We start from the raw sequence: 416,966 nt of genomic DNA, 5'->3' as shown, positions 1-416,966 counted from the left end.
CAACAGAGAAAACATTAAAACAAGATCTTACAAACCCTTTCCCACTGATGTGGCTTGGCTGTGTCCCCACTCAAAACTCATTGAATTGTAGCTCCCACAATTCCCACGTTTTGTGGGAGGGACCCAGTGGGAGGTGATTGAATCATGGGGGTGGGTGTTTTCTGTGCTGTTCTCCTGATAGTAAGTCTCAGTAGATCTGATGGTTTTATAAAGGGGAGTTTCCCTGAACAAGCTCTCTTCTCCTGTCTGCTGCCATGTGAGACATGCCTTTCGCCTTCAGCCATTATTGTGAGGCCTCCCCAGGCGCCTGGAACTGTGAGTCCATTAAGCCTCTTTGTTTTGCCCAGTCTTGGGTGTGTGTTTATCAGCAGCGTGAAAACAGACTAATACAGCCACTTAAACTAAAAGTCAAATTCTTAATCTTTGTGGACAAAGCCCAAAATGGTCTGAACTCCAGGGCTTACACACCCTCCCCTAACCCCCAGGGTTCTCAGGACTCTGGCCTTGGAATGAGAGCAACATCGTCAGCTTCCCCGGTTCTGATGTTTTTGGACCTGCACTGAGCCATATCATTTGCATCCCAGGGTCTCCAGCTTCCAGACTGCCTGTCCGGGACCTGCAGTCTCCATGATTGCGTGAGCCAATTCTCCTCTCCTCTCTCACATTCTCTCTCTATAAGTAGATATAAATATTTATATCTGTAGATAGATGGATAGATAGTAAATAGATGAATATCTCCTATCCATCAATAGATAGATATAGATAGATAATCTCCTATCAGTAGGTAGGTAGATAGATGGATAGATAGATAGATATCCATCTATAGATAGATAAATATCTCCTATCAATGCTGTCTCTCTGGAGGACCTATCTATCTGCAGATAGATAGATATCTCCTATTGGTTCTGTCTCTCTGAAGAATCTGACTCTCTGTAGATACATCGATATCTCCTATCAATTCTGTCTCTCTGGAGAACCTGACTATCCATCTGTAGATAGATAGGTATCTCCTATTGGTTCTGTCTCTCTGGAGAACCTATCTGTAGATAGATAGGTATCTTCTATCAATTCTGTCTCTCTGGAGAACCTGACTAATACAGGCTTCAAGGCTCCTTCTTACAGACTGCTCACATTACTGGACTGTCTGAGCCTCAGGCCTCAAAGTAAGTTGTCTTCTCGGTGAGTCCTCCCCTGCCCACTGGGTATATGTAGGTGCTCCCTTGGTGCTCTGTGAGAGCATGGTTTCTTCATAGTATGTCCCAGTTCACTTACTTGTCGTTTATTGCCAGAATCCTCCTGTCCCCATATAACTTCCAGGACCCAGCTGGGTGGCAGCGTCTAGAAGTGCTCATTCCATATTGGCTCCGTAGGAGAGCTGTTCTGTGATCTGACCCAGGATACAGGGAGGGAAACCAAAGTTAAAAAGCGTATTACCTGGGGGAAAATAAATGCGTCCCGACAAAGGACTAAAATCCTTAGTTGAGAGCACCAAAATCCTAGTATGTCTATTCCAGAGGCCTGGCTGTCAGCCATCAGCTGTACTTTGCACCCAAGGTACCTGGCCATGAATCCAGGAGTCAGAATTTCAAAGTGTGTCTAATGGCAAGAGAAGTCACAACAGAATTTGCAAAGCTGGATTAGTATTGCTGCTCTCTGATCAGTTATGGTTGTCTCATTCATCCAGCGTGTCCAATAAAAAACAAATCCAGACTTAGTAAGGATAAAGTTTATTCCAAAAGATTATTGCGAGGTGGAGGGAGGGACTATTGCAGTGGGGAGAACTGCTGACCATAAGCTCTGCAACGTCTCAAGAGTTAGAAAGAGTTCTCCTTTCACAGCGAAGAGTAAACAAAACTAGAAAGAGCATGGTGTGGGGAAGTGGGATGAAAGGGTGGTGGGATCTGGGAGTACATCAGAGAATGTTCTACCTGGGGCCAGCCGAGCCTCAGGAAGAGCTTATGTTGGCTCAGGCTGTGGTGAGCCCAGGTTTACTGAGTGGGCTAGGGGAAGAGAGAAGCCTAATCAATGTGTGGTTGGCAAGCATTTTGTTCCCATTGATCACTGGGGTCAAGCAGTTCCACTAATTATTTATGAGAAAAGAAAGGGAATTTGGAGGGTGTGAGTCTGGCCTTGTCATAGGTAAACCAGGGGGGCATTTGTGAGTCTTACCTAAGTCATATGAAGAAGGAGGGTTCTTGTAGTAGGTGTCTCCTAGAACACAAAGGGTGGAGGAATTTCTTTTTTCTTTTCTTTTTTTGAGATGGAGTCTTGCTCTGTCACTTAGGCTGGAGTGCAATGGCACAATCTCAGCTCACTGCAACCTCCGCCTCCCAGGTTCAAGCAATTCTCCTGCCTCAGCTTCCCGAGTAGCTGGGATTACAGGCGTGTGCCACCATGCCTGTGTATTTTTAGTAGAGGTGGGGTTTCACCATGTTGGCCAGGATGTTCTCAAACTCCTGACCTCAGGTAATCTGCCTGCCTTGGCCTCCCAAAGTGCTGGGATTATAGGCATGAGCCACCGCACCCGGCCAGATGGAGGAATTTCTTAAACTCCACTGTTCTCCAGGAGCACAAGTCTTGGGTAGAGTTCAGCACTGTCAAGCTTATGTCTGTGACACTCCTTCCATGTGCTGGGCACTGAGGCAAAGCTATAAGGAAAACTTTGATTGGCTCCATAAGTGGTGGACAAAGCTATAAGGTCAACTTTGATTGGCTCCATACGTGGTGGACAAAGCTATAAGGTCAACTTTGATTGGCTCTATAAGGCTGATAAGGCCTCATGGCCTTACATTGCCAGAAGGAAGATGGAAAATCAAAGACATACACAGAAAAGGTCATTACAGATGGTGCAAGGTCTTCCAAAGAAACAAGGTCGTGTGTGTCAGCAAAAATTATACCAACTTTGTAAAGGCAAAAGGATGGCTGTGTCCTTTCAAGGTCATACAAGGACTTGTCCAGCAGACTGCCCAAGAATTAAGTGATTGTCAAGGCAGCAGTTCTTGAAGTGTGGTTTAGGGATTCCGGAGTCTGTGATATCCAGACGATGCTCCTAGAAATGCCAATGTTATTTACCTTTTGCATTTCATTTTCTCCTGATGTACAATAATTTAGCTAATGTTTGTTGAGTCCTTAACTGAATACAACACCCGTTATGAGGTAGGAACTGTTATAAACCTAAACTTACAGATGGAAACATTGCCTAGGGGAGAAATTGCAAGATTGCCACCCAATATCAACTCTCATCTTTTCCTTTAGAAACAGAACCCCAGCATTATTGGGGACATCAGTATGCCAAGCCAAGACCACATATCAGCCTTCCTTGCAGTGGGGTGTACCCATGTGAATAAGTTCTAGACGATGAGATGAAAGAAAATGTGAAGGGGACTGCTGAAAATGTCCTTAAAAGGGGGACATCTGGAAAAGCTCTGAATATGAGTGCGTTTTTATTCTCCCTGCCTCTCTGCTGCCTGGAATAAAGATGTAATGGCCAGAGCACATGCAGTCATCTTGGACTATGAGGTGAAATCTATATGCTAAGGAAGAATGGCAGAACAGAATGGTGGAAGGTGTGTAAAAGAGAAATAAATGTCCCCATGTTTAAGATGCTGTTAAGATCTCTGTTGGTAGCAGCCGAATAAATTCCTAACTTACATGCTTAGGCACAAAGACTTAGTTGCTTGCTCAAGATGTCATAGCTAGCAAGAACAAGAGACAGGATAAAAGCCCAGACTGTGGCTCCATAGCCCCAATCTTGTGAACGCTTCTGATCAGGGCTCATTTTTGCTTTCCCTGCTGCCTCAGCCCCATCCAGGAAGCCTGCTAACCTGGTCAACATTTCCCACAGAAACTTCCTCAGGTTTTCTCTCCAGGCCTTCGCTTGACTGGCTGAGTTACAGTTTCTCTGGCCTGAGTTTCCTGAGGCCAGATGAGAAGTATTAGAGTGACGTGACCTCTCCACTGAAGTGTGCCAGGGTCACGTCCACCAAGGCCCCAAGAAAGCTGTGAGTAAACCTGCACAAGCAGACATGCCTACCCAGATGCCAAAGCTGTGTCACCTCATCCCTGTGCCTGACCTCCCTTGGAGCCCTAGGAAGGGCAGGGAGAGAAGAAAGGAGCAGGTGCTGAGTGGCTGACTTTTACAAAATGTTTGAAAAGTCCAGTGGGTGGAGAGCGGAGACCTGTATTATCAAAGTCATTAGAATTTCTTAAGCTACACCTTCTTGTTTTATAGAGAGGAATTGAAGACCCAGAGGCATGAGGGGCCCTGCCTGAGGCTGCACAGCAGGTTAGCATGTTGGGAGATGAGCCGAGTCCAAAGCCAGCTCTACATTCAGCAGCTGTGTGACCTTGACAGTCCCGTAAGCCTTCTGGACTTTGGTTTCCCACTGCTACTCTGTTGTTCCCTATGCTTGGGGTGACTGTAAGGTTTGTCCTCACTGAGTTTAAAACGAAGAAACTGAGGCCAGCACAAGAAGATCCAATGCGAAGGAATTTATTTAGGCTCCCGGACGAGGTTCTGCAGCCCGACAGAAGGGGCCGGAGAAGTCGCGCAGACTTCTCTCAGACGTGGGGTTTTATAGGGAGTGAAACAGCTCGATTGGTTGTGGGAGAGCAGGACTGCTATTGGGTAAGTTACAAGCCTTTACCTAGGACTTGGCTCGTTGTTGGTTGGAATTACTCAGTTGCTATTGGTTGTTAAGACTCAACTGCTATTGGTCAATAAGGCTTGACTGCTATTGGTTGGCAAGAGGCTAGGGTTGCAGCACCTTGTTTGCATACTGGGCTTTTTAAGGGAAGGTCAGGCTGTGCAGGCATGGGAGAAGGGAACATGCCTGAACATGTCTGAGCTTGCCCGAGCTCATCCAAGCTTGCCTGAGGGGGTGGGGTGCGTCCGAGCTCCCGGCGAGGCAACCGGCCTTACAGTGACCATACAGCCTTTCTGTCTAAAACAAGCCCAGGGCATGCCTATTGTCACAGCACAATTATTAGAAATGTTCCTTCCCTCCTGGCCACACCCTGCACCTCTCTGTGTGACAGTGGTATGTTTTGGCTATGTGTCCCCACCCAAATCTCTTGTTAAATTGTCATTCCCAGTGTTGGGGGAGGGATCTGGTTGGGGGTGATTGGATCATGGGGGCAGATTTCTCCCATGCTGTTCTCATGATAGTGTGTGAGTTGTCATGAGATCTCATGGTTTAAACGTGTGTGTGATGGTTTAAACATTCCCCTCACTCTCTCTCTCTCCTGCTGCCATGTGAAGAAGGTGCTTGCTTCCTTCACCTTCTGCCATGATTGTAAGTTTTCTGAGGCCTCCCAGTCATGCTTCCTGTTAAGCCTGTAGAACCATGAGTCAACTAAATCTCTTTTATTCATAAACTCCAGTCAAAGGTAGCTCTTTATAGCAGTGTGAGAATGGACTAATGCAGATAATTTGCCCATGGATCATGTGCCTGGCTACTGCTCCCCGTGGGCCCCCCAGCAGACTTTGCCAGTTCATTGCAGAGGCCCAGATGGCTGGCAATATCCAAAACAGCCATGACCAATCAACCAGTATTGTCAAGGGAGGTGATACTGATTTGCCATCCCTGCTCTGCAGTGTCTGGTAGTCTGGATTTGGTTCCTTAAGTTGTAAGTTCTCTAATGACTCAGGAAAATCCATTGGTTAGTGCCAATGGAACTTGCATCTCCATGGAATGGGAAGAACAAAACTTTCTGACTTCTACTTGTTGTCAGGTCATTGCGAGAAGTGAAGTCCTTGGAAGAAACATGGCTGTGAGTATAGCACTGCCAGCTTCAGAATTCATGGGAGAGTAGTAGAAGAAGAAAATAGGAAATGTACTGCATTTGGTACAGCAAAAACAGTTACTAAAAATTTAAAGGGCATATGGCAAATTAGGTAAAAATATTTGCCATCTTTGATATGTTGATACCCTTAATCTGTAAAAGGCATACAATCTCAATAAAAAATCACTTTATAGAAAAATTACCAAATGATGCAAAAATTCACTAAAGAAAAATATATAGAAAAAATCTCTTGATTTTACAGATGGTCAAGTAAATAGAAATTCAAAAAACTCTAAGATATTCTTTATAGCCTGCAGACTTGGAAAAAGTCAAACCTGAAGGATGATGGTGAACTTGGCTGTGCACGTGGGGAGAGGAATGTGCTCGCTCTCAGGCACTCTCGTGGGAGTGCAAATTTGGGATGTTTGTAGCATTATATAGTAGTAATTTTTAAAATATTCGTATTGTTTGATTCTGACCTCCCACATTTACGTGTCTACCAAGGAAGCAATTAGGACATGTAAAAAGGTTTAGCTATCAGACTGTTCTTAATGGTGAGAAATGGTGGAAAAACTCAAAATGTCCAAGAGTGGGAGATTAGATTGAGTTCATTAAACTCATTTATTAAATGGAATCAAGTATGCTTATTGAAAATAATCTCATACATATATAGTTATTGACATGCAAAGATGTTTATGAACAAAAAATTCTGTTTTAAAAATCTCAGCCAGGTGGGGTCACTTACGCCTGTAATCCCAGAACTTTGGGAGGCTGAGGCAGGCAGATCACAAGGTCAAGAGATCGAGACCATCCTGGCCAACAAAGTGAAACACTATCTTTACTAAAAATACAAAAATTAGCTGGACGTGGTGGTGCACACCTGTAGTCCTAGCTACTTGGGAGGCTGAGGCAGGAGAATCGCTTGAAGCTGGGGAGCGAAGGTTGCAGTGAATAGTGATCATGCCACTGCACTCCAGCCTGGGCAACAGAGCGAGACTGTGTCTCAAAAAAAAAATCTCTAGGTGGATTACTCCTGTAATCCCAGCACTTTGAGAGGCCTAGGCAGGAGTTCAAGACCAGTCTGGGCAACATAATGAGACCCTATCTCTATAAAAAAATTACAAAGATTAGTCAGGCATAGGGGTATGCACTTGTAGTCCCAGCTACTTGGGAGACTGAGGTGGGAGGATCGCTTGAACCCAGGAGGTTAGGCTGCAATGAGCTGTGATCAAGCCATTGCACTCTAGCCTGGTGACAGAGTGAGACCCTGTCTTAAAAAGAAAAAAAGAAATAAAAATTTTTAAAAATGAAAAATATCTAGAAAACGAAGTGAGGAAGGAAAACCCTGCAGCATCACCACAGACATCCAGAGGGTTGTAAAGTTCATGATGTCTACTCCTAGATGACTTTCACTGCCTTTTGTCTGTTCATCTGCATTGTTTAACTTGTCTCTATGGCACGTGTTTACTCTTATTATAAAGAAGTAGCATACCACACCATGGTTAAAACCAGTTTCTGAAGTCAGGCATGCAACATTCAACTTTGAATCCAGCGCCATCCTTTAGTCTATAGGAAAATTCTGTGGTCTCTACAAGCCTCAATTTTCTCATCTGTGAAATGGGATCTGGGATAGTCAATGCTGTTGTGACAGTTAAATGGGGCATGACAATTAAATGGGGCGATGCCTGTTGAGTGTTTGACAGTTCCCTAGCATATAGTAAAGCACTCTGGAAATGTTAGCTATTGTTATTATCAAGAGAAAACAATGAAAGCATAAAAGTTAATTTTTCATTAAACAAATGCATCCCCACCTGCAATGAACAGAATGTTTGTTTCCTCCTCAAATTACTATGTTGAAATCTTAACTCCCACAGTGATGAAATTGAGTGCAGCCTCTGTGCCTGTGGTCCTAGCTACTTAGGAGGCTGAGTCAGGAGCATCCCTTGAGCCCAGGAGTTAGAGTCTGCAGTGAGATATGATGGCTAACTCACTGTACTGCAGCCTGGGTGACAGAGTGAGACCCTGTCTTAGAACAAACAACAAAAAAAGTGGGGCCTTTGGGAGGTGACTAGGTCATGAGGGCAGATCCCTCAAGAATGGGATTAGTACCATTGTGAAAGGGACTCCAAAGAGCCCTCTTACCCTCTCTCTGCCATGTGAGGACACAATGAGAACGTAGCTAGCTGTTTGCACCCTGGAAGAGGGCCTCGCCATGCTGGCACCCTGGTCTCAGACTGCCAGCTTCCAGAACTGAGAAACTAATGTCTGTTGCTTCTAAGCCACCCAGTCTATGGTGCTGTGAAAGAGCAGCCTGGACTAAGACGCTGCCCTAACTTACCTAGCTGGAGGTAGTTCGCAGGGCTCTTCGGGGGCCCACATCTGCTCTGATCTGGGAACAGGTTTGTCAGGTGAGTTTTAAGCCTGTTTGTCTGCAGCTTTATTTGTGTCAGATTCAGTGGTCCGCAGGGCCAGGGTGTGGGGAGGTGCCTGCAAACAGGAGGTTGGTGAACCAGGCAAGCTGTCCTAGGCAGATGTCAGCTGGAGCCATCCTTCAGACCTGAGTAAGACTCTGCTTGGGAAGTCCAGAGCCCCACCCCAGTGTCCTGGACTCCCCACGAGGCTCACCTTCCTGGGCTGACTTCCTCCTGCCCCCTTCCCTTCCCCGGAGCCTGGGCTGCTCTGCCACCTCCACCTTCTTGGGAAACTGAGTCTCCTTTGTTGGTTTCACCAGAAAGACACAGCCACCAGACCTTTGTGTACACAGCAGGGTGTTTAGAGTTTTCGTACTCACATCTTAATACCTCCACTCTGTTCCACTCAGGAGCAAAAACTCAGTTCCTAATCCTCCCCGCCCCTCCTCCCCGCCCCTCCTCCCCCATTTTCTAATCCCCTTGGCTCTTTCTTTACTTTCTTTTTTTTTTCTTTCTCTCTCTCTTTCTTTCTTTCTTTGTTTTTGAGACAGAGTCTTGCTGTGTCACTCAGGCTGGAGTGCAGTTGTGCAATCTCGGCTCACTGCAACCTCCGCCTCCCGGGTTCAAGTGATTCTCGTGCCTCAGCCTCCCAAGTAGCTGGGATTACAGGTGCCCACCATCATGCCTGGCTACTTTTTGTATTTTTAGTAGAGACTAGGTTTCACCATGTTGGCCAGGCTGGTCTTGAACTCCTGACCTCATGATCTGCCTGCCTCGGCCTCCCAAAGTGCTGGGATTACAAGTGTGAGCCACTGCACCCGGCGCATTTCGTATTTTTAAAATGTTTTCTAAGTTGCTTATCACTTTAAATAGCTTATCTAGGCTCTGGAATGCAGCACCCATCAAGACAGGCACAAAACACTTGTGGAGCTCATCTTCAGGTGTAGCGGAGACAGGGTGAAAAACTATTAGGTTGGTGCAAAAGTAGTTGCGGTTTTTGCTATTACATTGCATTACATTACATTGCAAAAACTGCAACTACTTTTGCACCAACCTAAATAAATAAGCAAAACAGTTGAGAAGGTAACGTGATTCAGAATAATACAATAGGGAGATAGGTGGACTTCTAAGGGGGGGTGTGATCGCTGTTTATTATAAAATAGGAGAGTGAGGAAAGGTTTTTTTTAGGTGACATTGGAATAAAAGTAAGTAAATATGTGATGTCAATGGTGACAAATGCTATGGGGGAAAATAAAGCTGGTGAGGGGGAGGAAGACTGTTGTATCCTAGAAGTCAGGAAAGAGACGGCATCTCACTATATTGCCCAGGCTGGCCTTGAACTCCTGGGCTCAAGCCATCCTCCCGCCTTGGCGTCCCAAAGTGTTAGGATTACAGGTGTGAGTGATGAGTGGCATTTGAACACAGTGTTAGGATTACAGGTGTGAGTGATGAGTGGCATTTGAACACAGCGTTAGGATTACAGGTGTGAGTGATGAGTGGCATTTGAACAAAGTGTTAGGATTACAGGTGTTACCAATGAGTGGCATTTGAACAAAGATGGTGGGAATTAGCGGAGTGAGGCACGTGGATTTCTTGTGGAAGGAAGCCCCAGCAGAGGGAGAAGGGACCAAAGCTGTCGTCAGGTGCCCGGCCTGCAGAATGGCAGGGTCAGGGAGGTGCTGTCGCAGTGTCAGATGGCCAGCAGTGGGAGGTTGCATGCGGACATAGGTATGTGACAGACACAGGCACACTGGGAGCTTTGGGATTTTTCTGTCTTATCTTTCTCACCCAAAAATACTGCATGTTAATTTCTCTGTCGCATTCATTTTGCAGCCACCTAATTATAGTGGATGCTGGGGTGTGCCATGCAGACCCTACCTTCAGAGAAGGAACTTGTTCCCCCAGTGCCAAGAGTGGCTCCACACACCCCAGTCCCTCCCTTGGGATTTCCCTCGGCCCAGGAAGCTGACTTGCCCGTTGGGACTGTCTGAGGACAGCCTGGATGGAATGCCTGCTTGGTACAGGGCTAAAAAGATACAGCCCCTTTTGCCTCAGTGAGGGACATCTGAAGGACATTCCAGCTCCAACCCTGCCTGGGGGCTGAGACTTTGATGTAAATGCCTAAACCTGCTTCCCTTGTCCCAAGAGCATTCCCGTATAAATGTCTCACCAGAAGTCTCTATCTCAAGCCTGTCTTCCGGAACCTGCCCTAGGGCAGTGGGTACCAGGGGGTGTCTCAGGAAGCTGAGTCCAAAGTAGGAGTTTGGAGCTGGATGCCCTGCTGCCCAGCAGTGCAAAGCCGCTCCTGGCAGGAGGTGGAACGCCCGTCACCTCTGTGGTGCCCTGGGATGCAATGGGCAGCTTTTATGGGCCTTGACTCTGGCTGCCGTAACAAAACACTATAGACCCATGGCTTAAACAGAAGATCTTTATTTCTGATAGTTCCAGAGCCTGAAAGTCCAAGATCAACGTGCCAGCTGATCTGGTGTCTAGTGAAAGCGAGCTTCCTAGTGAAGGCTTGCAGATGGCCGCCTTCCTGCTGTGTTCCCACCTGGTGGAGAGAGACCATCCCTTTTGTGTCTTTTCTGATAAGGACACTAATCCTACCATAAGGCTCCACCCACATGAGCTAATCACCCACAAAGGCCCCACTTCCTGACACCATCCCATTGGGCGTCAGGCTTCAACGTGTGAACTTAGAGAGGACACAGACATTAGTCCATAGCAGGTGGGGCATTGGTGGAAAGAAATTCAGCAGCAGGTGCAGTATTTCAGGATTTGGGGAGCTGCAGAGAAAGTCATAATTATAAGGATTTTAGAATCAAATGGCTATTTCGGAGAGCAAGTGGACGCATTAAGAAAGACGAAGGGTGAGGGTGATTTCTGAGCTGTAGAAGGCTCAGTGTGGAAGCCTGAGGGCCTCCTTGACAGCACAGACAGAGAATCTCATCTTGCGCAGCTGATGGAAAGAAAAAACTCAGCATCAGGCACTAGACTTACAGGGGAAGCAGAACTGCAGAGAATGTTGAATACTCAACCCTAGCAAGCTTGCAACATGAAGGTCAGGCCCTGAGTTGTGGGGTGGGGAGATCTGGGCTGATACACTTGGAAACCCTGAAACCTCAGCCCCTGAGCCTCTGGGCCTGCAATGGGCTAGCACTGACCCCTTGCCTGAAGGCAATTGCAGAAGCTTCTGCCTTGAGATTCCATACATGCCTCCCTCATTTCTGGGGATCCACCTCCTTCTCCTTGGACCACCTGGCTAGTAACTAGGGTCCTGTCTCAACATACCTCAGCTGGGGGAGTGCAGGGCGATATCAACTGACCCTCATGGGGAGGAGGTAGACAGTGCTGGTAAACTGTGGGGCGGGGAACAATGCCTTTGGTCCCCAGGTGATCCACAGAGGTGTCACTTGCCACTTCCCTACCAGAGGCAGGCCTGAGCAGGGCATGATGACCAGGGACTCGGACCCCTTTTGGATCTGCCTAGTGGAGGAGTTATTGAGGCCAAGGGGAAAACCAGAATGGGCTACAGAGGAGAAAAACAATATGCATCCACTAGGGCCTTGTGACAGTGGCAGCTGTGGGGCTGGAGTGTGTCCCATTGGCCTTCCCCTGTGAATTTCTCCAGGATCAGAGACCAACCAGAATCTTAAAGGAGTGGTTCTCAGATGAAGTGAATCACGTGGACCCAACTAACACGATGGGTGGACAGTAGTGGACTGCAGTGTCCTACTCGGGCTCCCTGAGCCCTCAGATTGCTGGTCACTGTGGCTCATAGCTGAGTCTCTCTCTGGGAATCACCGCCCGCTGCAGGGGCTGCTTCACTCAAGGTTAAGACTCATCCTAAGGGCATCCACAGCCAAGGACTGGCTAATGTGTACATTCCCACGCCTGGCTCTTGTGCTCTACTCAGGAAACTCTGAAAGCCTGCTCAGCTCCAGTTCATGGGCTGGCAAAGCCTCTCTCATAGGGGTGATTCCCAGAGCAGTTCCCAATAACCTCACTAGTCTCAATCTCAGAGTCTGTTTCTAGTGGAATTGAACCTGAGATTCAAGGTATCAATGAACCATAATTCATCCAGCCAGTTCCCGTCAGCACCATCCACTTTGTTTCCTATTTTTTCCAATGTAAACATTGCTATGGTTAGCATCCATGCAGATACAGCTTGCTGTGTTAGCCCATTCTCCCACTGCTATAAAAAAATACCTGAGATTGGGTAATTGATAAAGAAAAAGGGTTTAATTGGCTCATGGTTCTGCAGGCTGTAGAGGAAGCATCGCGGCTTCTGCTTTTGGGGAGGCTCAGGAAGCTGGGAATCATGGCGGAAGGCAGAGAGGGAGCAGGGGTCTTTCATGGCAGGAAAAGGAGCAAAAGGCGGGGATGGCGGGGAGGTGCCACACGCTCTGAATTACCAGATCGCATGAGAACTCACTCCCATCAGGAGGACGGCCCCAAAGAGATGGTGCTAAACCATTCATCAGCAATCCACCCCATGATCGAATCAGCTCCCACCAGGCCCCACCTTCAACACTGGGGATTATTACCATTTAATTCCACATGAGATTTGGGTGGAGACATTGATCCAAAACATACCACCTGCATACATATTGATTCCTTCATTATCCGGAGCTAGAGTGCCAGGAATGAGATTGCTAGAGTGAAGGGTGTATCTAGCTTTAATTTTGATAAGTGTCACCAGGTTGCTTTCCAAAAATGCCGTAACAATTTATGTTTCAGCAACAGTGTATCAGAGAGTGCTTTCCCTGAATCTTTGCCCACAATACGTATGAACATATTTTGTTTTTAATCAGTTTGATGGGTATAAAGTGGTGTGTTGTTTAATTTTCACTTTTCTAATTACCGACAAACTTCAGCACCATTTATGCTGGTCATTTGGATTTGCTCCTCTGAATTGCTGTGTTAATTGGATTAGGTTGATTTGCATATGGCAGAAAAACCAAAAATAACAGAGGCTTAAATTGGATAGAAGTTTACCTTTGTGCCTTGTAAAAGAATTCTGGAGCTAGACAGTGCAGGGTTGGTATTGTGGCTTTGCAAATTTATCAAGGACCTAGTGCTGTGTTTTGCTCTCCTTAGGGAATCCTCAGCCCCATGTTCCAAGATGGCTGCTAGAGTGCCAGGCATCACACCCTCATTCCAACCAGCAGGAGAGAGGCAGGCACAAAGGAGGACACACTCCTTCCCTTTAAGGAGCCTTCTTGGGCGTAACACACAACCCTTCTGCTTGCATATTGGATCAGAACTTGGTCACATGGCTATACCTATCTGCAAGGGAGGCTGGGAAACTTGCTCTTTCAATTAGATAAATGGTGACTCTGAGTAACATCAGGATTCTATTACTGAGAAGAATGGGGGTTGCGGGGGTGGTAACTGAAGTAAGTACTTAGAAATCTTTGCCAAACTGCTTTCCTTTTGCCAGTTTTCTTTCCATTTGGCTTTTTTTTTTTTTTTTTTTTTTTTTTTGGTCAATACAGATGGTCCCCAATTTACCATGGTTGGATTTAAGGATGTTTTGATTTTACAATGGTGTGAAAATGATGTGCATTTAATGGAAACGGGACTTCCATGTGGAATGTCAGTCTTTCCTGTGCTGGCAACGTGTGGTGTGAGGCGGTCTTGCAATGCTGGGCAGCTGCAGTGGCCACAGCTCCCAGCCAGTCACTCAATCAGGAGGGTGGAGAATGGGTACTCCAGAGGACTGTTTTGCTAGATGGTTTTGTCCAGCTGTAGGCTGTTGTCAGTGTTCCGGGCGCGTTTGAGACTAGGCTCAGCTCGGATGTTTGGTAGGTTAGGTGTGTTAAATTCATCTTCAACTTAATCTTTTCAACTTACATGGGTTTGTGCAGATGTGACCCTATCTTAAGTTGAAGAAATATATAATTTTTTGGAGCGTTTTAGATTTTGGAATGGTAAACAAGGGATTTGGGACGCATATTATCACTCCCGTTTTACAGAGGAGGAAACAGAGACGGAGAGAAGTGAAGTAACCTGTCTGCGGTCCCACAGTTGACATCTCAGTCAGGATTCAAAGCCAGCAGTGTGGCCCAGAGCTCCAAGTCCTTGGTCTTGCAATGCTTTGCCACCGCAATGGTGTCATCAGGGACAGGCCCACTGTCTGGCCTGGGGCGGGTCAGCTGAGCCCCCCTGCTGAGACTGAGCCCTCTGGCTGCTTGTGGCACATCAGGCTCTGGGTTGCAGGGTTGCAGGCCCCCTCACTGGCTGGCTCCTGGGAGGGCAGTCCTCCCACAAAGAGCCAGTCAGGCATGAGGACCCAGGGCTCACAAGTCTGTGGAAATCAGCCCCAGGTGTCTCCTTCTGACCTCTGCCCCCCAGGCTCCAGGTTTCCCCTGGAATACAGGCCCATGGTGTTCCCGGGCCACACCTGCAGTGTCTGCTTTGCTCTGAGGCCATGGCACTATTGACTTAAGATAGGCTGCTTGGGCTTTGTGGGAAACAGATGCTCGGTGCCTCAAAGAAAAATCAGCACTGAGACAAAGGATTTTTCAGCAACGCAATTTTTACTTCCTGGACTGCAGGAAGGGTACCCTCGCTAGCTGTTGTGCCAGGAGAGTACAATGAACAAAGGAAAACACACAAATTTATCCCTTACGCATTTGGGGTCATCCTTACTGCTGGGTCTGATCTCTTTTGGCTGGAGCCAGACCTCACAATCTAAACTAAAATCCGATTGGCTCACAACTTAAAACTTTTCTGAACAGGTAAAAGTAATGAAGAGCTGGGACACGCCTGTGAGCACGTCTAGCACAGATATCCTGCTTAAAGCACAAGGACATAGAATGTACTACGTGCCTGTAAGCATGGCACGTCTAACAGCTACATAGGATAGGGCTTAACAAAGTTATTAGCACACTTATTCTTTAACAAAAAAGGAAACTTTAAAAAGGAACTTTTCTACTTCCCACAGGCTTTTAAAAAACAAAGAATCTGCACACTCCGCAGCCCTTTTCCTTTCCAGCTGTGCTGGGGAGCGTGGCAGTGCAGAGGGTGGCAACCCTTTCCTGTTGTGTAAGTCAGACCCCCTCGCCCCGCACTCTGGCCCCTCTGTCAAGGGCCGTTTCTCAATTTTTTCCCAGCATGAGGTCCAGGTACCTCTATCCTCCTGGTCCCCTGGCTCCTTGCTCAAGGATGCCTTCTGTGGGATCGTTTCTGCTCTCACCTAGGCTACCCTCTGAGCTCTCTCCATTTTATTCCCCTGATGCCTGAAGTGGTGTTTGTTTGTTTGTTTCTGGAGATCTGGATATACAACACTTGGGGCTGAGATTTTCTTTTTTTTTACTTTCCTGACTGGAGTCTACTTCTCTAAGGGTTGTGGTGGGAATTAAGAAAAGTCCTGGCCATGCGTGGTGGCTCACACCTGTAATCCCACCCAGCACTTTGGGAGGCTGAGGCAGGTGGATCACAAGGTCAGGAGTTCGAGACCAGCCTGGCCAACATGGTGAAACCTCGTCTCTACTAAAAATGCAAAAAAATTCGCCAGGCATGGTGGCGCGCGCCTGTAATCCCAGCTACTTGGGAGGCTGAGGCAGGAGAATCACTTATATCTGGGAGGTGGAGGTTGCAGTGAGCTGAGATGACGCCATTGCACTCCAGCCTGGGCAACAGAGTGACACTCTGTCTCAAAACAAAACAAAACAAACAAAAAAACCCAGAAAAGTCCTGAGCACATTGCTGTAGAAACCTAACTAGTGTGGTCAAGTGGAAACTCACAGGCAGTCTCTTGGAGGAGAGCGAGAGGGACAGGCAGGCAGACCGTGAGCGCCCCCTTCTGGGCCTGCGAACACCGCCTGCTCCGCCCATGCCTCACATGGTCTTTGCAACCCAGGACTCGTGTTTTTTCTCCCCCTGGTTAATTTAGTCCTTTATATTTTCATTCTCCATAGAATACTGGTTTTGTAACACTCAACACAGTCTAATATATACCATTTAAACAAAACTTCCATCTATGAAAGATCAGCAAAAATACATCAGCGAAGATATAACTAGTGCATTTGTAAAATACATCATAACAACGAAACCAAACGATCACACGCAATAATCTTTGCATTTGACACACTGGTTACAGCCTAGGAGAGCTCACTAAATGCCGGTGTCTTTGGCAAGTGATTCATATAGCTAAGCTGTAAACCAAAAAATATCTGAGACAGGTCTCAATCAATTTAGAAGTTTATTTTGCCAAGGTTAAGGATTTGCTTGGAAGAAAAGGAATACAAAACCACAGGAACAATCTGTGGTCGGTGACTTTTTCCAAAGATGATTTTGAGGGCTTCAGTATTTAAAGGGGAAAAGCGGGCTGGAGGGGAACGTGGGAGGGGACAGTGGCATTACTTAACCCACATGTTGCAAGAGAAAGAAACGGGTGGGGGAATGGTCAAACATGTATTCATCTTGTGCTCAGTAAATGAGCCCTTCGCGCAAGATAAAGTGATCATACAGTAGCTACCTGCAGAGATTTCTGGCCTTTTATCTGTAGCTATCTGCTTAGGAGCAAAAGGAAAGGCAATTTCTTGCATGAGCCAGCCTTCTGCTTAATTTTTTTCCTTTTGGCTTAGTGAATTGGTATCCTGAGATGTTATTTTCCTTTCACAAATTAATGACACTGATCAATCCTAACACCTCTGAAATGTTAATTCTTGATCAGATAAACCTAAAAGAAATCAACAAGAGTACTGAAATGTAACAAGGACAAAATCCAAAGTTTGTTGAAAGGGGCAATGTTTAATAAGAAGAAGAATGTGGAATTGGGAGTTAGAACATTTGGGTTCTTGTCTTTTTCCTAGATGATCGTGGGCAAGTAATCTAGGATTTACTAATCCTTCACTTTTAGTTACTTTTACTATTATTATTTGAGGCAGAGTCTTGCTCTGTCACCCAGGCTGGAGTGCAGTGGCGTGATCTCAGCTCACTGCAACCTCCACCTCCCAGGTTCAAGCAATTCTCTTGCCTCAGCCTCCCAAATAGCTGTGATTATAGGTGCACATCACTACACCGAGCTAAATTTCGTACTTTAGTAGAGATGGGGTTTCACCATGTTGGCCAGGCTGGTCTTGAACTCCTGACCTCAAGTGATCCGCCCCTCTCGACCTCCCTGGGATTACAGGCATAAGCCACTGCCGTTCAGTTTTAAAAGGGGAGAGTTGGCTGGATGACTCTCTACAGTCTTTCTAGGTTTAACTTTCCATGATTCTAAAATCTTTGATGCTGGTTCATTTTCATGTGCAAAATGCAATCTCTAACAATACTAACTTGGTAGTTGGGGTGAGTCCAGCTCTGCCCACACAAATCTGCTCAAATAGTTCTCTATCTTCTGAGCCCTAAGAAAGTTCAGTCCTCAAATTAACAAACTATGATGACAGGCTTCATGAGGCTAACAGCTGGTTCTCCGCCAGACACAAACTCAAGACAGGTAGTTTTAAAGGTCTCAAAGTCATGGTTTGAACTTCCTCGCAGCTGGGGTAAAAAGGGACACACCCTACATTTCCCAATTCTCATTATGTAGCATGTCACAAATTCTAATCCCAGCCTCGTTCTTTACCCCTCAATAAGGTTCTCAAAGCTTCAGTAAGCACCTACTGTATGGCAGGCCCAGGGCAAGAAACAGACAGCCCTATCCTCAGAGGGCTCTCAGTGGAGGGGAGTGTCTCCTAAACCCTTGTGGATATTCTAATTCCTGCGGCATGAAATTAGTTGAGGGAGCTGCCCCAGCATCCTACAAAATAGAATAGGATGGGGTAGAAAACAGCAAAGGTCAACATCATATGTGGTGAGGGCAGGCGTGGTTTCTTCATTTGTTCGTTTTGAGACGGAGTCCCACTCTGTCACCCAGGCTGGAGTGCAATAGCTTGATCTTAGCTCATTGCAACCTCTGCTGCCTGGGTTCAAGCAATTCTCCTGCCTCAGCCTCCCTAGTAGCTGGGATTACAGGCTCCTGCCACTGTGCCCACTAATTTTTTATTTTTAGTAGAGACAGGGTTTCACCATTTCAGACAGGCTGGTCTTGAACTCCTGACCTCGTGATCCATCTGTCTCAGCCTCCCGAAGTGCTGGGATTACAGGCATGAGCCACCATGCCGGGCCAGGTGTGATTTCTTTAATGCTGATTCTAGTTGTAGGTGTGGACATGAGTCCTGGGACATGAATTCAGAGCAAAATTTAAAGCTTAACCCAGAGAATTTAAGAGTTAAATTGTAACCAAAGAGTTAAGTTTAACTCATAGTTTAAAAACAATTTTATTAACATATTACATGTCAATTTTGTGAGGCCTCATGTCCTTTGTGAAAGAACTGGATATCCATAAACAAACACATGCAACAGTCAGCAAACAGACAGCTGCCAGTTTGGATGCACGTGCCTAGATTTCTATTTGTTTCTCAGTACCTATTTCTCAGTCTGGCAAAGGCCAAGTTTGCAGCCTCTTGCCTAAAAGAGAATCCTCACCTGAGGCCCTGAGTGCCATCTCTATTCCATCTCTATTAGAAAAGGCAGAGCTAATCTTTATCAGACCCAAAGGGTGGGGTCTTGAGCCTCAAACGCTCAAGCCCTCAGCTAGGCTGCTGCCTGACTAATGAATCAAGTTCAGAGAACTTCCTCCAGTGCTGAAACAAGTCCCTTTGGCCGTCTGTGGCTCCTGGAATTGCCCTGCTGTGGTCTGAAGTGAGTTCGCAAAACTGTTCGATGAACTCATTGCCGGTCCACATACCCCTCGCCTGGATAAGCCATTCCCTTCTCCTGCTTACTCAGATTAGCTCAGATGGGATAAACCCAGCATGGTTGGAAGCAGGTCAGTGTTCCTGGGCCACACGCTTGTGTATGGATGAGAGGCAGTTGTGGACATGATCCAAAGGGTGAAATTTCAGGAGCCAGTGATGAGCTAGTGGCACATCTCAGCACCCTGTGAATTAACCCACAGAGGGGCTGCCTTCCCAACAGGTTTTTCAACTCAGCCGTAAGTAAAGGTAAACGGGAGCGGAGCTGTGTTGATGGGGACGTGTGCATCTTAGTACACCAGATGAGCATGGTCACAAGATGACATCTGGGATGACAGGTGCACACTTCCGTTTCTCAGGAATTGCTCTTGGATGCAAACTTTACGGAGGGAAGCTGTCATGAGCCAGCCTGGGAGCTGGCGGTCCCTCCTCATTGCTCTCGTTGGCACTGGGCCTCATCAGTCCTGCCTGCAACTGCTCTTCTGCGGGCCCTGCCTGTCTTGCTTCGGCCTCTCACAAGCACCCGCCAGGCCTTCTCCTGTCTTCTGGTGGCTCCCCTCTTACATTCCATCTGGAAAACCCTTTTCCTTTTGTCTGTCGGAGGAGTTCTGGTTTCCTTTTAAGACTTGATTCAACGAGGGCATCTCTGCAAGCATCCCTCACCCCTCCCAGAAGACTCAGCATCCCTATGAAAGGGTGGGCCACAGAACATTGGGTATGAGGGGGTGACACAGAAATGCAGCTGGACATGGTGGTTCACGCCTGTAATCCTAGCACTTTGGGAAGTTGAGGTGGGCAGATCGATCACTTGAGCCTAGGAGTTTGAGACCAGCCTGGGCAACATAGTGAAACCCTGTCTTTACACAAAAATACAAAAAAAAAAAAAAAAATTAGCTGGGTGTGTGCACCTGTAGTCCCAACTATGTGGGAGGCTGAGGTGGGAGGATCACCTGAGCCCAGGGAGGCTGCAGTGAGCTGTGATCGTGCCACAGCATTCCAGGATGGGCAACAGAGTGAGACCCTGTCTCAAAAAAAAGAAAAGCATGTGGTTGATGGGGCTGCTGCTGGGGGAGGTTGTAGTTCTGTGCGCTCCAGGGAGGGTGACCCAGCACAGAGCACTCAGGTGCAGTCTGGACAGGCCAGGATTGCAGGGCACGCAGCCAGCCCTGTCAGCTGGCCCCAGTGAGCCCGATGCATTACAGACACATAGGAAGCAGAGCCTTCCACCGGGACGGCTGGACAACTCCCGACACACAGACCATGCCGAAGGCCTACAGCTGTGGGAGGAGGCCTGGCCTGGAAGAGTAGGTTGTTACTGTCCCTTCTTTGTGATGGGAGCTGACACTGACAAAGGAAGCCATGACACTTTTTCCCAGCTAGCAGGAGGGTGGCCCCATTTCTGAGCTGTTGTTCTGTTTTTGTTTTGAGATGGAGTCTTGCTCTGTCACCCAGGCTGGAGTGCAATGGCGCGATCTTGGCTCACTGCAACCTCCGCCTCCCAGGTTCAAGTGATTCTCCTGCCTCAGCCTCCGGAGTAGCTGGGATTATAGGCAACCGCCACTAGGCCCAGCTAATTGTTGTATTTTTAGTAGGGTTTCGCCATGTCGGCCAGGCTGGTCTTGAACTCCTGACCTCAGGTGATCTGCCCGCCTCAGCCTCCGAAAGTGCTGGGATTACAGGTGGGAGCCACTGCGCCTGGCCCTGAGCTGTTTTCTTTGGCATTCTTAACACTCCCTTTGTCATCTGCACAAAGCCCAAGTCACAAATGTCAGGTCTTATTACAGAGGGCACTTAGCCCAGGCAGATTCTCCGTTGTAGTGTCCTTTCCAGAGGTCTGCACTGTACATCCGTCATGGCCTCAGACACTGCACAGACCTCTACAGTCACTTCAGGTACAACCCTCTGCTCTCCCCTCTACGTCTCCAGGGCCCAGCCTGGTGCCTCAAACGTTAAACACATGGAAAATTTGTTGACCTACAACTGACTGTGCAAGTGACTGAAAACAGAGTTTCAGAACTTCCTGTTGCTTTAGGAAATTCCCACCAGGAAAAGCAGACTTTAACACAGAATCCTCCCCAGTACGCAGTTACCATTTCAATTTTTTTTTTTTTTTTTTTTGAGACGGAATCTTGCTCTGTCACCCAGGCTGGAGTACAGTGGCATGATCTTGGCTCACTGCAACCCAGGTTCAAGCGATTCTCCTGCCTCAGCCTCCTGAGTAGCTGAGATTACAGGTGTGCCTGGCTAATTTCTGTATTTTTAGTAGAAACAGGGTTTCACCTTGTTGGCTAGGCTAGTCTCGAACTCCTGACCTTGTGATCCGCCCACCTCAGCCTCCCAAAGTGCTGGGATTACAGGCATGAGCCACCACACCCAGGTGCCTTTTCTATTCAGTCATCTCAATGGCCAGGCCCTTTCCCGCTCCCCAGGTGGGCTGGGGTTAAGAAGCCAGGAAATAGTCTCAGTGAGCCCTGTCCTTCCCCTCCCAGGTCTGGGTTCTTCTATAGTGAATTCTTTCCTGGCTGTCAGCTCCGGCTTCCTCCCTGAAGAAAGAAGCCTCAACAGCCTTCTTTTCATTTGCCCTGGAAGAGGTATTTGTTCTCTTTTTTTTTTTCTTGGGAGACCTGAATTTACTCTTTAATGAAAATTTAAGCACTTTGAATTTCGTCCTGGCTTCTGCTTTATTATCTTAGGGTTAAATGCTAATTTCTGTTTTAAGAAAAGCCTTTCAGTTTTTTTTGAGGACTCGAATCCGGTCCCAGCACAATCCAAAATGATGAATTTATTACATCAGGATCACAGACAGACGAGACTTTTGCCTTAGAAAAGCTAAATAGTATCTGGTTCACCCTCCGCATTTTGTTAATTTAAAAAATCTCAGTTCCTCTTATATCCCATGCCCAGCATACAGGACCGGATCCAAGTTTGGGGGGCACGAAGCTTATTATGCAATTTTGGGGGAAGGTGTCCTCTTGATAAGAAGGAAACAAAGTTACAGACAGAATTCAATGTGGGGCCTTGGACAGGGCGGCTCAGGTGAGGGACTCGAAGCTTAGGCTTTGTTGCTTTCATGGTAAACCTGCCTCTGCGACAAGGATGTTCTGTGGATGCCGTGGGTGCTTCCTGTACAATCCTGTATCATTTACCATCAACACCGGAACGAGAAGTATTTCCCGAATAGGCACTTTACGAATATTACCTTGTTATCTCAAGGTAGTGCTATGTCCATTTTATCATGTCTGTACATAAGGAAGGTACTTCATTCCACCACAGGGGAAAAAAGGAGCTTACTCTTCCCAGTAATTCCAGGAACAGGCATGGGAAGGGCTCCTATTACCTGCCTTGGGTGATGTCAAGCTGCCTTAACCTAATGGCTTGACAGTCGGGGTGAAGGGTGGTGACTCCCCAAGGGAACAGTAGGACACTGGGATGGCTGCTGGCTGCAGAAACAGATGCCTGCGGTCCCCAGAGTTCCAGGCCAGTATGCACTCCACGTGCCCCAAGGGTTGGATCATTAAAGTGGGTGGAAGGCATTTGGCTGGCCGGGCACAGTGGCTCACGCCTGTGGTCCCAGCACTTTGGGAGGCTGAGGTGGGTGGATCACCTGAGGTCAGGAGTTCAAGACCATCCTGGCCAACATGGTGAAACCCTGTCTCTACTAAAAATACAAAAATTAGCTGGGTGTGGTGGCACATGCTTATAGTCCCAGCTACTTGGGAGGCTGGGGTGGGAGAATCACTTGAATGAATGCCTGTAGTCCCAGCTACTTGGGAGGCAGAAGCTGCAGTGAGCCGAGATTGTGTCCTTGCACTCCAACCTAGGCAATAAGAGCGAAACTCACTCTCAATAGAAAAAAAAAAAAAAAAAGCATTTGGTTGAGTTTTGAGGGGCAGGGCTAAGACAATAACTTCCAGATAACTTCATCTGAGGCAGGGTGGAAAGTGCACTGAGTTCATCCAACCGCCTGTGTGACCTTAAACAAGTTCTTACTCTCTGGTCCTCAGTTTCCCCACTGAAAAAGTAGAGCTGATCATCTCTGTTGGCTAACAAAGGGGAGGTGAGGGCCCTCTTTTCCAGCTCCCTTTGGAGGGTGTGCCATTGAAGTCTCACACCTGGCTTCTCTTTACTGCCCCCACCCCTAACCTCCCACACCACCCAACAACCCATGTGATTGACGAGTTTGGGAGAAGTTAGGGCTGCTCAGCCAAGCGCTGTCTCCTTTGTCAGAGGATGGCCTACTGTGCCTCTCCAGACCCTAAACCTAACAGGCAGGGAAGTCTGTCTCAGTCTGGGGTATGGTAATAGGAAAGCGTCTATCTGTAGACATATGACACATTGTTCAATTATGGTGATACTGTTCTTTCTTTCTTTTTTTGGGAGGGGGGGTCTTTAAAGATAGGTGGTTTTCTTTTTTTTTTTTTTGCTTCTTGGGTACATGTGCAGAACGTGCAGGATTGTTGCATAGGTACATATATGGCAATGTGGTTTGCTGCCTCCATCCCCCCGTCACCTACATCTGGCATTTCTCCCCATGTTATTCCTCCCCAACTCCCTACCCCCCGCTGTCCCTCCCTCTTTTTTTTTTTTTTTTTTTTGAGGAGTCTCGCTCTGTTGCCCAGGCTGGAGTGCAGAGAATCATCCCGGCAGCATCTCAGACATCATCCCAGCAGAATCCCTGAGTTGCATGTGGTATTCTTGGGAGGTGAGGCGCAGAGGTAGGACCTGCACAGGGAGAGTCACATGCAGCAGGGTAATGGTTGTGGGCAGATGCGCTTTCATATGTGCTGGACTCTGTTCTATCCACAGCTCGCTAGGGTTGAGGTCCCAATGCATAGCTACCTTCTTGTCCACCCCAGTCCAGAACCTGTCGAGAGCTAGACAGGGGAGTCAATCAATGAGAAATAACAGTGTCACCATTGGCTGGGTGTGGTTGGCTCACGCCTGTAATCTCAGCACTGTGCAAAGCTGAAGCAGGAAATCGAGACCAGCCTGGCTAACATGGTGAAACCCTGTCTCTACTAAAAATACAAAAATTAGCCAGGTGTGGTGGTGCACATCTGTAGTCCCAGCTACTTGGGAGGCTAGGGCACGAGAATTGCTTGAATCCTGGAGGCAGACGTTGCAGTGAGCTGAGATCACACCACTGCACTCCAGCCTGGGTAACAGAGTAAGACTCCATCTCAAAAAAAAAGGAGGGAAGGAGGGAAGGAAGGAAAGGAAGGAAGGAGGGAGGGAAGGAAGGAGGGAGGGAGGGAGGGAAGGAAGGAAGGAAGGAAGGAAGGAAGGAATCACTGCTCCAGAAGTAATATCCCAGGAGGAACAAACCCTGCTGCACCTTGATCTCGGACTTCTCGACTCCAGAGCTGTGAGACGATAAATGTCTCCTGTTTAAGCTGCACAGTTTTGGTACTTCATGGCAGCCCCAGGAGATTAATAGATGCATATCACACAGCCCATGGCCCCAGCAGGCCCGCAGGCTCCGGCAGCGGGTGTTAGAAAGGTCTGTGGCCTGCCCAGGGAGACACTGACAAGACACTGACAAGCCTCCCAGGCTGCCCTGAGTGGCTTTCCCCCTTTTCTCTTTTCCCAAAACAAACATCAGCCCTCTCGGGACTCTTTCATTTCTGTTTACTAGAAGCTCAGCGTGTAACTGTCTCATAGCTGTTAAAAATGCTGCCTCTTCACTGCAGGGTCCTTGCCTCAAGTTAATTAGCCTGAGGAAATTTCCAGGACCTCCCATTTCAAATGTCTGTTTGGAGAAAACCCTCCTTGGGTGAACTCCGGCAGCATGAGGGGCTGAGGGCTACCCTCACCCCGGGAGCAGACAGCTCTGCCACCTCCCTGTGGGCATCCTCCAGTCAGTTACCGGACATCTCCAGGCCTCAGTTTCCCCACCTGTGCAGTCGAGAGCTGTTAGGAGGATCAACTAGAACACTTCGGTGCTTGGTGTGTAGAGTCTTCTCCATTTGTTGGTTACAGACCCTTTGCAGTGAGCCGAGATTATACCCTGCATTTTAGCCTGAGTGACAGAGTGAGACTTCGTTTCAAACCAACAAACAAAACACCCCAGAAACGTCTAATTATGAGGGGGCTTAAATTTTCACAAAAAATGTAGAGTCTTGCCCTCTTCCCAGCCCAATATGGACAGATGGTTAAGAATGTCTAAGGGGAACATTTTCTTTCTTTCCTTCTGTGTTTACCTACTGAAGGTACTGACTTTTGGGATTTCTGACTTTATGCAGGGATCTCTGATCAGAACTCTTCCTCCAGCCCAGCTCCCCTCCTCCTTTTGTCATTTGTACCCAGCACAACTCAGTGTAACTGTGGCTCTAGGCTACTAGAAATCAGTTGAATCTGTCCATCCAGGCCACTTAAGTTCCCCATCCTCAGCCTAGTCTTCTGTCAAATGGAAAATCAAATCCCCTAGTTTTAGGGAATTTTGAGGAATACATCAGATTACCAAATTGTGAGTTCCTTGAGTTGATAAAGACTAACTGAGCACTTACTGTGTGTAAGGTGACTTTCCTAAGTGCAATGGATACGACAGTGAACAAAACACACAAAAATGTGTGTGTGGGGGGTTGGTGTGGGTGTGTACATGCATACATGTGTGGTAGCAGATGATAATATGAGAAAAATAAAATATTAGAATGTTTTAGATGGTAGTAATTGCTATATCAAACAATAGTACAGACGAAATAATGGGGATAGGAAAGTGTGCGCATGTTCATTACCTCTGCATATCAGACACCCAGCCCACGATCTGGCACACAATGGAAGCTCGATGAATGTTCGATGGAGGAATTAACACTCATAGGACACTGATTACCATGCCTGGCAAATAACAGTAGCTTTTGTTTTTAGAGTGGACCCAGTTGCTATTTGGATCCCCTCTTTATGTCCAGTTGATGGACGTAGGGGTCCCTAGAAGCTCACAAAGCTGTGCTTGGCTCAGGAGTTATCTAGACAAAACTAGGATAGAAATCCAACTCCCCTCCCTCCATCTTTCACTCCTACAAATCTGCTGAGCTCAATGATCTGTTTTCTCCCCCAGGTGACACTGTTGCTGCTCTACTTAACGGGATAGCATTGGCCACCTGGGTGTGGGACAGAGCTGACACCTTCCTGTCTGGGCTCTTCCAGCCTTCCCTCTAGAACGAAGGGGGAAGCCTCAGGTCCAAGGTGAGAGCCGCAAAAGCCGCGTTGAACGCCCAGGTGCAGGCCCAGGTGCAGGCCCAGGTACGGGCTAAGGGCGTGCTAAGGTGCTCGGGAGGGGGCGGTGCGCGGCCGCACTGCCTGGCGGAGTGCAAGAGAGCGCGCGTCCGGCCGGCAGGGGGCACTGTGGCGTCGCCGTGAGCAAAGCCAGGCTAAGCACTGCTCGCCCAGGATCGCGCAGCTTGGGAAGTGGCAGAGCTTGGCTTTATACTCGCGTCTCGGATACCAGTGGTCATCTTCCCACGTCCGTGGCTCAGTTTCCTGCCAATGCAGGCTGCAGCCTCTCAGTCCGGAAGGCCCTGTGTTCTGGCACGGGCCTTCCTTGTGGCAGACAGAAGGAAAGCTGGCAAAGGGAATCACCGGTTTGCCTGACTTGCCATGCCCTTGTCTCTCCGTGCCAGCTTCAACCTCGGAAGCCACATATACCTTTAGGGTCTCTAATATCTTCGGTGTCCCCGAGGCCCGTGCTGCTCAGAGCCTCTCATGGCCGCAAACCCAGGTGCCGGTGCTTGAGAGTTGCACCTTGAAGCTGAAACTGCAGAGGGTTTTAAGGGCGCAAGCTGCAAACATTTTGCCCACAGTTCTGTAGCCCTCCACTATGGAAGGCAGAATAATGGCCTCAAAGGTATCTACCTCCTATTCTCCAGAGTCTGTGAATTTGTCCCCTTACATGGCAAAAGGGAATTACAGTTGCAAGTGGAATTAAGGTAGATTAGTTGCACACAGACAGAAACACACATTTTGTGTGCGTTTTGTTCACTGTTGTATCTCTAGCACTTAGAAAAGTTGCCTTATACACAGTAAGTGCCCAGTTAATCTTCACTGACTCAAGGAACTCACAATTTAGGAATCTTATTTATTCCTCAAAATTCCTTAAAACTAGGGGATTCGAGTCTCCGTTTGACAGAAGAAAAGGCTGAGGATGGGGAGCTTAATGGGTTAAGGAGATGAGCCTGGGTTACCCAGGTGGTTCCAATGCAATCACCTGTCCCTGTAACAGAAGATTGGCAGGAGAGAGCGAACAGCGACGGCAGGCAGGCAGCACCAGGAGGTCTCAGTCCAGTTTTTCTGGCTTTGAGGACAGGACAGGACAGCCTCTGTCTAGCAGGTGGAAAAGGCAAGGGACTGGGTTCTCCCAAGAACCTCTAGAAAGAATCGCAGCCCTGCCAGCAGCTTGCTTTCAGCTCGGTGAGACCTCTTTTTACTCTTCTGACCTCCAGGACCGTAAGATCATAAACGTGTGTTGTTGAAGCCACCAAGTTTGTGGTAATTTGTCGCAGCAGCCGTGGGTCCACTAACACAGCTGCCGCGGGGCTTGTGTCCGAGGCCTCGGCTGAAATGCACTGGGGGTCGGCGGGTGCATGTTGGGGCTACTTGGCTTCTCATCTCCTTTCTACTGTCTGGTGGTTCTTTTCATTATTGAAAGTGGGTGATGGGTCTCCAACGATTATTGTACAACTATCTTTCCCTCCAATTCTGTCCCTTTCTGCTTTGCATATTCTGTTAAGTGCTAAATGTTTATATATTCTTGCTGAATTGAATCTTTTCTCGATACATAATGTTCTTTGTCTCTTGTAACCTTGGACAAGAGACAGACTATTTAGACCGTTGAAAATGCTGAAAGTGTATTTGAAACACGCACGTGGAAGTGGCTTTATTTTTCTCCGTTACTGCTTTCAACTGTGTGCTGTTGAAAGTCCTTTCCCCAGGATAGAAGGTCTCTTAACATAACCCAGCTTTATTCGCTAACTTGTCAAGCACTTTTGGTCAGGCAGAATTTTGTCTGTGGCCAGAGTTAATCGGCCTAACCTGCTGTCCCCAGATCATCAGTGCAGCCTCACCTGGGTACTTGTTAGAAACGCAAATTCTCAGGTCCTGCCCCAGAAACTCTGGAGGTGGCCCTGCAGTCTGTGTTTAACAAGCTGGCCGGGAGATCCTAAGGTGTGATAAACTTTGAGAATCAGTGTTAACCCATCTGCGGAGATATTTCTATTATTTCAAGAATTATATTTAAAAATTTTTAATTTCTGGAAAAGATACTTTATTTTTTTGTGTATCTTGATCTTCGCTGTTTTCCTTCCTTATTTTAGGTCTTTAGTGATTTGAAGCTAACTTATTTTGTAGACTCGGTTTTGATCTTTCTACTGTCTTTCCATCTCCGAAGTTTATTGACTTGGAGTTGCCGGTGTTGTGAGCTGGTCTTAATAGAGACTTCATCTAAGATAATCTTCTGTACCTTACATGAGGGTGGGTCCCCCCGAGTACTTCTGGACTTGCTTCAGCCAGGTGCTCTGGGGTGTCACCAGCCCGGGACTGCTTTGCACACCCATGTTTTGACTTGGGGTTTTTCTGGCCCATGCATGTCCTATACAGCCTAATCCAATCACATGCGTATGAGCTATGATGACCAATTCACAGGAGCATCATTTTTCCTATTTGGAGCCCAGGCCAAGTCTAATACCCCTGACATAACTGCCAGTGGGTAGTTCTTCTAGATGATGTTTACTGAGAGTGCATCCTGCCCTTGAAGGACCTCTCATTTATGAATGTGGTGGGGGCAGGTCCAAGGCTTCCTCTCCAGTTCCTCATGGCATTAAAACCCAAGTCCTGAGGCCAGGCATGGTGGCTCATGCCTGTAATCCCAGCACTTTGGGAGGCCAAGGTGGGTGGATCACATGAGGCCAGGAGTTCAAGACCAGCCTGGTCAATGTGGCAAAACCCCATTTCTACTAAAAATAAGTACAAAAATTAGCCGGGCATAGTGGTGTACGCCTGTCATCCCAGCTACTTGGGTGCTGAAGGACTAGAATCCCTTGAACCCTGGAGCTGGAGGTTGCAGTGAGCAGAGATTGTGCCACTGTACTCCAACCTGAGTGGCAGAGCGAAACTCTGTCTCAGGAAAACAAAGCAAAACCAACCCAAGCCCCTGAGTTAGTGAGAGGATACCAGTCCTTCCCAGGGCAGCCCTGGTGGGTGGGGAGCTCACGAACTTGTAGATCTAATTGTTAGTTCCTGGTTCATCTTTTGGCCTTCACTTTCTATAGGACTAACTGCATTCAAAGTCTGTTCTACCGTACTAAGCAATTCTGAGCATACTGCAGTGGGCGTGGCTTTCAGGTTACCTAGTTTCTCAGATTGCTGTAAATAGAAGTTCCCTGATAGCTTATTTTGAAACGTCAATCTCTCTTCCCTTCTCCACCCAGTGCAGGCCTAACCTGGTGTTTTTGTCGATGGAGAGCGGGGTAGGGGTGATTGCACATGACTCTTCCGCCTCCTCGAGCTGCTCTTCTAACGCTGGGGTTCAGGGAGAGGCGCTGGCGAGGCACGGCTGTGGTCAGCGCTCCTACTCTTGCTCTTTGGGTTTTAACGGCTGGTCCAGCTTACTGTCCACAGCTCTGCACAGGCAGGAGGTGACCAGATACCCTAGGCATTGATGAGGTTCAGCTGCCCCTGCTGACCCCCAGATGGTAGCCTCATGGTGCGTTCTGGCGCCCAGGCCTCCTGCTCTGTGACCTGACCCTGTAGCCCCAGTCTCCTCTGCCGTCCGGGGCCTTCAGCCTGGGCCCTGGACACACGTGCCACATCCATCTTCTCCCCTCTTGGACGCCAAGGACTCAAAGCTCCACTGTCATCCCCTCTCCTCTAAACCCTCTGTCCCCATTTCCTGTTTCCCTGGCTACAGGAACACCTGATGATGCCCATTTGCAGCAAACCAACCCTTGCTTAGAATTCCTCCAAACTCATGTTCTGAAGGCGTGTGAAAAGAACGCTCTGCAGAGGAGGAGAGATTTGTCCGTGGCCTTGATGTCATTCGAGATTCGAGCGTCCAGCTGGGGAAATAAACGTTTCCAGATGGAAACAAAGGGGGCTGGAGAAAGCTGCCCACACCAAGCCAGGGGTCTCTGTTTTGTTGGGTCTAGTGAGGGATCTGTCCCCACTGCTCCCCTCCCTCCTCCAGCCCAGCTCTCTCTGAGGCAGATAACAGCAGAGATAGGAGCTAGGGCTCTCCAGGTCAGGCTAGAGTCCTCAGTGGGAGCCTGCTTGGAGCTGGTTTTCTGCCTGAAAGCAGACATGGTGATGTGACAGCCCATGGATGCCAGAGTAGGGGACAGAAAAATGGTCTCAGACCCCATGTACAATAAAAATGTGTACAAAAGCCTCCCATCCAAGGGGCAGGTACCCAGAAAGTACCCCTTGTGCCTCTGCCGACAGCTGTACCAGCTTCATTTGCTGGAGGCGAAGAGGTGGCCACATGGGCCTGGACTGGCCGGCGTGGTGGGGTCCGCGCGCAGGACTGGACTGTGCAAAAACTGTGTGTTGTGCACAATTAGCCAAATAGCCTCTCCTCTGGGGAACCAGTTCTTTCCAAGCAAACAGTAGATGAGTGGGCCCTGCGCCAGGGAGACAAATGACGGTGACACAGTCGTGTTCCTCTGAAGCTCTTCTGGGGGACCACCGCCCATCACAGCCTTTGCCTGAACTGCTGGCTCTCAGTTGCCCTGGGGCCAAACCCTGGGAATATCCTTGTTTATCTGGAGTTGCTGGCCTGACTCCTTTTCCCCCTTTCTCTCTTCTATCCTCTCCTCTCTTGGGAGCAAGCTGCCCACCCCCACCCCTGTTCCACTGAGTCCTGAATGTCAAAAAAGCCAAGGAGGTTCTGGCCTCAACTCAGCCCCTCCTAGAGGCACATTGCCTCACCTGGGTGTAGAGGTTCTTCAGCTCTACACATCCCAGTTCCCCGGGGGCTGTGGTGAGCATCGGATGAAAGACTTGGGAGCGGGGAGCTTGAATACTGCTTCTGAAGGCTCATCCAGGGTGACAACTCATCACCCTCCCGACTCTGGCTTCTCCCACCACACTGCCAGAGCCACTGCTCTGCCACTGAGGTTGGCCAGTCCGCCCCCCTTCCTGTTTACCCACCCCAGATGCCAAGTCTGTGGCAGGGAGGTCCATGCTGGGGCATGAGAAGTTTGAGGGATGAGGAGGAGAACTGTATCCACCAGGGAGGACCCTGCATGAGGGAAAGACGAGACGGGATGACACTCAGGAGATGCCGCCTTTCAGGAGACGGACCTCGGAACCATGGCTTTCCCTTGGTAACTCTAGACTGTGAGCTGCCTTGGCCTCTCTCTGAGCCTGTGCCAGCCACAGGGATGTGAAGGTCGGGCTCTTCCATGCGTTGTTGCTGACAGGTACCTGAGTACAGTCTAGAGGGGATCTGGCTCTGCTCAGTACCATTGATATCTGTGTAATTCAAGTGCTAGACATTTTGTTCCTGGGCACATGTCCCAAAGATTTGCACACAAAGGGACCGAGAAGAAGTGATTTATCACAGTATTGTTTGGGGACAGTGGAGAGTTAGAGGCTGGCATCCGTTACTGGGGAACGGGAGGTGAAATGACAGATTGTCACATGGGTTACCCACAGCCACAAACAGGGTGGACACCCATCACTGTGGCTACAGCCTTAAAATTGGCACTGAGTGAGAAAAGTAAGAAGCAGGACAAAATTTCTCACATCACATCATTTGTCGTCACCTGAAAATATAAACATACCATTCAACTTGTCAGGTTTCTCGAGTTTGCAGAGAAAAAGATAAAAGAAGCTTTCAGTTTCTCCCCATTGTTTGATGTTAGCTGTGTCTTTTTCATGAATAGCCTTTATTATGTTGGGGAACTTTCCTTCTATACTTAAACTGTTAAGAGGTTTTTTTTTTTTATAATTATGAAAGAATGTTGAACTTTCCATCTGGAGTTAATTTTTGTATAAGGTGTAAGGAAGGGATCCAGTTTCAGCTTTCTGCATATGGCTGGCCAGTTTTCCCAACACCATTTATTAAATAGGGAATCCTTTCCCTATTGCATGTTTTTGTCAGGTTTGTCAAGTATCAGATGGTTGAAGATGTGTGACATTATTTCTGAGGTCTCTGTTCTGTTCCATTGGTCTGTATCTCTGTTTTGGTACCAGTACCATGCTGTTTTGATTACTGTAAACTTGCAGTATAGTTTGAAGTCAGGTAGCGTGATGCCTCCAGCTTTGTTCTTTTTGCTTAGGATTGTCTTGGCTTTGTGGGCTCTTTTTTGGTTTCATATGAATTTTAAGATTTTTTTTTCCAATTCTGTGAAGAAAGCCAGTGGTAGCTTGATGGGGATTGCATTGAATCTATAATTACTTTGGGCAGTATGGCCATTTTCACAATACTGATGCTTCCTAACCATGAGCATAGAATATTTTTCTGTTTGTGTCCTCTCTTATTTCCTTGAGCAGTGGTTTGTAGTTCTCCTTGGAGAGGTCCTTCACGTCCCTTATTAGTTGTATTCCTAGATATTTTATTCTCTTTGTAGCAGTTGTTTCACACTAATTTTTATATTCAGTTTCTCATGCTTGCTTTCAGTTTTATCTGTACTTCATGTCTAGTTTCTTAATGTTGAAGATTAGGTTATTTACTTGATCTTTTTTGATGTGTAAGCATGTGTAGCTAAAAATATCTCTAAGCACCATTCTAACTGCATTCAATAAGTTTTGGAGTGTGTTTTCATTTTCATTGATCTCAAAGTATGCTCTAATTTCCCTAACACTTTATCCTTTGATTTGCTGGTTATTTAGGAGTATGTTGTTTAATTTTCACATATTTGTGCATTTCCCAAATTTCTCCCTATTACCGATTTCTAACTGAATTCCATTATAGTTGGAGAACATGCATTGTATGATTTAAATCCCTTTACATTTATTGAGGCTTGTTTTATGGCCTAGCATATAGTTTATCCTGGATAATGCTCTCTATGCACTTGAGAAGAATGTGTATTCTGCTATTGTTGGGTGGAGTGTTCATAAATATCTGTTAAATATAGTAGATTGATGACATTGTTCTACTGTTCTATTTTATAAGTTTCTAATTGTTAGATCTTCTTGGTGTAGTGACCCTTTTATCATCATAAAATTCTTTCCTTGTCTCTAATAATACTTTTTGACTGAAAGTCAATTTTGTCTGAAATTATTATAGTCACTCCAACTCTCTTTTGGTTACTGTTTGTGTGGCATATCTTTTGCTATCCTTTTATTAATACTTTTAACCTATATGTGACTTTGAATCTAAAGTGAGTCTCTCATAGACAACATAGTCAGATCTTGTTTTTATTTTAAATCCATTCTGATAATCTATGCCTTTTAATTGGAGAGGTTAATACATTTATATTTAATGTAATTACTGATAGGGTAGAATTTATGTCTGCCATTCTGCTATTTGCTTTTCCATAAGTCATATCTTTTTGTTCTTCAATTTCATCATTACTGACTTCTTTTCTGTTAAAAAGATATTTTCTTTTTAACAGAAATTGTACAATCTCAATTCCCTTGTTTTTTCTTTAACAATATGTTTTTGAGTTATTTTCTTAGTGGTTGCCCTGGGAGTTTAACATTAGAATCTTAATTTATGGCAATCTAGTATGTAATAATATCAACTTAATTTTAATAGTATGCAAAAACTTTGTTATTATGTAGCTCTGTTCTCTCCTCCCTCCTCATGCTCTTTTTAAAAATGAGTGTATTATATCAACTAGTCATTATTATTATCAGTAATTCTTATTTTATTTTATTTTATTTTGAGATGGAGTCTCACTCTGTCGTCCAGGCTGGAGTGCAGTGGTGCAATCTCAGCTCACTGCAACCTTTGTCTCCTGGGTGCAAGCAATTCTTGTGCTTCAGCCTCCCCAGTAGCTGGGATTACAGGTGCCCACCACCATGCCAGGCTAATCTTTGTACATTTAGTAGACATGGGGTTTCACCATGTTGGCCAGGCAGGTCTCAAACTGACTTCAAGTGATCTGCCCACCTCAGCCTTTGAAAGTGCTTGGATTACAGGCATGAGTCACGACACCCACCCTGTTACAGGTAATTCTTAAAACAACCTGAAAGTTTGGTATATTTATTCTCATTTTATAGATGATGAAATTGGCAGTTAGTGTAGTGAAGTAACTTCTCTAAGGTACAAATGGCTTAAAAAGTGCATGACTGAGATTCAAGCCCAGGTTTTCCTTACTCAGTTTATTTTTACTTTTGACCACCTACATCTCCTCTATTTCCCATCTCTATCATAATGACTTGCCAAGCCTTACCTCCTCAACTTCTGCCAGCTTATGTAAGGTTGGAAGTTTCTTCTTTGTTTTTTAACAACACTGAAGTTTATTTCTCTCTCATGTAACAGTGAAATGCAGGGATTTTATAGATCATACAGAGTTTCATGATATTGGGGCCTACAGTCTGTCTCAATGTTCTGGTGGTTTCTTTTTTAAATCTCTTCCCTTTGACTTCTTCTGTAATAGGACTTCTAAAAATTAATATTTTAAGTTGAAAATTAAATATGGTATATAACATGATTTGAAATAGGTATACATTGTAGAATGGCTAAATTTAGCTAATTAACATGCATTGCCTCAAGTATTTATCTTTTTTTGTGTGGTGAAACACTTAAAATCTACATTCTTAGTGATTTTCAAATTTACAGTACACTGTTAACCATAGTCACCATGGTGTACAATAGATCTCTTGAACTTATTCCTCCTGTATATCTGAATTTTGTATATTTTGACCAATATCTCCCCAACACCCCATACCTCAGTCCTTGACAAGCACCATTATATTCTCTGCTTTTATGAGTTTAACTGATATATATATATATAAAATATAATATATATATATATATTTTTTATTTTTTTATTTTATTTTTTTTTTGAGACAGGGTCATGCTCTGTCGCCCAGGCTGGAGCGCAGTGGCATGATCTTGATCTTGGCTCACTGCAACCTTTGCCTCCCAGGTTTAAGCAATTCTGGTTCCTCAGACTCCCTAGTAGCTGGGAGTATAGGTGCCCACCACCACACCTGGCTAATTTTTGTATTTTTAGTAAAGACAGGGTTTCACCATGTTGGCCAGGCTGGTCTTGAACTTCTGACCTTAAGTGATCTGCCTGCCTTGGCCTCCCAAAGTGCTGGGATTACAGGCCTGAGCCACCATGCCCAGCCTAGATTTCATGCGCGAGATCATGTGGTATTTGTCTTTCTGTGCTTAGCTTATTTCACTTAACATCATACCTTCCAGGTTCATCCATGTTGTTGCAAATGACAGGATTTCCTTCTTTTTAAGTCTGAATAGTGTTCCATTTTGTATATACAGCCACACTTTCTTCATTCATCTGTTGTTGGACACTTGGGTTGTTTCTGTGTCATGGCCTTTGTGAATAATGCTGCAGTACACATGGAAGTGCAGATATCTCTTTGATACATTGATTTCCTTTGTATATATACCCAGTAGTGGGATTGTTGGGTCATATGGTAGTTCTATTTTTAATTTTTTGAGAAGCCTTCATGTTGTTCCCTGTAACGGTTGTACTGATTTACATTCCCACCAATATTCCCGACAGCCATGTACAAAGGTTTCCTTTTCTCCACATCATTACCAACACTTGTTATTTTTCATCTTTTTGATAATAGCTATTCTAGTAAGTGTGAGGTCTGACTGTGGTTTTAATTTGCGCTTCTCTAATGTTCAGTGATGTTGAGAATTTTTTCATATATCTGTTGGCCATTAGTATGTCTCCTTTTGAGAAATGTGTATTCAGGTCCTTTGCTCATTAAAAACAAATCAGGTTATTTGTTTTCTTGCTATTGAGTTGCTTGAGCTCTTCAGATATTTTTGATATTAAATCATTATCAGATGTATGGTTTGCAAATATTCTCTCCTATTCTGTAAATTGTCTCTTTATGCTGTTGATTGTTTTTTTTTTTTTTTTTTTTTTTTTTTTTGCTGTGCAGAAACTTTTTAGTTTGATGTAATCCCGTTTGTGTATTTTTGCTTTTTCTGTCTGTGCTTTTTGGGTCATTTCCAAAAAATCATTGCCCAGACCAATGTCATCAAACTGCCCCCTGTGTTCTCCTTTAATAGTTTAACAGTTTCAGGTCTTACATTTAAGTTTTGAATCCATTTTGAGTTTATTTTTGTATATGGTGTGAGATAAGGGTCTACTTTCATTCTTCCATATGTGGATATCCAGTTTTCCCAGGACCATTTAATTTACACTGTCTTTCCCCCATCATGTATTTTTGGCATCTTTGTGAAAAAATCAATTGCAAATGTGTGGATTTATTTTGGGGCTATCTATTCTGTTTCCTTGGTTTATATGTCTGTTTTGGGGCCAGTACCATGCTGTTTTGATTATTATACCTTTGTAGTATATTTTGAAGTAAGGTAGTGTGATGCTTCTGGCTTTTTTTTTTCTCTCAAGATTGCTTGGGCTTTTTGGGGTCTTTTATGGTTCTATATGAGTTTTATAATTGTTTCCTATTTCTGTGAAAAATGTTAGTGGAATTTTGATGGGGGTTGCATTGAATCCATCTATCACTTTGGGTAGTAAGAACATTTTAACAATATTGTTTATTCCAACCCAGGAATACAGGATATCTTTTCATTTATTTATGTCTCCCTCAATTTCTTTTATCAGTGAGTTACAGTTTTCAATGTATAGGTTTTTGGCCTCCTTAGTTATTTCAATTTTTTTGATAGATATTATTAAATGGGATTGTTTCTTGATTTTTTTCTCAGGTAATTATTAGTGTGTCTCTTTCATGCTCTTATTTTTACAAATTATATTTCTATACATTATGTGTCCATTGACAGAGGCTTGTTTCATATAGTTGCCTTTTAAAACAAACAGGAGAAAAGGAGTTACAAACAAAAATTCCAGTTGTACTGTCTTTTATATCTACCTATGTAGTTAACTTTATCAGTGCTGTTTATTTCTTCATGTGGATTCACATTTCTTTGCCACCTTCCCGCCTCTCTTTACAGTCTTTCCTCCTCACTGTCTAATTTGGCTTCCATCCCTATAGTTTCAGACGTTCTTCCATTTCATCCTGCAGGCCTGTAAGAGTTTCACTTCCTGCCCATGCAGCCATTGACCCTGGCTGCCTTTGGAGATCGCTGGTCATAGGCTGTCTTTTCTTCCTGCCCTCATCCCAAGCACAATGTGCAGGCATCTATTTCCCAGTCTGTGGGAACATAATCCACTTGAAGGGAAACTGACTTTTTAAAAAACTCATGTTTCCCATCCTCTCACTGGGAGGCTGAAGCAGTAACCTCTAACACGTCTGTTCTACTCCAGCTAATTGCACATGGTTAGCAACCATTAAACAAAGCAGTTGCCCCCATAAGCAGATATTGGCTCCAGTAGGGATGTTGTAAGACACAGCGTTGACTTGGTAATGGGTTTCTGGTAGGAACAGACCACCGGGGCTGGCCATTAACACTACATTACTCAAGGCTATTGTTCATGGACTAATCAATTGTGAATTAGAGTTCTGAGCCACGTATAACTTATTTGTGGCACGGCGTCACCATTAATCATGTTCTGGAATGCCAAGAAAAGACTGAAGTGAGCTACGGGTTGAAGGTTTAAGGTTTCTTGAAACCAAGCTCACTTAACGGTATTCATGAGCAGATGACGTATTGTGGTAACCGGTCCTTGGTATTAGTCCAATTTTGCGGTGATCCCAGGGGCTAGATAGCTGAGCAGATGCTGAGGTTTCTGGAAAACAGTGACTAGTATTCAGCGTGAGTCTGGGGAGAAACCATATATGGCATATCTTGTATTTTCAAAGCTCCAAATGAGACCGAATGAAAAGGAAAGGTTTAAGATTTCCACATAAAATTCAAATGTATTGGGGTAGGGAGAGAGAGAGGTCAGATTTCCTTGCAGTTTGGGACTTCCTCAGAACCCTGTAGTACTTAGAAACTGACCTTATCATGACAGTCAACTTTGGAGGGAAAAGACACAAAGCCAGCTCCGAGTTGCAGAGACTTCTAACCTCCAGGTACTTTTTAATGTTTTTGCTACAGCTGCCACTGTCATGAACAACAATCACACTGGCTACCATGTCTTTGGACCTACTGACGGCCAGGTGTTGCCCTAGGCGTCTTGCAGACATTAACCTACGTAGTTTAATGTTCATAGCAACCTTCCATGGCAAATTGTGTTATCCCTGTTTTAAGATGGCAAACCATGCAGCACGCGTACCTGTGGCATTGAACAAATACAAATTCCAGGTGGGGGGTCCCTCTGAAGCGCTGTCCCTATAAATTCACTCTTTGGGACCGGTTCTTCCCCTGACCCTGGGTCAAAGTTTTGGTCCATGAATTTTTTGGTCTCTCCAAGGTAATAAAAATAGTTTCCCAGTAAACTTTCTCAAGTCAACTTAAGTTGCAAAATACGGTCTCGAGTCAGTAATAAAAATATCCAGTTTCATAGCATAATACAACTCTGAATTTCATCTAAAGTTGAATCTACGCTTCCTCTTCTGGCTTCAGGAGGAAGCTTGCCTGGAGGAAGAGTCCACAGTGAGCCAGTTGGAGCTTTCCCCACCTGGGAATTCTTCTCTTCTATGGACTAGGGGCAGGTGGAGGGGAAAAGGGACCAGGAAGGTTCCTTCTTGGCAGGTACTGATGTGGCTATCAAATGTGCACGTCCTCTGGGCCTTGTAAGTGCTAAAAGCCGACTTCCTCCTAGAGCACGTTCATAGGTGGCCTGGAGGTACACGCGCATCACCCTGTACCCGCTGGCATCTCTCCTGCAGGCTGATGTGGAAGATGGGCTTTTCTCCACTCGCAGTTAGGAGTCCTTCTTCAGCTCCAGGGACGCTGGGGGATCACAGCTGTTGTTCTCCCATTGTCCCCTCACCACACAGTTCCCTTGGACAGGAACCGAGCTGCCCCACATGGGCTCTCCCTCATACACCGCCCCCACGGTCCCTAGGCTGAAACACTCTGCAAGTGCAGGCTGATTCCGGTGTGGCGACCTCTCTTCCTCTGCCATCAAAGTAGCTAGGTTGCCTGCTGTAGACTGAATTGTCCCCCTGACCCCCATTCATATGTTGAACCTTAACTCCCAGTGTGACTGTGTTTGGAAACAGGGCCTATAAGGAGGTAATTAGAGTTAAATGAGGCCATAAGGGTGGGGCCGTGATCCGTGGGATTAGCGTTCTTAAGAGACACCGAGAGCTCTCCTTCCCTCCTCCTCCAAGCATGCTCGGAGAAAAGGTCGTGGGAGGACACAGCAGCTGTCTGCCAGCCAGGAAGCGGGCCCTCGCCAGACACCAAACCCTGCTGGATCTTGAGCTGGGACTTCGGCCTCCAGTACTGTGAGGAAGAGTTCTTCTGTTGAAGCCACGCTGTCTGTGGTTGTCTGTCATGGCAGCCGCAGCCAACACAGGGCCCATCTCTTACCCCTAGATTTCTCAGCTGTGAGCCAGGTGCCCATCCACCACGCTGCTTAGACGTACGGGTACATATATGGTATGAAGTCACTTTCAAGATCTTCATGTACACCCTCTTCTAGGCCTAAAAGGGGTGCGCGGTGCCATCTCCCTCTCCTGACTGGCAGAGCTGGAATGAGGCTCACAGCACACCAGTGGCTCTCTCCAGAGAAATCTCTTAGTCACCAAAGCCCAGCTCTTTGACATCCATCCCATGGGTAAGGGGTTTTGGTTTGATGTTTGGGGTCAGGTGTTATCTTGGGCACGTGGTATCTGTGTGTCTTGACGTCAATCCAAACTTCCCTTTTCACATCGTTTAGTACCCAGCTGGGGAGAAGCCGGATCCGTGTCTTGAATCTAGGTCTCTCTGACTACAACATGTGGTCTTTCCACGACTAGATTGCGCTGACTCTCTGAAATACAACGATTTCAGACCATAAGCTCCCGGGGGCAGGGCTGTTTCAGTCATGTCTACCACTGAATCTCTTGACTTCTGACGTGCTTAGCGCAGAGCCCATGCTATTGTGGACGTGGAAATTGCCACGTGTACGGTGGCTAGTGCAGTGCCTGGCACATAGGATAGCTCACTAAATACTTGCTAAAATTGTGGAATGGAACTGAGAGGCCAGCTTTCTGGTGCCGGAATGAGAATCGGGAATCACATAAGCATACTGGGGCCTTCTGGAGGTCAAGGAGTCCGCTCGGCAAGGAAGCTTTCTGGTCACTTCCCAAGGGGCCAGGCCAGGTTCTCCCATTTGGGTCCAGTTTCTACCTCCTCCCCGCTTTCTTCCAGAAATACATGAGCCATCTCCTCCTCCCCTCAGGGGCTTGAATCTTGCCTGGCCCCCAGAGTTGACAGTCACTGCAGGACAGAGCCACACCGCGATAAGCAAGCTACAGCCTGCTGCAGAGAGCTGGCTTTCCAGCCACCTCAGGGAGGAGACCCTGCCCTGGGCCTAAACGGCAGATGGGAGCTGAGTCCTGGTCTGTAGGTCAGCCTGGGTCCCTGGCTGAAGCAAGGGGGAAAGCATCAGAGGGGAGCATGGTTAGGACAAGGGGCTGAGGGTCGTTGCTGCTGTCAGCTTCACCCCTCCTGTGCTGTGTGACCTTGGCACAAATCTTCACTCTCTAAACAAGCTGGAGTGGGGAAGTCTGCCAGCTAATGCTTTGCATATGTATGTTGCAAGGAATAATGAGACAGGCACCACAAAGCATATTTTGTCCTCGGGGACAAACAGTACAAGCTATTCATTTCAAGAGCATGGCTTAACCAGCTCATCCAGCTTAGCCCAGAAACACCCCTGGCTATCCTGGCATGATCTCTGCGGAAGCAAGAAAGTCTCATTAGGTGTCCCTTTCTGCCTGGAGCCCAGCTGGCCCGCTCTGAGCAGAAGGCAAAACGCTATTGGTCTGGCATTCGAGGTCCCACGTTATCTGTCCATGGCTGTGTCTTGAACGAGTTCATTCATCAGGAAATCTTTATTGAGTCCTCCTCCTGCACCAGGCCCTGTGGTGGGTCCTGGAGGCAGGGGGCAGAACTGGAAACATAGTGGTCTTTGCACCTCTGGTTTCAATTGCTATCAACCCTGCAATGCCACACCCCACGTGCCAGCAACTTCCCCCGCTCCTCTGTTCCCTCGCACAGCCTGTCCCTTCTGCCCGGAAAGCCCGTCCTCTCCTCCGCCTGCCAGACCCTCACTTCTCCTGCAGGTGTCCTCTCCTCTCTGAGTCTCCCTGGACTGCCTTAAGCAGAGGGGATCACTCTTTGCTGTGTGGCTCTGAGAGACGTGACAGCCTCTCTGGCTTTGGTCTTCCTGGTGTGGAATGTGGCTGTGCCCACTTCGTAGAGTGGCCAGCAGTCGTGGATGACTTTCAGGGGGCTTCGTGACTCAAAGCCAAGCGGGATCTCATTTTGAGGTGGGTTCACCCATCAATCTGCCTCCGGACGCAGGCCCTGCAGCTAGCATTGCGTCCGGCCTCTGGGAGGCAGTTTTAGTTCTGATACTGCCGTGTGTTGTAGCCTCGCAGAGGGCTGGAGTGCAGGGTGCGTAGACAGAAGGTACAGAAAACTCCAGAATGCTTGCATTAGAATGAAAAGAAATACTTTGGTGTTTGATTTACTGGTGTATTCACCTTTAAAAGAGAGCCTGGGGCCGGGGGCGGTAGCTCACATATGTAATCCCAGCACTTTGGGAGGCCAAGGCAGGTGGATCACGAGGTCAAGAGATTGAGACCATCCTGGCCAACATGCTAAAACCCCATCTCTACTAAAAATACAAAAATTAGCAGGGCGTGGTGGTACGCGCCTGTAGTCCCAGCTACTTGGGAGGCCGAGGCAGGAGAATCGCTTGAGCTCGGGAGGTGGAGGTTGCAGTGAGCTGAGATAACAACACTGCACTCCAGCCTACGTGACAGAGTGAGACTCCGTCTCAAAAAAAATAGTGGCTGGAAGAGTCTGGCTCATTTCCCAACCTGAGAAGGAAGCGCAGGCCACGGGCAGGCTGAGGGTGGGTAGGTGAGGCATGGCAGGATGGGACGTGGCCGCTGACCACCTGCCTTGATGTACCCCGTGATCCATCTGCTCCCCTCCCTTGGGACTCACCCGTCCTTGCAAATGTGCCCCATGTTCCTGTCTAATTCTCCCGAGAGTCCTGACTACTTCCTTCTGTAACCTTTGTTTTAAAATATATGTTAAGACGAAATGTGAGGAACAGCAGGGCCAATAGACTGGGAGGCGGCTGCCCTCGAAAAGATGGTTTGTTACTTGCCGTTCCCCAGACAAGGGAGTGTACCGTCGGGGGCAGTGCCAGGAAGCACGGGGCTGAGCAGGAGGCAGAGGCAGCAGGAAGAAAACGTGGACCAGAGCCTCTCCTGTGGCTCCAGGGCACTGGGCAAGGCGGGGTACACAGGCCCGGGGTTGGCCTGTCTGAGTAATTTCTGCAGGCTTTGGGGTGTTGGGCTTGTCTCTAGCTGTCTGGTCCTCGACAACGAGGTGGGGCCTGGAAGGATGGGAGGTGTGGCCAGGGCTGTGGCCTCTGGATTGGTTGGCTTGCATTTGAGAAGCACACTTAGGGTGAGTTCTTTACTCTCTCTAGGAAGTCGTCCTGGGAGGGGCCAGGTCTTCAGGGTTGGCAAGGCCCCAGATGTCAAAGTATCAGGAAACAGAAAATGAAAGACGTGGTTGTATCTCCTCACACCCCGGAGCACAGCTCTCTGGGCCTCCACCTGGCTCTGCCCCTCAGCTGTGGATTCTCATCCCTGGTAGGGCTGGGGGTCCTGTGTGGACAGGACTTTCACGCCACTTGAGTGGGGGACCTGGGGCCCAGCCCATCTCCTGCTCAGCACCCACCAGGGTGTGGCATACAAGAGACTGGTGAAATGGAAGGGGCAGCTGCGGTGCCTACCAGGAGGGCATGCAGGGCGGGGTGGTGTGGGCCGTGGTATGGGGGATGCACGGAAGAGCAAGGACTTCGGGAAGTTGCCAGAACAACACGCAGGGGAGCAGGGGAGCTTTGCCCTTGCTTGGAATTCTTAGGTCTCTCTAAAGGATCTATTTAGACAGAGGGGTGGAGCAGATGGGATGAGATTCTTTTGGGTTGCAGTAGTTGGAAGTGTGGCACCCAGAGTTACCTGCAGGCTTTTGCTGAAAGCGGTGATGTGGCATAGCTGGGAATGACCCCACAGCCAGAGACTGGGCAGAGGGGGTATCCAAGCAGTGTGGCCATGGGCCCTGGTTTGTAGGCCCCTGGCTTCGAACCCTGGGGTTCCCAGGCAGGCATGAGCAGGGGGCAGCAGGGGCAGCACATTGCCTGGATGGCGAGCTGGGAGAGCTTTTGAGTAGGAAGCAGTGAAGGGATCCCCTCCACTAGCGGTCTGAAAAGAGTTGTTCTGGTATTGGTGAGGTGGTCGGGAGCAAGGCTAGCCAGGAGGCTCCTGCAATGGGCCTGAGCCAGAACAGTGTCCGCAGGGATGGACATGGGAGAATTTAGAACAAAGAACATGGGCTGGGTGTGGTGGCTTATGCCTGTAATCCCAGCACTTTGGGAGGCCAAGGCAGGACGATCACTTGAGGCCAAAAGTTTGAGACCAGCAGAGCGAGATCCCATCTCTACGACAAAGGAAAAACGAAAACAAAGTGACAGGACTTGGAGCTGTCCTGTCTATGGGCTGACTCTCAGGTTTCTCACTGAAGGTGGAGCCGCTCACAGAGAGACACAGGTCCAGGCAGGAGCTGGGAGTCTGAGAAAGGACCGCTGTCAATTGCAGGAGACTCTGGAGAAGGAGGAAGTGGCGCCCCCCCTGCACTGTGTTCCATGGAAAGCCAGCAGCTGAGCTAAACAGCCATGGCTATGGCCGCTCTCAGTACTTAAAAGATACTACTCCATTCCTGCTGGCATCTGCTGTCAGACTGGTCGTTCTTTCATTCATTCATTCTTTTGTTCTTTCTCTTCTTTTCCTTTTTTTTGTTCCCTTCCTTTCCCTCCCTCCCTCCCTCCCCACCCTCTTTCCCCTTCTCTCTGTCCCTCTTCTCCGTCCCTCCATCCCTCTGTCCCTCCGTCCCTCCTTCCTCCCTCCTCCCTCTCTCCCTCCCTCTCTCTCTCTTTCCCTTCTTTGCCCTCCTCTCTGTCCCTCCTCTCCTTCCCTCTGTCTCTCCCTCTCTCCGTCTCTCCTTCCTCCCTCTCTCTTTCTCTCTTTCTGATGGAGTTTTGCTCTGTCACCTGGGCTGGCCTGCAATGCTGCAATCTAGGCTCACTGCAACCTCTGCCTCCCACATTCAAGCGATTCTCCTGTCTCAGCCTCCCAAGTAGCTGGGATTAAAGGCATGCACCATCACACCTGGCTAGTTTTTGTATTTTTAGCAGAGATGAGGTTTCACCATGTTGGCCAGGCTGGTCTCGAGCTCCTGACCTCAGGTGATCCACCCATCTTGGCTTCCCAAAGGACTGGGATTATAGGCGTCAGCCACCATGCTCCATCAACACTTTCATTGTTAAAACGTTCCTCTGCCTCTCTACACCGCCTTCTGGGTACAGCTCTTCCACGTGACCTTCGCATTCGCCAGCCCCGTGTTGGATCCCTTTGTCTCCGGCATTTGCCCAGGGCTTTGAGTTTTTCATTGTAACCACTCTGCTTATTAATTGTGATTTTTTTTCCTTGTTGGTTCTTTTCTCTGTCTGCTTGATTGTGTTTCATGATTTCCTGCTCTTTGATCTTTTTGAGCAGCCTCAAACAGCTGTGGAAGTCTAGCTCCCATATCCACTGGCCTTGTGCAGATAGATACAGCTGTTCGTCCTGACCAGCCAGCTTGCTTTGGACAGAGCCACACAGGATTCCTCAATGGTCTGACCTGTCAGTATACTCAGCACAATCCGTGCCATTAGGAAGTGACATTTGGGATCATTGCAACGTCAGAGGCATGAAGTTCATTTGAGGATGCTTAGGAAGGAGGCATTCAAACGTTGAGAACTTGGTTTTGCTGAGTTAGATCAGAAAGACAGCGGATCTGATTTCCTCTTGGGCAGAGATTTGTTTATTCTGCACTAAGAGCCAACGGCCGTATTAGTTTTGAACTCACTTAAATATTTTTCCACATTTGGGTGGAGACGCTCATTTCCAAGAGAAGGGCACAGAAACATATTGTTAGGAGTCCCTGAGGCCAGGGGACTGCACGTTCTTCCTTCATCCCCTACCCTGCATCTGCCACTGCTCAATAAAAGTTTATGGACTTGCATTGTAAAACGGTTGTTTAATATATGAGTCATGATATAAATTTTTATATACCATAACTTACATTTTCAGATGCGTGTTGCAGCCGCTTTGGGAGCCTCTGTCCTAATTGAGCAATGTAATCATTGCTCCAAAGGATGCAGGAACCTCACTGAAATCGCTCTAGGGCCATTATATATGAGCCACAGTAGATTGTCCCACGTCAACTCTGTGGGCACACCTCACATGCACTGTGTGTATGTATATATGTGAGTGTAGGTATATATAGCATAGAAGTGCAACATTATAATGGAACGTGGACATATTGCATTCTTTTTTAAAGAAAATCTTGGCAAAACCTACTAACATCTCAAACTAACACCATTGCAACATTCGCAACACCCTCTTCCTTCCCTGTATCCCAATTTAATAAAAGGGTATTTGGCTCCCGCTGAGGTTTCAAAATCTTTCAGCATTTGATAGGTCAACAGTTATAATCATATGTTGACTTTGCAATCTACTATTTTAATGATGTGTTAATACAGAGCAATCCTTGGACGGGATTTCCAGAATTGCTTTTTTATAACTATCAGCTGGCATGTTAAAACTAACCTCAGTGGCGGGAAAGCCAATAGCTGGGGCTACATCGCGAGCCAAAAGGTTTTGAACGTGTGACTGGCACACACAGAAATAAGTTGGAAGTGAGCATGCAGAGACCTCTAAAACTTCTAAAGAACGGTCTGCAGTGATCCTGGGTGGGGAGTTTGAAAATGTATCTTTAAAGGGTACTTGGTATTCTAAAGGCTCAGTAGAAACACAGCCCAGAGGGCAGCTCCGCAGTCTCCAGGGATCTATGAGCTGACCCTGAGTGGAAGTTTCTGCATCTATGATGGAGCCAAGTCAAAAGCGGATAATCCTGTTAAATTGGAGAAGGTGGAAAATAATGCAGGAAATGGAAAGGGAGGGAAGAGGGAAGGAGAGATGGATGTGGGGAGGGAGGAGAGAATAAATACTGACACAATAAAGGGGCAGAAGAGTGAGAGGGAAAGATCGGATGCGTGGAGAAGAGAAAGTTTTGGAGACAGGGTAGGTGGGAAAGAGCTTGCTGGAGACTTCAGGGACACTGTCATCTTCCCCGAGCCTCGTCACAGTGGTGCTGGGCTGTACGTAAATACGGTAACCGTGGGATCTCTGGCAGCCCTGGAAAGGGCTGATGTTTATCCCGGTGGCTCTGCCAGGAAGATTTGTTTTGGCTCTCCTGGGCTCTATCTACCAATAAACTGGGGTTTTTTTGGTTTTGTTTTTTGAGACAGAGTCTCGTTCTGTCATCCAAGCTGTTGTGCAGTGGCGTGATCTCTGCTTACTGCAAACTCCACCTCTCGGGTTTAGGTGATTCTCCTGCCTCAGCCCCTGACGACTAGCTGGGATTACAGGCACGTACCACCATGCCTAGGTAATTTTTATATTTTCAGTAGAGACAGGGTTTTGCAGTGTTGGTCAGGCTGGTCTTGAACTCCTGGCCTCAAGTGATCCACCTGCCTCGGCTTCTCAAAGTGTTGGGATTACAGGCGTGAGCCACTGCACCGGGCCTACAACGAACTCTTTGATTCACTGGGTCCTTTACCCTCTTTTTGCCACAATGGGATAGATTCCCCTAGACACGAGTGTCTAGTGTTTTCCAGGGGAAATCCCAGTGTTCTCTTGAGAAATTCTAGGAGTAAAACCTTCCTTTTTCTCGGTCTTTTTTTTTTTTCTTCTAGACAGAGTCTCCATCATCCAACCTGCAGGGCAGTGGCGTGATCATGGCTCACTGCAGCCTCAACCTCCTGGGCTTAAGCAATTGATCCTTCTGCCTCAGCCTCCTAAGAAGCTGGATAATTTTTTATTTTTTGTAGAGGCGAGGTCTTGCTATGTTGCCCAGGCTGGTCTTGAACTCCTGGCTTCAAGTGATCCTCCTGCCTCGATGCTTCTCCCAAAGTGCTGGGATTATAGGTGTGAGCCCCCCTGTCTGGCCTTCTTGGTCATTTTTTAATGTTGTCCCCTGAAATATTGTGGCCGCTTAGGCTCTGAAAGCGGATGCCTTTCTGAGGAGGGCTTCCAAGCCAGGGGATGACAAGTTTATAGCACACGAAGCATAAGCGTGGTCCCTGGTTAAGGAAATTCCAGAGCGGGTGAGCTCCCATGCCATGCTGTGTCCCCGCTGGCATGCGGGCTTGTCCTGAGGATACCGTGAACCATGCAGTTAGAACTTTTATTCTAGAGACGCTAGATGATGGCACCACATCAGGCTTTTCAAAGATTCTCTCCAGACCATGAACGTTCTCTGCCTTCTGAGTCGTCACTTTCCTATTCCACAGATAAAACGAAAAAGTGAGGAAACGACTTCTGTCACCATGGCAGACACCTGGAAACACACCTGGAAACACACCCGGAAACATCTATCTCTGTTGGCAACGGGAAGCATTTGGAAAACGGTAGGCATCTTTTCCTTACCGATAAACAACTGGTTGTCCAAATGTTTGCATCGTTTGAGGTACAAGCCAAAAAAATTATTAGAACGTGTTTGGCCGGGCACGGTGGCTCACGCCTGTAATCCCAGCACTTTGGGAGGCCAAGGCGGGCAGATCACTTGAGGTCAGGAGTTCGAGACCAGTCTGGCCAACATGGTGAAACCCCGCCTCTACTAAAAATACAAAAATTAGCTAGGTGTGGTGGCACAAACCTATAATCCCAGCTACTTGGGAGGCTGAGGCAGGAGAATTGCTTGAACGTGGGAGGTGGAGGTTGCAGTGAGCCGAGATCATGCCACTGCACTCCATCCTGGGCAACAGAGCAAGACTCTGTCTCAAAAAAAAAAAAAAAAACCAACAGAGTATGTTTTTAATACCCAGTATAAACATGTCCCGGTACAATCTTTAGCTTATCTGAAAATAACGTAAACAATAGAAATGGGAACTAACGGAGGGGGCGGACATGCTGGGCACCAGGCTGCAGCGACACAGCAGTGCCAGGTGAGTTCCACGGTGGTGGTGATGGGAGCTTGCCTTCTAGGTGGGAAAGTGAGGGTGCACAAGCAAAAACGTTAATAATTCTGGGTTATCACAAGTACTGAGGGGGCTTAAAGACAGCAGCCGTGACTGGGAGGCCATGTTAGCTGGATGCTTGGAACAGCTATGCGAGGGGTCACACGTGAGCTGAGATGTGAAGGAGGCAGAGATCTCAGCAGAGGAAGGACCCGTGGGATGTGGGTGGGAGCGTTACCTATGTGGAGAGCAGCATCTGTGGAAGGCCGAAGGCGGGGAGAGGGCGGAAGGCTCGCAGGCAGAAAGGAGACTGGCCGGGGGTCCTGTGTGGGAAGGACTGGGTAGGAGAGCGGGGGTCACGGGTCCGACAGGACCACAGGGCTGAGAAGCCATCAGAGGGTGTTAAGCAGGGAATGTCACTTATGTTTTTATTATGATTTATGTTTTTCCGATACTAGCCTGGCTAGGGTGTGGAGAATGTGTCTGAGGGAGATGGTCGGGAAGTGTGATAGTCTGAACGTTTGTGTCTTCCCAAAATTCAGAGTTTGAAACTTCATCCTCAGTGCAGTGGTGCTGGGAGGTGGGGCCTCTGCGAGGTGATGAGGTCACGAGGGTGGAGCCCTCATGAATGGGATTAGAGTCCCTACTAAGAGAGCCCAGAGAGTGTGTTCGCTCCTACCATGCGGGGACTCAGTGAGAAGGCAGGCTCTCTCGAGCAGGTCGTGAGTCCTCACGAGACACTCAAATCTGCTGGCGCCTTGATCTTCCAGCCTCCGGAACTGGGAGCATCCTGTCTCCGTTGTTTCTGAATTACTCAGGCTAAGGTGGTTGTTACAGCAGCCCTAATGGACTAAGACAGGAAGCTACTATGTTCCCGGTGAAATGTCTGTGACTTGGTAACCACGTGGCAATGGAGATAGGGAGAAGTGGGCAGGTTAGAGCTATCCTTTGAAAGTAGAACCAATGGTATTTGTGGCTGAATTGGGCTGAGGATAGAAAGGGAAGCCGAGAAAAGAAAGGTGACTTTGATGTTTTGATATCAGACATTAGTTGGTTAGTGGCACCATTTACTGATTTGGGGAAGCTACAGTTAACTGGGAATTTAATTTGTAAAAACCTAAGTTTAAGGCATGTGGTATACAGTGTGGTGTACCGTAAAGATCCCCCTTCAGGACTGATGGCTGTCCCCAGCTGCCGGGAGTGGTGGCTGCTCACAGCTGAGTCTGTCCCCAGCACCCTCTCAGCAGAAGAGAGTGAACTCTCAAGATGGTGTTCGTCCTGTGATATACAAAGGCCTGCCCCCTTGCCTCTGTTTGAGACAAGTGTGAAGACAGCTGTTCCACTCTACAGCTCCCCATGGTACCTGTATGTGCCGAATCCTTTCTCACTCATTACGGGATTCCTGAGGGCACCTCCCAATCATCCTGCCCACAAGTCTCCATCTCAGACTGGCTCCTGAGAACCCAAAAGGAGGCAGCTGGTGCCAGGAGTGGACCTGGGAAGCAGACCCTAAGATAGAACTTTTGAGCTGCCAACACCTGCCAGCTGGATATGAGGCCCCCGCCATGTCCCCCTCACCAACCTAAGGAGAGAAGCCTCTGGCATCTGTATGGGCAATGATTAAGCCTTCACTGGTGGTGCAATAGCTCAGTCATTTGAAAGATACAGGGAAACAGAAATTCTAAGGCAAAGAAATTAAGCGGCTGTTGCCAGCGTTAGTGATGCATTGGAGAACGACAATAAAAATGCTAAAGATGATTAATCACTAATTTAAGGTGAAGTGTGAGACGAGGCCCTTATGTCTTAAGAAGGCAGAAAGAGCTGAGGATCAGGCCAGGCTTTAATGATATGACACAGAAGCTTCAGAGAAGGTTGACTTCTCAACCCCAGGAGGTTAGCTACACGCAGGTCAGAGTCCTGATGAGGAAGGAATGAGACTCTGGGATTGGAAGGGAGTATTTCAGTAAATGCCCTAAAAACTGAAACCCCGCATTCTCTAGACTCTTTCCAGCCTGCAGAAGTGGCCCTCTCTTCTCTGTTAAAGCTATCTATCACTGCTCCCTTGCTTAAAGATACTGAAGCCTGTGCCTTGCAAGATCACACAAATGCTGTGTTAGAATCGGCATCTCCCCCATCTCCCCTCCTGCCCACAGACAGATTCCTAAGTCACAATATAACCCAAGTGGAGGAGGAAAGGAACTAGATCCCAGGGGCCCCAGTACGAATGGACATGGAGATGCCAGGACAGTGTACCAGAGCAGATCTGAGGTGTTGGATAAGGAACAGTGGACATAAAGGTACAGGGCGAATTCTACCTGTTGCAGTGGGAGTTCTCTACATGGATTTAACTCCCTGCCAAGGACCCCTGGGGACAGATGGCTCACAGAATCTTGGCGACAGTGATGGCCTTGCACAGTGCAGTAGAAGTATTATGGTATGGGCCGGGCGTGGTGGCTCACACCTGTAATCCCAGCACTTTAGGAGGCTGAAGCAGGTGGATCATGAGGTCAGGAGATCAAGACCATCCTGGCTAACACAGTGAAACCCCGTCTCTACTAAAAATACAAAAAATTAGCTGGGCATGGTGGCATGTACCTGTGGTCCCAGCTACTCGGGAGGCTGAGGCAGGAGAATCGCTTGAACCCAGGAGGCGGGGGTTGTAGCGAGCTGAGATTACGCCACTGCACTCCAGCCTGGGGAACAGAGTGAGTCTCTGTCTCGAAAAGAAAAAAAGAAAAGTCTTGGGTCCAGGTAATACAACCTAGGGGGAAAGTACATAGAGAAGGGTGGAGGGCTGAGCTTGGGCACTCCGTCACTAGCAGGATGGCGGGGAGAGGGGAGAAGAGTCCGCAGTGTGTGGTGCTGTAGAAGCTGGGAGAAGGGGCTGTGTTGAAAGGGAGGGCTGCTGAGAGCTGGGGAACAGGACACTAGGATGTCCGTGCAACCTGATGCCATGACATCATTGGTGACCTGTCAAGAAGCATTAGTGTAGAGCAGAGGGCAAAAGCAGGGGAGTCATGACCGGAGGTGAGGCGGTGAGTGGAGAACTGCTGGGGTAGCGGGGCGTCAAGTGATGGCAGGAGGGCTGGCTTTCCAGGAGCGCTGGGCATTCCTTCCTTGTTAGGCAGAGAAAATGAACACACATGCAGGTAGATTTGTGCCTGGAAGCAGTAAATGCAAGGGCTTTTGCTGAGGCTATTACAGAGAAAGGGCACTGCAGTAAAAGATTCCAACCTCAGCAGGTTTGGCGCGGTGGCTCACACCTGTAATCCCAGCACTTTGGGAGGCTGGGGCGGGTGGATCACCTGAGGTCGGGAGTTCGAGACCAGCCTGACCAACGTGGAGAAACCCTGTCTCCGCTAAAAATACAAAATTAGCTGGGCGTGGTGGTGCATGCCTGTAATCCCAGCTACTCAGGAGGCTGAGGCAAGAGAATTGCTTGAACTCGGGAGGTGGAGGTTGTGGTGAGCAGAGATCATGCCATTGCACTCCAGCCTAGACAACAAGAATGAACTCCGTCTCAAAAAGATATAAAAAACGAAAAAAGATTCCAACCCCAGACGTTCTAGTCTGTGTCAAGGTCAGTCAACAAACCCACAGAGGACGTCCTGACCTTTCCCTTCTTGTAGCTCTGCTCCTCTGGCTCATTCCCAGCTGTGTGCGTCTACAGGCTTCTCTGCCCTGTGGGGCTGTGGGCTCCTGAGCAGGACTTCTGTTCTTTTGCGTTTTCTGCGGTTCTAAGAATTGCTTGGTCCCCAACAGATGCTCACTGGACACTTGCTGATGGAGAGCTCGTCAATTTCATCTAACAAACTGGAATCACTGGGGCCACGCAGGAATTGAAGCAGCTCATGAAGAAATCCCATGTCAACAGGGCAGTTAAAAGCCAACCCGTCGGGGAGGGCAGAACGGAGGAAGGACAAGAGGGTTCTGATACGTCCTGGATGCAGGTGGGTGATAGTTCTTGAGAATTAACACAAACTATGTGTTTTCCAGTGACCAGGGGGCTGCGGGCCCCTGGTGTGTTGTCCGTCAGTTTATTTTTTTAGTGAGATTTCTGGGGGCTACTCCAGTTTTTTCTTTTTTTTGTTGAGAGGGTCTTGCTGTGTTGTCCAGGCTGGAGTACAGTGGCACAGTCACAGCTCACTGAAGCCTCCAGCTCCTGGGTGTGAGCAATCTTCCTGCCTCAGCCCCCTGAGTAGCTGGGACTGCAGGAGTGTGCCACCACACTCGGCTAACTTTAGTAGAGACAGGGTCTTACTGTTTTACCCAGGCTGATGAACTGTTGGCCTCGAGTGATCCTCCTGTGTCGACCTCCCAAAGTCCGGCACAAAGGTTGTGGGTGTGGAGCTTTCTGCTGACTCTGGGAGGAGGTGGCCTCCCCATCCCAGTGAGGTCTGACATGCCTGCTCCATGTCAGGCTGAGATGCAATCCCAGTGGCCAGTGGCCATGTTTGTTCCCACTGTGGTAGTGTGGCACCCCTGTCCTGTCCCCAGTGCTGGGGGATGTGCAGGGCCATGATCCTCTGTCATACCTGCTGGTGGAGGGAAGCTGTGGGGGGTGGGGGCAGTGGATGGCGAGCTCAGCATGGTTGTCCGGCCGGCATGGCCAGGGTCTGCACTCTGCAGCACAGGTCCTGGAGCATGGGCCGCTCTGCCAGAGAGGTGGGTGCTCTGTACCAGATGTGCAGGCTCACGGCACAATGGTCAGACCCTCGTGTCCCCACTCAGTTTTGCAACCACACGGGGATGAGGCCAGGACTGAAAGATTTGTTAGCACTCGCTCAGGGAGATGCAGTCACCCCCCAGAACTGCATTTCCCAGTGACCTATGACACCGACCCCAGTTGTGGCCAGCAGGCTATGGCTCCCTGCAGCCAATTCCACGGCAAGCCAGGTGGCCGCCACAGCAGGGAAGGACATAGCCTCCCCGTCAGCCAGTGAGGACTGGCTTTCGTCTTTTACTTCACAGACAGCTTAAAACTATTATGGAAAAACATTTTATTACACATATTCAACTTGCTTCCAATGATAGGATTAATTTTTCATGTATAATGGCGTCCAATGTTCATCTTTTTCTTTCAAAACCAGCACCAAAAAGTAAAACAAAAATACCATGAGTACAGTATGTAATGCAAGTTAACTAATGGAAAATATATACATTGACTCTGAACTGAGAAAAGAACAATGGCGTTGCCATAGAGGATCTTTTCCTGGGTTCTGATCATATCAAGCCGTGGTCAACTGAGAGGGTTTCGTTTTGCACCAATAAAAATAGCACCATAGGATCGTGAGACTGTAGTTAGTAACACGTGTGCAAGCACAAAGGTACAGTACTTGAGGGGCAGTACAGGGTATTAACAATACAGAAACATCACTGCTGTGATCAGCGTCTAGTGGGAAAGAATGTCATGATGGGTTCACGGAAATCACTGCTCGTGCCATAAACAGAAGACGGGCTGGTAGATTTCAAGATGAGCTAAAAGAGCTCCAAAGATGCAGACTTTGTGGGGCTAATGGGGGTGTTTGACAATAACTCAATCCATCAATCAATTCTTTTCATTCTGAAGGTGTGAGGCCCTTGCCAGGGTGACCAGGGGGCATATTTAGGGGCCCCCGGACCAGGCAGGAGACCAGGCTGAGGCTTCCTTAGCGAGCTAGCCTGGCTCTGTTCCTTGGCTGCAGAAGTCTGTCTTTTGGTGGAATTAACAGTTCATTGGGGATGAGGGAGATGGAACCTCAGCTCCCCAAGAATTATTTGAGGGCTTTGGGATTCGGGGGAGTCTGCTGGTGGCCAGGCCTGAGTGAGTGGGGAGGACAGTGTTTTGCATAGGCCTCCGGGGTGAGGTGGGTCACTCGGTCCTGACAGACACTCATTTCTCTCCACAGAGCACCCACGGAAGGTTCTCAGCACTTCTCATTGATTCAAGTGGAAGTCAGTCAATTCCCTGACGTCCCTACCGCTTCTCTGCCTCTGGGGTGGTAACGACAACACGGCTCAGACAACGGGGTGGAGAGGGCAGACAGGTTTCTTTCTTTCTGATTTAAGCTAACTCTAAGGTTGTGACATCAAACAAAAACAGCAAAAACACAAACACAGCACCAGTAAATCAAGCACTTGGAGATGATCCCATGGAAATTAGCCCCAGAGAGGCCTTCTGTCTGAAATCATGGAGGAGTTGTTTCTCATGGTAAGTTCCTAGAACATAAGCACCCATGAAATGCCCACCAAGTTGGTGAGCAAAACAGGTCTCCTGGCATCCAGGATCCCTGTTCCCAGCCTGCCCGGCCTCCTGGGGGCAGGCAGGGTTCTACCATCCTCTGTGCTCTCAAAGAGGCTGTCCTGCTCATTGCTCTGGGCTTCTGAAGAGGGCAGAGCTCAGCTAGAAGGCGTGAGGGGCTGCAGGAGGGAAGGATCTCCATCATGCATCATTCTTGCCCCACCAAAAAGATGATGGGTCAATGATGACAGCCGTGACGCTGATGGGTGCCACAAAGTCTGGGCTACAGGAAGGCTCGGTGGGTGTGCAGCAGGGCTGGCCACATGGCGCTCCTCTCCTAGTCCCGGGGCATCAGGCTGAGTGGCCCCCGGAGAAAGCTAGCTGAGTGCCAGGGTAGAGCAGTCAGGCCTTGCTCTGCAGATCCTAAGCCTGGGCTTGCGTCCTCAGAGGTCCTACATGTTGTCTTAACTTCAGGTAAACAGCCGAGGTCGGTAGAAAGCCCTTGGGACATGGCACAGCATCTCTAAGGTGCAAAGCTTGAAGTCTGGGCCAGAGCCGAACCTCCAGGTAGGTGGGCAGGTGCCCCTCTGCTCCGACAAAGCTGGCCCAAGCTCACCTTCGCCTTAGGAAGCAACCCCATGGCCGTGACTAGCGTTTCATAGCACCTTGAAGAAAGGGCCTTCTGTTTCCCTACACGGTGGACAGCAGTGCTCTGAAAAGTAGGTGCTTCCCCAAACCCAGACACTCTCGGACGTCCTTACCCCGTGGGTGGGTGGAGAACTGTGTGGCACTGGTGTCCTCGTTGGCAGGGAGAGATTTACGCACTCAGGGATGAGACTTCCAAGACAACGCCCAGGGTTTAGAGACTGTTTTCAGGGCTGGGCATGGAGGCAATGTCCTGGTTCTCATGTGGTCAAGAAGGCGGATAAAGAGGAAACGGGGGCTGGGCAGCCCGGCCCGCTCCAGAGAAGCCGTGGGCAGCGGCTCACCAACACCTGCCCCTTCCTCCAGGCTGTCGCCGGCTTTCAGAATAAAGCCTCTTTTAGCGTGTCTCATTTTTGGGCTGTTTCCTCCACAATCCACCAAGCACTGGGAGTTCCAATGTCGAAAGCAAGCCGAGACAGGAGCATCAAATGTCGCCTCTCTCTCTCTCTCCACCGTTGCCTGCCAGAGGTACCTGGAATCTTAAAGTTATTTTGTGACTCATGCCTACTTTTTCCTCGCTGTAGAAAGCCATCCAGTGGCTGTTGACATTAGTGCTTCGGTACTTAATATATTGTTAAGTCCAGTCCAGGTGGTTGGATCCTTGGGGCAGCCTTCTGGAGGCGTGGCCACAGGGCTTGTGCACTGCGGGGAGTAGGGGGGCAGGCTTCAGACCTTGAGTCTGAGCTTTGAGTGACCCCCAGGCTGCGCGCGTCATGAGCTCGGCAGTGGCTGGCGCATCTTGTTTGCATAGAAGTCCCTGCAGGTCTGGCAGCAGCGCTGGTACCACCGCATGTCCTGGCAGAGGTTCTTTTCTCGGATGACCCGGCAGTACACCGTCCACTGGTCTCGCGTGCATTTGTAGGTCAGAGCAGCTAAAGGGACAGTAGAGAGAGAACACCTGGGGTCAGGGATGGCACTGGGAGGGCTGGTGGTCTGACTGGGCTCCCTCACCTGGTGCACACATCAACCCTGTGCACTGATTAGGCCATGCCTCCTGCCTGGGCACTGGGGGTGCCACTTGCTGTCACAGGGACGCACCCTTGCATCCATAACCCAACCACATAAGAGAGCATGGTGGTTTGGCTGCCTCTTCAGGGAAGAGGGCACAGGCCGCCTTGCTTCCGAGCCAAGTGGCATTTACTGCTGTTTTGTGGCCGAGGGTGCCATTACTGTAAGCGTATAAAACAGGACGACACGGAACAGTGGACATCAAAGGACCCCTAAAAGCACAAGGTCCAAGTACATACAAGTGGCCCAAATATCCTCCAGGGTCTTGGCTGTACCAAGAGAAGGCCCTGCGCCAGGGAGGGCTCTGCAAGTTATCAAGCAGGCTGTGTTCGCAAAAGCCACAGCTCCACTTCTGCCAGCTCAAAGGCGTCCCCCACCTGGGAGCAAAGGCGCTGGAAATCCCCTTCATTATTTCTCCAGGATTTCAATTTAGCAAAGCAGAAACTCTGTTAGAAGGAATCATCAGATCAGATTTTTTTTTTTTTTTTTTTTTTTGAGAAGGAGTCTCACTCTGTCACCCAGGCTGGAATGCAGTGGCATGATCTCGGCTCACTGCAACCTCTGCCTCCTGGGTTCGAGTGATTCTCCAGCCTCAGCCCCCACAGTAGCTGGGATTACAGGCATGTACCACCACGCCGCCTAATTTTTGTATTTTTAGTAGAGATGGGGCTTCACCATGTTGGTCAGGCTGGTCTCGAACTGCTGACCTCGGGCGATCCACCGGCCTCTGCCTCCCAAAGTGCTAGGATTACAGGCATGAGCCCCTGCCTTCAGCCAGATCATTAGGTGCTGGGGCATGGACTGGTAAGAGGCCAGGTTCCGAGCACCCAGGGCGAAACCACTCACAGCGTCTCAGCCCCTCTACCACGCCTGTCCGCTGCTCAAGCATCAGCCTAGGGTGTGTCCTGTATGTGCGTCCTCATGGCCTCATCAAAGATGCCCCTGGATCTTTCATTTCTAGAAAGAAGCACTTCCCTTCACACTCCTCATGCACAGGAAACCTACGATGTTTGCAGAACATTGTCCTGTGTTGGGCAGAGGGGAGCGGGGGACGCTCAGCGTCCTGTGTTTGAGACAGCAGTACGCAGACACCACTTTCACAACAAGGAATGGAATCCCATCTCTCAAACTTCTCTTCTACAGAACTGACAAATGTCAGCCTCATGTGACAAGTGGGGCCCAAGAGGAGGGCTTTCTGGCTGAAGGAACGTCACCATCAGGGAGGACTCACTGGGTGGGGGACGCAGCAGCCCCGGGGAACTGGCGCCAGCCAAGACACTCACCAAGGCGGGGGGAGGTGATGGTGTTGGCGTTGATCCTGTCGTTGCAGACCTCCTGGTAGCACTGTCTGTAGGGGGCGGGCTTCGAAAGGGCGGGGCACTCGCTGCCGTGGCGCCCCGTGACCTTGTGCATGCACTGCACCACCCGGGACTGCAGCCCCTTCCCGCAGGTCGACGAGCACTGCGGGAGACAGGACGGTCTGAGTGATGAACTCCGCGAGCTCGGCGTGGGGGCTGGGACGACGGCCTCACCCTGGCTGCCCCTGGGCTGGACCCTATGTGCCATGCCCAGGCGCTCGCAATCATTCAGGGCAAAAGGAGCAGCTGCCTGATGGAAGATAGTTTCAAGATGTGATGGGATGCGCGTGTGCCCTGCATAATGCACACTGCTGGAGCTGCAGAGGTGTGGCCTTTGGGAGGTGAGGAGGGTTCGATGTCATGAGGGCAGAGCCTCCTGCTGGGAACAGTGTGCTTAGAAGAAGGGAGAGAGACCTGAACTCACTTGCTCTCCACCCTGAGAGGACACGGTGGTCTGTAAGTCAGGAGGGCCTTCGCCAGACACCGGATTTGTTAGCACCTTGATTTTGGCCCTCCACCTCCACAACTGTAAGGAATACATGTCTGCTGTGTAAGCCACGCAGGTTTTGGTACTTGGTGATGGCAGCCAGCGGAGGCTAAGAGCTAAGACACCTGCCTGAGGTCAGGAGTTTGAGACCAGTCTGGCCAACATGGTGAAATCTTGCCTCTAATAAAAATACCAAAAAAAAAAAAAATAGCTCGGCATGGTGGTGGGCACCTGCAATCCCAGCTATTCGGGAGGCTGAGGCAGGGGAATTGCTTGAATCATGGAGGTAGAGGTTGCAGTGAGCCAAGATCGTGCCACTGCACTCCAGCCTGGTGACAGAGCAAGACTGTCTCAAAAATGTGTAAGGAGGAGGGAGGGAGAACAGAATCACAGAGCAACACAGGTCGACTCCTTGGGACTCTGGAGGCCTCTGCTCAGCTCCGTTGACCTGGTTTTAGCAAACACGCTGCCGCCTCGTGCTGCAAGGGCTGGAGATGCCAGGGATGTGTCTCAATTAACATTGTCAGCCACACGTCAGGGCGTGACTCTGGTATACAAGAAAGGTTGTACTTTATTTTCTTTTACTTAATTCTAAGCCCCTACCCTCCAGGCTTGGGGGAAATTCAACCCCAGTGATTACTGGGCTCTTCTCCATGTCCAAGACTGGGCAAAGGCCCCAGAGCCTCACACAGCAGAAGGTACTGGGGAGACCTGTGGTCATCAGGCCAGTCCTTCCTGGGGGCCACCAAGCCACGCTGCTCACCATCTCAAAAAACTTCAGAGCCTGGAGCAGAGTTGGGCGGTGGAATGCAGCTAGCATGAATTAACGTTTCAGCAGGTGTCTTACCTCTTAGCCTCCCCAGGCTGCCGTCACCAAGTACCAAAGCCTGCGTGGCTTACACAGCAGACATGTATTCCTTACAGTTGTGGAGGTGGAGGGCCAAAATCAAGGTGCTAACAAATCCGGTGTCTGGCGAAGGCCCTCCTGACTTACAGACCACCGTGTCCTCTCAGGGTGGAGAGCAAGTGAGTTCAGGTCTCTCTCCCTTCTAAGCACACTGTTCCCAGCAGGAGGCTCTGCCCTCATGACATCGAACCCTCCTCACCTCCCAAAGGCCACACCTCTGCAGTTCCAGCAGTGTGCATTATGCAGGGCACACGCGCATCCCATCACATCTTGAAACCATCTTCCATCAGGCAGCTGCCCTGTGAAGAATGCAGAGAGCTCTGTTTCTTCCTGTTAAGGAGTTGTGTCTTCGCAGACAAGTGTGTGTAATTAAGCAAGAACAACATCCAGGCACAGCCTGACTGCAGAGTTTATAGACAGGTGTGCCAGGTAAGGGAGCAGAGGCTTTCAGTCAAAATCATTCTTAGAGTCAGCTGCCTTCTATTTCAGTAAGAACAAAGCCTTTCACAGTTCAGGGCAGGGGTGCGGTGTTGCGGGTGCCCTCAATTATTCTGTAGTCAAAGTACTGCTTGGTAAAATGCCACTAAACTGAGTGACCTCAATCAAGGCTTATTACGGATCTTATGGAATCACCTGGGGGTTAAAAAAACTAGGTGGCAAAAATTTTAACCATCTTCTGCTAGAGACGGGACTTCATACTCACAGAGGAGGTGCAGGGGACGGTGTAAGAGATGTTTAAACATCACTTACAAGGGCCGGGCGTGGTGATGCACGCCTGTAATCCCAGCACTTTGCGAGGCCAAGGTGGGCAGATCACCTGAGGCTGGGAGTTCAGGACCAGCCTGACCAACATGGAGAAACCCCGTCTCTACTAAAACTACAAAATTAGCTGGGCGTGGTGGCGCATGCCTGTAATCCCAGCTACTCGGGAGGCTGAGGCAGGAGAATCGCTTGAACCTGGGAGGTGGAGGCTGCAGTGAGCCAAGATGGCGCCATTGCACTCCAGCCTGGGCGACAAGAACGAAACTCTGTCTCAAAAAATATCACTTACAAAAGCAATCTGGTAAGTAGTTGTGCCCAGAGACGGAGAGTCTACACCAACATGGTGGATGAAGGAAAAGGCCACCGTTCCCAATGCCGAACAAAGCCACGCCTACACAGCCGAAAGCTACATGCAAAGTCATACCAGTGCCCCATAAAACCATGCAACCTGGCCACTCAGAGAGGGACAGAGATTGAAAAAGGGCAGCATTCGAGTGAAGTCAGATATGACCACGTGTCCTCCGGCAAACGGACACGCGACTCAGCGTGGAGCCGGTGACCATGAGACCAACATTGCAATCATAGGTTGCACCATACAAAACTGCTTATGTTCAGTGTTCTGACCTCAAAGCATCAATTTCATAAGGCTCCATTTTATAACACATTAGAGAAACAAAACAGCAACATTCCTCAATTTGAATGTTTATAATGCATAACTTTAAAGATGACTGTATAACTACCTCAATAAGTTACTTATTAGGCAGGCATTTGATGAGTCCCCTTATACTCTAGAGACTTTTACATCTAAATGGATTACATAATTTAAAAGAAACCCTGCTCCCTGGGAAAACGGGCTTACCATATAATCAGCATTAACTTCTGTGACTATTTGCATGTATGAGGCCCACTTAAGAACAGAGGGCTGGGTGCAGTGGCTCCCAGCATTTTGGGAGGCCAAGGCGGATCACCTGAGGCCATAAGTTCGAGACCAGCCTGGCCCAAATGGTAAAACCCCGTCTCAACTAAAAGTATAAAAATTAGCCGGGTGTGATGGTGGGTGCCTGTAATCCCATCTACTTGGGAGGCTGAGACAGGAGAATTGCTTCCACCCAGGAGGCAGAGCTGAGATCACGCCACTGCACTGTAGCTTGGGCAACAGAGCAAGACTCTGTCTCAAAAAAAAAAAAAAAAAGGATACATCTGCTGACTGCTGACCTGCACTGCAGACTACACACCAACATCTCTTTGCAGATCTTTTTTGGGGTCACTGGCCATGGTGCCACCTACTGTAAAACACGTACTCAGTAGGGAAAGACAGGCATCTTCCTATTCCTTCCTGGGGAAGGGAGCCTGGGGCAGGGCTGTTGGATTCCTGGGGAGGAAACTGCACAGATGGATGGAGGAGCCCGCCTCACTCCCCGGCATCTCTTGAGGTGGCTGCGCCCTGCTGGCTGCAGAGTAAGCCCCACTGAGTCACTGCTGCTATGGGCTCAGCCTTGCGTGAGTGCCAGGAAGGCCTTCTGCGTCTTCTGTGAGTGTTGCTGATACACATGTGAAAATCACACAAGGGCCAGGGCTTCATCCTGTGGGCCTATTAAAACCAAGCACAGAATTGACAAGGTTTCTGCCTGGAAATGATCAATGACCATCGTACAACTCGGGCATTTAGGGTGACCCGGCAGACAGGTGTCCCCTCTGAAAGGTCTTCGCCTTGTGCAGCCTGCTCTGGGGCCGAGGGAGAAAGGGCATGGGGCATATCTCCAGCATGTGCAGGGGGCGTGCCCGCTCTTCATCACAGGCTTCCACGGCAGCGTGGAAGGTTCCACAACAGCCCTCACGGCTGATGCCAGCCTCCAAGGTTGGCAGGGGTCCATGTCTTGCTGAAAGCTGCAGAGGTAGGAGTGGTGAGTGTTCCAGTGACCCCATCTTCTCATGGACTGCATTCCATCCTCCTATGTGAACTAGAGGTGGTACTGAATGGAGCTTCGATTGGAGGCGGGAATCAAACAACCAAGTCACTGCCTGTCTCTACCACTCACTCATGGCCTTTCCTAGCATGGGTCACTGGCTTTTAATTTTCCAGTCTATAAAAAATTGCTCAATGAGATCATGGAAGGGTGTCTCCAAAGTCCTTCAACAGGGCCAGGTGTCTGTTCTCACTGTTCACTAGCGCCCCCATGAGGCAGGGCCAGGTCAGGGCGAGGTGAGAGGCAGTTTTGAGGGCAGGTGGTCTCAAGGGCTCTGCCCCTTGTATGCATTTTACTCTCATCAGAATTAGGTTTTGCTTAATTCTAGCTGGAGTCCTAGTGGGTGCTGTTCACACAGCTGTGGGCTGTGAGTGGCTCTGGCTCACTTGGAAGAAGTTTTAAGAATTTGGGGGTGTCTGCTTCACTGCCTGGAGCTGTCTGGGCCAGCCCCCCAGAGGATGCCTCCATGTGTTAGGTGATGTGTGTGTACCTACGTGACAGTTTGGTAGACAAACCATTATAAAAATTTACTATGTCACCATATGGTTTCCGGGATTAACTTTCCTTTTAGTGTGTTCTATAGTAAGAACTACTTGTATAATTAAAAATAAAACTGGAGAATTCTGCCAATGACTCTTTGGTGTAACCTGCTGGTGGTCCACTGTCCAAACCAGCTGCATTTTCATTTGAGCTGAGGTGGTGCTGGGCCTGCCCTGGCCTAAAATCCACAGGTAACATGCTCTCCATGACTGGAGTTTTGATGGGGAGGCCGTGCGGTGTGGGGCTTTCAGGTGGCAGGGGGACTGGGGACTGCTGGCATTCCACATCCCCACTTACTAGCTGTGTGACCTCGGGCAAATGGCTGAACCTCTCTGAGCCTCAGTTTATTTGCAGCATGAGGATAATAAACTCTTGCTTGTAGAACTGTTTCTTGGAGTAGAGGCAGTGTGGAACAGGTACCTAACCGGGGGTCTCAGACAGAGCGGACCTCACCAAATCCTGCTGTTACTATTCTCAACAGCAAATGTACGGCCAAGAGCACTGGCCAGGGAGCTCCTGGGGCCCAGCAAGGCTCGCTGCGGCTGCGTCACCTGGCCCACTCCCTGGGCACTCCCTGGGCTGCCGTTCTGTCACCAGGCCCTCCACAGGCAGGTGTGGACAGCCCGTCCGCCTGCAGCCAGACGTCAGGGAGCATAACTAGAGGCTGTTTTGGCCCTGAAGACAAAGCTGAGTCCACACAGGTCTGAAGGGGTTGCTGCTGAATGAATGACACCCTGTAACCTGAGCTGGGCCGAGGTGGGAGGCATAACAGAGGGATAACAGAGGCATAACAGAGGCGCGGGGCGAAGTCCTCCATGCTCCCCTGAGGCTTTGGCTTTAACTGAACAGTGAGGAGACTGCAGTGTCTCTTGATAGCATTGAATTTGCCCCAAGCATCACGGTGTAGCCATTTTTCAGGCTTTAAGAATCCAAGCCAACGGATACAAAAAAACGCATCTGGTCCTGTTTGAAGTGCTCACTCACCGCCGGTCCTTTTGCCAAGGGGCTCCTCACATCCACATTTTGTGTGGCTCCCCAGGACTCAGGTAACTGAGACAGAAATGGAGGCAGCCATAAATTTAAGCGAGAAGCTCCTTGCCGGGAAACCTGAAGTGAGTGGAGCCCCCTTTCCAGCAGGTGCCCACGGCTGTGCGGCGCAGCTGGCTGCCTGGTGGAGGGGCAGCCTCTGCCTCCGTCCACCACCCTCCCAGGCAGGGCGCGGGTGTCACTGGAAAAACAGTAACAAAATGGTTGATGCCCAAAGGGCAAGAAGTTCACGGCCACGGACGGAAGAGGTTCAATTTGGATGCACTCACGTGCTTTCTGTGCAAATTATTTCATGAAGTTACTGTGGAAAAGATTTCCCTTTAGGTAGAGTGTCCCACAAAAAGAGAAAAGATGTTAGGTTCCCCAGACCAAAGTGATAGGGTGACACTGTGCAAGCGTCACTGGCTGCTGTAAGCCGCCATCACAGCAGGGCCGAGCTCCTGCCTGAGCTGTGTACGGGCACCGGGCTTGTGCACTGAGCTTGTTCATCCTCACGCTGACAGCTGCTGTGGCCAGAGCTCGGAACACGGTAGGTACTCAATAAGGGATGTCTGCTGGGGACGCAGTGCCACCTTTCAGAGAGGCAGAATGTGAGGTCTCAGAGTGTCCACGTAAGTCTTCCCAACGCCCTGCCAGCCTGGCTCCTGCCCCCACCTGCCTGCACCACCCCCAACAGGGAGGAACCAGGTCTCTGTCACCCCTGCCCTGATGACGTCCTTCCCCGCCCGCAGTGGGATTCCCTTCTAGTTTCTCCCAGCTGTAAAATCACAACTGTTAATCACACCAGATCCCGACAGGATGTTTTGAGAATTAGCTCAAGGAGGCTGTAAAACTCTCAGGAAGAGGAAAAAACTCCAGGAATGTCAATTCCACGCTGGGGCTCTGGTTCCTGCAGAGTGGACCCAGGCAGGGCTGCCCCAGCCAGCTCCACCCACCAGCTCTGGGCTGAGCAGGAGCCCGGGATGGGGTGAAACAATGCAAGGCTGAACTCTCAAAGCACAGTGAAACCACCCTGTCCTCCCCACACAGTGAGTCTCTGAGGGGCCAGCCTGCCTCGGGCTGGTTTTGGAGAGCAAAGAAAGACACAGAATCCTGACAGTAACTGCATTTTCTACTGAAAAGGTGCTTAGCTGGTGAAATGTCAAAAGCTCTTCAAAAGCATTTTGGACAGACTTCCCCCCAGACTTGGCATGAGCAAGGAAAACCCCAGAAGCGGTTGAAACCTGAAATAGCAGTGTGAAACAACAGTGAAAATCCCCACTCTCTACGCCCTCCCGAGAAACAGGAAATGCTTTCATCGATACACACCCCTTCCGCTCCCCCTGCGATGCCTGGCCTGCCTCGTTCCTGGCACTCGCAGCTTCAGGTGTCCCTCATTCCTCTGAATTCGCAGCCTGCTGACCTGCAGATTGTGGCTGGGACCTTCTAGCCAGGGAACCAGGAGGCTGAGGTGAGCCCCCTCCATGACCTGCAGGGGCTGGGTCGCCTCCAGAGCTCTTGGAGCTCTTGAGCGCAGAGGAGACAGTGAGGCAGCTCTCATCCTCTCTCCTGGGGCTGGAGCTGTTCCCTGTGGGTAACTTTGCTTCCCACCATCAACTGCAAAGGCTGCAGCGAGACGCCTGCCCCAGGCCATGCCGCCAACACGTGTGGGTGCCCAACCGCACCATTTATGGGGCCTGAACCACACTCCATGGACTGTTTTTCGAATACATATACTTTTTTTTTTTTTAGACGGAGTCTCACTCTGTCCCCACGCTGGAGTGCAATGGTGAAATCTCGGCTCACTGCAACCTCTGCCTCTCCGGTTCAAGTGATTCTACTGCCTCAGCCTCCTGAGTAGCTGGGACTACAGCCATGCACCACCATGCCCGGCTGATTTTTGTATCTTTAGTAGAGATGGGGTTTCACCACGTTGGCCCGGCTGGCCTTGAACTCCTGACCTTGTGATCTGTCCACTTTGGCCTTCGAAAGTGCTGAGATTACAGGTGTGAGCCACCGCGCCCAGCCTCTGAATACATAAACATTTTACAGGCCCATGTAAGAAATGAGATTCTGATGAGAGCCGAGGCTGAGGACTACCCCAGACGGTGACTGTGAAAATGATGATGATCAAAACAAGCGCGTACTGGGCATTTCCTCTGTGCCAGGCATTGGCGCGAATGCTTTGCTTGGATGCCATTCACTTCTCAGTCAGCCCGATGAGGACTACCCCCAGACTCACCTGACGGCAAATGACGCCCACACAAGATGAGACAGGGCCCACAGCAGGGCTGGGCTGTGAACCTGAGTTGTCTTAACCACCTGCCCTGCTCTGAGGTCAATGACAAAAAAGCGCTCCTTAGGGATGATGGCTTCTGACCTGATACCCACATCCAGGCAGTGATCAGAACCTAGACTGCAGTAGAGAGGGGGCGTGGGATGACCAGGCTTCTCCACGCTCTGATCTCTCACTCGCTGCAAAGGTGCTGGTTTGACAAGGGACACTGAGCAAATGGAGGGACGGCAGGGGGCCCAGATGATAAAGGCACTCCTTTGGACCATTTGGCACAGCCCTGCGTCCCACCTGACTTCCCTGCAGCCACCCCTCCTGGCAATCTCCTGGGACCTCACTGCTCTTCAGTAAGCCCACGGCTCTCATCTGAGCATGGCCTGGGTCTCGGACTTCATTCTATAAAGCACGATCGCCCAGTGGCGGGCTCTGTGGACTCACAGTGTTCCACACCGAGGAAGTGTCTGCCCCCGCCCCAAAAAGCACTGAATTTTGATCACTGCCTTTCACTGGCTGCTCACGGTCCTAGGAGAGCGAATGGAGGATCTGCCTTTCTTGATCTGGATGCAGAGTGCTGGCTGCTGCCATGGCAGTGTTGTATGTCCCAGGAAAGGGCCCCAGGGTCCCCAGTGCCCTGCATACTTGATTTCTGATGCTCAAGTATTCTTCAATAAGGACTCAACTTTCAATTTCACAAAGGGAGGCCAAACATGCAGGATCTCCCAGAGGGATCACAGATTTACACTAAAGTGTAAATGACTGGCTCAGAGCCTTTGGGGGAGCAGATTTTGATGGGTGTGGTGGCTGGGGAGAGAGTAGACACTCGATTTTTAACGAGCACATGCCTGTGACGGTCACAGCTGACACATCTTACAGCTCAGCTCCTTCTTGTTTCAGATTCAGAATCTAAGCCTCTGACACTATCTTGCATTTGAAGCCAAGGTGGACTACCAGCCCTGCCATTTTCTAGTTGTGTGACTTTACGAAGAAAGCCATTATCACCACTCTGAGCCTCAATTTACTCATCTGTGAAATGGGGACAGGCGGTTGTGAGGGTCAAATGAGATGCCCTGAGTGAAAGTGCTTTGTCAATTCTAAAGCAATGGCGAATGTCACTGGCCACTCTCACTGATCCCAATAAAAGTAGTCACACCCTGTACCTGCACCTACCCCCGGCTGTGGCTCCCCAGGCAGGGGCTGTCCGGACCCCACAGTGCTGACTTCATACCTGCCCAGTGGGACTTAGCATGGGCCCCTATACCCAGGTCCTTGTCTGTCTCCCTCGAGGCCAAGTCACTGTCCACTCTTGTACCAACAGCACAGGGGCCGGCACAGAACAGCAACTCCAGAAACGCCGGCTGAACTGCAGTGACTCGGCACATGCTCACAGCAAGTGGAGGCCACAGTTGGGCCGGCAGGCCTTGTGGGGTGGGGTCAGGCCCCACCAAAGCAGGCACAGGACTCCGAGGCAGTGTCCCCACTGAAAGCTTTTTGTAACTACCCTCTCACGTGACACACGGTTCGTTCGTTGCTGAGATCATGGAACTCAAGCCTGCATCTGCCTGCCGAGAACACAGAGAGAGGCGTCTAACAGCTGGGTTTCTGGGGAGCACGCAGACATAACAAAATACACCCGAACCTGACCTCAGACCGGCTCACCCGAGGAAGGAGACGCTTAATCACCGTCAGCCTTCTACATTGCATCTCAAAAGGAGAAGTCAGAAGTCAGCCGGAGGAGGGAACGGTTGGCGCTGCCAGCCAGGTTAAGGAGAAAGATGCTAACCCCTCCTGCTAACCACGATGCCGTCTACAGATCACGGATATGGTGTGGAGGAATCTTTCCGGAAGGCACTGTCTTCACTTAAACACGATCAAACACCCGCCTAAGTCACGAACCCCACACCTACTTCATGGATCGGGACCCTTTCACAGGCAATTTCTAGAGGTGTAAGCCCTTAAGAGGGCAGGATTTTCTTTGTTGGGGAACGTGGCTGCTGGGCATCTATGCCGCCGCAGCTCCCGGCCGAACGCGTCACCAGTTCCTTCCCAGTTGGGTGTTCCAGAGGTGTTTCGAGGCCCTTCCTGCTTCACTCCCTGACTTCCTCCTAGGGCTCAGGGCACACAGACCCTTGAACACATACTGCATCACGTGACTGGAAAGGGCTCTGAGAGGTACTGTTAGCTCCACCACTTCATGGATCAAGACGCTGTCACTGTAATTTCTCGAGCTGTGAGCCTAGAAGGCTGGCTCAGGCTGTGCGGCGCTCAGAGGCCTCGCGAGTCGACCAGTCCTTCCACTGGCATCAGGGCGTCGATGACCACTTGCTTCTTTTCAGAGTAAGGGAACACTGTACTCTTCCCTTGGTCTGTTCAGTCAGTTTTCTTTAAAAACCTCATCCATTATAATCCCTCCCAAATGTGTTTCTCACTGGAAACATCCCATCATTCAGTGGCGATTAATGCCTCAGAAGTCATGCTATCTAGAAAGAAATGACATTTCCTCCTCCCCCATTTGAAGTCCCCGCCACCCCCAGAGGGGAATACATAGACCCGCATTCAGTGGGTGAAAACAATGATCAGCATTGTTTTCTGGAAAGAGCTACTATCCTGGGTGGGAAGGCAGCTGCAGGTCATTTATTCAAACATACCAGAGCCATAGGAATGCCCTAGGCAGGGATGGGAACATGAAGTGTGTCCCTCGTACATGACCCTGGTTAGGGTTTGGCTACTGACCAAGGTCAGGATGAGGGGCAGGGGCAGGGGCAGGGAGGGAGGGGCTCCATCTTCCCTAGGGGCCTGCCCGCCTCCCCAAGGCTCCGAGTGGCAGGAACGCTCAGCCATCCCTGGGCACCATCCCCAGCTCGCACCTGCAGCTCTTGGACCGGCCCATTCCTCACCTCCCTGGAAATGGTCTCATCTTTCTCAACAGCACCTTGCAATGAAGTGAGAGGAGACTGCTTGGATGGGGACAGTAAAGCTTCCATCTGCTGGAAGATTCGCCTTCTGAGCTTCCTCTCGTGCGACACAGGGAGTGAACGCCTGCTCAGCGCAGCACGCTGCTGCTGTGGCATTTGCCTCCCAAGAGCTAGAAACCGGACAACTGGCTACACGAACAACTTTCCACAGATACAGTGATACGCAGAGTGTTCAGCCTTCTCTCTGCTTTCCTGTTAGGCGCTTTGTCTGCTGCCTTCAAAGGCCGGCGCATGACAAGGTTTGGAGGCTGGTTACAGGAAAGGACTCCTGGGTGACCGCTTTAAAAATGCAGTGGAGCCCATGGGTGCAACCAAGGCACCGTCCGCAAGCTGGACAGCAAAGATGACACATCAACCATACAGTAAACCCAAACAGTCCGAAACAGAGAACACACTGGGAAGCCCCACCCTGTGGAATCTTACTTAGAGTGGCCTAGTCTCCGGGGAGTGAGGACATGGGGTTCCCACCCGCCCCCCCCCCCGGGAAATACATTCTTCCCACTTCTCCAGAGACAGCAGAGAGGGAAAAACGGGCAAGTTTCTCCACCTGAGGGGAGGACAGTGAGGGGCAGGTGGTGTGGGCGGTGCCCATCCCCCACCTCTCCCTGGTGATGGCAGCAGGAGGGAGGGTGGTGAGGTCGACAGTTAGGGTGGGGGTCTCTTGGTTCATGTCTATGCAGCCCCCACCAGCGTGCTCTGGCTATGCCACACACACGTGCCAAGTCCAGTTTCCCATCTCTGTGGGCCCTCTCTGCTTGGTAAAACCAACCTTCCCGCAGCTCAGCCCCAGGTTCAGGCTCTGGCTGGAGGCCCTTGCGAAGCAGTGCTAGATACCCCAACCCCGGATGGGCAGGTGTGGCTCAGGCCTGGAACTGACCGCTCCTCGCCTGTGCCTCCTGTCCCGGGACCCCTGTGGGCACAGGTGCCAACAACAGTACAGGCTGCAGAGAGGGCGTGACCGCTAGGACCCTTCCAATTCCCCAATGACAGTGACAGCTTTATTCCAGTTCACATCTGAACACTTAAGTGTCCAAACAGTGTGACTCTGCCTGTTACTGTGCTAGGCAGCTTCCCCTTCTACAGCTTCTGGATACTCTAACCACGAAGGTACAAGGTAATCATCAATGCTTTAGACGAGCCTGAACATTTGCGAACATGTTGCTTACGAATGAGAACCTGGTGTGCTGATAGCTCACTTACACGTCTCTGGGCTAGGATCAGTGACCTTTTTCACGGTGGGTCTGGATGTGTTTGGACAGAGAATTTCTCATTGTTGTCTACAAAAGGCCGGAAGCCCTACTGATAAGACAGGGTTAGGTCAGATCAGAATACATTAACCCTGGGGACTGTGCCCCAAAACACTGTGAACACTGGGTGGTGGATTCGGGGCAATGAAATGAAATGGGCTTAGTTGTCAAAGGACTTAGACACATATATTAGCATCTTGAAACCTCTAAGCATCTCTGAGAAACAGGCAGGGCCAGTGTTCATGATTCCCATTTCAGAGATAAAGAGACCGAGGGTCAGAGAGGTTAAGGTATAGAAGTGGAGAGTCAGAGCTGTAAATCAGCCCCGTAATGTCTCTCTTGCGTGAGTTCAAGTTCTCATGGTTCAAACTGCATTTTCTTCCCTCCCTCCCTCCTTCCCTCCCTCCCTCTCTCTTTCTTTGGTTTTCCTCCGTTGACCAAGCTGGTGTGCAGTGGTACAATAATGGCTCACTGTAGCCTTGACGTCCCTGCTCAAGTGATCCTCCTGCCTCAGTCTCTTAGGTAGCTAGGACTACAGGCATGCCTAGCTATTTTTTTGATTTTTTTTCTTTTTTGTAGAGACAGGGTCTCCCTATGTTGCCCAGGCTGCTCTTGAACTTCTGGGCTCAAACGATCCTCCTGCCTTGGCCTTCCAACGTGCTGGGACTACAGGTGTGAACTACCATGCCCAGCCAAAGCACACATATCTTTTGTGAGAGCTTTGAAGTTAGGTTTCTCTGCCAGTGTAAGGTACATCCTGGCAGCTCCATGCTAAGCTTTATTAACATCCAAGTAACTGTGTGGCATCCCTGTTTGATTTTGGGGAAAACTGGACTGACAGCCTCAGTTCTATTGCTTTGGGCAGATGTTTTGATCAGGGGGTAAATAGGAAGGAGGTGTTTTAGGTCCTTCTGAAATTTACTGTTATCCGGAATAACAGTGCACCTTAGCACTACCAGGCAAACTGGGAACGGGGAAATTTGGCTTTTTTGTACAAGGGTTTGGAGAAGCCTGTGTTCTGACCTGGGCTGGTGAGGAAGATGGCAGCATTTCTGGAGGGATCAGACTCTGGTAACTTTTGCCTTCCAATGGACAAACCACTTTTCCTTCCATAAAACAGAGGCAGAAGCAAAATTATCTGCCTAAGCCATGTTGCCGCATTTTCATAGCAAAGCCAAAACCTCAATTTTCAGGTGAAATTTTCCCACGTAAAAATGCTAGCCACTAATTCCAACATGTTTAAGATACTGTGCAGGCTGAGCAAAAACCAGGGGCTCCAGGTCAGCAGTTTGCAATCTTTGAGCGAAGAGATATCAGGAGAAGCAAGCAGGCGTTTTTCAGATGCTCAGCCCACATGGAAAGACAAACACAGGTAGGCTTACAGGAGGTGTGGTACAGATTTTGTGAAAAGACTTTCTAGAAAATCCAGTAGATGGTCCCTGGGCAAGATGGCCAAATACCAAATAGGAACAGCTCCGGTGCAAAGCTCCCAGTGTGATTGATGCACAAGGCAGGTGATTTCCACATTTCCAGTGGAGGTACCTGGTTCATCTCACTAGGACTTGTCGGATGGTAGGTGCAGCCCAAGGAGGGCGAGCCGGAGCAGGGTGGGGCGACGCAAATGCAGAAGAATGGAAATCATAACAAGCGGTCTCTCAGACCACAGTGCAATCAAATTAGAACTCAGGATTAAGAAACTCACTCAAAACCACACAACTACACGGAAACTGAACAACCTGCTCCTGAATGACTACTGGATAAATAACTCAATGAAGGCAGAAATAAAGATGTTCTTTAAAATCAATGAGAATGAAGACACAACATACCAGAATCTCTGGGACACATTTAAAGCAGTGTGTAGATGGAAATTTATAACACTAAGTGCCCCGAAGAGAAAGCAGGCAAGATCTAAAATCGACACTCTAATGTCAAAATTAAAAGAATTAGAGAAGCAAGAACAAACAAATTCAAAAGCCTGAAGAAGAAAAAAAATAACTAAGATCAGAGCGGAACTGAAGGAGATAGAGACTCAAAAAAATGAATCCAGGAGCTGGTTTTTTGAAAAGATCAACAAAATGGATTGACTGCTAGCCAGACTAAGAAAGAAGAAAAGAGAGAAGAATCAAATAGATGTAATAAAAAGTGATAAAGGTGACAGCCCCACCAATCCCATAGAAATCCAAACTACCATCAGAGAATACCATAAACATCTCTACACAAATAAAACAGAAAATCTAGAAGAAGTGGATAAATTCCTGGACACTTACACCCTCCCAAGACTAAACCAGGGAGAAGCGAATCCCTGAATAGACCAATAACAAGGTCTGAAATTGAGGCAGCAATTAAGAGCCTACCAACCAGAAGAAGTCCAGGACCAGACAGTTTCACAGCCGAACTCTACCAGAGGTACAAAGAGAAGCTGGTACCATCCCTTCTGAAACCATTCCAAACAACAGAAAAAGAGGGAATCCTCCCTAGCTTATTTTATGAGGCCAACATCATCCTAATACCAAAACATAACAGACACACAACTAAAAAAGAAAACTTCAGGCCAATATCCCTGATGAACATCGATGCGAAAATCCTCAATAAAATACTGGCAAACCGAACCCAAAAGCACATCAAGAAGCTTACCCATCACAATCAAGTTGGCTTTATCCCTGGGATGCAGGCTGGGTCAACATGCAAATCAATCAATGTAATTCATCACATAAAGAGAACCAAAGACAAAAACCAGATGATTATCTCAATAGAGGCAGAAAAGGCCTTTGACAAAATTCAACAACCTTTCATTCTAAAAACTCTCAATAAACTAGGTATTGATGGAATGTATCTCAAAATAGTAAGAGCTATTTATGACAAACCCACAGCCAATATCATACTGAATGGGCAAAAACTGGAAGCATTCCCTTTGAAAACCGGCACAAGACAAGGATGCCCTCTGTCACCACTCCTATTCAACACAGTTTTGGAAGTTCTGGCCAGGGCAATCAGGCAAGAGAAAGAAATAAATTTCAAATAGGTAAAGAGGAAGTCAAATTGTCTCTATTTGCAGACAACATGATTGTAGACTTAGAAGACCCCATCGTCTCAGCTCAAAATAAGCAACTTCAGCAAAGTCTCAGGATACAAAATCAATGTGCAAAAATCACAAGCATTCCTATACACCGATAACAGACAGAGAGCCAAATCAGGAGTGAACTCCCATTCACAACTGCTACAAAGAGAATAAAATACCTAGAAATACAACTTACAAAGGAGTTGAAGAACTTTCAACTTGGAGACTCTCTTCAAGGAGAGCCTCTAAACCACTGCTCAAGGAAATAAGAGAGGACACAAACAAATGGAAAAACATTCCATGCTCATGGTTAGGAAGAATCAATACTGTGAAAATGACCATACTGCCCAAAGTAATCTATAGATTCAATGCTATCCCCATCAAACTAATTGACTTTCTTCACAGAATTGGAAAAACTACCTCAAATTTCATATGGAACCAAAAAAGAGCCCATGTAGCCAAGACAATCTTAAGCAAAAAGAACAAAGCTGGAGGCATCACGCTACCTGACTTCAAACTATACTGCAAGGCTACAGTAATCAAAACAGCACGGTACTGGTACCAAAACAGATATATAGACCAATGGAACAGAACAGAGGCCTCAGAAATAACACCACACACCTACAACCATTTGATCTTTGACAAACCTGACAAAAACAAGCAAAGGGGAAAGGATTCCCTGTTTAATAAATGGTGTTGGGAAAACTGGCTTGCCATATGCAGAAAGCTGAAACTGGATCCCTTCCTTACACCTTATACAAAAATTAACTCCAGATGGATTAAAGATTTAAATATAAGACCTAACACCATAAAAAACCTAAAAGAAAACCTAGGCAATACCATTCAGGACATAGGCATGGGCAAAGACTTCATGACTAAAACACCAAAAGAAATGGCAACAAAAGCCAAAACAGATGAATGGAATCTAATTAAACTAAAGAGATTCTGCACAGCAAAAGACACTATCATCAGATTTAACAGGCAACCTACAGAATGGGAGAAAATTTTTGCAGTTTACGTATCTGACAAAGGGTTAATATCCAGAATCTACAAAGAACTTAAATTTTTAGGAAAAAAATAACACCATCAGAAAGTGGGCAAAGGATATGAATAGACATTTCTCAAAAGACATTTATGTAGTCACCAAACATATGAAAAAAAGCTCATCATCACTGATCATTAGAGAAATGCAATCAAAAGCACATTGAGATACCATCTCACGCCAGTCAGAATGGTGATCATTAAAAAATCAGGAGATGACAGATGCTGGAGAGGATGTGGAGAAACAGGAACACTTCTACACTGTTGGTGGGAGTGTAAGTTAGTTCAGCCATTGTGGAAGACAGTGTGTGATTTCTCAAGGATCTAGAAACAGAAATACCATTTGACCCAGCAATCCCATTACTGGATATATACACAAAGAATTATAAATCATTATAAAGACACATGCACACATATTTATTGCAGCTGTGTTCACAGTAGCAAAGACTTGGAACCAACCCAAATGCCCATCAACGATAGACTGGACAAAGAAAATGTGGCACGTATATACCATAGAATACTACACAGCCATAAAAAAGGTTGAGTTGATGTCCTTTGCACGGACATGGATGAAGCTGGAAACTATCATTCTCAGCAAATTAACAAAAGAACAGAAAACCAAACACCGCATGTTCTCACTCATAAATGGAAGTTGAACGATGAGAACACATGGACACAGCGAAGGGAACGTCACACACGGGGCCTGTTGGGGGTTGGGAGGCTAGGGGAGGGATAGCATTAGGAGAAATACCTAATGTAATGACGGGGTGATGGATACAGCCAACCACCATGGCATGTGTATACCTATGTAACAAAGTAACAAACCTGCATGCTCTGCACATGTACTCCAGAACTTAAAGTACAATTTAAAAAAATGAAAACAGAAAACTCATTAGAAGGTTCTTACAGGTGACAGTGGTGTTCACCTTGGTTCCCAGAAAACAGGAGTCATTCAAAGATATCAGATGAATGGGTAAAAGAGGGGTTAAACAACAAAGCATTTTTTTTTTGACTTGGAGAAACATTCAATGGCCCTTTATTCACCCTTGCTCCTTTGAGCGCTGACGCTGCAGCTCTGTGATGCCCCTCCCTGCTCCCACCCCAAGGCCCTGTGTCCTATCTGCTCCTGCATCTGCAGGCCTTTACCCAGGGGTCCTGGGAGTGAATGTTTGCCCCAAGTGTCCCCAGGGCAAGAGGCTGGGGCCTGCCAGTGCACCGCACAGCATGACAAGCCCGGCATCCGGGGCACCCGTGTCCTGCCTTGGGCTGCATCTGGGTTCCTTCTGCATGCCCGTGAAGCAGTGGAGTTCTCCCAGTGAGCCCCAAGGGGCAGTGCTGGTGCAGCCTGTGGCAGAAGCAGGGGAGGAAGCACACGGGGTCCAGGGTAGGCGCAGTGGGTGGAAGAAAAGTGAATGTGCCTAGTTACACTGGGACTGCTGCCTGGAATTGGGACTCATCCCAAGAGCCGAGTTCCCGACCCCCGAACCCCCTGCACTGCGGCACAGAGAGAAATGCCAGCAGGCTGCTCTCACCGTAGACCAGTCCCCGGTTCTCCACTCGTAGCAGCCTGAGTAGTCCTCGCAGGCCTCCTCGGCTCTCGGCCTCATGGATGCGTCGCATTTCCCTTGTGAGTTGGTGCACGTCACGGTCCGTTTCCGCGATCCTTTACCACAGTTGGCGGAACACTGCAAGACACCATTGGAATACTTAATCCAGTTCCAATTCGACTCTGGACTCCCTCCCACCTGCCAGATGCAGTGTGGGGATGACGCAGAGATGAAACCCACGCTTCGGTCTGCAGGGTCTTAGGCACACAGTCCCAGCTGGGGCCCCGGCCCAGTGGCCAGTGTTGGGGAAAGGACACAGGAATCAGGAGTGGGAAGAACCTGGGGTACTCATAAGGTCACATGAGGGGAGTGGAATTCATGGGCCACTTGTCAGGTCCAAAAGCTCAATGCAATACATGAGCTCAGAGGGTAGGTGTGTGTGATGGCGCCATGAGTGAGGCAGGGGCCAGAGGCCAGCCAGAGCAAGGTGAGGGCCTGAAGCTGAGTCCCAGGCCCCAGATTTTCCCAGCCGGCCTCCAGGTACACGTGCTCTGCTTGGGCCAGCCTGGGACAAAGAAAGACCTCGATCCAGAGGGGAGGAGGAGGCAGACGGAAGGAAAAGCCACCTGTGACTTTCTCGTGAGGCAGGTGGCCAGCCTTCGCAGAGAGCTCCAGTGAATGTTTTAATACAGACACCAAGAATGGTGACAGAGGCATGCCCCCTTGCAGGAGACCTGGGGACGGGCAGCGGGGAGGGGCCCTGGGGGTGATGAACATTGTGCATGTTCTCAAGAGTTCGGGATTCCCAGCAGCAATGAGTGAAGAGACAGAGGCACGGCATGGTGTTAACACAGCGGATGGGCGCTCTGGGGTGCGTCTGGAACCTGCTTCTGACACGCCTGCCATGGAACTTGGGGAGGGACAGACCCTGGGCTGGCAAGAGTGCTTAGCACCTCCAAAAACAAAACAGAATGAAGCCCAGGCAGAGCCGACCCAGAGCCTCGGGAGGATGAAACTCACAAACAAGTTGGTCCGGGGAGCCCCGTCCCTGCCCAGACATAAACACGTAACGGAAAGATGGTGTGCACGAGGCTGGATTCTGCGAAGGCAGTTTCATACTTGCTCAGTTCAGCAAAAATATGGCAGGCTACAGCAGTGACTTTCTTGAGTTACAACAAGCTCAACTTTAAAAAGTTCTAGGCCAAATGCAGTAGTTCACACCCATAATCCCAGCACTTTGGGAGGCTACAGTGGGAGGATCACTTAAGGCCAGGAGTTCAAGACCAGCCTCGGCAACATAGGGACCCCTGTCTCTTAAAAAACAAATCCCAATGTGTCCACTGGAAAAAAGGTACACAAAGGATAAATGTTATTCTTGATATCTGTTATTAACATTTATCCCAACACATGACCTAACTTTCTCTTTCTTATGAATTCAATTCAGCTCTTGTCTAAAGGTTCCATGGGGTTTTCTTCTAAGGATAATTTACACTGGTTTGAAATGCACATGCTTCAGAACTGGCTGCAATGTCCCCTGCAGGGAGTGGGGAGAGTAGCTGTGTGTGGAGTGTGGAGCTGGTTTAAAGGGTCCTCGGATGCCAGGGGTCAGCCCATGGTGGGCTTTGCATGCAGGATGTCCTGGGCAGGAGCCCTGCGTCACTGCACTGGAGGGCCACACCTTGCTTCTCTGCGTGGCAAGGTTTCCTGACCATTTCAGCAACTCTGTCCTCACTGTCTGGCTTGTGGACTAGACCTGGCACCAGCGTCCACAGAACTTGCTCCTCTGCAGCCAGGAGCCATGCGCTGTCTCTGCCTAAGTTCATGCTTGCCAGGTCTCTACTCTGCATTTCTCGCCTCTTCCCCTTGAAATTCAAGCTCTGAACGTCCAAGCCTATTTCTTTTTGAGACGGAGTCTTGCTCTGTCACCCAGACTGGAGTGCAGTGGCGTGATCTCAGCTCACTGCAACTTCCACCTCCTGGGCTCAAGTGACTCTCCTGCCTCAGCCTCCCGAGCAGCTGGGATTACAGGCACGCGCCACCATGCCCGGCTACGTTTTGTATTTTTAGTAGAAATGGGGTTTCACAATGTTGACCAGGCTGGTCTCAAACTCTTGACCTCGTGATCTGCCCACCTCGGCCTCCCAAAGTGCTGGGACTACAGGCATGAGCCACCGTGCCTGGCCCAGCCTATTTCTTAACCAAACCCCGACCCTTAACTAACTCTGACCAGCAGCCCATTCTCTTGGAGGCTTTGTCTGTGTGGTACTGCAGGCTGCTGCTGTCGGCTCCAGCTCTCAAGGGGCCGAGGAGGGTGCCCTTCAGCTTCTCTTTGCTTCCCGTCGGGGGCAGGGCCTGCAAGCTGAGGATAGGAGGAACCCACTACCTTTTCCTTCCCTCTGGATATTACATCCTCCTTCTAATAAAGTCAGGAAGAAGCCGGGGAGGAGGTAGTGAGAGCAATCAACATAGCTGGCTGGATAAAAGCGACCACGTCAATAAAAACGCTCCCTCGAGAAGCTGAGACCGATTTGCTTCCAGCGGAAGAAAGACTCGCTTTGGGGCTTCAGCACCTGGAGTGGCAGAAGTGCCAGCTTCGTGAGCTTCCCGTGGGGAATGATTTGATTCCAAGTTAAATGTTTAGAAGGAAGCATTCTGCTGAAGCCTGGGCTAAGCCAGAGTTAGGCTGACTGGAGTGGTGTCAGTTCAGGATTAGGATTAGGTGTGCACACAGATACAGACACAGAGAAATTTCTTTAAATCTCGCTCCCATTTTCTCCCACTTTCCAAATGTGGAGATCTTCAGTGCTGTAATGATAACTGATGACATCAGGCTTGGTGGGGAGGCAGTTTTTTTTCCCCCCCATAAAAACAATCTGAGTGGATTTTTTCTTTCCCAGAGACTGAGTTTTGTTCTTGTTGTGCAGGCTGGAGTGCAGTGGTGCAATCTCAGCTCACTGCAACCTCTGCCTCCCAGGTTCAAGTGCTGTCTTGCTGCAGCCTCTCAAGTAGTTGGGTTTACAGGCATGCGCCACCGCGCCCGGCTAATTTTTTGTATTTAATAGATACAGGGTTTCACCACCGAGTGAAAAATTTATGGTTTTGATCTGATCAAAGCACAATTATTTAGATCAAGAGCGAGGCAATTAAAACCCGAAGGCTCACCTAGGGTACTGGAAAGGGGCGGTGACTGAATACCTGCCTGGACCCTTTCAGCAAGGGGCCGAAAAGCAGTAAAAAAAATCAACAAAAGCTCAACTTCTCTTTTCCTAAAATACCATAAAGCATAGGATAAATATTCTGATCTATAAAGGAATACACGCCAAGATCTGTTTGAAAACTAACCTCCGTTTTAGAGCAGCCAATGGCAGACTTTTCGTTCATTAAAAATGGGCTGGATACTTTTTTATTCAAAATAATTCCAACTGTTTGGCAATAGAGGGAACTTTAAAACTATTTTCCACACTAAAGAGTACCTTGGATGAGCCTCTCCGAGTTTCCTAGACTATGCTGGTGGGAGACCTGAGGGAAACCTGCCCTTTATTCAGCTATTTTTTTTTGTAGTTTTACAGCCAAACAGTCAAAATCATCAATGCAAAGTCCTGAAGGATGACATCACCAAAGATAAAATCGTATTCCCAGGACGAACCTTCAAAGTAAAGACTTAAGGCTTAATCCACTTCTTTCCAAACACATTTTATGGCATGAGATTTGTAACTCAACTTGCACACTAAAAGCTGTCCCTCCTGGCATCTGACTCTTGCAATCTACAAAGACTGCTGGGAGATTAAAGGAAAACCTTTGAAACCACCTTCCCAGCCTGAGGGCACCACCGTTAAATATACCCAAAGGGGAATTAAAAAGTTGGTCAGTATCTGTCTGTCCTATCTTGATGTGGGAATTTTCATAGGAAATGGGACGGAACAGTCCTTTACTGTGGTGTCAACATATACATCATCAAAGACATGGTATCTATGTTTTTGTAGCCACATTGTTATCTGAGATTAAATTTTTTTTTTAAGATGGAGTCTTGCTCTGTAGCCCAGGCTGGAGTGCAGTGGTGCAATCTCAGCTCACTGAAACCTCTGCCTCCCAGGTTCAACCAATTCTCCTGCCTCAGCCTCCTGAGTAGCTGGGACTACAGGCACATGCCACCATGCCCAGCTAATTTTTCTATTTTTAGTAGAGACTGGGTTTCACCATGTTGGTCAGGCTGGTCTCGAACTCCTGACCTTGTGATCTGCCCGCTTTGGTCACCCTAAGTGCTGAGATTACAGGCGTGAGCCACTGTACTGTCCTGAGATGGATATTAAGAACATGTGAGCTAGAACACAGCTTTGAGCTGACCTGGGGGTGAGTGAGGGCTAGGAGGCACCAGAATGTCACCAATACCATGGAACCCTGCTGGAGTCCCTGTGGCTGAGTCTTGGCGGCAAGCCCAGGCACCCACCTGTGACCACTCAGACGCCTCCCAGATGGACAGGCAGTCCTGGCCTTCGCAGCTCTGCACTGGCGCTGGCCGGGGGCCTGGGCAGTAGAGGGGCCGCGTGGCGACGTGTGTGCCGTTCTGCAGCTGGTACACGCAGGTCACCTCCCGGTGCTGGAAGCCTTTCTCACAGGTCGCCGAGCAGGAGCTCCATGGGCCTGCCACCCACCTGCCAGACAGGAGGAAAAAGAGAGAGAGAGAGAATGACTCGGGTGAGAGGCCAGCCTCTCTGGAGGGCCTTCCAGCGGGATCCTGGAATTGCTGCCTTGTGGTGGGCAATCTATAAAGACTGCTGGGGATTAATGGAAAACCTTTAGATTCCAAGAGGGAGGCAGACTCAGGAAGCTTTTCAGTCAACCTTGGACGAAATTCAGAGTAATGGCACAGAGGGAGTGACTTGAGTGGTCCTTTGGTTGGACGGGCTCCTTGGCACAGACATCTTTCTGCAACTAACACCCCTACAGCAGACGGGATTATCTGGTCACGGCCTCCCTGCAGGGGATTACATATCCTCCTGTTGTCACGCGACCTGCTTCTTTCGACGGGGTGTGAGTGAACAGGATGCTGGCCGCGTCCCGGCAGAAGCTCTGAACGAGGTTATGCGGTTTGGCTCTGACTCTGTTTCCTACTCTCTGCTGCGAGAAGAGTCCCAGGACTGGGAAAGCCCATACCGCCTGCACTGCTGTCAGTCACTGAGAAGTCGGAGTCGTCTGTCGCTGCAGCAACAGGGGACTGACACAGCCCTTGACAAAGGAACCCCCATCCCACACTGGTCCCAGCTTGATTAACCAGAAGCAGGCGCCCCCTGCTTTCCAGAGCTTAGGCGGCTGTGATGCTTTACAGTGGCAGGTTGTGGGCCGTGGGAAGACGGAGGCTGCTGAGGTTGGTGTCTGAAAGTGTTCTTCTAAAACTCTGGCTCAGGCTGGGCGCGGTGGCTCACATCTGTAATCCCAGCATTTTGGGAGGCCGAGGTGGGCAGATCACAAGGTCAGGAGTTTGAGACCAGCCTGGCCAACATGGTGAAACCCCGTCTCTACTAAAAATAAAAAAAAAAAATTAGCTGGGCATTGGTGGCACACACCTGTAGTCCCAGCTACTCGGGAGGCTGAGGCAGAAGAATCACTTGAACCTGGGAGGCAGAGGTTGCAGTGAGCCGAGATCACGCCACTGCACTCCAGCCTGGGCGACAGAGTGAGACTTGTCTCAAAAAAAGAAATGATATGGTAAGATATTTGCACACCTGTGTTCACAGCAGCATGATTTACAATAGCCAAAAGGCAGAAGTGACCCGAGTGTCCATCAAAGGCTGAAAAGATAAAGGGTGGTATGTGCATACAAAGGACTATTATGCAGCTGTCAAAAAGGAGATTCTGACGCATGCTATGACACGGATGAGCTTTATGCCAAGAGTAAGAAGCCAATGAGCAAAGGACAAATCCTGTGCGATTCCACCTACACAAGGTACCTGGAGCAGTCAGATTTACAGAGACAAAGTGGAATGGTGGTTGCCAGGGGCTCAGGGGAAGGGGGAATAGAGTTAGACTCAGCTGAAGGAGGCAGAAAAGTTCTGAAGTTGGATGGTGGTGGTGGCTGCACGAGGTGAATGTACTTAATGCCACTGAACTGGACATTTACAAATGCTCAAGATGGTAAACTGCATGTGCACTTGACCGCAATTAAAACAATGCTATCAGCGGGTGGTTAGGAGCAACTTGTAAGTAAGTGAAGAAAAGCCACAGAAGCGAAGTGTTCCTTAAGTCCCAGGCAGCCAAAGGCGGGAGCTGAGTGTGGCACCCGGGGTGCGCACGCTCACCCTGCGGTGCAGGAGCAGCCGTCTACAGGGGCTGCTGTGGGGACCCGGTGCACGGCACTCCACAGTGCACTTTAGCTGTTACTCAGCTAGACTCCTTGCTTCTGATGTTGACAAATCTCACTGAGGTATGGGCATAAAACGACTTTCTTAAAACTTTTTTTTTTGGTGGCGTAAAGAAATCATTTCACCCCAGCCACCCTGGCTTCAGGAGCTCACTTACGACACTTGAATGACACTGTACAGCTAAGTGCCACAGTAATATCACATTGACTCCAAATCCAGTAATAGGAACTGTAGTTCTGTAAAACAATTTATGTTCTTTTTTTTTTTTTTTTTTTTGAGACGAAATTTCGCTCTTGTTGCCCAGGCTGGAGTGCAATGGCGTGATCTTGGCTCACCACAACCTCCGTTTCCCAGGTTCAAGTGATTCTCCTGCCTCAGCCTCCCAGGTAGCTGGGATTACAGGCATGCACCACCACATCCGGCTAAGTTTTTGTATTTTTAGTAGAGAGGAGGTTTCTCCATGTTGGTCAGGCCGGTCTTGAACATCTGACCTCAGGCGATCTGCCCACCTTGGCCTTCCAAAGTGCTAGGATTACAAGCGTGAGCCATCACACCTGGCCAACAACTTACTTTCCAATTACACTGTAAGCCCTATTTTTTTCCACTGGTGACCCCTAAAAACTTTAATAGCAACATTTATTAGCCAAGTTTGAATTAACTGCTCTTCTTAAAAGTCATGATACTGTGATTTTTTTTTTTTTAATGGAGTCTCACTCTGTCACCTAGGCTGGAGTGCAATGGTACAATCTCGGTTCATTGCAGCCTCTTCCTCCTGAGTTCAAGGGATTCTGGTGCCTCGGCCTCCCAGGTAGCTGGGATTACAGCTGTGCTCCACCATGCCTGGCTAATTTTTGTATTTTTAGTAGAGACAGGGTTTCGCCATGTTGGCTAGGCTGGTCTTGAACTCCTGACCTCAAGTGATCTGCCCACCTTAGCCTCCCGGAGTGATGGGATTATGGACACGAGCAATCATGCCCGGCTCATTTTTGAAGTTTTAGTAGAGATGGAGTTTTGGCATGTTGGCCAGGCTGGTCTTGAACTCCTGACCTCAAGTGATCTGCCCACCTTAGCCTCCCGGAGTGATGGGATTATGGACACGAGCAATCATGCCCGGCTCATTTTTGAAGTTTTAGTAGAGATGGAGTTTTGGCATGTTGGCCAGGCTGGTCTTGAACTCCCACAGCATCAAATGATCCACCTACCTCGGCCTCTCAAAGTGCTGTGATGACAGGCATGAGCCACTGCGCCTGGCTGAAACTAATTCTTTACGAAGCCACAGTTAGCACGTCTGTAATTCAGGGCACCTCTTCTCCCTTCCTCTGCAGGAGTCGGAACGGACTCCGCTTCCTTTCCTGCCTGGCACTCACTCAGTTCCTCTGCATATGCTTCAAGTTAAATCGTCCTACTGAACGCTTCAGGCAGCTCGGTGACCGTATGAGACCTTGTATTCTTACTGCTATTGTAACAAATTACCCCCAACTTAATGGCTCAAAACAACACAGATTTATTATCTTACACTTCTGGAGGTCAGAAGTCTGGCACGTCTTTCAAATCTAAAACCAGGGTGCCGGGAGACTCCAGGGAAAAATCTGTTTCCTGCGTTTTCCAGCCCTGCGCTGCCCCATTCCTTGGCTTGGGACCTTCTCCTCCCTCCTCAAGGCCAGCAGTGGCGGGGGAGCATTTCTCACACTGTGTCACTCTGACCTTCTCTTCTGCCCCATCTCCTACTTGGAAGGATCCTTGTGATGACCCCAGACCTACCCAGATGATCCAGAATAATCCACTTTAAGGCCAGCTGATTACCAACCTGATAATCAGCTGGCCTTAAAGTTTGCAGATAAAAGGATTGCCAATAAAAGTATCACAACTGATTGCCAACCTGTGTTAGTTTGCTAGGACTGTCGATAAAAGCATCATGAACTGGGTAGCCTAAAACAACAGTAATCTATTCTCTCACAGTCCTGGAGGCCGGAAGTCCAAAACCACGGTGTCAGCATGGCTGGTCCTCCCAAGGTCTCTGAGGGATAATGTGTCCTGGGTCTCTTTCCTAGGTTCTGGCGGCAGCCAGTAAGACTTGGTGCTCCCCTGGCGAGCAGAAGCATCACTCCAGCCCCCGCCTGCATCTTCCCACAGGGTCATCTCTGTGTGTCTGTCCCTACATGACCCTCCTCTAATAAGGACACCTGTCACATTGGATCAGGGCCCCACCCTACTTCCGAATGATAACATTTTACCTAATTACATCTGCTGTGACCGCACTTCCAAATAAGGTCACATTCTGAGATGCTGGAGATTAGGACTTCGATAAAGACATTTTGAAGAGGACGCAATTCAATCCATACTACAGGCTTAACACCATCTGCAACCTTACCTCCCCTTGGCCATGCAGGGTCACATCTTCCCAGGTTCAGGATTAGAATGTGGACATCTGTGGGGGCCATTATTCTGCCAACCACACACTCACTGCGTTCACAATTCTGAAAAAACTCAGCTCCTATTTAAAATTCAATTTCTATTTACATCTTGATTCGGCTGAGATTTAAACTAGGTAAAAGCCTTGTGAAGTTTGCTGAGATGGGACAGTTGTTGCAAAGAAACAATGGCATCATCAGGGTCACACTTTTCTGACACAGTTATTTTATGTTGAATAGAGTGAGTCTCAAATGCAGGGAGCCAAAGGAGGACCCTGGTAGGTTGTTACTTTCGACAACTTTAAATCATTAAAAACCAGCAAGCGATGCTGTATTCCAACATAATCTGGGCTAACGAGTGGTTTGTTCAGGGGTCCAGTGTCAACTCTGTCCCTCCCCAAAATGGGTGAAAAGAAAGGCTCTGGTACTGACTGAGTGTCTACTCTGTGCCAATCTCTGTGCCAGGAATGTTCCCTGAATTCACTCAGTTAATCAAAGTAAGGAAGCAGGTGCCTGTATGTGGTTTCTCTGAGCATCCGTTAGAGACGGGCCAGTTCCAGGTGGGGCATCAAGCGAGTCACACGTACAACATCGCAGCATAAAATCAGGGTGGGGAACAGCCCTGGAGCTCCAGGAAACGCAGGCTAGGCCAAAGACAGCAGCCACTGGCACGGTCAACCTGCTCAGCCTCGGCTTGTCTGGTCCCAGAAACGTGAGTGTCAACCTCGGGCTGCACTTCCTGGAGACCTGAACCAAGGGCTGGGACATTTGACTCAGCGTTCCCGCCTTCACAAAGCTCAGGGAAGTGTGTGGTCTTCAGGGAATGGGAAAACATAAAAACAGACAATTTATTTTTTTTTGTTTTTTGAGATGGAGTCTTGCTTTGTGGCCAGGCTGGAGTACAGTGGCATGATCTCGGCTCACTGCAACCTCTGCCTCCCGGGTTCAAGTGATTTTCCTGCCTTAGCCTCCCTGGTGGAAGACTCTTAAAGAGTGGAGATGACTGGGCTCTTGGTATGTGGGGTCAAAGAGAGAAAGAAGGCAAGAAAAGCCAGGCTCAGGACTCTGGGCCCAGGAATGTTGGTGGTTCCTGCACTCAGAGGGGGAAGAGCTGGCATGGAGTGGAAGGGTGAGCGCTGCTTTAGAGACCGGGTTGAGGGGACACTGGGTGCAGTGTCAGGCAGGTTGGCAGGTGCAGTCTGCCACTCGCGGTGCGGTCGGGTTGGAGACACAGGGCTGAAGTCATGAGCAAGAAGGTCATGGGGGAAACCAAAGGTCAGAAGGATGCATCCAGACAGCGCAGACACAGAGAAGACAGGCTGGAGGGCAGGGCCTGGGGAGTACTAGCACCTGGGGGAGTGAAAGCCTGCAAAAGGGGTGCAGAGGCAGTGACTGCGAGGCGGGGGATGCTGGGAAGGGCCTGCACCTGCAGTGAGGACCGGGGCCTGAAAGACGTCTTTGGATTTGGCAGCAGGGAGAGGCTGCTGGCCCAGAAGCGGCCTCAGGGGGAGGCAGGGATGGATGGGTGAAGAAGAGAGGGTGGTCTCAGTGCCTCTTAAGAAATGTGGTCTGGCTGGGCGCAGAGGCTCACGCCTGTAATCCCAGCACTTTGGGAGGCCGAGGCGGGCGGATCACAAGGCCAGAAGATCGAGACCATCCTGGCCAACATGGTGAAACCTCATCTCTACTAAAAATACAAAAAATTAGCCAGGCATGGTGGTGCACCTGTAGTCCCAGCTACTCAGGAGGCTGAGACAGGGGAATCCCTTGAACCAGAAGGCAGAGGTTGCAGTAAGCTGAGATCGTGACACTGCACTCCAGTCTGGCGACAGAGCAAGACTGCATCTCAGGGAAAAAAAAAAAAAAAAAAAAAGAAATGTGGTCTGATGCCTGAAAAGTGGGCTCTGCAGACCCTCCCTCTCAGGATGGATTTCATGACCAAGAACCCAAAAGCAACTTCAATAAAAACAAAGATAACAGTTGGGACTTAATTAAACGAAAGCGCTTCTACACAGTGAAAGGAACAGTCAGCAGAGTAAGCAGACAACCCACAGAGTGGGAGAAAAATCTTCACAATCTATACATTCGACAAAGGACTAATATCCAGAATCTACAAGAAACTCAAACAAAACATAAGAAAAATACCCAAACAATCCCATCAAAAAGTGGTCACAGGATACGAATAGACAATTCTCAAAAGAAGACATACAAATGGCCAACAAACATGAAAAAAAACGCTGGACATCGCTAATGATGAGGGAAATGCAAATCAGAACCACAACGCGGTACCACCTCGCTCCTACAAGAATGGCCGTCATCAAAAAAATCAAAAAAACAGTTGTTGGCGTGGATGCGGTGAAAAGGGAACACTTCTACACTGCTGGTGGGAATGTGAACTAGTACAGCCACCATGGAAAACAGTGTGGAGGCTCCTTAAAGAACTAAAAGTAGAGCTACCATCTGATCCAGCAGTCCCACTACATGGTATCCACCCAGAGGAAAAGAAGTCATTATACGAAAAAGATGCTTGCACATGCATGTTTTAACAGCACAGTTCACAACTGCAAAATCGTGGAACCAACCCAAATGCCCATTAGTCAACAAGCGGATAAAGAAATTGTGGTATATTTATACGATGGAATACGACTCAGCCATAAAAAAGAATGAGTTAACAGCATTTGCAGCGACCTGGGTGAGACTGGAGACTATTATTCTAAGTGAAGTAACTCAGGAACGGAAAACCAAACATCGTATGTTCTCACTGATGTGTGGGAGCTGAGCTATGAGGATGCAAAGGCATAAGAATGACACAGTGGACTTTGGGGGCTTGTGGGGAAGGGTGGGGGTGTGAGGGATAAAAGGCTACAACAAATAAGGGCGGGTGTGGTGGCTCACGCCTGTAATCCCAGCGCTCTGCGAGGCTGAGGTGGGTGGATCACAAAGTCAGGAGATCGAGACCAGCCTAGCCACGGTAAAACCCATCTTTACTAAAATGCAAAAAATGAGCTGGGTGTGGTGGCACGTGCCTGTAATCCCAGCTACTTGCGTGGCTGTGACAGGGGAACAGCCTGAACCTGGGAGGCGGAGGTTGCAGTGAGCTGAGATAGCGCCACTGCACTCCAGCCTGGTGACAGAGCTAGACTCCATCTCAAAAAAAAAAAAAAAAAAAAAGGACTACAAACAGGGTGCAGTGTATACTGCTTCAGTGGTGGGTGCACCAAAACCTCACAAATCACCACTAAAGAACTTATTCATGTAACCAAATACCACCTGTACCCCAGTAACTTACGGAAAAATAAAAAATAAAATGTGGTCTATCCATACAATGGAATGTTATTTGGTAATAAAAAGAAATGAACTGCAGATACTATATTCTACAACATGGATGAACCTTAAAAACATCATACTAATTGAAAGAAGCTAGTCACAAAACACCACATATTATATGACTCCATTTGAATGGAATGTCCGGAACAGACAAACCTACAGAAACGGAGAGCGAACTGCCAAGCACTGGAAGGGATGGGTGAGTACTGGGGAATGCCAGCTAAGGGGCACGGGGTTTCTTTTTGGGGTGATGATGATGCCCTAAAAGGGACTGTAGTGGTGGTTTCATAACGGAATATATTTAATTGTACTCTTTAAACAGACGAATTGTATGGTATTTGAATTATATCTTCATGAAACTGCTGAAAAATGACTCTGCCGCTTACTAATGTGTGACCTTGAGCGGGCCACGTAACCTCTCTGTGCCTCAGTTTCTTCACCTATAGAATGGATCTCTATAGGGTCAATGCAAGGATCAAATGAGCTGAATCATATAAAGTGCTTAGAACATTGCCTGGCACATAGGAAGCTCTCAAAAAGGCTTAGCTGGTGTTCTAACTAGAGAATCTATTTTATAAATACTTTCTCTTAAACCATATTTTACAGCAGCAAAGTGCTGAAAACGTTCCTGCCTGCCTTTGTTCCTCCCTTCCTTCCTTCTTTTCCTTCCCTCATTACTCCCTTTCTTCCCTCCTTTCCCTCCATCCCTTCTTTCCCCTCCTTTCCTTCCCTCCCTCCCCTCCCTCCTCTTTCCTTCCCTCCCTCCCCTCCCTCCTCTTTCCTTCCCTCCCTCCCCTCCCTCCTCTTTCCTTCCTCCCTCCTCTTTCCTTCCCTCCCTCCCCTCCCTCCTCTTTCCTTCCCTCCCTTTCCTTCCCTCTCTCCTCCCTCCTCTTTCCTTCCTCTCTCCTCCTTTCCTTCCCTCCCTCCCCTCCCTCCTCTTTCCTTCCCTCCCTCCTTTCCTGCCCTCTCTCCTCCCTCCTCCCCTCCCTCCTCTTTCCTTCCTCCCTCCTCTTTCCTTCCCTCCCTCCCCTCCCTTCTCTTTCCTTCCCTCCTTCTTCCTTTCCTTTCCTCTCTTCTTCCTTCCTTTCTGTTTCTTTCCCCAGCAAATGAGAACTAACCGTAATGGCCCAAGGACTTTTTCAGGAAAACACAGAAGGATCCTGGCCAATCCCCCATCTCAATTCTTAGGGTTGAACTAAGATACTGAAGCCTTGAAATCAGTAATTTTTTAAAATCAGGATTTAGGGCTGAAGTGGTTTCTCTCAGCAGACCTCACTGTTCGCAAAAGAGAGCGGTCTCTGCAGCGCGGGGCCTCTCTGCAAGCAGACCTGCCTCCTTCCGGAGAAGCGCACATTCGCAGACGGTGCGGTGCTCCACGATGCACTGCAGGTTTTCATTTCCTCTTTCAAAAAGCAAATATGAGAGTAATATTACTTTTCGGGGAAATGTATATGAGAACTCATAATTCTCAAGTTTTAAAAGGAGAAAGGCTGCGTGGAGGCCTCACGTGTGGCTGTAAAGCGTCCCTCTGGGTCCCCAGGGAGAACATCGCAGTCCAGCTGGTGAAGTCACAGTTTTTGTACCTCCTCACCTCACTCCTTCTTTGCAGACATCCGTTCAATAAAAGCGGCCACAGGTCTTCAGGACTGTGCACGGCACATGTTAGAGCTGCGTTTTGGTTGTTCTGGTAACAGAGTAGCTGGCTGCCATCTGCCATGAGCTGTGAGAGGGACTCAGTCTCAGGCAGACAGGAGCTTCTGACACTGCTCTTTCTTGGGAAGGGCCTGGGAGCATGGGCTGTTGGCTGGCCAGCCTCTGCCACGGCCTTTCACCCCCAGGCCCGCAGCACACATGGAGTACAGCATTGCAGGTGCTCTGGGAAGGGCCTTCTCTCCCACAGCAAAGCAGAGCAAAGTGCCTGCTTTCTCCCTGGTCCTGCACCATGGAGAAAAGGAAGGGATGTGCATGCCTGGAGCATCCCCTGTGCAAGTGCCTCCTGGACGCCCCACGCACTAAATATTTACTTATCACTGAGTCCTCACACACACACGCACTGCTTTTGCCCCGATTTATGGCCGAGGACCCCTGCATTAGTCTGTTCTCACGCTGCTAATAAAGACATATCTGAGACTGGGTAATTTATAAAGTAAAAAGGTTTAACGGACTCAGTTCCACACGGCTGGGGAGGCCTCACAATCATGGCAGAAGCCAAAGGAGAAGCAAAGGTATGTCTTACTTGACGGCAGGCACGAAGGTACGTGAGGGGAAGTGCCCTTTATAAAACCATCAGATCTCATGAGAGCAGCATGGGAAAACTCACCCCCATGATTCAATGGCCTCCCACCAGGTCCCTACCACGACACATGGGGATTATGGGAACCACAATTCAAGATGAGGTATGGCTGAGGACACAGCCAAACCGTATCAAACCCAGAGCTCAAAGGAGGTAAAACCAAGGACAGGATTCAGCACTCAGAAGCCTTGAGCTGTGAGTGTCCTGTCCCTCATATCGGAATCATGCAGATCTACTGAAAATTAGGAAAAAAGTTAAGATGAACGTGACCGTCTCTGTTTTAGTTTAGACTGTCTATTCCAGAGGGCTTTGGGGAAACAGCAACTCCTTTCAACGAGACCGATGCCTGGATGGAGAACAGTGGTCATGACAGTTGTAACAGCCGGGGTTTATCAGGCCCCCGGAGTGTCAGGCTTGGGCTGAGTACTTGGTAAAGTCACCTCAGTGATGCCTGCAACAAGTCTGTGAGATGAGAGCAACATCTTACCAAGAAGGAAACTGAGGCTTGAGTACAGACTCCCCCAATTTACACAGGTGGGGATCAGTGGAGTGAGGACTTCAGTCTGGGTCTGTCCAATCCCAGGGTCCTTCTGACAATGTGAGAAGGTCTAACTTCAGTATGTGGATGCCTTGAACTTTAGGGTGTTGTGACGAGGCCAGCTGCACTTGTGCTGGAAGTAGGATTATATGAGTAAAAAAAAGGAAGTCCCTCAACTGGGGCACAGAGGACCCACCCACATAGGAATAGGGGACCCGAGGCCAGTCTTTCTGCCTCTCCAAGTCAGTTTCTCCCTCTGTAAAGGGAAACCAGCAGGTCTCATGCCTCTTCCTCTGGGAGTTACAGTGGGCATGAGAATGAGACAGCGGGTAGAAAGGGACAGGGCAGGCCAGGCATAGTGGCTCACATCTCTAATCCTAGACTTTGGGAGGTTAAGAAGGAAGGATCATTTGAGCCCAGGAGTTCAAGACCAGGCTAGGTAATATAGTGAGACCTTGTCTCTACAGAAAATAAAAAAATTAGCTGGGCACGGTGGCACACGCCTGTAGTCCCAGCTACGTGGGAGGGTGAGGTGGAAGGATCACTTGAGCCCCAAGAGGTCAAGGCTGCAGTGAGCCAAGATTGCACCACTGCACTCCAGCCTGAGTGACGGAGTGAGACCCAGTCTCAAAAAGAAAGAAACAAAAACCAGGGCACAAACTGGAGGGGTGACCACATGTGTGTAAAGAGTCACAGGGCTGACCCACCAGAGGTAGGTGTGAGCCTGTTTTTTCAAGCTGGCTCAGGGCAGAGAATAAATGAGAAGTGAGAGCTCTGACCCACCTCACTTTCCAGATCAGACTGCCTGAGTCTCCCTGGGACAGGAAGGGACGAGATCACTCTTCAGGCTGGGTTCTTTGTCAGGATGCTGTAACCCACCAGCCCAGTCCTGACACCAGACCCCAAGGAGAGATGGCAGTCCAGTGCTGGCTGAGGCCAGGCCCTCCCCTCAGGTGTCCTGGGCCCCTGGGTCCTGGCCTCCTTCCCCTGGGCTGCCCACATTTTGATAGTGCCTCTGATGGGTCACTGGCTCTGCCGATTGGCCCACGATGACTCTTCCATGAGGCACCGCCTGTGGGCAGGGTCCCATTCCCATGTGTCTGCAGGAGGAACCTCCCAGCCCGTTCCCAGTGGCTGCTTCGGCCTCTCGGTCACTCTCGGTGCTTCCCCTGGCCACAGAAATCCCATGTCCTCTCCTCTTCCTCACAAAGTACACTAGGCCGGAGGCTCACAGGCCCCCACACACCCGCACTCCCCCTCCGACTCCAAGGCACCTCAGGGCCACCCTGAGAGGGAGAGTCTGCAGAGCCCACTTGGCAGGCATCAGACCACATTTCTTAAGAGGCACTGAGAGCACCCTCTCTTCTTCACTCATCCATCCCTGCCTTCCCCTGCGGCTGCTTTTAGGCCAGCAGCCCAGAAGTGGAGCATGTAGCCATTCACACTCAATGTTAGTACTGAGAGGTGAGGTTCCGCGGCATTCATCCTGCTATTTGTTGCCTGTGTACCTTGCTTTTTTTTTTTCTTTTCACTTTTTAACTTGTATTTTTGTTTTAAAGGTCCTGTGTGATTTATGCTTCAAAGAGGTTCTGTTTTGATGTGTTTCCAGGATTCTTTTCCCCAAGATTTAGAGCTCCTTTTAGCAGCTTTTGCAAGGGCAGCTCGGTAGTGGAGAATTCTCTCAGCATTTGTTTGTCTGAAAAAGACTGTATGGGGGAGGATCCAAGACAGCCGAAAAGGAACAGCTCTGGATCGCAGTTTCCAGCGAAAACGCAGAGGGTGCGTGATCACCCAGGCTACCTGCCTCCCAGCTGCAGAAGAAAAGGGCTTGGTTCTACCCCGGCCTGTGGAGCCTGTCCACCAGATTGATGCCCTCCCCTGAGTTCTGGACAGGAGGCTCTGTCTCTCCTGGTTCAAACTGTTTCAGAGTTCAGCTGGAGACTTCCTTCTCCCTGTGGTGTTTCCCCACCTCCTCTCGCCACCATCATCATGGATCCCCGTGGTGCCAGGCAGGAATGGCCTGCTTGGGGACCCAGGGAGCCCCCCGGGCCTTTCCCGCTTCTTCTACCCGTGTTTCGCTCAGCGCTCTAAACTGACTCAGCTCCAGGCAAGGTCGGAAACTTCTCCTGCAAACAGACCTTCAGTTTCTCCAGTGGGGGTGTGTGCTCTGGAGAGGAGGATCTCCCTTTCCTGCTTCTGCAGTTGGGGCCCTCACAGTTTTTGGGGCGTCTCCTGAGTCCTGCAGGAGCAGTCTGCTTCCTTCAGAGGGTCTGTGGGGCTTTTTGGGTTGCTGGCTTGTTCCTGCCAGTTGATCTAGAGCTAAAATTCACGATGGAAACCTCTGCACATTGCTCTGTCCATCCGAGCTGCAGCTGCCGGTCTAGTCCTGCCTCTGGTCTGCCACGATCCCTGACCACATTTTATTTAGCTCTTCATATGTCGATAAAAATCTGGATTGTTTCCACATTTTGACTATTACAAATAATGGTACTTTGCAGCACTGTTCACGATAGCAAAGACATGGAATCAATCTAGATGCCCAGCAACAGTGGAATGGATTAAAAAATGTGACAGACACACACCAGGGTATACTATGCAGCCATAAAAAAGAATCAGATCCTGTCTTCTGCGGGAACATGGATGGAGCTGGAGGCCATCATCCTCGGCAAACTAACGCAGGAACAGAAAACCGAGTGCCGATGTTCTCATGCGTAAGTGGGAACTAAATGATGAGAACACATGGACACGAAGAGGGGAAAACAGACACTGGGGCCTACTGGAGAGTGCAGGGTGGGAGGAGGGAGGGAATCCGGAAAAACAGCTAATGGGTACTAGGCTTAACACCCGGGTGACGAAATAATCTGTACAAACCCCTGTGACGGGAGTTTACCCATATAACAGACCTGCATGTGTGCCCCTAAACGCAAAATAAAAGTTTTTAAAAAAATGAATAACGCTACTACAAACATTTGTGCACAAGTTTTTGTGTGGACACGTGTTCTTGTTTCTTCTGGGAATATACGCAGAAATAGAATTGCTGATCATATAGTACCTCTGTTTAACAATTTGAGGAATGCCAGACTGTTTTCCAACGCAGCTGCATCATTTTACACTCCCACCGGCAGCGTGTGAAGGTTCTAGATGATCACCATCGCCACAGACACTTCCTATTACGTCTTTTTTGATTACAGTCATGCTAGTGGGTGTGAAGCAGTATTTCATTGTGTGTGTTTTTTCTTGTGGTAAAACACACGTAATGAAATTTACCATCGAGTGCCTTTGTAAGCTGTACAGTTCAGTGACATTCAGTATATTCAAATTATTGTACAGACACTACCACCATCTATCTCTAAAGCTCTTCATCTTCCCACACTGAAACTCGTGCCCACTAAACCACAACTCCCTATTTCCTGCTCTCCTGAGCCCCCGGCAACCACCGTGCTACTTTCTGTTTCTGTGCATTCACTACTCTGGGTGCCTTATATCAGTGGAATCATACAGTGTTGTCCTTTTGCGACTGGCTTATTTCACTTAGCACGATATCCTCAAGGGGCATCTGTGTGGTAGCCTGTTGTCAGGGTTCTCTTCCTTTGTAAGGCTGAAGATACAAATCAGTGAGGAGGACACAAATAGCCAAATCAGATAATAGGCAAATAATAGAAGAAAAAACCACGTAAAAAGAAACATAAACATTCCCAGATAGGGGTTGGCTCTGGGCCCTCACCCAAATCTCATGGTGAATTGTAATTCTTCGTCTTGGAGGAGGGGCCTGGTGGGAGGTGACTGGATCATGGGGTGGATTTCCCCTTTGCTGTTCTCATGACAGTGAGTGAGTTCTCAGGAGACCTGGTTGTTTAAAAGTGTGTACCACCTCCCCCTTCTCTCTCTTCCTCCTGCTCCAGCCAGGTAGGACATGCCTGCTTCCCCGTTGCCTTCCACCATGGGTCTAAGTTCCCTGAGGCCTCCCCAGCCATGCTTCCTGTATGCAGAATTAAGAGCCAACGAAGCCTGTTTTCTTTATAAATTATCCAGTCTCAGGTAGTTCTTTGTAATGTGACGACAGACTAATACATCCCCCAAACATCTGAAAATATTCAACCTCACTACAGAGCGAGGGAATTAAAAAAACAAACGAGCAGATGCCCTTTCACACCCATCAGACTGGCAACACCAAAATATGTGACTAACCCACATTTGGCCATGATGGGAGAAATGGTTCTCATACGGTACTGTGCAATGTAAGCTGTCTACAGGTAACCTGTTTGGAGTAAGGCTCAAGGTGTGTATAACCTGTACCTTATTCCACTTCTAGGGATACAGTTTCTTGCATATGTGCCCAAGAACACCAGAAAACGTCATTGACTCCATAACTGTATAAACCCAAATGGCAATACGCCTATGAGTCCATCAGTGGTGGAATGACTAAAAATGTAAGATGAAATCTCATAGAAGCACCAGAGCTACGGCAGCAACATGAGTTCCCAGGGGCAAGGCAGAGGTAGAAACCCTAAGGGACTATTTAAGACACGCCAATCAATAGTGTCTTCTGTTTGTGGATATACACACATACAGTACAAGTCTGAAAATCTGGGTGGGATGAGACGCATATATACCAACAGGGGAAAGCAGGAGAATGGGACTAGGGAGGGATCAAAAGGACTTCCAGCATACAACACATCTCCGACACGTTATGACTTCACGGATGTGAAGTGAATACAGCAACTCTAAAGATTTGTTAAAATTGGGAAGTACAGATTGTTTATTAGTTAATCTCAGTACTCTTCTGTACTATGAAAACTTTTACAAGAAAAATGCTTCCAGAAGCTATAGTCAGGCTGGTATGTACCAAATGACCTGGCTGCAGTGAGTGGCTGAGACCATGGGCCACTGAAGATGTGCTATCAGGTGTAAGACCACGCCTGCGCTCCAGCCCATGGAGGCCAAATGTTGCGACGCTGTGCATTTTTAAAAGTAAGGCTGAAAATCCAGAGTCTTACTGCAATCTCCTGATTTTAAAATGTTGGAAATGGATCCTAAAACCTTAAGACGTCTGCATGGGCCAAGCTCTGTCTGCTGTGGAATTTGGCCCTGCGGTCTCTAGTCTAGGACTTTACATTTTCCTAGGCAGCAGGTGCAGTGGTTCTGAGCCTAAGCTCCATCAGCCAGATGCCCAGCTCCCTCCAGCTCATACGTGGAGATGATTCTGCATCACTGGCCCCCTCACGGGTCCTCGTCATTACTTTCTTTGTTTTGATCACCAAATTCCTACTATGCACACATACTCGCTTAACAGGTTAGCCCCAAGCATTCTGTCCTAATAAGATTCAGAGGAAAAAAAAAAGACTCCCACAGCCTAATGACGTGGCATAGTCTTCCCAGGACACCCGTTGGAATGGTACCCATCAGAAACAAACACCAAAGTCCTGAACCAAGCAGGCTGCAGCAAACACCCAGGGGACTGATTAATACCAGCAGGAGTCCCTGCCCAACCGGCCCAGCTGCCCGGCCCCACAAAATTATTCAATGTGAAAACACACAAGCAGACCTCCCCGGCATTCCGCCCCCGCTGCTGCCCCACTTTGGACATGAAAACACTCAGAATCTCACAAGGCTCTCAGAAAATGTTCCTGGGGCAAGGTGGGGAGCCGCTCAGCAGCTCAGCAGTCTGAGTGAGGCGGCTCTGGATGTCCTGGAAGGGGGACAGAGGCCGCTGTGTTCAAAGGGGCAGAGGCAGGGCTCCAACAGGACTGAGCTGGCTGCCTGGGGCTCTGGCACACAGCTTTACAAGCAAGGGAATTCACAGCTCTGCCCGAATCCCCACCCACAACTACCTTTAACTGCAAGCTGCAGGCTTACTCCCTGAGTCCCCCCAGAGCCATCAGGAGCCAGCCAGGCCCCCAAGCTGCAAGGTGACTCTCTGCGGGTCTATTTTGAGTTCCTCGTGTCTCATAACGTGCTGCTGCTAAGTTAGAAGCAGTGACCCTGGTAGTTAGGGCTTGTAAAGGCCATGTTCATGGTGAACTTGAAAAGAGGTTTCCCAGGGCGACAGACATCCAGGCTGGAGCCAGGTGGAGATGGCTGACGTCTGGGGCCCCGGTGCTGACTCAGCGGCTGGAGTTCGGCCGTGTCTATCTCCTTGCCCTCACTCAAGTGACTAAGGGTGTTTAGAGAGCATGACGTGTCATAATGATCTTTAGTACGGATGGCAGCTTTGCCACTGACAGCCTCTCTTCCTTGTTTTCCCGCTTCCTCCTTGGCTTCTCCAGCGTTGGAAGCTTGGCTGCTCCACCCTCTACTTCTCCGTCTCCTCCCTCACCCATTTTCTAAGCTAGCTTGGCTCTCCCCTTGGTTCAGTCTATGGCTCACCTAAAAATAGTTCTTTTTTGCAGACCTCACCTATGCCATGCTCCTTCAGATACTAGGGAACACGGCATAGGGGACCCCAACTCTCCACCTGGGGAGATTCAGGCTGGTGTGTTCATCAGCCTAGCGGACAGCAGGGAGTCCCGCCACACCCGTAGTTCTGGGTGGTTGTGCGTGTCACAAACCACTCTTCTAGGCCCCGTCGCTACAGCCTGGTGGCGACTTCTTTTCCAAAGACGAGACATGCAGGGTTAGGATCTGGGGGTCAGCGTGGACTGCTCTCTGCCACATTCAAGCAACTGCTAAGTCCCACCAAGCCAACCACCATGAAGGATCTCAAATCTGCCTTCCCTTCCCCATATCCATGGCCACCCTTAGCTAGGGTGCCACCACAGTCTCCTAACTGCCACTCCCTAAAATATGTAATCTCTTTCCCTTCCAAGTAACCTATGCTCCTCTGCTACAGCTCCAGTCTGAAACCTTCGATGGCTCCCCAGTACCTAATGCCTTTCATATCCTGAGCCCGGCATTCAAGTCCCAACCAGTCTGAGGACTTACTCATTCATTCAGCCCATGCGCCTTCACTGTTCCACCTAAGGACTGCAGATGTTTTCAGGAATTTATGTAAAGAAACAACAGTAAGTCTCTGGACTAAGAAAAAGAAGTACCAGGGTAGGTTACGGTAAGGGAAATCAGCCTTGTCGCCCGGGCCCTGGTCAGCCTCAGGTGCCCCTCCTTCCCAGGCTGTGGGCTATTCCTTCACCCAAACATGCTGGCACCGGTCCCTCTGCCTGCACGCCCTCCTCATTTCTCAGTTGGCCAATGTCAAGATGTCAAGTACCTGCTCCTCAGAGGTTCCAGATGTTCTCTCTTCCACTGCTGGCACATCTAAGGCTCTCCAAATGGCCTAAATGATACTGTTCCTGCTAAGACTATCTTGACCTTGCTATGGCTTGGGAACTCCTAGGAGTCAAGAGGCTCAGATGTAGTTCAGGCTCCCAGGCTAAGTCTTTGTTGACCTTGGCTACTAAACTTGCCCAGGCTCAGTTTTTCCATCTGTGAAATGTGGCGAAACTCATTTGCTTCTCATGTGGATGTGCCAATGATAGATCCTATATGGTCAATATTTTATCACCTTCTGGATAGACACAGGTCCCCAGCAGGCACGTCACAGAGCAGTCCAGGAGCTGCGTGCACTGTGCCCCCATGCACTGACTTAGCCACAGCTCCCACCTCCTCCTCGGCGGTGGACCCCCCAAGGCAGCGTGTGCTGGGTCCACCCTAAACCTCGGCTCTGGCACACTGGAGAGAAAGTTCGTATTAATGATGCTGGCTAATAAAACAACCAGCAGTTGCCTATAAAAAGTGACAGTGGGATAAATCTACATTAAAATATTCATGCCCTTTATTTCACTTCACGGAAAGATTCAAACATCCCAACCAAACGCAGTTACAGCAGCTGCCAGGCAGATGTTTTTCAGGCAGGCAAATGAGAGACAGTAATTAGTCTCAATTAAGTTCTCAGTAAATTATGTAACGGAGCCCTTCAGCCACCCAGCCCTGACTGGCTTGCTGAGCCAGAGGCAGTGAACCTGGTCCAAAACTATTTAGAAACTCTGGATTGCTTTGGGTAATTCATGTTCTGAGTAAATCGGAGTCTTGGCACAGGAGGAATGATGAATACCGCAACCACTTTCAACTGAAAATAATAGTTTGTTAATAATGTTAATACTTAGTGAGCTATAGAACCCAAGTCCCTAAGCCTTCCAAGCAGAAAGGAAAGAGATTCATTTTGATTCTGGCTTTATGAAGTCCACGCCACTCACTCCATATACTTTTGAGATTTTTGCTCAGCAAGTATCCTGCCACATGATATGTTCTTTTTCTCCTTGAATTTTCAAAAACAGTTTCCTAAGAGTCTGCTCTGCAAAGGTGTTCTGTTGAATTAGGCTTTAAAGTTTCTCACAAGGCACATTGGAGACTGGCCAGCTGCCATTCTGCCTTCAAACCCTGAGAGAAAAGACTCCTCCCTCAAGTCCTGTTGAACCGAGTTTTGTGATGTTTTCCCTTGTCAACTTTTGTTTTTAGGTGAACCATTCTTTTTTTTTTTTTTTTTTTTTTAAGATGGGAGTTCTGCTCTTGTTGCCCAGGCTGGAGTGCAGCGGCGTGATCTGTGCTCACTGCAACCTCTGCCTCCTGGTTCAAGTGATTGTCTCGCCTCAGTCTCCCGAGTAGCTGGGATTACAGGTACCCGCCACCACATCTGGCTAATTTTTTTTCTTTTGTATTTTTAGTAGAGATGGGGTTTCATCCATGTTGGCAGGCTGGTCTCGAACCCCTGACCTTAGGTGATCTGCCTGCCTCAGCCTTCCAAAGTGCTGGGATGACAGGTGTGAGCCACTATGCCTGGCCAAGAAAATTTTATTTACAGAATTTAGAGAATGTCCCACTCTCTGGTATTTGAGGCCACTCAGAGTCCAGACCTCCTCTCTTCATCCACAAAGGCCTGGTCACATCTTGCTGTGGGTGGTGCCTGTCCAAGTCCTTGCCTTCTCCCCATCTCTTCTGAAGGTCAGACTCTAGCACAGAGCCTTGTGCTTGTTAAGCACTCCACAAATGTTTTCTAAATTTAATTAAATTCCACGGTTCTCTAGGAAGAAACCTGACAAGTGACCTGGAGCTTACGAAAATGACCTTTGCTGATCTCCAGGGCATCTTGGGCTATTCTCACTCACTTTAGGTAACTCTTCTAGCGCCATATTTTCTGCTTGCTTAGTAGAACTTATAATTCAGGCACATTGTAGAAAATACGGAAAGTACAAAAAATATAAGGCAAGAAAACCAAAGGACACACATGATCCTGGTCTTTTTTCCTAAAAATCTTTCTTTTAGTGTTGATGTCATACTGCAAATCATTTTATATTGCACATCACAACTGATAGTAGAAAGCAATTCCTATGCAATCAAAAATCTTCACTAAAGGATGATTTTTTTTTTTTTTTGAGATGGGTTCTCACTCTGTCACCCAGGAGTGCAGTGACACAATTACAGCTCACTACACCCTCCAACTCCTGGGCTGGAGCAATCCTCCTGCCTCAGCCTCCCAAACAGCTGGGACTACAGGCATAGGTCACTGTAACTGGCTAATTATGTATTTTTTTGTAGAGATGTTTTCTTTTTTTGTTGCCCAGGCTGGTCTCAAACTCCCGGCTTCAAGCGATCCTCCTACCTTGGCATCCTCAAGTGCTAACGATTAACTTTTTAATGCTTGCATAATTCTCCGTCACATAGATAGAGGCATAAATTACTGAACTAGTGCACACTTGGCCATTTGGGTAGGCGCCAATTCTGTCCATCTTTTGGATGATTTCCACAGGGTAGTCCTGGATCCAAGGTGATGAACAACATCATTCAGAGGGCCAGAGAGGAGTGCCTGGGTCTCTGCGTGATGGGATCCCGTTACCCTACGACCCGGCCATGGCTACCCACCAGCCTGCTGGGTATGCTTCTTCTCTAGTGACGATGCTTTACCTTCGTGAAGGCACTGGGACAAGGTTTCCAAAAGCCCTTCTAAGTGTCCCTTGTCTTCTTTCTGCCCTTCAGCTGTTCCTTATGAGGCAGCGGGGTCCAGGCTACAGTCCCTCCACCCCGCTCCCCTGCTTTGGACATTCCCTGCCGGTCAGTGTTTCCATAGCACGCGGCCTTGACAAACACAGGTCTAGCTGCAACCTGACCTGCTTCAAGTAAGTAGGCAGTAAGAGCCACACTGACGGGACCTTTCTATCTGCCAGATGTTATGTGCTTTAGTCTTCACTTGATTCCCAATTAGATGAGGAAATGGGAACATCTTGAAGTAACCTGCTCAGGATCACACGGCCAGTGAGATCTGTCTTGTATTGAGAGTGGTGCGCTAACGCCTTCTATAGCAGACACATTTCTCTCTGTATCTCCTGCAGTTTATAGTTTATATAGATGGCTGTTGTTGTTTGAAGCATAAATATTCATAATGGTTATATCTTCATTGTAAACGAAGACTTCTAATGTAAGTTTCCTTGTCACGTTTAATGCTTTTTGGCTCGAAGTCTATTTTGTCCAAGATTAGGATCGCTACCTCTGCTCCCTTACTGTTTCGCGTCCCTGGAATACCTTTATCTTTAGCCTTTTTGAATCAATTTGTTTTAGATGCGTTTTTTTTGCATATGGCATATAGTTGGATCTTACTTTGTGAGCCAATTTGAAAATCTTTTTCTTTTCTTTTTTTTTTTTTGAGACAGAGTTTTGCTCTTTCACCCAGGCTGAAGTGAAGTGGAGTGATCTCGGCTCACTGCAACCTCTGCCTCCCTGGGTTCAAGCGATGCTCCTGCCTCAGCCTCCCCAGTAGCTGGGATTATAGGCACTCACCACCATGCCTGGTTAATTTTTTGTGTTTTTAGTAGAGATGGGGTTTCTCCACATTGGCAGGTTGGTCTTAAACTCCTGACCTCAGGTGATCCGCCCACCTCGGCCTCCAAAAGTGCTGGGATCACAGGCGTGAGCTACCACGCCCAGCCAAAAATCTTCTTAACTGGTAAGCTAGGCCCATTCCAATATACTTATCTCAACTTTGTAGTATTATTTAATTATAATTATTGTGTATATTTTATTGTGTTTTTTAAAGATGTTATTTCTTTGCTATTTATTTTTTGGTATTTGAAGGTTTTTGCTTTTGTTTTACTCAAACCATTTTTGATAGTTTTATTCAAGAAAAACATAAATACATAAAAGTATATCAATTATAAGTATACAGTTTGACAAAACTGTCACAAAGCAAGGCCTGTAACGACAACTCAGATCAAGAACAGGAGCATTACCAGCACTCGGAAGGCCTCCTCATCCTCAGCAATGAGCCTCCCCAACAGTTCTGACTCCTGTCATCACAGGTCGGTTTGGCTTGTTTTTGAACTTTATGTAAATGAACTCACGGACCATGCACTCTTGTCTTTCATGTCTAGCTTCGTTCATTTATTTGTGAAACTGATCCATGTTCTGCAGAACCACAGTTTCTTCTCATCGTTACGTTGTATTCCATTGTGTGACTAGCTCACAGTCCATCCACAGTGCTGTGGACGAGCCCTGGGTTGTTTTAAGCCTTGGCCTCTTTTGAATAGCACTGTTCTGAACACGCTTGTACATGTCGTCTACAACTTGCCCGCATATACCTATGTGGAAGCTAAAGCAGCTGCATCTTAAACGGGAGGCTATAGCAACTCCATCTTGAATGCTTCTCCACCATGTCTGCTTAGCTGACTGACTCTAGTTCCAGGAAGGCCTCCAAGATTTCCAATTTTATCTACCGTTGCTTGGGTAAAAGCTGGTACATACCATAAATCGTGCTCTTAGGTCAAACAACCTTATGCTATTACACTTCAGTTGTCTGACAAATTCCACGCGAACCATTCCTTGACCTGGGTCTGGGGACAATGGCATGGGGATCCATCATCTTGTGTACCTTGCTGTTGCCCAAGGTATAAACATGGCTTCTGTTCAGAAGTCCCTGTTGAATGTTTCTTTCTAAGAAACTGGATTTGTCGGCCTCTTTCTTTGGCCTCTCAGCTTCCTCGGACTTTGGGGAATGTCTGCATAGTTCTGCCCACCTTGAAACAACCTAGGAGAAGAATTTCTGGGTCATGAGAATTTGTATGCTTAGACAAATATATTCGTCCGAAGTGGTTATGCCAATTTACACTCACATCAGCAATGACAGAGAATTCCAACGGCTCCTTGTCCTTGCCAAAACATAGTCTCGTCTGTCTTTTCTATTTCAACTGGTCTAGTGGGTGTGCCAGTGGTATCACGTTGTGTTTTAATGCGTACAGGTGGAGAATACAGGTGAAGTCATTATGGGCAAGGAGAACAGGGTGAACAAGAGTTGGGAGGTGCAGAAGGGCTCATGCCTTTGTAAATGCACTTTGTCCTCTCTTAACTAACCTTTTACTACCTGGTTCTTCAGTTTTTAATGACATCTCTTGACTTCTGCCCACTGTCTAAACAACAACCAATGTTATCATTTGATTCTCCTGCTTTCACTTTTTCTTTTTATTCTTTTATTCTACTCTCTCCTTTTTTTCTATTGCTTTTAGTTGCATTCATTTTGTCAGAGCATATAACATTTACATGTTATTTCTCTATTCCTGGATCCAACTTTGCGTTAGTCGCAGCTCTACAATTAAAGATCCTAAGGTGCTCACCATCAGCCCTTTTACCACTGACCCCAGTCATCTCTTGGTTAGATGAAGAACGTCCTATGATAGTAGTGGGATTGGCAAACTATGGCCTGAGGGCCAAATCCTGGCTGACGCTTGTCCTGGTGAATACAGTTTTATTAGAACACAGCCCTGCCTATTTGTTTTAAACATTGTTGGTAGATGCTTTTGTGCTACAATAGAATTGAGTAGTTAAGACAGAGACTATATAGCTTGCAGATTTAATGTCTTTCTTTTACTGAAAAAGTTTGCTGATTTCTGCCGTAGCAGATTCCTCATGAAGGGCTCATGGATACAGTGTTCTCAGCTCTTGTCTATTTAAAACTGTTTTTATAAAGCTTTGATACTTAAAGGACAGTTTAGCTAGTTATAAAATCTACAGTTCACATTTTCTTTCTTTCTTTTTTTTTTTGAGAGGGAGTTTCGCTCTTGTTACCCAGGCTGGAGTGCAATGGTGCGATCTCGGCTCACCGCAACCTCCGCCTCCTGGGTTCAAGCAATTCTCCTGCCTCAGCCTCCCAAGTAGCTGGGACTACAGGCGTGTGCCACCATGCTCAGCTAATTTTTGTATTTTTTAGTAGAGTCGGGGTTTCACCTTGTTAACCAGGATGGTCTTGATCTCTTGACCTCGTGATCCACCCGCCTCAGCCTCCCAAAGTGGTGGGATTACAGGCGTGAGCCACCACGCCCGGCCACATTTTCTTTCTTGAGCTGATGTTCTGTGAGGACAGCATGTAGACCCTGAGATTTAGGAGTGCGAGCCCCATGCATTGGAGCCACAAGGAGTGGGTTGGGGAGCAGAATGAGTACCCCCTTCTGAGAGGAGCCCTACCACTTGATAGCCACATATTCCTGTGGAGTTTCCTGACCCCATGGAAGTCCCCACTGGGGAGTCTTGCCCAGAGAAGTCACATGACAGGAGGCTGCTGATAAACTGTATAGGCAGAGCCACAGACAGACCCTCCAGGAACTGCAGTGCCTGGGTGATGAACCATCAGCCATGTGTGTCCCTGCTTCATCCATAACAATATCATGCGAAGTTTACTAAGTACTCAGCTGACCTGACCCACGACACCAGTAACATTGTCAGATAGGCGCAGAATGTTCTCATTAAACCCTCACACATTTGGGGTACTCATGCAGCCTTTTTTTCAAAAATGCATGCAAACTATCTGCCTAAATCACCTCTCATCCTCTGGTTGTGCCAGCGGCTGACAGCACACTGAAGTGACATTCTTTGGACTCGGCCATTAATCTGTTTGAGAAATTGAGACCCAGCCCTTGGACTGCTGTCTCTGCTCTTGTCTGCTGTGATTTCTCAGAACCAGTCAGCAGAGCCTCAGAGATGACAGCTGTAGAGTTCTGTAGCATCTTGGACTGGATTTTGTCCTGGAATAGGGTTTTGGATGCTTCTAGAAGATCATAACAGTGATCATAAAAATGACAAATTTAGCTCTTACTGTGTGCCAGGAACTGTCCTGAGCCATTTATTTCTCTTAACTCATATCATTCCCGTGACAACCCTCTGAGGTCGGAACTCTCTCAGCCCCTGTCCTAGAGAGATGTTGAGTGGCCTGCGGCAGGTCCCCTGCTGGCAGCGGCAGGGCTGGGATGGGACCCTGGCGGCCAGAGTCCTCACTCCACTGCTTCTGTTTCTCAGGCCTCACGCTCTGACTTCGTTTTCTTGAGCTCCCATGCTCTCTGCCCGCTTTCTTCCACCTTTACCTTTTATCTTTACCCAATTTCTCCTTTTTGAAAAGCAGCAGTGAACCTGCACTCTGCCTTTTGCCCCTTTAGCTTTAACAGGCATCTCCTTCTCAGTCCTTCTTACTTCAAGGGCTAACTTAAAAGAACCAAAAAAGCTGTCCTTGTCAAACTTCTCTTAGCAGGGCTGCTAGTGGACAGCTCGCTGCCTGGCCAGAGCTGCTCGCTAAAGCTCCAAACTGTTTCCTCCCTCCCGCTGCCGCATGCCTCAGTGCACCTGGGTCTTTCCATCTGGCTCACCCAGAGCTACCAGGGTGGACCCTAGTCCTGAGTACATCTCCCATCTTATGTCTTAGTGGGTCAGTCTGTGCTTCTGGAGTCAGAATGGAAACTTCCAGAATTTCCGCTAGGTGCTGAGCTGTACTGACTTTCTTCAGCTGTGGGAACAAAACTACCTCTACTCTGACCTTTGCTTATTCTATTAATATTTTCTTAAAACATAGGGATCTAGATTTAACCCTGCTCAGTTTCCTTTCCTGATGGTGGCAAACTGCAAAACAACGAGATCATTGCTTCCCAGGTTGTCACAAACCTTCCTGCTTTGTAAGACAATAAAGTCAGGGTAATGAACCCTTTCATGTATCCATTACTGCCTGAGAGAAGAGAAATGCGGAGTGCTTTGTCTGTTAATTAGGGCATCCGGCTGCCTGGCTTCCATCCCCTTCTCCAGTCACCAGAGCTTCTGCCAATGCAAGGCCTGGAGCCTCCTGTAAAGTCCTGCCTGCAATCTCTCAGTCTCCACTTCGTTAGGTCTCTGTCTTGTGGCTCTCCCTGCAGTGGCCTGGGCTCTGGGCTCTGAAGCCCTCAGGAGATAAGATAGCTATCTCATCTTTCCTCCTAGATAAGCCCCATACTCTCTCTACTGAAGAATTTTTTTTTGAGATGGAGTCTCACTCTGTCGATAGGCTGAAGTGCAGTGGTGCAATCTCGGCTCACTGCAACCACTGCCTCCTAAATTCAAGCGATTCTCCTGCCTCAGCCTCCCAAGTAGCGGGGACTACAGGTGTGCGCCACCACACCCAGCTAATTTTTGTATTTTTAGTAGAGATGGGGTTTCACCATGTTGGCCAGGATGGTCTCGATCTCTTGACCTCATGATCCACCCACCTCTGCCTCCCAAAGTACTGGATTACAGGCATGAGCCACCGTGCCTGGCCTTCTACTGAAGGATTTTTGCATCTGCCGTTAGATCCAAGAGACAGGACCCAATTCACCAAATCTGGTGATTTCCACCATGCTTTCTGAGTTAAAATGTCAAGGGACCTTTGTTACTGTATGCTTGTCATTCTCAGTGTGGTCCCTGGACCAGTATCATGAGTGCTATCAGAGCCCTAGCTGGAAATGCAAATTTCCAGGTCTCATTCTGGACCTACCAAATCAGAAGCTTTGGGAGTGGGGTCCAGCACTCTGTCAGTTACCCAGTCTCTTGGGGATTTCAGCACAGTAGAGCCACTAGACATACCAGGAAAATAATCACCAGAGGCCCGCACCTTGCTTCTGACCAGAATTGCTGGCCCCAGATCACCCTTTGTCCTTTCTGACAACTCACTGGGCAGGTGCAGCTGAAATGTTTTTCCCTCCCTGCTCTCATGATTCAGGGTAAATCTCTCTCCCCCGGCCTGGGAACATCCTCTTCCCAGGAAGCGGATTAAGAGTCGCAGAAGGAAAACATGACTGCGCACAGTGTGGGCCAGGGCACATTTATGACCTCCTCGGTGCTAATTTCTGCTCTTAATGTGACATTAAGAGCAGAAATGCCCTTTGGGAAACGGTGTCCTATTTCACCAGGCTCCTTCCTTCAGTGGTATTTAAACCCAAGTACAGGTTAGCGAACAGAAGTGCCCGCAGGACCCAGCCTTCCACATCCACCCACAAGTGCAGCCTCCTCACAGTCCGCCTACCAGAACTCCGCTGGCCTGTGACGAGCCACCTGGGCATGGCACACCTGTGAAGTCAGCAGTCACACACTGAGCCTGAAACCCAATCTTTGGGTTTGAATGATGCCGAGTTCCTTCCCTCATCTAACCCCCATCCAGCCAATGATACTATCTAAGGTTCACAGGTAGGGAGCTCAGAAGGATTTAAGAGGTTAGAAACAAACCACTCAAGATTTTCTGCTGTTTCAATTTATCCTGAAACATGTATAAATTATATGAACTTGTTCTGACAAGAAGGGGAATGTCAGCATACTCTGGGACCTGCCCCCAGTGTTTTATTATCCGGAAATCACCAGCATAGGTTACTCAGGTTATGTAGGTACAAATGTATTAAAAATGCATGTGTGCGTGCACGTGTATATGTGTGAGGAGTGTCTCACGAAATAATGGATAACCCATAAAATGTTGGGGCCCAACAGCTGGCTGATGTTTATCATTGATACAGTTTTGCAGTTGAGCAGTGATGATAGTTTTGGCTGGCATTCACGGAGTGCTTACTCGGGCGAAGGAATTTATAGGCATTACTTCACCTTATCTCCTCAAGACTCCTGTGAGAGATGTTCTCATTTCCCAGTTTCACAGATGGCGAGATCGTGTAACTGGCCCGTGGGTTTGCATGTAGCTAGGGGTGAAGTGGGGACCTGAGGCCAGGCTCAAGGCCCACCATGTGAAGCTGCTCCTGGGTGAAATGGACGGAGCAATGCATTCTTTTTCTGGCTAGCTACCGAGCCTAACCAATCGCATGTCTTGCTGCCGCTACATGATAAGTACATGATGATCTTGCTAGTGCTTCCAACTTCAAACAAATCCGTTTCAATAAAGGCTGTTGTAAAGGATGAGCAGGTAAAGGAAGGGTTTAAAACACATCTGCGGAAACTGCCGCTGAGAGTGGAAGGAGCAGGACTAGAGGGTGAAGTCAAGGTCACGTCGGGGTGGGCTACGGGTAGGACAGAGCATGGGCAAAGTCAACCACAGGCTGTACCTAGAGAGGGTGAACGATTTAACCAGAAGACAATCCAACACACGCCAGGGTCCCAGACCCGCCTGAGACTTCTACCCCTTCATCAATGGAGCATCCGTCCAGGCCAGACATCTGCCCCCAATGGGTAAAGGCTAATGCCACTGGAAAGGAATCTAATTTTCGACATAATGCTGCTAACCATAGAGATGAGGAATTCTGGAATGACTGAGGCACATTCCCTCCACCAGTATCAAACAATCTATTTATCCCTCCAAATGACTTACTGAAACCTGCTAAGCTCTACGCACTGCCGGGCCCCTGGAGACTGAGCTGCACATCCAGTGATTTCCATATTTGTAAAGTATTCCGCTTGGTTCTGCAAATAAGTCCCTGACAAACATCTGCGGAGTGAACTGAGCACTGATAAGGTCCTTGCCCTAATGGGGAAGAGCAACAGGAGAAAGAAGGGGAAGACTAAAGAAATAAACAGAGTCTCCCAGACCACACAGGAGTGACGAGGCGTCCTGTCTACATGCAGCACTTGGCACAGGAGGATGCATTATTTGGCCATAGAGGGCAGCATGGAGGTTTCGGAAGCTGTGGGTTTGATTCCTGAATGGGTGTATTTAGCTCCTTACCCAGAAAACCTCAGGCCCGGGCCACAGACACACCTCTCCTTCTCCATTGCCTGGTAACTTGCATCACTGGTCACTCGGGGTCTGAATAAGAGTCCCTCCCAGCCCTTTCAAGCTTAAGGTTAACTAGCCGCGGGTAGAAAGCGTGGTTGTCTTGGAGGTCCAGGACGGCACCATCAGCACCTCTCACTGCCTCGACCTCAAATGTCCCCAGGTCTCCTGGGAAATCACCTTCATATTGAACTCCTTGTGTTAGATATGTCCTGAATTTTAATTTCTTTTATAGTGTGGGTGCAGGTAGCCCTAAGAACAAGCCAGAAAACCAACCAACTATGGCATTTTGAGAAATTGCTCTAGTGTTTAATTGCACAGCCTCGGGCCTTCGGGATGTGAGTTTCACTTCCGGGGAAAGGAGCCACACCAGCTTCCCCTTGATATCACTCCAAGTTAAATGCCACTCCAGCGCTGTCTGAATGACTCTCTTGCCCCCCTTTTGAGCATCTATTTAGAGCTGCCTTGGTCAAAAAGGTTCTTTTTCATGCCATGGCAGAAGCAGGTTGTACTGTTTTTAAAATGAGAATGAGGAAGCAGAAAGTATACAAGATTTAAAGGAGGAAAACACTGTTTTGCATTTTACTTGTTACCAGAATGAGCTGGGAAAGCTACTTAATGACTAAGCGTCTCAAAGTCTCCATCTGTAAAGTGATGTGAATACGCTGACTTTCCTGAGGGACCGTGCGGCCTAACCCATGAGACTGCCAGCGGGCACTTGCTCCTTTCTCTGCTTCCTGCCAGTGAGCCCGAGTGAACCGGCCCGTTCCCAACGAGCTTTGCGTTTCTGCCGCTTCCATACTTTACATCTTAGCATGAATCCAATTTCTGAGTTTTAAAATCTTAACTTTTACAATAAAATCATTTTCAAGTATTGTTTTGAGAGAAAAAAAGGGTCTCTGGAATTTATGGGCCCAAACTAAGCTCCCAACAGGAAGCAGAAGGCCCAGTGAACAGGGCTGGAGCAGCAGCTGACGGTCCACTGCACCCACTTTTTTTTCCCAAAGCCATCACACCTGATCAAATTACACTCCGGGGACTGGAGGTTCTCTTGGTACAATCTTGAGGTTAAAATAACCAGGATAAGTCTGGGTTTGGTAACAGGTTGTACCACACCCAGTCACAAAGAGTTTGGAAAAAAAACTCTCATGCTTTGAGAATCACACAGCTGCTGATGTTAAAAGTTCTCATCCAAGAGTAACATTCCGGCTGGGCTGGCTTTTCCCAGTACACGGGGATTTTCCAGTACAGTAGCCCTCTTGCTAACAGACTTGCCTGCTCTCATTCTAGCCGAGAGCAGCGTGGGTTGGACAGTCTTCATTTCTCAGGCTTGGCTGGATCATGACCTCAGCCTGTCTGACTTATGAGCTTCTGCCTGTCCCATGTCATCTTCCTCCTTCTGGTGAGAACACCTCAGTTTTCCTTACCATGCTCCCATTTGTTGGCCAGCAGGAGAGCATGTGAGCTGAGCAAGACAGATCAGACTGCAGGAACCTGGGCTCTGAGCAGAGTGAGCTTTGGAGTGGATGCAGGAAACACCCCAGCCAGCTCCGGGATCTTCTCTCCCAGACCAACTTTCCAGTGTCTCTTCAACGTTGGGAGCTACACCCCATTCCTTCTATGTTCTCTTATCTTTTTGGTACAGGTTCAGATCTGGTTTCTGTGGCCCAGCGAGGCCCTACTGTGCTCTAGAAGCCGGTGGTGCCAGGATAATTTCCTCGCATTTCCACGCCACAGCCATGGCTTCGGAGCAGATCGGGAGACCAGTGGGGACAGGAGTTTTCTTGGCAGTGACGCCATCAGCTTACTGGATGGTCTCCTTACCTCCCACTATACACGAGCATCTACCCGATGGAAGAAAGAGGTTGGCTGTGTTTACTTTTCTAGTGGAGGTACAGGGTCCCCCAAGCTCTTGGGAGCCCACAGTGCCTTGACCTTGCTGCTGGGAGCACCCCTCTCTGCAGAAGCTCCAGGAAGGGTGGATTCCAAGACTAAAATTCTCCTGGGAAGAAGCACAAGCCTGGCATTCTCAAAGTGGTTCACAGCACAGCGCAGCACATCAAAAGCGCGTCTGTCGGCAAGAGCCTACGCGGTACTGAGACCTGTGGGGTGTCGGAGCCAGCACCTCCCTACCTGACACGCCCACAGAATCTCCTTTCCCTCTCATCCTGGCACAGGCCGTGCGTGGGAGGCGACGCTGTGACCGTGGTCACTGTGTACTCAGGGCAGAGGCCTGGCTGGCCAGCAAGGAGGTTGCAGGGCGGGCAGTCTGCAGCCTGGAAAGCGCCTGCCACTTGCAGGCTGGATGCCTGGCCTCACCTGAAGAGCACCGTGAGCCCCTGCAGAAAGGGGACGCCACTGCTGGGCTGGGGATGACGGACCCCACGTGTGCACCAGGATGTATCACAACTGCTGTTTGTGGCCTTGGTCAACAAGCGGCCCGAGACAGTTCACTTGCAAACTCTTTTCCTCTGACACTTGAGCCACTAAGACCCTCTTGGAAAATGTCCCAAACAGAACTGGGGAAAGGGCCACTGGTGGCGTCAGATGTCTCCATCCTGCTCCTTCGTGTGCCCGACACCTGCTTGTTCTCCTTATTCCTCTAGCATTAAAACCTCTCTTGGAAAAGGACTTGATAAACTCATTTCCACATAAGAAAAAGTTAAAACAGGTTCAGTCTCTTCCCTCCCAGTGCAATGTCCTTAGCTCACTGATAAATCTTTCATTCCATTCTTCCCTTAACAACTCCCCTCGCATAAACATGCAGGCACACAGAGCTGGAAGCTATCTTCCTTGGAAAAGGAGAAGCTGCCCATCTTGCAGCAAATGCCCCATCACCCCGGGGACCTAAGATTAATGTCATTCTCCATGGGGAAAACTCAGGCACTTGGAACATTTGTAAAAAGGCAACCCTTAGGTACTCAGGGCGCTCAGCTTTCAAAAGCACAATAACTTTGAACGAAGGCCAGGCATACAGGTCCACACCAATGCTCTAGATGGTTAGAAATGACCCAGGTTTCACAGGCAGCCCTGTATGTTTATGAATCCAGCCTATGTGAGGTCTTTCTCGAAAGGCTTAAATGGTTTCTTAGGGAGGAACAGATGTAAAATGTGATAATAAGAGCTGTGCTTATTTTTAAAAAATTAATATGAATTCTGGAGTATTTCCAGAGTCCATATATTACCCAGGAAAGATTTATCCTATGTGTGTGTGAAGGGATCCCGGTCATGACTTTGATTATGTTCTTATTTTCACCGTCTTACCAGTGTATAATGTTTGCTCATTCTTAGCCCGATGTTTCTATTTTGGGGTTTGAGGCAGAGGAGCAGGCGATGAGGAGAAAAGGAGGACGGCACTTTTTTCAGGGTAGGATTTTGCTGACTGGGGTGAGCAGATGTAGGCATTGACCCTCAGGCGTGCCGAGCCTGGGGCAAGCTGGGGCCACCAGGAGGACAGGTGGGTCTGCATGGTTCCAGAGGGACCCCTAGAAACTGGCCTCCCTTTCCCGTTTGCAACGCCCTTTTTCACCCTGTCCAGTGCTAAGGTAGGTGGGGTCGGGCTGATACTAAGCAACGCCAAGTCCTGCAGGAACCTGGTAGCATGCGGTCTAAGTATGGACAGGAAATGACCCAGTAAACGAAGAGACGACTCACCAGGTTACCGAAATAACATGCAGAGAGTACTGTTATTCTCTGCACGTTGTGGGTGCACAAGCCACTGCTCAGAGACACAGAGGGTCGCACCCAGGCTCCCCTGCAAGTGAGAAGCAGAGAGAACAAGGGGAAAGAAAATCCCTGACTCCCGGACTGGCTCCCAGTTCCAAACCCAACCAGCCTATGGAGGCGTCTCCAATGTGATGCTCGGAATGGCTTTTCTATGAGGTTGCAAAGATGCTGGCTGCAGTGAAGATACGTGTGCATGTGTCTTGGTAGTAGAACGATTTATAATCCTTTAGGTATATACCCAATAATGACATTGCTGAGTCAAATGGTATTTCTATTTCTCGATCCTTGAAGAATTGCCACACTGTCTTCCACAATGGTTGAACGAATTTACACTCCCACCAACAGTGTAAAAGTGTTCCTATTTCATTGTGGCATTATTTACAATAGCAAGTACTTGGAGCCAACCCAAATGCCCACCAATGATAGACTGGATAAAGAAAATGTGGCACATATACACCATGGAATACTATGCAGCCATAAAAAACGATGAGTTCATGTCCTTTGCAGGGACATGGATGAAGCTGGAAACCATCATTCTCAGCAAACTGACACAAGAACAGAAAACCGAATGTTCTCACTCATAAGTGGGAGTTAAACAATGAGAACACATGGACACAGGGAGGGGAACATCACACACTGGGGCGAGTCGGGGGGTGGGGAGGCTAGAGGAGGGATAGCAGGGTGTGGGGGGATTGGGGAGGGATAACAGGAGAAATAGCTAATGTAGATGATGGGGGATAAATGCAGCAATCCACCATGGCATGTGTATACCTATGTAACAAACCTGCACGATCTGCATATGTACCCCAGAACTTAAAAAAAAAAAAAAGATGGTGGCAACACAGGGAGAAGGATTAGGTTTCTTTGTCAGAGTCCTTGGGAATGGCAGCCACGGTGGGTGCATGACTAGCAGGAAAGCCCCTTCAGGGGAAGGCAAGGAGGGTGCAGAGAAGCAACAAGAGGAAGGGGCACTGCGAATGGCCTGCTGAAGGGCAACGGACCGCACTGGTCAAACTCTCTGTCCTAAGAATCCCCACCAGAGGCGCTGGAGAAGCCGGCACTGTGTAGTGGGAAAGGACAGAGGAAGCGTGAGACCAGCAGCCCAGAGTGCTAAAGGCGGCCCTTAAACAAGATCCATCCATGCCGGCTTGAGAAGGGACAACGAAGACTTTCCTAGCACAGGTTCCTGACTGTCCCCACTGCCCCAGGTCCCGAGATATCGTGAGCTCTGGGTTGGTGTGTCAGTCTCTGAACTCATGGGTGCCTGTGGGAGACCTCTCCTCAGCTCCCCAAGAGTTTGCAACCACAAGCGCGCACTTTTCGTGAGGTTATTTTTTAATAGCTTTGAAATACAACTTACATGCCACAATTCAACCATTTGAAGCATACAATTCAGCGGTTTTCACGACAATCTAAGATATTTTTATTACACCAGAAGAAACCCTGTAACCCTTTAGTTATCAGCCCCCAATTCCCTCCCTCTCCCTCCTCACTAGCCCCTAAGCAGCCATCCATCTACATTCCATCTCTATGGATTTTGTCTACTGTAGACATTGCATCTAAACAGAATTTCTCATGTGACCTTTTGTGTCTGGCTTTTTTCACTTAGCATGTTTCCAGGGTTTCTCTGTGCTAGACCTTCATTCCTTTTTAGGGCTGAATAATATTCCACCATGCATATACTGCATTCTGTTTGTCTATTCTTCAGGGAATGAACATTTGCCATGTTTCTACCTTTGGGCCATCACAGATAATGCTACGAACTTTTGTGTACAAGCTCTTACGGGGACATGTTTTCATTTTTCCTGGGTATATACATAGTACTAGAATTGCTGGTTTGAGTAATAAAGCAGAATGTTGTGAGAAGCTGCCAGATTTTTTTAAAAAGTGGTTGTGTCGGCCAGAAGCGGTGGCTCACGCCTGTAATCCCAGCACTTTGGGAGGCTGAGGCGGGTGGATCACGAGGTAAAGAGATTGAGACCATCCTGGTCAACATGGTGAAATCCCGTCTCTACTAAAAATACAAAAAAAAATTAGCTGGGCATGGTGGCGCGCGCCTGAAATCCCAGCTACTCAGGAGGCTGAGGCAGGAGAATTGCCTGAACCCAGGAGGCGGAGGTTGCGGTGAGCCGAGATCGCGCCATTGCACTCCAGCCTGGGTAACAAGAGCAAAACTCTGATTCAAAAAAAAAAAAAAAAAAAAAAAAAAGTGGTTGTGTCATTCAATACTCCCACCCAATGTGTGAAAGTTCTGATTTCTTGACACCCTCATCAGCATTTGTTACCATCTGTCTTTTTGATCACCGCCACCCTAGTGAGTACGAAGTGGTACCTTTGTATAGTTTTGATTGGCAATTCCCTGCTAAGGACGTTGAGTATCTTTTCATGCACATACCTTTAGAGGAATGTCTGTTCAGATCCTTTGTGCAATTTCAATTAGGTTCTGTGTCATCTTATTATTGAGTTGTAGTAGTTCTTTAGGTATTCTTTTTTTTTTTTTTGAGATGGAGTCTCACTCTGTAGCCCAAGCTGGAGTGCAGTGGCGTGATCTCGGCTCACTGCAACCTTCACCTCTGGGGCTCAAGCAATTCTCGTGCCTCAGTCTCCTAAGTAGCTGAGACTACAAACACGCACCACCACACCCATTTTTTGTATTTTAGTAGAGACATGGTTTCACCATGTTGTCCAGGGTGGTCTTGAACTCCTGAGCTTAGGAGATCTGCCCTCCTTGGCCTCCCAAAGTGCCGGGATTACAGGTGTGAGCCACCATGCGTGGCCTAGATATTAATATAAGTTCCTTATCAGATACATAATTTGAAAATATTTTTCCCATTCTTTGATTGCCCTTTACATTTTCTTGGTGTGTTTTGAAGTACAAAAGTTTTAGATTTTGATAAATTCCAATGTATCAAGTTTTTCTTTTGTTGCATGTATTTTTACTAGCATATCTAAGAAACTATAAAATCCAAGTCATAAAGATTTTTGCCTATGTTATCTTCTAAGAGTTTTGTATGTTTAAGTCTTTAGGTCTTTGATGCATTTTTAGTTAATTTTTATATACACTATCATACAGATGTTCAATTGTATTTTTTTTTTTTTAAATGAGACAGTGTCTTGCTCTGTCACCCAGGCTGGAGTGCAGTGGTGCAATCTTGATCTAGACTCACTGCAGTCTCGAACTCCTGGGCTCAAGCAATCCTCCCGCCTCAGCCTGCCCCCACCACCCAAGCAGCTGGGACTACAGAAGCACACTACCATCCCAGGCTAATTCTTGTATTTTTGTAGAAACAGGGTTTCACTGTGCTGCCCAGGCTGGTCTTGAACTCCTGGACTCAAGCAATCCTCTCAAAGTACTGGGATAACAGGCATGAGCCACTGGACCCTGCCTCCAATTGCATTCTTTTGCAGGTAGGTATCCAGTGTCACAGCACTGTTTGTCTGAAAAGACTATTCTTTCTCTATTGATCGCTCTCGGCACCCTGGTAGAAAAGCAACTGACAGTAACTGTGAAGATCTATTTCTGGACTCTCAGTTACATGCCATTGTTCTTTATGTCTATCCTTATGCCTCGGCTGCACTGTCTGGATCACTCTAGTTTGTAGAAAGCTTTGAAACTGGGAAGTGTAAGTCCTCCAACTTTTTCTTCTTTTCTAAGATTGTTTTGATGATTTGGAGCCCTTTGTAATTCCATATTAATTTTAGGGTCACGTCCCCATTTGTGGAATAAAGATGGCTTGAATTCTGATAGAGATGGCACTAAATCTGTAGATTAATTATAGTGTATTATTATCTTAACAAGTCTTCTCATTCATGAAAATAGGTGTCTTTCCATTTATTGAGATCTTTTTGTAATTTTCAGAAAAAGTTTTAAAATTCTTTTATTAAACTTATTCCAAAGTATTTTATTCTTTTTGATGCTATTATAAATGGATTATTTCTTAATTTCATTTAATTGCTATTATACAGAAATACAACTGATTTTTACTTATTGGACTTACATCTGCAAACATCTAGAACCTGTTTATTAGTTCTAATAGTTTTTAGAGATTCTTTAGCATTCTCTATATACAAGATCATGTCATTTGCAAATACAGACACAGTTTTACTTCTTCCATTCAAATATGGATGCATTTTATTTCATTTTCTTGGGTAAATGCCTAGGCTAGAATCTTTAATACAATGTTGACTAGAAATAGTAAGAGCAGATACTCTCTTGCTCCTGATCTTTGGAGAACAGCATCCCACTTTTCACGTTAAGTATGGTGTTAGCTGTGGGTTATTTGCAGATAACCTTTACTTGGTTTCGGTAGTCTGCATATGTCTAGGACTTTGTCCATTTCCTGTAAGTTATCTAACTTAGGGCATACAGTTGTTCACAGTGCTCATTCTCAATCCTTTTTATTTCTCTAAGGTCAGCAGTAATATTCCTGCTTTCGTTTTTTACCTTAGTAATTTGTGTCTTACGTTTTCTCAGCCGATCTAGCTAAAGACTTGACAACTTTGTTGATTTCTCCCTATAGTTAACTTCTGTTTTTGTTATTCTGCTCTACTGTTTCCGACTCTTGATTTCATCAATTTCTGCTCAAATGTTACTACTCTTTCATTCCGCTTGCTTTAGGTTTTGCTGCTCTTCTTTCCCAGTGTCATTACGTGGAAGGTTAGTTTACTGATTTGAAACCTTTCTTCTTTTTCAACATAAGTGTTTACAGCTATAAATTTCCCTGAAGGCCTGCTTTAGCCACATTCCCTAAGTTCTGTTATGTTGTGCCTTCACCTCCATTCATCTCAAAATACGATTTAGTTACTCTTGTGATTTCTATTTGACCCACTGGTTGTTGAGGAACGGTACTGTTTAATTTCCATGTACTTAGGATGTTTCTTAAACTTCTTTCTCTTATTTATTTCTAATTTCATTCCATGGGGCCAGAGAACATACCTCGTAGAAAACCATTTCTATTGTTTTGTGCTTGTTAAGTTTATTTACTGGCCTAGCATGTGATCTATCCTGAATAATGTTCCATGTGCAAATTCTGCTGTTATCAGGTGGAGTGTTTTATAGATAGCTATTGCATTTTGTTGGTTTATAGTGTTAAGTCTTCTACTTCTGATATAACTTATTTTTAAAATCCATTATTGAAAGTGAGGTATTGAGGTCTGCGGTTATTATTGTCGACTCATGTATTTATTCCTTCATTTCTGTCAGTTTTGCTCCATGTATTTTAGGAGCTTATATTTATAATTGTTACATCTTCCTGATGGATTGCCCTTTCATCACTATAAAATGTCTGTATTCTAATAACATGTTTAAAAAAAACCCTATTTTGTCTGTTATTCGTATAGCACTCCTGCTTTCTGTCTGCATGATATAACTTTTTCCATCTTTTTACTGTCAATGTATTTATATATAAATATACACTCAGAAGGAGAAAAGAATAATTCTTCTTTGTCTGTGGACTGTTCATTGCTGTAAGAGAGCCAGCCAGCAGAGGGCTTCGCCAAGACTGACCTTCATTAGATCCTAAGTGGAAAGAAGTGTTTTGAGAAGCAGCCACCAAGCATATCCAAAGCTCTTTTCTGAAATGTCCCAGCAATTCCACAAGTTAGGAATCCTTCTACTGTTGCCCTCACTACACAGCCATGTCTTCTACGGTCTAACGTTTTTTCCAGAACCTGGAGAATACACAGCTTCCCTTCATTTCTGATAGATCACTTTGTGATCTTTTTTGGGGGAGGGGTTGTTGTTGTTCTTTAAGTATTCCTCAGACTAAATCTCACCATTTCCCTTTACTTCTCCTTTCTTGTAATTGTGACATAAGAAGTCAAATGGAGACAAAAGATGCTGGGGAGGATGTGAAGAAATATGAATGCTTTTATACTGTTGGTGGGAGTGTAAATTCGTTCAGCCATTGTGGAAGACAGTGTGGCGATTCCTCAAGCATCTAGAACTAGAAACACCATTTGACCCAGCAATCCCATTACTGGGTATATACCCAAAGAATTATAAATCATTCTATTATAAAGACACATGCACATGCATGTTTATTGTAGCACTGTTCACAATAGCAAAAACTTGGAACCAACCCAAATGCCCATCAGTGATAGACTGGATAAAGAAAATGTGGCACATATACACCACGGAATACTATGCAGCCATAAAAAAGGATGAGTTCATGTCCTTTGCAGGGACATGGATGAAGCTGGAAACCATCATTCTCAGCAAACTAACAAAAGAGCAGAAAACCAAACACCTCATGTTCTCACTCATAAATGGGAGTTGAACAATGACAACACATGGACATAGGGAGGGGAACATCACACGCCAGGGGCTGTCGGTGGATGGGTGGCTAGGGGATAGCATTAGGAGAAATACCTAATGTAGATGATGGGGTGATGGATGCAGCACACCACCATGGCACATGTATACCTACATAACAAAGTAACAAACCTGCATGCTCTGCACATGTACCCCAGAACTTAAAGTACAATAAAAAAAAAAAGGAAAAAAAAGTCAAATGGAAACATCATGTGCTTGATGGTCTTTATATTTTATTACTCAGAAAAGTCAGGAATAGAGGAGGATCTCTTTTGATGGGCTGCAGAGCCTACATGCAAAGCATCTCCCAACAGGAGAAATCCTGTCACCTGTGAACCTGGTAGCAGGACATTCTCTTGATCTCCGTAATGATCAAAGGAAGGGATGTTCAAATGATCAAAAAAAGAAAAAAAAACCCTTTGGAAATGCTTTCCTTTCCTCCATCTTGGATGTTTCTTAATTTAGATAAATAAGGTAAGGCTTCAAAACTTACCATTTAATTTAAATACAGGTGACATCCTGAAATTTTGTCAGAAAAAGTTCCAGCACTTTGGCAATGTAAATTTCTCCTCCCCACTCACATACCATCAGCAAGGCATGTAATAGACCATAGGTATTAGTAACAATTAGATTTAACTATTTTATTTTGGAAAAAGACAGGAAAGAAAATGCTTATGTTTCAGACTAGCAGGAAACTGATTTAAAAACTGTATCTTTTCAAATTGTGGCTGTAGCTAAAGATCCACATATTCCAGACTTCATTCTTAAGTCATGATCTCTTTCTCTCTCATATATGCATGTGTGCGTGCACACACACAAACACGGAATGTGCTTTAATTAAAAAAAAACGGATTCCATTCCATTTTAACCCAAAATAAGGCCAGACTGATTAAGATAATTGAGGAAAGAGGACAAATTTAAAAACCAAATACACTTCCTTGCAAATGACTATTCAATTCAATTGCCAGTAAGATGTTGAATGTTCTTTTCTGAATCACTCTAATTCAATGTACAGTACAGCATGCACTGCCCGGGAAGAAGTTCAAATCATAAATACTATAGGGAAATATCTAATAACTTGGAATGGCCTTTTTCAAGTGGCTAACAAGCTCTTAAAGACTGCAAAAATGTTAAATCTGCTGAAGCACAAGCTCTGTGCTCTGGGACGAGCCCACTTCATTGCCAGCCCCTGCCTCCTTGCTCCAGGACTACCTGGGGCTGAGTCTCAAGGGTCTCAGCCCACAGAACTGCTCTTTGGATGCTGAATGATGGGGAGGCCTCTTCCCTGCAGACTCTGGTCAGCAAGGTGAAGGCTGCTGGCCACGGACATAACAGCTGAGCTGATCTGTGATTTCTGCCTCGCCTGCCAGTGTCAGGGCCAGGTTTGTCGATGTGTTTGTGTTGGTGTGTGAAATGCTGGGCAGAGGCCATCTGCCCTGTGTGTCAGACTCCAGATTCCATATGGTTACAGGAGGGTTTGGGAGAAGTATCCACAGAGCTAGGATTAGAATAAAGAGGTGCCAATGGTGTGCAGCTGGGAAGGCAAAGGAAACTGTCATGAACTCAATGGAAAAAGGGTTGAAGAAAGTTAAAGGGAGATCAGGAGAAATAAAGAAAAGTATCAAGAAAAAAGACAAATATCTCTGCCATTTTAAAGAGTAACAGTAACACAGAAAGGCTCTTTCACCTTGCCAGGTTCAACAATGGGTTGCATTCTGGCTTCTTTAATAAAGTTCACACCATGGGATTCCTGGGCCCTTCTTCCAGGTGACAGGCTCTCTCCTCCACTCATGCCACCCCATCTGAAACAGCCGTTTGTAATCCAGACCCTACACATCTCCACCTCACCCCTTATCCAAGTGCAGCTTTTACTCGTGTGCCCAATCTCCTATTTTCTGCCACTCACATCCTAAGGTCAGGCTTTCTACTTTTCTTCACTTACTGGCCTGAATCCATGTAACCACAGGTTCTTATGAAAGACTCATGACAACTAGATCATGCTATGCAATAATTCACATTTTATTGTCCAAATATGTGTGTGTGTGTTAACAGCTGAGCAGAAGTCCTCCCTTATCTGTGGCAGATATGTTCTAAGACCCCCAATGGATGCTTGAGACTAAGGTTAGTACTGAGCCCTGTATATACTAAGCACGGATTTCTTTCCTCTTCTTCTTCACAATTTCATGGATAGAAGATTCATTTACCATAGATCTGAGCAACCTCAGCACACAATTCTTTTTCTTTCAAGTTGAAGACTTTTACCTTTTTACTTACAGGATGCATTTATAGCTTCTCTGCAGCACATCTGAGTTGCCAGCATCACCACTCTTGTGCCTTGAGATCATTATTAAGTAAAACACAAGAACTATGACACCCAATAGTCGATCTGCTAACTGAGATGGCCACTGAATGACAAACCGGCAGGAAGCAGAGACGCTGTGGATCCCCTGGACAGAGCGGGACGGTGTGAGATTTCATTACACCACTCAGAACAGTGAGCAACTTGACCAATGAATTATTTCTGAAATTTCCCTTTTAGTATTTTTGGGCAATGGTTGACCACGGGTAACTGAAACCGCAGAAAGTGAAACTGCAAATAAGCAGGGACTACTGCACATAACACATACATATATATGTACACTGTGTATGTAGATATATTCACGTGTGTGTATGTATACACGTATGTGTATGTGTGCATAGATCTATCTTGTCAGGATGTGCAAGAGTTTTAAAATCTATTATCAGATCATACATTTCTTTAGCCAAACAATCAATCCTCTCTGATGACTCAGGGCACTCATACATCCACTTTAAGAAAAAGTAAAAGCTCAGATGGTTCAGAATAAACAAACAAACAAATCAGCAAACAAAACCAGCCTAGGCCAGGCATCCACACACCTCCTGTCTAGGCTCCCTAAGGCAGATTTTAGGTGCTATTTTCTCTTGTTTTTCAACTTCATTTTCTTCTCTGCTCTAAGTAATTCCACTCATTCTTTAAGTCTGATTCACATGATTTTACAGTCAGGAAGGGAGTGGAAGGAGGTGGGAGAGAGAAGTGGTGGGGAGGCAGAAACCAAATATTTATCAAGTTACACAATAAAAAGAAATTCAGTATCCTAATGTGCCCTCCTTTGCATAATAGGAAAATATATTCCAGAGCTAATACCTGCAGAGCTCAGGCTCATGCTGAGGGTGTGGTCCCGACATCTCAGTGGGCAAAACGAGAGTAAGTAATAATCTGAAACAGAGGCCAGCAAACTTGTGCGTGGGCTCAGTCTGGCCTGTGGGTTATTTTTGTACAACCCAAGAGCAAAGAACAAATTTCACATGTTCTAAAGGATTAAGACTCAAAATAAAGAAAAAAATGTGCCAGACACCACATGTGGCCTTTGAAGGCAAAAATATTTATTCTCTAGACCTATACAGATGAAGTTTGCTGATCCCTGTTCTACGGAGATACTAAGAATGTGCTTCTGAAATTGCTTTTAGTTTCAAGTGTATTTGCTTGAACTTGGCTCAAATGTGGCAAGACCGCAGGACTATGGTCCGTCAAAGACCTTTCTGTAGCGAAACACACACTTGACGTTACCTATCGCAGGCTTAGCACAGCTCCGCGGCACTCGTGTATGGTTGCATTCGTGTTTGTTTACGTCACTGTTCTGTAGGTGCTTTCCTACGGGATTTTCCGGTTTGCGTTTTGCAGTGCAGCAAGGTTCCCTCTTAGAAGATACATGGGAGGTAGAATCATGACTGGCCCACTTGTTTTAACGACCAGAGGGCTTTGTTATGGCACTTTTGAATCTAGTTGAAACGTGAAGATGTGACCCGATTACCTCTCAGCTGTCTTTCACTAAATCTGGGTAATTTCTGATCACGGTTTCTCCAGTAATTATTTTCTGCTCCATTTTCTCTCTCTTCTCCTTCTGTGACTCCAATTACCCGTATGTTAGAATGCTTGATACTGCACCACAGGTAACTGAGTCTTGCTCACTGTCAATAATGTTTTCTTCCCATTTTCTAGACTGAATAATGTCTAATCCTCTATCTGTAAGTTCATTAATCTTTCATCCTCTTACTCCATTGTTAGATCCATGCACTGAATTTTTAAAATTTCAGATATTGTGTTTTTTAGTCCTAATATTGCTTTATACAGTATCATTTTTCTCTTATGAGATTTCCTATGTGTTCTGTGACTATGAGCATAGCTTTCCTTATGCTTCTGAGCATAGTTACAATAGCTGCTTTAACATTCTTTTCCTCTAATTTCAACAAATGTGTCCTCTTGCAGTCAGTCTCCATTAGTGGCCTTCTCTTCCGAGTATGGATCTGTTTCCCTGTATGACTAGTAATGTTGGACTGCACCCGGAACACTGTGAATGATAAATTAATGAACAGAAGTGCTGTTCAACAGAAACAAGATGGGAACTGCATATGTAATTTGGACTTTGTTTTTGGAGATGGAGTCTTGCTCTGTCACCCAGGCTGGAGTGCAGTGGCACAATCTCGGCTCACTATAACCTCTGTATCCCAGGTTCAAGCAATTCTCCTGCCTCAGCCTCCCAAGTAGCTGGGACTACAGGTGCACACCACCATGCTTGGCAAATTTTTCTATTTTTAGTAGAGATGGAGTTTCAAGATGTTGGCCATGCTGGTCTCAAACCCCTGACCTCAAGTGATCCACCTGCCTCAGTCTCCCAAAGTGCTGGGATTACAGGCATGAGCCCCCTCACCTGGCCTACTTTCTAGCTTTTAAACAGTTGCTTTTATACTGTCTCCAGAGTTCATAACTGTAATCTGCAGGAGGGTTGGTCCAATATAAGCTACTCTATCACTACAGGAAGCAGAACCCTTGACTTTTATCCCTGGAGTTCCACAAGGGAGCCACGGCCTACTGTGAGAGGTGGAACAGGCAGTGTGGACTGGCTGACTCTGCCACATGATATGTGTGTCTCAACTCAATCACAGCAGCTCTCATTTCATCTGTTTCATTTTATTTGGTTTCTGTGCATAATTTTAAAAAGACTTGGGTATAAACATAAGACCTAACACCATAAAAACCCTAGAAGAAAACCTTGGCAAAACCATTCAGGACATAGGCATAGGCAAGGACTTCATGACTAAAACACCAAAAGCATTGGCAACAAAAGCCAAAATAGACAAATGGGATCTAATTAAACTCCAGAGCTTCTGCACAGTAAAAGAAACAATCATTAGTGTGAACCAGCAACCAACACAACGGGAAAAAATTTTTGCAATCTACCCATCTGACAAAGGACTTATATCCAGAATCTACAAAGAACTAAAACAGATTTACAAGAAAAAAACAAACAAGCCCATTCAAAAGTGGGCGAAGGATATGAACAGACACTTTTCAAAAGAAGACATACATGAGGCCAACAAACATATGAAAAAATACTCATCATCACCGGTCATTAGAGAAATGCAAATCAAAACCACATTGAGATACCATCTCACATCAGTTAGAATGGCAATCATTAAAAAATCTGGAGACAACAGATGCTGGAGAGGATGTGGAAAAATAGGAACACTTTTACACTGTTGGTGGGAGTGTAAATTAGTTCAACCATTGTGGAAGACAGTGTGGCGATTCCTCAAGGACCTAGAAATAGAAATTCTATTTGACCCAGCAATCCCATTACTAGGTATATATCCAAAGGATCATACATTGTTCTATTATAAAGACACATGCACACGTATGTTTGTTGCAGCACTGTTTACAATAACAAAGACTTGGAACCAACTCAAATGCCCATCGATGATAGACTGGACAGGGAAAATGTGGTACATATACACCATGGAATACTATGCAGCTATAACAAATGATGAGTTTGTGTCCTTTGTAGAGACACAGATGAACCTGGAAACCATCATTCTCAGCAAACTGACACAAGAACAGAAAATCAAACACCGCATGTTCTCACTCATAGGCGGGTGTTGAACAATGAGAACACATGGACACAGGGAGGGGAGCATCACACACTGAGGTCTGTAGTGGGGTGGCTAGGGGAGGGACAGTGGGGGGTAGGGAGTTGGGGAGGGATAACATGGGGAGAAATGCCAGATATAGGTGATGGGGATGGAGGCAGCAAACCACATTGCTATGTATGTACCTATGCAACAATCCTGCATGTTCTTCACATGTACCCCAGAACTTAAAGTGCAATTATATATATATAAACTTGGGTATAAAATAGTTTGAAACAGAACCGGTTTTAAAATATGCTTCTGGAATGGAGCCCTAAGACCTTTTTGCTCAGTCATGCCCTTGAACTCATGCTGACCTCTCCTCCTCCATCATCTCTTATCCTACTTTCTAGTCACTTCGCCAGGGCCAGGCCATCTTTAGTTTCCAGAGAAGAGGCTATAGCCCATTAGACTGCTGAATCTTTACAGCGGCAAGCCCTTCTTTCTGTGGCCCATGCATGTGACTGGTTGACGGACTGATGGATGGGTTTGTGGTACGGCTGCTCATACCGAGCGTGCTCAAGCAGATTTCCTGCAGTGAGTTCTTCCTCCAGGACTGCAGCATTAGGGTGGAATTTCATTCTTAATTTGGCAAGGAGCACAGATCACTGAAACAAGCCTCAGCTTCTTTTTTTCCTTCCTGCCTCCTCTTTCTCACTCGGACACATTTTAAGAGTTTGACAAAAAGAAGGGGGTTGGTGCAAAAGACGTGAAGCTCTTGTACTAGGCAAGCGGCACAAACTGAGTCAAGAAACCTAAAACACTGAAATATTAAACATTCAGCCAAGTTAGAAAAGGTCAGCATGCCTTAAATGATACACAGAACCACAGAGCAAAAGCCATTCACCTCAATTCAGAGCAGAACAGAAGGCCGAGGGGTGGCATGACTTAACACAACAGAGTCATCCAAGTCTCACTAAAAAAACTCGAGAAGAGGAGGCTCAACTGACAAACCCATTTCACACAATTCAACTCTGCTGACAACCCAAGAGAGTTCACGCGGGTAACATGGCCGTGAAAGCTGGCGCTGGGATGGAAGTTCGGATGAAGTTCTGATGGATGCAAAGACTAAACACCAAGACCCACACTTATGGGCATGAATTTCAGCCACTGAAACAGATCGCCAGCAACATCAGCCCGCGTGCGCACTTTCTCCCAGGCTCTCAGACTCCAACACTTGTTTCCTTCTCCACCAAGACAAAGGAATTTGGGGGAACCAATGGGCACTGGTTAAAAGTGTGTGGTGAAGGCTCTCTCATTTGCCGTGAGATGTTACTAATGGTCTCCTACAGAATGCCTTCCAGCTACGATTGTATTTCCATCAGAGTGCTGGCTCAGTAGCTAGAAATTTGGTAATTCAAGCAAGCACAAATCACTCATCAACAGTAACAGAACACAGCACAGAGCAGCACTGTGGCATTCATGGCGTGTCACCCCCTGCCACTGATAGTGCTGCTGTCCGACTCTGGTGGGTCCCAGCTACAGAACCCAGCTCCTTACCGTGACTGGCAGGGGTGCAAGTTGCACCTTCGGACCTGGGGCTCTGGGCGGCTTGCTTGAGGGCAGTCACTGTCATTCACCAGAGTTGTAGTCTTGTTGACAATCCGGGTGCAAGAGACGATGGTTCTGCGTTCCCCTGGAAACCAAACCAAAGGGAGCTGAGAGGCTGCAGTCGCATCCGCCTGGAAAGGCTGGGCTCGCGCACTCGTGAAGGAAGGTTTGAGTGCTGCTGGTCACTTTGTCACTTAGTGACTGTTGTAAATGTCCTGTGGGTTTTTAGAGAGGAAGAACTGCAATTTTAAGGAGGAGGGTGCAAGACACAGAAGGCAGAGTGGGGCCCTGGAAGATTCTAGAAGAAGATCAGAATGCAGCAACACCTCAGATCAGCTGTGTCCTTGAACAGCTTGGGGTTCGTTGATTTGGGTCTTTCATTTCCAAAGATTGCTCATCTTTGTATCTGTTTGTTTCATGTTTAAAGTCTCTGGAGATACGGTCTCATTAAATACCTGCACATCAGCCCTCAGCAGACAGTCCAGCTACCTATTACCAAACTCCTGCTTGCTGGGGACAAGTGGGGTATAAGGAGTCTTGTCTGGGAGACATGAAGACCTGCATTCTCTAGACAGGCACGCCAGAGCTGCTCTGAACTTGTCTAGCCAGCGGGTACTTACGGCTGAGCCCCATCTGCTCCTAGGAAGCTTTGCTATTCCAATATCCCAACTGGATGTAGCCCTTCTTCTGGGTGTTCCCAGAGCACCCTAAATACTGCATGGCCATGCCTTTGTCAGGCAGGCTGAGTGACTGGGAGGGAGGCGGGTGGTCACTGGAGCCAGGGTGTCTGGGTTCAAGTCTTTGCTCTACCACAAAGAGTAACAGGTGACCACAGTGTCGCTATCTGGCCACCATGCTTCTGCGTCTCAGTTTCCTCGAGCAGCCTGCTTTGCTTAACTTCCCTGTGCCTGAGGGCGTCTCAGGGATGATTAAAATAAACAAATATATAGGGTGTCCATAGAACAGAACCTGGCATGTGGCTAACACTTCCTTTTAGCTCTATTACCATCACTGTTATTATGATTTGGGAAGAGTGACAATACAAGACGGACTCAAGCCCAGCTGTTTGGATCCGGGGCTCCCTGCTGGGTCTGTCTCCTGGGCAATCTGTCACGTAGGGATGACTCAAAATCATGGAGTCCTGAACTCCACCGTCAGCTCCTGCTGCCCCGAATGGCAGCCTCGGGTGACTACAGAAAGCATAGGACTGCTTCCAGCTTTGGTGGTAGGTCTGACCACTGTTAGGAAGCTGGAAGTCATCAGTGTCATGAAAGGACTGCTGCCAAGCCAACAGCAACAGAGCAGCCTGCCCCTGACCCCAGGAGAGCCTGCGAACTGTTCCATGTGGGCTATGGTTGTTCGCAACAAGTTGTCCAAGAGGAAAACCTGGTTGGAATCAGAGGTAGAGCTGCTGGCTGGATCTGGAGGCTGAAAGGCCATCAGCAGCTAAGGGCTCAGGGGCAGAAGGCCCCCCCGGGGAGAGGTGCAGAGTGGAAGACGCAGGGCTGATGGTGGCATCCAGAGGCTATGCCAGCTGCTGCGGGGCTGTTGCAGGAAGAGGCTAAGCACAGACAGTGAGGGTGGTTGGCCAAGATGCCCAGGAAGAAATTCCTGTGTATCTATAACTCCTACCCATGAAAGATGGAAGGAACTCCTACCATTTACTTCCTTTAAATGGTAAGCCATGCTTTACGTATTGGACATCCAACGGAAGTCATCCAAGCAGTCAATAGGTGCTGAGGACTGGCGATGGCTGGGGCTATGCCCATCATCCAACTCCCAAGGTTGGCATACCAGAGTCCAGGTCAACCTTCCATCCCAGCTCTGCGCCCACTAAAATCCACCCACCATGTGTTCCATCTCCCATAACCCTGCTATGTGTCCTGTTAGGGTGACAAACAGCACTGTCTAAGGAACTGCTGGCTAAGAGTTCAGAATGGCGTCCTACTGCCGCCCCGTCCAATGACTCAACAAGAAACACAACGCCTTTTGTTTATAATGATTCTTGCTGTACGACAGGCTCTTGGGCTCACGCTGTGGACCCTACGGTGGGCATGAGGGACAGCCATCCTATTTTAGAGGTGAGGGAATTTGGGGTAGAGAGAGGAAGTCATTTGCTGAGGTTGAGCAGGAAGCTGTGCGGTCAGAACTCACACTCGGAATGTTTCACCTGACTCACTTTTCTTTCCATTGTTCCCTGTAGTGAGGTTACTGTGGCAAAGAGGGAAGGGAATTTGGCAGCAGGCAGAGACATGCTCTGGTGCCTCTCCAGCAAGTGGCAACAGTCGAAGGTCTATTCTGTTTATTCCCAGGGTCTGTCTTACCTGAGACGCAGTCGTACATCAGCCAAACCCTGCTTCACCCACAGGTCAGAGCTGGGGGGCCCTAGGCCTCGGGCGAAGCAGCAGCATGGGCACGACCTAGTGTGGGAGCTGGGAAGACTCTGCCCAAGTATTCTGCAGACAGATTTTCAGCAGGGCTTAAATTCCTGTGGAACTGCAGGTTACAGGTTCACCACTCTGTGTGCTGGCCACAGATTCCTTTGTCCTTTCTCCAGCAAAGCCCCACACCCAGCAGGCCGCGGCCACGGCCACTCACCTCCTCCGCACTGCACGCTGCACCCTTCCCAGCCGCTGTGGGTCCAGATGAACAGAGAGTCCTGCGATTTTTCTGGTTCACTCTGATTTTCAGCAGTGTAGTTTACAGGAACAGTGTATTCATAATGAATTCCAGAATCTTGCTCGTGAAATAACAGCACCTGGATCAGCCGCAAAACAAAAGGGCATTTTGAAAAGGAATGAAAGCCCATGGGATTGCTGAATCCGCACACGCAGGCACGCTGCGGCTGTTTCTCTATGAGGGGTAACCAGCCCTTTCCTGAGGCTGAAAACAGGTTCGACTGAGGGGTGCTCCTTTATCTCAGCTTTGGATTCCTCAGGGACTCAACTTACGAGTAGGGTGAATGCAAACCCATCTTTCCTACCCAAGAGAGGGACCAGCTTAGACTAGGAGCTTTAGGATAAGCAACCCTGAAACCTCTCACTGCACTTTTCACGGAAAGCTGTTCCACGCAGAGAACAGTCCACATTCCTGCATACTCACCCACGAAGCTGCCTTTGCAGGTAAGACACAGATGAACTTTTGACTAGAAAGCCGTCAGAGCAAGTGGGGTTACTGTACTTCTCTGGAAATGAACATCATCCTTCACTCCCTATCAGCAATCATTGCAATGTTACCTGGTCCAGAGTCAGGGGTAAGGCAAGCTCAAGGAAAAAATGCAGCTCACTGCTGGGGGACTTTGGGGAGCATCTGTTTGGGGGTTCAAGGACGCAGGAGTCCTCTGCTGCCGCGGGAGCCAGGATGATGACTGTAGCCAAGAGTGGCAGGAGCCTGGCTCAGGGCTCCAACCTGGGAGTGGGGTGGAGGTAGAGGGAGGGGTCCATCATGTTTTGTGGGAAACTATCATACAGCCTGGAGACCTCAGACCTGAAATCCTAGTCACCAGGAAGATGCAGAATAGATGGGTCTGGAACGGCATGTGACAAGCCTTGGAAAGCCAGCAGGTGCATGATCAGCCTTCTTTCTCTAGACATAATCGTGCCAATCAAGCCCTCTTATAGGAGCTTAACATGGCTTGCCTCTGGCTAATGAGTCTTCAAACTAAGCTTGGAAGCAGTAAGTGCCCTGGGTCTAAGTAGCTGGCAGGTTCACTTCAGCCTGAGAAGTCTAGAGAACGGGTCAGCAGGCACTAAGGGGAGGGTGTGCACAGCTCACCTGACTTGACTAGGGGCAGATGAGGTCAAAGTGTCCCAGACAATGGGAGCCACTTCCCTCCACGCATCTCTCAGCCCCCGAGGCTGCATCGCAGAGTTGGGGTGCAGCGTGAAGAGGAAACCTGACCACGTCAACACCCACACCTGCACCACAGCAAGTGCCGTAATACACTTGGAAAATGCCTCCAGTTAGGAAAGGGAAACGCCAAGAAGCAACCTAGTCTTAGAAAGAGATCTTCATCATCGCAGTCTGGGAGTAGGACTGGTGAATGAAGAATCCATATAAAACCAATTTCATGCAATTCTGTAGCCATGTATTGTGTTTGTGTGTGTGTGTGCACGTGTGTGTGTGTGTGCGCGTGTGTAACCGGTTTCTAATGCAGGTCCCCATGACTCTCTGGGTGCTACTGATTCTGCAAACAGTGTTTATACCCCAGTTTGGGGATAATGGCTTTCTATATAGATGCAAAGGGGCACCTCTCATTTTCAGTTTTAAAGTCTTGAAATGACAGTCACATTTGGAGAGAAGAGCCATCAATATTAAGCAAGGGCTGAAACCAGTTACGGCAGTAGTTGCTTTGTCGGAGTTTTGTTTATCCTGGCCTGAATGAATCCAGGCTGTGTACTTCACTGGAATGGGCTAACGACTTGCTCCGTTTACAAAAGCTTTTGGTGAAAAGGGAGATACACTCACACTGGTGTTTGCTAGAGAAAGCAAATTCTCATGCGCACAGGCAAAGTTGCAATACAGATTTTATGTTTTGCCTCCTCCCTTAGTCCCCGAGTAACTGCTATTAACTCGGAATAGGAGGATTTGTTCTGACTGTCACTATGAAGGAAGCAATCTTATCTCCGAGAAATGACTTCGGCACACGTTCTTGGGTCCCAGAAACCTACTTGCAGGAACGTATTTGCAATGGATTTAGCAGGGTGAGTGGTGCGGCAGCAGATTTCCACATGCTTTAGATTGTACATGAAAATTGCCTTGACTTTTTCTCCCCAGATATTGTAATAGGGTTAGCACCACTAGCATCCTGGGTGCCAGTGCTCCCTGGCAGAACCAGCCTCCTTAGGAGACTCTCTGGGCAATGGCCAGAAAATCTTTTGGGAGTCAACTAACCTGGAACACTTACAGGCTGCCAGAGATCACAAATTAATGGGGAAGAAGAACTTCCACGGAGACTCTGGCAGGCACTGAGGGACAAAGTGTGCTTTGATTGCAGGGGCACAAGCTGCCACAGTCCTGTTTTTTTGGGAAGGAGACACGGAATCAATAATGAGGAGCTATCACAAGTTAGCCACGAGAACTCCTGGATCTCGAGAAGGAAGCAGCATGTTCCATTCTCTGGAGAAAAACATCTCTTCTGATATGTTTAAAAGGCTACATCACTGATGTTTCAGTGGCTTGCATGGAGGCCCAGCAGCACGCAGGTGTCTGGAGATCACCTGTGGAGTAGAATACCTCATCATCTAATTCCCCTTCCTGATTCCCACATGCTTGTTGCAAGCTGGGTCTGTGAAATCTGAGAGATGCTGGTTTGGACACGGAGTCCAAGTTCATTTCCAAAAGGTAATGATATACACTCTGTGAGGGCAGGTCTACGCATCCCACCACCTGATGTAAACAGAGACTGTGAGTGGGGCTGTCTATCAATGAGGCCAAGTCTCCCTGGCTGCCATCCACGTGGCTAAGCATTTCCTTCTTTGAGGCAGCTCCTTTCGAAAAAGATAGGAACTCTGTCAGGGAAGAGCCAGGAGAAGCAACGAGAGAATTCTGAAGCAGGAGGTGCAAGGGAAAAGAAAAGACTCAAAGAGGGGAGGGGACTGAGCAGCAGGGACCCCTGGAAGCCAGATGCATCTCCTGCCCGCAAGGTCCCAGGAAGAAGTCAACTGGAAAGTGACCTGGTGGACAGCAACCCTAAGACGAGTGCGGGAGCCCAGCAAGTTACCATCAAGTGCAGCGGTAGTTTGGTTGGTCCCTTGGCAGAAATCTTCTCCCACAGCCCCCTTCTCACGTAGCGGACAGTTGTGCCTGCAATCTGGAACTCTCCGGGGAGCTCTATCTTCCAGTCACTGTTGATGGATCCCTTACCAGAGTCTTTGAGAGCTAGAAAGCAAATTAAGACCAAAGAATCAAGGGGCTGGGGATGGGGGACCCGGTTTGTCTTTAAAGGGAATCTGCGGCCCCTGAGTGGGGCAGAGGTCTCCCCTTCCACAGGGGGAAGGAGGGAGGCCTGAAGTGAGAGAAGGGGAACACTCTGTGTGTATTGAGAACAAAAGCCTGGATCGCGGGGAGCACAGAGCTGCAGCCCCACAGAACCCCCAGGGAGAGCTGTAGGATTGATGGGCACCTTCCAGCCTGGGCTCCTGTCTCAAAACCAACTCGGATAGCTGGGGTTAGGGGTGGAGGGGCAGGGAATGGAGATGACCACAGCCTGATTTCATTTCGCTAAACTTACCTGGTAGATGGTTTTCTGCCTGATGAATTCATTCCGTTTTAATGTGTCCTAGGCTATAGTATAGGTTTTGCTGCTTTAGCAAAACTCAGCCATTGCCCTTCCTATTACCTACCTGGGGCCCTCTAAGGAGAGCAGCTGGCTCCAGCACGTCTTCAGGATTTCATATCCCCACATGACTAAAGTGGACGTTCCTTCAATCAACACCCATGTCTCCATTAAGTACGAAGGTTTGGAAACCCCAGCCGCCCACAGATGTGGTGGTCACACTCGGCAGCTGTGGGCGAGCGGTGGCTGGGGGTTGAGCATGGCAGGGGAGGGGCGCTCTCACACCCTAGCTCTGTGGGTTTCAGGTTCTCATGTTTGCTCACCCCCTTCTCTACCAGGGACAACTTGTGTTCGGGGAGGCTGAGAATCAATGTGCTGCTGACAGGCCGTGGGCAGAAATGGTTTTCCACACGAGCCGTGTACTATTTTCTGAGGTGCTCACTCAGACGTTTCCTGTGTCTTCCCACTTAGGGGGGACGACCACGTCACTCTCATGAGGACAGTACTCTGCAGTGACACTCTAGTTTGTTGTGGTTGTCATCTAGGAAAAAAAATCCCAAGGAACTAAAATCTATTCTGGCATTTTAGAAGGTGGCAGGTGACAAGAGGTGACAGTAAGCCTGTGTCATTTCCAAAAATGGGACCTCTGGGGCACCGTCAGTCCTATGCCCACTCTCCCTGCACAGGCAGCCGGAGCCCCACGAGCACCCCAAACTCATCTACAGCTCTCCCCTTGGGACCCTCCTCAGCCTGTATCAATGAAACCCGATCCTGTCGCATTCACGATTCTCTGCTTACTGAAGCCAGAAAATGGCCACATTTAATATTGATTTTGGAGAACGAGAGTTGAAACCCAAAAGCGGTTTTGGTTACAGCTGAATTCATCAGCCTCAGGCTGGGCCAGGCCACAAGTAGCAAAGGGACACTGGGGGTCCACCGGCCTCAGCCCCCGTCTCCAGGACGTTACAGTCCCAGTGCTTGCTCCCGGCCAACACAGAGGAGACGCACGCTCAGGACTTCTCGTGTTAGAGGAACTGCCAAGAGAAACAGGTTCCTCACTTCCAGAACTTTCCAGCAGAGCGGCTTCCAGTGGGGTCTCGTATCCAGGGTGGCTGTGAGAGGCTGAGGATTACAGGACTCCAGGGACAGCTTAGGAAAGTCCTACCACTTGGAGCCGACTCTGTTTCCCTTCCCACAGCTGAAATGTCCTGGCTGCGAAAGGTGAGGAGGGCGGGACGCCCCCAGTTTCCTCCCCTTTTCTCCTCTTCTGCCACCATCTGCAAACCGCCATTTAAGGAGCACATTCTTTAGGCTGGCTCCTTCATACACTCTGACCTACTTAATTTTCTCAACAACCCCCGAAGTCTTCCCTTCAGGGGCAAGGCAATGGGGGCACAGAGAAGTTAAGCAGCTCGCCCAAACTCACAAGGCCATTCGGTTGTAGAGTGGAGACCTGAATCCAACAGACCAACGCCACTGCCTTTACCACGCCGGCAACTTTCAACGCCCATTTCTTAGGCTGTAGCATTAGTCTAGAATTTTTATTTTTTGAGAAAGAGTCTCACTCTGTCACCAGTTTGGAGTACAGTGGTGTGATCTTGGCTCACTACAACCTCCACGTCCCGGGTTCAAGCGATTCTCCTGCCTCAGCCTCCGAAGTAGCTGGGACTATAGGCATGCCCCACACCCAGCTCATTTTTGTATTTTTAGTAGAGACGGGGTTTCACCATTTTGGCCAGAATGGGTTTGATCTCTTGACCTCGTGATCTACTTGTCTCGGACCCCCAATGTGCTGGGGCTACAGGCACGAGCCACCATGCCCGGCCACATCAGTCTAGATTTTTATGACTAATGCTGAAATGTGCAAAGGTAAGGCCTGTTCTCAAAGAGGACAAATTCCAGGCTCTCATTGTTATAGGGTTTCATATTCCATATGCCCTTACAAAAATGACTAATCTCATGGATTTCCAAAGCTTCTACTGAGCTATAACACAAATACATACTTGGTTATATTAACTATGAGTGAATATAGGCAGAGGTTGCACGGACATTCATTGTTCTTTCAAGCTCTCTGCAGATTTAGAAAACTGTCTCCTGCAAATGCACCTGTCTATCTGGTTTTAGGATCCAGCATGGGCTGGTGGGAAGGAGCAGACAGAAAAAAACCAAGGGGCCAGAGTCCTTTAAGACAGCGGTCCCCAGGACTGGTTTTTGGCACTAGGGACCGGTTTCATGGAAGACAGTTTTTCCACAGACCAGAGATTTGGGGTAAGTGGGGTGGTGGGGGATGGTTTTGGGATGAAACTTTCTACTTCAGATCTCCAGCCATTAGATTCTCACAAGGAGGGCACAGCCTAGATCCCTTGCACGTGCAGTTCACAATAGGTTTGCGCTCCAATGAGAATCGAATGCCCTGCTCAGGTGGTCATGCTTGCTCATCGGCCAGCCACCTCCTGCTGTGCAGCCTGGTTCCCAACAGACTATGGCCTGTTACTGGTCCACAGATGGGGCAGATGGGGAAGGCTTCCTGGGATAAGCCCCCTTTCAGCTGAGCGTGTAAGACACGGGAGGAGACAAGGCCACCTGCAGCGTGTGGCCGGGCATGGAGGCGGGACGGTCAGTCCTGGCCCTCAGAGGCCAGTACTGCTAAGATCGTTCTGGGAGGGGTGGTGCAGGGAGGAAGATACACGGCCCCATACAGAAAAGAAAGTGGAAGGTGACCTTTTTTTCACTTTTCGGAGGTTTGGCTGGGAAAGGAGGCGAGAGATGGAGAGTGGCCTCGGAGGGTGGGAAGGAGGAAGGGGCCTCACTGCGGGGACAGAGGCAGTGAGAGGACAGGTGCCCTGTACGAAGGAGTCAGAGACCAGCAATAATTTCCTTGAAGCTGTGTGCTGACCACAGTCACACCAGGACTGGTTTGTAGAATCCATTTCTCTCACAAAGAGCAGAGGGAAGGCGGGTGGCTGCTCTCCTCACGGGGCCACTGGTGCTGGCCAGCCGACTCCCATATCCACTGACCATCACCCCTCGGGCAGTGACAGACTCTGACACTGTCGGCCCTGGGCCAAGGCCCCAGCTTCGTCCCTGGTTCGTGGCTTCTGTGAACATCCACTGCGCCTGTCACACGGCCTCTGTTTCTCCCTCTAAGCAATCGTACCCAGGCTTTCTCCTGGGAACATGCTTTTCCTCCCGTCATGTGGGGCTGGACCCCTAATTCCACAGCTCCAGGCATGAGCCCAGCACCCAACCCCAAACATGGGGCCTTTTGTTCACCTTAGAAAAAGGCAGCTTTCTTTCCACAGGGTTTCCTGGAGACTGGATGTGAGCCTGGATCTGCCAGCCCACAGGAAGATACCCCCAGAGAGGACGGTCAGGATTGCCAGGGCGGAGAGAGACCATTTTTCCCGTGACATCATTTTAAGCCCCTGGATCCACAGTGCCTGAAGTTGATGCTCAACTACTAGGAGCTAGGTTTGGCTTTTACACATGCTTTTTGGAAGTTGGGCTTAAAGAAATGCTAATCATGATGAGGGCAGAGGAGGTGAGGAAAGAAAATTACTATTATGGCTTCCTAGAAATCAGCCCCAGATGATTGCCACCAAGCTGAGTACCCCTGAGAGGCAGAAGGCCTGGCACACTCCACCCCTGCCTCAAATTCCCGCCAGGGCCTCTGCCTCTATCCTGGCTCTAACACCCCTATCCAAACTCTACCCCATCCCAGCTCTAACAACCCCATTCCAGCTCTAAACCCCCTGTCCTGGCTCTAACCCCCCTGTCCTGGCTCTAACCACCCCAGTCCTGGCTGTAAGCCCCCCGTGTCCCAGCTGTAACTCCCCCACCGTCCCGGCTCTAACACCCCTATCCCGGCTCTAACCCTTCTGAGGAGGTGGGTCTTTCCCCACCAGCCTTGTTTATGTATTTCTCTGACCCTTTTTATAAGACATTTTAAGTGACTCTGAATTACAGCCTGCAAACAACCCCACTTCCATACCAAAAGTAAAACATCTGGGAGGTCAAGAATAGAAAGGCCCAGAAAAGGGCAGGAGGGCACGCCTGGAGACGGTTCTAAGACCATCGGCAGAAACGCTGCACAGAGGTGGGGGCGGGCCTGGGGAAGCCCCACTTCTGCCTCGGGAGGCCCGACAGTGGGCGGGAGACAGCAGCAGCAACTCCAGCACAAGGTGGGGGCAGAGCCAGCTGGGCCTTGGAGCCTGCCACCCTCTGATCACTGGAGTGGGGTCTGGCTTGTCCGTAGCGGGATGGGTGGGGGATACATCGGGAGGAGGGCTACCGGAGGCCACGGACGAGTTGCTGGGTGTGGTCAAGGAAGTGTGGGATAGGAAACTGAGTGAGGCTGCAGTGGATGGACGAACCCAGGCAAGGTCAACTGCTGATGGGGAGGAACGTGTCGGACAACAGAGTGCTAGTGACAGCCGGCTCCCTGGGGAAAACAGCCTAGAGTTATGGTGCATTTGCTACCCAGAGCGTAAACACCCTCATATGGCAGACCGTGTTATCCACCTGGCATCAGTGAACAAAGAGTGGGGAAGAGATGCCTAGAACTGGCTCTCACAAGCCGCACAGGGCTGTGGGGGTACGCCATCGAATTCTGAAGATGCCTTTGCTTTGGAGGTCCTGGTCTGGAGCTGATGCGTTGGAGAACTCCTGCACAATCACATCTTGGTTGAGGCTGTGAGTGGGTTTGGGGTCAGTTCTCACAGCCTCAGAAGGAATACGCTTTGCATGCCCAGGCACTGCCTGTGGCCATCGCTGCAAGGCTGCAGTTCTGGCGCACTGCAGAGGCAGCTTTCCAGCTCAGAGCCTGCACGCCTTCCTCGGGACAGTGCGCTCCCAGCCACGCTCATCTGTGTATTTCTCAGGGAGAGGAAAACACAGGCAGAGTTATTAGCAGGAGGTCAGCAGATCCAGGAAGCAAGGGGGTTACTTCCAGCCTTTTCACTTTGGTGTCACTTAGCAAGATTCCACATCTGCAGTTTGCTGTGGTCCATCTGAAAAATCATAACTTCCTGCTAAAATCACAAGTTAGTGTCTGACATCCCTTCGAAAGAGACTTCAGCCTCAGAGATTCTGTTAGGATGTCAAGATCATTTTTAACAGTGAGTAAACAGGTTCATTGTGGAGTCCCCAGAACAATGACTGCATGGGGCCACATCAACTGCAGAGACGATGCAGGTCACCTCCTGCCCTCTTCTGTGGCAGCTTGGGTTGCTCTCCTGCCTTGCGTGAGCTGCACAGAGCGGGGTCTGCAAAGGGCTCTGAGGCTGCCGCTCCAGGCACCTCTGTGCAGGAGGCCTTTCCATAGCCCCGTGCGTAATGTATTTTTTTTCCTGACCTTTCAAATTAAATATGTTTTGGGTTCTACAAGTTCCTGTGCCCTCAACCCTTGGGCATCAATGAGTATCTCCAAGCCCCCTTTGTCTGTAAGAATTTTGAGATTAATTAGTTTGCACTTGAAATCAGGATATTTTGGACCCAGAAAACACTCAGTAGGGGAAATTAAAACGATTACAAATGCTTTGATTTTATGGGCAAATAACAGAGCGAAGAAGAGGGGATTCCCTCCGTGATTTGATTTCATCTGTGATGTCTGAAGTTCTGGTTTGCTGGGAAGGAGTTTCTTCCCTTGCTCATTTTGCCTGCGCCAGGGACGAAATGTTTTAAACCATGATCCAAAATAGAACTATGCTCATTTTTGTGGGTTTTGCTCAGAAGCTCTCAAGAGTTAGACTTCTGTGGGGCACCACATGGGAGGGTACACTTTCCTTTACCACTAGGGCAGAACAAAACCTTTGCAATGAGCTGGAATGTGACTTACATGCGGAATGTCCGTTTCTGTCTCTGGCCCTTCTTCCTCTCTGTGGACACTTACACGCCATCCTGGTCTTCCAGGCAGTGTGGGGAAGACAGTGAGCCATTCGAGGGAGCAAGGTGGGGGCATTCCTGAGGAAGGAGACCGCTCCTCTTCAGAGCTGGCTGGAGGCAGATGCGAGCTCTCACCCTGCCCACATGACCCTCTCTGGCACAGAGCTGTGCAGAAGCCTGGGTGGGGTTCTCTTAGCCTCTCTCCCTCCTGGCTTCACTGGAAGACCTGACCCACAGTCAACCTACTTCTAATCCTGGCAGCGAGTCAGCTCCTTTCATTTCCACTCGGAGTTCTGCCAGTCTGTTCTTAGCTATGCATACAATCTGCAGAGGCATTTCCCGTTCCAGGTGGTTTTGAGCAGAAAGCCAGCCAGCGTGGGCTGAAGGTAGGTGGGGTGAAATTCTTCAGGAATTGCTCCCGGCAAACGTGAGAGTAATTCAAAGTTACACTGGGTTGACTTCCAAAGCACCCAGCCCCGAGTGGAAACAAGGCCTTTTTGAACTAACTTTAGAAACATAATGAGTGTGGACCACCTTCAGGCTTGCTGTGTCCATCGGCCGGGCCCTGGAGTCCTGGGACGATGCCTTCTGGATGAACCGAATCCAACCTCCCATGGAGGCCCCATGCTTCTGGAGAGCTGAGAAGTCACCCAAGACACTAAACAAACCTCCACGGGATGCAGGCTTGTTCAAAGTACACACAATGTAGCGGTCACAACAGGCAGGGTGAACGTGTGTTCTCCAATGAGAAGTCTCCATCCGGCAGTTTCTGGCCACGACTGGACAGAGTAACTCTGAGAGGCTGCATCAACTGCAGTGAACTCAGAGGAGGTGGAGAATGTGGGCGAGACACCAATCCCCTCAGAGCTCCGGTCTGTACCTCTGTTAAGGAAGCAGAGCAATCCCTTGCAGCCCATTTGGGGGAATTAGGGATCAGGTCTCTAAGGCGCAGCCGAGCTCAGTGACTGCAGCCACCATCGCGGATGCTAATGCTCTTGTTTTGTACACGTGGCCCTCAGGCTTCAGGAGCTGAGGGCACAATCACAGGAGCGCGTTCTCCTGGATGGCATCCGCTAGTTAGCACCTGTTGCCCTAAAGTGAGTTTGAGTGAAAGGTCCGTTTGTACCACAGGAATCAGAAGTTGAGGGGCAATCCAGAGGATTCTAACATTCTCCTGTCATTCTTACATTGCCATGCAAAAACGGAGATCAAGAAGACCCTCCTCTTGCCAGACACTTAGGGCTGAGCCAGGCAGAGAAGCCAAGCTGGGAAATCTCATGTAGAAGCCAGGTTCCGAAGCCAGGGGATGCACTTGCAGGAGCACCTGCTGGGGCTTGATGGAAGAACCAGTAATTTGACCTTCAAACTGAACTACCTCTTGGAACACCCGGACTGTGAATTTTGAATCAGGATGAAAGGTGATGCCAGCCTCCCACGGAGGGCCTCTGTACATTTGAATGCATGGGTTGGGAAGGGTAAGGGTAACTTTTTGGCATGATACTAGGTGGTGGGGCTTCTGATGCAAATGCTGGTAAAGTTGACCCAATGTCCTCTGATGGGCAGAAGGAGAGGAGTGGGGTCTTTGTGAATTTAGTAAAAACAGGCTGTCGCTTTGAAGCTGCCAAAGGCAGCAAGAGGCCTTGTTTTAGAAAGCATTTTAAGCATTGTTCTATTTGCAGAGTGACAGCTGGTACAGCTGGGGAGGAGAGTGTCAGGCGAGGCAGGGACACTGTCCGTGCAGGGGAGGGGAGGTGGAAAACCACTGGGCTAATGAAAATGTACATGGATGTCAACTCCAGGGACGGCAAGGTCTTACCCTGGCAGCCAAAGCACAAGCGGCCATCACAGCCTCGAGGAGGGAGGGTGGATGGCAGGTGACCAAGCTGCGGAGGAGGTAGCAGGGCAGCTTGGGACACGGTGGCATCCACAGAGTGTGGTGCCAGTGATACCCGACATGGGTGCTTGGAAATGGGCACTCCTGCCTTCCCCAAGGCTGGTGTGCAAGGGGTGTCTTAGCATCGAAGCGTTCCCTAACTCTTGAAATAACAGGATTGTGGTCTTCATTGCAAACTTGCCTATTAGAGATTGGTTTTGTGTCTGTCTCATTAGACTTCGAGTTTCTGAAGCAGAGACCATTTCAAAGAAAGACTTGGACTTTTGCATAGCCTGCAAAGGCAGGAATGTGGACGAAGACGTCATTTTAAAAAATCAGTGATGAAAATGGAAATAAAAGGGTTTCATGGGTAACTTCAATTTAGCTAAAATCATTTTGGAAATGAGAGAGATCCTGTCTTACTTTTTCTTTCTTCAATCTCAATCAGCACTTTGCAACACAGGCTGAGAGACGATAACGTGAAGACAGCTCGGAAGAGGGGTGCCCGAGAAGTTCAGCCACCTCAAGTTCAAGTTTAACCCAAGACAGGATCATGGGATTAAAACCGGCAGAAGGGCAGGGGCCACAGCATGTTCCAAGCCAGGGGGCCCGGAGCAGACGCAGCCTCTGGCCACCCTGCTGTCTCCACTTCTGTGTCTAACTCAGAATTCCAACCACCCTGGGGCTCAAGTTCTGGGCTGACTTTTGCTGGGGTTGATGGGGAGGCTGGGAATTGGGCCAAGGATACTCTCGGAAGGTCTTCTCTAGCTAGGAAGTTTATCTGAATGGCTTTGCCCATAGTTAGCAAAGTCCAGAATAGAACCCAAGTCTACGGAAAAATGCAGGTGTTTGTGCTCGAAGTCAATGGAGCTGGTCGCTAGGAATTCGGGACACACAGACCTTAGTGGAACTAGTGTCCTTCTGGGTTTCCATTGGACTACGGACTGCTGTTCTTTTTCCAGCTAAGAAGTCATCCCCAGAATCACTGGCAGCCCAATGAGGCTTCCTGCAAGTTGGCCAGTGGGCCGCACTGCTCAGACTCAAGCCGCTCTGAGCTTTCCGGGGGTTACTTTGGGGGACTAACCCAGCCCAAGTTCCTCACAATTTCCTTCACTCTTCTATGATCTTCCTTCCTGTCCCAAGCTGGTCTTCCATCATTTTCCTCCCTGTTCTTGCCTCTAATCCACCCTGGAGGTGGCTGCATGTTAGTCAAATACGACTGCACTGTGCGGTCCCGAGTGCTCATGTCACGACAATATGGGCGTGAAACCAGCCATAACCCGGGTGGAATGACGCTAAACCCATTTATCAGACTGATCATCAAAATCCATTCTCAACACATAAATGGTGAGTCAAGTCATTTTGGCTTTACCCAGAAAGCTGTGGGCAGGTTTATCCTCCACGACACGGATCCTCCGAGCTCCAGCGGGAATGACGGCAGCTTCGATATAACCTGCAGCAACAAGCGACACAGAGGTGAACCACCCTCCGCCCTGCACCACAGGCCACGATCTAGCTACCAAGCCCTCCCGGCCCCTGCAGTGGCTTCAGAGATGGACGGCTGGTACAGCTCTGAGAAATCAAGAGAGCCAGCTAAGACGGAGGCTCTCTTATAGCCAGAACCTTCCGGCGGCCCCATTTCCAGACAGCACAGTTTGCGTGAGTTTCAGGTGAGTAGTGGCCCCCTGCCCCAAATTCATATGTTGAAGTCCTAACCACCCCTCAACCAGAACATCAGCGTGTGACCACTGCAGACATATTAGGATGAGGTCATCCTGGAGAAGGTGGGCCTAATCCAGTATGACCGATGTTCTCATAAAAAGGGGAAGTTTGGCCGGGCGCAGAGGCTCACACCTGTAATCCCAGCACTTTGGGAGGCTGAGGTGGGCAGATCATGAGGTCAGGAGATCAAGACCATCCTGGCCAACATGGTGAAACCCCGTCTCTACTAAAAATACAAAAATTAGCTGGGTGTGGTGGTGGGTGCCTGTAGTCCCAGCTATTTGGGAGGCTGAGGCAGGCAAATGCTTGAACTCGGGAGTTGGAGGTGGCAGTGAGCCGAGATCCCACCACTCTGTACTCCAGCCTGGGTGACAGAGTGAGACTCAGTCTCAAAAAAGAAAAAAACGGTGGCGGGGTGGGGAGGTTCAGAGATATGCACACAAGGAGAATGTCACGAGAACATGAAGACAGCGATTAAGTGATGCTTCCACAGGCAGCCAAGGAACGCCCAAGGCTCCCAGCAAACCACTGGAAGTTAGGCAAGAGGCGTGGACCAGATCCTCACGACCTCCGGAAGGAAGCAACCCTGCTGACACCTGACCTCAGATTTCTCACCTCCAGAACAGAAAGACAGTACGTTTCTGCTGCTTCTGCCACCCAGTCTGTGGCACTTTGTTAAGTAAACCACAGCAAATGAATACAGCCTGGTATTCTATGTGAATGCACCTCCCCAGAGCAGGAGTGAATAGTGGCCCTGCTCTCACTGATCTGCTGGAGGCTCTTTTGCTCTGTTGTATTTTGAACTTTCCGTGAATAACCATGGGATGACAGCAGAAACCAAGCAATTGACCCCATGACAAAACCACAGTACTGCCTTAACGCACGGCGCCCTGTTTCTTGCTTCCACTGTCTTTGGTTATTTCTGCAACTATCACACTTGGATACTTCTGTCCATCTCCGTGAGTGTGTTTTAAGCAGAGTAGGGGGCCAGAACAGCAGGTGGGCAGTGAAGATTCAGGGAGGACATGACTGAAGCTCCCAGAGCAGAAGCTGGCGACTGGCTGGTGCCTGGTTAATGAGGCAACTGCCAATCAATAATTTTTATATTTTGAATAGAAATGGGGTTTCATCTTGTTGGGCAGGCTAGTCTCAAACTCCTGACCTCAGGTGATCCGCCCGCCTCGGCCTCCCAAAGTGCTGGTGCTAGGGTTACAGGCGTGAGCCACTGCACCCGGACTAAGAGTTCCTATTTTATCAAGGCTACTACTGATCACTTTTTGAAATTTACGGCAGTAACACTGGGTCACAATTTTCATCTTTCCCTTGGTAACATTTTGCCAGTATTTTTAAAAAGTCATTCATTTTCCTTGTCCCCTTTCTTTTTCCCTTGCTGGATACTCGCATACATCCCTGTGCTGGTGTGTTTATTTCCAGTTGTAAAGTGAGACAAGTTCTAATCACGCTGGCTGCCTGCAGTAGGTGTGGTAGGGAGACACAGGACAGTGCTGTAGGCTAACAGGACTTCCCTTGGTTTACAGTGAAATTTGCCAGGACATAGCCTTATTTATATCAGTGAGTTCACTGTCATTTTCCTTTTAAAAAACAATTTATATATATATTTTGAGACGGAGGTCTGTGGAGTGCAGTGGCGCGATCTCAGCTCACTGCAACCTCCGCCTCCCAGGTTCAAGCAATTCTCCTGCCTCAGCCTCCTGAATAGCTGGGATTACAGGCATGCACTACCATGCCTGGCTAATTCTTGAATTTTTAGTAGAGACAGTGTTTCACCACCTCAAACTCCTGACCTCGTGATTTGCCTGCCTTGGCCTCCCCAAGTGCTGGGATTACACGCGTGAGCCACTGGCCAACAATCTATATTTTCTAATTTACACAAATACACATGAATATATATTCTCACTGTAGAATCTTAATGCTACACAAATAAAAACACAGCATAGTGTTTTCATATTTACATTTTCCTCAATTCTATGTTAGGAGTAATTCAGTATTACACCACATTAGTTATTTTTAAAAACATGTCTCAGAAATGATATATGTTATCATGTATAGCTCTATTTCATTTTTTTTTTGCTTAAATTGCTATGAAGTCTATATAACTGCTCTCCTATTAATGGACATTTGTTTCAAAACTCTCTTTATTAGAAACAATTCTATATCAGGTGTGAATATGCACAGAAAACCCCTCTACAAAATACTAGCAAGCCCATCCAGCCACATATAAAAAGGGTTCTACACTATGTTCAAATATGATTTATGCCAGGACTCAAGGTTGGTTTAACATAAGGAAAAATCAGCCCGTGGGCAGAGGCTCATCCCTGTAATCCCAGCACTTTGGGAGGCCAGCCAGGATGGGAGGATCACTTGAGGCCAGGAGTTCAAGACCAGCCTGGCCAACATGGTGAAACCCTGTCTCTACTTAAAAAAAGAAAGAAAGAAAGAAAAAACAAAAATTAGCTGGGCATGGTGGTGCATCCCTGTAATCCCAGCTACTCAGGAGGCTGAGCCATAAGAATCGCTTGAACCCAGGAGGGTGAAGGTTGGAGTGACCCAAGACCATGCAGCTTCACTCCAGCCTGGGCAGCAGAGTAAGACTCCCTCAAAAAATGAAAGAAAGAAAGAAAAGAAAGAAAGAAAGAAGGAAGGAAGGAAGGAAGGAAGGAAGGAAGGAAGGAAGGAAGGAAGGAAGGAAGGAAGGAAGATAGATCAGTGTAATCCTCCACATTAAAAAGGGGTAAAATTCACAACTCAAGGTGCAGGAAAGGCATCTGAAAATTCAACAGTCCTTCCTGATAAAAATACTCAACCAACTAGGAATAGGAGGGAACGTGCTCAACCCGATAAAGGGCATCTACAAAACCGCACAGCTAACAGCATGCTTCGTGGTGAAATACTAAATGCTTGTCCCGTAAGAACAGAAACAAGACGCTGATGTCCTGCTACCCCCATTCGGCGCTGTACTGAAGTTCTCTCTAGGGCAATGAGGCAAGGAACAGAAAAGAGGCATACAGACTGGAAAGAGGAAGTAAAGTTATCTCTATGTGCAGATGCTGAAATCTTATATACAGAAAATCCTAAGGGATCCATTAAAAAATCTATTAGGTTCAGTAAGATTGCGGGATACAAGGTCAATATATAAAAGTCAACTTCATTTCTATGTGTTAGGAATTAACAGTTGGAAAATGAAATTTAAAAAACAATTTGATTTAAGTAGCATCAAAAAGAATCAAACACTTAGGAATACATTTAAAAAAAGACCTGTAGGGTTTATATGCTGAAGACTACGACACACTGCTGAAACGTATTAATAAATTTCTAAATAAATGGAAAGATATTCTATATTCTTGGATCAGACAAGATTGTAAAAGTGTGACAACTTCATAAATTGGTCTACAGATTCGATGTGATCCCTATCAAAAATCCCAGGTTTTTTTTTTTCCGCCAAAATTGACAAGTTGATCCTAAAATTCAGATGAAAATGCAACAGACCCAGTATAGTCAAAACAGTTTTCAAAAGAAGTTGAAGAACTCAGATTTTCAGATTTCAAAACTTTCTAGCGAGCTATAGCAATCAAGACATCAAGGTGATGGCAGAAGGACAGTCGTTTCTAACAATGGAATATAGTTGAGAGTACAGAACACGATTTTTTAAAAAATAAAGGTGCCAAGAATATTCATGAGGGGAAAGAATAGCCTTTTCAACAAACAGCGTTAGGACAACTGGATATCCATATGCAAAAGAACGAAGTTGTGCTCCTATCTCAGACCATACCAAAAACTGACTCAAAAATGGATCACAGATGTAAACATCAGAGCTAAAACTAGAAGGCTCTTGGAAGAAAACATAGGGGTAAATCTTTGTGACCTTGAATTAGGCACTGGTTTCTTAGACATGACAGCAAAAGCACAAGTGACAAAAGAAATAAACAGATGAAGCAGATTACATACAAAGTGAAAACCCGGGTTTCAAAAGATACCATCAAAAGAGTGAAAAGCAAACTCACACGCTGTGAGAAAATCTGGGCAAATCATTTATCTGATAAAGGAACTGCATCCCGAGTATATAGAGAAAGCTTGCAACTCAGCAAGAAAATGACAATCCAAGTTAAAAATGGGCAAAGGATATTAATAGGCATTTCCCCAAAGAAGATACACGAATGACCAACAGGCATATGAAAAGAGGCTAACGATATATCAGTCATTACAGAAGTACAAACCGAAACCACAAGGACATCCAACACCGTACCCACTAGGACGACGATAACAAAAAACAGTAAGCTGGAGAGAACCTGGAGTAACGGCAAGCCCCACTCACCGCCAGCAGGAACGCAAAGTGCTGTGGCCACTTCGGGAAAGAGTTTGGCAGCTACTCAAAAAGTTAAACACTGAATGATCAAATCACTCACCAATTGCACTCCCAGGTATATACACAAGGGAAATGAAAACATGTCCACGTGGTGACTCCAACACAAAACTTCTTAACAGCAGTATTCCTAACAGCCAAAAAGAGTGGAAACGATCCACACGCCCAACAACCAATGACTGTATTTATAAAATGTGACATATCCAAACAATGGAATAGTATTTGGCAATAAAAAGAAACATTGCTATTGGGGACAACATGGATGGCTCCTGAAAATACTATGCTAAGGGAAAAAGCCTGTCAGGAAAGACCACTTATGATACAATTCTATTTACATGAAATGTGCAGAAGAGGCACATCAGTAGACATGGACAAGAGGTGAGTGTCTGCCCAGGACTTAGGAGGGAGACGGGGAATGGCTGCTACTGACCATGGGTTTCTTTTGGGAATGATTGTGGTGATATGGCACCATTCTTTGGGGTGATCAGCCAGCTACCTGGTGGCAGGTTGATTACAGCAGACCTCTTCTGTCCTGGAAAGGACAGAGGTTTGTCCTCACTGGAATAGACACTTATTCCAGATATGGGTTTGCCTATCCTGCACAAAATGCTTCTGCCAAGACTACCATCTGTGGACTCACAGAATGCCTTATCCACCGTCATGGTATTCCACACAGCACTGCTGGAAAGGCACTCACTTGACAGCTAAGGAAGTGTGGCGGTGGGCTCATGCTCATGGAATTCACTGGTCTTACTACGTTCCCCTCCACCTGAAGCAGCTGGGTAGATATAACCGTGGAATGGCCTTTTGAAGCCACAATTACAATGCCAACTAGGTGACAATACTTTGCAGGGCTGGGGCAAAGTTCTCCAGCAGGTTGTGTATGCTCTGAACCAGCATCTAATATATGGTACTGTTTCTCCCATAGCCAGGATTCACAGGTCCAGGAATCAAGGGGTGGAAATAAAGTGATACCACTCACCACCACCTCTAGCGATCCACTAGCAAAATTTTTGCTTCCTGTTCCCACAACATTACATTCTGCTGGCCTAGAGGTCTTAGTTCCAGAGGGAGGAATGCTGCCACCAAGAGACACAACAATTCCATGAAACTGGAAGTTCAGATTGCCAACTGGACACTCTGGGCTCCTCCTACCTTTACATCAACAGCTTAAGAAGGAAGTTACAGCGCTGGCTGGAGAGATGGACCTGGACTATCAAGATGAAGTCAGTCTACTGTTCCACAACAGAGGTCAGGAAGAGCATGCATGGAATACGGGAGCTCCATCAGGGCGTCTCTTAGTATCACCATGCCCTGTGACTAAGGCCAACGGGAAACTACAGCAGCCCAATCCAGGCAAGACTACGATGGTCCAGATCCCTCAGGAATGAAGGTTTGGGTCACTGCGTCAGGAAAAACCACCACCTGCTGAGGTGCTTGTTGAAGGCAAAGGGAATACAGAATGGGTAGGAGGAGGAGGTGGTCATCAATACCAGCTACAGCCACGTGACCAGCTGCAGAAATGGGGACTGTCATTGTTATGAGTAGGTCTTCCTTTTGCTAAAAACATGTGTGTGCATGTATACACTTGTACTAAGAAAATATCTTTATTGTATTTCCTCTTCCTTTATCATGTGATGTAAGATTTAGTGACTTCATATCAACATTTAAGTATTGTTGACTTTATGTAACAGTATTTGGGGATGAATGTGCCTTCGGCTGTACGGAGGATAGCTGTATTACGTTAGGGGTAACTATGACATTATTATTGTCTTTACTTGAAGATTACGTGTGATTTCGGGAGATGTGTATGGGTTCAAGTTGACAATGGGTAGACTTGTGACGGTTAATGCTGAATGTCAACTTGACTGGATTGAAGGATGCAAAGTATTGTTCCTGAGTGTGTCTATGTGGGTGCTGCCAAAAGAGATTAACATTTGAGTCAGGGGGCTGGGGAAGGCAGACCCACCCTTAATCTGGTGGGCACAATGTAATCAGCTGGCAGCGAATCTAAAGCAGGAAGGAAAACGTGAAAAGGAGAGATGGGTCTAACCTCCCAGGCTGTGTCTTTCTCCCATGCTGGATGCTTCCTGCCTTCAAACATCAGACCCCACGTTCTTTGGCTTTGGGACACTGGTTCTCCTTGCTCCTCAGCCTGCAGACAGCCTACTGTGGGACCTTGTGATCATGTAAGCTAATACTTAATAAACTCCCCAACTCCCCCTTATCCTTCTCTCTCTCCTATTAGTTCTGTCCCTCTAGAGGACCCTAAAACATGGCTGCATAACCTTGTGCATGTGCTAAAACTCACTGAATCGCACACTCTAAATGGGTGAATTTTATGGCATGTGAATGGTGTCTTTATAAAGATGCGTAGACAAGAAACAGTACTTCCATGAATGGCTTTGCACATGTCTTCTTGGGCTTAAGTATAACGTCCTACCAGGTCAGTTACCATGAGAATCACCAAGTCAAACCCAAGTACTGCTAAGTTTCCCTTTCCTTAAATACCATTTATGCCAACCAACACTATATGAGAGCAAATGTTTATTCAAAGATTTCTAAATACTTGACATGATCAATCCTCTTAATATGTGCGAGTCCATTTGGTGAAAATACGTTGTCGTAAGTTTAATCTGCATTTCCCTGATAACCAGTGGGGCTCAGTGTCCTACATACCTACTGGCCATGTGTTTTTCCTTTTCAGTTAATGGCCTCATTCTTACGCTTTGCCTATTTTTCTACCATCTTTTATTTAGTTAAGATGCAGTAGTTTAAAAGATGTATATAATGTATATTACTATAATTTGATATTTTTTGGACTCAAACTCTTTAGTTATATGTTGCAAACATTGTCTATAATTTGCTTCTTTGTTTACAGTGCCTTTTATTGGATGGTTTTGAAGCTTTTTTTTTTTTTTTTTTTTTTTTTTTTGAGACAGGGTCTCAGTCTGTTGCCCAGGATGCAGTACAGTGGTGTGATCTCAGATAACTGCAACCTCCACTCCCCACCCTGGCTCCAGCGATCCTCCCACCTCAGCCTCCTGAGTAGCTGGGACTACAGGTGCATACCACCATGTCTGGCTAATTGTTTTTATTTTTTGTAGAGACAGGTTTTGCCATGTTGCTCATGCTGGTCTGAGAGCTGTATTTTTAATTTCTGAGATCTCTGTTTTCTGATTGTTCATTCTCATGGCATTCTCTTGTTTTGTGGCTACAATACCATCTTAAATCTCTCTACAAATAGATATTAGAGAATCTGAACTTCTATTATTTGAGTTGTCTCGTTTTTCCCATTTTTTTTTTAAAGTTTATCTTAGTTTTTCTCATTCGTGTTGCAGACTCTCTTTTAAGAACCGGGCTGCAGCTGGGCTGTTTCCCGTGGTGAGGTGCAGGGTTTGTTTACTCTCGGGATTGGCTTTCTGCTGGGTGCAGGAAGGTATTGCTGTGCTGCCAACCAAAATACCAGAACAAAGAGGCATTTCCTAGAGGTGCTGTGCTGTGATGAAACTCCTCGAGCTGCGGTGTTACGGTGTTGGCCACAAATATTTCCAAGTCTTTCCCTGGAAATACGGGAGTGATACATTTCACCTCCCACTGAAACGCGTGTGACCACATGACTTTGAACAGTGAAATGTGAGTGAAAATGAGGTGTGTCCCTTCTCCCCAGGAGCCTAAAGCACATCAGGGCCTGCTTTGCCATACTCCCTTTCCCTGCCGAGGTGACCGTGGCAGCACATGAACAGATAAAGTCTCTGCCAGCCTGGGTCCAGGAGTGGCCTCACTATCCGGGGCCTCCTGCCCACCCACAGTGGGCAAGCAGTTAGGTCTGGAGGCAGACTTCTGTGTTAAGCCACCGGTACCTCGGAGGCACTTTTGCGTTGGTTGTGTTTGCTTGTTTATTGCAGCAAAACCAAGTATATTCATTCCGTTCCATCCGCAGATCAAAGTCCATCTGAGACATCCTTGCTCTCCCTAAACCTTTCAAGAAGCTCCTTTTCATTCATGTTCAGGTGATCTTGGGAAGATGAGAAAATAAGCACGTTTCATCAGCCAGGAAGTTGAGCAGTGTCCTTCAGCCTGGACAGCAAACGCCTTGGCACTGTTACTCTAGACCTAGTCTCAGATGGTTACACATCAATGTACTGCAGGATGTTTGCAGAGGCTTCCCGAATGCAACACAGTCTAGCATGAGGGCAGCGGGTGCCTCACTGTTATGTCCCGATCCCCAGGCAGCTGTGTGGCCATCCACTAGGACCCTTTCCAATCCCATCTGACTTGGGATTGGTGGGGCTGGTGTGCCAGAGCAGCTGGCACGTGGGCCCTGCCTCTCCAGTGGCTCTAGGGCAAGGGCAAGGTTTTTTGATTAAAAATCATCTTTGCTATAAGAATGCTTCTCTACTGAAAAAGTCTGGCCCCAAGAAAACCAGCTTTTAGGATTATGGCACAAAACATTCTACCGCAAATCTCTCTTAGAGAAATCCACTCCCTCTGGGGAGTTTCAACCATGATTAGATTCCAGGCATGTAAGGCAGTAAAATGTCAAAAACTGACACCAAAGTTGTTCAGGGTCAAAGTGATTAGAATCTTTTTCAGAGGAGCTTCTGTTCAAACTACCAAACATGCCTGGAAACAAGATCTGCTTGTGGGGATGAGCTGTTCTCGAAAGAAGCTGCTGTTGTATGGGATTTCCTATTTTGCAACTAACAAACCTTGGCATTGGCATTACCAGTCTGCAGAATCCGAGACAGCTGCTCAGGCGCTGATCAGTTCCTTCCCCTCGTTCCATAGCATGGCACCTTTGCAACTGATGCCTGGAATCCACATCTATTTTTTTTTTTTTTTTGAGATGGAGTTTCGCTCTTGTTGCCCAGGCTGGAGTGCAACGCAATGATCTCGGCTCACCGCAACCTCTGCCTCCTGGGTTTAAGCAATTCTCTTGTCTCAGCCTCCCAAGTAGCCGGGACTACAGGCATGTGCCACCATGGCCAGCTAATTATTGTATTTTTACTAGAGATGGGGTTTCACCACGTTGACCACCATGGTCTCGATCTCTTGACCTCGTGATCTGCCCGCCTCGGCCTCCCAAAGTGCTGGGATTACAGGCGATCCACATCTATCTTTAAGCTTAACTCTGGCACAAGATGCAACAGTGAAGAGACATCTGTTTTCTCTTTTCTCACGTGCCCCTGGTGGAGGTGCTGATGAAAAGCAGATCACGGTGGACTCGCCACTCAAGTGAGCCCACCTTTAGGTGACCGCTCAGCCCAGGGCAGTCCTTAGGCACGTGCTCTGCTAACCGTTTTAGGACAAGTTTCTCTGTTCATGATAAAAAGGGAACCAATGAAAATGACAGACCCTGAAATGAAAGGCAGGCCCTCTGTCCACAAACCAGGGAAACTGCCTCGAACTCACGGTCCTCCAACCTGGCTCTGACCCAGAGCTCAAAGCCCACCTGAGGCATGTATGAAGAGCCACCAGGAAGGGAAAGAGTCCCATTACTAAGTCCCAAAGCACCTTGGTGTCCCTCAGGCCAGACCCCTCATGAAGTGCACGCCAGACACTGCCACACTGATGGAGCATGAAGAATAAGGAAAAGGTAGGATTTACTCTCAGAATTTACATGATAGATTCACACGTTTTAGGTAAGGTAGGAAGGCTTTATCTTTGGAGTGATTTCCCATTCTAGCTTTAGCCATCAAGCAGGAGGAATCCAGTTAGAGGAACATGATTTGGTTTCATGAGGAAGCCATGGGTAAAACTCAGTGCCTCTGCCATGGTTCCGGGAGAACATGCTATTTGTGCCCTAAGGACCGGCAGTAAGACGGAACTTCAAAGGGATGTTGACGTTTATCCTGTCCAAATCTTCCAGAGTTACTATGAGCAATTGCCCTGTGAAGTCACTCCTGTCTCAATTTCTCAAGTAGACTTGATGTTAGATGATTTGGGACCCCGTTTTCCTCACATTTTCAGTAGCATTAAACATCTCTAGAAGAAAACCATTAGCCTGACTGAGAGGGGCCACGACGGTCTAGAACCGAAACGCTGGCTATGTGCACTTGGACTCCTTCCCCCGAAATCAGAGGGTTTTTTTTTTTTTTTGGTAAATAGATCATAAAATATTTGGAGAGGCATTTGTGTAAGATTATTTTTTCTCTTCTTACAAAAGTTGTTCACAAGAATATTACTATCTTACATTTCTCCCTAAAGGTTGTTCCTGGGTCTAAGTGAAAAGAACTCATTGCTTGGGAAGCCCATGAGGCTAGACTGTGCCTTAGTTACTCCCTCAGAATAGGAGGTCAGTGTAGAGAAATGAAGCCCAGAAGAGTGTTACCGACTGCCCCTCTGCCTGTAGGGAAACCAGTTCTGAAATATGAAAACTTTTCTATGGAGGCAGGTGCCAGCTAAGCCTAAATTATCTGGCATGCCTTGGCATTTTCTGCCAGAGCACCAGGAATGCTTGAGGGGAAAGAAAACTGACCCTCAGCATGCTAGGGCATGTTTCCACCTGGCCTCTCGACCCCATGACTCTACCTTCTATAGCTTTAAAATTGGTTTCGGCCTATATGGTTTTTCTTTTCAGCAGTCGGTCTTCAACATCACCTTATGTAAGCCTTTCATGGCCTTTGCATTTATCCATGGCTTCACACACAACTTATTCCCATCGATTCTATTCAGAAAACACTCAGATGTGTGAGCCAGGCGAGAGCCACACCAAGCATGTCACTGGACACGTAACACCCAACATTTTACATGAGCAACACTCGGGGACAACCTCTGCCATCACACATGTGGATACCTTTGCACAAACATCATTCTTAACTGAGAAAAAGAAATATGCTGTGATTGGCTTTTGTGCACATTTTACGATTCTTCATCACAGTGTAAAGAAGCCTGATTTTGTACCATCGGCCCCTAACAGTCAATTTCTCCCCACAAGATTCCACACCCCACGCACAGACGGAGCAAGGAAACGTGGCGTGCGGCAGGGGTTCTAGAGGTAATTACTGAATAAACAGGTGACACACGGATCTATCCACATTCAAAAGGGATCTTCACCCCACCCCTTCTTTGAAGGATTATTTGAACAAAGAGCCAACGGAGCCAAAGCCCACAGCATCCTTGGCTGGTTCTCAGTGGGGACCTCAGTCCAGGTGTTTCTGGCTGTCCATGGGCCGGTCACCTGGAGAATGACCAGCTGCCTTTTCAGTGCCAAGGAGCAGGGCGGAATAAAGACGATAATGCTAAAATGGCAGTTTAATGAAATGAAAGCATCATACCAAGAACTCTCCAATTACTAGGTTCAGATAACTCAACGGTCTTGAGCCAGCCCAAGGCATGAGCACTGTGAAGCCCATCCATCAGAAAAGCAATGTGATAGCCACATTGAGTTGATTCCTAAGCAACTGAGGACCTCATTTGTTCAAAGTTTGGAAGCAAAGGCTGGAGGATGATAAAGGCCTTACACTCAGGACACCACTTCCCCTGGTGTCACACTGGGACCCTCTCATGATGGAGAGGGAGATTTGGCTCTGCAGGGACGGACACCTTGCCACGTGTGGGTCTGCCCTGGATTTTCAGCTCAGGAACTTGGTGAAAGGAGCCAGAGGAGCTCAGGCAGGGGTCAGGACTTCATGTAATTGGGCAAAAATCGTGCAGCTGATTCCATTTTATCTTCCTGGTGTGGAGTTTCTCTTTGATATGCACCCTTAAGGGTGATAAGGCATTCCTCCTTCCCTCATTCTTTGGAGGCAGGCAGAGGTGAAAGTTACCTTCCTATCTAAACTGACAGGATTGGTGAATCCACCCACTGAGCCATGCTTGGCGTCACCGAGATGCCCCTTGAGCTGGGGGCTATGATTTCCCCTTCAGCCTGAGGTGTCCCCTGACTACTCCACTATCAGCTGATTTCTATGTGTCCTTTAGAGCTGGGGGCCACCCTCATCTTCTGCAGGCTGAGGTCTGGTGTCCCACTAGAACCTGGGATCACACGACACGCCTGCTGTGCTGCCTCCACCTCATGCTCGCATAGACTCAAGCTGTCTGTTTGCCCAGGGGTCCCCTCCCTCGACTGTATCTGAGGTGGGGACAGTAACTCATTTCTGAATACCTAGTACTCAAAATGTAGTCAAGCTGCATAAATAATGACTGGGTGAATGGGCCTGTGGGTGACCATTTGTGTCTCTGTCTAGGTGCATTCCAGTATGTCAGACCATGACGGCAGGTTTGTGTTGAATGAAAGTGACTCATTCACGTGCAAACAAGTACTGCAAGCAGATGTTCAATACAAAGAATCCATACTAATGTGGGCTCGCACTCACAGACTCCAGCTGTGAGAATTTGAAAACGAAAACAAGAACAAAACCTGTGTGTACCTGACCATGAATGTGTGACACCTGGCAACCACTCGGAATGGCAGTCCAGGTCGGTGAGTGAACGTGCGCTTACCCTTCTCTGAAGGCTTGCTAAGGCTTCTGTGCCTTGGCAGCTGGAAGGACACATGCTAGGCTGCAAGCCAGGGTGGGGACAGCTACCCAAGGAGGCTTCCAGTGTGGTCTAGCCTTCCATGGGGGACTCACTGTCATGGCCAAAGGGTTACTGACCTCACATTCCAGACATGGATGGGGCCCAGGCCAGGGTGGATGGAAAACAGAAAGGGGAGGGCAGGAGAGGACGTTACTGTGGACAGATGAATGGATCCGTCTAGGTCAAAATCCTGACTGCAATCAGTAGCTTTAGGCAAAGGTCACAAAACACACAGCAGTGTTGACTGTTCCGTGGCCACAGCAGCCTCCGTGGGCTGACACTCACCTGTTGTCCCCCGGGCGTGGCTGAAGTCGCCCTTCACCACGTGGCAGGTCTTGCCGTCCCCGCTGCAGACCCCGCATCGGTCCTCTTTGGCCGCAGACCCAATGATGCCATCACAGCCGATTTTCTAAAGAACCAGAGGGGCCTCCTTATTCTGTGGTTAAGACTCAGAGGGGTTTTAAAGAGGCTGCCCCACGAGGCTAACCTTTCCACGAGGCCCAGCAGGCATGGGGCCTGGGGCCCTGATCCATTCAAAGGCCCAAGAAAATATTTTAATTCAGGAGAGAAAAAAGAAACGCACAGAATCCAACCTGGATATTTGTCTTTGTACCCACATAATTGTCACGTGTATTTTTTGGTATTTTTTCTGGAGGAGGGAGACCCATGAAGGCACAAGCATCCGTGGAAGTCACACTGAGGCCTGACGCCCTGACTGCTTGGGGGCAGAGACCGTGGGGAGGGAGTGAAGCCTGGACCCTCACACCAGCTGGTGCAGCCACAGTTTCACATTATGGGGGTTCCCCTCCGGGCTGCGGGGGTGACCTGCAACTTGGCTGAAACAACCAGCAGTCTCAGAATATATAACAGAAGCCACAGACTTTTCCACCAAGGTAGGGATGCCCACAGCTCACTCAGGCAGGGCTGGGCACGGGTCCCTCTTTTCTCAGGAAGGGAGACCAAGTCTATGAAGAGTCCCATCACTCAAACCTTTTTAACAAGGCAAGTCTGAGAGCAGAGGGGACGCTGCCTCTACCCCAGGAGGACCCGAAAAGCACAGCCCATTTCATAAAAAGTAGAAAAAAGTTTTGGACTCTTTTTTTTTTAAGTGAGAATTTTGTATTCTGTAAAATATCCTAACTTTATACTATGGTAAACACTGGGTATTTACTAGCTAGATTGCTTAAATGTCCCTCCACATTTTCCCCCATAAGGCTAATGCTTCCAGAACAAGGACTGGGTTATTCCTACTGCCCTGCACCCCAAATTACATATCGGTGCTTCAGACTCCAAAGGAATCTACAGCCAGAAATCAAGATCTAAGATAATCCAAGTGGAGGTGATTTAGCCCTTTCCCATGATGCCTAGAAAAGGAGCAGCAGCACCATGCTTCCCACTCACAGGCAGGGCTTGGAGTGCCAGCACAGCGCCTGGGGTGCCAGGCTGCCTGCATGCGGACCCCTGGAGGCAAATGCCTGGCCCCACAACTCCCCAAAGACATCAGCATCCTCTGCTCCATTACGGCAGCAGTTCTTCAACTGACGTGTGCATCAGACTCACAGGGAGGGCTGTTAAAACACAAATGGCCATGTCCCAGCCCTAGAGCTTCTGACCCAGCAGGTCTGGGTGCACCTGAGAATGTGCATTTCTAATCAGCTCCCAGGAGAGGCTGAGGCTGCTGGCCTGGGGCCGTGCTATGAGAGCCGCTGCACCATGGCATGTTACTCAAAGGGACAGGCGAATGCGCTTCACCGTCAGGAGTCCTCAAGTCTCATCCTTGAAGCTATTTTTTTGAATAAGATTTAATGGGAAATTAACATTGTTCTGCCCAAAGTGAGAGTGTAACTGAACAGATTCCAAGGAAGACTTTAAGATGTTCTAAAAGCTGAGCAAGTTGAGTCTAAAAATGACCATTATGAAATCTGAAAAAGGGCAGAACATGAATAAAAGATCAAACTTGCTCAAAGTTAGTATACAAAGAAGAAAAGGGTAAACTCAGAGGCTTTAGTGGCCATAGGACAGCAAGGAGCAAACGGAGAACAGTGGGCTTAATGGCAGCTGGGGAGACGCAGGTCACATATCAAGACACAGATGGTAACTGGCAACCCACAGCAACACTTTGCCAGGGCAGACCATCCACGGTGACCTGGAGCGAAGCTGGCTGTGACAAGGAACCATGAGGATGGAGCCCAATGCAGGGTCGCCTGGATTCTGGATGTGGACTGCTAGCAAGCTGCTACCAAGTTGCTCGGTATAAAGATTACAGGGGCTGGCCAGGCGGGGTGGCTTATGCCTGTAATCCCAGCACTTTGGGAGGCTGAGGTGGGTGCGTCGCGAGGTCAGGAGTTTGAGACCAGCAACATGGTGAAACCCGGTCTCCAGTACAAATGCAAAAATTAGCTACGCGTGGTGGCACACACCTGTAGTCCCAGCTACTCCCGAGGCTGAGGCAGGAGGATTGCTTGAACCTGGTAGGCGGAGGACGAAGTGAGCCGAGATTGTGCCATTTCACTCTAGCCCAGGAGACAGAGCAAGAGTCTGCCTCAAATTAAAAAAAAAATAAAAAAGATTACAGGGGCTAAGAATAAAGAGTAGCCAAGATCAGAAAATGTCCCTCAGCAGCGTTCAGCAAATGCCCAGACCAAATCCGTGAAACCACGTGTCTGCTGCTTTGTTTCACTTCAGAGCTCCAGTGCGTGGTCTCCAGACCTGCCTCCAGTAGGGCCAAAGGACCACTGCCCACAGAGCTGGTCTCTCCAGCCGCCTCCTTCCTGGCACCTGTTCCGGCTCCCACCTGGGCTTTCCCATATCAGGTGCTGCCTGCTCTAGACCCTCCCTACACTGGCTTCCTGTCATTTTCAAACCACACCCCTGCTTGGTAGGAGTGAGCCTCTGGCTTCACGTCTGGCTCCTTGTCTTGCACCTCAGTTAAGGTTTCCTGATTCAACAGCTTTTAGATGCCCCGTTTGGTCCAATTTCCCCCAGCCCCAAAGAAGGCGGCTTTTCAGGTCAGGTGCAAGCAGGAATGCTTACAGGAGGCCCTTTCAGTTAATTCTGGAGACCACACGGAGGCCAGAACAGGGCCACGTGTTCCGCTCACGCCACTTGGTGTTATTTTAGAGGCTGTCTGCATTTGGAGGCAGGAAAGGCAGGAACATCCGTGTCTGAACAGCAGTGAATCTAAGAGCTGATGAGTGACAGCCACAAAATCTGTCAACGGGGGCATTTTCTTCCATTGTTTCAGTCAGCGCAAGCAACCTATAATCTTGGCAGGAAGTGGGATGGTTTTCCATTTTTCAAATGGAAGCTGCCACAGGACACAAATGAAGTCATTACTTCTGAAGGTCAGGGGAGCTTGGATGATTGCATTTAAAAGGCCTGGCGTTCCAAGAGATCAAGATGACTGAGCCCAAGGAAACTCTGTCTTTGTTGTACATGTATTCGGTCATCCACGGCAGTTACCGGTCTGCTACGTGCCTAACCCGGGAATAAAGACGTGCCAGACAGAGGGAGGCGCCAACGTGCAAACAAGCAGACACTCCAGAGCGTGTGCCTGAAGGTGCCCTGGAGGCCGAGCATGGCTCCCGTCTGATTCTGCTCCCACCCCCGGATGACCCCTCCTTCCCCTTGCTTCTTTGGCTGCCCGAAAATGGGTAGCTCCCCGGGGCCTCCCTGCTCCTTTATTTTCTTGGTAATTCGCCTTCTCCTTGGACTGCAGCCACCACTCTCATGCAGAGAGCTCTTAGGCCCACTTCTCCCCTCACCCCACCCGGCTTCTACTCAGTAAGCATCTGCTGAGCAAGCTCTCTGGACTTTCAATGCGACTTCTCCTCCAAAGCTGCCTGACTTAATTCTAGTTGGACACCCCTGCCACTGCCTTGGAACTGACAGGTATCCTAGCCGGAAGCCTCCAAACCATTTCTGACTCTTCCATTTTGGGATGTACTCAGTTAACTGGTGGGCTTGGGTTTCTGTCCCCCGAAAACCTCCAGAGTCTTCTTCTCCTTGCTCTTCACTCCCGAGTTTGCACCCTCCTGACTCAGGACATGAACTATGGGAGCATTTTTCTCCTACCTGCTGCCAGACTAATCCCCACATGAAAAGAGAGATGAGATCTGTGGCCAAAGATCCCTACCGCCTAACAGAAACGTCCACACATACAAATTTAAGACTCTCCGTGATCTCATTCCAGCTGTTCACCAACTCAGCCTCCCTTCCTTCCCCAATCCAACCCCCTCCAGTCCCCTCTTGCAAGCCCCACCTCAGTGAACCCTCAGCCAGGTGGGTTGCCGGAATAGCCTCTTAACTCATCTTCCATAACCAAGATGGAAGATGAGTCAGTTATCCATAACCAAGATCACGTCACTCCTCCGCTTCAATTCTGCCTGGGCCCTGTCTCCTCTGTGGCAGCCTCTGCCCTCCTCTGTTCCTGGAATGCACCCACCTCCCTCTTGCTTCCCTCTGCCTGGAGCTCTCTGCCCCTAACTCTCTGCCGGGTTGGCTCTTCCTCAAAGGCTGTCTCCTCTAAGAGACGTGCTATGCCCGCTGATCACTGACTCCTCGGCCACAGTCCCCCATTGGGTCTCTCTATGGCGCTGTTTTCCTTTCTTCTTCACAGATACCAATCTCCAGAAAGATCACGTTTGTGAGTTGACATGGGACAGGGATCCTCTTGGTCCTGCTCCCCAGTGAAAGCCCAGCACATACTACGGTGCGCAGCACTCAGAATGTCTTCAACAAACACCTGATGCAGGAATAAGTGAATCTCTACCCTAGGTGTTTTCTGCTGTCTAAGTGGAGCCTCTCATCGGCTACTAAATGACGCCTTCACCTCTGGTCGCTGGGTTTCCACATGAATTTATGTCATCTCCTTAATGGACCACAAGCACACGGAGGACTGTGTCTGAGGATTCTTCGTATGCTTGGCCTTCTCCTCTCCCGACACACACAGTGGCCGGTGCGGTGTTGAGCACACGTGTTCAGTAAGTGTGTACACATGACGGCCTCTTATCAAGCTGGGCAGTTTACTTTTTCTCATACTTGAATTGGGACTTCCTTGCACACATTTTGATGGTACTTGTTTTTCTGGCAGGAATAAGCAGTACTTGCTTTCTTCAACTCATCAGCTATCTTCCAACTCCCGCCTCATCCTGTCTCTTCTGTTGGAGCGAGGCCACTGACTTCCTGACTGACATTTAAGTGAATGCAGATTTCAGGCCAGCTGCGCAGCCGTCACTCCGGGCTTCACTGGGCTCCGGGGTGAGCGCGGCCAGGGCCCGCAGTGCCCATCTTCCTCTTTCTTACTTCATTCTTGTTTTGCTAAACAACATGTAACTTCTGCAGAATGGATGCATGGAAAATACAATTTCGGAGTTCTTCCGGGTTTCAAAATTAGGTTCCCTGCAGGCTTGCATGGTAGTTTGGCTGCATGGAGAATTCCATAATTATCTCAATTTTCTTCCAGAGTCAGTTTTTTCTGTTTTTTTTCCTTGGTCTTTCTCCTTCATGCTGCTGGTTTTCTTCACATAGCAGATGACGTCTGGTTGTCCACTCATATTTGAGCATGAGGAACAGAAAGGTCAACCGAAAGAGATCTGTATTTGAAGCTGCACGCTGCTGCATGACAGGTTTCCTTCCGTGACTAGTGTGAGGGAAACTGACCTCTAACCCCAACACAGAAGGCTGGGCGCTGTCCTCAGCACAGAGGCCTCCCTGACTGCTCTGGGTTTCTTCCAACAGTTCATTCTGTGACCCTAAAAAGGAGCTTCCTAACAGACAGCCGTCAAGCTCTGAGCGTGGGGTTAGGCACCATCAGCATGTCAATGCACCCTTGGACTTATCTCTTATTTTTTATTGTACTTTAGGCTTTGGGGTACATGTGCAGATCATACAGTATTACATAGGTACATACATGGCAAGGTAGTTTGCTGCCTCCATCCCCTTGTCACCTATATCTGGCATTTCTCCCCATGTTATCCCTCCCCAACCTCCCTACCCTCCACTGTCCCTCTCCTAGCCCCCCCGGCAACAAATCCCCGTGTGTGATGCTCCCTTCCCTTTGTCCACGTGTTCTCATTGTTCAACACCCACCTATAGGTGATAACCCAAATGCACATCAATGATAGACTGGACAAATAAAATGTGGCACATCGACACCATGGAATACTATGCAGCCATAAAAAAGGATGAGTTCATGTTCTTTGTAGGAACATGGATGAATCTGTACTTATCTCTTTTTTAACCTGTTCTTCACTTCTGACCCTCCATTCTCAAGACCACAACTCTCGGGCTGGGCTGTCTTTTTGGTTGTGACTCTCCACTTCTTCCAGGCTCTGGCCTCTGCTGCTTTGTTCCTGTATGACACTTCCATCCACTTCTGTCCTTGAGGTGGAATTTTCACCTGGAGGCCCCTGCTTCCCTTCACCGTCAAAGTTTGTGCTGGTTTAGTGGAGTCCCAGATGGAAGAGTCAGGAACATGTGGCTTGGTCTGCTGGCTTCGACCAGGAGTTGCCAAGGGAGGTTCATCAGAAAAAAAGGGGTGCAGGGAATGACTTTTCGGTTTCAGGCACTGCTATCCATAAAGGTTTGGTACCTACAGTAACACATATTAGAGATGCCAGCTGCAGGGTCGTGGTTGGGGGAAAGGCAGGATGTGGGGAGCGTCGTGAAGACACAGACCCAGGCCTAAGTGCCTGGAATGCTTTCCTGCAGGCTTGCGACCTCTGCTTTACCTAAGGGTCCTCTGAGATCAGGGTCTCTTCAAATTCTCCTAAACTTCCCCAGTAATTCTACCTGCCTCGTAGACGACCTTTGGACATGAAATAGGAGGCCAATAAATTCTTGGCAATGAAAGTGGTCCATTGAAATGGGCTCCACATTCCAGAACTATGGAAATCCTAAGAACACATAATCCATCCATCCAGTCACTCATTTTACCTTTTTTTTTTTTTCAGACAGAGTCTCTCTCTGTTGCCCAGGCTGCAGTGCAATGGCATGATCCCGGCTCACTGAAACCTCCATTGTCTGGGTTCAAGCAATTCTCCTGCTTCAGCCTCCTTAGGAGCTAGAATTATGGGCGTGTGCCACAACATCTGGCTAAATTTTTTGTATTTGAGTAGAGATGGGGTTTCACCATATTGGCCAGGCTGGTCTTGAACTCCTGACCTAAGGTGATCTGCCCACCTCAGCATCCCAAAGTGCTGAGATTACAGGCATGAGCCACCGCGCCTGGCCCCGTCTTTCAATCTGCAATTAAAGGCTTTCCTCTGGGCTAGCGTGTGGGGCAGCACAGATGAATCAGACACAACCCCTCCACTGAAGAAGGTCACAGGCCCTGAAGGTGTTCTGGCTTGGTATTCATCCAGCCCAGGATTTGTATACAAATTATGGTACCAAGGAAGTAGGACCTGAACTGGAGAATACTGGCTACAAGTGTGCACAAACCAGCAAGGCAAGCACAGCTGGGTCTCAGGTACATCGTCCACCATCCAACCGGCAAAGCTGTAGCTGCACTCACTCATTGTATGTCAGCAGCTCCACGTGCAGTTGTGCATCGGAGACTTATTACCCCGGTTTCTCTCCTTCTGGAGGCAACAGTGGGAATCACTAATGACGGGACTCTGGATTTACAGGGGCTGCTGAAAAATACACCATGTTTGTGCTTCTTCCCCCAATTCCCTCCCAATTTTATGAGTGCTGTTAAGTTTAATTTCAGCATGTTAAGTAATTTGTGACTCACTGAAATGAAACTTAATTCAGTCCTCATAAAAACAGAATAAAATGGTATTTCCATGTTTCACGTTATGGTTTGAATCAGCCTGCTATTTGGAGCGTAGTGGAATCTACTCAAAATGCCATTTCAAAGCCTCTTATCCCCTACCAACAAGTTACTGTGTTCCTTGACGTTTCCCAGAATGCTGTCTGCTACCCCAAAATAGCACAATTTATAGCTGAAGGGGAAGAGAGGGAAAAGCTAGTAGGCAAACCGCAGCGATATTTCTGTAAGTGCTGTCTTGCACAAAATGTGGGTGATTTGTTATGTTCAATTCATTATAATTAGATAAACATTATCAATGAATGGATACAGATTCTCCACTCATTAGGCCCCTGAGATTTTCAAATCATAATTACTATTATTTTCCTTAACTATTTTTCCTTGCTTTACGCATTGGCAAGTGCCACAGGAATCCAGAACGTTCCATCTTGGCAATTACCGCCACAAGGCATAAATACTGTATTTGAATTGACTCTGTGATCTTTTTTAAGAACGCTCAATTTTTATGATAAAAGTTCATTCACTGCAACTGACAATTTGGAGTTTTGTGAGCATCAATTTAAGAGCGGGCGGAGGTTAATCTTTACAGTATCTGTCTGAGGAAAGTACGGGACATGGAGGCAGCAAACCACATTGCCACGTATGCACCTATGCACCAATTCTGCACGATCTGCACATGTACCTCAGAACCTAAAGTACAATAAACAAAATAGAAAAAGAAAAAGAAAGAAAAAAAGAGAAAGTACTGTTAGATTAATAGCAGATGGCTTTTTAACTTCCTTCAGAAATCAAGTTGGTTCTCAAAGTTTTAACCTGTAGAGGTGCATGCAGGCAGGTGCTGTTGCCACCCGCCAGGATGGTGGCCCTTTTGTAAACACTGGTGGACTGCCTGGAGGCAGCAGGTTACCAGGGTGCATCCCCTGGGAGATGGTGTATTTGAGAATTGGCAGGCAGGGTCTCTGCACTGGCAGGGCAAGGAGCAAGAGACCACCACCAAGCATTGTGAAAGGTGCCTCCATCTGCACCTCCGAGCACCGTGAAAGGTGCCTCCATCTGCACCTCCGTGCCCCGTGAAAGGTGCCTCCATCTGCACCTCCGAGCCCCGTGAAAGGTGCCTCCATCTGCACCTCCGAGCACCGTGAAAGGTGCCTCCATCTGCACCTCCGAGCGCCGTGAAAGGTGCCTCCATCTGCACCTCCGAGCGCCGTGAAAGGTGCCTCCATCTGCACCTCCGAGCCCCGTGAAAGGTGCCTCCATCTGCACCTCCGAGCCCCGTGAAAGGCGCCTCCATCTGCACCTCCGTGCCCCGTGAAAGGCGCCTCCATCTGCACCTCCGTGCACCGTGAAAGGCGCCTCCATCTGCACCCCCGTTCACCGTGAAAGGTGCCTCCATCTGCACCCCCGTGCACCGTGAAAGGTGCCTCCATCTGCACCTCCGTGCCCCGTGAAAGGTGCCTCCATCTGCACCCCCGTGCACCGTGAAAGGTGCCTCCATCTGCACCTCCGTGGGCTATGAAAGATGCCGCCATCTGCACCTCCGAGCACCGTGAAAGGTGCCTCCATCTGCACCTCCGAGCGCCGTGAAAGGTGCCTCCATCTGCACCTCCGTGCACCGTGAAAGGTGCCTCGATCTGCACCTCCGTGCACCGTGAAAGGTGCCTCGATCTGCACCTCCGAGCACCGTGAAAGGTGCCTCCATCTGCACCTCCGTGCCCCGTGAAAGGTGCCTCCATCTGCACCTCCGTGCACCGTGAAAGGTGCCTCCATCTGCACCTCCATGCCCTGGTGACTCTGCCTGGTTAGTGTGAGGCACAGTGCAGGCGCCAATCCCTGCAATGATCGCGACAATGGTAGAGGCACTGGAGACAGACTGGGGCTGGTCCTGGGGATGGAGTGGCATCTGGGAACAGGAAGGCGTGCACCCCAACGCCATGCCCATCACATCTGCGATGGACTGCATGTTTGTGTCTTCTGGAGTTCATAAATTAAACCCTTCATATCAACGTGATAGTACTTGGGAGTGAAGCCTCTGGGAGGTGATTAGGTCAAGAGGGGACAGCACTCATCAACGTGTTGGTGCCTTTGTAAGAAGAGGCTAGGGAGCTAGCTAGCTCTTTTTTATTTTTAGTTTTTTGAGATGGAGTCTCACTCTGTCACCCAGGCTGGAGTGCAATGGCAGAATCTCGGCTCATTGCAACCCCTGCCTCCCCGGGTTTAAGCGATTCTCCTGCTTCAGCTTCCCAAGTAGCTGGGACTACAGGCATGCACCATCATGTCCGGCTAATTTTTTTGGATTTTTAGTAGAGACAGAGTTTCACTATGTTGGCCAGGCTGGTCTTGAACTCCTGACCTCCAATGATCCGCCTGCCTCGGCCTCCCAAAGTGCAGTGATTACAGGCATGAGCCACCACTCCCAGCCTCAAGAAAATGACCTTTTCTTTTTTTTAGACACCGTCTCACTTCCCAGGCTGGAGTGCAGTGGCACAATCTCAGTTCACTGCAACCTCTGCCTCTCAGGCTCAATGATCCTCCCATCTCAGCCTCCGGAGTAGCTGGGACTACAGGCCCGCACCACCACGCCCCGATACTAGCTCTCTTTATGCTGTGTGAGGACACAGAGCGGCAGCAGTCTACAGCATGAACGTGGGCTGAATACACTTATCCGTATTTGCTAACATGGCCAGGCAGTGCCAAAGGAGTCTGGGTCTTGTCAAGCTTTTCCCTGAAAAATCCCAGTTTCAGACTGGCTTGGCCTTAGCAGGAAAACAAACACCTACAAGTGTGCCGACCCCTGGATGTTGGGTTTCCAGGCTCCAGAGCATTGAGAAATGAATGTCTGTTGCTTCTAAGCCACCCAGTCTAGGGTACTCTGCTATAGCAGCCTGAATTGACCAAGACAACACCCAAGTGCAGAATGGGGTTGGGCTCAATGGTATTCTCATGACCACAGGCTAAGGCTATTCAAATGCCTTGAGCAGCACCTTGTCTTTGATTCCAATGACTAAAGGTTTCACTGCCTTAGTATGGAGAACATCCCCTAGCTGAAAAGGCTGTGATTAAAACTAAGGTCATGGATGCGGCCCAGTGACACAGATGACTTAGACCCGAAATTCTGTCCAGCCAGTAACACAGACCCCACTGGCTAGAGAATTTCAAGATTCTTAGAAATGCCTCCCCGTAGGAGAATCGCTTGAACCTGGGAGGCAGAGGTTGTGGTGAGCCGAGCTCATGTCATTGCATTCCAGCCTGGGCAACAAGAGCAAAACTCGGTCTCAAAAAAAGAACAAAAAAAGAAATTCCTCTCTGTTGGCAAGAACGCAGCAGAAGATGCTGGCAGAGGCCGGGGGTGGCTTGACTGGTGCTGCTCTAAAGGGTGTAAGAGCTCTGGACTTGGGAGGAACATTAAGTCACTGGGCAGAATGGTCCATGCAAGTGTGTAATTTAGGAAGGACACCAGCCCCGCACTTGGCTGGTTAGAAGTTTACCAAGAAACATCAGCAATGCCTCATTTCAGTAACAATGATAAGGGCTTTGTTCAGCCTGCCCGAGGGGCAGGGCCTTGCACATTCTTTGCTGCAAGAAAGCAGCCTGGAGGGGCCCGTTCAACCTCATCACTGCCCTCCTCCCAGGAGGCTGCTGTGCCAAGGCTCCCGGGCACCAGGCGCCTATCACCCACACTTATCCACATTTGATAGTATTTGATAACATAGCCAGGCAGTGGCAAAGGAGTCTGGGTCTCGTCAAGCTTTTCCCTGAAAAATCCCAGTATCAGACCGGCTTGGCCTTAGCAGGAAACAAACATCTACTTGGGTTGAAATGGTTTGCCGCAGCTATCACCCTGGGAGTTGTCTTTGCGTCTTTCCGCCTTGCTTCTTGTTCTGCTTTTCACACACCCTAAAATACTGATGCCCATGCCCTCCGCTAGGCACTGAGCAAGCAGACAGCGTAAGTGAATCTGCTGTCCATGTGGGTAAGGGGACCTGATGCCTGGAAGCTGGCGTGTGACTCAGCCACAGTTCACGAGGACAACCCATGGTGATCCCGACACTCATCTGCCTGCTCCGGATTTCAGGAGCTGCCGCTGTCACTAGCTCTTGGTGGGCTCCCCTGGGGAGGACACAGCTGAGAGAACGTGGCACAGGATGACGAGAACAGGTGTGTGTGGCGGGGCAGAGGGCTCCTTGGGTGCTTTGGTCTGAATGTTTGTGTCTCCCCAAATCCACATGAATCATCACCACCCAAGGTGATGGTGTTAGGAGGTGCAACCTTTTGGGACATGATTGGGTCATGAGGTCAGAACTCTCATAAACAGGAGCAGGGCCCCCATGAAAGAGACTCACAAGAGGGCTCACCAGCCCCTTCCACCACGAGAGGACACAGCAAGGAATGCTGCCTATGATCGACGACCCCTCACCAGATCCCAAACCTGCCTGTGCCTCAATGCCTCAGTCTTGGACTTCCCAGCGTCCAGAACTGTGAGTAACACGCCTGTGGTTCATAAGCTGCCACGTCTGTGGTGGATCGTTACAGGTGCCCAAGCTAAGACGCTGGGGCTCTCTCACAACGTGCCCAGCTTGAGCCGAGTCATCAGGGAATATGGTACCTGTGGCCTAAGTGAGGGCCACGCTCCTCCAGGCACAGAAAATACACAGCTTCTTGACACCCACCACCCATCCCAGCTGCTGCACCACCTCAGGACGTGCTTGTTCTGAGGGACAGACAGGGAGCACGGAGTCACCTCTGCTACCCCAGGCCAGGAGCCCCACCTGGGGAAGGCAAAAGCTACAGATGGCCTCAGCTCGGGCGCAGTTAATGCGGGCCGAGGGTTAGCTTCCTTCCCCCTTCCCACGTTCCCTCTCCTTCCCCCCCGCCCCGAGACAGTCTTGCTCTGTTGCCCAGGCTGGAGGGCAGTGACATGATCTTGGTTCACTGCAACCTCTGCCTCCTTGGTTCAAGCAATTTTCCCACGTCAGCCTCCCAAGTAGCTGGTATTACAAGCATGAGCCACCACACCTGGCTAATTTATTTTTGTATTTGTAGTAGAGATGAGGTTTCACCATGCTGGCTAGGCTGGTCTCAAACTCCTGACCTCAGGATCCACCAGCCTTGGCCTCCCAAAATATTGGAATTACAGCCATAAGCCGCCACACCTGGCCTCTCTCTCTTTTCTTAAATGACTTTTATCATTGTTCTAACCAGTGGCCACCCAGCCCTCGATGCCTTTGGGACTGTATGGCAGCAGATGGGTGCTCCCCGACAGGCAGGCGTGTCTATCTGCCTGGCTCCACCTGCACAGGAATTGGCTCCGTTTCGCCGTCTCTTTTGCACTAGACAGAGCCTAGCCTGTGCAGACATCCTCTAGGCGCCTCTTAGTTCCCTGCCTGCCTTCGCTTTGGTCATGATGTCTAAAGCAGTTTTCAAAGTCTTGGAATACGCTGCACCTGTTCTTTCAGCCGCCTCCACTCCTGCTGGCCTGCCGCTCAGTCACCGCTGAGCTAGGGGTGGTGCACCAGCCAACACTGGCTGCAGGAGGCGGCAGCGATGGGGGTCTTCTAAGAAAATCCACTCCCCCGGCCTCCTGAGGCCTCCGCTCTACCTACCCTCCCTATCTGCAGAGAGACAGTCTCCCCTCCAAAGCCCCACCAAGGACCGAAGAAGTACGTCACCTGGCACTTGCCGTGCACGCAAAGATCAGTCTCGTAGGGTCCGCAGGGTGTGCCGTCCAGGACCCTGTCAGCCACCAGCAGTGGGGACTCCTTCCCGAGGGGCGAGCAGTAGAGTTCGCACGGCTTATCTGAGGAGGGAAAGGTTGGGAGACGTTGACGTGGGAAGGTGTGGGTGGGCCACGCAGGGCGCAGGTACAGGTGGACAGTGGGAAACCCTGGGGAAGAGAGGTCAGCACGGGTAAATGAGTGCGTGAGCTCAGGTGCATGCTCCATCTCCTTTGAACAAAGGCACAGCAAGTGGAAAAAGACCCACGGACTCAGGGGAATGATGGTGGTGGTCAGAGCTCTGCGGGGCTGTCTTTTCTCCTCTCTTTATCTTTTGCAATGATGCATTTCCTTTTCCTTAAGGCATCAAATATATCTGGCTGAGCAAAGGAACAGTTGTGCGCTAACAGTTGATGTTCAACAGACGTCAGGGGTGAGCCGGAGCCACTCTTAGAGCAGGGGTGAGAAGGGAGGGGGAGGGGAAGGTGAATGAGAATGCCTCCGAGCTGGGGGAGCAGCCCCAAGGGTCTCCATGACAGTGGCTTTGCTAACAGCTTTAGAGCTCCCCTAGCTGCTGGGTGACAGTCGCAGAGCTGTGCTATGGGGCACGGAGATCGCAGCAGAAACTGAGTGGGAGTAAGGTACAAAGAGGACACGTGGGCTGTCCGAACAACTGAAAAGAGCCACACGTGCACCCAGGCAGGGTGGAAACCATGTGACCTCCCAGAACACGCCCAGCTCCCATGCCTGTGCTCGGGATGTGCTCTTTGCTTGGAAATCCCTCACGGCACCTTGTCTTCTACCGCCCTGGAAGCTTCCACCCCGAGCTCTTCCCTCAGGCCAGCTTTGACGTGGGGTAGCACCGGCATCTTTGCTCGGTTCTTCAGTTAGTTGTGGGGGAAAACATCTGCCCAAGAGCAGCCTGGAGAGCTTAAGCTTCCCGGGTCAGCGGAGTAATGATGCCTCAACACGTATCCACTCACCAAGCAGGGACTGAGCCCCTCCCTCACACAAGGCACTCTGAGGGCACTGCAATGGAAAGACAGACCGTGATGTTTGCTTCTGAAGGCCCCGGTGGGCTCATGGCCAAGTGCACAGCAAACGCAGGATGAGGCCACATGTGACAGGTCTGATGGGAGCTGTCAGAGGGCTGGGTGCAGCCTGGAAGGAATGAGTCATTTCCCATGCCGGTAGGCTAGGGGCAGCTGTCCTTCCATTTGCAGGGAAGGACCTCAGGAGGTGGTTGTTGGAAGGAGAACTCTGGAAGATGGAGACGTACACTGAGATTAGCTTGAGAGGACTTGCTTGACAGGGTCACAGAGGTCCCCTCTGGGCCCTGAGGTTCCCCAGGCGTCTTGGGGAGCTGGTAGAAGAGATACAGCAACACAGCGCCCAGCATGGAGTCCACTGCACACACTGCACTGCCTCTACTGTTTCACTGAAAGCAAGGGTCCCATGGCCAAAGCGTTCTGAAATTGTGGATTTTAATTGCCTTTAGACTGAAATGCTGACTCTGTACTGGGAGTAATTGAGCTTTGAGGTGATTTGTTCGACAGCAGTCATAGTAAGGATGATGAAATCATCAACAATATTTACTATCTACTGTGTGCCATGCAGCATGCTAAGTAGTGTCTATTCATTTCAGGTGGGTGCTGTCATCATTCCATTATACAGACGCGCACACAGGGCTCACAGAAAGTGCTTGACAGTTGGCAGGGCACACCCTAGCCTCTTGGCTGCAGCCTGCTTCTTTCTCCATCATTGCAATTTCCTCTCTAAACTGAGAACTCCTAGGACCAAAATTATCAAGGGCAAAGTGGCATTGCTAAGAACAAACCACCAGTTTCATGCATGTTTCTGGCTTCTGAGTGTATCCTTTGATCTGAGCAGAAGTGGAAGTGAGACTTGGGTAGAAAAGCAGAGGCTGTTTCAAGGAAAGTTAGAAAGGCCAGACTTGGAAGGGATGAAGGCTGTTTATCTGGACTCTTTGGGGTGGGCAGAGAAATGGGGACTCTGCAAAGCAGAGGCCAAGCTCAGCTGGAGGGATGCTGGCCATAACCTCGCCAGAACGCACACTCAGCTCCACCTGCAGGCAACCGCTCACCTGCAGACACTGCCCTTCACAGCTTGGACAGCCAGGGACACTCAGGCTCCAGAACAGAGTCTAGAGGTGAGGCCTCCCTTCCCTGCTCAGCCAAAACTCTCCATCTGTCCATCTCCTCTTTGAGGCCTCTGCTTGGAATTCAGGGCGCCCACATCACTAGCAAACTATATGGCATACTCTCCAAAGGGACTGAGGATAAGCTTTATAAAATGTGAGGAAGAGGCTCAGAAGGGCTCAAAGTTCTCTATTTCCCTCCAGGCTGCCTTAGGTGAAAAATTAATCGCCAGAACAAGTTCCCTGGTAAATAATATGAAGTGGTGGGATTTGGCTTTGGGCATAGCATCAACACTCTTACATCCCCAGCAGCAGAGGAAGAAATCGCATTTTCTTAAGTTATACAACCAACTACACACTTGAAGCTTGGAGCATGCTGCCGGCATGCCTGGTGTGTGCTGAGATGCAATTCTGAGTGACACCGCAATTCTGAGTGACGCTGCAACTCTGAGTGACGCCGCAACTCTGAGTGACGCCGCAACTCTGAGTGACGCCGCAACTCTGAGTGACGCCGCAATTCTGAGTGATGCAGCAATTCTGAGTGATGCCATAATTCTGAGTGCCACTGCAATTCTGAGTGATGCCGCAATTCTGAGTGGCGCCCCAATTCTGAGTGATGCCGCAACTCTGAGTGACGCCACAACTCTGAGTGCCGCTGCAATTCTGAGTGATGCTGCAATTCTGGGTGATGCTGCAAAGCCTGGGGCCAGTCTGGCTTCTTGCTGGCCTGCCTGGCAGCAGGACTTCTGCTTGGCTGGAGGAGGTCAGAGGCAGGGCAGGGAAGATGGGCTCAGATGCTTAGAAGCCACACGGTCACATCCGCCTGCTGGTTTGGAACATTCCTCTGCAGTGAAGACGACACTCATGGCTCTCCAAATTCTTGCTGCTCTCTCTCTCTGCCAGCAGTTAGGAGGTCTTCGTACGGTGGAAGCACTGCTTTTGAGTTCATCACAGCACTCATCCAAGCTCTGCCTGAGCCTCTGTGGGGGGACACATGCTGAGGAGGCTACTCAGACTCCTGTCCCCCAAAGCTGCCCGCCTGGGGTCCTCATCAGTCCCCAGCAGCCAGGCCTCCATGGATTTGACCAGCAATAAGCACCCATCCATAGCTGGCCCGTTCCTCGTTTCTTTCCTGGGAACTCAGTACTGAAATTCAGATGCAGAGAAGTCATGTCTGCTCATGGTCGATGAATCCCAAAGAAGGCTATACTCCCTTATATGTAACTCAAAAATCCAGAAAGCTCTGACAACTCTAAGTGTTCTCTTCCATTTGTGGCAAACACACTTGGTGGCAAAACCAGCCTGGACTGACGTGAGCTCTTGGTGGTGTCTGTGTCCCGCTTCATGAGGTTACCTGGTGGGCAGACCCACGTGTGTGACTATGCGGTGCTTTCCTGGAACCCACCAGGGATACAGATACTTGGTTGATTTGAACACATAAAATGCTCTGAGACCTGAACCGTATGTGGTTCCCAAGGATCTAGATGAGGGATGTGTATTTACATAAGAGGTGCCGTGGGCTACCCTACCAGCTTGCACGTGGACAAGTTCTGAGAAAACTTGTGGGTGCAGAGGTGTGTGACTACCAAATGCAAACAGCAGAGACCTTGGAGCTACGGTCCTGACATCTGTGGCTTTGCAACAGCTTCCCTCATTTTCATTAAGCAGCCCTAGCTGGCTTGGTGGAGCTGGAGTCAGAGAGTCCTAACCATCAGGCCCCTCACCCCCACAGAGGCTCAGACCTGGGTTCTGCTGTGCCAGGCAGGAGGAGCTGGGAACGTACAGCCATGGCCAGACACAGCCTCTGCCAAGCTCTCTGACACTTCGGCGGGCCCACGGCCTGCTGGCCTGGGCAGGGAGGACTGAACTCTTGAAGGTTTCCACTTCAATGAGATTCCACGGGGAAAGCAGCAACAGGGTGGGTTTGGCAACGTGCCATCTCAATGGGTTTCTGCCTAGAGGCTTTTCCACTTAGAAATATTTTCTAAGGAGACTCTTTGTCTTCTTTTGGAGGTGGGATGGATTTTGTGGTCCTGAATCCTCCCTTGGAAAATCTACCTCTGCAATAATTCTTTTTTTTTTTTTTTTTTAAAGGAGAGAGAAAAAAGAAAAAAATACAGTTTTCCCTCTCTTGAACTGTGCGTCACTCGCCAAAGAATTCTGCGGCGATAGCATTGCTATGAATAGGGCAGTCATAATGGGCTTCAGGAGAGCCCAGAGCCCAACCACAGGAACCGTTCCTGTCACGGCTCAGCTAGAACTGCACCTTTCATGAACAGTTTTCAGAGGTACGCTTATCATCCGTATTCTCCCCCTGCCTTCTAAATTGGCCGTTTATTACTTGTTTTTACCCTTTGTGGAGTGCTCCTTTAAAAAATGCTGCCTTCTGTTTAGATTTGAGAGAGAAATGAAATTCCCTGCAGATGCAAGAGGTCAGGACGATTCTACCCAAGAGGAGGCCGTTGTCTAGTTACCTGTGCAAAGCCCCGAGCTTGGGGTCTCTCCTTCAAAGGCGAGACACTTACTGCCTGTGAGCTGTCCGTATCAAACGGGGCTGCGCTTCTCACATCAAAGGCAGTGGCACTCTAGTGACAGTAACTTACAACTTGGGCACAGAGGACAGAAAGTAAGTGGGTGAAAGGTCACGTTCCCAACCCAAGCAGCTCCCCACATAGCTGCACCGCAAGGCTTCCCGGGTGAAGGATCTGGGCAGACTGAAGTCCCAGCCACTGCGGTGATAATGCAACCAAAGGCTAGCCATCCGAAAGTGGTCAGAAGGAAAACCGGTTTAATCTGGACTTGGAGAAAGCTGTGGAAAAACAGACACTGCAGTGGGATTTCTGCACTGAACACACGGGGCAGGAGTATGAAAACTGAAGCAGGCAACAGGGAAAGAACAGCTGGTACACGGAGTCCAGCTGAGATCTCAAGACTGGTCTGTCCCAGACCTCCCCTCCTTTTGCTCCTGCGAACGGGGAGTGGACAGGAAAGAGGTCTAAAAGCATCCTTTTCTGGCATGCTGGGGAAAGCTGAAGGTTCGGAATCCGAGCTGCTTCTCGTGAGAACCAGCCACTTCTCACGATAACTGGACAAAGGGCAGCTCTCTCACTTCCAATTAGGGGTCTGGGTGTGGCTGACACAGCGGAGGCCTCCTGCCACCTCCCGCATCTGATTCACAGCCAGGCAGAGAGAGGCGAGGGCCCGTGTGCAAGTGCGTGGCTCCAGACACACTGTTCTTTTTAGGAGGGCAGGTCTCCGCTCTCCCTCATCTGCAGGGAAAGTTGAGGGTGCCAAGGCTGTGTTTCTCATGAATTCTGCTGGCTAGCTGATGATGCAGCTACAGTACACGGGCCCCGAAGGTGGTGCTCTTTTTAAAAAAGGACAATGGCAGATCAGGGGCTCCCTAAAACTTTTAATGATTCCTCATCTGAGTGGGCTGCTGTGACCTGCTACAATTTAGAGCATCACATGTGGCTTTACGAGTCAGCTCAAAGAGGACCGGTCAGGCTGTTAAGACTAAAAGCTGCAGATCTGAGGCTGCTATTCCAGAGATGCCTGGGCCTACCCTCACACAGCTGTGCACACTAGAACTTGCAACAGCAGACCGCGGAATGCAGATTTCAAAGGCTCTTCCCATCACAGGGAAGAAACCCAAGACCTGGCATCAGAACGTCATTCTTCTGCAAAATATTTTTGAGGCTATCTAAAAATCAAGCCCAGTTTCTTAAGTTCTTCTTAAAGCTCCCTGACTCCACACCCATGAAGTCATGCAGTCTGTTGTCTTCCAATGCTGGAAGCCAGACGATAGCTGCCTATTTTCTGAGTCAACTGCTCTGGAACTGAGGTCAGCTTCTGCCCTGGCCTCCTGTCAGTTACAGGCGCTTAGAGGTGTCCTGTAACCTCATTCCCTCTCATCTTCTGCATAGCCCATTTCGTGTATTAAGTGAGACAAGGTATGGAGGGCTAACTTGTATCTTGTACACGAAGCACCGATAAACGGGCTCATATCATCATTATAACACAAAGTCTTACTTCCTAAAGAAGAACAGTTTTAGGTGAATAAAAACAAAACCCAACAACCCCGAAGTGGGCCGTGGGGTGTCCCTTTCTATTAAGGACGTTGATCAAGCAGACATGACAAATGTATCCATGACACACCACCTAGAACTTCATCAGCAACCAGAAATGCTGCAGGGGCCCAACGGAGCAGTCTCTTGATTTGGGAGAAAGCTCTTGGGAAGAAAATGTGACCTGTGCTTATTATCATCTTTCCCATGTTGTCACCTATTCTCAAAATGTCCCCAACATCCTGGCCAAGGATTAAGAGCCAATCCAAAATAAACCGAGAGAAGCAATGCAGGGGAGCGTCCACAGCGGGAAGCCAGACAGCAGCCACGGCAACACACCACGCTGCTGCTGTAAAGCCGTGCTCTTCTCAGTTTGCCCTGGGTCCCTCTGCACATGGCGCCGGGGCAGGATGCCAGCACAGCCTCCTCGCTACAAATGGGGTTACAGAATGCATCTGGCCTGCTGCCTGCCTCCACAGCTGCAACTGAAACATCCCACAGAGTTGGGTCATTCAAGGTCAACCCCCTGACTCACAAAGCTGGGCCACAGCTGACTTGGGCAGAGGACGGGGGTGTCTTGCCGGGTTAGTTTGGGAAAGGGGTGTCCCTCAGTTTCCCTAGGTGGTTTTTATGTTCCTGGGGGAGGACAGGAGGCTGCTGCACAAGGACATGCCATATGCCTTTACCATCAACCACCACGGCGGTCAGCAGGCCCTTCTTCTTGCTGCTCAGCCGGTCGTGCGCCTGGCACTGCTGGTCCCGGAAGCTGGGCAAACCCTTGGGGCAGGGCAGGTTCTCGCAGACCGCATGCTCCACACTGGCACCCGGGCAGTGTGCACCTCCAGGCCCAGGGCTAGAAGGAAGAAGAAGGCCTGCATTAACCAGATGGTGCTACCGAAGAGCAGGAGAGCTCTGTTTCCGTCACTCTTGTCGGGAGGAAGAGGAGGAGGGGGATGGGGGCAGGGCAAGATTTCCAAAGCAACGTCCTCTCTGCTGTTACAAACCACATGCCTACAATCCCAGACCCACACCACCAGCAAGTTTAAGTGAGCCCTCTGAAAGGTGCATCCGGGAACTGGGAATCATGGAAGCAGAAGGCAGTGAGTATCAGCTCAGCAAGATCCACACGTTGTGTCCTTCATCTGAACTTAAAATGTGGCCATAGCTAACAATGAAAATCCAAGGGACATCTTTGGAGTGTGTGTGTATGTCTGTGTGTATGTTTTGCAAGGGTTTCCTCTGAAATGAATACTTTTTTTGCGGGGGGATGGGGTCTCGCTCTGTCGCCAGGCTGGAGTGCAGTGGCACAGTCCTCGGCTCACTGCAACCTCTGCCTCTCAGGTTCAAGTGATACTCCTGTCTCAGCCTCCCGAGTAGCTGGACTACAGGCATGTGCCACCATGCCCAGCTAATTTTTGTTTATTTTTTTAGTAGAGACAGGGTTTCCCCATGTTGGCCAGGATGGTCTTGATCTCTTGACCTCGTGATCTGCCTGCCTTGGCCTCCCAAAGTAGTGGGATTACAGGCATGAGCCACTGTGCCTGGCCTGAAATGAAGACCTTTAGATGGCCCACAGGTATACTCCGGAGGTTAAGTTTCAGGAAGAGTAAATACATAGCTCGTTTACGTTATAATGAAAGGAATAAGAACAATGAGTTCACCTGCTCATGGGCTTTGAGGGGAGACCAGTTAGATCCAGGCTGTGCCCCTTGACCTGGGCAGGTGTGAGACCACACATGGTTAATGCTGCGGTCTTGGGTCCTAGATGCTCTGTGCTGAGACTGGGGTTTTAAGCCATTCTGGAGACCCAAGCTGTGTTCACTGGCCAAGTCCACATGTGTGAGGGCCTGGCTGCCAATGCATGGCTCTGCCCTGTGCTTCTGCAAGGCCCTAGGGTGTCCTTGGAGGACCCAGGCCTGGGCAACCTCAACGGTTCCATTCATTTCCATGATGCCAAGGTCATCATGATGGAATAAGCTTTCTTATCCACTCCCACGCCCCCCTGTACTTTTTATTGAAATTCAGCCTATGAAAGAAAGGGGCGTACATCCAAACTGTTCTGCGCAATGAATTTGCAAATCGCGCACACCTGTTGGCCAAACGTCATCTCAACACATCAGCCATTTCCTTTGTGTATTTCTTTTTCTTGCTTTGCCATTTTTCATGTTCAGAGAGCAAGGCCACCCTGCGCTTGTTGCTTTAGGGAGAGAGATAACAGCAGAAGAGGGCAGAGCCTCCAGGCTTTTGGGTCAAAGAGGTCTGCACCGGAGTTGAAAAGCTGTTTCCGTGAAGGGCCAGACAGTGAATACTTTTGGTTTTGTGGGCCGCACAGTCTCCAGCCACTCACCTGCCACTTTAGCACAAAAGCGGTCTAGAGATAACATGTAAAAGAACAGGCGTGGCTGTGTACCAATAAAACTTTATTCGATGCCCGGTGGTAAGTCAGATTTGGCCCGTGGGGCCTAAGTTTGCCAGCTCCTGATCTACACAGATGTCTTGGAGAAAATGTTCTGGGGAGAAAGTTCCCTTTCATACTTCTGTCTGCCTCATATACACCAGAAAATGGTTCCCTCCCCCAGGAGAAGAGGACACCTAGGGAGATTAAACCTACTGGTGGCCCCACAGTGGGGCCCTGAGCTCTGGTCTTCAAGTAAGGCAACAGCTAAACCTCTAAAAGGTTTATGGGGTCTGAAAACAAAGGGACCTTGTGCTCTGCTTCCTGTCTAGAAGGCAAGGGAGGCAGTTTCAGAGAATGACTGCAGCAGAAGGAGCCTCACACAGCCTCCCCGGGAACCCTGGCCCAGGTACCAGTTGCAGACAGAGTGAACCAAATCCTGTGCCATGAAGCACAGGGTGGAAGGAGTGAGAGGGGTGACCCCCAAGAGCCACATGGATCAGCAGGAGAAACAGCACTCCGGCAATAAGTGAGTCCCCACGAATGGACACCAGAGAAGGAAGGAGTGCATACCGGCGCAATGTTTCAGGCTGAGCCGGGCCCGCACAAAACTATGCCACAGTCCTAACCTCTAGTGCCTCGGAGTGTAACCCGATTTGGAAATAGGGCCAACAGGGCACAGATATAATTAGATAAAAGGAGGTCATACTGGAGTAGGCTGAGCCCCTAATCCAATATGAAGTGTCCTTATAAAAAGGGGACATCTGGAGATACACACACAGATACAGACAGACACACACACACACACACACGCACAGGAAAACACCATGAGAAGATAAAAACAGAGACTGGAATAATGCTTCTATACTCCAAAGAATGCCAAAAATTGTCAGCAAGCCACCAGAAGCTGGGGGAGAGGCCTGGAACAGATTCTTCCTCACATCCCTCAGGATAAACCAACCCTGTCAACACCCTGATTTGGACTTCCAGCCTCCAGGACTGTAAGACAGTAATTTCCGGTTGTTTAAGCCACCTGGTTGGGGGTTCTTCGTTATGGCAGCCCCAGGAAACTAAGGAACCGGACGACACAAGGACCAGACGCTCCTCGTGGAACTTAGACGCAGACTCAGGGAAAGTAGGGCAGAAACCGAAGTCATGAGGAACACAGCATGGACTAGGGGTATGAAAATACAAAGGAGGTCGGTTTGCAGAAGAAGAAAGGCAGCTACATTCCCTACACACTTGAGTGTAGCCTGCGATCGGTGAACAGCATGTGATTAACTTCCTGAGTTGTTATCGAGCTTCCTTTTACCTTTGGTTTCATCCCTTTCCAAAAGCTGAATTCTCCAGTTTTACATCTGCCTAACCCACATACAACAACTACCTGTACCCCGACAGTGAGGAGGTGGAGAGGAGGTAAGATGCGATGTAAGAGAACTGGATCCAGAAGAAAGTGGGTGGAGGCGGACCCATGGGGTATCACACGGGCCTCGGCACACCTCCCTCTAGATCTGCTTATGGGGCTGCCTCTCCATGACAACTTCTCCAACAGGCAGTCTCTATGTGGCCCCTTATCTAGCTCACAGCCCCACAGTCCCCACTTCCCACCTCCTAACCCTCTGTCTGTCCTTGAGGCCACCTCTACCCTGAAGCCTGTTTTTCCTTCCTCCCTAGAGCATCTCCAAATCTTGTTCAGGTCTCTGCTATGCTGCTTACCATCAACCTTACGAAATGGCAAGCTGTCTTCCTCCTGTTCCTCTGGGAGGAACACTGTGCAGCGTGGCACAATGTTTCCTAGCCATTTCTGGTGGCTTTCTAAGTTGTCCTAAATGAAGTTGCTTTTAAATGTCTTTGTGCTTAAATTTCTGGCTCCTAAAAGGAAAAAGGAGGAAAATCCTTTTTCTGTGTTCTCAGCAGAGAACATTGCACAGGATGGTCTTCAATAAACAGTAGTTAAACTGAAATGAACTATATTACCAGAGCCTATCTTAAAATGACCAACAGAGGGAATGATGTCAGGGAAGAGAGCTGAGGAGGAAGCACCAGAAATCCATCTCTCCATCTAGACAATAATCATACTGGCAAAAACTATTTGAAGAAACTATTTTGAAACTGCAGTCTACTTAAAAGCTTGCATCTTCCAGGGGAAAGTCTGGCTGGTCAATTTCAATTACTTTTGCTCAATTTCAGCCTTTAGTGTGGTAGCAGCTACTGCCCATCCTTCACCCTCAAGGCAGGCAGCTATGTCTGTGCTCCTAGTACAACTTTCTGGAGTCAGGGTGAGGAATAAGAACCTTATCTTCCAAATATCTGTGTTCTGACCGTCGATTGCTACTTTCAGTTGTCAAGGTGCAGATGCAGAAGATGGCTGACATGCTGTAACCTCCATCAGGGGAAGTTCTTAAAAAAAAAAAAAAAAGACCTGATAAGACCTTAAGCTTCACTTCAGGTTGATTCCTGATCCAGAGATACCACTAAATCATAAAACAAAACAAAACACCCTGGGGAAGGGGTAGAATCTGTTTCTAGAGTTACCACATTATATGATTTGAATGTCGAGTTTTTAATGAAAACATCACAAGGCATACAAAGAAACAGTAAAGTACGATTCATTCAAAAGAACAAAATATATTGGCAGAGCCTTTCCCTGAGAAAACCCAGATGCTGGCCTTGCTAGACAAAGACTTTAAAACGACTGTTTTAAAAGTGCTCAGGAACCAAATGAAGGCATAAAGACAGGAAGACAATGTACAAACAAAATGAGAATATCTATAAGGATATGGAAATTAATGAAACAAATATAAATTTTAGAACTGACAAGTGTAAGAACTGAAATGAAAAATCCACCAGTTCAGAGCAGATTTTAGCAGGCAGAAGAAAGAATTCACAAACTTGAATATAGGACAATTGAAATCATTGAGTCTGAGTAGTAAAAAGAAAAAAAAATGTACGAAAGGGAGCAGAAATAATCTGTGGGACAGCATCAAGTGGCTCAATATACGTACTATGAAAGTCTCAGGAGGAGAGAGAGAGAAAGCGGTAAAAAGATATTTGAAGAAATAATGCCTGCAAGTTTCCAAATGTAAAGAAAGATGTAACTCTACAAATTCGAGAAGCTTGAGAAATTCTAAGTAGGATACAAGGACCCACACTAAGACACATTATAATTAAATTGCAAAAAGACAAAATGAGAACCTTGAAAGCAATGAGAGAAGTGACACATCCCATACAAGGGATCTTCAAAAAGATTATTAGTCAATCTCTCACCAGAAAACTTGAAGGTCAAAAAGAAGTGGGCTTATGTATTCAAAGTACCTAACAAAAGAACTGTCAACAAGGAATTCTATATCCACATAACTGTCCCTCAAAAATGAAGGTGGAAATTAAGACATTCCCAGATAAACAAAAAATGGAGAAAGTTTGTTACCACTAGACCTGCATTACAATAAATGCTAAAGGGAGTCCTTCAAGTTGAGATGAAAGGATAGTAGCCGTAACCTGAATAGAGGAGGAACAGGCTCTTCTCCCTGGTCCTGGTATGCGGTTTCTCTCAGCATGCTTCCTTAGCGGCCTGTGATGCATTCCACCTCCCTGTGGGCAGCATTCTCCTGTACTCCAGTGGGTAGCTTCCAAGCACACCAATTTTTTGGACAAATTCCTATCCTGGTCTAAGATGCAGTTTCTTCCCTTGGACACCTTAAGTGTGGCTTCTCAGAGAGTTCCACCAGGACAGAACCTCTGCAAGCCTCTCCCTCACTGAGTGGGCCCCAGGTGCACCCTCTCTAACAAGGTCCAAGTAATTTCATCCCTGGATGGAACTGTGGCAGAAGCTACTGCCTGTCCTTCACAGTAGCTGCGTGTGTGTCACCGTCATCCAAATTTGTTCCTTCCTTGGGTGCTTTGCCTCAGACCTAAAGACACTGGATGCTATCTGTATCTGCTCCTCCTGTATTCTTTAGAGTTCTCTTTAACTCTTAGTAGGTAAGTTCCCATTACTCCAATCACCTGTTATAGCTAATATTTCCTTAAACTTTCCCTGATTAAAAATATGACCAAAGGAATTGATTTTCTTCAGTTTTCTTTAAGCAATTATTTTTAACATGAGAAAAAAAGAAAAGCAATCCACTAGGTACATGATTTGCTACCTAAATAATCCCAAATGCTATGCGGCAGGACCCTGCATGTGGCCCCTCATTTTTATGACTGTCTCTGTAACACAAGGCCTCTACAGCAACCATGACATCAGTGAGGGCCTCCTGCACGTGTGGCTGACCTCCAAACAATGTGGGGGTTAGAAATGCTGATCCACCACACGCAGCAGAAAATCCACATAACTTTTAACACACCTAAAACTTAACTATTAGTAGCCTACTATTAACTGGAAGTCTTACTGATCACGTAAAGTTAATTAACACGTTTTATAGGTTATTATGTGTTCTGTACTATTTCTTACAATAAAGTCAGCTAGAGAAAAGGTTAAGAAAATCGTAAGGAAGAGAAAATATATTTCCTACTCATTAAGCGGAAGTGGATCATCACAAAGGTCTTCATCCTCATTGTCTTCATGTCGGCTGGGCTGAGGAAGAGAAGGGGTTGGTCTTGCTGCCACAGGAGCAGGAGAAGCAGAAGGAAACCCACGTGTAAGTGGACCTGCACAGTTCAAACCCATGTTGTTGTCATGTGTGGCCGTTCACAGCATCCGGCCTTAGTGAGGGGAGCTGATACAAGGGCATGAAGCCTGCCTGGTGGTCTGCCGCTTCTGGCCTAATCGTTTATGATCACCTTTGTGTTTCAGTGAAAAAAACGGTATTAGGAATGTGTTTTGGAGGCACTGGCATTGCAGAGAGACTGGCTTTTCTTGGGCAACTGCACGTCCAGGCCGGAAGGCGGTCAGCACGTTTTACGGAGCGGAGTCAAGTGTACGTTGGTCCTGAGACAACAGAAAGAGGCGCCCTCCATCTGTGGCATAGAGAAGACAGAGGAGAATCGTTGCCGGGGAAGGTGTGGCTGGCAGGGTTCCCACAGATGGCTTCCTGACAGAAGTTCTGAGGGAGGACTCCAGGGAGGCCCCAACTTTCCCAAGGACCCCACACTGGGCTGGGAGGATGAAGCTTGAATTGCGTGGACACAGGGGCTTCAGGAGACATGCGTGGGGCCAGCACGTGTAGCAGGGGACCAAAACCCCAGAAGCGAATGGAGACCCTCACACAGGCTCAGGAGCAGAGGGTGGGGCTCTTATTCAGCCTGGAAGCTGCTGTGAACTACACAGTGAGGAGAAAAACAAAACACATCTAGGGAGACTAGAACGACAGAAAGCACGCTTGACCCGGCTAAAACCAAGAACAGCTAATACAAGAGAATCATGATAGCGGTATCCCTGCCTAGGAGACGAAGGTGGCTCCAGTCCTTCCCTGAGCCTCTCCTGTGAGGGGGGAAGCCACAGGCCTGCTGGGCTCCATGGCAAGGCTTCCCCGTGAGGCCTTTAGGTGAAAGCCAGCAAGGTACAGTCTCATCCTGAATGAGGACTGATCCCTGAGGAATGGGAAGAAACTTGAAAGAAGGAGGCACTTTCACATAAACAGTGATCATAAAGACAGCCAACATCCCCAGAGGGCTTCCACTTTGCCGGCCCTTCTAACCATGACTTCATTAAATCCACACACAGAATCAGAAGGTGCCCTTGACTGCATCCTTTGGCTGAGGGAACCAACGCTCCAACAGGCGACATAACCACTTGGCTGACGAGCAAGAGGCGGAGAGAAGAAATGTAGCATGCAGGAGGCTCCTGGACCCAGCAGGAACAGGCGCCCGCCTCTGGGAGGGGCTGCCCATCAGCCACCACGAGGCCTGAAGGACAGCCTGACTCACTGACCAGTCATCAGGGTGTGATGGTTTTTTAAAAATTTGCATCTTTACTGTCAATCAACAGTTTCCAGTATTTCTGTTCTAGAACTTTCTAGATATGAAGAGAAAAGAAATGTGGGTGTGTTGCCTGCAGGTCAGTAGTCAGCAGGTATATCCCTCTGGGTCTTTTTTTTTTTTTTTTTTTGAGACAGAGTCTTGCTCTGTTGTCCAGGCTGGAGTCCAGTGGTATGACCTCGGCTCACTGCAACCTCCACCTCCTGGGTTCAAGCGATTCTTGTGCCTCAACCTCCTGAGCAGCTGAGATTAGAGGCATGCACCACCATGCCTGGCTAACTTTTTTATATTTTTAGTAAAGACAGGGTCTCACTGTGTTGGCCAGGCTGGTCTCGAACCCCTGGTCTTAAGTAATCCACCCGCCTTGGCCTCCCAAAGTGGTGGATTACAGGCGTGAGCCACTATTCCAGGCCTGTTCTAGGACTTCCTAAACATGAACAAAACAGAGGCTTAGATATAAAACCAAATGGCTTATATGGGTACTTCAGAAAAACAGGACATCCAAATGGCAAATAAGAACACAGATATTCAACCTCACTGTTGATGAGCGAAGTACAAACTCCCCAGCCAGATACTGCTACACACGCATCAGAACGGCCCAAATGGGAGAGCATTACTGACAGCACCGGTGTCACTGAGGGCGTGGGGCAAGTGGCAAGCCACCACAGCCATGGCGGTGGAGATGGCGTGGTCACTCTGCAGAGCTGGCAGCTGTCATGTGGTCACACATGCACGCCCCGGAGGCCAGCATCGGCTCTCCTACTGCACTGACACGTCTGCACGTGTGCCCCAACACACACGTGCCACAGTGATGGGCAACACTGTGCATGGAGCTGTGCTTCTTTGTATGTTCTTTTTTTTAAAAAAATTATTATGCTTTAAGTTCTTGGGTACATGTGCAGATCGTGCAGGTTACATAGGTATACACGTGCCATGGTGGTTTGCTGCATCCATCACCCCATCATCTACATTAGGTATTTCTCCTAATGCTATCCCTTCCCTATCCCCTGACCCCTAGCCCCCAACGCCCAGGCCCCAGTGTGTGATGCTCTGCTCCCTGTGTCTGTGTGTTCTCCTTGTTCAATACGCACTTATGAATGAGAACATGGGTGGTGGTGTTTGGTTTTTTGTTCTTGTGTCAGTTTGCTGAGAATGATAGTTTCCAGTTTCATCCATGTCCCTGCAAAGGACATGAACTCATCATTTTTTGTGGCTGCATAGTATTCCATGGTGTATATGTGCCACATTTTCTTTATCCAGTCTATCACTGATGGGCATTTGGGTTGGTTCCAAGTCTTTGCTATTGTGAACAGTGCCTTCACAAGTTAGTTTAAGAATAAGAGAGTAAGGTAGAGAGAAACTGAAAGTGTGAAGAGAAAGGTGAGCTCTACCCCAGTCTCCCAAGCCCCTGCAGCACAAGGACCATCTCCTGCTGAGGTGGAGTCCTCGGTGCCTTGACAGACCCCAGCGCAGAGCACAGAAGCAGCAAAGGTTTGCTGAGATCAACAGGATTACACAGCAAAACATCTGCCCCTTTCTTTGAGGGCAGACAGAGAGGTAGCATCAAGGTAGGCGGGGAGAGCAAGATGCCACTTTTTGTTTTCAGGTTTGCTGTATTAAATGAAGACAGACCAGAAGATAAAGTCACAACGGCAGTTCAGAGCAGCTTACCATCCAAAGACACAGGGTGCTCAGTCAAGAGCTGGCAGTTCCAGCCCCTGCCCTGGCGGCTCCCGGCTCTGTGAGTTCTGAGAAGGGAGGCGGCAAAGTCATAGGATTTCAGAAGCGCTGCCGAGCTGCTAACGCACCGTCGGGGCAGCAGACATCCCAGTTTTAAGGCCTCCTCTGAAACGTGTCCAAGTAACTCATGTAACTTATGCTTCAGTGTAGAATACTTGAATTTTAAAAAATTGGGAGATCCAAGATGGCTGATCACTAGCAGCTCGGGCTCCTAGCTTCCAGTGAAAGCGCAGAGAACGAGAGGACGCTACACTTTCAGATGAATATTTGTTGCTCACGGACCAGGAGATTCCCAGCAGAGGAGTCCCACGTGTCGCCAGGGCGACTCTTGTGGCCAGCGCGGCGGTTTTGCTGGTGCCTTAGCACGCCAGTTTTTGGTGCAGAGTCCGGAGATTCCCGGGCAGAAAAGCACCATCAATCTTAACACCGCTATTTTGGCCGGTGCAGTGGACTGCTCAGATTTTGGCGCAGGGAATCAACAAGTTGGACGTCTGCTCAGAGACCTAGTTAGAAAGTCGGTAATTACAAAGACAACAGATGGATAAATATATAATGAAGGGAAGAAACCAGCGTAAAAAGGCAGAGAATACTCAAAATCAGAATGCCTCTCCCTCTACAGGGGATCGCAATTCCTCATCAGTAACGGAACAAGGCTTAATAGATTACGAGTGTGTTCCAATAACAGAAGCAGGCTTCAAAACGTGGGTGATAAGAAACTTCTGTGAATTAAAAGAACTTGTTCTAACCCAATGCAAAGAAACTAAGAACCTTGAAAAAAGGTTTGACGAAATGTTAACAAGAATGGACAATTTAGAGCAGAATATAAGTGAATTGATGGAGCTGAAAAACAACACGAGAACTTCGCGAAGCATGCACAAGTTTAAACAGTCGAATTGATCAAGTAGAAGAAAGGACATCAGAAGTCGAGAACCAGCTCAGTGAAATGAAACGAGAAGACAAGATTGGAGAAAAAAGGATGAAAAGGAATGAGCAAAGTCTCCAGGAAATATGGGACTATGTGAAAAGACCTAATTTACGTTTGATAGGTGTACCTGAATGTGATGAAGAGAATGAATCCAAGTTGGAAAATACTCTTCAGGATATCATTCAGGAAAATTTTCCCAACCTGGCAAGACAGGGTAATATTCAACTCCAGGTAATACAGAGAACACCACAAAGATATTCTTCAAGAAGACCAACCCCAAGGCACATAATTGCCAGATTTATTCGGGTTGAAATGAAGGAGAAAATACTAAGGGCAGCCAGAGAGAAAGGTCAGGTTACCCATAAAGGGAAACCTATCAGACTTACAGCAGATCTCTCAGCAGAAACCCTACAAGCCAGAAAAGAGTGGGGACCAATATTTAACATCCTTAAAGAAAAGAACTTTCAACCCAGAATTTCCTATCCAGCCAAACTAAGCTTTATGAGCGAAGGAAAAATTAAATCTTTTGCGAACAAACAAGTACTTAGAGAGTTCACCACCACCAGGCCTGCTTTACAAGAGCTTCTGAAAGAAGCACTATACATATAAAGGAACAACCAATATCAGCCTTTCCAAAAATATATCAAAAAGCAAAGAACATTAACATAATGAAAAATTTACATCAACTAATGGGCAAAACAGTCAGCTAGCATCAAATGCCAGTATTAAACTTATATATATTTTAATTGGATAAAAAGCCAAAACCCATCGGTATGCTGCATCCAGACCCATCTTACATGCAACAATACACAAAGACTCAGAGAGAAGGAGGAAGATTTACCAACCAAACAGAGAGTAAAAATAAACTAATAAACAAAAAGCAGGAGATGCAATTCTCGCCTCCGATAAAGTAGACTTTAAAGCAACAAAGATCAAAAGAGGCAAAGAAGGACATTACATAATGGTAAAAGGATCAATGTAACAAGAACAGCTAACGATTCTATAAATCAACGAGATAGAAACTTAACAAGGACATCCAGGACTTGAACTCAGACCCGGAACAAGTAAACTTAATAAACATTTATAGAACTCTCCACTTCAAATACACAAAACATACATTACCACCTCACACCTATTAGAAAAGTGACTATATAATTGGAAGTAAATCACTCCTCAGTAATTGCATAGCATTTCATAGGTTTAAATGAAATATTGGTTGGCTGTTTGTTATCTTCTTCCCTTATTCCTTCCTGATTACATCATTAAGTATAATTATCATTATAAAAGAGGTTTTTAATAACCATTACTAAATTGCGTTCTAGCCTGGGCAAGAAAGCAATACTCCCATTCTCTCTACCTCTTTCTTTTCCTTTTTCCTCCTCCCCATTCTCTCTCTTTCTCTTCCTTTTTCCACCTCCCCATTTTCTCTCTTTCTCTTTTTTCTTCCTCCTTAAAAAAAAAAAAAAAACATAAAACATACATTACCACCTCACACCTATTCCATAAGTGACTACATAATTGGAAGTAAATCACTCCTCAGTAATCGCATAGCATTTCATAGGTTTAAATGAAATATTGGTTGGCTGCTCGCTTGTTATTTTCTTCCCTTATTCCTTCCTGTTTACATCAAGTATAATTATTGGTATAAAAGAGGTTTTCAATACCCATTACTAAACTGCATTCTAGCCTGGGCAAGAAAGCAATACTTCTATTCTCTCTCTCTCTTTCTCTTCCTTTTTCCTCCTCTTCTTTATTCTTTTTCTTTCTTTCAAAAAAAAAAAATAAAATAAAATCACCACCCAAGAACTTGTCTGTCCTTGAATATGTAGTTATGTGTTTCTTCTCTCTCTCTTTCCTTCCTTCCTTCCTTCTTTCTTTCTTTCTAAAAAAAAAAAAAAAAAATTATCCGTATCAACGCCAGGTCGCTGGCACATGGAAAGCACACAGATGGGGTTTTACTGTGGAAGCAAAAACCAATTACAGGCACATAACCTGACCCCAGCCGTCCTCCCGCTGTCTTAGCAGCTAGCTGCCCTCCTCTCCCTTTCCGGTGCACATGGGCTGCATCTCATGGCGACCCTGCCATGTCCCAGCCTGGCTCTGCACTCCACTCACCTGCCCAGGCTACACGTGCTGGGATGCAGCCGGCTTTTCACACAAGTGCATCTGAGCCTTCTTTCCCTCCCTCCCCAGCCCTCTCCTGCACACAAACTGTCCAGGGGCAACAGAAGGTGAATTAGAGATGCATTTTCTATCTTGTAGTCTTCTGATGTAACTTCCACCAACAGCGACATAAATTATGGCAAGAAAGGCAAGGCCTAGGAAGCTGGTTAAGAAACACGGATGGTCCCTCAGGCCGCCACGTCAGCCAGCAAAAAAAAAAAAAAATTCCAAGAGCTGTGAAGACCAAGACTGAAAAAAAATGACTGCGTGTGGAGGGACTCTCGCCAGTATTTTTGGACAGTGAATAAACCAGCTGCAGAAGACAGGGAATGGAGCCAGGAATATAAAGTGAAGGGGGTGAGGAGGGGGTCGTGGGAGCCTTCCAAGCCTGAGACCTACATCACAGTGAGATTGGGACATCCTTGTGAAATCTTGAGGCAAGAGGCCTGGTGACTTAAGCAGTGAGACGGAGAGACAACATTGTTTTCGTCAGAGCTTGGATCCGAGGCTCTGGTCAGCTGTGCTTTGTAACAATCACCACATCAGGGCATCCCGCAGAAGCAGGCTAGAGACTGCAGCTGGACTTCATAAAACACGTCCACATCCTGCATGTCTTTGGGAAGTCCCAGAGACAGCTGCTAATCCACCCACCCAAGGTCTTCCCATTCACCTGGGCTGGATCCATGGAGGCAAGAAACTCCACTGAAAACTACAAAGGATTATAAATCATTCTATTACAAAGACATGCACACGTATGTTTAATGTGGCACTGTTCACGATAGCAAAAACTTGGAACCAACCCAAATGCCCATCAATGATAGACTGGATAAAGAAAATGTGGCACATATACACCATGGAATACTATGCAGCCATAAAAAAGGATGAGTTGATGTCCTTTGCAGGGACATGGATGAAGCCAGAAACCAACATTCTCAGCAAACTGACACAGAACAGAAAACCAAACACCGCATGTTCTCACTCATAGGTGGGTGCTGAACAATGAGAACACATGGACATGGGGAGGGGAACATCTCATACCGGGGCCTGTCGGGAGGTGGGGGTTAGGGGAGGGATAGCATTAGGACAAATACCTAATGTAGAGGACGGGGTGATGGATGTAGAGAGCTACCATGGCACACATGTATCTATGTAATAATCCTGCACGCTCTGCACATGTATCCCAGAATTTAAAGTATAATAATAATAACAATAATAAAAGAAAACTACTTGGGAAAAAAGAGCATGTTGTTTTGTTCATAACAGAAAACAGAGCTACACTGTCACTGCAAAGGTTCAAACAGACTACCAAGGGGTAAATATTATAGGAGCAAAAAGGTGTGGCTTCTCTTACCGGGGAGCAACTGCAGCTGTCTGAACTGGGTTGTGTCTGGGATCCTCCCATAGCAAAATGCTCCTAACCGCAGGCGGGCAGAGCAGGAAGCGCAGGGGCAAGTTAAGGAAAGGGAGCCAGCACTGGGGTTGGAACGCTGCGGCGGAGGAGCACAAAGGAGGCTTCGAGGCTTCAGAGGGCTGGGTGGTGGGTCCCCCACCCCCGAAAGACAGGTCCACTTGGAACCTGCAAGTGAGACCTTATTTGGCAAAAGGGTCTTTGCAGACGTCATGAAGCGAAGGATCCTGATCCTGAGATCATCCTGGATTCGGGTGGGCCTAAATTCAACGACAAGCGTTCTTCTAATGGAAGGAAAGGTGGGAGGACATATGGAAAGAGACCATGTGAAGTCAGAGGCAGAGAGAGAGGTGGGACGTCTCCAAGCCAGGGAGGCCAAGGATTGCTGGGAGCCGCGAAACGGATTCACCCTTGGAGTTTCAAGAAGGAAGCAACTGTGTTGACACGTTGACTCTGGACTTCTGGTTTCTAGAGCCGGGCTCCAAGCCTGGCCGACCACGGCCTCACTGTGTGACCCTGGGCAAGTTACCAAACTTCAACACAATTCAGGTTTGTTTTTAATTGAGATGGAGTCTCGCTCTGTGTGCTCTGTCGCCCAGGCTGGAGTACAGTGGCACGATCTCAGCTCAGTACAACCTCCGCCTCTCAGGTTCAAGCTATTCTCCTGCCTCAGCCTCCCAAGTAGCTGGGATTACAGGTGTGCATCACCATGCCCAGCTAATTTTTGTATTTTTAGTAGCGACAGGGCTTCATCATGTTCGCCAGGCTGGTCTTGAACTCCTGACCTCAGGTGATCCACCCGTCTCAGCCTCCCAAAGTGCTGACATTACAGGTGTCAGCCACTGGGCCAGGCCCCCTGATTGTTTTTCTGTACAATGAAGACAAAAATAATACCTCTCCCATAGGGCTGCATTCCATGATTTGCTACATAAATGCCTAAGTGAACCCCGGCGCATGGTGTGGGTCTGCTGCGTTCACTACCCTTCTCATGACCAGACATGGAGGAGGTGGAAGGGACGTAAGAGGAAGCTGCGCAGATTCAGGGTCTTTGCGTGGATTCAGGGTCTTCACGTGGATTCAGGGTCTTCGCGTGGATTCGGGGTCCTCGCGTGGATTCGGGGTCTTCGCGTGGATTCAGGGTCTTCGTGTGGATTCAGGGGCTTTGCGTGGATTCAGGGGCTTTGGACTCAAGCAGTGCATGGATGGTGGTGCTGTTTACTGAGAGGGGAGATGTGGGCTGGGAAAGGAGGTCCCAAGTTAGAAAGGGTCCTGTTTGAAGTGTCTGGAGGAAAAGCAAGAGGAGGTGACGGGACTGCATCCCTTGTGGTAGGCAGGGATTTTATTTGTCTTTGCTTCTCACTGCAGGCCCACACCTAGCAGAGTTCAGGCCTGGGCGAGGTTTACTGAAGGCTTCGCCTTGGAAAGGCTTCACCAGGAAGGGGTGTGGGCTGGGAGGAGTGAAAACGCAACAGGCTCTTTCTGTTCCTTCCACCATTGCCCTGCCCCACAGGATGCCGCTGCTGGGCAACAGAGACTGGACATGAAGGTGCAGCAATGCCTATAACAATCCAGTGTGCTGAGACCCATAAACCCTCAGCCGTCCGTGTGCCAAGGCCCTACAATTCTCCCATTCCTCAGTGCTAACACAGAGGAAAAGCAAGGGGGAGAACAGTCACGACCACCACGGCAAGGGAGAGGAGTGAAAGAGTTTTCCAACTTTGCAATTTACAGAACAGCCTCTCTCCTGGGTCCACTGGACCTGGAGGAATGGGGTAAGGATCCCAATACAAGAAACCTCCTGGCAGGGAAGGCCAGGGAGAGTACATGCGTGCAGCTGTCTGAACTGGGCTGTGTCTGGGATCCTCCCACAGCAAAATGCTCCTGTGGTATCTGAGAGTAACCGCGGGTGGGCAGGGCAGGAAGCAGCTCAGAAAGTGACGGCGGTCCAGCCAAGACATGAAGCCGAAAAGCTCCAAGCCTTGCCTTCAGGCTACGCATGAGGGGGATGCCCTAGCTAAAGTCACCCCAAGAAAGCAGATGACACCGGTTCGCTTCAAAGAGGCACCGGCGGCATTTGCAGCATTCAGAACGTCTTACTCCTGCAAGTGCTGCCCTCACCTAAAGACAACTAAAATGTTGACAGTCTCAGGACACCGGGTCCTTCAGGCGTTCAGAGGTTGACTTCCTCCTGTTATAATGTTTACTGGGTGTCACCAGTTAAGGGATAAGAAACATCACATGCCAAGAAGACCAGTCTTCCACTAGGACCCACAAACTCCAATCACAAACATGGGATGCCCATGGCAACCCCTGACAATTTCTCTCTGCACTTAGCAAAGCCTGAGGCAGGGAAGGGCAATGAGTCCCATCCCCGTTCTTCTGTCTGTGCTAATGAGAGGGGCTGCTTTCTAAATACGCACCAAGGACTTTCTGCACATTCCCATCAATTCTTCCAGGTTTTAGATGAAGAGAGAAGCACCAGCCGTCAGTGCTGTAAGAAGTTGTGGTGGGATGTGAAGATGTGTCTGTCCCAGCTTTGAAGCCTGGCTCCTCCCACTCTACCAGGTCAGCTGCCTTTACTGTGCGGAACTAAGGCCTGGGAACAGAAGGGTCTTCCTTGAGGTCACATGACGGTTAACCAACAAGGTCAGGCCCAAATCTCAGCACCATGACACCAAACCCAATGCTCTCTTCACAGGCCAGAGGTCAAACTATCAACTTCCACACGGAGTAATGCAAAAACTGCCACCAAACTTCCCACCATTTAGCTAAACAGGGTTTCTAATCATCTAACCATCTATGCCCTTAATTAAAAAGTCATTTCTAGGTTGAACATGGTGGCTCAAGCTTCTAATCCCAGCACTTTGGGAGGCCTTTTGGGAGGCGGGCAGATCACGTGAGGTCAGGAGTTCAAGACCAGCCTGGCCAACATGGCAAAATCCCGTCTCTACTAAAAATACGAAAATTAGCTGGCATTGTGGCACACACCTGTAATCCCAGCTATTTGGGAGGCTGAGGTAGGAGAATCACTTGAACCTGGGAGGCAGAGGTTGCAGTGAGCCAGGATCGTGCCACTGCACTCCAGCCTGGGTGACAAAGCAAGGCTCCATCTCAAAAAAAAAAAAAAAAAAGAAGTCATTCCTAATAAACAAATCACCTGCTATGTGCCCTGCACTCTGATGGGTGCTAGAAGGAAATGTTTTAGTAAGACATAATACATAATGTCAATTCTTTGGGAAAACCGTGTTCCTGTCACTGACTACACTCGGAGCATAAGCCTTCCTTTAATCCAGAGGTTCCCAACACTGGCTGCTGTTGGAGTCGCCTGGGAAGATAAAATATCCAATTCCTGGGTCCCAGCCCTAGTGTTCTGTGATTTGATCAGTCTGGGGTTTGACCTGAGCATCGGGATTTTTAAACACAAGAGGCATGTGCTAATTATCCATCAACAGGACTTAATTGTGGATATTTCTCTATAGTCATTATCTATAACTTGCTCACTTTCAGAACTGATGTGATGCGACTGCTGACACACCAGGCATAAAAGAGACCATTAAAAGAAACGGTGGCCGGGCGCAGCGGCTGACGCCTGTAATCCCGACACTTTGGGATGCCAAGGTGGGCAGATCAGAAGGTCAGGAGTTCAAGACCAGCCTGGCCAACATGGTGAAACCCCATCTCTACTAAAAATACAAAAATTAGCCGGGTGTGGTGGCACACACCTGTAAACCCAGCTACTCGGGAGGCTGAGGTAGGAGAATTACTTGAACTGGGATCCAGGAGGCAGAGGTTACAGTGAGCCGAGACTGCACCATTGCACTCAAGCCTGGGCTACAGAGCAAGACTCTATATCAAAAAAAAAAAAAAAAAAAAAAAAAAACGGGAAGAAGTGTGGGAAGTTCCAAGAAGACAAGGGAAAATCTGTAGTGATGGAATTAACATCATTGAGCTCAAAATCGATCCCTGAGTTTCCTGGAACAAATGTACAAAGCTGAACAGGAAAGGCCATGGTGTCATTGCAGTCAATAAAAAGAAGCCAAAGAGAAAGAAAAAAACGCTTATTTTTCTAATAGTTATAGAAGGACCCACGAAAACTCTTAGGATGACAAAGGCAGCTGAACTCAGACACTCTGTGACTCATGAACCACCAGCGTGCTCCCACATCAGCAGACAGCCAAAGTGAAGGTCAACCTCTTTCCTGAAGGCCTCCAGGCTTCGTGGGAATGACCTTCGACTTGGCAAACGATGAGGCAGGCAGGAGGAACTGTAATCCAGCTGACTCAGAAAACCTTTCCACTGGGGCCCAGGCAAGGAACGAGGGAGTCAGCTCAACCCAGACTCTACTGTATCCATGTTCACAGAAAGAGCGATTTAAGCTGAGATGTCATGTGACACACACGAGGCCCCCGCACCCTGGACCTCGGCTCGGTTTCATTTTCCTTATCTTCTTATGCTCAGGGGGAGACAGACCCAGCTTTGTGTGAGACAGTGAGAGCTGCAGTTGGGAAACCCCGATTACGGCACGCTGAGGTGTGGCTGGTCAGGGGGACTTACGGGGGGTTGTCACATTTCCTCTGCCGGAAGCGGGCTCCTGTCCCACAAGTTCGGCTGCACATGCTCCAGACGCCCCATGGGCTCCAGTCTCCGTCCACGTGCTCCGGGATGGGCGTCTTGCTCACGCAGTCCCCCGCGCGGCACCACTGAAACACAGCGGAGAGGGCTGGGGCCCAGCATTCAGCAAAGCTGCTCACTCCAGCCCGCCCGGCCCTGAAACGCCACGCTGCGAAAAACCCACTTTCTATACTTAGAAAACCATGCCTGGTTGAGGTTTTGAACCTCAGAGTGGGGTTTGTTGCTTGGTGATGACAGCCAGCTCCCCGTGAGGAAACCTTGGTTCTTTCTGAGGATAAGAGAAGGCCAGCCCTATAAAACAATTTCTCAAAGTGCATAGCACCTACCCTGAGGTGCTGGATGTGATTTCATGGTTCCCAATCACGGCATCAGAGCTAAACTTGACGTCCTTTTCGACTCTTTCAACCCCTGCATTAAGACTGGAGAGAGGCCGGGCGTAGTGGCTCACGCCTATAATCCCATCACTTTGGGAGGCCCAGGCAGGCAGATCACTTGAGGTCGGGAGTTCAAGACCAGTCTGACCAACATGGAGAAACCTGTCTTTACTAAAAATACAAAAACTAGCAGGGCGTGATGGCGCCTGCCTATAATCCCAGCTACTTGGGAGGCTGAGGCAGGAGAATTGCTTGAACCCAGGAGGCGGAAGCTGTGGTGAGCTGAGATCATGCCATTGCACTCCAGCCTGGGTAACAAGAGGGAAACTCAGTATCAAAAAATAAAAAAAGACTGGAAAGAGCCCCGTAGCTGAGGGTTCCGCACACCTCACCCCTCCAACACCTCCCATCTCTCCTGCAGGGGAGGAGCAGCCTACTTCTCTCAGCATTTAGCTAGAATTGGATAATACTGTTCTCACTGAATTCTTTTCATAAGAGCCTACTGTGTATGGCAGGTGGTGTTGTTTTTCCATTTAAAATATGCTGGTCTAAAGTTCTCCTTTTAAGTAAATTCCCTTACATGGTGACAGCAGTTAATCTAACAAACATATTAAGTAACTGATACTTGTATCTTTTTTGAGACAGAGTTTTGCTCTTGTTGCCTAGGCTGGAGTACAGTGGCCTGATCTTGGCTCACTGCAATCTCCGCCTCCTGGGTTCAAGCGATTCCCCTGCCTCAGCCTCCTGAGTAGCTGGGATTGCAGGCATGCACCACCATGCCCGGATTCTATTTTAGTGGAGACGGGGTTTCACCATGTTGGCCAGGATGGTCTCAGTCTCTTGACCTTGTGATCCACCCACCTTGGTCTCCCAAAGTGCTGGGATTACAGGCCTGAACCACTGCGCCCGGCCGTATCTGATAAGACAAAAGAAAGAGGTGACGTAGGCACCACTCTGTGCCTGGAGTAGGCTCCATGGGCATTTCTGTGGTGCCTGGGGGATGTTTCTGGGGCTCCTAAGTAGAGTACAGACTGTGTTTGAGGAGAGTGCCAGCTGCCTGGGAGGTGTGGAGCTGCCTGTTGGGCAGCGGGAGGCCACGGTTACCTTGTCTGCCCCACACTCAGTGCCATCCAGGGGAGGGTCCAGCTTGGTCTTGCAGGACGTGTCTCCTTCTACCAGGCACCACAGTCCGGCGCACATCAGATGCTGCGGAACAAGGGAAGGAACCGTAGTTGTGGAGAACACCCACACTCAGGTCACAGCTGGGGTCAGAGGTGTGGCCCATCCACTATTTCAAATGTGGGATTCGAAATGTGTGGGGAAGCCAGAGGGTCATGAGTTTGTAGGTCCAAAAAACAAGTGCATCCCTTGAACTGGTTCATTTAGCACAACAAAGTTCTGTGCATCTACTCCGAAGAGGGCTTGTCTCACAGGGTTGAGTTCAACAGCTCCAACAACCACGGAGAGCGTAGGAGGTGTCAGAGGCACAGCACAGGCCAGGAGCAGCGGCGCCTGCCTCCCAGCAGTAATGAGCAGACAGACATCTTCCATTTACAGCAGTGAGGATTCAGGCAGATACCAGGGACTGTCCGGGACAGACAGTAAAAGGATCTAACCAAACCTCATCAGGGAGGCCTTGCTGGAAGAGGCAGCCCTGAATTCAAGACCAGATGGGTAGGCAGCCATTGTGAGGCCAGCAAGCGACAGCCCAAAGGGCCGCGAAGGGTCCATACCCCCAGAGGGTTACAGGGGCAACCTTCTTTCTCCCTGTGGTCACCTGTTTCCAGCTCAGCTGAGCTGTGCACAATTTTTTATAGTACTTCACTTAAGAGAATTTTCAGAACATCTACAAATGTACAATTAAAATAATTCAACTGGCATTTAAACACACAGACTCCTAATTGTATCATTAGGAAATCTGGGCGTCGGGAAAGTGCTCAGGAGACAATTTATCAGAATCACGAAGGTGGACATAGCAAGTGTCCCCTTTTGAAGGACTCACATGGACAGCGACCTCACATAAGGGACAGAAGCTGGGTAACTCCCCATCCCGCCCCGGGGACAGGCAGATGACACTGAGGCAAGTTCCACACGTCTCTCGGGGGGCCTTGGGGATGGCCTCGCTGCCAGCAGCAGTCACTAACTCACAAATGCACCTTTCTTGACTTCTGTCTCCATCGCCCCCTCACTGCGCTTCCTGGGATCACTTCCCAGATAAACAACTTGCACCCAAATCCTGTCCTCATGGTCTGAAAACTGAGAACAGATGTACTTAAAGATCTTTTAAAGATGCAGTGATTCCAGGATGACAAACCCCATCATAGCTAAAAGGCCCAAGTTGGAGAAGAAGACATCAAACTCCAGGATGTGGCAGGGACCCGCTGCTTCAAAATGGGCCGGATAAAGGTCAAGGAGCATCTGTGGCTGCTGCAGCGTGGTCACCACGTGGTTTGCAAAGGGTGTGCCATGCTCAGTCTAGCTGGCTGCTGTTCCGAGTAATCTCAAACATCTGCATGGAATAGACATGCAACTGTGCTGTCTAAAATTTTTAGAAGTTGAAGGGACAAAAATAAGAGCAAGGGAGGGAAGGCAGAGCTGGAGGGAGCTTTTCAAAAGAGCTGAGAAAAGCCCACAGCTATTTGTCATTTTTCAAGTATGTCGGAGCTGAACTGTGCCCCTGAAGAAGTGGATGACTCAAGTGGAATACTGCACATGGGGTTCACAAAAGCCTGCGTGTTCCCGTGACTGTTCACCTCTCAAAGGAATGGTAAAAACATGAGAACCCTAGCGCAGCTGGTCCTATAAAGACCGACTGCACCTCATCAAACGTTTGATTCCCTGCACTCCGACCTGAGAGCTCTTTGAGAGTGCGGCATCCGTGTGCAGACATGTGCTCACAAGACAAGGCTGACCCGGGGAGAATTTACGAGGCAGGAGTGTTTGGGATTAGCAGAAATGACGGCTCCATCAGGACAAAGAGGAAGACGGTGGTGTCAACTGTTTGTTATGCATTTTATAGACAGCGCTTTCTCATGAAACTTTTCTAACCATCAAAGAAAAGAAGAATGAGGTTAGGCAAAGATTTCTTAAACAGAACTCAAAAACGACTAACCACGAAGGAAGAAAACTAATGAATTATATCATATGAAAATTAACAACTTCTGTTTTCCAGAAGGCAACTGCGAGAACACAACGTTTGCCACACGTAAGAGATCTGTAATGTGTACAACTGATAAAGTGTTTGTATCCGAAACATGACTCAAAACAACAAAAAATCCTTCAGATCAATTAAGAAAAAGACCCGGTAGAAAAATGGGCAAAAGTCTTGAATAGACACTTCATAAAAGAGAATGATTAAACGGCTAGTAAACATATGAAAAAGTGCTCAGTTTATTTAGTTGTCAGGGAAGGCAAATTACAGTCACCACTAGACACCTTGATACACCAACTAGAATGGCTAGAATGAAGAACAGGCAAAGCACCATTCATTCACTGGCAAGAATGTGGCACGATGGGTCCTCTTGTATACTGAGAACGAGATTTTAACTCAGTTCAACAGCTTTGGAAAACTCTTTGGCAGTATTTGCTAAAGCTGAAGACACACACATTCTAATACCCAGCAATTCCAATCATAAGTATGTAACAAAAAATATGTGTATATGTTCACCAAAGACATTACCGAGGAAGTTCACTGAAACACTATTTGCATTAGTTCCACATTGGAAACAACCCAAATGCCCATTAAGAGCAGAACACATGAACTACGGTATATTAGAACAATGGAATACTATATGATTTCATTTACATACAGTTCAAAAACAAGAAACAGAAACCTATACTGTTAGGAGTCAGGAGAGTGGCTACCTTTGTTGTCAGCTTAAGAACAAAGAAAAGGGGAATGACAGCAAAGGAAGCATCAGCACGGCAGTCTCTCATCCAAGCTCAGTCACCTGTACTGCTCTGTGTGCCCAAGCCAAGCAGTCACAGTTCCTGTGATACATTTTCACTACTCAACAGATGCGGTGACTACACAAATGCTTGTAGTCACCTTGATGCCTTCTGGATCCACAGCCGGCGTTCACGTCATGCCTTGCAAATGGCAAAGTGATCTGGTTCCTGTCATCCTGAGTCTCATAGCAGCCCTAAGAGGCAGACAGGAGGGGGCTTTCTCTATTTTTTCCACTTTTCCAATGAGGAGGTCAACGTTTGTGAAGATCAGGGAGTCTGAGCTAGGTTAGAAGCACAAGACTCACAAAGAAAGGAACTAAAGTGATGTAAAAGACAAGGCACTGGCAGGGCGTGGGTTCAAGCCTGTAATCCCAGCACTTCGGGAGGCCAAGGCAGGCGGATCATGAAGTCAAGAGATCGAGACCGTCCTGGTCAACATGGTGAAACCCCGTCCCTACTAAAAATACAAAAAATTAGCTGGGCATGGTGGCGCGTGCCTGTAATCCCAGCTACTCAGGAGGCTGAGGCAGGAGAATTACTTGAACCCAGGAGGCGGAGGTTGCGGTGAGCCGAGATCGCGCCATTGCACTCCAGCCTGGGTAACAAGAGCCAAACTCTGTCTCAAAAAAAAAAAAAAGAAAAAAAAAGAAGAAAAATACAAAAATTAGCTGGGTGTGATGGCGTGCACCTGTAGTCTCAGCTACTCGGGAGTGAGAGGCAGGAGAATCACCTGAACCCAGGAGGCAGAGGTTGCAGTGAGCTGAGATTGCACCACTGCACTCCAGCCTGGTGACAGAGCAAGACTCCATCTCAAAAAAAAAAAAAAAAAAAAAAAAGAAGAAGAAAAGAAAAGGCATTTGAATATAAATTCAAGACCCTAAACTGAAATGATGGAAGATCTTATTCTCAGATTGAAAAGCAAAGCCCCAAGAAAAACTGGTGCAAAATAATGAGCGCAGAGGCATGTCCTGATAAGCTGGATGTGCTTTGGGTAGCCAGCACACATCATGGGAAAGGAGCCTGGGCTGCGCAGATGTCTTTGCAGCAGCCTCTCCCTACGGCACTGGAGTGAGTGACGCTGATACAGATAGAAAGAAAGGCAGAACATGCAGCCCAGGAAATTTCTATCAACTAACGCTTGCTCAAGGACTTAGCCAATGGAAAAAACATTTTTGAACTTACAAGTAGGTAAATCCTTTTTTGGAGAAAATACCAGAGGATGACCTTCGGCCATCCTAAGAAATGACTGAAGAACCCAAAGAAAATGGGCCAGCAGTGAACACTGTTCAAAGTGTCGACTGAAACCAACACAGGGATGGGAGTTAGGGAATAGAACACACGGGACGGAAACCCACACGAGGCAAAAATGGCAGAGAGAGAAACCCACTGGGAAGAAGGTGCACTGGGACGGGGGCCCTGGGAGGCTGTCTATATCTACATCAATGTCTTCACCTTTTCTAGCCGTGGGAAGAGCAAAATATAACAGATAAAAATTTAAAATTGAGACATAAAAACTTTCAAAGGTAAAATGTTAACCACAAAGAAAAATAACAGAATTGGGTGGAAGGAATGAAAGGGTGGGGCTTGGAGGTGGAGATGCTTTTATCATGCTCAGGCAGCAGCTGACCTGAAGAGAAGGGTGACTGATTGATGAACCTTCTGCTTTCAGCGAAGACAGGGCTGCTCTTCCAGTACGGAACAGCTGGGTACCATAATATAGGATAGTTCTTATTGCTGAGCTCACCAGAAGTAGTATCCAAGGAAGTAAATACAAAACCCATACCCCGCTGTCTTCATATGTACACACCACTACCAATCTGTGACAAGCGCAGGCAAGGGCAGATTCTCCTAAGGGCAGGTGCTGGTTGACAAGACCAACACCCACCCTTTCATTTCTTCCACCTCCCAATTGTGTTATTTTTCTTTGTGGTATTAACATTTTTACCTTTGGAAGTTTTTTTTTTTTCTTGAGACAGAGTCTTGCTCTGGTGCCCAGACTGGAGTGCAGTGGCACAGTCTCGGCTCACTGCAACCTCCACTTTCCAGGTTCAAGCGATTCTCCTCCCACCCTCAGCCTCCTGAGTAGCTGGGGATTACAGGCACGCGCCACCATGCCTGGCTAATTTTTTGTATTTTATGTAGAGAGGGGGTTTCACTATGTTGATCAGGCTGGTCTCGAACTCTTGACCTTGTGATCTGCCTGCCTCAACCTCCCAAAGTGCTGGCATTTCAGGCATAAGCCACCGCACCTGGCCTCAAAGTTCTTATATCTCAGTTGGCACTGCAGTTGGGAGAAGTCATCTGGGGCTGGTCTGTCTCAGATAGAGCAAAGTCAGGAGCTCTATCTGAGACGCCCAGATTAAACCAGGGAATCTGGAAGGGTGTTTACCAGTTCTGAAAAGGCTAGAGGCAGCCATTTTTCAGAAAAAGGGGCTTTGGTTGAAACAAATGTAAGTTATCCTAAAGGAGAGCAATTTAGGATTTCAGAATTCCACGGTTACGTCCAATAAATTATAAACCCACAATCAAACACTGTAATATGAGTGAAGGTGAGCAGCAACAGCAAACAAAAGATTTAAACTGCTGAGGTGTTTACGTGGTAAAGTCAGATACACAACGGACAGCACCTGTAAAGACACAGAAGATGAGATTACAAACAGCTAGCAGCAAGATACTAACACTGTTGAATATAAGAAACTGGCAAGAACATTTAAAAATGAAGTATATCATTGTCGAAGAAAATCAATGGATTTTGACAGCCCTGAATGAGAGAACTGGTGACTGGAAAACAGATTTGAAGAAATGATACAGAATGAAGCCTGGAGAGAAAGGCTGGTGGGGGATACCAAAGACGGGTTAAGAGATCCGAAGAACAAAGTGAGAAATACTGACGTATGTGTCTAATCAGACCCAGAAAGAGAGACTAGAAAGAATGGGGCAGAGACGATATTTGAGAAGAAAACAGCTGAAATATGTTGAGATTCACTCAGGGTGGCCGGAAAAATATTAAGGGAAATACCAAGGAAAGCTGTAAGATTATAGTCTCAAACCTTCTGGAAGGCCGAAAGGTTTTAATGGGACAGGCTGAATGCAGTCGGTTCTTATGTTAGAGCATTAGGTCACAGGGTGAAGAAGTTTCCCCAGTTAAGTCTGTTTACCCCACGTTCCTCTGTCTGTACTCCAACTGTTTACTCACGTAAACTGTGCTACACGGTCCTCTCAGGGGAGGTCAAAGGGGGATTACCTGTTAATGGTGTTGTTCTGGACCTGGGAACCAAAACCTTTTATTAGTTGTAAAACCACTCTTTTAACCGTGTTAATTATCCACAAGCATGTTGACTTAGAACCTCTGTTATTAAATCTATACTGAATACATGTGAGTAGAAACAGTGAGTAGGGTCCGGGGAGCTGCAGTCACCTTCTGAGAGCAGCTGATGACCTCCCTAGCCAACTCCAGCACTCTACTCTGTGTGTTTGAGTGTATTTATTCATCCGTCGCTGAGTCAGCGTCTGCAGGACAGACCTCCGCAGCTGAGGATCAATGTCTCAGAAACAAGTAGAATAAAGACATTCTCAACTTAGGAGCAGGAGGCAGTCTTCTACTACGGTTGCAATAATCTCTGTTTCTTGATATCATGCCCTTGTGTGACCCCTCTTCTTGAATATGGGCTGAAACTACTAACTAGCCTTTCTGAAAAAATTTAAAATGCTTTAACATACATTTTAAAAAACAAGACAGAAAACATCAGTGATTTCCTGGTGTCAAGGGAAGAGATGAGCTTAAAGAAGCATGGGGGGTAATTTGGGCGATGGACCTGTTCTGTGAATTGATTGGTTATATATCTCTGCATTTGCTAAATTTCAAAGACTGGGCATTAAAAAGGGTGAAACAGAAAAACCAAAGAAAAATAAAAGAGTTGGCTCTTTAAGGGGAACGTAAATCAGATAAACCATTTGTCAAAAAATACAGGAAAAAGGGGAGAAAGTATAAATAACAACAAAGAAGAAAAGAAAGGAGAAAATATCTAAAATGTAGAGAAATTTAAAAAAATTATCAGGGACCACTCAGCTCAGTTTATACGTATATAAGCCTGAGAAGAAATGATTTTCTAAGAATGTGTAACTGAGCAAAGCCATTGTTCAGGAAGACTCAAAGTGTATGTAGACTAATTGATATAAATGACCCAGAGGAGGTGTGGCAATGTCCGAAGGCATTTTTTGGTTGTCACATCCGGGGAGTGCCCCCGAGCTATAGCGGGTAGAGGCCAAGGATGCTGCTGCACATCCTGTACTGCACAAGACAGCGCCCTGTAACTGTTTACAATAGCAAAGACTTGGAACCAACCCAAATGCCCATCAGTGATAGACTGGATAAAGAAAATGTGGCACATATACACCATGGAATACTATGCAACCATAAAAAAGGAGGAGTTCATGTCCTTTGCAGGGACATGGATGAAGCTGGAAACCATCATTCTCAGCAAACTGACACAAGAACAGAAAACCAAACACCGAATGTTCTCACTCATAAGTGGGAGGTGAACAATGAGAACACATGGACACAGGGAGGGGAACATCACACACTGGGGCTTGTCAGGGGGTGGGGGGAGCTAGGGGAGGGATAGCTGGGGGTGGGGGGATCGGGGAGGGATAACAATAGGAGAAATACCTAGTGTAGATGACAGGGGGATGGATGCAGCAAACCACCATGGCATGTGTATGCCTAAGTAACAAACCTGCACTATCTGCACATGTACCCCAGAACTTAAAAAGAAAAAGCAAGACAGCACTCTAGTCCAGACACCAATAGTGCTGAGGGTGGAACACTGCTGCAGAAAACTCACCGGCAGTGACCAAAGGAAAAACAGTTACGGTGGAGTATCCTGCCAGACCACAGCTTAGCTAGGTGACCAAGGCTAGCATCGCCAGTAATGAGACAAGGACCACATCACCGATAATACTGAACCTCAATCTAGTCATGAGAACACATGAAACAAACCCAAATGGCAAACTAATAGACTGGGCCTCTTCAACAGTGTCACGGCCATGAAAGACAAGGAAAGACCTGGGATCTGCCACAGATTGGAGGAGATCAGACAGACATGACAACCAAATGCAAAATAGGATCCTGGTACAGAGAAAGGACACTGACGGAAAAACTCGTGAACCCTAAATGTATTTTAGTTAATAGTATCGTACCAAGGTTAATTTCCTGCTTTTCATAATGGTTCTATGGGTATGTTACATTTGTTTTTTTTTTGAGACCGAGTCTCACTCTGTTGCCCAGGCTGGAGTATAGTGGCACAATCTCGGCTCACTACAACCTCCGCCTCCTGTGTTAAAGCAGTTCTCCTGCCTCAGCCTCCCAAGTAGCTGGGACTACACGCACATGCCACCATACCTGGCTAATTTTTGTATTTTTGGTAGAGATGGGGTTTCACCATGTTGCCCAGGCTGGTCTCAAACTCCTGACCTCAGGTGATCCGACCGCACTGGCCTCTCAAAGTGCTGGGATTATAGGCATGAGCCATCGCGTCCAGCCATGTAAGATGTTAACATAATAGCGAGTTGGGTGAAAGGCATATACTATTTTTTTTAAGTCTTCTTTAAGAGTTACAATTGTCTTACAACAAAAAATTAAAAAATAACACACTTTTTAAAAAAGGATGGGGCAAATCTACACTAGTTCTGACCAACTGCAAGACACATACACATAACCAGTAAAGACGCGTGGAGTGGATGAATGGGATGAATACTTTCATCAGCAAAGCAAAGCCTGGCATCAGTGGGCAGACACGAACACTGACAAACTAAGCAGTCACCAAATCCAGGCAACACAGAAGTACTTTATTGGGATTGTCTCTTTCCTACTCACACCAACCTTGTGAGACAGACACTCCCTATTCACATTTTACAGGTGAGGAAATGGGTGGACCTGTCCTGACCCAGAACACAGGCTCCTCCCCACTGGTTACACTACGTCTCCATCCGTCCCCAGTTTCCCCTGCCTGCTTCCCCTGCAGTCTCGCTTTCTCGGTGAGTGCTTATCCTGTCATCTGCAGTGAGATGGGCGCTCTGTGCTCAGGTACACGCCGTTCCCTCCACCTGCAGAGGTCTCCTTGGAAACGCTGCTGGGCAGCACGCCCCTGGCTTTTGGTGAAACTTGGTGCACTAGAACAGGATGGAAACCTACAAAGGGGCAGATCCCGAGGCCAGATCAGGGGCGGGGGTGCTCAGACCTCCTCCTCTCCCACTCCCACCCCCAGCGGCTGTGCTTGAGTTGCAGTGGAAAGTCACAGTCCAGGCACACAGCAGGGAAAATCAAAGAGCTCTCTGGTTCTAGCATTTGTCACCTCACCGGCTACGCTTACGGTTTGGCAAGAGTCATCTCCAGCATGCTTTGCTGCTCAGTTCCTCGAGGGGCTGCGTGATGAGCCAGCACCAAGCATGCATCCCCGGAGCGCCTCGAAAATTCGAGAAAGTGTGAACTGCTCGGATGGCACCATCGCTCATATACACAAGCCTTCACCACTTTCCTTCAACTGGTGGTGTCCCTGTCAAGGACTGTGAAGGTTATGCTGCTGTTCTCTTGCCTCGTCCTCTCTGGGTATCCACTGAGGGTTTGGAGGGGGGCTCTAACTGAAAATGATACAGAATGAGATGCTTATATAAAGTCCCTCAAAAATGTGCTGCTGCTAACACGAGCCAAAAGGGAGAGAAAATACACGCTAAGAGTTGGATGAAAAAGTGACTAATCCAAATTTTCCACACATACTACTGCAGTGTGAAGCCGTCCCGGGCCAGCATGGCAGCCCCACTCCTGGAAGGCTTCCCGAGTCCTGGGCCGGGCCACCCCTTCCATGTTCCTGAGGGCTGCAGAGACCGTCACCTGGCTAGGGATGGGGGCTGCCAGGTGAGGGTGAGGCCCAGGCCTTCAAGCTGGCAGTGGGAACAAGAAAGACAACTCACAACTGGGACGGTGTGGAGAGCTCTCTGAAAAAGCAGTCTACTATAAACTTTCAAACACTTTTGGAAAATTAGGACCATCTGCTGCCAAAGTCCAATGACTCTGAAAGGCTGCAGATGCCGGGCAGGAAGCTGAGACAGAGACAGGCAAGACGGCTTTCAGCCTGGCATCCAAGTCCATGCACTACCATGCAGCCCTGTCTGAGAGGGGCAGGACCAGGCTCCGGGACCTGGCCAGGCACCCACTCTGGCTAGGTCCACTGCATTAAAGGGACAGACTTCATTCAGATGAGTAGTTTCCTAACTAAGCTGAATGGAAGAATCTTCAAGGAAGTTGTACAGAAAGATAGATACCTGAAACCCATGTTCCTTAATATTTTTAAGACAGAAAATCTGGAGTAAGACACAAAAACTTCTAACAGTCTCTGGAAGACTATAGCAATCCACCAGGTTTAAAAATGACAGCATCGGAGGAACAAACTGTGGTCCCAAGGTGGAATTCTGGCACCCTAAGCATCTCTCTATCCATAAGACACCCATGTAAATTTCTGCAGGACGTGAGAAAGGACAGAGGCCTGGAGACTGGGATTTTGCCCAGGGAGAGGTACTGGACACTGGAAAGCAATCCCTGGGGATTCCAGGCTCCCCAGGTGAGGACAGCACAGGGAAAGATGTGGGAAGGGACAGGCCCATAGGATCTCAGCTAAACAGCATCTCCTCCTGTACCTCTGGCTCCAGGCAACAGGGTGACAGAGAATGGACACTACCTAAGATTTATTTTAGGTAGTGTGTGCTACATGCCAAGGGCTTTAATTCAGTTACTACTTAACTCTCATGACTTCACAATGATGGGTAAGTAGAATTTATGCTCCCATTCTGCAGATTAGAAGACTTGGGCATAGTGAGACTAGGCAATATGCTGAAAAACAGAGGCAGAACGAGGCCCTGGGCAGCCCGACTAGAGAGTCCATCTTCTTTGACACAGTGTGACAGAGAAAGCATCTCCACGCTGTACCAAAGGCAATTACGGAGAAAAGAGCAAAGGAGCAAATATTAGGTAGAAAAAACTGTCTAAGACCCTCCAGTGCCTATGACCATTCTAGATCTTGTCTTCCCGAAATGACTGGCTGACAGCTTTGTGCTCAGCACCATTCCCAAACAGTGGCGTAACATGCACACCTCAGGTCCTTGTGAATGCTACAACACACAGGCACATATGTGCTGGCGGCAACTAACGTGAAGAGCGCATATCCTTTCCAAGCACTACTGTGTGGCAGCCATGCCTGGGCTGTGCAGCCGTGATGGTGGAACGCACTCCCGGGAAGCAGTAGGTTAATTACACAGCACCTTTCAACTGAAAGCCTCCAGGACCAGGGTGGTGATGGGGCCTAAGACCACCTTTCTCAGGTTAGGAAGCAGTGGGGCTTGTGAGGCAAAGATCCGGGTCAGGACAGTACCCTAACTGCACCCCTTCCTTCTTGCTCTGTCTCTAGCAGCGGTCCAGACTCTTCCTTTCAGCTGACCGTGCCTGCATTGGGCCTTCCCACCCGCTGCTTCACCTGGCAGGATATCTGAGCTTAAGTAGCTTGAAAGCGTTGCTAAATAGCAACTTTCCTTTGCAGTGACTTTGCTGACATGACAGGAGAAACTTGTAATCATAAAAAAAGACTGACTGGGCTAATTGCATAAAGTTTATTTCCCCTTTCTAATAAATATTTACCATCCAATGTTTATAACTTTTATGTTTGGACTTTCTTGAAATGCTTTATTGAATTAAAAACATCACATTACCATTGGCTAAAAGAGGAGACAGCTGTATTTGCCAATAACTTTTGCAACAAATGCCAGCTATTGATGCCAATTTTTTCTAGTTCATATTTCCATAGACAGCTTTGAGCCTTACAATACTAGCATTCTGCAGACAGACAGGAGGGATTCAGTGGTAATGGTGTGGGGGCCTCCAGAGCCCTAAAAATTAATATGGACCGTATTTTAATTTTTCTCATTTCTCTGGTATGCAAATGTTTGAGAAACGAGCAACCTGGTTAATAGCTGAAGCCTAGATTGGTCCTAAAGCAATTGGAGTGATACTTTTCCTAAGTTATTTTCCTACACCTTTGAGTAAGGAAATGATCTTTAAATTGATTGATCTTAAAACAGCTATGAATTGGGAACGGCAGAAGAACACACAGAGACGACCAGTCAGAAGGAAGGTCTGCATTCGAAATTCTGCCCAGCACCTGGCCGTTCTGTGTTTCTGTAGGCACCTGATCGAGCCTTCTCAGAATATGTGGTGAATGCGTTATTATAAAATACATAATAAGATGACCCAGAAAACAGTTAAAATTGAAGTGTTTTAAAAATATAAAACATTCTACATTTGTGATATAATAATGTATGTGGTTTTTTTTTTTTTTTTTTGGTCAGCACATAACAAGATCTGGCCCTGGGTCTACTAACTACTGTAATTTTGAATTGGTGGAGAGTCTAAACGGTAATTTGAGATGTTGGCCACAATTTACATGGTATGAAAATATCTGTGATTCTGTGGTCAGGCATGGTGGCTCCATGCCTGTAGTCCCAGCACTTTGGGAGGCTGAGGCAGGTGGATCACCTGAGGTCAGGAGTCTGAGACCAGCCTGGCCAACATGGCAAGCTCTGTCTCTACCAAAAATACAGAAATTAGCCAGGCATGGGGGCAAGTACCTGTAATCCCAGCTACTTGGGAAGCTGAGGCAGGAGAATTGGTTGAACCCGGGAGGAGGATGTTGCAGTGAGCTGAGATTGTGCCACTGCACCCCAGCCTGGGCAACAGAGCGAGACTCCATCACAAGAAAATATATCCGTCTGCCCGTCTGTCCATCTATGTATCTCTCTGTATATCTATCTATCTATCTACCTACCTACCTACCTACCTACCTGCTTACCTAACCTATGATTCCTAATCACAGCGGCAGTCACAGGTATGACTAAGACTGCTGTGGTTTACCACCAACATTCAGAATGGAAGAGAATACTAACTTCCATTAGAACTTGAAGAAAAAGAGAAGTGTAATCTCTTTCCTAACCTGGTTCACCAATTCTTTGAAATCTTCCAAGGACCCTAAGTAAGTGGCCCTGCTTTGGTACAATAACACAGAAATGTGGATGAGAAATGCCGACCCCTGAGACCAGGGAAGCCTCTCCCTCCTACCAGGGAACAGTGTGGGCTCATCTTGAGGCAGGCAAGCTACTTTCCCTCAGAAGAGGCAGTGGCAAAATGAAAACTGCCCATCACTAGTCACGACGGTATTTTTCTTAAAATATAGTCTATCTAGTTTCTTTTCTTCTTATTTTTCTGTATTTCAGAAAAATAAAAAGCAACTGTTCAACTCCTCAGCACTGGCATGGCTCACAGTTTATTCCCTTGGCGGTGTCCAGCCTCTGTCATATTTCATCATTTTTTTGGTCTTGTAATATGCTTAAAGTTCTAGAAAATTTTGAGATAAAAGATACACAGACATACACGCACATCCCCCAAAACTGCTGCCCTATTTATGCTCAGGTGCTTTTCTAAGCTACTCTAGGGCTCTGCAAGGAACACCAGTGAGGGGCTTACCAGTTCTCAGCAAGTCTTTGGGGGCGGGGAGGGTCCAGGGCTTGGAAATTTGAATAGTGTTCTCAATTCCTACATATGAATAGGGTTAAGAGAGCAGAGTCCTCCAAATTTTTAGAGTTGTAATTCCTTCACCCCTACAACTTCTGACTGTGAACACTGTTCTTGCATTTTACAGCATCTAGCAAGTAGCATTATTTTTCTCATTAAAGGAGGCCAAAATTGGTTTGAAGAACATTGTTGACAAGTTTGCATCAAAGTTCCCTCTGAAATTACTAAGGACGCCTTGAGATGTCATGACGTCACTGGTATGACTGCTGATGAGAAAACCAGACCATTAGTGCTGCCTTTCTGGAGATACGGGATGACCATGGGGCCTCACGAAGACCCACAGCTAAACTGAACATGTCAAGAACCCTAATACAATGTGAATTGTATACGTTTCTTAATGGAATGAAGTACAAATGATTAATATGCATTTATGATACATCTGACATGATCTGTTTCTAATGTGCTTAATCATAGGAATAAGCAACATATGATGATAGTTTCTTTTCTTTCTTGGCATATTAGCTAAAACTCTTATTTATTGGTTGGTTTACAGTTGACACTCTAATCTTTAACTCATCACATTCTGCCTTTATGTAAGATTATTTCAGGGCAGGCGTGGGGCTCATGCCTGTGATCCCAACACTTTGGGAGGATGAGGCAAGGAGATCACTTGAGGTCAGGAGTTCAAGACCATCCTGGCCAACATGGTGAAACTCCGTGTCTACTAAAAATACAAAAATTAGCTAGGCATGGTGGCGGGTGCCTGTAATTCCAGCTACTCAGGAGGCTGAGGCAGGAGAATTGCTTGAACCCGGGAGGCGGAGGCTGCAGTAAGCTGAGATTGTGCCACTGCACTCTAACCTGGGTAACAAGAGTGAAACTCTGTCTCAAAAAAAAAGATTATTCCACCTCACATATAGTATGAAAACCTTACAACAGTATACAGTTACACATTACTCAACAAGCGGAATACATTCTGATAAACGCATCAGGCAATCCCGTCATCGTGCAAACATCACAGAGTGCATTTACACAAACCTAGACAGTATAGCCTATTATACACCTAAGCTATGTTGTGTAGACTTCTGCTCCTAGGCTACAAACCTGTATGGCATGGTACTGTACTACTGCCTACTGTAGGTAACTGTAACAATGGTATTTGTGTATCTAAACACTGAAATAGTAAGATAAAAACATGGCAAAGAAGATTAAAAATGGCACACCTGTACAGGGCAGCTCCATTACCATCTTACAGGACCACCATCATGCATGTGTGCAGCTGATACTGACTGAAATGTCATCATGAGGTGCGTGACTGTACTTTCATTTCTCCCTTTCTGGCCTTTGTACGAATGCCATGCCTTTTACTTTAATGCATGTCAAAAACCCTAAACTAACATATTAGTTTCCTATGGCAATCTGTATTAGTTTCCTATTGCTGCTGCTACAAAAAACACAATTCTCTCATAGTTCTGGATGTCAGAAGTCCAAAATCGGTCTCACTGAGCTAAAGCTAAGGTGTCAATAGGGTGGTTCCTTCTGTACGGCTGTGAAGTTTCCTTGCCTTTTCTAGCTTCTAACAAAGCTGCATTCCTTGGCTCACAGCCCCTTCCTTGCATCAAGAGGGTCTATGACTTCATGCTTCTACTGCATGACATCATGCTTCTATTGCCACATCTCTTATTACTCACCCTGATCTCCTGTCTCCCTCTTATTAAGGACTCTTGAGTATACTGGGCCACCTAGATAATCTAGGAAAATCTCCCATCTCAAGATACTTAGCCACGCCAGCAAAGTCCCTTCCACCATATAAAGTAACATTGACAGGTTCTGGAGAATAGGACATAAAGATCTTCCCAACTATATTCTTACTGTTTTACATAGAACACAGTTGGTTAAATGATCAATAATCTTTCAAAGACTTTAAGTATATCTAAATCTATTACACATTTGCCCATGAAGGTACAACTTCTAGGGCTATTCACTTCTTTGTGTGGATCCATATTTCCACCTAATATCATTTTCTGCCAAAGATTTCCTTTAATATTTCTTATAGTGTCAGTCTCTTGGTGATACATTTTTTTTAGCTTTCAGAAAAACTGCATTTCACATTTAATTTTGAAAGATATTTTTGCTGGGTATAGAATTGTAGGCTGACAGCCCCTTTTCTTTTAGTATTTTACAATGTTTCTTCATTGTCCTTTCACTTGCACTGTTTCTAATGAGAAGTGTACTGTTAGTTTTACCTTTATCTATATATTAGATGACTTCTCTTTTTTTCCTCTGGCTCCTTCAATGTTTTCTCTTTTTTACTTTTTTTTTTTTTTTTTTTTTTAAAAGATGGGGTTTCACCATGTTGGTCTGGCTGGTCTTGAACTCCCAACCTCAGGTGATCCACCCGCCTCGGTCTCCCAGAGTGCTGGGATTACAGGTGTGAGCCACTGCACCCAGCTGGTGTCTTTTTTACTACTTTTAAACAATTTTATTACAATAAGTATTTTTCTAGATTTCTTCATGTTTCTTTTGCTTGGGTATCCTTGAGCTTCTTGAATCAGTGGTCTTACAGTTTTCATCAAATTTGGGTAATTTTGGGCCATTATTTCTTCAAATATTTTTCCTATCCCTTGCGTCATCTCTTTCAGAGGTGTTAATTACATATTTTATTAGGCCACTTGAAGCCTCACAGGTCACCAATACTGTTTTTTTTTTTGAGACGGAGTTTTGCTCTTGTTACCCAGGCTGGAGTGCAATGGCGCGATCTCGGCTCACCGCAACCTCCGCCTCCTGGGTTCAGGCAATTCTCCTGCCTCAGCCTCCTGAGTAGCTGGGATTACAGGCACGCGCCACCATGCCCAGCTAATTTTTTGTATTAGTAGAGATGGGGTTTCACCATGTTGACCAGGATGGTCTCGATCTCTTGACCTCGTGATCCACCCGCCTCGGCCTCCCAAAGTGCTGGGATTACAGGCTTGAGCCACCGCGCCCGGCCCACCAATACTGTTTTTTGTTTTCAATTTGTGTTTTGTTTTTTTTTTTTTGAGACGGAGTTTCGCTCTCGTTACCCAGGCTGGAGTGCAATGGCGCGATCTCGGCTCACTGCAACCTCCGCCTCCTGGGTTCAGGCAATTCTCCTGCCTCAGCCTCCTGAGTAGCTGGGATTACAGGCATGCGCCACCATGCCCAGCTAATTTTTTTTTTTTTTTTGTATTAGTAGAGACGGGGTTTCACAATGTTGACCAGGATGGTCTCGATCTCTTGACCTCGTGATCCACCCGCCTCGGCCTCCCAAAGTGCTGGGATTACAGGCTTGAGCCACTGCGCCCGGCCTCAATTTGTGTTTTAATTTGGATAGTTTTGATTGCTTTGTTTTCAGGTTCACCAATCTACAATTTTTAATTTGCCATCAATTCCATTCAGGGTATCTGTCATCTAAGACATTGTAGTTTTCCTTCCAAGAAGTTCTCTTTGATCTTTTTAAGATATCTATCTTCCACGTTTCTATTTAATATGTTTAATCTTCTGCTACCTTCTTCAACCTGGCATATCATCATAATTCCTGTTTTAATGTCCTTGACACAGGTAATTCTCTCACCTGTGGCATTACTAGGTTGATTCTGATTGATTTACTTTCCCCCTCATTATGGTGGATATGTTTTCCTGTTCCTTTGCATGCCTGGTTGTTTTTTATTTGATGCTAGATATCGTGATTTTACTTTATTGAGTGATGCATAATTTTGTACTGCTACAAATATATCTGAGCTTTGTTCTAGGACTTGGTTAAAACATTTGGAAATAGTTTGACGCTTTCAGATGTTGCGTTTAAGCTTTATTATATGGGACCAGATCAGCATTTAGCATAGGGCTAATTTTCCTGTGCTACTGAAGGAAAAGCCTCTTGTGCCCTACTTGATGACTGTGAGCTCCAGAGATTCTTCCCTCTAACTCTTTTTTTTTTTTTAACTATATTCAAAGAGTCTTTTTTTTTTTTCAGCACCCCAAGGAAAATAAAAGCATCCATGACTATCACAGATGAAAACAAAATGAATGCCATAGGAATCAGTTATTTTTCCCCACTGAGGTATAAAATCTATATAGAAATTTGATACTATAACAAATTGTACTTCTCATAGTTCTGTTTTAATTTCCTTTAAACACTGTTTAATATAGTTTGTTTTTGTTGTTGTAAAAATCTTGTTTTCATGGTTCTGTATCCAGTTCCAGTTCATTTATTTCAATATCAATATTTAATATACTGGCTGCCAGTTCTAATCAGGAAAGAAAATCTTGGAAATCTCTTCATTATGACAGCACATTCAGCAGAAATTACTGATGTGCAAGCAAACCATAAAAGGTACAGTTCTCCAGAAAGCATATTTTGTTGATTTTTTTCATTGTCTCAATATTCTTTAGCATGATTTTCGGAGAAAGACTCTTTCAATCTTGTAAACATCAGTGTGCACAGTCTCATTACTATGCAGTTTCATGTCAGTGGGCAGAAAGGCTGGTTCACAGCTAGTGAAAAGCTAGAGAAGTTTAAGTTTTAATGGCTGATAAACCTTACATCCTGCAGAGGAGGAAAGCACTTTTCCTTTTTTGCTACTTAAGAATTAGATGGTTCTTTTCCTGGCCTTGGGTAGTTTTTCACACACCTGTGCTGAGCACTAAGCTGAATACTCACAGGGGATTCCGCAGATTCTCTCCACAGCTAGCTCTTTCTTCTGTGGTCCTCTGCCTTGTGAACTCTAGTGGCCTTGGCTTCCCTGTACAACCAGCTGTGTTTCCTCAACTCAAGAGGACTCAGAGCTGCTCCTCTGCAGCTCTCCCTCCCCGTGCCACTGACTGGAGACTGTCCAGGCCAATCACAGCGCTCAACTCACTCATTTCACATCTCTCAAGGATCACAAGACTTTGCTCCTTGATGTCCAGTGTCTTGGAAATCACTGTTTCATAAATTTTATGTTTTTTTTTTTTTCCAGTTGTTTCTGAAGTAAAGTAAATCAGGCCCTTGTTATTCCCTCCTGGCTGAAAGCAAAAGTTGGGATAAGAAATTTAAAAGCAACTTTGGGATGGTGATCATTTCATTACATGATAACCATTTCAGTCTGCAGGGGGATGAAAGAGAAATAATGGCTCTAAAAGTCAATTACGGCACTGGATTAAAAGACCTTTCTTATTGGCTCTGGTGTCTCTGGCTGAATGAACAGGACAGGTTTTAGATGATGCTTAATTTTCCACAGCTCCCAGGAGTTCAATATAGAGAAATGCTGATCCTGGAGATGTACAGATAAATTAGCTCTGTTCCCCACCACAGATGGGAATCGGTATTATCCAGAAAGGTAATAACACAGATATCAGCTCACCCTATTGGGTACCAACCTTATGACAGACCCAGTTCCCCACACTTGTCATGTATCAACTGACCGGAAGCCTGAGTTTTACTAACGAAGACTCAAAGGCATAGAGAGAGACGATCACTAGGAACCAGCTGGCAAGTCACTCACTGCCAGACTCTCTGCAGCGCCTTGAAAGGCTTCTTGTTCTTGGAGGAAGCTACGGAAATGGTTTATATGAACCCCTGAAAGACAACTGATGAAGTCTTACGTGTTATCTTGGTGAACCAGACGGCCAGACTGAGAAAGGTGAAATCAGGCTTAGAGAGTAATACATCACAGAGGCAGGTCTCTAAGGGCTTCTTCCTCAAATCTGAGCTTTTCCACAGGTTCATTAACAACTGAGCAAAGCCACATAAGGAAGATTTAACAAATCTGCTGTTAGGGTCATGGCTGGACTGGATGTCAGCACAACACGTAGTTATTGAGCACCTACTATATGCCAGGTACTGCCCAAGGCAGTTCAGAAACACTGGTGAGCAGAAGCAAAGACTGTGCTCTGGAAGGGTTTATAATCTAGAAGAGGGAGACACAGGAATAGCCGTACTCAGCAGGTGAGCTACAGAGCACGTTAAAAGAGGGTAAGTATCTGAAATCAGGGCTTTCCTTTAATGAATTAGGAGAGGCGGATGCTTCACAAGTGTGCAGAGGAGGGTACCGGACTGTCATCTTAAAGAAGGGTGGTCAAGGTAGCCTCATTGAGAAGCTTACATTAAAAAAAATAAACAGAATTCAAAAGAGACGAGGGAGTTAGTCATGCGGATAACTGGGAGAAGACTGGCGGGGCGGAGGAAACAGCCAGCAAGAAGCAAGTGCTCTCTGGTGGGGTCCAGGAAGAACGGAAAAGCCAGTACAGCTGGAACAGAGTAAGTGCAGGGCGGAGTAAGTGCAGGTCAGGAAGAGGCCCACAAGGAAGACGGGAGGGGCACACACCCACACCAACAAGGCGCACTGCAGGGAAGAATGAAGTGACAACAGCGTACGTACGCTCTCCTGCCACACCCAACATCAACCGCAACACAGTCCTACGAAAGCAGGGATGGTGCAGACTGTTGGCACAGCAGGCCCTGGAGCCCTGGAGTGTGGCACTGTCTTCACCTGGACTTAACTGACACATGCCCCAGGCCTAGGGGAGCAGGCCCCCAAGTCCTCGGTTCTCACAGGGTTCACAGGGAAGCGTCCAGTCTTCTGCATTCTCCTCCCCAGTAGTGCAGAAGAGTATGAGTGTGACATTTTCTCCAGTGTGCACGGTCACTGCGACCCCATGGTCAGATATCTCTAAAGGAAGTGTCACTAGCCTTGCAAGCATGACAGTCACCACCGACCAGCTGAGACTGGTGGCCATCGAGGGGACTGTCATTCCATGATTCCCCTAAGAAATCATTTCTGCTAGTTACTGGAGAGGAAAACACACATTTATTTTATTGTTGTGAAACCCTCCAGGCAAAGCAAGTAGGAAAACATAGTTTGCAGTTGCTACGGAGCCCAGGATGAAATGCCCAGCTTCCCTGTAACATGCACATGGGAAGATCTCCTAGATATGCATTTGGATTTTGAGCTTCTAGGGAGGAAGGAGCCACAAAGCTGAGCTAATCAATGCTTGCTGCCTGCTAATTGAATTCTTCTAATAAAAAGATGATTCTGAAGGAAAATAAAATACCACATCCCCTACCTCCTCTATGGGGTCTCTGAATGACAGGAGCTTTCCTTTCCTCCCTGAGGAACAGACATACCTTGGCCTGTTTTCCAGCCCCCCGCTTTCTGCTGGGTGAGCCTGGCTTGTTTCCTCATCTCTCTTGGCTTCCACATTCTCATCTGTTAGAGTGGGGTTAAAAACCCTCGCCTTTGGGGTTGCGGTCAGGGTTGTTTGTGACAGTGCCAGGACAAAGCCCAGCCCGGGAGACTGTGGGCCCCCAGTACACGTGTCTCCCTCCCTCGGTCCCTCCTAGTCCAGTTGGGCTGCAAGGGCTTGGCTCCTAGAAGGGAAAAGAGCTCCAGCTCTCAGGGAGCAGGCAGTCTCTGCCCAACCCCCGCCCCACTTGATCCTGCCCTGTAGGACCCACTCAGCCTGGCCTGCCACATCTCACCGGCCCTGGGGAGGACTCCACAGTGGGCAGAGGGATCACTCTGCCCCTTGGCTCAGCTGGGCACTATCCTCTTCCCCACCCCTGGTGTCTGCGGCCCTTTTCTCTGCCTTAAGTCCTCCCTCGTTATCCCATCCACACGATCTCATGCGGTCTCCACATCATCAAGGGATGCCCTGAAACCTGCTCTTTCCTGACATCTCTGTACCATCCATGCACTTCAGGGACTGAAGAGGGGGACAGGCAGATAGGAAGCCTCTTGGCAGGCACTGTGTATGTGCATGAGAGCCTTAGCGGTCAAGCCACACAGTGACTGATGGAGTCTGGACACCATTGCAGGATGCTGGGGGCGATCCCATCCCAGGGCTCATTACACCTCCCCATGGAGGTGTCCTTCAACCCTGCTGCTGGGGGCAGGAGGTACAGGCAGCCAGTGGGACACTGATATGGGTGACACCTTCCCACCAGTCTCTGGGGGGGACCCTCGCAGGCACGCTCCCCAGGGGAATGGCAGGGGAGAATTAGCACTACAGTGTGGGTAAACGTCCTTTGGGGAAACAGCCAGGAGGAGGCAGCCGCCTGGCTTTGAGGAGCTGCCCTTTTATGTACCCCCAAAATGGCCGGCGATGCCCACCTGCAGGTCGTGTCCCAGTTTCCTAAATTAATGCACGTAGACAGGAAGCGCTCAAGAGGCAGCATCTGTCTCCAGAAATCTGGGTTAATGGGCACTGGGACCACATTCTGGAGGCAGCCCTGTGTGTACTTGTGTCCCTTGGTGCTGCTCCGTGCCTGCTTCAGGAACCTGCCCAGCCGTCCACACATCCCCCTGGGGACCAGGTGCGATTCTGAGCGCCGGTGCTGGGACAGCCCTCCCTCAGGCTGACCACCCGCTGCCTGGCTGCTGAGGCGCACGTACCCCGACTGGCTCCTCTACTTCTGTCCTGCTCCTCCACAGGATGGCGCAGGCTCTGCTCCCCTAGCCCAGTCACTGCCAGGGCCAGCTGGACCACGGGCTCCTGCTCTCTCCCTGTGGCCAGGGCCTTCCCTGTCTGCTATACAGACGGCCATAGGCATGGAGACTGCCCTGCCCTGGGTACCCACATGCCCCTCTTGGCAACCCCCACCCATAAAACCAGCCAAGCTCTGGACCTTGCTGTTTGCATCATGGTGAAAAAGTGTGCACTTGGGGGTGAAAGAGGCTTGAGTTCAAATCCTTGCTATGCGACCTACTAACCAAGCCATTCTGAATGTTCGCTTACTTTGATGTGGTGTTGTCATCTGGGAACCAGGGGTGGAATCTCGGGAGTTATGGCGAAGACTAATTGGGATCACGCATGTTGGAAGCGTCAGTACCAAACACATAGGCATCGCTCAATAAGCGGTAACTGTTTAATGGGGTTATTATCATATAATAAATGTATTACTTTTTTTGTTTGTTTTTTGAGATGGAGTCTCACTCTGTCACCCAGGCTAGAGTGCAGTGGTGCAATCTCGGCTCACTGCCACCTCCACCTCCTGGGTTCAAGCAATTCTCTGCCTCAGCCTCCCGAGCAGCTGGGATTACAGGTGCCTGCCACCAAACACGGCTGATTTCTGTATTTTTAGTAGAGACGGGGTTTCACCCTCTTGGCCAGGCTGTTCTTGAACTCCTGACCTCATGATCCCCCTGCCTTTGCCTTCCAAAGTACTGGGATTACAGGTGTGAGCCACCGTGCCCGGCCAATTTATTACTTGTTAAATTTTCCCAATTTGATACTCTCAAATGTTTAATAGTTTTAACTCTCTTCTTTATCCACGCAGGGTCTGAAGTCAGGTGACAGTGTTCTACATCTCTAGTGTCCTAAGGTTTCCATACTAAAATGTCAGGCTACTGGAGTCAGTAGTAACCCTGAAGCATTCCCCTGCAAAAGTGCCCATGTGGGGGACTGTGTGTAGGTGTGTATGTGTGTGTGCAATTGTGTGTGTAGGTGTGTATGTGTGTATGGCTATGTGGGGTGCACATGTGCAGGTGCCTGTGAGGATGTGTCTACGCCTGTCTCTGCATGTGAATGTCTGTGTGCATATAATGTATGTTTGCACTTGTGCGTGTGGGTGCACATGCTGAGTGTGAATGCCCACGTCCTCCAGCAGAAGCCAGACCTGCTGCGGGAGGGCTGGACCCATGCTCTGTCCCGAGCCGGCCCTCCCACGGCTGCTTACCTCCTTGTTTCTGCAGAAGGTGGCGTTGGTGCCGAACAGGATCTGGCACTGCTCATCGGCACTGTAGTGCATGCCCGGCAGCTTGTGTGGGAGGCGGACCCTGTGCTGGCTTCTGGCGTCGGTGACCAGCAAGCAGGTGCTGACTTGTGACCTGAAACAGCCAAGAGGCAAGTTGACTTGCACATGTGCTGCTGAGGTTTATGAGTTTTCAGTCACCGAGAAGGAGGCACCGCCACATTCTTTATGGAAAAAGGATGCAGGCACTGGCCACATGGACTGATTTTCCCTATGCATTCCTCTTTTTCCACATGGCCAAATGTGAATCTTCCCTCTGAAGGTAGTAAGAACCTGGAGACTCAGGAGGGGCCCAGGAATGACACCCACGAGGCTGGCGGACTTTTACTGAGGAGGCTGAAAACTTCCTTGAATGAAAATGATTTTGGAATAGATCATAGTATTTTCTTAGACTATGGCTTTGAGCAAAAAAGATCATGAATAAGGAACAAGTCCGACTTAGACCTGTTTTACTTTCAATGAAATCAAAGGGCTTATTTCCAACTCTGCAGGTTCTCTTCGTGCGCTTTCGGGGCCTTGGTGTCTCACCTGACCACACTGTCCCTGAAAGCCACCAGTAACATCTGCCAAGGACTTCAGGATTTCAACCGGGGTGGGATCATTCATTTACAATGACAGGTACATCTCTAAAAGTGGGAACTGGGGGCCGGGTTCCGTGGCTTTAAGCCAGCCACAGTGATTACTGAGATTAAGCCAGTAATCTTAGCACTTTGGGAGGCTAAGGTAGGTGGATCACTTGAGGTCAGGAGTTCGAGACCGGCCTGGCCAACATGGCGAAATCCTGTCTCTATTAAAAATACAAAAATTAACTAGGCCTGGTGGCAAGCGCCTGTAGCCCCAGCTACTTGGAAGGCTGAAACAGGAGAATTGCTTGAACTTGGGAGGCTGAGGTTGCAGTGAGCTGAGATTGCACCACTGCACTACAGCCTGGGTGACAGAGTGAGACTCTGACTCATAAATAAATAAATGAATAAATAAGTGAACTGGGGATTGTGAGGCTCTGGTTCTACAGGAGGTTACTTACTTCAATGCTTTTATTTCTCAATTTCTAAAACAAGGCAGATGGTTTCAGGCAGGAAACCCAGTCACGTGGCAGGATTCTTAAGGAAAGTTGCATGAACACAAGACACACAGACTGATTCTGGTCTACTTCTCCTGGGCTCAGACATACACCACTTGTCACTAGTGAGACCAGTGCTGTGTACGTGAGCAAATAAAAATGCCTCGTCTTGGCCAGGCATGGTGGCACACACCTATCATCTCAGCACTTTGGGAGGCTGAGGTGGGCAAATCACCTGCAGTCAGGAGTTTGAGACTAGCCTGGCCAACATGGTGAAACCCTGTCTCTACTAAAAATACAAAAATTAGCTGCCTGTGGTGACGGGTGCCTATAATTCCAGGTACTGGGGAGGCTGAAGCAGGAGAATTGCTTGAACCCAGGAGGCAGAGGTTGTAGTGAGCTGAGACCGCATTACTGCACTCCAGCCTGGGAGACAGAGTGAGACTGCATCTCAACAAAACAAAACAAAACCAACCAACCAACCAGCCCAACAGAAAGCACCCATCTCATCACCATGACCTTCTCGATAAAGCAAAAGAACATCAAAGTACTGACAACACTTCTTAAGATCTGTGGTAACAAACACTCAGTAGGATATAGACTGTATTTAAAGTAACGAGTGCATTTTTAAGCTGCTTTACCTCTGAACAATTTCCCATCAACAGGGAACGTCATGAAAAAAGGCCCGGGATGGGACTGAGAAGCTTCATCAGTGGGTGAGACTCGCCGACTCACTGCTGTCCATTAACATGGCTAAGTACTGCAGTGGCCGGGGTCTACACAGTCACTCTGTAAACTAGCCCTGAGATCCTGACACTAAGGGACCTGCACTGTCTATGGGTACAGACTGTTTGACAAAGGTCTCAAACCAGATGGCCAATGCTTCCACAGATATCTGAGAATGGAAGGATGCCGACATCTTCTGGGAAGAAAGTAGCAGTGAGATAAACACAGCCCTCCCCTCCCCTGAAGTGAAGAAGGGGAGCAAATCCATCCCCAACCCCCAGCAAATTCACTTCCTCTTGAGGGAAGCGGCCTCCACTTCCACCCCAGGAAACGTTCCATTCTGCAGCAGCCCGGGGCGCCCTAGTGACCACACAGTCACAACAGTGCAGAGGAATGACACAGGCTTCTTAAGACAGATGACTATGTTGATATTTCAATCGATCGATAATTACGTAATGATCACCGACTGCGCACCCAACACTGGAGCAGATGTGCACGTGGGAGGTATTCTCGCCATCACAGGACACTCCGCACTGACCACCTCTTGAGGCCAGATGCAAATCCCACATGAAAGTCACGTCTCCTACTTCACACTTGCTGAGACTCCGATACTTCTGTCTTTTAGAAGTACTTTCTACTCACTAATCCTCAAGAATAATTCTGGGACTTACTTGAGAAAGTGTTCAAGGTCGTCTCGGCTGCAGGAGGACCAGGAGAGGTCACTGGGGTTCCGGCCTTTCACCCACTCTCCTGACATGATGTGGGGCTTGCCAGTGCAGGATGAGTGGTCATCGTCGTGGTTCATGCCCAAGCTGTCCAAGAAGGAGAGGAGAGGAACGCTTATGCTACAGGCTTCTCATTTCCAGGTGCAGGTGCTAGTGGACCATGCTAACGTAAATCAAGTCTTAAATACAGAAACTGACATAAGGTGAGACTGGTTCTCACAGAGCAGACCCATAGTCTTGCGTTTTTGAAGAAAAACAGGGTGAGGATTTGCTTATTTATGAATGAAGAGAAATTGAGCAAATGACAGACACTAATAGCACTTGCTAAATAACAATAATCAACAAAGTATGTTGACTCTGATAATAAACTGTGACATGATAGTTCTTAAACGCTAAGCTTCTGATGGTTAGACTCGTTTTCTTACATTAAATATTCCAATATTCATGGCTTAAGTGTTTCTGTTCCTTAAAGATAAATCATTGTGCTAAGGGGAATCACTGGGAACCATCTAGATATTGACTAATAGAACATCCTGAACTGAAGCCTTCAAACTCATTATAAAGTATGGCTTTTCTGTCTTTCATATCACTATACCTGAGTCTAACAAGATCATACCTGTCACCTTCCCTATTCAGCTATACCTGAGAGATACCAGGATACCTGTCCAGGCCTGGAGGGCTGATCACACACTCTGAGCTGAACAGTGATCTTAGCGTATACACACGCCCTCAATGGGGTAAGCCGAGACATGGAACACACAATATTCAGTGGCCCACAGTCTGCCGGCCCAGAGTTCCCTGTGACCTAATGTGTATAAGGATGACCATCTTTCAACAATCTCAGTGGAACAACAAAAAAGTTCACTTTCATTCATTCAAAAATATTAGATGCTTTCCAAGTGACAGGTAATGGACCACAAGGAGAAGATCTCAGATCACTGGCAGCTCAGGAGAAGAGATGAACACAGAGATAATTAAAGAGGTTTCTAAATTCTGCTCTAGAGCCACGTTTTCCTAATTTGCTCATAGATGTCTGACCATCTTCCATCAACTCCCCTACCTGGTGCCTCATGGTGGTGTCTCCCCAAGAGAAGCTCACCCTGTCTTATCCTCTGCATGCCTGCAGGCCACCCCCACACCCTGTTGCCCACAGAGATCCTCCCCTGGCCAGCTCCCATGTGGAGTTGGATCAGCTGAAGTCACCCATGTCCTTTGGAGGATACGCTGCCTGGAGCTCATGTGTTCTGAACTTTGGGCCAGCGGGGCCTTCTCTGATCACGTGACTGCCCCCATCAGTAGAGGGGCCAGGCTTACCAACCTTCAGTTGTATTTATTCTTTTTTTTTTTTTTTTTTTTTTTTTTGAGACGGAGTTTCGCTCTCGTTACCCAGGCTGGAGTGCAATGGCGCGATCTCGGCTCACCGCAACCTCCGCCTCCTGGGTTCAGGCAATTCTCCTGCCTCAGCCTCCTGAGTAGCTGGGATTACAGGCACGCGCCACCATGCCCAGCTAATTTTTTTGTATTAGTAGAGACGGGGTTTCACAATGTTGACCAGGATGGTCTCGATCTCTTGACCTCGTGATCCAATTCTTAAACCTACTGATGCCAGTGATACTTGTTATTTCAATTCATACATGTGGTTACACATTGAGTTAACCAATGAAATATCAGGACAAAGGCCAAGTTGTTCTCATGAAAACAGATTTAGCCAGTAGCTAAGATAGACTGCTGTCCAATTGGGTGTGGGCAAAACAACTGTAAATGATGAGGAATAAATCATAAAAATCTGCTCCCAGGCTGCTTCATAAGAGTCTTTTATAATCCGTTCTATGTGTACACACACACATACACACACATGCACACACACACGCACACACGCGCGCACATGAAACGAAACTGGATTCAAACTCTCATTATAGGCATGCTTTGTGTGAGGAAGGTATATTAGTCCATTTTCACACTGCTATAAAGATACTACCTGAGACTGGGCAATTTTTAAAGAAAACAGGTTTAATTGACTCACAGCTCTGGTGGGGAGGCCTCAGGAAACTTACAATCATGGCAGAAGGTGAAGAGGAAGCAAGGGCCTTCTTCACATGGCAGCAGGAGAGAGAAGTGCAAGAAGGGAAAATGCCAGATGCTTCTAAACCCCTCAGAGCCTGTGACAACTCCTCACTATCACAAGAACAGTGTGGGGCAAAGCACATCCAATCACCTCCCGCCAGGTCCCTCCCTCAACACATGGGAATTTGGGGATTACAATTCAAGATGAGATTCAGGTGGGGACACAGTTGAACCCTATCAGAAGGTGATATGGAAGTCCAATTGGCAGACATCTATCCTCAAAGAAGAAGTTTTCCTTCTCCATTACAAAATTGGTGAAATAAAACTAATGTTTTCATAGCTTAAGTTAAAAGAAAATGTCTAAGGCACCTAAGCATAATGTCTTGATATTTCTCCACTTGAATCAGTTTTTTGGTTAACGATCACGTGACCAACTACGGTCATGTCTGAAGAGTGTGTCTGCATCGCCGCCTAGGTATAGACGGCCACATTTTCCCTTGGTTCAGGCCTCTATCAACCTCAGACCCTCCTGACTGGGGGCCCACCGGCTCTTTCAACTCATCCAGTTTTCTCAGGGCAGCAGTAAGTGGTGCAAAGCGAGCATTTGGAAAAATGTTTATTGAATGGATTATCTGTTTAATACTGAAGAAAGTGCCAAAAAATACTGAACAACTCATGTCCATGACAAACGTGTTGATCTGGCGTGGTGGTGAACTTCTCAGCAGAACAGCAAAAGGCACCTCTCCTTAGATTCCGTCTCATGAGTGAGCCTAGGATGCAAGGCCAAGTCTGTCTGACACCAGATACACTACACGGCTTGCATGCACTCCACTACATTTCATCTGAGTACACAGCCTATGTGCACAGGATGGACTGAACCCCTCTTCCTTCTCCTCTGACTTCATTCCTATGCAGAGCTCCAGACCCTTCTACCCATCCTAAAATGGTAGAACTCATGGCCCATCAGGAAAGGATCCTCAGAATCCACCTCTCATTAGATTAGTCCTCCTGCCTCAGTGTCAGGAATCCATCCAATTAGGGTTAAAGGAAGAATGAAGAAATTATCAGACAAATCTGGCCAGTGAGAATAGTTTAGCTATATTCTTTTTTTTTTAAATCCATATATACCACATTTTCTTTTTTTTTATGATGGTGAAATTAATATTTATTTAATTGTACTTTAAGTCCTGGGGTACACGTGCAGATCTTGCAGGACTGTTGCACAGGTACACACATGCCATGGTGGTTTGCTGCCTCCATCCCCCTGTCACCTACATTGGGCATTTCTCCCAGTGTTATCCCTCCCCAATCTCCCCACCTACCACTATTCCCTCCCCTAGCCCCCTACCCCCCAACAGATCCTAGTGTGTGGTGTTCAGCTATATTCTTAATGCTCACTTTGTTGAATAAAGTGGGTTCTATTTTTTTAATACAATTACTCAGCTTTTTACTTTACTTTTGGTTGAGCAATAGAAATGTTTATTTACATCTAAGTCCATGAGAAAGCAATCTTCATTTGGCTTTAAAAAATTATGTTACAAGTGAAAAAGATTTTAAAAATATATTCATCCTTGGCATACACAAAAACACTTGTTTTGCTTTCACTCTCAGTATGAATTCTTACTTTTTTTTGAGGTTCATTTTCTTTAATGGTATTTTATGGTGGTAAGAGCACTTAACAAGTGAGCGCCCTCTGAAGTTTTTAGGCTTTCAATACAGTGTTCTGACTACAGCTGCAGTGCCGTACAGAGCTCTCACCGGCTCCACAGAAGCTCCGAGGCCACCGATGAGCAGCTCCCACTTCCTCCTCCCCCAGCCCCTGGCAATACAAGCCCCCTCTGATTCTGTGAATTTGACTATTCAGATGTCTTATATAAATGGAATCCTGCACCTCTTTCCTTCTGTGACTAGCTTCTTTCATCTAGCATAAAGTAAGAGGTTAAGTTTTTAAATATATAAGAAACTCCTACAACTCAATAGCAAAAAAACCAACAACCCAGTTAAAAATGGGCCAAAGTCTTGAGAGGACACTTCTCTAAAGAAGACATACGAATGGCCAGCAGGTACATGAAAGGATGCCCAATGTCACTGATCATCAGAGAAACACAAATTGAAACCACAATCAGATACCACCTTACACCTATCACGATGTTTATTACGAAAAATACAAAACATGCTAAGTGCCCGCGAGAATGTAAAGAAATTAAAACCCCGCATGCCGTCGGCAAGAATGCAAAATCATATAGATGCTATGAAAAAACAGTATGGAGCTTCCTCAAAAAATTAAAACTAAAACTACTGTATGATCCAACAATCCTATTTCAAGATATTTATGTGAAAGAATTGAAACCAGTGTCTCAAAGAGACATCTGCGCACCCATGTTCAGTTACAGCATTATTCACAAGAGCCAAGATATGAGAACAACCTAAATAGCCACTGATAGATGGATAAACAAAATGCAGTCTATACATACAATGAAGTATCACTCAGTCTTAAAAAAGGAAATTCTGCAATACGCAACAACATGGCTGAACCTTGAGGACATTATTTTAGGTGAAATCAGCTTTTAATTTTCTCCTACCTGGTAGTTTTTTCTTGCTCCATTTCATGTTAACTTTGGAAGGAACTGACTAGTTTTCAAGTACACTTAGCAAAGAATATCAGAAGTCAACTACCGGCCAGGTGTGGTGGCTCACGCCTGTAATCCCAGCACTTTGGGAGGCTGAGGCGGGTGGATTATCAGGTCAGGAGTTCTAGACCAGCCTAACCAACATGGTGAAACCTCGTATCTACTAATCATACAAAAATTAGCTGGGTGTGATGGCGTGCGCCTGTAATCTTAGCTACTCAGAAGACTGAGGCAGGAGAATCGCTTGAATCTGGGAGGTGGAGGTTACAGTGAGCCAAGATCACACTATTGCACTCCAGCCTGGACAACAGAGTGAGACTCCGTCTCAAAAAAAAAAAAAAAAAAAAAAAAAGTCAACTACCTTAAATTTGAGTTAGGGTTTGATTTTCTATCTTTAAATAAAACTGGTGATCAGTTTTTAAATGAGTAGGTCTTCTGAAACTCTTAGTGAATTTCAGTGAACTCTGCGAAATGTACAGAGGTTAGAGAAATAAAATGCCTCATGAAACAAAGTGGTTCCAGCTTCCATCTCAAGATATGGAGTAACCACTGAATGTGGACCAGTTCAAACTGCTGTCTCCGGCTTTGGCAAACGTGGTCCTTACAAGCATTAACAATGTTCCTTCATAAGGGCCGCAACTCACAGACCCTGGAGTCCTACTCTGAGTCACAGACCAGAGTCTCTACTTGGAACATGGTCTTTTACTTGGAAGCAACAAGGCAAAGGCAAGGCCTTCACTGTATCAATTATCTGAAACATTTAGGAATGTAAGCCTAAGAGAAAGGAACATTTTGCCTCTTTAAGGAACATGCATGGTTTCAGGAAGCCACAGGTTCTAGAACCCTGAGCTGGGTTCCAGGGGAAAATCATGTGGGAACTTACACAGACATTCCACTTGCTTGGGTCACTGCCCCTCAAATACCGCGCTCAGAAAACCCCTTTCTCCTGGAACAGCTCCCAAGTAAAAAGGGTCTCACTAGCTGCAGTGACAAATGTTACAAAATGTGCACATTCACCAAATGGATACAGTGTTATCTTACTTTCAGAAATATGCAAGTCCCTTAAGAAAACAGCTTTCCCTGTAGGCATTCTCCAAAACCTCCTTCCTACTTTGGCCAGGATCAGAGGCGTCTCCCGCCTCAGGTAGTGAGAACGTTTTGAACCTGGGACGCAGTTGGTGGAGGATCAACACAGGAATTAACAGTTCTAACCGTGCACTCGGACAAGCTGCTCCCATCCTCCCCGGCTGGGATCTCCTGGGCAGCCACCAGAAGGGTTTTTCAAACACAGATGTTGCTTGGAAAACCACAGTGAGAACAGATTCAAGCTCTGGGAGGATGGGCTCGCCATTTATAGAAGAAAATTTCATGAGTTTGCTCAGTGGTCAACTTGGTTGTCAAATGAAAGGGACTCCTTCTCCCCACAGGGCCCCTCCCCTGGCCAGAGAACCTGGTGACTCAGGAGACACACAGGACGGTCACTAAAGTGTTCAGAAAAGTTAGCTGTGCTGCTGCCAACTCCATATTCCTCACAGGGATCTGACCCACCAGAGCACACAGTGTCTTGTCAGTGTTCCACTCTGCCGGCCCGAGAGGACTTCCCCAAGGAATGCTCCAGTCAGCAAAACCCGCCGAACGGGATTCTTGGGTTTCTGGAGCTTGTCTCTAATAGCGATCACGCCTGATCTGTTTTAAAATGTTCAAATGCTAACAAAGTGCCTTATAACTTTACAGTTTCATTAACTAGCACTGGACTGGGAGTCTTGATACTTGAAGTTGACATCAACTACTGTTTAGGCTATTTTTAGTTTAAATTAAAGATTGCTCTGACTGAGAAACCCATGTGATTTTATGTTCCAGGGCATTTATTATTTCTGGCGACGTTATATTTAACAAAAACGTGTGGCGTTAAGTACGCCCAGTAATTTTAACTTTCAATAACTGTGGGGCTGAGGGCACAGATGGACCTTGTGTCACATGTCGCCCAGATTTATCGGACACAGTCATAACTTCATGGCCTTGAGGTGATTTTATCTTAAAATAACATGCTTCTCTGTACTGTTTTTGGGAGACCCAATGCACACCATGCGGCGGGTTCTGAGAGGATTCCCAAGGTGCTCGACCCCTCCTGGCTTCCGACCCCTCCTGTGAGCAGATGAGCAGGTGTTCTAGACTCGGTACATCCACCACTCTGGAAGCTTTACCTGGCTCTGAGCCTCCCCATCTCTCGAAAGCTTTGGGATTTTGATGTCAGGTATGAGTAAGGTCCAGCCTCACCTACAAGCAGTCTTGGCTGAGTTTGTGGAATGAATGCCTGGAGTGGGAGGAAGAGCCTGGGGTCCCGTGAACACAGCCTCTCCATGGAAGGCTGACTCCAGCCCTACTTCTGTAGCCCTGTGGGGACACTGCCTGGCAATTCCTATTCAATAGTTGTTTATTGACATTGTAGTAACTGGAACAGCCCATGGCAGTTTCTAGCAAATGGCTTATTAGTTATTATTAATCAACATAACAATAATTAACAGGCCAGCTCTGCACTAGAGGGGAAATTCTCCAGTCAGTACCTCTTACCAAGGACCAGACTGTGCCCCCAGTATTGAGCTACTAAGAAACGCTACCTACAGGATTAATTGCCACTAGGGGACAACAGGCTGCACTCATTCCCAATACAGGCTGAAGAATGGGGTGAATTCCCATGACCATCAATAACCCCATTTATGGAGAACGGAATAAACAGGGAGCAACAGCATCAAAAGCCTCTCACTGTGGAGAAGGTATTTGTTTGTATCTTGTACAGAAGAATGAGCCCACCAGCTTTCAGGGACTCATCAATCATGCAATACTAGGGTAGACTGGGGGTCGTCACAGATTTAGCTAGACTTCAAATGCACACAGTGCCATGTCAGTAAGAATCATCCTAAAACAGTACAAAATTCTGAGTTATCAATGGGCAAATAATGACCAACACAGTGTTGGTGTTCAGTGTGTCTTGCTAGAATAGAGAGCAGCATAGTAGGTTAACATGGGTAATACTTCTACATACACGGGCTCTCTAAGCTAACCAGAGTACTGAAATGACAAGCAAGCACTCCAGTTCTTCACTTCACATATACTGGATTTCGACGTAAGGTGCATGAATTGGGTACAGCCTCCATTCAAAGCAGTCTTGCCTGGGTTTGTGTAGACGTATGTATATATATACATATATCTGTATATAGGACAGGTATACACCTATACTTGCATACATGCACATATACACACATGTGTCTTCATACACTTAGAAGATTCATATCAAGTGGGCTTTTAACTTTTAGCAAAAATTCAACATACTGAGAGAGAAAGAAACACAGAATGAAGCCTAGGAGATTCTGTCCCCTATTCCAGCCAGCAAGTGTGCGTCTGCTTGTGCATACTGACCCCCTGAGAGGGTGTGTGATAAAGCTGTGTATTCACCCTTCTGTCTGGGTTTCTCGCTGCAAGCACCACACCACGCTGAGGGTGATGCTGGTGTTTCATGATACACATTTTTTGTACAACATGGGCAGGAGGTGTGGAGTCTTAATATTTGAAGTTTAAATTTTATAATTTTACTTAATAGACAGGGTCTTACCCTACCACCCAAGCTGGAGTACAGTGGCATGATCAAAACTCACTGCAGTCGCAAACTCCTGGCCTCGAGCGGTCCTCCTGCCTCAGCTTCCTGAGTAGCTGGGATGACAGGTGCATGCCACCATGCCCGGCTAGTGAAGTCTGAATTATCTCTAAGAATTATGCTCTAAGAAATGACTGCTGGTTCCAACAGTGGCCAGAAATCTGGGTATAAAGGAGGCAGACAGACACAGTCATACATGGTGCTTCCTAAGACATTTTCAAAGATAATCTGGACAACACTATTTTCACCTTTCACCCTTAGACTCTCCCTCCGTCAAGGCACGGTGCACTGGGCCGCTACCACTTTGCCTAAGTATTTCACTTATTTTACCGCTGTGTCTTCACAGCTTCCAGATGAAACAGGGATAGGAGCAGCCATCATCTCCCCCATTCTTGCTGAGCGCCTGTGAAGGCTCTAAGAGTAGAGTGATTTGCTCAAGTCATGCAGAAGAGCAGAGTCTGTGCTCCTGGCTGGCTTTGTTTCTTTGAGACCATCTTTCCCAGCCAAGTTAACAGCATCAGGCACCAGGCCCCAGCTGCTCAGTCTCCTGTACTCAGCACACCCTCTTCCACCCCTGCACCCCAGGGACATGTGCATACACAGTGGCCAGCTCCAAGTCCCAGCCAGCCTCCAATGTCCTGATGGCTTTGAGGAGGAGTCAACCGCCAAGGAGGATGACAGAAAATCCCCCTTCCCATCTGGAAGCAGCCCTGGCTTTGCAGTCAAACCAACCTAGATGGAAATGTCAGCACTGCCTCTTGAGAAAGAAACATCATACCTCTGAGCCTCAGTTTCCCCCATCTATGACTGAATAGGGATAATAACACTGAATGTCACTCATTCATTCAACAAGTATTTGTTGAATGCCTTCTGCATGCCAGATACTGTTCTAGGCACTGGGAATACGGAGTTTACATTCTCTAAAGGAATCGGGGTCAGGGTCACATGGGAAAACAGCCACCAAAGTGCCTGGCAGTAGTAGGTAGAGCAGAGAATGGCCTTGCTTCTTCTAAGCACACACATTTGGTTGAGCAAAGCAAGCTGCAGCCCCACAAGCTGCAAACTCAGGTGCTCTCAGAGAGCTGCAGGCTAAGGACGGAAGTGGGATGCCCATACTAAGGAAGGTAGGCTGGTGGGGAAATGACAAGTTCCCACCCCACTTCGCTGCTTTTATATTCCATTCTTCCTCTGCAATGAGCTAACCGAACAAAACGTCTGCTCTAGCAGATGTAGTTCAGGGACTGTAAGTGTAAGACTCCTGGAACAGAGCTTAAGGGAAGTCTTAGGGGCCCACCGTTCTCAGTAGGTGGCTACCCCCATCCATGACACAGATGGCCTCAGGATGCCTCTGAAGGACAGTCACTGATGACCACTCATCTATGCCATGCGTTGCTCTCCATAGGAAGGGGATGAAGACGGTGGCTGGGGCACGGTCTCCCGTCTGTTCAGCTCCCAGCAGTAGATCTAGGTTTGAATGCAGCAGGCCGCACGCCTGCTTGGGCCAGTGTGTGTGCAGTAGCCTGGACTTGGTAAAAGCAGCTCAAGGGACACTGGACTATAGGGCCGAAGCTCCTGCCATCTCTGTGAAATGCTGTTTTCTGGCCCGAACAGATCCCATGGGCTCGCCAGCATCTGCTGCTCTGATCCTGCTCCCACATGACAAAGACAGTCCTTAGGGAGTGAGCTGGTCTCACTTTTCTCCACTCCACCAGCTCTTAGAGCACAGCCAGACACAGGACTGGGCTCAATCAACAGCTTGGCATTAAAGCAGCATATGAGCACCTAGAGCCAGGTAATACCCCATCAGCACACAGGACAGAGGCTGCCCACAGCACGCAGCCACCCAATGCCACATGTGCATGGCATGGCTTCATCATAGGATGGCCCCAACATGAACATGCAATGACACAGGCTCCCAAATGACTGGCCCCTGCTTGGGAGGCTCCCATTCTCCCTCCCACAATCTCCTCCATGCTTAGAGCATCCAACGATGCATCTAGAGCCAAGCAGGCCAACGGCCTTATGACCTGAATAGACTCAGTCAAAAGTTTGAAATATTTGACAGAACAAAAAAACCCATAAAGTTATGTTGGTTTCTGACCTGGGAAACCCTTCTATTGTGAGGGGCCATGCTGACACGGATTCCAGTGAGAAATTCTGAAGATGTTTAGAATGACGCCACAATGATGGAGTAAGAATACGGCCTTCCCAGGTGATTAGAGGGAGCATTGCAGATTCAGGCGAAAAGGCTGTAGGGTGCTGAGAAAAACCTCTTCCCCATCAGGACAAATAGAGGGAGCAGAAGCAATGGACTAATTCTTTTTCCTTTCTCTCTATAGTCTTTTTTTTTCCCCAGAATGACCTTGGGTATTTTGAGAACTTTATTCTTTCCTATGGTTTTAGTTTGTCAAACTCTATAAAAAGGCATTCTAATTTGGGATTGCACTGAATACACAGATTAATTTGGGGAGAAACGGCATCTTTATTAAAAGCTTGAGTCTTGCCATCTTGGGACATAGGGCACTCTCCATTTTGCCAGGCTTTTTTGAATGACCTTGGAAAATGTTTTTAGTTTGCATCATGAAGGTCTTACATTTCCTATTAGCATCATTCCTGGGTATTTCCTATCTTTGGATGATGCTGTGAATAAGACCTGCTTTTTATTCTTTTGCAATTATTGCTTGTACATAGGAAAACTACAGATCACTGCATGTTGGTCTTATGACACAACACCATGGTGAATATCTACTGGTTCCAAAGGCTTTTCAGATGATTCTTTTATAATACACAGACAATCCTCATTTTGCCTCATTCCCTTTTATATTTACACCCTATATCTTACCTTATGAAATTGGTCAGTACTTATAAAATAATATATGACAGTTACAACATGAGCACCTTTGCCCTGTTTCCAAATCGACTGGAAATGCTACTAATGTTTGCACACTGAGTACATTTGGTCCAGATTACTCATAGGTAGGTAAACTTGATCAGGTTTTCTTGTAAATAACCATTTGTAAAGCCTTCCTTGCTGCTACAGAGCGATGGTCCAAGGAGAAAGAGATTCTGTGTCAAGACCTGACAATAATTATTGTGGGGATGTTAAGCAAGGTTCCTGAGCTCCTGGGCTTGTTCTCCCAGCTGAAAGATGAGGGGCATGAACCAGGTGCTATGAAAAGGTTTCCAATCTAGAAGGGACTCACTTCATGATTCTTGATCTAGGAGGCTGAGCACAACTTAAGGTGTGGCTGCTATTCATCTTTCAAGAGGAGGTTGTACACCATCTTGCCACAGGAATTTTGCAGGGCATCAGGCCCACAGCAGTGAGGGACACACAGCCCCTGCAGGATGCCCATGGCCTGGTTGGGGATCACAGACAAGTCAGCAGGCTGTTGGTATGCAGCCTAGGCCAGCACTGTTCAATAATACTTTCTGCAATGATGGAAAAGTCTCCATCTGTGCTGTCTGATCCCGTGGCCACTGGCCACATGTGGCTACTAAGAGTCTGAAATGTGCTAGTGTGACTGAGGAACTCAAGTTCTAGTCTTGTTAAACTGTAATTAAGAGACATTTAAATAGACACAGCTGGCTAACAGCTAGCACCCAGACCACACAGGTGTAGGTGAGAATGTGATCGGCTAACTTGCATTAGAAACCCCGGGTATCATCTCATTAGAATCGTAGTATATCTGTGGCCACAAATTACTTACACATACTTGGAGAAATAACACAATCGGCTGGGAGTGGTGGCTCACACCTGTAATCCCAGCACTTTGGGAGGCCCAGGCGGGTGGATCGCCTGAGGTCAGGAGTTTGAGACAAGACTGTCCAACATGGCGAAATCCCATCTGTACTGAAAATACACAAATTAGCTGGGTGTGGTGGCGGGTGCTTGCAGTGCCATCTACTCAGGAGGCTGAGGCAGGAGAATCATTTGAACCCAGGAGGCGCAGGTTGCAGTGAGAGTGGACTGCGCCATTGCACTCTAGCCTGGGAGACAGAGCAAAACTCTGCCTCAAAACAAAAAGAAATAACACAATCTCATAACGCAGCTGGAGAACAATCAGTGGCCAGGCGCAGACGTCAGGAGCTGAACGCACGGGCACTCAGAAGAGGAGCCCTTTGCCTGTCACCTCATCCTGACTCTTCACGTGATCTTTCTTTATACCCAGTTTACCCTCCAACATGGGCATGCTGATGCTGCCATCAGTGAAATTCCAGGGCTGCTGTGAGTTTCTTAGAAGTGAAGAATCAGAACAGAAGGTTCTTTGCACAGCATCCAAGTGAAGGAAAGAACGCCAGCCTGCACTGTGTGCTTTGAATAGTGACAGGATGCTGGCGTTCCAGTGTGACCTTAAGCAGTGAGGGGACTCCGGAGGCACCTTCTCAGGGACGGCAGGCCGCACAGTTAAACCTGGGATCTTCTCAGCTTCTAATGAATTTAGTCAAAGAAGGGCTTAAGATAATGCGCCTTCACCTGCTAAAAAAGCGCCTGGTGAGATTTAATGAGTCAGAGCAAGGGAGATCATTATTATGCTAAAAAGTCCTGTGACGCTCTCCTTAGCTTTTTAAAGGACTGTAATTTATGGAGAAAACCTAATTTTTACTTAAGAAGACAAATTCATGAATGCATTGAGCTCTTCTGAAACTACTCATGAACATGATGAATGCCACAGGGCCTGAGCTGCTCTCTCTTATGTGGCCTGCTCTGGCCCAGGACACAGAAGTGGTCTCAGCGAAGGACCCAGGTGACCTGTCAGAACGTGGCAAAGCCATATAAACCTTCCACTCCAAACACCGCAGCATGAACGAGGCGGGTACGTGTTGTTTTCCTGGGACTCCTGTTCCCCCTTCAGGTCTGCGGCAGGCCTTCCTTTGGCCCCACTGTATCAGTTAGAGGCAGGTGTGGGTACAGGGAGGGCTCTGAGGACACAGCTCACCTCTCCATTCCCTCCTCCTGGTCTGCCAAGGGTGCTCTGTGAATTACGGGAGGAACCACCCTGGGTTTTAGTTTCAGGGTGGCTCTATCAGAAGACCATGCGCATGGCTTGTTAAGCAAGAACACAGCAGAGCTGAAGAGCACAAAGCGCTTCTCTTTAGAGAAATGTACTCCCAAGGTTCTGCCAAGGGAAGACTGCCGGAGCGGAGCGCTGTCAGTATCACAGAGCTTCCTTTGTTGAAGAAAACCGGGTAATTTGGTGAGAATGAGAAGAATACACTTTCTGCTTCTGAACCTAGAGAGTAATTCATCTAACGGTGCTGCAGACACAGGGCTGGAACAGGGCAGGAAATGGAAAGACGGCTAAAACCTCCCGAAGATGAAAACCCCAGGCTAACAGTCTACCCTCCAGATGTCGAGGAGGAACTTGCTGCTTACGGCGCATGGCAAAAATTATGCTCAAGTGGAGATTCCTGAGTTTTAGAAAAATCTACAGCCGCTCCAGGTCTTAAGTGTCTGTTTCCTGCAGAGTGCCAGAGGCAAGAGCATGAGGTCAAGGGCAAATCTCCCTATTCAATGCAACCTCTGGGGTCTGCATCGCCCAAGCCCTGTGGGTTGGGGGATGTGATTCTTTCCCTTTCCACCTCCAGCTCCCCAATCACGTCCTGCACCCAGTCTGTCTGCTCCTACCCTACTACTGATGGCCCTGATTCGGAGGAACCTCTCCTTGCCCCCTAAACGCTCTGTATTTTAACATCATCTGCCTTAGCACCCAGTCTGGTGAGTGACTATAGCGGCAGATGTGTTGGGCATCATGGTGGCCAGTGGGCTGGTCGTGGGAAGCAAAAATGACGCTGGTATCTCCACTGTGGGCTTTGTTCAGCATATTCCCTTAGAGGCAGGGATTCACACACTCCTGGTCTGTGAAGGTTGCTACTCATTCATGTCAGAGCCCGGGGAAGCCCAAGGCATTCAGAGGGCCTGAACAGATTCCCCAGATCCCCTCCATTCATGCTGTTATCCATCCGCCAGCACAGCTGCCACTGCCTGTCACACGCCAGACATGACGCTAAGCACTCAGGCGGCTAAGGTGCAGGCAACGGTGGAGCCACCACCCTCAACACAATGCTAAATGGGATGCTGAGTGGGAACCATATTGACAGAGCAGACAAAGGAACTGCTCTATAGGGGAGACTCACGCCCACGAAGTGGGGAGTACCTGGGAAAGAGAACTGTTTTCAATGTGACGGCCACTACTCAATACGTATCTCATCTCATGAATTCATTATTATTCTTCCACGTCACAGAGGAGGGAACTGAGGCCAGGAGAAGGCGAGAAGCTTGCCTGAGGTCAAACAGCTGGTATTTGGCCAAGCACAGTTTGAGCCTGGGCTGCCATGCGTTAAATCTCCATGCGTCGTCCCGTCCAATGAGGATGCAACAGCCTGCACACACACAAAGGACAGCAAAGCACTGGTACCCGCTCATCTGCGTCGAAGTGGCCACTTGGAGGCTGGGAGCCCTCAGCTACTGTGAACGGCATACTCAAAACCAGCAGGAAAGTCCCTCTTGGGGTTAGAGGTGGAGAGCCAGCGGGTATCTGGTCATGGGGCACTGGGACTTGCCTGCAACACAGCGTGGATATGGCTTTGGGAGAGCAGGTGTTGAGAAGCAGCTAAAAACTTCTTGGACCCGCTTGAAACAATGACACTTCTGTTCTCCGGGGCCAGTCCTGGGGCACTCAATGCCCCATGGCATTCAGGAGCGGGTTCAGGGTTGGCTCCCTTCTTCCTGAACACCTCCTAGTCTCTTACCACAAGCACAGGTCTGAGACATCACCTGTGACTACCCTGACTTTCCCACATACACCCGAGGCTTGGAGGTCAAGGGTAGAAGAAGAAGCCCGATGTGCCCAGCGCCGTGAGATGTCGAGTGGACACCAAGTCCTCGCGGGCTGGGGAACGATGGCCGGGGGCACGGGGCAGGCATAGAGAACTGTGAAGTCCTTTGCGACATTCATCCGTCCTCCCCTTTTAGTTACCTTAAAGTTTTGTACATTAAAAATATATTGCCAGGAGAGTGCTGCAGAAAGTTAACCCCTTTTGCAGCTGAAATGCAGGCCTTAAAGAGCTGCAGGATTTGAGACTTAAAAGGCGCTGGTAGCCCTTTCATCTGAACCTATGCGGAAACTGAAGTCCAGAGAGAGGCAACCTGCCCACGGCCTCACAGCCAGCGCGGCGCGTCCCCCCACATGCCCGGGCTCCTACACGCTGCTCTGAAATCAGCCGTAGCTGGCCTACCTCAAAGGCTCTACCTTTGCATAGTCCAGCCCCAGAAACTTGAAAAGAGACATCCAATTGGGAATCATTCGAAGTCCCTCTGCGGATTTCAAAATGAAATTTGGTTTGCTCTAGTAAACCTCACAGTCAGCTCTCAAAACAACATCTCTGAGAAGTGTTTATTCCGAGGAAATGCTCTAGGTCAACTGGTTTGATATCAACCCCTTGTTCGTCCCCAAAGAAACAGCGAACAGCAAGCACTTTTGTTTCCCGTTTAAACTGCTTATATCAGGGAACCAGACAAGATTATTTTCAATTCCACCTAGACTTCGCAACCTGGATTCCTTGGAAGCTGAGCTTTCATAGCTTTCCACCAATAATTTCGACCGGTGGATTTCTCAGGGAGGGTTTCTCTCAGCCAATGGAAGGAGAAGGCCTGGCTGGTGGAAACTGTTCATTTATTGAGTAGCTAAAAAAGAGCGCATGGTAGAAATTCAAAGGCTATCAAGGGCTGCGAGATGAAACTGAGCCCATCCCCCACACCAGCTTTCTAGGTGCCTGCTGCCCCCCTCAGGGGCAGCCCCTGTCACCAGTTCTCCTAGGGGAGCCATTTTAATGGGCAATAGAAACCAGCCCCCAGCACTTCCTACACCCTTCAAAGGCCAGTTGGAGGAGGGGATTAGCCGACCTGCAGGAGGGGCTGCAGCTGGGAGAGCCCACTGCTCCAAAAGTTCAAAGATCTCCCAGGGATTTCTGATGGCACAGATGCTCTGGGCAGCGGACAGTGCAAGGACAGACTGCTTCCTGCTCCTAATGGCCTTACCGCCTTCCTTCCTTAAGACCCACACACCAGGAGGGGCTTTATGGCCTCATTATTTGGACCCTGCCTTTACACCCCGCTTAGGGGGCTGGGGTGGGGGTGGCGGCAGAAGTGGGGGCAGCAGTGTATCCTCCTCCGTCCCACCTCACAGGGAGGCCTGAGGGAGCTGTCGCTCACGTGACAGCAGCCCTGGCCCCTGAACATCCCCACAACATCCCTGTACCCGGTGCCTCTGCTCATGCCCTTCACCCCATCTAAATGCCACTCCCCTCTCGTAGGCCCAGCTTCCAGGTCCCATCCTTCCTGCAGCAGCCCCAGTCCTCGCCAGCAGAGAGCACCCCAAGGTCTTTGGAGACCCCCCCACAAGCAGGACTGGTCATGCTTCTCTATACCTCAATGGCCCAGAACCTCCCAGCAGCCTGGCTGAGTACTCACCACATGTAAGGAGCTGGTAAATGTTCATACATGAATGGAACCAATGGACCCAACAAAACAAAAACAGCTTCTCTGTTTCTAAGAACCTTTAAGAGGTCTTAATCCAGTGCAGCTATGGCCTGTGTGCCTATGTTAAGTGGCTGGGTGTGCCTGAGAGCACCCCCTCAGCACAGAATCCCCTCATCATCCCTCTCTGAAAAGCCCGTAAGAGATCAGAGGCAAGCAGACACACTTGCCTTAGGAACAATGCAGACACTGTCATCCCTTCCAGCCTCTCAGACCATTCATGCTTGGCCTAGGGAAACTTAACGCTAGAGAGACAGGACCGAATTGCAGAGGCGAAGTCTAGAACCTTAATGCCGGGAAGGATCCAGCTCAATTTCTGCAAAGCGGTGGTTCTCAGGCGCGGCTGCACAGTGGAACCGCCAGGATAGTACTAGGAAATGCTGGCGCCTGGCTCCCTCAACCACAGGCTCTGATTTCACTGGGACGGGGCACGACCCAGGCATCTGGATTTTTGAGAGAGTCCAGGTGATTCTCACGTCCATCAGAGTTTGGGAGCCATTGCTCCAGTGCAGAATAGTGCTTCTCAAACTTCAGTGCCTATTAGTGTCTCCTGGAAGGCTTGGGGAAACTGAGCCCAAGGGGTACAAGGGGTCGGCGCGGGGGAGATGGATAAGGATTCACACTTCTATTTAGCTCCCAACTCACGCTGAAGCTGCTGGTCCGCAACTGGTGAGGAACTCTTTGCATTATTATAACTTAGAACATTATTCTAAGATAGTTTTTTTTTCTCTTTTCTCTTTCCTCTTTTTCCGCACTTCCTACTTAGCTTTTTAGAAATGCAATGATAGCCTTTTACCTCCTCCTCACCAGACACTGCGCACACGGCAAGTTCATCCAGGTGCTTAGAAGCTCCAGAGCAGAACTCTCACCCACCAGGAGGTTGCCTTGAGAGAGAACAGTCGATCTACAAGCCAACGTATGCCTGCTCAAGTTTTTGGCCACCCTCACAAACTATTTCTGCCCGTGAGGAGCCTAACCCAGCTACCTGGCAGACAAGGCACCAAGCTAGCACGTGGCCCCCCACCTGGTCACTTACCTCCTCCCCTGCCTCTTACAAGTGCTCGCTTTCTGCTCCAAGAGGGAAGCAATATGCCTAAGGCAGGAAGCCCGTCCTTCTTCCCCTGAGTTAGCTTTGAAATAAAGTCACTTCCTGGCCAGGCGTGGTGGCTCATGCCTGTAATCCCAGCACTTTGGGAGGCCGAGGTGGGCGGATCATGAGGTCAGGAATTTAAGACCAGCCTGACCAACATGGTGAAACCCTGTTTCTATTAAATACACAAATTAGCCGGGCATAGTGGCACACACCTGTAATCCCAGCTACTCAGGAGGCTGAGGCAGAAGAATCGCTTGAATCTTGACTTTGCCCACAAAATCCAAGTTCATAACCAGTGGCAACAATTCACACTAGCTTCTTACCAGGCAATGCACAATCAAGACAATCATTTCCTGGTGAAAGTCAACATTCTCAGTTATTTCTGCTCAGATTCTCAACTCTGGTTGAGACAAGGGAGGGCATTAGTGTTGGCAGATTCTGGACACAACCACAATACAAGGTCCCAACGTTTCATCTAGAGAGTCGACCCTGACGGGGAACATTCTAAGGAACAAACAAGTTCAGGAACCGTAATCACCCTGCTGTTAGGTTACTAAATCCTCGTGTGTGCGACTCTGTCTCAAGTATCCTGGAACTGTTGTACAGATCCATTTTCTTACACCAAGGGCTCGCTTTTGAAATGTCCATGCAGTTTAGTGATTGGGAGTATTGTTACTAATGTTTCTTTTACTTTCTAAATATACTTTTGAGGCTCTTCTAAAGCAATACTTTTTCACCTTTAAAAAAAGTCTTCACCTCTCCTAGTATAAATGATAGCTTCTTGCAGCAACCACGACTGCTTAGCTGCAGTTGGTTTCACTGGCTGTCTTAATGACTGTGTACTCAACTCGTCCTCAAGCCCTCTCTGGATTTTGGCTCAAAGCGAGGATCCTGTTAAGAAGATGGAACGTGATTTCAAGCAAGGCACTGAAAGAACTGCGTACACGCTCACTGATAGTTTTACTAGCTGTGACTTCATAACTGCAAACAGGTCATTAAGACAGGAAAAGAGGCTCTCTCCACAAAATCTCATCTGAAACGTAAGAGGAAAAGGTGTTCCAGACAAAAAAAACCTCCCAGTGTCAACAAAGGGTGGTTCCAGCAGGTCCCATGCCTCCCAGGATGTGCATTTTCCTGGGCAGAAAGCAGAGGGCGAAGAAAGCAGCACCCATCTTCCAGCATTTCCCAGTGTTCCCCGTCAACTCGGCCTCCCCTTGCAGCCTCCTACAACCCAGCTTTGACGGGATATGATCTCACATTTGGACTGAAACAACAATGAGAAAAAGCAAGGGCACTCAGCTGTTCCAGTGCTTACGCCTCTAAAAAAAAGTAACTCTGATATTGCCCTTTATTTAAATGTCTGCTTTCAACTTGTGTTTATGGAAGAAATTAGTGCCAAATTTGGCAACCAACAGAGCAGAGACTAATTGGTCTGGAACAGCAGCTGTCCAAGGAAGAGCATTCTGTCTTTATCCCAGGTCACCCTGGCCAAAGCATCTTCCTTCTCCTTCAGGTGGGAGGTCGGCATGATTTCACTGCACGAAGGCAGCAGAGGGCTCATGCATCTACAAACACTGTATGCCCCCCAGCTCCATTTTAAGGTCTTCAAGAGAATTCTAATTCTTTAGGAAAAGAAAACCAACATTTCAACTCTTAATGCATAAAGGGAGCCTGAAGAGCAGCTGACTTCTAGGTGAGGGGGGAATGCATCCCAGGGTGTGACAGAGACTCTGACCTCAGAGGTGAATTTATGTGGCTTGGTCACCTGTACCCATTCTGGTCCCCTTTTGTCTCTTGGTTCTCAGTCCTAGGACACCACCAGCTTGTTCTTAGCCCTTCTCAAATCTCACCAGTGTTGACCTCAGCTTGGGGTGACATCTGTGCCCCCGAGAGTGCAGTGGAGCCTGCCTGCTTGCTGCCTGCCAAGATTCCACACCCTCCAGCCCCAAGGCAGATACATCATTCTCAACGTCACAGGCATGTAAACGTTGATTTTTGGCAGCCCGGTGTTTTGTTTTTAGGACATAAGAAATTATGAAATGTATTAACTCGGCAGCCCAAACAAGATAGGGGACCAACCCCTAGACCATGGCCTGCCCTGTCATCTGTCTTCCAGGCCCTGCTGCCCAGGCCACAAGCGCAAACTCCCTTAGGAGGTGGGTGGCACTGTGAAAGAATGAGGAAGGTCTGCATTTCTGTGCTTCCAGAACCACTGGTCAGTGGCCAACCACTCTACACTCACAGTGCTCTCCCTTCACACTGTGACAGGGCAGCGCTGAGCTCACCGCAAAGTCCCACACTCACGGTGCTCTCCCTCCGCCAAGCAGAGAGACCACCTCTCTGTGCTACCCGGAGGCTGCTGCTGAGGGAGGGGGAGAAGTTGCCCTGCAATTCAAGACTGTCTTTCCTGCCATCTTCAGTGCCTCCTTCAGTGCCATGAAGTTAAAACTAGGTACTGTGAGTGCTCACCTAGTTTTTGGTTCCTATGAAGGTGCTTTCTGTGTAGACAGCTGTTAAATCTGGTGTTACTGTGGGGTGGTCTCGCACTCCCCTTTACAAATAAGTTCTTTTAATCTGGACCCAGAGAGCCAGACTCATGTGAAGCAACTACTGACCTCTCATCACCTCCTCCATTACCCAGGACCTCAGCTCCCACTGGTACAAGGTGCACTGCACATCCTTGGTGTGTGAGGTGAGACTTGCTGGGCCACTGAGGTGGTGATGTGCACGCCCAGTGATAAAGTTACAGCAGGCAGTATCTGTCAGTGTGCCTGTTGTGTTCAAATAGGGCATCTTTACAACCCTCTGCAAATCTGCAAGGTTGAAAACATGATTGCTTTAGGGGGCTTTCTTTCTTTCCCTTTGGTAATCAGCCCTCTTGGCTTTCCTTCCTGAGCCACCTTTCACAAGGAAATGAATTTTACAGTCACTTTGTAGGAGTTGCTATGAACACAAGGATCACTGAGGACTAACACCAGGCAGGTACCAGGCTCAACCTGCAAGAGGTGACAGCTTCTCTGGACACGATTCATGTTGCAGCAAGAAGGGATCTGGTTCCTGGACTTCAGGGCTCACTGCAAATCCCCAGACACCAGAAGTTTCCACCCAACATCTGGAGACCGCACTGGTCTTCTAGGCCATGGGTAATAATATAACAAATTAGAAAGAGAAAACGCTTTTCATACCTGACCCAAGACACTCCAACAGGCTGACTTGCCAACTCCGTATTTCCCCAAAAAGGCAGCCACAGAACCAGCTCTTCACACACGGGTCCCTAGCAGTGAGGGTGGGAAGACGACACCTCCTAGGAAAAGCAGTCACTCACACTTCGGCCTCTGCTCCCAAACTGAAAATAAACACTGAATAGGAGACCAAGAAAGGGCCAGACAGCAAAGTCAGCATTTCACAGCCTGGGGAGAGGGACCTGTGATCTGCCTTTCTGGCAAGTCAAAGAGCGCCAACAGCCAGGCCGGGTGGTGTGAGCCTGTAGTCCCAGCAACTTGGGAGGCTAAGGCAGGAGGAGCGCTTGAGCCCAGGAGTTTGAGACTGTTGGGGGTTGTGATCATGCCACCGCAATCCAGCCTGGGTGACAGAGCAAGGCCCTATCTCTTAAAACAACAACAAAGAACACACACACCAAACCCACTGATTTGGGGATTTTTAGGGAGTGTCTAACACTCTGCTTCAGTGTTTCCCACAGTCAGTCCTGCTGCTTCCTTCCATCTTCTACGTGGAAAATCCCCATGTCACGGGAAACCCAAATTCAAGTTGACCAGCATGTCTCCATACAAGTTTGTAAATATCCAAGAGTTTGATGTGCTCCAGTTTAGCCAAAAATGTACCAGATTTTATGAGGTGTCAACTCAACTGTCTGGGCTAGAGTGAGGTCCCTCTGACAGGTAGGATCAGTGGTGGCTGTCCCAAGTATACCTGCGAAGAAACCTGGTCTCCAGGTGGCAGAGGTGGCGGAACGGAAACCTAGCATCAAATTCCAAAGCCAGCTGGTAATGCCTGGGAGCCTTTGGCATCGCACAGCCGGCAAAGCATGGCCGGCCAGCTGCCATGTCACGTCTGTAATCCGAGCACTTTGGGAGGCTGAGGCGGGCGGATTATCTGAGCTCAGGAGTTTCAGACCAGCCTGGGCAACATGGCGAAAACCCGTCTCTACTAAAATACAAAAAATTAGCCGGGCATGGTGGCATGCGCCTATAGTCCCAGCTACTCAGGAGGCTGAGGCAGGAGAATTGCTTGAACCCGGCCAAAGAGCAAGGACCAGAGAAGAGATTCCAAAGCTGGGGTATAAAAGCTCTCCTGAAAACATTCCCACAGAAACAAGATGGAAAAAGATTTTGCTTTAATCCACCAAGTTAGATACACCTGCAGCTGCAGCACTGAGCATCGCACTGAGGGCCATGATAGTTTGAGACAACCAGTGCACGCGAGTCCCCCCCGCAGGCCTGACCTCCCGCATTTACAACGGGCTCCCAGATGATTCGGGCTGCTGGCCCCAGGACTACACTGTGAAGTGCAAGGCATGAGATGGTCTTAGGCTGCTTTCTCCACTGTGTGCAGCACCAAATGTGGGGCTTCCTCACTCTGCCAGATTCTGACCTGGGCATAGGATGTAGGAATTTTAGACAAAAACTGTTAAATCAGAAAGGACAGCTCAACTAGGGGATGGTAGGCGGAGGGGGGTTTTGGGAGCCTGTTCTGCTGAGTAAGCCAAGTGTGGACCAGGCAGCTGGCCGGAAGCTGGCTGCCTCTTCCTTTATAACTCTCTTCCTGCTGCTGGGAGCAGCTTCTGACATCCCTGGGTGATCACAGAGCACGCGCCACCAAGAAGCGCAGGCCCTTCATCAATTCAGGTGCTGTCCCAATGCAGAGCGAATGACACAGCCAACTGGGGGCTCAGTAGGGAGTCATTTATCCAAGCAGCACATGCTCCTGTGTGAAAGGAATAACAGGAGCATGTGCTCCTGCTGAAAGGTCCCTTGACCAGAAACCAACCCACGCAGTCCTTTGGGTCATCAGCAGGCATCTTGTCACTTGTCCTCAGTGTCTGAAGCTGCCTTATGGCAGGTGTCCTCCTGGATCTGCTATGTCCTTGCTATGGGGATACTCTTACCGAGTTTGACTTCTAAAAACTACCGCTGTGTGGATGGCCTGTCTCTCTCTTTCGTAGTCCACCTGCATGCAAGCTGGGAAAGTGGTGGCCAAGGTGTGGCACGAGTTCAGGCCCCAACGTGACACAGCACGGCATCACAGGGCCCAGCTTCTCCCAGTAGTTGCCTGCCTTGCCTCTCTGCATCAGCATCACCAGGACCTTGAAAACCCTAAGACTCTTCCCCAGCTGAGCTCAACACGGACCAACCTGCCTTCCTCTCATTCTCTCTTGGCTGCTGATACCAATCACGAGTGAGGTATAAGGCACGAGGCTCCCATAGCGCAGGCCCTCTCAACACCGCAGAAGTGAAGCTCTGCTTAACAAAAGGATGCCTTACTCATGCTTCCAGCGACTTGGTAAGAACATTATGACCTCCCTCATTCTATATCCATCTACTGATGTATATTTTTTCCAAGAAAGGCCATTCCCAGATCCTCATCTTGGCCCCTGGACAATGCTGTACTGTGTTCTGCTCTGACGTCAGGAACAAAGTGCATGCTTCCGTGGCCCTCCCAGACCCCCGAGCCCTTCTGCAGGCCCTCTCTGCCACTGCCATTTGGCAAAACTACCACCTTCGTGCAAAGTGAGAATAAGTCATCTGTGACCTCAAACAGATGCAGATGAGACGGGTCCTTTCCCAGAATGTGACACTGGTGGCAAGGTCCCCAGAAGCATTCAGGTTTCTTTCAGAGGCCACAGGCTGGGTTTTCCAAAGGCCACAGGTTGGGCCTGTCCACTAGAGGAGAGGTCAATTCCAGAATGAGAAGAGAATGTCTGACGAAGCAAGGACACAGGGACAGCAGGGGAGAGCCCAGGAGGGGCGGGTCTGGAGAAGTCAGGTATTTGGTTTCATGTTGTCCACTGGCAGTGGATACTAGGTGGACAAGGATTCCAGGCCAGAAACCAACACCTGGAAGAATGGGGACGCTTCTGCAGAGAAAGCTGCATCAGATCACACCCCTGCCACCTGAGTACTAAGGGAACCTTAGATGTGTAAGCCAAGTGAGGGTTAAGTGAGTCCATTTACCAGGAAAGTCACCTGGGTAGGGCTCAGCGCTGGCCCGGGTTCTGTTCGCTTGTGGGAAGGGCACCGTGCTGCAGCCCGAGCTTCTGGTCTGAGTCTCCACTCAGCCACGCGCAGCGCTGTGAGAAGGGAGGTGGCTTGCCATCTGCAAAGTGACGCTAAGATGACTCTGGACATCCCTTCCAGCTCCAAGAACCACGAGAAAAGTCACTCAACTGAAGCTGCCAGAAGCTCTGGCACAAGAAAATGACATGTCCGCTAACTGCGGGAAGAGTCTGGAAGTTCTGAGGGGATTTCGGAATCTGGTTCTTTCTTTAGCCAAACTCAACTTTCCTCCTGCCTCCTCAAACACCATCTTAGATAACATTACTTCAGGCAAGGCAATCTACCTGATCATTAATGCCCAGGATTCCTGGGGCAGAAACAAACACCAGCACAGTGCGTGCCACCCGCCTTATTACAGTAACAAAACCCTGGGGGCGGAGGAAGCCTCCCCACGGCTCGACTTCCTACCACGACGCTAAGGTCCAGCCAACAGCTGTTGGGACACGCTGCTCACAATACAGGTGGGACCAGATCATGTGCCTGCTTGCCGACAAGCTTTTAATGGCTTTCTGTTCGAGTTTCCCTCCCTCCAAGCCAGCCATCAGGCCTAGTATGGTGGGATTTGGGAAGGCTGTGGGCGAAGTCTTCTTCAGAACAGAGACTCTGGGTTTTCCAGAAAACTGGAAGAACTGTCGTCGCCTTGTGTGCGACTCTGTGTCAATGATGAGATCCCAGAGGAAACCAATGCAGGTTCCCTGCAACCCATGCGTGCAGGACCATGGGGACTTGTGGCCGATGGCAGGAGGGCCATTTACACAGAGCCCAGGGTCACACATGCTCGCTGCAGCGGCATCTCCCCTCCAAGATTCTCTGCTGGGGAGGGGCCAGAAGGAAACTCTGCTTTGCTTTGTGTGTCAGAAAGGGAGCAGGGAGGAAGCCAGAAGCCAGGCAACGCCGAGTGGGGCAGAGCAACAGCTGCCCCGTGGGTCCTCCACAGTCGCAAGCTCATTCTATCACAGCCAAGGCACCAGGAGGTTCGTGGCTCATCAAAGTGAAAAACCCTGCAAGTCTCCCCAGCAAAACACCTTGATTTGACTTAAGCATGGCATGCCTGTCTCAAACTATCACATGTAACTTATGAATATGTATACCTACTATATACCCATAAAAATTAAAAATAAATACATTAATAAAAGGAGACAAGGCCTGCATGTTTTGAACAACTCTGGAATTTGGGTGAGACGGCCGTGCCCAGTGGACGCTCACACACATGCTGACTCTGATGCAGGGGCCAAGTGCAGAGGAAACTACTCAGGAATCAGTCCAGGCTCCCGCGAGGGAAACCCGAAAGCCCTTCAACGCCGCAAGCGCCACCAATGACCCTTCAGTAGAGAAGGGAAGATGAGGCCGTGAGAGGTGAGTGGGAGCTGCGGATGAGGCCCGGGCAGAACCTGCTGGGAAACCTGCTCTAGAGCCCGTTTTGGGTTCCAGCTCTTCCTGGGGGAAGGCGCCCCCTCTTCTGTTCCTCCAGGAAGGCCAACCCCTTTGTGAACTTAACTGCCCTAATCCCAACTAGAACAGCAGCAGGCTCCTTCTCCCTCTGTGGGAGAGGGCTTTCCAAACTGATTTCCAAACAGTTGTGACATTCCCAGAAATTCTCTCTCTCTGCTACCTTCCTTTCAACGCCGGCCCATCTGACGTCTGTGCCTACTAGGTGGAGCGCCCAGGGCAAACATGTGGGGCAAGAGCGTCCACCACCCACGGCTGTCTGATGGTGGCTACCTGCCTGCCTAGATCTGTCTGTCCTGCATCCATTCCATGTCCCCACGGCACTGTGCCGGCTGGCTCATTCGTAACACAAATCACAGACAAGCCTTTCCATGCTTCACACATCTGGATCACGGCTTGCTTTCCTTCCTGTTCTGGGACTGAGACAATTTCTTTTCATTTGAACCATGTCAACTCCAGTTATGAGAACATTTCCCCTGCGCGACTCTCTCCTCGCCTTCCCTCCTCCCCATCACTCCCCAGACACAAGTCCATCCACTGCCCATGGACCACACTTGTCAGGGATCAGATTCCTTCACGTTCTGAGCTGCAGGCCAGGCAAGCACGTCCCTGGTCAATGTGGCATCCTTCCCGACATCCACTGTCCCAAACTCACCTTGGCACAGCATCCCATCTGGCTGGAAGCATCCGAAGCAATGAAAATCGGAGGAGACCGAGCTTCACATGTGACTTGCACCTGGCGGCATCCCACCTGCCCTCTGTCCCTGCAAGGCCCCACCTGTCCCTCTACCTGCTCTTCCGCCTCTTCTGTGTCCAGGCTTCCGCCAGGCCCATGCTTCCCGCGGCTCCCCCACAGGTCACTTTTCACTTTGCGCCACGTCCTCCTTGAGGTCTCCTGGGAGCTGCCAGAGTAGAGACAGGGTTAAACCTGTCTATGGTGGCAACATTCAGAAGGCCGGGCCCCGAGTGCTCACTCAGAAGTGGCGAGGCGCATACCATGCAAGATGACCGAGAGAGGTGAAGCGGGCGGGTTATCTTTAGCGCAGCTGGGCTCAGCACAGAGGGAGACCCAGTGCTGGCCCCTCAGCCTGGAGCCTTGGAGGCACGGGGGAAAGAGATGGCGGCAGGAATGCGGACAAGACCACAAAGAGTAACAACGAGCCCCCTCCGACGCTGCATCTTCTGCCTGGGATGTGCTGAATCTTTTTTTTTTTTAAATGTGCTGAAGTTTTTTTTTTTTTTTTTTTGATGTGCTGAATCTTTTGGGGAGTCTTCCTGAGTCCCCTCCCCGAGAGCGAGCGCATCAGTCAATGGTGAGTGAGGCTGGGCCACTGCATTTCCAAACGCCCAGCGCTCCTCCTGTGCCTCATGGCCACGCACCATCTACACCAAGTGCCCAGCTTCTGTCAAGCTGTGTTTTCCAGAGGCCACAGTCTGGGCCTCTCCACCACAGGAGAGGTCAATTCTAGAATGGGAAGAGAATGGTTTTTTGACTGAAGCAAGGATGCAGGGGTGGCAGGGAAAACCCTAGAAGGAGCAGGTCTGGAGAAGCTCCTCCACGAGGACAGGCCGCAGGAGGCTGAGCACGTGCGTGGCGCTGCTGCCACGTGGGCTGGAGACCTCCTATGGCTGGGCTGGCTCCCAAGGCCAGGCATTCCTTAACCCCTGGTCAGCTCAGGCTTATCTAACAGACACTCCTCAATGCAACAAAGGCAGAGATGTATTATCTGCAATGGGAAAGCTTTTCACTGTGGGTGGCAGACAGTGCACAAAGCAGACTCCCTCCCTTCTCCTGTCACCCCACCTGGAAGGTCCTGTTTCTAGACCTCTCCCAGGAGCTTGCTGCCTTACCTGATTGAGGTGCATGCGGGCACAGGGTTTCCCTAGGCCCAGAACGACTGGTGGACCCTGGTTCTGTGCCCTCCTGCATGCAGTTACATTAGACCAGCTCCTCCACCAGAACCTCCCACGGACCCTGCGGCACCATACCAGACCCACCTCCCTCGAAACACAAGGCGCTCTCAGCAGCCTTCACAGAGCTCTGCACTTTCTCTCTTTTACACCGTAGCTTCCAAATCACAGCCGACAACAGATGCTAAAATTCCAACAGCTGCATTACACCCAGTCACTTCAAAGTCACACTAAAGTTACTCCCTCCTTGATTTGGGTTTTATTTTTGCTTTTTCTCCTGGGCAGTCAGGATAGACCTGAGCTTCCACTCTTCATCAGGGGACAGTCCTTCCCATGACCAACCAGAGCTGAGCCTGACCCTGAGAGAAACGAACGCTTACTTCTGGATTTTCCTCTTTCTCTTTAAAACCAAATTGTGATCGGCATGTTGAATGCCGACCTCCAGGACAAGGCACCCTGTCCTGGTTTCCTGAAGGAGAAAACCTAGGGCGTGCATCCCAGCTGGGCTGTTTCTCGCAAGGAACTTCCCCCTCCCCCACCATTTCGTGGATTCTGTCTCAACAAGTATCAGTTGGTAAAAGAGGCCTGTTGTCGCCATCTTCCCACGCGCAGGGTCTGCTGATTTCTAATGGTCACCGCAGGATGGAGAAAGACAAAAGGAGACCCTACACACTCACTTTAAGGTGCATTTCTCAAGCTACCACTATGGAAAGGGAGATAGCTGCCTTCCTCACACTTAACGCTGCCAACATTTCTAATTACCAGCTGAACCCAAAGGTAGCACGCAACTGCCCACCAGAATAGCTTTTCATGGGCAAGAAGGCAACCAAGGGCAGGTGTACATTTAGGAACCTCCAGGCTGGTGCCAGCGTGACTGCTGCTCGGCACGGCTCTTCCTCCGTGCAGCAGCAAGGGCAGCCCTCCGCAGGTTCTCACACACCCCCTGCACCAGGATGTGCCATCCTCCAGCTCCTGTCCACAGTGAGGCTGGGAGTGTTCTGCAGCCTGCTCCTTTGTCAGGGCTGAGAATCAGAAAGCTGTCAATCTAATAAATCCACAGCTTCAGCTCAGTGGTTACAATGGAGTTAATGACGATATACGAGAGGCAGGATCCTTGAGAAGGCCCCAGGCAGGAAGCTTTTAAAATCTCAGACTCATTTCTGTATTAATACGTAATGAAGCCTGTTCCATGTTTCTGTAAAACCACACAACTACTGATCATTTTCACTGGCATGCTTTCATTCTAATAGTCTTGAACTTTTATTAGTTAAATGACTGCCCCATTGCTTGGTCTCAAAAAGAAAAAGCTGTCAATCTCATCTCAAAAAACAAAAAAGCTGTCAATCTCATCTGCAGTACTTGGGTGTCCTAGGGAAACCCTCTCCAAGACATGGGCACTGTCCTTGCTCAGCCAGCAGCAGCTATATGCATGAACATTACTTCCCTTCAACTGAAGGTCCCCTGGTGTTTGACTCAACAAGTTCTCTTATTATTTATTTCATGTAATTTATATCCTTATTTTAATGGGCTTATTGCAGCATATATAATAATATAAGTGATCCCAAATCATACTAAGTAGTAACTATAAATCTTAACAAAGCAGTACTAGTTTCCTAACCTGTAAAGCAAAAGCTATAGAATACCTACCTCATCGATCTGACTCAATGGTGTGATAAACACAGAGCATCTCACACAATACCCAGCATATAGTAGGTGCTCAACAAATGAGAGAGCTGATCGGAGGTAAGTATCACTAGTATGTGACTAATTCATGGCCGAAGCAGCATTACTGACATTACCACGGTAAGAACTTTAAATTTCATTATAATTTAGGACCTATTTGATTGCAAATTGGATTAGAGCCAGTTTATAGTACCAAATAAATTATGTTTGAACTATTTAAAATAAAACCATACATACGAAGAGACACTAGAAACAGAAGAGGGAGAAAAGCATAATTCCAGGATGCAGATGAATTAATCGCTGAAAATGAGCCCTAAATCTAGCTTTGTGCTTTCTGACAGCCAGCGCAGAAACAAAATCACGTACATCTGTGCAACTCATTGTCTGATAAATGGAACGTGTAGCTCATACAGAAGCGGAGTTTTTCTCCTGACAATCAGATCTTAGGGTAGTTGGCTCACACCAGTCGCCCTATGATGCACATTAGGTAAGTGACAGAAGAGCCGCACCTTTGCTGCTGTGTGCAAAGGCACACATGAGCATACCTTCCCTATGGAAATATTTCATTTTATCAGCATTCCACAGTAAGGGACCAGTGGGTGTGCAACCTGGAGACTTTCCGCACATAAGCTCAGGAACATGGAGTTAAAGGGATCCACTGTATTCCAAAATATGGAACAGCTTTCAGGTTTTGTGTCTGTGAAGCAGCCTGGCCCGTGACTTCGCTGAGAGTGTAGGTTTGTCTTGGTCTTTTCCAGCAGCCCAGGTAGCCTGGAACCAGAGCCCAGTAACCAGAGCGGCCTGTGGATGGGGAGGACGCCGCTTCCTCCTCCAGGGATCTGCTTTCTGACACTTGCAACTAATCAAAGAGGACAGACTTCCCTGGGAAAACCGTAATCACCCAAGGAGGGGGGAGGCCAAATGCTGGCAAGATTTACGGGCTTTGATGAACAGTAGGGTGTTTGTTTTTGTAGGTAATTAGAGTTCAATAGCGAGCTATAAATAGTCCTCCAAGAAATTCTAAACAGACTATAGCTAAAGGGTACTAAAGCGTGTCTGAATCTAACCATTCATCTTTGCAGACCTCCGGTGCAGGGAGGCCAGTGTTTGATCCGTCGCACTCCAACAGGTCATCAGGGAGAAAATGGCCCTCTGTGTTTTTCATGTCTGATGAGACAAGACCTCCATGCAGCGTGTGTGCGCCCACACGTATGGGCAAATGGCACTTAGCATGTGCCGTGCTGCTGGATGCTGCCATGGAATATTGCAGTTCATGTAACTATAGCTCAACTCACCTTATTTAAATTAACTATTCAAAGGCCCATAACGGCCCAGATGTTGGTAAGTGCTTGGACATGCCTGCATTCCCATAATCACTAGGTACTATGTGATTCTTAGGTACTATGGAATGCTGGTTGGGTCCCTTGATGGTGGGAAGATGACTGCCAAACCCACTCCCGATTTATGCTTTTTTTCTTTCTCCAGCAAATCACTCTTGGATACAGGATTTTAAGGACTCAGAGGTATTAATACAAATGCAACTGAACTTCATTTAAAAGAGAGTATGTGCAAAGGATTGTCAGCAATATTTTTTAAAATAGTGTCAAGATGAGATAACTCTGTACTCAGAGGCAACTGCTCATCGTGCTTCACCAGCTCCTGGGTCAGTAACACAGGATTTCCTGCCACGCCAGGAAATGCGCATAACATCATGTCCACTCCCTGGCCCTACTCACATCATGACACACAATAGGCGCGGAAAAGCCAAATACCAAACCCTCTACGGAACGGAGAAACTCAAGACGGGACTAGATAAACCACCACCACAACAAAAACAAAAAGTCAAGCCACAGATACGGCAAAGACTTGAGAAAAACAATTGCTTTTATACTCCTCCTTATACACTGACTTTACTCTGGTAAAAACTAGAGTTAACAGCCGAGAACGCAGGCATCTGACTGTGCAGGTCATTAGGAAACCTTTACAGTAATTTTTTCCTCCAAGAACTAGATCTCCATTTAATGATGTTCTATTCAATCCAACATAAACCTTCCCACTGTTTTGCATGCTCTGGCCTCCTAAATGTAATTTTCTTTTAAGTTCGTAAGCAGTCATATCACAATCTTTCCTTCAGAGAAACATAAAACAGACACTTACTCTAGGAAGAAGAACCCCCCTCAGGCCACAGTTTTAGTGTCACCGTCATCTGGCTTTCTGCCACTTGAGGCCTCCTGCAGGTTCACAACCTGGGGCCAGCCACTCAACAACTCCTCTGACCCTCTGTTTCCTCATCTGAACCACCAGGAGGTTGCCTCAGACTCTCCCTCAGGCATCTATGGGCTCTAAGGTTCCAGGGTTATTTCATCCTAAAGGGAAGAATCGCTGTGTGCAAACCCACCTTATTTAAACTGACTATTCAACGGCCCATAACAACCGGATGTTGGTGAATAATCTGACACCCTTGCGTTCTCATAATCATAATGTGTGCAAAGACTATTATCCACAGCTGTTAATTCTTCAAAACTCACACACTAAATTCTACATTCAGAAAGTTGGACTTTAGAATTGGCTGAAAAAGAAATGCAAAGTCAACGGTTTAAAGACACATCTCATTGTGTGAATAATATACTTAGAGTGAATCAATGATCATGCTCGTGCAGGGAAGGAAGTACCCCTAAATAAGGACATCCTGAGAAGAGCCTCTTCCCGCTGCTCTGTTGGCTTTAAGAATGGACGTGCACATCAAATTAACATTTCAACTCCCCAAGCCAATTGGTGCAGTAAGCTCGTGGGGTCCCTGAGGGCTGGGACCCTGGTGGACTGGCCGGGGGTTACTGCAGAAGCAAGAAAGGCACGGAGCAGCGCTGTTTCAGCACATAGACAAGTCAAGTGAAACATCTGTATTCAAAAAAGAACTGAAACAAACAGGACGACACAGAGTCTGATACTTACTTGTGGCCCAGCTCGTGGGCGATGGTAAAGGCCAAATTGAGACCATTGTCTTCGGCAAGCACACACTTCCTCTTAGCACTGCACACACCTCCTAAGTAAGCAATTCCTGCAGCAGAGACACAAAACACATCCTCTTCAGAATGTGGGGGGCCCTGGTCTCGCCAGGCAAGTCCGCACAGTCAATGTCACATATGATCAAGATGGGCACACTGGGACAATGCTGACTGGATCTATGAGTCTCAGCCCGCATGGGAAGGGTTTGCATATGACGCTTTTGTGTTCACCCGATAAAAACGGTAACCACCGCAAGCATCCATGGAGCATCTATGCGTCAGGGGGTCTGCTGAGTAGTGCACCCATGGCCCCTAACTTAACCCTCACGACCCAGGATGAGGGAAACTGAGGTTTAGAAAGGAAAGGTAACTCTCCCAAGGTCACCTGGATGAGCACCCAGTGCTCTGGGACCCTCCGCCAGATCTGTCCAACTTAAATGTCTAGGGCTGGGACCAGGTGAGGCCAGCCAGGCAAGGCACCCAGGGTGCAAAGTTTAAGAGGCTCTGGCTCTCAGGCAACGCCCCTGCACCCGCACGTCCCGAGAGGGAGCACCTCCTCACACTGCATATCCCGGGTGTGAGCTGGCAAGGGATCTGTGCTGGGGCTCACAGACAGCAAGTCCCAGAAGCCTGTGCAGAATGTTCCAAAAATGGTTCAGGAGCCCTTGAGAGTGGAAGACCCAGAGGGAGTGCAGCTGGGGAAGCCAGGGCCTCAAAGTCCTCAGTGAGGACTAGCCTGTGAGCCAAATTCCTCCTCTCCATGTACACGTGCCTACCCGTAAGGACCTTGTTCTAAGAAAGGAAACCTGAACCACACACACCAGAAGGAACGCAACGCAGGGCAATGGAGGCTATGTCCCAAGGATAGGATGGGAGATGCTGGTGGGATGACAGGCCAGCCACCGGAAGAGGGGTAGGCGTTTTCCAGGGGAGGAAGGCGGCTCTGGCCGAGGGATGCATGGGATGACATGGGATCTGTGGATGCCAGGCCCTCTGAGGAATGCTGGGATGGCAGCCACAGCAGGGGTGGGGAAGGCGAGCCCATGCTGGCCACACTTCTGGGGGCTGACTCTCCAGGGCTCCCCACTGCAGCTCTCCATGCTGCTGCTCTCCCTGCACCCAGGAAAGACATGTCTCACCCTGCAGGGACCACAGGGCTTATCTCAACAGGGCCCGCTAGGAAACCTGACCTCTGTCCTCCCATGGGTGTCTAACCTGAGGACAGTTCCGTGATATGCCACCTTGTGATGCACAGGTGGCTGGTGGCATGGGGTGGCTACAGGAGGAGCTCAGGGCTCCCCTGGCTGTGCAGTCACATTGGGTGTGGGTGGGCAGCGGCTCTGCTGGCATAGCACCATGGGGTGGATGGAGGCTAAACCCAGATGGACTCTGCCCCACCAGCCCCATGCCCTGGAGGGGCTACAGCCACCCAAGGAAGAGGCATCTGCTCTCCCCCACAGGCACAGTCCCTCTGTCGAGCTGCACGCTGCTCTGTTCCAAGGGCTCCCTCCAAGACCTGGCCTGAGGTGTCTCAGGAGGGAAGGAGCTGGCAGAGGGCAGGGGAGAATGGGACAGGGGAACCATTCCATTAAAAATGACCCTTCCTCCCTGCTCCCAAAGAGCTATATCAACATGTCCTTTGCTGATGTCCAAATCAAACTGGTGTAGAGCTCAGCCACACACGGGGTGGTCCCTCTGACGTAGTGTGGCTGTGTCCCCACTCAAATCTCTTCTCAAATTGTAATCCCATGTGTCAGGGAGGGACCTGGCGGGACGGGATTGGATCATGGGAACGGTTTCCCCCATGCTGCTCTTGGGATAGTGAGTTCTCATGAGAGCTGATGGTTTTAGGAGCGTTTGGTTGTTCTTCTGTCCTCCTCTCTCCTCCCGCCTTGTGAAGAAGGTGCCTGCCTCCCTTTCCCCTTCAGCCATGACTGTAAGTTTCCTGAGGCATCCCCAGACATGCAGAACTGAGAGCCAATTAAACCTCTTTCCTTTATAAATTATCCAGTTTCAGGTAGTATTTCTATAGCAGTGTGAAAATGAACTAATACATCCTCCTTCCTCGTCCTCTCCACAAGGTGCAGAGGAAGCGCACACGGCCTGGCTCTGCACAGAGGTGCGGCTCCGGGGCTCACATTCCGCACACTGGGCCCAGGCACCTCACTGTGGGTCTATCTGGAAACATGCAATGTGCTTAGCTAAAAATAAATAAAAGACACAAATTAAATGGTATTTGGCCTTAAGATGCTTTTGTGGCCATGTGAATGTCACAACCCAGCAATGCAGACTACTGAGAAGAACAATACGACAATCAGGAAGGATGCGATGTGGCTTCTCGGTGCCTTCAAGGTCATTACTCTGGTTTTGTTTAAAAATGTTTTGTGGTTGCTTTTACAAGTCTACCAGTGAGTAGGTGGAATGCTGCTACATAGCCCCAATGGTATGTGCACACGGCCCACGTGGGTGCACGCACACTCAGACACACACCCAGCAGTGCCTGTCCAGCCCTGGCTGCGGCCTCTTTGGGTCAATGAATTAATTAGAAACAATCAGATGTGTACACCCTGGAGAAGTTGCCTGGCAAGGGGGAAGGGAGACATAATAAGGCCAGATGTGCTGAGCTTGCTGTCCTGACTGTGCCCGCCACGGGCTCTGTTACTGAACCGGCAGACCTTAACTGCCACACACACACACTTGCCCCTGGCCTCAGCCACGCTCAGCAGCCCTGACTTTCCACTCTAATTAGGTAACATGCAAAGCTGGCGAAACAGGGAAGCAAGGAGCCTTCCAATAACTGCATTTTAATCTTTCCAAGGCGCAGATGATTTTTAACTAGAAAACAAAGAATCAGTTTATTTACAAGAAGTGCTCTTGCACAAAGGTGGCTGAAGGTCTAATGCTTTTCGTAATTTATTCCAATCATGACCAGCCTGCTCATAAAACTGAGCAAGGAAAAACACATAAAAGAAAGCTGATAACCAAGCACAAGAGCTGTGTGTTTATGAGAGATGAGGTGGAAAGGCTTAGAATGCAGAAAACCAAGTCTGGAGAAAATCCCAGGTTGTTGTAAAAGTAAGAGCTGCGGGGGGAATAAACGGTAATTAAGCCATCCAGCTTCAGCAGAAAACAAAGCCCACCACTATTCCATGTTTCTGAAAAGAAACTGCAGTCTAGCAAGACAGAGCCCTGGAGACCCAGAGATACCCCACCATGTGAGGCTGCAGAAGGCACCAAGCTGGAAAAACCCACTAAATCCCCATGCTGGTGCTTGTCAAGAAATGAGGAAAAACCAGTTTTCTCTGCACTGATTTATTAAAAATGGAGGTCTGTGACACAGGTCTGCTAACTTCAGGGCTGATGCTGTGGAACCTTCCGAGGGAACTGGAATTTCCTTAGGCTGAGGTGAGGCTTCCAGCCCCTGCACTGGTGCTTGCACTGGCTCCAGCCTTCTATGATTTAAAATTCTCCACAGATCACAGAACTTATTTAGAAAATTTTAGAAACATCAAGTCCACATGTTTGCATAGTTTCTTGGAACAAAAGGGAGGCAGAAAGGCAACTGGAATTTATTAGTTGTGCCTCTCCATGGGCGAGACTGCTCCAAACACTCAACCCTCCCTTGCTTGGCAGGTATGACTGGTCCCATTTTATAAATGGGGAAACAGAGGCTCAATAACCAGTTTCATGGTTAATCAGAACCCAGACCAGGACACAAATGCAGGGCTCCCTGCCTGCAACCCTCATGTTCCTCTAGGCAAACCCTGGGCCTCCCTCACCAAAGTTCTGATAACCAACAACAACGAATAATCTTTGAGGATTTGGAAGATTTTCATAAACTCTGATTTGTGCATACATGGAGAAGTATGTGGAGTCCAGGAAAGGTTTTTATACATTCAGGTCCAAATGTTTTTAAGTTTAAACACTTCAAGTGAGAGAATTAGAAATCTTTTAAATTTTCCCCTTCTTTTGGCTTAAATCAAACACAGTTAATACACATATTGCTAAGAAAATTAAAATTATTGATTATCGCTCATTTATTCAAGGTGATCTACAGCAGAAGTGGGAGACTCCTCTAAAATGAAACCACAAACGAAACCCCTCTGTATTTTAATGCTGAGTGTGCAGCCCCTTCAGGCAGCAGATGCTGTAGGATGTTCACAGTGGACAAGCAGATAGCTGAGTGTGTGCCTGTGCCCTAAATGGTGGCTCACTCCAACTCTGCCACATCCCTGGCACTGATTAGGGAAACAAAACACACTCTTAAAAAAAAAATCTGAAACACAGAAGGTAACAATGAAGGGGAGTGGGCCAGGCACAGTGGCTCATGCCTGTAATCCTAGCCCTTTGGGAGACCGAGCTGGGAGGATTGCCTGAGGTCAGAAGTTCAAGACCAGCCTGGCCAATATGGTGAAACCCCATTTCTACTAAAAACACAAAATTAGTTGGGCATGGTGGCAGATGCCTATGGTCCCAGTTACTCGGGAGGCTGAGGCAGGAGAATCACTTGAACCCAGGAGGTAGAGGTTGCAGTACGCCGAGATCCATCACTGCACTCCAGCCCTGGTGACAGAGCAAGACTCTGTCTTCAAAAAGAAAAAAAAATGAAGGGGTATAATGAGTTCTTCTGACACTTGGAGAAGCTCATTTAATTTATCCAGAGAAGAGGTTCCCACCCACCAAGCTCTGTGACCCACGTTCCCAGCATGCCAACACAACACAGGAGCTCATTTGTCTCCTTTCTTTTCCTTTTCTCGGTAGAAGCATAATTTTGTAGACAAAATTGGGTGAAGAGGCTTAACTAGAGTCTTTTTCAGTAGAAAACTACATGACATAAGCTCATAACTCTTTATCTCGGGGATTACCACTTTCACCATCTCTAGATTTAAGGAATAAACCACACACAACTGTATAAACTCTGGTTGATGTAGAAAGTTGCTACATGTAAGCCGTCTGCAGCTAGTGGTCTTGCTGTCCATTAGTCCAACCTTACAGGGGCTGCCTTTGAGAGAGATGGCTCGGTTTTTCTCACCAACTGCTCAACTACCCAACACTGTCACTGTTATTGCTGGGATGCTAAGCTGTCAGTCACAAGAGAGCAACTGGCATCTACCCATGCAGCAACCACAGTCAATGGAGACTGAATTGCAGGTTCTGGCGCATTGACAAGTCCTTGTGCTCTTGCAAACCTAAGTGGATGTGGGTGTGATCTGAATGTGTGAACAGCATTTAGGAGCAAATGTCTTAGAGTCTAGGATGTGACAAAGGAAAACGAACTACAAAGGAATAATAAAGTTGGACCCCTACCTCACACCACATTCAAAATGTAAGTCAAAATGAATTAAAGAGCTAAACATGAGAGCTATTAACTATAAAACTCTTAAAAGAAAACTAAGATGGAAATCTTTCTGACCTTGGTGTAGACAAAGCCTTCTTAGCTGTAACATCAAAAACATAAGTGTGTTGGGGGGAACCCTAACCTTTTGCAACAGAAGAGTGGCTGAGGGGGAAGGGGCTGGGGGTGAGCTGGGGAGTCACCAGGAGTCACCTTCATTTCCACTGCTAGCCCAAGCAATGAATGTGCTGGCACATTCTCCAAGGAATCCTTCCAGAGTTTCCCCTTGGCAATTACGGTTTTCTGTGGACTCGGAGTCATCCAGCAGCTATGGCCTTGCAGGCTAACTCAGTTAGCTGGTTGGTGTGTTGTAATACCATGTGAGCTATTGCTTTGTGATGGGGTGTTCTTGGTTATGGGTCAGAGTCAGGAAAGGCTACATGTTCTGAGTCTTGCTCCCTAGGGTTAATGATACCACAGCTTAGGACACAGATGCCCTTGGCTTCAGTTTCCCAGGCACCTCCAGGATCCTGGACTTTGGAAAGACAAGCTGTCCCTGGTGAGAGAATCACACAAGTCCCCACTGAAGATCTGAGGGTCCCTGGGCTGAAGCAGTCACTCATACAAGATAATATTTTCCTGTGTTCTTTGAGTTAAGGGTAAGTGGAGGAATAAATTGGCCCTGGGATTTACAAGTTAGAAGCAAAAAGTTTCAGCCAATAGTTTGCTGCTAGAAACCAAAACGTGCCAGTAGAGGGGAAGGAAAGAGAAATGAGTGAGTGGTGATATTTGAAAGACCACAGCCAACTTGAGCCAAGTGCATGGAGATGTCATGCAGATGTCCCACCTGCTGGAGAAGATGGCGCTTCTGAAACATGCCCTGATGCCCACCAGAAATGGTCCCAGGCAGGTTCACTCCAGGACGTTAGAGGAGGCTTGAAAATCTCTGATTTTGACAAACACCTCATCAAGTGTTTCCTGACTCTATGTGACAGGCCTCATGCCAGGCAGAGGCTAAACCAAGCGAGCGCAGGCCTGGAGGAAGCAGCCTAAGGACATTTCAGCAAAGACAAGGCAGCTGGTAGGAAGGTGAGCAGGGACGCTCCAAGCCAAGCCCCAGGGCCTGAGGGTGGGTGCTGGGGTCTCTGAAACACAGCTGGGCCAGTGACCAAGCTCAGATCTGGCCTCTCCAGAGGGCAGACAAGTGGAAACTGGAGAGGGAGCTCCACACTGAGCTGCCCACTCACTGATCCCTATTCCTCTGTCTGGGTGACCCAGCACAGTCAAGGGCCCCTCACAGAGCCACGCCCTCATTCTGACTACTCTCTCAGCAAACTTTCCCGAACATGGGCAGCTCCCCATGTGGGGAGCATCGCGGGTGGCACCAGTGAACACAGCAGGTAATAAGCGCCTTTGAGATTCCTTTCAGGAGACCTCTGAACCTCTGCATGCACTCCCTGACCATCAGAAGAGACGTGTCTTCCAGCATTTGGCATTCAGGAAATGCAACCCCCTGACCAGCCTGCTGGATGGCCGTGCCTCAGCAGCACTGCGTGGTCACCTGTGCGCAGGTTCCCGTGTGTGCACGCCTGAGTGTACGTCTGTGGACATGGTCATGCCCACAACACCCCTTCCCTAACTGGCAGTCTGAGGGGGATGCCCACCCTCACTCCTACAGCAACAGACCCTAGTGAATTCTGAAAGCTGTAACACACTCAACATACTCTATCAACTGCACTGCTTGGCACTTACTTTGGTCAATAATTTTAAGATGAACTTGGCTTAGTTCCACTTCAATGACAACTTTCAGCCTCCTCTACCTTCTCTCACTGTAAACGCTTCCCCTTTGCTGGTGGGTTAGAACGCCCTCCCTCTCCCTGAGGAAAGCTGGGGTTTTACGTGGGGATGAGGTTGAGAAGAAATGTGATATATTTGGGCTAAAAATAATCTCCTCCATGCGGGGAATGGGACAACTAAGTCTTCCATGGGGTCAGATATCCCCAAAGGGGATCTGGGAGTGGCGCAAATCTCCCTTTGGAAATTCATGTGTGGCCTGGAAGGAGGGGCACACTCTCGACTCGGCCTTCCCCAGGCAGCTGTCTGAGGTGTGTGCCTAGAATCATAATCTTTCTCAACATTTCTGTTTGAATCACTCATTAGAGTAGCCACAGGCAGGGCCACGAGTGAAGGCTGCTAAACTGTGACGACAGCCAGAGCCAGGAAGGAGGCAGGTGGGGCTGGTACGAGCCACCACACGCATCCAATTCACGCTCACTGCTACGGGCTGAACTGCGTCCCCCTGAAACTCACAGGTCGAAGCCCTAATCCCCAGTATGACTGCATTTGGAGACAGGGCCTTCAAGAGGTAATGAAGGTGAAATGAGGTCAGCAAGGCCCTGATCCAACAGGTCTGGTGTCCTTATAAAAAAAAGGAGAGACACTAGAGGTATTCCTCCCTCCCCTCCCCTTTCCCTCTCTCCAAGTGAGCACAAGAGGGCAGGTGAGGACACAGTGAGAAGGCAGCTGTCGACAAGCCAGGAAAGAGATTCCTTATCCCAAACCAGTCCTACTAGCACTGCGGAGTTCCAGCCTCCAGACCTGCGAGGAATAACTGTCTGCTGCGTAAGCCTCCCAGTCTGCAGTTTTCTGGAAGAGGAGCTCTAAACAGACTAATACACCCAGAGTGCGCCCTGGGTACCCACGGAAGTGCCCTGGGTCCCCTTGCTCACACGGGTAACCGACGGCGCGGCGGCCACCAGAACTCGCCATGCTCATCTGCTGCACAGCACTGCAGCCACCCGACGCGCCACGGGCTTGGCCTCGATGTTCACAACATGGATTAGTAACAAGGAACCGACCTGGGAAGTTGTAGGAGCGTCAGGTTGAACTAGTTACAAAAATGCTTGGTAGAGAAGAATGAAAAATACGGTGGGGCGGGGGTGTTGTGTATTTAAATCATACAACACCTTAGCCAGCTGCACACGTAGGCAGGGAAGCGCCCCCCCTCAGTCGTTTGACAACACAGTACCTTGCAGGTTACAGCCAGGGACGCCCATAAGGAGACACGAAGGCACCGGGGAGGGGGATGAGAGAAAGACTATGACACACCAAATGTGGACCCCTCACTCGTGTCACCAGCCCCGGATATCCCCATGCCCTATGAGACGTTCTAAAAACACTCAAACACAGCCTTGGAAGGAGGAGCCCGTTTTAAAAGACTCTTATAAAAGTAACAAACTGCTAGGTCTGAAGAATCGGAGGCTAAAATCATCTCCTTAAGTCCCCCAGAGAATCCCAAAGAACTCCAGGGGAAGGTGGTGATGGGGCAGAGAGTTCTGGATGCTTCCAGGTCTGTTGGGAGCCCATGAGCCTCACCTAGCACACAGTAGCCTCTTCCAGGTCGGTCGGGAGCCCATGAACCTCCTTTGGCACACAGTAGGCTCACAAAAAGGAAGCACTGCTGCAGGTTCGGCATAGCGAATCTCAATGAAAACCGAGTAGCAATAGGCACTCCAGGTGCGCAGAACCAAACATGGCAAGCCAGAAACGTGTGCGCTTATTCTGTGGGCCCTGACTCCTTCAAAAATCACAAGTGCACATGACCAGGAGGCAGAGGCGCTCATCGCTGCAACAGCCAGGAAGTGGGCGCCTGTGCAGAGGGAAGGGGCTGTGGCAGGGACGGGGCCCACCCACAGGGCTGATAGACTCTACTGTTTGACCCGGGAGCCAGTCACAAGAATGCTGGCCTTATAGTAATTCATTTACTGATCAAAAAGTCAGGTCAGGGTTACCCCAGAGGGACTAGCAACTAGAAGGGGCATGAGAGCATCTGCCCGGGGGCTGATAGTGCCTTGTGTCTTGATCCAGGTCAGCGTTCATCATTATACGAAGCTCAGCAGTTCACAGTCATTGAACAGTACACTTAGATAGACTATCCATATGTAAACTATGCTTCAATTATAATTTAAAAGATAACAAAGGGATACACATGCATGTGAAAATCAAGGAGAAGATGGCCCTGGTTTCAGGATCTGGGAAGAATCAAGGTCACCGGACAATTACATCCAAGGGTCTTGGGTTGATGAAGTCATAGTGGTATGTATTAGTCAAGGTCTGCTTTTACCTGTGACACCAGGCTTTACCTGTATTACCCATATTTCTCGGACTATATGAGCCATTTCTGTAATTTACCTTCACTGACTTCTGAGGGTACATTCTTGAGACCTGCCTGAAACAACCTTGAAAAACAGCTTCACTCCCTCTTATAGCTGTATTTCTAAAGGATGAATAAAATCCAAGGCCATGCATAGAAATATCTGCCAAGTAAGCAAAAAAAAAAAAAAAAAAAAAGTATTCTCAAAACAAGTAACCACATTTCTTGCTAAATGCTTAGCCCAGCAAAGTCTCTCCTTTGGGGGAGGAAATGTGGACTTTAAGTGAAACCCTGGAACAAGGGTAACCAAGCCTTCCACTCTGCACACTGTTGTAGGCATCTCTCGGGGCCCTGCTCTTGGGCTGTGCACAAAGGTCAGCCCAGGTCTCAGAGCAGCTCTGGGCACCAGCTCCTGAACTCCAGCACTTGAGTTCAAGTCCATAAATCATTCCGTGGCAGGGCACACAGCCCCTTGACTAAAGAAGTAACCCAAACATGGGAAGGAAGCCAGCCATCATTTGGGTGTTGACTCAACAGTCATGAACTAAAGTCAGACTACCATGACAAGCCCTCCCTTCTGATGGCCCAGGGGAGGCTCTAGGACAATCTGCCTTTGCTGACAGGACACAAAAATGACGAAATTTCATTTTATTATTAAAAAAAAAAAGTTAAGCCTCTCAGGAAAGAATGTTGATGACAGCCACACCATGAAGTCAAGTGGGCGCTGAGATTACAAAGAGGAAAGCGCTGACTTACGGCAGAATCAGCGGCAGGCAAGGAAGACGGCCAGCCTCTGGGAACTGCCCCCAGTGTGGCAGCAAGTGGACGGTACAAACTAATCAGCAGCAGGCAAGGAAGACGGCCAGCCTCTGGGAACTGCCCCAGTGTGGCAGCAAGTGGACGGTACAAACTCTCAGGCCCTGTCTTCAGGGTGAAGTTATGTCCCTGCTACACCTTATGGACACAGCTCATTATCAGTAGGCTACAATGAGTTTCAGGGTCATCCCAGACTACGGAAACAGGATGTATGTCAGTGTCTGTCTTTCAAATGTCAAAGGTCGAGAGTAACAAATGTTCTTCACCTTTTAAGCAATTTCAGCCATTTCGAGGTTGCTTCTATGCCTGTATGGTGGCCTGCACCCTGTGTCCTCAGAACCAGACTCCTGTTTCAGCTCTGCTATGGCACCCCCGGAGGCTGGTCAGCCTGACCGTCTTATACTCCCCCCAGGCTCAGTCCACACCAACGGGACTCACCACCCCTGAGTGAGCCTTCAAGTTTTGTTCAAAAGCTTGCAGTCCTAGTCGATGTCTCTCTTCCCTTCTCCCACCCAATGTGAGTAATCATCAAGTCCTGCCGTTTCCCTCTACTCACAGATGCTGGGATTTCCTTCTCACTGGTCCCAAGCCCAGACCTTTGTCATCACCTTAAGCATTGTTGGGGAATCTCTGCAGGGGTCACCTTACTTGCCTCTCCTGACTCCAATGAGTCCTAAAAAGTCCACTGACTCTCCCGTGATCCTGCCCTTCCCAGCCGCACCCCTCCTGCAGGTGCCCAGGTGCCCAGGGCCCATCGCTATTCCTCTGCAGCAGCATGAGCCAGTCAGGTCCTATCAACAAATCGTATGTGAGGCCTCTCTAGGCCAGCACCCATAACAATTCAACAGACACAGCACAGCATGGGTTAAACACGTCCTCAATAAGCTGTGCAAACAAATGAATGCACAGCAGCCCTGCCAACCTCATCTTCATAAAACACCATCCTCTGCTGCTTAAGACATGGGCTGGAACAGGGACGAGTAAGTCATGGGGCGGTGGCCGCTGCTGTCCACTAGCATTTGTTGAACGCTTACTATGTGTGTACTAGGCCCTGTGCTAAAGACTCCCACGCGTGATCTCATTTTATCCACATCACCACTGGTGAGGCACATCCTCTTATCATCCTTGCTGTACTACCGATGAGGAGACTAAGCTCTGAGAAGTCAACAACTCATGCGAGGGCAAACAGCAAATGACGGGTGGAGCCGGGATTCAACCTCAAGTCTTTAGGGCCAGAGGCCCTGCCCTAAACCTCTACATCAGAGGCTGCAAGCTGGCAGCCACAGAAGGATTTCAACTGCGGGAATGTTTTGTTTGGCCCATTTAGGATTTAAATAAAAATTCCAATCAGTCACCAACAATTTAAAATTAGAAGAGGCAGTCGGGCGTGGCAGCTCATGCCTGTAATGCCAGCACTATGGGAGGCCCAGGCGGGTGGATCACTTAAGGTCAGGAGTTTGAGACTAGCCTGTCCAACACAGCCAAAGCCCATCTCTACTAAAAATACAAAAATTAGCAGGGCGTGGTGGCACATGCCTGTAATCCCAGCTACTCAGTAAGCTGAGGCAGGAGAATTGGTTGAACCCGGGAGGTGGAGGCTGCAGTGAGCCAAGATTGTACCACTGCACTCCAGCCTGGGTGACAGAGCAAGATGACTTCGTCTCAAAGGAAAAAAGAAAAAAGGGCTTACATAAAATGCAGATTGCCTGACTTGTTAAAATACTGAGTAACTGGAAAATGACTGACTATTCAATAAATGACACTGGGAAAACAGGTGCCCACAGAGAGATGAATGAATTAAACTCTCCACCTCATGCCAGACACAGAAACAAACTCTAAATGGATGAAATACACAAGCATGGAAACAACTTCGAATCTGTTGGAAGAATACGTCGTGGGATGGCTTTATGTTCCTAGAGTAGTAAAGAATTTTTAAAACAAGAAATAGGAAGTGAAAATCATAACGAACAACACTGAGCTATCTAGCTCAATCCACACTGAAAACTTCTATGTGATAAAAGGTACCATAAACAAAGTTAGAGACTAAGAAAAGACACAATGAAGACGTTTTCAATTCATACAACCAAAGATTTCAAAAGGTATCCAGCCTACCTGGTCATCCGAGAAATGAGAAATAAAATCACAAGAAGGTATCAATTCACACCCGGCATGCTGACACAACATAGAAAACTCTGAAAATAACCTGCAAGGTTATCAGGATTAAAGACTTCCAGATGCTTGCTATTGAGGAGAATATAAACTGGTATGAAGGCCATTTTAGGAGGTAATTTGGCCCACTGAGAAAGGCTGAAAGGTATGCAGAAGTCAGGAAGTGGTTATATCCTGGGAAGTGGCAGGTCATCATGCAGGCTGCATTTCCATGCCGTTGTGCCCACCCACCTGTCTCTGCTAACAGGAGTCCCTATAGCCTCTGACGTGCAGGCATACGTATGTTCATGTACATGTGCACGTAACACCATCACCCCACGAAGGGATGCTATTATCACCCACATTCACAAATGGGGAAACTGAGGCACCAAGCACAAATTCCCCAGGTTCATGCTGCAACCCAGTAGGAGAACCCACTGAACACAGACGGTCTGGCTGCAGATCCCCTCTAACCGCAGCAAAGGTAAAGAGTACTCTGCCCCAGGGAATGGATGGCAGGCCTGGGAGACAGACTCACAGTCAGGCCTGTGCATAATGCATTCCAGGGAAGACAGGAGAGGCCTGCCAACTACTATTCAAAGTCCAGGGAGTTTTCTATTAGACACAAACTGACCAGCCTTGCACACAGATGTCTTTAACCCTTGAGAGTGCAGAAGTTAATACGCATGTGAGTATTTCTTGCAAGCAAGCTTTCATCGAATTTCCAGAGGGATCCATAACCGCAAAAAGGTTAAAAACACTATACACAGGAATCCCAGAGTGTAATCAAACACATTCCCTAGGAAAAAAATTCTCTCTGATGAGCCAAGTCAGACCAAAAGATCCTGGGAAAATTATCCTCTAGCCCTTGGGGGTTACCCAAGCATTCCTCAGAAGGTGATAACCAGTAATGCTTTGTAGAATGTACTTTTCTTTGCCAGATCTCAACTGACACACAGAAAACATGAGGAAGGGTCTGTCATTATTCACCAACAATGTCACTTCAAAAGAGCAGCCAAACTGACTCTTTATCATGCTGGGGGGTGGAAAAAGCAGCCAAGGTCATGCATAGGGTGACACGTACGTCTGTGTCAATTAGGTGCATAAATGTCACTGAGAAAGCACCCTGAGTTAAGCATCCACTCTAAATTGGCACTGTAACTGTAACACATGTAAAAATGAAAGAAAAAAACAGCTGAGGGATATGCACATATCCATAGTCTAACAAACACATGATTTATAAAGGTATAATCTTGAGGGTACGTGTGTGTGTGTGTGTGTGTGTGTGTGTGTGTGTGTGTGTGTGTGTGTGTGTGTATGTATGCATATATATATAAAACGAATTTTAAAAAGAAACCACTCTATTCTATTTTGACAAGGCCACTATCTCTTCCCTGGTCCCCACTGCAGTGCCTTTATAGTCTCTCTTTTTTTTTTTTTTTTTTCCGAGACAGAGGCTTGCTCTGTTGCCCAGGCTGGAGTGCAGTGGTGAGATCTCGGCTCACTGCAACCTCTGCCTCCTGGGTTCAAGCAATTCTCCTACCTTAGCCTCCTGAGTGGCTGGGACTATAGGCACATGCCGCCATGCCTGGCTAATTTTTTGTATTTTTAGTAGAGACAGGGTTTCACCATGTTAGCGAGGATGGTCTCCATCTCCTGACTTGTGATACGCCTGCCTCAGCCTCTCAAAGTGCTAGGATTACAGGCGTGAGCCACCACACCCGGCCACGTCTTGGTATATTGTACTGGTTGCATGAATTGAACGTACATGGAGATGGACTTGATGCAGCGGAGTATTTGCTGACATTTGTAACAAGCTCTGTTTTCTGCAAATTAGTATTTCTAAGAACTGGATTTGTTTTGGGTTGATAAGAGGAAAAACACGTTATAAAAGCCATTTGTTGATTTTGTTCTCCATTTGATGGATACTGACAAATCGCCATGATTGCTTAGAAAACTGATGTCAACATTCACTCTGTCAGAGTCTAAGACCGAGGAGGCACTTACTGCTTCCTGCCCGTGCACAGCACACACACGCCGAGAACATCCCAGCCAGTGCCCACCAGCATGGGAACAGAACAGAGCTGTGTTATTTTCCTAAATCATTCTCAATCTCAGTCTAACATAAACAACCAAGCAACCAAACAAGACTTGGAGACAAGGCGGGAGAATCATTTTAAAATGGGGCACAAGACCCAGAAGGTCTGGGTGCCTCAGCCCTGTGAAGGGGCAGGTTTCTCCTTCACCGTCTCCTGCACCTGGGAGCAAACGCACTACCAGTAGGGAAGGGCCATCCGGCTCTGCCCCAGCAGGGACCCATGGGGGTCAGACAGAGGTGCTGAGCCCCTATGTCAAAGTTATTAAATGTTTTTGTTTTGTTCCACTGTAGCTTTTTTCTGTTTTCTGATAACTGATTTTTTATAAAAGCAAACAAGCTGCTTAAAAGGCCCTGAAAGTGAGGAAGAGGGCAAGGAAGATGACTAGTTATGAAGGGTAAGGGTAGTTTTTTTTTTTTTGCCAAAAAAGCCTGAGTAGAGTGATCTGAATTATCTGGCGCCTCCTGAATGGAACCCCAGCGTACCTCCCGTGTGGAAGAGTCCCTGGATTTTCCCCAACCCCACCCTCTCCCTCTTCACCCACGTTGATGGCAGAGAAGTTAAAAAGTTAGAACCCATTTCTCATTGGAGAAGAAAACCTGTCATCTGGCTTTATGAAGAAGGTTCTACCTGATGCTCATTGCACACTGTCTTTACTATGTGCTAAGATATCATATTTAAAAGTCCAAAAGAGGGACAAAAAAAAAGAAATGTAAAATACTTGAATGAGCTTCTAACATTCTTCAGAGTATCTGCTTTCTAGGCTGGAGTGATCCATTCATTATTCTAGTCCTGCTTTAGTCCTTTCTTCAAGACTACCGTCTGGAGGAGCACGGAACTGCATACGCACTTCTGTTAGCCACTACTTAACAGTATTGCTGACCTGGCCATGCTCTAGTCTTCCCCGCAGCGGAAATCACAGAATGTTCTAGGTCCATGTATCCAGCCCACCATCCACGCAGGAGGCTGAAATAATTTCTTCATGGCACCTGTACTATGCTCCTTAGCTAGTCACCCCAATTCCAAATATGCACAAGCAATATGCCAGATTTCCTCTGAGACAGTCCTCGGTCACTATGAGAACAATGTCACCATGAAGAAATGAAGCTTTGGCTGTCGTGACAAGTTCATCGCTGCCCTGCAGAGACAACTCTCTCTTAGGAGGAAACAACTGTCCATTCCGCTCTATTGTCCCCTAAATCTTTTACACCTCCATTTGGTATCATGAAATAATAACTAATTCCAACCCTCTCGATGCAGAATCTCCCATCCAAAAGCATAACCACCCAAGAATGTGGACTGCTATTTCCTGACCCCTGCGCTGTGCCCGGCAGGCTCTGGCTACAGCCAAAGGGAGCCCTCATGCCTGTGTTTGGCATGTGGTGGCAATTCTAAGTCAGACAGATAGGCAAAGCCAGTAATCAGACCAGAAGTTGGTGAAGCAAACTTCCCAAAGTGAAGCAAGATGTTGATGTGGAAGATCAGCTGTTCGTGAGACGAGGTGCCGATCTCCCTGGACTCTGTTAGATTTCATGTCTGAATCTCGTCTGGAACGTCTACCAAATGGATGAGGGCCCAAATGTCTGGCATTCCTCTGATAACTCCAGCCCTGTAACTGTCCCGTTGTCACGGCAGAAGGAGCCTTGCTGCTAGCCTTGATTTCAGCATGACGGATTCTCCTTTAGCACCTGACTTATGCACCACAGACTACTCCATGAGGAGTCTTTACACAGCCAGCAGAGAACTTGACAGCTCCTGAGATACCTGCCCTGGTCACTGCTGGCCTTGGGTAGCAAGCTGGCCTTCTGGCTGATACTTAGGGAAGTCTAGGGCTGGCCTGGCATAAGTGACCCAGTCAGCAGACCCCAAGGGCCCTTCTTGGTCCCTCCCCAGGGGTAAGGATGATCCAAAAGACCCCTGGGCTGCTCTGTAGGTGAGGGCAGATGGAAGGAGCTGCTAGCGTATTTCCCTTCTCCTGCTAGAAGACACAGGTAACAAAACATCCTGCTGCTGGCAGGATGGCTCGCAACTCACTAAGACTCCATTCGCCTGAGGGTGAAGAACTCAAGGTTTGGAGTCTGGGTGTTGCTGACTCTCCCCAGGAGAACCTAGACTGGGCTTACAAGAGCAGAGCTGACTTGGAAGTCACTGTTCCTAGAATACCCTCAGCTCCCTTGGCCATTCTTGGGAATATAAGCCACACGGAGATTTCTCTTTGTGCCAGCAGATTCTGAGCGGAGTGAGAAGGGCAGGCTCTGGACTGGTGTCTGCATTTAAGTCCCCCTCTGCCATCTCCCAGCTGGGCGACTACAGCTCTGGTTTAATCTCTCCAAGCCTTGTGCCCCTTTGTAAGATAAGACAAACACCTACCTCGTGGAGTTGAGGATTAAACGAATGAGAGTGAAGCACTTTTCAGAGTCAACTCTCAACAAATATTATCTAACACTGCAATCAGTTTGACCAAGTCCAAATCTTAAAGTATTTATCAACCCAAAACTCTGAGCCAAAAGGCACAGGACAATGTCACAGTTATCGGCAGCTCTGTTTGCCAGTGTAGAGGCAGTGAACCTCTAAATGCTTTTATCAGTATGACATCTGGAAAGCTGAAGAAGGAACAGCAAACAGCTGGCGGCTGGGAAAATACCACCTTGACCGGCCCTGGAGGCCTCTCTCTCTCTCTGCGCTGGGAGCCAGGGCAAGGTCGGCCACAAGAATATACCAGCAAATTGCATTTGGAACCTCATCGTGCCTCCTTACCCATGCTCTCCTGGCCTGACCCAATTTCACCCTGGATTTTGCACTGACTCCCTTTAAAAACAAGCTCACAGAACCCGTTTTCCCAATGCTGACACCTGCCCCAATACCGCCTGCCGTCTACTGAGCTACCGGGGTGCTTTATCCAGAGGCCTACGGTGCCCACCTCAGCTAGGTCCTGACGTTCCAGGCCCACCTGACCACTCATCCCTGCTCATCAAGGGGAAAGAGAACTCTTTATAAAACTTTTGCAGATCTGACATAGGTGAATTCATAAAAATTAAATAACAATATTTTACTAAGATTAGATTTGAATCACACATTGAATGCAGTTCTTGGAAACATCACATGTTCTGTTTTCTGAGGTCAAGGTGCCTTCCTCCTCTAGACTTCCTATGTATTTGACCAAACATAAGTCTAAAAATAATAAAATTAGTTTCCTGAGGTTGAAAATGATGTTTTCAAGAGGAAGCGTTGGTATTAAATGTATAACTAGACAATAGGGACATGGGACATGGGTTTGTATTTCAGCAGCATCTTTCTGATAGGGAAAAAGAAACAGGATGCTTTGTGTTCCACAAGATAAAGTATCTGTGTTTCCCACCAAAATGTCATCTGGGACAAGGCAGGGAAGGAACAGTCTTTTCATAACTGGTACTAGGACCACTGGATATCCAGATGCGAGAAAAGGAATTTAGACGCACACTTCACATCCTACACAAAAATTAACTCAGAGTGGATCACAGACATAAATGTAAGAGCTGAAAATATAAAACTCTTAGAAGCACTTTGGGAAGCTAAGGCGGGCAGATCACCTTTGGTCAGGAGGTCGAGACCAGCCTGGCCAACATGGTGAAATCCCAACTCTACTAAAATTACAAAAAATTTGCTGTCCGTGGTGGTAGGTGCCTATAATCACAGCTACTTGGGAGGATGAGGCAGGAGAATCACTTCAATCCAGGAGGCAGAGGCTGCAGTGAGCCGAGATCATGCCATTGCACTCCAACCAGGGTGACAGAGCAAGACTCTGTCTAAAAGAAAAAAACAAAAACGAAAACAGGAGCCCCAGGCAAGATGGCCGACTAGGAACAGCTCCAGTGCACGGCTCCCAGTGACAGCCATGCAGAAGGTGGGAGATTTCCACATTTCCAACTGAGGTACCTGGTTCACCTCACTGGGCCTGGTTGGACAGTGAGGGCAGCCCAAGGAGGGTGAGCCAAAAGAGGGTGGGGCACTGCCTCACTGGGGAAGAGCAAGGGGCCGAGGAACTCCTGCTCCTAGCCAAAGGAAGCCATTAGGGACTGTTTCCTGCACTCCGGCCCAGATACGGAGCTTTTCTCATGGATAACCTGCAGACCAGGAGATGCCCTCCAGTACCTACACAACCACCAGAGCCATGGGTTTCCAGCATAAAACTGGATGGCCATTAGGGCAGAAACCGAGCTAGCTGCAACATTCTTTTTCATACCCAGTGGCACCTGGAATGCCAGCAAGACAGAACCGTTCACTCCCCTGGAAAGGGGACTGAAGCCAGAGAGCCAAGTGGTCTGGCTTGGTGGGTCCCACCCCCACTGAGACCAGCAAGCTAAGATCCACTGGCTTGAAATTCTCGCAGGCAGCACAGCAGTCTGGGCTTGACTTGAGTCATTCAAGCTCGGTGGCAGGAGGGATCACTGCCATTGCTGAGGCTCAAGTAGGTGGTTTCAACCTCACAGTATAAGCAAAGCTGCCAGGAAATCAGAACTGGGCAAAGCCCAACACAGCTCAGCAGCTGCAGGCTCTGCCTCACTAGATGTGCTTGCTGGGCAGGCATCTCTGAAAGAAGGTAGCAGCCCATCAGGGACTTCTAAATAAAGCCCCCAACTTCCTGGGACAGAACACCTGGGAAAAGGGGTGGCAGGAGATACAGCTTCAGCAGACCTAAACATCCCTGCCTGGTAGCTCTGAAGAGAGCAGTGGATTTCCCAACACAGTGTTTGAACTCTGATAAGGGACAGACTGCCTCCTGAAGTGGCTCCCTGATCCCTGTGTATCCTGACTGCGAGACACCTCCCAGTAGGGGGCAACAGACACCTCATACAGGAAGGCTATGGCTGGCATCCGGCCAGCACCCCTTTGGGATGAAGCTACCAGAGGAAGGAACAGGCAGCAATCTTTGCTGTTCTGCAGCCTATGCTGGTGATTCCCAGGCAAGCAGGGTCTGGAGTGGACCTCCAGCAAACTCCAGTAGACCTTTAGCAGAGAGGCCTGACTGCTTCAAGAAAAACTAACAGAAAGAAATAGTTTCAACATCAACAAAAAGGACGTCCATTCAGAGACCCCATCCAAAGGTCACTGACCTTAAAGACCAAAGGAAGACAAATCCACAAAGATAGGAAGGAACCGGAGCAAAAAGGCTGAAAATTCCAAAAACCAGAAAGCCTTTTCTCCTTTAAGGAATCACAGCTTCTCACCAGCAAGGGCACAAAACTGGATGGAGAATGAGTTTGAGGAACTGACAGAAGCAGGCTTCAGAAGGTGGGTAATAACAAACTTCTCCAAGCTAAAGGAGCATGTTCTAACCCAGTGCAAGGAAGTTAGAACCTTGATAAAAGGTTAGACAAAATGCTAACTAGAATAACCAGCTTAGAGAACATCATGAACAAACTGATGGAGCTGAGGAACACAGCACAAGAACTTTATGAAGCATATACAAGTTTCAAAAGCTGAATTGATTAAGCGGAAGAAAAGACAAGCTTAGAGACAAAAGGGTGAAAATAAATGAACAAAGCCTTCAAGAAGTATAGGATTATGTGAAAAGACCAAATCTACATTTGACTGGTGTACCTGAAAGTGAATAAGAGAATGAAACCAAGTTGGAAAACACTCTTCAGGATATTATCCAGGAGAACTTCCCCAACCTAGCAAGGCAGGCCAATATTCAAATTCAGGAAATACGAAGAACACCACAGATATACTCCTCAAGAAGAGCAACCCCAAGGCACATAATCGTCAGATTTACCAAGGTTGAAATGAAGGAAAAAATGCTAAGGGCAGCTGGAGAGAAAGGTCAGATTACCCGCCAAGGGAAGCCCATCAGACTAACAGAAGATCTCTCTGCAGAAACCCTACAAGCCAGAAGAGAGTAGGGGCCAAGATTCAACATTCTTAAAGAATTTTCAACCCAGAATTTCATATCCAGCCAAACTAAGCTTCATAAGCGAAAGAGAAAAATCCTTTACAAACAAGCAAATGCTGAGAGAATGTGTCACCACCAGGCTTGCCCTACAAGAGCTCCTGGAGGAAGCAATAAACGTGGAAAGGAACAACCAGTACCAAACACTGCAAAAACATACCAAATTGTAAAGACCACTGACACTATGAAGAAACCACATCAACTAATGGGCAAAATAACCAGCTAGCATCATAACGGCAGGATCAAATTCACACATAACAATATTAACCTTAAATGTAAAGGGGCTAAATGCCCCAATTAAAAGACACAGACTGGTCAACTGGATCAAGAGTCAAGATCCATCAGTGTGCTGCATTCAGGAGACGCATTTCATGTGCAAAGACACACATAGGCTCAAAATAAAGGGATGGAGGAAGATTTGTCAAGTAAATGGAGAGCAAAAAAAAAAGCAGGGTTGCAATCATAGTCTCTGATAAAACCATCTTTAAACCACCAAAGATCAAAAGAGACACAGAAGGGCATTACATGATGATAAAGGGATCAATGTAACAAGAAGAGGTAACCATCCTAAATATATATGTACCCAATGCAGGAGCATCCAGATTAATAAAGCAAGTCCTTAGAGACCTACAAAGAGACTGAGACTCCCGACACAATTATAGTGGGAGATTTTAACACCCCACTGTCAATATTAGGCAGATTAATGAAACAGAAAAAAATAACAAGGATATACGGGACTTGAACTCAGCTCTGGATCAAGTGGATCTAATAGACATCTACAGAACTCTTGACCCCAAATCAACAGAATATACATTCTTCTCAGCACCACATCACACCTATTCTAAAATTGACCACATAATTGGAAGTAAACCATGCCTCAGCAAATGCAAAAGAACAGAAATCATAATAAACAGTCTCTCAGACCACAGCACAATCAAATTAGAACTCAGGATTAAGAAACTCACTCAAAACCACGCAACTACATGGAAACTGAACAACCTGTTCCTGAATGACTACTGGATAAATAATGAAATTAAGGCAGAAATAAAGATGTTCTTTGGAACCAATGAGAACAAAGACACAATGTACCAGAAACTCTAGGACACATTTAAAGCAGTGTTTACAGGGAAATTTATAGCACTAAATGCCCACCAGAGAATGGAGGAAAGGTCTAAAACTGACACCCTAACATCGAAATTAAAAGAATTAGAGAAGCAAGAACAAACAAATTTGAAAGCCAGCAGAAGACAAGAAATAACTAAGATCAGAGGAGAACTGAAGGAGATAGAGACACACAAAAAAAAACCCTTCAGAAAAAAATCAATGAATCCAGGAGTTGGTTTTTTGAAAAGATCAGCAAAATATAGACCACTAGCCAGACCAATGAAGAAGAAAAGAAAGATGAATCACATAGATGCAATAAAAAATTATAAAGGCAGTATCATCACCGATCACACAGAAATACAAACTACTATCAGAGAATACTATAAACACCCCTATGCAAATCAAACAGGAAGTCTAAAAGAAATGGATAAATTCCTGGACACTTTACACCCTCCCAAGACTAAACTAGGAAGAAGTCGAATCCCTGAATAGACCAATAACAAGGTCTAAAATCGAGGCAGTTATTAATAGCCTACCAACTAAAAAAAAAAGTCCACAACTAGACAATTTCACAGCCAAATTCTACCAGAAGTACAAAGAGAAGCTGGTACCATCCCTTCTGAAACTATTTCAAACAATAGCAAAAGAGGGAATCCTCCCTAACTCATTTTATGAGGCCAACATCATCCTGATACCAAAATCTGGCAGAGACACAACTGAAAAAGAAATTTCAGGCCAATATCCATGATAAACATTAATGCGAAAATCCTCAATAGAATTCTGGCAAACCTAACCCAAAAGCACATCAAGAAGCTTATCCCTCAAGTCCGCTTCATCCCTGGGATGCAAGGCTGATTCAACATACGCAAATCAATAAACATAATCCATCACATAAACAGAATCAAAGACAAAAACCACATGATTATCTCAATAGAGGCAGAGCAATCATTTGACAAAATTCAACAACGCTTCATGTTAAAAAACTCTCATAAGAGCTATTTATGACAAACCCACAGTCAATATCATACTGAATGGGCAAAAACCGGAAGCATTCCCTTTGAAAACTGGCACAAGACAAGGATGCCCTGTCTCACCACTCCTATTCAATATAGTATCGGAAGCTCTGGCCAGGCCAATCAAGCAAGAGAAAGAAAAAAAGGAGATTCAATTAGGAAAAGAGGAAGTCAAATTGTCTGTATTTACAGATGACGTGATTTTATATTTAGAAGACTCCATCATCTCAGCCCAAAATCTCCTAAAGATAAGCGACTTTAGCAAAGTCTCAGAATACAAATTCAATGTGCAAAAATCACAAGCATTCCTATACATCAATAACAGACAGACAGAGAGCCAAATCATGAATGAACTCCCATTCACAACTGCTACAAAGAGAATCAAATATCTAGGAATACAACTTACAAGGGAGGTAAAGGACCTCTTCAAGGAGAACTACAAACCACTGCTCAAGGAAATAAGAGAGGACACAAACAAATGGAAAAACATTCCATGCTCATGGTAGGAAGAATCAACATTGTGAAAATGGCCATACTGCCCAAAGTAATTTATAGATTCAATGCTATCCCCATCAAGCTACCACTGACTTTCTTCACAGAACAGGAAAAAACACCTTAAATTTCATATGGAACCAAAAAAGAGCCTAAATAGCCAAGACAATTCTAAGCTAAAAAGACAAACCTGGAGGTATCATGCCACCTGACTTCAAACTACACTACAAGCCTATAGTAATCAAAACAGCATGGTACTGGAACCAAAACAGATATACAGACCAATGGAACAGAACAGATGCCTCAGAAATAACACCACACACCTACAACCATCTGATCTTTGACAAACCTGACAAAAACAAGTGATGGGGAAAGGATTCCCTATTTAACAAATGGTGTTGGGAAAACTGGCTAGCCATATGCAGAAAACTGAAACTGGATCCCTTCCTTACACCTTAAACAAATATTAACTCAAGATGGATTAAAGATTTAAATGTTACACCTAAAACCATAAAAATCCTAGAAGAAAACCTAGGCAATACCATTCAGGACATAGGCATGGGCAAAGACTTCATAACTCAAACACCAAAAGAAATGGCAACAGAAGTCAAAATAGACAAATGGGACCTAATTAAAATAAAGAGCTACTGCACAGCACAAGAAACTAGCATTAGAGTGAAAAGGCAACCTACAGAATGGGAGAAAATTTTTGCAGTCTTCCCATCTGACAAAGGGCCAATATTCAGAATCTACAAAGAACTTAAACAGATTTACAGAAAAAAAAATCCCTTCAAAAAGTGGGCAAAAGATATGAATAGACACTTCTCAAAAGGAGACATTTATGCAACCAATAAACATATGAAAAAAAAAGCTCATAATCACTGGTCATTAGAGAAACGCAAATTAAAACCACATTGAGATACCATCTCACATCAGTTAGAATGGTGACTATTAAAATATCAGGAGACAACAGAAGCTGGAGAGGATGTGGAGAAATAGGGACACTTTTACACTGTTAGTGGGAGTGTAAGTTGGTTCAGCCATTGTGGAAGACAGTGTGGCGATTCCTCAAGGATCTAGAACTAGAAATACCATTTGACCTGGCAATCCCATTACTGGATATATATCCAAATTATAAATCATTCTATTATAAAGACACATGTACATGCATGTTTATTCACAATAGCAAAGACTTGGAACCAACCGAAATGCCCATCAATGATAGACTGGATAAAGAAAACGTGGCACATATACACCACGGAACACTACACAGCCATAAAAAAGGAGTTCATGTCATTTGCAGGGACATGGATGAATCTGGAAACCATCATTTTCAGCAAACTAACACAAGAACAGATAACCAAACACCACGTGTTCTCACTCTTAAGTGGGAGTTGCACAATGAGAACACATGGACACAGGGAAGGGAACTACACACACCAGGGACTGTCAGGGGGTGGGGGTAGGGGAGGGATAGCATTAGGAGAAATACCTAATGTAGATGATGGGGTGATGGATGCAGCCAACCACCATGGCACGTGTATAACTATGTAACAAATCTGCATGTTCTGCACATGTACTCCAGAACTTAAAGTATAGTAAAACAAAACAAAAACCAAAAACCTAAAAACAAAACAAAAACAAAAACTCTTGGAAGAAAAAATGAAAAAGTAAATCTTTGTGACCCTGGGTTAGGCAATGATTTCGTAGGTATGACACCAAAAGCGTAAGTGATAAGAAATGACTACCTCAAAGTCAAAATTTTTTATGCTCGAAAAGATACCATCAAGGAAGTGAAAAGTTCCCACAGTGGGAGATGATATTTGCCAGTCATCTATCTGGTAAGTGACTTTTACCTAGAACACATGAAGAATCCTTAAAGTCTACACCATACATTTCAAAACCGCTAAAAGGAAGAAAAAGGAAAAAAAGGAATTACTGAATAATTGATTAATGGGGTCTCACTGTGGAGTGCTAGAGTGCAGTGGTGCAATCAGGGCTCACTGCAGCTTCGACCTCCCTGGGTTCAGGTCACCCTCCCACCTCAGCCTCCCAAGTAAGTGGCACTACAGGTGCACAGCACCACGCCTGGCTAATTTTTTGTAGAGATAGGGTTTCACCATGTTGCCCAGGCTGGTCTCAAACTCCTGGGCTTCAGTGATCTGCCCACCTCAGCCTCCCAAAGGGCTGGGACTACAGGTGTGAGCCACTGCACTCCGCCCAACAGAGGATTTTAAATTTTCTCACCACAAAGAAATTATAAATATTTGAGATGACAGATAGGCTAACTAGCCTGATTTGATCATTCTACAATGTAACATGCACTGAAATGCACTGTAACTCATAAATACATATGATTATGATTTGTCATTTAAAAACAGAATACTTGAAATGAATCCAACACCACCTCTTTGCCAAAAAAAAAAATCTTCCAACTCAATAATAAAAAGAAAACTCAATTTTTGAATGGGCAAATGATCTAAACAGACATTTTTCCAAGAAGATATACATATGGCCAATAAGCATAGGAAAATATGTTCAACATCAGCCATTAGAGAAAGGCAAATCAAAACCACAGTAAGATACTACTTCACACTCACCAGAATGACTAAAATCCAAAAGATGGCTGTTGGCAAGAATGCAGAGAAAACAGAATCTTCCTACATTGCTGATAGAAATGTAAAATGGTATAGACACTCCCCACAAGAAAACTGTTTGGCAGCTTCTCAAAATATTCAACATAGAATTATTTAAGCAATTCCATTTGTAGTCACATACACAAAAGAACTGAAAACTTGTCCCCAAAAACTCAGACATGAATGTTTACGGAAACGTTGTTCATATCAAAAAAGTGGAAAGAACTCAAACATGCATCACTGAAAGATAAGCATACAAAACGTACATGCACATCTAAACATGCATCACTGAAAGATAAGCATACAACACGTACATGCACGTCTAAACATGCGTCACTGAAAGATAAGCATACAACACGTAAATGCATGTCTAAACATGCATCACTGAAAGATAAGCATACAACACGTACATGCACGTCTAAACATGCGTCACTGAAAGATAAGCATACAACACGTACATGCACGTCTAAACATGCGTCACTGAAAGATAAGCATACAACACGTAAATGCACGTCTAAACATGCATATGCCCTGGAATATTACTTAGCAATAAAAAGCAATGACGTTCTCATACATGCTAAAACATGTATGATGTTCTGATACAAGCTAACGCATAGATGACCCCCGAAAGCATTATGCTAAAAACAAAAGGAGCCAGATACAAAAGGCCACATATTGTATGATTCTGTTTAGATGAAATGCCTGGAACAGGCAAATCCACAGTAGCTCAGTGGCTGCCTAGGGCTTGGGGACAAGGGTGTTGAGAGGAAATGTGGAATGACTTCAAACAAGTGCTGGGTTTATTTCTGGGGTGATACAAATGTTCCTAAATCAAATTATGGTGATGGTTGCATAATTCTGTAAATACGCTAAAAACCACTGAAGTATATTATGGTATGCAAATTATACTTCAATAAAGTAGTTTTAAAGATGTCATCCAGCATACAAGGTCCTAATTTTCTTAAAAGTAATGTTTTTTTCCTACTTATAAGACTGTAACATAGTAGATATTCTCAAGAACACTGAAGAACTTAAAACAGGAAAGTCACCACCACTCAACCCCATCCCTATATAATAAAATACCTTGATTGTCCTCAGTCAGGGCTTTTTCTATCTCAAAAACCAGTGTGTGACCCCAGTTCGAGGCAAAGTGCCTCCCAGCATATCCAGACACCCTGGAATTTCATCCTCTAGTTGGACTCACTCAAGTCTTCACATGGACAAGGAGAATTTATGGCAACTTCAAGGGAAAGCACAATAGCTTCATGCTCAGGAGATGGCAAAGGAAAGGATAACTGATTATTCTGGATAAAAGTAAAAGGCCCCTTCATCTGACCTGGAATGCTAGAAACCTGGAAGCATTCAGAAGTCCCAAATGCTCCCTTTATGCAAAAAGATACAAGCCATTCATTCCTCTAGCTGCTTTTCTTCCTTTAATCCTTTCTACCTTCCACTGAGCATTCTTTATAACAAGTTTTTAAAGAATATGTGCCAAAAACTACAATAAGCACTTTACATCTGTTACCTCACGACAATTTTATGAGGCAGGTACAATTTTATTATGCCCGTTTTGCAGAGGAGGAAAATGAGACCTCGCCTCCTAGGCTCATGCCTATTCCTAATGCATTGCCACGGCACCTTCTGATGCATCAAGTCTCATCACTAATTCATCCACTCATTTATTTACTGAACAAGAAGCATGGACCTGAAAGTCTGGCCTTAGACACTCTTCATGATGGATAACACACATGACAATGTCAGGTGTCCTTACCAGCACACTCCCCACCAAGGGTCAGACTAACCCTCAAAAGATGGGAAAGAGTCGGTGGCTTGAGATTTCACCAGGGCCTCCTGTGTCTTTTTTGTTCAACTGAAATAAATCCATCCTAAGTGGGGTGGCTTAAAGATGGATTAAAGTAGGGTGGCTTAACTCAAGACGGATTAAAATGTTACACCTAAAACCATAAAAGCCCTAGAAGAAAACTTAGGCAATACCATTCAGGAGATAGGCATGGGCAAAGACTTCATGACTAAAACACCGACAGAAATGGCAAGAAAAGCCAAAATAGACAAATGGGATTGAATTGAACCAAAGAGCTACTGCACAGCACAACAAACTAGCATCAGAGTTAACAGGCAACCTAAGGAATGGGAGAAAAATTTTGCAGTCTTCCCAATCTGACAAAGAGCTAATATTCAGAATCTACAAAGAACTTAAAGGAATTTACAGGAAAAAAACAAATAACCCCATCAAAAAGTAGCAAAGGATATGAACAGACACTTCTCAAAAGGAGAGATTTATGCAGCCAACAAACGTAAGAAAAAAAGCTTATCATCACTGGTCATTAGAGAAATGCAAATCAAAAGCACATTGAAATACAATCTCACGCCAGTTAGAATGGCGATCCTTCTAGCGGAAGCATATGCTTTTCTTGTCTTTGCTGTTTCTCTTCTTTTCCCCCCTGAACCATTCACTGTGAAAATATTCAAACACAAAAAAGCAGAAATGAGAGTAACATAATATGCTCTATTCCCTCCACTTAGATGCAACAACTGATAAGACTTTCTCCCCTCTGCTCTACCTTGCCATTTTATTAGGATATAATTCACACACCATTAAGTTCACCCCTTTGAAGCATATGATTCAGTGGTTTTGAGTGCATTCACAAAGTTGTACAACCATCACCATGACTTAATTTTAGAAAATTTTCAGCACTCTTAGAGTTAGGGTGATGAAAGACGTGAGACCACAGCCCACTTTCTCCTCCCCAGGACCCTGGCACCCATTAATCTACTTTCCGTCTCTGTTCACTTGTCTCTTTCGGACACGTCACCTAAACGGAATCAGATAGTATGTGGCCTTCTGTGCCTGGCTCCTTCCACTTAGTGTAACGTTTACGAGGGTCATCCGTGCCGCAGCATGCAATGCCAGTACTTACTGCCAAATCACATTCCCTTGCATGGATACTCCAGAATTAATGCATCCAGTCATCAACTGATGGATGCTTGGGTAGCGTCTACATTGGGACTGTTACGAATAATGCTACTGTGATTATTCACGTACAAGTTTTTGCATGGACATATGCTTCCAATTCTCTTGGGTACCTACCTAGGAGTGAAAGAGCTGGCCATCTAATAACTATGTTTAATTTCCTGAGAAACTGGGAACATGCTTCTTGATTTCCAATTTAATACCACCAAACACTTACTTTTTTTAACAGTGACCTCCAGGATGCTCACAAACCTTCTCAATTAAAATAACACAATTAGCTTCTTGACAAGACACAAAAATATGCCCGAAGTGTTTAATGCCCACCAAAGCTAAGCCAACAAACTTCAGTCTTTTTTTCTTTTTAACAACATTGACACAATTTGTCTTACTACCTATAGACCCGAGTCCTGCATAGCATGTGTGTGTGTTTTAAGGAGAGAAAAGATTTTGTTACAGTAGTGGAAAGTTCATACAGTCATATAAGGTGGTAATCTGTACTATTTGTACAAACTATATGTGAATAAAACTGTTCTGAATGGTCAGCCATTGTGAAATTTTATTCTGTAATACCTATTGCTCTTTTAGAGTAAGGAACTCTGCCTTGAGATAACAGAAATTCGAATATACTTCCATCTCTCTTTAATGACAATACATGAGTGTTCCCTTGCTCTGAAATCAGCCATACACCACATCAGTAGTCATGACTACCTGCTGAAGCCTCGGCACGTGTACAAACCCCCATGTCATTCTCGTGGGATTGCAAATCCTTCCCCAAGGCTCTTTCTGGAAATGGATGAAGAGCACCTCTGAGGCAGGTTTGCCAGATAGTCAGAGAGCTGTGTGAAATTGTCCAGAATTCTATCTACTTCCAAGAACTTCGGCTCCTCTGAACGGGGCCTGAAATGAGGCCCCTTGTTGACTTCTGCCTGTGCTCAGGGTTGGCCTGGCCTTGCACACTCCTTCTGCTTTCGGGCTAACCTCTCTGCAGGAGGCCACTTGGGGTCTCTGAGAAGCTGTGCAGGCATCACCTGCGGGCCCCTGCGCCACGACCACACAGGGGTCCACAGTCTGTGACCCACTTCCCCAAGTGGATTCATGCAAACCGTTTTATTAAACTAAGTCATGCCTTAGCCTTAAGAGTGATTTGATGGCAGTTTGATCTCACCATTCCAAGGGCGAGATCAGTTGTAACCCAACAATTTGCAATGTGACTATTTCCTTGTAGGTACTGAAGACTCATCCACACAGAGCAAAGTGGACTGTGGTATCGACACCAAAACAGATCCCAGAAAGGAGGCAGAGTGCCAGGTAAGCACCGAGGAGGTGCCACTTCATGCACACAGTTCTCTGCCTTAAGTCCTGGCATCCGGCTGCGGATCGCTCTTAACACCATGCTGGCTGGTGGGCAGACTGGGTGCTCCTGCCAGCTCACTTAACTCAAAGGGGCCACGGCACGTCTGAACGGAAAGATAACATTAAGAATAGTGTGGTTTTGTTCTGCCGCATCTTCTGGAAACCCCGGCAGCCCTGCCTGGGAGGAGGCAGATCTGACCGGCTCAGTGCTGCGCTGGGAGAGTGCAGGACGTGGGCAAGGCGTGCACCTGGGCGGCCTCCATGTCCTCCCCACACTAAGCACACAGGCTTGGGGCCAGGGCTTCTGGTCCAGTCCATCCTAGGACACAAATACCTACCATGCAACATCCCCAGAGGGCTGTGTTTCTCCACCCGAAAAGCTTGCAAGTATTGGGGGGGGCAGGGGCTGTTACATGACCAAGGGGTCATGCCTGGGCAGAGGCCAAGAACGGCCAATGCACTGCAGTGTGGCAGACACTCCTGCATAATGACAACTCTTCACCCATAATGCCAATGTGGCCGCCATTGAGAAATGGCCTTTACAGGGTAAGATTCACAAGCGTGAATGCTATGGACCAGGCAGGGATCCTAAACGGGCGGCAGGCACCCTTCTAATGGGCTTTTGGATTGTGTTCTTTTGACACGGGCACACTTTGCTGGCATTTAATCCACAAAGGGGTGTTTCCTGAGATTTAATTCTATGAAGAAAGATGTTCTTTCACATTTCTTCCCTTGAAACACTCAGTACTCTCACCCTATTTTCCATTTTCCCACTTTGGAGAAAGATGCGGACACAGGAGCTTTTCAGTTCTCTCTTAAATGCACCACAAGGAGAGCAACAGCACAATTTGAGGATGAGGCACTTGTCCCCTAGCATCAGAGAAGGGAGACGAGAGGGCATGGTGCGGACCACGGCACACTAGAAACTGTGTAAAGGGGACAGCCAATCCTCAGCTCCGGCTGACTGCTGCCATACGGCATGTGGGCCTGGAGCTGCCAGATCTTTCCAAAACCACCAAAGAGTCCGATGTTTAGGAAAAAGCACTGACTTGTTTTTTAGTATTAGAAAACTAATAAGAAAATACTAAACAAAACATGTTTGAGACCCGATGCAGCCCCTGAGTAACTAGTTTGCTACTTCTGCACGAAGTAGATAACCATGTTTTGAAGTGCTATCTCCCTGCATTGGCCCTGAGCTCATCTCATGGGGGCAGAAGCTGGATGCTGCCTTCCTAGAAAGCCAGGAGCAGGGCAGAGAACGCAGGCACCCACTCTGAGAAGAGGAGATGAACAAGAATCACGGCGACTCCTGTCCTGGTGGTCCACATACGGGGGTGTATTTGTCAGGGTTCTCCTAGAGGGACAGAACTTTACACACACACACACACAAACACACACACACTCTCTCTCTCTCTCAAAGGGGAGTTTAAGTGTTAACTTATACATTCATAAGGTACCGCAATAGGCTATCTGCAGGCTGGGGAGCAAGGAGAGCCAGTCTGAGTCCCAGAACTGAAGAACTTGGAGTCCCATGTTTGAAGGGAGGAAGCATCCAGCATGGGAGAAAGACGTAGGCTGGAGACATAGCAAACACAATTCTGTAAGTGCAGTGAGTACAGCGGGGTGAGGGGCACAGATATACCGGGGAGGGGAGAGGTGACAGAATGGGGAGGCTTTGGTGGGCAGCAGCCTCCTCCTTTGCGGGCAGCCATTTGTGGTTTTTGCAGATGTTGACAAGGGTAAAAGAACCAAGATACAGACAAGTTTATGTCATAAACTACTTGGTCATCACAAGATTTCAAAGGAAAAAAAAAAAACCTCAAAAGGGATTTGATTTGAGAGTGAAAACGCTTGCCATTGTGCAGAGGCAAAATATTCTCCTTTCTTATAAGGTCCTCGCTCTTCACCCCCAGTGCAAAGGCGAGGAAAGGCCACAGCCTCCCCAGCATTCCCCCTGATCTGCCGTCACCTTCTCCTAGGATTCCATCTCCAAGCAGCCTTACAGGGACACAGAACACTCTTTGTCCTGCCCTGACTGCACCAGGCACTGACGTTCTAGGAAGGGGGACTCCCTCCAGTTCCAGAGAGCGCCTCCGGGGCCAAACCCAAGGCTTTCAACAGTCCTACTCTTTGTCCACAACAGGGCCACCCACAGATTTTGAGGGTAGAAGCAGCAAAGGAAGCTGTGAAGCTGGTCAGGCAACTTCAAGGACCCCCAGACTTAACCAGCGTTCCAGCTGGACCCAGGAGCCCCCAGGAGTTACGAGCCCCTGAACAGAGCATGGATCCACAAGGCTGCCTTGCTCACCACAGCCTTGCTAGAAGCAAGTCCTCCTCCTTACTCACCACCAGTTTCATGGCCATGGGGAACCTGCCTTTGCAGCCTGAATTCCACAAGAAATATACGTCCCTCCAGCTGCAGCAAAACACACAGCTGCTACTGCTCCAGGGTTGGAAACATTCTTAATCATCTTGGCAAAAGCCTTCTGAGAGACACAGCAAAGATTTCACAAAAGGGCCTAAAAGATTTTTCTTTTTTTAAGAGTTGGGGAAGAACATACAAATCATTCCTCTGTCATATCAAAAGCGAATATGGTTTCATTAAAATAACTGAGGGCCAGCACATGGTTTGAACTAGGACCCAAGATGGGACAAAAGGGGCTTGGGGGAGCCTCCCTGGCAGTTCAGAAAGAAACCCCAGCAGCAGCCATTCATTTAATCCTCACAGCAGTCACAGCCTCTGTGCCCATTCAGTCCTCACAGCAGCCACGGCCTGTGTGCCTGGTGCCGCTCCAGGGTGATGTGAGCCCAGCCAGGGAGGTTCCAAGACAGTAGAGGACCTGGGTCCTTGGAGTTCCCAGGGAGGCCACAGACTGCCCAGCAGTCATAACATGGGTTATACCTCTAAAGATAAGCAGGAGTGAGCCAGGGGGGAAAGGAGGCTTGGCCCTCTCGATCTCAATCCCTAAATCTCCAGGCACATAATCATTTTTTTTTTTTTTGGAGACAGAGTCTCACTCTCGCTGTCACCCAGGCTGGAGTGCAGTGGTATGATCTCAGCTCACTGCAACCTCTGCCCACTGGGTTCAAGCAATTCTCCTGCCTCGGCCTCCCGAGTAGCTGAGACTACAGGTGTGTGCCACCACACCCAGTTAATTTTTGTATTTTTAGTAGAGACGGGGGTTTCACCATGTCAGCCGGGATGGTCTCGATCTCTTGACCTTATGAACTGCCTGCCTCGGCCTCCCAAAGAACTGGGATTACAGGCATGAGCCACTGCACCCGGCCTCAGATGTGGTTTTGAGGGATCATCATACAATCAGAAGCACAACTGTGTACCATCCACAGACAGACCACGAAGTAAAGAGAAGCCTCTCAGTGAAATTGAACTTGTGATATGGACACATGCAGAGACCAAGACAAGACACCCCGCGGAAATGGGACTCTGGAGAAATCCTGTAACTCTCTCACTGTATTTGCAGACCTGGGCTTGATATGCCTGGAAAGCAGACTGCAGGAGCTTTCAGCAAACGCAGGTGAAGTGGACCATGAAAGACCTCAGAGGATGATCTAAGCTGGGATTTTACCCTGTGGACGTAGAGAAATCAATGTGAGTTTTATACAGGGGAGTGATGTGATTAAATTTAAACAGAAAATTAGTGATAATGCATTGGATGGCTTGATCTAATACAGTATCTGGCACACAGCTGGTAACAACAGCTATTAGGTGCAGTCCTATGCAATTGCTAATAGTCAACTGTTCTGACCTACCAAAATGACAGTTTCATGTGGGTCAGCCTAATATTCGTGATTTGATGCAATTAAATAACAAATATGTGATGTCCATCATTGCAAAAGACACTAAAATAAGGATACTGGGCAGAATGATAAGGAAGGCAGGAGCTGTTCACGCCTGATCCTCTCCTGACTCTCCGCCCTCTCATGGTGACCAGCCCCTGCCCACGGCCTCAGGTCCCACCTCTGAGCACTGATGAACCCCAAGTGCCCTCTTAACCAGACCTTGCTGTTCAAATCCAGACCTGTGTTTCAACCATCTCCTTAACACTTCCACCTGGATTTCTCACAGGCTGAAGCCAAAGCTCGCCCTCAGGCCCAGGTCCAAATCAAAGCTGTTTCACCTCAACTTGAATAGCCACTGTCTATTTTGCTGGGAGCAAAACAGAGATCCTCTGTCTTTCCCACCCACCATGCATGAAACACCAGAAATCGTCACTGACCGTCCAATCCTCCACATTCCACCTCCAATTCACTACTAAATCATGTCAGTATGGAGACCTCAGGTCCACCCACTTTTCTTCATCTCCCCTAAATGACTGTGCACTTGGCTGAGTCCTCTAAGTAATAGAAAATGACAGTTTCATCAGAGAGGAGACACCATCACTCGACACGGAAGTCTGGAGAGGCAGGCAGCCCTGGATAGATCAGGTGATGGCGGAGCTCCGGATGGGCAGATCTGTGGCTCTCCTGGCCTTTCTTTCATGGTCCGAAGACAGCTGCAGGAGCCCTAAGTGCTATCCTCACACAGTAGCTTCCCAGGATGGAAACCCTTTCTCTGAGGCTGCCCACAGGCCTTCGCTCAGATTTCCCTGGGCTAAGTGGGACCACACAGCCATTGCTGCAAGGGAGACCAGGTAAGTGAGCGTCCAGGGAAAGGAATGGACTGTGGTGACTGGCTTCATCACCTGAGGGTGGGCACACAGCCCGGCAACATATAAGAGAGGGGCATGGCTGCCAAGCCCACAACTAGCAATACCTTCCACACCCACCATCAGCTTAGAGCAGCTGCTTTCGTTCCTGAGCTTGCGCCCACTGAAGCAAACCAGGCCATGTCATTCTGCCCATCGCTCTTTGAAGATGAACCCCTACACTCAGATGAAATCCACAAGGCCTTGCAGGATACGACCATGCCTCCTTTCTCACCACTTGGCCTCTTTCATGTTCCTCAAATGCTGCAAACTCTTTCTTGCTTCCAGGCTTTCAGAAGAGACCATCTCCTCACCTCAACGCTCTTTCCCGAAAACTTTGCACGGCTGACTCCGTCTCAGAGTTCAGATCCTAGCCTTGATGTTACCATCTCCGAAAGGCCTCAGGTCTACTTTGATACCATCCAGCACCGTAACCTTTGCATTCAAGAAATCTGGCCCAGTTTATCATCTTATCTATTTGTATGGCCAGTTATTTTATGCCTGTCTCTCTGATTAGACTGTAAGTGTTCTGAAGGCAGGAATCTCATCTGCTTTGCACATTACTGTAATACTGGTACCACACTCAAAGCCTGACAGATACAGATGCTCATGAAAACTGCTGAATTCATTGCTGATCAGTAAGTGCATTAATGAACTAACTCAAAGAGAGACTGGACCGAAGGGAAACGGCAAGCTTGAGCGTGAGAGTGAGCAGGTACATCTAGGGCCGGATGGGGACACTAGCCCAAGCAGGCATCTCCACGTGGGAGGCCGCAAGAGAGTGCTGAACAGACACAGGCGGGTGAGGCAGGGAACTGCCAATGCCGCACTCGCCACACTCTTGGAGAACTCTTATTCTCCACCCCTGGTGTTTTCGGGCAGTGGGCTCTGCCACGGCAACGCTCTGCCTGGCAAAGGCGGGTGACTTGTGTGTCTGATAGTCTAGGGGAAGAAGCTGGCTCGCCCTCATCCCTAGCTCTCCTTGCCAACCTGCAGGAGGATAGGGTCCTGCGGTGGGCTCACCACCCACAGTGTCACCCGCCCCTACGAGGGGGCCATTGCCCTGCAGCCCTGTCTGTGACGGTTGCAGAAGAGAAGCTGGACAGTGCTTCAGTTAAATTTCAGGGAGCAAGCTAGATTATTCTTAAATGAAACATTCAGTGACATTCGGGCCTCCTTCTCCAATCAGCTTCCTCACAGTAATGCTCACAGACACTGTGACCACACCTGGCCCCAAACTTGGGAGGGGAAGATGGCTCTATGGAGTAACCAACAGAGCAGCTCACCATGTGCACTGCAGGTGCTGAGGAGCCAATGCAGCTCTAAGTCCTGGACAACCCAACAGCTTGCAAACAGGACACATAGATGGTTTCAGGCTACGAATCACTCTCCCTCCCAGGCAGCTCTCCCCAGCCACTCCCCCAACATTGACAGAAGCGACCATCCACTGGGCTCCCAGGCCCGTTATCCTATATTCTGCCCTGCGACTCTGACATGAAACGTGAGTGTTGCTGATTCCTTCCCTTGCAAATTCCTGCCTTACAAATCTCTGCTGATGTCTTGGTCCACGGGACAATCACTCTTACTTCACTGGCTTCTGTTCTATGATGCGCAGTCATTCTGCCTGCTGACCTGGACGGAGCTTCACGTTCAGGAAGTCTTCTCTCTGGGCTAAGAACACAGCAAGGCTGGTCCTGCTAAATTGAACAGGGCCATCTCCTGGCTGCAGTCCAAACAATCCAACCTCTCTTGATCTCAAAGAATCATGTCATTCATCCACTGAAGGTCACATCATCCACTGAAGATGCTGACACCCTCCCCACACCACAAAACACCCACAGAGCCCCAGGAGAACTAACTGCAAAGTTCCCTCTCCCTGACCAAATGCAAACATCTTCCTTCGAAGTGCAGACAGAGAGACAGAGAACACAAGAGCAACTCTCTTGCAGTGGTGAAGGACTGAGCTCCAGTGAGTGGGTGAACACAGAGCGAAGATGAAAGGCCACCTTCCCTGACCGGCAGGACATTGCCAGAGTCACCAGAGATGATTACTGTGGGAAATTCTACCTGTGTCGGCCTCTCTCACAACTAAGGAGGATGCACCCACAGCACGGCAACTGGCCCCAATTCACTCTGCCCCAACTCCAACCACCCAGCCCACGCTGAAGTCCCAGAAGCTTCCCAGCCAAGCCTGCATGCACATAACCAACACTGGGCACTTAAACATAACCAGGGCCTATGAACTGAGAACACAACTCAGAATCAGCGGTTTTCTCAGTTAAACTGTCTCCGCAGTTTGGGCTCTGAGAAGAGCACAAGTGCGTTACGAATGAAACCCACGGTGCGCCCAAGCCACCCCCGCGGGCCCCGGTGCGCCCAAGCCACCCCCGTGGGCCCCGACCTCTGTGGTACCCTCGAAGTTCTACATTTCACAGAGCCCATCGGACGAGCGTCCCGGACTGAGGGCAGGCTGGACGGTGACAGATTCTGGCACATAACTGTCTCCAGATGGCGGCTGGTACAGAGCTGGAGGAGAAGTCATCCATGCCACACACACACGAGCCAACTCCAAACCTCGTAGCAGGGAGGGATCCGAGGCCAGCAACGGGACAAGGAGACCAAGGGGTGGAGGACACGGGGTTAGACCGGGATGGTCTGCAGATCGCAGGTGGCCGAAAGGTTCCTGAAAAGTAGAGTCTAACTGTCCTGAGGCCTCTGCGTAACAGCTGTCTTAGGTCCAGCCACCGGGTTGAGGTGGGAATAGCTGGATTTAACATTTTTTTCAGGTGCAATCACTCAGCAAAAGCTTAGGAAGTACTGCATTTGGAATGAAAGTGTTTACTGTTTCAATGAAGAAGGCACCAACAGTGGGTAACGACAATACTTGGAAGAAAGGTAACTATAAAAATGAATTTAAACACATATGCACCTAGCTATGGAAACATATCTTAGCAGGAGAGGCAAAGTCCACTGTTGATATCAAACACCTCCCGACACAGGTGTCATGTCGGGACTACCTGGGGTCCCAATTAGGAGGCCATCCCTCTGTCTCCTAGCAGCCAGGGCAAAAGAACAGCCCGCGGGGGAGGAGACAGAGGGATAAGGGACAAAGCAAGGAATGTGTTGGAAGGCGGCCACCCTTTCCACCGGAGCTGAGGACTCTGCTGGCACCAAAAGGCACTGCAAAGCTGGCAACCCCATCACAAGCAGACAGAGCCCGCACACCCTGGGGGAGAGGGGAGGTAATCCAAAGCAGTCTTTAAAATAAATACTTCCATCGGGAAATGAAGTACTTTGTATCTAGCAATGGTGTGCCTCACTATTTCCAGGAGCGTGTTATGTTATGGCCTACGTTGCTTTAAATTCTGAATTCATGCCATTTGTCAAGGATAATAAAATGCCAAAGGCACAACTACTTATCAGATAATCCGGTGGAAATGTTAACTGAGGCTTCACTGTAGTGCCTCTTGGCAATGACCCCTACGTCTAACTCTCTGGCTAATTCTCATTTCATTAAAGACAATTCCCAGTATGCATAAGCTTCTTATTTTATAAACCAGCCACTGGAACTCCACAGGCGGTAACTGCCTTCCTACAGGAACGCCCAGCACCTCTCAGCTGCCTGGCAGGCACCATGAATGGGGAAGAAATGAATCCTGGCCAGTTACTGACTGTGATCTGTTTCCTTCTCCACTGACCGCCTGGAATCAAATCATTTTTCTGACTGTTATGGAAGCCGATCTTACTTGGAATGAAAAGGCCTTCTCCTGAGCTGATGTCACACTACGTGTGATTTCCTGGTGTGCCCAAGGTTTCTTAGGGCAGGAGGCAGTTTGGAATTACCTGCTGGGCTGGTCAGGTGCCGGTTTTTCGTGAACTCACTCAGTCTTGTCCATAAGGGTCTCGACGGTCTGTTGCTTCCTTCTGAGCTTTGAGTATGCATTTTCTGGCCCCAGATTCACCCCGACTGTATCAGGTCATCTTACAGTCATTCCCAGGAGAAGAGAATGATGTGTAGTCATTCCTCATCCTTTTTCTTCCTTTTGAGCCCAGTTTGGGCTGAATGTAGACACGGAATAAATCTTGACATCATTCTTAGTCTGACATCTAATTCCTGAACCTTCATTTTACTTGTGAATTATATTTACTCTAGAACTTAATAGAGTAACAAAAATGAATCAAGATGACCTTGCCCCTACTTTGTCTCAGCGTCAAGACCTGTTTTCCCTGAGCAGAAGTAATGAAGAAATTCACCCTCATAATAAGATAGAAAAATTGGGTTGGGCTGGGGATACCTGGCCAGAGGCAGCTCCAGGGGTTTTGTTTTTTGAGATGGAGTCTTGCTCTGTCACCCAGGCTGGAGTGTCGTAGTACGATCTTGGCTCACTATAACCTCCACCCTCCCAGGTTCAAGCGATTCTCCTGCCTTAGCCTCCTGTGTAGCTAAGATTACAGGTGCATGCCACCACGCCTGGCTGATTTTTTGTGTTTTTAGCAGAGACGGGGTTTCACCATATTAGTCAGACTGGTCTCGAACTCCTGACCTTGTGATATGCCTGCCTCTGCCTCCCAAAGTTCTGGGATTATAGGCATGAGCCACCATGCCCAGCCAAGTTCCAGATTTTATTACAAGCCTCAGAATGTAGAACTTCCCTCAATAGAGCCAACCTAACCTTGGCCTAGCAGCAGAAGCCAACCCACCTGGGCAGGACACCTGCCTGCAGCATGGAGTCAGGGTGGACTTCCCCTTGCCACCACCTCCCTAGCCCCTTTCCTTCCCCTCAAAGCAGAGGTGAGGTTCAAGTCCTGGGTATGGACCCATCATCCCTGGGCTCTGAAAGTCTGGAGATGAAAATAGCTGCGTCCCACCAGCGTGTTTCACATTAAGAAGAAAGCAGGTTTACTGGGAGGTAACCCTCTGCGTCTCATATAAGAAAAAGCTGTTGAACAGGAAGCTCCGGGTGGGGAGGAGACCCAGCTGGCGAGAGCAACACAGGCCTGGACCATGGGGGGAATGGCTGGTGTGGTTCAAAGAGGTCTGACCTGTAAGGCTGGTTGCGTCGCTGGGAGTTCGTGCACACCCCCCACTTCCCTCGCTGGGAGCTCGGAAGCTCCCTCATCCCTTGCGGAGAGCTCGGACACACCCCCCTCCCTTGCGGGGAGCTCGGACGCTCCCTCCTCCCTCGCGGAGCGCTTGGACGCACCCCCTCCCTCGCGGGGAGCTCGGACGCTCCCCACTCCCCTTGCCGGGAGCTCAGACACACCTCCTTCCCTTGCCGGGAGCTCGGACACCCCCCGCTCTCACAGGAGCCTGGGAAAAAAGGCTCTGCCAGGACCTACCTGATAGCATTTTGTCCAATCCAGGCCCCACTCCCTGCCATTTTGTCCTATCTGGGCCCCACTTCCTGCCTACCATTTTGTCCTATCTGGGCCCCATTTCCTGCCTACCATTTTGTCCTATCTGGGCCCCACTCCCCGCCATTTTGCCCCACTCACCTTGGGCACAACCAATCAAACTCCTTCACTCCCTATAAAACCCCACATCTAAGAGGAGTCCGCGCGACTTCTCCAGCCCCTCCTGTCGGACCGCAGAACCTCACCCGGGAGCCTGAATAAATTCCTTTGCATCAGATCTTCCTTTCCTTTTAAACTCGGCTAGAACAGACCTTACATGACCCAGAATACATTTTGAAGGCAGATTGGACAGGCACTGCAGATGGATTAGAAGTGTGTATCGGGCATCTTTAGAAACAAAGACACTACAACAGCCAGTGGACTACTAGAAAGAGCTAATAAAACTCACAGCCACTGTTTTCCACAAGGCAGACAGGCCCTGTGCCAAATGCTTTACGGTCGTTCCACATATGATCCCCAGGACACCGCCTGGCATGTGGCAGTGCAGTCCTGATGCCACCAACAAGGACAATGAAGGACACGGGCCCGTGGTCATGCACTGGGAAGGGGCAGAGCCAGCTGCCTCTACAGGCCTCCTCTTCCACTCTGTGACCTGTCTCCTTGGCCCCATCCATTAGTAATCCCTGCTTTTCCAATTCCCTCCGACTTTCCCACACAGAGTGTGACGCTGGGTGTAGGGGAACACGACTCCCTGATCCAACACACTCACTGTCTTATTGCTTCCTCTTCCAGGATGAAAACCTCGTGGGGTTTCCACTTTATCTCAAAACTGATGTTTACCTTGGCATTAGCAGCTCTGTGGCAGAGGAAACACTGCAATCAGCCCATAAGGCGGCCCCAGGGACTCCCCGACCGCTCCTCTGACTGCTGCCTCTCCGGGAAACCTTCCAGGTCATCAGCAGCTGAGCCAGGGGGAGGGGGAGGAGAAGGGGCCATCCTGGCTTCTCCCGAGGTGCCCCCTCCACAGCCCATGCACAGCTGTTTTGTCCTGTTTGATTTTGTAACCATGGGGTACAGGTGACAATAGAAAATATCTGGAATATTGTGAAACCAAACGAGACGGGCAGTGGGAACATGAGGGAAGCAGCATGAATAAGCTCAATTGGCTTAACAAGAAAAAAGAAAGGTTTAAAACCCTGGGAAACACAGTAAGACCTTGTTTCTACATGAAATAAAATCATTTGCTGGGCATGGTAGTGTGTGCTTGTCCTCCCAGCTACTCAGGAGGCTGAGAGGGGAGGATTGCTTGAGCCCAGGAGGTCGAGGCTGCAGTGAGCTATGATCACACCACTGCGCTCCAGTCTGGGCAAGAGTGAGACTCCTGGCTCTAAAGAAAAAAGAAAGAAATACCAGCTACCTGTTCCATGCTCCATCTCCTCTTCCCCCAAAACAGAGCCAGGAATGGGGCTGTCATAGGAGGGAACTCTACGGCGGAATCCCACGCTCCCAGCTTCAGTTCACTGCTCACCTCTGCACAGCAACACGAGATCAGCTCACTTGGAGTAGCTCCCACGACCCTCAGACTCAAATCCGAAGCTGCAAGCCACATCCCTCAGGCCCCCACAACCCTGTGCCTGAGTCATCTTGGCCTTTCAGCACAAGCCCACCTGGGGTATCAGGCCAGCCAGGTTCCTCCCAGCTCTGCCATCATGTGACTGCAGCTTGGTGAGGAGCCCAGCCTCAGCGCCTTCATCTGTGACCTGGCACATACAGGAGGCGACTCCATGAGGGCCGAGGTGTGAGTGGAGCACCGGGCAAGCAGGAGGCCCTCCCTCAGGAAACCTCAGGCCCCTGGGCTTCTGCTCTTTGCTTTAACTGCTTTTTGGGGTCTCATCTCCCTGACTTGGCCTACACTGGGACTCATGCCCAGGATGCCCCAGCCCTGCCTGCAAAGCTGTGTCCCGGCACCCTTCCCAGGAGATCCACACAACACAGGAGAAGGTGGCTGGGCATGATGTCAGCAGGGAGGACGCTGCCATCTCAATATACAAATAGGGAAAGGAGGAACACTGAGTCTCTCTTTATTTTTCTGAGACAGAGTCTCACTCTGTCTCCCAGGCTGGAGTGCTGTGGTGCAATCTCGGCTCACTGCAACCTCCACCTCCCAGGTTCAAGCAATTCTCCTGTCTCCACCTCCCGAATAGCCAGAATTACAGGCACGTGCCACCACACCCAGCTAATTTTTGTATTTTTAGTAGAAACGGGGTTTCACCATGTTGGCCAGGGTGGTGTTGAACTCCTGACCTCAGGTGATCCACCCGCCTCGGCCTCCCAAAGTGCTGGGATTACAGGCAAAAACCACCATGCCCGGCCAACACTGAGTCTCATAAGTAACTTGCCCAAGGTCAAGGAAATGGCAGAAGGAAGACTCAAACCCAACTCTGATAAGCCCTGCAAAAAAGAAGATGGAGTGGGCCCAGGGGTACCCGACTTGCTCCGACTATGGCATAGCCGCCCACCCTGGCTGCCCACCCCACTGGGACCCTTCCTTTGTTCATGGAAATACTGTTGGCACAGGTAACCTCAATGCTTCTAATGGCCCTGGCCTGCAAACAGGCTGCAAATGAGTGTCATGTCCAAATGTCACCTTCTCAGCAAAGCCTTTGTCCACTGCAGGTAAAATTTCAGGTCCCAGCGCATCCACTTCCTACCCCTCTCATCTGTTTTACATGTTCCCTTCACCTCTGGCCTCCATCCACACTCTGGAGCGTATGTGCTGACTTCACATGAGCTGCATCCCTTCCACGAAAACATCAGCCCCACAGGAGCAGGGGCCTTTGTCTGGTGCCTTGAGTGTCCCCAGGGCTGGAGCAGGGCCTGGCACACAGTAGGCATTCGACAGATATTTACTGGGTATGAATGCCGGAAAAGCAGAGTGTCAGCAAGGACAAAGATCCGTCCTGAAAACAGAACCCGTGATGGACGCGGCAAGGAGAGAACACGGTGAAAGCAATGATGGGAATTTAATACCTGCCAAGAACGAAATGCGTGGGCACAGGCCTGGCAGACGAGACCGGAGTTGAGCCCTCAGGCTTTGCCATGAGTCAGTTTGATCCCACTTCTGTCACTCAAGTGGCATAATTTCAGACAAGAAATGTATTCTTTTAGAATCTCAGTTTCCCCATCTGTTCAGAGGAATAAATGATACCTCACTTAAAATGTCATTGAAAAGTGAGAAAGGCTGGCCGCAGTGGCTCACGCCTGTAATCCTGGCACTTTGGGAGGCCAAGGCGGGCAGAACATCTGAGGTCAGGAGTTCAAGACCAGCCTGACCAACATGGTGAAATCCTGTTTGTACTAAAAATATAAAAATTAGCAAGGCATGATGGTGCATGCCTATAACCCCAGCTACTCAGGAGACTGAGGTGGGACTTGAACCCAGGAGGCAGAGGTTGCAGTGAGCCAAGACTGTGCCACTGCACTCCAGCCTGGGCAACACAGCAAGATTTCAAAAAAAAAAAAAGCAAGAAAGAAAACTGCCTGGGGTCAGAGCCTAGCTCTGCTTCTTACAAGCTGGGTGCCTTCAGGCAAGTGATCTCTCTCTCTGCCTCTCTGATCACCATGTTGGCCAGGCTGGTCTTGAATTCCTGACCTCTTTTCCCAAATCCAAAATGCAAAGAACAACACAACCTCCTGCGTAGCGCTGTACAGATTAAATGACTCAAGACCACGAAGTTCTCAAGAAATGGTAGCTGTTCTCAGTCTCACTTTCATCATGCCTGCAAGCGTGGGATGAGGAGCGTTGTCGGTGACTGCTGCAGGGATACCGCAGTCGGCCCGGGATGAGGAGCGGTGTCGGCTGCGCTCTTTGCCACGGTCGTGACTGCTGCAGGGATACCGCAGTCGGCCCTGCTGAAAGCAGTGTTCAACCTTCCCAGGCTGAGGGGAAGGAAGGTGTAGATCTCGGCACCGCTCCCAGGCCTGTGAGATGCTGGACTGCAGGGATGCCCGTGACCAGGAAGAGCCTGAGAAGAGGCTACTGTTTGTGAAAGTGACAAGGAGAGGGTCTCTGTCCAGCGTTAGGAGGAAGTGCTGGAGGCGGGCTGTGGAACCATGGAGGCTGGCCTCTCGCCATGCTTTGACATCTAATGAGCCACCAGGTTCCCTTAGCTGCCTGGTGCTACTGGAGCACAGGCTGGGGCACTTCAGAGAGAAGGGAGATGGTGTGGCTGGGAGGAGGGTGGACACGGATGCATGCCACTCCTGTGCAGTGGATATGACAAAGAAGTCAGGTGAGAATTCCATCAGGGCCTTACCACCCTTGGAGTGGAGGGATTGTGAGCCCTCTGAGGAAAGATGCCCCCGCTCGGGATCCGCCCTCTCAGCCAGTGAAGGAAGAGGTGGTCTCCAGGTGAAAACCTGCACCTGATGTCCTGAAACCACATGTCCGTCTTCCGCTCGGTCACCACAAAGCCAAAGCATGCCCAACCCCAACAATCTAGGCTGTGCGGCAGAGCAGCAGGCTTGCTCCACGTGGACAGAGCTGCACTGCACTCTTTCCTGCACCCAGCTACTGCTCAGGGGCCCTGGGCCCCACCTCAAGCCCAAGGCTGGCTCTGGGCCCTTAACAGAGACTGAGAAGATGCTGGTCAGCACCCAGACTGCCACCGGAGACCAGGGCTGCAGGCACCTTTCCACTCCCAGGCCTCAGTGACTTCTGTTCTCAAGGAGCAGCAATCGCTGTGCTGCTTCCTCCTCCTCAGTCCCAGACACCTGCAGCAATGTCGGGAACGTGTTCCAAGACCACAGCGAAGGCTGAAGGGCGGCAGCATATGCCACTGTGGCCGGAGGATTATTCTGAGCTGAAGGCAATGGAGAAGAAGCAGGTACAAGAAAGCTTTCTGTCCTCCCACTCTCTGCCAAAAACCAAGACGTGAATTCGTAAGGTGCTCCCCTCACTCCTCTCCCAGCAAGAACAGAAACTGACCACCGGGGACGACCCGGACCCTCATCAGTCCAGACGGCCCCCGAGGAATCTACATGACAAGCTCGAATGACGAGCCTCATCTGCCGTTAGGTCCCCCACACGGGACCTCCCCACAGTCTGCATCCAGAACTCAGTCCTTTCATCTTGTCACCTCTGGGAATGCATTATTCCTTGTCAGATGCTGTACCAGCCCAAGTTCTAACCACCCCTCTGTGTTCCTCATTGCTGAGGCTTCCAGCTCATACTAAACTTCTGCTTTTCTCTTGTTAATCTGTGTTTTGTTTTTTTCTGTTGCTATCGGTCTAATTTGCAGGGTCCCAGCCAATGAACTTAACAGGGGTGGAGAAAAAAAAAAGTTAAATTTTCTTCCCCTGCAAGTCCAAGACTACTTTTTAAATCTTCAGTAAAAATCACTCAAGATTCTAGCTCTACCACTCATTCCACCACACCGTGGCAGGTCGCCCACCAAAAGTTGTTCTTTAAGCCTGAACACAGAGATGGTGTCACTGTCTCCTCAGTCCCCACAGGGATGGACATCTTCACCACTTTGAGATGTTAAAGCATCTCAAGGGCAGGATCTTGTAGATACACACACTAGCACTTCGGATCATTGTGCTAACTGCTTTAGCAAACAAAACCTCACATCTCAGGGTCTCAACACACTCTATTTCACACTCACGAAACATCCAGTGTTTCAGGGACCACGGCTGCCAGTTCTGTAAACAGCCTTAGCCAGTCAGCCCATGGAGAAAGAGCCCCAACTACCATTCATGGATGTGGGGCCAGGCCTGGAAACAGCTCATACCGCTTCCACTGCCATTCCACCAGGCAGAGGGCCATCACTTGGCACTCAGCCCTTTCCTAACCTTGACTCAGCTCACCTCACCATGACTCAGGCCTTTCCTAACCATGATTCAGTTCTTGTCTAACCATGACTCGGCCCTTTTCTATACATCAGTCAAGCTTCCTCCTGCCACAACGGCACTTGCTAGGAATTTCTAATCCAAGTCTTCTATGCCAGTAATTCCAAAGGTTGCTTAAACTGAAGTCCTAAATAGTAGCCAGGCCCAGATTCGGTCACTGGTAGAGCAGGCCAACAGATTGCCCTGACATAACCTTCTCTCTCATTCCTGAAGCACTTAAGCTGCATATCTGTAGAAACTGAGGTTAAAAACTCAGAGCCAACTTAAATTTCACAAGGGAGGGTTAAGGTTCCTCAATTTAATGAACTCACAAAGACCACAGGAGCCTAGTGGGCTGCCTGAAATATGCAAGCTACAAACAAACATTCTCCCTCAAATTGCAGTTTGGACTCCAGAGGGTCACTTGCGTCCTGCTCTTGTGGTTAATTCCAAGGCCAATGGCTTCGGGCATGACTGACCTTGCTCTTTACACTGTGAGTCTAAAGGCCGAGCAGTCACTGGGAAAATGAACTCTTGGCTCAACTCTAAAGGGGCGATTTTAATGCCAGATGCAAATGAGAACTGTCCTTTGTCCAAAAATATCAGCGGTAACTTCAGTGGGTCTCAGTGCCCGCATAGTCCAGTCCGGCCCTGGGGTCTAAGCCAAAGAAGCATAGCCTAGCAACCAAAAAAGAAACTTGCAAAGGCACCCTCATCTCTACGTGCATGTCCTTAAGAACATTTAAAACAGCTCTAATTCATCCCCGGCAACACTTCTTAGAATGTCCCCTCCTCTCTGCAGCCTCTCTCACACACTGCAGCCTCTCCCAGCCTGGGCGGAACCTCTCCCTCCTGTCCCGCACACACCACTCTCGGGCCCTGCACCATTTGTGTCTCAGGACTCCTCCCTCGCCTCCCAGGGGAGAAGGCAGGAGGAGCCATTAGCTGGGAGCTGTCCTCCCATCCTGCTCATTTTGCTTGGACAAAATCTCAAAGAAGTGCCAGAGAATACAATTCACAACATGGTTCCCTGTGCTGTCTTACTTCTTTAAAAAAATTATGGAAACCACACATAACAAAGAATTTACCATCTTATCTATTTTTCTTTTTTCTTGAGACGAAGTCTCGCTCTTGACCCCCAAAGCTGGAGTGCAATGGCGTGATCTCAGCTCATTGCAACCTCTGCCTCCTGGGTTCAAGCAATTCTCCTGCCCCGGCCTCCTGAGTAGCTGGGATAACAGGCACCTGCCACCACACCCAGCTAATTTTTGTATTTTCATTAGAGATGGGGTTTCACCATGTTGGCCAGGCTGGTCTCAAAGTCCTGACCTCAGGTGATCCGCCCGCCTTGGCCTCCCAAAGTGCTGGGATTATAGGCATGATATCTTATCTATATTTAAGTGTAGAGTTCTGTGGCATTACGTACATTCACACTGTTGTGCAACCATCACCACTGTCTACCACCTACAGAACTTTTCATCTTCCCGAACCAAAAAAACTCTGCCCATTAAACACACACTCCCCATTACCCCGTTCCTCAGCCCCCAGCAACCACCATCCTACTTTCTGTCTCCATGAATCTGACTACTTTAGGGGCCTCAAGTGAGTGGCATCATTCAGTATCGTCCTTTTGTGACTGGCTTATTTCATTCAGCATGATGTCCTCAAGGTTCATCCATGTTACGCACGCGTCAGAATCCCCTTCCTTATCAAGGCTGGGTCACGTTCCACAGTATGGTCAGACCACCTTTTTCTTCATCCACTCACCCCTCTATCAACCCCTGGGATGTTTCTACCTCATGGCTATCGTAGACAGTGCTGTTATGAACATGGGCAAACAAAGACATCTGAGTCCCTGCTTTCAATTTTTTTGGGATATGTATTGCTGGAGACCCCAAGAATGTGAGACGTGACCAACTCAATACACCTCTGGAGGCTAGATGAGCAAACGTGCTGTTCTCATGAAAGTAGGTTGTCGGGAAACTGACCAACTGCCTCCGCCTCCAGAAGGAATGTTAGGGGCAGTTCCGTCCCAGGTCCCATGCTCCTACAGCTTATCTCTTTTCCTTGAGGTTATCTACCTGAACATCTGGAACCTGTTGAACAAGGAAGCAGCACCTGTGATCCATCAAGTAGCTGACCGACAATCACCGCCTCCTCCCTATTCACTTAATAAAGAGGAAGGGCTGTAAAAGCTCAGGGCCTTTGTTCACTAGAAGCAAAGAGCCCTCGATCCCTTCTTTCAAATAGAACCTTTTGTCTTTGTCTTCAATTCCAGTTTGTCCTCCTTCGTTCATGAGGTAACTGCGGCAATGTTTTAAGAAGCAGAATTCCTGAATCGTATTTTTTTAATTTTTTGACAAACTGCCATACTGTTTTCCATAGCAGATGCACCATTCTGCATTCTCTCCCAGTGCACAAGGGTCCCCATCTCTTTACATCCTCACCAACATTTGCTTTTTCTGGTTTTGAAAGTGGTCATCCTGGCCGGGTGCGGTGACTCCCACTTGTATCCCAGTACTTTGGGAGGCCGAGGAGGGCGGATCATCTGAGGTCAGGAGTTCTAGACCAGCCTGGCCAACATGGTGAAACCCCTTCTCTACTAAAAATACAAGAACTAGTCAGGTGTGGTGGTGTGCACCTGTAATCCCAGCTACTTGGGACGCTGAGGCAGGAGAGTTGCTTGAACCCGGGAGGTGAAGGTTGTAGTGAGCGAAGATCCTGCCACTGCACTCCAGCCTGGGCAACAAGAGTAAGACTCTGTCTAAACCAACAAACCCACCAAAGTGGTCATCCCAATGAGTGTGATCATCCCCTTTAACCCTCACAATAACCCTAGACACTATTATCCCCATTTTCCAGATGAGAAAACAGAGCAGGAGATACCAGGTGAGTGTATCAGTCTATTCTCGTGCTGCTAATAAAGACATACCCAAGTCTGGGTAACTTATAAAGTAAAAAGAGGTTTAATGGACTCACAGTTCCACATGGCTGGGGAGGCCTCACAATCCTGGCAGAAGGCAAAGGAGGAGTAAAGGCACGTCTTACAAGGTGGCAGGCCAGGGAGAGTTTATGCAGGGGAACTCCCCTTTATAAAACCATTAGACCTCCTGAGACTCACTATCACCAGAACAGCACAGGAAATAACCATCCCCAAGATTCAATTACCTCCCACCAGGTCCCTCCCATGACATGTGGGAATTGTGGAAGCTAGATGAGATTTGGGTGGGGACACAGCCAAACCGTATCAGTAAGTCATTCAAGGACAGCGGTGGACGAGGAAGGTTGGAACGCAGGTCTAACTGCAAAGCCAATGCTCAGACCACAGCACTAAGTCACACCTGTCCGCCCTTCGCATAGTGGCCCCTGGTGATGGGCTCAGCCTCCATCATAGGGATGAGGGGCTGTGCAGGTGGTAAACAGGAGCTTGAGGGCCCCTGTACAGGAGACTGTGGTGGGAGCCCTTCCCTGGCTCTCAGCCTGCAATTTCCTTGGCTTGTTCCAATCAGAGCAAAAGCTTTGTTCCAAGGGCACCACTGCAGATGGTACCCGGTCTCCTTGCCTCTCCTGCACCTCCCGGTGCGGGCTGTCTAGGAACAGGCAGCACACAGGCTCTAAGAGCTCTTCGAGACTCAGTTACAGAGAAGGCATCACATCAAGTCCTAGTTTCCCATTTACAATTCTATTTCCCCTCCCGCTTTTGGGTTGCAGTGAGCTTCTAACAGACCTAATAAAGGGTCAGGCTGACTCAGAACTGCATGACTGGAGTAAGAGCCACACCGTAAGGCAATGAGGCACAAAACTGCATTCCAACCTCGTCATGTGGTGCTCCTTGGTCATGAGGAACAGAAACACCGACAGAACAGCAGAGACTCCTGCTGTTGTCACACCGAAGCTGTGCAAGAATGACAGAGCAGTGGGCTTTGGCCTGACACCAATGTCACCAATATCTTGTGTAGGTTCACAGCTGCCAACCTGGAAGGGAGTTCTGTTTTGGAATCCCCTCGCAGGCAGGGGCCTGGGAAGGTACTCACCAGCCACCTCAAGGAAGGACACGCTCACAGGCCACCTACTTTCCCAGACAGACAGAACAAGGAAGGGGGCTCTGTGCCTGCATTTGAAAGGCCACGGCTGGAAACCTGCATGGGGAGCTGCTTTGCTTGCTCAGCCCTCTTGCTTTCCAGCCCAAAAGGCAATTGTGCACAGCCCCGTGTTTTGTTGGTCTCTGTCTAGTTCCAAAGTAAATGTTGGTTCTACATCTCCAAAGGGCTGGTAGAAGCCCATCCCATGCAAAAACATACCTACATATTTGCACCATTTTCTAATGTATTTCAGCCATTATGTAACCTCAGACACAACCCTGGCAGGAAGAACAAGGAAAGTGGAACTTGGTCCCCTGGGGCAACCGGTTTCAGTACAGCCTTCCAGCCAAGTCTCAAACACAGACCTCCCGCAGTGCAATCTGATTTTGTTGTTCCCAGGGCAGACAGATCTTCTCGGGAGGCTCTAACAAGCACTGGGACAGAACTTACAGGTTTTGTAGTCATAGAAGGAGCCTCACCAGGCTTTAAGGTGTGGGAAGCACACACACTGCACACTCCCATGGGTGTGCATGCACCCCAGGCGTGTGTGAGCGCAAAGGTATGTGTGTATACACGTGTATGTGTGTTTGGTACATGTGTGTAGGTCTAGACACATGCATCACTTTCATGTTTATTCACCCCGGTCACTATCTTTAAGCTGCGCACAGAGCAACCACACAGAGGTAAAGGCAGGGAAGTCCTCCAGATCACCTCTCCTTGTCCTCTTCTGTCCCCTCAGGCATAATAGCTCCGACGCACAGCCTTTGGAAGACCCTCTCCAACACCCAGACGCAGCTTAACTGGCATCCTGGAGGAGACACTCTACTGACGCTTAAGCTAAACCTGTGAGAAAGGGAACTGGTCTCCCAAAGCCTACACTTTTTTATTTTCTAAGCAACCCCATCAGCCAAGAAACCCAAGCTGAATTTGTGGGATACAAAGCCCTAAACTGAATAGCATATGACTTTCCTAAGTCTTTTAAGCAGATGGTCTACTTTTTAATAGTATCATGAAAGCGGACCTTGCCAAAAAATTCTGCACTCTTGATGGCTAGATGTAAGCATATTTGATTCCCAAAATTGAAACCTTTCATAAAACCTCTCAAAAAGCAAAGAATATGCTCAAAAGCATAATTACAAATACCAAGGTTGCCTCTGACAAACAGATGAATTTGCTAAAGACCGTAAGTTGTCTGATTCGGGACAACAAACATGTAATTAAATGTTAAGCCTTCGCCTCTGTAACCTTCTCATAGGAGGCACCAAAGACACAGTGCGGATAACCTCGGACCAGGGGCCAAAAGCGAGATGGGTCCTAGGTAAGGAGAGAGCCGCTTCAGAACTTACTCATTTGAAGGAGCCATTTGCCCTCAGGGGTAATGCCTGGAGACTACACTTTTGTTTAAAATTGTATTTTATCCTTTCCATAGCCATATTTCATCATAGCTTTAATTTTGCATTTTGCTACAGGCTAGTGATGTTGATTATTTTTTCATAAGCTTATTTGCCACTCACATATCTGTAACATATCTGTTCAAGTGGTTTGCCTTTCTATTTTTTTTTTTTTTTTTTTTGAGGCAATGTCTCTCTCTGCCACCCAGGCTGGAGTATAGTGGTGCGATCTCAGCTCACTGCAATCTCCACCTCCTAGGTTCAAGCGATTCTTCTGCCTCAGCCTCCTGAGTAGCTGGGATTACAGGTGGGTGCCACCATGCCAGCACTGTGGGAGGCTGAGGTGGGTGGATCACAAGGTCAAGAGACTGAGAGCACCCTGGCTAACACGGTGAAACCCCGTCTCCACTAAAACAGAAAAAATTATCCGGGTATGGTGGTGCACACTTGCAATGGAGTCAGATGGAGTCTGACTCTGTTGCCCAGGCTGGATTGCGGTGGCATGATCTCAGCTCACTGCAACTTCCACCTCCCAGGTTCAAGTGATTCTCATACCTCAGCCTCCAGAGTAGCTGGGATCACAGGCGCCCACACCAGATGTGGCTAATTTTTGTATTTTTAGTAGAGACAGTGTTTTACCATGTTGGTAAGGCTGGTCTCAAACTCCTGACCTCACATTATCTGCCCACCTCGGTCTCCCAAAGTGCTGGGATTATAGACATGAGCCACCGTGCCCAGCCCTGGTGTGACTTTCTTAAAGCATGCCCATTCACCTGCTCATCAGGTCCACCCAGTACAGAGCAGTGTACTGGGAGGTGAGGCCTCTGCACTGCAGGGGTCAGGAGAAGCAGGGCCTTGGAAACTCCAACTCTGCCTACATCACTAGCACCCCTGTGAAGCCTAGAAATGCTAAGCCTTGTGTTTCAATCTTCACCAAAAGATCTGAAGGGCGCAGTGGACGTCGGTCACCTTGGACTGTCTGGCATCCATCCTCCTACCTGGCTAAAGCACAATGATCCCCTTTGGGAACCTTCACCCCCAACATGCATTCTTCCTGGGAGTGCTGTTGCCTCCCCTATGGAAGCCCAGAGGCCATTATCTCCCTCACACCAGTGGAGGTGGGGCAGGGAGGGGTAGACCACAGGACCCTGGGCTGCTGGGGAAGATGGAGTTCACTCCCCAGCCATGGTGGCACATGGACCAGACAGGCCTTGGCACTCACCATTATGTTATATCAATGGCCTCCCCACTTCCAGAGCTCCCCTGGGTGCTGCCTGTGTTCCAAGCCAGGCTCCCAGCCTGGTGGCAGCCCCCTTCTGATAGGTACCCTTGGCTCATTCCTCACAATCAAGAATGTAGACTGGGCAATGCAGACAAATGGGTTGAGGAGAAGGAGAGTATATTTCACAGATGTTGCAAACCCTTGCAGTGCCTGAGAGATTATTCCAATGCTGTATTCAAACTGAGCTCCGAAATCTATTTTAAACTATTTTAAGAACACTCATTAAAACATGTAACAGTAATAGGTTCCCCCTGGGGGACTACTGACGGCGGGGGTCAGGACGGGAGGAACCTTCTAGGGGGCTGATAACATTCTTCTCCTATATCTGACTTGTGGTTTCAAGAGTCAGACTGCACAACTATGTGGATGTACCGGATGCCACTGAACTGTACACCTAAAGATGCTTCTGGTGGCAAATGTTATGTATACTTGACCTCAGTATCAAAAAAGCACAGACTAAAACAGAATTCAAAATATTGCTGTAAAATGATTTCAATCACTATCAGATTAAGCCAACAAAGAAGCGGATAGGCATAAATTAAAAATCCATCAAGTTCTGCCCTCTTTACATATATGTGAGCTGCACCCTAATTAAAACAACAACAAAAAATGCTGTTAAATACCAAATTACACAACACTGGCAACCCAAAGCTTTCCTAGTCATCTGGGGTACCAGGTAACTCCTTTTCTGCAGAACTCAAGACAGCATTTCATGCTAGCGCTGGATCCTGAGGTTTCAAGGCAGCTGTTGAAATCCCTTAGCAAGGGCGAGCATGCACCTACGTGACTCAGATTATTTTTCCATTCTGTGCAATCAAAACAAAATATGAAAAATAAACTGGATATTGGGATGAGAAAATTACAGAGATAGAATACAGATAAATGGGTGCCAGTGGTTAGGGAAAAGGAGGGTGGCAGGGGGCCCAAAGGGGCACCTCAGCCGCCATGGAGGCTTCTGTTCCTGATTGTCATGGTGGATGGATGAAGTTGCACATGTGGTAAGATGTCACAGAACTTTATACAAAAGCACACTGAGAAATGAGTGTGTGCAGAAACCACCTGACGAAGAGCTGCAGTCTAGCTCACGGTATCGGGTCCCTCCACTTCCTGGTTCTGAGAGCGCACTGCAGTTATTTCAGATGTCACCACTGGACACAGCTGGGGGAAAGGTACTACAGACCTCTCTGTGCTCTTTTTGGCAGTTATCGTGACTGTTTAGTTATTCAAAATAAAAACATTTTAAAGTCTATCAACAAGTTGCAGGCTGAGAACAATATACAACTGCCAGAACCCTGGTTTTCATATTTTTCTGCTCATTAAATCATCTCACTGTTCTTACTGACTGGCCTAATCATCTGTACAAGCAAAACATGACACATAAAAATAATAGGTATATTAATAAAACACCATATAAGTTTAATTTTTTTTTAAAAAAAAGGCATCAGTTCCTTTGGAGAAGCTGAAAATCACTGAGGTCAGAAGAACACACAACGGGGCCCAGGAGCTAGGCTGGGTCTGCCCTCAGCTAACCAGCTGTCACATGAACAATAATGACGACACCAGTCCTGACCATTAAAAGGCTTCCTTGTTGAGGAAGTGAGACACAGGCACCTGGGAGGGGACATAAGGACATAAGACGCTCCCAGGTAGCACGTGGCTAAGCATCAAATGAGTAGTGCTATGGATTGACTGTGTCCTCACAAAATTCTTATGTAGCAGCCCTAACTCCCAATGTGACTCTGTTTAGAGAGAGGACCTGTAAAAAGTGACTTAACGTTATATGAGGTCATGAGGTGGGGCTCCAGGCCAGTATGACTGGCGTCCTCCTAAGAAGGAGGAGAGACAACAGGCAGGTGCATGCACAGAGGCAAGACCAGAGAGGACTCAGGAGAAGGGGGCCACCAACGGCCAAGGGCAAGGCCAAATCTGCCGAACCTGCATCTTGGACTTTAGCCTCCGGGTCTGTGAGACAACACGTTTCTGCTGCTGAACCCACTCAGTTTACGTGGCATTTTGTTATGGCAGCCCGAGCAAACCAATAAAAATGGTATAGTGATGTGGCTCAGGAAAGCAGAAGACGCTTGATTCAAAGCAGCTGCCTGCTCTTCACCAGCGGTCTGAATACAGGACGTAACCACAATTAATGGCATATTCCCATCGTATATTCAAAAGAAACTGAAAGCTAGCTATAAATCCTGTGGAAGAAAATCACACCATTATATACACAGTTTTGGTGATCACCGGAATCAGAGTTCCTTCATCTGCATTCATTCATTCATTCAGTCAGTCAGTCAGTCAGTCCTTCTTCATTTAATCAACCAACCAACAGCAGTGATGAAGCCTCTCTATCCAGTGCCAGGTACTGAAGGCCACACAGCCTGGAGGCCAGAGCTGGGCTCGGTGTAGTGCAGAGGCTTCCAGGAGAGAAGTGCAGGCAAGGGCTACATGATTGATGGGTTGTGTCTCCGCGGGGCAAGCCAGGAAGGAGGAGGAGCAAATAGCAGAGGCGACCCCGGACTGGGGTACTGTGACCAAGGCTGACCTGTGAACCCGGGGACAGAGCAGCCACTCCTAGGGACAGCACATGCCTGGCAGCCCTGTTGACAGACAGAGGTCAGCCCATACACATCTCCATGGCCCCGACCCGACCTAGGCCTGCATCAGCCAGCCCTCCTGGGAAGCATACTTCACATGGCCTTTCTCTAGCAATCCCTCACAGAGACAGCCCCCAAATAACAAAGCAGGAGTTGGCTGCTTGCTTCGTGACACCTTGCTCTCAGATCTGTTTAGAGGACTAATGAAGTATAATCTATTAAAAACCATTTTGCGCTGGGCACAGTGGCTCATGCCTGTAATCCCAGCACTTTGGGAGGCCTAGACAGGTGGATCACAAGGTCAAGAGATCGAGTCCATCCTGGCCAACTTGTGAAACCCTATCTCTACTAAAAATACAAAAATGAGCTGGGCTTGGTGGCGGGTACCTGTAATCCCAGCTAGTCGGGAGGCTGAGGCAAGAGAATCGCTTGAACCTGGGAGGTGGAGGTTGCAGTTAGCCGTGATGGTGCCACTGCACTCCGGCCTGGGCAACAGAGTTAGCCTCAGTCTCAAAAAAAAAAAAATCATTTTGTAAACTCTAAAATGTGACATGAAAGATAGTTATCATTACATTAGATTTCAAAGGTTCTTGTGAGGCACCTAATCCAAAGTGACCATTTGATGGATGAAGAAACCGTACATACCCAAGGCCACCCAGCTGGCACGCGCCAGAGCCAGAACAAAGGCTTGGGATGACTCACTGCCAGGGCTCCATGAGCAGCTCAGCTGTTCCACATGTGAATTTCATAACATTATGTATTTTTCACACCTATATTGTTCTCTTTGATTTTACTACAATTCTAAACATACACGATTCATAATTTTTATTCTGGCCACGCAACATGGTATTTCGCCCTCCCGATGAACAAAGGTTTGTGTTATGGCAGGCAAAACTGGACACGCCCTTGGCATTTCCCATTTTAACCAAACACTCTGTTCCTACACTCAAAGAATGGTTTCTGTTTGAAACCCAAGAGAGGTCAAGAGCAAACCAGGCAGAACTGAAGGCGGGTGAGAAAGGAAAACAGCAGGGGAAAGGGAAGGGGAGGGGAAGGCAGAGGAGGGGGGGGAAGGGGAAGGAGGAAGGGGTGTTTCCCCAGCACTGCATGCCACTTTCAGTGTTGTCACACTCAAAAGGGACTAGCCTGGCAACAAGGCAGGTGGAAGAGATCAGATTTTTTTTTTTTTTAAAATGGAGTCTCACTCTGTCACCAGGCTGGAGTACAGGAGCACAATCTCAGCCCACTGCAACCTTTGTCTTCTGGGTTCAAGTGATTCTCGTGCCTCGGCCTCCTGAGTAGCCGGGATTACAGGTACATGCCACCACACCCAGATAAATTTTTTTTTTTGTACTTTTAGTAGAGACAGGGTTTCACCATGTTGGCCAGGATGGTCTCAATCTCCTGACCTCCTGATGTGCCTGCCTTGGCCTCCCGAAGTGCTGGGATTACAGGCGTGAGCCACTGCACCCAGCTGAGATCAGATGTCTTATAATACAGTCACCCTTCATCTCTTAGAGTGAAGCTCAATAAAGGTCATTTGCATGCATGAGAAGAAACTGCTAAGCTTCCACCTCACGACCACAACTGTGTAACTTAGCGGGCTGCCTCTCCTGCCTGGGTGACCAAAATGCCCAGAGCCAAATGCAGCCCCAACTGCAGACACCTTGGAGCAGCCTGGTGGCTCCTCCCCTCGGCATCACTTGTCGTGTCTTCCTTACCGACCCTTCATCTAGATGCCTTCTGCCATAAACAACTTCGAAACATTTCAGGAAAATTAAAAAGGGAAAGTCAAAGATCAGCCTACAAGAAGAGAGGCAACAGAATGTGCGGCGCTTGTTTGAGGAGGGTTCCTCCCCTGGGGTCAAGGAGTCTCCTGATTCCCCCAGGGTGTATCAGCCCCTCGGATTATTATTTCAAGTCTCAACTTACCAACAGTGTCACACGGTTCATCTTTCTGTACACAGAAATCCGTCCTAAAAAAAAAAAAAATAAAAGCTGTCGTCAGGTACATGCAGTATCCCCAAGAATGGGAGGAGAAAACACTGTCAATTACCCTCAAGTAGTCATCCCATGAGGTTATCCTTCCAGTGGCCACAGGCCACAGTGCACGGTAACAGGCAGCCGCGTTCGGCAACAGTAACCCATCCAGATTTCCCAGGGGTAGGTCCACTTACACCACACGAGACCCTTCTTTTACAGATGAATTATTCTATAGGTAACAGTTGCTGGAAGGACTCCTTGCAACGGCTGAAAACGTTTTGGAAGATGTCTGCCAAGTCACTGATCAGAGACAATTCTCAGACAATAGCATCTAACTGCAGTGGCCTCCCCAAGCCGCTCTACTTAAGCAGCAACTGGTTTTTAATGCTGTGTGTCACTTTTACGATAAGACAACAAAAGGTCATTTTTAAAAACTGTATTCCTCTACCATGCAGCCATAAAAAAGAATGGGATCATGTTCTTTGCAGGGACACAGATGGAGATGGAGGCCATTATCCTCAGCAAACTAATGCAGGAACAGAAATCCAAACACTGCATGTTCTCACTTGTAAGTGGGAGTTGAATGAGAACACATGGACACACGGTGGGGAACACCACACACCAGGGCCAGCTGCGGGGGTGAGGGAGACGGAGAGCATGAGGAAGAACAGCTAACGGGTGCTGAGCTGAATGCCTAGGTGATGGGCTGATCTGCACTGCACACCACCATGGCACATGTTTACCTATACAATAAACCTGCGCATGTACCCCAGAACTTAAAAGTTGAAGGAAAGTAAAATTGTATTCCTTAAATCTCTTCAGGATCCCCTGGGTGGGCACCTGTGGACCAGTGAGACAGCAAAGATGCTTGAAACCTGGTCCAGCCTGGTTCTGCAGGTACAAGGGGTTCATCTGGCCTCTCGTGGCGAAACCAGGGGCCTGGGCTCTTCCTTTCTAACAATGGAGCATTCCCATGGTTCTTTGTAAGTTTCCATGGTCAAGAGTTGACCAGACAGCTGGCTGGGGCAGGACTCAGCCTGGGAGCCTGGTGAGGAGCCACACCTGGCCCAGATGTGGCCCCTCCCGGGCCACATGCCCACCTTCTCTCAGGGCCCAAAGAAAGCTTGAGATCCACACTTTCCAAAACCTCACTCCAAAACCAAAACGGAGAAGAAATATCACAGAGATGAAAAGGCCTAGTGACTTGATTTTTCCATCAGACTCCCTTTTAGAAGACGAAGGAACAGGTGATACAACTAGCACTGGCAGACAGGAAGCCAATTAAAATTAGGGGCACAGGTGTGCTCACCAGCCCAATACCTATCTAGCTCCAGTCCAACGTTACTAATCCAGCACCCTTCCCATTCCGGTATTTTGAGCAAAACACACACACACACACACACACACACACACTCTCTCTCTCTCTCTCATACAAAGACCAGGCCGGCCTAAGACCTTGCTCCACGGTTTCTCAGAGATGTGAACAGGATGTGTTTAAAGCTTTGCCCCGTTGTCTTAGCTGAGCAAAGGGAGAAAGGGAGAAAGGGATGGAGGCCTTAGTCGGACAGAATGGAAGTGAAGCCACAGGCCAAGGCCAAGGCCAAGGCCAAGGGCGAGATGGGTGCCATTTTGGAGACAGCCACCCCTGTTGGCGGAGGACTCCCCCTCCGCGTGTTCTCCCATCCAATGGCTGCCCTGAGGGGAAACAGGCAGTCTCAAACGACAGACCCCGAGGCATCACCAGCTGCTTGACCCGAGGAAGAGGTGAGAGGTGTGTCCAGCTCAGGGAGGGACAGTACACTCAGTTAGAGGCCTGTCTGGAAAAGGTCAGTAGAATCTAAATCTCTTCTCCCCTTCCTGTTCAAGGCCCTTTCTCAGAAGAGAAGCAGCAAGACACCTGCCTGCAGGGGCGGCTTGATCTCCAGGGATCCTGGCTTTGTTCCGTTCATTATCAGGGGCACCCACATTTTATATCATCCCACTGCCAACTCATGTCAAACTCCCAGGCAGGGACTGTGGGGTTCACTCCAGGAATGAAAAAAAAAGGAGGGCTAGACTCGGCTCCCAGCCCCTACGTCCACTGAAACTCCAAGGTGCCTTTCTCAAGGCTGACGTGAATCTGTAGGGCAGGGCTGGCTTTGTGGGTGTCTAACCCTCGCCCTGGGCTAACGCTCTGGAGTCATGGGGTCCCATGTTTTCATTTTGCACCAGGCGCCACAAGTTACGCAGCTGGTCCTGTGCATAACCCACAGGCACACAGCTGGGACTTCATACATTCTTTGATTAACTGGCTGACGTTTCCAGACCCTTTGAATAGGCCCTGCAAGCTACCCGGCAGCCATGGCCTCACCAGCGTTGCAAGCCGTAGAGCAGAGCACCAACTTCCATGGATACCTGCTGAGACCTCACCACGAGCAAAGCCTGGCGAGCGGGCTCCTAGGCAGAAGGTGGAGGGCGGGCGTCCCGGGAAGCGAGACAGTGTTACAATGGAGGGGACAGTCTGGCCGGAGGGATCCTGGTGGTGCAGCCTCGGGCCACCTGTGTCTGCTCTGGCATCTCCCGGGCACTCTCACCGGGAGCACAGGCCCAGGCTCAGGGAGGAGTCCTGTGTTCTCAGCTTCCTGGGTCAGTGAAGCCCTGAGGCCTCTGTGTGGACTCCATGTGGTCCCAGGCCCAGTCCTCTCAGGGGTCCTTCCTAGTCGCAGACGCAGCTGCAGAAAACCCGGCTTCCACCGCTCTGGCTCAGCAGCTCCTGCTGGACATGACATCATGCTCACGTCCTCCAGGGCAGCCACCTGTCAGGGAATGTCTGGGAGAATACACTGTCCGGCTCGGGCACAGCCCATAAGGGGAAAAAAGAACCTTAAACAGGAGGAAACCCTCACGTTGGCCGGTCCTAGCTCAGGACCAGGAGGCTGTCCCCCGAGTGCAGCCCAGCCCGGGCAGCCTCAGCTCGGGTTACGGTGGGAGGAAAGGACGGCTTCTCCAGGGCGGCAGCTGCCTCGCACCCAATCTCCGTGTAAAAACATCAGCCTGTTATCATCCCAACCTAGGGAATTGCAGCTCTCTACTTCTAGTTATTAAACACGGCTTCCCAGCCAACTCAGCTTCCTGCCCAACTCCAGAGCTGCCTCCCCCGTCCTTGAAAGAGATCCTCAATTTAACATCTGTGAGGACCCACAGGACAGGCCATGCACTGATCCGTTCAGGCCAGTAGCCCCACGGCAGCAGGTGAGATGGACTATGATTGCTGACGTAGCTTCAAGGCATCAGCCGTAATGTAGAAGCAAGCTCAGGCTCCCAGGATGGCGACAGGTAACAGCTATGCAAGAGGCCAATCGAAAGCTTGTTTTCTCTGTCCCTGGATGAGGACACTGCCCGTGCCCCCAGCATCCTCACCCAGAACCACTCCCATGCAATTAGGATCCCTCTCCAATGTGCTTAGTTAGAACAGAACATGTTTATTATAAAATTTTTTATTGTACTAAAACATGAACATACAATTTACTATCTTAACCACTGAGTGTAAAGTTCAGTAATGTTAAAGCCACTGTCACGCAACCATCACCGCTATCTACCTCCAAAACCGTCATCCCACATTGAAACTCTGTACCCACGAAATAACAGAGCTCCCCACTCTCCCTTCTCCCTGACCTCTAGCAACCACCGTTCTTTGTCTCTATGAATCTGACCACCGTAGGTACCTCATGTAAGTGGAAGCCTGCAGCATTTGTCCTAAAGGTTCATCCAAGTTGCAGCCCGTGTCCGAATCTCCTTCCTTTTTAAGGCTGAGGAATATTCCCTTGTACATAGATAGCATGTTTGTTTATCCATTCATCCATCCATGGACATTTAGGTCACTCCCACCTTTTGGCTGTCATGAATAACGTTGCTGTGAACATGAGTGTCCAAACATCAGAGTCTCTGCTTTCAATTATTTGGGGATTCAGTTCTTTAGGGTTCAGAAGTGGGATTATATGGTAACTCTCGTTTTGATTTTTTGAGAAGCCATCATATGGTTTTCTAAAGTGGCTGTACCATTTTACGTTCCCATCAATGGTGCACAAAAGAGTTCTAATTTCTCCATATTCTTCCAATACTGGTCATTTCCCGTTGTTTTGTGTATTAGTCCGTTTTCACGCCAGTGATAAAGACATACTCGAGACTGGGCAAGTTACATAACAAAGAGGTTTAATGGACTTACAGTTCCACATGGCTGGGGAGGCCTCATAATCACGAAGGAAGGCAAAGGCATGTCTCACATGGTCGCAGACGGGAGAAGAGAGCTTGTGCAGGCAAACTCCCTCTTGTATAATCATTAGATCTTGCGAGACTTCGTCACAATCCCGAGAAGAGCACAGGAAAGACCTGCCCTCACGATTCAAGTATCCCCCACCAGGTCCCTCCCACAACACGCGGGAATTTAGGATGAGATCTGGGTGGGGACACAGCCAAACCATGGCATTTTGTTTCACGGCAGCCACTGTAAAAAGTGTGAGGTATAGAAAAGAACACTTCTACACAAAATATTTCCTCTGTATTAAGTTGGGAGGGTGGAAAACGAAAAGAAAGTCTAATTCACAGCACCTTTGCAGTGAGGGTGTATCACGACAGCTGAGGTCTTTTTGTAAAAGGGCTAATACAGATGCTTTGTCAGCAGTCATCCTGGTGACATTTATTGCCTCTGGAAAACAAATGTCATTCATCCCCAAATCCAGACTACTTACAAGTTCCTTCTGCACTCATTGAAAGGAAACAGCAGGAAAGAGACGACATCTTTTTCAATACAGGGAAAAATTCCCATGAGCTATTAATTATTTAACAAAACACAAGAAACTGCAGATTTTCTATAGTATTCATAAAAACTATATTCAAAGTAGAAACCGTGGGAGTTCAGCTGCATATTCCACAGATGACGTTGTTTAGAGTTCCTCTAGGAAAATCTTTCAGACCAAATATAATTGCCATTTGGAAAATCAGCTCCATTAACTTACAATCGCGCACAGACATAGTTCCCAAGGACTCCTGCTTGCTCCCCAGATTGAATCTGTGCTCAAATCGTGGTACCCTTAACCTGAACACTGCAACACCCAGGGCATTCTACAGAAAGCCTCACAGTTCCCAAAGGCCACTGCCAAGTCACTCAAACAACAGCAGCCTCTGGCCAGTGGGTGTGGGCGGCCCCCGCTCTTAAGGAAGGTGGTGCCTGGAGGCTCCCAGTGCTCACTGGAGTGGGCAAGACCAGGTCAAAAGCATACACCAGATCATGTTCACCCCTCGGTCCTTGATGCCTGCTACTGCATCAGCCATATCACAGACAATCAGAATTACCAAAGACGCTTTTTCCACAATGTCTCTTCAATAATTCTGATTGTCTACGATAGGGCTCATATATGGATTATATATTTAATCATACTCTGTAGAAGCAGGAAGTACTCTCCTAAGGGATTGCCACACACAAAGCACACTGTTACATGTGTGACAAAGCACGCTTAGGGCTGGCAATTGACAGACCTCCACCGAGAGTGAGCAGGCATCTATTTGGTAACACGTAGTGGCATTGTGTCTATTCTGGGATTTTCTTCTTTTTCTTTTTTTGAGATGGAGTTTCGCTCTTGTCACCCAGGCTAGAGTACAATGGCACGATATTGGCTCACTGTTACCTCTGCCTTCTGAGTTAAAGCGATTCTCCTGCCTCTGCCTCCCAAGTAGCTGAGATTATAAGCCTGCACCACCACACCTGGCTAATTTTTGTATTTTAGTAGAGATGGGGTTTCGTCATGTTGGCCAGGCTGGTCTCTAACTCTTGACCTCACGTGATCTGCCCCCTCAGCCTCCTAAAGTGCTGGGATTACAGGTATGAGTCACCGTGCCCGGCCTATTCTGGGATTTTTGAAAGGAACGAAAGCTGCACTGTCCGGTGTCTGGGGCAGGGATCATAGAATTTCCCCAGATGACTTTGAGACGTCATGGGGCTCAGAGTTTGCAGCACATGGCCTGAGAGATGCAACCAAAGGCATTTCTTGCTCAAAACCAAATGTTAAGTGAGATTTAACTCTACGTGGAGGACCAGTTGCGGTGGCTCACGCCTGTAATCCTAGCACTTTGGGAGGCCAAGGCAGGCGGATCACCTGAAGTCAGGGGTTCCAGACCAGCCTGGCCAACATGGTGAAACCCCATCTCTATTAAAAATACAACAACTAGCCAGGCATGGTGGCACACGCCTGTAATCCCAGCTACTCAGGAGGCTGAGGCAGGAGAATCGCTTGAACCCAGGAGGCAGAAGCTGCACTGAGCCAAGACTGTGCCATGCACTCCAGCCGGGTGACAGACAGAGACTCAGTCTCAGAAAAAAAAGTCCCTAACATTCAATGTTAACATATTCCTAGCAACTCTAACTAAAAGCTGGTGTTTTTAACCTAATTGATTAAGTTATTAAGAAGTATTTCTGTGTATTTAATAAAGGGAGATTTTTGGTATGAACAAGTAACATGTTGTTTATGTTGTTAAAGTCAAACAACCAAAGAAAAATCAGTGTTCCTCAGAGAGGGCCGAGACATAAGGAAAAATGACACAGCCACACTGACATCTGCGGATGTAACCCCCAAAAAGAAATGGTCCAAGTGCTAACCCTCAGCACCTGCGAACGTGACCTCATGTGGAAGAACCACTGCAGGTAGAATCAAGTTAAGATGTGGTCACACTGGAGTGAGGTGAGCCCCAGTCCAATGACCGGCGTCTTCATAGGAAGAGGGAAGTTTGGACAGAGAGACGCGCGGGGAGAATGCCGTGTGAAAATGGAGGAGGGACACGAGGGACACAGCCACATGCCCAGGCACCGTACCTACCTCAGAGGTGGATACCCCGATGAACCCCTCTTACTGATGAGGAAAGCGAAACCCAGACAGGTGGCCCAAGGTCCGATTTCCAAGCCTGAATTCCCAACAATGTGCCTGTTTCCTCTCTGAAGGGAAACATCTTTTCCCACTCACATGTCAGTTACAGGCCAAATCCCGTTTTACCTGGTCACAAACACAGCAGCATCCACCAGGGGCGGGTCATCCTTCCCACCGGGAACCTGGTTGTTGCCCAGGTACCGCGCTCCTCCATACTCCTCGTTCTGCCAGTGACAGAAGCTCTCCAGGGACCGCTCACCATGGTGCCCAATGTACAACTTAGCCTGAAAGAAATCGGGGGACAGTTAGAGACACAAACACCTGGGAGGCCAGAGTTTAGATCGAGACTATGGCAAGAACGTTAAGGTGGAGACAGTCACTCGCTGAGACACCATTTAATGACTCACGGCCCTCTAAAAGCCTGATGCTAGTGGGTAAGCAGCATAGCATAAATCTGCAGAGACCATCAGGGGCCTTACATATAGGTATGAATGAAGACAATGCTATTAAAAAAAAAGCATCTTCTTTTCTTCAGACAGAACAGTATCCCAAACCAAGCAATGCTCCCTCAGTCTCATGGTGATGAAGCTGACTCGCCAGGTAACGTCAGCACATGGGAAGGTGCTCCACTGAAAGACCAGAAAATAATGCTGCTGTGAACCCAACCTGGGGTCAAAGCACTAATGCAGTTTCAGAAGGGAAGCCACGGGGCCAGGTGCGGTGGCTCATGCCTGTAATCCCAGCACTTTGGGAAGCTGAGGCAGGCGGATCACAATTTCAGGAGAGCGAAATCATCCTGGCCAGCACAGTGAAACCCTGTCTCTACTAAAAATATAAAAAATTAGCTGGGCATGGTGGCAGGTGCCTGTAGTCCCAGCTACTCACGAGGTTGAGGCAGAAAACTCGCTTGGACCTGGGAGGCAGAGGTTGCAGTGAGCCAGATCACACCACTGCACTCCAGCCTGAGTGACAGAGCGAGAGTCCGTCTCAAAGAAAAAGAAAAGAAGCCACAATGTCAGAGACTTCCCCACCAAGCTTTGGACATAAACTAGCCGCACCATGCAAGAGCCTCGGGGAGAGGAGGGGGATGTGTGTGGGCTTACCGCTCAGGGATCCTTGAGATTCTCAACAACCCACCCTCACACCACGCTCCCAATACTGATGCCAGCTTCCCTCTCACGCTGGCAAAGCCACAGAGGGCAATGAAGACACCCTGGAGCCCCACTTAGCATTCAACAGCAACTGGGAAGCTCTGGCCAGGCCACATTTTCTGCATGCTTGAAAGGTGCAACTGGGGACTCACCGGACGTTGTTGTAGCAGGACAAGCTTGGTCACCTGAATATTAATTTTAATCCCCAGGCTCTGGTGCTGAAACATATTGTACACCTATCAAGACAGAGAAAAGGTATAAATATAAAATTTTTTTTAAATATAGTAGTATCCTGGATGGGAACTTGGGAGAGAGAAAAGAGATTACTTAAAAATAAGGGAACATGAATGAAGGGCAGACTTTAGTTTATAACAGTCTATCAGTATTAGTCTGCTAATGACAAGCAACATACCATGCTAACGTGAGAGGCTCACATGGGAGAAACTGTACAGCAGCTCTCTGTACTAACTCATCAATTTTTCTGTACATCTAAAATTGTTCTAAAATATAAATTCCATTCATAAAAATGTTAAAAATATAGGTTGTGCTCTTCCAGTACTAAAAAAAACTAAAGAACAATTATGTGAAATTCAAAGGCCAGTGTCCATACGTAAACTCTTATCAAAACAAAAAATACAAATACAAGAAACATAACCCAGATTTTATTTAAAAGGTTTTCCGGGAAAGCCGAAAATTTCCTTAAAAATGAATTTGCCAAAAGAAAAATGTATATGAGAAACCTCTAGAATCACACACATGTAAAAACATACATATACAGTATGCTTATGTATACCTATTAAGCTATGCCGGAAATATACAGAAAAAACATGTACAGGAAAGGTAGTTTTGAAAAAAGGAAAGGCCTGTTAGATGATTCTGGCAGAAAGCTGAAAACTTCCATTCTGGGCTTTCATGCTTGGGGCTAAAAGGGGACCTTCATGAAGGGGATGGGGGAGCCAGATGCCTCGTGCACGCCAGCCTGTGTCATCACCAACCCTTACCACGCCCACCAAAATTGGCATCTCCACCACTCTCAGCTGGGAAACAGGAGAACCAGTTCATCGAGGTAAAGCCACCTTCGTGAGACCCACAGCCAGTCACGACAACTTGATTCGAACTCAGCCCTGTTCAGCCAAAAGGTCTACATTCCTTCTTTATTCCCTAAAGTCCCATTGTAACCAAAGTTTGTCACTGAAATAAATTACAGTAACAGAAAAGGACCAATCTTTCTCAATTTTGTTGCAGAACTTAATTGTAAGGACCTCAACATCAAGCAGTCACAGGAAAGTGATTCAAGAGGAAGAGACGGGAACTTGGAATCGGGTGAAGGATTCAAAGTTGACACGGATGGAACACGCCCACTGCAGCTGACAATCCCAGGGCGTTATAACTCTGCCAAGTTCCTTTTTCGTAACTCAGAGAAAGCAGGACGTGAGAGGTAAGCGGAGAGCATACTAAAGACAGAGGCAGCTGGAAAGTGTGGAGGGAACAAGAATAGAATCTTTTGAATATTCTACTTGGTTTTTACCTATAGACATAACGCAGGTAACACAGGAGGGAGAATTTTCCAGCAGGAGCATTAAAACTTTCTCCAGCTGGTGCTGCGTTCACGCTATCAATACATCAGCAGCGGCGGCAGGAAGCGATGATCATAGTAGACGGCACAGCCAGGGTCAACTCAGGCCAAGCTGAGCAGCCCAACGCGGCCGCACCCAGCCCACAAGTGCTGGAAGCCGGAGACGCAGTGTGTGAGCATCTCCGTGACAAAGGCATCAGCTTTGTCACTGCTTTAATTTCACTCTTTGAAAACCATTATTACAGTTAAAAAACCTATCTTTGTGTGATGTAATATTCTTTCCCACAAGTAAAAATAGAACACATCCAATGTTCTGTTCTCACCTTTGTTATTTCCAAAATCTCCTTTGCTCATGAACAAGTAGCTGGTTTTTTGTTTTGTTTTGTTTTGTTTTTTTTAAATACTGGACCATCCACAGGCCAGTTCTGAAGTCATGTATTCATGACCTATCCCCAAGCCTGGGAGAGGAGGGGGGAGGCACCTAACTTGCCTCCCCTCTCCTTGTTCCTTGTTTTGATAGTTCGAGAACCACCCAATAATTTTCCCTAAAATATTCAGCATCAGACCTGGGTCCAAACCGGTAAACTTCAGTTCAAAACACGAAAATTAGGAAGAAAGAAAACTTGAAGTCATGACGGAGGAAATTCAAATTGCAGTGTTGCAATCTGAGATTACATACCGAAATCTAAACACTGCCTGTCATGTCAACCCCAGTCAAAACCAAAAACATTAAAGGATACTACAGATTTAAAGAAATAAAGGGATAAAGCAATCCTCAGTGATATTATGATATGCCACAAAAGGAAAGACCGCAAGGAAGGATGCAAATTTCAGGAAGAACCAAACTGTAGGAATAAGCTCCGTTGTCAAAATCACCCATTTTCTCCTTGCCAGACTGATGACAGTTCAGAGCACGCCATACACCATTAACCCAAAGCTCAGTCACTTCCCATGGAACAAATGCCACCAAAAAGATGAGAGATGGAAGGGGGATGGAAAGTTTCATGCTCCAGGGGCTGGGGGGAAGCAAAAATGGGAAGGTGGGTACAGAGTTTCAGTTTTGCAAGATAAAAAAGCTGTAAAGATTGAACAACAAGGTGAACGTAAGAATACTTAAACGACACAGCTAAAAATGGCTAAGATGGTAAATTTCATGCTAAGTGTATCTTACTACAATTAAAAGAACAAAATTAACTCATTAAAAAGCTTCATGCTCTAAATATTTAATGAGTACAGAATTTCAGTTTTGCAAGACAAAAAAGCTGTAGAGATTAACTGCACAACAATGTGAACGTAAGAATACTGAAGCACACAGTTAAAAATGGCAAAGATGGTTAATTTCATGTTAAGCATGTTTTACCACAATTAAAAGTACATTCATGCTCTACTGTTCTCTAGCAAGCCTTGTAAGAAGACATATTTCCTCTTGACATGTAACCAGGGTACATGACACCCAAGAGAGCAGGTACCGAAGCCTGAGCATGGCTCAAGCACTGTCACCTGCCAGGTGCTGACCACAGCCTCCGACAAAGCTCAGAGCACAAGGCAAGGCACACACACAGAATCTCCCTTGAGGTCCTGAGGTCCTGCGCCAAAGCCAAGCAAGCCAGATGAAAATCCACTGACAGCCACAAAACACAAGGTACAAGCCTCAAAGACATGTAACAGAGTCTCCTCATCTTTTTTTTTCCCATGGAAACTCATGCTCAGGAGAAGTCTTGGAGGCAATGGCTACATGATGTTTAGAGAGACACCTGGTTGGGGAGGGAACAGCGCAGCCAAGAGTCTGGAAATTCTGTCTCCGGCGTCCAGCTCTGGCTGTGTCCCAGCAAGTGTTCAGAGCCCTGGCTGCGTTTGTCACATTTCCTTGGCAGCCTAGGGGCCTAGCAGGGTGGATCTGCTGCCAGCAGCACACTATGGCTTCTCTGGCTAGGCGACGTGGGGACACAGTAAGGGAAGGGCAGACAGGGACCAGAGAAGGAGCCGTGGTTGGGGACACAAGGAGAGGAGCTACTCACCACGCCAGGCTGGGCTTCGCAAGGGCACCTGCTACCTGTATGACCTAAGGCCTCCCCAGGGACAGACAGGGACCTGTGGGTGACACTCTCAGGTTGCATACACTGCTATTCAGACCCCTCAACAGGAGGGAGCTATGCTCTGTAGCGCAGTACCCTGTGAATGGGGTCCCCAAAGCAGCAGCAGCATCAACATTACCTGGGCACTTGTTTGAAACGCACATTCTGGAGTCCACCCCAGCCCCACTGAACCAGAGACCCTGGGGGTCGGCAGGCCATCTGTGTTGAACAATACACCCTCCCCACCCTGCTCCAGGGCCTCCACACCCCCCGGAGTGTGGGAACCAGTGAGGGCGCTAGCACTGTGCTCCTCTTGCTGGACACCAGAGAGAGGCTTGTTGTCTCTTTCACATGGTAATTGAGTAAAATTGATGTCATTTTCCCTCCATACAGAACTTGCCTGGAACAGCTCAGGTTTTTCATTCCACTCCACAGTCGTTAAGGAAGCTAAGAACAACCGAAGCTCTGTGAAGCGGCCCCATTTTTCAGTTTGGCTGCCCACACCCAGGGTTTCTGGTATCAGCACCACCTGTTTCCGTCTGCAATTTGTTCTTTAAAATATTCCCGCTGCTGTGTCACCACCACCCCAACCAGAGGAGAATCACATGACATGCACACAAATGCGCCACACACAGCACATCTGGAAAACCCGTAACAGTGGGGCCGCAGCACCTCTGCAGCTTGGGTCAGCTCGGGCACCCGACCTGATGGAGGCTTGGGTTGGGTGCAGTGAGTCACGCCTATAATCCCAGCACTTTCGGAGGCTGAGGTGGGTGGATCACGAGGTGAGGAGATCAAGACCATCCTGGCCAACATGGTGAAACCCCATCTCTACTAAAAATACAAAAAATTAGCCAGGCGTGGTGGCGCGTGCCTGTAGTCCCAGCTACTCGGGAGGCTGAGGCAGGAGAATCACTCAAACTCGGGAGGCGTAGGTTGCAGTAAGCCAAGATCATGTCCCTGCACTCCAGCCTGGGCAACAGAATCAGACTCCATCTTTAAAAAAAAAAAAAAAACACAATCCAGAGCGCATCACTCTTCTGCTTAAGCCCACGCAACAGCTTCCCACTCCCTGAAACGAAGCCGCTCTCCACACCCTGGTGTCCAGCCTGCAAGGTCGGCCTGCCTGACTGCCTCTCACGGTGCCCACCACCTCCCTCCCCATCACCCACAAGCAACCAGCTATTTCTGTGCCTCTCCAACGCCAGCCTAACCCTCACTGGCTGACTGATCATGTTGGCTTACTACCTTCCCCTCTAAGGTCACCTCACTCCTCGCAGAGAGGTGGCCCCGATACCCCTGTCGCTGCTGTCACTTGGTTTTCTGCACAGCACTTACCATGCTCAGGCTTTCCTTCTCACCGATTTGTGTGTTGAATGCTGTCTGTCGTTCCTACGTAAGCGCCATGAGGATGAGACCTCCAGTGGTCCCTACTCTAACCCAGAAGAGGACAGGAGGGTCCCCAGCACACACTAAGTGCCCAATAAATAAACCTGAGTAGAATCAGTCAATTGTTTTTATATTTCTGGTAAAACACATACAACACAAAATTTACCATCTCAACCACAGTGTTGATTACATTCATGGTGTTATACAACCAACCTCCAGAACCTTTTCATCCTCCAACGTGGAAACGCTATACTCACGAAACACTAACTCCCCCTTCCCCCAACCCAACCCACATTCTACTTTGTTTCTATGACGTTTACTGCAGTTACCTCATGTAAGCAAAATCATTTAGCACTTGTATTTTTGTGACTGGCTTGGCATAATGTCTTCAAAGTCCATCCACGTTGTAGTGTGTGTGAGAATTTCCTTCCACTTGTACAAAAACAGACACACAGACCAATGGAACAGAAGCAGGAACCCAGAATGATGCCCATACCTACAACCATCTAATATTTGACAAAGTCGACAAAGCTAAGCAATAGGCGAAAGACTCCCTACTCAATAAATGGTGCTGGGATAACTGGCTAACTACACGCGGAAGAATGAAACTGGACCCCTATCTTTCACCATACACAAAAACGAACTCAATATGAATTAAAGATTTAAGTGTGAGTCCTCAAACTATAAAAACCTTAGAAGGCGGCCGGGCCAGTGGCTCATGTCTATAATCCCTTCACTTTGGAAAGCCAAGGTGGGTAGATTACGAGGTCAGGAGTTCAAGACCAGCCTGACTAACATGGTGAAACTCAGTCTCTGCTAAAAATACAAAAATTAGCCTGGCATGGTGGCACATGTCTGCAATCCCAGCTACTCAGAATGCTGAGGCAGGAGAACTGCTTGAACCCAGGAGGCAGAGGTTGCAGTGAGCCAAGATTGAGCCACTGTAGTCTAGCCTGGGTGACAGAGTGAGACTCCTTCTCAAAATAAAAATAAAAATAAAAATAAATAAAACAAAAAACCCTTAAAAGAAAACACAGGAAATAACTTTCTGGACATCAGCTTTGGTAAAGAATTCATGACTAAGTCCTCAAAAGCAACTGTAACAAAAACAAAAATTGACAAGTGAGATCTACTGAACTAAAGAACTTTTGTGTAGCAAAAGAAACTACAATTTGTTTCTGTATATACCCAGGAGCGGAGGTCTTCGATCATATGTCATGTGGTTGAGCTTCTCCTATACTCTAGCCTTGTGGTAGCTAGACACATTGCTGGGATTTTGATTTACTGATCTTCCAGTTTTTACTTTTTAGGGGCTAAACAGCATCTACTGCTGTATTCATTGAGGAAAACTGCTCCCGGGGTGAGTTTTAGAGAATAGCAGGGACCTTCTCCCCACCATTGACCTCAGTGGGTGGAGACTCACTCTGCCCCCTTCCCACCATTGACCTCAGTGGATGGAGACTCACTCTGCCCTCTCCCCACCATTGACCTCAGTGGGTGGAGACTCACTCTGCCCACCCTACCAGCCCCAGAGCAGTCCCAGTCCCTGAATTCCCTTCAGGGTTCTGATTCCTGGAGGAGGGGCAGCAAGCAGTCAGGAGATCTTCTTGGGACAGAGAAGCAGCAGCAGCAGGAATCCAGCCTGAGAGGTCAACCCTGCATGACCAGCCCTCATTCCTGACCTGACCTTAGCCTCGATCTCTCCTGTTGCCTGGCCTCCCAAGTTCCCTGCAAACTTTTCCCAAACTCTGAGCCTGGAGACTCAGTCCTCATTTTGATTCTGAGGACTCCCTCTATTCCTCCAAAACTGGATTCCTTTTCTACTTCAGCCAGCCCAGATCCAGCTCCTGTTGCTTGTAATCAAGATCCCCAACTGATACAAGAGCCAAATCCATTGCTCGAGGGTTTACAAGACTTTCTTCCTTGTTCAAAAATGAGACCACTTTGCATGATGCCAGTTTTCTTCGGTACCTCTTCCAGGTTTCATGAGCCCTTAAAAATGGCCAAGGTGGATCTGCTATGACTGTGGCCATTTCTTCTGTGACTCTGCAGCTATTTCTTCAACAGGGTGTGAATGAGAAGCCATTTGTAGCCGCCAGCTGTTCTTTCTTGGTGCACTTTTTTTTTCTTTTAAACCATGATTGTTTTATCTTCCACATCTTTTACCACCCCCCGTAAAAGACAAGACCCACAGGAGATGGCCCATAATTCAGTAGTCTACCTCAGGGGCCATGGAGGAAGGGAAAATATATTATTATATTTATGCATAAACACTTCCAAAGAGAGTTTAATACACCATATCCGCAGGATGTGCTTGGAACACAAAAGGCTTTCCAGAAGCAAATTTGCCAAGGAATTAACAAAGTAAAGCCAGTGTTTGTTTCAGTGACTTCAGCACTGAATTCTTTGCAAAGGATGTTGGTATAAGGCATCAGTCCCTCATTTATGCATTCACTGACTACACATCCACGTTTCTGGATCATCTCCTGCATGTGTCATCTGTAAACAGAGATCATTTTACTACTTTTCCTATTTGGATGCCTTTATAACTTCTTTTTCTTGCCTAACTGCTCTAGCTAGAACTTCCAGTGTTATGCTGAATAGAAGTAGTAAAAGCAGGCACTCTTGCCTTGTTCCTGATTTTACAGAAAAAGCTGTCAGTCTTTCACCACTGAGTATAATATTAGCTGTGAGTTTTTCATGTATGACCTTTATAATGTTGAGCTAGTTTCCTTCTATTCCTAGTCTCTTGAGTGCTTTTATCATGAAAGGCTGCTAAATTTTGTCAAATTCTTCTCATGTATAAACTGAGATGATCATTTGGTTTTTTTCTTTCACGTTGTTAATGGAGTATGTCGCATTTTTTAAAACTGATTTGCCTATGTTGAACCATCCTTGCATTCCAGAAATAAATCCCACTTGATCATGATGTATAATCCTTTTAATATGCTATTGAATTTTGTTTCTTAGTATTTTATTGAGGACTTTTGCATCAGTGAGTAAATGGAATATTGTTTTCTTATTTATAAGGGACTGTAGTTTTGTTTCTTTTCTCTAGCTTTGTTATCAGGGAATGCCTGTCTCACAGTATGAGTTAGGAAGTGTTTTCTCCTCTTCAGATATTTTGGAAGAATTTGAGGAGGACTAGTGTTAGCTCTTCTTTAAATGTTTGGTATAATTTACCAATGAAGCCATAAAGTCCAGGGCTATTCTTTATTAGGAGGTTTTTGATTACTGATTCAATTACCTTACTAATTATGACTCTTCAAATTTTCTATTTCTTGTGATTAAGTATTGATAAATTTTGTGTTTAGAAATTTGTACACTTCATCTAGGTTACCCATTTGTTATCATGCAATGGTCCCCAGTACTCTCTTAAAATCCTTTATGTTTCTGTAGAATGGGGAGTAATGTCCCTGCTTTCATTTCTGATATTAGTAATTTGAGGCTTTATCAGTCAATCTAGCTAAGGTTTGTCAATTTTCTTAATGTTTTCAAAGAACTAACTCTTGGTTTCTTTGGTTCTATTGTTGTTCTCTCCTTTTATCTCTGCTGTAATCCATAGCTAAATCCAAAGCTAAATCCAAGCTAAATTCAAAGCTAGCAGAAGGAATGAAACAACTTGTTCTTTTAGTTCCTTAAGTTGCAAAGTTAGACTGTTTGAGATTTTTTTTCTTTTTAAATTGAAGTGTTTATAGCTATACATCTCCCCACTAAGCAGTGCTTTTTCCTTGTCCCATAAGTTTTTTTGTTTTTTTTGAGACAGAGTTTTGCTCTTATTGTCCAGGCTGGAGTGCAATGGCACTATCTCAGCTCACCGCAACCTCCACCTCCTGGTTTCAAGTGATTCTCTTGCCTCAGCCTCCCGAGTAGCTGAGATTACAGGCACATGCCACCACACCCAGCTAATTTTGTATTTTCAGTAGAGATGGGGTTTCTCCCTGTTGGTCAGGCTGGTCTTGAACTCCCAACCGCAGGTGATCCACCCGCCTTGCCTCCCAAAGTGCTGGAATTACAGACATGAGCCACCGCGCCCGGCCGTCCCATAAGTTTTGACATGTTGTGTTTTTGTTTTCCCTTGTCTCTAAGTATTTTCTAATGTCTCTTGTTATTTCTTCTTTGACTCATTGGTTATTTAGTAGTATGTGGTTTAATGTCTACTAGTTTGTGAATTTTCCACTTTTCCTTCTGTTACTGATTTCTAACTTTACCCCACTGTGGTCAGTGATAGCACACTGCATAATATGAATCTTTTCAATCTCATGAGACTTAATTTGTGACCTAACACACAGTCTCTCCTGCAGAATGTTCCACGTTCCTTGAGAAAAAAAAGTCTGTTGTTGCTTATAATGTTCAGTGTATGTCTGCTAGATCCAGGTGATTTATTGCGTTACATCTCCTATTTCCTTATCTTCAGTCTGGCTGTTCTATTAGCTAATTAGAGTGGGGGTTGAAGTCTCCAACTATTATTGTACAACTGTATTTCTCCAATTCTATCAATTTTATTTCATATATTTTGATGATCTGTTATCAGATGTGTAAATACTTATAACTGCTATAGCTTCTTGCTATATTGGACATTTATTAATATGTAACGTCCCTCTGTCTCTTATAAGCTTTTCGATTTAAAGTGTGTTTTGCCTGATGTTAGTATAGTTACTCCTGATCTCTTTTGGTTACAATTAGCATGGAATTTCTTTTTCTATTCTTTCACTTTCAACCTTTTTGTGTTTGGATCTCAAGTAAGTCTCTTGTAGACCTCATGTAGTTGGATCTATGATTTAAAAGAAAAACTCATTCTGCTATCAATTTCTGTGACTGAAGTTTAATTAATTTACACTTTAAGTAATTACTGATAAGGAGGGACTTACTTCTGCGTTTTGTTATTTGTTGCCCTATATGACTTATAATAGCTTTGTTCCTCATTTCCTTCATTACTGACTTCTTTTGTGTTTAGCTGATTTGATTTTCTTTCTTTCTCTCTCTCTCTCTCTCTCTCTCTCTACATATATATATATATATATTTTTTTTTTGTAGTGAAACTCTTAAATCTCTTATTGTTTTCTTTTGTGTATATTCTCTAGTTATTTTTTGGGGGTTACTAAAGGGATTCTATTTAATTAGGATTAAAGTTATAACACTCTAATCTGACTTTACACCAGCTTAACTTCAATGGCATTAAAAGCCTCTGCAGCAGAATGTTTTTTTAAAAGCAAATAAACATGGAATTGTAAATTCAGATAAGGACTACCAAGTACAAAGCAGGCTTCTATGAGGAGGAAAAGAGGGTGGCCCTCATCAGAGGGATCAGCAAGGAGGGACCCTCTGAAGGGGCATTTGCACAGAGTCCTAAAAGGTAGAGGAACTCGTTCTACAAGGCACGTAAGCAAAGCATTCCTGACAAACATAGCAAGTCAAGCTCGGGCTGCCTGGTGAAAGTCATTGTTGAGATGGCAAAAAGAATGAGGGCCAGGAAAACCAGGTGGGCCCTGGCCACGCAGGCTGGAGGGCCACATGAAAGGTCGGGGAAGGGCAGACTTCCCCATCCAATGCAAGGAGAAACAACAGAGGGGCTCAATGCTGCCTAGTGACAAAGCTCCAATTCTGCTGGAAGAGGACCCGGCTGGTTATTAGGTAGCAAGGATTCAAGAGAGAAGAAAATAGAAGTGAGGAGCCTGGCAAGGAAGCTCCAGCAGCTGTCAAGACCAGAAATCACGGCAATCAGTCCAGGGTGGAGACAGAAAGAAATAATGGGTTCCAGACATGCTTGTCACCTTCAACAACGTGAAGTGGGGTCCCTCAGTCCTCAGCTGGAGTCCTTGCCCTACTGAGTACTCACAGGCTCTGCACCCTGGCTGTGTCATTTCCCCGAGCTTCCATTTCCTTCTCTGTAAAATGGGAATGACAAAATCCACCAGGCATGAGAAGGCAGTAACGTGAAGGCACCTTCGTGCTGTCTGGGATGGCTGGTACATCGTAGCCATTCGTGTCTTCCCTTGGGGCTGGTGGTTGACACTAATCTAATACATCAAAACCATGACAAGCTATGAAAATCTGGAGCAAACACCTGATACCACATTCTCCCAGCTTTGGCCATGTTATCAGCTCTCTGAGGCACTGCTGGCCCCTGGTCTGCCTTGGGGCCCTTGTCTGGGTTCTGCCTTGGCAGTCAGGGCAGCATATGCGGGTGAGCCAGGCCTCTTAACACAGAGACCCACGCAGGAGGGTCTCTGTGCTATTTCCCACAACCCAGAGAGAAATGTGTTGGAATGAAGGTGGCAACCAACTCTAGCAGGTTTCTTTCCAAACCTGGAGGGGTTAAGGAGACAGAGCCACTTCCATCCCACAGCCCCACAGAAAACATGCTCTGGAGGGAAACAGATGGGCTCGTTGGCATCACCTTCTCCTCTCGGCTCTGGGGGGCTCCTCTAATGACAGGCCTCCTGGCCCAGCCACAATCCTTTCCCTTCCTCTTGGCTTAAAGGTTATCTCACTTGCTAACAGAAAACCATTTCTAAAATAGCCATAGGCAGGAGAGAATTCTTTGGATTTCCTAAACTAGGATTTGAGGGACTGAGGAAGGGAGGTGCCAGCGGAGGCGGTCTTGTTTAAACAGTGTCATGTCAGAACGGAACTTGTTTTTCAATTTACTGAATGGTGATCCAGGACTAGAGTGGCAAGAAAGGACTGCTGCGGTGTCAGCCCACCTGTGCGAGGGGTCTGAGGACTCTGCTTCCATTTGTCTTCTGGCGTGGATCAAAAGGACCCGGAAACCCCAAGCACAGATGACAGAAGGGCTCAGTGTCATCACACCCGGCCCTTCTCACAGTGGGTTCGCCCTCATTAGGCAGGCCTCATCAGGAAACATCTCAATCCAAACTTCACACGTTGGCCCCAGGTCTGCCCTCAGCCGCGGGCTCTTAAGCCGCTGGTGTCTTAGTACAAGCTGCTGAAGAGGGTGAAGGGTGTTCAATCAAAATCAAGAAACAGAGCCCGTCAGGCTTTAGAGCCTACGAGGGGTGCAGGATGGGAGGGCCCATCTCCGTGCACCAACCCCATCCCTCCCCACTCCCTGCCTAGGATAAAAGAGCCACCCCTGCCTGGATGATAAATTATGAAAGCAAATATCAAAGCAGAAGCTCTGCCTTATTACTACCTTAGCTGTTGTAATGAATGTTTATTCCCTGCAATTGTGCCCTGGATAATTAAAAAAAAGACAGAGAGATAAAATAATCTGCAGATGAAAGGGTCTGCTGCAGAGCCAAGCTCCTCCAGCCTCCTCTCTGGCATGCTCCGGGCAGACTGAGGCAATGCAGCCCATCATTAACCAGCCACCGGGGAGACCTGGGCTTGTGCTCATGAAGAACTGTTTCTCAGAACTGAGCACCATCAAAAGTTAACCAAAGCAATTCCACTTTCAGGTATACGCCCGGAAGAACTGAAAGCAGGGACTTGAACAGAAATTTGCACACCCATGTTCATGGCTGCATTAGTCATAACAGCAAAAGGTGGAAACAGCCCAGGCATCCACCGACGGATGAATGGAGAAGCAAAATGTGGTGCACGTCCATGCAATGGGATAATACACATCCTCAAAAAGGAAGCAATCCTGACACAAGCCACAACATGGATGAACTTTGTGGACATCATGCTCAGTAAAATAAGCCGTTTGTCCACAAAAGGATACATACTGCATGATTCCACTGATAGGCGGTATCTAGAGTCATCAAATCCATACAGACAGAAAGAATGGAGGCTGGCAGGGGCTGGGGGAGAGGGAGAGGGAGAGACAGTGTTTAATGGGTAGGAAGTTTCTGATTTGGGGACCGTGAAAAAGTTCTGGAGGTGGATGGTGGGGATGGTCGCACAACAAGATGAATGTGCTTTAGGCCACTAGCCGGAACACACAAAAATGGTTCCGATGGTGAACTTTACATTACCTATGTATTTCACCACAATAAAAAAAAAAACAGAAACGTGCCAAAAGCATTTTTCTAAGTTAATGGAAATTCCAGAGTTGATGACTCTGATGGAGGGGTGGGAGCAGTCTGGCACCCTCACATGCCCGCTGAGGCCTTGTCAGAAAGCAGATCCCTGGCCCAGGGTCCCGGGGGCCTGCCTGGCAAGTGTGCCTTGCAGAAGAGCCTGGCATGTGAGGAAACATGTTGGGTCCAGCAGCTCAACACGAGGCCTCTGCTCTCCGAGTGCTGCCAAAGCAGCCTTGCTTCAGGGCACAGCAGGGGTGAGGGGCGTGGACGAGATAGAGGGAGTTCCCTACAGACAGAGACACATCCCAAAGCCAGTCCTGGAAAGTCTTCAACAAAATGGAGGACAAAGTACCAGAGATCTGTCCTCACAACAAGCGGGATTGCCGTGGGGGTCCCCACGCCCTCTGGGCCCAGGATTGGGGTCAACACTGATTTCCCTGTGGCTGCTTAGGGGAAAAGCTGGACATGGTGGTCACAGCCCTGCCAGTGACTTCCTGTGTGACCCGGGCAGTATCCCTGAGCCCCCCTGCTCTTGGGCCTCCTTTGGCCTCTGGGAAACAAGCTTTGGGTCCCACCCCAACAAGGGGAGACTCAGTGCTGGCATCCTTTGTCCAGGCCATCGTGTGCTGCCAGGCCTCCCAGCCACCACAGCCCCAGCTACACAACTACCAGGGCTGAGATCCCAGCGGGAATGGTACATTGGGGGTTCATCCGGCTTCTGCGTCCTTTCCCATCCACAGCCTCACCCAGTCCACCTCTAAAACCTAGAGGTCCCTCTCAGCAACGTAACATCCACACATGGTCCAAGAGCCACCTGCAGACCCTGTCAGCCACAAGGACCGCAGCCCTCTGCTACCCTCCCAGCACGCTGAGCCCCTCCCTTGGGCTTCCTGTCAGAGGCAACCCCTCCCCAGCACTCACCCCTGAGCTCCAGAGCACATCACACCCAGCAAACACAGGTGCCTGAGGCCTGGCTCTGCATCTTCCCTAGACCTCGAGACCTTGGCTGCAGCTACAGGTTCCAGGGACAGGCACGCCATCCCCCTCTCCCACAACACAATCCACTGCTGCTGTTCCCCTGAAAACTCAGGCCCTGGGTCACTCCCCACTGTACCCACGACGTTTAACCTTGCCCTGTCCTCTCACCTCACTCCCTTCCATGAATGGCATGACCATCTGTAGCCAGGCACCGAGCACTCAGCGGCCAGAGCTAAGTCCCTGCCTCCTGATGAGAAGCAGGCTGAGAGATGGTCTCTGCTATGAGCGATTGGGCAGGAGTCCGGCCCAGGCCTGAGGCTAAACCTCACACCGAACCCGGGTACTGCCTTCCCTCTACAAAGTTCCCCGGACCCAGATCCCACCTGACTAGGCGGCTGGCTCCTCTCCATTAGCTGAGATCAGCAAGTGCTCTTTCCACTTCTCATTTCCCGCTCCCTTTTCAGTTTGTCCTCATCAAGCACCCACCGGCAACACTCCCTAACGCCATTCCACCTGGCACCGTTAGCCAGTCTCCTACACCTGTCACCCCTTCTTCAGGACAACCTCCTCCCAGGTCCTGCCCTGTCCTCCCAGGGCTGGTGCTCCGTGGGCTGTCATGGATTAGCTTTTCTACTCACTGACACCTTTCAGCCAGGCAGTGCGGGTCACTCCCCGACTTCAGCTGCCAGCTGTAGGCTGAAAAGCCCCAGCTCTCTCTTTTCCACCAAGATGTCTGTCCTGATGTCCCCACTTGTCCGGAATGGAAACTCTTTGCTGTGGCCCCAAACTCACCGCTCAACTTTTCTCAGCCAGGGGCTCCGCCACCCGCCCAGAGGCCCAGCCTGAAGCCTGGGTGTAGGAGCCTGGATTTCTCTTGCCTCCTCCTCCATCCCTCACATCCTGCCAGTCACCAATTCCTGCAGGTCCTTCCTCTTACCCCAGCCCCTCCTCCGTTGCCACTCCAACCCTCTCCCACACACACTCCAGCCCCAATGCTCCACCACACTGCTTCCCATTCCAATCCGCCCTGCATGTGGCTGCTGGCCTGTTCTTCCTAACATCAGCCTTGGCCTGTCCATATCATCTGGCCCTGTCCACATCTCCCACACCCTTATGGCTCCCCGCTCCAGCCAGGTCAAATGACTTGGTCCTCAAGAACACTTGGGGAAATGAATGGATGGGTAAAGCTAAGATGCCCTTGAAGGTCCTTCAGCGTCTAATATTCGAGGAGCCCAGCCTCACCACCCACCTGTCCCCAACTAAAGGTTTCCCTCCATCCCCTTTGACAAAGTGGACATAGACAGACGCGCAACTCCTTCCTTGGCTCCCTCAACTAGGCAAGCTCTCTCCCTACTTCTCGCCAGCACCTCTCGCCACACGGTAAGCTCTTTTTTCCAGAGAGGTTGGACTTTGTCCCTCCTGCTAGACTATGGACTCCCTGGAGCAGGGTCTGGGACTCATGACTTTGAATGCCCCTTGGAGAGGAAACACCTCTGACCCACACAGCAGGTTGATATGAACAGCATGTATTTTCAGAATCTGAATATAGACAGGAGGCTGTTCTTTCATTTGATAGCGATTTCCATGTTGACAGTAGCCTATACGGACACATCTCTGCTACACACAGTCTACACATGCACCAACCGGCTTCATAAAGTGACCCAATCATTCCAGACCAGAAGTGGATACACAGGCCCTCCGTATCTGTAGGGATATGTTCCAACATCCCAGGGGATGTCTGAAACCACAGCACAGCTTTTGGGAAGCCTTCCAGTAACAGGTGGCCCCGTCACTGAGCAGATCTGGGCACTTACACACTACTCCAATGTGGAGCTGGGGGGCAGGTGCACGCCCATCAGGACGCCCCCCAGGTACCTGCCCTCCTCAATGCCTGGGGATCACCAGGCTATGTTCTCCTATCCCCTAACCCAGCATCCTCCAACTTGAGGAGATGAGGACACAGCCCCCGCTTCCAGATCTCTCATTAAGGAGAAAATACAGTACCCCACCCCGCGTCAGACCCCCGGCTCCGGACTCACCATGTTCATGACGGTCAGGATGAACCTCTGGGCGGCCTCGGCCCCGTGGTACTGCACCATGTCGGCGTCAGCCACCACCAGGGTCTCCACCGTGTGCTCGCTGGTGAGTTGGATGGCGTTCCTCCGCTCCCGCCAGTCTTGCGAAGGCCTGCTGTGCCTCGGCTTCTTCTTTTCTAGAAAACAATGGAGACATTTGCACAGTCCTTGGCTTACTGACTTCTAAAAGCGTGCAGCGAAAAGGCCTTCTGTTGAGCCTGCCCAAGAGAGTTGCCAGTGTTGACAGGCCTAGAGAGGCCAGCACCCCACGATCTCCACCATCACATGGACGCCGAGTTCACTCACGTGGGGTGGAGCTGACCCAACTGGACAAGAGCTATGAGGCCAGATGGGGGGGCCACACCCAACACCCACCACAGCCGGGGAGGCCAATGGGGCCGAGGGGCCAGAAGAGAAAATCCACTCCACTTCAGAGGAGCATGGAGAGCCGCACAAGTAGGTAAAGGCAAGGAGGCGTGGACCTAGCGGGCAGGGGTCCGAAAGGCCACAGCCAGGGAGGATAACTGGACCAAGGAAGCTGGGCAGAGGAGACAGGGCTCCCCTGGGGGACAGCATCCCAGTAACTCTTCTCAGACTCAGGAACCAGGAGCCATAAATGTTGGCAGGCATAAACACACTATGCTTTCTCAAAAAAACACACAATCAGAAGGAAAATCTTATTCGTAGCATTAGTAGTGGTAGTGGATTTTTCCAGCCTACTAGAGAAGCAGCAGGATTATTGGGAGGATTAGTAGTAAATGTGTAATTCTCCATTGAGTCTTTAGATAACCTATATCCCTGTAAAATGTTACTCTGATAAACAGCTCTTGTTATTAAAAAGCTCACACCTACAGGTCCAAAGCTGCCACAGTCTTTGTACATGGAAACACTGCTGACTGACACAAGAGGTTGATATGAAAAGCATGCATTTTCAGAATCTGAATGTAAACAGGAAGGCTGTTCTTTCATTTGATAGCAATTGATCCCACGTTAGCAGCAGCAGCTATGGACACATCTCTACTACACACAGTCTACACATGCACCAGCCGGCTTCATAAAGTGACCCAATCATTCCGGAACCAACAGTGGATAGAGCAGACCCTCTGTATCTGCAGGGGATATATTCCAACACCGCCAGGGAATGCCTGCAACCGCAGACACTACCGAGCCCTACATCTCCCGTACTGTGTTATGTCCTATGCATACATACCTGTGGTGATGCGTCACTTATAAATTAGGCATAGTAAGAGATTAACAACAGTAACTAATAGAATTGTAACAACACACTGTAGTAAAGGTTATGTGAACAAGGTCTCTCTCTCAAAATATCTTATTGTACTGTACTCACCAATTTTTGATCCCTGGTTGACCGCAAGTAAATGAAACTATGGAAAGTAAAACCGCGGATAAGAGGTCCCTACTGTATTATTAAATAATCTGAGCTATGGGTCATAATTCACAAACAAAAATGGTGGTACATGCCTATAATCCCAGCCACTCAGGAGGCTGAGGCAAGGATAACTGCTTGAACCCGGGCGGCATGGGTTGCAGTGAGCCGAGATCACAGCACTGCACTCCAGCCTGGGCAACAGAGCAAGACTGTATGGAAAAAAGAATCCTGTACTGGGTATGTGTATTTCAAGTTTACAAAGAAAAACTAAGAAGACCTGTGCCTCCCTCCCTATTAGGCCTTGCAGAGCTAACCTAAAAGGGTGCCATAAAGAATGACACACTGTGAGTTGACACATGCCCAGAATACTAAGTAACAGGTAAACCCCACGGTCAGGGGCGCTGTGGCTTTCACAGGCTTCCACTAACGACTGTCATTTGCTCCTTTCCTTTCCCCCATTCCCTAGCACACAGGTGGTGGGAAATAAATGCTCACTGAGCAAATGCATGCAGTGGGTAAAGGAGTGAATGATGACACTTGCTCAATAGCCTCATGTCAGTGCAGGGCAGGGCTTTCGACAAAAAGAGTGGGGAAACCCCTGGATTTTGCAACTGCAGACAAGAGACCGTGGACTTGCATTCCCTTCCAATGCAGGCGTCCTTCCTGGTGTGCTGGCAAGTGAGAATGGCAGGATTGTGAGGGTGGGAAGCTAGGGGGCAACTTAGCCTTCTCCTCCCTCCCTGATCTCAACCGCTCCCCAAGCAGAGACCCACAGTCATTATTTTTGACGATCATTCCTTTTCCTACAGGGAGAAAGAACTCTAATAAACTTCTACCTTTAATTCCCTACACTGCAAAAATATGCTTGATAATGTTGCACAGATGCCAATATTCACAGATGATAGCATCTTCAAAAAGAAGAAGAAAAACACTAATTTCAGAACAACACACGTGCTGGATTCTGACCTCACCAGAGAGGTCAAAGTGCAGGTGGGCGGGCGTGCGGCCAGCCGGGGAGCGCTCCAAGCTCTGCGCGTGACCAGCTGTCTCCAGCTGCTGTGGGAATGAAGGGTGGCTCTCGCCCTGCTGATGAGGACATCGCAGCCATCTCAGGCCTCAGGCCTTCTCCTGTTGTCACAGACACCAGGGAACATTCTTGAAGTCAAGCCCAGCAGTTTCTTTCGCCAGTACATTGCTGGAGTTGGTAGTGACTTGGAAGATTTTCAATCTCTGGCTTCATATTATTTTTCTTACATCTACTTTCCCTTTGCCTCGGTTATGCATTAGAAAAGAAAATCTTACGTATTTATGTAAGATACCTCAAATCCTTCTGGAACAAGATGAGGAAGAGAAAAAGACAGAAACATACTTTTAGAATCTTCAAATTATAACTTACTCTGAAAGTCTGGAATCTGCAGAAAGTGTTGAGCAAATATATAAACCGTCATCGCAGTTAACTCATTCTCTACTTTGAAAACTAAAAAAACCAAATATCTCAACTGTAGATTATCAAAGCTCTGTATGGAACAGATACTCCTTTAGTTTAGAAAGGATACAGTATCCAGGAATTTATTAGAGAAAAAACAATACCTTGATAAAAAAAAAATATTTGGCATGAAAATTCAAAACCACAACCCTCTCGGAATTCCTTTACTCCCTGCTGCACAAGAAGAATCCCTGCATCTCAAATTCTACCAATGCCATTTCCAGGGAAGGGTGAGTTGAATAGGCAAGGAGCAGCCTGCTCTTGCCACAGACCTCTGAAGTCCTAGCTGCAGGAGACCCCAGGACCCGCATGGACACTTGAGCTGGAAGGGAGAGCTGCTGAGAGAGGTGACAGGGGCAGGACTCCAGCCTGTGTGGAGCCAGCGGGTTTGGTGTGGGAGCATGTACAGTGGAGCACGAGCAGGGATGCCCATTCCCCAAGTCTCACCGAGATCTTCTAGGTGGCTTTAGCCTTTGGGAGACTGCTGGACCTGCACAGAGCTGGGTGGTCTTGCCCCTAGGGTTAGGACAGTCTGATCTGAGCACCATCTCCTAGGGCCCCAGCATGGTCACACCAGCTTCCAGCACAGCCTTTGATGCCCAAACAGGGTGCTTCGGTGCGGGGGGGAATCATAGCTCCGTCAAGGGCAGACTGCGGCTAATGTGTGGAGAGCTCCAGCAGACCAGTCTCCACCAATGCAACCAGCCCACAAGCAGCCTCCCCTACCACGTTGTCAGCACTCACCCACCCACAGATCCCTCTCCCTGCCTGGCTGGCACACACGTATGGGCAGACTTCACCTCCCTTCCCCACAAAACACCAATGGGCACGTGCACCCTGCTGCCCTAGCGCTGATGGCAGAGCACATCCCACCGCCCTCCCCACCTCCACTGGGACTCCACCGCTGCTGTGGCACAGGCAGCCTGACATGCCACCACGGCTGCTGGCACCCGTGAGCAAGTGCAGGTCCCACTTCCCCTGCTCCCTCCTATCAAGTGCTGTGGCCAGCACCCCATGTCAGAGTGTTGAGGCCAGCTGACCAGGAACACCTCAGTCCCTCCAGTGCATCAGGTTACTAACTGCAGGGGACCAGAAAACGAAGCTGGGAAATCCATACCAGCACCCCAGAGTTAAAGCACAGAGCCCACAGGTGCTGAGCTGAGCCCTGGCCCTCTGAAATCTTCTAGAATAGAACCAGTCAACTGAACTCAACTTATACCACAATCAAATGCCTAAGGGCATCAAAAAAACCCATCCAAACTTCAAAGGCTAAAGGAACATCAGCCCATGTAGATGGGCAAAACACAGTGTAAAAACTCTGGCAACTCAAAAACCCAGAGTGTCTTATCTCCAAATGACCACACTAGTGGGTTCTTAATGGTTCTTAACCAGGCTGAAATCACAGACACAGAATTCAGAATATGGATAGGAAAAAAGATCATTGAGATTCAGGAGAAAGTTGAAACCCAATCTAAGGAATACAAAATGATACAGGAGCTAAAAGATGAAACAGCCATTATAAGAAAGATCTGATGGGGCTGAAAGACTCATTTTAAGAATGAAATGTCTTTTACCAAGGTGGAAAGCAGAGTGTGTCTCCTCCTTGGGAGATAGACCAACTGCTACCACAACTGGGCTTTCTATGTCTCAGCCTCTGCCCTCTGCCCCCAGCGACACCAGTGGCTTTCCAGGACACCAAAGTCACCACTGCTGCAGCATGAGAAAATTAAGACACATGGATTCTCCTGCATGCCCAACTGTCTTGTGTCATTGACCGTCTTAAAATAAAAAGCATAGAGTAAAAAGTATCTTCAGACTGGTGATCAGGAGCCCTAGATATTCACCCAGGCCTCAACTGGGTGCCCTTGAAGGTTTTACTAAACAGAAAGGTTCCCATTTCCCATTCTGCCTCTTGTCTCCCAGCCCCACTTCTGCACTCTGCTCTATGGCCCTGGGGCTGGGAGCCTAACTATTAATGTATTTCCCAGACCACCTTGCCAGCTGGCTTCCTGCTGAGCTCTGTCAATAGGGGGCACCAGAGGAGAATGAAAGGCAGGTGGTAGGGAAATGGGGCTCCTTGTGTTTTCAGCTCAGTAGGGACCACCATACTGGACAACTATGGTTCCAGCCTCCAGCTCTTGGGATAATAAAGGACCCAGCCTCCCCATGCTCCCTCAGAGGTACAACCATCTGGGCATCAACTTGGGTATACTCCCTCCATGCTCTGTCCCCTCAGAGGTCTAAGCCACAGCCCCACAGCCCCCTTCTTTACGTTCTTAAATCCTGAGAATTCACTTTTTCTTTCTCCAGCCTTAGGATGATACCTATCTCCTAGGCTACATCAGCTTCCCCCTTTGCTCGTGCAGACACTGACACTGACATAACCAATTCCCTGTGTTAAATCCCTGTTAGAAATACCTAGCATGGTTCCAGTTTTCCACAAACTGACATAGAGAGGGTCAGGTCTTAAACTACTGCCTGTATTTCATTCAAGCTTCAAAGACTCCTCCCAGGTATGGAACTAAGGACTGATTTCTTTTCACTATAGAAACATCAGGATATTGAATATGCACTTCCACACTAGAGAACACTGCCACAGACAGGAGAGTTGGCCTATATTCTGAGTCGCCATTTAACAAAAACCAGTCAATAGGGTGTCCTGTGATGGGAATTAGAGTAGCAACGTTTATCGTAGATTTCTCAGCAACCGAATGCCCACATCTAAGAACCTGAGGACAGTGCTTAACAGATTCGGAATCAATGTGTGAAAAGTACTAGAGAAGGAAACGCAAGCCAAGCAGTGAGCCGGCAGCAGGTTTTCAGGCATAGCACAAGTTTGAACACATGCACTTGCAAACACCACGCTTTCCAATGAAATTGTCAGCTCCAAGAAAATTACTTTCTGACCACTTTTTTTTTCTTTAACAAAAGCGAAAGATCTGTTTATAGAAAAATCACCTTCTTAATTGCAAACGATGGCTCCACATGTGCAGAAGAACTCCCAGCCAGGTGAAGTTTTCCACAGCTGCATAAATCCAACATCCTTGAAACATAATGGCCTTCTCTTTTTTTTCCAAAAGGCAAAAAATAAGTTTTACTCTCCAAGTTTGCATTCTTTAAATAACTTCCCCCAAGGCCAAGTCACTTTTATAAAACGCATCTTTTTCATGTAAATTCCTTACAAAGAAAGGTGGAAAATAAGGGTGTTTTGTTTGGAGGCCAGGGTGTGTGTGTGTGTGTGTGTGCACACGCATGTGCACTTGCAGACTTACACATATATGGTTAAGATCCCAAATGAAGACCTGATGAAATTTGGAGTCTAAAATCAGTCTCCATACTAGAAAGGAGGTATGACCCATGCCTGCACTCTGGAATACAGCAAGCCAGGGTAGGAAAGCCGGGCTGGACCTTTCCATCCATGCTACAGACATGCAGATACCAAGCAGGGCACTATTGCCTATGGGTGAAGTTGAAAGACACTCATTCAGTTAAATATTTACCAAGGACCTATGTGTGCTAGGCACTGCCCCAATGTAGATGCCCATCTAGAAGGAGCAGACATTAACCAAATGAACAGAAGAACTGAAAATTCCACGCGACAGGAACTAGCAAGAAAGACTGGACAATGCCATGAGAAAATATGAGGGGGCCCCAATTTACGTCGGGGGTTCAAGACGGCCTTCCCCAAGGCAGTGATGCAGGGGCTAAGGTTGGAAAGGTAAGTGAGAGTTAACAGAGAGGGGTGGGAGAGAGGAGCTGGGAGGAGTCCAGACAGCGGGAACAGCATATGCACAGGGCCCAGGGCTGGAAGAAAGCATGGTATGTTCTAGAAACTGCAAGGAGCCAAGAGCAAGAGAGAATGTGGGCACCAACGAGGCCTGAGCAATGGGCAGGGCAAACGGGCAGGATCACATGGGATGTGTTGAGTTTTCTTCTTTAATTCCAGGAGCAGGGGGATGCCACCTAGGGCTTGTGTTCTGAACGTGTCCTTATGGCTTCTGTGGGCAGAACAGATTCCAGGGGCTAGTGTGGCAGCAGGGACACTGGTTGGACAACTACTCCAGGAGCCCAGTTGAAAGCAGACAATATCTGGACAAGGAAGGCAACTGCAGGTGGAAATAAGCAAACAGATTCAGGAAGCACTTCGAAGACAGAACTAACAACATTGGGACTATCTGGATAAAGGGGGACAATCAAGGATAATTTCTCACTGACCTGGATGAATGGGGAGGCCAGCCACTGAACTGGGACCACCGGAATAGGGCCAGGTAGGAAGAAAGCACTGTGAGTTCTGGCCTAATTGAGCTTCAGGTGCTTCAGAGGCATCCAGGTGGGCATGTCAGGCTGGCTGCTGGCTGTGTGGACTTGGGAATACCTCATTCCAATGCCTCGGGGCTCACAGCATTCAGGAATCGTCAGTCCCAGACCAGTCCTTCAGAGACCTCAAAACCACATGGCTAGATAGAAGAGATGGGACGAACACTAGAGAGACAGAGAGGCCCGAGCGACGAGAAGAGCAGAGCCTGACGTCCCAAGAACCAGGGAAAGAGAAGTCTCGAGAGGCAGGGGGAGTCTCAGTGACAGTGCTCCTGGGGTCACGTGCAGGTGAAAACCAGACTGGATGGAGTTGAATGCATGTTTGGGAGGTGAGGAAACGGTATGAACTTTGGAGAAGTCTAGAAGGGAGAGACAGGAATGCAGCTAGAAGGTCCTAGAGTCAAGGGAAGATTTCCTTGAAATGAGAAAAAAACTGAAACATACAATGAAGAAACGCAGGCCCACTGAGGACTGTCTCCCTCGGTTTTCACTGCTCTCCCCCTTCCAGCCACATTTGAGGATGGCAGCTCCAGATGCCTAGCCAGGAAGGCGGTAGCTTCTATGGCACTTGTACCAACTGGGAAAGGACAACTGCTGTTCTGCAAGCCCTCATCAAGCTCCGACCCTGCGGCCGACCCTGCATTGGGTGCTCTCCCAGACAGAGGGGGAAACTCATCCGAGTCTTTACATGTTTCTGCATGCAAAAACTCATCGGTCCCATAAACACCCCACAGATGAAAGAACCTTGCTGCGCACACACATTCTGGAACCAGTGCAGAACTTCTGGGGAAAGCAGGCTTCCAACTGGAGGGAGAAGGAAAGGGAAAGCACATTCATTGCATCAGGCAAGAACAAAGCTGGACCACCACACACGTGCACACAAAGAAAGGGGGGAAATGCCAGTCGGCATCATGCAGGAGGAGAGGCTGAGTCTAGTCCAGTAAAAATGCTTCAGTCTGGCTGTCACAGGATACCCCCAAAATAAAGCAGAACACTACATTTTCTGGTTAATTTTGCATCACCCTTAAACCTTGGTCTCAACCTCTAATAAATATTCAATGCACTTAAATCAAAGAAATTTACTTCTCACAGTCCCAGAGGCTGGAAGTACAAGATCAAAGAGCCAGTGGGCCTGGTTTCTTCTGGGGGCCACGAGGGAAGGACCTGTTCCAGGCCTCTCTTCTTGGCTTGTAGGTGGCTGTCACCTTCCTGTCCTTACAGGGTGATCCCTCTGTGCATGTCTGTGTCCAAATTTCCCCTTTGTCTAAGGACACCAGTCATATCAGGGGACCCACTTTCATCGCCTTATTTTAACTTAATTATCTCTTTAAAGACTCTATCTGCAAATATAGTTACCTTCTAAGGCACTGGGCTAGTTAGGACTTCAACCTGTGAAGTTGGGGGAGACATAATTTAGCCCATAAGACACTCATCCTCTTTCCTGCCTCAAGAACTGTGGACGAGGCAGGTCACCTTTGCATGCCTTAACATCGGGGGGTGTGTGTTAACTGCCATCAGGATAGTGGGGGGACTCACAGGGAGGACAGTCATCTCAGAGCCCCAGCAAGACACATTCAGCAAATTCACAAAAAAGCAAATGCTAGTGCACAGAATTATCACACGCTTCTCACCACCACTTTTCAGTGAAGTCTACTGCTGAAACATTACGCTAGCATACAGCAGCTTGACAGTTTTACCTTCTAAATTAATGGAGAAAAAAAAAAAAACATTCCTCAAACACACAGCTTGGGGGAAGAAATTAATTAACGTGTTCATGTTTCAACCAGATCAAGACAGGACAAACAAAAGGCTGAAAAGAAATTGACGGCATCTCTGCACCTGGAATCCCCCATCGGGATCCTGGGAATGATTTCTTTCGACAGATGGTCTTTCATCTTTGACAAGGAAGTACAAGGAACTTCAGACAGCTCAGAAGTTCCTCCACCTGTGCAAGGGGCCAGGCCATTGTGTGGGCTAGCAATCCACACGCCTCACCATCACTTTCACACAAAGCCGCCTCTCCCCCAGTCCCCAAAAACACCAAGCACACCCTATGGGGGCCTGAGGATATGTCCCCAAGCTGCTGGGTTTGAGGATGGGAACAGCCCTCTCCCCTCGTACCTCCTGTGCCAAGAAGGGCATGGGGACAGCTGGTGGTCGGTCATTGTTTTTGAATGAATAAGTTAATGAGAGAATGAAGTAAATGAACAAATGAACAAAAGAATGAAACAATCCTTCAGTCCTCTTTTCAGAGGATTAGCAAACAACAACGTATCTGGGCTCTACAGGGCTCTAGATTCAGGGGTTCTTCCAAATGTGTCAAACACCTGCAGTATGCCCAGAGCTGTTTACCATCAGGTGTCCTCCACTCCTTCAGAGGCCTCTGGAGTTTCACAGAAGCCCCAGTTGTCCCTCAAGATAGAAGAGAGAGAGCGCGTGTGAGGGTGCGCGCGAGAGTGAGAGCTCAAACAACTGATCATAGGCCTAGAGGTGAGAAAACAGTTAAAATGCTTCTCTTTTGGCCTAGACCCATCATCAGAATGGCACTCATTCCCAAAGAATGCCCCTTCCCAAATGCCAAGGACCCTTCAGAGCAAAACCTGCCCAGAAAGCTCAGTCATCCGAGCCACGGTCCTTCTGGTCCTACAGTGATAATGCGCCCGCCGGCCTCCTACTCCCAACTTTCCAAAGCCCCCGCTGGACTACCAAGGGGAGAGTGCTTCCTTGACAGCCAGGTCAGCCATTTCTTCAAGTGCTTCTACTAAAGGAGCCTGGGGCTCCACCGGAGTGAGCAAACCAGCCAAGAGTGAAGAGGCGGAATTCTTTGTTAGGCAACTCACAAATTCACTAGAACCCCTCATTCTCGATTTCCTAGAGCCTCCTTTGGCTTCCTCTAAAATCCAACTAGGAGGGTACCACATCATCATATGAGCTTTCATCAGTTCTAGCATCTCATCTCTTGCCCACAGCCTGGCCTTTGAACATGCTGCAGCCCCATATGGAAAGTTATTTTGCTTAACAGTCACCTAACTCGTATGCACACCCTAAGTACCACTTCCTCAAAGCAGCTTTCCTGGGTCCCTTAATCTAAACCACAATAGCACATTTTTCTTTCCCTTGGAGTACTCACTGCTATTTGTAATCATTCAATTGTTCTGTGTTTAATGTTAGTCTCTTTCACCACACAACAAGCTCAAGAGCAAGGATCACCGCTCCAAACCTAGTGCCTAACACACAGAGGATATTCAAGAAATAGTTTTAAAATAAGTGAAAGAGCAAATAAAAGATCAGTAGACTTCTGGAGCACTATGGTAAATGCTTTCCCAGTTTTATCACCTTTTAATTGTGTTTGATCCTTAAATCTTTACCCGTGCTTTCACATTAACTTTTTAACTCATTTCCAAGTCCTTGTATTTCAATGGAGGATTTTAACACTTTTATATTTATTGTAAAAGTTGATCATGGTTGATCTTCTGTCATGTTTTTAGATCCTCTTCTCTCTGTATTGTTCTATGTGAGCTATATTTCATTAGGCTTATCATCTCTAGTAATCATGTAGGACATTCTACTAGTCAATTATCTTTACAGTCTTAAGAAACAACCTTTACTCTATGTAGCTTTCTGATTATCAAAGTCAAGAACAATTTGATTTTCCCTTTTGTACAAATAAGAATTTAGCATCTTTTTTCTCCCACCTCCCTTTCCACTTCTGATTTGTAAACATTTCATAAACTTGAGATACAAATTACTACTAAAGCATTATAATTTACGTTTTACATCTTCCCTGAATTTTTATAACAGCTTTATTGCAATAATCCACATATTGCACAATTCACCTAATGTATACAATTGTTTTCAGTGTATTCACAGAATTATGCACTCACCACATTTTTAGAACAGTTTCATCACCTAAAAAGGAACCCCATAACCATTAGCAATTACTTTCCACTTCCCTCTGTCCTTTCCCACCTTCAACCCTAAGAAATCATTAATCTTTCTGTCTCCAGATTTGCCTATTCTGGGTATTTCACATTAATAGCATCATATCATATGTGATCTTCTGTCTAGCTTCTCTCACTTATATGTTTAAGGTTCATCCATGCTGTTGCAGATATCAGTGCTTCATTCTTTTTTATTGCCAAATAAAATTATACTGTATGAATAGACACATTTTATTTAATTTGCAAGGTGACAGACATTTGAGTTGTTTCCACTTTTGAGCTATTGTCAGCAATGCTGCTATGGACATTCATATACAACTTTTTGTGTGGATAAATGTTAAATTTCTTTTGGTTACGTATGAGGTGGTGTGGCTAAGTCATATAGTAATGCTATGCTTAAACTTTTAGAGAACTTCCAGACTGTTTTCTTAAACAACTGCACCATTTCACGTTCTCAACAGCAGTGTATGAGAATTCCAAATCCTTGCCAACGTTTGTTATCTTTTTTACTAGAACCATCCAAGCAGAATCCAAGTGGTACCTCATTGTAATTTCTAGTTGCATTTCACTAATGGCTAATGACATTGAGCATCTTTGCATGTGCTTATTGTCCATTTGTGTATCTTCTCTGGAGAAGTGTCTGTGATGGTTAATACTGAGTGCCCATTTAATTGGATTAAAGGATACAAAGTGTTGATCATAGGTGTGTCTGTGAGGGTGTTGCCAAAGGAGATTAACATTTGAGTCAGTGGGCTGGGAAAGGCAGACCCACCCTTAATCTGGGTGGGCACCATCTAATCAGCTGCCAGTGAGGCTAGAATATAAGCAGGCAGAAAAATGTGAAAAGAGAAAGTGGCCTCTTCTCCCAGCCTACATCTTTCTGCCGGGCTGGATGCTTCCTGCCCACGAACATCGAACTTCAAGTTCTTCAGTTTTGGAACCTGGACTGGCTGACCTTGCTCCCCAGCCTACAGATGGCCTATTGTGGGACCTTATGATCATGTGAGTTAATACTTAATAAACTTCCCTTTTCCATTATACATATATTCCATTAGTTCTGTCCCTAGAGAACCCTAATACGCTATCTATTCAAGTCCTTTATCCATTTTTCAGCCAATGTCATTCTGAGTAACAGAAATTCTTTACATATTTCAAATACAAGTCTCCTACTGGATACATGATTTAAAGAACTCTTTTCCCATCATATGTGTTGTATTTTTGCTTTTTTTGATAGTATCCTTTAAAACAGAAGTTTTTAATTTTTACAAGGTCCAATTTCTCTGTATTTCCTTTGGTTGCTTGTGTTTTGGGTACCATATCTAAGAAACCATCGCCTGAGCCTAGACCACAAACATTCACATCTATGTTTGCTTCTAAGAGTCTGATAGTTTTAGCTCTTAAATTTAGGTCTTTGATCTTCCCTTAATTCTTAATTATATTCCATATGCGATTATATTTGTATCAGTTAGGCTTCACTCTACGTTAAACAATTTTAATCAGCTCATTAGGTAATGACAACCGTATTCCCAATCTCTTAATTTGGCTTCAGCTCAGAATAAACTGCAGTGATGTCTCCAAGCAATCCTTCCCAGAATAAAGATAATTAGGGAATATCATTTCTAACCTTTTAGGTAGCTAAAAGCACCTCTCAGTTGCCTCTGCCCTTGAACAATAACTTGTCTGAGTGTCGTATTCTTAGGGCACAATCCCTTCTCCTCCCAGCACTGGAGTCCTGGCTCCACTGTCTTCTGGGACTCCGTATCATGGATGACTCTGCGGCCTGCCGGATTTTCATTTGAGTAACCCGTTTTGCCTGCTTGAATACTAGTATAATTTTTTTCTTTAATCTTACAATTCACAAATTTTGCCAGAATAAATCTGTAAGTCCATGTGAATTCATTCTGGCTAGAGCACAGGAAGCCTTTTATCCTGAAAACTCAGATTTGTTTCAAACCTCCCAAAAAGCCTTCATTCATTATAAATCTTTGATCAATGCTCCTATTCTATCTTGGGGGAATGGTTCCATCTGCAGGGATTCCTGGATTGGGTCTCTAGTCTCTGTAATCCATTTCTAGCACTTTCTTTCTTACCACTGTCTTCTTTCCTTTGCCTCCTGAGGAGCACCTCGGTTACTCTCATTACTAATTCAAATGTACACAGCCATTTCTGCTCTGCGCTGCCTCCTCTGTGCATTGTTATCCGCGGCAGCAGACTGCAGTATAGCTGACCCTTGAATACCACAGGTTTGAACTGTGCGGACCCACATAAAGGGGGATTTTCACCTCTGCCACCCAAGACAGCAGAACCAATCTCCCCTCTTCCGCCTACTCAGCATGAAGATGACAAGGACGAAGACCTTTATAATGAGCTACTTCCACTTAATCCATAGCAAACACATTTTCTCCCTTATGACTTTCTTGGTAGTATTTTCTTTTCTCTAGCTTACCATATCGTAAGAATACAGCATACAATACACATTGTTTATGTTAACAGTAAGACTTCCAACCAAGAGTAGGCTATTAGCAGTTAAGCTTCTAGAGAGTCAGAAGTTATACTCAAAATTTCAGCTGCATGTTGCAGTGGGGTTGGGGGGGCAGGCAGTGCCCCTCATCCTCAACCCTGCACATTGTTCAAAGGTCAGCTATAATTAAAAAAAAAAAAAACTTACAAAGCTTATCTCATCCAGTCTCATTTGTTTTAAGCTAATTATTTTAACGTCTCAACCTGATCTTTATGGCTGTTTCTTAGAAGCCCTAACTTCTTGCCAGATTTGTTTATCTATTTATTTATTATTGAGGATGCCAGATTCCTAAAATTGATTCTTGTCCCTGAAATAAATCCTTCTCAAAGGCTGTGGTATTTGTACTCAGGTCTTCAGGTGGGCTTGCTCTCTTTACCCAAATTCCAAAGACAAGAGGTCTGGAAAAGCCAGGGCCAAGACCTGTGTGTACAAATCCCCCTAGATGGCCCGGGTTCATGTCCCATCTCAGATCAGCTGCCAGAGGGCCAAGGCAGGCTCCCCCAGGGGCTCACAGGCATCTGCCTGCTCAGCGCTGCTGGGCCATGGTAGGGCCTTACACTTGCCCCAGAGACTGAGACTGCACCTTCTGAGGACACTCAGATCTGGATCTACCGGACGTGTTCACTATCTTATTGTGGGGGTGGTTTTGCTGATGCATTCACACGTCAAAACTCATCACAATAAGGCCAGGCCAGGAGGCCAGGCTCACATCTGTAATCTCAGCACTTTGGGAAGCCAAGCCGGGAGATTGTTTGAACCTAGTTCAAGACTAGCCTGGGCAACATGGCAAGACCCCATCTCTAAAAACATATATAAATTTAAACACACTCATCACGTTGTACATTTGAATATGTTCAGTTCGTCGCATGTTAATTTTATCTCCATAAAGCTATAATCAACTAACTGATCAAGGACACTGAGAGTGACTACATCGCAGCTCTCACACCGAAGCCTGCTCTAGGCCCAACGCCCACAGTTGATGCACACCAATGTCCAAAGCTGGGCTGACGAGCCCCACACTCAGTACGTTCTCTCCAAAGTACAGAACAGGCCCTCGCCTCGCTTGAGTTGTCTCTGATCCATCTACACAGTGGCCCTTTGTCACTAGCAGCGTCACCTACCTGCAGTTACAGAGCTGTGAAGAGGTTTTCAATAAGGCCCCCAAACTCTTTGACATTGAGTGGTGGGGTGCATCTCTGCCCTTAAACCTGGGTAGGTTTCTGATCGCTTCAGCCAACAGAATACCTTCAGAGTGACGCTCCAGGATTTCCAAGGCTGATCCTCAAAGACCAGCGCAGCTCCTGCCGGGCCTGCTGGGACTCTCGCATTGGGAGCCCTGGTGGCCATGGAGGAAGTATGGCCGCCACCACGGTACGGACACCAGGCTGCAGAGGCCACAGGTAGACGCTCCAGCGTGTAGTCCCAGTCTTCAAGTCATCCAGCTCCAGGCCAGACACAGGAGTGAGACACCTCCACATCACTCCAGCCCCCAGATTTCAAGTCTTCCCAGGTCGGGCCCAGACACTGTGGAACTGAGACAAGCTATTTCCACTGTGCCTTGTCTAAATCCCTGGCCCACAGAATCTATGAACTTACTAAAACGGCAGTTTCAAGCTACTCAGCTTTGGGTGACTTATCATGCAGCAGTGGGGACTGATACAGCGGGTAGCACCATCACGTGCTGGTTTCTCCCATGCTCAAGCTCGGTAGAAACCCTTATATTCTGCTGTGCTTCCAAAGCCCAAAGCAGGGACACAGCACCCCCTTCAATTACCTGAGCCAAGCTGGACTTGGGCAACTGGGCCTCCTGCAAGAACACAGGCCCAAAGAATTGCTCTTAGAATGGCCTTTCACCTAGGCATAGCCCACAGCTTGAGCATGAACTCCTTCCTCCACTGCCCCTGAGAGAAAGGAGAACGAGGCTAGGAGAGGACCGCGGCGGTGACCGAGAAGCACTTCATAACGCCTGTCAGCAAATGCCACCCCAAGAGTCTGGGCTCAGGAGAAAAAGGCAAAGATGGACAAAATTCTCTAGGCCACCTAAGAGGGCTTCTAGAATTTTGCCCCATCCTGCAAGAGAACACCTGTTCGCCTCTGGGGACCACAGCAAACCAATGAAGGTTGTCTATCACCAGCCCTATGCCACTGCTGTGTGATGACCAAGTTATAGGGCACGAGGAAAGACTCTGCTTCCCAGATAGAGTGATCGGTCTGCAGTTGGGCATGTGACCTAGGCAGGATCACTCAAATCCTTTCACTAAGTTTGGTGTAACTGGGTTCACAGGCACCAAGGACCACAAAAGCTGCGGCTGCCAGGGCCACCTGCGCCACCATCAGGAAAGACCTGCCTGAGATTTAAGTCAACCCTGAGTGAAACAGAAGTAAGAGATGGCAAGGGAAAGCAAGGAAGTCCCAGCCACATGGCTGTCAACCCTGAATCCAGTCACGACTAAAGCTCTCATTACCTGACGGACTTTTCACAGAGTCAATAGATTCCCTTTTATTTATTTTCCTGGCTTAGCTTGAGATGGAGAGAGGGCTAAGCAATGCAGACCTCCCGCCTCTGGTCCCTAAATGCCCCTTCGTGTTTATCCAGCTGTAATGGGAACCATGCAGTTTTGCTGTGATGAAAACAGCTGAGCATTTGAGGAGGAGAAAACGAGACAGCAGAGGTCACATGCGGGGTGCGTGCCAGGTGTGTGGCTGCCATCCTCCACGAGCTTCTCAAACAGCACAACAGTGTGGGCTCCCATGGACCCTCTGCTGGGACCCGCCACCCTCCACACCCCCACAACACCGCCACATCTGGGCGACAGTCTTGCTCATGTATAAGGGTGCCCTCTAAGGAGAGCCCAATACTCACAAATCTGCCCTAGACAAGCAATTATATTTTTCTATGAAAAATACAAAAATCAACCAACAGCTGGTGCATATCCTGCCAAAAACGCCTCTACTTCACAGGATTTACTCCAGCTTTAAAACAGTAAGCTCATCTACTTCACTTAAAATTTGACCCACTTTACAAAAATCTCACTTTTTAAAACAATTCTTCAGTAACATCTATTACCAAAAACATTATACCCCTGGAGCACAAGGATCTCTACTTTTTCTCTCACATACACAGACAACTCACACACACACCCCATGAAAGGCTTGATGGTCCAACCTTGTCGAAAAGTTATTATAAAACATTTTATTTTATCTGGCAGCCAGCAATGATGTTCGGCTGTCTGGAACACGGGCTGCTGGCGGCTGCTTGCCACAGACAACTGGAAGGAAAAAAGCAGAAGACGACAGCTGTAAATCTCAGAATCGCCAGAGATAAGGCAAGCAGGGAACACCATCGTTCGCTCGCTGGTAGAATCCTCAGTCTTCCTGAGCAAAGTGCCCACGTCATTCACGCTGGAAGCAATTAGAGAGTTATATTCTTCCTTCGACTTGAACAGCTTCGTGTGTGTGTGTGTGTGTGTGTGTGTGTGTGTGTGTGTGATTGCTAAATGCTTTCCCTTTTTAGGTAGTTACTGATGTATCATAACTCCAAGTAACTACTCTTTAATATGGTTGAAACTGGAATGTCTTCAAGAAGTCTGATACTGTCAGCGTTGGAATCATGAAAGAAAAAAAAAAAAGGAATGGGAAAGGAAAACAGAATCCCAGGCTTGGCCCTCCAAGTTTGCCCTGGCTTCCTCTCCCGGCTACTTTCTCCACAAGACGGCCCAGTGCACAACCCCAGGTGAGTCTAAGGAGCAGGAGAGGCCACCCCTGGGGACAGAGGGGGACACAGCTCACACACCTGGGGCTGCCTCGGGGCTTCATGCCCTGGTCAGGTGAGCTGAGAAAGCCACAGCACACTCACAACCATGAGGCCTTTTCTCCTTTCTTCCCAAACCTCTGGGTCCCACATGTAGTGAAATTTGCATTTTGCTCGGGGAAAGCCGATTTTCACAATGCAGATGTCCCAAAGAAAGCTATGTTCTCAACAACATGGTCCTCACTGTCTACAGAGGCTGGATGCTGTATGCCCACAGAATGGCCATCTGGCCAGAGGTAATGGCTCCAGCCTGTAATCCCAGCACTTCGGGAGGCGGAGGCGGCAGGATTGCTTGAGCCCAGGAGTTCAAGACAATCCTGGGAAACACAGTGAAAGCCCATCTCCACAAAAAATAATCAGCTGGGCGTGGCAGCACACACCTCCAAACCCAGGTACTTGGAGGCATGTGGGGGTGAGGTGGGAGGATTGCTCAAGGTAGGGAGAGGCTGCAGCGAGCTGTGATTGTGCCACTGTGCTCCAAACTGGGGGACAGGGTGAGATCCTGTCCCAAAAACACAAAAAAAAACCAGAATGGCTATTTCCTATGACTGTGACGGCCATCAGTGCTGAGACGGAACCTGCAGCAAGCTCAGGGTGCCCCATGCCCAAGGCCCCTCAGTGAGGATGGATTTCGAGGCAGGACTCGAAAGCTCTGGCCTGCCTCCGTCTGGGGCCTGTCTCAGCACCCTGTTTGTCACAGAGTCCTCTCTAATCTCAAACCCATTCCCACGAGCTTGAGATTTCTGAAGCCTACAACGTGCCAGGCATGTGGACACCATACAAAGGCACAGATGACACAAGCCAGCCCCATTCTCTGGAATTCACGTGAAGTCCAGCAGTTAAACACCTGGCTCAAATCTTGCTTCCCCAGGGAGCATCCCCAAATCGCCAAATCATGACCTCTTTCCTCCTCTCCTCCAGAGCCCTGGGCCCGCGCCGTCTGCTGGGGGTCTGTGTGGCCCAGCCTGTTTCTGGGTGCTCCCTCCCCTCACTGCCCCCCACTACAGTAGCCAGGGCCTGTACACACATGATGAAGTGAACACAGCAGAGACCCTGGGACCCTTCCAGGGGCAGCTTCAGGGAAAGGCGTCAGGGAGGGGAAATGAGGAAGATATGAGGCAGATCACCTGCCAGCAAGGGACAGTGCCCTGAGAGATGCACAAATGCTCTTGTCACCGCAACAGCCAAGCCGCCCTCAAGGCTGGGAAACGTGTGTTTATACTATGGCAGGCAGCTTTTCAAACTCAGAGGCGAGCCAAGCAGGCCCGACAGAAATTAACGGATGTGCCGTTGAACACTGCACCAGCAAGATGATTAACTGCCTCCTAGAAAGGAAACCAAAGGGCCAAACGCAAGTCAGACGACACACCCAGGGACAGAGCAGGCAGGCGACTCCCAACCTGAGCTGTGCCCACTGCCCACTGTCAGCTCCACGCTGGGAGAGGAAGGGGAAAAACAGCCTCCCACAGAAGCAGCCAGAGAAGCAATCATGGCCCCAGCAGCAGTGGAAACAGTTTGTCTTCTAGGAGTGCGTGGTATTTCTTTAAATACTGACACAAAGAATGGCTCATTCCCTTTGCAGAGCCCCAGCAGGCCCAGCATTGGCTTCCTAAGAAGTCCATGGGACCCCAACCTGTAAGCTGTCTCTTTCTTCACTTACAGAGAAGAAAGGCCCCTTTCTGCTCCCCAATTCCAGAGCATGCGTAAGCACAGGGTGTAGCATGGACACCAGAGCAGAAGGTCCCCTGCGGCAGGTGTGAGACCTCTGTCCCTTCATGGCGGGTCCCAGGTTGCATCCACACCACCACCAAAGCCGACCACCAATGATGCCTGACGTTTTCTGCTTCACTGGGTGGGAACACTCCCGGCTTTATTGGGCTTTTCCCCTAAGCTTTATTGTCCAGCTCCATCCAAACGCCGTGACAGGGAGTTTGATCTATGACTTGCTAATGGATTGAGAAAGGTACCAGCTCCTTCAGCCCGAAGCAGTTTGTGCAACCCCAAACGGGTTCCAGCAAGCGAATTCCCTGTCTGGTCGCGCACATGAAATTGCCCGTTGCTTTGGAAAGAAGGCTTTGCAAAAGGAACCCACTGCATTTGCAGCTGGAAAACGCCCAAGAAAACTGGGCAGCAGCTGTCCCAATGACACTCTCTGCCGGGTTTTTCCATGAGAAATTCATGTACAGAGAAGGCTAGACCATCTTGCAAAGGAGGAAAAAAAATGCAACCTGAAAGCCATTTCTGAAAAAGACCAGAGTGTCTGTTCTCCTTCCCTTGCCTCGGGTGGACTCTTTGGCCAGAGGCCTCCTGCCGGGAGGGAAGCCGGGTGTGCACTCTCAGCCACACATTCCCCCGGCTCTCTCCCTTGGAGGGAACAGGAACGCTGCTGATTCAAAAATCAGACACTTCTGCGGGAGCTGGCAGGGACCTCGCTCTCCACCCCCACCGCCCCTGGAACACCAAGCCAGCGCCGAGGCCATGCGCTCACTCAGCCGCCTGGCCCATGGCCTTCTGGGGGCCACCATCCGCCCTCCAGCCTCAGGGCTGGACCAGCTGCCAGGAGCTTCCCTGAACCACCTGGACAGCCCCAGCCAGCGTGCACTTTAAATAATAAACTATGCATTCTTGATCCGTCTGCAGCTCGAGGCAGATTTTCCTATTTAAGCTGGGCCTTCACTGCTTTGAGTTACTGAAGTGGGGCGGGCGTGTGTTGCCTAAGAGTCCAGGGGAGAACTGGGAAGAGGCGACACCAATTCTCATCCAATTCCTGTTTGGTGGAGCTGCATGTGGGAAAAGGGATTTGGACACATACGCACCAAAAAAATGGCATCATACCCTTTTATTTTTTGTTTCAATGTTTGAGTTTTAGCTTTTCTTTCTCAATCAAGTTACAGGAATATTCAAGAAGAGATGCCTGCTCTATACTGACATTTCTGGGTTCTCAGAATATGCCCAATGGACAAATGAAAAAGGGAAAAAAAATCCTTAATATTGACTGTGACTGCCATGCTTAGACTTGTGGGAGAAACAAGGAAACCTCTTTATGTGTTGTGGTAGACGGAGCAAGAATGCATGGTTTGCTATTTAAAGTGCACGCTGGCTAGGGCTGTCCGGGTGGCTCAGGGAAGCTCCTGGCAGCTGGTCCAGCCCTGAGGGTGGAGGAGGGATGCTGATCACTAAGCCAGACAGCTGAGTGAGCTCACGGCCTCCCCAAATCCCAAGGATATCCACATCCTAATCCCCAGAACCTATGAAAATGTGAACTTACACAGTCGACAGGGCTTTGCAAATGTGATCCAGCTAAGGGTTTTGAGATGCACAGGTTATCCTGGATTATCTGGGTGGGTGTGATGGGGCCTTAGACAAGGCAGGCAGAGGAAATCTGACTACAGAAGAGAGCTGTCAGAGTGATGCAGTGTGAAAAAGACTCACACAGCCACTGCTGGCTTTGAAGAAGGGGGAAGAGGCCATGAGCCAAGGAATGCAGGCAGCCTCTGGGAGCTGGAAAAAATGAGGAAACAGATTCTCTCCTGGAACCTCCAGAAGGAATGAAGGCCTGCTGACACTTTGATTTTACCCCAGTGAAACTGGTTTCAGACTTCTGACCTCCAGAACCATAAGACAATACATGTGATGTTTTACACCACTAAGTTTGTGGGAATTTGTTACAGCAGTAATAGGAAAGTAACGCCTGAGTCTTGCCTTCCTGCCAGAATGTCTTGGATACAATGAAGACAAGGAGCTGCAGATACAGTGTGATGCTCAGCACTTCAGGAGTCAGCAAAGCACTTCAGACTTCCAGAAAACCAAATGAGGCAATCAGGGTGGACTTTCTGGAGAAGGTGACATCCAAACTGGGCCTCCAAAACCAACAGAGATTTTCAAGAGCAGTGAAAAGATAGACACAAAAAGGTCATTCCATATAGTCCCATGAGCCTAAGCATGACTTTAATGTACCAAAGGCCCTATGACCTGGGAATCTGCAATCTAGGCTGAACTACATTAAGTAAAAAGATAGAAAAGGGGAACCTTTATGCACTTGAATTGGAAAACCTAGATACAATTTTCCAGGAAAATACAATTTACCAAAATTGATCCCATAAGCATACAAAGCTTAAACAGACCAATTTTCACAGAAGAAAGGGAAAATTATGAAGTAACTATAGTCACAAAGAAAGCATTAAGCTGAGATGGTTCCAATCTTCTACAAAACAAATAGCCACCATGGTTCATAAACGGTTTCAGAGCACCAAAAATAAATGAACGCTTCCATACTTCTTTTCACAGAGTCGTAGTATTAATATCTAAACTGCACACACACACACACACACACACACACACACACACACACACACAAGAAAATTATAGGGCAATATCACATATGAATATGGATGCAAAGAGCCTAAATAAAACATTAGCAAATAGGATGCAATATCACATTTAGGAAAAAATACACCACAACCAAATGAGATTTATTCCAGAACTTAAAGTTGGCATAACATTAGACAACTATTTACACAATATGCCATATTAACAGATCGATGGAGAAAAATTATAGGCAAGTTTCCATGATGTTGCAAAAGCCTTTGGAAAATTTGATACCCACGTAAAATTTTATTTTACTTATTTATTTATTTTTTGAGATGGAGTCTAGCTCTGTCACCAGGCTGGAGTGCAGTGGTGCGATCTTGGCTCACTGCAACCTCTGCCTCCTGGTTCAAGTGATTCTCCTACCTCAGCCTCCTGAATGGCTGGGATTACAGGATTACAGGCACGTAACATCATGCCCAGCTAATTTTTGAATTTTAGTAGAGACGGGATTTCACCATGTTGGCCAGGATGGTCTTGATTTCCTGACCTCGTGATCCACCCACTTTGACCTCTCAAAGTGCTAGGATTACAGGCATGAGCCAAAAAAAATACACCCACACAGGCCAAATCTGAGACTGTTTGGGCATCAAAGTAAATAAATATATAAATGAATATCCATGGGGTAAAATAAGAATCTACAAGTCCACACAGATAAATACAACCTTGGCCAAGTAATAGAAGTTGGCATGCCCGATAATGGGACAGACATACAGCATGTGCCTCCTGATAAGACACACTGAGAAGACCACAACATCACTTCTACGCTATTCCTGTGGAAATGTACACCCCAAATGTAACCATGAAGATACATCAGACAAAACCAAGTTGAAAGACATCCTACAAAATAACTAGCCCATACAAATATTTTGGGGGAAAAAATGTGCAGATCAGGAAAGACAAATCCTCAGGAACTAACCCAGACTGCAGAAGACTCAGGAGACGTGACAGCTAAATGCAATATGTGATTCTAGACTGGATTCTGTACCGAGAAAAGAAAGCTATAAAAGGCATCAGTGTGACAACTGGAAGAACGTACATGCGAATGGTGTATCAGCTAACAGGACCGGATTCACCAAGTCTATCCCCACGTTAAGCGTTCTAAGAAAGTTAGTACGTATAGACACAAGGACATGATATCAGCAAATTTGTCTCAAGTGCTTCAGAACAAAATGTGTGTGGAGGGAGACAGGGTTGGAAAAGGAAAGAAGAGAGGGTTGAAAGAGCGGAGACAGAGAGAGAACAGGGTAGAGACAAAAATGTTGATCCGCGAATTTGGGTAACGGATATACCAAGTTCTTTGAAACTACAGTATACCAAAGTAAGAAGCAAAGCAGAAGTGTGGGAGAGTATGACACCAGCAAAGGGGACAAGGGTAACAGTTATTTCTGAGTCAAGGTGACTGGAAAAAACTGGTGAGGACATGGACAGACATCATCCGACAAGGCTTTGGTTCAGAAACACCAAGTTACCGGGAATGGACAGCGCCTGCAGCCAGCCACAAAGATGAGAGGCTGGGGACAGAGAGTGGGAGACGTGCCCAGTGGGACTGCTCTCAGCTGGAGCCAGCAAGGATCCCCAGGCCGTGAGAAAAAAGAGCAGCAGAGACCCGGGATACCTGTTTGGAAGAAGGGGAGGAAGAGGAGCCAACCACCCCCGAGAGTGCATTTTATAAACCGAGGACTGAAGGAGGCACAAGGAGCAAGGGGTCCCTAGTGTCAAATGCCTCTGAGTGACAATGGGAAAAACCCCACCGGCTCTGTTGTAATGGCATGACCTGGGGCAGGTCCCAGCTGGGAGACATCAGTCCCCAGAGCCCACCTGGTCTCAGGGGTAAAAGCAAGGATGCTGGGAATGCTGGGCTGGAGGCAGATCAGGAGGCAGGCAGATGGGCAGGCAGGCAGCGTGGCAGGCGAGACTTCCGTCCTCTGCCCCAGGTATCCACTGCAGGGGCGAGGAGCCGGGTGGGGGCACCGCTGCCAGCCTGATGGCTCTGTTCACCCCTCTCTTCTCTCCCTCCACCCTTCCCAGGGAACACCACAGGGAATCAGAAACTCATCAGGGAATTGGAAACTCTTCCCTAGAACAACACTGGTGATCAGCTGACCTCAGGGAGGGTGGCCGCGTGAGGACAGGGACATAGTTCTCTCAGAATCCCCAGTGCTCAGAACAGGGCTTAACACAGCATAAAGAAACACTGGCCAAGCGAATACATCACTGCCCTGGATAAGAGGACATGTCACAAGTGTAAACGCAGAAGCCTGCCACATGTGGCTGCTCACGCCTGTAATCCCAGCATTTTGAGAGGCTGAGGTGGGTCAACTGATCAAGTCCAGGAGTTTGAGACCAGCCTGGACAACACAATGAGACATGCGTCTACACAAAAGAAAAAGAATTACACAGAGGACTAAAAATATACTATACTACTTTAAAGACACATACACACACAGTCACTGAAGACTTAAAAGTATAGAGAATTTAACTCATACTTACATGAAGGCTCATTTAAACACTGTCCCCAGCCCTGGCTTGTCCATTTCTGACTGTCTCCAGATCAGCCCAGAAAGCAGGACCCACCAGAGGGAACAGGGGCAGAGGGGTTCCCTCTGAGGCAAGAGGGAGCGCCTTTGTGGATGGCCCTTGAGGAGCCTAAGAGGCTCACTTCGGCCAAGCCTTGAACACTCCCCAGGAAGTCTCCAAGCTGCTTCTGCGGAATGACTCTATTTTAACAAAGAAGGAAGGATGAAGGAAGGATGGGAGGAATACAGCATAGATCAACGGGTTGTTCATGCAGGAAGAATTTTTTAACTGACTATGCCAGGTTTTTTGAAGGTAACAAGCTTTCTTAAGTTATTAGCTTTTTAAGAAGGTAAGGGCCCCAGCACTGTGCACTGATGCGAACTGCCACGGGCTGCCTCCCTGTTCTTCCATCCTGGGATATCCATGTCACCCCAATTTCTGCCACAGCTGTGGTGGCAGTGCAGCTGGCCCAGCCTCTCCTCAACCATGTGATGCTGGCCTTTGCTTTTCGCAGGCTTTCTCACCTACAAGCCCACTCCCTCGGCCTGCACAGGAGCATCTCAGAAGTTGAGAGCCAAGAAGCCCTGGATCAGACTTCCCTTCACACCATCCGTGGGTCAGGTCTGGGGGGGCTTCTGTGCACGCCCCAGTGTTCCCGTGGGAATCAAGCCCGTTGCCTGCAGCAACAATCATGACCCCCACTCAGTCACCGTCGGGTGGCCGTTTCCTCGCCCTGTCTCTCTCCTGCTCCCTGTAACCCCCTCCTCCTCCCCAGCACCTGCGCCCAAGTCCTAATCTCAGGCTTGGCTTTTGGGAAACGCATTCTCTGGACGTTTTCCATAGAGAGATGATACCTTATATTTTAATACTACTTTCTACTTAAATTCATTTGCATGAGCTCATTTAACTCCCTTTAACTTGCAACCTGGAGAAGCAAAAATATGAAGACATGCATTCCCTCTCTTTTAGAGATGAGGAAACGTAGGAGTAAGAGAAAACGGCTGACTTGTCTCTGCCTCTATGTGCTGGGAAGTAGAGGCAGACTGCGCCTGAGGCTGCCAGGCCCGGCCAGGGCTGTGTCCACTCCCAGCCACGCGGGCGGGCAGCAGGCAGTGTCCCTTTTACAGCATCCAACAGGCTCCACACAGTCACACGGCCTCGGGGAATAATCACAGCACTCATCATGGTTTTATAGAGTGATATTATTGGGTTTTAGTTTTATTCTTCCCAAAGAGTAATTACCAATTATCAACACACCACCCCTTCCCAAAGGGTGGGCATCCACCCACCCGACACCTCTAAAGAAAATCCTAAGATTTCCTCAGTCATTTATCGAAACGACTCATGAAAATGGGATTGAGGGACTTGGATGAAGACACGGTTCCTATCAATAAAATAGCAGGGTCTGAGGTTCTCCTCAAAGCGTGTGAGGCATAAGCTTGGAAGACAACGGAAAATGCAGAAGTGACAACCGCTGAACACTTGCAGTGTAAAAGGGGCCCCGTGGGCTTCTCTGGAAAACACTGACGTCCCAGAAACAATTACTTGGTGACTTCCACAGCACCCCTGCCCATGAGCACCGGGGAGCCAGGAAATGAGGAACTGGGTTCCCAGCCTCAAAGGAGCAGAGGTCTGCTTGATCCTCTGTTCTTCCAGGACAGACCCTCGCTCAGCGGACCCCTAACGTCAGCTCCAGAATCCTCCAGAGGAGCCGGTGGGGACACATCAGAAATGCCACAGGGCTGTGCTCTGACAGGGCACCTAAGAAACACCACTTGAGGTGTGTGACAGCTGTCCCCTGTGGCCCTAGGGAACAAACTCTGAGCATTTTGGAGGAACAACACTGAGAAAAGACACAGTGCTTGGACTTGAGGTCAGCAAAAGCAGTAGTGAGTGTCTGGTCTGCTGACTTACGGGGTATGCCTGTGGTTTTCCTGTCACGCGACCGTGACAAGGTAGCCTTTCTGTTCCTCTGCCATGGGCGCCTCACTGGGCCTAAAGCTGGGCACGGCCACCATTCCTGGTTTAGTTTTTCAAACCGGAGCTCCCAAAAGAGTAACACCAGGGGCAGGGGGCGGCCGTGAGTTGAGGGGCCAAGGCTGAAGTGGCCAAGAGCAGGGCAGGGCAGAGGACAGCATCCTAGAACCAGACGTGTGCTTTCCAGCAGTGACCAGAACGCAGAGGGACTGGGGGCCTGTCTCGAAAGTCCTGCCATCACCAAGCCCCAGGGACATCTGCAGGACATGGAGGGGAAGGCCTCCCTCAATGGCTCAGTCTGACGGGTCAGAGTGCATGATCTGACTTTCAGATGATGAGACTATGACATTTCTGATACGCCTGAGTCCGAGGAAGGAAACAGCTGCGGTAAACCATTCATGAATAATTCATAAAACATAGACAATTAGAAGGACCTAGAAATTATAATACAAAATCTAACACTCCCACCTTATACTTTTTTAATACCAGCTGTGGTCTGAATTTTATGTCCCCCCCAAATGCAGACATTGAGACCTAATCTACAATGTGATGGTACTGGGAGGTGAGGCCTTTGGGAGGTGATTAATGAGGGTGGGGCCCTCATGAATGGTATTAGTGTCCTTACAAGAGAGTCTCCCGAGAGCTAGCTAGCCCCTTCCCCCAGAGGAGGACACAGACAGAAGGCACCATCTGTGAAGCACATGCTGAGGCTGCTGCTACCGCGGTCTTGGGCTTCCCAGACTGTACAAGTGTAAGAAATAAATTTCTGCTGTTTATGAACTATCTAGTCTACAGTTTTGGTTATAGCAGTCCAAACAGACTAAGACCATTCCTTAGGCAAATGCCAAGTAAAGAAACGGGAAAATCTCACGTGCCATAAAGGTGGAGAAATGTCACACCTGGAAGAGTGAGTGAGTGATCTGAGGCCTCAACAATCCAGCAGGCTGGGCCCAAATATTGACCTACTGGGTGAAGGGCCAGTGTTAAGCGACAACATGGAGATGGGAGACCTGGCCGGGACTCCAGAGTGGCTGGGCAACGCCACCCACGGCACAGGGGGGTGCAAGGAAGTCTGTGTGCATCCAGAGCTCAGGATACCAGCGGGACACGGGCAGGGTCCCCAGTACAAACCCAAGTCTGTGCTATACACACAAGTAGATGACCCTGTGCTGCTGATGGGCTGAGAAGCACTGAAGGAGAGAGGACGTGTGCACTCGCCAAAGAGCCCTGGGGCATCCGGCAGACGTGCATGTGAAATGACTCAGTAAGATTTTTCCATAACCCAGGGCACGGGGGACTCCCGAAGAGGGCGGAATAGGACTGGGGGCAGGGGGTGGTCATGAGTCGAGGGACCAAGGCTGAAGCAGCCGAGAGCAGAGCAGAGGATGGCGTCCTGTGAACAGATATGTGCTTTTTTCAGCAGTGACCAGAAAGCCAGAGGGGCTGAGGACCTATCTTGAAAGTCCTGCCATTACAAAGTCCCAGGGAAGTGGGGTAGGAGGGAGGACATTTCAGCAGAATTTGAGCTCACAGTATAAACTGACAATCCACATCCAAAAATGGTCCAGTCTCAGGGAGCATGAGCTGACGTTCCTCAAGAAATTCAGAAGGCAGTTGGGTACGGTGACTCACACCTGTAATCCCAGCACTTTGGGAGGCCGTGGCAGACAGATCACCTGCAGTCAGGAGTTCAAGAATAGCCTGGCCAACATGGTGAAACCCCGTCTCTACTAAAAATACAAAAAAAATTAGCCAGGCATGGTGGCACGCACCTATAGTCCCAGCTACTCGGGAGGCAGAGGCACCAGAATCACTTGAACCTGGGAGGCGGAGGTTGCAGTGAGCCCAGATCACACCACTGCACTCCAGCCTGGGCGACTGGGTGGGATTCTGTCTCAGGGCGGGGCGGGGGAGAATTCAGAAGGTGGAATCACTCAAAAATGACTTCAAATAATTATACTAAAAAGATCTAAAGTGATAAAGGAAAGGTAATGCATGAGACAACAGGACGCTATAAAAAAGACAGCAGTGGAAAAGAATCAGGTGTAACTTCTTAACATATCAAATATAATCGCTAAGATTAAAACCTCAGTAGAAGATGACATGAAGATCAGGCCTACTTTAAGAACAATCTGGTGAACTTAGAAAGCAATGACAGGAAGTTCTCTAGACTAGAGAACATAGAGATGGAGACCAAAAACACAAAAAGAAGTCACAAAACATGGAGGAAAAAATAGTGAGGTCACACATATCAGTTAGGAATTCCAGGAGAATGAGTAGGGAATGGGAAGAGGCACGTCTCCACAGGGGGAGGCTGGGAAAATCATGATGAGTCCCAAACAGAATCAACACGGGCAGTCCACAGGGAATGCTGCAGAACCCAACCACAGTTCTGCAGAGACAGAAGACAGAGCGTTACAGAGAATCTAAAATCAGATGGGCAGAGGACCTTCTGTAACAAAAACACAAGTCACAAGACAGTACAATGATATCTTTAAAGTGTTGAGAGAAGACTCAACCGAATTCCACGTTTGGCTAAACATCACTAAGAGTAAGGGTGGAGGCTGAGCATGATGGCCCACAACCGTAGCCCTAGCACTTCCGGAGGCCAAGGCAGGCCAACTGCTTGAGTCCAGGAGATCGAGACCAGCCTGGGCTATACGGTGAAACGCTGTCTCTAAAAAAAATACTAAAGATTAGCCAGGCGTGGTGGTGCATGCCCCTAGTCATAGCTACTCATGAGGTTCAGGTGAAAGGATCCCTTGAGCCTGGGAGGCAGAGGTTGTAGTAAACCAAGATCATGCCGCTGCACTCCAGCATGGCAGCATGGAGACAGAGCAAGACCCTGTCTCAAAAAACAAAACAAAGAGTAGGGGTAAAATACAGACAGTTTCAATAAAGCAAAAATAATAATGTAGCCATGTGCAAACCCTCATTTAAAAACATTCTTCAAGGACATTAAGCCCAGGGAAGTGGGTAGCAGGAAACAACACTGAGCAGCTGACAGATCAGTCAATCAAGTGATTCTAACTGCAAAACATGACTCCATTCACTGGGAAGGGACAGACAAAATGCGGCTACATTCACAGACAAAAATAACACGTAAAATCAATGTTAAAGCGTTTGAAGCCTCTTGTATTATAAAGGAAAGAAACCTGACGCCTCAGACTTCCGTCATATACTTTTTTTTTTAATTTAAAGGCAACAACAACAAAATTTTAATAGATTATCAAACTCCCATGCTGGAGTGCAGTGGCACAGTCTTGGTTCACTGCAACCTCTGCCTCCCAGGCTCAAGGGGTCCTCCCACCTCAACCTCTCGAGTAGTTGGGACTACAGGCATGCACCACCATGCCCGGCTAATTTTTAGTATTTTTTTAGAGACAGGATTTCACCATGTTGCCCAGGCTGGCCCTGATCTCCTGGACCCAAGGAATCGGCCAGTGGAAGAGAGAAGGGGAAAATTTTTTTAAAAGTTGGTCAAGCCAATAGAAAGAAACAACAAAAACAAAAAGAAACAGAAGCGAAAAGACAATGTTACAGTGAACAGACAACAGAAGGTGGTAGGAACAAGGGAAGTCCTAGTGATAACAACATAAACGTGAAAACACCAACCCTGCCCACGAAAAAACACATTCCCACACTGGACATTTAAAAAAATTCAAATACATCTTACTTTTAAGAAACATATATACATCATCAAGACAGAGAACAACTGAAAATAAAGCTAAGGAAAAAGAAACATCATGCAAACATTTACCAAAATAAAACTTGACCGGCAATATTAACATTAGCTGAAAACATCTGGAAAGATATAAGTATTAGCAGGGATAAAAACGGCCCATCACCTGAAGATAAAAGGAATGGTTCACCAGCAGTACAGCTCCTACGCCTGTGCACACCAAACAATACTGCCTCACAACTTAGAAAGCAAAGATCAATGGAATTAAAAGGCAAAACTGGCCAAGCCACAGTAAGTTATGAGATTTTTAATATATCTCTAAAACAAATCAAGCAGGTCCAAAATAATGAGAATATGAACGATTTTGACGTCACAATAACTTCAGTAAATGGGCATACAGAATGCAACAATTAGAAAATATACACCCTGTTTGCAGTAATTTGAGATTATATACTCTTTTAACACATAAAACATTTATTAAAACAAAAATGTCTATGTTCTATGCCGCAATGCAAATCTCTTCCATTACCAATAAATGAATAACGTATGGAATTCAGTATGCTCAAAAGCTTCTAATAAACCTAACCCTCCTGTAGATAACAACTATGAACTTGAACAAAATACAAAAATCCAAAGACCTGAAGGTTGGAAGATCTGGGAGTCAACACCCAGAAGACAGGAACAGCACAGGAGACGGAGGGAAGGCCTGGGCAGGGCCATGCAGAAGGGCTAATGCTCCAACAGAAAGCTTGCAGCCCCTGTGATCGGAAGAACCAGAGGACAGAGTGCAGGGCAACAAGGTGACTGGGAAGTAGAGAGGAGGCATGCTGGAAAGGAGAGATCCACAAAGGGGAAACCCAGAAGTCTGCATATAAATTCTACCCAGCTCTCAGGATGATGCCTATGTGGAAAAGAGTCTAGCTAATAAAAGAATTGAGATTTGAGTTGCCACTCAAGATACAAATTCTGCAGTTTGAGTCCAGTAAAATTAACTGCCAGCTAAAACACTCTCCAAAGGAATAGAGTTACTTTTACAATATCCAGAACACAATCCAAAATTACCCGACACGCAAATAACTTGAAAAATGTGACACCTTTTCAAGAGAAAAGACAACCAATGGAGACCAAACCAGAAGATGACCCAGATGTCACAGCAGACAAGAATTTTAAAGCAACTGTTACCATATACTCAAGGACTTAAAGGAAAATGTGCTCATGATGGACAAAAAGACAGGAAATCACAGCAGAGATACTGGTGCTATAAAAGAACCCAATGGAAATATGTGCACCACATTCTCCATTGTTATACACAGAATTACAAGTCATGTTGTAAAGATAGCAAAAAATTTACATGAAAAAATAAAAATTCAATTAATCTACAGCATATTTACTTTTGCCACATACTGTATTTATACACATTAACTTAATCATCTTAATTCTATAAAACACATGCAATTATTATCACCCTTTTACAAATAAAGAAATCAAGACACGATGAGGGGTTAAATAAATTACCCAAGGTCACTCAAGCTAGTGGTAGAGGTAGGAAATCAAATCCAGCAAACCTGTCTCTAAATTCTTACTATACTGTACTCTCTCTCTAAGGAAAAAGTATGTGGAAATTATAGACTATTGAGAAGAGGGTACTACAAATATTACAAACCAAAATGTGTATGCACCTATAGGTGTGCTTAGAGGGAAATGTGTAGCCCTAAACATATAAATTAAAAATAAGGAAAGTAAAATTCACTGAGCTAGATATTCTACTCAAGAAGTTACGGAAAAAGCAACAGGGCTAAATCTAGAGAACATTTAAAAAATAAAGGAAAAAAATAATAAAGATACGAATAGAAATTCAAGACGGAAACGGAAAATAAAAAGAAAACCAAGCTAGTTCTTTGAAAAGGTTATTAGACAAAACTCTACAACAAAGAGAAATGAACAATATTTGCATTTATTAAGAGGGATAAATCTAGAAGACGAGATGGTGAGTGATGAATGCAAGCTGCGTAGCATAAAATCATTTATGTAAATTTTAAAACACACAAAATACAGAATGCAATTTATGATTCTATATCATAAGTGTTATAAAAGAAAAAAAAATACGGAAAGGGAGGGTTTCCCTATGTCAAGTCAGCCTGGTGGTTACTTCCAAGGAATAAGCCAGAGCCATGATCGGGGGTGGAAGGGAGAACACTATCAGTCATATCCGTAAATGTTCATTTCTCTCAAAAAAAGAAGAAAGCATCCCAGCACTTTGGGAGGCTGAGGTGGGCAGATCACCTGAGGTCAAGAGTTCGAGACCACCCTGACCAACAACAGCAAAACCACGTCTCTACTAAAAATAAAGAAATTAGTCGGGCATGGTGGCAGGTACCTGTGGTCCCAGCACCTCGGGAGGCTGAAGCAAGAGATTCGCTTGAACCCAGGAGGTGGAGGTTGCAGAGAGCCAAGGTCATGCCACTGCACTCCAGCCAGGGCGACAGATTGAGATTCCATCTCAAAAAAAAAAAATTTTTTTTTTTAAAAAGAAGAAAGCTCTGAAGCAAATCTGACCAGATGTTAACATGGGTTGAGTCTGAATGCTGATACACAGGTTTGTTTTGTTTTGCCTGCTGTAAATATTTCATAACTCAAAATAATTTACACCTGCTACATTCATTTACATCTTCACTGCCTACCTCCCCCACCAAACCCTAAGTTCCCCGGAGGCAAGGACCACACTATGTAAAGTTCACCATAGCATGCAAATCTGAGCAGTGTCTGAGGGTCAGTGAGTAGGGAACTTACGCGGATGACCTGAAAGTACAACTTCCTGTCTATAAATACTAAGATTCCTTGATTTCCCTGTGAATCTGCTCAAGACCCAAGAATGACAGATTCAAGAATAATCACAAGAGCCTTCAGCTGACAGCTCAGGGCTCTGCAGGGTCTCTCTCTCCCTGAGTTAATACAGAAGGAAGGCATTGAAGTGGTTCCCTTGATAGTCAAAATGAGCAGATGAATTATAACCACAGCAGCTGCAACAACAGCCAACGTGGACAGGCACTAAGGGGCAAGTGTGCATTACCTCATTTAATACTCAAAAGCCCTAAGAGGTAGGTGACATTAGGAGGACACTGCGGCTCAGAGAGGGTGGCACCATTCTAACTTGCCCGAGGTGACACAGCCCCTCCAACGTTTCTCAAGAGTGTAACTCAATAGAAGACCAGCTAACGAAGACGTCTACGGTTATAGACAAGGTTCCTTTACGTGGCCCATTTCTAGTTTCCTCTAAATGTGATTTTTACCTTTTAGGCATTTATGAGAGTTCTCTTGAGCATGCCCCCCATGGTGGCTGGAGATGGTTATGGCACCCCTGGTTCTCTGCGTTCCTCAGAAATCACCCTGCGACCGTCACCATCCCATGGTGTGGGGAAGAAAACAGAGCCGTGTGGCCTGAACTGTGCGCCACTCCCCGACCACTACTCCGGAACTCTCCCAGATTCCTATGTTGAAGTCCTAGCCCCCAGGACCTTAGACTGTGGTTGCACTTGCATATAGGGTTTTTACAGAGATAACTAGGCTAAAATAAAGTCACAACAGTGGGCCCTAAACCAATATGACTGGGGTCCTCCCAAAAGGAACTCTGGATAGAGACACATACAGAGATAAGACCACGTGAAGACACAGGGAGAAGACGGCCGATATGGTTTAGATGACTGTCCCCTCCAGATCTCATAAAGAAATGGGATGCCCACGCTGGAGGTGGAGTCTGGGGGTAGATGTTAGATCATGGGGGTGGATCCCTCACGAATGGTTTAGTGCCATCCCCGTAGTGATGAGTTCTCACTCCATTAGTTCATACAAGAGTTGGCTGTTTAAAAAGACCCTGCACCTCTTCACTCTCTCTTGTTCCCTTCTCTCGCCATGTGACAAGCTGACTCCCCTTGGTCTTCCACCATGACTGGAAGCTTCCTGAGGCCTCACCAGAAGCAGATGCTGGCGCTATGCTTTGTGTACACCCCGGAGAACTATAAGTCAAAATAAACCTCTTTTCTGTGTAAATTACCCAGCTTCAGATAGTCCTTTTGGGCAACACAAATCTACTAACACAACAGCCAACTGCTAGCCAAATAGAGAGGCCTGGAACAGAACCTTTCCTCACAGCCTCAGAAGGAATGGACCCTGTCAACACCTTGATCTCACACTTCTGGCCTCCGGAACTGTGAATAATAAATACCACCAGAACAATCAGTTTCTGTCGTTTAAGCTCCCGGGGCTGTGGTGCTTTGGAGCAGCCTCTGTTGCTCCAAATACAGAGACACAGAGACAGGAAGGAACTCTTCTGGGGTCACACCAAAGGAAAACAGAATTGGGCCTCTACCATGGTTTTTTTCTCTTTGCAGAATAATAATAATTCTTAAACTATTGATGTCTGCTTACAGTTAACATTTATATGCAAATAAATATTTAAAATACTAACTTGGAGCAACTCAAAGCAGCCATGTAATACCACTCCTTTTAGGTTCTGCTTCCAGTTAAGACATAGAAGGAAAGACTCCAACTACCACTTTTACAACAACGAACACCGGATAAACTACAAAACCATATTTTATTTTATCCACTGGGAGAGCTGAGGTCAAAGAAGTGTAGCGGAACCAAATTTCAGAGGAATTGAGCCCTTCCTGAGCAAAGATCCACAGCCATAGCTATCCCTGGGGCACAGGTGGAATAAGGAGCTAATTTCATCTAAGCTGTGGAAAAGAGGAAACAGCCACATTTTTAACCGTGTAGGCTGGAATAATGGATTACATCTGGATTCGAGATGTCTTAAATCTACTCCAGACTTTCACCAGGTGTGTGGTGGCAGGCAGAAGTTGGGACATGGATGGAAACACAGTGGTACCTGCAGTCACATGAGTCTTGGCACCTACGCTCCTTATGGGGAGAGACCTAAGCCTGCTATAAACCTTTGCGACTAGTGGCAAACTCAGTCCAAGCCAGCTCACCTCAAATCCCAATTACACAGAACAGCTGACCTCCTCATCCTGGCTGCCTCTCTGCCCCTAAGAGGAGCCAGCTGAGGACACATGGCTGGCATGCAGAGAAGTGACGCCTGGGCAAGCGTTACCTGACATCCAGCCTCCTGCTGTACTCGTCAGCTCCAAGAACTCCTGTCAATGGTGTCTTTAGTGTTTAAGCCAGTTTGATTTCTGTCATTTCCAACTGAAGCATTCTTAACCCATTTATGCCTGAGGCTGCAAATTTTTTTGTGTGAAAAATCAGACCTTGGCAATGACCTCGAGCAGTAGCATATAAATAACTCCCACAAGCTTAGCGTTCCAATAATGGAATACTAGGTATAATTGGTACAAAGCACAAGACCCGACCAATTGTGTATTACAAAGTATATACACATATTAGACACGCAAATTCTTGCATAAATTAGCAATACACAATTTCTAAAGAGTACGGTATCCACCAAATAATATTCTTTGAAATTATCTTTATAATGCTATAAATGTACTAGATAATACTAGAAAATAACAGTAATTTTTTAAAACAATAACAGAACTTAACCTATAAAGCAGACATCAATACTTCACAGAAACCACAGCTGGAGGCATAATCACACTCCAGTGAGCTCACCACAGCTCAACATGTTGTGGGATTCCTATTTTGCAAATGCTAAGGGAAAATTACTCCTCTATTTCAGCACCTACTTCTACCATACACATGTGAAATACACCATGGTGGAGGAGAGGAAGATTCAGATTGTTACTTAAGAGCATGAAAATGCTCAGAGGAAGATTCTAAACTGAATCAGAATGGAGAAATTAAAATAAGCGTAGAAGGAAGACGAAAAGGTTTGAAGTCAAAACAACTATTTAAAAATCAAGGAACATTTCAAAATATCCAAGGCACTATTTTAGTTTGCCAAGTTCCAACCTGGAGTGGTATTTTATGGATCAGTTTATCAGGCCCCCAAAATAAGGAGCAATGTCGGAAACAGAATCAGCCTGTTCTCTCACCTGGAGCTCCAAAGACCACTAGAAATGCAACCTCAGTAGTATCCAAGGGAAAGAAACAGTTGCCAGGTGGCTTGGCTGTGACAGTCCTTCTAGCCCCCATCCCTGCTCAGACATAAAACCCTACTTAACACAGCAGCTCAGCTAGGTTCACCTTTCAAATGCACTCAGCCCTTCATGGGGGATGTTTCTTAGAGTCCTCCTCACCTCCAAGAGCCGGCAAGGCTACTCCCAGGCCATGTCCAAGGCTATCATAACACAAGGTCAACAACAGGGCACCATGAAACCTAGGGCTGCCACGTTCAGCCAGAAAGAGCATGTTCCCATGGGAACTCTGGGATTAATCTAATCTTTCTAGGAAAGATTAGGAAACGTCTAGGAAACTTCAAGAATATACTTTGCAGATGTCCCAGTCAATTAATTTTCCCAATTTCTAAACTCCTGATGTTTGAAAGCTTAATCCAAACTAGATAGGCCCTAATTGACTGCTCGTTAGCTAAGCCTATTAAAAGGCCCGTTGTCATTCTCAGGACAGTCAGAACATTTACTGAGTAGTTCACGCAATGCAAGCAGGACCAGAAGCAAAATATGTAACCCTCCTCTATGCCTGTGTTCCTGATCAGTACAGAGCCTGAGTCTGCCACAACCTTAAATACACACACTGCTCTTGCAGCAAAAAGCAAGCCGATGCAAGGTTTGAGAGCAGGGAAGGGGAGATTATATTTTTAAGCAAGTTCAGAAATTTCTCCCTACCCTCTTGCACGGCTGCTCTTGTTTTAACTTTTTCCATCACATTTACCCCACCCTGGTTTTGTTAATTTTATTTCCTCATTAAAGGCTAGACAGTCTATTAAAAGAATGCTTCAAAACTCATCTAAGGGACAAAAATGCAAACACAAGCACCATTTATCATTTTGTCAGCGATCCTCAGTAACACGCCACTAAAGAGGATGGAAGCCGGTCATTAGACAAACATCCCATTATCTCATCTACAAGCACGCCGAGTTCTGACCATAGACTAGCGTCTGATGAACGGTGGCGTGAGCAGAGAGAATGGCAAGAATAAGACACATCTGTCCTTTGTTTCACTGCACAGCCCTGCTTGAAAGCGCTCACCTGGGAAAATCCACTCCCCCCATGGCCCACAGGTGCTATCCCTCAGGCTTAACAGCCCTTAGTGATGTGGTTTTCAACACCAGCTGAACATCAGAACCACCTGGGAGCCTTTACATTGCCAGATGTCCCCAGGACGTCTAATTAAAGCAGCTCTCTGTGGGTTAGACCCGGGTGTGAGTAGTTGTTAAACCTCCCCTCCAGATGATGCCAAGGTACAGCCAGGGCTGAGGACCACTGCCATGGAGAAATTCCTCTACCTCTGAGCCAGTACACTCAGGTGAGCTGCAGAAATTGTATGAAGATTTAGAATGACTAGCAGTTACTAACTTTAAAAGGAGATAAAGCCTCCCCCATAAAAAAGAAAGAAAGAAAGAAAAGGTCCACCAAGGCAGACATAGGTAGGGTCAGGGACTCAGGTTGGAAATAGCACACTGGGGGCCGGGCATGGTGGCTCATGCCTATAATCCCACGACTTTGGCAGGCCAGGGCAGGAGGATCACTTGAGCCCAGGAGTTCCAGACCAGACTGGACAACATGGAGAAACCCCATCTCCACAAAAAACAAAAATCAGCTAGGTGTAGTGGTGCACACCTGTGGTCCCAGCTACTCAGGAGGCTGAGGTGGAAGGATCACTTAAGCCCATCAGGTTAAGGCTGCAGTAAGCCATGATCACACCACTGCACTCCAGCCTGGGTGACAGAGTAAGACCCTGTCTCCCCCCAAACACACACACACACACACACACACACACAAACCGTACTGACATCAAGCCCACAACCAACCGTCAGACTTACCAAGACTGCTTCCTATCAAAGGGAATTTTTTAGGTACTAGTAATTTTATGAGGTCTTCCTCACTTTTGTAAGGATGAAGAACAGAAAAACCCTAATGTCTCCATCTGGGACTGAAAGTTCTCCTGAAGTGAGCTCTATCCAGCACAATCACCTCTAATACACACCCAGACAAGGCTAAAGAGAAAGGCAACCTACTTCCATCAAGTCCCCACACAGCAGCTGAGCTGAATTGCAAGACTTGCTTACAAATAACAAGGTAATTCCAAAGCGGTCACATAATCAACTTATTTCCAATGTCACCAGACTACCAAACCAAGACACATGAATTTTCATGCAAAGATAAGTCTTTAAGCTTCAGAAGCACAACCCCCAGAGGTCAGCAGTGGGGTCCCACGATCTCCTGGGAGGAAATGCCACCCATGATCCAGTTTCACCTGGGGACATTTGCAGCCCCGTGAAATGTTCAATATGTGACAGATCATCCACATTAGGGTTGCTCGAAGAGAGACCCAGAGTATAAAAGCCCTAGGTTCTCCCCCGACACTGCGTACTAAAACCACTTTTAAAAACACTGGCACCCAAATCATACCCCAGACTAAAAAAGATCAGGACTCTGGGGGACAGGCCCAGTGTGCATGGCATTTTGAAAAGAGTGGTCCTCACACTTTAGCATGCATCTAAATCTCCCGGAGGGCCGGTGAAACTACCTATGACTGGACCCTCCCCCAGGGTTTCTGATTCACAGGTCTGGCCAGAGAATGTGCATTTCTAACATGTTCCCAGATGAAGCTGATGCTGCTGGCCCAGGGGCCACAGTGCAAGACTCGCCGCTTCAGAGGCGCCCCAGGTGGCTTTAATTAGTACAGCCAGAACTCAGGAGTGCTGTATTATAAGAGTGAGCTCCTGGCCAGGGCACGAGGAGGAGGGAATTCTTATCCAAACTCGGCTACAAACCTGGCGTTTGATCAATAAGTTCTCAAAATTTTTTGGACCTCAACTTGCTCTTGATATATAAAATTGACATACTGCATGAAAGAGAACCGGGGATCCTTGCAGAAACAAAACAATGACTTTTTCAAAGGGCTGTTGACACTAAGACACATAGAAAGGAAAGGAAGTGGTCTCAGGGCAATAAAACAGCTTTCGAAATAGAGGGGAAGGTAAGTTCTCGCTTACATGGCTTCAGTGCACCAGGAGATACACACAGGGTGCGGGCTGTGCGTGTGCTCTATAGAGCCAGTCATGCTGCTGCCCGGACTCACCTGTTAGAACCGTGCAGAGCTGCCCAGGTCTCTGGGCCTCGGCAGAAGGGCTGGGGGTCAAGGACCATTTGCGCCTGATCAGATGCTCCCGTCCGCTGAATGGAGCCTGGGAGTTGTTGAGGGGCTGGATTAGCACCTGCTCCTGCCCAAGCTGAATGAGGCCAACCTGCCCAGAAAAGAGAAGAAAACGAGATGTCGGTCATCCTCATTCACACATGCCCATGGTCCCCTGGGAGGGCAGGCAAGGCCACCTTGCTGGGATTTCATTTCCCATGTCTGGGCTCTTTTCTTTGCTAATTGGTCCGATTTACCTGAGCCCAAGAGTGACCTTCCGTGTGACTTAAAAACATAACACAGAGCAGCTGTGTTGAGGGGGGGGACAGATAGAGGTACAACAGCGTCCATTGTCCACGCTGGCTTTCAGAGACGATAAATTTATTAACAAATCTTTTTAATTTTAAAATTATTTTTTAAATTACTTTAAAAATCATCCCCGCGAAAGTCCACCTGGGAGGCAACACTGAAACTGCTGGGAATGACATTTACATCCCTAACAGAAAAATGTATCCTATCCCTGGGTGTATTAACAGTAACATTAATATTGTTTTGACAGCACCAAAACAATCTGCCCTCCTTCCCCAGGCACCTGCTGCTAGTTTCCCTTTGTATGTGGAGTCAAATGGTAAATCTCTCAAGGAAATCGAACCCAGCCAGGGCCAGGGGAGGACGTGGTTTCTACATCCATCAATGCAGGCAACATCCCGTTCTCCTGGGAACAATCCGGGACTGCCTGTGATAGCACAGATTCAGGAGATCTGGCGGATGAGTCTTACGGGGTCATGACATCCTTTCTTGTCTCCCTCTTCCACCATCACTTTTTAAAAGCCATGACAGGCCAGGCGTGGTGGCTCACGCCTGTAATCCCAGCACTTTGGGAGGTCAAAGTAGGTAGATCACGAGGTCAGGAGTTCAAGACCAGCCTGGCCAAGATGGTGAAACCCCATCTCTACTAAAACTACAAAAAATTAGAAAGGTGCAGAGGCAGGTGCCTGTAATCCCAGCTCAAGAGGCTGAGGCAAGAGTATCGCTTGAACCCAGGCAGCAGAGGTTGCAGTGTGCCGAGATCACGCCACTGTACTCCAGCCTGGGCGACAGAGCGACACTCCGTCTCAAAAAAAAAAAAAAAAAAAAAAAAGCCATGACATACTAAACCATTTGTTCTCAAACCCTAGCATGCACCAAAATCATCTGGAGGTCCTGTTGGAGCCCAAGAATGTGCATTTCTAAGAAGTTCCCACATTACACAGGGACCACACTTGGAGAAGCACCATCCCCCACCACACGCCTCGCTAACTTCTGGGTCTCAAGTATAGAGCTCACTTAAGCCAAATGAGATAGCCCCCGTCTACGTTCTGAAAGAATGCCCCGGTACCAAGATTCCTGGAAAGTAAATCAGATCAACTAATAATATAGATGGCCTACAACCCTGAGTCCCCAAGATACAGGGTGAGGCCATACTTACTGCTCTAAGCATATTTCAAGGTTTCCATTTCATTAGAACTTTTGCCAAGAACAACTCAAAGATTTTACTGCCCAAATAAAACTGTCTCAAAGTGGCACCACATGACCTGCAGGAGAGCACAGCTTTCCTCCCTCTCCTTTGAAGTGAAAACCTGAGTTTGTTCACTGGGAAACTTTGGGGAAACAAGAAATGGAAGAGGGTGGCCACAGTGGATGTGCCGAGCTCCATCACAGCTGTGCACGAAGCAGCCTCAGTGCAGGCCCCCTGAGAACTTCCAAAGTCAAGACAGAGTGGGTAGCGAATGGCACAGTGAGTGGGATGGAGCCCCATGTGGGAGGACCCCTTGCTTCCTAGGGGATGAGCTTCCCCCTAACGAGGGGCTGTCCTGATTTGGAAACATCCTGGCTGTGGGTCAAAGCTCCCCGGGGTCTAGCACTTTCAAAGCCAGTTATTATTGGTTCAGTCTAGTGTTGGCATTCACAAACCCCCACATAAAAAGCAGTTAGCTGTTAGTTCTAATGTGATTCAAGTTTTTAAAGACAGAGAGATCTCACCTTGGTGAGAAATCCTACACATACACACTCATGCATACATGCAAAGCCTCCCTAGCACCCTAGGGGAGGTTTTCCTTTACAGTGTCGTTTCTCAGGGGCGCCATGTGCTGGTTTCTATGAACTTCAGGAAGAAAACAGCAATGCTGGGGAAAGATGGATAAATGGACTAGTGGGTACTCGACCTGGCAGCCACTTGCCCTCTTGGGCCCCGATCTCGAGCAGGGATGTGGCCAGGACTAGCTCCAGGAGGGAGGGGCTGTACAGGGCCCTCACCCTGGGAACCAGCATGAGGAAGGACCCTGCCTCCTCCTCCCTGCCTGTCTCACTGTACCCAGACTCCTTCAAGCGTCTATAACACTGCCATTGTCAGCAAGTCACCAGTGGTCAAATGTCCTGTTGAAATGTACCACGTGTGCATCGCATACAGTCTCACCCCAAAATACCCACCAGCCCTCCTCCTCTTCCCTGACCTTCTCTCTTCCCTGAATAAAGCCCCCTTCCCTGCAGCCGCCTGCAAGCTTACATTCCAGCACATTACCCCATGTGAAATATCTTCACCACCTAACACTTTGTTCCATAGAGGCAAGATCAGAATTATTCCTTCTGTTTTTGCCAATGTCTGCCACATAACAGTTACTCAAAAAGAAAACAGAAACGCGACGGAAAACGCAGTTAACCTGCATGGACTGACTACAGCCTCCTTGCTCAGGGTTTCTCACCCCCGGCAACATAACGATATTATTTAGGGAGCTTTGAAAACTCCTGATGCCTCAGCCCCTACTCCAGGCCAAGTGAATCAGAATCTCTGGGGTGAGGCCAGGCACCGATATTTTCTCAAAGGTGACCAGGAAAATTCAATGTGTAGCCAGGGTTGAGAGGCGCCGTGCTAGCTTTTAACCGGGTGCTGGAGACACTGGACACCTACTGCCTGGATTCCATGTCTAGAGTTCCTTGGTCTTGGAACCTGGGCCTTCCTCTGACTATGGAGCTATGCCCACTGCCCCGGCTTCTAGCCCACCACTGCCCCGTGGCCCCGAGAGCCGAGCAGGGCTTCTTGGATCTGTGTGACTCCTGCAGTCCCCATCTATGCGGAGAAGGGAGAAGCAGGGAAAGGTCTGTCCAAGGCCTCTTCTGTTCCACTGATGGGGAAGAAATACCAGCACTGACCCTGTGCCTTAGATACAGGAGGCCTACAACCATCCTCCAAAGAGACAATCTGAAAATAAATGCCTATGGCAGACACAATCAGCAGCCCTGAGGCCCCATGGTTTTAAGGGCTATAATAAAGCCCCCAGTGAAATGGTGCTCTTAAAAGAGAGACCTGGGCTGGGCGCGGTGGCTCACGCCTGTAATCCCAGCACTTTGGGAGGCCGAGGTGGGCAGATCACAAGGTCAAGAGATCGAGACCATTCTGGCCAACATGGTGAAACCCTGTCTCTACTAAAAATACAAAAAATTAGCTGGGCACAGTGGTGCGTGCCTGTAATCCCAGCTACTCAGGAGGCTGAGGCAGGAGAATTGCCTGAACCCAGGAGGCGGAGGTTGTGGTGAGCCGAGATCGCGCAATTGCGCTCCAGCCTGGGTAACAAGAGCGAAACTCCGGCTCAAAAAAAAAAAAGAAACCTGAAGTTTTGCAGGATTTGGTATGCTATACTAAAGTGCGGGTCAAATAAAATGGATCAGGTGGTAACTTGATATTTCAGCAGTTGTGAGTGGTTACCTTCCAACTCTCTTCGTTGTGGGTACTTGCTTTGAAGGGTCCTGTTAAGACAGTTATAAATCAGGTATTGTTCGCTCCACACCACACCCCCAACAAAAAGGACTAGCTCTCACTGCAGTGTGGAAAGCGTGTGAAAGACACAGAGGTTTTTATCACCTAACGTTAGCACAAGTTCTCGGCATAGCTTAGAAAATGCAGTTAAGATAACAGAGAAACTCTGTCGCATATGCTCCAAAGCGAGCCTCTGTGGGAGGGGGCAAAGTCACATGATTCCACAAAGCCCGCAATGGAATTCCCCTTCTTCAGGAGTCTGCAGCTCCTCAGTTAATGGGAGTGGGTCTTGGGTCTCCTTCTCTAGGTCAAAATGGGTTGAGAGGATGGGGCCAACAGGGCAGTGAGTTTGCCTTCTGTAGGGACCAACCTGCTTCCAAGAAGAAAAGCCACCCTATGACAGCAGATCCTCCTGCCTGCCTCTGACTCTGCATGGGCCTGCACCTCTTCCCATGGAAGGAGCCTCCCAAGCGACATAGGAATGCAGGGCTTCCCAACCTGCACCCCTTCTGACCACCCAGAGGTCCCCTTCTGCAGTCTTGCCGTCGCCTCTGTGAACGCGGAATCCCTGAGCACAGATGCCTGGTCTTCTTCCCAAAGCCGGCCTCCCGTTGGTAGTGAGGAGTCCCTCACTTCAGCATCACTCCTTTCAGATCACTAGACAGTGTCTCCACCAGCCAAAAAGGACTGCCAGCCTGCCCTTCAGAGTTCCTCTCGTGTGCTCGTCCTTCCTTTCTGTCCCAGGCTTGCCCCGTCTGTCTTGAGCCTAGTCAGCTCCCTGCTATAAGTGCTGCTCTGAAGTCCTCCCCATCTGCTATCCCCAGGGTTCCCTAGCTACCCATCCTCCACTGCCTCTCAGCCAGTGACCCTCAGAGTGCCCTCCCAGAACAGCAGCATCAGCATCCCCTGGAGAACTTGTGAGAAATGCAAGCTACCAGCCTACCCCAGACTTCCTACATCAAAAACTCCGGAGTGGGGCCCAGCAATCAGTTTAATGGGCCCTCCAGGAGACTCTAATGCCAGCTCAGGGTTGAAAACTGGGCTTAAGTCCAAATGCCTTCGGTGGGCACCCAGAGCCCTGCCCCATGTAATTCACATGCCTGCCAGTTCAGTTCCTTTACCCCCATCTCGTAAAACCACCACCCCCACCAACCCACTCATGGGTCCCTTATCTCAGGACAATGGGGCCTCCATGCCTTTTCCATCACTCCTCCCTCCCTGAAGCCCCATCCCGTTCCAGGCTCCAGGGCACCTTCCTCCACGAGGCTGGGACTGTCTTCCCAGATAGAGCCTGCATTGTCTTTCTCTCTGAGCCTTGTTGGGCGCCTACCAGAGCACCCTGCACACGGCAGGTGTGTGATAATGATCTGCTCATTCAGGGAAGAACGAGGACTGATCAGCTGATGGATAACTGGAAAGGTCTGCGAACAGCCTGTGGAGCAGGAGGAGGAGCCTCTTTTTAATGCCTTAATGTGCCAGGCTCTCACTAAGTGATTTCACAGACTCTATCTCCTTCCATTCTACCAACAGTCTTGCAAGCCCATGTTATTTACCCCTACATGGCTGTAGGCAGGGAGGTTCAAAGGAGTTAAGTGGCTGTCTCAAGACACAGCTCCAAATGGCCACACAGTTTCATTTCCTAAGGAGCGAGAGTATGACCACGTATCTGGGGACCTGTCCACAGAAACACGTCCAGGGAAAAGTTAACCAGTGGCTCCACAAGGTTCCCTCAGATGTACTGGCCGCAAAACACGTATTCCCCTGCCACACACCCCCAGGATCAGGCCGCCGCAGTACTTCAGAGTTCAGGAAATAAGCTCCAAGAATGCAATCAGTCAAAGACGACGGCCTCGGGTCACTGTCGCATCTCGTACTTCTTTTTCATGTTTCTTAATGTTGTCAACTAAACAAAAGTTCCAAGTGGGGACATCTAGTGTGTGTCCTAGACGATGCTCGTGGGCAGCCTGCTGTGGCAGCAGTCAGTGCCTGGCACCCTAAGAGGAGTCAGCCCAGCCCTGGAGAGCTGCAGCTGGAGGAAGCCCTGGGCAATCAGGAGGAACCCAAGAGTATGCAGGGCTGCAGGGGACAAAGGGGAACGAAGACAAGCCATCGTGAGGCCACAGGAATGTCATTCCAGAGGTGGCAGCAGAGGCCTTAGAACTTTCTGACTTCTTCCCTCCAATACTTCCGAGCCTCCAAACTTCAGGAAACTGTCTTTGCCCTTTTTTTCCTGCCAAAATGCCACTTAGCATACACTCCGTCATTTCTTTCTACAAACTTCTAAATATGTGCTTTGTATTCTCCAAATATATTTATGCTGCACAGGATCAATTCACGATACCAAGTCATCACTTAGGACTACCATACCTTCCTCAGATCTGTCTCAATATAATGATGTATCATAATGCAGGCCCTTCCAAAGGGTCTCCACGCCACGTAATTTTTGCCAAGATCAATTCCTACTCAGCTGTTCTCCATCGAGTGAGGCTGCCTTATAAAGCTGGGCGATTTTGTAAATCAATCCATCAATCAAAGAGGGCTTGATAACTCTTTTCTGAAGAGAGAGGTGGTGATATCCCAAACCTGCTTCTTCATCACAGGAATCATGCAAACGCAGGCTGCCCTCTTAAAAACAGGGTCTCCAACGCTTCAAACCTAAGCTGCCTACCCATTGGCTGGCTGAGCTCAGCCCCATCTATTCTTATCTGGACTACACTATAAAATAGGGGTGAGCATTCTCTAAAAGTCTCAAGTGGACTGGGAGGAAAAGCCATACAGAATTATGAATGTCCCATGCGCCACAAATGATCTGCTACCTACATGGACGTAAGGTCTGCCGTCAAGCTGACCAGCCAGAGCGAGGGGTGGGCTGGGCCACCAGGTTGACCCCAGTGATTCCAAATAAGAGTCCTGCAGCATGTGGCTGTGACAACAGAGAAACTATGATAGGAGGATCCCTGACCTTCTCACAGTCCTTCAAGGTAGGCTGGAAAGCAGTTATGACTTAGTGATCTGCAGCCCAGAGCACCTTCGTGGTCTGTCTGCTCCCACCATCTCACACTGTGCTCCTGGCAGGCCACAGCCTTGGCCGAGAAGGGGTGGACACATTCCAGTGGGTGGCCTTCCCAAGCTTTGTGAGTATCACCCAAGGAAGGATGGCCACTGCTCCGCAGACCACACCCGACAACAGGGGCCTCCAGCCCTCCCCTCCTCTCGTTCATTCTTCCTAAAACAAGTCCACTCACTTTGAACAAGCCACAGATTCTTTTCAGAGCCTGAGGCTCATGCTGTCCTTGAAGTGCCCGCTTTGCTCTCCTGTCTACCTATGAAGTTCAGCCTGATTCCAATTCCACTAGCCTTCCATGATCCGGTCCTGGTCAGAGACAGCTGATCCAAACTTAAATTCATTAGGAGTGGAAAGGCCTTCCTCATATGCCTGAAGTTCATTGCTTTGAAATGATACACTCACAGAAACACTTCCAAAAAACCTACGCTCTGTCTAAAGACTCTTGGAAATGTAAATACAATGAAGAAGCATAAACAGAAGACAATTCATACTTAAGTCTATGGTCTTTGAAGATCCAAAAAGCACAGCTGGTCCAGATAAGACACCATGAAAGGAATGCCACAGGCCCATGCCTCTGCCTGCTGTCAAAAGGAGAAGGAGCAAAAATAGAACAGGTGTTTTACTCTCCATGGCCCCTAAACAGCTAAGGAATGATCTATTCTAATAATGCATCTCCTTTAAACAGATAGCAAACATCTCTGGGGACAAACAGCACAGATTGCATGCGACATGGAACACAGCCTGTGTGCCCCCAACACAGGCACTCCACACTCCGCTGAGGCCTTTTGGAAATGTTAGATACAGTAGGACTTAACAGCAATTGACATGATATCCAATATCCGGAATGAAGTTTTGTCAAACGCAGCCACAGCCATTTGCTTGTACGCCGTCCGTAGCTGTAGCTGCTTTCACACTAAAAGGGTAGCTTTGAGCGGCTGCGACAAAGGCTATGTGGCCCACAAAGCCTAAAATATCATCTCGTCCTTAAGAAGTTTGCCGACTCTTGCTCCTCGTTTTTGGATACAAGGACACTTTGAAACGCCCCCCATCCATGGCCACCAAAGATCATTTACTTTGACATCACTCCTTCCCACAACTTATAGCCGAGGCTGTCGTAGCAAATACACACACACCCCTCTACACCTCCACTTCACAGAGCTTCACCACGGCCGAGAGACACACAGCATCCCCAGCTGCCTGAACCGAGAACCCAAGTCAAAGCTAGTCTGTGATGCAAACGTGGTTAGCCCAGATTCCTGCTGCTTTTTCTTTATGCTTTCAGGACCACCTTGCAACCAAGGGGTCCACCTCCAAGTCACCCCATTGTCTCTTCCTTCCTGCCTTCAACATGTACTGAGGGGGAAGTGTCCCAGCTCACACAAACGGGATGAACACAGCGGACTAAACAAACAGAAGTGTCTGCTAAAGCAGGAATTTAAAAGCCCAAGTCTCAGAGGTACACCCGCCACTGGCACACACTGAACTCAGCCTGTTGGCCGGGTTCCTTTATATAAAGCACAGCACCCTCACATGGTGCCGAAGGGAAGGACAGTCTTGCTAAGAAGCTGGCTGAGATGCCATCTATGAGAGGACCCAGCCCTCACTCTGTGAGGATATTAAATCAATGTTATCCAGATTTTCACCCTCGGCTCCTTCACAGATAGCTCCTTGCTGGAAACTTTACACCAAGAAGCATAAACTCTGACCTCTACAGAAACTCACTAAACCGCAGCAAATGGGATTCAGATGTTTCCATGTACAGCACAATGATGTGACCTAGACTTTAAACACTTTGGCAAAAACAGGAAAAATGATGTGGGCCTTCCAGTCCCTCCCAGAACATGATACAGCCTTGACCCAAGCCCTACGGTGATCTGAGCCTTTCTCACTCCCACTCCAGCCTCCCAGCCCGTGGTCAACATTCCCTCCTACCAGGCCCCCTCCAAGATCTACATATCACCTTCCTTGTTTCACCAAAGCTGCCTATTTTTCCCAGCTGAGCAAAACCAGCTCATACCCTAATCAGAACTCAGAACATTCCTGAAAGGAAAGCCAGGCCAATCTAGGAAACCACCCAGAGTTACCCGCAGCACTGGGAAGAAAGGAGAGGTCTTACATAAGACTTTGCACCCTCAGGCCTTCTGGCTTCCTGGATTCTCGGGGTCTTGCCACAGACCCTGTGGGTAAGGGCTGAGGAATTCTAGCTAGTGGCACAAGAAAAGGTGGAGGTAGCAGTTTCCTGTGCCCGTGAAGGACTAATATCAGAAACTGCCTCCCCAGAGGCCAGTCATGACAGAAGACAGAGTAAAAACCCCTGCAGTTCATGCTCTGTGTCCATATCAAGCTTTGCTGGGGGCAGCCCATCTGCCGGCCACGTGTGCTGCTTTCGGGGCATGGAGCTGAGTGCTCAGACAGGCACCAGTGTAGCCACATGATCAAGTGTGTGCACAGGCAGGGCAAGTGCACACAAGAACTCTCTTACCCCCAGGAGCACCTGTCACAGGTGCCTCAAATGCCACAGGGCAGGGACTTGGGGACACGGAGAAGTTACTGCCACAACGAGGGAGCTTCTGGGGGCAGGAATAGGGCTTATCACCAATGCAAGCATCCGTGAGGCCTGGTTGTGGGGTGGGCACCAGACAAATGCCTTCTAATAGTATAAGGAAACAAGGACAAAAGTCCTTCCGCTCCTGTTTCTTACGTTTCAGTAAGAGTAGGGTTAGCTGTGGCCTGTGTGGGCACTTCTCCCAACTTCCTGTTTCAGGTACAGAAAGAACACCCAAAAGGGAGGGAGGTGAATGCGCACTCCCCCACCTCCACGTCCAAGAACAGAACACCTATATGCACGCAGGTACTCCCGTGACATTGACGCTTACACAGCGGTGCAGATACCGTGTTCTCTCTGCACTGGGGCCAAGGCGCCTCTGTTCAGGGCCCTGACAGTTTCATCCCTGCTAGTTCCGCGCTCCCTTGGGCGGGCGGCATAGACTCCACGCAGCCCCATCTTCACGAGGGTTCCACGGGCTACAGAGGCGCTGGACTCGGAGGCTGCCCCTTCCATCCCCTTTGCCTATAGAGGGTCCTGAAGGTAGGGGTGGGGGATGGGGAGAGGTGGAAAGGCAGGGGGTTCTCTCCGGTTCCCCTGGAGGTTGGACTTCCCGCAGAGGCGCCCCACCCCCGCCCTCCACGGCGACCACCCTGCACCGCAACAGACCCGACGGGCCGACGCGGAGGGGGCGCGGGCAGTACCAGGCCGCCGGCGGCGCCGCAGGCGCTGAGCGAGACGAGGGAGCCAGGGTGGCCGAGCACACTGCCCGAGTAGAAGCACAGCTCCGCGGGGCGGCTGCGGCGCCCGGCCGCGCCCGCCTCCTCCACCTCGAAGCCTCGGGACAGGAAGCGCAGGTCGCGGCGCAGCTGCAGGTACAGGTCGCGCCCGAAGGCCGGCAGGTGCAGCAGCAGGGCGCGCTCTCCGGGCCGGGCGCGCGGGGCGGCGGGGGGCGTGCGGGGGCGCCGCCGCCGTCGGGGCCCGGGGGCTGTGGGCAGCGGCGGCAGGTGCACGTCGTCGGGGCGCACCCACCGCGGGAGCACCACCTCCACATCGGCCGCCGCGTCGCCGACAGCTGCGGGGAGAGAGGAGACGCGTCAGCGCCGCGGGGCCCGCCCTCCCGCCGGCCCTCCCGCCGGCCTCCCGCCGCGGCAGCGCGGGGACAGCGCGACCCGGAGCGGGCGCTGCCTTCCCTTCCCTCGCCCGGCACCTCCGCGCAGTCCCGCGCCAGCCGGGGAGGGTCCCGAGCGCAGCAGCCCGAGCACCTCCCGGGACGGCGCCGCGTCTCGGCCAGCGGAGACCCGGCGGCGGCGGCGGCGGCGCGCCTACTACGGAACCACCCGAGTCCCGTCCTGCGGCCGCGGCCCGCGCCTCCTCCGCCCTGGCGCCGTCAGCGGTCCCGCCGCTGCCCCGGGGCCGCCAGGACGCCGCGAGAGCGCAGAAGGGAGGCAGCTGCTGGACGCGGGGGCGAAGGGGGCCGTGGGAGGGGCGCTACCTGTGCCCGGGTCCAGTCCCCAAACCAGCAGCAGCAGCACCGGCAGGACGAGCGGAGGCAGCAGGGCGCCGTCACACATGGTACCCGGGACCGGCAGCCCCCCGGGCCGTGGCGGCGGAGCAGGAGCGCGCGAGGCGGCGGCGCCAGCCGGAGTGAAACCCTCCAGCCCTTGGAAAAAGTAATTAGCGCTGCGGACAAACCCAACGTGGTAAACCTCAAGCCCCGCCTTTCCCTCGGAAGGCGGGAGGTGATTGGGCCCTCGCTTTCCTCCGCCCCGCCTCCTCCTTCCCTACTGGTCAGGATGGGTGGAAACCGCAGTGCGTAGTTAGGTTGTAAGCACTTTCTTACACGTGGTTTCTGGGCAGTGGCGGGGACGCGGCACCAGGTGGCGCGCGGGAGCTGATCGGAGCCGTGCGACCCTGGAAGAGCCGGAGGCCGTGGGGCTGGTCTTCAGAGCTTGTCCTCATTTTGAAAATCCTCTCTCAGCCTGCTACCCAGTTTCCCGGGAAGACAAGCCGGAAATCGCCCTGGCCAAGCAGTTTCATCCCAAAATGCATATATACTATTTACTTCTAAGGTCAGGTTTTAGTTGTTTGTGGCTGGAAAGACTCCCAGTCCACTTTCCTGCACACCTGAGCTTGCACCTGATGGCTTTGTCCGCGGCGTTTATCCAAACTCCTCACACCTGCTGTCGTCTTCAATCCCACAGGAGCCAGTGCAACAGGCGTGCTCACACCCCCTTACCGATTGAAAAACTGAGGAAGAGAGAGCTTAAGGAAAAAACGCTTAAGGTACCCAGAGAGTTCCTATTGCAGCGAAGGCTAGAATTTGTGGTCCTGATTTCTGACTTGGTGCTTCTCACTAACAGCAAGATTCCCCCGCCCCTAGGGAGGCAGGACTCAGTGTTACAGGTTAGGAAAACAGGGCACAAAGTCCCAAAGCCTGGACTTGAATGTGAGTCTCCCAGAAACAGAATGAGTTGATCCTTTCCTGCCAGAACGTAACAGATCTGCAGGGAAAGTGATTCCTTTAGCTTGCTGAGTAGCATCTTGTAGAAAACAAAATGAAACAATTAGCTGAAGTGTAACCATAACTGATCTCAGGCTTATCCTCTCTTCCCTGTCCTGCTGCTCTTTTCCGTTTTCTCAAAGCAGAAATAGTTCCCCACTGGATACTGATTGAAGCCTCAGAATCTAAATTAATCACAGGATTACATATCATCTGAAGGAATCTAGAACACTGTCCAGCTTCCCCGAAATACAATGAACCCCAAGGGCAAACGGTGCCCTCCACAGAGGCTTGCCACTCACTGCTTGGCACCTGCAATTCTGGGGCATCTGCACAGCTCCTGCTCTTGGACAAGCCCTTGTCCAGGCCAATAGCTTCAGACAACTGACAGCTCAGCAGCATTTTCTGGCAGCACAAGAAATGCTGGTGATTGCAGTGATGGATACCCCATTTACCCTGACGAGATTATTATGCATTGTATGGCCATATCACAAATTTTCATGTACATAAATTTCCTAAACATATACACCTATACCTACTATCTACTCAAAAAATATTACTTTAATTTTAAAAAGATATCACAGTAAGATTCTTAGTGAATCTTTTTGTCAAAAAGAGCTATCTCCAAGGCCTGCCACTGAAAACCATGGAATATGGGCAACACCACCTCACAAGGACAAGTCAGCCTGAAGTAGTCATCACCAATCTATCAGATGATGCTCAAATGCTAAAATTAGTCCATAGGGACATGAAAACTAAAACAGCAAGATACTATTTAATTTCCCAACTAACCAAAATTAAAGAGCTTAGAACAATCAAGAATTAGGACACTCTCCTGCCTGTGAGTGGGATTATAAATTGGCATGGCCACTTTGAGGAACAACTGGGCAAATTGTAAAACTAAAGATTTAGTTTTAGTAAAACTGAAAACAAGCACATTCTACAACTCTGTTATTTCACGCTGATTAATTACTCCAGAGAAACTCTGGCACATGTACAAGAATGTTTGTTCACCAGGGCAACTTATTAAGAGCAAAAAATTGCAAAAACCTGAATGTTCATCGTTACATAAATGGCTACTTGAACACCATTCATTAAAAGAAATACAAAAATCTCATAGATGTAGCAACATGGACAGATGTCCAAGATCAGTTACCAAATTTTTAAAAAAATCAGATTGCAGAATGATGCACACAAAAGGATAATATGTATATAAACACACACACGACATAATCTGTATGGATTCAGATAAATTTACATAAAATCAAAGAGAAAAGTCTGGAAAAATACACACCAAATTTTGTTAAGGTTTATTGTTCTTTTTATATGAAATTGCATGTTGAGGAAAGATACTACTAAAGGAAAACAAAAACCTGGGACCCCGGCTGAGCACGGTGCCTCATGCCTGTAATCCCAGCATTTTGGGAGGCCGAAGCAGGCAGATCACAAGGTCAAGAATTCAAGACCAGCCTGGCCAACATGGTGAAACCCTGTCTCTACTAAAAATACAAAAATTAGCTGGGCGTGGTGGTACATGCCTGTAATCCCATCTACTCAGGAGACTGAGGCAGGAGAATCACTTGAACCCAGAAGGTGAAGGTTGCTGTGAGCTGAGATCATGCCTTGCACTCCAGCCTGGACAACAAGAGCGAAACTCTGTCCCAAAAAACAAAACAAATGAAAAAAAATCCTGGGACCCCAATTCACCCTGCCAAAAGAAAAAATTAAACTGAAAGCTGAGTCATGCAGTAAGCTGCCTTTAGTTCCTAAGCACATAGCTACAGATAAAAAGGTTAAACACCTCCACAGGTAGCTGGGAGAGTAAGAGGGAGAAGGAAGAACTGAGAAGTGATGAAGGCAAGCTGGTGTTCGGTGACTGCGTGCTGCTCCTGTGCCTGGATTGGATTCCAGCACCAGGGGCCTGTGCCTACTGCTGCACTATTAAAGACACTGTCACAGTTGTCATGGTTGACTCTGGATCTACCAAAGCAGTGCCCCCTTGTCCAGGGCCCAGTTTTCATTGCCACACCAGCAACTTCCAGCACCCGTTGCATGGAATCCTTACCTCTGCCCCCTGCCATCTGATCTCCTGCCAGGGCCTCTTTTGGCAGAAGCTAGCAGGAAGCCTAAGAAAATGTAAGGCAGTCAGAGAATGAAGGTTGCAGACTTTAAGCTTCAGTAAAAAGCAGAACCTGGAAGTGGGAATGTGAGGCTGGGAGACAGAGCCGCTAAAGGTCTTAATCTGGCCACCATGAATCTGAATTCCCTTTGCCCTTCATCCTTGTGTTCACCAGTCATAGTAATAGTTTAAGCGTCCATGCCTTCAACTTTCTCTTTCATAGCATTTCCTCCACAATACTATGCACTGCCTTCCCCTACCCAAGTCCGACCCTCCTCCGAGATGTCTATAACCACCTGCAGGGGTCTGTCCTGCAAACCCCGACTCCGCTATGGATAAATAAAATACGCTCACACATACAGTAAAGTGCACAAGCGGGTTAGGGAGGTCATCAGCTGCTCTCAGAGGGCGATTGCAGCTAACCGACCCCTCACTAGCTGTTCTTCCTCACATGTATTCGGTATAGAATTAATGACAGAGGTTCTAAGTTAACATGCTTGTGGATAATTAACATGGTTAGAAGAGTGGTTTTATGAATGATAAAAGGTTTTGGTTCCCAGGTCCAGAACAAACAGTGTTAATGGGGGTAATCCCCTTCGACCTCCACCTGAAAGGACCATCCAACACAAAGTTTACGTCAGTAAACAAGCAGTTAAAGTAGAGACAAAGGAACGTGGGGTAAACAGACTTAACTGCGGAAGCTTCTATCTTCCCAAATCTTCACCCTGTGACCCACTGCTCTGAGATAAGAACGGGCTGCCTTCATCCTGTCCCATGAAAACCTTTCGGCCTTCCGAAAGGTTTGAGACTATAATCTTACAACTCTCCCTAGTGTTTCCCTTAATATTTTGCCAACCACACTGAGTGAATCCCAACACTCCTCAGTCTTGAGACCTTCCCACTGTGCCCTTAGGAGCTGCTGCCCCATAGCCTAGACCTTCTGCCTCTTCTCTGAGCATTCTGTACTTATGAAAGGCATTGCTTTGCAAATGTAAGGTGGCAACAAAATTCTACATTTCTCAGCCTCTTTTTTCCCCTAACGATGATCACGTGTCACAGTTCTGGCCACTGCAATAGAAGAAGCTACTAGCTAGAGTTCTAGGAGAGTTCATTTGAGGAGCTTCCTTCGGCTGCTGTCCACCTCCTTTTCACTGTGTCTCTTCCTCTTTGCTCATTACTAGAATTTGCATGTGATTGCTGGAATTCCAGCAGCCATCTGGTAAGCATGAGGAAGAAAGAGTGCCATACCCCTGGGAAGCAAAAGGATCAATGAACTCTGGGTTGCTGATGACATCTTGGAGTCACAATGCCAGACCTGAGCTGTCTGCTGTCTGCTTCTGCTATGTCAGAAGTTTACATGTGGGTCTTGGAACCCGGGCACACCCCCCAGCTAACAAAATCCCTGAATTGGGGAATTTGAGAGGGTCAAGTTTGGCCCAAGAACCCGCAGTCTTCCTTGGACTGCCAGTGCTGTCCAAGCACTGCACCGCGGCTCTGGGCAGAGCCCACGCTGTCTTAGGGCTGTCTTAGGGCTGGGTGGTTTCAATGTCGACAACAACATCTATCACAGTGTTGGCGACCTTCACCCCAACAGGACTGCTCTGTGTGAAGCACTCAAGAGAGCCCCTACAACCAACCTGTCATGGGTCAGCTCCTGAAAACAGGGTCAGAAAAAGTCACTGTATCAGAATCGAGCTGTTCACAAAAAGCTGGAAAGGTTAGGAGCTTTGTCTATTTCAAGGGCAAAAAATTGCTTTGACCCTGAGGACCCTGAAGGCAAGATTTTCAGCTCTCAAGACAACAGATATCAGTTTCAGAAGGACACTGCCCCTATAAGGCTCTTGTTTGTCTTGTTTTAATTCCCACCCTCCGCCCCCAGACCTCAGTGGTCCATCTGTGAAACAGGATTCAGCCCTGCCTGTCCACAAAATTAAGAAAAGGCATCTTGTGTGTGTTAAGTTGAAACAAGATCTTGGCAAAAGAGTAATGATTTCTTTTTTAAAACATTTTTTACTGTAGTAAAATGTACATAACATAAAATTACCATTCAATCATGTGTAAGTTCAGTGGCATTAAGTACATTCACATTGTCATGTGGCCGTCAGAGGTGTTTGAACCAGAGAACCAGAGTGACTCCATCTTGAATGGGGACTGGGCAAAATGAAGCTGAGACCTGCTGGGCTGCATTCCCAGGAGGTTAGGCATTCTTAGTCACAAGATGAGATAGGAGGTTGGCTCATTGGCTGCCAGGGAGGCAGGTTGGTTACCCCAGGAACCAACGAGTTCAAGTCTCAGAGGAGGTTTCACGAGATACAGGTCACGAAGCCCCTGCTGATAAAACATGATGCGACAAAGAAGCTGCTGAAACCTACCAAAACAAAGATGGTGACAAAAGCAACCTCTGCGGGGCCTCACTGCTCATTATACACTAATTATAATGCATTAGCATGCCAAAAGACACTCCCACTAGTGCCATGACACCTTACAAATGCCATAACAATGTCTGGAAGTCACTCAATATGCTCTAAAAAGGGGAGGAACCCTCAGTTCTGGGAACTCCCCATCCTTTCCCAAAAACTCATGAATAATACACTCTTTGCTTATCACATAACCAAGAAATAACCATAAGTATACTTAATCCAGCAGTCCATGCTGCTGCTCTGCCGATGGAGTAGCCACCCTTCTATTCCTTTACTTTTCTTAATAAACTTGCTTTCATTTTACTCTGTGGGCTTGCTCTTGAATTTCTTCCTTCATGAAGCCAAGAACCCATGTGACCTCCCAGGTGGAAGAAGTCCTTTGCCCCAAGGCATCCAAGGGTAAAGGTGAGAGCAACAAGGGTAAGTGGGAGATTCTACCATGACGACCTCCTCTGAGACGCGCTTCATTGGTTCCTGGAGTAGCCAATCCCACTCCCTGGCAGCCAATGAGATGCCACATCCCCTCCAGCATCAGGCGGCCAGCATGAGTCAGGTCTTCCTAAACTAGCATGGGTGGGAAATGCAGGCACTGGCTCCCTCCCTGCTCCAAAGTCCTGTTTTTCTAATTTGTATTTCACCCCTTTCCCGTTGAGCTTGGATTCCAGCCTCAAATTCAGTGATTTGGCCAGCATCCTAATCCCCGAGTGAATCTTGCCAACCACTCTCTGTGGGGACTGTGTGCTTCCTCCTGGGTTCTAGGGCACTGGCAGCATCTGCTTCACCACGAATGGGCGCCCCAGTCTCCTTAGCCTTCCTGCCTCACTCTGGAATGGTCACTGTCCAGAAATCCCCGCGGCCCTTCATGCATGTTGACTTGGAAAGGCCCTTTTGGGGATATTGCAGAAGAAGTCCAAGTGACTATCCCTTTAAACACAGACTTTTCAGTCTAGCTATTACTGGTCCCATCAGGAGTGCTTCTGTGCCCTCCTTTCCCCCATCAGCTTGCCTCTTCCCTCCACAAGGCAGTGCTATTGAGATCTCAGCCAGCCTCAGAGCTGAGTGCCCAGGGCCTTCAAATGTCCCCATGCTTGAAAAGGCAACTCCTGTGGCATCTTCTGCAGGGAGACCAGGAGCAGCATCTACCAGGAGACAGCACTGGCAGTCCCCATACGCCTCAATCAGCAAGATGAGGGCCCTTAGTGCCAGGCACCACCGAGCTGCATTGCACCCCCTCTCCTCCCTGTGAACAACTGGAAGAAGCTGCATAGTTTTCATTGTTCTGCAACACACCTTTCCCTTCCTTGGGATATTTCTCCTCTTTCAGCATTGCCCCTCAGGGTTCCAAAGCCTTCTTTCTTTCCTAGTTCTTTCTTTGCTCAAGAAAAGCAGCTTGTCTGATAGACTAAGCTATAATTACTGCAAGGACAGACTGAAGAACAAAACAAACTCATGCGCAGTCCTCTGTTGCTTAACAATGAGGATATGTTCTGAGAAATGCATCATTAGGCAATGTCGTCATTGCGCAAACAATATAGAGTGTACCTAGACAAACCTAGATGCATAGCCTACTACACACCCAGGCTATAGGGTGCGCTTCTAGACCACAAACCTGTACAGTGTGGTGCTGTGCTGAACACTGTAGGCAACTGTAACACAATGGTAAGTATTTGTGTCTCTAAACATAGCTAAACATAGAAAAGATACAGTGAAAGAATGGTATGAACGATTAGAAATGGTACACCTGTCTAGGGCACTTATCGTAAGCATGGAGCTTAGGGGACTGGAAGTTGCTCTGGGTGAGTCAGTAAGTGAGTGGTGAGTAAATATGAAGGCCTAGGACATTACTGTACACTACCATAGACTTAAAAAACCCTGTGCACTAAGCCTGCACTAGATTTATTTTTTTTAATTTTCTTTCCTTCAGTAATAAATCAACCTTAGCTAAGTGTCACTTTTCTACCTAATAAATTTTTGATATTTTTGACTCTTGTAATAACAGCTTAAATACACAAACACATTGTACAGCTGGGCAAAAATATTTTCTTTCTTCATATCCTTATTCTACAAGCTCTTTTCCTATTTTTAAACTGTTTATTTCATTTTTACTTTTTAAACTTTTTGTCAAATACTAAGACACAAACACACATTAGCCTGGGCCTGTACAGGGTCAGGATCATCAATAGCACCATCTTCTATTTTCACATCTTATCCCACTGGAAGGTCAGTGGTAATAACACACATTCTTAGTAAATGTCAATAGTGATGGCTCAAACTGATAGAGTAATGATAGAGTATTCAATCTGTGGTCTTGGACAGCTGTTTATGTACTTGTACGAACCTAAGTTAGATTCTGTGGTGGTTCAAAAATATATCCTCTAATTATGACCCTCTTCCCTTCAACAGATGGTACCTAATCCCTCTGCCTAGAAAGTGTGCTGGAATTACTAACTTGCTTCCAATGAATAGAGTGTAATGGGAGTGACGCTTGGTGAGTTCTGAGGCTAGATCATAAAAAGGATAGGACTTATTCCTGAATGTTCCTCTTGGATCACTTGGATTGCTTTTTCGGGAATCAGCAGCCATGTCATGAGGACACTCAAGCAGCCCTGTGGAGAAGCCCATGTGTGGAGAGGCACCTCATGGAAAGAAGACCAGTTTCTCAGAACCAACTACCTTGTCATGTGAGTGAGTCATTTTGGAAGCAGATCCTCTGGCCTCAGTCAGGCCTTCCGATTATCTCAGCTCCCAGCCTTAGAATCTGCCCCAAGCACCAGGAGTAGCGCTAATAATGAGTAAAAACAAGCCTTTCCCACTGTGTCCACCCTGGCTGAATTCCAGACTGTTAAAAAACCAAGAGTAAATAAATTATTATTAGGGTTTTGAGTCACTAAGTTTTGGGGTAGTATGCTATGCAGCAATAGCTAGCAACTCAAGAGTCATAACACAAACTAAAATTAATTCTAAGTGACATTGAAGATTTATATGAAAGCATTCATCTGATGGAGGTGTGCAGGAAGTGGCCACAAAAAAATTTAGGGGACCCAAAAGCAACCTGTAGGCTGAGCAGGCTAAGTACCTCTGCAAGAGCAAACAGATGGCTGCTCGGTCCCTGTGTGTGGCCTCTCTACCCATCCATGGTATAGGTCCAGGAATGGCACTGTTTAGCTTAAGAAGCAATGAATGTGGTGCTTATATTGGGCTATTGACACCATCAGAGAAGATATGGAAGTCCCAGTGTCCAGAAGCTAAACAGAAGTACACACACACAAAAGACAGAAGGAAAGAGAAAAAGAGTCAAAATATCACACAAGAAGGGGAAATATAATCATAATACATGCTTAGCTGCAGAAAACATTTGTATAACATTTATATCAAAATAATAATGTGAATACTGTGTGATTTTTAACTTTTAGAATCAACCAGAAAGAAATAGCAGAATGTATCATTCTGGCTGCAGAATCAATTGTAAAAGTTGTCGTCCATTAACAATGTCAAAGTAAAAGAGTAGATAACAAAGGAGAAGAGATGGAAGTTGAAAAGAAATGAAGAAATGCATAAGGGGCAAGTACCCTCATCTTCCCAAGTGAAGAGAAAGATATTGCCTATAGTTGAAAAAATAAGATGTAAAGATATGCACGTACGTTTTGAATTCACAAAGGTAATTAATAAAAGAAATAAAAGTTTCTTATATTGAGATAGGAACATGATAAAAAATGAGGTAAATCCTTATCCATCACTGCAATATATCGCTTGCCGTATCTAATCTTGACATATAAAAAATATTAAGAATAATTTTTTAATGGCATGAAGAAAATGATCAGACAAACTAAAACCAGAAATAGTTAAAACGATTGTTTTCAGCAGTGAGTCTGGGACAGAGAGATTTGGGCAAGGTGTCATTATTTCACACTTTAGAAACTTTTGTATCATCTTCTTTAACCATTGAATGTATTACTTTAAAAAATTAATAAATATTTTTTAAATTCCAGAATGGTTCTTCCTTTAATATACATATTATCTTTGTTTTTACAACTAGGATGGCATTTGTATAACATAACATACACAAATAAGTGTTTAATTCTTACAATAATTCTGTCAGGAAAAAATTATTCTCTCTCACTAATAGGTAGAAAAAGTGAGCTGAGAAATGCTAATGACTTGCCCAAGATGACTCAATAAATTATTTCCTTGAGAGTTATAAAATCTTAAAACATTGACTATGTCTCATAAATGTCTGGTGAAGAATCTCACCTTATAGATAAAAATGTAATGTCAACAAAGATACAAAATTTCCCACTGGGTCACAAGGATTTAATGAGTGAGCATGGTTCCTACTGCTTTCTCTGTGGGACATGGTGACCATCAATGTATGCGTCAGAAAGCTAGACGCAGGAGCAAGTAGGCACGAAGCAGTGCCCTCGCCGTAACGCTTTGACGTAGGTGTTATTATTAACCACATTCTATACTCAGGGCAATAGTGCCAGAAATAAGCATTGTGTTCATCAAAGTTGCACAGATGGTCAGTAGGGGAGCTGGGATTTGATTCAAACCCTGGGACACCAGAGCCACACCCTCATCATTAAAGGGGGAAATGGGGAGAAAAAGGGAAGTCCAGCTTACGCGTGCATGGATCACGTGGTGGCTGCAGCGATTCTCTGACTGTAGAGTCTAGGGCAATGTTTTTCTCTTCCCAGATCCTCAGTTTTCTCATCTGTAAAATGAAGAGTTGAGCTGGATTACTTCCCACTTGTGCTTGAACTCGTAGTACAGTAATTCAAAGATTTCTTGGAAACAGAAACAAGGGCCTAGGAGAGTCCTGCCATATTATATGCACTTGGTTATGGTTAATGAATAAATGACTGAATAAAGAAAACAATTTGATAAAATTAGAAATTTCTAAAGACTCCATGAACTGTCAAGTGGCCAGAGATAAGAAAACGTGAAACCTATCTGTCTTTGCATTCATTGGCTGTCATTCTTCTCTGGAGTAACTTCGATTCACCAGGTTTATGTAGGTTTGATTAAAAACAATAATAACAGCAACAAAAGTCCAGATGTAAAAGTGTGCCCTGCTATCTAGGGAGGGAAGGGATAAGCAAGGCCTTTGTTTTTTAAATAACCCCGGGATTTCTTTGTAACAGTCCCCGTCTGGGCACCACATCTGAGGAGTATGTATTTTAACACACAACACCTGAGCCACTACTTGACACATAGCAAGTACTCAGTAATAAATATTTTCCAAATCACCAGCAGTTTATGGGTTTCTCCCTTTCTTACATATGTTGCCTAGAACTTTCTTTCAAAATCAATTAAGCTTTGAAGTACAAAGCTGGGCAGAGAAACTATGATCAGGTCTCAATAAGTAGACCGTTTTTATCCAAAATCCTTGGTTGCTGGTATCAGAATTACACTGAGTTCTAGTGATCACAAACAAGGTGTTTCTGTGATATTCTAAAATCAATCATTGTAATTCTCAATATTAACAGACTATAAAGGAAAAATCATATGGTCATGTCAGAAGACATTTAAAAAAAGCCTTTGATAACATCCAACAGCCATTCCTGATAAAAATAAAAAAACCTCTCAGCTAACTAACAACAGAAGAGACCTTCCTCAACCTGACATAGGACATCTATGAAAAAAACCTACAGATAACATCAGACTTAATAGTGAAAGACTGAAATGCTTTTCTCCTAAAATCAGGAACAAGGCAAGGGTGTTGGCTCTCACCATCTCTTTTCAACAGTGTACAAGGAATTCTAGCTGATGTAGTCAGGCAAGAAAAATAAATCCAGGTTGGAAAGGAAGAAGTAACATTGCCTTTATTTACAGACAGCATGCTCATCTTCATATATACATAGTATATATAATATATACTATGTAATATATTATGTATATATAATACATATAATATATGATATATACAATATGTATATATCATAATATATACAGCATAAATACATAGGAAATCCACACAAAAATTGACTAAGTTCAGCAAGACTGTAGGATCTAAGATCAATACACAAATTTCAATTGTATTTCCATATACTAGCAATGAATAAACATTAGAATTAAAAAACAGTATCATTAACAATAGCATAAAAATAGTATAAAAACAATAGCATAAAACACTCAGGAATAAGTCTGAAAAAAAGATGTGAAAGACCTGTATTTTAAAAACTATAAAATATTGCAGAGAAAAATTAAAGAAAGAAAGAAAATTAGGAATACTTAACCGGGCAATCCTAGGACAAGTTTGCTTCCTCCCTATTCAACTGCAGCTGATGCGCTCCTGAAAACACCACCTCCTGGCTGGAGGCCAACCAACACAAAACCAACGCGCTAAACAAAAATACAACCGAAGGCCCTCAGAGTCCACTTCACTTCCCTGCTGCCTCCACCGGAGCAGATGCTGGTATCCACAGCTGAAAGACCTGAAGACCAATCACCTCAAGACTCTTTGCAGATACTCCCTAGCACCAGCCCAGAGCCTGGTAGCTCTTCTGGGTGGCTAGACCCAGAAAAGCAAAAACAATCACTGCAGTTTGGCTCTCAGGAAGTCCCATCCCTAGGGGAAGGGGGAGAAAACCACATAACTGGAGCACCCAGTGGGGCAACATAATCTGAATAGCAGCCCTTGAATCCCACATTTTCCCTCTGACATAGTCTACCCAAGAAGGAACCAGAAAAACAATTCTGGTAATATGACAAAATGAGGTTCTTTAACACCCCAGAAAGATCACACCAGCTTACCAGCAATGCATCCAAACCAAGATGAAACCTCTAAATTGCCACAAAAGAAGTCAGAAGGTTAATTATTAAGCTAATCAAGGAGATACCAAAGAAAGATAAAGTCCAACTTAAAGAAATCAAAAACATGATATAGGATATAAAAGGAAAAATCTTCAATGAAATAGACAGCATAAATAAAAAACACTCACAACTTCCAGAAATGAAGGGCACACTTAGATAAATGCAAATTGCACTGGAAAGTCTCAGCAAAAGAATTGAACAAGCAGAAGAAATAACTTCAGAGCTTGAAAACAAGACTTTCTAATTTAACCCAATTCATCAAAGACAAAGAAAAAAGAATTTTAAAAAATAAGCAAAGCCAGCCGACCACAGTGGCTCACGCCTGTAATCCTAACACTTTGGGAGGCCAAGGCAGGCAGATCACTTAGCTCAGGAGCTTGAGACCAGCCTGGCCAACATGGTGAAACCCTGGATCTACTAAAAACACAAAAATTGGCTGGACGAGGTGGTGGGCAGCCAGCTACTCGGGAGGCTAAGGCAGGAGAACCACTTGAACCCAGGGAACCCAGGAAGCAAAGGTTGCAGTGAGCCAAGATTATCTCATTGCACTTCAGCCTGGGCTACAGATCAAGACTCCATCTTGAACAACATCCCTGATGAACATAGATGCAAAAATCCTCAACAAAATACTAGCTAGCCAAATCCAACAGCATGTCAAAAAGACAATCCACCATGATCAAGTGGGTTTCATACCAGGGATGCAAGGATGACATAACATCTGCAAGTCAATAAATGTGATACGCTACATATCAGAATTAAAAACAAAAATCAGATGATCACCTCAATAGATGCAGAAAAAGCATTTGATAAAATCCAGCATCTCTTTATAGTTAAAACCCTCAGAAACATTGGCATAGAAGGAACATACCTTAAGGTAATACAAGCCATCTATGACAAACCCACAGCCAACATTATACTGAATGGGGAAAAGTTGAAAGCATTCCCCCTGAAAACAAGAACAAGACAAGGATTTTCACTTTCATAACTTCTGTTCAACAAAGTACTGAAAATCCTAGCCAGAGCAATCAGACAAGAGAAAGAAATCAAGAGCATCCAAATTGTAAAGAGGATGCCAACCTGTCTCTCTTTGTTGATGATATGATCATTTACCTAGAAAACCCTAAAGATTCATCCAAGAAGCTCCTAGAGTTGGTAAATGCATTCAGCGAAGTTTCAGGATACAAAATTAATGTACACAGATTAGTAGCTACACACCAACATTGACCAAGCTGAGAATCAAATCAAGACTCAACCTCCTTTACAATAGTTGCAAAAAAATAAAATACTTCAGAATATACCTAACCAAGTATGTGAAAGATCTCTATGAGGAAAATTACAAAACACAGCTGAAAGAAATCATAGATGACACAAACAAATGGAAACACATCTCATGCTCATGGACAGGTAAAATCAATACTGTGAAAATGACCATGCTGCCAAAAGCAACCTGCAAATTCAATGCAATTCCCATCAAAATAGCACCATCATTCTTCATAGAACTAGAAAAACCATCCTAAAATTCACATGGAACCCAAAAAGAGCCTGCATAGCCAAAGCAAGACTAAGCAAATCTGGAGGCATCACGTTACCCAATTTCAAACTATACTATAAGGCCATAGTCAAGAAAACAGCATGGTACTGGTATAAAAATAGGCACACGGACCTATGGAACAGAATAGAGGACCCCAAAATAAAGCCAAATACAGCCAAGTGATCTTTGAAAAAGCAAACAAAAACATAAAAATGGAGAAAGGGCACCCTATTGAACAAATGGGATAATTCGGAAGCCACATGTGGAAGAATGAAACTGGATCCTCATCTCTCGCCTGATACAAAAATCACCTCAAAATGGATCAAAGCTTAAATCTAAGACCTGAAACCATAAAAATTCTAGATGACGACATTAGAAAAACCCTTCTAGACATTGGCTTAGGCAAATACTACATGCCCAAGAACCCAAAAGCAAATGCAATAAAAACAAAGACAAATATATTGGTCTTAATTAAACTAAAAAGCTTCTGCACAGCAAAAGAAATCATAAGCAGACTTAATAGACAGCCCACAGAGTGGGAGAAAATCTTCACAGTCTATACATCCAACAAATGACTAACATCTAGAATCTACAAGTAATTCAAAGAAATCAGCAAGAATAAAACAATCCCATCAAAATGTGGGCTAAGGACATCATAGACAAATTCTCAAAAAAAGACATACAAATGGCCAATGAGCATATGGAAAAATGCTCAACATCACTAATGATCAGGGAAAAGCAAATCAAAACCATGATGTGATACCAACTTGCTCCTGCAAGAATGGCCATAATCAAAAAATTAAAAAATAATAGACGACATGGATATGGTAAAAAGGAAACACTCTTACGCTGTTGGTGGGAACGTAATGGTACAACCACCATGAAAATCAGTGTAGAGATTCTTTAAAGAACTAAAAGTAGATCTATCATTTGATCCAGCAATCCCAATCCTGGGTATCTATCTAGAAAAAAAGGAGTAATTATACTAAAATTGCATACCTATGTTTATAGCAGCACAATGTGCAATTGCAAAAACATGGAACCAGTCCAAATTGCTCATCAATCAATGAGTGGATAAAGAAAATGTGGTGAATATATACACCATGGAATACTACTCAGCCATAAAAAGGAACAAAATAATGGCATTTGCAGCAACCTGGATGGAATCAGAGACCATTTTTCTAAGCAAAGTAACTCAGGAATGGAAAAACCAAACATCGTATGTTCTCATTCTTAAGTGAGAGTTAAGCTATGAGGATCAAAGGCATAAGAATGATACAATGGACTTTGGGGACTCGGGAGAAAGGGTGGGAGGGGATGAGGGATAAAGGACTACACACTGGGTGCAGTGTACACTGCTTGGGTAATGGGTGCCCCAGAATCTCAGAAATCACCACAGCAGAACTTATTCATGTAACCAAACACCACCTGTTCCCCCAAAACCTACTGAAATAAAAAATAAATTTAATTCTTTAAAAAAGAAAAGGCAAGAACAAGCCACAGACTGGGAGAAAAATCTTTAAAAAAAAGAAAGGAAGAAAATTGAACATAGAATTACCCAACGTATAGAAGAGAGGTTATCAGGGGTTGAGGAGAGCGGAGAGCTATTGCTTAAAGGGAATGGAGTTTCTGTTTAGGATGATGAAAAAGTTTTGGAAATAGTGATGATGGCCGCACAGCAATGTGAATGTACTTAATGCTACTGAACTGTACACTTAAAAATGACTAAAATGGTAAATTTCATGATATGCGTATTTTACCAGAGTAAAACACATACACACACACACACACACACACACAAACACAACAAACACATAAGGAAACATACAGCCCATTTTTTTTAAGGGCAATTTTTTAAAAACACACATCCCATTTTTAAAATATTACTAAAAAAGATATATAGATGGAAAATAAATTTTGAAAAGGTGCTCAATATCATTGACTCGTCTTTAAGGAAACGCAAATTTAAAGCCCCAATGAACTAACCACACCAAGCGTTGGTAAGGATGTAAAGGAATTGGAACTTTTTGTACGTTACTGGTGAGAACGTAAAATGGTACAACCACTTTGGAAAACATTTTGGCAGCTTCTTAAAGAGTTAAACATCCACCTACCCCAGGTATTTCACTCTTAAGTATGAAAGCATGTATCTACACAAAAATTTGTAAATGAATGATCATTTACAAGTTTTATTTGTAATATCCCAAACTAGAAGCAACCCAAATGCTCATCAACATGTAACAGACAAACGAACTATAGAATACAGAATATACAATGGACTACTACTTGGCAATAAAGAAAATGAACTATGGATACCTCCAACAATATAAATAATGAATCTCGAAATAACTATTGAGTAGGGGAAGCCAGACTCAAGGAAAGAATAGATTTTTTATGGCTGCATAGTATTCCATGGTGTATATGTACCACATTTTCTTTATCCAGTCCACTGCTGATGGGTGTCTAGGTTGATTTCACATCTTTGCTATTGTAAATAACACTGCGATGAACAGATGGGTGCATGTGTCTTTTTGATAAAATGACTTATTTGCCTTTGGGTATATACACAATAATGGGATTGCCGGTTCTAAGTTCTTTGAGAAATCTTAGTTCTTTGAGAAATCTAGTTCAGAAAACTGCTTCCCACAGTGGCTGAACTAGTTTTTAATTCCACCAATAGTGTATAAGGGTTCCTTTTCTCTGCAGCCTCACCAGCATTTTTTGACTTTTTCATAATCGCCATTCTGACTGAGACAATATCTCATTGTGGTCATGTCATTCGCAGCAACATGGATGGAGGCCATTGTCCTAGGGAATTAGTGCAAGAATGGGAAACCAAATAATGCATGTTGTCACTTATACGTGGGACCTAAACATTGAATACACACAGACATAAAGATGGGAACAGCAGACCACGGGGACGGCTAGGCAGGCAGGCAGGGAGGGAGAGAGCCGCACGCTGGCTGAAAAACTACTACTCACTACCTGGGTGACAGGATCATCTGCACCCCAAACCTCAGCACCATGCAATACACTCATGTAACAAACCTGCACACGTACCCTTTAACGTAAAATAAAAGCTGAAATTATTCTGAAAAAGAAAAGAGCACATAGAATATTATTCCATTTACACACAATTTTAGAAAAGGCAAATAAATGTGTTGTCAAATCAGTGGTTGCCTGCAGAAGCGGGGGAGTACCGAGAGGTACATGGGGAATAAATTATCAGGGGACTGGAGGAAACGTTTGGAGGTGATAAATTGTTCACTACGTAGATTGGGGTGATGGTTTCATGGTCGTCTACATCTGTAGAAACATGGGTGTATACATATGTTAGCTTGGACTCTCAGATAGTACACTTGAAGTATGAGCGGTGGGATTAAGAGGAAAATAACAGAAGAGAACAAAAGCAGAGCTTGGCAGGGCTCTGTGCTGACACGGAGCAGAGTGTGACTAAATCAGATCTGTCCAGCTAAGATCTTGGGGAGGGGTTGAGTGGTGCACGAGGAAGGTAAAAGGAGGAACTGAGAGAAAACAGAGGGCTGGAAGAAGAGAAAGAAGTGAAGAAGGGAGGGAGGGAGGGAAAGAGAGAGGCAGAGAAGAGAGGAGAAAGGTAAGCACATTCTGTAGAAATCACTGGCAGCTCCGCTCCGCAGAAAGGCCTTGGCTGGGAGCCAGCCGACGCCTGGGCCATCTAGGGGTGAAGTTACATGGTTATCAAATTCCCCGTCCCTGGAGCCCCTGAAAAGGCGTTGTTGCCAAAAACAGAGGCGGGGGCCGAGAAGGGGGGAATCCAACTCTGTCTGTTTTTATCTAGGACCGGATCTCGTGATTCCCTCCTCCCATTTCTCCCAGGGCTGCGGAGGGGTTCCCGCGGGCGTTGGGCACAGCGTGGGACGAGGACAGGTGCCTGGCACTGGGGTTTCAGAGTCGCAAATACGCCCCAAAGGCTGGGATGGAACGCCAGTCCCCACTCGAAGCCACTTCCATAGAGCCGGGGCCAGGTGTGCAGCGTCCCGCGCCATCACCTCCGCTTGTCCCTTCCCCCCGCGGCCCCGCGGCCCCGCGCGCCCTGGAGCCCGCGCCCTCCTTCCCGACCCGGGGCAGCCCCGCCAGGCGCGGCGGCGGCGGCATCTCTACCGAGGGAAGGTGGTCCCCACGCGCTCCGGCCTCAGGGCCCTCTCCACACGCCTCGCCGCTTTCCTGTCCTGCCCACGGCCGAGGCCCCGGCTGTTGGGGTGGCCTGGAGGGTCCAGGGCCGGGCGGGGGGCGGCAGGACTGGAACTGGCGCCTGCCCTCGCGGAGGCATCAGTAGAGCTCGCTCCGTTCTCGGGAAATATTTTTGTCGTTGATAAAACGCAGTCCCCAAAGCGAGGGTCCTATGGGCGGCCAGACGCACCCCGGGGACCTGCAGGTGGGCAAACGGGGCCTCCGCGCCCTGAGCCGCGGGGGGAAGCGGGGCGGAGGGAGGGAAGGAGGAGTGGGCGGCAGGGGAGCCTGTCAGAAGAGGGTGGGCGAGAAGAAAAGAAGGGGCGTCGGGAGATGGGGAAGGGGCGGTGGAGACCAGAGTGGGGTGGGGACAGGGTGGAGCTAAGGAGAGCCGGGAGAGTGGGGACCCTCTGGCCACTCCAGAGACCTGCTGGGTCTCCTCTCCTGCCCTCGCTCACCCATTCACTCTTTGGTTCTCTCTCTCTCCTCTCTCTCCTCTCTCTCTCCTCTCTCTTTCTCTCTCTCCCTCCCTCCCTCCCTCCCTCCCCTTTTTCTGCCCCTCCCTCCTCCGCCCAGGCCTGGCTTCTTGCTTCAGCTTTACACTGAGGTTCCCAAGCCAGCGCAGTCATGGTGTCTGCAGAGGCTGAACTGGCCCCTGCAGGTGACCACGGACTCTCCGCAGTAACCCCTAGCCAGGCATTTTCCTGAGCACTCTTGTCAGAATGACCACATTTGATCACTCAGATCTTGGATGTCCCTCTTGTGCCGGAAGCCCATCATTTGAGTTGGTTTGTTGACTTGCTCCTGATTTATTTATTTATTTTAAGAGATAAATCAGAAAGAATTTACAAAATTCTTTAGAAATTTAGAAAATCAGAAAGAATTTACAAAAAAAAACCCTAAAAGAAGTGATTATAGCAAGTTTACAGGATACAAGGTTCATATACAAAAGCCAATCACTTTCTTATATGCCAGTAATGACCAAGTGGAATTTGACATTAAAAACACCATTTAGCACCCCCACAAAATGAAATACTTAGGTTTAAATATAACAAAATACAGATAGGATCTATATGAAGAAAAATACAAAACTCTGATGAAATAAATCAAAATACTAAATCTAGGGAGAGGTATTCCATGTTCACAGATAGGATGATGCGTTATTGTAAGATGTCAGTTCTTCCCAGCTTGATCTACAGATTCAACACAATCCCAAACAAAATCTCACTTTATATATCACTTGTCACTTTCTCATCCCTGGCCTGACCCTAGTGTGTCTGCTTTTGCATGCCCCAGGGGTCAGATTCTTCCACAGAGGACAGCCTTGCTAGGTCCAGGTTAAAGGCTCCTGCTCAAGCACATGTAAGATGCAAGCCTGGTGGTGTCTGGGTCCTTCAGTGGAATTCGCGGCAGCCTGCGGAGCTGTCTTCCAAGATCCAGTTCATATTTTAGGGCCCCAGTGTGAATGTTGCAAAGTCCTTCCCATTTCCCCTGCCTCAGAACAGCAGCATGGGAAGCCTAGAATGGAAAAAGAGACTGAGCCCAAACCCAGCCACTCGGGTCATGAGGTAAGCCTGCTCCACGTTGCTCCACGTGGCTCCATGTCTGTTGCCTCCACGTCTGTTCCAACCCAACCGGGCTGGTGCAAAAGGAGCCCAGGGGGTCCTGCTCATCACTGGATGAGCTTTATTGATGCTGTTGTTTTACAGAGAAAGGATCCCCATGAAAGGTCAACCACAGGAACTGGGGACCTGTCAATGATCCCAATAGGTAAGGAAGACTCATTTGCAGGGAGCTCGAGGGGACCTTTCTACCACTCACAGTGACCAGTAGGAACTGGACACAGGTGATGCCAAGCCTGGCACAGCGGCTGAGTATCTTGACTCATCCCAAATCCCAGAGTAAATTCAGGGCACCTGAGGCTGCTGCCAAGGGACAGATGTCTTTTCAGAGCAGCTCTGGACAAGGCCCTTGTTTATTTCTGTCACCTGCCCCTCTCTTTAAAAACCTGTGCATTTTGTCTTTTCTCACTTTTGTCCTTCACAGGAACATGAGAGCCACCTGGTGGAAGGTTTTATTAGCAAGGAGGGCGAGGGAGAGTTTGGCAGCTTGGCAGAGCTACAGGTTGTGGGGAAACAGCTCAGACAACAGCCCCGAGAGAGGCGATCTGTGCTTCCCTGGGCCACAGGGCAGGTTGACATATCAACTGCACAACAGTGCCCGGACCAGAAGGCTTTGCTCACCGCGAGAGACAGGCTGGGTCACTTACTTGCTCACCGCGCATTGGGGCTGAGTGGAGGCTGGTGGGCCAGGCTCTGAAGCAGACATGGCTGTCGCTGTGACAGCAGGGAGCCAAGAAAACTGCCAAAGCAAGCAGCCTGCTCTTGGAGCCAGGCCCCACGGGGCAGGTGTGGGGGCCTCCATTCGAGTGTCGAGTGGGAAAACTTCAGCCACTTTGCAGAGATTCCGCCAATCTTGTGTTGAAGCCAGGCTCCAATTGTGACAGCAAGGGGCAAGAGTCTTTTACCAAAAGATAAAGAAGTGTACTGAGATGGGACAGGTGTGGCCAAGTAGTTCTACCACCTTGGGTGAGACCCTTCTCCTAGCTGGGATTAGGTGTTCTCCTTGAAAACTCCACCCCTCCAGCAATCCTCTGCGATGGCCTGTGGTTTTCCTCAAAGTTCAACAAAATCATCTGTTGCCAGGGATAGTGGAAGATGGAAAGACAAAGCATTGGCTTCCCCAGAGTCAGCAGACGGTGGGCGGAAGCTCCCACAGAGAGTTCACGGGAATTCCCAGGCCGTCCTCGCGTCCTCGGGGCTTTAGTTTCCCCCTCCCTATAACTCAAGAACATACAGGGGTTTCCAATAGAAAGTTAAACCTATTAGCCTGGAAGTATTCCTAATGGGCTGCAGACTGAGTAAAATGTAAAATATAATATACCCAACTTGTATTAATGTAAAAATCTATCAGTTGACACAGTATCCCCTCTCTTTCCAAACGAGTGCCTCCCCAGTTAGGTGAACACAAAGGATTTCATATTAGAAACTTGAATCACTTTCCCCTTTCCTTTCTCAGCCACTCACACGGAAGGAGGGGCTAATTTTAGGGCCCTGCCAGAGCCAAATATTGTACTCCCTGGTCTAGGCTGCCCTGAGCAGGCTTCCCCCAGCTCCCTGGTTTGAGCAGAACTTTAGCATGAGGGGAAACTAGGAGAATCCAGTGAATATCTGAAATTAAAATCTCTCATATAAAATATGTGTAATCATTAGAAACACTAGCACAACTATAAATCTTTCAAATTAGCAAAAGGAAAACACATACCACGTGCACTACAAAATGATCCCAATAGCAAAGATGGAAAGGGAAAAAAACTGAAATAAGAAACATATGAGTATTATTTAGGAGTAGTATACCAATAAATGTAAATGGAATAAACGTAGTTACTAAAAGAAAAGACTGCTGGACAAGATGGAGTAAATACACTTTTTGCTATTCTTCCTGCTAAGTACACTTAAAACCCCTGGATGTCATATGAAAAACAAGTGTAAGAGGACACTGAAAAGTGAAGAAAAGAAGTCAGACTGACTGGGGCCCTCAGGACCCAAGGAACAACGTGGTGGTGTGTAACTTCCCTACTTTAGCCAGATGCCGTGGAAAAAACTGTGCCCTCACTCCCACGCCTCACAGCAAAGAATGAGTTGGGGACCTAGACTTCCATCAGCATGTCTTTTCCTCTCCCCACTGTGGTGGTGTCAGAGGAAGCTGATTGGGGAGCTGAGAATTTCACCACCTTCAAGCAATACTGAGCATTCATCCCACTCTGCAGTGTCCGTGGAAGGAATGTGGGGAGGGTAATAAAGTGCCCCTGCCAGCCAGGATGGTGTCAGTATGTCAGCAGAGGTCTCAGGGAGCCTGAGCTCCATCTTCACCTAGCACTAATGACACACCCTTCTGCACCTGAGTGTCAACAGTGGCAAAGTGAGGAACCTGGATTTTCACCTTCACCAGGTACTAATGAGGCAGCTCCTCCTCTCCTATTCCTCACTGGCATGGTGTCAAAGAAGCGTGATAAAATAGAAGACTTAGATAAATCCAGAGTCTCATAATAACCAAAATATTTAGGATACAATACAAAGTTAGTTGTCATACCAAGAACCAAATCTTATATTTTTATATTTTTTGGAGACAGAGTTTCTCTCTGTCACCCAGACTGGAATGCAGTGGTACAATCTCGGTTCACTACAACCTCCATTTCCTGAGTTCAAGTGATTCTCCTGTCTCAGCCTTCTGAGTATCTGGGATTGCAGACATGTACCACCACGCCCAGCTAACTTTTTGTATTTTTAGTAGAGACGGGTTTCACTATGTTGGCCAGGCTGGTCTCGAACTCCTGACCTCAAGTGATCCCCCTGCCTCAGCCTCCCAAAGTGCTGGGATTACAGGTGTGAGTCACCACACCTGGCCAGAACCAAGAAAATCTTAACTTGAATGAGAAAAGACAATTAATGATGCTAATATCAAAATGACACAGATATTGGAATTATTTGACAATTTTTAAACTTTTTATTTTAAAATAATTATAGATTGATAGGAAGTTAGAAAAAAGACATACAATGAGGTCCTGTGCAGCCTGCAACCCGCATATCTCTAGTGAGCATTTCACGTAACTAGAGTATGATATCAAAACCACAAAATTAACATTTGTACAACCCACAGAGATTATTTGGACTTCAGCAGTTATACATGAACCCATTTGTGCGTGTGTGTCTGTGTGTGTGTGAATAGTTCTATGCAATTTTATCACATTTATAGGTGGTAGGTAGACACCTATGGCAGCCCAATTTGCAGTAGCAAAAACATGGAGCCAGTCCAAATGCTATTGCAAATTGGGCTGCTGTATGTGTTATCCACCACCACAGTCAACAGCCAAAGCTGTTCCCTTGGCCTCCCCCAGGCTACCCCTTTACAGCCACACCTACCCCCAAAACCCCAACTCCTGGAAACCACTAATCTGTTTCCTACGGCCATAACTATATTACTTCAAGAATATAATATAAATGGAATTATAAAGTATGTAGTCTTTGGAGATCGGCTTTTTTCACTAAGAGCAATTCTCTCAAGATCCGTCGTAGCTGTCATGTATGATCACAGTTTATTCCTTTGCATCACCTCTGTGAATGGCATGGATGTATGACAGATTGTTTAACCAATCATCCATTGAAAGATAGAAAGGGGAAATTTACAAAAAAATAAAATTTATAAAAATTTATTTTGTAAATTTTACAAAATAAATCACATTTGATTTATTCATTTATTTGAACTATTTTTGTACATTTGTGTACTGCTTTTGTGTGACTATTAATTTCTGTTTCTCTAAGATACATGTTCCGGAGTGCAGTTGGATTATGTAGAGGTTGCATTGTTAGTTTTTTATTTTATTTTTTGTTAATTTTGATAGAGACAAGATCTTGCTATGTTGCCTAGAGTGGTTGGTCTCGAACTCCTGGCCTCAAGTGAGTCTCCCACTTTGCCCTTCCAAGCACGAGCCATTGCACCTGGCTGCATTTTTTAAAACTGTTTTTCTGATTTCTTTTTTTGTTTGTTTGTTTTCATTGGTTTTGGGGGAACAGGTGGTGTTTGGTTACACGAATAACTTCTTCAGTGGTGATTTCTGAGATTTTGGTTCACCCAATATCCGAGCAGTGTACACTGTACACAATGTGTAGCCTTTTATCCCTCACCCCCAGGGGAAAAGCATTCAGTCTTTCACCATTAAGTATAATATGAAATTAGGCTTTTTAAAAGGCTCTTTATTAACTAGAGGAAATTCTTTTCTATTACTAGTTTGCTGATGGTTTTTGCAATGATTGGGTGATAGTTTTTTCAAACACTTTTTTATATCAGTTGATATATCATGTAATTTTTAGAAATCTATTGTTATGGTGGATTATATATTAGTTGATTTTCAGATATTGAGCCAACCTTACATACCTGGTTTGCCAGGAGCAGGGGATTGTCAGGGAAAAGGGAGGTGTGATTACAGAGGTATAGCAGAAAGGAGATATTTATGGTGATTGAATAGTTTTCTTTTTTATATTTATTTTTATATGTAACAAAATGGCATAGTTATATAGATATAGAGCACCACGTCACTTTCCTGGTTTTTATATTGCTCTATAATTACATAAGATATAATCGTCGGGAAAACTTGCACAGGACCTCTTTATACTGTCCTTGCACCATCCTGTGAATCTGTAATTATAATTCAAAATATAAAGTATTTTTAAAAAGCAAAAGACATACCCTAGTTTATGTACTATCCTTGATTCTTGGCATATAGAGCTCCTCAACTCCTTCGAATCTCATGAGTCATGAGTGTCTTTTGCATGTGAGTGAGATGATGTAGCTGAAGGCCACTAGATAGCTTCAGATGGGGCTGGTCACAAGAAAGGCCAAGGCATATTTAGAGGTTGGAACCTTGAGACCTATCCTGGCCTCTGAGGAAGGGAGAGAAGCTGGATATTGAATTAAACACCAATGGCTCCTGACTTAATCAATCATGTCTATGTAATAAAACTTTCATAAAACCCTTAAATGACAGGATTTTATGAAACAAAGAATGCCTTGGAGAGACTCTATGCTGGTGAACCCATCAAGGTGCTGGGAGGGTGAACTGCCTGGAGAGGCACGGAAGTGCCCCCATCCCTATTATACCTTGCCCCATGTATCTCTTCAATGTGGCTGTTCCTGAGTTGCATCCTTCATAATAAGCTGACTAACGTAAGCGAAGTGCCTTCCTGAGTTCTATGAGCTGTTTAAGGGAGTCGTTGGACTTGAGGAGAGGGAACGCCAATGTGTAGCCAGTTGATCAGAAATACATATCACAGCTTGAGACTTGCAAGCGAAGTGAGGGCAGTGTTGTGGAACAGAGCCCTTAAACCTCTGGAGCTGACACTAACTCCAGGTAGTTAGGGGAAGAATTGAATTGAATTATAGGACACGCAGTTTGTGTCCTAAGAATTGAAGAGTCGGTTGTTGAAATGGGAAAAACCCACACATATGGCGTCAGAAATGTTATGGTAAAAACATTCCAGAATCTATGATATATGATATGAAATTTAAACAAATCAAATCATAAAAAATAAAAATAAAAGCCAAAACTATTTCAAACAAATTCAGTTCAGAAGAAATCAGGAATCAAGTTATTAACATTAGTCACACAATTTACAATGTGACGCTCAAGATAGAAAAAGCCAAACTAGTTGAAGCAGGGCACACTTGTTAATAAAGGTAACATCCACACTGAAGCTGAAAGTATCACAAATAATGTATGCACCAAAAATATAGCCATAAAAAAACTTAACTGCAAAAAAGTAGCAGAAATTGGAAATAATAACCATGATTATGGAAGATTTTAACTCACCTCTGTCAAAGCATGACATACCCCAAATAATTATGAATCTAAATAAATAATTGATGAGGTTGAACAATATCTTGATAAAAGAGCATATAGATTTGCAAGTTCCCCTGGAATAGGGGTCCCCAATCCTGGGCCGCAGACCAGTATCAGTGGCACAGTAGGAGGTAAGCAGCAGGTGAGTGAGCATTACTCTCTGAGTTCCACCTCCTGTCAGATCAGTGGCTTCTTTAGATTCTGTTAGGAGCAAGGACCCTATTGTGAACTGACCATGTCAAGGATCTAGGTTGCACACCTATCCTTATGAGAATCTAACTAATGCCTGATGATCTGAGGTGGAACAGTTTCATCCTGAAACCATCCAAACACCCCCCACCCACATGAAACTGGTCCCTGATGTCAGAAAGGTTGAGGACTGCTGCCGCCCTAGAACGTACATTAGGCAGCAAAACATGCTAGATATATTTCAAAATATATTAGGGAGTACATGGTTTGATTATAATGCAAAAATAGTCTAGAAAATAAAAAATAGATGGGGGATAAATTAACCAACTATCATTTTTAAATTGTCATAAATAATCTTGGATCAACAAAGAAATAAAAACTAAAATTATAGAGTATCTTTAAAATAATTACATGACATTGATACCTATGAAAACAGTATGAAATGTGGCTAAAACTGTGCTCAGAGGAGGCTACAGTAATCAAAACAGCATGGTACTGATACCAAAACAGAGATATAGACCAACAGAACAGAACAGAGTCCTCAGAAGTAACGCCACACACCTACAACCATCTGATCTTTGACAAACCTGACAAAAACAAGCAATGGGGAAAGGATTCCCTGTTTAATAAATGGTATTGGGAAAACTGGCTAGCCATATGCAGGAAGCTGAAACTGGACCCATTCCTTACACCTTATACAAAAATTAACTCCAGATGGATTAAAGGTTTAAACATAAGACCTAACACCATAAAAACCCTAGAAGAAAACATAGGTAATGCCATTCAGGACATAGGCATAGGCAAGGACTTCATGACTAAAACACCAAAAGCAATGGCAACAAAAGCCAAAATAGACAAATGGGATCTAATTAAACTTAAGAGCTTCTGTACAGAAGAAATTATCTAAAGAAACTATTATTAGAGTGAACCAGCAACCAACAGAATGGGAAAACATTTTGCAATCTACCCATCTGACATAAGGCTAATATCCAGAATCTACAAAAAACTTAAACAAATTTACAAGAAAAAACCAAACAATCCTATCAAAAAGTGGGTGAAGGATATGAACAGACACTTCTCAAAAGAAGACATTTATGCAGCCAACAAACATACGAAAAAAAGCTCATCATCACTGGTCATTAGAGAAATGCAAATCAAAACCACATTGTGATACCATCTCACATCAGTTAGAATGGCGATCATTAAAAAATCAGGAGACAACAGATGCTGGAGAGGATGTGAAGAAATAGGAATGCTTTTACACTGTTGGTGGGAGTGTAAATTACTTCAGCCATTGTGGAAGACAGTGTGGTGATTCCTCAAGGATCTAGAAATAGAAATTCCATTTGACCCAGCAATCCCATTACTGGGTATATACCCAAAGGATTATAAATAATTCTATTATAAAGACACATGCACACGTATGTTTATTGTGGCACTGTTTACAATAGCAAAGACTTGGAACCAACCCAAATGCCCATCAGTGATAGACTGGATAAAGAAAATGTGGCACATATACACCATGGAATACTATGCAGCCACAAAAAGGATGAGTTCATGTCCTTTGCAGGGTCATGGATGAAGCTGGAAACTATCATTCTCAGCAAACTGACAAAGAACAGAAAACCAAACACCACATCTTCTCAGTCACTAAGTGGGTGTTGAACCATGAGAACACATGGACACAGGGAGGGAAATATCACACACTGGGGCCTGTCCAGGGGTGCTAGTGGAGATATAGCAGGGGGTGTGGGGGCAGGGGAGGGATAGCATTAGGAGAAATACCTAATGTAGATGCCGGGGTGAAGAATGCAGCAGACCACCATGGCAAGTGTATACCTATGTAACAAACCTGCACATTCTGCACATGTAGCCCAGAACTTAAAGTGTAATAATAAAAAAAAAAAAGAAAAAAAAACTGTGCTCAGAGGAAAATTATAGCCTTAAATACCTACATATCTAAACAAGAAAAGAAAGTATCCAGCTTACGAAATTAGAAAAGGAGCAATAAACCCAAGGAAAGCAGAAAAAAAGAATATAAAGTTAGAAATTAATAAGCCTAAGAGCTGATCATTTTGGGGGTGGGTAATGGAGATGAGCTACTGTATAGCTTAATCAAGAAGTAAAGTTAGCAAGGACAATCACACATTATAAACGGAAAGGGCAAAATAAGCATGAATACAGAGAAATCAATCATTCCAGAGGACTTTACAATAATCTAGACAAATACATTTGAAAAGTTGAATAGAGGACATTATTTTCAAAAAATATAGACGACCAAAATGACCTTGAGATAGAAAACTATGCAACAGACCAATACCCATTGAAGATGCTGAGAAAGCTTCAAAAAAATGACTTCCCAGCCCCACCCTCAAAATCTGTTAAGTTTAAATGGTTTCAAAGGTAAATTCTTTCAAACTCTCCAGGAATTTATAAGCGTGATACTATCTGAAGTATTTCAGAATGAGAAAAGAATCATTCCAACTTTTCTGTATAAACTGGCACAATATTTACACAAAATAAGAAGAATGCAAAATAAAAATCTGTAGAAAAAAATTTTAATAAAACATTTTTGCTAAACCACTACACATTCATTAAAATAGGCAAAATCCAGAGCACTGACAACACCAAATGCTGGTGAGGATATGGAGCAACAGGAACTCTCATTCATTGCTGGGGGGAATGCAGAAGAGTACAGACACTTTAGAAGACAAGTTGACAGTGTTACAAATGAACATACTCTTATCAGACAACCCAGCAATTGTGCTCCCTGACGTTTACCCAAATGAAACTTCTGTCCACACAGAAAGCTGCTCATGAATGTTTATAAAAGCTTTTTTTCATAATTGCCCAACTTTGGAAGCAACCAAGATGTCCTTCAGTAGGTGAATGGATAAGTAAACTGTGCTTCATCCAGACAATAGAATATTATTTCATGCTAAAATGAAATAAATATCGAACAATGAAAAGACATCAAGTAACCTTAAGTGAACTTTACTAAGTGAAATAAGTCAATCTGAAAATGCTACAGACTATATGATTCCAACCATACGACATTCTAGAAAAGCCAAAACTATTGAGACAGTAAAAGGATCAGTGGTTGCTAGGGGGTGGGGGAAGGGAAGGATGATTGGGGGAGCACAGAGGCTTTTTAGGGCAGTGAAACTATTTCTGTCGTACTATAATGATGAGCGTGTGTCATGATACATTCACCCAAACCCATAGAATATACAGCACCAAGAATGAACCCTGGTGTAAACTATGGACTCTGGGTGACAATGATGTGTCCATGTAGGTTCATCAGTTGTAACAAGCATTTCGTTCTGATGAGAGATGTTGATGATGGAGGAGGCTATGCAGGTGTGAGGAAAGGGTTTATGGACAACCACTATACCTTCCACTCAATTTTGCTGTGAGCTTAAAATTGTGCTGAAACATGGTTTATTTTTTAAACTCAAAACTATAAATCTATGCTAAAACACGAAATAAAATGTGGACAAATAAAATCCATCTGTAAATGAAAAAATAACACACTGTGACCAAGATGAGCTGACTTCAGGAACGTGAGGCTAGTCCAATAAGAAGCTATTACCATCAGACTAATGCTAAATCAACACCCCCAGGAAATGCAATTCAACACCCATTTCTTTTTAAAAATTAAGAATATATGTGTCAAGCTAAAAGCCATCATCATGCTTAATGGTAACTAGAAACAGAATCTTTAAAGGCAGAAGCAAGACATGCCTAGTCTATATCATCACTAATATTTAACTTTAATTTAGAGATAAAATCCAATGCATTTACACAAAAAGAAAAGAAAAATATTGGAGGAAAAATGGAAAATTATAATTATTTACAGATGATTTATTATCATATACCATAATACAGCATTTTGATTTATTACTATATATACTATATATGATATGCTAATATAATATTACTATCATATATAGTAATAAATAATCTGTAAATGATTTTTCTATACATAGAAAACCCAAAAAATGCTGAGAACCTATTAGAAACTTGAGTAGAGGGGCGTGTGTCACAACTATCACACAAAAATCAACACCTTTTCTAAGTATTAAAAAAACTAAAAGAAAGTAAAGATCTTATTCACAATAATAATCTGAGAGAAAATTACCTCAGTGAAATATTTAAAGGAAACGTTCAAGGTATACACAAATAAAATCTCCCTATTCTACTAAGAGATATAAAATAATTTAACTGAATAGCAAGACAACTCACTCTTGGATTGCAATACTTAATATGATAAATTATCAATTTTTCTAAGTTTATAAATTTAAAGCAATCTTAAAATAGCATACCATTGGGATTTTAGGGGAAGCCTAACAAAAAACAAAAACTAGAATTCATCCAGTTTCTAGTTTGGAGTAAAATAAATGGGCCGGGAGCAGTGGCTCATGCCTGTAATCCCAGCACTTTGGGAGGCCGAGGCAGGTGGATCACCTGAGGTCAGGAGTTCGAGACCAGCCTGATCAATATGGAGAAACCCCGTCTCTACTAAAAATACAAAAATTAGCTGAGCGTGATGGTGCATGCCTGTCATTCCAGCTACTCAGGAGGCTGAGGCAGAAGAATCACTTAAACCCGGGAGGCAGAGGTTGCGGTGAGCTGAGATCGCACCATTGCACTCTAGCCTGGGCAACAAGAGCAAAAACTCCAGCTCAAAAATAAAAATAAATGTTGAAAATAAATAAAATAAAGATGTTGAATGAGCCAATAACACTGGGAAAGACAAGAGGAAAATGGATCATTGATCTAACCATATGAAAACCTATTATAAGGCTGTAGTAATGAAAACAACTTGGTATTGGCAGTACTTTGGTGAAACAGAATGGAAAGTCCAGAAAGAGACAAGAGACGCAAATTAATTTAAGGTGGCATTGCAAAGCACAAAGGAAAAAAAATGTTCAGCAAATGCCTTGGGGACAACCAGCAAAGCATTAAAAAAAAAACTCCTATTTACCTCACTTCTTACACCAAAATAAATGCCAGATAGAGCAAAGGGATCATTCATCCATGTAAGTTATAAAAAGAAGCATGAATGTTTTTGTATATAGTTCTGTTTAGTGCAGACTTTCCAAGCAGGATATAGACTCCAAAGACTGTTAAAGACATAATTGACATATTTTACTACCAAAGGAAAAAAATTGCCCCCCAATATTATATATAAAGTCATAAAATCAAAAGCAAACTGAGAAATTTTTATATTACATATGATGGAAAAGAAAGCAATCCCCTGAATTTTAATGAGCTCATAGAAATTTACAAGGAAAAGAGCACTAACCCAATAGAAAAACAGACAAGCAAATAAAAGAACCACAAATGTTCCATCTGCAAGTCACACAACCGTAAGATTAAATGTCTCAGGCAGACAAAAAGGTCAGGGATTGATTCCCATTTCAGAGAAATGGCAGCTCAAACACTGTTGGTAGAGTTTAAATGTTGTAGGACAAGACAATTTGTAACTACTAAAGTGAAAAAATATGTGCCTTTTGACTCAGAAATTCCACAAATTTACGGTAATCATGATTAATAAGAACTTACTGAGTGCTATAAGAAAGCAGGGTAAAAAATTTCCAAAGTAGATCGTCTCATTGAATCCTCAAAGTGACACCATAAGGAAGGTCCTCTGCCCTTTTTATTGATAACTAAACTGAAAGTGAAGAAATTAAGGGACTTATCAGGTGTGGTCGCTCACACCTGTAATCCTAGCACTTTGGGAGGCCAAGGCGGGAGGACCACTTGAGGTCAGGAATTCGAGACCAGCGTGGCCAACATGGTGAAACTCCATTTCTACTAAAAATACAAAAATTAGCTTGGCATGTTGGCCCCGCCTGTAATCCCAGCTACTTGGGAGGCTGAGGCACGAGAATCGCTTGAACCCACGAGGTGGACTTGCCTAAAATTACACAGTTTCTAGGGATTTTAACTCAGGCAGCCTTGGTTAGATACGTCCTCCCAAGGATGTTCACTGTAAGAACTAAAAACTAGAAGCGACTCAAGCTTGCCACAGTATGAGACTGGTTAAATATTTTGGGATACATTTCTAAGGATTAGGGGGCAGCCGCTACAGAAATGAAGTCCATCTGTTTGTGCTGGTACCGCCCAGCAGTGAGACGAAAGCAAGGCACAGCGCGCGTTCCACTCAGAGCACAGGTCTTTTTGTGTTTCAAAAATCAATTGTACGTGAGTGCTAACAGCACCTTTGTGGAATCTTAGTGCAAATTAGGTAAGGGCAGCCCCTCTGGGTGTTCACAGTCCCGGGGGCATGGACAGAAGGTGGCTCTATGCCTTCATTTCCCCCTCACATGGGCACATTAGTGCAGAGTTTATATGAACAAGGAGAATAGAAACATAATTGTTTCTCAATGTCTGGCTGAGATTCGTGCCAGGACCGCCCCCACTCAACCTGTAGATACCAAAATCCCCAGGTGCTCAAGTCCCTGATATAAAATAGCAGAGCATTTTGCATACAATTGCACACATTCCTCCTGTATACTTAAAGTCACACAGTGTTAATGCAATGTAACTAGCTGTCGTAAGGTACTGTTTAGGGAATAATGACAGGAAAAATGTCTGTACGTGTTCAGTACAGACCCACTTCCTCCGCCGACTCCAATATATTCAAATTCCATCCATGGTTGGTCGAATCCATCCGTGAATTCAGAATCCATGGGCAGGGAGGGCCAACTGTATACACAGAGATGACGTACGTATACAGAGT

General features: G+C 47.6%; 1 protein-coding gene and 1 long non-coding RNA gene across 2 annotated transcripts; one reads left to right on the top strand and one right to left on the bottom strand.

Moving 5' to 3' along the window:
• Positions 1-47,529: 47,529 nt before the first annotated feature.
• On the top strand, positions 47,530-55,415 carry LOC135274822 (uncharacterized). The gene is made up of 4 exons (XR_010342552.1): positions 47,530-47,637; positions 51,949-52,136; positions 54,075-54,376; positions 54,881-55,415. It is a non-coding gene; the product is annotated as an uncharacterized LOC135274822 (long non-coding RNA).
• On the bottom strand, positions 53,181-383,693 carry ADAMTS17 (ADAM metallopeptidase with thrombospondin type 1 motif 17). The gene is made up of 22 exons (XM_064375802.1): positions 383,683-383,693; positions 373,520-373,685; positions 334,288-334,460; positions 318,395-318,478; positions 317,218-317,375; positions 310,145-310,188; positions 252,794-252,899; positions 220,474-220,614; positions 217,942-218,092; positions 194,813-194,914; positions 193,257-193,402; positions 174,839-175,005; positions 167,883-168,010; positions 154,728-154,851; positions 141,186-141,266; positions 131,503-131,660; positions 128,379-128,538; positions 125,730-125,865; positions 79,772-79,976; positions 75,310-75,462; positions 57,403-57,580; positions 53,181-55,983 (listed from the first exon to the last, which is right to left on the bottom strand). Exons 3-22 carry the CDS (start codon positions 334,345-334,347, stop codon positions 55,823-55,825), a joined length of 2,643 nt encoding a protein of 880 aa, XP_064231872.1. The 5' UTR covers positions 334,348-334,460; positions 373,520-373,685; positions 383,683-383,693; the 3' UTR covers positions 53,181-55,822.
• Positions 383,694-416,966: the final 33,273 nt, after the last annotated feature.

The sequence above is a fragment of the Aotus nancymaae genome, unplaced genomic scaffold, assembly GCF_030222135.1.
Source record: "Aotus nancymaae isolate 86718 unplaced genomic scaffold, 86718_ANA_hifiasm-v0.15.2.pri h1tg000014l, whole genome shotgun sequence".
In the NCBI taxonomy this organism is placed as follows: domain Eukaryota; kingdom Metazoa; phylum Chordata; class Mammalia; order Primates; family Aotidae; genus Aotus; species Aotus nancymaae.
Note: the sequence above shows the minus strand (reverse complement) of the source record. Positions and strands in the feature narration are given on the sequence as shown.

Bases quoted from the DNA above. Each gene is read 5' to 3' on its own strand.
- ADAMTS17 (XM_064375802.1), bottom strand. From the start codon at position 334,347: ATGGTGCAGTACCACGGGGCCGAGGCCGCCCAGAGGTTCATCCTGACC. The intron at 194,915-217,941 runs GTAAGCAGCCGT...CTTGTTCCGCAG, and splicing joins CCTTCTGCAGAAACAAGGAG to CATCTGATGTGCGCCGGACT. The intron at 154,852-167,882 runs GTGACGTACTTC...CTGGTTCTTTAG, and splicing joins GCGTGCACGGCAAGTGCCAG to AAAATCGGCTGTGATGGCAT.